We start from the raw sequence: 576,716 nt of genomic DNA, 5'->3' as shown, positions 1-576,716 counted from the left end.
AGATTTCCCAGCTCTTTTCTAGTGCATTGGCCATTTGGTTGGGCATTCTGTGAGCTGCAGATGCAGCACATCTGGAGGAAGCTAACTTAGAAAAAACTGCTTTAGAGATCCTCCATAACTTTTCTTACTTGTAATTCCTATCTCCTTAGATCTGAAAGTGGGATTCTGCTCAGCTTCTCACAGATGTGGTAATTGCAGATGTATGGGATTCTCCTTCTCCTTCTCCTTCCACTCACCCCTCTTTTTGTGGTGACATCCATCCATACAGTGGCTATGATATGTGTCGTCCCTTTTTATTTCTCATCACCAGGCTAAAACTTGCCTTTGTTTCAAGACGTTTTAACATTTTAAATGAGTATTTAAAACTTTCGGTAGATATTTATCCTTCTCCTCCTTCATGTTACAGTCTCCCTTATAATATGTACACTTTACTCTTTCTCCAAGGAATCCGCCTACCCCCATGTTAGTCTCAGCACCCTGCAATGTAGGTTTGGCTGAGAAAGAAAGACTCACCTAAGGGGATTTGAAGTTAGGTCTCTTGAATCTTGGCCCAGGTCTGGCATGCTGACCAGGATTCTACATTGACTGACTTACTCCTGTATGATTGCCAAGAGTTTTAACAGTTTTTTATAATTTTACTTAGATCATATTGCCAGCCAGTGTGGTTTAGTGGTTAAAGTGTTGGACTGGCACTGGGAAAACCACATTCAAATCCATACAAGCTCCCTAGGAGACTTTGGGCCAATCATTCTCTCTCTGCTCAACCTACCTCACCATACTGTTGTTGTGGGGAAAAAATGGAAGCCACTATATATATCACCTTGAGCTCCTGGCCAAAGGCAGGATATAAATCTAACAAATAAATCATGACATGTTCCTCCTAGTTATGTCTCCATTAACTATGGCAGAATTAAGGCAGCACTGCAACTACTCTGATGCTTGATGAAAGAATATGTGGAATATACCAGCCTTCCCTCTCAATTGATGCCATTCTCTTCAATATTAATTCCCATAATTTCTGTCAAGACTAACAGGAATTGAAATCCAACACATCTTGAAAACTACATGTCTATATAGTTTTCTTGGCAATAATACCCAACAACTGTTAAAAGCTTGCAGGAAAATAGTATGCTCAGCACTTCCAACTGATTTAATGTCAGCTGCCCACCAAAGTGAAAGGCCAAGGGCCTTTCCCTCCTGCCAAGCATTATTAAATGCCTCCTGTGACCTTATTTGTTCAGTAAATCCAATAGCAAATTTAACACATTGGCCTAATACACACATCATGCTAAGCCATTATATAGTTTGCTTCCTCTTGGCTTAGCATATTATATGACTCTACTCATTATGATTGTTATATGCAAACTAGGCCACTATGGCTTGTTCAATAAGCCATTTAAAAAAAAAAAAAAAAGACATCCTGACTTAACGTCCTGAGTGAATGCAAGTATCGAATGAGGTTAGAATTGAGTTGCAGTCAGTTCTCTTTTAGCAATTTCTCTAGCATCTTTGATTGTACTTTTGCCTTTGGTAAAGAGACTATGTTTAAAGTGGAAAGATCCTAATTAACAGAGGGGTAGTAACTTTGCAGCTTAGCAGCAGCCCTTCACAACAGTGTTTTCAGACTGGCAGAAATGAGGATGATTACAATTTGGCTTCAGATCTAATGTCCTCATTTAGTTATGTTGCTCATAGATTATGGGACACAGAAAACTACAGTCCTTTTGATTAATTTCAGAACTTTCCTGCCCTTCTCAAACATATATTTTTTTTAAAATAATTGACTGAAGGCCATTTGTCTGATTACTCATCTTTCCTTTAAAGAACAACCATCTCTTTTCAGCTCCCCTTCCTCAAAATGGATGAAAATTGCACTCCAGTGAGATCATTTAGGGTTTGAAGGCATTTGTTTTCATATCAGAGAAACTGTCATGAGTACTGATGGCGAGCAGGAGGGGGCCTCTGTCCAGGGGGGAAAACGCATGTGTAGTACTGAGCAGTTGAGCAGCCATTCAAAGAGACCCACCTTAACTCTTGGGGTTTGTCTGGGTTTTCCCACGCTTCTTCAGTTTGTTAGGATTTTCTGTCTAATGTAGCAGTAATGAACACTAGAGACCTACTCCTCGTCTCAGCGTGGTTCCTGACTGTTAGGACATCATGTCCTAACAGTCAGGAACCACACTAAGCTTTATGTGGAAGCTGCCAAACTAGGGACCGTTCCTATTTAGGAAGTTGTGAATGAGGGGAGCCCAGAGGTGGCCCAACACATTTTGCACCTAAGCCGAGCACCAAAGGAAGGCTTATCCTCACTCCAACACCCATCCTAAGTCCGAACGATGAATAACCAAACCAAGCAATTATTTTTCCATGTGAGGCAGAAAGCCATAAACATCTCCCTTGTCATGAGTACTGATGGCGAGCAGGAGGGGGCCTCTGTCCAGGGGGGAAAACGCATGCGTAGTACTGAGGACTTAAGCAGCCATTCAAAGAGACACAGATCAGACCCGCCGTAGCCTTTGGGGTTTATCTGTCTGGGTTTTTCCCAGGCTTCTTCAGTTTGTTAGGATTTTCTGTCTAATGTAGCAGTAATAAACACTAGAGACCTATTCCTCATCTCAGCGTGATTCCTGGCTGTTAGGACATGAACTGTCTGAACTTTGTGCTTTATCCAGCCCTGCTTGGAGAAAAACTTTCAAATGTGGTTTTGCTGGCATGCAAGCTGGCATGCAACACTTTCAGAATTTGCTAGAAAAATACACTTTGCTCAGAAGTCTGATCCAGTCCCATGGAAAGATGAAGGCTTTTTAGACTTCTCTTTATATCTGCTAATACTTAAATAAACTATCTTCCCTTGTAATCACCCCTCTAGAAGCCTGTCATAAAGATTGTTCTGCAAACTTACAAAGCAACACAAATACATGTTGCCAAGTGCATAGACTCTGTATGGGGGGTGGGATAGAAAATCATTTGTTCTTGAAGAGGGAAGGGGAAGCACTAAGGCAACAGAATGGGAAAGTTAGAAGCAGGGAGAATGAGTGTTCATTGGCTGGTATTTTCTGTGCTCTGCTATTGGCCAGTCCAAGCTGCACAATGATTGGTTGAAGATGTTCTCAGCAAGCTCCAAACTCAGAGCCATAATAACTGTGCCATGCTGTTGATTGGCAGACAGGAGAGAGTGGAGGGATTGTTTGAAAGGTCCCCTGTGCAAGCACCGAGCCATGTCTGACCCTTTGGGGGGGATGCCACTTTTGCGATGTTTCCTTGGCAGACTATAGCGGGGTGCTTTGCCATTGCCTTCCCCAGTCACCGCCTTCCCCAGCAAGCTGGGTACTCATTTTACCGACTTCAGAAGGATGGAGGGCTGAGTCAACCCTAGCTGGCTACCTGAGAGAGAATCCAGCTTCCGCTGGGATTGAACTTGGGTTGTGGGGAGAGTTTTGGTTGCAATACTGCTGCCTACCACTCTGCACCACACAAGGCTCTGGAGGGATTGTAGCTTGGTTTAAAACAACCCGCCAGTTGGAAAGCTAGTGATGTGGCAGAATGCGTTACAGTATTTTCTGTTTGCTCCATTACTCTGAAGCCTCCATGGCTGCTCTCATTTCCCAGTCTGGGAAAAACCCATGGGGAGTTCCCTTGTAACATCTTCTTAAAAAAAAAAAGATTTAATTGAAATATGGGAAGCCAGAGTGGCTCCCAAGTGCTGCAGAGATAGTTGTCCAATGAAGATATAGGACATTCCCATGCATCTCTTGGCTACTTGCAACCAAGTCTGTACAAGAATACACTCTGCCCATGAGAATTTCACCAAAATGTTTAATTCTTTGAAAGAAATGTCAAAAGCAACATCTTTTTTATCAGATGGAATGACAACTGGGCTCAGATAGCTTAAAATGGCACAAAATGTACAAGTCTTGAGTTAGCATAAAATAGAAATAAAATGGTACAAGTAGAGTGTTAAATTTACAATAAATGATACATAAGGAGGGGCAAAGTTAGCCATCACTTTCCAAATACTAGAATCCATAAAGCAGATGTGTATTCCTGAAAACAAAGGAATGCCCCTGAATTATCCTAGCCTACAACTTTTATTTTACCACCAGAGGTGGGATTTCCCCCAGTCTTGCTTCTCCAGGTAACTGGTCCTGACTAATCCCTGACTCCCTTAGATATGCAACCTTTAATCAAAGCTTTAGGAGTACTTCCTCTTACCTCCGGTTGACTCCCTGGAGATTTCTGAGTCATAGTTCTCTCACCTCCAGTCCAAAGACACTCAGCTCAGCTCTTACTACAGGTCCCAGGCAATCCACTCAACCAACCTGGAGTCTCTGCCACCTCTCCTCCTAAGTAGGCATTATTGTCTGTTCCCGGAAGCTTTTCTTGGCTCCAAGTCAACCCCTCCTTTACCTCTACTGGCAGAGAAGTTCAGCTTTGCTCCTACCCTGGTTCCTCCTGCCTGTGTGTTGCTTAACTCTGCTTTTCCTGGAAATCAGTTCACCAAACCATGTGGCTATTTCCAGTCTCCATCTTGTTCAGCTTCTTTCAGGAATCCCTCTCTCTCTCCCCCACATGCTTGGTCTTTTTGCTGGCCAAGTTAGGGCAGAGGAGAACGTGTTGGGAAAGTGTGAGCAAATCTCCTCCTCTCCCCCACATGAGGCTTAGATGTTGCAGGCAATATGTACTCACCTGTGTGGGTACTCGATTCTGGGATATTTGTATTAGTTGTCCAGCTGAATCTGGGGAGTGAAAGCTTTGTCATGTTTTGTCTGAGGAAATGGGGGCTTCCCGATTCACTACACTGATAATTCCTGAAAACGTAGCTAAAATCCAGCCTTAACCTTCTAAAATCCTATTCAAAAGTGCAGATGTGATCACAGCTGCAAATGTCTTTTTACTACTGCAGTGTTCACATCCCACAAACCTTGGCATGAAGATGCCCCACCAGCAGTTTTTAGAGGACAGGTCCTCATGACCTTGCCTTCAACTTATCTCCCCCAACCATGGAGGCAGATTAAAGCTGTATTTGGCTATTCCAGTTTTAAAGAAGTGTTTTTCCTCTTCTTGCACCGTAAGTCTTGCTGTATGAACTATCTATGATGTCTTGATGATGATGATGATAAGGGCCTTGGATCTGTCCAGCTTCAACTGGCCACTTTGGGCTGCTGCAGGCATATTCCTTCCTTCTGATCCAGTGTTTCTCAACCTCAGCAACTTTAAGCTGTGTGGACTTCAACTCCCAGAATTCCCCAGCCAGCAGTTGCTGAGGTTGAGAAACGCTGTGTCTGATCACTGGGCATTTCCTTCAAGGCTCTTTTGGCTTGGCTGCAGGAGAGACCTGATACTTGGCTCTGGCAATGCCTGACCAACACTCTGGAAAGGGCTTGAGCAAGCTTCTTTTATAACCAGGTTTAGCTCTTAGCCTGTTTTGTAAGAATGCTGCGTGTATTTGTAAATACGACTTTAGCAAATTATTAAAAGGGCATGAAACCTGTCTTATGTTTTCTTTTTTTAAAGACTAATGCTCCTGGTGATTTAAACCAGGAAAGAGAGCTATGTTCTGCCAGTGCTTTGTTGTTAGTTCTATTCCAGACAGTGTAGTTACAGCTTTTATGCTACTTCTTCAGAACTTCATTTGGCCATACTTTCTACTGCTTTTGTTACTTTGCATGTGTGAGTGTGTCCATGTCTGCGCGCCATTTTGCCCACCAGTATAATTCTGTCTATTCAATGGCTACTTCCAGAAAGCCAGTTTGGTGTAGTGGTTAAAGCACCAGGCTAGAAACCGGGAGACTGTGAGTTCTAGTCCCACCATGGGCATGAAGCCAGCTGGGTGACCTTGGGCCAGTCACTTTCTCTCAGCCCTAGGAAGGAGACAATGGCAAACTACTTCCAAAAACCTTGCCAAGAAAACTGCAGGGACTTGTCCAGGCAGTCGCCAGGAGTCAACACTGACTTGAATGATGGAGTTTTTAAAGGTTAATAAAAGAACTCCAAGCAGCTAACAGTGATCTTGCAGAGTAGAAGCGTGAACCAAAAAAGGGAACTTGCACATTAAGCTTAATTACGTTCAGAAATAAATTCAGTCTTTATACTGTAGTTAGATGAAGAAAAATAGAGATAGCTTACTTTTATTCAGTAGATCTGGATACAGGAAGATTCATAGTAGAAAGCACTTAATCATCACTGGTTCTTTGTAGACACTTTGTGTGTGGAATAGAAAGTCTGTGTGCAGGTGATATGGTAGGGGGAGGGCTGCATTCCTGCAGCAGCTCCTGCTTGCAGGTCTGCCAGAAGGGTAATGGAGTTTGTTAATCTCCAAGCCCAAGAAGGAGGAGGAATTGGGAATCAGGTGACCCATGTGACATCCCAGAAGCACAATAGAGATGCGTTTGCTAGAGAGGCCCCCTTTCTATGCTTGTGAGACAATGCTGAGTTGACCCCTGATAATTCCAACACTGAAGGCACCAAAAAAGAAGGCTACTTCTAGGTAATGTCATCATGGTCACTTGCTGCTGACATTACCATTATCATCCAGCACTTATGGGCTTATGATATATGGGAGTTGGAGTGAAATTGATAAAGGTTTTCTGCTTGTCTCCCCTTTTTGTCCAAGAGACAGGTCATAGGCACAGCCAAGAGGCACAGAGTGATTCAGATGCTGCAGCCATGCCCACTTGCTGACAATACTTCAATTCCCTTGTAGCACTTTTTGTTCATTCCCAAGAGAGAGGTGGTATTCATAGCAAGGGGAATGGACTGAAGGGAGAGAGCTCTCCTGATGCTCCTTGCAATCTCTTTGGCATGCTGGTAGCTATTTTTGAATGTGGGTCTAGTGATTTTTGGAAATGTGCTAAACCCATGTCTTCAAAATAGATTGGCTGACTGGCCACATGCAGAGCAGTGGGACATGGGATAAAGCAGAACAGATCTCCTGGAAAAACTCCCTTGAACATCATCCTGCATTCTACTGCATTTGGGCTATTTTTTGGACATGGGTTTAGTGATCTTCCAGAAGAGCAGAGTAGACCTATGTTTAAACAAACAGATCCACTGATCTGGACACCTTTTCAGAAATAACCTGCATGATAGTTCAGCAGTGCACGGCCACTCTGCACTAGCAGCTGGTCAGCTGGGCAACCAGAAATGTGGCTAAAATCTCTGCCCCAGACACACATTTGTAGTCACCTTATGACATATTAAAGATAGTGATTGATGGTTGTTTTTGCTGCCAACAAGTGATACTGGACAGGTGGTGGAAAACCATCAGTGGAATGCACCAATTGCTACACTTTAATTATCCCACATTAGAAGTAGAAGGAGAGTCCTAATCACCAAATTAGGAGTTGGCCATTGGGGCTGCCCAGTTTATATCCACATCTTTTCTGCCAATTCAAAGACTGTAAGAAGGCAAGTTAGCACAGCTGTGAGGAAGGGCCCTTTGTTAGCAGTTAATTAGTTAATTCATTCTTCTACAAGGAAATCTTTGAAGCCAGAATAGTGAGAGTTGAGCCATTCACATCAATTAAGCTGAAAGAACAATCATCCTCCATCCATCCAGCTTCTCTGGGCTGGTATTTCCTAGCTGTGCTTGTCTGTCCAAATGCATTGGCCAGATAGCACCAGAAACATCTGGGTGTCTGTGCAGGGTCATCTGGGGTAAAATGGCAGCATGACCAGCTGATCAAAGCTCACCCCCTTTGGGGATCCTGCACCAAGCAAGAGGGTAGATTAGATGATTCCTGAAGTCCCTTGTGGTTCTGTGGTTTTCTAGCAGGGACATTTCTTGCTTCCAGAAGCTGTTTTAAAATGCTGCCACCCCTGGGTATGGCAAAGAGAATCACCCACTGAAAATTCAGAGATTCAATTTCTGGGATCAAGTCCTAATGTTCCCATTTCAGCTCTTCCCTGAAACTATCCAAATCACACACCACTGTGGAATTAATGGGCAGGGCCGCAACTAGGGTCTGTGTCACCCAGGGCAAACATGGATTCCACATCCATTTTGGCGCCCCCCCCAGTGCTCATTTTGGCGCCCCCCCCCCAGCACAGTGCCCAGGGCACATGCCCCGCTTGCCCACCGCTAGTTGCGGCCCTGTTAATGGGATCCTGAAAAAGAAAAAAAGAAATTTCTTTTGAATTTCTCTTACTGGAGCGTTTAAACTGACTTGGCTCTTGGAGGCAGGAAAAAATGCTACTGCAAATGCGACTGCATGTTCTGTTACACTCTGAAGCTTCCCAGGTTGCCCACATTTTCCAATACAAAAAATGACCATGGAAAACTTTCTTCTTAATGATTTCTATTGGGATTTAATGGACACATGGAGAGAAAAGGATGCTGCAGACTCTTGAAGAGATAATTGTAAAATAAAAGTCAGATTGCACAATGAAATATTATTTCCTTCGGAGTAATCTTATTGATTTTGATGGGAAGGACTCTTGACTGAGCATGCTTAGAATATTTGTTTTATTTCAATGTCTAGTTCAGTGTTTCTCAACCTTAGCAACTTTAAGATGTGTGGATTTGAACTCCCAGAATTCCCCAGCCAGCATGGCTGCCTGGGGAATTCTGGGAGTTGAAGTCTGCATATCTTAAAGTTGCCAAGGTTGAGAGACATTGGTCTAGTTTATTGTTCAGGGATCTAATTCTTGCAAGGCCAAATTTTGTGACTGGAGGGAGGAGCTTATTATTCCCATTTCTTATACTAAAAAAAAGGACAGAAGAAAGATAAATATAATGAAAACAGTAGTGGAGAGATGGAAAAAATGATTTATGATGGAGTCCTCAGTAAAAATGGAAAGGGGTCTGTTTCAGGTTTGCCAAAGGGAAATATTTCTTCGAACAATATATAATGCATTCATACAATTCACCACCACAGGGCACCAGCGTTTGGTGTAGTTTAAGGGTTAAGAGCATGAGCTTTGAGTTAGCAATCCCACAGTCTACTTAGCCATGTTCGGCAATTTAAAAAAATGGTCACTCTAGGGTGCCCCAAGTGTCTTTTTCTGTTTTTGTACGATAGGCCAATGAGTGCAAGGTAATTATTAAGGGCTTGAGCATTTAGGAACTAGTACTCAACATTATCTGCTTGTTAGAGAACTCATTCAGAAAAATCAGTAAGGGGGCTTACACGGCAATCATGTTGTGATAAGCACTGTGGAAACAACTGCAGAATGTCCTGACCTTGAAATATAGGTGCAAATTTCAGATGCTTGTTAAATCTAGGATTTGTAACTTAATGTGGAAATCTAGACTGTGTGATGAGCTGCAGTGATTTTTTTTTTTAATGTTTCCTCAGCTCTGTGTGGTATTGTGGCTACCATTTGGTTCCCTGTGAGCGCTCACCGTGAAACCATGATCATGAGCTTTGGATATTCGCTTTACACCGGCTGGATTGGATCGGCTCTTTGCCTCTTTGGCGGATGCATCATCGTTTGTTGTTCGGGTGATGCTCAAACGTTCGGCGAGAACCGCTTCTACTATGCTTCTGGATCGAGTTCTCCTACTCACGCGAAGAGCGCCCACGTATAAGAGCCCCTGAGACTTCCCGGGCCTTGGTGAAACATTTCTGAAAGGGGTGGAAGGGTTTATGTTCAGGTTTTGGTCTTGCATCTACTTCCACCTTCCATCTTCCAAATTGCATCAGTTGTAGAAGATGGAAAGAAACAGCCTGGTGTTTGTAAAGCATAAACATCACACTTGTCTGAATAGAGATAGCAAATAAAGATCATGCTAGGTCAGGACACAGTCCCTGTTGGTCAGACTTTTTCACTCATAATTCTGTTGAAATATTAAGCCTCCCTTCTTCCGTCTGTCTGTCTGTCCCTCCCTTCCTCCCGCCATTCCACTAGGAACAGGATTAACAAATAAGTATCTGAATTGTCTGAAAATGATTTCACAGAATAAGTTACCCCTTCTTTTTCTCTCACTCAAGGCCATCTTTTCTGGCAGTGCTTACCAAGATAGGGGAAAGAAGGCCCTGTACTCCAACTGCAGCAATGTTTTCTTTCTAAAAAGATTAAGAAAGCAATTTGCTTTCTTAGTCTGAAAACAGAACAAGCACTATAAAGAAGTTGACCATTTCAGTAACAGTGTTTTTTGTCTACATGCATCAGCATGAAGGAAATAAAAGAGACACATATCTAATTGCAAGATAAATAACCGAAGAACTGTATATATTTCCTTACATATATGCAATGGGACGGATCCTAAATGTACTTTCTTCACTCTCCTCCCTGCCAACTTGTATTTTTTACTTTGTTTCAATTAACTTGTATTCTGACATAAACGATTGAACAATTATCTAAATTTTTTTACCGTAATCAGGTGCCAATTCAAGTCACGTCCAATGAATACTGATGAGGATGCCTTTTGTTCTGAAGTAAAATACTGTACAATATACTGAAACAAATGTTGAAATTAACTAGTTTATTTTCTTCTCATTTTGCCTGAGTTCTAACCCAGTCATTCTAGCAATTCAGAATGTTGTGTGCAATTTTTGTTGTGGTTGTGGCTTCTAATTGGGGACACAGGGGTCTTATTGGGGACACAGGGGTTGGGGGTCAAAAAAGTAAAGATGGCATCTGCAGCTGCAAAGTCCTGCCCTGTTTACATGGGCATGACATTGATGCACATGGAGTGGGGCTTTGACTGTGCAGAGATCCCTGATTGGGGAAATACATACCTTCCTCTGTAAAAACAAAAATTAATATGAGTGACATCTTTGTCTCTTTTGGGATGTTTAAAATTTGAATAAAATTCCTGTTTACCTAAAGTGTGGGGCTTTCATTTTGAGATGCTTTACAAAACTCTGGGGGCCTTGCTTCTTTGGCTTCTTGGAAAGCTCAGATTTTGGAGAATTGTGTCAAAACAAAATGATTACTGTAGACCAGTGTTCCTTAACCTTGGCAGCTTGAAGATATGTGGACTTCAACTCCCAGAATTCTGGGATGGCTGTGGTTTTTGTTGTGGTTGTGGCTTCTAATTGGGGACACAGGGGACACAGGCGTCTGGCTATGCTGGCTGTGGAATTCTGGGAATTGAAGTCCACACATGTTCAAGTTGCCAAGGTTGAGTAGCACTGCTGTAGACACATCACAAAACAAAATGCAGCTCTTCCTCATATCACAGGGGCAGGGGTGGGGGAATATCCTTCCAGATGCTGAATTTTCACCTAGCATAGAAAACCATTTTGTACTTTCCTGGGCTATCCTGCAGCTGGTTCAGGCATCACCAGCTACACCTATTTCTTAAGTAGTGAGAATTTAGGTCAATAATTGTGTTGAAGAGCTATAACTGTGTTGAAATTGGAATCCTGCAGTGTCCTGAAAGTGTTCCTCCACTGCAAAAGGGGCTTCTGTTTTATTTAATGAGCATCTTAATGTTCAGTGTTTTGTTTGAAAACTGTTGGCTTATGTCCCACAATAAAACTGCTGCAATAAACTAAGAAGGTTCCTTGTCTGGAAATAGAGACAGTGTTGATTATCTTCCCATGATGTGTCTACCCCCGGTTAGCTTAACCATGGTTTACTGACTAAATCCATTTTTTTAGGTTCTCACAACACATGAAACCTAAATTAATTATATAGGATGTGTTCTCAGAATATGGCTAGGTTAAAATATGGTTGGCTAATTAGTGGTTTGTTGTGCCAGCTGAATATAGCAGTTGAAACAGAAGTCTTACTTGGGGACTAGAACTGAGTGGGTACCAACATGGGAAAGGACAAAGTAGAAACATGTAAGGCTAGTCCTATTCCTTTGAGAGCTAGCCATATTTCCTGCCCAGTAGATGATGGTTGTACTCAGGTTCTCATGATCATGAGGGGCCAACTATGTGCATGACTTGTCCAGTGCAGGAAGGGGAGGAAATATAGGACCTTCTCATTATCCTGGAAAAAATGACTCATGTAAAAGAGACCCCCCTTCAGATCCAGCCAATAGATGGAACCAGGAATTGCTTGTAGACCATGGATCATTGTCCTGGGAATGGGCCCTGTCCATGCTACTGGAACTTCACATATTCAATCTGAACCGCAGACAGGAATTACCTAACTATTGATCCTATGCCCTGGTGCATGCAATCCCATTGATTTCAATATGCGTTGAGACCCCCATTTCAGCAGAGGATCTAGATATCTCTGTTAGTTCAAGGCACCACCACTTTGGCATTGAACAATCTAGTAGCAAACTGGCTGGGGAGTCAAGCAGATTTAGAACAAAATGTGTGTTCTGTCACTCACTGTAATTTGTTATCTTAATTTCATATTGTTTTTCATTCTCGCACTCTCTGACACAATGTTCACAATGTGAACTATAATTCCAGAGTGTCTTGGCAGAACATTTCTGCTCATTACATCACAGGCTCTGGATACAGTTGCTTGTTGTATACCCACCAAAGAAACAATAACCACTGCCATTGTAATATGTGGGCGCTATCAAGGAATGTGTAACACACAGCTGTGCAGCTTTGTGAAGACTGGCCCAGGATTGTGGCCTGTGTTGTTTTGGTGTATGCCGCTTTCTGTTCAATGGGTCCCATTGAAAGGGCTGGAAGGGGGTTGAGCAGCTCAGCTGGAGACCAGATAGGGCTGGAGACAAAACGTTGCAAAGCTGCTTAGAAGATTATGGCCATTCTATCTTGGACCACCATAAAGTTGATCATAATATTGTGGATGGCACGTGGTAGGAGGAGCTGCAAAATTGGGATTGATGACAGATATAAAGAAGAGCAAGGAGCACGCATAGAGTGGCCAGTTCTAAAGGCTGTATTCATGCTCAATGCTCTCCAATGGTGATTTCATGTTACGATTACAGTTCTGCTTAGTGTTCTTCAAAACTTAATACGTTTTTCATGTTTACTAGGCCCATTCCTACCTTCTATTCTATGTACATGTATACATAAAGCAAAATGTTTGGTCAGGTACTCAAGCATAAGGGTCGAAAACTTAACTGCAGTAGGCTTCCAGTCTACTAGATCACCTGAACAATGTCTCCCAACCCATAGCCCTATCTTCTGCTTGCTGGAAACATCTCAAGTGGCATTTCTCACATTTCCCCCCAGTTCCTGCTTTCCTTTGAGAAAGGTAGACTTGCCTGAAAGGGCCCCACCAGGGAGGTGAAATAGGAGTCCTTAGGGGCTGATAGTCAGTTGGAGTAGCAGAGAGGTGACAGTGTCACTGGACAAATAATAGGAAGGCAGGTTCAAATCCTCCATCTGTTGACAAGTTCAGTAGCTGATCTCGAATCAATCACTCCTTCTCAGCCTAGCCTACCTCACCAAATCATTGTGAACTGCAAAAGAGCACAGAACACTGTAAGCTACATACAGCTTCTCAGAGGATGGGTGGAGTTAAAATAAAGAAATATAAAGAAATAAATAAAGAACAGAAATGAACAACTACAAGTTAATACTGTACAGAGCAGTGTTTCTCAACCTCAGCACCTTTCAGATGTGTGGACTTCAACTCCCAGAATTCCCCAGCCAGCAATGCTGAAAGGTGCTGAGGTTGAGAAACACTGGTATAGAACTAGGTAAGATTCTGGACTAGGACCTGTGAGATCATCTGTTGCAGAAGGGGATCAAAAATGTAAAAATGTAAAGATGGTGGCCACAGTCATGTCTTTTTTCATTTTTTCATGTATTTATTTTAAACACACTTAAGGAGTGATTGTTTTTCTTTTTTTCATTTATTTTAAAGGCACTTAAGGCTTATCCTTAACTTTTTTCTTCCTCAGCAAATTGGCACATTTCCTAACAAAGTATTTTTTTTTCTTTTCTGCAAATGTCCGGGGGGCGGGGGCATTATTAGAATGAAAGATGATGCAAGAGATAGGTTTTGTGGCATCTTTAATTTTTGCAATTAAAATAATTTTCTATCCTTGTGTGTATGAGGGTATATACATGTACATGCATGTCATATTTCTCTGAAAGGAAGATCAGTTTCTTTAACATATAATTTATCTTTCAAATTGTCTTAAATTTTCTGAGAATATAGTGAAGGAGGAATCCTTATTTTGGGGAAAGGAAGAGATTATTTTAAATTCTTGCCTGTAAGAATCTTCCTTGGTGCCTGTGATGCTTTGCACTACACCTGACTTACACAGACACACAGACACAGGCATATCTTCCTTTTGGGAAATAAGTGTGTGTGTGTGTGTGTGTAAAGTCAGGTGTCGTGCAAAGCATCACAGGCACCAAGGAAGATTCTTACAGGCATGCTGAAGTCAGTGGGCACCAGACCGTGGAGCCCAGATTTAGTAGAACAGTACCTATGGCTGACTTATCTAAGCAGTCACATATACACAGCAAAATGTTACCATCACTTGCTAAAGATCATCTCTGTGTGCAAATACAGCCCTGATGCTTCTGCGTTCTGGCGACTCTTCTCTGGGTCGCACCCCCTTTCTCTTGGGGCTGTGTTTTATGATTGCATATGGACTGGCTGCCTCTGATGGATGCCTTGTGGGTGGGTGGCATGGGAGGGAAGATAATAGCATTCTTCTTTGTTGCAAACATTGGCCAAACAAGGATGGTACTGTGTTCACATACAAGACTATAAATAGTGTCTATCAGTGGGTCACATGGCTTTCCCAAAGGCTATGCAGAGGCTTAGCAGCTTGATAGGAGCACTGAGGGACATTGTGTGGGCAAGAAGCTCCTTGGTTCTTCAAGTGGAGGAGGGACTGAGTTACAAATGCCTTGGGCTCTTCTGTGCCACCTCCTCCTCCCTGCCTTGCCAGCAGCTGATGGTGCTAGGCAGGAAGGACTCTTACGTACTGTCTGTAACCTTGATCTCTCTTCTAATATGGGTCCTTAGGAGAGGGAAATCTTAGCATTGAGCTTGGTGGCTTTGGAGAAGATGTGACACAAAGCTCACATTGTTAGTGTCCATGGGTTTTGCTTCTATGGGGAAAGAGTATGGATGCTTACCCAGAGAGACTGAATTTGACTTGCATGATAGCCCAAGGCAAGCTGTCCAACTGACAAAAACTGGACATAGTTTTCTATGGCATCCAATCTCCCCCTCGCAATACAGTAATGGCATGATTTATGTTTATGGCAAGACGGTCTTGTGGCTGACAAGAGAACTGAGTTTCCCTTAAGACTCCAGAGATCCACCTGGGGGTGGATAGCCCTAAGCTACCCTCCTTCCTTTTGTCACCTTATTGGCAGGTGGGACCTTATTGAAAGGTCCTTGTCCCACTGGTATCCCTTGCATGATAATTGGAGCTACTAAACCCTTTTACTACAAGAAGATACAACCCCAGGAGGTTTCACTTTCAAGAGATAAGTGAATGAAGAATGTGTACTACAATAGAAAGGAAAAGGAAAAAAAATGATTTTCTTTTTTTCTCCTCTTTTTTTCTTTCTTTCTCTAAGTATTAGTATTGTAATGTGTAATTGTGTTTATATGTAAGTTTATGTTTAAACTTTTTATCTAATAAAATTAATAAAATAAAGGAAAAAAAGAAGAATGTGTACTACAGAACCTATGTATTCATTCCCAATCCCAAAATGACAAGGAATAGAATTTCTTCTAGGATTACGTGACACCTCTTCATGGAGATTGATTTAATAATAATTTGGTCTTACTAAATTATTGGCAAGAATAATTCTTTTCTGGGGATTATGGGTCTCAGCATCCTCATCAAATTTGAATTGGGGAAGAAGCCAAAACAGCTGGAAAGACACATATTGAATTCAGACAGTGAGATGATGGAAGAAACGAAGATCAGGAGACAGAGAATGATGGAAATGCCCTAAACGTGTTCTGTTGTTTTTTTTCCAAGTTTTATTGTGAAAACTAATACCATTTTCCTTTCCCAACAATGCAAGTAATTTCCCAAGTCAGCCCATTTCAACTACTATTCTACAAAGGATATATTTCCAGGTTCTTAAGGCATAATCTGTTTGTATTTAATTCACTTTAGCGCTGAAAAACACAAGATCTTCTGATATTGGTTAATTTAACAAATATTTGTATATATCAGAATAGACTATGGGTTTCCTTCCTGTTTTTCCTTTGGTTTAATATTTCAATTTAAAACCTATGGACAGTTCAGCTGAGATGTTGCCTTTTTTTATCCTCCCCCCTTTTTTCTGTAAATAGAAAGGCACACAACGAAGCATTATGCATCTATTAAAATATACACATTTGGTAAATATAGATTTCTTTTCCAAGTATCTTTTGATGTCATTATATTTATATATATATATATATATTATATAATAATCAACAACACAATCATTCTCAAAATAAAGGTCACTTCATTAAGATATCTGCATAAACTGTCATCGTGACACACCACAAAAGCCCATTGCATAGTACACCACCAGGGTTTGGGAATCACGAAAATAAATAGAGAACAAATATTTTTTTTTCCTTTTAAACATCAATTTCATATAAGAAGTGCAAATAAACATTCACAGCAGGAAATGCCACCTGTAAAACAAAACAAAACAACTTCCAAGGAGACAATATTGAGAGTGACTGAAATCAACGCAGCAAAGACCATTTACTAATTGCATGTTGAATACAAATGCCTTTGTTTGACACACAGTGACAGTCTTTTGCAGCAACAAAGCTTGAGTAAAGGGCCTTATAGTTAAATAATTGCAAGATCCCTGTCCCTTTCCCACTGTTTCACTGTGGACACAGGAGTGACGCAAGCAGATCTCAAGGGCCTTTCATTTGCTTTCAAAGAAAAGCTACATGGAATGTGCAGAGCAGTGCATGCATCCATCTATCTTTCCCATAATGAATACATGGAAAAGGGTATACACAGTATCTCCTGATGGGGCAAACCAATACATTAGTTGCACAGACATGTCACTTGACTGGCACTGACTACTTTGCTGTGTATGTGTGAACTGACTCCCAGGAAAAGCAAAGTTTTTGTGATGGTGGAAGCTAACATGGAAGTCTCAACTCTGCCATTTGATCAGAATGGCTCATTGACACATGCATGTGACCACCTGATGCCACAGTCACCTAATGACAAACATATGCAAACCAATTCCATGCTATCAAAATCTGTTGAAATATTTATGGACAATAGATTCTCATGGTTTGTTTCATAAAGAGCAGCGTAGCTGTATCAAAAACTGTATCCTATTTTTACTTGAAGCTTTGGCCTTAGAAAGTGTGCCTATGACTTCAGTGGTTGCAGTCAAGGAAAACATGTAGGAGACAACATCCTAATGAAGCACTTCCAAGGCAAACAGCTTCTACTGGTACATGATAAATCTAGTTTTGGTTAGGAGCAAGCAACTTTACCTTTTAAGCCATGAAACATTCAAATTGATTACTAGATTCCCTGCATTTTTACAATGACATCAGAACAATCTGCAATTTACATTAGGGTTTGAACTGGGATGCAAAACTCTGAACAGCCACTATTTGTAATAAACTGTGATGATGAGGATTGAGCAGATCTATCAATGGTACTCAAGGTCGTTATGGCCAATTTAAGTTCTACTGGTTGCATTGAGTTGGCTCTAAGTACTTCTAAATCTGAATCCAACACCTTACTGATGCAGAAAAACTTGGGAGGGGGCTTCCTAAAGGACAGTCTTTTAAGACAGAGGAATTTGGTTCAGATTAATACTACAGCAAGAAAAGATTGATAATTAAAGAGCCAAAACAAACACGTTATAATCTCCAAGTTTGTAATGAATGGATCTATTTAAAAAATTAAGTAGCAGCCATAGCACCATGATCTGTGGTGAAAAAGGGCTAATTTATCTTCCCATACCACAATAAAATAAAAGTCTTCCCCTGTTCCCCAGATCTTATTAGTACTAGCATATTAAGTTGCTATTGATCCCAATAGAAATATCCAACTTCAGCCTAAATATAGCTATATTAGTTGGGATGGGTAAATGGTGTTTTCACTTGAATTACAACTGCTAGCATTTCTCACCATTAGCCATTTTGACTTGGGTTGGCAACATCTGGAGGGGCTTTGTTAACTACTCCCACTCTAAGGCAAGGATGGGGAACCTTTACTCCTCCAGATGTTAGATCACAAATTCTATTACCTCTGACTTCATCTTGCTTAGGATTCTGAGAAGGTGAGCCATAGTTAAGAAATCATAGAAAGGCCATAGGGTTTTCCCATTCTTGTTCTAAGTCCCATTTTATTAAAGCTAAAGAAGAGGGTCTTCTTTTGGAGAAGGATGGCATAGCTCAGTGATAACTTGTTGCAGCTAAATAGAAGCTTAGAAAAAGAAGAGTGAATAAGCCTTCCTCACTTCTTATGAAAATATTCCTTTGGGTTTTGCTTTAGAGTTGCTGGGAGTTGGACAGCATATTCAAATTATTATTATTATTATTATTATTATGAATAATAATATGGGTTTCAATGAAAGGCTCTGCGGTCTCCTCATTTTGACCTCATGGCCTTCACATGACTCTAGGTGTGAATCCCAAGGGGCCTGCTGAAGAGAGGTCTGTGCAAGTGAGCCTCATATTTGTGGTGGGGATCCGGTGGAGTCTCATTCTCAGTCCTATCAATAAACCTGGGCTACAGAACTTGGTGTAGCTAATATGGGGCTGCAGAAGCAAAGGAATGGAAGAGAGAGACACTGCAAGATAATAGCCCTATCTTCCTACTCATATTTATTCAGAAGTAAAGCCCATCTTTTTTTTCAGTGGCTTATTGTTTAGATAAGTGAAACAGAACAGTAGCGTTTGATGCCTTGTTTGTTTCCTCTGTGTGGTGCAAAGAAAGCAGGACTGAACTTTCAGGGTATCAATATACAAAATAAATACAAGTTATTCTAGAATATTCAGAGTTGGGTTTTGAATGGACTAACCTCACATACATATTTATTTGTGTGACTCAAGGCTCATATGACCTAAATCAAAGACACTGTGATCTTTGTTTAAACTTTGCTTCAAATCCACCTATGGAAGAATAATGGGAATTTAGTAACCAATTATGTTTTAGAGAAGTAGCCTTCACATTCTAGATTTAGCTGCCAATACTTTATTTTTAAGAGAGGTGTCTGCAGATAGTGCTGATCTATATGATCAGCAGAACCACACAGCAGAACAAAAATAAGCTAGTAGGAGATTTCATAGAAACATAAGGAACAATCTCAGCCTCAGGCAGGGCTCTTTAGAAGAAGAAGAGGCACCTGGGAACTTATCATCAGAGCAAATAAATAGAACAAAACAAGAACAGGGGAGGTTTCTAAGGAAGTTTAATGGGGAAGGATTACACTAATCTCCCAGAGAAGAAATATCTAGGTGAGTTTGCCACCATCTGAGGAAGCCAAGCATAACAGAGGGACTGTCTTTTGGTCAAATGGTTCTTTTGGTTCCCCAAAAGAAGAAAACTAAGCTTATCAACAGTAAATATGAGTGTCAAAAACCACAGGGAAGAAAGTGTTTTCTAATTTATCACACAGAATGTAAAACGTTTGACTAGCTGTCCATTGGGTGTAATGTCATGGATTTGTGCTCAATGCAGTGAGCTCTTGATTTTCAAGAACAAGTCCATTCCTTTGAAATGAAGGTGGCTGAGTTGGAGATGCTCAGAGAGGTATATTACTGAGGTCTTATAAGATGTAATAGCATCATCTTACTCTCAAGATGATAGCTTCTTTGCTGTGCAGGGGAAGGAGATCAAGCGGGTTAAATTGCTCCATAATGCCTATAAGTTACTTAAAAGCATAATACTTAAGACTCAACTAGAATGTATTCTACAATATAAGAAAGGGTCAATCCAGTTCCAGAAGATCTCTAACAATGTCCAAGAATCTGTAAAATTAAAGAGGGTAAGGAAAATTAAGATGGTAAGGTGAAAATAAAGGATGCCCAAACAAAGAAAAAATGAAGAATAAAAATGAAAAAGAAATTGGAATATATTGTAATACCTTTATATAACTCTATATTAAATCCACATCTGGAATACTGTGTACAGTTCTTGTTGTCACATTGTAAAAGGATGTAATAGAGCTGGAAAATCAGGCAGAAGAGGGCAACCCAAATGATCAAGTGGCTTGAACACCTGCCTTAAAGGAAAAGAGATTTGGGACTCTAGCATAGAAAACAAGCACTTGAGGGAGTCGTTCCTGAGCCACACAGAAGCAAGCATGCATGGACAAGGGGTTTTTGTCCCACTTTCTCAAAACACGAGAGGTCATCCAATGAAGCTGATTAGAAAGGGATTTTGAATAAACAAAACAAAACACTTGCTTCACACAACATACAATCCATGTGTTGAATTCATTACCACAAGTTATGGTGATGGCTACCAATTTAGATGGCTTTAAAGATAGTTGGATAAATTTATAGAGGACAAGTTTATTATGGGCATTTAGTCTTTACAAGTTAATGCTACCTCTGTATTAGCAACAGAATGCATCCAAATATAAATTGCAGAGAAGAATTTGTGGGAGAAGGGTGTGTCTGAAGACACAATCACTTGCTTGCAAGCATCTCAGAGACATCTGGTTGGCCAGTCTGAGAAACAAAATGCCATACTAAGATGGTCCTGGTCCTGATCCACAGGGCTGTCCTTATGATTTTAACAATAAAGTAAGGGGGGGGGGTTGTGCTTAGGAAATTACCATGGTAGAAGAGCCTTAATAATATGTACATGCAGGGTCTCTTTATTATACAAGGGAATAATTTATTATGAGATTTCCACTACCATAATCTAAACTAGCATAGGGTAAAAAAACCCAGTGCTATATGATTCTGCTGAATTTCAGCTTTTAGTATCATGCCATTGAAATTTTACTGTCACTGTACAGATCAGGTCTGTATTGTTCTGATCTATATAATATATATCAGAGAATATGGATAACCAAATTTCCTTCCATCCTTAGTGACTAAAAAAAAAAGCTGACTAAGCTTTTCAAACCAACTAACCTCAAATCTTACCAAGATGCAAATCTAGGTCTATCACACGATGCCATATTTTAATTCATCACTAAGGTATCTTCAAGGAATGGTTAAAAAAAAGTTAAGATGGCAGCTGTGATGGTACAACTGAAAGCTCTGCCTGTTTTCATGTGCAATGCAGTGCGTGTAAAAATCAGGCAGAGCTTCGATTGCACCAACACAGCTTCCATCTTGACTTTTTTGACCACACTCTGTGGACACCCCTGATTCATCAGGAAACAAATCAAAGTCAATGGGGATTAGCTCAGATGGCACAAACAGAAAACAAGTATGGAATCAAAATCCAAATGGGAAAAGTTAAGTGTGCCAAAGTGCAAATTTTTTTTGGTATGTGAAAAGATGCACTTGCTCTACCCAACCACTGGATCTCTATTTTCCCTCTGTCATATTCCTAGGGAATACTATGGCTCCATCCTAAACATACCTCCTTGTTTTGCCAATCTTATCTTCAACAAAGCAAAACAAAACAAAACAACAAAACACTGATCTATTATTTGCCAGATGACTTGACAGTCACCAGCATGGGCACAAATGAGCATTTTCTACAGCAAGGGTCTGGAGCCCACATCCTGTGGCCAAATTTGTCTCCTAGACCCTTTTTCACTCCCCCGGAACATAATTTTTCATGAAAATTAACAAAAACAAGAAACTGAATAGATGTAATTAAGATGCCATTATTTTTAACGTATCAATTACACTTAAATTCCAGTGCCTCCAACCTTGCTCTCTATTCAGCAATATTTCAGCTCCATTTCCTAGGATACTGTTTCTCAGCCTCAGCCACTTGAAGATGTGTGGACTTCAAATCCCAGAATTCCCCAGCCAGACATGGGGAATTCTGGGAATTGAAGTCCACACATCTTCAAGTGGCCAAGGTTGAAAAACACTGTCCTTGGATGACATCCCAACATCACTGTCATGCCATCTGAAGTCCACAAAGTGGAGGAGGAGGAGAAAAAATGTGGTCCTTGAGTACAAAAAAGGTTGTCTGCTCCTGTTCTTGGGGAAAGCATGAAAATATTAACATTTTCTCTACCGATGGAACCTGATTTAATTGGTTGATAGTTTGTTGGATGCATTTTCTGGTGAAAACTTGAGTCAGTGCAACAGGAGGCATCTCATGCAATGGGTTTTCTAGAAAGGCTTTGCAAGTTACCCTAGCTTATCCAAAGAATCAGCTGCTGTCAACATTAAGTGAAACAACATTAGAGCTGGAAGGGTATGTGGAGAGAAATCAGGGTTTGATTCCTTTAGCGGGACCTTCGGTGGATTAAGGATGAACCCTTGAGAGAACTAACCCGAAGAGCAGAGAGTGAGTGATGAAATTACTGGCAGAAGGATCCCAACCTTGATAAGAGGGGTTTGAAATGAGAACTAAAAGAAATTGCTGCTTGGGTTCACACAACACTCTTAACCAGGTCAGTTAAGGGTCTCACAAATGCATTTGCACAATACGTTGAGCTTGCTAGTAACTCATGCGGCTCACCATGTTGTGGAAATGCTTATTCAATAGAAGAGAACATCTGTGGCTCAGGGTTGAACTGTGGAGTCCTTGGTGCTCTCTGAGCTTGGTTGTTTGCTTGAAGATGTTTCATTGCTTGACTAGTTGCCTATGTTGCCTAGTCAGGCAACAAAACATTTGCGAGCAAACAACCAAGCTCAGAGAGCCCCAAGGACTCCACAATGCTTAGTCAGTTAGGCCATCATGGTTCAAAACATTAATCCCCAAAATGGGTGAATTCAGTAACCAGGTTGAACAGGTTGTGTGAATACAGCCACTGAATTTCAGCCCAAGTGTTAGCTTAGTGACCGAATAAAATAAAATGAAATTGTTATGTTTCTATCACATCTACTCTGGCGAGTAGTCTAACTCATCATTAGAAATCAACGTGTCTGAGTTCTGTTTGTGTTTGGCTTTGTTTTTTGATTTGCTGCTTGTCCGACTGATTTCCTTTCCTTCTGTCATCTGCTGATAAGAGAAACCTTTGTCATCAGCAGGATCCCAGTCTTGGTACTTTTCACTCTCAGCAGAGGCAAAGCCTTCTTCAACTGAGAATGGATCAACATCAACATCGTAACGCTGGTAGGTGCTTTGGTGCAAGGCCTCTTCTCGAGCAGTGACTTCCAGTGTACTGTTCCATATGCCGTAGCCAAAATAAATCAGCAGCCCTAGAGAAAAGAGGAGAGAATATGGCCCATCAATGACTATGTTCACATATCATGTCCGCCATGTTTCATTTTAATCATGGTTTGTTGAAAGAGCTATGAGCAAGACAGAAAGTAATCATAGCGTGTCTGATCAATCTGTGTCTTCTCCTCTTTTAACTGCTTTTGCTAAAGAGGAAGGCTGTCCTACATTATGACTGTACAAAGCTTTGAAAGGCACTTCACTTTGACAATGCTTGAAATGGGATAACCCTTCCAAAGTTGCTTCAGGAAATAACGCAGGATTTTCCTCCCACTTCTAAAGCAAAGTAAGGCAGCCATATTGTTTCACTTCACCTTGCTACTGAGGCCTCTTCCAGCAGTCCCAATGCCCAGAAAAAGCTTTTACACATCTTCAAATATGTGGAGAGGTTGCTCTGGGCAACCTGAATATGAGTTCTGTATCTGAGGCAATGAGAAGTACCTCACTGGGGCAAATTGTGTTGCCTCACAGCCTTGAGGAGCAGGGTCATCTCCATAGTATGAAGTGCCCAGGGGAGGCAACTCACAGAGGCCCACTGTATTCACTGCCATAAAGTTGAATAGTTTACTTTATAACCCTTACAATTCAACTATGGAATATAAACACTGGGGTGCCGCAGGGTTCGGTTCTCCCTCCGTTCCTTTTTAACATTTACATGAAACGGCTGGGTGAGATCATCTGTCACCATGGGATGAGGTATCATCAATATGCTGATGATACTCAACTGTACATCTCCATCCTGGGTGAGGTAAGTGATGCTGTGACTACCCTCTCTTGGTGCCTGGGGGCTGTAGGGGTCTGGATGGGTAACAACAGGCTTCAGCTGAACTCTGGTAAGACTGAGTGGCTGCTGGTTAATGGCTCTTCCGTATCTGGGACTTTGTCCTCTTTGGTTCTGGATGGGGTAGCACTGTACCAGACAGACCCGGTGTGTAATCTGGGGGTCCTCCTGGACTCACGGCTCCTGCTCAAAGAGCAGGTGGTGGCCATGGTCAGGAGGGCCTTTGCGCAACTTCGTGTTGTGTATCAGTTACGCCCCTTCCTGGATCAGGAAGCCCTTCGAACGGTCATTCATGCCCTTGTTATCTCCCATATAGACTATTGCAAGGCACTCTACATGGGGCTACCCTTGAAGGGTATCCGGAAGCTACAGCTGGTCCAGAATGCAGCTGCGTGGGCTATCTTTGGTGCCCCTAGAAAGATGCATGTAACACCTTTGCTGCTCGAGCTGCATTAGGTACCAGTCTGCTTCTGGGTCCAGTTCAAGGTGCTGGCCATCACCTTTAAAGCCCTACATGGCATGGGGCCAGGTTACCTGAGGGGCCGCCTCTTCCCTGATACATCAACCTGTCCCACCTGATCATGCAGAGAGGGCATGTTGTGGACCCCGTCGGTAACAGAATTCTGTCTGGTGGGGTCCAGGAGTTGGGCCTTTTCTGCAGTAGCTCTCACCCTCTGGAACATCTTGCCCCCAGAGGTGAGGCTAGCCCCATCGCTCCTGGCCTTCTGGAGGAATTTGAAGCCCTGGCTCTGCTACCTGGCTTGGGGTGGGGAGGGGAGTCATATGTTTGGGGATGGCTAGTGCCCTAGAGCGCTCGTCGCATACGAGGACTAAGTTAGATCATTTGCCATTTGGATTCTATTTTTATTCATAATTTTTGCTGACTTGTAATTGTATTTTTGGATACTGTATTTCTATATATTGTATTTTTATTGTATATTTGTTGTTTTATTGATTGTTTTGCTGTAAACTGCCCAGAGTCCCTCTCGTGGGACGAAATGGGTGGTGACAAATTTGATAAATAAATAAACAAATAAATAAATAATTGGCTCGATTCTATGATTCCTGCTTCTTCCACAATAAACTCTTTCTCCCTCCTAAATATGTTTTATTTATTACATTGTTCAGCTACAAAACAAGACACCTGGGCAGAAAAGGAACAATGTAAGAGAATGACAGTCTGGAATCTATTTTTCGTTTTCCTTTAGCTTTCCCACTTTTATATTTTTCATAGGAAGACAATCAAAACAAGCTATATGCATCACCTAATTAACTTTAAAAAAAATCAGAGAGGCTACCCATTCATTTCCCTCCCTCTAGGTTATTCAAGGATCAAGCAATAGAAAAAGATAAAGATTAAAAGGGGTCATCAAAAGGAATAATCTGCAAATATAGTAAAAATTTAAGTAATGGATGTGATTTAACATGAGGCCATTTTACATAAGGCTCCAATAGTCCCCATTTAAATGTCGTCTCAGATGGTCTGAGATAATTTTTTCAATCTAGTGAAGGTATGTAAAGGCATTCTGTAATTCATTAATCAATATCATTGTTTAACTATGGCTTAACTAGAGTGGGTTCACACAATGCACTCTAAGTCATAGATCATGTTTTATAAGCTATATCTGGAATCACATTATGCCTTAGGATGTTGAGTCAAGTGATTTTTGAAAAGCCAATTCAGAGATTTCCCTTCTCCATGCTAATGAAAATAATAGATTTCTCTCAGGCTCTTGAGATATGCTGAATGGACAGCAACTCTCAGCTGGCATGGTGTTTCTTCATGGCTTCATAAATCATGAACATTTCCCCCGTTTGTTACTTGTGGTTTTGAGGCAATTTAAGGTGCTTCCAAGTCATACCCCCAACACTGAAGGTACCATCAAATCAAGAAAAACCTCGAAGACGACATGGATTAAAGTTTCAATACAATATTGGGTAGTCTCAAATTTGGAAACTCTGCTTTGATTACTCCCATTTCAAGTTCAGGACATACCCACAAAACACCAGACGGCAAACCGTATCCAAGTGATCTTTGAAAGTTTCAGCATGAGATAGATATTCACGAGCATAGCAAATGCAGGGACGAAAGGCAGACAAGGGGCCATGTAAGGCAGCTTTTTGGGGTTTTCTGGCTGTTGAAGGATAACAAAGACCAACATAATGATCAGCAGGACCATCAGGACCACCAGAAGAATCGCCCACCAACTTTGGTCATAAAGATAGTCCACTCCAAAGATAATGAAAGAGCAGAAGACAAACATAAGGACAAACAGCAAGAGTACACAGGTGGTAACTGTCTGGCCTGTAGCTGCTGTAGGCCTGTCCATTTTCCCTGGCAGTCCAAGGTGGATTCTCATAGTGTAATATCGTGGTCCTATTAATTTCTTCAACTTGATGAGATAGATGTTTTCAGACTCATCTGCTTCTATTCCTGAGGTCATGTCAACTGTGCCATAGTTGGGATGGTTGATGTTGTAGGTGGACTTATCTGATTTTCCAATTAGCATCTCATTGTCACCCAAGGAAGGCAGATTCTTTGCACCACAGGTGTTGGTGGGGGGTCCTGCAAATTCTTCCCCTTCACTAACCGGAGAGCAAACTTCTTTTTCACAGTCAGCTAAAATCCCTTCTTTCTTTTTTGTGTGCTCTTCAGAAAGGAATTTGACAAAGCCATCAATATCACTCTCTGGTTGGTACCGCAGAAGCAGGACACATACAGAGACCAATGTGTAGGCAAGCAGAGTACCAATGGACATCATCTCTATCAGGTCCCTCAGGCTTACTAGTAAGGAGAGGAGTGCTGCCAGAAATCCTGAGACAATGCAAGCTACTACAGGAGTCTCAGTATAAGAACTTACATGGGCCAAGAATCTAGGGAGAAAAGAAGGAAAGTTACATAACATCAACTCCCTACTTGACATCAAGGACAGGCAAAGCATCAGACAGTTGGGTGGGATAGGATGTCATGGTATACTGCCCTTCAGGTGTGTTGGGATAGACTGTAAAATTCCCAGCCAGAACTGATCAAAGCTATATTGACTTAGAATTCTGTAAGTTACAGTCTCCATAGTTCTGGAGGACAATGCGTTGAAGAAAGCGAATGTACCATGTAGGAAAGCCCCAACATTTCCTTAAAACTTTCAGTGAAGAATAGGGCATAAGGTAAATTTGTCCCACCTCCAGTATCCTCAGTTGCAGCTCACTTTACTTACTCCATTCAGTTATGGGGCAAGGAAAGTATCTGTAAGGGAAAATATTGGACAAAAGAACCCAGTTCCTCCAACATACACACAGACTTGCCCTAACATTTAGCAGCATGAGATATGGGGAAATGGAGAGTGATGTCCAGCTGTTCCTTCAAAACCTCCTCATCGTTTCTCTTTCTTAGACTACAGAATTGTGTGTGCCAGACAGCCTGCTTTGCATTGCTAACTTAGCTTTCTGCCCTCTGAAAGACCCTAGTAATATTGAAATGAGTCAAAGCCCAGTTCAGTTGGCTTCTCCACATGAAATGGCTGACCCCACATGCCACACACTACTGGCACAGCAATATTCATAATTTGGCTTTGATGCATGTCCCTTCTCATTGAACCTTTCAACTCTAAAATAAGCTCCTTATGTTGTTTAGAGTTTAGATGTAGGCCAAATATATTGAAATTCAATTCTCTGCTCATTGAACCACAGTGACTCTGGAATATTTACGTGGCAATAGACAATGGACAATTGTCTATGACTTCATATATGATTGATGAAGTTGTGGATAAGAACTGCACTCATATGCACCTCTCCTCTCTTCATGACTTCTACAGTGAGGAGATCCCAGCTTAAACCAGAGTTGCCCATTCCATTTGAGCCAAAGAACTTAAAGAAGATCCTGACTTGTTATCTTGATTATGTAATTAAATTAGAATTTTCTGGTTTGAACTTAATGGGAAATATTAATTAAACACAAACCACAACCCTCTCTCCATAGAAGCTGACAGATGATGGGAAGGACGAGGGAAGAACATGGAGCCATTGCACTCATTCAGCTGTCTGAAAATAGCCTGTCTGTGTGACTGCATAACTGCTTTGAGATGTTGTCTCGGGATTGAAGAAAACAACCACTCAAGGAGAACCTCACAGCAGATTTCTCCTTGTCAGGATTTGTAGTATTTTAGGCATTTATGTTTGCTTGCATTGTGGTTGTCAACATTGTGAGGATGTGTTAATGTCTTACCTGAAGAGAAGCCCATCACCAGCCATAGCATAAATGACTCGAGGCATTGGGAAGAGGGAACCCAGCAAACTCACGGTCAGCCCAGCCACAGATCCAATTGCAACAATGAACTTAGCCGTGTAGAATTCATGAGCTGCAAACATCTCCATCAGGGGTGATTCAGTATCAATGTCATTGTACGGCACCACCAGCGTTAAGATGATGCTCACCTATTGCAGAAATTGGGAATACATTACAGTCAGGGAGAGCGACACAGATGAAAGCAAATTTGAGGCTTCACTAATATCGAACTTCAATACACTATTTCAAAATACTAGCATCAAACATAGTTCTGCTGGTGTTTGACTTTTTTGGTAAAAAACTCTGTGAGGAGAGCAAAAAGTTGACAGTTTCAGAGGGTTTTTCGGTTGGATAGGGTTTTTGTTTGTCTGTTAGTTTATATATTTGCCTTTGGGCTGCTCTTGATTTCTTGTTTGTTTTGCATCGTTCTTACCTTTTTTAAATTGTGAGCCATCCAGAATTGTTATGAATCAGACAGCCCTCTAAATGGAACAAGTAAAAAATAATAGAATAGAATAGAATAAAAATAAACTACGCTACCCTAAACATCACTTTGGTACTACTATGTCCTGCTTTAAAAAAAAAAAAAAGCCCCAAACCTTTAGTTTTGCAGATCTAAAAAGTAGACAGTTCAATACTGTAAAGAGAAAATTAAAACCCGCAGTAAATGTTAGATGACCTTATAATTATTGGTGATCAAGTTCTGGCTTCATTGACTGAAATGGGTCATGTCTTGCCATTGGCTCAGCTTCTGAGAAGTTGTGGAATGTTTATGAATATTCCAAGAGTTCAGATTTAAAAAACAAAACAAAACATCAGTAGGCAAGGTCAAAGGATAGATGGAGTTGTTGGATGGGCAGCATTTTTGCAATAGTTAACTGTAAGTACATGGAAGATGTGCATGGGAGGATTATGCAAATAGGGGCAATTTGTAATGCGAGCAGCATGTGCATTGTGTATCAATAATGTGCCTGTCTCTGGGTATGAAAGAAAGAACGTGAATGTAGAATAGGCAAAAACAAGATCAGAAATAGCACATTTATCTCAGTCTTTGTTAGCAAAGCTGGCTTAAGATCTTCTGCTGCCTGGATAGGAGAAGAAATTATTCCCCTCCTCTATATACCTCTCCCATATTATTCCTCTCCCCTACCATCTTTCTGGTTATTTTATTTTGTCAGGACTAAAATGTTACAAATGCCTCTTTCTTCTCTCTGGCACTACAACTGTTAGAATAATAAGCTAAATATCCCATTCGATTGTCAGTTAAAATTCCTTTGGCTGTCTTTTCATGAAAGTCAAAACTAGCTGTTGACCACTGACTTGGAATGCTGTCTACGGTATTGTCCCCATATTAGTGGAGCAGAATTCCAGCTGATTTTTTTCCTCTGGTGGATTTTTTAAAAGTTTTGTAACTGTTGACATTTGCAAAGTGTGAAGACTTTAAAGGTATTTTCTCCTATTTTAGGTAACTATTATGTATCTCTGTGGTTTTGGGACTTCTGAAAGGAGTTGGTTGGCCAGCAGATGATGCAGAAACAAGGGGGGCCCTTGGTCTGATCCAGTCTGGAGCTGTTCTTGTATTCTCCATGTACATTACAGTTCCTATATCTGGGCTGCTTAAATTTGGATGACCATAAGAAATATTCTTTGCTCTAGATTTTTATAGCCCAGATATGACAGCCCTGATATAAATTACTAGACTACCTTTTTAAAAAAAAATGCAAATCACTCTGCTTTTGTTCTTTGAGATAACTTACTGTGATGCTAGTTGGGAACTGTGGGAGCTGTAATCCAATTTGTCCTGGATACCAGGTTGGGGAATTAACTTCAGGGTACAGGGCTGGCTGACAAATATTTGAAACAGGGTCTTTTGTTTTGAAACAGCCATTACATGCACCTTTTCTATCCTGCAAAGCAGAAACTTTCATTGAGGACTATGTGAAATTTGTTACTTACAGATACATATGCTACCAGACATATGACCAATGAGGCAGTGATGGCATATGGGATAGATGTGTTGGGACTCTTGGCTTCTTCTCCCGTGGTAGCAATGATGTCAAAACCAATGAAGGCATAAAAACAAGTGGCTGCTCCTTGTAGTACCTGCAAGATATTTAGTATCATATAAGGTTGCCCATTAATGCTTTAAGGTAAAGGTAAAGGTTTCCCTTGACATAAAGTCCAGTCGTGTCCGACTCTAGGGGGCGGTGCTCATCTCCGTTTCTAAGCCTTAGAGCCGGCCTTGTTCGTAGACACTTCCGGGTCATGTGGCCAGCATGACGACACGGAACGCCGTTACCTTCCCGCCGAAGCGGTACCTATTGATCTACTCACATTTGCATGTTTTCGAACTGCTAGGTGAGCAGGAGCTGGGACTAGCAACGGGAGCTCACCCCACCACGCGGTTTCGAACCACCGACCTTCCGATCGGCAGCTCAGCGGTTTAACCCGCAGCGCCACCGCGTCCCTCCTATTAATTAATTAATGCTTTACCTGATGGTTAAAGTTCATTGTATCTTTAGTTAGAAGTTTCCTCCCTGCACTGTCTGCAAATCAATGCACCCTCCCCCGTTACATACTTCCATAAATTTCCTGGGTTGAGTAGAATAGCTTTACTTACTACTTTTCTGTTATTCCCCTTCCCATTTTTTTTATGATGAAATAGTTGGGCTGCATGGAACAAGATGAAACCAATGCAAAACAAATAAAACCTTGCAAACTAGGAATCTTTTAATTAACAGCATATTGTACTTCAGTAGCCTCTCTCAGCTTGCCAGCAGAAGTGCAGTTCTACAGCAAAGGAAGTAGAATTTGGCACCAGGTTGCTGATTACTTATGAGTCAGGTGTGCACATTTTTTGTTTCACAAAGCAGCTGTAGCAGAAATTAAGATTCAGTGCCATAGTACACTGGTAGATAACTATAATAATGTCATACATGCATTTTTCCTAACAGGATGACCACAACTTTAGAATGGATATTTTCACTGGGAATGAATATAAGAGAAAGCATTAAAGTGTATTTTTCCTATGGTGTTGTCTTGATCCACAGGCTACCCATTCAATTGCTTTTTGATTAAAAAGAAGTCACAGAATTCCATATAATGTGCAGTTTAAAGCAGTCCTTTGGACTTTTCCTTTGAAAGAATGTTACTTATTCATACATACTGTATATGAGTTTTATCTTGTTACATGATTTAAATAGGGATAGAGCCTATTATACAGAAAAAGCAAAGGGAAAAGAAAGGAAGTGTCTCAAGAAAGACAGCAAGAAGAACAGTAACAGTTTTCCTTGCAATTCTGTTAAAACTGAATGCTCCTTCAAAGCAAAGCAACACATAATACCTTCTATTACCAGCAAAGATTGCTTCCAACTCTGCTTTTTATCAAGCAATAGTGATTTTGAAAATAAAAGGCCATGTCTTGGGGGCATCAAACTCTTTTCTCTTGTGCATTTTCTGAATCAAACCTTCAGGTGAAAGCATTATAAGTCTAACCAGTTAACTTAAACTCTAGGTCAGAGTAGTAGTAGTAGTTTGTTAACTGATTAGTCCTGTGACCTTATCAATAAAATAAAATTGAGGTCAGAGTAGATATTTGCAGTCTCTACTCATCCTTGGTGAAAAATCTATGTCAAGGAATCAGGGAATCCCACTTTCATTTGCACTAGACAAACAGCTGGCACTAGCACATTGCTTTTAATGCATTATTCCCCATTGTGTGCCTGTTTACTCTCTTGTAATCCTTTCCTCTCCAATCTCTCCACTCTGTGTGGGGGGGGATGGGTCAGACACAGGACAATGTGTACTAACTGACTATACTATAACAGCGAACACCTGATTGAGAGAGAGATGCTGTAAAGGTCGCAAATGCACACCTTGGTTGCAAAGTTATTTTTAAAGCACCGTCGTAACTTTGAAAGGTCACTGCATGAGGCAGTCAGTAAGCGGGGTCTACCTGTAAGCATCAGCCAATCAGCATTAGGCAGTGTCCGAAGCAAACATGCTAGACCCCCACTTCTTTTCTCTTACTCACAAGCAGCCAAATCAAACCTCTTAGTATCTGATCTACTTTAAAGGGACACAATTTCTTCATTATCTGGCTGTAAAGGGGCAGCAGAAAAAGCAAAGCGTATTTATCTCCTACATGAGCAGTATCTAAGTCATCTGGAATAGAGACTAAATGTGACCAAACCATATTGGGCAACTGCAGCTGTTGTCCTCTATGCAAGCCAGAAATGGCCGGTTCAGATGAACACCATTTCTAAGCCTAATGTCTCCCTAGGCTAGGTTTTCTTTTACAAAACGTGCCATAGCATTGTAACCCTAACTGCTGAATGGTTTTTTTTTTAAAAAAGCCAACAATCTGTGGGAGCAAAGGACACAATTGAAGTTATTTTCTTTATTCCCCCCATCATGTAGGAGAGTGAATTTTGCAAGGCAAATGTTGGTGTGGGAGATAATTTTACTCTGACGTAGACTGAACCATTGGGCATAGTAAAAAAAAAATCCCTCCCTCTTCTTTATACATTCTTTCATGAATGTCAATCTGGCCTGGTTGGAGAGAATCCTTTGGGAATTAACAGGAAAATATGGGAGGGTGACAAATAGAAGGTGACCCATTTTCTTTGAATAAGCCAGGATGATTACACAATAAGAGAAGGCATGGGTACATTCTATTAGATTGGCCCTCCTAACAAACCTGCTTTTTGCTTGTATCATTGTTCTTTTCAAAGAGCTACTTACCTACCTTTTGGTGCTACGCATTTAATTATGCATTGCTTAATTAGTTTGTTAAGTCATCAACCCTTCAGAGAGCAAAGTAATTGTGTTTATGAATTGTTAATTTCACCCTCCTGAGCAATTCCCTTTGGGCCATGTTTAATTTTGATAACTGAGGAGGGAAGTGTTCTCTTTTTCGTTTACCTGAATGAAATTCAGGCATGTGCTTCAGAGGAGTGTTAATTTGAAAATGACCAGTAAAAGGTCATTTAGTAGGTCTCTGCCTAGAGAGGAAAGAAAAAAATTTAGAGAGAAGTAGAGGAGTTGGGGGGGGGGTGTCAGGGAATTCCAAGGGGTTCAGAAAGAGTTAATCAAATCTAAACCTGCCCATCTAGATAGAGGGGAGAGACTGGCCAAACCTCAAATTCTGAGCAGCCAATCTGAAGCAGAAAAGTCACCCTTTCTCCTAAGTGAGCTCTTAAAAGGGGTATAAGATCCATTTTGTCTTTCATCACAGGGAGATGCACCTCATCACCTGGAGAAAAGTTGGAGAATTGGAAGGAAATAACTGTTAAGGTCTGCGTTCTGTGTGCATGTGCCTGAAACTAACTGCAAGTTAAAGCCCATAGGATCCATAAAACTTTCCATTTTTCCCTTTCTCCCACTGTCTTCAGTCCTCAATTATTTCCTTGGGCCAACCAGATGCTGTTGCCAAGGTCTTGTCCTGAAGTCTGGAGACTGTGGGGGTCTGAATGAAGAGTTACAGGCTGAAGCTCAACCCTGACAAGATGGAGTGGCTGTGGTATTTGGGCCACTCAGGTCTGGAGATGTTCCATCTTTAGTCCTAAAAGGCTGCCCCTTATGGATCGGTATACAAATTGGGAGTCTTCTTGGAGTCCCAGCTCCTGCTTCAGGAACATGGGGCAACTGTGACCAGGAAGGCTTTTGTACAAATTCCAATTTATACCAATGTATACCAATTGCACCCATTTTTGCTTGGCTTGCATTTGGATTATTGCAATGCTTTGTATAAGGGGCAGTTCCTGAAGACCACACAGAAGCTACAGCTGGTCCAGAACACAGTGGCAGGAGCAATTATGAGCATGCCACAATATATCCACATTATGCCTCTGCTTCATGAGTTGTATTGGTTACCAGTAAGCTTCCAAGTGTAATTCAAGGTGCTGTTTATCACTTATAAAGCCCTTCATGGTCTAGGACCTGGTTATCTGAGGGACCCTCTGTAGTTTCTGCCCAGTGGGCTTGTTCCAGGTCCCATACATTAAACAGTGTCACCTGATAGGACTCAGGAAACAGACCTTCTCTTTCATTTCACCTGTCCCTTGGAATACTTCCTCCCCGCACCCCCAAGTTTTGTATGGCTCCCACCCTGCGAGGGCTTATTTAAATGATCCATTAAAATCTGGCTCTTCCCCCAGGCCTTGGGCTAGCATGGGTAATGGACCTTTTGTGGGATGTTTGTTAGAAGTTGTGTTATTTTTCTAGACATTTGCTTTATGTTGCATTGTTTTGAATGGTTTTATATTGTAAGCTGCTCAGAGTTGTGATGGAGTTGGGTGGCTTATACATTTAAAAAATAGACACATTCCTATCATCCCAAAACTCCGGCTGTATTAACTGAGGTTGGTAGGGCTTAGAGTCCAAACAACCTCTGGAAGACAATTCTGCTGTTACTAGCAATGTTGTTACATATATTTATGCTGGGAACTTCACTGACTCCTCCTCATAGAAGAAAGCATTTTAATCTCCCTACTGAAGCTCCCAGCTCTCCAGAGAATATTTTGAAGGCACATGGGATGCTGCAAGTATTAACTGAATCCCGGTGGAGGGCTGAACAGCAGAAGAAAAAAAACGAACAAAAGGTTGGAAAAAACTACTTGCAGTTGAAATAAATAATAATGTTATTATTCCACAGCCCAATCTGTTTTGGACTCAAATGGTCCTTCAGGGCACTGTGCCTAGAATACAAACTCAAGCATAGTGGCTTTTGAGTCCACAAGGTTAACTGTCACTATATTTACATTTTATTGAAATGACGAAGTAAAATAAATATATGGAAGAGACCATTTGTGTACATGGAAGCATGCATAGTCTGGATTTCACTTTGCAAAATACTGGCTCTGTCTCATTATAGACAGGCTAAAGGTGTGCATCTGTAAGATGAGAAGGCAAATTTTGCAGTTCATTCTAGGACAGCAAGGTGCACAAATCCAAGTTCAGCTACAACATTATTGTCATGGTTATGTTTAGAATAAAGGAATGGGATATCTCAAACATACAAGCTAAATGACAAATAAACCACTCATAGTGTTTGCAAAACATTTCCTTCAGCAACCTAATTTGTAGAGGAAATGCTTTTTATTTATTGTTATTGTTGGGCAATTCAGATTCTAATGATATTTGTTATCAGTGTAAATGTGTTCAGCATGAATGGAACATATGTTCATTAATTATCCCATTATGTCAAGTTTCAAAACAATTTTTGTTCTGCTTTGTTCTTTTAAATAAACACATAGCCCAAAAGTTACTATTGTCATGAGGATGTAGAAAATGTTTATGTACAATTTACATATTTTAATGTATTTTGTGCAATTGATACTATAAGGATGCTTCTTATTTTTTGTAAATACAAATTTGTAATCTGTTCTACATTGTCCTCTGTATAATTTGAATTAGTATAGCTTTCATTTAGCAAATAAAGCCCTAACATGCATCATTTGGTACATACAAATAAAAGGCTCCTTTGAGTCAAGTTTGAATCTTGGTCACTTTGCAAACATGTCCACATAGTTTTCTGGACAAAAATAGCAGAAGAGTTTGCTATGCTATCACCTGGGACATTTTTTTCAATTTTCCAGTCTATTCCAATGCCTGGAATTCTCTGTTTGTCTCCCATTGATATATTAACTAGTCTGGATGCAGCTTAGGTTCCAAGCCCAGACAATCCACACAATTTTACATTACCATCTCAAAAGTACATCAGTTTTTATGGAACTTTCTAATGAAGAACGATGGACAGCAATTAGCTCTGTAGCCGAGTCTGCTTACATGGGCTGTGGCATTTCTGTCTAGTCAGAACCATTAATAATCTACTGTCAACTATCTAGAGATCTATCACTAGTTCTCAATTTTCCTTCTATCAACTTGCCATGAAATATTCACTCACCCCCGACCATCCAAATGGCAGGAACTGCCCCTCAGCCCAGTTTTCTCCATTCACATAGACGAATCCAGCAGCCATGATGAAGATCCACACAGCCAAATTGATCACATTTAACACATTGTTAAATCCCACTGAGTTCTTCACTCCCAAAGCAACGATGATAGTTACAATCACTGCAATAACCAATGCTAGCAGATCAGGGTATGACTCTTCCCCTTTACCTGTGAAAAGAAGAATTATGAGGAATTCCAGAAATCTAGACAGAACCAATATGGTGGCAGAGAAAGTCAACTTCTGAGAACCTTTCACTCGAGGCATTTATTACCATGCTATGCTATGCTCATTCACATTTCACAGAACAGTTACATGACAATGCCATCACATAGTTGCCCTCATAGCTTCTGTGTTTTTTCCGTCTTTCTGGGGGAAGTTTAGAAAACTTGTTTTAAAAGAACCACTTGCCCAATCTCCACAGTTGTTTAATATATTTTCCTTCCAGAACAAAGGACAAAATGGTGCCCTTTCCCATGCCATGCACAGGAGTGGGCCAGAGTAGCAGCTGAATCTTTCTCCAACTCTGGTGATAGGACAGTATCCTTTAAAAAAAAAAAAGTCAGAGGACTGTGTTAAGAGGCACAGATAAACCATGTGTGGTATATGCTTTCTGAATCCCAAACCTTGCCTTTTGAAGCATCTGCCTCACTCTGCCCAATAGTAGGGCTGACCCTATGTATTGCATATTAACTTGGAGGCTGCAAATCTTGAAATAGGGTTATGAAATAATTAGTAACATCTTGGCATATTTATTTTCCAGCCAGAATTCAATTGCTTTTCAGAGTCCAACTAGCAAGATCAGGCATAGAAAAGAGTATACATCCAGGACATTCTCACCCAATCCATTCAAAGTCCCAACGCTGTCAATCATCCAGTGACTGATAGTGTGATTGGCCAGGGAATCAAACATGCTGCTGAGCGCACTGGCACCGGCTGCTGTGCCAATCAGGTATTCAAGGATTAGGTTCCATCCAATGAAAAAAGCCACAAACTCTCCCACCGTCACATAGCTGTAGGTGTAGGCAGAACCTGTTGTTTTTGGTACCCGCACCCCAAATTCAGCATAGCAAACTCCTGAATGGAGACAAGAAATATATGCAACCATCAATAATCAGAATGCAGACAGAATAAAACAAACAAAACTCAAATCCTATCAAATATCCTAACATCGAAAATCTAGATTGCAAAGTAATTAGATTTTAAGGAAGTATATGGCATTCTTAAGTCAAGTTTTAAGTGCTTGTAGGGAATAGATGATGGCCACTCATAGTAATGGTCACTCATGCCCTTGTCATCTGAATCTGGGCTACTATAGCTCATTCTGCATGGGGATGGCCCTAAAGCTACAACTGGTGCAAAATGCAGCTGCCTGTGTCACAACAGGTAGGAGCCATTATAGTCTTGTTACACCTCTGTTGCAGGATCTGCATTGGTTGCCGGTTTGATACCAGGTACAACTCAAGACATTAGTTATTCCCTATAAATGTCTTAGGACATGGCTACCTTCCAGGTGGTTTACTCCAAGTAGAATCTGCCAGGACAAATCCCCACATAGATCATTGGTTTCTCTTACTTTCCCAGATCATTGGTTGTTTTTCCATAGAGTGGTGTTTCTCTGCATGCTGGCTGGGGAATTCTGGGAGTTGAAGTCCACACATCTTCAAGCTGCCAAGGCTGAGAAACACTGCCATACAGCCTTTGGGGACTGAAGATATGGAGGCTCCAGCAATTGAAAGTAGGGTGCTCTGTGTAAAAGGTATGACAGACAGTCATTTGGATGATCATTTTAATTCAGTATGTTATTTTTATTGTGTTAAGGGTAAGGGCATTGCATTTCTGATAGTATTTATAATGCTTTAATGTGGCTCTGTAAGCTGATTTGTCTCTTGATTGAAGCAGCACATAAACTCTAGCAATAAAATGAAATATTCCTCAGATTTGTGTTTCTCATCCTCTTTAGTTTCTGTTGTTTTCAAACTGGTTCTTTTCTGGAGCAGGGACCTAATAATAGCAGCAGCCACGGGGATTTTTTGGTTGGATAATTGCATCTGTAGACTTCAGGGATAAGTACTGGTAAGTTACAAACAGAATGGGTCTAGCACACATGTCTTATATTGGTGAGGACAGGAGAAAACTGACCCAATGAAATATTGCAGAAGGGCTGGATTGAGAGCAAGACCCTCAGTCTGCACAAATCTTCTGGAGTAGCATGAAAAGTGAAACATACCGTTTTAACTCGGAAAGAAAAGTGTGTCCTACAGTGATCAGAACATTAGAAAACAGTGCTCCAGCCATGCTCCCATCCATGTGAAGGAATTATCAAGAGATTAGGAAGCACATTGTACCTATTACAAAAGAGGAAACTCAACAGATGTTAAACCCAAATCCCTCCATTAATAAAAAGCTAGGGCTCTCTGTAGCCACCCAATATTTCCTAATACAGTACTTTGAAGGATATAGAGCTCAGGCCCATGACGTTTACGTTGCTTCTGGCAGCATCCCCCAGTCAGAGCAAGTAGGCAGTCTTGGGTCAGTTTCTGGGCCCTGCAAGATGCATTATGAAGACTTTTTATCCCAATTCCAAATGGTCCTGTACAACTGAGGCATTAGGAAAAGATGATGGGGAGCCAAAGGAGGTGCAACGTGCATTTTGGGTAGTGGCTGTGTTTTTCCCCCTTTGGAGTCCTTGGTGCTCTCTGAGCCTTGTTGTTTGCTTGCAGACATTTCATTGCCAGGCTAGGCAACATCCTCAGTGCAAAGAGAGAGGCCCACTCGTTGCCTAGCCTGGCAATGAAACATCTGCAAGAAAACAACAAGGCTCAGAGAGCACCAAGGACTCCACAGTTCAACCCTGAGCTACAAATATTTGCTTCAATTTTTCCCCTTTGCTTGATTTCTAACAGATAAAATATTATATTTACCATCCTACACCTATTTCCTCTGAAGTAGTGATTAATTTTAGTGGAGATGACTGTCAAAAGAAGTGTGCTTAGGTCTGTTGTCTTATCTTCCTCTCCAGTTGCCATTCAGTTGTGCAGGTAGTCCTTGTTAGCAATTGCCTTGGACAGCAACTGTTTGCAGCTATGATTATAATGAAAAAGTAACTTTGCAACCAATGCATGTATTTACAACCTTTGCAGCATTCTCTCTCAGTCACATGTTTGCCATCACAGTAGGTTGGTGCAGTATCACCTTGTCCTGTGCCTGGCTTGTTCTGTTTCCCTTTTTTTGCCCCCTCGCAGGGCGGAGAGATTGCCTAAACAAGCTATCTCTTCCTGAGCTGCTTTTCTCTGCAGTGCAGTGCTTCCCCAAAAGGTGCTAACTGCAAGTTAACAAGCAAAGCTATGACATTAATTAGTTAATTACTGTAGAACCCTCTGGCCCACTTACTGCCTGAAACTGACCAGACCTTAATCAGTTTCACACTGAGGGCTTTCTTTTGCCTCTAAGCAGCTTTCAGCAGCAGACAGCCAGAACTTGTACATTCCTTTCAATGTGTATTCCCCATTGTGTGCCTGCTTAATCTCTTGTAATCCCTTCCTCTCCAATGAATGTAAATACAAACATTAATTCTTGCTAATTATCCTAGCGCCAGGGTGAGCATTCCAAAGGGTGGGGGAATGGGGAAAAAGCCCTATAAGATTTGCCCTTTTGCCTGGCTTCCTTGTGAGTTAAGTTCTGGAAACCTTCCCTGCTGTTTGGGTTCACTCGGTTGTTTGGGGTTGTATCCTTCTGACACTGTAAAGCAAAGGAAAGCTGAAGTAAAATCATAAGCACAGTCAGGGTCATGTGATTTTCACTTAGCGACTGCTTTGCTTAACAACCAAGTCACTCGAATCAATTGCAGTTGCTAAATGAGGCGCACCTGTACTTTGAATGTGAACTCTGCTATTCTGCTACTCTTTCATGTAACCAGAGGGCTCCAGTAATGCAAGTGGGGTGAAGCAGCAGGATGAATTAAATTTGATGGAGTTGGGGAATACTTTCTCCAAAACATACCTTCTGCACATCACTGGCCTATAAGCATGCCCTTGAATACTTCTTTATATTTAAAATGACATAGGGTAACAAATAGCAGTTACTCATGCAAAATACATGCTATAAATGTTTACTGTTCATTATGATAATGCTAAATTATCTGTTTGCTCTTCTGATAATAGTCTCTACTGCCTCATTTCTTCCCAAATTAGTTTTTGGGGGGTTTTCTCCAATAATATGATAGAATTGTAGCAATTTTATTTTACCCGTTTTTGCAATAAGGCCACCGAATGTGCCAAACTGCACAGACACTAATGTCAGTTCCTGATAGTACAAGGTTCTATTGTCAAAGATCAGGTACATTTCAGTCTCATTTTAAATGTACTCTTCGAAATAACAATTTTCAAAGAGATATTTGAGACTTTTTTTTCTGTCAGTGGTGTTCAGGGACAAGGAAGTTTGAACAAGAAAACAAAAAACTCCCTATCTCCACCACCCCTTGCCTGCAGCTGACCCTTCACACACTGGCTTGCATATAAAGTAATTATTCAGAGCTGATTAAAAATGCATGCAATCTGCAAATGCAAGAGAAGAACAATGTCTGAAAGATTTATGAAACAGATGCCACAGTGAAAATAGATATTCTCTTCCAGGCTTTGACTTGTTATAACTCAAAGTGAAGTTGGTGGCTAATTTTAGCCTGTGGGGAAATAAGGTTTAATGAAAGATGTACCTTATCTGGGCTCCTAAACTAAACAGGATTAGATCAGGTTGGTGGAAGACTACAAAAAAAAAAACCACCCCAGAACTGTAGGTTAGAGTTGGGAGGTTGGGGGAAAAAAAACTCATGGCAGTAGGGTTACCAAACTCCTTCTGCAGTATTGCTAAGAAAATTGCATGGATGATACAGTTACTAAAACTGAGTTCTCTTTAATCTGACAAAGGAACTACCGCTCTGGTTACAGTTTTTATTTGAAATGTTTGCATAATATTCTGTCCCTCCAAAGCTCTGTTCCAGAAGGCACAAGGAATGGGTCCCAAGAGAAAATCCACACATGTCCAATCCTTCTCTTTGGAGAGGCACCCTGGAAGGAAGGGGAGAGCTGAAAAGGTCTTTTAGCTCACCCAAAAATTGCACAAAGCACAGGTTGCATGAACAATGACATGTTAGTTAAACCAGTTTATCAGATAAATATAAACAAACAAATAAATAGGTCAAATAAATCTATTCCACTTGAGAGAATCAGACACACAATATATTTTAGTGAATACTCAGCATCTGGAAGATGTTGACAATTTTGGACTGATTTTGTGAATGCCCAATTAAAGGCGTTGGCATCATCATCTTTATCATTATCATCCCAAGTGCTAACAGTGTGCATAGCTTTTAACAACATGGAAGTGGCAAGATCTGAGAGGCTTATGGCCTCAAATTCAGCCCAGCAGAAATAACAGAACAGAAGCATTTTACCCCTAGTAACAGAAAGATGCTGAGAGGCTGCTCCAGAAAGGTAGTTTTGAGCAGAGATTTAAAATTAGTAAGAGACATGATATCATGCAAGTGTAATGAGAAATGGAAAGTTTAAAGCAGATTTCCTCTGGATGCCTTTGGATATTAATTTAAGAATTGAATCATGAGTCCATCAGAAGTAGGCAGAACAAGACAGAGCTGGAGACACTGCTATTACCAGGGTAAGAAGAGAAGAAGGAGAGAACAAGGCAGTCCTTCCTGATGTCCTTTCTCCATATCTGTCATTCACCTACATTTGCCAGAGCCACAAATGCCTGCAGCCAGTAGCCACCAGCCACAAATGCCATTTAACTAATAGCCCACAACTTCTAAATAAAGGTCAGAAAAATTGTATTGAAATGAGAGAGGGAAAGAGAAGAAATACTGTTGTCTTTCACTAAAGAAGCCAAATTAATAGTACAGGTAGTCCTAGCTTAACTACCACAACTGGGACCAGAATTTTGGTTGCTCAGCAAAGCAGTCATTAAGTGAATCTGACCCAATTTTACAACCTTTTCTGCAGTGGCCGTTAAGTGAATCACCACGGGCATTAAGCAAACCACATGGTTGTTAAATGAATCATGCAGTTCCCCATTGATTTTGTTCACCAGAAGCTGGCTGGGAAGGTTGAAAATGGTGATCACCTGACCACAGGATGCTGCAACGGTCATAAATGTGAACTGGTTTCCAAGTGCCCAAATTGTGATCACATGACCATGGGACACTGCAAAAGTTGTAAGTGTGAGGACCGTCCATTAGTTGGTTTTTTCAGCACTGTCATAAGTCCGAACCATCACTAAACAAATGGTTGTTAAGTGAGGACTACCTGTAATGAAGTTTATATAAGGTGCTGTGTATTTAAAAGTATTATCTTCTAACAAAGCAAAAATATGCTATGATCTCTCTTAGCAGAAGCCCAGTTTTGTCTCTTTTTTTCTCTGTGTAAAACAGCAGATTTATGCATCCTTTGAGGCTAGGCATTATCTGCCAGAAATCCAATTATTCTACAACCAAGTCATTCTGTGTATGTGAAAAGAATACAGCTTTCGATTATTGGTCTGTTCAGCATTCATGTAGGCCATGAAGGTTTGTTCCATCTTTTTTTAAATAAACAGCAGGGCTTCCAACAAGAGGCTCTAATGTGATTCTTTAATGTTCTTTTGAATTAGGAGCAGATTTGCTCAATTTGGCATGATTCCTTTTTTTTTTTAACAAAATCAGAACAGACCAGTAGAACAACTGGTTGGAAATGGAAATAGGACCATTTGAATTCTTTTCCTATCTCAAATCATAAGCAGTAAACAAAACATTGTTGGTATGATAATCAGTGTGATAATATCATTCAGCAACAAATAAACACAGCTGGATGTTTAGTTTTCTATAGAGCTGGCTATAACTTTAAAAAAAAATCCAGGTTCTTTGGCTCCTTAAAGCATTTTTCCCCAACTTGGTTCCTTCCAAGTATGTTGAAATATAAAGCCTTTCATTGCCACTCAGAACAAGTTCTATACATCTGGATTCACACCTGGTTGGCCAAAGGTGCCTTACTGGGTATCAGTGACAACATCTTATCATGCAGCTGTGTTCCAGATGTTAGTGTTTATTTATATTTCTTCAACTCTTGGAGCCATTTGTCCCCACTTTGCCAGTTTCCTTTCTCTGCAAGATTCATGTTAGACAAATTACACAGAGAGAAGATGGTGACTCCCATTTTCTTTGTGGTCAGGTTAGTTCCATCCATTTTTGTCAGCTATTAAAGGAACACACGACTTAGCCAACTATTTCATTAGACTATTTTGTAGTTACTCTTGTGCCATGCATGCAAGCACACATGCATGAATAAATCCCTGCAATTTGCAGTATTTTCCAGCAGTTCCTTTCAATCTGATGAAAGAGGATTTCACTGAATTTAATTTAATAGGGCCAGGCTATTTGTGGAACTGTCTTTCTCCCATTATTTCTGATCAGCCCACCAGATCTAGCAGAGACAGTATGTTCTGGGTCCCCTCTATTAAACAACGACATCTTGTTAGACACAGGAGTCATGCCTTCCTCATGGCAGTGCTTGATGTGTTTTCTGATTGGAAGGTGTCACTTACCTGGGGCACCATGGGTTTGTTGGAGATGTTAACAAATCAGCATGCCTAATTAGCATATAGATGAGTTGATCCCATGATGCAATTCTCTATGTGCAAGGAAGCTATTTGTTGCCACTCCCACTTCCTCTCTCTCTCTTCCTCCTTCTTCTACTGACTGAGGAGGCAGCATGCATGCTGCTCTCTCTCCCTCCATTATGGCCACATGCTTAGGCCTTGAAGGATTTTTCCCATTTTCTGAATGCAGCTCTTAGCTTAAGTTTAGGGAACAGAAGAAACAAAGGATCTTCATTTTCCCACCAAAGATGGATGTAACTAAACCAAGAATAAAATCAGTAAGACTCTTTTTATGTTTAAACCTACTTTGTCTAAGTGTGTGATTCTTTATGCTTGGGAGGGCTGAGTGTGTAAGATCAATAACCTGTATTTCTCTGATGTGCTCATTAAAGCTATTCAAGATAATATTTTTCTGTGCGCAGCTTCTCAGCTGTGTTAAGCTCTGCTCCATTCAGTGGTCCTAGCTGTCCACGAATGGCTTCAGGGTTATGGTTTTAATAGTTGGGTTTTAATCTTTGCATGCTGCCCAGAGTCACTGTTGTGAGATAGGAGGCCGTATCAAACAAACAAAGAAACAAACAGATAAATTTGAAGTATTTTTCAAAGAGGAGGAGAATTTTGGTAAAATTATCATGGGTGGATTGATGTGTTCTTGCACCTTTGGAGTTTCAAGATGGCCAAGGGACATATGTGATTGCCCAGTCTTTCATGGGGCATGCATCTCTTTGCAAGTCAGTAGCCTCTCTGGATTTCTACAGTTCTATTTAATCTCAAGGAATATATCAATAAGGAACTCCACTGGGGCTTTATCGTATTGTGGGAAGCCAAGGCAGTTGAGAGTGCGGAGATGGATATGAGAAAATAAAATCAGCAGTTACTTCTTCTGCCATCCTCATGCAAGCTCAGAAGGAGAATTTTGAACAGGAAGTCCCTCAAAAGTAAGGTACAAAAACAAAAGCCTCTTAATGAAGGGAAGAATATGGCTGAGAAATTTCAAGATAGATTTTAGCACAACATGGACTCTCATTGAACTAGGATTGCCAGGTTCTGCCAGAGTCCACTAATATTTTTGTTCAAGGCAGCAACCTTCTTTAAAGCATTAGAGCTGAATGTGGAAGTGAAGAAACACACAATTTGGGCTCCATTTTAGGCAGCCAAATATCTTTGGCCAATACTGGTTGAGAGCTAAAGATCTGTAGTAAACTAGCCTACTTTCCAAATCAACTAAAATAACAAATTGCAGAATTCTGTATTTGCAGATTATATACTGAAGTGTTAACTAACCAAACAGGCTGGATAGGTACAACATGCTAAGCAACTGGAACCATTACCAGTGTCCTAACAGTCAGGAACCACGCTGAGACGAGGAATACGTCTCTAGTGTTTTATTACTGCTACATTAGACAGAAAATCCTAACAAACTGAAGAAGCGTGAGAAAACCCGTACAGATAAACTCCAAAAGTCAAGGTGTGCCTGTTCTGTGTCTCTTTGAATGACTGCTCACTACTACGCATGCGTTTTCCCCCCTGGATAGGGGCTCCCTCCTGCTCACCATCAGTGCTCATGACAACCAGTGTGAACACTAACCAAGTTTAGTATATTGGGGGAAAGCCTTCAGCTGAGATGACTCAGCCTGCTGCATGAATCCAGATTATTTATCTGGACTCTACTACCCCCATCTCCTTCTGCTTCCTCCATGGACATCTGGCCCCTCTGAGACATGGAACCATGGGGTTTTGATTTCATGTCAGATGACAATTAAAGAACAATTGATCAGGCCTAGTCAGGATGCTTTGCTAAGACAAAAATCAAGATGATACCTCTCCAATCCATGTACAACATGTGATTTAGGCTGTGGCATCTTCCTTCAGTAATGGCAATGACAACAGCAAGTTCTCCTTGAAGGACTAGTGATGGCAGGGTGTTGCAAACTAAGCATTAACATTGTTTGATGGAACCAGCAGAGTTTGCCAGATGATAGAAGATGCAATAGCCAAGATCATTCAGAGTGCAGAACTTACTAACTGCTCTAGATCGAATCATATAGACTCAGTGTCCAAATGGATGTTAGTGTATGGAATGTAAGGAAGCATATTCAGGAAATCCATATATATCAGTTGTTTCATTTTCATAATATATTTGTATGTCTGCTTAGCTCAATGTTAATAAATTGTCATTTACACCAAAGCTAATAGGATGCCTTTATTCAAACTGTTATGGAATTCAGTAGAGTTTATTAAGGCTTTCACTTTCTGGAGTCAATTTTCTTTATACATGCACATCTGCTATTACTGTAGGACCCTTAAAAGGAGTTGGTTATATTAGGAGGTACAAAGCAGGCCATGCAACACACAGCTCCATACCTGGCATCTCAGCATTGCTTTCTGCCCACCTGCATCTGCTCCCAGAGATGGCTGCCTCATCTTGCAACTGGATCTTGCAAATGGCAACATGAGAACTCATTCCAAGTGCTAATTATATCCTAGCTGCTTATGAGAACTGCTGCTCAAGAGTTAAGCAGCAGATGAAACAAAAGATTGGTTAATGTACTGTATACTTTGTGATTTTGTAGCTGAACTGCTCATGGGCTTTCCAAAAATGTGTGCTGGGAAAAGTAACAAAAATTGGGGATGATCAAAAATAGTCAAATTGTGAAGGAGACTAATATACAGAGATGTCTCAGTGCTTGTAAAAATATTTTCCTTCAGTGGTACAAAAGCAAATCAGGAGGGCTTAAGGCTGTTCTCCGCAACGTTCTCCAGCACCACAGTTCAAAGGCATAACATTTCCTTCATTCAGCCTTTCTGATGATACAATTTTCACAGCCATTTGTTAAACTGGGAAAGCCATAGCCTTGACAGTATGCACCTTTGCTTATTTATTTATCAGATTTCTAAGGCTGCCCTATTCCAGAATGACACTGGGCAGTGTACAGTGTTAAAAAACAGAATCAAAACAATGTAATAAAAAGAGCAGTAACTGTCTGGAAGGAGCAATGAAACACACAACTTGGACACCAAAAATTCCCGTAAGAGGCCTGTCATGCACTCTAGCCCAAGCTCTGGGGAAAAAAAAACAGGTTTTTAGGGCCCATTTAAATGAAGTAGGGTAGGAGCTGTGCAAATTTCGGGAGGGTGGGTGGATACTGTTCCAGGACCATGCCTCAGTCAGTTCAGCAAGACCTGTCTGTCAGAGTCCAATTTAGAGTGAATCCAAATGATTTTACCTGCCAGACCAAGAGGATATGCTTGCTAACAGCCTGCAGATGCTCCTGTAGCTCATCTCTCCCTAGCAAGGAACACATCTTCCTAAAAAAGGGCACTATCTGCTGACATGATAAGAGCATACATGGTAAGAGTGTAAAATAGTCATGTTTGCTTAGGAATGTTGACAAAAAGGATAGATAGCTATTTAATCATATATTTTGAACTACCTACAGTAGATAGAAGTATAAGTTGAAATGGTGGATCTATTTACTGATTTATTTTTCAGTTTACATGGTCACCCATCTCCAGTTCATGACTCTGGGTGGCTAACAGCAGTTAAAAGCACCATATAACAACCTGTAACAATAAAAATCACACACATGCATAATTGGCAATTGAGGTTCCAAAAACGACAACAGATACATCATGGCGTGCTCTCTGGCACACATCTGGATCCCCAAACGTGGTGACATTAGGAATCTATCCTAACAAAGCAGATTACTCCATCCATGGTGCATAAAGGTCAGCTCCTTCTCTGAGACAGTCACCTAGATGAAGAAATACTCTGCTTCCATCCCTTTTTATAATAATTCTCTCTTGGCTAGAAATTCACATTTCCTATTAGCATTTTCTCTAGACGAGGGAGGGTGGGGGACAAAACCTGACATGGCTTTTCACAGGAGATATTGTAATGTATGATATATGCACATTAGTTTTTTTCATAAGTGCAGGATGAGGTCCCAGGCAAGCTGTAGTCTGCATGTTAATTGTGATGATTCAATAGAGATAATACACAAACCAGTACAGAGAAGACCAAAAACATCAAAATGGATCCTTCTCCAAAATGTTTCTCTTCCACAGCCAATGTACCTCAAAGTGTGAACCTTTTAGCCTTTCCTTTGTTCAGAGAGAGAGAAAGAGAGAAAAGAAGTTACCTCTTCACCTGATGCTATGAATTAAGTACCTTCATCATGAGAAATTTTAATTGTGTTCAAAATGAAATCCAATAACTTCTCTGTTCAAAATGAGATGAAAGAAAAATAGTACCTCTTAGGTCCCCTGGGGAAGCCACCAAAGAGTTGTTTTGATAGCATTCAGAAATATGACTCTTAGAATCTGCTTTCTTCTTCAGAGGTGCTTACAAAACCTACTTAAGAATAATTAGCATTTCTGCTAATACTGTGTGTCACCAGTTTGCAAAACTTCCAAAAAGCGTCTTTGCAATTAGTCAAATGTCTAATTTGTTATTAATGCTCATTTTTTAGTCATTACTCTTCTGAAATGTATCTTCTTTGAAAGAATTGCAAATTCTTTCAGAGAGGATGCATTTGCCCCTTTTGCCTCTTTACAAAACTTTGTTCACTTGGGTGTTATACCTGAGGATTATTTAATAAATGATCCACCCTGGCTTTCTAGTGACCCTAAAAAGAAATACCGCAGGTTCACAACTGGTCTCCTTGATTTATAAATGTAACCTTCATATTTTAGGTGGTAAGGAATCTGATTTTATATATCCTTTTATATATCATTCAGGAAACTCCAGCAATGTTTTAGATTATGTATGTGTTTCTCGAAACTGTATAGTAATGACTGAACATGTAGGCCCCCATTCTTTTCACTTACTCATTATTCCCATTCAGTGCTGAATACGCAACACTTTTAAAAATTTCTTATGGAAAATTTTGATTTCTTCCTCTGAGAAGTTCTCTCCTTTCAATCAGATAAGTTTGGGAACTGGACCAGTGTAAACTGTAATTGCACATACATAAAATCTGCAGTTGTTGGAAGATCAGTGAAGTTTCCTCTCAGCATCTTTTGCTTCCTACAGAACACTCCCATGGTCAATCAGAAAAACAGTGGAGTTTCAACTATACGTTTAAGTACAATCCACCTTCAGTAGAAGTGCCTTTAAATCTTGAACTAAAAACTTGACTGTAAAATTTGAGTTGATATCATGGTAACCCACAGCAATGCCTCTTGAAATCTAACAATACAACAATTCACAGCTATGCTTTTGGTCCAGTGGCTGAAGAAGGGAATGTGATGGTCAATAATGGGTGGAGTTTCCACTGATTCTCCTGAGAGTCAGAAGAAAGACAGTATTGTATGTTGTTTCCTGTTATTGATTAGTTGACAGCTCCATTATTACAGGGTTCTTTAGTTATTGTTGTCATCATCTATCTTATGGCAATTTGATACTGACTCTACTGGGGATATCTTAAAATGACTGTGAATGTTTTAAGTGTATTGAAGATATTTAATTGTACAGTGGATATTTTAAATTGGATATTGTTGCTATTAATTTTTGGAAATCCTTGTAGAATGGGTGGTATACAAATGTGTTGAAATAGATAGATATAGACAGATAGATGTATTTGTAGGGATCAGCCATGATCTTCCACCTTATGTGTACTCAGCACCAGCCTTAAAAGGGTTTGCCCTTTCAGAACTGAACTCTAGTACGTTGAGATTCTTGTTTGAAGGGGCCATTTGCTCAAATGATATACAAGTAAGTGTGTCTTCAGAATGAAGCTGACTGTGCTTTGGTTGAAACAGCTCAGCTGGCAAATTACAAGGCAGGATCATCCTACTCCTTCATACATTCTTTATTGTAGCTGGATTCACATAATTCTTCTCTTCCTTCCTTTCTTTTAGTTTTGACTTAATGAGTTGTGTGAAACAAATCTTTCATTGTGCTATGTAAATCATAATTTATGCTAGATATAATGTGAACTGCATATGAATCCCAGTCTTCATATTGTGGCCTCAAGCAACAACCTGAGATTGTACCTCTGAAATTCAGTGGCAAAATCACCAATTATCAGTGGTGTGATTTTTAGTTTTTTTTTTTCTGGAATAATTAGACAAAATGGATGTGTTAAGCCTCTAAGCCTGCCATTCTCAACCTTTTGACCCTGGAGGAACCCTTGAAATATTTTTCAGGCCTTGGGGAACCACGGCACATTCAGGTTCAAATATGGGACACAAGTTACAAAATTATTATATCTGTTTCATGGGTAGGCCTGTATATATGCGTTAACAGTGTTCTTCAACTAAAACTAAAGAATGAAACTTACCTCTTTAATGTGAAGTTGCCCAAATTTGAAATAATGTTTTAAATAAATCGTGATCTCCCAGGGAACCCCTAGTGACCTCTCGTGGAACCCTGGTTGAGAAACCCTGATCTAAGCCTTTGTGAGACTTAACACATTCACTTTTACCTCTAAAATCCTTAATCTCCAAATCCACAATTTTTCTACTTAGTATGTTAATGTTTCACAAGATCTACCTTTAATAATAACATAAATAAATAATAATACTGTAATAATAATATGATGATGATGGTGATGGTGATGGTGGTGATGATGATGATGATGATGATGATGATGATGATGTCGACAACTCAGGCTGAGAAAGGTTGCTTATCCTCGTTTTATACCATAATCATGATGAGTTATTGTTACAGGAGATTCTACCCATTATTGCCTGACCAACCAACCACAATTAAAACAAATATTAGCTTGATGCGCAGATCCAGATAATGTCTCAAGAAGGGTACTATCTTTTCCAGAGCCTAGAATTCTCTGACTCCCACCACGAACAGCCTGGCTTAATAGCACAGTTGTTTTCCTGATGAAACACCTGGACCACAGGGTCACCTATTAATGAGAAACTGAGTAATCAATATAGCTTCTTACAAGAAGCAGATGTGCAAATGACCCTGATATCTCAAATATGTGCAAAAAACATTACAGCACCAGATAAAAGTTCTACCTTTTGATACATGGTCACATGGATCTCAGCTAATTTCTAATGAGAATTCTAACCTCAAAAAAGAGAGTAGAATTCATTTCCATGCACAAAGGCAGTAAAAATAAGTAAAGGGCCCTGTTTCCTAGTTGTGTTGACATCGACAGATTATAATATTCCTTGGCTGCTATTTGTATTTAATTTCTTTTTGTATTGTGTTTAACTGTTTTAATTGTTTTTATGATTGTTCGCCTCCCAGAGTCACTGGTTTGAGATGGGCAGCTTCAGTATACAAATTGAATAAAGAAATAAAGAAATAAACAAAGAATGGAACCAACTAATAGATTTTACATGTGACAAAGCACTCTTTAGACAGAAGCTTTTATTAAAAAAAACAACATTAGATGAAACCTTTTATTGCATTGGTATTTATAAGAAATATTTTATATATAGATCCAATGCATTAATAGTTGGCATAATACTACATGACAAGCTCTTTTCAGTGGCTTGTGGTTATTGAACTGTAAAGGATGAACAGCAGAAATAAATAGGCACACCTTTTAACATTTAATCATGGTTTGCAAATTAAGTCATTGTCTGCCATTAAATTTGAGACACTTAGGCAGAGGAACCTCATTGTACTGGACTAAAAGGCTATCTGGTTTGCTGTCATTTCAAGGTACAAATTCTACCACAGTCCTCCCCTTGGTGTGTCCCTGATGAACTATTATATCCAAGCTAATAACTGCTGATAGACCAAACAACAATATACTGTACACATCTAGTCAGTTGCTGAGCTTGACACTGATTGGTGGGAAACTCCTTTTGGCAATGGAAAGTTTTTAAAAAAAATATTAACTTTAATCTGGAATGGGCTGTAAAACCTGAATCAACACATGTAAAGGAGAGCATATCATTTTAAAATTTTCCTGCCTGCTTGTTCTGACAGACAGCCTACAGACCCTTCTAGAGCAAGGATTGTTTTTCTTTTCAAGGTATTGGGGGAGAAAATTTTAAGAGCTTTTTTGTAGGTGGCTATAGCAGAAATGCAATGACAGAATCAGAAGGACAGGATAGGAGTGTTAAGACACATACTTTTCTCTTTTTTAAGTTTTTTTGGGATTAGATTCAGGATATATTATATTATTTATTTATTCATTCAGCTGCTGCAATTATGTGATTCTTGATGGTATACACAGGAATAAAATGTCACATTACAATCATAATACAAGCATTTAAAATCAATAGTCAGCCTTAACCTAAACTGGAGCAGCAATGAAGAATTCCTATGGCATTATCTTAACTAGCTAAAAAGGCTTTTGGGAAGAGATCTATCTTAACCTACTTCCAGAAAGCCGACAGTGTATGGGGCAAGTCTGATTTCCAGGAGCAGGCTTTTCCACAGCATGAGGGCCAGGATGAACACCTCCTCTGATCTCATCCCCCACTGATTTCATGATAGGGGGGAATTCCAAGCACTTGCTCCCAGGATGGTCTTATCAGACTTGTTGATTCTGATTAAAGGAGGAGGTTCTATAGGTACTTAGATATTGAGTAAATCAAGTGCATTATCTGAAACATTTGTACAACATTTATCTAACTCCCCTGAAAACACCAATTTGCTGCTGAATTTGGCAGTGAGATGGGAAAGAGCAAACAAGGGACTGGGTACATTTGCCCCATGGGCTTTAGAATTAAGGTCTGGTGCAAGACATTAGAAAAACTCATAATCAAGAGATCCCAGAGGCGTAGAATAGAGAAAGGGAGAAGATTAAGATGATGATGATGATGATAGTAGACCACCTAATCAGAAAGACTCAAGGCAGGGAGTCTTAAATAAAGAGTTATGTATTTAAGATAGGTGCCCATATAAATTTTCTAAATAAATAAATTAGTAAAAAAAAACAACAGAATGGCAATAGTACATATCCTTCAAATCATGTATTGCCTATAAAATACCTGTTTTCAAAATGGTACAGTATATAAACTAATTTTCAAAAATAATAGGCCTAAAAAAGGGATGATACTTGTAACAGAATAGTAGAATGACTGGGTTAGAAAAGTTATAATATAAAGCATAGCATAGCATAGCATAGCATAGCATAGCATAGCACAGCACAGCACAGCACAGCACAGCACAGCACAGCACAGCATAGCATAGCACAGCATAGTATAACCCAGCCCAGCCCAGCATAGCATATTTAGGGAGGACTCACCAGACAAGATGGAGGCTACAGCGGCAATGATGAAGGAAACAATGACTCCAGGGCCTGCCATCTCCTTAGCAACCAGGCCAGAGACCACGTACATTCCAGTCCCCACACAACTTCCAACACCTAAAGAAACCAAATCCATGGTTGTGAGCACCTGGGCCAGTTTTGTTCCATGGGTGGTCGTGCCTGTGCCTTCCAGCATGGATTCTACTGGTTTGGTGCGAAGGATTCTTGAGTGCATGGCATACCATGTGGCACCCCATTGGATCCGCCGGGGGTCCAAGTAGGAGAAAACACCACTCATTGTGAGGAAAAGGTGGGGGGAGAAAACAGCAGCTAGAATCCAGAGGTCAATTAGTTCCAGGAACAAAACCAAACAGCATGAATTTTGAAAGATGAACAATCCACTTGGTCCAGGGCAGTTCAAAGCCACATCTTCATGAATCTGAAGTGGAGCTTTTCTTATTTTTCTGTGGTCACTTCCTCCTTGTGAGCTCCTGTGAGAAGGAAAAAGAAGAAAACAGTGAACAGAAAAGATGCAGAGAGGGCAGGCTCAAAGGAGGGAGAACTTAAGAAATGCTCACATTAGCAATAAGATTGCTAATCATCTTATTGATCACTAAAGATCTAAGTGAGGATAGTCAATATTTCAGTATAAGAAAGTGTAATTTTGCAGGGGAGGAGCCATATCATAGTGTTAGAACTCAGGCTTTGAACATAAAGTTCCAGATTTGATCCCCGGAATTTCCAGTGAGAATTGGAAATAACTCTTGTCCTAAATCCTGGAGAACTGCAGGTCCAGCTGGACCAACATAGTGTCTTAAGATCAGGCATTTCTTACAATCCAACCCACTTATGTTACAGATTTACAGTGTATAATTGCTGGTGGTAATTTCAGAAGTAACTTTTGCCAAAATGTTTCTGTCCTTAGGCAGGACAAAGGATATTCAGAATACCTTTGTAAGATGCAGGTACAAAGTAAGGACTGATTTGTGCATGATGATGATTATGATCAGGGGTGTCTGTGGAGGAGTCAAAAAATCAAAATGGCAACTTCAATCGCACAGTGATGGCTGCCATTTTGAAACTTTAATCTCTCTCCTTGCTCCTACCAGGACATTCCTGATTATTATCTCACTCTTCTTCCTCAAGGAGTCCAGAATGCTTTAGAAGAAACTACTAAAAACAATCTTAATAAAACAATTATAATACAACCAACAATCCCTAACACATGAAACACATAAATAAAAAGAGGTCCATTTTAAAAAAGAAAAGCAGTGTCAGAGGCAAGCAACAGAACTATCTGATCCAGGAATAAACTGTTACCAGTAGAAGAGAATATCTGTAGCTCAGGGTTGAACTGTGGAGTCCTTGGTGCTCTCTGAGCTTGGTTGTTTGCTTGGTTGTGAGCATCCTAGACCAAGCTAAATCCGAAAGCACTAGGGAATTCCTGGAAGCTTGGCACTCAGACAAATCAGCCATCAATAGACACATAGAGATAAATCACATTTACACACCATTCAAAAGAGACAATAAAAAAGCTAAGAAGGAAACAAAAAGACCAGAACACATCCCCTCCAACAGCTAACACCATGATAAGCAGGGATTAACACCAGACAAACAACTGAGCAGAAAACAATACCCTAATCAAGGAACCACTAAGAGGAAACTACACCCTCATCAAAGTTGGCAGGGCAACATATGCCATATAAATGGAACACACCCCACACTTGCTCACACTGAAGAAGTTACCTAGTTGGGTAATGAAACATCTGCAAGCAAACAACCAAGTTCAGACAGCACAATAAATTGTCAGCCTAGAAATGCCAGGGTGAATGGACATCCCTCCAGAGAGAGGTCTATATATCACCTTGGTTTTCTATCACTGTCACTATATACTACAGGTGCAAGAGTATTGTTTGGAAGTAGGCTCCACTGAAATAATGGGACATACTTAAAATAATTGCTCATAGGGTTATCCTGAAGATGCCCCGTGACTGGATGTTTAAAAAAGAATTTCATTTGCTTCTGCACCCAGTAGTTTTGTGCCCTTGTAATGGATACAAAGACTGGAATTACTTGAAAGATAATGCACAATTCCTATGCTTTCTTCCTCAAAAGAAATTCACAGTTTAAAAACTGCATTGAACTTTAGGGAAGGCAAATGTGAAACAGTAACTTTCCAATTGCCTGATGAAGAAACAAACTTTCTCTGCTTTTCTGTTGCTAAAAAAATAACATTTTGTTCTCCCTTGTATCTTTTGATACATTTTTTAAAATAAATTCAATGGTTTAATCAAGTTAGTAAAAACATGGTGCTAATTTGATTGTTTTTGCTTGACTAAAATCTAGTTTCCTTCAAGTATTTACCCTCAGTTATACTGACCTGGAAAGAACATATGACTCACTTTGTTTTCGTGAAAAGGTTTTTCCTAAAAATCCCACCAATAGCATAATGGCATGAGACACAAGCTGCCCAATCCACCAGCGTTGTTTCTGCTTTCTTACCATTAGAACCTCTTAGGTTGTTGCCTCAAAAAGGGAAAAGTGGTTTTCCCTGATGAAAAGGCAGAACATTGTTAGTTATTTCAATTATTGTTGTTTGATACTTGCTAGTCTTATCCTTGCCTGTCGATTTAACACAGCATGCGTAACTGAGTGGATTAACTCTCCCTTTCATAATAGTAATTCTGGTCAATGCACACCAGATGATGGTTGGGAAGCTTTTCTGCATCAGGACCACTGTCTCTTCTCTGTATAGCAGGTTAGGGAAAATTCTGGAATAGTTGGAGTTTAATTAGATGGAGTGCCCCAGCTAACTATATAAGATGGAGCCCTAAGGAGAAACAATTATGACAGAAAACCAAGATATTTTTGAAGTTTTTCTCCTAGGCTAACCAGTCTTACCTTGAATGACTAGCAAACAGTGATGTGTGCAATAAAAGAGAGAAAATTGTACTTTGGTCTGATTTTCTCCAAGACATGAGGTGAAAAGGGGAAAAATGAGAATGCTTAGGAGAATTTCAAGCTGACACTTATTCACATTGTGCTTACTAGAAAACAAGAACACTAGTTGTTGAACTAATGGGAGGAAGGGAATACTTACAGAATGAAATGAATAGGACTAAATTTTGGTGAATTATAAAGAAGGTAATTTAAAGTCCTGCTGGGGTACGTAGAGCCAGTTTGGTGTAGTGGTTAAGGCATCAGACTAGAAACCAGGAGACTGTGAATCCTAGTCCTGCCTGAAGCACAAAGCCAGCTGGGTGACCCTGGGCCAGTCACGTTCTCTCAGCCCTAGGAAGGAGGCAATGGCAAACCACTTCTGAAATCTTGCCAAGAAAACTGCAGGGACTTGTCCAGATGGTCACCAGAAGTCAACACTGATTTGAAGGAATAAATTATAATAATAGGGTAGATAATGGTGGACCAGCCCCTGGACTACATATAGTCCTTGGTTGCAAAAGCATGATCCACAGAATTGCAAGCTTTTCCTCCCTAATTTTCTCCACCAGTCTTTTGAATAATCAGACAATTGTGGCCAAGATTAGGCAATAAACATCAGTGTAAGGCAGCTAATAATTTGGAGTTTGGGTGTTATTTTTCCCCATAAAGTGGTGCGCTTCTAAGAGTACGTAAGCATACATCTTTCATAAATTCAGCAGCAACAGTTAAACATCTGGAACAGTTGCGCCTGAGTGCTTTGTAATTAGACTGCAACTGTCTAGCTCTACTTAGAAATATCCCACTGTGAAGCCATAAAAAAGTCAAGGAAGCATAGTGTTCCTCAAGGCTTAAATGCCACACGTATCATTCATTCTGCTGATTTGTTTCTTGCCTGGTAAATGGAACAAAATGCCACAAACAGTTTGAGGAGCAACTTTATTAATGATTTGGCAGGCAGAATACCCCACAGAGACAGAAAGAGAGATTTGCTGGGCAAAGTTTTGCTTGGTCCTATTTTGCAGATGGAGTTCCCAAAGAAAGGGCCAAATTCACATGTGGCTTTTTCTCTGTTAGCATTAAAAAAAGACAAACTATGGCTGCATTTGTTCCTAGAGTCCAAGATATGTATACCAAAATAAATATACCAGATCTTTAGGGTGCTAAAAGAAGGGCTGTTTCTTGCTCCTGAACTACAATAGCAATTAATGGGAATACACTTAGTACCAATCTTTTTACTTCTATACTTTTTAACTGGTGCATTTTTGTACCCTTTATTGGTACATTTTGCTCCTATATTATTATGAAGCTCTTCAAAGAATCCTTGGCAATCATAGTTGCTAACATTAGTTGCTATAATAACAGAAGAGCTAGAGCAAGCTTTGCATTCAGAAGATACCAGACAGTCAAATTTCAATGTGATTAAGCTGGGTAAGACTTCTGCCTGAAATCCTACAGCTTCTGCCAATTATTCTGCATGCTGCAGGCCATCTCCAATGATACTCTTTCAAGTGCTCTGCAACCCTCTCCTCACTGTACTTTGGAAATCCGGCAAACATGGCTTGCTATTGGAATTCATCAGCAAAGTGCAGCCAATAGTTGAGGGGTGGTAGTCAGAAATCTGGGGCCATTTCTTTTCAGTGCAAAATTCTTGCACATTCCAGGACCGAGGAAGTAGGTGACTGAAGAAAATGCAAGCATTCTCTATACAAACTGCATTTGCTCACTTAGGCCAGATAAGTGAATGCTGTGGTATGGTAACTTATCTTTGTGATTTTTGGATACTACCTCTGCCTTTTTGAGCCTTAGAAAACATACTAAAATTCTCTTTATCTCAGAAATTATTTAAACATAAATACTGACCTTGGTAGATATGTTCCAGGGAAGTCTGACCATGTACTTCAAAACCTGGAGTGCCTGATGAGGTTACTGGTGGGTAATGAAATGCTTACAAGCAAACAACCAAGCTCAGAGAGCACCAAGGACTCCACAGTTCAACCCTGAGCCACAGATACTCTCTTCTGTTGGTACTTCAAAAACTGCACATATCATGTAAAGCTAACAGCTTAGCTAAACAGAAACACATTTGGAAATTTTTGAGCATAGAGCAAAAGCTCACAAGTCCTACACCTCACTCAATACATTCTTGTTTCTACAAATGTCACATTTACCACCATAAGTCCCCAAACTTATAGAAGCCACATTATTTATTTCTTTATTAAATGTACATCGCTGCCCACTTAACAAGTGACTCTGAGCAACTAACAATCAATTAAAATAATCAACAAGAAACAGAGACAATTTAAAAACAACGCATCATGCCAGGGTAAGTAAAAAAAATCTTAGTACTAAGAGGAACTCATCCAACCATCTGGCCCAAGACCCAGGGGAAGAACCAGATCTTTAACCGGCTGAGAAATGCTGGCAAGAATCAGGGCCATCTGAATCACTGGGGGTATGTTGTTCCATAGGGCAGACGCTGTGATAGAGAAGGCATGCTGCCTGGGTTCCTTAGATGGCATTGCTTAATATAGAGGACCTGAAGCATGCCTATCCTGTCAGACCTCATGGGATGAGAAAAGTGATTGGAGATAGGTGGACCTACAAATAACCCATCTTGTACCATGAAGGTCTTTATAGGTAATAAACAGCATCTTGAACTGTATCTAGGAGTCCACTGAAAGCCAGTGCAGCTTATGAAGTTGAAGTGTTGCATGGGTGCACTGAGGTACTCCCATAACTACCCACACTGCTCCATTCTGCACCAGCTCTAGCTTCTGAGTGTTCTTCAAAGGTAGCCCCATGTAGAGCACATTGCAGTAATCTAAACAGGAGGTGATCAAAGCATGAGTAGCAGTGAAAGAGATCTTCTGGACTAGGAATGGTGCATTTGGTACTCATGATGATCTGTGCAAAGGCCCTCCCAGGCACTGCTGCCACTTGCTCCTCAAACAGGACCTGAGAATCTAGGAGGACTGTTAAATTATGCACCATTTCTGTATATGGGAGTGCTATCCCATTCAGAACCCAAGATGGTAAGTCCCCAAACGCACAGCCACTCAGTCTTGCTAAGGCTGAGCTTGAGCTTGTTCCTCCCCACCCAGGCTGCCTAGGAATCCTAGGACTTCCAAGATGGCAACCGGGAGCGGACGCTGATCGCGGCTCCTGGGGGGGGGGGGATTCGGTTCGCTGAGAGCCCCGCGGGCCTTGTTACCAGCCCTTTCCTTTGTGGGTGGCTTGGGGGGTACAGACAGACCCCGTTGAAATTTCAGGTTCTCTAGCCTTGACGCCTGCAGTCGGCATTGGAGGCAGTGGGAGCCCTCCACACCCTGGGTGGAGCAGCAGAGCATGGCGGAGCAGAGCGGAGAAACACGGCAGACCTTTGGGGTGGCTGCAGAATGCAGCGGACCTTTGGGGCAGCTGTTCTCTGGCCTTGACGCCTGCAGCTGGCATTGGAGGCAGTGGGAGCCCCCCCACCAGGTGGAGCAGCAGAGCGTGGTGGAGCAGAGCAGAGGAATGCGGCAGACCTTTGGAGTGGCTGCTGACTCTGTGGAGCCTCTGTGGATGAGGGAGCCTCCCATGGATTCGGGGAGACCTCTGCGGACCCAGGTCGACCCTGGATGCCTGGTTGGACTCGGAGGCCCTGGCGGATGCCTGATAGAACGTGGCGGTGTGTGCAAGATTCTGGAGAGAACGCGGCAGGCCTGGAGCAGTTTCCCTTTGTGGGAAACGGTGGACACGGCTTCCTTGGGACAGCGGTGGACCCAGATAGACCACAGGATATCTTCAGTGGTCCTGGGTGGACCCTGCTGGACCCGAGAGACCATGGCAGATCTGGACAGCCTCCACAAGGTGGCAGAATACTGGAGGCCTTGGAGGTGGAGTCCCATGGTGTGGACCAGAAGACCACGGGCCCCTTGGTGGACCTTGTGAACTCTGGCAGGACTCTGGTGGAACCCTCATAGACATCACTGGACTGGGGATTGTCAGGGTTCTCAGGCTCTCTCATTTTGTTAGAAGTGGCAGAGTGGTTTGGTGGGCCCCTCAGAGTGAGTGTGGGCTTACCTCCGGGGGTGAGAGACACAGAGGGAGCCCAAGATTGAATGGGGTGTGTAAGAGTACCCACCCCTGAGTGAGAGACAGGAGGTGGGTAGGAATGGGTGGGGTGCCCCCCTGTGACCAGTGAGAGTGGTGGTGGGGTGGACACAGCGAGTGAGTGGATGGGGGGGTAGGCTCCAACAGTGCCGAGAGCAGGAGCTGGTGCACTGGAGGGCCTGCCTCCAGCTGAGGTTGACTGAGGGTGGGAGGATGTGTGCATGGGGGAGGGGACCCTTGCATTATCCCAGGGTGGCCGGTGGTTCGGGAGTGGAGGCAACTGGGCCTGGCGATGCTGGGGGTTATAGGGTGGGTTTCACTATTGAGGTGGTGACAGGCCAGGGATGTTACAATGGGAACTGGAGGGCAGGCCATTTCCGGGGAAGATGCTCTCGGTGTCTGTTACCGGTAGTGTGTTCCGGCCCTCCAGGTTCATACCCAGGTCCTGGTCAGTAGATCCCTGAGGGCCCTGGTCTCTGGCTACTGCTTCTGAATGTCAGGTCAGTCAACAACAAAGCTCCCCTTATAAGTGACTTGATCACAGAGGAGGGGGCAGACCTGGCATGTATCACCGAGACCTGGCTGGGTCAGGAAGGGGGGGTTGCCCTTTCAGAAATGTGCCCAGCTGGGTTTCAGGTGTGGCACCAGCCGCGACACCGGGGCAGGGGAGGTGGGGTGGCAGTTGTCATCCGAGAATCTCTAGTAGCCTTCATAGCCTTCAGGGGCGCTGCTCCACAGGTGGCCAGTTGTGAGACCCTGTTTCTCAAGTTGGGCACCCGAGAACAGTTGGGAGTGTTGCTGCTGTACCAGCCTCCCTGCTGCGTGGCAACCTCCCTGCCTGAGCTGCTTGAGGCCATCTCAGGGTTGGCGGTGGAGTTCCCCAGGCTTATGGTCTTGGGGAACTTCAACCTACCTTCCCTGGGGCATGCCTTGGATGTGGCTCAGGAGTTCATGGCTACCATGGCAGCCATGGGCCTGCCTCAGATCATTTGGGACCCAACTCAAGACAGTGGCCTCACTCCGGACTTGGTTTTCTTGTCGGAGCAGTGGCAATGTGATCTGAGGGGAGAGGTAGATCTGTCCCCATTGTCATGGTCAGACTACGCCCTGGTGGCCCTGAGATTCTCTTCTGCTGCCCCCCTCTGCAGGAAGGCAGGACCCATTCAATTGGTTCACCCCCGGTCACTGATGGACCCAATGAGGTTTCAGAAGGAGCTGGGGGTTATACCCGGGGATCTACTGCATGGTCCAGCGGAGGTCCTGGCCGCAACCAGGAATAGAGAAGCGGCCTGGGCCTTGGACAGGATCGCGCCTGTGCAGCCTCTCTTGCCCAAACTTGGCACTCCCCGTGGTTTACAGAGGAACGGCGGGTTTTGAAGAGGGTGAAGAGACACCTAGAGTGCTGCTGGAGGAAGACAAAGACTGAATCTGACCGAACACAAGCTAGAGCCGCTATTAAGGCCTACCTTGTGGCGGTAAGAGCAGCAAAACATCAATATTTCTCCGCTCTTATTGCATCCGCAGAATGCTGCCCAACGGCCCTGTTTAAAATTACATGATCGTTATTAGGGGGGGGGGGGGCTCTGTCTCCCACCTACAGGGCCATGCGGAGGAATTTGCTGAGCATCTGCAGGGTAAAATCGCTCAGATTTGGTCCAAGTTGGACTCTAAGCGTGGGGCAGAGTCTGGGGAGATGCTGAGGGAACGTACTTACCTGGTTATCTGGGAACAGTTTGATCCTGTTGGGCCTGAGGAAGTGGACGGGATCCTCTGGATTGTAAATGCCACCACGTGTCATCTAGACCCATGCCCTTCCTGGCTTGTGAAAGCAGCCCGGGAGGTGGCATGTGGTTGGGTCCAGGTGATGGTTAATGCATCTTTGAGGGAGGGAGTGGTTCCGGTTGCCTTTAAAGAGGCACTGGTACACCCCCTCCTCAAAAAGCCATCCCTGGACCCTACTATACTGGGCAATTTTCATCCAGTCTCCCACCTCCCCTTTTTGGGGAAGGTGGTTGAGAAAGTGGTGGCGTTACAACTTCAGAGGATTCTGGATGAAACGGATTATCTAGACCCCTTTCAGTCAGGTTTCAGGCTGGGATATGGGACAGAGACTGCACTGGTCACACTTATGGATGATCTCTGGTGGGAGCGGGATGGAGGCAGTGCATCCATCCTTGCTCTCCTTGATCTCTCAGTGGCTTTTGATACCATCGACCATGGTATCCTTTTGGGATGGCTCAGGGAGTTGGGGGTGGGTGGCGTAGTTCTGTGCTGGTTTACCTCCTTCCTCCAGGGCCGGTCCCAGTCAGCAGTGGTAGGAGATGAGAGATCCGACCCTCGACCCCTGCTTTGCAGGGTGCCACAGGGTTCAGTTCTCTCCCCTCTCCTATTTAACATCGACATGAAACCACTGGGTGAGATCATCCGTCACCACGGGATGAGGTACCATCAGTATGCTGATGATACTCAGATATATATCTCCATCCTGGGTGAAGTAAGTGATGCGGTCAGTGCCCTTTCTCAGTGCCTGGGGGCTGTGGGGGCCTGGATGGGGAGCAACAGGCTTCAGCTGAACCCTGGTAAGACAGAGTGGCTGTGGATTGATGGCTCCTCGGTATCCGGGAAGTTGTCATCTTTAGTTCTGGATGGGGTTGCACTGCCCCATTCAGAGCCCGTGCGTAACTTGGGGGTCCTCCTGGACTCACGACTCCTGCTCGAAGAGCAGGTGGCAGTCGTGGCTAGGAGGGCCTTTGCACAACTTCAGGTTGTGCGCCAGTTACGCCCTTTCCTGGATCGAGATGCCTTCCGGACAGTCACTCATGCCCTTGTCATCTCCCATATAGACTACTGTAATGCGCTCTACATGGGGCTACCCTTGAAGAGTATCTGGAAGCTTCAGCTGGTCCAGAATGCGGCTGTGCGAACAGTGATGAGTGCTCCAAGATCAGCACACGTAACACCTCTACTGCGTGAGCTGCATTGGGTTCCAGTTTGCTTCCGGGTCCAATTCAAGGTGTTGGTTATCACCTTTAAAGCCCTACATGGCATGGGGCCCGGCTACCTGAGGGACCATCTCATCCCTATAACATCAACCCGCCCCACCCATCCATGCAGAGAGGGCATGTTGCGGACCCCGTCTGTAAGAGAATTTCATCTGGCGGGGTCCAGGAGGCAGGCCTTCTCTGCAGTGGTGCCCGCCCTGTGGAACATTCTACTCCCCGAGGTGAGGCAGGCCCCTTCCGGAGGGGCTTGAAGACCTGGTTTTGCCGCCTCGCCTGGGATGGGAAGGGCAATAGCTCTTCCTGGGGGTGGCTGGTGATGTAGAGTTCTCCCAGCAGAATGGAAATCTCCCACTTGGATTTTATTTTTATATTTTTATTATTTTATTATTGGTGATTTTATGATGTCAGGTTTTTAAGGTGAATTTTATTGTAAACTGCCCAGAGTCTCCCCTAAAAGGGGGAGATGGGTGGTGATAGAAATGTGAATAAATAAACAAACAAACAAACAAATAAATAAATCCTCTTATCCCAGGGCCATCTGAAGTTATGGCTTGATCACCTTTTCAAAAACCATCCCCAGAAAAGAAAGGTGATGACAGGATGAAATTTCTCCAATACCATTGTGTTCAGGTATGGTTTCTTAACAAGGGGCAGACCACTGCCTCCTTAATCACAGCAGCAGGGCTACAGCCTCATTCAATAATGAATTCCCCATAGCTTGGACCCAGGTATGAGCTTTTCACCACTAAGAAACCAGCCACCCCTTGAAAACTGGATTTTCCCTTGAGTCTGCTATACATCAAAGATTTACCAATAACTGCTAACTGTGGGCTCATTATTAGCAAGGCTGTTTGTATCACAACACCATTCTTCATTAGGGAAAATGAACTAAAACTGCAATCATAACACAAGATATATAAAGCTGGATGTTTACAAGCACAAATCATTTTCCACTATGAAAACACCCTGCATTATTCATAAAGATTTGGTCTGTTGCCATGGTTGTGCTTAAAGCTACCCTGGCTTCTAGCTTGATTGATAGGAGGAACTAGATATAAATTAGATAGGGTGTTACATCTGTTTATATTTCCAAAAATGCACTGATCCTGAAAACAACTACTTTTCTGGCTGATTCCCATCCTAACCTTTTCTTCTGCCCTCTGTGGTAGTTTTCTGTGCTACAGCCTTCAGGCAGGATAGTATCTGAAGAAGACCAAGCTAAACTAAGTTAAGCTAAGCTTAGTTAAGCTAAATTAAAGGCATGCATAGGTGAGATTTAAAAGTAGCATTCCTACCTTAATTTCTGCCAGAATTCCTGTTACAAGGTAGAACGAAAACACAGTAATTTAAATTAAGTTGGGAAACTCATCAGCCAGAATGCACATTACAAATTCCTTTCTTCCTCCATGCTTCCCCACTCCTTTTACTGGGGCAGTAATCAAACTTTAATTTAAAGAAAAATATTTCCAACTTATCTCATTGTTCCAAGCCTAAATTATATTAAAAGGTCTATCACATCCAGAGATTATCAGCTTTGGGAGACCTACCTCATCATGAGGTTGATAATAACCTTCTTTTTGACCCTCCATCTTACACCGAAAGAAATGCCTACTTCTGTGTTGTACTTGCTTGCATGGGCCTTTTCTATAGAGTAGCACCTCATGTCTCCAGGTGTGTTTCATGACACAAGTTCAGAAAAATCCTAAATATATCATAGAGGCCCCAGGAATGAAGGCAACATGTGTGAAAGTTGTGGTAAAGGTACACTTGAGATGTTCTGACCTCACAATGGATAGTGGTGTGACAGCTCATTGTGAGAGATCCTGCAGAAAAAGAAGATCTATCACAAATATACAAGATGCTTTTCAACACCACTTGTGAGAATAATGTGCTACACAGACAAATGGGATTTCCTTATCATGCGTAGACAAGGAAAATCTGCAGGTCTATCAACAGAATTCAGGAAGGTGGCAGCTGATGTTGGACAGCATGGAATTGTACTTGTAAAGGCAGAAGATGGAAAAGAAAGGGAACAGAGACAGAAATCTGTATCAGATCTGTGAGGCTGTTTTAGTCCTTTGTGGTACTGATAGCCGACCCTTAGCTAGATAAAACAGATGGTTGGATGCTAAGATACAGCAAAAGGTGATTGCCTTTAAAGCTGCATCATGGTCTTGCAAATAGGAATTATATGGAGAGAAAAGGGATCACAGAGGTGTAGTGCATTCCTGTACACAGAACCAGTTTGCATCTTGCTTCTGCCAGTGGAAAACCGATGGCCTTTCTAGTTACAACTTTAAACATTATTTTTATGAGCAGAGTGCAGGGATCAGTGCAGAGTAACTTATCCAGATTTTGTTCCTCCTTTTTTTCCTGTCAAATAAACTACCATAAATATTCAGTTCTGCTCAAAACCACAGTAGAATAGGATTATTTTGATGGCTTTGTGACATTTAGTATTTAGAGGGAGGAGGCTGCACAAAATGCTGCGGGCAAGGATTTCCAGAATAAATGGGACCACAACAGAACACCTAATCAATGTTCCCTTGATGTGGAATGGGGACTCTTAGCAGGCCTACTCAGTGTTCTTACATGTTTTGCTCATGTCCCCCAAACAAACATAAGCTTAAAGAAAGAATTCTTTTAGAAGATAAGATCCCTGTCTATATGAACTTGGGTTGATCACCTGATGTTGACTTACACTAAGTCAGACAGCCCATTCATTCATCTAAGTGAATGTAATCTCTGGGTTTACAGAGCAGCAGGTACATCACAACACAGAGTTGTGAACAGAGCTAGAAATAGGCAGATACTGGAAAGATGTTTTTGTGTTCTAGGAAAACATTCTATCCAGATTCTCCTGAGAACACTGTGAAAGTTTATCAAAGTTTTGACAAAATGTTCAATACATTTTCATTGTTAGGCTTTGCCATGGACTACTCTTTGGTGGACTTTGCTCTCTTGATGCATAGAATCTCATCTGGGAAACCAGTGACCTAAGACTAACCTGGTTACTCACTTAACCCAGTTTCTGGGTTTGTGAGACAGACCGAACCCCAAGCTAATCAAACATAATGGGCTTGTACAACATACTTAGAATAAACAACTGATCATGAATTCAGCTGCTGGATCTTTGTCTGAACTTGTTAACGTTGCTGTATGCATTAAGCCAGCCTCTGCTAGTTCTATTTGATTAGCTTTTCTAATGTAGGAATGACATCACATGTGCTTTTCAATATGTCTCTTGTAAAATTAGATGAGTCAAGCTTCAGATAACAGCTCCTGGAGGAAACTTGAAGTGTTGTCATGGCAGGAGACTCATCTAGCTATTAACCTCTCTTAGGTGTGTTTGAGATGTGATTCAATTTGGTATTTAATATTTTGATAACCATCAATGATCATTGTAGTAGGAAAAAGAAGGATTGGACTGGGTTGGGAGAAAATCTAAAGCTGATTTCATTGTCATGGAATTAGAAAATAATTATTTCAAAACTGTTAAGAGGATTACTTCCTGTGGATTCAGTTATTTTCCCCTGCTGTTTAAGAGTTAACGTTTTAGTATTTAAGAATTACAATTTTGAGTACTTTTGCAATGGCTGCCATGGACTGCATGTAAAGCTTTCATTTTGGGTACCCCCGCTTTAACTGGTGATAGTAAGAGCTGAATTTGGATTATTCTGTATCGAAAGAAAGAACTGTGCTGGAGGTATTGCCTCTCATTTGGGCATCATTTTGTCTTGTCTGGATAAAATGCCAAGAATCCTTTATTTTTTAGTAAATAAAGTCCTAGCAACTTTCCCTTTCAGTAACCGGTCATGGATTATACAGATAAAAGGTTTGTTTTCCTCTCCTCTCAGGAAAAGCTCTTTTTAAAGTTTCAATGGCCTCACAGCATTTCCTAAACCTTCATTTGGGGCAAGGAATAAAAGAAAATCTCTCAAGAAACACGTCCAGCTCTTGGTCTGGAAATGATTGAGACCATTTTGTGGCAGAAAGTGCTTTGATTTATCTGGTCAAAGTCTGCCATTACTTATACCACAATGAATGATGATTATGCCTCATCATATTGTTTGGTTGACCCAGAATAAGGGATCACCAAAAAAGGCAAATTCCATAAACCAAAACAATGACGTCTGTAACTTTAAAAGGTAATTTTTACATCTATGACTCTAAATGAAGAAAAAAAACCCACAATAAGAAACATACAATTAAGCTTTCTGAGAATCTCAGCTGTTGCTTGTTTCCTTCCTTCCTCTTTTTTTAATCAGAACACAGAGATACAATTCCAACATTGCTCATGTCCATAACTTACTTTATATTTTAATAGTTTCCCACATTCGTAACTTCAGTAGAAGTATGAAAAAAGTGCTGGTAAATAAGCAAACACGCTGATGCTGATCTGCAAAATTTATACATGTTACAGAATTTACATTTCTCTGCCTCATTTAGAATTCAGTTTTTCTTGATTATTTTCATAACCCATAGACACAGATAATAAATTTTAATAAATAAATAAATTGTGGAGGAACCTGGAGAACTAACTATCTATCTATCTATCTATCTATCTATCTATCTATCTATCTATCTATCTATCTATCTATCTATCTGCCATATTATTTCTTCATACTTCTGCAAAGGTGTCCTTCAATACCAAATCAGGGGCTGTCCAATCTTCTCTTGAAAATCTTCAGTGATGGAACACCCATGATTTCAGGAAGCTGATTGTTCCACTGCTTAATAGCTGTCACAGTCAGGAAATTCCCCCTTAGTTCAAGTATGGATCTCTCACTGTAAAGCTTCTATCCACTAGTTCTTCTCTTACATCATGTGCCAGGGGGGATAAATCCAAACCCTCTTCTTTGTGACATCCCTTCAGATCTTGGAAGACTGCTATCATGTCTCCCCTTAGCTATCTCTTCTTTAGGGTAAACATACCAAGTTGTTTTAACTGTTCTTCATTTACTCTTCTCTGCACTCAGAGTATATTAAGAATGCATTAATAATATATGCAAGCAATCATCCATCTTCCTGCTAGGCTGGGAGTGGCTGGAGAAAGGCCTGCCTAGCTCTGTAATTTTATTGATCTAATTAAATTAAAGAAAAATAATTGAGTATGTTATGCACAGCAAGTTTGTTTTGTTTTGTCAGCCTGCTCTGTTGATTCAATTCATAGTATTACATTGCTCAGTAAATTATTGATACAGGACCATAAAGGAAGCAGGGGACATTAGAATACTTTCTGGCAAGATTTCATACTTGCTGTTTTTATTTTCTACAAATGCCAGGGGGTTTTGTAAAAGTACTATAAATTGCACTGTTTCAGTTTCCTGGCAATACCAGAGTTTCATTCAGTTTTATTAAGGGCAGGAGGAGATGATTGTGTGGCAGTGCTCTGATCCTTAGATATTATGGAGTCCAGAAGAAAAGGAAGGTTGGAAGCATTAGGAAGTCTAAGAATCTGAACCAATAACCATGGTGCCTGGAGACCAAAAAGTATCCTCTCTGATTGGCAGGAGACCAACTAAGGAAATTGGGATGGAAGATGAGGCTGAAGCAGAAAGTTTGATCATGCTTAATGTCATTGCATGCTCACATCTAACTCTTTATGAATTTGTAATAATTTATGAAGCTGTAAGGTTTATAACACTGACTCATATTCCCATCCTTCTTAGTGACCATAATGTAAAACAGTACCAACTCCCATTGAAGCAATGACTCAGAGCAGAAGTGAACAACTGGAACATTTATATGAAAACTCCATTACTGTTCTGCATCACTTCAAGCTGATGGCAAGGGACCACTTGTTTAAACAGTCCAATCTCTGAATCTGAAGGAACATACAGTAGGTAGGTCCATAGGTAGGTATGGCCCTCTACATATGCCATCAAACCTATAAGGGGAGCCGAAAGTCTTTTAGCGCTTGCCTACTCCCTCATGTCAGATATTTTCTCTCTCTCTCTCTCTCTCTCTTCATTTGATCCCTTGATTTTCAGAGTTGCAACCGATCCATCAATGTAAGCTGACATTTCAGTTTAGTTACAATCCTATTTACTGGGTTAGGCAAGCTTTTTGGTCAAGACAACACTTAGAAATCCATTCCATTCCATTCATATGATTTATGTAGCCACTATTCTCCCAGCAGTCACTCTGGGTGGTGGACAAAATTGAAACAGCAACAATCCCACAATCCAAACCACAATGTCTGAGGTTAAACCAGTAATCTCAATTTATGAAAAAAAAAAACTTTAAACAACAGAACTCGACTAGCCACCTGACCCAAATTCCTGGGGAAACAGTCTGGTCTTCAATGCCTTAGGAAAGGCTACAGGGTTGGGTTAGGGTTTTGGGAGGGTGCATTCACAAAATGGCTTCCACGGTGGGTGTGGCCAGCCATCAAATACTATTTACTAGAAAGTGCATTCATTCTCCAGTGGGAACTCCCTGGGGCCCAAAGACATTCCCGCAAATAAATGTGATGCTAAAGGCAGGCCAAGAGTGAAAGGGGTGAAGATGGATTGGATTCTAAAGGACTTATATATTTCTGAGAACCTATTAGATGGAATTGAAAATGTTATAAACAAGGCTGATGCAAACCATTTGTCTTTCTGGCTTGATGTTATACTAGATTCATTGTCACTTCAGCATCTTTTAGGAAACTATCCAGTCAAAACAATTTGTCTCTTTATGCCAATATTGCCTACTCTTAACTGGCAACAGCTTTCCAAGGTCTCAGGCCTCAATATATACCTTCTTTACTGCCAAGTGCTTTTAATTAGAGATCCTAGTTGCAGAATGTAGGACTTTTTAGATGCAAAACATATCCTGCTATGAGTTAATGTGTCTTTGTCTTCTACCTTGGATGCCACCAAAGGTTACAGCTCAGGTTTCAGTTTCTTCTGGCTCTCTTTATCCAGTATTTCTCAACCTTGGTAACTTCAAGCTGGGTGGATTTAAGGTTCCAGAATTCCCCAGCCAGCCATGCTGGCTGAGGAATTCTGGGACTTGAAGTCCACCCAGCTTGAAGTTACCAAGGTTAAGAAACACTGCTTTAGTCATATTATTTCCCTTGCTTTGACCCTTGTCTGTCTCTGTTATAGGGTCAAATCTTTGGGCTTTCAAGTGCATTATTTTTGGGGCATTGCTTGAGGGCTACCAGATCCGAGCTGTAAAAATCTGTACTATGACTAGAGTTATGGTTTTCTGTCTCTTGATTTTTGCAGTCCTGATCTGGTAGCCTTATACTGTTGTACATATGAAGAAATTCCAGATTGTAAGAACAAACAAAATATACATGTTACATTCAATATGTACATGTGTAAGGAACAGATAGTATAGGTTTTCATGTGGCCCAGACTTTTGGACCATGGGCTATCATTTCCCATAGTTAGCAATTCTCAGATCAAAAGAGATTCTAAGATTCAACCCAGATTCACCATTTCAAGTAGAACAACCTTGCTCTGCTGGCTAACAAAGACCTTGTAGGCTGCCTGATTCTCTACGTAGGTAACATTTCAAAAACAGTGAGATAATAGGGTAATTTTTCTATATCACTTTAAACCATAGTAAAACACCTGCAAGCATCTGATTGCTCTATCTGAGACTGGGTAGAATTAACAAATCTGCTTGTGGCTTGACTAAAGCTTATTGTCCCATGCAAACAGGACATTGCCTAGGTTTATAAAATCAAGGTACTTTTAAAACTGATTTTGGGTAAGCCAGAGTTGGCTAGGTTCACACAACATGCATCTCTTCCTTACCTGATGATAGAACACAGTTTATGAATCCAACAAATGGCTACATGTGAGTTTAATTGAAGATACAAAAGGCAAGATGTTTTTCCCTTTAAGAAAAAAAGTTTTTAGATGTAATAGTTATACTAATTTTCCAAATATAGTTTTTAAGATGAGTTTGTTGTCCTGCTGATTGATTGTACAGCAGATTCAAAAGTAATATAAATTCTAAATATTACTGGTAGACATTAGATACCATAGTCTGCTTAGAGCAGTGTTTCTCAACCTTGCTGGCTGGGGAATTCTGGGAACTGAAGTCCACACATCTTCAAGTGGCCATGGTTGGGAAACATTGGCTTAGAGCCTTGTTTTAAGATCGATTCCCTTTCTTGTTATGAACCTGCCTGGATGTTAAGTTCTATAGGAGAAATCATTTTAAAATGTCACCATTTGTAGAGACTTATTTGTTGGATACTGCTGAGAGAGTTTTCTTTCATGTTGTTTCCAAACTCTGGATTGTACATGGTTGGGAATTGCATTTGGGTCTCCCTCTCTTTGCTTTTAAGACACATCTCTCAATCACCTTTAAAAATCATTTCAATAATGTTATTGCTTATTGCATTTTAACTCTTAAAAGGATATATTTTTAGAACTTGTTTTTGTGCTCCAATTCCTGTTATTGGCTGCCTTGAGTGCTCTTTTCACACTGAAAGGTAGCATGCAAATCTAATAAAGGGATGGATGGGTGGATAGATAAATAAATAAATAAGAAAGTAAGAAAGAGTCACTGGGAATCAGGTGGCATATACATTTAATGATAAATTAAAATTAAGTTAAAATAAATAAATTCTAAATGTTATTGAGACAGTTCCTTTAAAAAGCATGATCCAATCAAATTGTGCATGGAAAAGGATACTACTGATAGCAGCTTAGGATGTTATTAATAAATATGTATAAATATGTTCCTATACATATCCACTGCAGAATTTTGCTAAGCTTTTTTCTTAATCAATAGTGCAATAATTAATTACAAAAAACAATTGAATACATTTTTCTACTCATTCTGTTAGACTTTGGGTATATGTCTTGGAGCTCAGTAATACAGGATTTTGCCTCTTCACCAAGAACTTCATCATATGTTCTGTCTGAATTTCCCAGCTCTCTCTGGCTATAAAATATAAAGACATTCAATATTTGTGTATGTACCCACATAAAGCTGGATTCCTCTGTGGCTCCCATGAATAACATTTATGGGAAGAAAGAAAAGAGTCTAAAGAAAACAGCAGTCATAAAAACTATACATTATCAGATTTATGGCTGACAACAGCTGACACATAAAATGTTAAGGAATTTTAAAATTATGCTTCACCAGAACTGATACTGTTCAGGTTTCTTAAAGTATAACAAGAACACTCATAGCCTCAGCCTTTGTTGACTGGAAATTCTTGCAATTGTAGCTCACCAGCCTCCCATCTCTGCTGTCTAGAGGTGTTGCACAACAGTTCACATCACTCCTCCCCATTAGGACTCTTGCTTTCTGAGTGGGGATGATGGGATTTGCTGAATTGCAGAAGGATTGTTTTAAAAAGCAAGAGGAAGAGGGATAAATTGAAGGTGCAAAATTAAACAGTGATTGGTTTAAGTTCTTAATATCTTATTGATTCTGCTGCATGGATCACTGTTTTGGAGGAATACATGCTGTGGTGCTAAAAACTGTTCTTGCACCATATTTGCTACAGGAGGAAGAAAAGTAGTAGGTAGAGATATCTTTTCTCTTTCAGTCCCCAGAATCAGTATGAATATATTCAGGTTCAGGGTTGGCAGAGATACACAGATCTATGCCCTTAATCACTATACAGAACATCAAAGGAAGATGAGGGGTGGGGATTTGAGAAAGGAAATAAGCAGCCTTTGTAACTAGCAATTCACACTACAGAGCATGGAATGCTACCACATTTAGTTGCACATTCCACTTGTTATGCTTAACTGACATTATCAAATCTGTCTTCCCTAAAATGTTCTCATCTATTTCAGAAGCCATCTAAGCCGGGACACAAGGCACTGCCCGCTACCCTATTTGCTAACCCAACAGCTAAGCAAGGCACATATACTTATCAAAAGATGTGCCTCTTTTGAGTCTGGACTGCCACTGAAGACCACTGTTTAGCATTTGACTGAGAATGAGTAGCGGGGATAGCAAATCTTTTGCCTAAGCCATTTACAGCTTAGGAGGTGGAATGGATGCATATTGTGCAAGAATTGCCATTGGTATGGAAGATAACCTAGCACAAATGCCCTTGTGTCAAAGCCCCAAATCATATATGCCAGAAAATGGGAATGAATAGTAACAGTCTTTATTTAGTTTCTGAGATTTTAGTTTATCTGTGGAAAAATCCAGTATTAATATAGTAGATGAAAAAGAAATCCCAAATCCATCATATGGACAACTGAAGTTTCACCTGATAAAGGTAATGTCTTCATGGATTTTCATTTTTTTTTCATTACCAACAGAGTTAATACCAGTTTTTATATTAGGAAAAAATGCATGAATGCTCTTGATCTCCTTTGCAAGTCATGAGAATGGCAACTTCAGCACCATGGACAGCACCCTTGAATTTGACATGATTGCAAGAAATGCTTTGTAGAATGAAACACACCAGCTGCACTTTTTAAAAATTTATTTTCTATCCTGCCTTTATTATTTTTATAAATAACTCAAGGCAGCGAACATACCCAATACTCCTTCCTCCTCCTATTTTCTTCATCAAGTTATTAAATTAACCCATTTTCTGGATGCATATAATACATTAAACTTACCAAATAAGCTGGTTTCATGTGATATGGTAAGTAATAAAAACACTAGCCAAGGTTTACACTAAAATAAGTGTAGTGTTTACCAGACCTGTTTGTGAATATAGCCATTCAGTCTTGTTCATGAACAATGTGTATAATGTGATCTGTTTGAATACCGACCCAAGTAGCAGGGTCTGTTTACTTTTGTATAAACCACAAATGTTGAGTCCATACAACATTGCTAAACCCAAAAACTGGGTTAACAAAAAATGGTGGCTGTATTCATGTAACTTGCTATTTTCAAACGAGTAACCATGTTATGGCTTAATGTGATGGCCTAGTTCACACCACATACCACAGAAATGGGTGCTTTCCTATAATATGTTGAATCATAAATTACCCATATCCATTTTAGCCTAGTCTAGCATATTGTGCAAATCGAGCACAGAACTCCTAGGTTGCAAATCTTTGTGTGACTGCTGCCAACACTGCAGGTTTTTAAACACTAGACACTTAGACTTGTCCAAACGTTTTAAACTGGTTTATTGCCACTCCATATAGTTTCATGTTTGTGCTGCCTCTTGGTATTATGTTATATGAGGAATAATTACCTGGAATTACCTGTGATTTTTATTATACTGTGGTCTAGACTGAGATCCATTAGGCAGTCTTAAAATGTTTAACTGAATAAATATATTAAATACATACTTGGTATTAACTTGATGACATATTTGAATGTAACAATATTATAGCATTTCTTATTAGGCTAGTTTTTGTTCCTATGATATGAACATAAGCAGCTGCCATATAGCAAGTTAAATTATTGTTCCCTTTAGTTCTATAGCTTGCAGCAGCTTTGCTGAATTTCAGGCACTCCAGGCACTGGTACTTCAGTTACCAGCATCTCCATAGAGGACTGGGAAATGTTCCCCCTCCCCAGGCATTTCCCAGCCCTCTATGGAGATGCTGGTAACTGAGATTTTCAAGCTTACAAAAGTATGTGATTGAACAGGAAGATGTGGCTCTTCCATTTATGCCAAAGGGGAAAAAAACCCAAACATATTAAAGTTTCTATTGATGCACATTTATAAAAAGTATCCTTAAGTGAAAATGGGGAGGGGGAACAAAAAAGGCCAAGGTAATTCTAATTCATGCAGGTGCAGAAAAATAGTGTTGATGCCACAGTATACAGAGGACTCAGAAATGGCACCAGATGTTATAAATTAATTGATTCTGCATTTAATCATGCTTTCAAAAAGTCCAAGTAAGAAAAAAGTGGTTTAGCCAAACTAGAAGTCACAGACTATTACAACATCACTGGACAATGTACTAAGTCTAAAAGCAAATCTAGAATGAACAGTCTGATGTAGTGGTTAAAGTAATGGGCTCTCATTGAAATCTTTTTCTTTTCTTTTCTTTCTTTTCTTCTTTCCATCCAATCTCAAAGGATCCTTATGGGAATAAAAGAAAAGGAGATCCCCAGGTATACTGCCTTGAACTCCTGAATAGATGGGATACAACTAAGACATCAATACTGTAACTGCAATAGATACAACACAAATGTCTTAACTACTGAATTTCAACAATGGAACCGTTAAACATGAAACATCACTTGGATTCAAGTTAGGGAAGAATAAAAAAATCTTGCTGTCTCACAGCAAAGGCCCATCCTACACTTTGCATTCCATCCCACAATATTTCTAGGAAGGTTTTAGCAGAATATGATTATAGATGTATCACCCTTTCCTGCTGTGGATGGACATAAATCAGCCTGGTGGGCCAGATCAGGCCTATTGGCAAAGGTTTCCCCATTCTGCCCTTTTTGAAGCAGAACACTGGGTATCCAGAAATATACTGGCTTTTGGAACATGGATGTTTAATTTGATTAACATGATTCTGAATAATTCCTATATCTACTTATCCTTCATAAATTGGTTTAAATTTTTTTTCACAGACCATCCAAACTAATGGATATCATGAGCCTTTTGCTCTTTAAGAAAGCTGACATTAATTCTGCATGAAAACGAACTTGTCTAGAAAAGTCAGCCATTAAAATACTGTAATCCCAGGTAGTGTCTCCATTCCTTGTTTCTAAGTGAAGCCATAATGGCTCAAATGAAATAGCAATGCATTTACTTGGGGGCTTTTAACAGACAAGCCTAGAGTGGTAGAAAGAGCATGTGAAAGCTGCAGCAACTGATTGGTAGGAAGCCAATACCAATTTCCTTGGGAATGTAGCTGCATGATGCACTGATGAAGACACAACTATAGTCAATCTCATACAGTAGATTATGCAGTTGCACATACTATACTCTTAAAGCAGGTACATTTTTAATATGTAACATGTAAGACTGTCCAAACCTTCCTTCCTTCAAAAGATGCCCTTGTACATTAGAAGCTGCATTCTAGAAGGGGACAAAACCAATGGATTCAGAATGTTTTGCACACCTCTCCTGGGGTGTGTTATTCCCATTGAATTGCTGTATGCTACATACAGAGGCAATGTGAAAAACAAAGGAACAAAGGAATTTGCCTGAAATAAGTGAAAGGGAAGCAATAAAGGACTGAATAGTTACAGTAACATTTGTATACCTTTCTACGCAGAGAGAAACCCAATGGGAACACGCTTCAGCATGACATCTAGAGTAATTATTCTGGAGTAAACACTTCATTAGAATACAGATGGCTGTTTTCTGAGAATCAGTGCCTGGTTTTAGCAACAACAACAAAAAAGCCTTAACACATGATGGTGGATCCAGCTGTTTTTAACATCAAACCTACTTGATTGTCTGGATCCTAGAAAATGGATTTGTGGATTGCCAGATATCTGCCATTTTTCTTCCTCTCAGCCCTCTCCCCTTTTATTTTTATTTTCAGTTATCCTCTTAATTATAACCATGGTTTACATCCACTATTTTTGTTTCCTCCAGGATCCTTTGCTTTGTATTTTTCATTTGGTTTCATAACCTGATACAGTAAGGTTAAAAACATGCACGTTCACATACAGAGAGCTTAGAATAGAATCATGGAAAGGGAATATTTATTTTTGTGAGATGTGGCTGTATTCATCTACTGTCTCTCACTCTTGGCTTCTATTCATCCTTAGCACATCATTCTTTAAATTCCTTGTGCCTTCTATCCTCTTTGCCAATGAAGGTGGTTGACACTTTAAGAAACAACTCCCCACCCCAGGCTTCTCAAGGATTGGTTAGACCAGTGCTTCTCAACCTTGGCAACTTTAAGATGTGTGGACTTCAACTCCCAGAATTCCCCAGCCAGCCATTCTGGGAGTTGAAGTCCACACATCTTAAAGTGGCCAAGGTTAAGAAGCACCGGGTTAGACAAAGATGCCAGGACAGGTTCAAGATGATGATGATGATGATGATGATGATGATGATTATTCATTTTATTTTCTATCCCACCTTTAAAATTAGATAACATCTTCCTGAGTCTTAGGCAAGAGGTAGAAGTGGCAATGATGGTGGTGGTGGTGGTGGGAAAAATAGTCTATTAGCCATATGCCACAGGGCTGGAGACAAATCTCTTGAGTGAATACTGCTCAGTGTAGATCCTCCATTCCAAGTTGGGAGGCATCTTCTAGAGAGGGATGAACTATAACTCCTTTCAATCAATAGATCTTCCTCATTAATCTTGAATGCCTATTTATCTGTATGCTATCAGCTATTCCTACCAATGCCAGTGTTCAGGATCACATTTACTCTTTTTCCCTCCCTTGATAACATACACAACACACAAACAGAATGAAAGGGACTGGGCTGCAACTTAAAAGCTCCATTAATTTGGATGTTCTTTTCTTTTAGATGATAAACAATTGGTAATACAAGCATTGTGAAAAAAGGTTTTGGTAGCACGTTCTTCCCTTCATTTCCCCAACCACTAATCACTACCTAAAATGTGTACTGTACATTAAACATTGGAGGTTATTGCTGGAATCTGTTTAAGTTATTTCATCAATTGTTTTTGCCCGTTCTCTTAACTCTTTTCCTAAAAACTATATTCCAAATAACTTTGTCTTCCTGTGTAATGTGTCATATATAAGGGAGCCATTCCTGCATGAATTTAATTAGGCTTCCATTATAAATATATACTGTCAGTTTTGCCATTGCTGCATATTCTCCAATTTTGGTCTCCTAATCTTGTATTGTCAGCAAAGTTTCCCTTTTCCAACGTGGTGCCAAATTTATTCTTGTCAACAGATACCTTAGTAAATCAGGATACTTTTCTTTTACGTGTTCTGGAATTATTTCTATTAAAAATATTTGTGGTTTCAGTTCAAATTTTATGTTTAAAATTTTCTGAATGTCTCAGTGAATTTCCTTCCACTACTTTTGAGGCTTTTTTGCATGACAACATGTGGTCGCATGTGCCTTCTTTGTTGCAGCATTTCCAACATTTGCTTTTATATGGTTTGTCTGTCTTGGTAATCATTGACGGAGTCATACACCACCTGAACATTAGTTGGGGGTTCCTGCTTTGCCACTGCAAGAAAACTGTCCTGGTTTCTCGAGGGGGTCTCTATTCCTCCCACTGCGACAGGGGAAATCAATTAAGTGCCCTTTTCCAAAGGGCGATAACACTTTCCAGCTGTGTATGTTGGTAACAAAACCAACGAAAAGCTCGTGACACCCATCCTTTAATTACCATGACCTTTGCTGTTCTCCATATATGAAATGCATTGTGCACACCTTCTCTGCAAACTGGTCTGCTGAATTAAAACATAACGTGAAACAACCAAGAATTCGGAGAACATGACTGAAGACAAAACGGAACACACTCTCTCTGAATATCAGCAGCAAGTAAACGTACAGCAAATACCCCAGCCGGCTCACTACCACGAAGGCTTGGGTGTGGGAGACTTCTGAAGTTGAGAGAGATACGGGGAAGTGACTGGAGCTTTCAGAATGTCTTACATGAACGCGGAGAATTGTACAAAAGAAGGTGGAAATGGGCGGGGGAGCGGGAGGAGAGAGAGAAGGAGAGAGACAACACGAGCTGAGGAAAAATTCAGCGCCTTGGACTGCCTTGACTTGAATATTGCGAAAGAAAAGAGGCCACGTTAAGAGCAGCTCTGCTGCTTCTCCTACTGGCTTTCAAGGCGGGGGACGGGGGGTGGGGGTGGGGGTGGGGGTGGGATCCCGTCACCTCTTCCAACCTTCTTCTAAACAACCCTTCATCCAACCCACATCAGGGGTCGCAGAGGGAGGGCAGGTGCTGGAGGACGGGCGGGGCAGGGCTCTACCCTTCCCAGGGTCGGGACCCCACGCGGGCAGAGATTTCCCATCCCCTCCTCAGCAACTCTTAAAAACTCCCCGAGGACCGGCCCCGCCCTGCTTGGCTCAGCCTGTCCCACACACAGAAACGGGTTGCGTCCCCAAACTGGGAAATGGGGGTGGGTGCGGGGGAAGAGAGAGAGAAACGAGGGATACAGCATCTTCTACCCTCCTCCCCCATGCTCGCGTTCAGCTAGAACCGAGGGCGCTGGAGGCAGCCCCCGCCGGTCACTTACCGCGCGGACGACGGCGATCGGGGCTGGCGAAGGGCCGAAGAAGCCGCGGATGGCGTCAGGTCCTGGTGGCGGACGCGCGGGCTGCGGATCTCGAGGCAAGAGGCTTGGCCGCACCTGCCGCTCCGGGATCTCGGCGGCTTTCCCCTCCGGAGGCAGCCGGGCGGGGGGTGGAGGGGAGGAGAAGCCGGCTGCTGCTCGGGAACCCCAGGGTTCCCCCTTGCTCGGCCGCCACTCGAGCGCCCAGTGGGACGGATGGATGGGAAGAGGAGGAGGAGGAGGAGGAGGACGACGACGACGAAGGCGTCCCTCCGGTCCGCAACTACATGGGGTGGGAGCTGCTGGGGAGGGGTCGGGAGACGCTTGCCTCGCCACCGCCTGCCTGCCCGCCTGCCTGTTGTGCTTGCGCCTGGGAAGGGAGTCCAGGCCGGCGGCGCGCTGCAGTCTCTCAATTATTCAGCGCTCTTCTGCCGTCTCTTCCCTTCTGCTCCCGCCGCCACGTGATCCGTGGGGGTGGGGGGGTTACAGATTGTTAAAAACATTTAAAAACATGAACAATACACAGAATCAACACAAAACAAAGGTACAAAGTTGGCAGAGTAAAAAACCCAAACTCAGAAGGATACCATGGTTGATGGCATTGAAAGCTGCCTAGAGATATATTCTCCAGTTGATAGGATACAGGGGAGAAAGGAAGGAATGACGAAGTAAGAGGAGGAACGGGGAATGAAGCAGAGCGGGGAGCTATCCCTAAACCAGTGTTTCTCGACCTTAGCAACCCTAAGATGAGTGGACTTCAACTCCCAAAATTCCCCAGCATGCTGGCTGGGGAATTCTGGGAGTTGAAGCCCACACATCTGAGGGTCGCTAAGGTCGAGAAACACTGCTTTAGACATGGGTGATCCATCCAGCCCAAGTCTTAAGGAGGCCTGCTACGGCTGGAGCTCATTAGCTGGGTTCACACAACCCGCGAAACCCGGGTTAACAATAGCAGCGGCTGTCTTCACATAACCGCTAACCCAAGCAAATCAATCATGGGATGCCTTCATGGCACATGTTAGACCATAGCTGCGTTTCCATAAATTGAACTGTGGACCAGCCAACCTGTAGTCTAGGGCAGTCTTTCTCAACCTTGGCAACTTTAAGATGTGCTGGCTGGGGAATTCAGGGAGTTGAAATCCACACATCTTAAAGTTGCCATGGTTGAGAAAGACTGGTCTAGGATATCGTGTGTCCCTAGCTTTTGGGTCAGAATGTTCGTTTCTCTTCCTGCCTCCACCCTCAGAGGCTGCCAGTCAACTTGTAATGCTGGGAAAGGATGTTGTTGCAACTAGGGTCTGTGTCACCCGGGGCAAACATGGATTGCGCGCCCATTTTGGCGCCCCACCAGCGTAGCGCCCGGGGCACATGCCCCGGTTGCCCCCCCCCCCCCAGTTGCGGCTCTGGCTGGGGGAATGAATCCTTCATGGCAGACATTCCCCAACACCCCCCCCCCCCAATTTGAGGGTTTATATCCACTATTACTTCCAGTGTGATTCATGACATTATCAATCAGCAATGTTCTTGCTTAGTGTACTTTATATTGAACAGAAAGGTCAAAACTTATGCCGAAGAATACTGTACAGAAAGACAACCCAAAATCTGAAATAGCACTATCCGAAAACTAACAGGGGGACCTTTCTGTGTTACATTAGACTCTTGTGAACTTTTCACTGTCTAAAGCAGTGTTTCTCGACCTTAGCGACCCTCAGATGTGTGGGCTTCAACTCCCAGAATTCCCCAGCCAGCATGCTGGGGAATTTTGGGAGTTGAAGTCCACTCATCTTAGGGTTGCTAAGGTCGAGAAACACTGGTTTAGGGATAGCTCCCCGCTCTGCTTCATTCCCCGTTCCTCCTCTTACTTCGTCATTCCTTCCTTTCTCCCCTGTATCCTATCAACTGGAGAATATATCTCTAGGCAGCTTTCAATGCCATCAACCATGGTATCCTTCTGAGTTTGGGTTTTTTACTCTGCCAACTTTGTACCTTTGTTTTGTGTTGATTCTGTGTATTGTTCATGTTTTTAAATGTTTTTAACAATCTGTAACCCCCCCACCCCCAGGATCATAGGGAGTCAGGTGGCATATAAATTTAATAAATTATTATTATTATTATTATTTCTCTTTCTCAAGATAATATATCATACAGTTCAAAAAGTAGACTATGTCCCCAAAACCTCTGCTGTAGCTAATTTTGAAGATATTTAAGGTTTTGTGGTTGGTGGTTTTACTACAAGAGACCAACATAGCTACCGAATGGATTGTTGATTGTTAGGAAGCTTGCAGAAAACTTTATGCACAAGCTATGCAGCATGCAAGTACTGTGACTTCTGTGAGGTTTTTTTAAAAAACGAAATTAAATAGCTTTTTCCTTTGTGTTTCCTCAGCTCCATTCTGCTTGTGTACGAGCAATTTGAAATGCACAGTCACTGTGTAGAGGAGGTGCCAAAAACAATTATATAATTAGATTTTGCAGTCTGATAAATCAGCATGTTCATTGGAGAAAGCTTCTTACTTTAATCTGTAGCCAGTAGGATAATTTAGTAAGCAGTAATTTGCTTTTGGTTACCTTTTGTATAGTGGTTTGGCATAAAGACTAGGGAGAAACCAGAATTCTAGAAGTTCTTTTTAGAAAGATGCCCAGAAAGGTTTGGACACTATGTCCTATGCAATTTTTTTAAAGCAATCAAACTGTACTCATAAGAACCTTTCATAGGTCACCGTGACTGTTATATTTCATTAGAGGAAGAAGGGGAATTGCGTATGTTTTGTTGGTGATGATACATTATCTGTTAGGATCTGTTAGAGTAGTGTTCCTCTAAGTGTGGTCCAAGGACCCCACCAAGCAAGTGACCCTCAGTAGCAGGGGAAACAAAGCCACCAATCCCTTTTTTTAACTTGTCCCACATCAAAACTGTAAAGACGGCACCATTTGCCAGCCTTATATACATCTCAGGTATTGGGGCAGCATAGTTCATGCTGACATCTTTTTTCTCTGACTCAAGGACTAGACACAAGGACTGGAAGGAATGCCCTTCATTGTGCTCATGAGCCTCAAAGACAGCCTCAAGGTGTGTTAAATCTGTTAGCTTTGGTACCTACTGTATTACTTTGGAAGAAAGTCAAGCAAATTGGCAGCAATTGAGAACAGAGGCAGGATGGGGATCAGCAATGGGAACAGCACATTTTATGCCAGTATTGCTTTCTTCCAGTTAAGGGTGGATATATAGCACTTTAATTCAATAATGTGGAGAAGCCCCCAATATCTGCATAAAGTACCTACTACAGAACACCAAATAATTCTTAAATAACCCCAAATTTTCCAGTAATGAATGAAGATGTACTGCATTTCCTATAGGAATAGTAGGTGAGGTAGTGGTGGTAGACACTAAGCTAAATGAATTTAAGTATGAAAAGGACTACCTATAGTATTCTAAGAAATCCTCTGGCCATCATTTCTCTTTTCTTTGGTGAAACAAAATGATCTACAAACCCAGAAGAGTTTGAAAGACAGACATAAGCTATAAATGATTAATATTGCTGAATATTTTATTCAACCGTTTAGCCCCCAGATGTTGATTTAACTTAAGCTTTTCCATACTGATGAATTTCTGTTTGATCTTCTAGGGTAGGTCCTTATACCTGGACGTAGCAGGCTAAAAAAAAAAAAAAGGTTTATGGGGAATTAGTCAAGGCATTTCTGGCAAGAGTTAAAACAATTTGCAAACTAATAACATAAAAGGCACCCCCCACTCTTCAATGGAGTGATGCCTTGAATTAATGTTTTATAAAGGAAGCTGACACACTGAACCCAATCTGAACCACTGAGAGCGACAACTATAATGGCATTATAAATGGAGGAATAACTGAGTTTCATCCTTTTTCATTCGGATATGGTTTTGATAGATATCTTGCATATTTGTAAAAAAAGAACAAAGTTAATGAAGAAAGTGTTGTGGTGCTCAAAATCAAGGTTTTGTTGCGGCAATATGGTGTGAAATTGTGCTGGTGTATGTGTGGGTAGGCATGCTCAAATTAGACATATAAGGTACCATGTTATTATACCTCCAGACTGAAAATTCAGAGATGGTTGCACAGTCTAAATTTGGTTAGGCTTCAAAAACTAATGAGTAGATAATACAGTATGTACCTCCATTCATATCCTACACAGAGAGGTATTTTTTTTCCTTTTGGCACGATAATAAATCAGTTCATCCAGGAATATGAAGAATTATAATGTCTTGTTCATAAATTTACAATCAGATGACATTTTTGAAACCACATTAGAACACTGAGGATTTTAGAGATCACAGAAGTAAATACAGAGGCTTGTATGCTTCCTTTACCACTATGAAAATCTTTTGACATCTTTGCTTCTCAAATGTTTGATGTAGGCTGAGGCATCAGGAGTGTGAAATAAGATGAAGTGTGACACAGCAAAGGAAAATGGGGGCTTTTGATTCAATTCTGCTTTGGAGGATGATGACACAGAAGTTAGCTATAAATGACATTCCTTTGGCAGAAAAACACACTGATGGGACAACTGGGACCAGGCCAATATAGGGATGGGAGGAAAGTGTTGTTTCTATATGTATGTGTATAATACTGTGTATACCTAAAATGTATCAAAGTGCATTACACTAGAAGTTAATATGTACATTGGGCAAAATTACAAACAGAAATACATATACTTGACTGCAACATTTAGGTCCCTTTGGATAAATTGCACATTTCAGTGAATACCTTCAATGAAGCTGACACACAAAAAATAAATACAACATATTTTGGGAAATCTGAATGCATACTTACTATTTATGTGCAGTTTAGAGATTCAAAATAAGAAAAAAAAATTGAACACAGAAGGTGCAGATGTATGGACACCCTTTCAACTAGTAGTTTGTAACACCTCCTTTGACAGAAATAACAGCTTTCAAATGCTTTCTGTAGCCAGCTAAGAATATTTTTATTTTGCTTTGGGATTATTTTCCTGCTCTCCCCTGCAGAATTCTTATAGCTCAGAAATATTCTTAGGTCTCCTTTGCATGTGCCACATGATTGAGATCTCCCCACAACTTTTCAGTAATATTGGGGTCTGGGGACTATGAAGACCATCCCAAAGTCTTATTCTATCTTTGGGGAGGATAATTACTTGTTGTGTTGCTGAAATATTCAACCTCTGTTCAGCTTTACTTTCTTTACCGACTGTAGACATTCACCTGAACACCAAGAAAAATCTCTGCTAGAACAGGCTGAGAGCTGGTGAGATCTGCAGAGCAGAATTAACAGATCACTGCAAATGATCTGCTGAAAAGTTTAGCTGACACTGGAGAAATTGTCCACAAGTCCACACTACAGTGTTGCTTCTACAACAGTGAACTCCATGGGAGAGTGTCAGAAGAAAACCTTTTCTCCAACCTCATCAAAAGAGTCATCACCTAAAGTATTCAAAAGAAAGGTTTGCTACATTTTAGAACATAGTTCTTTGAAGTTCTTTGACATCAGTTTCTAGCAACAATGGTTTCAGAGGTCATATGCATTTCCAAGGCCTAAGTTTGCCCATCTTGCATTGCCTGGTATTATGATGCTTTCAGGTTGCACCCACAGCTTCCTCTACGGGGTAGAGAAAGAAGAAACAAATAATGGCTAATCCTCCATTTTCCAAAACTATATAACTTTAGCTATATATCAGGCTTCACTTAAAACCAGCTCCAGGAGCTGACAAAAAAGTTAATTACTCTTGTTGAAATGACCATAGGGAATAATTTAGCAACAGAACAATTTCTGTTGTCTTCAAGCAGTTGCACTAGAGGTATGAAACTAAACCCTTGATAGAAGCGAAGGCAGAGACCTTAAAAGAAGCTGCATACGGTCTGGTAGATTGTGAGTTCAGGCTGACACATGAAGAACCAGAGAAGCATTTTTCTTCCAGATTCAGAATAAATTCTAATGGTTATGTTTCACATTCAACTGTGCTAGAGAATGATGTTAATGTGTTGGCCCAACTCACAATATTGTGGCGGCTCATCAGAGTGGAAAACAAATGACCTGTCAAGAAGCAACATCCAACTTGACAAATTGTATCTTTCAGAGGGAAACTTTTTAATCAACTGACATTATGGGCTGCTGCTGAGGGCCATACAGTGTTCTGCATCAGTCTTGGATGAGTGCTTGGATATCAATGGATTACTGTCACAACTGGAAGAAGGCACCAAAGAGTTTTTGCAAGAATGAATGAATACACACACACACAATCACACACACACAGACACACCCCATTTTTCAGATCGTGTCATCTTCAACTTCCCAGTATTCTTAATAACACTAAACTGAAACAGATGCTGGAAGTTGTGTGTCTAGTAGGGTGGCCCTTTTTTCATGGCCCCAAAAGAAGTCAAAAGATAACAGAGATTTGTAGAGGATTTATTATACAATTTTAAAAATGTAATACTTCTCACTTGTGACCAGGTGACCTATGTGCCTGCCCGTTTCTGGTATCCAAATTTCCATTGTCGATGGGCAGTTTGAAGTCCCTATTCTCTTTCCTTTGGTTTCTTACCTTTAAATTTGGACCAGACATCGCAATGGATAGAAGGTACATTCAAATACAGTGGATTTTTGACAAGTGGCCTTCTGTAAAGTAAGACATTATTGCTACCTCAGGATCATTTCCTCAAATTCAATTGTTTCTGCAAGACCTGAACCTGTTTATCTTTTCTATTCTTTGCTCTTTGCCTGGCTTTCCTCTGCTTATGTCTATTGCATCCTATGATTAAAAATTGTATTAAAAAGCATCCCCATGCTAATCTTTTCTGTAGGTTGGGTGATAAGTATCACTCAGAATAGATCAGCTATTCTTGTACCTCTGAGATGAAACAGGGGGCTGTTTTCAAATGCCCATTGCTCCCTATAGATGGAAGACTCAAAATGTTTTGAGTTTTGTTCTGCTGGAACATTCTGATGGAAAATTCAGGTGGGGCTGTTTTGCTCTTAGCTCAAAAGAACTGTATTTTCCATTTTGTGTATACATGAGATCTGAGACATTCAGGTTAGAAATGTACTTAGCTCACTTTTAAATGAATATACTCATGAAAATAATGAATCATATTATTTAAGTACACATCAGACTATAAATCTTTTATGTACTCAAGGAGATGTACATATACTCCTTCATCTAATAGACCTGTTCTGAGTCTTCCAAAATCCAAGTTTGACTGCACACAAACTGCATTAAGCAAGGGGGAAACAAAAATTCATACATTTGGAGAAATACGTGCCTAAATGTAGACATTTTTAGTATAAACAGTTTTTAAAAAAATGCAAGTCTGACAAATTGTTCTTGACATATTCACAAAAATACTAAACTGAAAGGGATCTTGACCACTGCACCCAACTTAACACATACGTAATAAACACCAAGCAGCAATACAGTCACTTTATTTAGCTAAAAGATGTGTGGAGTCCTTGGTGCTCTCTGAGCCTGGTTGTTTTCTTGCAGACATTTTATTGCCAGACTAGGCAACATCTTCAGTGCAAAGAGGGAGTAGGGTTTGTTAGAGCACTGAAGATGTTGCCTAGTCTGGCAATGAAATGCCTGCAAGAAAACAACAAGGCTCAGAGAGCACCAGGGACTCCACAGTTCACTGTGAGCTACAAATATTCTCTTTGATTGGTAAAAGATGTGTGTTTATCTCTTCGTGTTGTTAAAACACGGGGGTCAATATTTTCCTTGTGGGTGCAGTTCTGCTTGGAGAAATAGGCAATGAACACTTCTTCTCCATTGTTCCTCTGAATACACTGCAATTTATCTCCACTCTATAGTTTATGTTCTTCAAGAAAAAGTAAAAAAATCAATGACAGACTTCTTGTGCAATGTTTTTCATTTGATTGTACAGAGTGTGGAACCTGTAACTCTCCAGATGTTGATGAACTGCAAATATGATGGCAGAGGCTTCTGGGAATTATAGTTCAGCTACATCAGGAAGGCCACATCTTCTCCTCCTCTGCAAATGAAAATACTGATTCCCTTGTTTCTGAAGAACAACAGTTCCCAAGTTCAAATTGTTTATTTTTCCTCCCACTTCAAGAGCAATCTTTCCATGTCTTCATGTCCTCTGAAGCATCACACACCAGTCTGTTTCAGGTCCAATCCCTTGCTGGCCACAGCAGCCAGATTACCAAAAAAACAAAACAAAACAAAAAACACCTCAGCAGGATCCTGGACAAGAGAATAGTTGTATTCTGGACAATCTTCTGAGTAGTCCCAGCAAATGAGTTTTCTTCCTGATGACAATGTTTTGAAACATACAACAGCAGTGAATGAGAACAGAAGCATCCAGGCCTGCCATCTCCACAAATGAGGAGGAGATACTTTTTTTCAAACCCGAGAAGTGAAAAATGTCTTAATATATTCAGTATGCAAATAGGAAATGAAAATGTGATTAAGCCAGCTGAGTTAATCCTTGGTGAATTGTTTCCCTGCTCAGGAAACACACTCCATTCTTTCATACAATATGTGACAACAGGGCAAGGTGGGGAGGAGGGGGGTTGGGGATAAACACAACCCAGTCAAATAACAGTAGATCTTGATCTTTTTGCTTCAGAGATTCCTTTTTATCGGGGACTGTCAGAATCAATTAACTGCCTTTTTCTTCAGGGGAAATGCTTTTAGTTTCAAGACTTCTATAGAAGACTGTTACAATCTTCTACAAACATATCATACAAGAAAAAAACACAATGGGACTAGGAGAATGAAGGCAATGGCATTCTGATCAGGGCACAAATAGATTCATATACCACACTAAACCTTAAAAACAGACTAAAAAAAACACAATTGCTATATAGCATGCATCAAAAGTGGCCAGGTTCCCACTACCCACTGAGCCATTAAAATCACCAACCTTATTTGAGCCTTGTCAGGCATGTTATGAATGCAGCTATGTCCTTCATGGATGGTGCTAACTGGCTGGCCTTCTGTGGCACTACCATTCCTCAGGGCCCATAGCAAAACTGAACATTTTAAGCATTGCTTTAGGAATTAAAGGCAATTGAGTGACTGGATAAATGCAGTACAGCAATTCACATTGTGCTTTTGCTGTTTTTGTTGGGAGAAAGGCCAGAACAATAGCTGAGCTGGTGTTTGATTTATTAATATAAAAATCTGTGATCTCAAACTTTTCCCACTTGCATGTAATCATTGAAGAAACCTGCTCGGGCAAGATTTATTTTCTGCAATGATGTTTCTGATGTTACCTTCATTTTATCCCCAGCCTATGAGTAAGACAACCTTAAGGCCTCCTTAGCTGTTCTGGTATTATTCCAATACCATTCACAGCAGCCTCCAGATGTGTGATATCTGTGTTTCTTTGCAGAGAATCAGGTGTCATCAGTTGATAGGGAAGAGAGACAACAGAGGCAAGCTAGGGACCAAACATTGGGACAGAAAAAGTCAGGAAGGTATAGTTTTCTGCTATTTTAAGGATGGGTAGATAGGCCATCATATCAGCAGTGGGAAATGATCCCTAAAATGGGGAGAATAAGGCAATGGTAGAACACATTTTCGTAAAGGAGAAATCCCAGTTTACTTTCAACAGAAGGCTGGGGAAGATTCCTAGGCCAGACTCTGGTGTGCAGCTGCCAGTCCACGGACCACTGCACCCCATCTTAAGGGACATGTTAAGACTATAGCTTCCAGGTTTCCTGGCTCAGCAGGTTGGAGAGCATGAAGTTGGATAAAGTGCTTGAGGTAATACTGAGCTAGATGACCCAAAGACTCGACTTAGTATGTAAAGCCAAAAGATGGTCAGCTTAAGGTTCCCAGTTTCTTGACCTTCATTTTTCATGCAATTATCTTTGTCTCAATCCATTCACTCTTCCTTCACATTGTTATTTTATTTGTTCTGAGATTCAGTCCTCGTTCATTCTCTCTATATGACCAGACCAACTCAGTGTACTTCTTTGAAACTGGTCCCACATTTTTCTATTTAATCTACATTCATTAAGCACCACTCCTCCTTGTCTCTATAACTTCTTGTGTTAACACACACACTTAGCCCATTTCTACCTCATTCATCTTACTTTATGGTTCTCTAGACACAGCAAAGCCTCATTTTTATGAAACCAAGTGGTAGAAACATCCTTTTATCCACAGCCTTTTTGTTTCTTTTGACAAACACTAATTCCTCATGACAGACCAAAACTAGCCAATATCTTTCTACTATTATTTGCGCACTTTAAAATTTCTTTATCCCTTTCCCATTGTTAGTAAATATTCTACCAAGATACACCAATTCATTTATTTGCTCTGGGTTTTCACCATTTATGTATAACTTGAAGCTGTTCCATTTTCTTCTCAAATACAACCGTCTTGGTCTTTGTTATGCTTAATTTTCCATACTCCTTCTTACATTATATAATCTATATGACATTCACTGCAAATCATTTGGATTCTTAGCCAACAGCACAGCATTGTCCGCATCCCAACGCCTCCATATATTCACATCCTATGTCCCCTCTAAGGTGTGCATGTGTATGCACGCAGACTACTCGTGAAACCTGTGCACACAATAAAAAAGTAGAGTACACATAAAATTAAGATTAAATAATAACAAATTTAGCCACGTAAAACTTTGGGCTCATGATGAGTCCTCCACAAACTTGTTGCTGTGGCTTAACGGCAACTGGAGGGCTTACCTGGTGCTGCCACAGCATGGACTGAATGGGAGAACCACCTGAGGGGAGTCCCCACTCAGTCCAGGCTGCAGCAGCACCAAGCAACCTTCGCAGCTCTAGTTAAACAATGGCCCCAGCTTGTCCCTTTTGCCTGGCCCTTTTTGCGTGGCAGCCAGCCTGCTCTGGACCCTCAAGCCTCCAACACACAAAGGAGCACCTCCCTCCAAAACAGATTTAATTCATTTCCCTTTCCCCCTCAAATAAGGTTTAATTTCCCTCCTCCCTCCAAAAAAGGTTGAATTAATATCTGCTGAGTTTCAGTCTGCACAAGGTCCATGATCATTGTTAACTTTATAAAAAATTCCATTTGTAAATTAATAACAAAGTTTAAATAAGTTCAGTATACAACCAGGGAAGAAAGAAAGAATGGGGGGGGATGAAAGAGTGGGGACTATCTAAATGCTTTTTAGATAATGCTTTGCTTGCTTGCTTGCTTGCTTTCCAAAAAGGAAGGAAGGAAGGAGGGAAGGATTTTAAATGCTTTCAAAATATTGATTGCAATTATCAGTCATCAATTACAGGTGAGTTGATATTACACCCTGTAAGCATGGATGTGTACAGCCTGTTTGGTGTATTATATGTATTTGCAATTTACTCATACTTGTATTGTGGCACACAAATTTGTATTTGGTTTGGAAAAAGCTTCACAAAACAAAAATTTTTTGGCACATGGCATGTCAGAAATTAGAAGGGACATTGTTCACATTCCCAGCTAAAACCCCTCTAGCATCACTACAATGGGGGGGGGGCAGTATCATACATCCTTGCCTTACTACCTGCTCAGTGTTGAACTGTTTGTTAAGCATTCCATTTATGCTCACAAATGCTTTATTTCCATCCGGCACCACTGGTACCACATTCAGCAGCCAATCTTCAACACATTTGTGCAGAACTTTCTGTAATGTAACTGCAGGGACACTGCAACAGTCATAAGTGTGAGGACTGGTCATAAAGCATTTTATCATATCCTTTTTCTAAATCAATAAGTGTACAGTTCTTTTTTCTCACATTCATACTTAACAGAATTCAAAACTTTGGGTGATATGATGCTCACTCAAGTGTAAAATCACCTAGAATTCCCTTGGGTCTCTCGGAATAGTTCCAGTCTTCCTGACATAGCTATCATTTGTAATCAGTTACTACTGTATTTGCCCTGATACAAAGCAGCAAACCAAATTCTGTCGCTTTGTGGTTCAGAGCTGATTGTCGTTAATCAGCCAGCAAGTCAAATTAGTCAAAATTACTCTTGGTACATTGATCATTTGAATCAGTTCAGTTTTGGGTAAAGCCCTGGCAGATGTGCAATAGCTAGATAAATTTCCAGATAAATATTCAGACAACATGTGAGTGCCTTACCCTGGTTCAATAATTTTAAAATGTCTTCAGTATTTTGGCTTGGTACCTTTCAATGTGTTGCACATTTACAATGAATCTTTAAGACACCAGGCTGGGGAAGACTGTTGTAGGTTATGTAGAGTCTTGCAATCCAACCCTATACAAGTTGAATAAAAAATAAACCTCACTGAATTCAATGCAGGTAGTCCTCGCTTAACAACCACAATTGGGACCAGCAACTCCATCACTAAGCAACGCAGCCATTAAGTGAGACATCACGTGACTGCAACAGGTTTATGACCTCACTTCTGCCATGGTCATTAAGCAAATCACTCACAGGTATTAAATGAGACATCATCTGGCTGCAACTTGTGATTTTACTGCCGGCTTCTCCATTGACTCTGTTTGTCAGAAGCTGGCTGTGAAGCACACACAAATGATGATCATGTGACCATGGGATGCTGCAATGGTCATAAACGCCTGCCAGTTGTGATGTGCCTGAATCTCGATCACGTGACTGCAGGGACACTGCAACAGTCATAAGTGTGAGGACTGGTCATAAAGTTAGTTTATCAGCACTGTCATAACTTTGAATGATCACTAAACAGGGTAGTCATTAAGCAAGGACTACCTGTGATCTTACCTGCAAATACATGACCACAGCCAGTGTTTTAGAATTATTGCTTTAGGTTACGAACCATAATGGTACCATCATCAAAATGCAATCTTTTCAGCAGAAATGATTTGTGGACATTAAGGGAAGCCTGGAGAAGACAGCATGACATTTTTAATCTTCTTATTTGTGGAATTTTCAACACTGTCTAGATAACAATCAGTATTTATCCTGTATTTGCATTTGTCTACTATGAATAAGCCTTTCTGATGAAAGAACACTTGTAAAACTTGAACCTTCAGAAAAACATCTCCTTCAACTATATTTATATTAATGACCCCAAAGGCAGGCAGAATGAGCAGATTAGAAGGCTCTTGTTAATCAGAAACAAAGCTTGTCAAGAGACACAAGGGAATGTCACTTTCTGTGATAAGGGCTGCCGAGGATTAATGCCTCTACTGTTGCTACTCCTTCTGATAGCAAAAGGTATGTGATGGTGGAGGAGGAATGTGAAGAAGCAAATAGCTTCACACATTACCACTGAGTGATAGCCAAGCCTATGATCAGATGTTTAGTTGGTGGCTGAGGATGGAAACTGCAAGATGGCCATTTAAGACTTTCAGCATTCTCCATGGACAAATCACAGTGAGGTCTAAGGGACATTGTGGAAGAATTGGGATAGCATCACTGAAGCTGTTTCACATGTTCCAGAGCTATACAGCTGGATATTCTGCTGAATGTGCAGGAACAGGTTAGCCCGTTTCCAGTTCTGTGAAGCACCCACATAAAGTCATGCCAAATGGCTGTGGTGGCTAGTTATAATGGGCAATGTGGTCAACCCATCTGAAGGAGGCCAGGCCACAGAAGGGTGTTTTGGAGATGAATGGGTTTATAGACAGTATGCTTTTATAGAGAATAGCTCATTATGTTTTAATTCTGCAATGTAACTGCTTCAGTAGAATCTGGCCAACCAATGCGACTCCAATGCGATGTAAACAAATTTGATTTTTTTTCCCAGCAAATTTTTTTTAAAGCTTTTATTTGTTTCTCCTTTCACCAGAGGACTTGCAAGATGAGGAAGGGGGGGAGAAGAGATAGATTTCCTCCCAGCCTCCAAACAAGTGTGAGAAATACAATTGCCTCAGAGTAAAGCAACAACTTTTCTGACAGAACAGGGATTGGGTTTAGAGTTTCCCCAATCCAAGATTACCATGAAGAACTGATCACCTTTTCCAGGGGATATATTCTGGGCCATTCAAAACAATGATTCTGCATTAGCTCCTGCTAAATCTTTGATGAACATATAATTTTTGTTTTAAGCCTGTGTCCTATTTATTTACTATGTCTTCCCTTTCTTGTTTAAACTGAATTTAGCATGCCCTGGCTTTCTGTTCTTATAAACTTACTAACCTCTAGGGCCAAGAAGTTAGTAGGCTTATAAATGGCCGGGGAATTTTGGGAGTTGAAGTCCACGCATCTTAAAGCTGTTGAGAAACACTGGGTTCAGGCTGTCATCATCTCTCCTTTCTTTTCATTTCCTTTCCATTTCTGTCCTCTTGCTCCCTCTCCAGTAATGGAGAAACAAACCCCAAGCTGTAACTTAGGCCTTCTTATCAATATGTTATTTCCTAAATATTTTATTTCAGACAAGCACCAGCCTCCAGAATACTTTCTGTAAAAATAACACTCCTAACCTTCATCTTTCTCTCTTCTGCATTCTTTCCACTGCACAAAGCTACTTGTTAATCAACGCTGAAATGTGTTGGGTTGTTACTGCCAATACTGAATGATTAAGCATGCTTGTGATATTGTATTGTTGCTCAATTACCTCGGCCTACCTGTTGATGTTGTAATTCTTGCAGAGTTAATTGTAGAAGTCTCAGTAAAGCAAATAGCAGAAAAATCCATGCCTGATTCTAGTAGTTTTTGTTTTAATCAGTTGAAAATATATGACAAATCTCTCTGTGTGTCACACACACACAGTCCTTTTGACTTACACTTTCCAATCTGGAGCTTTCCCATGCTTGATCTAAAAAGGCTACGCCACAACTGCTATAATTCTGCTTCCCCACAACCTACCACTCCTCTAGAAAATTAAAGTTCTGCTAAAAAGTTGAGGTATCTCTAGCAAATTTACTGCTGCTTTATAAAACTATGTTCCGGCATTCATTTGGGGAAAATACAACTCAATCTGAGACCAAATATGAAGCAGCTAGTACATCTGGATGACCCTTGGCTTTGGAAGCTTCTAAAAGTTGGGCCTGATTAATGGCTAGATGTAAGACCATGAGGACCACAACGTTTTCAAAACTATCCTGGAAAGTTGAGAAAACATATTGGAAGAAGGCAATGGCAAACTACTACCGTACTGTTGCAAAGAAAACCTCATGGCCACGCAATACATTTATCATACTGGAGGAGCCTGTGGCTGGGTGATTCTGCTCAATCTGCTTGCTATTGCTCACTTCAAGGCATGGGCCCCTTGGATTTCTTTATCTTAAAACTGGGAAAGAACTAGACAGTCCTTCAGGTGGAAGGCCTCTGCTGGCAGAAGGAGGCCCCTTTACTCTGTGAAGTAGAACACACGAACACCTTGCTGGGTTAATATCAGGCTAGCCCATTTGAAGAATTATGGGGAAGTCCAAGGAGGTTAAGAAAGAAGGAGAGAGAATTTAGTTGATGGTGAAAGAAGGAGTCTGACCAGATGTTAAGTTCAACATTCACTGAGCTTATTCTCTATATGAAAATAAGCTTTCAAATTACAAGACCTCCCCAGTTTTGGAGAAGGGCACACCACTTTTATCTGTGCCTCTTACTGCAACCCAGCTCCATTCACTTCCACCAAGACTGAATGAGACTGAGCTCAGACCACTCACTTGCCATCTTTTGCAACTGGTGCCTGTGCGTTCCCCAAAAGGGAATGCAATTTTCTGCCTAGATGCAAATAGGCTTATGCAATTTTAATTACAGTAATAATTATCCTCACTCAATTTCAGGGCAAACTGGCTTCACTTTCTTTATGTCCCTGCATCTCTGCAGAGACCTGCTCAAGTCTTACAATTAGTCTATGCAGGACAGCTTTTTGGTTCCAGAAAGATTCCTCATTCCCATCACCCCATTCTTCTGTTTTTCTCTGTTTTGCTAAATATAGTTTCATAACTTGGGCTACCACTTTTCCCTGGAGCTTTCATATACAGCTGGCGTAACAGAACAGTAAAGGAGAATGGAGGCCAGTGACTCAGAGTGTATGGTAGAGGGAGCGTAGATCCAAGGCCAGAGGGAGTTCAGTGAACCAGGCAAAATGAATCAAAGGGGACTGTACTCTGATCCTCAACTGGAGGCTTGGAGTGGTATATTATATTACCATTGAAAACAGGCCATCTGCTCAAGCAGCTGCTTGTCAGATTATCGGTGTAGTACCTGACTACAAATGACAGCTATCAGACTAGTGAATAAAGTATACCATATAAAGCAGGCTGGTATTTAAGAAGCCTTTGGCCCAGAGCTGATTTGAGGGCAACTATCTTGGGCGTTTAATTTAATTTTGGAGTGTGCTATCATGTTTTTTTACATCTTATTTTGTTTTTAGATGCCACCCAGAATCCTTTGGGATTAGGGTGGTTTATAGGCATGGTATAAGCCTCATGTGGCACAGAATGGTAGGTGGCAGTATTGCAACCAAAACTCTCCCCACGACCCGAGTTTGATCCCAGCGGAAGCTGGATTCTCTCTCGAGTAGCCGGCTCAGGTCGACTCAGCCTTCCATCTTTCTGAGGTCGGTAAAATTAGCACCCAGCTTGCTGGGGAAGGTGATGACTGGGGAAGGCAATGGCAAACCACCCTGCTGTATAGTCTGCCAAGAAATGGTCATGAAAGTGGCATCCCTCCAAAGGGTCAGACATGACTCGGTGCTTGCACAGAGGACCTTTCACCTTTCATAGCCCAAATAAGCTGGGCACAAACGTTCATAAGGAGTTGGATGGTTGGGAGATGTTGTCATCCTGGATGTGGAACTAAGTTGGTCCATACCAGGGAGACGGGGTAGAAGGACAGGAAGCACTGAAAAAGGGATTTTGACGGAGCTGCAACTGTATCTTTTGCAATTCCCCCCTCCCAGTTTTACACCTTGAAGAGCATGTGGTTTATGTCATAAAGACATAATGCCCATATGCATCTTCTCCTCTCAGAGGACTGGATGGGCCAGCCTGACTGCCTCCATTTATTTGTGCTGGGCTGATCTGCATGTCCTGCCTCAGCTTTGTTCTTCTAACTCCAGCTGGCAAACGATGCTTTCATTCAGGGAGGCCTTGGGCTTTTGTGCTGAAAAGCAATAGTCATGCTGGCCTGTGGGGGGGGGGGATCTGACTTCAATGGACATTGTGCGGTAAAAATCAGTTTTATCTGGTGAATGCTGTTTAATTTTTTATTGTTGTATTGTTAATTGATTTTCTCGTAGGCTTCATCTAGAGTGTATTTTCTCTTGCTTTTTATTGTGAATAGCCACCTTAGGCATAATTGGTGAGAAGGAAATGTAATCAGTAAATAAATTAAAAGCATAAGAAGGCAACCGATCTCTCTCTCACACACATGCATGCACCATCCTTCACATGTGTGGAAATTCATTAGCATACATACAACTTTTAACTTAGCAGCATTTTATCAGGAATGACTTGGGACTGAGTCTCACGTCCCACTTAACTGCAACCCAAAGATGCCTCGTTTTTAAGGGGCAGTTCTTCATGGTGTTGCCTCCATCTCATCTCCTACTCACTGTGGAGGCAGCCTAGATTTGGCCCCAATCCTTGCCAAATCTGCTACTGTACTCTTCCCTGAAGTTAATGGAAACTCTTCAGCTAATGCCAGACTCTAGAGAAGTAGATTTCACTGGAACCATGTCAGGGAGAAGGATTTAGGAGGACTAGAACTCACAGTCTCTTGGTCTAGCCTGATGCCTTAACCACCACAACAAATTGGCTCCAACCGGATTCTTAACCAGTTAAGAATTAACTTAGTATGCATTCCTTTGAATTTTCATCAGAATTCTTTCTGAAGTCAAATAATGCAAATGATAACCAGCTATTTAAAAACAGAGTTTTGGATGTTTTTGCTCAAAGGAAAAGCTTCACAGAGTAACGTTGCCCCTTGGTGTGCACTTAATAAAACCAAAATCAAATGTGAATAGTACTTAAGGCATGTAATAGAGCCAAGCATCCCTTAAAGAAACTACATTTTCAACAAATGTTTTCAACTACCAAGGAATGCCGATTCCTTAAAACACCATATAATATATGTCTCTGCCCATGTTCCAATAAAACTATAGAAGATCGTTCATACTTTTTATTGTACAGCCTTATTTCCACTTCTACCCATGAGAAATTTTTGGAGCCCTTCTTGAAGGGGAAATTATGCTGGCTTGATTCTCACAAAATTGAATATTCAAAGAATTTTGAGCAAGGAGATGTTATTATGGAGGCTGGAAGTTTCATCTGAGCAGCTGCTAAACAGAGAGATGATTTCATTCAAAGTTGGTGAAATCAACTTTTATTTATTTCTAATTGCTGTACCAATAATGCTATATAGGTTTTACTTGATTTTTATGTATGTTAAGTAATTTAATTATGGTTGGCTGTCAGTTTGCTTTTAGATAGCATCACCGATATTTAAGTAAACTCCGGGATACAGTGGAGGACAGGAAGGCCTGGCGTGCTATGGTCCATGGGGTCACGAAGAGTCAGACACTACTTGATGACTGAACAACAACAGTTTGCTTAATGTCTGCATTGTTGTTTATCGCCTATTTCAAAACAATAAAAAGATGGAATTGAATTTTGTACATTTAGAAGGCATCCTTAAAAACATAGCAATCTGGCATGTTGCAAAGCACCGCCTTTAACACCATCTTTTTTGCCAAGAATATTTGTGTGTGCTATATGACACTAACCTCCCCCTCCCCAACTGCTGCAGGGCAGTATTTTGCTTGGAACTGTGTCCACTTGTGCCCCCCCAAAAGAATAAAGGTAAACATCCTACAAGTAGGATCAAGAGTGTCCAGAGCTGTGTTTCTCAATGTTGGCAACTTGAAGACGTGTGGACTTCAACTCCTAGTATTCCCCAGCCAGCCATGCTGGCTGGGGAATACTAGGAGTTGAAGTCCACACGTCTTCAAGTTGCCAACGTTGAGAAACATTGGTCCAGAGAGTGGGGTCTAAAAATTCAAGATTGCAACAGTGCAACTAAAGCTTTGTCCATTTTCAAGTCAAGATGGCTGCCATGATGGTACAATCAAAGCCCTGCCCATTTTTTAGGGTGACACACATAAAAAACAGGTGCAGCTTCAATCACACCATCATGGCTGCCATCTTGAAGTTTTGGACCACACTGTGCAGACACCCCTGAGGAGGATTCTAGTCGATTGGTGCTTTCTAACTGGTTATATCCCTCACAGCTGCTATTTTGTGAATGGATGACCCCTCCACCAAATAGCAGCTTTGCAGCAATGCTCACATTTTGCTCTCAAAATTCCAAAAGTGCCCACTAAGTCAAAAAGATTAAGACCCCTGCCAGAGAGAGCTTTGGGCCATTTTCTTTGCTTTGATTAGACAACCCAAGGCTCCTGTCTTCTGCAACAGCTTCCAACTTTGGCTTGCTTTGCTAAAAGTTCAATATCACTCTGCGGAAGATAAAAACATTCACTCCAATCTCCTCTTATTGTTGTGTCAGTAAAATTAGACTCCCTGACACTACAGGCTGTCTGCACAGACGGTATTTTTGCAATTGGTCTGCCTTCAGATGAGAATTTATTGGGTTTTTTTTAAGCGTTCTTTTGAGTACAGATGGTCTTCTTCTCTTTTTTATTCCTGGAGTTTGTGTTTTATTGCCCAGACTGTTTACTCTCTCTTCACACATGCACATGCGCAAACACACATCATGAAAAAGAAACTAGTAGTATAAGCCACTAAGAAACATAATGTGTTGTGATCTTCAACATTTCAAAGGAAAAAGGCAGATAAGGACCAGAATAACAATCCATTAAAAATCAGAAAATGTACAGGAATGAGAGATCCACAGGATGAACACTACTTCTTCTCTCTGAATGGCCATCAACAGAGCCTTTCCCAACCTGTGACCCTCTGAATGTGTTGAGAAGGACCGTGCTGGCTGGGAATTCTGGGAGATGTTGTAGCCCAAATACACCCCCAAAACACCAGGTTGGAGAAAGTGATGCTAAATGGTCCTGTGACCATTAATCTGATACACCATGCTTAAACAGCTACTATCTTTTTTTGAAAAGATAGCACAGCAGCCTTAGAGGTGTTGTGGAACAGGTGCTATATTCACACCCCAAAGCACCTTTTGGAGATCTAACCTGAAGCATGGACCCATGCTGCAACTATCTGTAGTAACAGATCAATCATGTTTTTTTGATCAATCTCTACCAGATAAATCATTGTTTTAGTAACGTCTCGGCCTTTCCCACATCAGTGGTGTCTGCAGGAGGATGTCAAAAAAATTTACAATGCCATCTGTGACCATGGAGTCGGGGCTCCCCTCCTTTTCATGTGTGATGCTGGTAGAAATGGGGTGGGGCTTTATGTGGTTGCAGATGCTATCTTGATGTTTTTGACAACCCCTGTGGATGCCTCTGCATGATTTTTAAAAATCTTTGCCTATAATTTTCTGATAGTTTGATTTGCTCATTTTATCATTCCTCGGGGTTTGCTTATTTCTTTATTATATTTATCTCCTATATTTCTTCTAAGAAGCAAAAGGGAGAATCTGTGGAGTAACTCATTATTTTGTAGCTATAACCACAACCTTGTGAAGTAGTTTGGGCAAAGAGTTAGAACAGCCTTTCTCAACCTTTTGACCCTGGAGGAACCCTTGAAATATTTTTCAGGCCTTGGGGAACCCCTCCACATTCATGCTCAAATATAGGCCACAAGTTACAAAATTATTATATTCATTTCATGGATGAAAAGGTGAAAGGTGGAAGGTCCCCTGTGCAAGCACCAAGTCATGTCTGACCCTTTGGGGAGACACCACTTTTGCTGTTTTCTTGGCAGACTATAGCAGGGTGGTTTGCCATCGCCTTTGACAGTCATCACCTTCCCCAGCAAGCTGGGTACTCATTTTACCAACCTCAGAGGGATGGAAGGCTGCATTGACCTGAGCCAGCTACCTGAGAATCCAGCTTCCACTGGGATCAAACTCAGGTCATGGGGAGACTTTCGGTTGCAATACTGCCTCCTACCACTCTGCACCACACAGGGCTCTTCTCATTTCATGGGTACACCTATATATATGCATTGACAGTGTTCTTAAACTAAAAATAAAGAATGAAACTTACCTCTTTAATGTGAAGTTGCCCAGATTTGAAATAATTTTTTAAATAAATCGCGATTTCCCAGGGAACCCCTAGTGACCTCTCACGGAACCCTAGGGTTCCACGGAACCCTGGTTGAGAAACCTTAAGTTAGAAGTTGGCCCAAAATCACTTAGTGGGTTCTAAGGTCAAAGAATGACTCAAACCTGGGTCTTCTCTGTCCCAGTCTAACACTCTAACCATTGTTCAGTCTAACACTCTAACCGTTGTTCAGCACATTCTCTAAGGACTTTAGCAATTAAGTATCTGATAGTACAAATTCTGTACAGATAGTCCTCACTAACCAACTGCAGTTGGGACCAGCAACTCTGTCACTCAGCAATGGAGTTGTAAAGTGAAATGTCATGTGACCACACTGAATTATGATGTCAGTTCCAGCTGTGGTGATTAAGTGAATCAAAGTGACCATGACCTGAGACTTCCCCATTGACTTCGCTTGTTGGAAGCCAGCTGTGAAGGTCGCAGATGGCAATCATGTGACAGCAGGATGTTGCAACTATCATAAATGCATGCTGGTTGCCAAGAGCCCGAACGCAATCACATGACCACAGGGATGCTATGATGGCTGCAACTTCAAGGGACAGACGTAAGTTTCCTTGTTCAGCACTGTTGTAACTTCGAACAGTTGCTGAATGAGTGGTTGGTAAGCAAGGACTACCTGTACATGTCTACTCAGAAGTGTAGGCCTGGTATGTAGGAAAAGAAATGCAGCCTAAGTGAATACAGGTAGGTTTCTATTAGTCCTGATAATGAATCCCACAAAATGGTTGCTTTATTTGAATTTGTACTATTAAATGTGATATTTCTATGGAAAATGGGAAAATTGGTTCCAACTCAACAGAAATAATGAAAATTTTTAAACATAATTTTTTATATGTTTATTAATGAAATGTAACAGTAAAAGGATAAAAGAATATACTTACAACTTAAATTTATTTTTAACAAAGTCACAGAATAGTTATAGAAGGCAAAATTAAAAACAAAAAAATTCTTAATATCATGCCTATCTATCTTCTAGATAGATGGATCTCATAAATACCTAAAATAAATAAATCAAGTGAACAAAGGACAAGCTGGAGGATAAACCCATATCCAAAGCTGCTATCTCCTGTCTTCTGTTGTAGTTCTTCAAAATGAACCTTTTCTTTTTTGAGCTTTCCTTGAAAGGAACCTTCCTTTTCTCCATTTTGCACACATGATAATTAGTGTCTAAAACCCCAACAGCAATTCACATTAACTGAATTTTGGCTCACATTAAACGCAACGTGGTATCAACTTATAATTTGAACTACTATCTCATTATTCGAACTTGCCTTCATTGCGACCTGACTGTATAGCTTGATTTTCATACCCAGGAAGCCTTTACAATTGTGCAGCCGCTCAAACCTTGCAAATGTTGGCTTTCTACTTCATTAACAACAACAGCTTGCAGGATAGTTTGGTTTCCCTCCTACAAAAGAGCAATCTCTTTTCAGTTAAAGAAAGAAAAGCTATTGCAGAGTAAGTTAAATGAATATATTGTAGGAGGAGAGCCATGTTAGTGTGTGGTAGCAAAAAATAAAAATAAAAATGAGAAGTCTGGGAGCATCTTTTCTGACTAACAAATTTTATTAAAAGACACAAGCATTTTATTGAAGGCATTAGCTTTTTAATTTTATTAAAAGGCGTAAGCAAAATTGGAAAAGGTCCTCCCAGACGCCTTCTGATTAAATGGATAAAGCAGACAGACTAGAATGCCAAATATTCAGCAATGGATGCAGCATGTATCCATTGTAAGTCCAACAGCATCTGGAGCAGGTTTTTCTCCTTCTGGGATGAACAATGAAGCCCGAGGCTTTTGACCCAAAATGAAAGCTCCTTACAATATTCAGACTCCTAGACTAAGTGATGGAACTGTAAAGGAGAGTGCCTTTGAACATGGGCAGAGTGTGTTTCTGCCTTAGGCATATCTAGAGTCAAGGGTTACAATATGTTCTAGCCAGTTTTTAGGCCTGGCTTTCATTAGTGCAAGACATGATGGATGGCAGCTCCCACAGATGGCATTATTTTAGAAAGAATAGGTAGAATTATATAGAATTCAGGTAATTCTATAGCAATCCTCCCCTGCAAAGGATGTGCGCCTGTCTTTCCATTAGATGCCATGGACAAATCAAAATGTATAGCCATTTTCATCTTGCTTATTCTTTTCATCATTCTGTCACTGATGGTTATTTTCATCTTTTTATTATTGTGCACTTCAGAAGTGAACCACTGAGACCTTTCTTAACATAGAAGATGGTAGGAATGCTTGTTTGGATAGCACAGGACTGATAATAAAATCTAAGAACTGCCAGCAACTTGTTTTCTTTCTGGATGCCTTTATATGATGCCTGAGTGTGAAGACTCAAATAAAAAATGAGTGTTGCTATAGAGTTATATAATGCTGCTTTTCTGTTCTTCCCTAATTGTGTCTGCTGTTTTTGACATTATCTGATTTCTTGGATCAAGAATCCATTTTATTCCAGAAAGAACATCCAAGCCAGAGGCTTTGGATGACTGCTAAGAACACAAATGGTGTCCCTGGGGACAATAGAAAGGTTGGACTCTCCTGGCTTACATCGTTATTCTTTGGATCAATTTCCACTTGTGATTCCCCCATTGATTCTATTAAAGGGAAGCATCTCCAGGGAAGATGCAAATGCAAATACCAACCCAATTCCCCAGGCCCTATCTTGCTACCTACAGTGTGTTTATATGAGCAGATTCAGAGCGATGTCAGAGAAAATAGCTTAATACTGGATTATTTCCAACTTGGAAATAGGTCAGGGAGCTACTTTAAAATTCATAACCCAAATGCTGAGAAATTAGAAGATAGGCTGTGCCCTTTATATTTCTTTAACTTGTATTTGACCAATCCGGAAGTGAAGTCTTCTTTGCTTCTCATCTGGAACACAAAGTCTTATCCAGTTGTGCTCTATTTTGATTCCTCTCTCTGTCCTAATATATCAGCGCTTCCTATAGTTCACCATTATGACCAGGACTTGAACTATTTTCCAGTTCAGTAATTCCATCTCTTGTTTTCCTTTGCTCCTCTTTTCAGTCCTTATTTGGAAAGCACAAACTGTGTTATGATTGTTGGAAGTTTTGGCAAATCCAGCATGCCTCATTAACATGTAAATTAAGTAGCCCCGCAACGCAACTCTGAGGAAGCTGTTTGTTGCCACTCCCACTTCCTCTTTCTCTCTTTTCACCCTTCTCCACCCTGGGAGAGGCAGTATGGATGCTGCTCTCTTCGTCAGGGCCATGTGCTTGGGCCTTGATGAGGGATTCTGCCCCTTTCTTTAACACACCTCTTGGCAGCTGTAGGGCTGAGAGTTTAGGGCAAACTATGTAATTAGAAAGAAAAGAAGAACAAAGGAACTTCATCTTTTCTACCAAGATGGATGTTACAGAACAACAAAGAATAAAGTCAGTAAGCTTCTTTTTACTTCTTAACCTAATATGTCTAAGTGTGTGATTCTTTATGCTTGGGAGGGCTGAATGTGTAAGATCAATAACCTGTGTTTCTCTGGCATGCTCACTGAAGCTGTCTAAGATAATTTTCTTTTTCTGTGCCAGCTTCTAAGCTGTGTTATAAGCTCTGCTCCATTTCAGTTAGTTCTAGCAGGCCGCTGAATTGGCTTCAATGATGACCAATATCTTATACCTGTTCCTATGCTTGGGGATGGGATGCTAACCATAGTACTTTCCTTTCTTCATGTCCCTTCTATTTATTTGTGTTTATACAATCTGAAACTTCTGATTTGAGGAGTTCTTTGAGTGAAACTTATTTCTCAGTTCCTGGAAGAATTTTACATTATTTTGCTGTGCATGCGACAAGTAGGTAAAACAAAACAATCACTGTGCTTGTGTCATTCTGCAATAGAATGTACAAATCTATCATTTTTATTACTCTCAGGTTCTCATTTCTGCAAAGCTGTCACTTTTGGTTTCTCTTCCTTGCTTTTCCATTCGGCTTGTCTTATTCCCATATTAGTCTGAGACTGTTTTTGTAAAGTTTGCAACAACAACACACACACACAGTTTTGTATTTCCCAAATGAAATCCAAGGTTGCTGACAAGTCCCCCAATATAAAGCATTTTCAATAGAGGAGAATGCCTATAGCCTAGGGTTGAACTGTGGAGTCCTTGGCACTCTCTGAGCTTGGTTTTTGCTTGCAGACGTTTGTTTACCTGACTAGGTAACATCATCAGTGAGAGTGAGTGTGGGGTTTGCTAGCACTGATGACATTACCTAGTCAGGTAAGCAAACGTCTGCAAGCAAAAACCAAGCTCAAAGAACACCAAGGACTCCACATAAAACATTTTATACATTATTTTCATGAATATTTGTGTGTGTGTGTGTGTTCATAAATACCGAGTTGTATAGTTTTTTCCCCTCTAATACTTTTTTATAAATACTTGAAGTGCACGGCTAATTCAGAAAGGTTAGAATTTTGAAGAACCGAGTTTGTGTGTTGGTTCAAAAATGCAAAACTAAAAAAGTTTGTCTTCAAATGCAGACTAAAGGAATACCCCATATCTAAAACATTGATATGTGAATATATGCCGGAGAACAATAAATATGTGATAACACAATGTTTTCTTTTGGTAAAAGGCCCCTTTTTCATGGCTGTGGTAGGTATAGCTCAAACTGAAATGTGTTTGGGCATCACAAAGAAATAAACAAAAATATGCAACATTACACCATGCGCTGAATTGGACTTCAATGCCCTTGGTGAGAAGGCAGTAATTTACAGAGTCTTGAACTGCAGTGATCATTCTTACCCACATGTTACTTTTCCCAAACCCTTATTACTTCTGTGCTGAATATTTTGCATGAACATCACTGAAGTTATTAGCAACTGTTGTCTACTAAAACTTTAACTGGAATACAAAAAGCAGTATCACCTTTCTTTTTCAATGTTTTTGCTGGCATGCATGGAATATCAGTTTATTTTTTTTCCCCTCCCCACAGTTAATAGTAGCAGAAAGTTTGGCTGCTTTCAGCAAAGGAGATGCTAACACATTTCTACTGTGGGCAAAACTGAAGTGGATTCAAGGTTCTTGACTCAATTGCTTGCTTTGTTGGGTCACATGTTCATCATCTTATGTAAAAGATGACAAATTTCTGTGTTCATTTTCCCTTAATACCTCTTTGCTGGTGCTTCTTGATGTTGCAGGGGAAGCTTACATGTTGACATTTAGAGAAAGTAGAATTAGAGAGGATCCGTTCTGAATTGCCTACGACAGTGACATTTGAGGCTGTGAATGATGGATTCATATATTGCATTTAAATAGTGCAGTTGATTTTCAAAACATTCCAACAGTTTGGTCAGAAATCTTTAAAATAATATTTAAAGTATTTGGACTGAATCTCCTAGTTGCTGGGATACAGGCAGCAGTTGCTGGCTTGCAAGGAAGCCTCAAGATTAGAGATCATAGCTGGCATAGAATAGCCTGAGCAAACTTGGGATACACTGGGCTTTCATTCTGTTTGAGGCATAGTTTCCAAAATGTGCCAAAACCTGGCTGGTTTTGTGGCCTTACCTTTAACAGGGAATGCAACATGTGGCAGGGGCAAGACTAAGGTTGGCAATCTAGTCTACTATTTCCATATCTTTCTGGAAAGTATTATGTTAAATCCTTGATTAAATAAAGCCAGGATGAGCAGCTTTGATGAGCCCATCTAGTGACAACCATAGCATACTGAAGATTGTAACAGAATGTAAGACGAATAAATGGTAAAGAGCCTGAATTAATGAACCAAATTAAAGAAAACAGATATGTTCTGTGCCTGTGAAACTAAGAGAAAGGGAAAGGATTCAGAAATCATAGATTTAATTATGAAGGAAGGGGCTAACACATATATTAGAAAGTGTGAATTGATATCATCTAGGTTGTTATGAGTCTGTATGAAAATAAAAACACATAGGTTGATATTAAATGCCTGATCTGCTCCAGATAATGAGGGATGAATTTTGGGGAAAATTATGCAACATTTGGAATGATTGTAATCCTGGGAGTGGGAATAGGGGTGGGAATATTCTGCTAGGGGGCTTCTATTATTACTGCAGATGCTGACTGCAGTCAGGAAATCAGAAGACGCTTAATCCTTGGGAGAAGAGCAATGACAAATCTCGATAAAATAGTTAAGAGCAGAGACATCACACTGACAATAAAGGTCCGCATTGTTAAAGCAATGGTGTTCCCCGTAGTAACATATGGCTGCGAGAGCTGGACCATAAGGAAGGCTGAGAGAAGGAAGATCAATGCTTTTGAACTGTGGTGTTGGAGGAAAATTCTGAGAGTGCCTTGGACTGCCAGAAGATCCAACCAGTCCATCCTCCAGGAAATAAAGCCAGACTGCTCACTTGAGGGAATGATATTAAAGGCAAAACTGAAATACTTTGGCCACATAATGAGAAGACAGGACACCCTGGAGAAGATGCTGATGCTAGGAAGAGTGGAGGGCAAAAGGAAGAGGGGCCGACCAAGGGCAAGGTGGATGGATGATATTCTAGAGGTGACGGACTCGTCCCTGGGGGAGCTGGGGGTGTTGACGACCGACAGGAAGCTCTGGCGTGGGCTGGTCCATGAAGTCACGAAGAGTCGGAAGCGACTGAATGAATAAACAACAACAACAAGGAAATAGCATAATGGGTATGAAAGTATGCATGTATCTTTCAGACAGATCTGTTGGGTTGCCCATGAAAGAAAATGGATTCAGTTTGGATATCTATTCACATGGTCAATGACTGCATGGATCGGGCTTCAAGATCCTAGCAACAAACCATCCATGAATTATAAATATTTTTGTTTTAGTTGGTTTTTTAATATTTTAATGTATTTATTGAATGTTTTTAGCTCTTTGTATGCTGCCCAGAGTCACTTGTTTGTGTGATGGGTGGCTATATAAATTTGAAAAATAATAAATAAATAAATACATATGGGTTATTCAGTGAGTGCGTAAATGTTTTCTCTCTGTGTTCATATAAATGCTAGTGTTGGTTTTGTGTGGATCATGGAAGCCTCTGAAAAATAAGGCCTCCCATCAGGTGGGCATATGACCACCGGAAGGACAACTAAGTGGGGTAGTGGCTGCTATTGCTGATTTGCTCCACGTCTCCTCCTCCTTCACCCCATTGTCACTGAACTGAGATTGACTGAGGTCTCATCCACATGCAGGGGTTCCTCAGAGCTTAGAGTGGTTGGGCTTTTGTGTGTATCCACAGGGACACAGAGAACATCAGAAGATGGTTTGTTTGCTATTCCAGAGGAAATGCACTGAAGATAGATTTGCTGCATTCCTTCTCTTACTATGGAGCAAATGGTTCTCCACTGACAAGAACTCCCATCACTTGGGATTTTTCCTCTCTTCCTATAGGGAAAGTGCAGCAAGGCCTTGTTGCTTTCCCCCTGCTGCTTTCCAGATCTGTCATTTGCAGCCAGAATTTGGGGAGTGGCTCATCCAAGACATCTGGAACCTGGTGCCAGGTTGGGAAAGACTAGGAAGGCCTGATGAATTACTCACTGTTGCCAGAATAGATGGCAAAGCAAAGTTTGCCAAGGTTTATCATCAGGTTTCATTTAATTACTTTGAAAGTCCATAGCAGAAAGCAGAAGAGACTGTAAAGAATATAATGTAATTAAAATATTAAAAGAAAAGCATGGGGTTTTTGGGGGGGGGCAGGGGGGGCAGGGAGAATGTCAGAATTAATCCTTTGCAGGGCAGGGCAATTTTGACCATTGAAGTCCACCCTAGATTTCCCTTCCTCTAATTTTTGACTTCAAATCTTTCAACATTTTCTATGCTACTAGGAGTAGAAGTTTGTAATTAAGAACCCTAGAATTGGAAAGAATCTCAGAGGCAATCTAGACCAAGCTCCAGTGGTGCGAGAAAGGAAGAATTATTTGTTTGTAAATAGGCTGCCCCATAACATAATAGCCATATAGATAAATTATACTTCAACCCAGCCTTTCAAATGTGTTGGAATATAACTCAAATATTCCAAAGTGGATACAGAAGTATATTGGAAATGCAGCTTGGGAATCATGGGGTTTAGAGTCTAAAATATAAAGAGGATACAACATTGACAAAGGATAAATGACTGCCAATCTATTTTTCTCACCAGGAACTGCATCTTGGGTATGTTACACCATTGCTATTTGGCATCCAGATGGAGAGAAGAACATTGTTCATTGATTCAGAGTAGATACTTTGTATGTATCACATTTGTGCATTTAATCTAGCATTTGAAATGCTGATTTGAGTCATCTTTAATTGGATTGGGATATATCATTTTTTTTTAAAAACTGCAAAGTAACATTTGGTAAAGGAAAAAGTGACTTGGTAATATAAGGATGTGTGATTCCCCATAGAAATGATTCCTTGGAAACAATGCTTGCTATGAGCTTTTCAGAAAGACAAACAAGGGGTCTAGGGATTGATTGGTGGAATTCTGCTAATTGATCAAAATGAGCATTGTATTGGCTTCATCAGGATGAAGCATGTATTGGCTTCATCAAATCTCTCTCAAATTACATGTGTGTTTATGAACAAACATTTTAATTGGGAAGCCAATTAGCCAATGACCTTTAGCAAACACCACAAGAACTGCCACTTCTAATTTTGCTCCAGCAGTTTTACAAATAACAGTTATGTGTAAACCAGCAGATATAACAGCCTAGTGTCCTCCATATTCACATACATAGCACACAGATTTCATTAATTTTCATGTTGATAAAATGCAAATTGGTTTCAGCATTCTCTAGTTCATTACACATTTTTATTATGGTACTTAATAATAGTTTGCATTAAGCTAGTGATCTGAATCTTCAAATTGCCTCACAAAATATTATTTTATTATCATCCTTACAATAACCATGTAATAGTATCATAATGCGGTTTGTGTCTATGTGTGCTAAGGGTGAAAGACTTTGTCTTACTCTCAGCTCCATTCTGAATCTACTAAAATTTAAAATAGCGCAGAGAAATATGAGTATAATAAGCAACACAGCAGAGAAGCTCTAACATTCTCTTTAATGTAAGCTCTGGTGGAGAATGCAAGCAGAACAAAGATAAAACTGGAAAATGAGAAACGAGAAACATCAAAACATTTGGCCAAACTCTAAGGTTTGCAGAAGCAAACACCTCTTTTTAAAAGGCTTCTGCTAACCTCACCAATTAAAAAAAAAAGTTAAGGATTCAGCCTTCTTATGACTCATGGAAAGCTGATCATGAGATGTAAGAAGAAAACTAAAATATCTTTTCTCTGGTAATGAGGAGGGATCTGTTGAAGTCTAATTTTTTTCTAGTTCCATGGTCTATACAATGGCTGAAAAGGTGAACAGAATAACCTCTGATACAACTGCCCCCCCCTTTTTTTTTTGCTATCATAAAATAGTTGCTGTAATGGGGGGATCAGTTTAAAAAATGCTCATTATACAACAAGCAAAGCAGGTGAGTCTGAAAGCCGAGGCACGACGATCCAAGATGGCACCGCAGATGGCAGCCTTGGTGAAACGATCTCTGGGGGGTTTGGTCTTTTTTTCTATATCTTGCAGCTCGCTGCAGATAACATACAGCTGTAGTGTTATTTCCTTCAATTTTTTCTTTCTTTCTTGTATGGTTTTAGTAAATAACATGGTTGCTTTATTATTGTTTAGTTTTGATGTTGTGTAGATATGTTGAGAGCTCTTCCACCAAAGTCAAATTCCTTGTATGTTTGATCATAAGTAAAGGTAAAGGTTTCCCTTGACATTAAGTCCAGTCGTGTCCAACTCTAGGGGGCGGTGCTCATCTCCGTTTCAAAGCAGAAGAGCCGGCATTTGTCCATAGACACTTCCGTGGTCATGTGGCCGGCATGACTAAACAGAACGCCATTACCTGCCCGCCAAAGCGGTACCTATTAATCTACTCACATTTGCATGTTTTCGAACTGCTAGGTTGGCATACTTGGCCAATAAAGTATTGTGTTGTGTTGTGTATTGTTGTGTTGTATTGGTGGGGGTGGGGAATTAGAGAAGTCAAGATTGTATCCACAACCAGGTGAAGGAAGCTCCACCCCTTTTTTATTGCTCAACGTATGTAAAAATAGGTATGACTTTGATTCTGCTGTTGCGGCCATCATCTTGAGTTTTTGTACCCACCCCCCGTCCCCCACAGACTCCTCTGACTGAAAGACAAGTAACTTTTCCAAGAGCCTTATACAGGCAGAGGAAAGGCGTCTTTCCTCTGTCACAAAAGGTGAAGTTAAAAGGCCAAAATTGAAACAGAAACAAAACCCCCAATAATCCATGAATTTCTATTGCAAATCCAGAACCATAAAACTATTAACTATTGATTCATAGTTTGGCATTCCAATTTCACAGAAGGCCAGCCAGTTAATTTCCCTAAATCACACAAACACATTTCACTCAAATTAATTCAATCTTCCAAATTAAAAAGAAAATCACCAAGTCAATTTTTCATAAATTTATTATCCTGATGAATTCCTGTTCATTTATCTCTCAGTTAACTCCCATTTCTACTCTGCCAGTCATTTTGACTCCTACCATTTCTTTCTTGCTGCCCCTGAATCTCCAACTGAGCACAGATCTAACCTTTTTTCCCCATGGATCTTTACCATTCCCACACACACCTGCTTCAGACCATTTCTGGAGACTGGTGTGCATGTTAAATAGCAAACCATGACCAGTCTCCCTTTTTCACAAATCCTTCTGGGCACAATAGGAAACAAAGATGGCAGATGGTTGGAAGCCAGGAGTTTGATATGTAGCTGATCCAGTACCCATTGCTGGTAATCTTCCCCCTCCAATTAAAAATAAAGGTAACAGAGGAAGGGGACCTTCCCAGTGGCAAGAGAGTGATCTGTCCCTGCCCTGACCCCTGTAGATGATATAATAGGAAAAGTGATGGAAGGCAGTGGAGAAAATTCATTGCGCCATTCTATTGTGGATCCCAGCTGTAAAGCTTGTGATATTTCATATTTCAGATGAATAACCTTTTCCACTTTTTCTGCAGTGGAAAAATTCCTGCTTTCTTATGTATTCGTTTCCTACTCCAAGACTTTTTCTAATATATGCCCTATTATCCCCTACAAAAAGCTTGTGGCATAATTAAATTGAGGTGGAGAAAAAAATGTGGGCATGGAAGCACTCAAAGTGAGGCTTGCAATTCTCAGCTGAATATGAATTGAATATTCCTGGCTCAAACAAAAGAGAATAGAGGTAGTACTCATTTAGCGACACCTCATTTAGCAACTGTCCACAGTTACAACAGTGAAGAAAAAGTAACTTTACGACCAATCCTTGCATTTATGACCTTCACAGGTCTATAAAGCAAAGGAAAGCTGAAGTAAGATCATGAACACAGTTGCAGTTTCACTTAGCAACCACTTCACTTAACAACCAAGTTGCCAGTCCCAATTGTGGTTGCTAAATGAGGATAACCTGTACCAGACACATATCACTAGAGCAGCCATAGTAATTCAATTTCTCTTAGACTTGTCGTTTCCAATTTGAGTTCAAGTTGTTGACTAAAGTTATGGAAACTTGATCTAATTAGCAAAAAGATAACCTAAATTAACTGACTTTATATTTAACCAGGGATCATTCTGCACTGTACCTTTAGGATACCATGTTTGATACACAGAAGGCAGCATGGAAAATAGATTTAGATTGCATATCCTCTGAAATGGCCATTTTGCTATATGGCCCCTTTGGGTCCCATACAATAACTGGGTGTTTTAGTTTTAGCTGTAAACAATCCATATTATCAATCCAACTACGCAGACAATGTTCACAGGCTGTGAGTTATTTTATGAAATATCTGCTATCCTGTAATTTCCTGTTCTCCGTTTCCAGATCTGGTAGCTACCATGAAAAAAAAAAGAGCTAAAATTAATTAGCCAGAATCTCCCAGCAGAATTTTTAATGGCATTTAATATGAAAATAGACAAGCAGGAAGTGCCATGCTGAATGCAGTATCTTTCACTGTTATATTTGATTCAGGCAAAATGAAAGAGGCAGAACTGAGCATTAAGCCACATTAACATTTAGCAGAGCAATTCTAACCCCTTTGGATGTCTATTCTAGATTGTTTTTATTGGAGATTCAGGCATGTCTAGCTAACCGGTTGGGTCACCAAAATGGTGAATTTATGCAAAATTTACTATTTGGCCTCTTTGTGCTAGCATTGCCCAGCACATAGTCAGATATTTGTGTCTCTTCCTATATCTTTCAGTGCTATAGGTTTTCTTAAGGCCTGCCCCGGTCCTGGCATTAGGATATTCCCTCCCTTCCTAGAGGGTGATCCTTCAGTAACATTATTTTATTTATTTCTGAAGCTTCCAGTCTGCTGGGTTGCTGATTACAACTTCTCTGCCCCTGCCATCTACACACACTTATGCCTCCAACAGCACTCTCCCTTCCTCAACTCACCTCTTCATCCTCTTTGTTTTAGGAAAGTCTTCTGAGATGCTTGAGATGCTTAATTTTTATATGCTCTATGACTTCTGGTTTTCTCCTTTTTTCCTCTTCCTTTTTCTCTCCAACCATCTCCAACTCACAATAGTGATACTCTCATGAGCAGCAGCTTTCTCCAACCAACAATTCTCTTCTGGTAGGTCTCACGTGTTACTGTTTAATACTTCTCCTTCTAGAAAGGTGCTTGTCTTTGATATCAGCTGCTGGTGGGAGATGCTAGCATGTAGCTAATGACCTTGATTAGAGGCAGGCAGAGACTGCTCTCCCACAAGCATATTCAGGCAAAACCTTGAACAAAAAGATAGACCTTTAGATAACATCAAAAGCTAACAAAACTCAGCAAGCTATTTGGGGCAGGCAGGGAATACTATAATTGGGTTCCCTGTATCATTAGCACCTGGGTTGTCACAAAATGAGTATCTGAAAGGGTAGCACCTTCAAGAGAGTATCCACACTTGGTATCCCTTGCAAGACAGGAATGGAAGGGAAAAGGTGATCCATCAGATGTCCAAGTGAGCTTGATTCCACCGGAGGATGTATTGAAGCAGGAAATATGTTTTTAGCACTCTTTATGATCACATGCTTTGTGATCACAGTTCTACACTGCAGAGGGAATTTACATGCTCACAGCAGGGATCCCCTCTTCCAGTCCTGCCCCTTTAATGCATGGAGGGTGGCAGGACCAGGCTGACAGCAATAGAAAAGAGGGGACTGGAAATAAACACAATTCCATTAACTTCCTCCCATGATCAGTATATTAGATCAGAATAAAATCTTGTTGAAAGAGTGCAAAAGTGCCTTTAAATGTACTGAAGACAGCTTAGGGACAGTTATTCTTGGTGGTGGTACATCTACCATGATCTTCAGGACAAACCAAGTCCTTCCTCCACTTTGCATGTTTATTGGGTCTGTATATAGTATCATTTGCTGGCTCCATATATGGGAAAACTCAGGCTTATAGGGTCACAGAGAACCTACAAAGGCAAAGTTAAGAAGAAAGCAGAAAGAAGGAAGAGATAGGAATAACCTAGACTGTAAAATTCTTTCGTCATACTTGATACAATAGCCCAACCTGTGCTTTGAATTCACAGTCTGAGAAACTCTGCTTTTAACAGCAGATTTCCAGACTTTGTCATATAAAGTTGAAAAATGGAAGAATTGGCAGGTAATGCATGGAGGCTAAGCAGATGATCCAGTGCTATGGGGAATGCAGACTCTGTATTCCACATAGATCATTTTTCCAGCCCTCCTTAGCAGCGAACTTCATAATTCGTTCTTGTTGCAGAATATGGCTTTTCTTGATGGTCTTAAAAAAATACACAAGGACATTATAAGTTTAAATTAGCAGGATTCCAGACGTATGTTAGGCTGTCTCCTCCAACATTCAGTCACAGGACTACTACTGCAAAAAATAACACTTTTTTTTGTATTGCAGGAAACGTAGCATTCCAAGGAAGCTTATAAAAAAAATAAATTATGGCAACCAAATTTCTTCAGAATGAATTTCTTCTGTGAACATCTCACAGAGCTGGATCCTCCTCTGCAATGAAGAATCACAGAGGACTGTTGGGTGTGACTTGAGATGTAGTTGAATCAGCCATCTGAAGATTCCCTAGCCAGCACAAGTCATGGGAAGGGTATGTGGGGATTGCTGTTCAAAACACCTGGAGGACACCAGGTTGTCTATCCAAGCCTTGTGTGAACTAAGTCCAGAACAAGTCTTGGCATCCTCTAAAACCTGCAGAAACACCAAGGCAACAAGGAAAGAATATCCACAACACGGAGATGAAAACATAGCCTTATATCACATTTATGATGGGAAAGATTAAAATGGTTTATTTTAATGCTGTATAGAAAACTCCCCTGTTGGTCCTTTTCACAGTCTGTTAAACAATCTCTTACCTGCCCTGGTTTTATGCTGCTGACAAATAATTATTCATTATGTTAAAATCAAACACTGGAAGTTTTTATTTCTTTTTTGTTCCATTCCAAAGATCCTTGTTTCCCAGATGGATTCAAGTGCCATATATCCTCCCTCATGGAACTGTAAAAAGTACCAATCTTTTATATATTTTAAATTTTTAATTAACTCAATGCTGTCATTTTAACCTGGTGAATCCCACTAGGTGATAAAAGAGAGTGTAGCTATGGAAACTAAATCCAACAGAGAAGATATCAGTTGCAGGAAAATAGAAGGTAGAATCTGGTCTGAACATAGAGCATGGTATATCATTGACATTTCTGGCCTTGTCAAGTATTCTTTTATCACTTTGTTGGTTTGTGTTGAGGTTTTCCTACTAACGATTAAGACTGCTATTGTACCTAATCATTTTGGCCCGGTGAAGAGGTTGTATTTGATTGTCTCCTCACACGTGCTTCATGCAAATCGCCTGGGGGGAGGATCCTGCCCGGACTTGTTTCTTACTTCCTCTTTTTTCTCTCTGCCGATATGTAGCAAGCCAGGTAGCTCTCAATGAGAGCTAAGTCCTTTAAATATGTTTTGTTTTTGTTTTGCTTTCTGTAAATAAATTATTTTTATAGAAATGCCTGGTGTGTGTGACTTTTCTGATCTCTCCTGGGCTAAAGGCTTTCCCAGCGTTCTGCCAACAGTTTGTTTCATAACTAATATTTTGTACAGAGATATTTGGAGCTCCTTTGGAAACAAATTTGTCAACCCCTTTTTTGGTACAGACTTCAGTAACAAAAGCTTTATTATATGCTAGAGTAATATCTTTTAAAGCAATGCCTAACTGGTTTAGAGCAATGGGACTTCCTCACTTTATTCAGGAAAAGGAGAAGAGGAAATGGATGAAAAAGTTCAGTAAAAACAATGTATATACTTCAGAATAAAGAGAAGGTATAACACTTTTTCCCCAGAAAAAGATATTTTGCAAATATATTTCTACGTAAACTTAAAGGGATTATATAAATTGAAATATTCAAATGTGAGTGAACTGTGCTATGGAAGGTTTGTATGAGCTGTATTTAAAAAAAAATACATGCATGTTCAGATGTTTTATTTTTAAACCACTTCAATTTGTCTGCAGATCTTGGCAATATCTTATTTAACACAGGAGAGCTATCGTATCAGAATTTTCCAGCTAGTGCATACCAAATCACTTTGGTGTTGCCTCTCTGTTGGCTGCAGTGTGTGTGTGTGTGTTTATTTTTATTTTGTACCTTCAAGTCAGTGTTGACTTCTGTCAACTGCCTGGACTAGTCCCTGCAGTTTTCTTGGCAAGGTTTTTCAGAAGTGGCTGGCCATTGCTCCCTTCCTAGGGCTGAGAAAGAGTGATAGGCCCAAGGTCTCCAGGTTTCTAGCCTGGTGCCTTAACCACTGTACCCAACTGGCTCTCACATGTCTATATGTGTGTGCGCATGCATGCACCATATAAATATATATAGTTGAATAAAATGCATGGCTGTCCAGGAAGAATGTTGGAAAGAATTATACCATGGGCTTCTTGTCAGCCTTCTCCAAGGTGGTGACCTACAGACATGTTGGATTTCAGCTCTCATCATTCCCTAGTCAGTATGGTACTATGGGAGATGTGAGCTATAGATTTCGAGGACTCCAATTGTGGGGTGGGTAATATATTGACTTGCAATATTCCCACCTTATTCACAGATACGTATTGGCCCTGTGAGGTATTACCATGGAGAAAAGGTGCCCATGCAATTTTGTATGTGTATGGAGGTGCTATCTGAAGTTGTTTCTAAGCAAGAGGATTTAGGCAAATAAATCTGCACTTTGCTCCTCATTTGTAAGGCACCATCTGCTTCTCTTCTCCCAAAGCTCTTGTTCTCTTGTGGGCAAGTCGCTCTTTCTGAATATTCAGGGCACAATATTTTGTCCTTCCAAAACCTCCCACTGATATGATGCTTACTTCCCACAGTGCTTGTTATGTGTTTGTTGCTTGTTTATGATAGCTGCGCATGTCTCTCTGTTCCCTGACATATCTCCTCTCAAATATACATATAATTAAAGTACAGGGAATTAGACAGACGTACAAAAAGACAGTATTACAGAACAGATTGAATTATACCAGTCAGTTGCAAAAGTGAGATTTCAGCCTCTTTTGCTGGTGACATTCTAGCTCCAAACTGTTTCTCTTTCTCGCCACTCAAGTTGATGGCAGGGGGGTAGCGGGGAGCTAGCAGGTACCATCCATCATAGCCAGGAGTTTCTTCTGGCTATTGGTTGCTCTGCTGAGAAAGGATTTTTGCTCTTACCTAAGCAAAAGACTAGATGAAATACCTTCTCTTTTAATGGTAGTCCCATTACGGCATTCACATAAAACCCACCACCTGTTCTTCTTCTCCCTACCCTCTGCCCCCAAGTGCGGAACAGAAAGTTAGGGGAATCAGAGTAGATGTGATGCTCCAGCTATCATCTCCTCTTGTGTCTTATTGTGACTTCGAATCTGCAGCCTCCAGCAAAATGCATCCAATCTGAGCTACAGGAATCTTTGGCCATAGTTCTCCTCAAACCTACTTTTTTATTTTTTTTTGGCTGAAGTCCTCTGGTTGGCCCTTCACAGGCATAAAGCAGTTTTGGGTGAGCTGGGAAAAAGTGCTAAGGAAAAAGATTCTGCTTCCACTGACCAGGCTGGGTTGAATCTAGAACTTTGTCCCCAGCTACTATTTAAAAGGAAAAGGAGCAGTTGAAGCCTATGCCGAATTTAGTTTTGAGATAAAAGAGCTAAAAGCAGGGTTACGAGTTATTCTTATATTAAAAGGCTGAATTAATTAATTGATTAAACTATACTTTTTTTAACTATTAAAAAAAGGCTGAATATCTGATGGATCTGCTGTCCTGTTAAGACAGGACTTATCAATATAAGAAACTATTCCCCAATTCTGTTTCATAATGCTGTCTTCTCCATCTTCACCACCACCACCACTACCACCACCATCATTCAGGGCTAATTCCTATACTACTAATGTTCCCTGAGAACACACAATATTTATTTTGGAGACAGTAGCATTTCCAGTTATAGCAGCAACATTCAGCTTCTGCCTTAATTTTTTTTTTTTAGTTGGAAATGATGCTGTCAGATTCCTGATTTTTTTGCCAACTTTCCCAATAAATAGTAAAGCATAACTAAAATGTCCCTTCTTTCTGTCTCTTAATAAAATTCATTATTTAATGGAAATATGCACCACTTAACATTACAAGAAATAAAATTTGTGAATGAAGGATGAACTTATTCATTGCAAGGAGTTCTACTGGTGCACTGCAAAGGCAGACAACCCTTTGGGGCCAGTTTGCATTTTGGGAGCTTTGAAATGAAGGAAGGTGAAAAAGTAGGACAAGAACAATAATAACAAAAAACCCAATGTTAATGTTGTTGTCGGTTAAAGAACATCTCAAAGGAGGCATTGCCAAGGCCCTTACTTAAGAAACCAATGTTTGGATCCAGCTGTAGGCTGGAATCTGATATTCAGTATTTAGTCCAGCTGGTAGAGAAGATGGTGACGCTATAGCAGTTACTTTTAGATCCTTTCCAATCTGGCATTAGACCAGAATTTGCTATTATTTTGCGGGGATTGCCCAGTTGGGACCAGTATGTAAGTGAAATTTTTAAATAAGAGTATTTAAAAATGACTCACCCCAGAGCAAATATGGACTTCAACAACAGCAATCATACAGGCTTCAGAGAAAGAGATCAGATTTTAGAGAGGAACAACGCAATGAAAGCATGTCAATGGGAAATGGCAATGGAAGGAAAAATAACAATCATTGGGTAAATAGCATTCAATGGGGAAAGTTAAGTAGTACTGAAGGAAGAGCAATGGAGTCTGAAATGTTCTACATTTGACTCATCTGACCATAGAACATTCCTTCAGAAATCTGGAAGATCATCCAAATGCTTTTTGGCCAACCTGAGACAAGCATTGCTGTTCTTCATAATGAGCAATAGCTTCTGCTTTGCTATTCTCCTATGAATCCCACTTTTACCTAGTGTTTGTCTGATGGTGGTATCATAAACAATGGTTTTAGCTAAAGTGGAAGAGATTTACAGATCCCTGGATGTTTTTCTAGTGTTTTGTATGATTTCCTGCTTCTTTTTCATGCTGGGCTCTTGGAGTGATTTTGAGGAGATAGACATCAATAACTTTTAAAATGAAAATTCTTCTGAATGGAGCAGGATATAACTTCAGAATTTGTATGTCAAGAACTTCACTGTGAGGAGAGGACCCAAAGTTTGTGAGATTTATTTGGAAAGGGCTGTCCCAAATCTCTGGTTGTTTAATGTACTCACATAATTGACCCTAATTATCTCTCTGACTGAATTGATGGAACTATGGAGTGATTTCTTTTTCACCCTGCCAAATCAGATGTTGGATGACTTCATTTACTGTATGAAATAAAGAAGCACCAAGTTTTGACTTTATTTTCTCACTCAGACTATATTAATAGGCCCCGTGACATTTTGTTGAATCCAGAGAAGGTCCACAATTCTGGATCACTTGACATGCCACACTTCCACTAGGCTGTTAGTTGTAGATGACTGCTGAGTCAGTCCAGCCTCATTTAATTCATATAAAAGAAAACTAGATGGCTTTTTGGTAGCTATGCTGAGGCTGTAAGAGTAGGGCATATCATGAGAGTATATCATTGCAGCAAATATTGGAATAGGATGCTTTTGATTTTCTGATCTCCCAGGGAACTCTCTTAAGGGAACCTGTTGGTCATTGATGTGTGAGTTAAGGAATCCCATGTTCCATCACTGGTAATGGGACAAAGCAGAAGCTGAATAAGTATAAGGAATCTGAAGAATTAAAAGCTATAAGATGTTATAGTCTCCATGCATGCTTCATAACCCATAGCTACAGTAAGAATACAGAAGACCGATAGATTTCAATTACATTTTTTACAAATATATATGCAAGATTACAGTTGTGAATTTTAAATAACCTTTTGGGAAGAGTGGCTTCTCTCTCTCTCTCTCTCTCTCTCTCTCAGATAGGATGTAATATCTTTGAGCTCCTTACTAGCCCATTAAATAATTTTCCTCTAGGTGCACCATGTAATTTTCAGCCAAAAGTTCTCTATTTTCTCTCTGACATTTTGACCCTGGCATTTCATTAAGGAGAGTGTTCTATTGATGTGACTTAATTAAAAGTGTCTTCTAGTGTGACTTGATTTCAGCTCCACTGATTACCTTTCCTGGGAAGGTGTTTTCTATGCAATTAGTTGTTTGCAGGGAGAGCTGTGGAAATGGGAAAAGGAGGTCAAAAGACCAGCGTGTACCTCAGGCTTGAAAGTCAGCTTTAGCCTAAACCATTCTGCAGCTGCATTATTTACTCGGTTCTGGTGTTAAAATGTGGTTTTTCATTCTGTAATGAAGCAGCTGGGAATACAGAGAGATGCAGTAACTGGAACTGAACCAACAGCTGGGAAAAATATGGATGGTACTGCTGTTCACTTTCTTTGAATCTTTCTTGGACAATCTCTTCAAACCTTCTTGGACAATCAAGAGATACGTCATGGAAAGGGATGGCACACAATCCTATTTAAATCCCATTTTGGGTTTTTAATTCTGTTTGTTGCTGGTCCATTACATATTTACAAAAATAGTTTGGAAATGATGACTGGAGGAAGGAAGGACAATGTGGGAAGATAGAAATGATGTATACAGGATTATTAGATTAGAATATGCAGAAAGTCAAGAGCTGCATTTTTTCACAGATAATTTATAGGAATCGTGTGTCAATGGAAGGTGGGATTGAAATACATAGTGGCTCCATCCAGAACCAGAAATGTACTATCTGTCCTGCTCCTCAAGAGTCTGTCTTCCTGAGCTGGCCTGGGTGATCTTTGGCATGGTGGTAGACTATCCTAGGCTGACCAGCCGACTGATTTATTTATTTAACTAGCTTGTATTTTCTTTCCCCATTGTTAAAAATAGAGAGTCAGCGGGTTGCAATCATCAGTCTATGATTCTATGAAAATGGCAGCTCATTCACAGATTTGTTGTATTTTTAAAAAGGCACCTGGTAACAGCCAGTAACTTAACTTTAAACGGATTACAGAAATGGAAGCTGGGTCTCTCAGTGGCTATTTGACGTGATGGTTGTAGACTGTTTTTCAGGATGTAAGTCAGAAGGCCTTTCAGTATTGTTTGGGAAGTAATACCAGAAGAGGGTTTATGCTTCTATATCTTATTTCTGGTTTTCCTAGATGTACCTGCTTATCCTTAGAGGAATGTAGGAACTTAGCAGGGATAGAGAACCTGAATCTTTAGCTTAGGAATAGACAAGCCTGAATCTAACATCCAGCATGCTTTACGGCACCTACAGCCTTCCCAGAGAGGGGACAACTAAATTTCTCAGTCTATTTCCTGGGGTCTGGGAATAGTTAAGAGACAAAATGGGTGTCCTAAGCCTCGCATCATCCTTAAAACTCCACCATTTCTCAGATACTTTTTGGATCACCCCAAATGTCCCCAAAGTGGGATGAAAGATTTGGCTCTATTTCTGTGATATTATGACATGACTAGCCACACCTCCACAGACATGGGGGTCATTTTTTAAAAAAGGTCAATTTCTTGTGATAGAAACCAGGACAAGAAATAATAGATACAAATCACTGCTCCCCAGATTGAGCTTTAAAAAATGGGAAATTTCCTGACAGTAAAGTCTTGTTGACATTGAGCTTGCCTTCTTGTGGAGGTTGTGGATTTCCATTTCTGGAGATTTTTAAGGAAAGTCTGGACACTTTTCTCTTGAGGATGGTTTCACTAGTTTTCCTGCATGTTGCAGAAGGTTGGACCAGATGATCCTTGTGGTCTCTTCCAACTCCATGAAAAAATGGGTGCTACACATAACAGATTATACCAACCTTTCCTGATATAGTATCCTTTACTTATAATCCTCAGCCATATGAGTTGAAGTCCAATACATCTGGTGGGTTTTTGTTAGCAGATGCTAAACTAACTTGCATTCATCTTTACTGATGTATTTCTACTGCTGTTCACTGTGCTGCTCACTCTGACTTTTGATTGTTTTTACTGGTTGGATTTGATTGAACACATCTTTTCTTTTGGCTTGTTTTTCTGCGGTCCTCTTATTTTGTTGCATTTACCACATTTTAATCATTTGGTTGAGTGTTCATTTTGCATGTTTTTATCTGCTTTGAACATTTCTGGAGGAAAAAGAACTACAGATTTTTCTATCCTAGTCCAAACAAACCTACAAACAGGGCATGCCTATCCTCACTGATTTTACTCTGCTGATCATAAAACTGGGCCAGAAGTTAGAAAATCCAAGCATAATGATATACATCTGTCAGGAGTGATGTAAACAAGAGTGGATGATGATGTAAGAGAAAGAATTAATGCTCTGGAGAGAAGAGGAGCCAATGTCTCTGGATAGGAACTTTTGATAGCACCCAGTGTTTATATGCAACAGCTTAATAATTTGCCAGTAACCCAGCAGACCTCTGTGCTCAGTCATCAGTTTTGCTTGGGGTCACTGGCTAAGTGATAGGATGTGCCTCAGCAAACCAGACATTTCCAGAAGTTATCATGAGTTGCTTTGACACATCATCTTAGGAACTTCATAGTTCCTTGTCACTCAAATGTCTGCATGAATTAAGATGAAATAAATGCTTCCATCACTCCTGGCCCAGTTCAAAGCACACTCAGTTCTCAATGTCAGCATAGAATATCCAACAGTTTGAAGGCCTTAGATGATTTTTCACATCTTACCCAAGGCAATGACTACGCCATATGGCTTTCCCCAGGACGGAGAACTGTTGGAAAATTACAGTATGCATTTTCCAGTTTAGTTTGCACCCAGCGCACTCCCAATCAATCCTTAGATCCAGATCAAAGCACACACGGCTCCATTTCAGCTACTGTGTCTGTGCAAACATCAAAAACTGTTAACTGGCAAAACAGGATAAAAGGCAAAAGCAACTACAGGCAAGAATTTACATGATACCTTTCTATCAAAAGGACACAGAACTTCCAAGCTATTGGAAACAATACTATGCATAATTAGCATGGACAGTCCCAAAGGGAGTGCAGTTTGGTTACTCCAGCTTCAGTCCCTTCAAATACATAGCAGTAAACTCAACAGCGACTAGCAACAACAACGAGCAGAATAGAGATGGAAACTGGACCTCCAATGATCCTTCCTCTATCCTGCACTCTCAGTGAAACAATTTGATGGGTTGGGATGATGAATCAACTAGGCAGTACATATTTAAGTGTGGCGAGCCTTTTGTTGAAAATGTTATTGTCCAACTCCTTTGCCTTGTGCATAGAATTCTGGGGTGGGGTGGGGTTTTATTGTAGTTTCATCATCCCTCCACCTCTTTCCCCACATATTTTGAAGAGACAACTATGAAACAGCATAGGATTAGGACTGGAAGCACCCTTAGTTTCCTTTGGAAAAGAGAGCTGTAGAAGAGGCTTCTTCCTTTGAAGTGACTGAATTGAAATGTTTTACAAATATACAAGATGAGTATTAGTGTAGAAAGTGCAGAACTTTTCAAAGGGGCAAATTCTGTCGATCTCTACAGAAACTGCCTCTGCATTTTCAGCTGCTTTCAGCTTCAGTTTTTGCTCTCTTTCTCCGTTCTGTGCCAAAGTTCAGGGTTTTTTTAATTTCTCATTCTTTAGTCACCTGCTTCATTCATTCATTCATTTTCATAAAAAACAAGGAGAGATGTGGTTAGGAATGAATGGGCAAGGAACAAATCTGGATTGAATACAAAAGTGAGTAAACGGTATGAAAGAAGTTTATTAGCAAGGTTTGGTCGCAAAGAGAAAACAAAGGAGGATCAAATTACAAAACCAAAAGAGGAAGGAAATGGAAGACCGGATTTCTCTTCTAAATGGTGGTTAGATAGAGCTGATGAAATCCTCAAAAACAAAGAGGTTAGAAGTTTAAAGAACAAAAAGCAGTGTTTGAAAATAGAACATAGTAAAGACAATAATAATTTGAATGGCTGGAAAGATATGGAGGAATAAGTAATTGTTGTTGTTTTGCTTTCTTTTTCTCTCTTCCCTCTTTCCATTCACTATTTTCTAAATTAAATAAAGACATTTTTAAAAAAGATTCAGAGAAATACAGGCAAATTGTATTGGTGTAAATTAGATTGAGATTGGCTTTCCTTTCCTCTACTCCTACCTCCATTTTCTTTCACTGATTATTTCCTGCTCTTTTTCCTGTACTCAGCATAATGTTGCTTTCCCCAGGAAGGAACAGCTTGATTGGTATGCATGTACGTATGCTCTAGTGCTAGCTGGGGAATTCTGGGAGTTGAAGTCCACCTAACTTTACACTGCTACGGTTGAGAAGCACTGCTCTAATTGAATAGTTTTTTATCCTTTCTGTCTTCCAGAAGCAGAGAAGATGGCTTCTCTGAAGCAACCCTGTGAGGTGGGCTAGACCATGAGAAAGTGGTCACCTAATGAGTTTTTACGGCTGATGTTGGAATTGAATCCAAACAACTCTACCCTACAGGCATAGATGTCATTTGTAGCTGTGGCGAATTGGTTTCCTTTCCAGCCTGAGGGGGAATCACAGACTTGCCCATGTATCAAGTAACAGTGTTACTTTTGGGGGCCTTTACCCGAAATTTGCTTGATGAAAATGATAACCTGGTTGGTATTCATACAGATTAAAAAGCAACCCCCCCCACCCCAAAACCCTGTTGTTCAGTTCCATAAAGCAGAAACCATAAATCCTCAGAATGTCTGAACAGTTGCAAGGATCTGTCAGCTCACAGTGAAGGCAAAGCTATTATTTTGTCTTTATTCTAACAGATAGAAATCAAGAAACCAATAAGCATTTGCTTGGATAGATTGCTCCATCAATGAGCAGGGTCCATCTCCCATTAAGTATCAGATTTAGCAGTGTTTCCACAGGGGGAAAGTGATTTCTTATAACTAAAAGCTGCTTCAATAAAGCTGCCAACCACAGCAGAAAAAGAAAAGGAGAAAGAGGCTGTCAATATTTCCTCAGCCTTATAGCAGTCAAGGATTGCAGCCCCTACCTCTGTTCCAGAGTTGACAGTGGCTTTTTCAAAGACTTTTTCTTTTTCAGTTATTTACAGTATCATTTGGCATGCCAGGCAACTCAAATCTTACGCCTTGTCCCATGATGGTGTCTCAGCTAGGTAGCTGACATAACCCACCAAGGGCATCCATTGGGCTGATCAAAATTATCAAGGTGGTGAGACTGAAACCATGCACAATTTAAGACCCATTATATCATTATTATTATTATTATTATTATTATTTTACATATATCACATCCATGACAGAGATAAAAGCTGGTGGGGCTTCAATCATGTGCTCATGACCACCATCCTGAATTTTTGACCCACTCTGTGGATACCCCTGTAGCAGACCATATCTGATGTCAAAAAACTAAGTGGGATCAGACCAGGTATGTACTTGAAAGCATGGCTACCAGAAATCTCTATGCTGAGAAGTTGACAAAAACATCCTGGAATAAGCAATGACAAACGATTTCCATACTGTTGCCAGGAAAGTGACATGGATGTATCCATAACCTCACCTTGAAGGAAATTTTACTTGCCCATGGTGCTGACCTTATCTTGAGCACATGTCACGACTTATGAAGTCTTGCTCTGCTGGTTTCAGGCCACCACACGCCTGCTTTTATCCTTCATAAGCCATGAAAAAATTTAAAGCACTCCCATCTTTTCAGATGGATCTATTCCTGTGATCAGACCAGCCTTGACCATCTGTCATGAGTAAGGATGGCGAGCAGGGGGCTCCCATCCAGACTGTTAAGCGCATGCGTAGCACTGAGGAATTGGTCAGCCATTCAAAGAGACACAGATCGGGACTGCCTTAACCTTTGGGGTTTATATGTCTGGGTTTTTTCCCACGCTTCTTCAGTTTGTTAGGATTCCTGTTATGTACTAGCAATAAACATTAGAGACCAGTTCCTTGTCTCAGAGTGTTTCCTGGCTGTTAGGACACCGTCACTGCTATACTCCTATACCTAGATGGCATTGACATGATGAAGCTACCTGCACATTAGAAGGGTAGATGGAATATATGTGCCACAGGCTACTAATCACCCAGTTGGTGCCCTCAAAATAGGCACCTGCCAACTACTATGCAAACAACATATTTTATTAGCCGGCCCTTAAGTACAACACACTTAACCCAATTAGTAAAAGCCTTAGTAGTTGCATGTGCATTACAAGCTAAGCTTGGTTAGTGTTAACCTTCTTTAGGTTCAAACCTTTTTAGCTTTTTTTAGGTTTTAATGTTGTATAAGCCCAGGCTATTTGGTTTGTCCATGGTTCAATGAACTGGAAAAATTGAGAAAATGGTTCTCCTCAGAAATAAGGTGAAGTGTATTAAGGGAAAATAGTCATAAGTCAGCAAGGAGACCAAGACGATTTATTGCCATGCTAACAGGGCATTATACTGGTACAGCAAGGAATGCAGGCACCCAGGGTAGTGGGGAGAGAGACAAGTAATTCAATGTGCATCATGATGTCGTTGGGTATATGACAGACATTATGTAATTTGCATCCATCACCTTGCAACTAAAATAAATAACCCCACTCACATCATTTGCACAATGACATCATAACAGACATGTTGTCCTTATGGCTTTCAACAAAGAGTGAGTTCTGCTAAGGCCTGCTACTGAAGAAAGGCTTCGAGACTCTGTTGTGTTGTGTTGTGTTGTGTTAAAAATAGTAGGGAAAAAAGACAGAAATATCTGTATTGCACCAAATTTGGCCCTTGAACTACAATAACTGGAAGAAGCTGTATCTATCATCTCAGAGTGAGATGGAGAGTGTTGCTTAGCTAATTAGACCCATAGTATTAGATTCTGACTCAGAAAACAGCCTGTTTGTCTCAGGAATATTGCCAGGAAATGTTGTTTCCTCCCCCCACCACTGCCCCCCGGTTCAGGAATCCATAACAGCAATAAGGAGACTGAGTCAGAGCATGATGTGAATGCTAACTCAGAACTGTGGAATTTGTACAAATGTGTCTTGTATCCAGCTATCTGCAGTAACATTGCCTCTAATGGGAACATCAGCAAGTCCAAAAGCATTCCTTTTCTGATAAAGGGGATTCAACTTCTCACACGTTAAGTGCCCTGACTCACTAATCCTTTTGTACCTAAAGAAAACAAAATTAATTGCACACTCAGTATCTGCAGCCTTACTTGTCTTTGTAAAGACTGGCAGCCCAATATGTTCACCCAACAAATTAATTCCCCCTGAAACCTAAACAAGGTTAACAGTAACCAAAAATAGTATGCAATGCATATGCATATGTGAAAAAAAAAGTAGGGTATGGAAGAAGAGAAGAAGGAGCCAACAGCTCCAAGGGGAAGAAACTAAGGGGCCAGCTAGGAAACGCTCAGATTCTGAGACTTGCTGATGACCTTAGACCAAACTGGGCTAAGTAGACTTAGTGTACGCTACTTCATCTTTTTTGACATGGTAAGGACATTGCTTGCTAGTGGTCATGAAAGGTGGGGAAGCAGACTTTTTAAGAGTTTTGAATGAGACCATAATGGGTCCAAATTCTCAGAGATGGATTCCTACACATCTAAAGGCATCATGCTGAGGAAAGGCTGATCTGAACAATTACCATAAACCAACATCTTCAAGCATACCCATTTGCTGATGCTAGACCACATTTCAGCTCCAAAGAAGTCTGATCCCTTCTGATGAAAAGCAGCTCCATAGCTGTTCCATCTATAACAGGCAATGAGGAAGTAGTTGGAGGAGAGCAATATAGAAAGGCTATGGTATAGGTAAAAGGATAACAGCTACAGGGACAAGGCAGAACAGTGGTTTTTAAATGTTTTTCCAGTGAGCCCTGGAGTGCCTTAGACATTTATCATGAATACTTCAATAAGAAAACTAGTGATGGGGGCCCAGGTGTTCTGACTGGTTGTTTTTACATCATTACAAATGTTTCCCATGATATGGTACCATTCTAAAGAACACCATTAGAATGCTACTCTTGGAAGATACCTTGGAAGTCATCTAGTCAATGCAGCAAGAATCATAGAATCATAGAATCATAGAATCATAGAATCATAGAATCATAGAATCATAGAATCATAGAATCATAGAATCATAGAATCATAGAATCATAGAATCATAGAATCATAGAATCATAGGGTTGGAAGGGACCTTGGAGGTCTTCTAGTCCCACCCCCTGCCCAAGGCAGGAATCCTCATTCCATATTGGACAAATGGTTGTCCAATCTTTTCTTGAAATCCTCCCTAAGAGATCCCATGAAGTAGGAGGATTTTCCATTTAGGTGGATGGGGGGGGGGCTTAGTGGTCTTATCCCCAAACCCTTTCCCTGACAGTGGAAGCACCACCATTCATCCTCCAGTCAGACAACCAGCCTGTACTGGGCAGCTGGTTGAGGTCACAAACTGTTCTGAGTGGCTTAGGTATAATGTAGCATCTACTCTGGGTCACAGCTTGGAAGGGCAGCAGGAGAGGATTTCTCCTCAAATTTCCACCTTTTCTAGACTTTTCCCCTAAATGAATGTTTCAGTCTTTCTAATAGTAGGGATTATGGAAATGAGGGATTATGGAAATTACAATTTCTCTGGCAGATGGTTGTCTGCTTTCTGCTTAATAAATACTCCAGCGGAGGAGATACCACTGTCACGTCTTAATGGCAGTCTATGCCATTTCTGAAGAAGCTCTTGCCATTAGACAATTTTTCCTAATGTTTAGCTTAAAACTACTTTCTTTTTGCTCTCAATTCCTAAGGGTCAACACTGAGGCTCAAAAATTGGTGTGATGTAGCAACTAAGGAGAAAAAAATGGAAAGGACTATTTTCACACTAGCAATTTATAGCAACACCAATCTGTGGCTATATAAATCCTCACCCTAGGGATGATTGGGTGGTTCTATACATGGCTGATGAGGAAATCTTCCAGGTGTTCCATGAAGGAAATCTTATATCAGAAAGAGAGGGGAAAAGAGGTGAATACCCACATTTGGGCCTACTCCTTATCAGCAACTCCCAAAATACTATTCTTGAGGAAATGTGATTCTTAACCTAAACAAACAGTTTGTTTATTCATTTACATATATTTTAAAATGCCTGACTCCTAACAACCCTGTGCACTTTACATATAAAAAGCCAGAACAATAAAATGAAAGAACTAAGAGATGTACTGTACATCCAGGAAGAAGGAGGATGAGGATGAGAAGAAGAAGAACCATGCAAAACAAAAGATATCTTCCTAAGGCCTAGGAAAATAACTAAGTTTTCAATGCCTTCTAGAACACTGTCAGCATGGAAGCTATATGGATCTCTGGGCGGTGCCATTCCAGTGGACAGGTGCCATGACAAAGAAGGCATCCCATTTTTTTCCAATTACAACATTTGTATGGATCCTTACTGAAAAAGTCCCTAGTAAAACGAAGACTTCTTCATTGCCAAACATTCTTAAAAGAACCCATTGGATTTTACTGAATTTGACTGAAGTTTAATAAAAACAAAATAAAAACAAAAGCAAAATTCCAAAAGACCTCCCCTCCATGCTTCTGAAATCACCACAACAGAAATTTCTGGAAGTTTTCAACTGACCAACTCAGTGAGATGTTGAGTTATGACCATCTCCCTTAAACCTCCACTCTTTCTAGTACTCCAGCATCAACTGTCAGAAGAACAGCATATGGGAAAGATCTGAAAACTTGCGGGAGGGGGTAATTATCAAGTTGAGCTTGATAGTAAGTATAAATAAGGGAAAACTGAAGTGTAATAAGGCAAAAGTGACCATGAATACAGAACTGCTGGAAAAAGTTGTTTATTAGATGATCAAACAATGCAATGGAAGCATCTAGAGAATGCAGCCACAATTTACCCATAGTCTAATCCCTTCTACATCTAGCAAAGTAAGTCTATGGACTTAGCTGGCTAAATCCTTAGGCAAGAACAACTCCTCTCTCCTTGAAGTTAAACAGAAGCAGAGTTTGCTGGAGGTTTTTAAGTATTTAAGCCACTTTCACTGATGACCTGGGATGAGATAAAGGCAACATCAAGGGGATGCAGCAGATAAAAGATGAGTCCAGATGTGTTTGTTGCTTGGTGCAAGAGGTGAAAGCTCCTAAATTCAGTTTGGTCATGTGCTTTTGTGATGCTAAGATGAGCCTTGCATCATTTTTTTCTGAGCATTTCTAGCAATTCAGCCCTTCAGGTGAAAATTATAATACTACCAAGGGTTGGGTTCTTATCACTCTGAATGTGTTGCTATTATTGAGGAAACTTAAAGTAAGGATGCAAAAAAAGGTGGTCTATAAGCATCATGTGACTAATATAAATATGGCATGGTGATTAACACAATGAACACAAACTAGGGAGACTTGGTTCAACTTGCCACTCAACTGTGATGTGCAGTGGATGACCTTGGGCCAATTACTTGTTCTCAACCTAATCTACTACATATAATATAGAAGATAAAACAGGCTGGGAAGGGAAAAAATTATATACCTCCTTGAGTTCCTGGAGGAAAGATGAGATATAAATGTAATTAACAGCAGCACCTGAGTGACCTTTTCTGGGCTGTGAACTAAATGGATGGGAGGCCTCCAAGGGAATAACTGTAAGCTAAACTGGAAGTTGAAAAAATATCCTGGAAGAAGGCAGTAACAAACCCATTCTGTATTGCTGCCAAGAACACTAATGGATATGTCCATGAAGTCACTGAAAGTTGAATTCTTCTTGAAAGAGACATATTATTAATTAATTACTAATGAAATTTAAAAAGATACATTCTGTTAAAGACAATGGAGATACAAACAACAAATTTCCCACTGACTTTGAATAACATCTTTCGAATATGGTTTTAAAAAATTAATCTCAATGCAGAGAGGAGTTTTTTCTTTCACATACAGTACACCAATCTCATGTTTTAAATGTTGCATGGCAGTTTTGATCTCCTTAACTTTGAAATGAATTTTAGCAACTCAGCAAAGATTTTCCTATAAATAAATTCCAATGAGAAATAATTATTATTTTAACTTGGTTAGATCAACATCAGGCATGCTGTTTGTTTGAATGATAGATTCGAACAGAATAATTTATGGCAGTGGGGTGGGGAAGCACAAAGAACTATTCTCTTTCAGATATGGGGATGTATATTTAACCTTTCAGTCTTGAGTTACTGCAGCCATTTGTTCAACACAATTACTGAGATTTACCTGTTTGTTATTTTTGGCTATGTCAGGAGAGTTAAAGTATGTATATTGTGCGCTTTTATGAAAATCACTTTTAATTGTTCTATAACTAGTTACTTCCACCTGGTATTATTCTCCCTCTTGATCTTCAGAATCATCATTCTATGAAGAAAGCAGAAAATAACTGTGACATACGAAGACCTATGGAAGGTTGGTTTTTTATGTGGTGACTACAGCAAGGTTATTATATGCACAAAGATGGAAAAGTATAGAAATACCCACCATGGAGGAATGGATTGTAAAGATGATGGAATTTGCAGAAAAGGCAAAACTGATCAGGAATAAGACAACAAGTACTTTCATTAAAGACTGGAAACCTCTTATGGACTTTTTGCTGAAAATGGAAAAAAGTGAATTGGTGACTTATGGATGTGCTTATTAAAAAGGGTAGAATATGGGAAGAAGGGAAATACAATGTAATTTTAAAAAGGGAGGTGTGAAGATTTGTTTGCTTTGCAACTGCTGTAAAGAAGATTGGGAGTTGCTAGAGGCCTCTTAAATCTTTTCCCATAGTTCTTGCTCAGGGGGATCCTCCCCACCTGCCCACCCACAATCTTTCTTTTCCTAATAGCAGGAGGCTCTGAACAGAGGCTCCTGCTTCACTGTGGCATTTGTATCAGGCTCACTGACAGCCCTGATGAGAGTTCCCAGGAACTTAACTTGGCACAGCTGGATGAGGCTCTTAGGCTCCACTCAGACTTGGTTGAAGAATCTCAGACACACAGAATGGCACACCAGGTAAGTACCTTTATTGTACCCGAGGATGTAATCACTTCTAATAGCTGATTGCCCTTTGTCAACACAGAACTGCAATCCTTTCTTATACCTGCTGTAGTTTAATTCCAGAGCTACATTCTTCTGCCCTTCCCATGGTTTAACAGACCTTTTGACTTGCATTTTAGCCTTGAAGATGGGCAACTGTAGATTATGGATATAACAATCATAATAATGATTTATATGCTGCCCAATTCCAATGACTCTGGGCAAGTTATAGTTGTTAAAACATTTAAAACCGAAGAACAGTGGGAACACACACACACAGCACAAGACAGAACTCTAACTCAAGACTGTAACTCTTGCTTTGAGAAGCTCTGGACTGCAACATAACTCTCACGGCCTTTTGGAGTGATTATGTGACTTTGCTGTGTTAAATGGTCACATAACTATTCCAAAAGATACAGAAAAGGGGGAGCAATTTCTGCTGAGAACACTGTATTAATTGTGAGTATGTAGAGCATGTTTCCTATGAAAAGAAAGAGAAGACCAAGAACCTCCACCTTCTTACACAATTTCATTAGCATGCTAGATGGGAAGTCCCAGCATATCTGGCAAGTCCCTGATTGAATAAGGCTAAAATATATGCAGAAAATTCTCATAGATCATTTACAACAAGCAGTTTGCTCTTTCTGTAATGTTTCCAGTGTGTCATCAAGCAGTTATGGACCTTGTGACTCAAATGATCCCACGTACTGCCCTGACTCTGCTCTTGACTTCAACCACATGAATTTGTAGTAATGTTTTATTTGGAGTGTCACCTTGACATGTTGTCCTTGGTCTTTCTTTATCTAACAAGTGTTACATTAACAGTAACAATCAGGAACAAAACCTTCTGAAATCCCTGTAGCTTCTCCAGCCTACGCAGTGTGACTCCTGGGAAAGCTGTGTGCCCCCTGACTTAGAACATCCCGTTATGAGAAATTTGAGATCTAATTGCTTCAAGCACATCACCTCCTACAAGTGAATGTCTTGTTTTCCTTTAAAAAAACTGGCTATCAATGGGTTCTTTGATGATAAGAAAGAGTAACAACATCACTGTTATCTTTAGGTTTGCAATTGCCTCCCATTGAGAGGATGGCTTGCTTGAAAAATATTTGAGGATTTTGCCTTCTGTTCATCCGTCAGATCAGGATTTGTACAGATGATTTGGGAATGGGTTTCAGACTGAATAAGAAGAATAACATAAAATAACTACTACTCATGCTGGACTGGCAACTTGGAAGCACTGTCCCTGTAGAAGTCTGGGAGATGCTATGGCTGTAAAAAGTAAAATGGGACGAGGGATGCCACAAAGCCAAAACTGTAAGGCTAAACACATGCTAGAAAATGGACGAAATGAGAAGAGTAGGGTCATTGAAAAGGTAAAATTTCCCTTGAGCTGAACTCAGTTCTTGATAACTGAATTGATGTGTCCATTGTGTTTTCTTAGCAGCAATATGGAAGTGGCTTACCATTGGCTTTTGCTGGAATGTCTTTCAGCTTCCCAGTCCTAGCCTACATCTCTTGAATGTCCTGATTCATGAAGGGCTTCATGAAAAAGAGGTGTTTTAATTGGAAAATTGGAATACATTCAGTTACTACTTTAGGTATATAAGGCTGATGGGATTTTCTAAAAACCTTCCAAAGCATTTTGCTCACAGTCAAGGATGTGCGTATGATTACTTTTTCCTACAACCTTCTGTTTTCAATGTTAGTTTCAACTAGAAATATTTCTAAGACATTTTTTCTCTATGTTTAAACATTGCTTTCTAGAAGCATTCACTTAATTTAAAAAAAGGTCCTCTTTCCCTAAGTATAGAGGAAGGAAGGAAGGAAGGAAGGAAGTCCCTGTATTTTCTCCACACCCAGCATGTGGCAGCATCTAGCTGACTTTGGCTGATTGTTTAAAAAAAACTAAGCAGGGTCAGACCTAGGGTACTTGAATAAGAGACCATGAAGAGATCCCAGGCCTGTAGGCTACACTGGGAAATTGAAATAAAATATCCTGGAAGAATGCAATGGCAAACAACTTCATGTTGTTTTCCAGAAAACTGTATAATGTGTCCAAGAAGTCACCAGGAATCAGTCTCAATAGGTGCTGAAGCTTGCTGTAAAAAAATGAAGGAACCAGATAAGAATCAGTTGGATTAGTTCTTCAGATAAATATGTGCATGCACATATATATTTATTTTTGATTCATATCCCTACAGAGCTCATTAGAAATAAGGATGGAAGAATTAGCATGCTGTGGAAAAATGCTGATAATGCAAAGCAGGTTGAAAAATTATTTAAATTTGAAACTGGATGCTGATGAAATAATGATGGATTGCACAACAAGTTCAAATCTGCATGACGGGGTGAGCTCCCGTTGCTAGTCCCAGCTCCTGCCAACCTAGCAGTTCGAAAACATGCAAATGTGAGTAGATTAATAGGTACGGCTTCGGCGGGCAGGTAACGGCATTCCATTTAGTCATGCCGGCCACACAACCACAGAGGAAGTGTCTACGGACAAACGCCAGCTCTTCGGCTTTGAAACGGAGATGAGCACTGCCCCCTAGAGTCGGACACGACTGGATCTAATGTCAAGGAAAACCTTTACCTTTACTTACACAACAAGGCAGCAACACCATAACACTTTAAAACCTCAAAATTGAGGAATGAGTTATATTTGGCCTTTCAGTACAGTGTAACTTTGGAAAATGTGGGGGGGGGATTTGGATCTATCTTTTTCACTGGTCAGTTTCCAGTTCAGGTTTGGTTTCTAAATGCAGCAGAATCAGGAGTTAAGACAGACTGTGGACCATCTCCAACTTCGTGCCTCTTCATGTAGACACTTGCTGCAGTGAAAACACAAGCAAGGTGTAGCATAGCAGGAACAGATCCTATCCTAGCTGCTTCCTAAGGTATTCCTTCAAAGACTGGTCATTTAAGCCATGTTCTGCATACAAAACACTCCCCAACACTTTCAGGAGGGCCAGAAAAATGCTTGTTTGAGAAAATTTGAAGGGTAGCATATGTATATTTAAAAAATGACTTAATGTCATCAGATGATGCTGCATTTTAAAGGTAGGGCTGGCCCAAGGAAAAGGAAAAGGAAAAGCAGCTTCTGATAAGCATCTCAGTGTTATTTTCTTAACTCAATATAACCTTTGCAATGCTATTATTTTGAATCCAAAAATATAAAGGGATTCATTCTCCCCGCCCCTACTTGCAGGGCAAAAGTGGCTGGAAGAAGATAATATTTGGTGGGATATATCTTGGATTTCTGCTAGGTTCTGGGAGTCTTTTTAAAAGTCCCTGCTGCTATCAAATGCATCATTCACATCCAGTCCTGAAATCTATAAGCCTAACCTATGTCAGAGATTTATGATGGAGATCATTCTCTGTGCAATGAGTCAGGATAATTCAAGACAGGACCCTTAGTCTGCCATCATCTGCCTGATTTACAGAATTCTGCAGATGGACACAGTTGCCCCCCATTGTCTTTCCCCCCATTGTTACTGCATTCCCTTATCAGAAAAAGTCTGCTAAGGAAGAAAAACTCAAAGTACTATGTAATGGCTTTTGACTGAGCATGCCAGGAGCCCTCTATCTGGAAGCACCGCAAGAAGAGGAGAACGTTATACATAACAAATCAGTAAGAAAGGAGCAAAATGATCCATAGTGCTTGTCCTCTCATAATAAGATCTGCTGAATCCTTTTGTGAAAGTAGCTGGCCACTAGCACACGCTGCTCTCCATTCTGGCCACAAGAGGGGTATGCAGGATATTAAACTTGAAACAGAGCTATTTTGAGCTTGAAACATTTCTGGAATGATCAGAAGAACTCAGAGTGTTCTGCACACCTCTGTGCCCCAGACAAAGACTCAGTCTCCATATCTGATATATCTCCCTGCAGGCAGATGCATCTCTGTTTATGCTCTTAAAAGCTGTAAATGCAAAGTAAACCCTGCAAAATGACTGGATTCATGCTTGAAGTCTTTAAGAATGGGAAAAGCAAAGCTCTTAGCAAAATGTATTTATGGTATCCCTACTTTATCTCAAAGCTTAAGTAGAAGTCCTTTTAACTATCTTTAAAAAGTTGGGGTCAATCACAGCCCATACGCCTGCAGTAGGTGAATATCAGGATTCAAGCTGGAACAGAACACTGAAAAATGCGAGCTGTCCATGTGAAATGAAAATGTACAAACAAAGCCATTATGGAGAAAGCAGAGACATATGGGATCTTCATCAGATATTGATCAACCAGCTCTCCAAGAGTGATGCTTTGGGCCTGATTGCTTCAATCATTGTGTGAGTTGCATACTTGTACATTAGACTGGGATTACCATGTTCATCAGATGTACCTTTCCTGGATAAGATCATTGGCTTGTCATGGCGAAATATTATTTATTCAACCAGGTTTAGCAAGATCCCAGACAGGATTTCCACTCCCCTTCCTAAAAGAATCATTGGTGAAGGACCACAGCACATGTTTTGCTTGAAGGATCAATCCTGGGCATGTCCTGGTCTAAGACCTAGAGGGTTGCTGTCAGTCAGAGAAGACAAAATTGGGCTAGATGGACAATTTGACTCCCTGGTATAATGCAGCTTCTTTGGTGTAGACCTTATGTATGAATAGCAATGTCTTCTACCAGTGTTCTGCCGTATGAGCAAAAAAATGGACCCACTAGCAAAATAGCCTCTCATAATGCCCTTCAGATGTGATGGGCTTTAAGTTCTTGGATTCCAAACTAGTTGTACATGCCATCCTATTTACTGTGCTTGGATTGAAAGAAAAATACTCTACCTGATCTGTTTAGAGCAAGGGTGGGCAACCTTCAGCCCTAGGGCCATATGTGGCTTTCAGGTACAAAAGCCTTATGCAAAAGCATAAGATAGTAGCATTCAAATCTCTTGTAAGACTTGCAACCTGATGCTTAGGAGAAAAAAAAATAAGGAGAAAAAAGTCAGAAATGGATGAGATAAGAGGTGGTTCTATCTACTTTTGTCTCTGCCTGCTGCTCTTTGCTTTATTCTGAGATAAAGATATGATTGCTAAATTGACAGTTAAATTAAGGTTGCCAGCTCCGCCCCCAATCCCAATGCTTCAGTGGTTGAATGGAAGGCAGAAATTCTCTATGCCTTGAAAGTTGCATCCATTTAATTTCTATATGCCATGCAACTGGGAAAGGCCATCCCAGCACAACTGGAGGGGGCCTATCTGGACTAGATAGATTTTTTTTTTAATCCATTCAATTGTGTCCAATTCTCAGAGACTGCCTGGACAAGTCCCTGCAGTTTTCTTGACAGGCTTTTCAGGAGTAGTTTGCCATTGCCTCCTTCCTAGGGCTGAGAGAAAGTGACTGGCCCAAGGTCACCCAGCTGGCTTTGTGCCTAAGGCGGGACTAAAACTCACAGTCTTCTGGTTTCTAGCCTGTTGCCTTAACCACTGCACCAAACAGGCTCTCAAGTAGATGTTAGCATCACCTTTATCTGTTTCTGTTTATTTTTACTAAGAATTGAACCATGACAGAAAAGAAGAGTGTGATTGAAAAAACATGAAAACCATTAAAAGTGGCTCATGTGTTGTAGGCTGAAATTAAAGGTGAATCTGATTTCTCAGAAGGTTGGAAACTTTGAAACTTGAATTCCTTTTCCCCCCTTAAAATCCTCTAGAAGCAAACTAGGCGGTTTTGGCCCAATGATTGTCACCTTTCTTTGAAATAATGCTGTAGAGGTTGAGCAATAATCCTCATGTTAGGTGTCATAGGCTGATTTGATGCCTTTTTTGGCACCAAAATGTGGCAGTGAATGTGAACAGGGACCACATTTCAGAAGTTCATGGAATCTAATGATTTTTTCAAATTCCTGATTCCTGGATTAAGAAAATCTAGCTTTAAAAACAGCAGCATGGTGAGGGCAAGCTGAAATACTCAAAGCATCCCCTGATGGAAGTGATTTAACAAGGCTGAGCTGCTATGGCTGAAAAACGGTTTCCAAGTTGATTAAAAACTTAGGGGAATTTTGTAAGCAGAAAATCACAAGAGTATTCTGTCTGGGTGGATTTGCTACATCCAGCATTCTGTCTCAGTGTAATCAAATACATTTCAGTCCAATTAATTCTAAAGCTTTGGTCTGTCTTGGAAACTTCTGTTGAATCATCTTAATTAGCAGCTTGAGGCCAAAGAATTGGCAGTTTTTTTTCAGATCCATGTGAGCCCGTTTCTGCAGCAGCTCCTGTTTGGATGTGTCCAATGCCTTTTGGTGCATATTCCTGTCAATTGCAATTGTCTTTTTGGTCCATCTTTTACAAGACCTTTATAAGTTCTGTGATCTCAACAGGTCCACCGGTGGCTAACCCAATCCTTTTGGTAGTAGATCAAGGCAACACAGCCAATTAGTGACCAATAAAGTCCTTTAATGTGTTGTAATTTAAATGTTCAGTTTGTCACTTAGATTCCCCCAAGGCCACAATGTTTTCAATTAGTGTCAGTGAAACTCACTATGAAATCACTACACACTGAAGGTAAAAGGAATATATATATATATATATATATATATATATATAAATAAAAGGAAGGTTGATCAACAGCAATTATCCATGACAGTTGAATACCATTTCCACTTATTACCTCACTGAATGTGAGATCCTGAGGCAAAATACATTTAAAACAGCAGAGTATTCCATTAGAATTATGCAAGCCATGGTATCCTCTATGGTGCTCTATGGAAGCAAAAGTTGGGCTTTGAAGAACCAGGATAGGAAGAGTATTGACGTTTTTGCACTTTGGTGATGGAGAAGACTGCTGAGAATACCTTGGACAGCCAAGAAAACAAACCAATCAATGGATCATCGAATAAATCAACCCAAAGTTCTCACTTGAGTCACACAATGCCCAGACTTAACTTATCCTACTTTGGACACATTATGCAAAGACCCAGCTCTCTGGAAAAGGCTCTAATGCTGAGAACTGTGGGAGGAAAGAGAAGAAGATGAGGACCAGCAGCAGAGTGGATAGACTCAGTTACAGTAGCAGTAAGTGCACCATTGGAAGACCTGAAAGACCAGGTTAGAGATAGATCATCATGCAGAACTTATTTCATTAAAAAAAAAGGCAATACAATATGTCCCCAGGGTTCCTGATTTGACAAATGTTCTTGAGAAAAATCCCCTAATAATTTCTTCTCTTGGGATACAATTCAATCATTAGAGATTATCAGAGAGTTCAATGAAATCAGACCCTCATACCTTCCTGAACTACTACCTGATTAACAAAAATGCCAGAATTATGCTCTCCATCCAGGATAAATCAGTGGGGTAGGAAGGAACATCTACATCAAATTCAGTGGAAATAGTAAAAAGAAATAGAGATGAACTTTTAGCCCAGTGCTAATTTAAATTGACCAGTTAGACAATTTACAGCTTCAGATATCCAACCCTCCCAAATATGCTTCTTCCTATGAAGCAATTAGAGTTAATCCTATAGTCTAGTTTTTGAACTACTGAGCACCTACATCTTCTTGGCCTCAAGGGAAAGCAAGCAGCTCTGGAAGAAATTGGAGACAGGGTTGCTAAGCAACAACCATCCACACACTTCCACAGGCATGTTTTATTTGATAGTGCCTTTCTTCCTTAGTGATCAGACAGCCAAGCTTCATCCTAAACAAGCAACATCCGAACTCAGATAAAATATAAATTGTAACAATCAGCTGTTGAAAAACGTTATAGGTATGTTGGGAGGAATATATGAATAGTTCTTAATGCACCTGGAAAGGATGCATACTCAAGATCATGTAACAAAAATTAAGAATTGCTTAACGCTATCCTGACTTGGTCCCATTTAGATGGGAATGTTCATCTTTGTTTAACTCTGAAATCAAGTGTTTCCAGTCATGATACTGTAGGTCTTGTATATAAAATTATAATAATTTTCAGTCTATAATCAATAAGAGAAATGGGAGACATTCTCCAGATAGTATACTTATTCTTCAAGTTCCACAAGCTGTGATACCATCAGAGTAGGACATGAAGCATAAGTCCCAAGGAACTGCATAGGCTAAATTACCAACAGATTCCACAGTGCAGAAGTTTGGCTGAGCATATTTGGAAGTGAGTGGAGTAATATATTCTACCAACTAAGTAGGCACCAAGGCCATTAAGGCCAGTCTAAAATTATCAAAGTGTGCAGCACCCACATCAGATCATCTCATAATATTTGCATGTATCTGTTTCATAGCAGTGATTCTCTTACTGGCAGAAGATGTCAGATGCTCATACAGTAGAACAGGAGTTTCATAGTATCCTCATTTCCTTTTATCCCAGCAATTGGTATTTCAGGATTAGTTGCCCTTCATACAGGAATTATCCTAATAGAAATGATGGATAACATCATCCTCTATGAACTTGTCTAACACCTTCTGGAGCTGAGGTCAACAGCCAGGGAATAATAAATAAATAAATAAACAAACACACATACACACACAGCTAATTTGCAGCTAATTTGTTAAAATGGTGCTACCGTTACAGAACTGTAGCATTCACATCTGGAAACCACCTGGACAATTAACTTTCCATCACAATATTATGCTCTTTTCTGGCTTATTTTAATTATTGTTAAATCAGATTGCTGGATTTTATTTTATTTTATTTTTTCAAAACAGGAGATGAAAACCATCCTGTTGTATGCTGGAACCAGATTTAATGATCCCTTTTAGTCACATTCCAATTACAAGCTTGAGTGTGCAAGCATTACTCAAGGGAAAGCAGAAACTACAGTTCAACCCAAGTCAGTCCAGAAGTAAGCTTCATTAACTTCAGTGAGATTCATTTGCAGGTAGGTAGCCAGTTGTGAACTTTTTAGGCAGGAAAGTAACATAAAATGGGTGGGTAGGAGAAGCAGATTCAGCTCTTATACAATTATTTCAAAATGGATGGAATTAGGCAAAACCTACTCTACAGATGCTGAGCAGGAGGTGGCCCCTATCCAGGGGGGAAAACGCATGCGTAGTTTAGAGACTTTGAGCTGTCATTCAAAGAAACCCAGAACAGACCCGCCTTGAGTTTTGGGGTTTATCTGTCTGGGTTTTCCCACGTTTCTTCAGTTTTGTAGGATTGACATCCTGACCAAGCAAAGACCACGCCGAGACGAGGAGAAAGTCTCTAGTGTTTTATTTACTGCTATTGTGAACAGAAAATTCTACCAAACTGAAGAAACGTGGGAAAACCCAGACAGATAAACCCCAAAACTCAAGGCGGGTCTGTTCTGGGTTTCTTTGAATGACAGCTCAAAGTCTCTAAACTACGCATGCGTTTTCCCCCCTGGATAGGGGCCTCCTCCTGCTCACCATCCGTACTCATGACAGGCCCGTATGCCATGTAGGGCTTTATAGGTCATAACCAGCACTTTGAATCGCACCCAGAAGAATACTGGTAACCAGCGCAGCTTGTGAACCAGAGGTTTCACATGAGCATACCAAGGCATGCCCATCACTGTTTCTGCTGCTGCCTTCTGGACCAGTTGATGGTAGATAGCTTTATCTTCCCAGTCTAGGGCTGAGAGAGAGTGACTGACCCCAATTCACCCAGCTGGCTTGCCTGCTGAAGGGAGGACTAGAACCTGGGTCTCTCTGTTCCTAGTACAGCACCCTAACCTATGTTCCACACTGGTGTGTGTGTGTGTGTGTGTGTGAATCTGATTGTCACATATATATAACTATATCTACACATATACATGAAAATCACATAGATGTGCTGAGCAATCTGCTGCCTGGGGGGGAATATGGAAACAGGATGGGTGGACTCATTTTGCAATCCAGTATCCTAAATCAATTATACCTTCCAGTGTTTTAAACAAAAACCTGAAGCCTGTTGCCAGGTCAAAATTATTACAATGCCTCATGTGTACCAATTTTTCCTTTTTTATTTGATGGTGATGAGTGTATTTCACTGGGCAACGTAACTTTGACCGTAATGTTCCTTCTTTCTGTTAAGGGAATAGAATACACGTTAATGGAAAAATCTGGAGTTGTTTTTTTTTTTGAGGCTCTATTACTATACTGTGCTGGCTATTGTCTTTATTGCATATGATGTTGATTTTAATAATGCTATGACATTTTAAATTTATGTTAGATATTTTAATGTATAGAATCAAATAATTGTTATCTTGAAATTGTTATTTAATTTTATAACGTTTATAAATCTCTTCCCTATCTACTTTTTGCTTTTTCTACATTTCTTCCTGTCTTTTTCCTTGATTAGGTTTTTAAAAATTTAATTTAAAAAACACCAAAAAGGAGGTCCTGGGAGTTGAGTTAAATAAGGGTTATTCCCTGATATGTGAGTTGATCTTTGTTAATCACCTGGTTTCCCCAATCTGGCGGCTTCTAATCCCACTGGACTACAAACCCCAGCTTCCTCAGCCTGCCTTTCTACTGGAAAATATGGGAGATGTAGTTCAACACTTTTGGCATTCTTCAGGTTGGCGAAACTTCCTCTCTGACTGCAGGCAACATCTCTTGAAATATTCTGCATGCAGAAGGCTGTCATATCATGGTGAAGCTTACAGTGCTCTTCCTTGACATGCTAACTTTCCATGGTTTTGGACAGTGTTGGAGTTTCTTTTAAAATGTCTGACCACATTGAAACTTAGAACATTTTGTCCTCACATTATCCTGTTCAGAAGAGTCCAGAGCTAGTGCACAAGATTTGTCAGACTTGAAAATTGTATTAATTAGTCCTTAACATTTGCACATACTGTTGATATTACGCCCACTCATGTCACAATGTTGTTTCAAGTAGTGGGGAGCAACCCACATTCAAAAGAACTTGCTCTCTTACTCTCAAGTAGCTAGGAGCACCATACTAACAAAGAACATAGTAACAAAGAACTTTAGAGATCTCCAAATTACTCACTCTAGGAAATCATTACATGCCGATAGCAATATCACAATAAACCGTCACTTAGAGTTTACTTTAGCCAGTATACTTTTCTACAGGTCACAGCAGGCTTACAAAGCTGGGCACTTTCCAGATGTACAAACTTCAGCTCCCAGAATTTGCCAGCCAGCAGGTCCAGTGCTGAGAATTCTGGATGTTGAAGTCCAGATATCCAGAGGGCTCCCTGGTGGGCAACAGCTGGATTACAGGAAATACCAAAGGACAACACACCTTTGTTTGCCTCCGGATTGTTTGTTTTTCAACTGCCCCCAATTTCCACCCTGTATCATTTTTTCCCCAGTTCTCAGAACAAAATTGCCAAGCTTATTTTTTGAGATAGAGTTGCTGGTTTTTTTTGGGGGGGGGTTGTTTTTGGGACAGGCTGTTCTTTCCAGAGCCAAGCTCTCATTAGGAACTTTGATGTGGTCCGTGTCTGTTTATGTTTAATTTTGGCACTCCCAAGGCCTTTACCATTGTGTTTTTCCTATGAGATATCATTGCTCAGCTTGTAATGTGATCAGTAGTGCCCAGAAAGTCCAGTTCAGTCTCAGTTTCGGCAATTTCCAGAGGTGCTGGATAAGGACTTTGGCCCACCATGGACTATGCCTCACAGCCAGGCTAAAGTGGAAAAATCTGCTCAAGAACCTTTATTGGAAATCAGCAATATTATAATAAACTATTAAAATAAATAAATTGGGCTGGAAGACCAAAAAAAAAAAAATGATGGCATACTCAGACTTCTCTATATAATTATTTTTACCTGTTCTCCTCTTTTCTGGTTTCTGTGAATTATTACAGTTGGAAGTGGTCAATTATGTATGGGTAGAAGAGAGAATACATTGCAGATCTTTTTCACATGTTATTATGCTCCAATTAATACGTTAGACTTTCGATTAGTTTAAAGCGCTAACACATATCTCTTCATTACAGTTTGTAAAACATGTCAGAAAGCATCAGTCTAAACTTTGCATCAGATGTTAGCTCACAGAAGAAACAGTTTTATTTTGCCACCAATATTACAAGTATTCATTAGTAAACTAGTCCTCAGTGGAATGGCAAACCATTCCTTATTACTGCTAAAGTAAAAATAGAAATAATATGTTTGTTTCTTTATTCTTGCAGGAAAATATAGAGGCGACCGGCAAAATAAGGAAAAAGGTGGATGTCAAGGTTCTTATGAGAGGGTGCTTGACTGCAAAGAACATTTCTGTATAACCACTGGTTCCCCCTCCCACATCCCCCAGACATGATGCACAGCGGTCAGTATTTCATGGCTGAGCCAAAAAATGAACTTCCTTCAGTTGGCCAATAGGTAATGCAAAAATTAGTATTCAGAAAACACCATGACTCTACTTTCTCTTCGGCGTAATAGTTCCCCAAGGTGATTTCAGCAAAATCTAGCCAACTGCCATGATGTGAACTTGAAATTGCTTTTTTACTCATTGCAGAACAAACTGAGTGACAGTGTCATGATGACAAAGCATTGTGTCCTGAAACACCAGCATGTGGGTCTTTCCACCAATGGATATCATTTGTATCAAAACCTTTGCTGCTACAGAACTCCATCTTGCTATGAAATCAATGCATTCCACTGCCCAGGACTAATGATGGTGCATGATCATGTGGTTAAGAACTCACCCAGGAGAAGCACAAATATAGTACAAATGCCAAGTGTGGAGGGCCCCCAAAATTAAATACCACATACCACAATAACAACACCAGGTTGAACATGCTATAGGCAGTCTGGGTAGGAATCAAGTTAAAGAGCATGGCTACACTTGTTTTAATGAAAGACAAAAGCAAAGAATCAAGCTTAGCTCACTACTTCTTTGCTTCATCCAACATCAGTCCTGGCTGGGCATGATGAGAGTGTGGCTCAGCATAATAGGGAGGGAAAACTGGGTCACAGCATCAGCTTCCCTGATGTTGGCAGACACTCTTAAGAAGTCCCTGGATTGATCTGGTCTTGTTTAAATGCTAGTTGACAAAGCAATGAACTCTTCTTGCAGTTCTGCTCATCAGGTTTTTGACCCTTGAGAGCTTAAACTGGAGATGGTGTTCCTGATTCTGGACTCAGAAATGGCCACCCAAAACTCTGGCATGGCCTTCAAGGAGGAGGGAAAAGGACTCTGCTTGTTGTAAGTTTCAATCATAACCTACTAAAAGCATCTGAAGCCCCAAAGACTCCAATGTGGCTCTCAAAACCCTTCCAAAATTATCATCAAATTGCAATTCATAATGTTTTCAAGAGAGGAAACATATTAAATACATGGAGGAAATCATGTTGATTGCTTTTAACTAATTAAATGTAAATGAGATCACATTTTATTTTTTGTCCTGGCCCCACCCACTTCTTTGTCCTGGCTCAACCTAATTTTTTGGACTGAAGTGGATGGAGTATCATGCCACTCAAACCTGAGTGTGGTTCTTGTCCCTCCTAAAGTTCTGGGTCCCAGTTTCATCTACTTTCAGGCCCGAAGAATTTCACAACAACAAAGCTGTTGTAATTGTGTATCCAAGTACAACAATCCAACCTTCTCACGGCCAAGTTTATAAATTTTTGCTTAGACTCTGTTTTATAACCCCTGTCTTATTCCAAAACTCAGCACTTCCAAGCGCTGTAGTTTTCTGGCATGTGGTTAATTGCTGGCTACATAATTGTAGATATTATAATGTCAATGACAGGCACTTGTAGAAATAAAATAAACATCCCACTCCCTCATCCTTATCATGCTGGCAAGGCAGAACTTTAACTAATGAAAACTGTACTAATCAAGCTTGACTCATGTGATAGGACATGTTAATATTCCAAAACCAACTTCAAGGTCTGTTGGTGTTGCCTGGATGGACAAAAAAAAAGTTGCATTCATGACTTCTCCAAAGAAGAAAGTGTTTCTTGACCTTCTCTTATGAAAGCAAGCATAGACTTTCATCTGGTTTCAGCTCTGCTGTTTATGCACTTCGTTTTATTTATTATTGGATTCCTGGCTTCTTCTGGTTTTGTATATATTTTTATATTTATTTATGAGAAATTGCTGATCCAGATATTATCTTTGGCACCAAATTCCTTCCAAGTTCAGGCAGCTCTTCCTAATGGCTGAAAACAAAAATCAGTGTAATTTTTGGAGACAGCCCCTGCCTGGGGTTACAGTCATACCAACCTGATGCCCTCCAGATATATTGAACTTCAGCTCCCATAATTCCCAGCTAGCATGCTTTTGGCCTTGTTAGGTAGGATTTATAGGAAATGAAACTCAATGCTTTTGGGAGGTAGTGAAGTAAATCAAAGCACCATCACCTTAAAAAGAAGATCAAATTAGTTTTAACAAAGTATATACTGCTTCCCTCAACAGACACAGAGAAGAAGCCTAGTGGAAGGGTTGCCAAAAATGAGATCTAAATTATTTCTTTTACCATTCCTGTTTTCCAGTTTAAAATCCTTAACACAGTCAGTCCTGCTAGTAGAATCATTGACCTTTAGGTCTCAAAACTAAGCAAGCTCACTTATCCCTGGTTCAGATATGCACTTAGCTGTCTGGGGCAAGTGATGCTGCTTGTGTCATAACATCATTTGCATAATGACATCATGACATGTATGACATGGTGGCTTCTTATGCAGGTCTGTTGGAAATAAACGATAGACACGGATTCATGTGAGTAATATGCCAAGGAGGGAGACTGAGATGGAATGCTGGAATATCTGTAATCTCTAAGTAACTCTTTTGACTTTTTGTCCTTTGTTACTCTTATTTAATACTCTGTCCTTTCTGGTCTGATATACATGCTGGTAGAAGTCAGAGAGCCTGCTCTCTCATACCTGGGTTTAAGGCTTTTGTGGTGTGATTCAAAAATGTTTCAATTTGCTAAGTGGACTCTCAGTTTAAAGTTCAATATAAATCTCATTGCTACTGTCCGAAAAGATTAAATAACGAAATAGTAATGAATGACCCTTTCCAGGAAGATAACCTGTTCTTACTACATTCCACTGAATTCAGTCTCCTTCTCCTGCTCCAGACCTAACTCCCAGATCAGGTGGAGGAAGCCCACAGCTCCTCCCCATTTGACGGAATGCAAAGAATGCGTAAGGGTGAGTCTGCACCAGTTTAATGTTGTGAAACTTTTTTCAGAGCGCCTAGATTCGTATAACATTTGGTTAACATGCCGTGATGAACTAGACAGTGTTCCATGGCCCGATCTCTCTCTCTTTTGTTCTCTCTCTCTTGAACCAAGAATGAAGACCCATTTGGAGTAGGGCTGGGCTAGGCAACTAGAGATCAGGGAGACGAAGTTCCTTCCCAGTCTAGCCCCTGATCATGAGAACATGAGAAAAGCACTCTAAATAGCAGGACTTTTAGCACTCTATCACTCTATTCCCAAAGAACTCAATTAGGTACCAATTAAAAACACCCATGGGGGACATTAGCCCTCCCAACAACTGGCATCGAAAGGCATATTGTCCATGACACAAGAATTTACATATAGAGTAGCCACCAAGGCTCACTGATGGCTTGAATGTCAACATCCCTTTTAAAAGACACCCTCCCCCCGTTGGTAGCCATCACTGCATCTTAATAATTTTCCCACATTCATTATCACTATATGAAACAATACTTCTATTTGTTTGGAACTAGTCATCATTTCCTTAATGTTTCTGGGTTCCAATATTAAGGGAAGAATAGGGACAGATGCTTCCATATATTATTTTTTTCATGCCAGGCATCATTTTATATGCTCCTAATCATGTCTTTCCTTACTTTTTTTTCCTAAATAAAACCTTGTCTCAGAGGAATAGATCTAGTTACCTGAACATTTGGGTTGGCCTCAACTGCTTGTTCTTAGGGACAAGCCCAGATGCAGAAAGGAGGCTATGAACAGCTGAAAGAGGAGAGCCCTTCCATCCTGCAGGCTGCAACCCTGGAAAGAGGCTAAATCCTCCAAACCTGAGATCCAGAGTCCCGCATTTTGAACAGTAGCCTTTGCAAGCAGCAACGATACACAGATAGAGGATAGGCTTGCTTCTATTGTACCGTGTCAAACTTGCAGATAAAAATTTGCATTGCATTCCTTACAGAAAGGATTTTGTGCTCCATTACTATTGCGAAACAGTGAGGACTTAGCTTTTATAAATGAAAACTTTCATATTCACAGACATACAAAAAGATTGCACACAAAGCTATAAAACACCATGTGATAACAATGCAGCATTTAGGAATGGGTTGTGTTCAATAAACCATGATGTTTCTTTTACTTGTAAGGTGTGTGTGATGTGAGGGAGAGGATGCAAGCAAAAAGTATTCTTCAGCGTCTTAGAGACACTGCTCCATCTACTGGGGAGAAAAGCCATTATCCTTTGTCCTATTCCAGTCTTCTCCAGTTTTATACCCTCTAAATCAGTGTTTCCCAACCTTGTCAACTTTAAGATGTGTGGACTTCAACTCCCAGAATTCTGGGAGTTGAAGTCCACACATCTTAAAGCTGACAAGGCTGGGAAACACTGCTCTAAATGCATGGGATCTCTGACTCCCCAAACTGTCCAGACAACACTAAGGAATTTTGTGACTGTGTACATACAACACATTTAATCAGGGCAATTGTAGTCCTAAAAGATGCACTCATACAACATGCTAAGCTTGGTTAGTCCCATATTCAGTTAGCTTTTCTGATCATATTGGTGTGAATCCATCCTTTTTAGTTAGTTTAGTGTTCAGTGTACTGTGCAAACCCAGAAAATGAGTTAATTAAGAAACCAAATCAAGCATGTTGTGGCAACTTAGCCCATGTCTGGTGATCTGCAACACATCTGGAGGCTACTCTTTGTAACAATCATGCCACAAAAAGAGCTAAAGCTTCTCATGTTTGACGCATCAACTACTTTCTTGAGGGGCAGGTCAAAGTCATTTATTTTCATAAGCAATGAGAAGCGTAAGCCAGAAGCTCACTGGTCAATGCATTGATGCTTTAATGCAACTTGGAAGGTCCATCTTGCTGGCTCAAAGATTGCAAGAGCCACTCAAGCATGATGTTCACTTGTTCATGGCTGCATGCCACAAAGGTGAAATCAACCCAAGATACTGTAGTCTCTGAATCAGCCCTTGGCTTTAATGTTACATTTGGGTCATCACAGATCTTGGAATTGTTTTATGGAGACCTCCATTAGACATCCATCTGACTCTTTTGAGAATAAATTTTGTTGCACAACGGAAGGTATTTCAGATCCAAAACCCACAGGGGTAGTACCTCCAATTAGGCCATTTATAAGTTTTTTGAGTTTTCCAGACCTCCTTCTCAGATGAGTTTTTTTTTAAGTGGGTAATAAGAAAAAAGGAGGGTTATTTAGCTGCTCTTGACCCATGCCTCTATGAAATTAAATCTTAGACTGAATGTGAGAGGCCCTCCAGGAATGTAAGGTGCTATCTGGTATAGAACATAAGCAGTACTCTGCTGGATTAGACCCCTGGCCCATCTAGTCCAGAAGTCTGTTCTCACAGTGACCAACCAACCACACCAGGAAGCCCATTGGTCTCCCAACAGATGGCCTTCAGAGGCCATCACACTGTCATCAAGGCTAATAGACTTTGATCCCCATGACTTCTGTGAATTAGTCCAATTCTTTTTTCAAGTCAGCCAAGTTGGTAGCCAACACCACATTTCATTCAAATCATGATTTCAGTTTGGATCATCAAGTTGACCTGATTTAAATGGTCAGTTTGGAAAATTAGGTAAATTCAGTTTGATGCTTAGAGTTGAATCAGATCAATTTGCTCTAAAAACTTGACTGTGTTCAGAATTTAATTAAATCACTTTCTGATAAAATTGCCAACTGGAAACTTGGTACAACCCTAACATAGAGTAATGTCAGATTATAAGAGCTTGTTGTAAAGAAGAGGGAGGAGATAACATTGGAGTAACCCATATTTGGAAATAGTTTTTACAGCCATTAAAGTTTCATCCATATCCCTTAGGTAAGCTAGAGAAATCCCTTGGTTGGTGAAGAACATGAGCAAAATTACCAAAGCAGTTTGTGAAAATGTTGGCTTTTAAATAAGCACCAATCACAACCAAACTGGGTATATCTAGCAGAATATCTTAAAAGTACAAAGGGCAAAATAATTATGTGTCAAGCATGGAACTTACTGGGATGTTTCTTTTCACCCAGAGGGCACCCATTTGGTTATTCCAAGGGTGGCTCCTAATTTTCCAGAAGTCAGTTTTCCAGAGCAGATGCTTAGTAGCAGGAGCATCCATGGTGGGACTCAAAAAAGTTAGGACTGCAGCCACAACTGTGCGATCAAGGCCCTGCCCCTTTTTCACATGCAGTCCACATAAAAAAGAGGCAGGGCTTCTATCACACCTTTCCCTCTTTTCTAACTCTGCCTTGCTCAGTAGTGATGGTCCTTTTTGCACATGTTAGTGACATGGTTGACCTTTATAATGCTTCCTATTAGATCTTGCTGCATATAGAAAACTGGGGAGGTTGTGCATTTTCAGAAACTCAAAACAATGACCAAACCAAGGCAAACAAGCAATATTCCAATGAGCAATCCATTAACGGATTGCTTATTTATTATTTATTAATACAATTTATATAGCTGCTCATCTCAATTCATGACTCTCAGCAGTTGACAAGCAATTAAAAACAATATAAAAAATAGCAAAATGATACAACTTTTTAAAAACAATATAAAACCCTATAAAAACTATATAGTAAAATTCATAGCTCACATCCATCCATAACAGTCAATGCAGCCGCTGCTGAATTAATTGAGGGAGATTTTGCTTGGTCATACAACCAGTACTGCTAACTCCATCAAAAATCCAATTAAAGAGTTTGATTACTGGTATTTATTTACTGATTTTCTTCCAAATCCACATGGCAGTGCTGATCATTTAATCTGACTCTGTGTACAGCTGACATGCAGTCTGGGGCCAAGGAAATGTCAGTTTTTGAAAAATTCCACTCTGTTATCATCCTAAGCTCAGGATGGACTCAGGAAACAATAATCGCTTCCTTTAAAATATCACTTTAGGAACATTAAAGGGGGAGGGTGCAGCATTGGCAGCTTTGCAAATAAACCCTATCAGTAGAAGCAGCGGTAAAAGCTTTAAACCACAGGTCCATGTGGTCTAGACAAATGTTGCTGGATGAGACTGTTCTGTCCAAGTTGATACAAAATATACTTGATCAGGGGGTTTTGCTGGCTGGCTTGGTTTCAAACACATGTGTTAGCTGAACATTGAAAAGGAGGTAGGCATGGGGAGAGTGGAATTTTAGAAATAACACCCAACATTTCTTAATGTGGAGCTCCCAACAAAGATAACAAAGCACTGGGTTCTAGGGCTGGTAATCACCACCTGGAAACTTGGGTCCCTTCCTAATCCCTATTGGCCTCCTGATGGCCCACAAACCCACTCTTTTTTTCTGGGCTGGCACTCTGACCGAATCCAGCTATTGATTTGGTTGCCCCAATCGAGCATGTCTGGAGCACTGTGTGAAACCAAGAAAATGAATTCTATGCAGATTGGGACAGCGATACTTGGAGCAATGCCTCTGCTGCCAGGCCACTGGTAGGAAAAGGCTCTCATCAGATGGAATTTCTCAGGGTCTCCAAACCTACAGTAAGCCCAGATTTAGTTCTATTGTTTAAATGCTTTTCCAGCAAATAAAGCTGGAAACACTGTTTTTTGTTTTTGGAGAGCAAAAAATTCCTAAAGAGAGATTGCTGCTTGCAAATGTTAAATGCTCACCCATCTTGGACTCTAGTAATACATTTCTCTAATTTTTTAGAAAACCATGAAACTTGTTCTACCAAAGGTAGGCATGCAACAAAACATATGGGTGAAAACTAGGAAAGGGAAGGACTAATATGGCTTGTGTAGACTTGTAGAATTGGAAGGGCACATTATAGGCAGAGTCCAATTCCCTGCTTGGTACAGGAATCCAACATAAAGCATCCTTGACAGATGTCTGACTAGTCTCTGCTTTTTAAATGAGCTAATTTACCATATTTATCTAAAAGGAAGACAAACCTTTTTAATCTCCAAGGAAGAATATACAGAAAGCTTTATTTGCATTCATTTCTCTTATTCCCAACAACCTGAGAGGACCTTCTTCTTTTAAAGATGAATTATTGAAGAACAATAGTCTTCTTTTCAGAAAAATATAGTAATTTGCATTTCTTAGACCAACACACAGATTGGTGCACAATTGCCCCTTTTTCCTAAATTTGCAACGGACAGTGGTTGAATAAAATACTGATCATTGCACATCTTCAGAAATTAAGAAATTATACAGTATTGTTGTGCTATACAACATGCATATTCAAGAATGTTAAGAGAAGTTGAGTTGACAATGAATGTCTTAGGAAAAGTTAAATACAAAATTGATACATTAGGGAAAGTTCCTTGGAAAAGTTAAGGGAAGTTGATTAGAATCTATTTGTCTATATCTATCTATATCTGTCTATATCTGTCTGTCTATCATCTCTATCTATCTATCTATCTATCTATCTATCTATCAATCATTTATCTATCTATCTAATCTATCATCTCTATCTCTATCATCTCTATCTACAGTATCTATCTGGAAAGTGTAAAATGCGTGCATTAAGGAAAAGAAATGAATATAGTCTTTTTAAAGTCAAACTTCACTCCTATAACTTCACACTTACCTCCATCTAGAAGTAATTCCCCCCGCCCCACGCCAGTTTCAGAGCCTACAGCTCTATAAATACTTGTAAGTCTCCCCTCCAATCACTACTGCAATCAGGCCTGAGCATGTCTCATTTCCAAACTCAAACAATGTTAACCAGATGCTGCCCCCTGCTGGCATATTGATACCAACAGGCACACTCCAAGGAGGACGTACAGAAGAGATGTGCAATTATAAAAACATAATAGAACACAGAAATTGGATAGAATTGACTGACAACTGATAGATGCAAAGCTGACATGGACCGGAAATAGTCTGATTCATCCATCTGTAGTGTAACGGTATTGCACTGCTGGGGCTTTTGAGAGACGTCAGGACACTTATTCACTACTGTTATCCCCATTCTGTGTGGAAGTTGCCTTTGGCACTATCTAAACCCAGTGGCTCTTTAAAAAAGAAAAGAAAATGCATTGCTAGCATTAAAAGCGGCAGCTCATTTGCCTAAGCTTTTACTTCCCAGCTATCATAGTACAATGCTATTCGCCTCTGAAACTTGCTTCCTGCACAGATTGTGTCAGATTGTTGTTACGTGCAACAGAGGCAACTAATGGTGAAAGTGTTTCCATCCTACTAAACCAATCTGCTAGATCAGTGCTTCTCCACTCTGGCAATTTTAAGTCATATGGACTTCAACTCCCAGAATTCCCCAGCCAGCCTTGCTTGAAGACCACCCATCTTAAACTTGCCAAGGTTGAGAAACACTGTGCTAGATGGAAAATACAAAGAGTTGGTGGATGATGGAAGACTCCCCAAACAAGGAATTCACTGTTGAGGTTTAAAATAAATCATTTTGTAAAGACTGCCTGGAAACTTATGAATGGTTTGGCTGCTTAAGGGATCCAGCAATGCTGGCTGGAGAATTCTGGGAGTTGAAGTCCACTTGTCTTAAAGTGGCCAAGTTTGAGAAACACTGCTCTATTTCATATTCATATACAGGTAGTCATTACGTACCAACCTTAATTGGGACCAGCAACTCTGTTGCTAAGCAGTGTGGTCATTAAGTGAAATGTCACATGACTGTGCCAACTTACAATATCAATTCCAGCTGCGGTCATTAAGTGAATCACCATGGGGTATTAAGTACATCTTGTGACCGTGACTTGCAACTTCCTGCTGGCTTCTTGGATATATGTACAACTCCCCCCCCCCTTTTCAAGTATGAGTTTCATTTTTAACTCTAATAGTTTGGCAATTAGTATTCAAGTTAACCACTGGGCTGCAAAATGCTTATTGGCTCCACAAGGTCCTGGGGTTTATCATAGGAAGATTGGGGCAAATAAGAGCCAGGGCTTCAGTGTGAAAAGCTCTTGACCTCTCCCCTCCCCAGAATGCTAGGCTCAGTGCTGCTCTAGTAAAAGGGGAGATTAGGGTGGAAATAGGGCAATTGTGCAGTGTTGAAAGGCAAACCAAGGGATTTTAAGTAAAGACTTAGGATACATTGGGGCTATCCAACTAAGTTGAAAGACTATTGTGAGCACTTGGGAATTCTGGAGGATGTTCTACCAGGAAAGAAAGTGGGGGAGGCTGTGTACATATATCTGAGAAACAGAGAAATGACAACACCCAGTTGTGGGCTTGTAATGCCACATGTGAAAGAGGAGATCCATATACTTGGGGGTGATATTGTATTCAATTCAGGGTGAAATTATCTTTTTTCTCACTGGTTTTAGGAAACAGGCAACTCACTTCTTTGATAGCACCCATCAGGTTCTCCAAATTCCAGACATACCTACCAGGTCAAAAAGGCTGAAGACCTCCATCAATATGTGCCTGTGAGTTCCCTGAAACAGGGGTGGTATAATGTATAGTAACTATTATCTACCAAAATGAGAGGAAAAGGTAAGTTTCTAGTACATTATGAAAAATACCAGCATGTGTGACCTGTGCTATACCTAAGGCTATCAAATACTTCTCCTTCCCTCATGGCTAAATTTCATTATACACTTAGAAACAATTAACTGTTTGCAAACTAATGCTTGCACAGTACTACTTTAGCCAAATCACGTTTTTTTCTAGGTTCACAGAATCTGCTTGAATAAAACATGGTTGCCAGTTTGTGGTTGTGCACCATGCAAGCAGAATTAGCATGGGCTTTTATTTCAGAGACTGCCTTTCTTATCTTGCAGACCTCTTCAGGGTATGGAGGTGAAGAATCCCAAGAGGGTGTTGTAAAGTTGGACACCTTGCTCTGCTGCAGAATTTTGTTTCCTTGTTATGTAATGTTTGGTAGAAAAAAAACTAAAACAAGAAAAATGCAAGCACACACTCTTTAATGGAATTGGGGTGTAGGGGGCTCCAATTTGTAGATAGAAATGTGGGACCAAAAATTACTTTTCTTAAGGGCCCTTTTGGACCAATCTAAGGAGTGACTGGATGACACCTGGATCTAAACCACAAAATAAAAAGGGCTCAGAAAAATAATTATCACAGGATTGAAATTCTCTTGCTCAAATCTTGAGACTCTCTGGGATGGGCAGGCGACTCTTGTCATTTTATGCAGGAGAAGGGACTACACTTAAATTTGAAATTTTATTTCTGATTAAGATTACTAATCAGATGCAGTTTAAACAAAACTGGCTACTATCAAACAGCCATTCTTCATATGGCATATCAGACTGTATTACAACTTCCTTAATCCCAAACCAGCATGGAGGTTGCATCGATCCTATTTGTGTACACATTCTTCGTCATTAAAATGACATTGAGACAGTATCTCCTTAAAAATGAAGAACCTGGCAGTTTTACCTGGGGTTTTATTGGAGAATAGTCCATCTTATCTATTATAGAATGTCTATTTTATCTGTTTATCACATTTCTTAACTGCCCATCTCAACGAACTCTTTATATTAAACTTACAAATTATTCTAAAAGTATATTCTTAAAATAAAAAGATTTTGCAGTGAATCTCAATGAAACACACATCTCAGCCTCACACACATATAAAAAATAATTTCCATCAGGATAGCCATTTAATGAAACTTCCAAAATATAAGATATCTCAGAGGTGACAGGAGATTTAAAATAGCATACAAGATCGGGTTGGCAATAAGTTAATGCATGCTTATAAATAGATGATCATGTGTACACTCTGCTCATTCAGGAACACGGTGCTCCATTTAAAAACTCTTTATTCCTCAGCTTCAGATGCTTCATCATCATGACTGATCTGGAAATAATGCAGCTCATAGGTCTCCTTGTCAGATGCAACCACTCGCAACCAGTCACGGAGATTGTGCTTCTTGAGGTACTTCTTCGTGAGATATTTAAGGTACCTTTAACCACACAAAGAAAGTGATTTAGGCTCAAGATTTCATTTGAGGATCTACTTATTATAAAGGAAAAAAATGAGAAAACCATAGTGCTAAGAAAGTAACCTCAGTAGTTATTTCTTGAGTCCACTCCCCAAGCCAAACAGGATAGCTAAGAAACTGAATTCAACTGTAAACTCCTCATTTAAGATTTCATGAATACGCCCCTATCATCTCTGGCCCTTATCTACTTCATGGTAACAGAGCCAATCTAGCCCTGCAAGATTGTTGTAGATGGATAACGATATGAAGAACTTCCAAACTTTAAGGTTGCAATCCTAAGGTCTCATATGAAATTCTTTCTTCCACCCCGCCCCCCATCCCAAAAGGCTCAATTGTAAGGATCTTAAGTGGAAGCATGGTACCAGGTAAATGGTAACCCTAATTTTTATAAGCACTTTCCATTAAACTCACAATCCAATACAATGTATTTTACAATTTTTAGACTGTTATCAAATATCAAGATGCAAGAAGCTAAACTAGAAGTTACAAAATTAAAGAAAACCAACCTTTTTGAGAACTGCCTTTCTGAAGTTACTGTGATCTTATTTTTAAAGCGTTCAATGTGAACTACATTTCCCAGGTTTCCTGTTTTTCCATTGACTTTAATTCTCTCATTCAGGAACTGTTCCTAATTAAACAAAAAACAAAACATGGAACACTAGGGAATGGTGCCCTAGGTGCGGGACTAGGGAAGGAACCCTAGCCAGGCAACATTTGTTATTACAGTCACTGAACATAATTGTATCATACAAGCACCCCCCCATAAAGAGTCCTAATATATTAAAAATAGTCCCCCCCCCAGAAATTTAGGGAGCACAATACATGCAATATCTGTATGCAAGCTTTCTGATGTCAAAATATCCAGCTGTGCAATATATCTGGCAACAAGTAGCTAAGGCATTAAAACAGATCAAGAATGTATTTAATTCTGTAACATAATGCAGGCAGAATTAAAATTAGATTAGCTTTTCAGGGAAGGATTTATCAGAGCAAATATTTTATTCTTCTCCATATTTCAGTTTGGCTGAAATTAACTAAATATGCCTAACTTCTTTCCCTTAAAAGAAGCTGCAAGAATCAGAATGTTCTAGCTTCATTAACAATTAAGCTTCACCACTGTTCTGCTATGCAGCCCTCTAGACATGTAAGAATTGGTAAGTTACTTACAAAGTTTCCTGAGTCAAATATGCCATCTTCAACAGGATGGGTAAGATCAAGGTTGTATCTGCAAGTTGTTTTTTTCAGTTTGTCTTTTTGCTAAAAGAAACACACACACCCCTTAAGTTAACATCTGCTTTTTTTTTTTATTTTCACAATTTCAAAGTCTAGATATTCTGTAGGAGAGCCTTTCCTAACCTGGTATCCTGCAAATGTGTTCGACTGCAATACGCTGAAAACCAACACACAGTGGATTAAACACAGCCCTATGCTTTGTCACGGGCTTTAATCTTTGTCCATATCATTTTGCCAACTAACACATCTACATTAAAGGGACATGGTGTAAAATTTATGCTTGACTGATATAAAAAGCACTGACAAAGTGAACAGGGTTTGAATAGCTTTTTTAAAAGGTTGAGAAAGGTTCACAAAAAAACAACTGGTTCCAAATCAACAACTGGAAATCACAAAAGCTGTCTATTACTTCTAATAACAAATGCAATGGGTCTTTCAGTAACCCTTGCCTGTGTACCTTTTTTGCAAAATTCCCAAAGGCATTTGGTCAGCCAGTCCTTGGGTACAAAACTTTGGCTGGACTGACAAATCCAAGCTTGATCCAGCCCAGCTCATTATTTGTTTTAAGGTAACTGGCAGAATCATGACCTAGGTGGTAATTGGATCACAGCACTGGCCAGCCCGGAAAATTTAAATAACCTAAGACCCAATTCCCATACAAATGTCTTCATTGGTTTCATCTGAAAATGAGGAATGGGCCAATATTCTTTGCAAGAGGGAGGAAAAAAAGATCTGGCTTTTTTTTAGTTATTTAACTTTATTTTCAGCATGGTGAAGAGAACATGAAAGCAGAATATGAATAAAGTGATCCAGGACCCTGGAACTGGGTAGTAAATAACAAGTGTTTTGGATAAATATTGTTTGTTGTGACCAATTAAATTTAAGACAGATAAGGCAAAAATCATCAACCACATTACAATACTGACAACTTTTGGGGGGCCAACTGTTGCATCAGAACATTACTGTAATATTGAAGTCTCTTTGTGGTGAATCTTTTAATTACTTTCCACTGTTATTTGGCACCATATGGAAGTCCTGGCCTGTTTTCCAAGATCATTGCTGCAATCGTCTTTATGCTGTAATCTAAAGCAGTATTTCTCAACCTCAGCCACTTTGAGATGGGTGGACTTCAACTTTCAGAATTCCCCAGCCAGAAGGCTGAGGTTGAGAAACACTGCCATAGGGCTACTGAGGTATACATTAAAAAATAAAAAAGCAGCTCGAGTCTTCATCATCAATATGTAGGCGCTTCCTTGTTTTATCATTGGTTAGGCTAGCCTCCCTCCAAGAAGTCCTGGGAGAGGTCTTTCTCAAGGCAACCCTCGCAGGAAGAGACTTAACCGCCCACTCTTGGCAGCGCAGCCTCCACATCGGAGCGGCTTCTCCCCGACTCCCAACGAAAGTCACGCAGTATTACGGCCACAGACACCCCACAAGGTTTCGAGATCGGCCCCTTTCCTTAAAACAACCCGCAGCGCCTCGCCCCGTCAGCGACCGCGCGCAAAACCCACTCACCGGCGCCATGTCGACGCGGCTCGCGGAAAGAGCAGGCGGGCCGCGCGGCCGGTTTTTATATCGATCCGCCTGTGACGCAATGTACGTAGGGCGTGCCGCACGCGCCGAAGAGATTGGACCACGTAGCATCGCGTGCTCTCTCTGCTTTCTGTTGGGGCGTTTCTGATGCGTTGAGAGGCTGGGCATGCCGGGTAAGATCGGAATTCTGTCCAGATGTGTTCGGCCTGCAACTTCCGGAGTTGTAAGCCGAAGGCTGGTAATCATGGGGGTTATGCTTCCCAAACATCTGACTGCAGTTTTTTATCAACTCCATTCATCTGCTCTGCCCACAATGGTTTGAATTTCCTAGGACGGCTAGTTCCCAATTGAGCACGAATGAAAAATAAGGTTTGTGTCAAACAGAAGTGCAAAGAAGACTGAAATGCAATACTGTTGTGTAATAACCATGCCAACGATTTTTTTTTAATTCGTAAGGATTTTAAATGAATGTCTTTGGGGACAGGTGAGCTGCTAAAGTCTGCATGCCAGCTTAGAATGTAGAGCCAGGAACAAACAAACAAACTGGGGAGTATTATTAATCTTTTTCCTCCATTCATGATACTGAAATTTGCAGTTCAACAGCTCCAAAGCTTCAAGGATTGGGGGAGCTAAGCACCCTGACATTCAATAGACATTACAATGTTGATTAGGAGCATTGTTGCATAGTTTTAGCACTGTGGAGCACTCACCCAGTTAAAACAGGTTTGCTAAGAAGCTACCTTCCTGCTTTGAAAGGTCTCACAAGAAACTGTTAACTCTTCAGGTAAGCTGCTTTATACAAAGCAATATGAAATATTTTAGATTAGGCCAAATCTACCGTGGTGGGACAAAATCCTGTAGAACTATCTATATAATCCTGTGGTAATGTGATCTACACTATGATTAGAGGTTCATCTAAGTTCTCTTAATAGAAGAGATTCTAGTTTTAAAAAAAACATACCCAGGATATTGTCATGTATTTATTGAAGGCACTAAGCCAAAATTCACTCCCTCTATTAGAAAAATTATGTGAAGCCATAGGATGAACCTCTTAAAGAGGTAGTCAGTTGATCTAATCAATGAGATGACAATCAGACTTAAGTTTGAGGGGCCTTCCCCATAAAAACACACACATTGGTTAAAATCATCTGAAACTGCTCATTATATACATTTGTAGGAGTCAGCCACCGATTCAAAAGATGTATCTGTAGAACTCAGAATAGGCATTGCTGATGCTCATAAGGTTGGAAAGGGCAGCAAAAACATTGCCAAAGACTTTGGCCTTCATCAGTCCATGGTCAGGCAGATAGAGGTACAAATGGAGAAGCTGCAATGTCAAGTTATTCATCCAAGGAGTGGGCATCCAACAAAAATCACCCCAAGAACAAGCTGTAGAATACTCCAGAAGACACCAGGAACCCCATTTAACAGTAAAGAACAAAGGTGTCTGAGGGGGCCATATGACAAAAGCAGAAAGCAGCCCTGCCCCTTTGTTATTTTGACAAAAGCCTTCAGTTCTTCAGTCAGTCCTGGCAAATGATGTTGGGCTGTCAGATTGTTTTCAAATTCACAGTAAAGAAACCACTGCAAGAGAATGCATGGTAGGATATCAAGGAGGGTACCACTGCTCTCCAGAAAACACTACCATCTCTCTCAAGTTTGCCAAAGACCACCTTGATAATCCAACAGACTACTGGGAACTTCCAGTTGAGAGCCTTGGCAAGCTAGACATCCCCTTCCGCGCCGGGACAGCGTTACAACGGAGATCAGTGTGGAATGCAAGGTCCTGGCCACCAAAATTCTCTCTGGATCAAGGAGAGATCTCTGAGATAGCCCACGTGACTACACATAGCCACTGCTCATGAGTAAATTGCAGGAATCATTTCACGGTTTGCTTATGGCTTGAGCAGATGGGAGTTGAGGAAGGAACCATCTTTGCTCACAGTTGTTAAATCATTAAGCTCAACTGAGCCTCACTTCTTAATCACTTTGGATTACATTTTTTTCTGTTGCTTTAGAACAGTGCTTCTCAACTTTGGCAACTTTAAGATGTATGGACTTCAACTCCCTAGCAAGACTGGCTAGGGAATTCTGGGAGTTGAAGTCCACACATCTTAAAGTTGCCAAGGTTGAGAAATACTGCTTTAGAAGGATTAAGACCCTTCAGAACAGCAAATTATACTGTATTCACTAGGTGAGTCACCACCTCCTTAGAGAAAGAATTTTTAAATACGATTTTGAAAACTTTTGAAAAACATTTTTAGATTAAACAGCAAACGGGTGCTTAGAATATGGATTTTAGAAGTTTAACAGCAGATTAAGGGCTCAGATGGATTCAGAATTATAATTTTAAATTTTTGGAAGAATTCATCCTGTGGGAAATTGTTTTTGCCTTTTCATTAGCCCCAACAAAATAACAGGACTTTTAAAAGTTGGACATCGGGGCAGCTAGAGGATAACCAAAGAATGGAAGGAAATATTCTAACAGTGAGCTTTTTAATGAAAAATTACGAAGAATTTATGACAAGTGGTCTTTGAAGTTATCAGAAATGATGGATAGATGGAGTGTTAAGGATGCCATGGAAGATGATGATGATACTCTGGATAAGTTTGAAATTAATTTGAATGTTGATATGTGGCAAATAATGAGAAGGATGCAGGGGATATACTGGACTTTCAAAGGAAACAGGAAGATGCTTCAATGTTTAAAGAAGATGTACAACTATCAAACCAGAAAAGACATATGGATAAATTTTTGTACTGGCTGTACAAAAGAGATCTGTTAAAAAGTTTTGAAGGAATTTTTGAGGAGTGACAAAAAGGATGAATTCCTCTTACTGGATGTGCAAAAGAGACTTGCTAAAGTTCTGAAAGATTTTTGGGGAAAGGATAAAAAAATGGTAAGAAATCAAGCTGTGGGACTTTATTTGGAAGGATCAAGAATTAAGTTCTTTAAAAGTATACAGAAGGAATACAAGGTTGGCTTATTTAATCAAGGTTAAGATAGTTTTATCTGACAACCCTTAGTGAAATTTTGCTGATAAGGAATGAATGACAAGGATTTTGGATTTTGTTTTTAGTTAAGTGATGGGGTATGGGGTGAAGAGAGTATTATGTTGTAACTTAAGAGATGGCGATAAATTGTGTGTACTTGTTGGGATGAAGGGAGAAGTTACTTTTTTCTTTTCCGTACTATTTTTATATTTTTGTAGTTTGTATAGTTATTTTTAACTGTAATCTCTGATAAAATTATTTGAAAAAAAAGACAGTCCAACAGACTACTGCAACAGTATTATGTGGACAAGTAAGATGAAAGTGGAACTTCTTGGTACTAATGTTGTTTGGAGAAAATACTGCATTCCAACAATATAGTGTAACTTTATTCCAAATATGAAATGTGGCAGGAACTGCTTTGCAGCCTCAGGATCAAGACAGCTTACAACCGTTGAGGGAACAAGGGATTTGGATATCAGCAAATTCTACAGAATGTCAAGACATCTGTGCGTGTGTCATGCAGCACAACAGTAATCCTAAACATATAGAATAACCTGAAGTGAACAGTTCATACAAAATAGGCCCAAAGTTTCAATGAGATGAAGCAGTTCTATGAAGAGGAAAGGGCCAAAATGCCTTCAAGCTGATGCTCAAGATGGTAGTAAATAAAGCAATGTTTGGTTGAAGACATTGCTATTAAATGACATGCCAGAAATTACTAAATCTAAAGCTTCCATACTTTATCCAACAATAGTGAATGCTGACTCTATATATTCACTAAAACATGCTACTATACACTGTTTAGGGTGTGGCTTAGAGCTCAGACCACATTGTAGGTCACATTGCTGCAGGATTCGAGTGCCAGAGCGTTGACAAATATTGTGCTATCACTATATAGGCTTTAGTCCTAAATGGGAACCAGGATCCAATTTATCATCAGGAACCTTGACTAGAAGTGTTCAGATCTGCCAGTTAAGTCCCACAGCCATGTAGAGGGCTGCTCTATTTTTCTGTGTGTACTGCATAATATATGGTACTTTCCCCTTGCTTTATTTGGCCTTGAGGTTTGATAAGGAAAAGAAAAAACCCTTCCTGTATTCTGTCTCTATAATTGTTATGAAAAAATAGAGATGGACCATAGCATCAGCTTCTGTGGGTCTGAACCTATTGGTTAGTTGTTAAGGTGCTACCAGAATCAACTAATTAGATCCTAAGTTAATTTGATACCATCATGTAAGTGACGTACAAAGGGCCTGCTCAGTTTTTACCCTCATCTTTCCTGTGTCGCCTTCAACTAGCAGTCGAGAAACATATTTTCAAGCAGAGACCAACAGGAGAAGATAAAACACTATCCCCTTAAGGATATGGATGCATAGTCTCATTCTACAGCCACAAAACCTCTCAGCAGTGCCTTTTCCTTGAAGACTAGGAATGGAGGAAATAGGAGTTAAAGAACTATAGCACAGATGCACTTATTGAAAAAGATCAGTTTCCTCTCCAGTTTGCTGGTGCAATCACATCTATGGTGAACAGTAAATTTAGAAGGGACAATAAATAAAAGTAGTCTTTAAGTTTAAACTTTATTTTTGTTACTGCGACTCAGTAATTCAAACATTTCAATAAAACAGTCATTAAAAGCCAAGAACTCTTAAACATATGAATACTTCACTATTACAGAAATGCAGAAAAAATACAAACCGTTCAAGTTTTGCTTTTAAAGTCAAGGGCACTCTTATATAATGAACTTTGCATACATTACTTGCCAGTAGGTATAATTGCATACTTATGGGAGCTTCCTATTGTGGCAAATACAAAACCTTTTATCCCCTACATTTAGCTTACAACAATATGCCCATTTTTTTTAAATGTAACAGTCACTGAATGTGAAAGCCCAGAATTCTACAAGGTCTTCATACAGTACCACAACCTACATAAACACCACAAAGATCAATGTCTCTAATTATACTGTGAAAAAAATGATTAAAACGTAACACACAGGAATCTTGCTCTTTCCACAGAAAAAAACAATTATTTAACACAGCTTATTCCATTAAAGTTCCCAGACGTAGCCAGCATTCCAACATTTAAAGCTTACTGTTGTCAAACATGTTACCTAATCAACAGAGTAGATTGATCACAATGTTCAACTCCTTTAGACTAATTCAATATACTAAATTTTACTTGTGTCCTAGGCATGCTATAAATTTATGGAATACAAAACCCTGTTACAACTTTCAAGCAGCTTTGTTAAAATAATCAACTTAGGCTCTTTCATGTCTTCACAAGAGCAGCCCTGAGAAGAATACACTCAAGTCATGGCTCAACTAGCAGTGGTTTTGTTGCACACAGATGCAAGACAACAAAGACATTGAGAGGTAAATTGGGGTTTTAACAGAAGAATCCCCTAACATCTGAGGAAAAAAAATCCACAGTCCAGTGAACAAAAGATGCTAATGGACCCCAAGCAAATAGCTTATATCATAAGAAGCTGACAACAGGACTGTTTCAGACTTCATTTTGGCCCTCAGCTTGTAAGATTTTTGACCCTGCTCTTGAAAATTAAATGTAATTGGTTTCAGCTAAGAAGTAAAAACAATCTAAAAGTGGATTCAGAGGAACATGACAGCCCTGAAATAGCTCAAAGAACCTGAAATATATAGCATTAAGTTTTAATAGCAAAGTTTATTGTAAACTGGTGGGTTTGTAGACAATTAAACTCTACAAGAGAAATGGTTTTGCTATTAGCTTATTGGAAATACTGTAGTTTTACTAGCGCCCTACATATGATCTACCTAATAAGACACCGTATTTCTTCCCAATCTAGCTTAATTTGTGGTTTCAGACTGCTAGGAATTAATTTGAAGTCTAAGTACCACCTTCAGGACTGGGGTACTTCTGGTAATGGATTTCTAAAAGATGACACTACTAGGAAGATACTAGCAGGACTCCTTAAGCATTATGACCTCAGTATTCTCAGCTGCTCAGGCACAATGGATAATTGTAGGACAAATGATCATCACAAATGATACTAGTGAATGGGACTCCACATTTCAAACTGTGACTTCCATTCCTATTATGGATATTGACAATACAGTATTAAGGAACACTCACATGATTAGACTTTTAACAATAAGCTAGAATCCTTCAGCTTCCTAGTAGCCCTAGATCTTGAGACATGTAGTTATTTACCACTATAACAAGACTGTGCTTTGTTCAAGAGTGTTTATTGCCAAATCAAGTTGTATTGTGCCCCTGTTCTGCATAGATACTTGCTTAGTTAAATCTAGAGCTTATAAAGATCCAGATGCAGTTTATTTTCACCTCTAGTATAACTTTACCGCTTATGGGCAATTACATTACTAACTTAACCTCAAAATCCTATTTACCATTCCCCCCCAACTGCCAATAATGAACTAAGCATGTTTTAAGAATCTAGTCACTAGTTCAAGTTAGTCATTTGCTACCAAAATTTAAGGCAAATTTAAGTAATTAGGTTTCCCCAAAATGCTAATCAAGCTGAAACATGATCTTGCAAGCAAAGACCATATGGATAATAGGTTGATTAGTAATTAGGCATTTGCCTATCCAGTGTAACCAATCCTTCTCAAGTAGACTTTGAGTCAGATTAGCTCTAGTATAGTCCAGAGGTCCCTGTGTTTGACAGAGTGCGCTTTCATCATTCTTTATAAACTCTACAAGACAATCCATGGCTCAAATTCTGTTGAGTGACACAGGGTTGAAATTTAGTTTTCAAGCCACTGGTATGTGCAGGTTTGCTGCAATCCCTAAAAATTTTTTTACTTCTGCCACAAAACTAAAGAGAGTTAAAAGCCAAATCAAATACTGTAACTCTTGAAGCATTTCCTTTTTTTAAACTGGAAGAGTGGCTGAACATTTTAATTAAATTAAAGGCCTCTAGTGAATCTCCTCTCCCACCCTGCTCCAACTTTTGTGCACTATTAACCAGAGTATGAAAGCATCCAGCATTCTGGATGTTTACATCACAGCAAATTGTGAGCAATTAAGAGTGAGCCGACAAGACTAGTTTGTTGTACACAGCCATCAGCACTGGCGTTTTTATCACATGAGTTCCCTTGTCTCTAGCTCAATGATGCTTCACAGTTCAGTGCAAGCCACATTTTACCATGTTTAAGATAAAGAAAAGTTACTTTCATTTCTTTAAAATGTACGTAAACCCAAACTGAGTATTACCTTGGTATTGGCACTGCTATACAGTCTCATTTGAGCAAAGCATACTACTTTTTAATACCTCATGATCTAAAATGACAATTTTGACTGCCTTGCCATTCCTGTAAGCACTTGAACTTCAGCAATCTTAGTATTGCCAAATTGCTTGCAACATCAGTCAGCACTATTTTCAAACAAAGACACGAGGTTGCTAGTGAAGGTTATAGCTTTGGTGATAATCAGAACTAAAATACAAGATTTGCAGCTGCTGGTACTTTAGCAACTGTTTAATTCAGGTGGTCCTATTTGCAAGGTTTTATGGCTACAGCACATTCTTCACTCATTGCACACATGACTGACACCTACAGAAGGGGAAAAAAAATTGTTAGGTTGTACAATTCCATTATGTTAGATTACCTTTTCAATATATCTATGCTAGTTTGCTATGTTATCAGTTCTGAAACTATTTCATTCCACTTTCCAACTGATACTTTCATCCTAATATGAACATTTTTTTTCTTATCTATGTTTTCTAGATTTGCTGGACTACCACTCCCTGAATTCTCAGCCAGCATGGAACTGGACAGGAATTCTGGGAATTGTAGTCCAACATATCTAAAAGATGTCAGTTTTGGAAAAACAGCTCTAATACAATAGTATTTTGATTTAATATACGAGTACCTAATAGTAATTTGGATACCTAATTTTGCCAGAACCTTGAACATTTTTTTTCCTTTTAAAACACAGCTGGAGGAATTGGAGAACATAAGCTCAAACAAAGGAAGAGGAATTGCTAGGATTGTGTGTAATCAGTCCGACAATAAATGATTGGGTGAATCAGAGGTTTTCCAACAAGAAATGTAAGAAAGGCCAAGAGTGCATAACACACTAAGCAGAAATGTGGCTTACTCATTTATGGACTATTGTATGATATGAATCCAATCAGTGGAGCTTATAAACCAGGGTTTTTTACTGTATGGATTAGGTGAACCCAGCAAATTTTGCTCTATTCAGTAAACCATGGATTATGTTTTCTTAATCATGGATAATGAAATAATGCGCACAGACAACATTAAGGTATCTGAGACATTCCTAGCTATAGCTAAGATTCATGTCCATTGTAAAGCATAGAACACTTAACAATGGCTACTTGCAACAGGCACTTAGAATATGAAAAGCAAAGACATAGAAACAGACCTAACTCATAAGTAACTACATTTGGATTCTAGATAGAAAGCACTTCCTTTGCTTTACAGAAAAAAGTTGTTCATGGAGGGAAAAAAGGACATCAGAAGTGCTCCTACAGTAGTTGGATGTCACCATGGAGAGAGTAAAATGGGCATCCTTACCTGGAAATCTTCCCCTGCATTGTATTTTCCCTCTATTTCTTTGCCTAATTCACCTTCTGGGACTTTCAGATCTTCTCGAACTTCTCCACTTTCTGTCAGCAAAGAAAGGTAGCCATCCTGTATACAGATTAGCTGCAAAATATTGTACAAAACATTTTTTCAATTAAATTCTTAATTAAAATGGTGAATTTTTATAGAACCACTGCTTTGAAAATAAAACTTGTCTGTTGTTCTTTTGAGAATGCCTGTCCTGAAGTTATCAGAATGACCCGTGAAGTTAAAACATCCTACCATTATTTTTAGATGTTGCCATTTCTCAAACCAACTTTTACACCCATTTTTTTTTAAAGAACTAACTAAAGTATGATCTCAACTTTCTCACCATCACTTAACTGTGGGTTTCAGTGGGCAGGATGATACTATAAAACTTATCAGAAGAGAGAAAAAAATTATTTATTGTTCATTTTTAAAACTATTAATATGTTAATCCAAACCAAGATTTCTCTAAAAGCATTAGTTTTAGTTTTTTTAGGGACCTTGGTACCGTTTGACAATATTCTAAGATGTGCAAAACATATCATTCCACAAACGGAGAACTCTGGAATATTCAATTTCTCCTCCAAATGATACCAGTCTGGCTGGAACAATAGCCTTTGTACATATTTACAATATATACAAAGGACAATGAAGTAGTATCATGTCATAGGTAATGCAATATCGTTTTATTATTTAATGGTAATCGGAGATTGGAAACAAATAAAATGCTTATAACCAGCTGAGACCCAGCAAGAGGAAAGCCATTTGATTACTACTACTTCCTAAACTCACATTTGTATGCTCTCTTTCTAGTAACACAGCAATAAAACAATCCAGAATATTATATGGTGACAATTGTAGTGAGAGCTCTTGAGATTCTGTACTGATAGATAATTGATACTACCCAATTTTATACAGAGAATGACACCAATAAGGTTTAGCTGTTGCAAATCTAGGTATGCATGAATCAGTATACGAAAGGGATAGTTGGGCAACCTAAGCTTGCTTGCTTGCTTATTTATTTATTGAACTTCTCAACCACCCAACTCGTATACAATGACTCTGGGCAGTTTACAACAATAAAAATAACGTATCATTAAAATACAATGTATATATAAATATATATAAAAATACAAATACAAATATAAAATATAAAGGCAAATCAAGATATTACTGTTGGCACCATCACAGTGCCCCCCACCTCCACGCATAGCTATTGCCCCCCACCCCAAGCCAGGTGGCATAACCAGGTTTTATGGAGGTCCATAGGGCTTCTCATTTCGATTTATACCATGTTCCCCAAGGTGAGGCTTCCGTATGTTGCAAACGTCTGGACAGCATCCGTCCGGGAAAGCCTAGATTCAAAGACATACTTACCTGATAATCATTCCTCTTGATATTTGGAACATCCATATTGTGAGTTGAAGGGCATATATCTTCATATTTTTTGCCAGTGAACACATCAATACCAACTAAATGAACCTATTCAGAAAACATTCATAATCATGTAATTAGGATACCAAGAACATAATACTTCATGTCTCTCATATTAATTCAGAACTTCCCACACACTCACTCTCAGAAAAACAGTTGAGGGGAAACAAACCAGCAATTAAGTGTGTTCCACTACAAATTCTACAGTGTTCTGAATTAAAAAGTAACACCTCAGAGACCTATTTCAAATCATTTGTAATGTTATCATTGAGTAAAAATGTCATAAACTGGACATTTTGTATTATGCATGTCTTACTGTTTTCTCAATGGCTCAAAACTATTAGCATGTGTTTGCATAATACATAATAGTTGTATCAAAGTATTGTATTTAATATAATGCCTAAGGTTCATCAGGTATTTAAATGCAAATTGTGGGGCCTTAGGCAACACAACAGGTGGATAAGTAGGGTAGTTTGTGAGGAAGCAAGTTCCCAAGATTAACTTAAATGTCAGTTGCCCAGATCTTAGCTACAAAGTATTCTGCTGAGGTGCAATCTACCAGAATACTATCCCGAGTAGGTTTATATATAAGGCAACTTTCTAAATTTTAGCATGTAGTACGTTCTACAAATTCCAAAAGTAAAGTTCAGTCAAACTACCTCTATTTTCTTTATGAAACTGACTTGTAAAATTAGATTCATTAATTCAATCCAGGCATGTTTAGAATTGTTAAGACTACAGTTTGTAGAAAAATACATGCTACAAACTGGCATTTCGATTTTATTATTTATTTTCTATCCTGCCTTTATTATTTTTATAAATAATTCAAGGCGGGGAACATTTATTTATTTATTTTTCAAATTTCTGTTACTGTCCATCTCCCCCAAGAGAGGGACTCTGGGCGGTTTACAATAAAATCAGAGTTAAAATCATAAAAGTATAAATTACAATATATGAACCAATAAATAAGAATAATATAGATTGTTGCCAATGTCTCCCAACATACCAGATACTCCTTCCTCCTCCTATTTCCCCCACAACAACAACCCTGTGAGGTGGGTTGGGCTGAGAGTGTGTGGCTGGCCCAAGGTCACCCAGCCGGCTTTCATGCCTAAGGCAGGACTAGAACTCTCATACCACGCCTGATTGGTTCTTGGGCTGAGAGAGAATGACTGGCCCAAGGTCACCCAGCTGGCTTTCATGCCTAAGGCGGGACTAGAACTCAGTCTCCTGGTTTCTAGCCCATTGCCTTAACCACCAGACCAAACTGGCTCCTCCTTTTCACCTCTTGTGCAATCAGATTCCCACTGCATGTAATTTTAATTATGACAAAACACAGAAAAGTCCATGTTGGCTAGCAATTCTGCAGGTTCTAGTCCCAACACATTTAGAGAGTAACAGGCCATGGAAAGCTGGTTGAAACAGTGATATGCAGAATTAGAATACAATGCCTGAACAAGTTGAATGTACCATTTTGGAATTCATTCAGTTTAAATAATAATGTTCTATTTGGGGAAACATTTATTTGTGAGTTGTATGTTCAATACTGGAGCACCCACCTCCCATAATCTCACTTAGGTCAGAGTCAATGTGTAAGGACAGCCAACTATGAATGCAGTTGAAGCCAAGATGAAATTGTGGCAAATTATTAATATTCATAGGGCAGCATTTCTGCACCAAAACCGGAAAATTACGCTTTGAGATTACCTTGGCATGACCATGCTTGCCAGTTTTGGAAGTTGACATTTCCACAATCTTGCAGGGACGTCCCTTCAGCACCACAAAGCCATTCTTACGGAGTGCAGAACACTGCATTGGGTAAGTGGCAGAAGCACCAGCATCTCCAGTGGTGAAGTCAACTTCATCCGCCATGGTATAAAAAGAATTCTAGAAAATACTATAATTTCCAAGAGATATTTCTCAGCCTTTTCATAGATATCGCCAATATTGTTGTTACTTACAAATACTTGACTCTAATATAGTATCTACAGAGTGTTCTGTACTGAAGTATAAATAAGGCTTAACTGTCTCCCTTTATCTTCAGCAAAGGATCGTTACCTTGTCATGGTGCTGGAGCTTGAGCACCTCAATGATGCCATGAGCTAAACCGTGAAGGGCCACCCAAGACGGGAAGGTCATGACAGAGAGGTCAGACTAAATGCGATCCCTGGGGAAGGTAATGGCAACCCACCCCAGTATTCTTGCCATGAAAACTAAATGGATCAGTACAACCAGAGATACGTTGGTGTACCAAGATGAGACCCCCAGGTCGGAAGATGGTCAAGATGCTACTGGGGAGGAACAGAGGATGAGTTCAACTAGCCCCAGACGTGATGACGCAGCTAGCTCAAAGCCGAAAGGACGGCTAGCAGCCAACGGTGCTGGTGGTGAACGGCGAATCCGATGTTCTAAGGATCAACACACCTGGAATGTAAGATCTATGAGCCAGGGCAAATTGGATGTGGTTATTGGTGAGATGTCAAGATTAAAGATAGACATTTTGGGCGTCAGTGAACTGAAATGGACTGGAATGGGCCACTTCACATCAAATGACCACCAGATCTACTACTGTGGACAAGAGGACCACAGAAGAAATGGAGTAGCCTTCATAATTAACAGTAAAGTGGCTAAAGCAGTGCTTGGATACAATCCAAAAAACGATAGAATGATCTCAATTCGAATTCAGGGCAAGCCATCTAACATCACAGTGATCCAAATATACGCCCCAACCACAGATGCTGAAGTAGAGCAGTTCTATGAGGATCTGCAGCACCTACTGGACAACACGCCTAAAAGAGATGTTATTTTCATCACAGGAGACTGGAATGCTAAGGTGGGCAGTCAAATGACACCTGGAATTACAGGTAAGCATGGACTGGGAGAACAAAACTAAGCAGGACATAGGCTGATAGAATTTTGCCAAGACAACCCACTCTGCATAACAAACACTCTCTTCCAACAACCTAAGAGACGGCTTTATACATGGACTTCACCAGATGGACAACACCGAAATCAGATTGACTACATCCTTTGCAGCCAAAGGTGGTGGACATCTATCGTCGGTAAAAACAAGACCTGGAGCTGACTGTAGTTCAGATCACGAACTTCTTCTTGCACAATTTAGGATCAGACTAAAGAGATTAGGGAAGACCCACAGATCAGCTAGATATGAGCTCACCAATATTCCTAAGGAATATGCAGTGGAGGTGAAGAATCGATTTAAGGGACTGGACTTAGTAGATAGGGTCCCGGAAGAACTCTGGACAGAAGTTCACAGCATTGTTCAGGAGGCGGCAACAAAATACATCCCAAAGAAAGAGAAAACCAAGAAGGCAAAATGGCTGTCTGCTGAGACACTAGAAGTAGCCCAAGAAAGAAGGAAAGCAAAAGGCAACAGTGATAGGGGGAGATATGCCCAATTAAATGCAAAATTCCAGAGGTTAGCCAGAAGAGATAAGGAATTATTTCTAAACAAGCAATGTGTGGAAGTGGAAGAAGACAATAGAATAGGAAGGACAAGAGACCTCTTCCAGAAAATTAGAAACATTGGAGGTAAATTCCAGGCCAAAATGGGTATGATCAAAAACAAAGATGGCAAGGACCTAACAGAAGAAGAAGAGATCAAGAAAAGGTGGCAAGAATATACCGAAGACCTGTATAGGAAGGATAACAATATCGGGGATAGCTTTGACGGTGTGGTCAGGGAGCTAGAGCCAGACATCCTGAAGAGTGAGGTTGAATGGGCCTTAAGAAGCATTGCTAATAGCAAGGCAGTAGGAGACGACGGCATCCCAGCTGAACTGTTCAAAATCCTGCAAGATGATGCTGTCAAGGTAATGCATGCTATATGCCAGCAAATTTGGAAAACACAAGAATGGCCATCAGATTGGAAAAAATCAACTTATATCCCCATACCAAAAAAGGGAAACACTAAAGAATGTTCAAACTATCGAACAGTGGCACTCATTTCACATGCCAGTAAGGTAATGCTCAAGATCCTGCAAGGTAGACTTCAGCAATTCATGGAGCGAGAATTGCCAGATGTACAAGCTGGGTTTAGAAAAGGCAGAGGAACTAGGGACCAAATTGCCAATATCCGCTGGATAATGGAAAAAGCCAGGGAGTTTCAGAAAAACATCTATTTCTGTTTGATTGACTATTCTAAAGCCTTTGACTGTGTGGACCATAACAAATTGTGGCAAGTTCTTAGCGGTATGGGGATACCAAGTCATCTTGTCTGCCTCCTGAAGAATCTATATAACAACCAAGTAGCAACAGTAAGAACAGACCACGGAAGAACAGACTGGTTTAAGATTGGGGAAGGAGTATGTCAGGGCTGTATACTCTCACCCTACCTATTCAACTTGTACGCAGAACACATCATGCGACATGCTGGGCTTGAGGAATCCAAGGCTGGAATTAAAATTGCTGGAAGAAACATTAACAATCTCAGATATGCAGATGATACCACTTTGATGGCTGAAAGCGAAGGGGAACTGAGGAGCCTTATGATGAAGGTGAAAGAAGAAAGGGGAAAAGCTGGCTTGCAGCTAAACCTCAAAAAAACCAAGGTTATGGCAACCAGCTTGATAACTGGCAAATAGAGGGAGAAAATGTAGAAGCAGTGAAAGACTTTGTATTTCTAGGTGCGAAGATTACTGCAGATGCTGACTGCGCTCAGGAAATCAGAAGACGCTTAATCCTTGGGAGAAGAGCAATGACAAATCTCGCTAAATAGTCAAGAGCAGAGACATCACACTGACAACAAAGGCCCGCATAGTTAAAGCAATGGTGTTCCCCGTAGTAACATATGGCTGCGAGAGCTGGACCATAAGGAAGGCTGAGAGAAGGAAGATCGATGCTTTTGAACTGTGGTGTTGGAGGAAAATTCTGAGAGTGCCTTGGACTGCAAGAAGATCAAACCAGTCCATCCTCCAGGAAATAAAGCCAGACTGCTCACTTGAGGGAATGATATTAAAGGCAAAACTGAAATACTTTGGCCACATAACGAGAAGACAGGACACCCTGGAGAAGATGCTGATGCTAGGGAGAGTGGAGGGCAAAAGGAAGAGGGGCAGACCAAGGGCAAGGTGGATGGATGATATTCTAGAGGTGACGGGCTCGTCCCTGGGGGAGCTGGGGGTGTTGACGACCGACAGGAAGCTCTGGTGTGGGCTGGTCCATGAAGTCACGAAGAGTCGGAGGCGACTAAACGAATAAACAAAAGTCTCCCTTTATAGATCTTAGCCAGTCACAACTGCTGTTTCACAAACTTTTTTGCTCAGTCCAGCATAGCATAGCATGGCTCCAAAGTTCTTACTATCACTGCAACACAGAAGTCATAGACTGCAAAGGATAGTACGAGGTATGTAATCCCATTTTCTAGACACGTTCAATTCCTCACCATTTAGGTAAAAGAGGGCTTAAAGTAGGATTTTATATTATACCTTTTAAATAAATAGACAATATATGGATTGAAGGGAAAAAAGGAAAGCTACAGAAAAAAGTGGTAAATAATATTTCAAATCAGTTTGGAATTGCAATGGAATGTTAAGGAAGAACTGTTGTTACTGTTACATAAGGGCTAGGATAATATAAAGCTTCTCAGCCCTCAGGAGAAGTTTGAGTGATAGGACTGGTAACTATTATTCTATATACAAATAACTGAGTGACTGGCAACAATACAATTTTAAGTAGTTTTTAAGTTGCTTTTTCAGAAGACATCCTCCAGGAGCAATATGTAAAACTAAGAAACAAGTAAAGCTATTTTATTTAATTATATCAGTCATTCACAGGCCAGATTTGAAATGCTTGAGAAAAGTGGGAGGAAACAAGCAGTTGGAAAACTAATGCACAGGGCTCATTTCAATTAATAATGATGGCTAAGCCAGACTATATTACACTCACTGGAATGGTTGTATTGAAGTCTGGCCATAACAGTAATGCTGTTTTGGTAGCTAAAAAAGATCTATTTGTCATTACACTGATCACAAAGGAACCTGATTCATCATCATATAGAAGCTACAAGGGTGTGTGCGCCATGAATGTGCAAGTAAGGAAAGCAGCAGCTACAGCCAGATGCAAGAGACTGCATTTTGGCAGCAATCAGTCCTTGCCTGATCCCCCTCTGTGTATGGCAAATGCCTCCCTCCTTGGTCGCCTTAATATCCAGAAGTACCTGCTCAGTCCCCAATAGGAAGATGAAAAGACTTTTGTTAGAAAGGTATATTAAAAATGCATGGAGAACTAATAGATAAGCAAGCCTCCATGTTAGGAGGTATTATACCACCAAACCTGAGATTCTGGGAAGACCAACCAGGTGTGGTGACTGCCCTCAGGACAGCTTATGAATTTCCAAGAGGGATTTGGGCACACCCCACGCTGCACAAATTCCTGAATCCCTGCAGCTCTTCAGCAAGAAGAACGAACTTCTAAACCTTGCTGGGGAATTCTGGGAGAAAGTCCCCACGACTTAAAGTTGCCAAGGTTGAGAAACACTGCTCTAAGATCAGAAGGAGGCGCCCTGCTCCGCATTTATGGATGAATACTTTTATAGGTTGCTGCGATGAATCTGGCACGGCGACTGATGGTTCAGCAGTATCAGACTTCCCCTTCCATCGATCCCAGCCCGCAGGGCCACCAGAGCCAACTTGGGCGGAGTGGGCGGTTTTTGAAAGACTCGGAGGGCTAGTCGAGGTTGCACCCGGCCCAGGAAGGGAGAAGCCCCGGGCCCTGTTGAGATCCAGGAGGGTTTCCCCAGCAGGCGGGGGCATCCTCTCCACCGACAGGAGCTGAGACTAGCCTATTTGGAGTGCGGCCGCCCGGCCAGCGAGGGAAGAGCGTCGAAGGGGGGACGCGAGAGGCAGCCTCTCCGTCCCTTTCTCGGGCGAGAGAAAAGGAAAGAGAGGCCTCGGGAGAAGGGGAATCTCCGGGCACCCGGGGCCGCCGCTTCGCAGGCCTGGCGCTGCTCCGGTGGGGAAACGCCCTCCTCACCCGCAAGAAAGCCGAAGGGCCTCCAGGCTTCCAGTTCTGCCCCCTCGGTCCCCTCATGGCTGGGCTCCGATCCGCAGGGAAGCGGAAGGGGGCGGCAGCGGGCGGCTGGCGCCTGAGAAGCGCCTCCGAGCCGCCGGCGCCCACCTCCCTTCAAAGGACGGGCGGAAGACGGAGCTGCCGCACGCGCCCGCCGGCCCGCCCGCACTTACCTCATGCGGCGCAGGAAAAGACTGACGGAGCGTCGCAGCAACGCACATGCGCACAGCAGACGGAAAGGGAAGCGGGAAGGCGCGTGGGTAACTGGGGGGACAAGCTGCGGGGAGGGGGCGGGGCGCTTCGGGCTAACCGGCGCCTGGAGCCGGAGGGACGCAGGGCGCGCGCGGCACGTTTCCTCCGCCACCAGGAAGCTTTCAGCCCCGCCCAAGCACCCTCTCCGCCATTGGCTGCGTTTAATAATGGCCCCGCCTCTTCGGGGCGCTTCCAGTTTCTATCGCTTCTCTTCTTCGTAGTTGCCTGCAGAGTTTGTTTATTATTCCTACGTCTGTCGTCGTCATCAGTCCGCGCCCCTGTGCCCGAAGCTAGCGTGTCGTACTTGTCGAAGCACGTGCTCCTTGTCTCCGTGTGTGGAAAGCGGCGCAGTTGAAACGGCTTTTGTCGTTGGGTGGGAAGAGTAGTTCATGGCGAAGCGTGCGCATCGGGTCCGGATTGGTCAGATAATCAGCGCACGGAGCTCTTCTTTTTGTTGCGGGGGCTAATTCGAAAAAGAAATGAAAGTACGAAAGGTCTGCCAGTTCGGTTGTTTGCACGCAGTCCAGTTTTTCCCGAATTTCAGAAATCGTCATTGGAATTCTTCCTGGTGGCTTTGTGCTGTGCTGCTGCCATCGGCTTTCCCAGTGAGGGTGGGATGGAGAATCTGCCAGAAGTGCATGGAGCAGCGGTTGGACTAAATGACCTCTCAAGGTCCTTTCACCCCCAGATTCTGTGATAAGTCTTTAGCAGTTCATTTTCCTGTGATAAACAGTTGATAATTCCCGAAAACAAGCAATACAATAATTAGTATTACTAGGGCGTGCAGTGAAATGTATTCCCCAGGCTCACGATAGAGTGGTTCATCAGGGCTCCAATTAGGAAATAACGAGAGTGTTGAAGTGCTATTCAGCCTCTCCCCCAAAGACCTTGAACGGGTTGGGTCGTGCTAGTGGACTTTGATGGAGGGATTTGGGTCCTAAATCCAAGCCTTTTATTGCTGTATGAAGGGGAGAGGGAAGTGCTCACATATGGGAAATTTCAATACAGGTAGTCTTGGGGTTACAATGGCAACTGAGACTGGGATTCCTGTCGCTAAGCAATGCAATCATGACACATGATGTAATGTGACTGCATTGTTTAGTGACAAAAATCCTGGCAGTCCCATTTGCCATCGTAACCCCAAGATGTGTGGGTTATTAAGCAGGAAGCAGTGGAAATCCCAGGTAAGGAGCGCAGTGGTGCCATGGAGGGGTTGGGGGAGGCCCTGGGAGGTCTGATGCAGGCCGTGCACATGTGCAGGGAGGCCAGGAGAAGCAGGGCACCACACCATGTGAGCGCAGGGAGGCCAGGGAGGACTTACAGGAATGACTTGAGACCTTCCCTGCCGGCTTCCCCATTGACTTTGCTTGTGAGAAGCCAGCAGGGAAGGTCACAAATCATGGTCACATGACCACAGGGCACTACAGCCATCATGAGTGTGAGCTGGTTACCAAGCACCCCAATTGCGATTGCGTGACCACGAGGGTGATGTGATGGCCGGAACTTCGAGGACTGGTCATAAGTACCACCCATTCAGCACTGTTGCAACTTCAAATTGTTGCTGAATGAGTGGTCAGTAACCAAGGACTACCTGTACATCCAGTTATGGGCAATTGGTTTCACTGTCAAACTGCTTTTATTGTTAGGAAGGTTTTTTTTAATCATTCAGTTGGAATCTGATTTCCTGTAACCTGAGTCTACCATTTCGCGTGCTGCACTCTGGAAAGATGAAGACTGTTTCTTGATGAAGAGCGCAATCATATCCTCCTCAGTCTTCTCAAGGCAAAATTTGTTACTCAGTTTTAACGTGATATGTTTCTAGGACCTTGATCATCCTCACTGAACTTGTTTGAATCCTTCTTAAAGTATGGTCTCCAGAATTGGATACAGTATTGCAGATGGTGTATTGGATATGGAGATAAATGCATATTAGACAGCAGATGAAATAAATTGGTGGCAGTTGGAATGGGATGTTAAATGTGCTACTTAGCACGCAATAAAATACAGTTAAGCCAATATGTATTCTAAGACAGCTGAATACAGACATTTGACTTGTGGTTTCTTATGGGGTGGGGAGGAACTGCAGCAGACTGAATCTGGGAGCAGTCAGTCCCTCACTGCAGGATGGAGTGATGCCAGGTTCCTTGAAAGAAGTTGTGATGAGCCCCCTTTAAATCCATCCATATTTCATAACTGTTGTCCAGTCTCTAAACTTCCTTTTCTGTGGAATGTTGTTGAGACTATGTTTCATGTTTAGCTACAGAGGGCTGTATGGGAAGCAGATTATCTCAACCTTTTCTGGTCAGGATCCAGGCCTGGACATGGAATGGAGGCAGTTTGGATCACTCTTACAGAGGATTTCTGTCATGATGGGAGATGTGTGCTCCTCCTGGTTCTTTTGGACCTCATAGTATCCTCCTGGATTGTCTAGGGGTTGGATTTGGAAGTACCCTTTTACAGTGGTGCTGCTGCTTCCTCAGATGGCAGTTCCAGTCAATGTTTGTGAGGCTGGCCAGCCTCTCCTATGTGGAGTACACATGGCCAGGTCCTCTCCCCTACTTCAACAAACACATAAAGCCACTGGTGGAGGGCATCCATCATTTGGGGGTGTGGTATCATCAATATGCTGATGATTTTTTTCATTTATTTAATCCGTTCAATTGCGTGTCTGATTCTTGGAGACTACCTGGACAAGTCTCTGCAGTTTTCTTGGCAAGTTATTTTTAGAAGTGGCTTGCCATTGCCTGCTGATGATACATAGATGTAAATCAATACCCCAGATTGCACAGGAGTGGCTGTCAGCTTCTTGAGCTGACTTCCTGAGTTCCTGTTGGCTTCTGAGAGCAATCCAAAGTACTGTTTTTCAGCCCTTAGTTTATCGACATTTTGAAAACTGCTCAAAACAGTTATTTGGAAGAACATTTGAGTTGTGTTTGCTGCCATGTATTGATTTTTTAGTCATTTTTATAGCTTTTAAATGTGTTTGTGTATGATGTGTATTTTTCAACTTTTAATATTATACCATGGGCTTTTAATATGGTCTTGTAAGCTGCCACGGGTTGTTTGATTGTTGCAGGAAACAAATCTAAAAAATAACATGCTAAGCCATAATGTTGGGGGCAGGGGAGACTGGATTTAGTTGTATGAACTCAGCTGATGAGATGAGTGATTTTCTATTTCCTATCTTTGTATATCAACTTACCAACCTTTGGCCAGACTGAAGAAGCTGCTTGGACAAGCAGTGAAACGTTTCAACCAAAAAGAAAGAAATCCAGTTGCCATGACTCAACCTACAGACAATTCCTCCTGGATGACTGAGAATCTTCATTGACGTTTTGTATATTGAACCTGAAAGTTCACCAGTCCTAGTCAGGACATTTTAAAAAAAAAGAATTCTCCAAGTATGTAAATCAGCCCCTTATTTGCATAGGTCCTATTTTACTTCCTCTTGTCATGAGTATTTTCTCACTACATGTAACCAAAAGCTTGGTTCAACATACATCTGCTCCTCCATACGTGTTTCACTTTTAGAAAAGGTGCTGAGAGACTTCAGTTTTTTATGATTATCAATAGATAGTTATATACCATGAGCAACTTTAAAGCTACAATGTCACAACTGCTAATGTACATCCTAATAAAGATGATAACTGTTTTCCTCAAGATACGGATGGTTCCAACCCTGTTGGTCTTCTTAGATGCAGAGAAGGCCTTTGACAATTTGAACTGGGCTTTCTTGTTCAAGGTTTTAGAAGATAAGAATTTTAGAGAGAACTTTATAAAATTGGTAAGATTGATCTACACTTCACTGAAAGCACAAATAATTGTTAATGGAGATCTAACAAAACCTGGTGGATGTTTATTTTAAATGGTTGTTTTATTGTGCTTTTATTTTGTTCACTGCCCAGAGTTCCGTCTGGTAGATGGGTGGTTATACAAGCTTGTTATATATGACAACAACAATTTATTAAATTTATATGCTGCCCAACTCCCAACAACTCAGAGTAAGTAAATAAAATAAGCTTGTGTCCCCCAAATGTGTTGGATTGCAATTTCCATTATCCCCAGTCATTATGGTCAGCAGTCTGTGTTTATCCTTATATCTGGACTGCCAAGTTTTTTTTACTCCACCATTGCTGTAACCCTATGAGTGATAATTATTAGAATCATTTCAGGGATAATGATCTGGGACTGACAAAGCAGTCCTTTTTTACTTGGAACTGTCACTGAAAGAGAGTTACAGTTGTAATCAAAATTATTCAACCCCCATTGCAAATCAGGTTGATTGCCAAAATGTACAGACTTTCAGCTGTTTGCAATGAAAAAAATCAAACAAAAGCAATTGAAATAGCTCAACACAACAAATGCTTCAAGCGGTGTTCCCAAATTCAACTGAAAATGCAACTTATAATGACTTCTCCAGTCTCAAAATTATTCAACCCCTTCATTGCAAGCATCTTCAGTACTTAATAGAGCACCCTTTTGCTATTATAATCTGCTGCAAACGAGATGCATAACCAGACACAAGCTTCTGGCAGCATTCCTGAGGAAGCCAATTCCTCATGAGCAATGGCCTCCAGTTCAGTAATATTCTTGGGTTTGCGTGCTGCAACTGCCTTCTTCAGAGATTTTCTATGGGGTTCAAGGCAGGTGACTGTGATGGCCGCTATAGAATCTTCCAGGACTTCTGCATCCAAGCCTTAGTGGAATTTGAGGTATGCTTGGGATCATTGTCCTGTTGGAAGGTCCAATGATGCCCAAGCTTCAGCTTCCTTACAGACGGCATGAAGTTTTCTCCTAGGATTTCCTGATACTTCAATGAATCCATCTTGCCATCCACACGCTGCAGGTTTCCAGTGTCAGAGGATGCAAAGCAGCCCCAGAGCATCACCAAGCCACCACCATGCTTAACTGTAGGCAGAGTGTTCTTTTCAGCGTATGCTTCATTCTTCTTCCTCCAGACATACCACTGATCCATCAGGCCGAAAAGTTCCAGTTTTGTTTCATCGCTCCACAGAACAGAATCCCCAAACTTCTGTGGCTTATTTATATGGTTTTGAGCATACTGGAGCCAACTTCTCTTGTGCTTTTGGGTCAGTAGTGGTGTATGTCTTGGGAGTTCTGGCATGGAAACCTTCTGTGTTTAGTATGCGCCTTACTGTGCTCACTGAAACCTCAGTGCATGTTGCTGCAGGTCTTTTGCAGTCACTCAATGGTTTCTCTCAACCTGCCTTCTCAGAAATCTGGTTGCAGCCATTGACAGCTTCCTTTTTCTGCCCCATCCAGGCAGTGTAACCACTGTTTTGCCTACTGTATGTGTGCTGTTGTGACGGATTCTATTTAGGGGGTTGAATAATTTTGAGACTGGAGAAGTCATTCTAAGTTGCATTTTCAGTTGAATTTGGGGACACCCCTTGAAGCATTCGTTGTGTTGAGCTATTTCAACTGCTTTTGTTCGATTTGTTCATTGCAAACAGTTGAAAGTCTGTACATTTTGACAATCAACCTGATTTGCAATGGGGGTTGAATAATTTCGATTACAACTGTACTCTTCAATATGTATCTTTAAGACTGCAGCCTGATATGTGTCCAACATAATTTTTGAATTTGCTTAATCAGTGTCTATTAGAACATCATTTCTTCGGAGCAATCTATTTTAAAATTATGGTAGCTTAGCATAGAATTTCCTCTGAGGGCATTTGTCATTATATTTCAGAGTCTTTTTTGAAGTAGCTTCTCTTCAAAAGAGAAATTGGTGTCTAATAATTAAAATAAAAAGCTGTTTCTCGGTTTTGTTTCTCCTCAGAACCAACCAGAAACTAAACTGACTAAACCTCCAGCTTAGAGTCACCAGAGGGATGATCATGTGGGATATGTATTGCATAGTTTCATTCAGCAGATGGGGCTGAAATAACACGGAAAGGCCATTTAGAGAGAGAACTACAAATGTTATTGCTGAATGTGAGCAAACAGTTTGGGGAGATGCTTAATTAGATAAGCCATTGAAGTTACAGGAAGAGGTCAAAGAGACAGTGTCATGGAGGAAAAAATATCTCTCATTTGGATCTTACTGCTGTTTGAGGAGAGTTGGTGGAGTGAAATACAGAAGTTAGCTATGTGTCAAGAGGGTGAATGTTAGGAAAAGCTTCTAACAGTCAAGAGCTCTTTGACTAGTTTCCTAGAATCCCAGTGGGCTCTGCTTTGCTGAATGTGTTCAAGCAGAAGCTAAATAGCCATGTATCATAGATGCTTTAATTTTTATTCCTGCATTAAACAAGGGTTTGGACTAGATGTCTTTCAACTCTACGCATTCAGTTTTGACTAAGCAGCCTTCAGTATCTCCAATCCTGCGGACAAACTTTTTCATCAAGTTCTAATCCCATGAGTCTAGAAATGCTGAAGTGAACTTATGCTTTGGATGCCTGTTGGTCCAATAAAAATATTATACTATTATTATTTGAGGGTGTTCCCCCCCCCGCCCCCCCACCACCAGGGCACCAGTATGACTGCCTGCAAGTTTTCATTCTTTTATCCCCATGATGGTATATGGATAAAACACTATGGGACCGGAACAATCTGCCCCCACAGAGATGCCTTCTAATTCATTATTGAAACCCCTCTATCAACAGCCACAGTGCTTGCAGGCATGCAACAAAATCCATTTAAGCTATCTGCTGCCTTAATCACCGCTGGGCAACAAGGCTCAAGTGCAGGGTATAGAAATGGCTCTGAACAATAGGGTGGTAATCGTGAATGTTGTGACAAAATCCATCTAAATAGTATCTGTGGGGAAACCTATTCACAGCCCTTCGCAGCTGTGGGTGGTTTTGCCAGGCTAAATTCCCATTGTAAGTCAGGAGGTTCTTTGTTCCCCGCTGTAGTTGCTCTATTAAGCCTGATAAAGAAATCAATTTTACTTCAGCATTTAAATGGCCCATTGCTGCTGTCTAAACCAGGTTTTCTGTAATGAACATCTATCTATCGTCTCAGGCATAATGTGATTTAGATTCTCATTTACGCTTAAACTGCAGAACTCATGTCAGACACTCTACAGTTTAGACCAACCCTGGCCTGGTGAGAGACACTAAATAATTTATAGCAGTGTTTTTCCAAACTTGGCAACTTTAAGATGTGTGGACTTCAACTCCCAGAATTCCCCAGGCAGCATGCTGGCTGGGGAATTCTGGGAATTGAAGTTCACACATCTTTAAAGTTGCCAAGTTTGAAAAACACTGCTTTATAGCATTCTCTTCAGGGATGTCCTTGCTGGGGTAGAAGGGCAAGGGGAATCAACGTGGAACCAACATGGCTGGGGATTCAAGAAGTCCCCCATGTGGCTGCCACTGGAGATGGCCTTCATTTGGTAGCTGAGCATCTGATAAAACAAGCAGGCTGAAGGAGACAAGTAAGGAAAGAAGTAACTGCAGAGATGCTACAGTAAAAGAGCTTTTATTAATCAGATTTGATCTCAGGAAAAAGCTATGACTTTGTGCACGCATACAATATTATTTACAGGTTTCCCATTTAGCCTTCCCCAAGCTGGAGCTGGTCAGGAATAGTGAACTACTACGTCTCCAGATAACCTAGCTGGGGGTGATGAGAGATGCAGACCATCTAGGAAGCACTGATTGGAGGAAGTTGGTTTTGCTAATCAGTGTCCCAATCTTTTTCACCCTGGTTCAGTTATGGGGAGGAGGGAGGAAACCAGCATCTTTCCATTTTCAGAAAATTAGATTATCCCAATTACAGTTACACCAGTTGGGATAATTTAATGTCCTGGCAATGGAAAAATGCTGATTTCCTTTCTCCTCTCCATAACTGAGCCAGGATCTGCAGCTACCAAAAGGGAGCAGGTCTCAGGGTGCTATTGCTTTTATTTAAAATCTGGTGAGTTTATCATTATCCCTACTTACAGGAAATACTGACAGTCATTTGCAACGTGCTACTTTTTAATGAACAGCGTGGATATTTTTTGTGGGGAGATCAATATTATAGACTGTTCTTTATACACATTGTGCGTTTCTGTTCAGCTGCACATTACACAGAGGTTCTAAGGGAAAAAATCTGTTCTAAAATCCATTTCCTATTAGTGTAGAAAGAAATGTCCCATCGTTCACTCCAAGCAAGAATTATTCAAGTCTTCAAACAGAATTGCAAATCAAGGATGGATCTACTTTTAGTTTACTTTGGTTTATTTGTATGGTTATTGAAAGAATTAAATTTTATCTATAATTTGTTGCTCTGTCGCACAGCTCAATACTATTGAAGAGTTGTTGCACATGGAGTCTGTTTCTGATCTTATTTGATATGTATCATGTAGAGCTAGAGCAGATGCTAATCTGATTCAGATACATTTTTGTAGCAGGGTTTATCTTTGTACCTGGCTTGCATTCTTTTTTTAAAAAATAGCCATGCCTCCTTGATCGTACATCTCCCAGCCACTTCCTTTGCTTCTAAATATATTTACACCTATTTTGGCTTTTTAAAATACCGCCCGAATCAATTGATGCTGCATGGTTAACAGTGAAAATGTAAAATAAGCAATATATAAATGGAAACTCCACCACTTGTATAACATAAGGAAACAGTAGTTATTCAGCTACCACCAACTCAAACTAAATGCCAACTTAAGAAGGAGAATGTTTAGAGTTTTTTGGAATGCTAAGATTGAAAGAGCCAGATTTATCTCTGCTGCAGGGTGTTCCATTGTGTTGTAGCAACCATGGAAAAGATACACATTTTGGTGCATGTTCCTTGCACTTCTTGCAATGGTTAAGACCTTGAGCTACTCCTTGATGTTCCTGCAGGGTGAAACTGAATTATTATGGGTCAGGCAGTTCCTGATATAACTCAGTGCTGTACCATTTAGGGCTTTAAAAGTAATAATCAGCACTTTAAACAGAGCCCAGAAGCTTACTAGCAGCCAGTGAAGGCAATGGCAGGTACTGTACGATACTCTGGCTTTCTGGCTGCTGCATTCTAAGTCTTCTTTACAGATGACTATCCTTAGAATGTCTTGTAATAGTCAAGATGAATGATGATGATGACCTGAGTTGTTGCCAAGGCATCCAGGTCCAACATAAGCTGGACAAAGGCTCCCTTGGCCATGGCTTCCCCCTGCTATTCAAGCAGGACCTGTGAGTCCAGGAGAACCGCAATTCAAGAACGTCTGTTTCGTAGAGAAAGCACAATTCTATCTGAAGGTAACACTGATACCAAAGTTTCTGGAATGCCTAGATGTTTACAGATTATTAATACCTCCATCTCCTTAAGGTTTAATCTGAGCTTGTTTCTCCCTATCCAGTTAACCTGTCTGTTGTGGAGAAAAAGGCCAATAAGATGCCAGAGGAACATAGACTGGCATATTTCCCAAAACAAGATTAGTATAATTGCCTGTTCACTGAACCATTTCTAGAGTAGTCATGCGTCCTACTTTACAATAACGTTTCTGAAAAGTTGTCCAGTTATGGAAATCTGCTCTGGTGCTCCTTCCTCCAGTGGAGCAAATGCATGTTCTGGGAGGTCCCTCTTAGATTCTTGGTTATCAGTGGAAGCTCATGTGTTTTTTGTAACAAGGAGTGCCTTTTCTCAGCTCTGCCTCAACTGCTATATCCATTCTTGGGCAGGAATAGACTAGCAATGGTGATCTATTCACCAGTAATATTATCCACTGTAAGGTTCTCTGTATAGGATTGCTTTGGAGTTGGGTCTGGAACCTGCACCTTGAAGGATGCCATATTTATATTGCTGAAAGGGGCAATCTATGATGAACACATTATTCATATTTTGAAGGACCTGCCTTCAATGTGAGCTTTCATAAAGGTGCCCCTGGCTTTAAGAGTTAGTTCCTTAAAGCAGCCACCCGTTTTTCTGGCATGTGCAAAAGTCTAAAAGAAAAATCAAACTGTTTTAATGAATAGCAGAGAAGTGGCACACACACAAGATCAGAAGCACTACTTCCAAATAATTTTTGAAGTGTGCACACATTACTTATTCCTCAGTAAATGTTTTCTAATCCAGAAAGCTTTCAATATTACAACTTTCCTTTGTAGGGAATTTCTCAAATCCTCTGATCATTTTGATTGCCCTTTTTTGTTTTTTTGCACCTGTTCTAGCTGAACAATATTTCACATCTTTAGATTTTGATGTGGTTGGAGATCTAAAGGAAGGGAGATCTATTCAGGTGAGTTTTTAGAAAGAACTGAATCAGAAGAGAGGTTTCTTTCTGTAGCAAAAAGAGTTCAGAACACCCAACCCTTTCAACCTATAGTAATTTATAAAGGAAATGAGCATACTCAGCCTCAAATCATCACAGCCTGTCTGGATCATTTATTCATCTCTTTTTCCCCAGCTATTCAGTTCTGCCACAAGAGTGGTTTCAGGCTGAAAGCAAAAATGAAAAACAGAGTGAAGTGAGGCAGAAAAACTCATAATAGCACAGAAAATGATAATGGGATCACATGGCCCACATTTGTTGCATTAGGACACCAGGCTTATTTTCAAGAGTAGGAAGTACACATTGTCAAGCATTCATCTGACACAAGAGCAACCTCCTAAGAGCAGTAATGTTGGCACTTTAGGAAAACACCATCAACGCCATGCTGACAAGAGGCTTTTCCTAAAGTCTATTAATTATAATGCATTATTGGCTGACCACAATCCGGGAACATTGTCTGAACATCCAGAGGTAAAGTACAGCACCATTTAGCTAATACCCATGGTTTGATCATTGGAACTGCCTCAGTGATTAGCAAGTTGGTAAAATATAACACTGAAAAGCAAGGACTGGACTGCCTGTCTGCCAGGAATACAGGTAGGGTTCCACTGAGGAGACAGCAACAATGTGCCAAGGTTTCAATTGTTGTACCGTGCCATAAACATGACCTTGACCACATGTGCAAACATACCATAGACTTTTACTTCGTAAAGCATCGGCCTTTGTAAAAAGTGTGCACAGTAATGTCAGAAATCTTTGTAGGATCTTTCAGAATCCAAACATAGTGAATATGTGTGTGTTTATATATTCCTTTGAACTTGTTCTCCCCCCACCACTTCAAGTCAACCTAGTTTTATTTATTATGCTTTTATGCAGCCTGAGTGGTTTTCCCATCATATCCTCACCGCAGTGCTGCATGTCAACAAGGCTGACAATTAACAACTGGCCCACGTTCTCCCCAGGAAAAGTCATGAAGGTTGAAGGTTTGTCATAGTTAAACCACATCCCTAACCACGAGGCCATTCTGGTTTTCCTTACAATGCTCTGGGGCAAAATATTTGCCTGAATTATTTAAAAGTATTTATTTTAGGGCTGTGGTGCTTAGATGGCTAACCAGTTCATCAATTAAAAGCCTGTGGATAGACTGAAAAGCTGTCAGTGGTTGCCTTTTTTAAAATTTCCAAAATGCTTTTGTGGATTGGCCAAGAGATTATCATCTAATCCTTTTAGGTTCCAAGGTTTTGACCTCTTAAATTAACAAGTAGGCATCTTTAATTTTTGCCAGTATAGTTTTCAGGTTGATTGCCCTGGGACAATGACTCTTAAGACCTGACAAAAGAACAATTAATAGTAGTGATTGTATTTCAGTGGCCCCACAAAGGCCATAGAAGAGCAGAGGTTAGTCCTGTGTCTTCACTGTAAAGAGAAGAGGGCAAATGCAGTCTGTGTATGTAAAGGTATGTATAACCATATACTGTATAACCATGCAGTTTTCATGGTAACGTGACAGGAGCTAGCTACTACTGCCTTCTTCTGGATCAGTTTTTGACTTCTCAGTCTAGCCTGTAGCCTAGGATTTCCAGGTACTATCAGGCTTGATCCTACTTACTTTCTAAGGCCAGACAAGATAGATGCAATTTAGAAGGCAATCTTGTGGTACCAGGAAGCTGGTGGAAAACAGCAACTTCTTGGAAGTGATGTTATGAACTTTCATCATCATCTTTTTAGGCTTCATGTGTAAGTGTATCATGGAAATACCATAATCCAGGATCTTCCTTCCAAAAAACCAGACTCTGACGCTCCTGAAATTTCTCACTACTTGAAAATGAGATTTCCATACATAGTGGTACAAATCACATAATTTGTCATAGTGGCTGGCAAATTGATGAGATGTAATCCTGTGCTTCTAGAAGATCCCACATTGCCTAAAACAAGATTAACCTCAATTTCTATTGAACATTAAGAAAGATCTTAATAGAAGGAACAGTTCAACAATGGAACTAGTTCTGTACCACTACTATGGGGTCCTCTTTGTTGAATGTGTTCAAGCATAGAAACACATAGAAGGCCTAAATAGTATCTTCCAACTCTATGTATTCACCCAAGATGCTTAAACTGGTCACTAAATTAAAGGATTTTGAGAATTTGCACAGTACCCTGAATGAGAAGCTAAACAGTGGACTGGGTTCCAACATCTCAGCCACAATCAACTTACCTATGATTAACATTAACCAAGCTTAGTATGTTGCATGACTGCATCTGCTATAGCTTTCTCTGATCTGGTTAAATATATTGTGTGAACACAGCTTCTGAGTTTATATATTTATGAATTTTCACAGGCAGAGGTGGAAAATCAACTCTTGTAAGCCCCAACAAGCATAACTAAACCATCCAATTTTTATTTGGAGTGATGAAGTTTTAACAGGGTTTGATGAAGTTACAGGACTCTTGTTTATATCTTCCTCAACCATGAAAATCACTCTGGTGACCAGGCTCAGTCAAAATCCTTCAGCCTAATCTACTTCAAAGGATTGCTGGGAGGATTAAAGTGGTTAATGGGAAAAGAGGACTATGTCCTCTACCTGGGGTGATATTAATGTAATAATAAAAACAGTAAAATTGCATGAAATCACAGGGGAAACATTGTTTATTCCCTATTGTTATCAAAACTGTAGATAATGCATAATTGCATAGACAGCACTTCTGCTGGATATTGCCTCTGTGGCATAATGACTGGGTAGGCAGAGGATTTTTACTCTTTGGTTATGCTGAATTTTAAACACCTATTTATTTATAAAAATAATAAACTGTCAGGATAAGACACTGCACAGCAATATTTGCTAGGTTGGTGTTATCTGCTGGTAAGCATTGTATTTTCCACAGGGAGATGGCATAAAACATACGTGTAAATGAACCTTTTTAAAAAAGTGTTACTTAATATTGGCTTAAAGATAACATTCAGGAATGTTTGTTTAATCTGTTCAGTTTCAAAATTAGTGCATGCACAGAGTAAAAGTCCAGAGACAGTAACAGGACCTACCCTTGTTCTCTTTCCTCCCCAAACATTTTGCTTGCCTAAGCCAAAAATAAAACTGAAACCTTTTATTCTTTCCAATAGAGAAGCTAACTCAAGGTTTTCTGAACTCTTGGTTGTAGGATTGGGATCCAAGGCAATGGCATCACAAGAAAACTTAAGCTTGTGAAACATCCATAATGGTTGTCCATCACCTTGTTTCTACCCCTGATGTAGCTGTCTAACTGTGGGGCCAACCTTGACCCTTGTGCAGGGAACTTAACTTTGCTTTGCTCCTTGATATGGTTCACTTTAACAGAAGAGTGGAGGAAAAGGGTGAGGAGATACATGGTAGAAGTATGTTCGCATCATTAACATAATAAATTTGGAACATTGCTGAGCATCAAGGAAATCTGTGGAGAGTGCCAATGTGGTGAGATCATTAGAGAAGCTTCTATACTCTCCCTCTGTGGAGGGTATCCTCCAATGCACTTTGATACTGATATCAATTATATTGGTGGGACATGTTTTTAAATTCTATTTAACCAAAGCCAGACTTCATTTGCCACACCTATTCAGCCCATTTAATGTTGATGTCATTTCACAATGCTCAAAAACATGGCTGTTCTTATCTCTGTGTAGCCATTCCTTTATTTTCAACACACCATCTATATTCTACATTCCTGGACAATGCTTATTGAAAGGGACAATGGATCCTGAGTATTCCCCTGAGGAATGCTAAGGAGGAAGAAGGACTTGTGCCAGGATAAGCTGACACAACATTCTTACTAAGGAAAAAATGTGACATGAAATGAAATGTGAGAAACATGTTGGTGCATGGCAGACCCATCATGCCCTGGCTTTTTCACAGAATTTTGCAAAAGATCCAGGCAATGGCTACTTCCAACTGTAAAAGAACAGCAGCAGCTGCTGCAAGATGGTATTTTCCAGCCACTCCCATCATTTTTCATTTTAGAAAAAAAATATTGTTAAGGAGGAAAGCATGGAACTGCTGCACAATGCTTTTTAATAAGTAGCCTTCCAGGTACCTCTGGAAGGCAGTTACGGGCATGCCACAGTATGCCCACATAATACCTCTGCTTCATGAGCTGCATTGGTTACTAATAGGCTTTTGAATACAATTCAGGATGCTAACTATCTGAGGGACTGTCTGTATTTGGTTATTGCTACGGTTATTGCTAAGTTGTTGTTTTAATTGTATGGCATAGCGGTTCAGTGTTCATGCTGCTTTTTCTTGCTGGGAAATCCTTGTGAGGTCCAGCAGCCAGATGTGTTGACTATTTAGCCGTGACAAGTCACGTTGCCCAGGGTGCACCACGAGGAGGCTAGTCTACATTGCACCAAGTTGGGCTGAGAGAAAGTGGTCACCCAGCCAGCTTTCATGCCTAAGGCAGGACTAGAACCCACAGTCTCCTGGTTTCTAGCCTAGCACCTCAACTAGTAGACCAAACTGGCTCTCTATCAGAGGAAGTGAAGACTGGTGAGAGACCTGCCAATCTCCAATGTAGGTTTTGTTTGGTTTTTTTTAAAAGGAGGAATACAGCCGCTTTGACTACATCCTCTGATTTCACAAGCTTCACTTTTTGACCAAATCCTTTTCTTGTTCTGTATTCTCCTCCTAAACTACTATCACCCTTGCAGCAATTGGACATCAGATGCGGCAGAAGTGCAATATGACCTGGTGGCATTTCACTTTTCAAAGTCCAGAGCAACCTAAGAATAAGACGATGGAAATGACAGAAATTTCTGCTTAAATGGGGCAAACCAATATAAATGCAGTGGGTTTGTCTGATTGGCAAAACACCTTCTTATTGTTGGAATTTTTATTTATGTGTGTGTGTGTGTGTGTGTGTGTGTGTGTGTGTGTGTATACACACACACACACACACACTGTATATATATACACACACACAAAATTTTGGAGAATGAACAGCCTCTGTTTTGTGCCTTCTCTTTTGCTCAAGGACCACTCTTGTATCCCAGGGAATACAACAGATTACCTGGTCTATAGGTCCCCATTAATTGATAGCTCCTCCTGAAGTTTCTTCCTTTGCCACTTTTGCATAAAGCTTGTAAGACACCATAACTCAGTATGTTCCTGAGGGAGTCAGGAAACCAGAGAGCGCCCTGCAAAATCATCCACTAGAAGCCAGAGAACAGATTTGACTGACCAGTATAATTTTCCACACGTTACATTTTTTAAACCTGCTTTTTCCAGAGCTTCTAACATGCTGTTTCCAAGTCTTCCTCCTGCAGCAATGCCTCTAAGCCTCTTGGTTGGCTCCCAGATACTCCATTTCAGTAGGTCTCCCAGTATCTTTCTTGCTCCGGTGGCGGAACCCTTCTGCAATTTCCTCAAAGGACTTGCCTTTGGTTTCTGGCACTTTAAAGTAAACGAATAAAACAAAAAAGGCGAGGAGGCCAGAAAAGATCAGAAAGACGTAGGGGCCACATAGTTCCTGTGATGGATGAGAAACAGAGTCAGAAGACATCACCATTATTGATTGCAGGAAGGCTTGTGATTTCAAAATATACCCATCCTTCAATATTACTCAGTTTTCAGAAAGAATCACAACAGTGGAAGTGAAAAAAATGCCCATCCTCACCCTCTTTCTTCCACAGTTATTTATACAGTGCAGAATTTGCTACTAAGCAAAAAAAAAAAAAAGAATCGTCATTTTAAAAATCACAATGTTCATTAAAAACGTATAAAAACAAGGGACTAGTCATGGATGTGAAAGAGGGTGATTCTCTGAAGAGAATAGGGAACCCAAAAGGATTTGTAGTAACCAAGAATCACCTGTGGCATGCCAATACTGCTCCTCTTTCACTTTCTACTGGATTAACAGAAATAGAAAAAGTATATAAAATTTATGTTTGTATGTAAATATGCTTGTTTTGCATAGGTTCAGATTGCATAATATGTATGTTATTGCATAGTTGCATTCTTACATTGTTAACAATTCTGCAAGCACTACCACATATATTTCAGCTTTGTTTGGGCATTGTCCATCTTGCTGGCAGAGTGCTAGAAAGCATTTGGCCCAGGAGAGATCAGAAATGTCACACACCAGGCATTTCTATAAGAATAAATTTATTTACAGAAAGCACAAAAACATATTTACAGGCTTCTGCATTCTCACAGGCTCTCAGAGAGCTGCTTACTCTCTACATGCCTAAAGAGAAGGAACCTGAAACCAAGCAAACTGCCCTTGCTTCAGGCTTGACATTAAGTCCAGTCGTGTCCAACTCTAGGGGGCGGTGCTCATCTCCGTTTCAAAGCCGAAGAGCCGGCGTTTGTCTGTAGACAGTTCCATGGTCATGTGGCCGGCATGACTACACGGAACGCCATTACCTGCCCGCCGAAGCGGTACCTATTAATCTACTCACATTTGCATGTTTTCGAACTGCTAGGTTGGCAGGAGCTGGGACTAGCAACGGGAGCTCACCCCATCACACGGATTCGAACCGCCGACCTTCCGATCGGCAAGTTCAGCAGCTCAGCGGTTTAACCCGCAGCGCCACCGCATCCCTCGCTTCAGGCTATTAACAACTATTAACACCTGAAAAGAAGACAATTAAATTCAACCTCTTCACCTGGCCAAAATCATTTGTTACCACAGTAACCTTAATCTGTAGCAGAAAACAATATACCAATACATCTGTGGTATAATCTGTGATAGGAATCTGGCAGCAGTTCTCCCAGACAAGAGTTGTTTCCATCCTACACTACATGGAATCCTTTCATCTGGATATATCAGGGTTGAACATGATGTCCTGCATGTTATTAACTGAGCTATGACCCTTACCTCCTTCCTGTCCAACTTATACCTTCTATGATACTAAGGAGCCACAGCTTACTTGTAGGCCACATATATGCCTTGAAAGTAGAAAGTTGCAGTGGTGGGTGATGTGAAAGACCTGTACCCAAGGCTCAGGTAAGCTGCTATATCTTCAACATAGACAATACTGGTCTGGATCAAGCTATTCAGTCTTATTATCTTTCACATGTTTTGAATGCTAGGACTATTGAGCACTTCAAATTTGAAGCAAAAAGCTGCTTCAGAGCAGGTAGTGTCTTTAATGTAGCATCTGACCGAAAATCCTTAAAGCATCCATACCATTTCCCAGTCATGTGTGGGTGTTGGTTTGAGGAGTTGTAGTGTCTATGTTTATGCCACTGTGCAATGTCACAGTCTTATAGTATACTGCTCCTAACCCAAAATCCAATATTGTTAGCATCTGTTTACCATGAACAGATGAAACTGAAGTCATCTCTTAACATTAGTCATGATGCTTTCTTTTACTAGCTTATTATAATTTAGTTGGCAGAACTGTGATAGTAAAGGTAAAGGTTTCCCTTGACGTAAAGTCCAGTCGAGTCCGACTCTAGGGGGCGGTGCTCATCTCCGTTTCAAAGCCTTAGAGCCGGCGTTGTCCATAGGACACTTCCGGGTCATGTGGCCAGCATGACTCACGGAACGCCGTTACCTTCCCGCCGAAGCGGTACCAATTAATCTACTCACATTTGCATGTTTTCGAACTGCTTGGTGTGCAGGAGCTGGGACGAGCAACGGGAGCTCACCCCGCCGTGCGGTTTCGAACCGCCGACCTTCCGATCGACAGCTCAGCGGTTTAACCCGCAGCGCCACCGCGTCCCGTGATACTCTACCAATAATTATGGAATCCACACATACCTTGACATGACTGTAAAGTCTAAAATCATAATCTTCTCACCATTTTATCTACAAGCTAGACCTGCCCAGGGTCCCCATGTGGGGGAGATGGGTGGTGATAAAAATATGATAAATAAAAATAAATAGACAAATCCTAAACAACCTCATTCAACTGTACAGTTTCAACAATAAAAAAAAAGCATTATAGAATAAATGTCATCGTTTCCTTACAGCCATGTATGGGAAGAACATTCCAATGCAGAAATTGGTGAACCAGTTGGAAAAACTAGCTATTGAAACAGCTGCTGGGCGAGGACCTTGGCTGAATAACTCTGCAACAATGAACCAGGGAATCGGTCCTGGCCCAATTTCAAAAAAAGACACAAAGAGGAAGACAGAAGCCAAGCTGACGTAGCTCATCCACTTATGCTGGGGCTGAAAACAAAAGCAAATGGAACCATATTAACAACAACCTCAATGCATCAGCTTTCAATCACTGTGAACAGAAAAACTCAGATGCCCATCACCTATGTGTCTGTGTGGCTATGTGCAAGCCTTATTCACACGGTCAAATATCATGGTTTCATCAATTAATTAATGTGATTTTGGCTTGTGTGTATTGGATTTTATGTGTGTAGACCATATTTTTATTCCCTGTAGATGAGTCCCCCATTGGGGGAGGTGGGCGGTGATATAAATTCAAATAATAATTAATTAATTAATTAATTAATTAATGCAAAGCTGACTTTATGCCAAAGGTTGCATGGCATGACTTAGCTATCCTATTTACTTTATTCAATGAAAGACAGCAGGTTATATTAACGCTACTTCAGGGGGTAAAGACCCTTAAGCCCTCCAGATGTTGCTGAGAACTACAGCAGTCTGAGCAGCCATGGCCAATGATGAAAGATGCTGGGATCTATGGTTCAATGACTTTTGGAGAAGGCCTCAGGGGATGGTAGCATTTAGCTGACCTTACCTGGGCTTGGAAGATAAGAAGGGTCAGCATGGTTGGTATTTGGATTGGAAGCCACTTGGGAATCCCAGGGCTATAGGTTAGACTGAGAAAGCAAATTATATTCTGGAACAAGGCAGTAGCAAACCAGTTCCATCCATTTGCCAAGAAAGTTTAATGCTTGTGTTCAAGCTCTGTCAGAGAGAGATACACAGTCCACCTTCCCTTAAGTAGTCAGAGGAGAGAGATACAGAAGTTACATTATGCCATGCCCCCATGTACAGGGTTTTACATAACTCCCACTCACCCCTCTCTCTTTTTTTTAATGCAGTGTATATCCTGTGTAATGTAAATGTAACTAGTTGTGTTCATGTACTCTCCAGGATTTGAGCTTGACTCAAGGGTGTCTTTAGGAGGGCCACAGCTTCCTGCTTTTCTTCATATAATCAGTTTACACTGTACATGACATCCATCCCCATCCTCATAGTTGATTGTCATGGTTTGTGTGCAAACCCTGACATTGTTAATTAACTATGTCTCTTCTCTGGATTAGCCCTGTGGCGGCTTCTATTTCTTATCCCATAAGCTCTCCCAGATGATCTATAAATAGGTTAAGATTAGATGAGGCCAAACATGGATAGGAAGGAAGAACACTGTTGTTCAAATTAGAGAATATCTTCTCTGTTGACCTGGCCAGATACTTTATAACTTGCTCCTTTCGTCAGACCTTTATGATGGTGCTCAAATTATATTCATGAGCCTGCCGCTGCTCATGAACCTGGTTCAGAATCCATTGTGTGCATGGCTCCTTAAGTCTCCTTTGGGCTCTAATACCGAGTTCTTTTCACTGGATACCATGTCAGAGCAAGAAGTCTCAATCTTTTATATCTTAAGTTCCACTGATCATTCTCTCAAAGAGCCCGGGTTCCACCAGATAGAAACCAAAAGCCCACTTTTTCCCAAGAAGTAAATATATTATACCGATAGGCACTCTGTTACTGTATCAGTTATGATAAAATTTAAGAGCATAAACGTTTCAGTAATCCTGTTTGTTATCATTATCATTGCCACTGTCATGGTCATTGTCTTTATTATTTAATGAGAACTCACCAGGGCTGCAGCAGAGTTTGCCATTGTAAGAGCAATTTTTCCTTAACCCCAAATCAAAAAAACATACAAATATTAAAAGAGGGAGGAGTATGTGTTAACTAGCACAAAATGTTACTTTTGGCTCCTAATTTTTCAGGGGCAGCTCCAGTTTTAGGAAACACGTTGTGATCCTCGGTTCCCTTTGCATCCGCAGTTGCAACTGGATACTGACATTTTGGCTCCCACTTCTCTGCTCTCCTCTTCCACGTTTCCTCTTGATCTGCAGAAGGGAGTCATGTCCCACTCAAATTACTCCGGTGCATCACCAGTGGTACATATACCAATGGTCGAGAAACACTGAGACAGATGACCCTCTTCCAAGAGAGGAGAAACAGGGCCGTAGCCCACCTACTGACAGAATGCAACATTACCCTTAGAATCACGTATGTCTTTTACTCAGCGGCATGAGATAAACCTTACCAATCCCACGGAAAAAGATTAAATATATAACACTTAAACCTGCAATTTATTGGAAACATCATCCCCATTCACCAAAATGTCTCTTTAATGGTGCAGAATAGAAGAGGGAAAAATCTGATGTCTCCATCTCTACTGTTAGGTACATAAAAGGGTTACTGCTGGAACACCAAAATCCCTCTTTGGGACTGTCCATGCTAATGACCCACAGTGTTGTTTCCAGTGGCTCTGGAAAGTTCTGTCCCTTTTGATATATAGATAGATATAGGTAATGGAAATTACCTGTTCTTACCTGTTATTCCCTGCCTTTGCCTGTCTGTTATCCCATTTTACTAGTTAATTGTTTTCTTGTTTGCTGATGTTTAATAAATATCAAGCTTTTCTTGCTAGCTGAACTAAGCGGCATAGGTGCTTGCTCTGATGTGGATGTAGGAATTGACTGGGAGTGTGCTGGGTGCAAACTAAGCTGCAAATTACCTACAACATGATTTACACTTCACAAAAGAGTAGCTCACTACTAAGTACCAACAGCATTCTGCTAGAGAGATTAGATATTCAAACATAGCTGATGTTGACAAAACTAATAGCTGGACACTTGGGACAGGTATCTTACCTGAAGCACGAGACCAACAGTCATTGTTGCGGTACACAGCATCATGCCTAACAGACCAGCTATAAAGAGGGACCGTCTCCCTGCTTTCTCCACCAGGAAAACCTGAAGGTGCAGGGGGTGGGGAGGGAAGAAGAGGTAAGTTTTGTTGATTGCGCAATCTACTTGAACTTGGCAATGCAGCTAAGCTATATTGTGACTGTCAAAGCTTCTTGCAAATAGAATCTAGTAGGTCCATCACAAAAACTGGCTTTGCACACAGACAGATAAGCAGAGGCAAAATCCTCTCCCTTATCAAATCATAGAGCTTTGGGGTTTGTTAGAAATTGTGTAAATAGACTACAGTTTAGACTGTAGGCCAAGAGTCACAATCTACATCCCCACGAGTGAGATAGTTGTTTTTTGTTTTGTCACATACATAGATGTAGAAGGTGGAAACAGACATGGAAAAACAAGGAAAGTCTTTCAAAAGATCTCTGAACTCAAAGAGATTTCAACCTCGAATTGGTATGTTAAAGGATGCCAATGGACAGATAATGACCAATTCAAAGGAGATCAAGGAAGATGGAAGGAATATACTGAAAGACTGCACAATAGAGATGTCAACATCCAAGATATCTTAGAAGATATTCCTTACTTACAAGAACCTCTACTACTAGAAAATGAAGTTATATCAGCACCCTGATCATTACCAAGTCAGAAGACTAAAGGAACCGATGGAATACCCACTGAAATATGGCAAAAAAAAAAACCCAGAAGAAGCGTCAGTCATGGTTCTAACCAAGCTATGTCAGCAAATCTGGAGAACCACATAGTGGCCAACTGACTGGAAGTAGTCAATTTACGTTCCAATACCAAAAAAGGAGACTTAACAGAGCATACAAACTATTGTACAATATTCTTATTTTCACATGCTAGCAAAATAATGCCTAGGATCATCCAATGCATATTAGAGCCCTACATGGAAAAAGAGATGCCAGATGTTCAAACTGGCTTTAGGAAAGGCCAAGGAATATGAAAGATTGTTGCTGATGTGCGCTGGCTAATGGAGAAAGCCAAAGAATACCAAAATGAAGTCACCATGTGCTTCCTTGATTATAGAAAGGCCTTTGATTGTATCAGTCATGTCAAGCTGTGGCATGTGCTCAGAAAAATGGGAATCCCAGAAATATTGTTCTCATTGTTCTCATGAGAAACTTATATACAGGTCAGGAAGCCACAGTACTGACACAACATGGTGAAACAGACTGGTTCCAGGTTGGCAAAGGAGGGTGACAAGACTGTATACTGTCCCCTTATTTATTCAACCTATATGTGTAATATATATTAATGGAAGCTAGATTGGAAGAAGATGAGTGTGGTTTTAAAATTGGGGGAAGAAACAGCAATTACCTGTGCTATGCTGATGACACCACCCTGATAGCCAAAGATGCAAAGGATCTGTAAGCCCTAGTACTAAAAGTCAAAGAGCACAGTGAAAGAATGGGACTAAAATTAAATACAAAGAAAATCAAAGTAATGACAACAGGTAGAACAACCATCCTTAGAACTGACAATGAAGATATTGAAGTGGTGGGAAGCTTCTGCCTTTTAGGATCAACCATCAACAGTAAAGGAACAAGCAGTCAAGAAATACATCATAGAGCAGCACTTGGTAGAGCAGCCATGAAGGTGTTGGAAAAGATATTCAAATGCTGTGATGTGTCTATACCTACAAAGATCAGAATCATGCAACCCATGGTATTCCCTGTGATGCTCTATGCAAGTAAAAGTTGGACTTTAAAGAAGCAGGATAGGAAGAGTATTGACACTTTTGAACTTTGGTGTTAGAGAAGACTCCTGAGTATACCATGGACAGCCAAGAAAACAAACTGATGGATCATTGAACAAATCAACCCAGAGTTCTCACCTGAGACAAAAATGATCAGGCTCAAATTATTGTACCAGACACATTATGCGAAGACCTAGCTCTCTGGAAAAGACTCTAATATTTGGAAAGGTGGAAGGGAAGAGAAGAAGAGGATGACCAGAAGCAAGGTAGATGGGCTCATTACAGCAGCAATAAGTGTACCATTGGAAGGCCTGAAAGACCAGGTTAGGGATAGATGATTATGGAGAAAATATGTGTGGTTGCTAGGAGTTAAGAATGACTTGATGGCACATAATCAATCAATCTTTTTTAAAAAGAAAGAAAAAAATAAAGGAAGAAGTCTGCAAAGTGAGGTTGCAAAAAGGATGGGTCTCCCATCATTCCCCACAGCCTGTGATGAACGTTGGAAATCTCCAAGAAGTTGTAAAAGTACAGAAGACTGAAATAAAATACCTTTTTCTTCAGGACAGTAGAAATAAATAAAATGTGTGGCCAGAAATTTGCACTAGGTATCTGATTTCTCTTTTCTGTGTTGTTCTAAGTCTCCTTTTCTTATCCTCTCCATGCAAGTTATGGAATTAGGTGTTTAACTTCAGCCTTCATTCATGTTTCAAGCTATGTTCATGAAGATATTTTTCTCTTCAGAATCCACTTGTGATCCCTAATAATTTGAACCCTCTTCAGTCTCTTTTCAGCTATTGGGGGCAAGGGGCTCTTCATTTGTAGCAGACCTTGCGCCCTGTTCAGACTATTGCATTTCCTTTTGAATTTTTCTTTCTTAATTAATTTGCGTGTCTGTAATTATGTTCTTCCACAGTGAATATCTATAGTGTAATACATAAAGTTTAAAAGGGTAGGGTTTCTTTTACACATTTTTTTAAAGAAAAAAATATTTTTTTTATTTATTTCCCAAAGTGGGGAAGGGTTTCAATGAAGGGCTGAATCCTGTAGTCAATGCTACATAGTCAGGAGGTGGCACTATAGAAATTGTTTCAGCATTTGCATTTTGACTGCTTAATCAGTAGAGAGACAGCATAGGGGGGCAGGTCTTTCTTTAACATTGAGGTTAGGGATGGATGCCTTTTTTGCAAACTGCTAAAAGTTATTTTGGTTTATTTTAAAACAGTTACAGGTGCAGTGTCCCTTGGAGGACATATAATAACACCTGTCACAGTGCTGTCTCAAGGTGGTCAAGGGGACAAAGCTGTGAAGACCCAGAAAGCTTCTGGAGTGGAGATTTGAGACCTCTAGTCTTCCACTCTCGAGGGGGTCTCAACATCACTGCAGGAAATTCATGGAAAAGTGGCTGATCGACATTTTTCTACTTCATGAAAGCCTACCCAGGAGAGCTGCAGAGGACTGTAGCAGGGATGAATGAGATCATGTACATAAAGTGTTTTGAGGTCTTGCACTATGCCAGGGTAGGGTTTTGTTTGGGGCTTTAAAATCAGACTCTAAAAGAGGAAAACATACTATAGGTAGAAAAAAGGAGGAAGAAAGAGAATCTCAAAGGTACATACAGGGCATTCGCCATGATGATGTCAAAATACAGTAGACTCTCAGTTAACTGGCACCCATGGGGATTGGTAGATGCTGGACAAATGTTTCTCATTGCTTGAGAGTTACTATTAAACCCCAATACCCACTAGATGGCAGCAGAGAAGATACAGATTTTTTGCTGGTTGCTTGAGAGTGCTGGTTTTTTCCCTGGTTGCTTGGGAGTGCCGGTTGCATGAGTTCTGGTTACCTGAGAGTCTACTGTGATTACATGTACTTCATGACATCATTGCACAACGCCACTGATACAAGTTATACAATTCACATCATTTGAGTGATGACAGATGTCAACCCTTCTAATTTGCCAACCCTTCCCCTCCTGTGAATGCCATGGGCCCATAGAAATAAATAATAAATGCCCCAAACACTTTAGAAAAACAAGTAGTATTCCTTCGGGACACTTAGTGTTTCCTTTAGCCCATCTTCCATGGACAGGGCCTTTGCTGTTACAGTGTGGCCCCCATCTCTGGAATTCTCTAGCCCAGAGAATACCGTATTCTATTCATTTAAGCCATTAAACGTTAATGAGGGATTTATGCTGGCATTTTATTTTATATTTTTACAGCTCTGACAAACCTCTTTTGCTTTGCACTTTATGGTTTGCAAGCTTTTTGTGAGCTGAACTAAAACTCTGATGAAGAAGAGCTTAGAACTGTTTTAAAATAAAGCAAAATCATTTTTAGCAATTTTGGAAAAGGTTTTCCTTCACTATCCTAACGATAACAGATGATCTCTGAATGGGACCTTGCCTTTTAAGATCACAGTACAGCCCAGTATGCCAGAGATAGCAATCAGCCATCAAGTTTTGTAATAATTGACAGCCCTGTCCTTTGTGAATTTGTCCAGTCCCCTTTTAAAACCACCTGGTGGTTATAAATTCCATACTTTAATCTTAACCTCTGGTGGATTTTCTCTTGCAGAGAGATAAAAAACAAAACTCTGCTGATGCAAATCAAGTATGAGAACAATACCTTCAGTCACCCGTGTCCCTTCATATTCTAAGAAAATAAAACACAAAAGCCTTGTCCTTACAGTGTCTCACCCCATGGGGAGCATGTAATCCTATATTGTCACCTCTTCACTCATGTCCTGCCTGTTGAGTTGTTGGCCTCAGCACACCTTTATCCTGAGCAGCAGCTCTTTTCTGCTACTTCAGCAATCAAAGTTCAAATAAATGGTTATGTCTACCTGTTGGTGTGGACCACCAGTCATTGATTTTTTGATAAACCACAGATAATATTTAAAGGCTTGTAGAGAAGAATAAACACTGGCTGGAACCAGGGCAACTTATTTACTACTGATGTCAAATGAAAGACAAAATTTTAAAACTGCTATCCAGAACCAAGATTAATAGAACACTAGGCTTCTAACCAAAGAGAAGAAAAAAAAAAAAAGTTTATTATTCAGACCGCGAAAAAAGGTTGAAGGCCTTCCAGATAATTTTTTAAAAAACTGAATCTTTCTTCTTAGTTTCCATGGAATCCTAACCAGGTTTCCTGAAAGGCAAGTCCCATTCCTTTCAATGATGCTAAGTTCCTTAGGAAGCAGTCTTCTCTTGGTAGTCTCGCATCCTAACATTTCCAAGAAAGGTTGATGAAGCACAGTCTAAAACCCGCAAGAGCAGCTGCAGAATTGTGATCAGGATTGGACAAATGAGTATCCTCCAGATGTTTTTGACTAAAACTTCTCTTGTTACTGCCTCTGCAGCCTGGTGTTCATAAGAAGTGACCTGGAAAGCACAGGCTAACCTAGATGGCACCAAGTCTGACTCCATATCTGCCAACCTATTATGCTTCTAGCTTCAATTGCACAGAATAGCATCTTTGTATAATGAACAAGCATCTCCTGCCCAACATTATTCCCATGGATGAAGATCTCATCATTTCTAGATTGTTGACAGTTTTCTGGTGTTGAGCCAAGTCTATAACTCTCCTACAGTCTGGACTTATAAAAGGAGAAGGAAAAAGTTGTAGCAGATTTTATCTTGGGTAAAATCAAGTCACAACTTGTTAGCCACTCTTGCATAGACAGAGGTAGCATGCTTTAGACATAGGCATCATGGGTGGTAGTGGAAGGGAGCTAGTTTATTTCAGTCCAGACTTGTGAGCTTCCCACCTGCATCAGTTGGCCCCTGTGTGATGCAGAATGCTGGACTAAAAGGATCTAGGACAGTGTTTCTCAATTTTGGCAACTTTAAGATGCTGGCTGGGGAATTCTGGGAGTTGAAGTCCACACATCTTAAAGTTGCCAAGGTTGAGAAACACCGGACTAGGGCCTTATCCAGTGGGGCTCTTCTTATGACAAAAGGCTTTGTTGAGCTTTTATAGCTCTACCTAGTGGCAGAATATGGCATTATTCATTCTACAAAAATAAGAAAGAGAATATTCAGTAACTATGGCTGGGCAAAATACCACTTCTCCCATCAGTTTGGCGGACCCACATCAAGCATATTACACATAAACTGTATTTACTTACAGCAACAACAGTGAACACAGTGTTCACAAAGCCCACTCCTATGGTTGCATAAATAGGCTTGCGCACATGAGCTTTGGTAAAAATATCAGTAGAGTAGTAGAAGATCTAATAGAAGAGAGACAAGCAATCTGTTAGAAGCAGCAGTGTCCTTCCACCATGCTATGTATATAAGCTGGGATCCGACTTCCTTGAAATTTCAGGACACTGATGGCACAAATCAACCAGCAGCTGTATTTATAATAATGGGTATATTTCCCAGAATATATTGGCAGTCCCACTGACTTCTTGCAGCTGGCTTCAGCCAATTTGCCAATGCTTAAGGTTTAATTATCAACTGTGAAATCGGTTATTGGATTGAGCGCTGATGATGCTACCTAGTTGGGTAATGAAACGCCTGCAAGCAAACAACCAAGCTCAAAGAGCACCAAGGACTCCACAGTTCAGCCCTGAGCTACAGAGATTCTCTTCTGTTATTGGATTGTCCAGAACTCCCACTTAGCTGAATGACACACCCAGGTAGGCGTGCAGACAATTAACATCTTCAGTATTAGGACCCACCAGCAGATAAACTCACAGCATTAATCCCAGAAAGCTGCTGAGCAATATGAACTCCTATGGCCACCAGGAATGGCTGGCGGTAGGTTGCGGTGGTGACCAGCTGCCAAATGGAGACAGATTTTTCTTTCAATGCTTCTTCTTTTTCTTTCTCCATCTCCTCAATTTCTTTGGTGGAATCATAGTTTTCTCCTCTCAGCCTTTTTAAACCTAGGAAGGAAATGTTAAGTCTTTTTTCATGGAAAAGAGCTCCAAGAAAATACAAGCAGTCCTCATTTAGTGACCTCAATTGGGACCGGCAACTTGGTCTTTAAGCAAAGCAGTCGCTAAGTGAAAAACCACGTGACCACAACTGTGCTTATGATTTCACTTCAGCTTTCCTTTGCTTTACAGACAGACAGGACCCCAAACAGCCGTGTGAGCCCAAACTTGAGTGTGAGGAAACATGACTCTGAGGAAGCCGAGTAAAGGTGCAAACCTTTTAGCCCTCACCCTGCAGCTGGGATAATTAGCAAGAGGAGAACTGATGTTTCTATTTACATTTGTTGGAGAAGAGTGGATTACAAGAGAGCAGCCAGTGGCTTAGGAGGCAAATGAAAGCCTTTAGTGCGAAACTGATTAGGGTCTTGTCAGGGTCAGGCAGCAGCCTGAGCTGGCCAGAGGAGACTGATCGACTAATTAAGGTCAGAGAGCTGAGCTTGTTAACTTGTGGTTGGCACGTTTTAGGGACGTGCTGCGCTGCAGACAAAAGCAGCTCAGGGAGAGAGCGCTTGTTTAGGCAATCTCTCCACTCTGCGAGGGGGGAAAAATGGGGGGAAAAGGGTCAGGCGCAGGGCAATGTGATATCCTACTAACAAATTGTAATGGTGAATACATGACAGAGAGAAAGAGGCCATGAAGGTCGTAAATGTGGGCATTGGTCACAAAGCTCCTTTTTCATCACCATTGTAACTTCAAACAGTTGCTGTCTGAGTCAGTCGCTAAGCAAGGCCTACCTGCAGATCATTTCTCTTTAATGGGGCATGAAAGGATGATTTTTCAACAGAGTGCCATGGCTTCTCCCTATGGAGATTCTCTGAGAGAATGTGTGATGTTATACAACCCCATATGTAACCGTAGATTAAAAAAAAAACAGGGAGGACTATGTAGCTTCTACCTTCTTCCTGGAAAGGGAAGATCTTCAGTTACCCTCAATTAATCTACAGTATATACTGAACATAAGGATATCAGTCTGAGGCAAGACCAGCCGAGAACGAATGCTGTAGGATGCTCACATTTAATATTTTCTGTACGTTCTTAGTAATAATGGATGGGGGGAAGGAACTCAACACTTGAAGATAAGCTTTGCATACGAGCGTGTTAATGGCCCCATTTCTTGGCTATGTTAACATCCATGCATTGCTTACTTGGTGGCCGTGCATATTTATTTTGTATTTTTAATTTTTTTAAATTATTTTAACTGTTCTATAATTTTTTATGATTGTAAGCTGCCCAGAGTCACTTGTTGAGATGGGCGGCTGTACAAATAAACAAATAAACAAACAAACAAACAAACACAGAAGGCCCTAGCTTTAGTTCCTGGCACCTCAAAATAAAGAATCAAACTAAACTATTAGGAAAAAGTGCCTTGTCCTTAAGAAGAATGGAATGGCCACCAGAAGCAGTCGGTTTTGGTTATAACAGCAGTGACTCCAAAACAATTATTTGGGAGGAAAGAAAGGTGGCAAAGGACATTAAAAGTGGACCAGAGGTTTCCCCATACGTTAAATACCCCAGAGATTAGGACATGGCTTTTTTTGTGTGTAGTGTATTTGCCTTATTGACAAGCAAAGTGAGATTAGGAAATGTTTTGGGGGAGCAGCTTTTTCCCTTTGAAGTCATCCCTGAAAGGGAAGAACAACTTTTTTTCCTTTTCCTTACTTCCCTGCTTGCTAGGGAGACGTTTTCTGCCTCAGATGCCAAAATAATTTGAGTGGTCTAAATTATTATGTTCCCGCTTGATTTGGTAGGAGAAGTAGAATGTGATACTCTGTTGCAGGTAGGGACCAGTTTAGAGAACCAGTGAAGACTGGCTAATGATCTCTCTTAACTTTCTATGTCCCTAACTGCAAAAAGTTCCTGAAATTTCACATGTTGATTTTTTCCTTTGGTTTCTATTCACTCTCATTTGCAATGCTCTGGCTTTGATCCAGCCTGGAGCATTTTCAGAGCACTGCCTCCTTCCTCAACAGTCTTGAATCTAGCCCCTGAGTTAGCCAAATATACCACTCCCTCATCAAAGCTAAGTTCTACTTCTCATAGGAAGCTAAGAAGCTATTCGCCTTCCAGCATGATTTTCAGGCAGTTGGAAGAATCTAATGGCTATTTAGCATAAGCCTCCTTACTTTTTTGGGCTCCTTCAACGTCTCCACATTTTATGTACATGTATCTAGGACTCTCTGGACAAATTAGGAGCAGAAAAATCTGTAAAACCGCTGCACAACCTGACAGGCACAGAAGCAATGGCCAGATGCTCTCCTTGCCCAGCAAGACATCCAATCCAAGAACCTGAAGAAAATATAGAACAGTATAAATAAATGTAAATAAAAACCTTGTCAAGTCATTATTCTTGGCATTAATCAGGAAGAGTATGTGCAGTAGCGACATAAATAAATCTCCTTCTGAGGACACCTCTTATGACTCATCTCGGTTTGGGTGGAATCCAGATGCAACTGTTCTCTATCTTCTTCTGATGGTGGTGGTGGTGGCAGCAGCGCAAGGGCCAGTGTGGTATAATGGTGGAGATGTTTGACTGAGGTTGGGGTTCAGATCTACCATAGTCATAGAAGATGACTGGGTGACTTTGCGCTGGCCACTCTCTCTCAGTCCAGCCTATCTCGCATACCTCATATTGTTGCTGTGGGAAAAACTGAACAAAAAAGTATGTCTCCTTAAGCTCCAGGATATAAATTGATGGTGATGATGATGATGATGATCTCAATTATTGGAAGGTGTCTGTGTAATGTCGCTTTTGATTTAAAGACAAACTTATATATTGCCCAGAGTCATTGGGATTTGGGCGGCATACAAGTCTGTTAAACAAACAAACTTTTCATTCCAGGATATGCTATTATAATTATCTATTCTTTTGCTTGCTTGTTTATGATATTTATAAGCTGCCTCAATCCCACTGGACTCCAGGTAGCTTAACCACATACATTTGAGCTTTGCTGCTTCAACCTCTAGACTAAGAATAGACAACCTTCTTTCTATCAAGGAAAGAAGTCTCCCAGAAGCATGTATCAGGCCCTGCATTCAGAAGTAAGTCTCAAGCATGTCATGGGTAGGACCACAGCCAAAAGGGGTTGGTGCGATCATTTTGACACAGTTTTGTTTCCTCCCTAACACCCACTTTGCTTCTCTTTGTCCTCTTTCATTTTTAGACATCCTCCTCTTCTTTCTCTGCATCAAAAAGCAAAGGAACAGACTTTTGTAATTTGGCCAAAGGTTGCAAGTTATCCATCTTTGTACTAGTTGTCCTCATAGGCTACATTACACCAATCCTAATTTAGTATGATCTATTGGTTAATGCTTAAGGAATGGAACTAAAGACTCACTCCCTTGAGCTGAACTCAAGTCCTGGTGACTTCATGGACATGGACATGGACATGCCATTTTTTTGGCAACAGTTTTTAAGTTGTATGTTCCTGCCTTCTCCTGGGACTTTTCAATTTCCCAGGCTATACTGCTACCCTGGGGTTTTCTAGTAGACTCCCATTTAAATCCTAATGAGATCCAACTCTGCTTAGCTTTTAAGTTCAGCCAAGTCCACCTAGATTCTGTCTCCTGCTTCAGACAGCATATATGTACATACATACCTACGTACATATACTGTGTGTGTGTGTATATATATGTGTGTGTGTGTGTGTGTATATGAAAAGTTGGTAAATAGGTAGACAGACAGACACACAGATAGGGTGATGCATAGACAGATACTCTCAATCATTGTGCAAATGCACTGACATGTCTTACACAGACTAACCTTGGACAATACTGCTGCAAATTAAGGGGCAGTTTGGAGACTGTTCAGAAAGCCCCTCTGCTCTACTAGGATGCATTTAGGTGGAGAAATGTTATCTATGAATTTGTTGATCACATGCAACTAGTATCAATTCTTCTGATGACTTGCTGATTGTTGTGTATATTTAAATAGCTATTATAATTGTAACAACAACAGAAACTATTTTCCTAGGCCTTGCCCATAGGCTGTTTGCCTTCAGATTTTTTTTTAAACTTCTTTTTACTTGGAATCCCAATGTATAAATATGCTAAATAAATAAATAAATAAATAAATAAATGCATGCAATAACGAGATCAATGAGCTAGGACTTCAGTGAGGTGGGCAGTGTATAAATTAAATAAATATTTTAAAAACCTGTCATTCTCAACGACAGCTACATAGCTATGACAGCACAACTTAGTTTCATGACCGTTGAGTCCTCCCCGCAGCCCTACATACCTGACTGATGAGAATCCCTATAACGACAGCCAGCTGATTCAGGGAGCCCAGAGCTCCACGGAGAGCAACAGGGGCTATTTCTCCAATATACAATGGAGCAAGTCCAGATGAGAGTCCTGGGCAAACAAAAACATACAAGCAAACCAGAGGGGCTTTCTGGGTGCAGCATCTTAACAATTATTTTCTCTGCTATTTTAGGAACACCTTTAAAATATGAAGGAAGATCATATCCCCCAAAATAAGTAATACAAACTTAAAAACGGAGGACTCCTAGCCCTTCCAAGAATCTTGATGTTTCAGTAAAAAGACAAATACTCCTTTAAGTCACGTGCAGCTCTTGGTGACTTCATGGGTACCTCCATGTAGTTTCTTGCTGGTGGAATATTAAATTCAGCTTCTTCTATCCAGAACAGGGGCACTGATGTGGGAAAGAAAGAGTTTTCAGATGCTGGCCAAATTTGGATCTCTCTCAAATGTTTTCATTTATTTACTCTTTCTTGGTTGCATATGCCAGTATTGCCTCCTGTGATTGCCACATTGGTTCTGGCTTTCTAAAGTCCTTGGAATTTCCAGCGCTTAACCGCAATGTGCATTTGAGCTGCTCTACTCAGCTTGAACCATGCTAGAAGGCAACACATTCAACTCTTCTAGTGCTTTGGTATGATTGTTAGGTTTTATCTGCCCAGTTACCCATAACTGTATTGAATGCAAGCATTAGTTGTAAGGTCCCCTCAGCAGATGGTTGCTGGGTTTACGCCAGATGCTACAGTCAGTTCCTATTGTAGTCTTCTCAACCACGGACAGCTCTGGCAGTTGCTTGGGGTTGCTGGATGTAGATTCCAGGTCTCTCAAAGATTGCTCCTCTACTTCTCTCTCATCTCTTTACATTCAGGTTTTTCTTTCTTGTTTTGTTCATGCCATGTCACATGCTGATTTCAGAAGCCAGATGATGAAGAACGGGTTTCCCCAAGAGAAGATCTCAGCCCTAGAGAACCACTGCTCCGTCAATGCTGACCACGCTGCCTGTTCCTTTTTCACTGGCAAATGATCACTAAAGTTCCTGGGAAAATCTGAGGAGAAATGATCTGCTGAGAATCAGCTTTAACTTACCACCATGCAAGCCTGTCAAGAATCTTCCGATAATTATCAGGATGTGGGAAGGACCAAGTTTTGCCACTGCAAAAAATATATTCCCAGACACTGCAAGGACATTCACTAGTAGCATGGCTCTCACTCTAGAATAAAAGGAAGAGGCATATTCAGCAATCATCTAAAATGACCCTTGATCTACTGGAGGGTGTCAGAAATGATGAAAGCACCTCCATAATAGATAAAAAGCTGAACATGGGTGGATGGGCAGCCCATTTTTGCCTTTCCATCTCAAAACTCAGACAGGGCTTTTCCCACAATCACAGCTAGCACTAACCTGGGTCTCCTTTGAAGAGGCTAGCTAACCTTGGTTAAAATTGTACTTCCTCTGCGTTAACTAAGTCTAAGGCTGCTGCTGCTGCTGCTGTAATCCATAGGCAGGATTTACACCTTGCGCTGAGCCATGATTTGTTTAATCATGGGTTGGGAACTGAATCCTAATTGGCTAGGTTCATTTATTGCGCAAAGCCAAACTATATAGCTTAGAAACCATACAACCCCTAAACAGACTTACAAAACACACAAACAAACAGGAGGTTTTTTCCGTACTCTTCTGTACAGAAGTGCTTGTCAGTGGTGGATTCACATGACACAGCTGCAAGAAAATAAAACTTGGATGGACAGTTTGCTATTAAGCCTCTCAGAAGAAGAGTCATCAGGTGCCTTTGTAGCTCGGCTGCACTGTACTTCGTAGCAGCCATCTTGTGAAAATATACCCGTATCCTCTTCAGTCCCTTAATCATGGTTGAGTCCTATTACATTTGCACAGCCCAGATAAAGTGTAGGCTGTATCATTGCTCTGATTATTCTAATAAAGATGAAGTGTAGGCACCTTTCAGCTTCCCATCATTTCAACTTCACTCCTCTGGCTGATAAGTTCCCAGAGGTATCAGTACAGGTTTATTCTCTGTCATCCTCTTTTCTCATTATGGTTGCTATTCTTTTCCTCTTATCCAGTGTGACACTTATATTGTTTTATTGTTTTATTTCCAGTCAATGTACACTGTCTGCTTCTGCAACTCTAGGAAGCTTACAATATACAGAAAAAAAATCTATTTTAAAACTCCAACATGAAATCTGTTGCTGTCCTAATTTAAACTCTTTCTGTCCTAATGCCCTGCAGAAAGTCTTTATCACTTTCCTGAAAGACACAAGAATGACTGCAGGAGGTATGCTGTTTCAGAGAGAGGGCTGCCACTAAGAACCTTATTCTCTGGGTCCCAGTCCCCATATCTTGCAGTGTGGGCAGCCAAGCATCCTCTCCGGGTAATCATTTAAAGTAGATGCCCTTCACCTGGATAAGTTGGTCCTTAAAGTAACAACAAGAGTGAGGTTGGCCCCACTCTTCTGACCTTCAGGAAGAACATCAAGACCTGGCACTCCAACATCAGGTGAAAAGTAAGTGCCAGTGGGAGAAAGACAGGGTAGAGTTAAGCCCTGATGGGCGACCGTTCCATTGATTGTTCCTAGTGTCTAAAACATTAGCTTTGTTCATGTGGCCTGTTTGTTGATCATGAGAAATAATTACCGTAGCTTTAGAATGGATGGGAAAAGGAGTATTATCAGAATCAAATCCTCCCTGATTATATTTTTTAACTGTGACCTCATAACCTAAATCTGTTGGCTGATGCCCATCAGATGTGTACGAATGCATACCATATGCTTGCATACCTTGTTAGAAGTGTAGCATTCAATCAGCACTATGGACTATAGCACGAAAAATTGCCTATTCTCTCTTTACAACTACTTTCCCAAATCCAGGAGATCAGCAGTATGATAGACTAAGAATTTTGGAGCCCATCAAGTCCAATACTGTTATGGAACCAGATGGAACTGAAAAGTGAAGAAGACCCTTGTTGAATCAAAGCAAAATTCCATCTAGTTCATCATTAAAATTCCAAGTAGACATTTTGAGAAACTGACAAACAGAACATGACTTCCCTGTTCTTTGTTCTCAGGATCTGATGTTCTGGAAGATTGATATATATTATCTCATTAAGCTACTTCATCTTTAGCATCAACCAAGCTAGCAGATATTAACCTAGTTTATGGAAATGATATAGAGATGGAGACATCCTTTGCATTAAAAGGCTAACCATCCAGTCCTTTGCATCTCCAGGAATGTCTGGGGAAGATCATCAGCCTGAAATCCCAGAGCAAGCCTATACTGCTTGATCTTATTGGACAGAAGTCACTGGGAATTGATGGCCTCATAACTATCCAGGCCCTGAGCGATATAGAGTTTTAAAGGTGACAACCAGTACCTTGAATTGCACCAGAAGCTGACTGGTAACCAGTGCAGCTCTTGAAGTAGAGATGTTAGGTTACGTTGCAGTGCCTGTCCTATGAAACAGCATACCTCCAGAGATTTGGATGTTCCTGACCTTGTTGGCCTTTTGTAAGGAATTGAAGATTTGGTTCTTCCCTCAGACAATGAGCCAGGATGCTGGGTGAGCCCATATTTGGAGATGTGATTGTGTGAATGTCACACAGAGCATGATGTGTTGTTTTTAATCATTTATTGTTTTTAATGGATCGTTAGATACCCAGAATCAAATGGATTGATAGATATAGAGATAGACAGAAGACAGACAGACAGACTTAATAATTTTTTCCCATCAGTAAAAGAGCAGCTCTATTCTTGACCACATGAAGCTTCTGGGTGGTCTTCAAGGGCAGCTCCATATAGACTGAGTTGCAACAGTCCAAACAGGAAGCCACGAAGACATGAACAGGAGGCGCTTGGTCTAGGAATGGTTGTAACTGGTGCACCACATGAGTTGTGCAAAACTTCTTTTGGCCAAAGCTGCCATCTGTTCTTTGAGCAGGAGCTGTGTTTCCAAAAGTACTCCCAAGTTCTGAATCAGTTCTGGATGGGGAAGTGCAAACTGTTTCAGAACCAATGATGGCAAGTCCCACGACTCAAAGGGTCTCTGTACCCATAGCCCTTCTGTCTTTCTGTGATTGAATCTGAGCCTGTTCTTCCCCATCCAGACCCTAATAAATCCCAGACATCAGAACAGTCTTTTCCATGGCTGCCCCTACCTTATGGAACACCTTCCGCCTGGTGATCCAGCAGGCCCCCACCATCTTAGCATTCCGGAAGACCAAAACATCCTGTATCTTTAACCAGGCACTGGGGTAGAGTGATAGAACCTTGTGGATGGTTGTTGGGGCATCCCAGGAGGATGACTGAGGCACCAGGCTTTTTAGTTTTGTTTTATGGTTTAAAGGGTTTATAGTTTTATTGTTGTTGTGAGCCCCCAGAGTTGTGCTCTAAAATAGGCAGTCATACAAATATAATGAACAAACAAACAAACAGGACCTCTACCATATTTTATATTTGTCCTGTCGCCTTCTTTCTCAGTTTCCTGGTGGTTCAGGAAATTAATTTGTGTTCTGTAAAGACCTCCTGCCATTCATTTTCCTGGAGAGGCCTATAAGCTCTAGTAGAGAAAGGTGATATCCTCTATAAACATCTAATATCTTATCCTTTGGGCATATAAGAAAATTAGAATTAGCGAAGTTTCCATGCTCACTGTAGGAACCCAGTGAGAATGAAAAACCAGTGATAGTCTTGTTCCATAGTGGAAATGGATGAGAAAGTCAAGTGACAGCCTTATGGAAATCCTGTACTGTGGTCCCAACCTGGATTGTGCCTGAAGCACTAAAGATGTTCCAAAGTCATTCCTTTTGTTTCTGACTTGATCAAAGTTTGAATGAGATTTTGTTTTTGAAGTCTACATGCTTAATGTCATCATTTTTAAAGGTTCATAATAACTTTTAACTAGCCAACTGTTCCTCCTAATGGTGCAACAGCAACTGCAAATTGCTCAAGAGTAAGGATGCACAAAATCTTGATTTGTTGTACTGCTTACCTTGGAGCAGCAGACCTGCCACAACATCACATGGACATTCAGTACACAAAACATATTTAAATAGGTCAGGCAAAGACCTAGCAGAAGCATTCAAACAACATGCAAAAATTTATTAGTATTTTCCTTGCTTAGATTTTTGTGGTCTAGCTCGTTGTGCAGTTCCAGCCCATTTGGTTAGTTCAAGATTCAATATATTGTGTAAGTCCAGAAAATGAGTTGATTTAGTAATCAAGATAAGCATGTTATGTGAACACGTTAGGCCCAGCCTCTGGCAACTGCATGGACAAATGCTTACCATCTTGAACTGTTTCCAACAAAAATCTGTAGCTCTCCTAAAGATGTTCCAATTATCTCCTTAACCATGTCTCCCCTTCCTTCTACTTCCTTTAATTTTGCCAAGCTATAGTCTCATAATAATTTCTGCAGTGTGTAAATGGTGGTCAGAACCCAATAAGAATTATTTTCATCAACTCCTAAGTCACGTAGGATGTCAATTTTTTTTCTCCAGCTACACATGAAACCCAACAAGGAAAAACAATTCTCACCTTGGCATCTTTTCTCCAATCCAGCCAACAGTGAAGGAGGAAATCATTCCTCCAACAGCAAACATAGACACAGACAAGGACCAGAGCATCATGATTGTTGGATCTTTCAATACTTCATCAAGCACAAGAGCACCAGTCTCATCTTTAGTACTTGGAATGTCCAGGACCATTGCGTAGTGGATCATGATGACCTGTGTTGACAAAAGTGTATTAGCCATGTCATTAGTCACGAAACACTAAGTTTATTCAGACAGTATATGTTTCACAACCTGAATTTGCCAACCACCAAATGTATACTTGATAAGGAACTGCAGTCATGTCTGGATCTCTAATAACTAACCATACATGTACAATATATGTTTCCAAATCTGTATTTAACCCCCTTCAAATGTAATTAAAATTGGTATCTAGAACATAGCAATGAGGATCACAACTAGTATAAGAAACATATCAGAATGTTACCTATCTCAAGTAGCCTTTTTTCCAGGTTTCTCAACCTGGTTAGCTATAGTGCTAACCTATTTAGGAAAAAGGGCTTTGTGGTTACCTGCAGAACATGTTTTGTGCTGATTGGGAGTTCTCATTCCTCTCTCTGCTGAAATTTGCCCACTAATTGCTACATTTTAGGTGTACATGAAAAATAACTTAGAAGAGACCTACATGCTGGAAGAGATTGGCAGCACTTGATTGCATTTTGTCCTTTTATCTTTCCCAAGCAAGTCAGTGTCAGATTGTGGTTTATGGCCCTAGCTTGTTCAAATTAACCTGGGTTAAAACTAATTGTAACAGTTAGGGCAGATGAAATGATACTGAACTGAAGCTGGAAGCTGGTGAATTCAATCACTCTCACACAGAAAAGGAAGAAAGGGTAGACATAAATGGATGCATAGATGCAGTCCTAAACTTTGATTTGTGTTACATTAGATCCAAGTCAATAGTAGGGTTCATACATTTTATACTGCTTTGCCTAATGTTGTATCTCGGAGAGATGCTTTTTGGAAAAAATCCAGGCAGGCATCTCTTGTCCTGAAGATATCAAAATAGTTAAGGTGTCCAAGGTCAAAGAACTAAGTCCCAAATATAGGGTATGATATGAATGCAATATAAATAATCAGATTTACTTGCCTGTTGTGGAGCATTGATGACTCCAATACAGTAGCCATACTGGAAAAAACCCAGCACTGCAGTAAAGACGGCAAAAAACAAAGTACCAGTGACGTCCTAGGAAAAGAGCAACAAACAAGAGTACAAGATCACACTGTTTTTCCATCACAGCAGATTGAAGAAGAAATCAGGCGTGCATTATGTATTTCTACCCTTTGCTTTGAATCCTTTGAAAAGCTATCAAAGCTGGTTTGAATGATGCCTCTAAAGGCTGGCAGGATTCAAAACATCAAAACAAACAAACAAAAAAGAGGCACAGCAACATCTTCAGTCAGGGGTATTGCCATGATTGTATTAAATATGCAAAATATGTGGAGGTTATCAAATCCAAATCCCTGCTTGCTACAATTTGTGCATCACATTGGGTGTGGCTTTCTTGACAGGGCAGGCAGGAATATTATTTTAACTTGCAGGGATTTGTTCTAAATTTCAGTATGAGAGTCCAGCAAAGGATAATCCACAAGGCTTTCAAATTGCAGGTTCATTAAAACCAGATATTGCTGCTGGATGCATGTTGAAATAATTGTGTGGCTGCATATATATCCATCTGGGAACCCTACTCTCTTTTACATACTAGTGTGGCTCTTTTTGACCATTTGGTGAACATTTTGGAAAGAAAACCAGGGTAGCATTTGGCTTGCGTGAGCTTGTTTAATTGTTCCTTGCAGATTTCAGAAAAATCCCACATTCGTACATCAGTGAAGCTCTTTACGAGCAATCAGATCATTGTGTGGAACAATTACAACCAAGGACATTATGTGCCTTCTACAGCCCCACTTCTTCAGCAAAGGATCGTTACCTTGTCGTGGTGCTGGAGCTTGAGCACCTCAATGATGCCATGAGCTAAACCGTGAAGGGCCACCCAAGACGGGAAGGTCATGACAGAGAGGTCAGACTAAATGCGATCCCTGGGGAAGGTAATGGCAACCCACCTCAGTATTCTTGCCGTGAAAACTAAATGGATCAGTAACCAGAGATATGTCGGTATACCATCGGAAGATGAGACACCCAGGTCGGAAGATGGTAAAAATGCTACTGGGGAGGAACAGAGGATGAGCTCAACTAGCCCCAGACGTGATGATGCAGCTAGCTCAAAGCCGAAAGGATGGCTAGCGGCCGACGGTGCTGGTGGTGAATGGCGAATCCGATGTTCTAAGGATCAACACACCATTGGAACCTGGAATGTAAGATCTATGAGCCAGGGCAAATTGGATGTGGTTATTGGTGAGATGTCAAGATTAAAGATAGACATTCTGGGTGTCAGTGAACTGAAATGGACTGGAATGGGCCACTTCACATCAAATGACCACCAGATCTACTACTGCGGACAAGAGGACCACAGAAGAAATGGAGTAGCCTTCATAATTAATAGTAAAGTGGCTAAAGCAGTGCTTGGATACAACCCAAAAAACGACAGAATGATCTCAATTTGAATTCAGGGCAAGCCATCTAACATCACAGTGATCCAAATATACGCCCCAACCACAAATGCTGAAGAAGCTGAAGTAGAGCAGTTCTATGAGGATCTGCAGCACCTACTGGACAACACGCCTAAAAGAGATGTTATTTTCATCACGGGAGACTGGAATGCTAAGGTGGGCAGTCAAATGACACCTGGAATTACAGGTAAGTATGGCCTGGGAGAACAAAACGAAGCAGGACACAGGCTGATAGAATTTTGCCAAGACAATTCACTCTGCATAACAAACACTCTCTTCCAACAACCTAAGAGACGGATTTATACATGGACTTCACCAGATGGACAACACCGAAATCAGATTGACTACATCCTTTGCAGCCGAAGGTGGCGGACATCTGTACAGTCGGTAAAAACAAGGCCTGGAGCTGACTGTAGTTCAGATCACGAACTTCTTCTTGCACAATTTAGGATCAGACTAAAGAGATTAGGGAAGACCCACAGATCAGCTAGATATGAGCTCACTAATATTCCTAAGGAATATGCAGTAGAGGTGAAGAATCGATTTAAGGGACTGGACTTAGTAGATAGGGTCCCGGAAGAACTATGGACAGAAGTTGGCAGCATTGTTCAGGAGGCGGCAACAAAATACATCCCAAAGAAAGAGAAAACCAAGAAGGCAAAATGGCTGTCTGCTGAGACACTAGAAGTAGCCCAAGAAAGAAGGAAAGCAAAAGGCAACAGTGATAGGGGGAGATATGCCCAATTAAATGCAAAATTCCAGAGGTTAGCCAGAAGAGATAAGGAATTATTTTTAAACAAGCAATGCGCGGAAGTGGAAGAAGACAATAGAATAGGAAGGACAAGAGACCTCTTCCAGAAAATTAGAAACATTGGAGGTAAATTCCAGGCCAAAATGGGTATGATCAAAAACAAAGATGGCAAGGACCTTACAGAAGAAGAAGAGATCAAGAAAAGGTGGCAAGAATATACAGAGGACCTGTATAGGAAGGATAACAATATCGGGGATAGCTTTGACGGTGTGGTCAGTGAGCTAGAGCCAGACATCCTGAAGAGTGAGGTTGAGTGGGCCTTAAGAAGCATTGCTAATAACAAGGCAGCAGGAGACGACGGCATCCCAGCTGAACTGTTCAAAATCTTGCAAGATGATGCTGTCAAGGTAATGCATGCTATATGCCAGCAAATTTGGAAAACACAAGAATGGCCATCAGACTGGAAAAAATCAACTTATATCCCCATACCAAAAAAGGGGGAACACTAAAGAATGTTCAAACTATCGAACAGTGGCACTCATTTCACATGCCAGTAAGGTAATGCTCAAGATCCTGCAAGGTAGACTTCAGCAGTTCATGGAGCGAGAATTGCCAGATGTACAAGCTGGGTTTAGAAAAGGCAGAGGAACTAGAGACCAAATTGCCAATATCCGCTGGATAATGGAAAAAGCCAGGGAGTTTCAGAAAAACATCTATTTCTGTTTGATTGACTATTCTAAAGCCTTTGACTGTGTGGACCAAAACAAATTGTGGCAAGTTCTTAGTGGTATGGGGATACCAAGTCATCTTGTCTGCCTCCTGAAGAATCTGTATAACGACCAAGTAGCAACAGTAAGAACAGACCACGGAACAACAGACTGGTTTAAGATTGGGAAAGGAGTACGGCAGGGCTGTATACTCTCACCCTACCTATTCAACTTGTATGCAGAACACATCATGCGACAAGCTGGCCTTGAGGAATCCAAGGCTGGGGTTAAAATCGCTGGAAGAAACATTAACAATCTCAGATATGCAGATGATACCACTTTGATGGCTGAAAATGAAGAGGAACTGAGGGGCCGTATGATGAAGGTGAAAGAAGAAAGTGCAAAAGCTGGTTTGCAGCTAAACCTCAAAAAAACCAAGATTATGGCAACCAGCTTGATTGATAACTGGCAAATAGAGGGAGAAAATGTAGAAGCAGTGAAAGACTTTGTATTCCTAGGTGCAAAGATTACTGCAGATGCTGACTGCAGTCAGGAAATCAGAAGACGCTTAATCCTTGGAAGAAGAGCAATGACAAATCTCGATAAAATAGTGAAGAGCAGAGACATCACACTGACAACAAAGGCCCGCATAGTTAAAGCAATGGTGTTCCCTGTAATAACATATGGCTGCGAGAGCTGGACCATAAGGAAGGCTGAGCGAAGGAAGATCGATGCTTTTGAACTGTGGTGTTGGAGGAAAATTCTGAGAGTGCCTTGGACTGCAAGAAGATCAAACCAGTCCATCCTCCAGGAAATCAAGCCAGACTGCTCACTTGAGGGAATGATATTAAAGGCAAAACTGAAATACTTTGGCCACATAATGAGAAGACAGGACACCCTGGAGAAGATGCTGATGCTAGGGAGAGTGGAAGGCAAAAGGAAGAGGGGCCGACCAAGGGCAAGATGGATGGATGATATTCTAGAGGTGACGGGCTCGTCCCTGGGGGAGCTGGGGGTGTTGACAACCGACAGGAAGCTCTGGCGTGGGGTGGTCCATGAAGTCACGAGGAGTCGGAAGCAACTAAACGAATAAACAACAACACAGCCCCACTTATTGTATATGTGTGATAAATACGCACAAGGCCTGATTAACCCATCAAACTAGACATTGGTTCACTAAGGACCAATACAGTCCCTCTTTAATTGCCTAAGAGGTAAGTAATAGAGAAGTTGTCAAGACCTGCCAAACTACCACAAACAGTGGCTGGCTGGGGAATTCTGGGAGTTGAAGTCCATACATCTTAAAGTTGACCAGGTTGAGAAACACTGGGTTATAGACACCTTGTAGAATCAAGTGAACTTGTTTATAAAGCATTTTTAGTTATTTTGTTGTTGTTTATTCGTTTAGTCGCTTCCGACTCTTCGTGACTTCATGGACCAGCCCACGCCAGAGCTTCCTGTCGGTCGTCAACAACCCCAGCTCCCCCAGGGACGAGTCCGTCACCTCTAGAATATCATCCATCCACCTTGCCCTTGGTCGGCCCCTCTTCCTTTTGCCTTCCACTCTCCCTAGCATCAGCATCTTCTCCAGGGTGTCCTGTCTTCTCATTATGTGGCCAAAGTATTTCAGTTTTGCCTTTAATATCATTCCCTCAAGTGAGCAGTCTGGCTTGATTTCCTGGAGGATGGACTGGTTTGATCTTCTTGCAGTCCAAGGCACTCTCAGAATTTTCCTCCAACACCACAGTTCAAAAGCATCGATCTTCCTTCTCTCAGCCTTCCTTATGGTCCAGCTCTCGCAGCCATATGTTACTATGGGGAACACCATTGCTTTAACTATGCGGACCTTTGTTGTCAGTGTGATGTCGCTGCTCTTAATTATTTAGTTATTTAGCAGAAGTCAATTCATTTCTTTGCCCAAATGTTGAACAAATGATTCTGCTGTCCTGTATCCTCCCCATGCTCCACCTAGCCATGTTATTTCAGAGTCATAACAAACTCAAGAAGAAAAAGTGTTTCTAAACCAGACATCACCCATTAAAAAAACAGAGCTTTGATCACACTGTTGCAACCACCCTTGACATATTGACTATACCCTGCTGAAACTCCTGAAACCAGAAAAGGGCTTACTGGTTGCAGTAAGGCAAATAGATCCTGTAAAGATCTTCCAGAGTATAGGACTTCTTAAAGAAAGAAAAAAGATAATAAGAAAGGGATACCCAAAGCCAAGAGGATACATGACAAGGGGTAGACAGATCGGTTTTGTTAGGACAAAATAGTATCAGGCAGCTTTCTATGTGTCTATGGTATCGGATAGGACTGAGTAACTTGCAACCGATGGGTCAGGTATAGCAGTGTTGTATTTTTATTACATATATTTGTAAACTCATAGGGTCCAACAGATTGTGGTGACATATGCATTCAATAAATTAATAACATCTTACCTGTTTTTATTTGAGCCCTGGAGACCCCAGGTCACCTTACTGAAACCCAGGGGGCTGCTGCCAGATAGTAGAACTACAATTTTCTGCAGATTTCTCTCTCTCTCTCTCTCTCTCTCTGTGCACATGTGCAAGAAAGCGAGAGAGAGAGAAATGGGTGTGTGAAGTCTCAAATGGGCTAAAGGTATCATTTTGTTTTACCCCCTCCAAAATAGGATAAAGGGCCAAAACCTCTGGTCTCACCCACTCATTTAACATCACTGTATCACTGTTCCCCAACATTTCACTTTAAACATTCACTTTAAAAAAAGAGCTTTCCAACCCCACCCCACCCCCAAGGATTGTTCAGCTTTGATATGGAGACACCAGAAGTTTGACCTTTATGTCATATCTAACAGTTTATCTGTTGATCACCTGGAATATTGCTGTGTGAGGCTCTTCCTTATCTTTAAACTAGATTAGAAATAGATTGTTGCCTAAATAGAGGGAACTTTCTAGCAAAGAAATAGCCTCTGTGAAGTATGGCACAGGAATACCCAGTGAACATGCCAAATTGGTTCTGAATCAGGCAGGAATGGTAAGTAAAGGTCAAGATATTTTCCAGCTGAAGACTGTTAAACTCCTGCTCCAAAGCCTTTCCTTTGCTCTCTTACTAGTCCATAGCTGACCTCCAGATGTCTCCCTGAGGGCAGATCCTTCCCCACCCTAAGCAATTTCCTCTGGCCCTCTAGAGGTCTGGTGTGATCCTAACCAGAAGGTGCCAATAAAACCCTTTGTCTCAGATTTATTGAAAAGGCCCCTAAAATTGTGTCCAAATGTTGCAAGAGAGGGAGAGAATGGGAACTTAACTGAGCATTTATAAAAACACATTTTGAACTCACACACATAGAGGCGTACTTATATTAGAGGAGTGTGAGGTGGCCATGATTCACCTTAGTGAGGCACTTTCTATTGTGGAGGGTACATGATTTGCCTTGTCGAGGTGCTTTTTATTGACCTGAAGTCTCATGTGGCAATTCCAGTAGCTGGCAAAGACACTTACGTTGCATTTATAGAAAGCTTTCCTGGTACTGAACCAGCCAGTTGAGGCCTCAAAGTGAACCTAAGCACCTATTTCACTCTCTGACTTGGTCACATCCTTTTTTGGTCTTTTCTGACATCAGATCAGTACATATGTCGAGTAAAGTACAGCAGTTAAAGGAATAAACATGATGTTGAATTAAATTCCTATATTATGGATTTTGACATTTTGAGAAGACCTCTTGTCACTGTTGAGCCTTGGGTTTGGCAAAGAGAATCATTCTACATAGGAGGCAAAACATTTACATGCTTGAAGTGGAAGTGTGGATTCAAGAGTTGTGTTCTCTGTTGATTTTTGAAATGTTTTATACTGTAAAAATGAGAAGCTGGCATAATATGTTACTACACTATATAGTCTAGATTTAATAATATGCTAAAGGATTGAGCTGGATTTATATTAAAATTATATGGATCCCTGTTTTCTTTTCTTTGGTTCATTTGAACCACAACTGCATATTAATTGTTGTATTATTTTTTTAATGTTCATTATATTCTGGTTCTTATATTTCTCTCTCTCTTTCTCTCTCTCTCTATATTCTTCACTTTGAGAATTGTGTGTGTTTGTGTGTGACAAGCATGAACCAAGCTGAGATGAGGAATAGGTCTCTAGTGTTTTATTACTGCTACAGTAGACAGAAAATCCTAACAAACTGAAGAAGCGTGGGAAAAACCCAGACAAATAAGCCCCAGAAGTCAAGGCGGGTCTGTTCTGGGTTTCTTTGAATGACAGCTCAAACTCTCTCTACTACGCATGCGTTTTCCCCCCTGGATAGGGGCCCCCTCCTGCTCAGCATCAGTGCTCATGACAGTATGGTGCTTCATGAAATAGCTTTGAAGGAACAGTTCACACAAACCTTTGTGGAACTGAAGCACAGCTTGAACACATACATGCTTCAGCTGATCACAGCACCCAAACAACCTGGGTTGATCTCACAGAAGCTAAGCAGGGTTGGATCTGGTTAGTACTTGGAAGAATGACCATTAGGAAATAACAAAGTATGCTATATGATAATAAAATGGTATAGTAGCCAATTGTTATTTATAATCAGTTATAAGTATCCAGGACACAAATATCTCAATAATACGAATTATATAACCTACAGATCATAACTATGATCATATGTAGAATTCCCCAACACGTTGTTGCCCACAAGCTGGATTTTGACTCCCATCATTCCCAGTTGCAGGGATGGTTGGGAATGATAAGATTCCACACATCTGTGGAGCACCGGGTTGGGTAATGTCCTGCATCATGGGTTCATTCATTGGTCATGGCTCAGTGAACTTCCCCATTATTTTAGAAATCCCTGTTTATTCTTTATTTGAATAACTCTCTCTTTCAACTATACAGTCAATGTACTGAGAAATTTTAACAGTGTGCCCAACAACTGAAATAATAACTCATGGTTGTTAAAAGGGGCATAAGACCCCATAAGGTCCAGGCACTAGATTCACTGTGTTGCATCATCTGCTACAACTCAGCTATTTCTTCTGCATTCATAGTGCAAAGTGGCAGCTGATCCAGACCATATGCAGCCATGCAAGCTGTCAAGGTTGCCTACTCTTTAATTAAAGCAAATTAAAATCTGATCACCAGTCCACCAATCTAATAAACTAATTGATCAATTAAGTTGTTATATGCATTTAGCCTTTTTTTTGTTTTGTGTTGCAGAACTCACAAAAACCAGAAAATTGTTTTAACTCCATAATTGCTACAAGTAAACAAAACCATGGCAGACAGTAGCAAACATGATCCCAGTGATGACTTGTTCTACATTATTTTACTCAAACGCACACTAGTGCAATATACCACCGCTAGACAGGGAAAACAAATTAAGATTTTTATTGCATTTTTATCCCATCCTTCCTTGCAAAAGGATGTGACCCTTCCGCATTATTGTCCTTTTTCATATATTTATTTATTTATATTGGAATTTTTAAATAGAAGTATAAGGAATCAAAGAAAAGATAAGAAAAATATATATGGAATTATGATTTCCACCCTTCTTTCTATTGAGTAGTTACCATCTTGATCTTTCCCCTCCCTCTTTTTTCTTTTTTTACTTTGTAATTCCCTTCGCCTTCCTTTTTAATCCTTTTTAGTCCCCAAATCTGTAAATCATCAATTCAGACTTTTCTTCTTTCAACAAAAAGTCCATATAAGGTTTCCAGCCTTTCAAAAAGGTTGCCTTATTGTCCTGATAAGAAGGAGGAGGTTCTGTTATGTGCCAGATGTCAAGGCTTCTGGGTTTACGCAGCCACAGTTTCCTATTGTTTTCATTTATTTATTGATCATTTATTTATTAACAATATATTTATACCATCCTATTAAAAAGGTGGTGAACAGAATATTTCAAACAGCAATTTCTCCAGGAAAAATTAACACTAAACTAGTAACAAAAACCAATGTAAAATCAGATGGCCCTCCACTACCCTCACTAAACATTAAAATAATAGAAAGCCCACCAAATAGAAAAGGGTTCAGAAGCTTTCTGAAGGCCAGAGTGTAACTTGGGGGCAGTGTATTCCAAAGAGCAGAGTCCACTACAAGGCCACATCTTACTCAAGTCACATGGGGTGGGACCTTAAGAAAGCCCTCTCTGATCTAGCAGGACAGGCAGAATCATTATAAATAAAGCAATTTTTGTGATCCCTTAAGAGCTAACAGGCTGGGTGTAGCATAAGCGTTTGTGAGTGAGAGTCCTCTTCATCAGAAATGGCATCAATCTGTTAGCTGACAAAGTGCCAGAAGGCCCTTTCATTGTTAGCTACTTTGCAGAATAAATCATAGTAATAAAAAGTACAATCCTATGCTGTCTCGAATAATGACTTAAAGGGGGTTGGAAACGGTGGAAGTGATGCTTTAATTGATAGAGAGGAAGGTCTACTGGTGGGAGTTGCATATGCTATTCAAAGTCCCTTAGCCAAGCAGAAAACTTGAGCATTGGGTTTCTTCTAGAATCAACTGATAGATATTTCAGGACAGCTTAGGAGCCACAAGGTGCAAAGTTCTTTCATTCTTCTGACCCATCCCGAAAAAGCGACTGCCACTAGTACTCTGGTTTTGGTAGGGAAAAGGCATCTCCTTGCTAGATCCATCATCCCCATTCCCCAAATTGCTTCTTTCATGGTGCAGAGTAGAGAGCATTTTCTGTCTCTATTCTGCTACTGCTATGTACATAAAAGGGTTAAAGCTAGAATAAACAAAAGCCACCCACAGTACTGTTTTTAGTGGCTCTAGGAAGTTCTGTGCTTTTGATGTATAGATACAGAAAATGGAAATGGTTATTTTACTGTAAATCCTCTGCCCTTTTATCTTTTGCCAGTTTCTCATGTCTCTCTTTCTCCCTGTGTTTACCTGCCGTTAGTCCTATTTTTGCCAGTTAGCTGTTTTTGGTGTTTTTTTGATGTTTAATAAATAATTTTTTGTTGGCTGAACTGAGTATCTTGTGTGCTTGCTCCAATCTGGATAGAAGGATTGCCTAAGGGTCTGCTGTGGGCAAACTAAACTGAAAATTTCCTTCCTTCCTTCCTTCCTTCCTTCCTTCCTTCCTTCCTTCCTTCCTTCCTTCCTTCCTTCCTCCCTCCCTCCCTCCCTCCTTCCTTCCTTCCTTCCTTCCTTCCTTCCGTGGAATTTGATTTTTTTAAACTAACATTTAAAGTATGAAACAAATGACTACACAAAAGAAAAAGGAAGAAAATGAGAAAAGGCAGGGTGGATGGAAAATAAAATATCAGTAAATAAACAGAATTTACAATTTTCATAACATTTAAAATTCATTATTTCATTGGTTAAATAATCAGCTGAATATATAAAACTAATTGTATCATCTTGAGAAATAATTGTAAATCACTGCAAAAAGTGTTAATATTGATATTGATATAACCTCATTATCTAAAATAAATGGACCTGCTCTTATGTAAGTAAGTAAATAAATAAAAATACTAAAAACTATCAGTAAAAACAGTTTTAAGTTCTAGATTCCCTCCCCTTTTAATTAGTCATAATAATTTTATAACACGCTTACCTGCATGGACTGTCCACAGAACTTTGGTCACAGGTGTTTGGAAAAGGCCATAAATATATTACGTGCATCATAACATCATCACACAAATAACATGAATTATGTAACTGGTATTATTTGCACAATGATATCATGACACATGTGATGTTAGTTGCATCTTCCTAAGGATACCCTTGACTGTAGTTATGGTGACTTCTGTGGAATGCTCTGGAAATAATTTTTAGGTTGGTGTGAAAGAGATATTTCCTTGTTACTGGCATTATTTTTTTAATACAGGACTAAGTTCATGTAAGACCATTTTTTCTAGCAGTTGGTGAAGGAGCTAGCACTTGCAGTCAAACTCCTCTACATCCAAAAATGTAAACACCACATCTCACAATTATTACTGTATTGACTTTTCTAACTCTTTACTAAACAGCTGAAATGATGTGATGGTGGGAATGGACTGGTACAGTTACCTCACCAGCCTCCTTGTTTTGCCCCACTGCAATAGTGAATCACTGGTTTGTTGTGAGTTTTACAGGTTGAGATATGATTTGGAGAAGACTTGGTTGCTTACATCTCTTCCTATATGTTTTGACAAAACATAGGAAGGAAAGGAAACTACATGATCTCCATGAAGATCTCATACTATAACTGGCCTCCATGGGCACACAGATGTTTCAGCATGAGAAGATGTACAACATTTTCCTTCTATCCGTCCTTACTATTCATTACTGGGAAATTGGGACTAGACAGCTGTCTCAGATATATGTAGCATGTAAATGTTAACATAGTACACTTTCTCATACAAATACACTCTTCCAAAGGAGTATCAGTTTTATACCTCTGTAACTGCCATTTTTCTGCCGTTGGTATCTCTCCCACAGAATTCTGGGTCCTGGAGTTTGTCAGATGCTAAGAATTCTCTTAACCTCCTCCATCATAAAACACCCATTGTGAGGAAGGATGGAAATGATAATATACATTCCAGCAGTCACTACATAAACATAATAATCCTGGCTGATTCTACTGTCTGGGCTTTTCGGAATAGCCTTGTGGGAACTTAAAAGATGTTCAGTGCAGACTTTCACAGACTCAAGACAGTAACACTAATAATATAATAAATGTTTTGTTTTGTAAAAGCCTATGAGACACTGGCTAATATTTTGCTGAAATCTGCCTTGCAACTTCTCAAAAATTGTCTTGCCCTACGAAAGAGGAATTTGTTTCTCAACTGTATTCTCAGGGTATTTGAGAGAAATATGCAAAAAAAAAAGGCACTTCCCATTCTAAATGTTGATTGGATTAAATTTGCAAGCCAATAAAATCCTGAAGTGTAATGTTGAATTGAATGGATTCAATTCAGACCAGAATCAATTAGGGGAAAAAAATGCATGGGTGCAGAAGTCATGTGAGTTGATCAAATCTATTCATAACGGGATCACTTCAGCCGTTTGAATCAATATGCCAATGCCATGTAAAAACCTGATTCAGGATATTCTACTGAGTTGCTTTCATACTGAATCTCCAAATTGAATATTTGAACACCCCTATTTCTTGAAAATTTCTGTAAGTTTTTGAGCTTATTTTAGTTGGAGGTGCTATTATGTTGGGTTTTTTTGTTTTTCCTGTATAGGAATTGATCACTCTGATGCCTCCTTGGCTGCCCATAGTTTCCAATGAAAAAAGCTAATGGGAAGTGCCCCCCCAGGCTTGTACATACTTCCCATTGGCTTTCAAGGAAGTGAAAAAAAACCAGGGGTACTGAGGATCACAAGAGAGATGACTAGTGACAAAATCAATTCTCTTTCATTGAACTGAAGGAGCATGATAGGAAAATACTGTAACTCCAAGTAGATATTGCCACCAGTTGCTAACTACTCCTCAAGGAACTGGCTGGAGTAAAGTATTGCACCTATTATTTACACAACTCCTTGAATATGTTAAACAGGAGAATGATTTTTTTTTAAATAATAACTTGCCACTCTCTCCAAATTTCAGCTCCCTTTTGGGTCTCTCCAAGTCAGGGATGCAGAAATATTTATTGTCTGACTCGGCTTTTAGATGGTGCCCTGGGAAACATACTCCAGAAGGAATCCAACCCAAAGGAGCAGGTGGGACCAGAACAAAGCTAAATTGGATTTAATTCAAATGTAAATCCCCTTAAAAAGATAGCCATTAAATAAGTGTTATAAAGACTTATCATAGGTTTAATTATTTCCTCCTCCTATCATATTAAAAAAAAAATCAGTTTGATGTTGACATTTGGAGGGGCCCCAAAAGCTGAAGTACTGATGGAGTTCAAAGCAAAAACATAGGCAGAACTCCATCAGTACTTCAGCTTTAACTCTGACATGAAACTGATTACTATGCTCATGCTAAGACTGCAACCCTATGCATGCTTATTAGGGAGTTAACCACACTGGATATAGTGGGACTTGATGGGGAATAAATATACATAGGATGCGAAGTGTCACAGAGTGGTGATATAAAAATGTTACACAATAAATATAAATAAATAAACAAGGCATAACATTTACTTTATAACAGAGCCCACCCAGTAGTCTGGGGCTCAGAGAATCAACAGAGAATCAAGAACAACTGGAAATGGCTCTTTTATACCTTTATTTACATGGACATGTCCCAGAGTAAGTCACACCAAAAGCTGCTGTCAGAACTAAAATTCCAGGTGACATTTAGAGGGCCGGGGCAGGGAAGGAGAGCAGTGTTGCAAGAAGAGTAGGAAGGACATCCCACCAAATCAGAAACACTTGAGATGTAGATCCCCATGATGTCCTAGTCTGTACTGTTCCCAAAAAATGGACACTCAACAGCTACTTTAAAATGCAAACCTAATAGCCAGGTTCTGTTTGTTTACACAGTATATTCATCTATTGTTTCAAATTATAGCCTTCCTTTCTGTTCCACTTGTGGCTAACCTGGAGAGAAATGGGTAAGATGTATTTCCTGCATGATACTCGGTATGGGCTTGAAACTAAGAATGTGGATTAGACTCACACACCCATCTTCCCAACAGTTAAGTCCAACTGTATTCAATAGTACTGATTTCTGAGTAAATACACTTACAACTTCACTGCAATCCTACAAAGTTATACAACTGGCTTTCCCAGCTTGCTAACATCCAGTTATGTTGGAACAGAATTCTTACAATGCCCAGTCAACATGGTTTAACTTCCATTATACTCATCCACTGAGCACATTGGTGGAAATTTTAGTCCAACTGTGTCCATTTATTGATATGATAGTTCTATATCAACTGTTTTTTTTTCTTTTCTCCTTTTGCTTGTTCATTTGCTTTTCTCTCTTTTTTTCTTCTTTTAAAAATGATTAATAAATAAAAAAGAAATTATGGTCCCACAAGCTGAAGTTGATAAATACACTTCCCTTGAAGTAAGCCCCACTGAAATCAATGCTTTTTTCCCCTAACTAGACATACATAGGATTGCACTGTTAGCAAATTTGGATGATTTAAAGCAAAGAATAATTTTCCCAAATGTTGCAGAAAGCTTTTACTGTCACATTTCAGTTTTATTAAGTCAAAGAAGAAAATACAGTGTGCCGGACTGGGTTGTATGAAAACATCCACAAGAACACTCACCAGAGTCAACACTATTGTGAAAACAGTATGTTTGATAATGACATTCATAAATTCTCTAAAGGCAGCATTCTCAGTGTGAAAATTATTGACAACATGTTTTATTCAGAACGGATTCAAAAGAAGTCAATGTATTCTATCGATGCAAGAAAAGAGCTGATTTTTCGAGTTTGGTAGCTTCTAGATTGTAATTACAAACATATTCTTCCCCTTTTTATTTTTTCCATCTCAGTTAATATGACTTATCTCAGTAATTAATGAGACTGCAACATTGCCCCCATTTACCTTGAAGTAAGCCTCACTGTATACATTGGCCTTTCCTTCTGAACAACCACGTATAGGCCATGCTTAGGGATACACTGCAGGATTCTGCACCTAATTCAGATGCTGAGCATAAATCTTGATTTGGAAGTCTAGTAAGATATCTTGTGATTAGTATTACCTTCAGTAACCGCTGCTTAGGTTTCATCGCCACCCTCGTGGTTCTTTTCAGTGGATCCATGAATGCTGGTAGCCACTTGCTCAAAAGAATTGAGCAAAAGATGAGTTTCCAACCTTTATTAGATTTGTTGCTTAAAGAGCTGGACAGGCATAGTGGATCATATGAAATCCCGAGAGGGAGGAGGAGGAGGAGAGACAGTTGGTGGGAGACAACATGAGAGAATTAGAGGAAGCTTATTTGTAGCCGCTGGTAGGGATATAATTAATCAACTCAAATGTTAATGAAAAACCAAGCATTCTGCAGCGTGTACCTTCTCTCCACACCAATTGTTTAAACAGAAAAAGTGCAAAGGCCAAGGAGTTTGCACAGTGATAAGCCCACCAAAATGAGCTGAAATGTTCACTAGGAGTTTATTGCATTCTAGACATGAAAATAGAGGAAGTCTTCCCCTAACTTGTTGTGCCGATATGCTGGACTCCAACTCTAAAATATTCAGACGATTTCGTAAGAGGTGCCTTTTCCAAACTGGTACCTAGAAAAGCATTGGGACTGCAATTCTCAGATTCCCATCCTAGCTGGCCATCGTTCTAGGGGCTGCAATCCCAGCTAGTTAGTGCCAGATTGTTGGAAGTTTCCCTAGAACAATAGTTCTGATTTTTTTGCTCCTCTATTTGAAAGTTGCTGGGTGTTATCTTTCTTCTATACATCTTCTATACATAACTTTTATATCAATAACATTTTCCCTTAAGCCTAGTATCACCGTCAAAGCTAATTTTGTATAATGAAAATAATGGTCCCAGCAGTAGGGCATTATTAACCAGTTTGCTAAAGGAACATCAAACAAAATAACCTCAGTTTCCACTATCAGAAAAAAATAAAATTCAGGCCATGTACAAATATTCTTCATTGTCCTAGAATCTTTCTGTGGAAAAAAAAAAGCAGTTGTATATATAGATATAATGTGGACATTTCTGCTGCAGGGGGCTAAAAAAATTCCACAATTCACATCTGTTACCAGTATTGTGAGTAACTGGGTTAGTGGGGCTAGGAGAACAAGTGGTCTGGTTAAGACCACACACTGAGTTCATGGTTAAATTGAGCTTTGACACTTGCCAAAAAAATTCCATGGATGTGTCTATGAAGCCTCTAGGAACTGAGCTCACTTTGAAAAAACTTTTATTATTTCATCAGATCACAGCTGTCAGAAATAAGGAGCAGCAGGAGTTCCTATCATCTCTCACATTTGGCTATGCTGGATATAATTGGGCATCTAACAACATCTGGAAAGCCAATCCAGCCCATCCCTGTGCTAATGCTTTAACAGAATACTTAAATTCCATTAAAACCAATAGAAACATGTATTCTAAGTACTTGGAGAATTGTTAACCCAGTTGAAGTTAGTGGATTCAGGTACAGTAAATGGAACGGCAGAGTTCATCTCCACCCTTCCTGAACTTGGTTCCTCCACAGAAATATTATACCTTCCCATCTAACACTCATTTGGTGGCAAGCTCCACTGAATTCCTTGGAGCTTGATTCTAAATAGACATGTATAGAAGAATTATGTTTAAAAAGCTTACACATTTCTGGATTAATAATTCCGGCATTTATATAGCCTTTGGGCAAAAAGAGACAGGAAGTGCTATATACACAGATTTCACAGATGTGTATTTCTACTTAACTAGAGCCATTCTAACCCCAGTTAATAAATTAACAACACACATTTAATACTTTCATTTGTGTCTTTGTGAACAAAGTTCACAATGTTGTCCCCATAATATTTCTAAAGAATCATTGGGGGACATTCTCTTCACTAGTAGCTTGATCCTGGTTCTCTTTTGGGGACACCATTAATCTGCTACACACCATGAGTTTCAGTTGATGGTTGTTGGTGCTCACTGGAATGGAAGACAATCCCCTGCTTCCTGGAATTGAAGTGCCTGTTCATCAAGATCAAAGCACAGCAAGGACCACAAGTAACTCAGCTCCAATTTGTGCACTATTCTTTCCTTCAAGGAAGTCCAAGAAAAGTCAAAAGTGATGGTGGAGAGTCTGCCCTATAAGCTGTTTTTTAAAAAAAAATCAACTCTCATAGGTCAACCATGCAGTCTTTTAGATGCTTTCCATATGGAAATAATATGCGCAAACAAGTTTCTTTGCTCTGATTGCAAATAAATCTTCAACTTCAGGAGAAAAGATTAGGCCAACTGGTTTCTCAACTGACAGGGGAAGTAAACATGCGGCTATTATTCATCAGTTCAAGAAGCTTTAGATAAATGTATGAAGACATTGTTTTGTGATGTATCACAGTTCTGCCTCCATAATGTCAAGGATATTCTCTGGATTACGATGGTGTAATATGTGCAATGGCCAAAAGGTAAGATCTCTAATTCTGATTGAAACAGGAGGGCCCCTAAAGCAGGCATTGTTGTAATTGTTTACTGCTGTGCTCTTCTTTAAAGTAACACATAACTTGAGTGTTTTCCACATCAGCTTTCCTGCCATGGTATTTATCCTTGCTCTGAGCTTATTAAAATCTACTTTCCTGTTGAAGATGTTCAGTTACACTCGGTTTTGGCTTTCTTTAGCATCAAGAATTTCAGCATTACATCACCATGTTGCCTCAGTGTTGCTTCTACTTCCACTTTCTTGACTAATCTATCATACTGAGTAGTTTTAAGACAGAAAAGAGCTAAAACAAGCTTCTGATTACAAATTAAAGCATTCTCCGGCCTGGCGCCATCCATATATGTTAAGACAAAACTCAGCTTCCCATGCTCAGAGATGATTGATGTGGTAGCCCAACACATCTGAAAGCAATAGGTTGTGGAAGGCTGACTTATTATCTCTAGTTCACTAAGGTTCGGATTTTTGAGGGGTATGATGGCATACCAAATATGTGGGTAGTTACATTGGTACAGTTCTACAGTTCTAAGTATCATCAAACCAGTTAGATGTCTACCATTTGATTAATGGAATCCACTACTGAAGTTTGTTCCATAGTAACTTGACAGAAGATCTAAAGGGGTGATTGTTGATTTATTGATCACTTTTGAACAATGACCTGTTTATAATAATAGAATACAAGCTCCATACTCAAAGTTCTACTTCATATTTCAGGCTCTTTCAGTTAATGCAATATACCATAAAGTGTTTGGTTTGGTATCTTAGAGAAAAGCCAAACCTCTAGCCACACAGCTATGAGTACCATACCCTTATTAACTGCTAACGAGAAAGAAATGATTATACCTCTCTGTTTTTGAAGCTACAAATTCTAGCTGTTAAGGTAAACTGGAACACTTGAGTCTATTAAAAAAGTATGAAGATTTTGTTTTGGTGAAGTATCCAGAGTCTTATCTCAAGTAGAGGATAATCAGTCTTGGCCTGGCAACAGCATATGTGAGAGAAAAAAAAATCTAGGTGGCTTAGTAATCACATGAGCCTATAGATCAGCCTTTCTCAACCTTTTGACCCTGGAGGAACCCCTGAAATATTTTTCAAGCCTCAGGGAACCCCTGCCCATTCAGACTCAAATACAGGGCAGAACTTACAAAATTATTATATTTGTTTCTTGTGTAGGCCTGTATATATGCATTGACAGTGTTCTTAAACTGAAAACAAAGAATGAAACTTGCCTCTTTAAATGTGAATTTGCCCAGACTTGAAATAATTTTTAAAATAAATTGTGATCTCCCAAGGAAGCCCTAGTGACCTCTCATGGAACCCTAGGGTTCCATGGAAACCTGGTTGAGAAAACCTGCTATAGACTGACACCACTGCTAAAAAGTCAGTTGCAGCCACATTAGAGGCAGTCGGAAGAAAATGGTTCATTCTATTCTGTACTTAATAGGCTGGATCTAGAGTACTCTATTCAGTTCTAAATACATGATATTAAGAATGTGTACAGACTAAAGTACATCAAAGAATCACCCAAATATTGAGAGTTTGGAAAACAGGTCCAGCTGAAAATATTGAGTATGTTTTCTCTAAAAAGAGAAGATTAGGGGAAAACATGATAGTGGTTTTCAAATATTTGAAGTGTTGTCGTTCAGAAAAGGAAGTGGACTTGATATTGAAGATTGGAATTCATCACATCTAGAGTCCACCAGCTTGGGGAACATCAGTCTATTCAGACTTGCGGAAGTCATATCAAGTTTCAGATGTTTTTCCAGTTCCGTCTCAAAATGTCCAGGACTGAACTGGTCTGGGTTTTCTGGTATGCAAAGCATCTCTTTTCCTACTGATCACCTTTCCTCCAGCTGTCGTCCCTTTACTACCTTTCTTAAATCTCAGCAAAAGATTCCTACTTGCTCCAACAGTGAGATGACCTATGACCTGTCCTTTCTACTCCAACATGTATTTCACTAGTTAGTGAAACCCTAATGACCGTTCGCTATCATAGCAGTTGCTGTCATGAGAATGCTACTGTATCTGGATTATGCAGTCAGGGTTTATTGTACAGAATCAAATTAATAGCTCTGATGGTCTTGAGGTGGACTTGGTTATGAGCCCAAATATTAACTTGGCATGAAAAATTCTGATTCAGTCTGTGGTTGCAGTTGGAACTTGATCACCTTAAATGAGCTGGCTCAGCTAGTGATTATTAATACGCCCTGCTTTCTGAAAATGACGTGCTACAAGCTGTTTGCTCCGCTTGGTCAGGCAGGCAGTATGATTCTTTTAAAGCTGAAGAACCAAGTGAAATCTTAGGAAACGGTGGCATTTAGCTTCAAGGCTCTTTCTCCAATAGTGCATCTTTTGCTTCTTTTACAAATTCCTCTGCTGCATTTCAGAACAAAACTGTCTCATGGCACAATAACACATTCAGTCAGAAGTCCAAAACCTTGCATAACCCAGTACGAGTCACACAAAACTAATTTAATACAAGTTAGTAGAATTTAGTTGCAGGTTAAACAACTAATACAAATGGACCCTGAAGACCATTTAAGGGCCAACACAAGCCACCTAAAAGGCAGTAAATATGAAACTAATTGTAGAAATCTCCACCAATACGAGGCCATAAAAATGATAAAATATTCTGTTTCCAACACCTGCCAGTTTGAATGACTGATCTTTAAGCTGGGCCCCTGACCCTGATTTTATGACCACAGGCAGGTTGGGATGGTACCGCCAGTCTTTCAAATAGTCCCAAACTATCTGGGGTTTTAAAGGTCAAATCCAGTACAGTACTTCAAAATGATTCTGGAAATGTGCCAGCAGCCAGTTCAACACAACACTGAAGGAACTACTGCAGGATCACTATCTTCAGGGTTAGCTGAACATCTGGCTTAATTCATGGAGTTCTTCCTAGCCATTTGCTTTCAGGTTTGCACTACTGAAGATATTTTTCAGATATTTGGTCTGTTCTCAATTCTTTCTGAGAATTGTCACTATCTTTTCTTTTTTGAGGGAATCATTAGAGGTTTTCCATTAGAAACAAAAACAAATGGCTACTGTGTGCACGTGTGCAGCCCATGAATTCCAAGCTTCTCTCATGTTCTTTCTTGGCATTTCCACAAGAGGTCTCTGTGCCCATTCAAAAGCAGGGCTTCTGTTTTTCCATGTTACTGGCTAAGTTTGAGAGCTCCGGTGATTTATTTTTGGCTCATATGCAGTGCATTTGAAAACACATTAAAATTAATCTTCAAAATGTGGCTCTGCAGAGGGTGAGGGGAAACAATTCTCCATTTGCAAGAACTCCTGGACTTCAGCCACCTTTGGCGGTCTTGCAAGGGGAAAGGTGGCTTGACAGCTTTTCAGCTTCTTCTCATAGGAACTGCTCCAATTTGTTTGCATACAGTCAGAAAATGCACACAACAGGTAGTAAGTAAATAGATGTGGAAAGGCACAACATTCATTTATACATTTTATCTATTTATCTATTTATTTAATTTTTATCCCGCCTTTATTATTTTTATGAGTAACTGAAGGCAGCAAACATACTTAATACTCCTTCCTCCTCCTATTTTTCCCACAACCACCACCACCCTGTGAGGTGAGTTGGGCTGAGAGAGAGTGACTGGCCCAAGGTCACCCAGCCGGCTTTCATGCCTCAGGCGGGACTAGAACTCAGTCTCCTGGTTTCTAGCATAGAGTAGACATGAGAGGATTTTTGTTAATCTAGGATCACATCAACTCTGGATAGGGCAGTGATTTAATGACATTCTTTGTGACAAAATTCTCAGAATTTTGAAGGGTGCATTTAATGGAGTGCTTCTCCAATACACTCATGGCCTTGATTGATGGATTTAGGTAAACTATTCTCATCATAAAGGAAGTGGTTGGAGTTATATTGCTAAGAGATACCTTAATCCTCTAAACTGTCTGATTCTGATCCATTTATTCTATATGATTGCTTTCAAAACTTCCCATTCCCAGCTTGATGACCCATTTATCTCCTGATCTAGCAACTTAGTTGGTTTATGCTGATTTGCCTCCAAAATTTAACCCTGAGGATTTCCACAGTCACCGCATGTGCTGTCATCTAGCCATTAATGCAGACAGGCTAATATGATGCTATAAAATGTGCAGAAGTCCCTTCTGATAAATCAGAGATGTCATCCATCATATGACAAGCCATCAAATGTGTTGGGGTTCAATTCCTATAATTCCTAGGCAGCATGGCCATTGGATTACGGGAGTTAATGCAACATATCTCCAGGGCATCAGGTTGAGGTTGGCTGATGTAGTGCAAGAGGAGAGCAACCCCCACTTACAACCACCTCAAACTTTTTCACAACATTGCTTGAGAAGCCAGTACTAACACTGTGAAAGTTCTTCAAGTACAAGGAGGCTACACTTATTCAAAAAGTATTGCCTCATATCTTAATTCAGCTATACATACAGTACACCAAGGCAAACTAGAAATTTGGGTCAGGTATTGCAAAAGATACGGGGAAAGGTAGAAGGGAAGAGAGGAAGAGGACAACCAGCAGCAAGGCAGATGGACTCAGTTACAGTGGCTATGAGTGTACTGTTGGGAGACTTGAAAGAGCAGGTTAGGGATAGATTGGCTTGGAGAAAATCTATCTATGTGGTCTCTAGGAGTCAAAAACAACTTGATGGCACATAATCAATTCCAAGAGATATACTGTATGTATAAATTGTTTCAGATGTCATTGAAGATACTAGGGCATTGTTCTTGATTTGCATGTATCCTAGCAAATATGTTTGATCTCAAATCCACATTCCTCAGTCAGTTTGTATTACTAATTCCCACCACTCCAAAATGAAGCCATTAGTGGCCTGCTAGAACCACCTAATGGAGCAGAGCTTAACACAGCTGAGAAGCTGCACACAGAAAAAGAATATTATCTTAAATAGCTTCAATGAGCATGTCAGAGAAACACAGGTTATTGATCTTACACACTTAGCCCTCCCAGGCATAAAGAATCACACTCTTAGACATAGTAAATTTAAAAGTAAGTAAAAGAATATTTTACTCATTTTTATTCTTGGTTGTTACATCCATCTTTGGTGGAAAATGAAGTTCCTTGTATCTACTGTTCTTTCTAAACTTAATTCACCCTAAACTAGAGTGCTCCATGCCTACATGGACTGTGTTACATCCTGCCACTTGGACTTTATTTTTACTCCTATCTTCATAGTTTTTATTAATGGTGTTTATATTTTTATGTATTGTATTGTATTTTATATTTATTTTTAATTGATTGCTCTTGTTGTAAACCACCCAGAGTCCCTCTGGTGAAAGGAGATGGGCGGTAACAAATTTGATAAACAAACAAACAAACAAACAAACTCTCAGCCATATAGCTGCCAAGAGCTGCATGGAAGAAAATGGGAATTCCAGGCCCACAGCATGGTGCCCAGAGATATAGAGCAGCACACAGCTGTGTGCTTAGCTCCCGATGAAGAAGAAAGAAGAAAGAAGAAAACGAGGAAGTGGGAGTGGCAACAAACAGCTTCCTCAGAAGCACGGAGAGTTTGCATCCTAGAGCAACCATCCTAGAGCAACCATCCACAGAGACTGCATTGGTCGCACTTATGGATGATCTCTGGCGGGAGCAGGATGAAGGCAGTGCATCCATCCTTGCTCTCCTTGATCTCTCAGTGGCTTTTGATACCATCGACCATGGTATCCTTTTGGGATGGCTCAGGGAGTTGGGGGTGGGTGGCATAGTTCTGTGCTGGTTTACCTCCTTCCTCCAGGGCCGGTCCCAGTCAGCAGTGGTAGGAGATGAGAGATCCGACCCTCGACCCCTGCTTTGCAGGGTGCCGCAGGGTTCAGTTCTCTCCCCTCTCCTATTTAACATCAACACGAAACCACTGGGTGAGGTCATCCATCACCACGGGATGAGGTACCATCAGTATGCTGATGATACCCAGATATATATCTCCATCCCGGGTGAAGTAAGTGATGCGGTCAATGCCCTTTCTCAGTGCCTGGGGGCTGTGGGGGCCTGGATGGGGAGCAACAGGCTTCAGCTGAACCCTGGTAAGACAGAGTGGCTGTGGATTGATGGCTCCTCGGTATCCAGGAAGTTGTCATCTTTAGTTCTGGATGGGGTTGCACTGCCCCATTCAGAACCCGTGCGTAACTTGGGGGTCCTCCTGGACTCACGACTCCTGCTTGAAGAGCAGGTGGCAGTCATGGCTAGGAGGGCCTTTGCACAACTTCAAATTGTGCGCCAGTTATGCCCTTTCCTGGATCGAGATGCCCTCCGGATAGTCACTCATGCCCTTGTCATCTCCCATATAGACTACTGCAGTGCGCTCTACATGGGGCTACCCTTGAAGAGTATCTGGAAGCTTCAGCTGGTCCAGAATGCGGCTGTGCGAACAGTGATGAGTGCTCCAAGATCAGCACACGTAACACCTCTACTGCGTGAGCTGCATTGGGTTCCAGTTTGCTTCCGGGTCCAATTCAAGGTGTTGGTTATCACCTTTAAAGCCCTACATGGCATGGGGCCAGGTTACCTGAGGGACCATCTCATCCCCATTACATCAACCCGCCCCCACCCACCCATCCATGCAGAGAGGGCATGTTGCGGACCCTGTCTGTAAGAGAATTTCATCTGGCGGGGTCCAGGAGGCAGGCCTTCTCTGCAGTGGTGCCCGCCCTGTGGAACATTCTACCCCCCGAGGTGAGGCAGGCCCCTTCCGGAGGGGCTTGAAGACCTGGTTTTGCCGCCTCGCCTGGGATGGGAAGGGCAATAGCTCTTCCTGGGGGTGGCTGGTGATGTAGAGTTCTCCTGACGGAATGGAAATCTCCCACTTGGATTTTATATTTATATTTTTGTTATTTTAGTATTGGTGATTTTATGATGTCAGGTTTTAAGGTGAATTTTATTGTAAACTGCCCAGAGTCCCCCTTTTAGGGGGAGATGGGCAGTGATAGAAATGTGAATAATAAATAAATAAATAAATAAATAAATAAATATGCTAATGAAGCATGCTGGATTTGCCAGGATCTCCAACACAAAATAAGACACTATTCTGAGTGAGACAAAGTGAGTGCGCACCTTTAGAAATGGGATTGGGCATGTAGTTTTCTTCCTCTCTTGCATCAATCAATCAATCGGTCAATTTCCATTGGATTTTTTCCACTCCATGCACAAGTTAATTCATTCTTCCCTAACATTTTTTCCTCAAGGAATTGGTGTGTCATTGCAAGAAAATCAATTTGCGGAAAGGTTTTGAACTCTGGATCCTTTTAAATGACACAAAAGAATCCTAGGACAGGTCTCCAGATAAGGCTTTGGAAATATTATCTGCCTTGTGCAAGTCATGGCTGGAAGGATTTTATCATGATGTCAACTTCTGTGATTTGATTACAGCTGGCCCATTTCCACTGTGAAATGGATATGAATCAAACCAACATGCATTCAGTTACTTCTACACTATTTTAGTTCCTCATTGTTTTAAAGAAGAGCCACATTGCTATCTGATACTGTAATGCTCTATTTCAGAGGTCTCCGGCAAAGTGGCCATGGGCTCCAATGATCTCCAACCCAACTTGGCATCCCACAGGTGTCTTGTCTTTTCTGAGTGTCATTTAGTTTCTTAAACTGTCTTCCTTGCTTTTTATTCTTTCCAACCCAGTGAAATTATGGAAGGAGATAGAAATTCTGTCTGTCCATTTATCTGTCTGCCCATCATTAGGATAACTCTTGAAAACAGAACAGGACCAAATTTGGGGTGGGAGGGTGGAATAAGCCACCAAATGAAAGACGGAGTCTGAAAATAGGTGGATTGAGCCCAAGGGCTGTGGGGAAAAAAATCCAGAAAAATAATCCCCAATATATTCCTGTAGGAGAAGCAGTTGGAGAGCAGATCAGAATGTTTCTGCATGCCCCATTCTAAACACAGAGCATCTTTCCTAGGTTCACGGAGTAGAGTGTATGCAGTTTGTCCTGCACTTCCCTGTGCTAAGATAAATATACATACCCACAACACAAGCAGAGAGCAGACCCACATGTGCCTGCCCTGATTAGATCCTCACACATGCAAACACAGCAAGGTAACATATGCACACACACTGTAAATCCTTGGAAAGGAGGTGTATGTGCACAAACACAATACACCCCTACAACCATAGAGACATGTTATTTTGTTATGCAGATGAAAACACAAACGCCTCCTATGGCTACTGCTAGTAAAGGGTAGGGAAGAATTCCAGAAAGCACCCTGGGCATGCTTTTTCTACCTAGTTTTTCTCTGGGGTCCCAGAGGCACACTTAGCAAGTAAAAATGGCAGGTGACTGTATCCCAGTGCATTTCATATATGTGCACACTTCCAAATGAAACACTGGAATGTACTGCAGGTGAGATGAGAACCAAATGCATACCGAACTTTACTTCTTCTAAATGGGATGCTGTAGTTCTCTGATGCCATGGAAAACTGCATTACAGTTTTAAGAGGGTACTTCACAGATGAATCACATTTATCTTGTTTCTTCTGGCATCTTTAGATTATTTTTAATGATCTAGGAATGCTTGTGGCACATTTTACTGGTCTAGACAATGGTTAATTGATTATAGTGGCCAGGCAGGGTCTTCCTGACAGCCGTGAGTACGTGTTTGGGATATTATGGGACTGTTACTGCTATTTTTATAGAGCATTGCTTGCCCATTCTGAAGGCAGATCTTCCTATCTCCCTGTCTCCAAGAGGTTCAGGCAAGGGAAACCCGGTAACGTTTATTGCATTTTTGGTCCATGTAGGCTTTCTGCAGCCCATTTTATTCTCACTGCAATCCTGAGAGGTGGGGTAGCAAAGAGAAGAGATCCAGAATTACTCAAGAAAGGTTTATGAATGGAACTTCAAACCAGATCTCTCCAGATCTCATCCAGCTACACTGACTTGGGAGACTTAAAAAATTCCAAGCCTCGTGGTGAGATTTAAAAACATTTTCATGCTTCGATGACTTCAGTATTGATTCTGGTCTGAGCAAACTTCATTCAGAAAGTTGTTGAGGGAGCCAGTGAGAGCTGAAATGAATTTCCCCAGTATAGATGCTATTTAGGAATTGGGTGGGGAACCAAGAGTTTTCTTATTACTGGACTGGATAATACAGCAGTACACTGCTCTCCGTTCTTTTAAAAAGAAAACTTAAAGTAGCTGTGCTTTCATGTAGTATTTATAGAATCCCCACTTGTTGTTAAGCAAACTGCTGTGGTCAGTTTTTGCTTGCTGCAGCAGATGACAAAACCCTACTTCATGTCATCTGATAAGTGTTCCAAAGTAGACAGATATTCAAGCAAGAATGTACAATTTTGATCAGACGCTGCATGGCAAGTGCTGCACTCCAAACTAGTGGTCAAGGCAAGCTTCAAGGGTGGGATGAATGCAAGGTTTGAGGGATCTTTTCTGCCTCTTATACACCCACCCCAAAATTCTCTAAATGCAGAAAAGGAGTCAAAATATTGGCCACCTCCACTCTGTGAGGGCTGTTGGAGCTACCAATACATGCACCTTCTGAGCTACACTTTTGGAACCCTTGTTTTCAAAAGGAAAAACCTGGAATAAAATGCCAGGATAGGGCTCCTTCCTTTAATGACACTGGCATTCTGTAACATAGCACCCATGGCAATTTAACAACGAATCTATCAAACTAAAATATTTACAATTTAGCCTCTATCTATGGGATACAATTAGTAAAATAATATGGCCATCCAGGAAACCTAGCATGCAATTCCATAAAAAGATCAGGCTTTATCCACCAGTATCCAAAGTTTTGGTGAAGAACTAGGTTTTCACTTGGCACTGAATGATCTTCAGAGAGATGGCAATTCCAAACTTGAAGGGACACAACTGAGAAGGTTCTCCCATCTAATGTGATACTCCCAATAGAGAGAATGCAGAAAAATCACAGAACTTCACACTTGGACAGATGTTTACAAGGGGAGGTGCTCCTTCAAATCAGGACTTGAAAAGGGATAAGAAAACGGCTTGAACTCAACCAGCCAATGATTTTCAACTTAGTTTCAATTAGTTTTGGGCACTAACAGCAGCACTGCAGTGTCCTCTTCAAGGGCATTTCAGTCCAGGTATTCAATTGTAGCTAAAGAGGAACACCAATAACTTTTGTTAGCCCAAATTGTTTGGTGGAAGGCATAATAAAACGCATACAAACTCTACAAATTTTTATTTCCTGCCACACTGGACTGCCTTCAACTGAAGTCCTGTGCATTGCATTGCGATAGCTTGGGGAGAGCAATCTTGGCCACAGTGGGCCCTGAGCCCTCATGCTGAGTTCCTTAGAGTCTCCCCAGGATCACCCCAATAAAACAGAAACCAATAGCCAAAAATCAAAGCTGCAGTTTCCCCCATTTCCATCAGGGAGTTAAAATCTTCAGACATGTATGATATACGGTGCATTTGAATGTAGTAAAATCAGCAATACAATCTTCCCAGATTTTGGGGCGAGGGGAGGAATATCCCTGTCCACTTGCATGAAATCATCCCCACTCCCACGGCCTTCACCTGATGAAAATAATGCTAAATAGCAGTCCCTAGCCACAAAATAAATCCCCATTCATGCCATTAATGTTTGTAAGATTAGCAGAATATGCCTCCCATATTCTTTTTTATTCATTTGAACAAGTTTTTCAAAGAAAAGGTTCCTGGAGAATTTGCTACTCCCCTACCCCAAGGTATTTAGAGAGAATGGCATCAGGTGTAGAAATTACAAGATGATGATCTTTCCTTCCCCAAAACAGGATTTCCCGAACTGAAGTGCTTATGCAACTTGTATTATAGAAACTGGACGTCCTAAGTTTCATCTGCCCCAGAGAGGTTTGTTTTTGCAAAGTCTATTTGTTTGTTATCTGCTCTTTATTTACAATTGCTCACGCTCTTTGCAAGGATCCTTAAGAACACAAACAACACTCAGTCAAAAGCCTCTTCATTTATTGTCAGCCCCCCCAAAAGAGCAAATAATTGCATTTATACATTACAGGAGGGACTTGCAAAGCAGCGTTGCAGTGCACTTAAATTACTGCTGTTCCAAAGTCCAACCAACCATGGTCTCCCTCAAGCTTTTCTTGAGGTTTTTACTTTTCTTTTCCAACTAACGCTCAATATTCTGTGGCTACTGAACACAATTTCATTAGCGTGTCTCCCTTGTGTGTTCACTTATTCTGTGTATGTGTGCTTCTATAATTTGCTTCAGGGTCCTGGTACATTCTTTTGTTTCATTCCCATCTCTACTGAAACTTCCACCAGAATTCAGTGCTCAAAGTGAAACTCGGGTATAATGGCAAGTAATCCAAGGATAAAAGTTCAGTACTTCAATATATCAAGGATGTGTTTGCTTTAGTACTAAAATTGATGAGGATACTTATAATTTCATGGGGATAAAATGTTTTCTATACTTTTGACATTCGGGGATCAGTTGCCCTGCCTGCTATTTTAACTCAACATTATAAAGGATATTCTAGGAAATGCACCTAGTTTACTTCCCCCGTTCTCATAGCTTTTGGGCTTGTCATCTCCCCATCCCAGGAGAACTATGTGTAAGATCAACTTTGACTGACTACAGGTTTAAAATTTCCCCCTCCAAGCTTGCAAGATTGGTATGCAGATCACCCAGTAGATTCAGAATTCCAGGCCCACCTGGACTTTAGACCACATTGCAATGTGTTCCTGGGCAGCACGTTATGGGGAAGGGCCAGTAGCAACTAACAGATTCTTTGGGAAGGTTTTGACTGTCTTTTCATTCCCAGAATAAGCTTCTCAGGTGATCTTCAAACAGTTGCCTTCCACTCAGCTCTCATAATCTCCAGAAAGCAAAAATTCTATTGGCAGAATATTGAAGTCCAATACATCTGGAGGAGTAAGATTGAATAAAACTGTCCTATGGAACTGAAGATTCCTAGGGCTGATGAGAGTTCTAGTATAACTGGAGCATACTAAGTTGCAGGAGGTTGAATTAGGAGCTGAAAACATATTTTAGCTCCTGTTTTACTCTGAACACCGATTTTTAATTATTGCCAATCCCAAACTTCTCATTCTCTTAAAACTGATCATGTGCATCAACTCAGTGTCAATTCTTAGCAACTAGATAGATATTCTCCAGGAGGATCTGTTCCCAAGATGGTTTTTCAGGTCTTCTAACAGTGTGCCCATCACTGTTGTAACTGAGTGCATCCACCTTACTGCTCGTTGTCCTCGTTTCCTTTCACCTTTTCCAGCATTAGAACATTCTCCAGAGAGCTGGGTTTTTGCATAATGTATCCAAAGTATGATAATTTGAGCCTCATTTGTGCTTTGATTGAGAATTTAAACCCAATACTTGACGTCTGTTTTCTGAATGAAAAATAATACAAACAACCCACTCATGTTTTCAACATAATTTAATAAGAAGCTTCTGGTTTAAAAGGTAACCACAGCAAAGACATAAAAGAGCTGGTGGCAGTTGCCATGAAACTTGCTTTTACTCAAACCAGTCCCCAGCAGTTACACTCGTAGGCTTAACTGAGTTGGAAATGTTATTGCTCAATTTGATGTATGGAATATACAGTTGTTGTTTTCCTCATGGGACCCTCTAATTTTAGCAGCAAGGAAGAAACACAAGGAGCATTGGGGGGAATGGGGGTGTGAATAGGAGACTCCAGCTGAGGTACTTGTAGTTTAAGACCCAGGCAAGTAATTTTGGCCGAAGTTTGGCATAGTATGGAAACCCTTGGAAGAGTAATGGTATAATAGAATAGGAAAAAAGAGAGATGGATAATAGAACTGGAAAAAAGAGAGATGGGTATGCCTTAAGATGTTTCATCAAAGAGAATTCCATCAATATTATGTGGATGGATGGACAAGTGTTGCAGAAATGTACCTTAGCCTTCAAGCTGTCTACCTTGGATTGCTGAAAGCTGGCAATGAACACCAGGGAGCTCAGATCTTTCTGAAACATTCTATTTCAGCTACTAAGAATGACAGAAGGTAATCATGGATTAAGTCTTCCTCAATCAGGTACCCTTCAAATGGATTGGTCACCAAATTCTCATACATTGACTTGAAGCCAGCAATTTTGGGAGTGACAATTGGAGGACACCAGGTTGGTGGAGGGGTGATTCATTGTCCTAGCCTAGTCAGATACAAAATGTTGCTAAAGCTTTCAATAACTTCATTTGCTTATGTGAAAACGTTCCCCTTTTGACAAAATGTCCTATTGTAAAGGCTAAATGTTGGTGGCTCAAAATTCTAAGAATTGTTCATTATTACTGAAGGCACTTCTACATGCCTGTTGTTTCTACTCTCTAACTCCCCCCCTCCCCAAGAATTTTGAAGCTGACTCATAGTCGTGTTCATTTCACTAACCTTGAAACACAGAGAACGGTATTCCTGCCAAACATCTGGGGGATGGGAAAAAAAGAAATTGGGACATGAAATAAACCAAGAGTTCTCATCAATGCTGGAGCACCAGTCAAAATAATAGTTTTGCTGCAGTTTGGAGATAATTGCAGCTGAACCAGCTAAACATCAACTTGGTTCTTAGACACCTGAGGTCATGAGACTGGACAGGTCTGGAGCTGGTTCTGAATTATCACAAACACCTTGTGTGGAATGCCATAAATTAGTTTGCATGATACAGAGCAAGCTTATGGAAACCTCTATCCTAGGTTTTTAATAGAGTTCCATTGGGTCCAACACACAAAGCACTGAAGTTATGAAAGTGCTGGTAGCTGGTACAAAGTGAACCCTCCCCTTTTTAAACACCATTTTTTGAGATCAGTATAAAAAACTAAGTCAATGGACAATGGAAGGTGGGCAATTTTTACCTTAATAGAAGTGCCTTGCTTTTATCTTCCATTGGAAGAAAATGTCCAGATTCAGGCATACTGAATGTCACTCATTAACAGCCATATTGCTTGTTCTTGTTTTCTAATATTAGAGACAAGTTCTTACAGGCATCTAATTTTATTATTTTTTGTATTCCCCTTCAAGTGGAGGTCTGCATATAGAACCATTTTTTCTGAACTATAATATACTGAGCTATCATTCCATTAAATTATTTTTGGGAGGCAAAAGCAAGTAGGCCAGCTACTGGTGAGTAGTTAAGGGCTGGACAACAGGGATAAATATTTATTGTTAAAATTACTTGCATATTTCATCAGCTGACCTTGGCTGATCTCAAAAGGCTCAGTACAGACCTGGTCAGTACTTAGATGGAAGCCGGGAAAGCCCAAAACTATAGAAGACATTAGCAAATAATGTGGCCTAGAAAACTAGATGTGTCCATGAAGTAACTAGAAGCTGAGCTGAGTTTGAGATGTTTTTATAGATTTTTTTTTTCTTTTGTGCCTTTGAGTCAGTGTTGACTCCTGGTGACTGCTTGGACAAGTCTCTGAAATTTTCTTGGCAAGATTTCAGAAGTGGTTTGTCATTGCCTCCTTCCTAGGGCTGAGAGAGTACGACTGGCCCAAGATTACCCAGCTGGCTTTGTGCCTAAGGCGGGACTAGAACTCATGGTCTCCTGGTTTCTAGCCTGATGCCTTAACCACTATACCAAACTGGTTCTCTTTTATTTATTTTATTTATTATTTAAATTTATATCACCACCCATCTCCCCCCCCCCCCAAATTTATAGATTAGGTTATGACATTTCCTAGTCGTAATAATTTGACTGTAAATTAATCATTTGTTCTGTAGAGGCTGAGTTAATGTTAGGCTTGCAAAATCCTAACTCATTAATATAATGAAAGAATCCTAATTAACCCTTTCATGAGCATAGCCAAAAATGGACTGAGTGCAACTTTGATGCTCAGAATACATGCAGAGTGGGTTCGAATGTCCATCTCAGGAGAGGATGTCAATATTGGTGTTTGACCTTATGGTTCTGCATATTATCACTTTTTTAAAGGTGGGGGAGGCGGAGGAAAGAGGATCTTCTGCCATAGATAAAAAAAGATGATCACCAACTCCTCCCACCATGTTCTAGTACAGAAAAGCCACCAAACAGTATGAATTTTAAAGATGCCCAGCAACACTCTCTTCAGAAAGCTTGGAAGCTCCAGCTATTTTGAATTCTAATGGTAGAACATGCTTAACCTGAAAGGTTCATCTGGTTGTACATCTCAACGGCATTGCTATCATCATCATCACTCTAGGCGAAGTAATGAGTTAGCCTTGAAATGGACAAAAACATGAGCTTATTTCTGATTGAACAGATCAGTAAGAAAGATGACAACTATTTCTCCCAACCAACTGCATATACCTGTCTGGAAAGCCTGTTTCAGAGAGCTTTTCATATAGTTGGTGACTTCTGATGTCTTTCAAGAGTTACATAGGCTCACTGAGCTTGCAACTCATCTGGAGTCACGCTTTCATGTATGCACAATGGTAACAATACATTCTGAGCTCCTGGCTTGAAGTAACTTTGGGCAGTTTCTATGACAGATGACTTTGCACGGTTCTAACTCACTTGTCTGTTTATGGCCAACCTGCTCTCATAGACCAATGCACTGTGACTACTGTTGCATCAACTGGCATATACAATGGAAATTCTGAAGTTATGGAATGGTTGAAAGGAAAAAAATGGAAATAGACAGTTTGATGTTAATTTTTTGCTTCTCAAAAACCTGGTCTCTGCAGAATACAGTACTTAGCTATACCTTGGACTGGCCAGTTAAACTCTCTGAGTATCCATGGGAGCTAATGAGGAAAAACTAACTGAAATAAAAATAAAATGAGGTAGGTTAAAAATAGCAAAACAGATCCAATTATGTTATATCCAGAGACCAGTGGGAGAATCCATGCTTGGAGAGAGTAGAAATAACTATTCTAAGAATACAAATAATTTGAACAAAGCATATAAAGACAGAGATAAATTCAAACTAAAACCATACATACTTCTGCACATTTGTTGGTCATTATATATGTGGGTACCAAACATGGGGGAGGGCAGAAATATGAAATCTAAGTATCGGATTATTGACCAATGAAACCCTCCTTTAATCTGCTCTTCTTCTCCTGCAATTCTTTGTACCAAGAGATGACTATTTTATTAAGGTTTTTCATATTGAGAATAGGACACCATTAGGTAAGGAATACTGATCTGCATTTGGGGCTTCCATCTTGGAAATATCTGAATGATATTGCCTCTTTGTGATTTTAATGGAAGAAATAAAACACACCAGTATCTACAAGGATCATGCCCCCTATTCCCCAAAGTAAAGTACAACTGTACAGGATAGGTATGATTCAGATTCAAACATATCCGAGTTAGATGCCTTACGTATCAAGCTGCTAGGTGTATTCTTTAGCCAATCTTTGGAATCCTGCCATATTTCAATTAGCTTTCCAGTCTGCAATTTAGAGATATCTTTGTGTTACAGCTTGGAGAAAGGCAACAAGTGGGAATGACTAACAAGAATGGCACTGCTGTTCCTTTTAATGAGCACCATTATATAAAAATCAAGAAAGAAGAGCCTTGACTAGCCAAGTGCCTTCCAGATGTATTCGGCTTGTGATCATGCTGGCTGAGAATTCTGGGAGGTGGAATCTCAACCTATCTGGAGCCGCCAGGCTGGGGAAGAAGTATGAACTGAAAGATTGAACAAAAAAAGTAACTATCATAATCGTATTATCTTGTCCAAAGCTAGGAGTCTAATCATTTAGATTCCCCAAAGGAATGGGACAAAATCTCATTTATGCTCTTATTTGAAATATCTTGACCCAAAAAATAAAACAAAAACAACAAAATAATCCCCACACAAATATCCATAAAAGCAAAAAGATTTTACAAAACTTAGCCACTCTATGGTTAGGGCCTCTCACACAAAGATTAAAAATGGTACATTTATTGTGCTCTCTTGCATCAGTTTTAAGCGATAACTTTGTAACAGCAGTTCTCAGCCTAGCCCCCACAGATGTGTTTGATTACAACTCCCACCATTCCCAACCAACATACCCATTTGGCTTGCTAGCCATGATCATGGGAGCTCCAGTCCACCACACCTAAAAGACACCAGGTCAGGGGAATCTGCCTTACATCATACTATACATTCGATGCTGGTAGGCAGACATCATTAAAACAGATACTCTGTTTTCATTTTTAGACCTGTCTCTACAAACTGAGGGTCAAAGAACAAAGTAAAATCATTATTTTTAAAAACCCTAGGGCTGATTCTATCACAGCTTAATTTGAACACCTCAAAGAGATTTATTCAGCTAAATCTCTTAAGCATTGGTCCTTTTCTGCTCAAATAGTGTTGCCTTCTTGTGATCTTGAATAAACCTGCATTCTGAAATCACAATGGGAAAAGTGTGTCATGTTCTCAGAATATGTCTGCATGAGCAGGACTATCATCAGAGAAGAAAGCAACATGATCCACAATGTCTTCTTCACCTGCCTTGATGGTGTAACTCTGCATGTTCCGATGTCCTTCAAAATTTAACAAATCTTGGCATCAAAATAAGCACCAAGTGCCCTTTCGTTACCAGTTCATCATGGAATTTCTGTTCAGGGTCATGAAAAATACTTGGCTACTTCCCCCTGATCTTACTGATGCAAAAAATACCTGTTTGGAAAGAAAGCATTCTGATTAAATTTAAATGGGAAAACCATCTTGTCCTCCCTCCCTCCCACACATATACTTAATCAGAAGGACACAGAGACTTAATTGAAAGTGTCTGTTTAGTTCCTCCACCTGTTCATTAGTTTCTTTAACAACTATGTCTGTTGTTTTCGCCTTAAAAGACTCAGAATAAGTTTTTAAAACGAGTCTCCATGCGCTTGGACCACAACTCCTAGAATTCCAAAACAGTATGTGATAGGAGCAGAGGATGAGTTCAACTAGCCCCAGATGTGATGACGCAGCTAGCTCAAAGCCGAAAGGACGGCTAGCGGCCGACGGTGCTGGTGGTGAACGGTGAATCCGATGTTCTAAGGATCAACACACCATTGGAACCTGGAATGTAAGATCTATGAGCCAGGGCAAATTGGATGTGGTTATTGGTGAGATGTCAAGATTAAAGATAGACATTTTGGGCGTCAGTGAACTGAAATGGGCCACTTCACATCAAATGACCACCAGATCTACTACTGTGGACAAGAGGACCACAGAAGAAATGGAGTAGCCTTCATAATTAATAGTAAAGTGGCTAAAGCAGTGCTTGGATACAATCCAAAAAACGACAGAATGATCTCAATTCGAATTCAGGGCAAGACATCTAACATCACAGTGATCCAAATATACGCCCCAACCACAAATGCTGAAGAAGCTGAAGTAGAGTGGTTCTATGAGGATCTGCAGCACCTACTGGACAACACGCCTAAAAGAGATGTTATTTTCATCACGGGAGACTGGAATGCTAAGGTGAGCAGTAAATGACACCTGGAATTACAGGTAAGCATGGCGTGGGAGAACAAAACGAAGCAGGACATAGGCTGATAGAATTTTGCCAAGAAAACCCACTCTGCATAACAAACACTCTCTTTCAACAACCTAAGAGACGGATTTATACATGGACTTCACCAGATGGACAACACTGAAATCAGATTGACTACATCCTTTGCAGCCAAAGGTGGCGGACATCTGTACAGTCGGTAAAAACAAGGCCTGGAGCTGACTGTAGTTCAGATCACGAACTTCTTCTTGCACAATTTAGGATCAGACTAAAGAGATTAGGGAAGACCCACAGATCAGCTAGATATGAGCTCACTAAGATTCCTAAGGAATATGCAGTGGAGGTGAAGAATCGATTTAAGGGACTGGACTTAGTAGATAGGGTCCTGGAAGAACTATGGACAGAAGTTGGCAGCATTGTTCAGGAGGCGGCAACAAACTACATCCCAAAGAAAGAGAAAACCAAGAAGGCAAAATGGCTGTCTGCTGAGACACTAGAAGTAGCCCAAGAAAGAAGGAAAGCAAAAGGCAACAGTGATAGGGGGAGATATGCCCAATTAAATGCAAAATTCCAGAGGTTAGCCAGAAGAGATAAGGAATTATTTTTAAACAAGCAATGCGCTGAAGTGGAAGAAGACAATAGAATAGGAAGGACAAGAGACCTCTTCCAGAAAATTAGAAACATTGGAGGTAAATTCCAGGCCAAAATGGGTATGATCAAAAACAAAGATGGCAAGGACCTAACAGAAGAAGAAGAGATCAAGAAAAGGTGGCAAGAATATACAGAAGACCTGTATAGGAAGGATAACAATATCGGGGATAGCTTTGACGGTGTGGTCAGGGAGCTAGAGCCAGACATCCTGAAGAGTGAGGTTGAGTGGGCCTTAAGAAGCATTGCTAATAACAAGGCAGCAGGAGACGACGGCATCCCAGCTGAACTGTTCAAAATCTTGCAAGATGATGCTGTCAAGGTAATGCATGCTATATGCCAGCAAATTTGGAAAACACAAGAATGGCCATCAGATTGGAAAAAATCAACTTATATCCCCATACCAAAAAGGGGGAACACTAAAGAATGTTCAAACTATTGAACAGTGGCACTCATTTCACATGCCAGTAAGGTAATGCTCAAGATCCTGCAAGGTAGACTTCAGCAGTTCATGGAGCAAGAATTGCCAGATGTACAAGCTGGGTTTAGAAAAGGCAGAGGAACTAGAGACCAAATTGCCAATATCCGCTGGATAATGGAAAAAGCCAGGGAGTTTCAGAAAAACATCTATTTCTGTTTGATTGACTATTCTAAAGCCTTTGACTGTGTGGACCATAACAAATTGTGGCAAGTTCTTAGTGGTATGGGGATACCAAGTCATCTTGTCTGCCTCCTGAAGAATCTGTATAACGACCAAGTAGCAACAGTAAGAACAGACCACGGAACAACGGACTGGTTTAAGATTGGGAAAGGAGTATGGCAATGCTGTATACTCTCACCCTACCTATTCAACTTGTATGCAGAACACATCATGCAACAAGCTGGGCTTGAGGAATCCAAGGCTGGAGTTAAAATCGCTGGAAGAAACATTGACAATCTCAGATATGCAGATGATACCACTTTGATGGCTGAAAGCAAAGAGGAACTGAGGAGCCTTATGATGAAGGTGAAAGAAGAAAGGGCAAAAGCTGGCTTGCAGCTAAACCTGAAAAAAACCAAGATTATGGCAACCAACTTGATTGATAACTGGCAAATAGAGGGAGAAAATGTAGAAGCAGTGAAAGACTTCGTATTCCTAGGTGCAAAGATTACTGCAGATGCTGACTGCAGTCAGGAAATCAGAAGACGCTTAATCCTTGGGAGAAGAGCAATGACAAATCTCGATAAAATAGTGAAGAGCAGAGACATCACACTGACAACAAAGGCCCGCATAGTTAAAGCAATGGTGTTCCTCATAGTAACATATGGCTGCGAGAGCTGGACCATAAGGAAGGCTGAGAGAAGGAAGATCGATGCTTTTGAACTGTGGTGTTGGAGGAAAATTCTGAGAGTGCCTTGGACTGCAAGAAGATCCAACCAGTCCATCCTCCAGGAAATAAAGCCAGACTGCTCACTTGAGGGAATGATATTAAAGGCAAAACTGAAATACTTTGGCCACATAATGAGAAGACAGGACACCCTGGAGAAGATGCTGATGCTAGGGAGAGTGGAAGGCAAAAGAAAGAGGGTCCGACCAAGGGCAAGGTGGATGGATGATATTCTAGAGGTGACGGACTTGTCCCTGGGGGAGCTGGGGGTGTTGATGACCGACAGGAAGCTCTGGCATGGGCTGGTCCATGAAGTCATGAAGAGTCGGAAGTGACTAAACGAATAAACAACAAAATGTGATAGGAGACATCAAGCTGTGGAGGAGTTTTAAATATTAGTTATTATATTAGGGAAATACAATTAGTGCTTGTCCCATTCAAATTGCTGGTCAATTCTACAATGGTATAGCCCTTCCTGTCCCTAACCCAGCCCTGAATTAGTTACATGATTATAGGCACATGACTCAAGAATACTATTTGCTTCCTCCTAATGAGAACCTTATTGCATAATGTTATTATGTAAATTGGGTTTTGGGGTAGAAAAAGAGAATTGCAAGGATTTTCACCATCTTTAGAAGGCCTGGTTTCTTGGGTGTCTACTTTTGAAAAAGAAGCTTTTTTTCTCTTATTAATACTTTTGAAGAGAGAATCTGATAAAATAATGAAAGCCCTTTGGATTTTTTCAATGACTGAGATTAAACAAGCATTAGGACACTTTGGGTGTGACAGCTATCAGTAGGATTTAAATATATACAATATGTGTAGTGGAATAAACTCTCAATGTTTCACTTTTCATATTTGGAAGTTATTTGTACAGTCCCCTTTGCAGTGCCCTTTTTCTCTTATGGAATGAAGACACGTTTTCAGAATGTTTCGGGATACATGGAGAAATATTCCTTTGGGGAAGTGGTAATCAAATGTTTCATATATTTCTTTTTATTAAAAAAAAGAAAAAGCTTTGCTGCTACTTTTAAGCAAAATAAGCTTTTCAGATGTGTGTCATTAGAAACTGTGCAACACTGAAACACAGAATGCAGAATTTTAGACTTTGAATTGACCCATGAGAGGTGGAGGGGGGGTGGATGATGGACGGCCCCATGTTTTTGCAGTATACCTTCCAAATAACAAAGCAGATAGACTGGCCTTTTTCAAATAAATGTTTGAGGGACGTAAGATCTTCAACACATAGAATTCCCCAACAAGCATGGCTCTTTGCTGAGAATTCTGCAGTTGAAATCTACACATCTGGAGATTGTGAAGTTCAGAACAAGAAAGTGTGAAGTTTTGGGGAGAAGAATATGGACCCTCTGGCTCCTCCAGATGTTTCAACAGTATAGAATAGATGTTGCTGAACAAAACTTCTCATAATCGGTCACCACTGGCCTTGTTAGGTAGGAATAATGAGTTAGAACACTTGAGAGCTGGAGGCTCTCCACCTGTTTTAAGGAATCAAGAACATTTACTCCATGCAGTTAGAGTCCTGAAAATAGACCTACCTTATCATTTCTTTCACATAGAAACTTTAACCGTTGTGCACGCTTGTGCATAAATACTCCATCCAAATGTCCTGTCTCCACTGATCGTATTTCAATAGCTTTCTCACCCCAGCCCATAATTTGATTGGAGTGAATATAGGCTTGTCATAAAAACAAACAAACAATCCATAAACATTTGGTAATACATTGATCAAAAACATTTGGAAAAAAGCAAGTTTTACCATATATTATTCCTAACAGGTATTACTATTTACAGTGGAAATGTCATAGGGTGGAAGCTCAAGACACCAATCAGCATCCCAGTTCCATAATTGAAATACACGAAAATAACCAATTCTTGCTTACCTCATTGTAAATATCTATATATCTATATCTCTCTCTATGTATGTATATCTAAGGAGAAGAGGAAGAACTGACATACCCACTGAAGTGGGCATTTCTCCCCATTGGAGTACCACATCTTTTGTTATGCGTCCATAGGTATTAACGTATACCCCTTCATCCTCATAGCACACAAGCATTTCCATTCCATCCGTCTTGGGTAAGATGACAATGGCATGAGGTGTAATATTGCCCTGAATCTGTGTACAGAACAGAATACCCCCCCAAACCAGCATTAAGTCAAGTTTTCAGGGTAAGAAGGGCCAACTTGCTTTGGTATATGTCACTTCCCTTTAGAAAATAAGTAGACTAACACAGAGCAATCATCAGCCCAGTGAAATGTTACTTATATTATATGTACTTCCAGGATTACTGACTATACACTAGCTATGTCTTCTGACAGGCTAGTTGCTTACCAGAGCTATACTATGGTCTACCCATAAAGCAGAAAGTTTATCAAAACTTTTATGACAAACTATGAAGAGCTCTGGGAATAAATGGGAAGCTTCTTACAGCTCAGGTTCAAATTAAGCTCTGTTTAGTATCTGAGGCATACACTTGGATATATTCAAATTTAAATCCATTGAAACAAGCAGGGATATTCTGGCTTAAGTGGTTCTGCTTAATTGCATTTTATATTTGATATGTTATTCTACTAGTTTGCAAAAGCATGTTCATAGCAACTTGTGGACAAAATATACTTTAAACATTCTTTAAATAATAAAACAAAATTAAATATCCAACCCAATTAAAAATTGAAAGAGCACTGAACAGCAGCATTAAACATTAGCAATCATGTCGCTATAAATGGAAATAGCACAAAGAGTCTTCTGCAGCAGGACATTCCCAAGCTACAGCTATCATAAAGACACTCCAGAGATGTCTACAGCTAAATCATTTCTTTTGATGACAGAATTTGAAACAAAGACTCTCCAGAGGGTATAGATCAAATGGTTAATAATTATAGCTAAATGATGTCAGATTGTTTCCTGCCCATCACTTTCACAAAAGTGACCACAGAGCTGCCTCAGACTTACATGAGATGGTATGTAGATATCATAAGAATTGCCTGAATCTACATCAATAACATGAAAACCAGTATGTGACCCAAAGATGACTTTCAACCTCTGACCTTCTTCTACCGTGAGGTCAACAAGCAATGGTTTGTGCTGAAGATCTGCAAAAGACTTTTAAAATCCCCTCAGTGAATTTTTGAGAGAAGCAAAATAAGTAAATAAATATCCAAATAATTAGTATTCAGTGGTAACATAGTGACAATCTGACATTTTCCTTTTAAAAATGTGCTCTTCTATTTCTGCTAGTTTACAGTCTCTGCAGATATAGACATGATTAAGCCTTTTTTCACAATGATATATTACAAGAAGGTCTAAAGTTCCACAGGAAAATCTGGCTCTTTACTTTTGAGGATTTTTTGAGAGTGAGGCCATTCCACACATTGGATGAGCTAGAGTGTAAAACCCATAAAGAAAACTCTACTTTCCAAGGGCCACCAAGGTGATTTATCTAGTATGTTCTGATATATAGGCTGGAGAGGGCAGAAAAAACTTAAATTCTGCCCCCTACCCCTGGCTGCAACACTTCTATAGTTTTGGTTAAAAACTAAAGAGAGAGGGGATTTCAAGATCAAAGGGATACCTAGTGTAGGCCTAAATAGGAATCCCCTTTGGGCTCTGATTTAATCCAAGTAGCAGAAGGTCTTGAGGGTTGTAATGTTACTTCTTCTTTGAGATGAGCACTTCAAATCCCTCACATTCAGATCTTAGATTAACTAGGCTGCACACTTTCATTATTTATTTGCTTTTAAATTCCTTAATGAAGAATAACAAAATTGTTACAAAATGTCAGAAATGGGACACACCCTAGATAAAAATGGCTCAGTTTTACCAAACTGTTATAAATACTCATTTATCTCTTTCAGATGTACACAGATTGTGGCAGAGTAGTTTGGCTCACTGTCCTACCTCTTGTCCTAAGATGGAAGTAACTATCACTTAAGTTTTAAATCTATTGTCTGAGTATGTGGACTGTGATCTTTGTAAAATCCAGGACATTATTGCATTGCTTAGTCTTACAGACATTCAGATGTATATGCCGCCCCATGCAAACATGGCATCCAGTCAGGGCATGGCTAGCAATTTAACAATGGCACAGCCAGACTTGGTTGCTAAGACAGTGTCTGACATGGGTATGAGAAGCATCTCTAACAATTCTGTAGGGACTTTCTTAGCAAGGGCATGGGTTCAAGTTATTATTTGCTATAGGTAGCTAAATAACAGATGTGAATGACAGATATTCTTATCCATGAAAAAAAAACATTAATAAATGTATGAGTAGTGCTATTTTTTTTTTGTAACAACACAAAACATACCTTAAAAGCCATAAACTTGTGATAAGGTTTAGGAGCCCAAGCATATATCTCTACAGCATTCTTTAAGGCAATCACCAAGAACTTGATTCTCTCATATTTCACTAAAATTGAAATAAAACTAAAATTTTTAAACATCCTATTTACATAGACTGAATTACAAAACTGAATCATTTTCTTTCTCAAAAAAGAGTACTGAAAACCAGTTTTGGAGTAAGTTCTTCATAAGCCTGGATGCTATCCTCTATGCATAAGGGCAGCCATCTAAATTTACTTGTGTACTTGTGACTTATATGACTGCCATACCTCAAGCAAGCAAATTTAAGATGGCAACATGTTTCCAACCTTGACAGTAGTTAGAGGAGACCAATTAATATAAATGCAGGTGTTTGAAGAAAGGCATGTGTATAGCTGGAAGAAAACTGGATTTAAGTTGAGAGAAGTAATTTACCATATGACCCTATCTTTAATATTCTTGCAGTAAGTAATATATGATTTAAGGCTAGACCATGGTGATCAGAAAATATTGTTTCTGATAATGAAAGTAATTTGCTTTAAATAGTAACTTCAGTGAATTAGATTTAGCCAAACTTAGAGTAAGTCTATTGAAATCAACCAGTCAAAAAAAAATGATTGTGTGGATCCAGTGCAATGCTTTTGACAAATTTGTTGATTAATGCTTTAGGGAAACTGGGGAAGTAAGACCATGCCTGCCTATTCCATTCATGGCCCCAGTTTACATATATGAATTGCACATGACACTGGAACACAAACCTATCCATAACAAGTCCAATGTGTGCATGTCCAATCCCCATAATAGCAGCTCCTGTGAATCAGGTAGGGGATAATTTATCCTATGTCATCATAATCAACGTTACCACCAACCTTGTTCCAGATAACTATTTCTGCAATTGCTGGTTTAGCAGTATCAAGGCTTGTATGGAATATTTAGTGATCGTTGTCTGTGCTCTCAAGGGCACATCTTACTGCTGGGACAAGTAGGGTTCAGCTTGAGAATGTATACAGGCCCCACATGGCTTTTATATGGCAGGCATGCTGGTTTTGTGAGTTTGCTTGTTCTGCACCCAAGAGAGCTTCCATCTGAACTTGTGTAATGGATTTACACTTACCAACTTTATAATGGATGCAGCCTTCCAAATCACCTACAGTGATCCAGCCTTGTTTCTTTTCTACTTCTGGATCATTGTGCAATATTCTGTTTCTTAACCATGAAAGGTAGTAAACTCGTAGCTTGTTCTTCTTTCCTGTTGAGACATGTAGCTCATTTTTCTATCAAATACATATAGACTCCATCAACTATGTATAATATTTTTAATCCATTTGTCTTTTCCTGTATCTTTGTTCTGTTCAAGCAAGTTAATTTGGGGGACATTAATTGCATTTTTATCTACATAAATGCAGTATGAGTGGTGCGTATTATTTCATATGATATTTATTTTCTACTATCTATCTATCTCACCCAAATGGACAAATCCTTTTGGAATATTTTACAAGTATGCTCCTGCTAGTCTTTGTGAATACTAAAACGTTTTATCACCATGTATTAAAAACTGTCACTGTTGGCTTCTCTAGTGCAGACACAGCCAAAATGATGCCCTCCAGATGTTATGGACATCAACACTGTTCTGATCCAAGGACTTCTGGGGGAGGTATGGCAAAATGAAGATATTTGATTGAATTAAAGATTAAGGCTGTTAGAAGTAAAAGGAAGAAATATAAAGTTGGCTTATTTGATCAAGGTTAAAATAAGACTTTTTTTTTGCAAAATTCTGGCAACCTTTATGGACTTTTCACTGACACCAGGATTGAAAAGTTGATGTTTTATGGATTTGCTTATAGATAAGGGATGGGATATGGGATGAATAAATATTCATTTGTAACCCTATAGGGAGTGAAGGGTTAATACATTTGTTTATACTTGTGATGAAGGTTGGAAATCACTTCTTTATATATTTCTTTTCTTTTTCTTTACTATATTTTTCTTTTCTTTTTCTTCTTTCTTTTCTTTTTCTTCTTTCTGGCACTTTTTATTCTTTTTTCTCTTTGCTTCTCTTTCTCTAAGTTTAGTTTGCATTAATTTTTACTGTTGTCATCAAAATTCTTAATAAAAATTATATTAAAAACAATCACTCTTCTGATCCAGCTAGCATGGCCAATGGCCATGGATCCTGATAGCACCAGTTTGCCTACTGCTGTTCCAGTGGGCAGTAATTACAAAAGATTATATATTGCTTTGTGAATATGAATGTATAATCAGTTTTCTGACTACTTAAAGTTAGCAAGAGAGGAAGAAAGGGAGAATTTTCAGTGAAGTAAAAAAAGCCCAAATGGGTTAGTAGTCTAAGATCTCCTTTACTAGTATGCTCTGAGATTCCTGCTAGACGAGTCAGAAGGGTGAAAATCTGGCAAAAGAACTGAAGAAACAAGATCTGTTGAGAGCAGAATCTTTCAGGACCCTGGAGAGAGCTCAATCTGATCTGGCAAGCATTGAGTTTCAAGGCCAAACTATGCACTAGGGTTGAGTGAAGCTTTGAGTCAAGGGTTCCATTAGAAGATGATTTGACCAAACAGAATCTTCAGATTAAATCAGCAAATTAATTTAATCAGGTCCCTGTGAATTGATCCAAGGATTTCACAGACCCTTGTGTCAGCATATATTACTTTTGAACATAAATAAGGTGGTGCATGCATTCATGTGAACCAGCTTCAGTGGTTTAACATGTCATGTGTGGTGGATTTCGGCAGTGCCGCTGGTTCTCAGGAAGGAGGGAGCACATTCCAAGAAGGGGGAAAAAGTAAGAGGAAACATAGTCCAGGGGGCAGTTGTGGGAAAACCAAGAGGTTCAGAATAGCCCCGCTCTAGAGCTTTCCCAGGTTATTTCCCCTTAGGTTAGGCAGAGTAGCTTTAGTCTGGGAAGATTCTGTCTGTATGGCATTAGGAAATAAAGAACTGAAGTTTGGCTGGATGGGTTTTTTGTCGTTCTTGGGCTGGGCCTGACACATGTGAGTATACCTTGCCTGTCCACTGCTTAATGAAAAACAGACTCCACCAAGAACTATTTGTTTACATTTCTGAAGCCTCTGGGACACTGTACATCCACCGCTTCCCTTTGACAATGGCTTGGTTTCCCAATTCATCTTCTGTGCATGGAACAGATTAAAAGATGCATGGGTGATGGTGTTGAAACTCCCATTCTTGTTTGAATGAAAGGGCAATTAGAGTCCAAACTTATGCTACTCAGCACTAACACAGAACAATCCAGTCCCAATTTTCTTTACTAGCTTCTTTTAATCAAAACCTGCAAAATCTACCTTGGCTTTCACTACAGATGCAACTACAAGCTTAGAAGACACCAGGAGCATGATGTAGACTTGCAATTATACCTGAGATAGTTACAAGGACATTGAGGCCTTCTAATACATCCATTTGTTGGAACCGTCTCCTATTGATGAGATTGTACACTTTTCCTTGTCCACTCCGATCCAACAGCATAAGCCCATTCTCGGTTCCTACCAGTAAATTTACACCTGCACAAGGGGAAGGAGGAGATGTGAGGAAACAAAAATTGGGGTCACTGTGCATCAAAAATGACAAAAGAAGGGAAAGTACAGTTGCTACACTATAGTTGACTAGCCAATCAATTTATTTTTTGATAAGGATGAAAATAATATTTAGGAAGCATTTTTTATTGTTTTTAGAAAACACATGACCATACATTTAACAGTTTATTGTCCCATGAGGCAAAATGGGGGAGGAGTGCCTCTTAAAGACAGTTTTTGAAATCTGGAGTTTTTATATGAACTTGTATTAAAAAATAGTATAATCAGAAATATCTGTTCACATATTAAACAGGGGCATCTTAGTCATCTTGAACTGAGGGCCTCATTGTTGGCCATATACCTTATTTGCTTAGGGAGATAAATGAGGAAACCTGCGGTCCTCCAACTCTCATTGATTTCAGTCAACATGGCCTATGATCAAGAATGAAGGAAACAGTCATATAAGACTATCTGGAGGACAACAGATGCACCTTCCCTGCCCTGACTTAGGAATCCTTTCTAAGATTCATTCATTCATTGTGTGCCTTCGACTCATTCTCAACTCCTGACAAATCCCTGTGGTTTTCTTGACAGCATTTTCTGAAGTGGTTTGCCATGGCTTTCTTGTTCCTAGGGCTGAGAGAGAGTGACTGGCCCAAAGCCATCCCACTGGCTTTCATGCCTAGGGCCAGAGCAGAACTCATAGTCTTCCAGTTTCTAGTCCAGGGCCTTTAACCATTATACCAAACTGGCTCTCAAGATTCCTATTACTGGACTGTAATTGATACTCTAGTATTGTAGAGATCTATATCAAGAGAAGTAAAAAAAATTCTAATTTCTCCTCAGAAAAGCAACCTCAGTTGGGTGATCTTGGGCTACTAACTCTCCTTACTTCATAATAAATAAATAAGGGAGGGAGGGAGGGGCTGGATGATGAAAGAAGCAGGTATGGGTCTTCAGCTCCTAATTCTCTCTCCTTAGATAATTAACTTAACCAACCAACCAAATAAATGTGTACAGAGCTTGGCTATCCTTGGATACAGAATTATTATGCATTTTTAATCAAGGATTTTTCTATGCTTGAAATCTAATACTTTCACCCTCTAGCTGCACTTCTGGAATGGACCTGAGCCTTGCTTGAAAAGCACACAAGAATTTGAGATCTAATGATGTTATGGAAGGAAGTGATTTCTGGTTTTCCCCATAAAAATCATGGAGGATGAAATGTATGGGAAACTACAAGTTATGCAGTTGAAAAGGAAGCAAAACTATGCACTGTGTGGCAGAAGTATATGAGTGTTTGTGTGGAGGGGCATGTGTAGGATGCAGTTCTTAGGTACTAACATCTCCTGTTATATACAAACTGTATCAGAAGAAAATACATACATACAGAGATCTTCCATTTGAGGAGAAGAGGGGCTGACTAGACTAGGTTGCTGTAGCATATGCATGTTTGTTACCCTAGATAGGGAACTTCAGTGACTGGGAGCCAGGCTAGCTTAAATAGCAGGCTAAACAAGAAACCGTGGTTTAGAAGCCACCTTCATGTAACCTGCTAATCAGAGACAACTCAGCCACTAAGAGTTCAGGGAGAGACTGTCTGAACTCCTTTTACATCTAACTGCATTTTCTCACACTAATTGTTCTTCTACTTCAAGCTGTCATCCTCTACTCTTCCTATTATTTTCTTCTTAACCTGGTGACTACTATTTTCACATAAAAATCTCTGTGGGGGCAGATATTTATAAAATCATTGTTGTATAAAGAGGCTAGAATGTTGAACAGACTGCTGTATTAAACCACGCTCCTCTTCTACCAAAGCCAAGGAATTGTAATTATTGCAGCTCTTGCCAATTTTAGGAAATTCTCCCTTAATATAAATTATATTAAATTATATGGCCTCCAAGTATTCCAAATGCAGTATCAGTAAAACCATAAAACAGTCTCAAATAGACGAACTGTTTAGACTTGATGGATTCAGAAGGTCATGGTCTACTTAACATCTTAGTATCTTGCATGCCCATTCCGAGGTATCCAGCCAGAGCTGCAATAGAAACACTAGGCTAAAATCTATTATCTTTGGAATGTAAGTATTTTTCCTCTTCCTCTCTTTTATCATGCAGATTTCATTTCTACTATTTACAGGGGAAATGAAATGTATACCCCATAAAGCAGCACACAGGATTTCCGAATTGAAGCGTTTCTTGTACTTTCGGATCTCTGGGGTATCACTATGAGGACGAATGTTGGTGGGGTTCACATTTACTACAGAAATTTTTCTTGCTTCATTAAGTTTGGCCTGTTCTTGTCTCAGCAGCTCACTGGTAAATAATGCTGAAAAGGGAAAACAAACAATAGCAGCTTTGTCAAATATGTAACAGAGGGATTTCATCAGATTTTAATTATATGATTCTGTAATAGTATAGGTCTAGGATTCCCAGCATAGCAACCAATATGGTAACTGGACATATCGTGACCCTGACTATCTACATTTTAGTAAATTCTCTTTAATTAAAAAATGGAAAGCTGGTATGCTACAAGCCAAAGACCCAACCCTAACCCAAATGTGCCCCCATAAACTTTCTTGAATATTAAGAATAAGAGGCAGATGCAGCTCAATCCTTTGTTTTGACATTGACCCACACTAAAATAGGTGAAAGACAAAGGGCATCCTAGTTATGTTTGCTAAGGCAGCCATTTTATGAAGCTCTCAAGACTTTCTTTGTTTCCCTCCCTCCCTCCCTGACGATTTATATGATGCTTCAATCACAAAGTGACTCTAGGCAGCCTACACAAGAAGATTAAAACATCAAGTAAGAATAATAACTAAAAATAACAAAACAGAATCAGCAGAAGAATACATGGCACACATCAAGGAAGATAACCCTAACACACACACATTTCCCACAAATTACCATCAGGGATTAGTTCATTCTACCCTACCCCAAGGCCTATTGAAAGAACCAGTTTTTTATGGTTTTATAGAAGCCTAACAGGGTTGGACCTATATGGACCTCAAGGGGTACACTGTTCCACAGAGCAGGTGCAGCTACCAAGATGTGTCTCCTGGGTCCTATAAGATGACAGAGCTTTACAGTTGAGATTCAGAGTGTACCAACTCACAGATAGAAACAGGCAGAATGACAATCCTGTAGGTAACCAGTTCCTGAGCCATGAAGGGCTTTATAGTTGACAACCACCACCTTAAATTGCCCCCAGGAGCTCACTGATAGCAAGGCTGAGATGCTACTAATAAGGTAGTATTTCCTTCAAAGGGAAAAAGACAAGTATTCATTCAGCTCCATTTGGGTACCACTCAGATATGACCAAGAAGAGAAGAATTAGACTATTCTTAGTCTTCCTTTCTTACAACCTTCACAAAACCAGGTCAGTTAAAGATATAGTTTAACAAAATGCTAAGCCAAGTTTGTTTTACCTTTACTTTTTGTTTGCTGGGTTAGGGAGAGCTGATTCCCTCCTTCCCTTTCTTCCTTTTTGTGTCTGTGTGTAGTTTAGTGTATTGTCCCATCCAGCCTATCTGGTTTATTTACAGTTTATTCTAGTCCCAAACCCACAAAACAGATTAATTACAAACTAGACTAAGCTTCTTGTTTGAACACAAAAACTTCATATAAATATATAACTGAATGGGAAATTAAAATGGGGTTGTGCTGTTGCTTTTCAACTAAACTTTTGGAGTTAATTGTATTCACATTCCCCGCAAAGAGTACTTCAGATCACAGGAGCCACAATGTAATTCTGTGTTTGCCAGCATCTTGATCAAGTATACCTATCTGTCAGTTATGGGGAGCTGCTACGAACACACAACTTTCAGAATGTGTGGTACCTCCCTCCCCGCAACATAGCAATGATATTTTGCCATGATTCCACAAAAGCAGGAAGCTGCTATAGATGGAGATGATCAATGAGCTGGGATCTGAAACTGGCAAGTGTAAGATTTACAAATGGTTTCTTCTGGAGCTAGCACATTTCCAGAGTTTATGGAAATAAGAGCCAAATCGTTCAGCCAACAGATTTATTGTTGATACTGATTCTTTACCTGTAGCAGAGGATTCTTCATCATCGTCTTCATCTTCATCTGTTGGGGAGGTCTGATACACTCTGGTGTCTACAAATGGGGTGAAAGAGGCTTTTGTACTGCTTCCCATACCGTACTATAAAGTGAAGAACACGAAAATGATTTGTAAGGTTTTCATCATCACCCCAGATCATACATGGTATCCCTGTATTACAATGACTTCTATGCATAGGTAAGCAGATCTAGGTTTGCTTGTTGGTATTTTCATTTAAGGAATACTTTAATGGTATAGATCAATTCACTCCTGCAGCACCTGCAAAGATTGCATGTGTAAATGACCCTCTGTGGCTCATATAGCAGAGAGAGCTAGCATTTTTTCCACACCAATGCTTCATTATCAAATAAGCATCACTGTGAGTCTCTTTTGAGATGCAGCTAATTAACCATCCTTTCCAGCAAACCATCTGAAATATTCAACTGAATTTCATCAAGTGATGGAAAAGCCAAGGCTACTACACTTATGTGTGTGGTAACTCCAAACTCTTGGATATGGAACCTGGAAGAGCTTCATTCAAAACCTAGGGCAGGCAGTTTTGCAAAACCAGTTTAGATGAGGAACTGGTCTAGCACAGTGCGCATGTGTGTCTTGGGGTGTGTCTGCACCTTCAGTCAGTGTTGACTCCTGGTGACTGCCTGAAAAAATCCCTGCAGTTTTCTTGGCAAGGTTTTTTCGGAAGTGGTTTGCCATTGCCTCCTTCCTAGGGCTGAGAAAGAGTGACTGGCCCAAGGTCACCCAGTTGGCTTCATGCCAACTGGACTAGAACTCATGGTCTCCCGGTTTCTAGCCTAGTGCCTTCATCACTACGCCAAGCTAGCACAGTTTACATCTCAAACATTTCCAACTAGCTTTGATTATTCAACTGATCCCTACGTTTTTTATGCAAAAGCAATATCAAAACCGGAGGGCTGAAAAGTTCTGAAATACACCTTCAAATTGCACCTATAAGGTGATACAATGCAATGTTTAGTTACACAGATAGACAGCTGCAAATTTTCCAGAAAAACAGTGGGACAGTATTCTGCACACTTTCTATATCAATGCCCATAAAGACGTTATACTTTTCCCTAATCAATACATCACCTGATTCCCTCCCTTCTCCAAATCCCTGGAAATAAGTTCGCCATCCTAAGTGATTCCCAAGAACATAGGTATTGTGCTATGTTTAATTTCTTTGCTTTTTTCATATTAAGTTGCCTAAAACAAATGTGTGAATCTGAGGCCATTTAAAGCAAAGAGGTAGATGTGTGTGTGTGTGTTTGTGTGTGTGTGTATAATTTGGGGGGGGAGGGGGGGTCCATGAATAGGAAATCAGGGAAAATGAATTCATAGTATTTAGATCAGGGTTTCTCAGCCAGGGTTCTGCGAGAGGTCACTAGGGGTTCCCTGGGAGATCACAATTTATTTTAAAAATTATTTCAAATTCCGGCAACTTCACATTAAAGTGGTAAGTTTCATTCTTTATTTTTAGTTTAAGAACATTGTTAGTGCAGATATACAGGCCTACCCATGAAACGAATATAATAAAATCTTGTAACTGCTGGCCTATATTTGAGCCTGAACGTGCAGGGGTTCCCCGAGGCCTGAAAAGCGTTTCAAGGGTTCCTCCAGGGTCAAATATTTGGGAAAGGCTGATTTTCTTCAGAATCTCCAAAAGCAAGATAAGGTTTCCTTGTGAAGGAAAACTAACATCAAGTCCTGGAGCTGGGAAGTCCAAGGAAGCAAGAACTGCACAGTAAAGTACCTTTAATGATAGTCATGGGGAAGCTGCAAGAGGAATTTCTAACCCACATCAATAGAGTACGCTCAGTAAGGTGGAGTCTCTTTGAATGATCTGAAATTCCTTCTTCCCAAGTTTCTTGGCATCTGGGCTAAACTACCATTTATGAGATAAGCTATGAACGGACTCCCTTTCTGTTTCTTGGTTGTTTGCTTATTCCCCTTTCTATTCCTTTTCTGGCCTTCCTACAATTTCACCGCTACGTTCCTTTTGATAGCTGCAGGGCCAGTGGAGGGGCTTGTTTTAATGCTGTGCCGTTTATCCAGGGCCTGTTATATTTATGACCTCTATTAGGAGTCATAATAATAGGAAGCAGCAAGGGGAGGGAGGGGAATACTTTCCACCAGGGCTATTTTATTCCTTTTCCTGGAATTTATTTCAAAAACCACTGCAGCCCAGAACCAAGCCTGCAATCTAGGATGAAAGCCATAGTCTGACAGCTGTCACACTGGATAATTACGTAACTTGCCATCTCCAAGGTATAACCCAAATCATGGAAGAGCCTGTTTTACTATAAAATACACACAGGCTGAATTTGGAGGGTGCCATCTAGGTTTTCAGAAAAAGGCTTCATTAGCTCTTGGCAGAGTGAGAAAAGGATTAAATAAAAAGGTTTCAGAATGAGTATTTGACCAAATATTTCACTCCCACCCCTAGATATTACTAAGAGTTAACTGTAGTAGTTTCAAAATTTGGTCCCATCACAACTGAATCACTGTTCTACAATTGTATAAACTACACAAAAGTATGCAATTTCTCTATATTTAGTTATTTATTCTGCATTTGCTGGACATGGGAAACTCATGCCCTGGTCATATCCCAGTTCAATTATTGCAATACACTTTACATGGGCTGCCCTTGAAGACCATCTGGAAATTACAGCTTGTCCAGAAGACTGCGGCACATGTAATTTTGAGCACCCCATGGTTGGCCCATGCTATACCACTGCTGTGTGAGCTTCACCAGCTTCCTGTTGCTTTATGGGTGCGATTCAAGGTGCTGGTTATCACCTTTAGATGGCACAGGACTTTAGATGGCACAGGACTAGGTTGTTTGTGGGACCACCTCTCCCTGAGGGTATATTCCCATTCCACTAGGTCTGACAGAGTGGGCACACTCCAGGTCCATTCCCTTAGATGTTGCCGCCTGGTGGGAACTAGGCAGTGTGCCTTCTTCGTAGCTGCCCCTACACTTTGGAACACCCTTCCCCATGAGAGCCGGCAGGCCCCTCCCCTCCTGGCCTTCCAAAAAGCTTTAAGACCTGGCTTTTCCCACAAACCTTGGGGTGGTGTGAGGCAGGAGCCCAGGGAAGCTCTACAGTTTGTTTGAATATGAGGGAATATGTTCTGCTTGAAGGTGCTGGGAGATTGGCTCCCAGGTGCTGGGAGATTTGTTGGCTTTTATGGCTTTTATTGTTTTATTACTGTTTGTGAGCCGCCCAGGGTTATACTACATAAAATGGGCAGCTATACATATCAGATCAATCAATCAATCAGGGTTCTGTGAAAAGAGTGATACTGGCCACTGAAGTTCTATCCCTGTCTCTGAGAACTTTGCTTCACAACTACAATGGCTACACATTTTGCAAGAATTGCAATTCTGTGCTGTGTAACTATGTGGTACTGCAGCTCAGTATCTCCTACGTACACTAATGCTCATTGAGGATCTTGCAGATTTGGAATTTCTCCAAAATGCTGCTTAATGCCATAACAGCACAATCAGCAATGAAAATGTTTGAGCAAAAGGAGTAACAATTGTCTTTTCCATAATGCACTTCCTGTTTCATTTCTGAGTTTTACAGCTACCAACATGGGGAAGGTTTATATCTGGGAGCATCCTAGCTTCTTTCTCATCCATTTCTAACAAGAGAGGGAGTACTGCAGAGATTCTGCTTGCCATCTTAATAGAGAATGCAGTCAAGAAAAGAAAAAGGAAAGCTCCCCCACACCAAGAATGCCTCTATAACACAGAATGTTAATAGTTGTACAAAGCAAAAGGAAGGGAAAGAGAGGAGGTGTCTAAAACCCAAAAGGCCTCTGCTACCTACTTCAGCCACAGGCTCCATCTCTTGCCCGTGGGTGGAGACTCGCCCCAAGCCCTCAGTCGGTGTGCCCGCAGGTGAGTGGCTTTGTTGCACTAGATCAGGAAGGTTGACATGGCCAGCAAAGCCATTGCTGGCTGGGTGGCCAGAGCGCTTGTGGTCACCAGACGTCTGCAGAGACACAAGTTATATGGAAAAGAAGAGGAGGAGGAATTGCAGAAGGAAACGAAAACAAAACCCAAGGTTGAGATATTAACCCACACTCTAAGCAAGCACAGAAACAAAACCCAGGGTTGCCCCGCTTCTTGACATGCAACATGCAGCAAGAGACAATGGCGGACAGTGGTGACATTAAGAGGGCATGCAACACAAAATGAATTCACCAGCCAGTGAGGTTGATGGCAGTATGCTTCTATGTCGTAAGTGATTATGAACCTTTTTAAAGGCTGTGAGTCTAGAAATGCTGCTGTGCTATTTATGCCAATGGGTATGCTATCGAGTATGTGGCAGGATGCAAAAGGGAAATTGTAAGGACAATGGAGTCAACTTGGTTTTCGTGTTGAAAGCAGATGTTTGGAAATCTTCAACACGTAAATGCCTATGGTTGCTTGGTAGCTGACAACCAGAGTAGAGAGGTATTGACTGTAGGATTTAGAGAGTTCACAGCAATGATTGGCACAAACAGAACAGCTTGATTAAGTGCCCTATCAGGATCCCAGGATTCTAGCACCTCTAGGGCTGTGCCATGATAGCATAGTTATTACAAGTGTAGCCTGGCATGATCCTTGCCCTCACTGCAAATTCACTGGGTGTCTGTACTGAGTCAGAGATAATTTTAGGAATAAACTGGCATAAATGGAGAAAATTATATGGATCTGAATATAATTTCAGCACAATATGCTTGCCATACAGTATCTTAAATTGACAGCATTCTCAAGTAGAATGTGTTCATTTTATAAAAAGGCATAATAAAATGTGCTTGACATATTTTGTCTCATTCTTTATCTTTCTGTTGACAATGCTTAACAACATAGACCAACTATCCCATGGGAAATACAGTCATGTCCCAATACCTGCTGGGTTCCCAGACCTGGAATATCAAATCTTCCTTTACAGAAACTTTCTCCAACTAGTTGTCCTCCATAGGAATTAGTTTTCGACTCCATAATTCTTCAGCCTACGTGGCCTATGATGACCAGATTATTAGAATTTAAGCCAACACCAGAAGGGGAGCCAGCTGGAAAAGCTACTTTAAAGGGGCCTTAGAACTAAATGAATCTCTTTCATTCTCACTAAATAACCACTAAATTTCCCCCCTTCTAGATGTCAACATGGGGATCATCAATCACTAATTCAATCTCCTCCAGGGACTGGTGAGGGGAAGGTGGTTTTTTTTTGGTCTCAAAATCTCTCTAGTTCCTCCCTAAAAATGGTCCAAAAATGTTTTCCTTGCATACTCTGAGGATGATATAATCCAGCCCTTGGAGGCAAGACAAACAAACAAAAAGTGCAGCGCTCCTGGTTTTGTATGTGGCGTAAATCCAGTCACAAAAAGCCATAAAGCCAGGAAAAGGACTAAGCTGGCGTCTGCTGTCTGACAACCTGTCTTTGGTTTCCTCCAGTTGTTCAGAAGCAGGTGGGGAGCTCTAGGTTAGTGCAGCACTCGTTCAGATCTGTGCGGGGGTGCTGCTCAGAATTTTATGTCCCTTTCGCTGTAAAATTTTAGTGAAGCCCAGATCCCTCAAGAAAATGACTGGCATTTCACCCACTACCTTAAAACATGGCACGGTAATTACAGAATGAAAAAACTATGCAAAGTAGCATTTTATTTTAAGCACAGTCAAAGGATTACATGGTCTTGGCTTGTCTCCATTCTGTGCCCCTGTAGAAGCCAGGGGATGAATTGTTGCCTCCCTTTATCCACTCACTCGGGGCCACCCTTAAAAAAGTAGGTGGGGCCTGGACAAAAAAGGTAAATTTACTTTCACTGAATTTCAATCTCATCAGATCTGTTTGTAATCAAATGCACACCTGATGTCTTTGAACAGGGATCGCTTCCCTTTGATTTAATAACTTCTGTCCTCTTCATCACGGTTGGCAGCACATTTTGGAGAGCCTTGCTGAGGATGGTGTGTGCGTGTGTAACCGAAGGGTTCAGAAGTTGTGTGCAGCTCTGGGGCATTGCCCTGTGTATCTCTGCACTAATACTTGCTTTGAAATGTTAAAAAGAAACAAACAAACCCACAGTCATTGGCTTTTGGCATGGCCACCAAGAGCAGAAGGTGTTGGTGGCTCAAGCCCTCTGGGATATATAATCTGGAACTCACCAAAGCCACTGGCCATTTTTCCATGCTGATTCTTTTTCACAGTGGCTACTCTTAAATTCAGATTATGTAAGACAGCCACGAGCAGCTTTGCATTTCCCCTGCACAGATTAGTAAGGTTTTTTTTTCTTTTTTTTGTCCCAGCAGGCACACAAAGGTTGCATTAATTTCAGTGAAGTTTATGTGCCTCCACTGACAGCAACACCCCCATCCCCGCATCCGAAATTCCATCTGCGGTTGGAGAACTGCAAACTAATCCAGCAAAAGAAAAAAAAAAAGTCTTTCTTCCTTCTAGTCTCTGCTGGCAATGAAAAAGAAAAAGAAAAAGAAAAAGAAAAAGAAAAAGAAAAAGAAAGCCAGTCGATGCTATTTTAGCTGAATTACAAGTCTGGCAGAAATTGTCAGCAGTGTGTTACAGCTGCAGTAACCTGCTGTTTGTGCCTAATGTGTCACTTATTAAGGGAAGGCTCTAGAGCAGGGTAATGTACCTGAAAGAAATTACCCCAGGCTGCATAAACGGCATCTGCCACAATCCTTGAAACTCTCAATTGAATCAGAGGGCAAAGAACAATTTATTTAGGGGAGGGAAAAAAAAATAGAGAAATAGAAATCTGAGGCACTCATCACAGCATGGTTCTCAAATCCCATCAAGTTTAAGGTCACTTTCAGACGCTTTTGCAAACAAGGACTACATAGCGAAAGCGCAAATGCAATTTTGCACATCATTTCTGCCAAATGCAAAAAAAAAAAAAAAAGCTAGCTCACTACTTTATCCTTCCTGTTACACTACTTTGGTACAGCTCACATTCTGTGTCAACAGGTTGGGAGAACTTCTCCATTAGCATCTGGATTATGTGAGTATCTTTGCATGGGAATCACATTTTATGCAGGGAAAAGGATCTATAAGGTAGGGCAGAAAACTCTCAGAGGCAGTGTCCTACTCCCCTATACAGCCAGTCTTTTATCATCAGATCTGCAAACTTGAGATGATGCCAACATAATCCAGAGGAAAACACCAGAACTTACATCCTCTAAAATAGTCAAGCACTATTACTAAGCTGCACTGGGGAAGGACTATTTGAGACTTAGAAGATGATTATTGGCATAGTCAAAGAATCTGACTAGCTAGGCTAAAAACCCACCTAAGACACCTAAACTACGGTTTAGGCATCAGTTTTGCCACTTGTATTTTTTCCCTTCCCATTATAGATGCTCTGATCCATGTGCACTTGCTGTAGTTCCAGATCACAGTGCCCAAACAGATGTTTATAGCAGAATTTCCTATACATTAAACATAACCTGTGAGCTGCTGGAGGACGGGCCTACTATTACCACTCTGAGGGATTGCAGATGTAGAGAAAATGCAGCGACTGGCTTGACAATTGTATAGACAACTACTTTGCACAGACAAATATTCTGAGATCTTTCTAGCTCCTGCCATCACAACGAAAGGGCAACAGAATATGGCCAGAACATCAAATGCTGTCGCTGTACAAGAAATGAAGTTAGCTGTGAAACCCCCACTCCCACCCCACACCTCGCTTCTAAAAAGAAACTCTAGCTGGCTTCAACAATAACCAAAACTACTGTTTCCTCACAGAGGGACGTTGGCCATTTAATATCACAGGTGACAGTGATACTGGACAGTGCTGGCGAGCTCCACCTAAGATGTCAGGCATGCTTGTGACTTCTACACCCCTCTCCCCCTCATTATTTGGGTGGTGTCCATTTTTCTTAGGATAGGGGCTGAAAAGTTCTGACCAGGAGTTATCTCCTTCAACTTGTACAGCAATATGGCTTAAGGGAAAAAAAAAGATAGATAATGAGATTTCTTTTTCCCAACATTGTTTTCATGATGTATAGATAATGTTTGAAGAAAGAGAAGGTGGTAGGGAGGGAATGGCATTAATTCATGAATGACAGGAAGGACAGAACGGGATAAGAGAGAGTGGATCTGAATCGATATGTGTCCTTGTGAGACAAAACAAGCCAGTATATGGGCTGGCTCATGCCCCTGAGTAAATTACCCTGCCTTCCCTTGCCTCCTACAATCTGACCCTTTGTCTTGACAACATCATCAAGCAACCCCACCCTTTTCATAGCACAGCTACAAAGGGAGGAAAGCAATAGTATTTCTCTAGGAGGTAACATTTCAGCAGGAAGCAGCCTAAGCAAATGATGTTTGGTTCGGTTTCTTATAATCCTGATCCACCAGGCATTAGGAAAAGTTCATCTGACAATGGCAGGATGTTAATTATGGCACTCCACAACGTGTTATAGCTTTCCCTCAACAACTTTTATGGAAGTCGACCTTTGTTACATTAGTGCAATTGTCTTTCCGTATTCTTTTACAAAAACAACACAAGTGTATTCTTCACCACTGACTTTACAGAGGGTCTTCCTTTTCTTCCCTAAATGTAGATCAAGACATAGCAATTGGTGTGATCAGAATTACAATTAATCTAAAGCAACTGAGAATCTCCACCATATAGTATGTGAACCGAGTTTCTGTCTCACTTTTACAGTATCAGTTTTATATAAGTTACATGTTTTAAAGCCAGGTTGAAAGAAGATGAGGATCTGAAAACAACCTTGCTATGTCCTACAGTGTTCAGTGTTGTTTATAGTTAAGACACATCTTTTGTTTAGATGTTATAATTATATTAATCAGCTGCAAACCAGCACAGTTTAATCAATCACTCTGTGCTCAGAATACACAGTGTAATTATTATTCATGGCCTACGAAGACATTGTCTCTCAAAGACACCGCAGAGAAAATAGTTGCCGCCCACTTACCTCCCTTATCATTAAAGTCCCTTCTCTTGAAATACTGCTAAATTTATCAGGGTGGGGGGGCTCCAGACCACCATGGCTTGATACCATTCCTAGATTGTAGGACTCGTTGTTTGCTGGCATTCCTGTTGGTCTGAAAAATAGGGAGTTTTCAAAACTAAAACAAGTGAGAAAGAGGCAGTTGGTTTCTTGTGCTAAGTAGTTGATGAGAAATTTTAATATTCAAAAAGATTTGTAATTGCCCAGGATGTATGAAAATCAGGACAAGAAGCTAAAGGATCCTTTTTCATATTGCCAAAATCTTGGTCTCTCTCATTCTTGACATCTACTGGCTGAAGAAGCAATTACAAAGGGAGCAGGTTGCTGATCCCAAATGGCAAACTTGTCCTTCTTTTTTTAAAAAGGGGCACACAAGGCTTGACATTATATTGTCAATTTGTCCTGTGCTTCTTCCTATCAGCATCTAATAATGTACAATTCTGACAACTCCATGCAATGTATTTTCTGAACTAACATCAAGGAGAAAGAAAGGAAAACTAGGTGATGACTCTTTAAATGGGAAACCTGTATCCTATATCATCCATGTTTTACCCTAAACATCAGAGCACATGATTCCACCAAGATGATGCTGAAAACTCCTTCAGGCAATACCTGGCTGGCCAGTAAAGCATCTATGGAGCAGCAGGGGGTCAATCTGGTCGGTCACTGCATTACAATCAAAGCCCCGCCCCTTTGTACATGCAAGGCTGTCATGTTCATGTACAAAGGAGTGGGGTTTTGATTACAATGCCACAGCCACCTGTTTTGACCCGCACTGTTGGCTGGTAACATTGTCAAGTATTCACCATACCATTATTCCCATATTATGACATTCCTCTTGCACCCAGCAGAAGCTAGATGAATGGGATTACAGATAGGGAAATAAATGTTATATGACTAAATCACAGGCAGGCAGTTCTTGCTACAAATAGGTTGTTTTCAAAGTCACCCCCTCAGCAAGCATTATTGTCAAGTGCATAAGCCCCAACCAGGCACTTTTGTTTTTGACAGCTCTCCAATGTGAAATTGCAATACAGAATATTTTTCACCACATTAAGCAAATACAAATAAACTAACTGCCTAAAATTTAGCCATATGTTTTGGGTTGACTAATGAAAATAAGCAGCAGCTGCACATTTCTGCCTGAAGGCAGATATTGACCTAGATACCATTTATAGAAAAATAAATTAAAAGATGCTCTGATCATGAACCAGATACACTGTTGAATTTGGTCAGCCTTTAGAATATTGAGGAACTGCTGAAGTGTGCGTTGATGCAAATGGTAATGCCATGTTCACATATTAAAGGTGGTGGCTGCAAAACAAAGTAACAATCTCTATATCTGAAACACAGAAGACCTCAGAGAGCTGTTTAGCATTAGGGTTTTTTTATGCTATGATATTTAAGATCCATTCCCAAATGCTTCAGTATGCGAATGAAAAAGAATATATACTCCATAGACCGGCAGTACTGGCTGTTGGTCCACAAAGAATACACTTTATGGAGCCCAAGTCTGCTACTTCATAGGTAGTGTACTGGGAACTCCACTTCAGGCTGGAGGGGTAGGACTTGGGCAAAACTTCCTGGGCAAGAACTCTTGTTCAGCTAGCTTGTTCAATGAACCTCACTTCCTCCCTCTTATTAGGGATGAGCAATTTTGGTGGCTGAAGATTGCCTTTATTGCATTTTGGAAGCAGGAGAGCTGCAATGTGTGGGTTTGGGGCAATGATGTAAAGTAGGCAGAGTTGTGAGACATTTATGGGCCTACCTATTGTTTTTTAAAGGGGAGGAATTTGGGGGTATTCATTCATTCATTCAGCTAAGCCTCTTCACAGGTCACAGAAGTGTTTTCTTGCATCTCTTACTTTAAAATGGCAGAAAACCAGCCCCGCTATTTTTAGCAATTGTGTTCAGAAGTGGGTCCAGAAGCCACAAAAAAAATGGCTTGGGGTCATGTGTGGCCCTAGGACGCCATGTTGCTCACCTGTGTCCTATTGCTATCATCTGCTTCCTTACCAAAGAAGTTAGTGAAAGACCAGGTATGTACTTGCTGCTTCCCTTCACCACTGTTGTGCACTGTTTGTTCACCACTCTTTGGGCAGAAAGAGAGAGCACAGGATTAAGTTTGTGGCCTAATCTGGTAGGAAATCTTTTGTATAAATTATGGGGATGCCTTTTTCAGCAACAGTCTACAGAATGTTATTCCAACCAGCAGTTCCAAATACAGTGTAATCATGGATTTATCTTCACCCCAAAATGCCTTACATAAGTCTTGGTATGTCGCTGACAGGCACAGTGCCGTCTTGTGTTTCGCTTTCTCCATCCTCTTCCTCCTCTTCACTGCTTTCAGACTCCTCACTGGAGGAGGAATAATCCGTAACTTTCTTTAAAGGCCGGTTGGTTTCTTCAATCCGTAGCTCCCGCAATTCTTTTGCTAAAGCAGTCAGATCCTGTATGGGAAGGGAAAATGTGAAGTTTTACCTGAACTACATAAGAGGTGGGATAGGGGTTAGGAAATGCAACAGCCATCTGACACAAGGCTACATTACAGAGCATATAGATTTTGTTGAACAAAACTCTGGCTTTATACTCACTCAGTAACCAACCTCCTAAGTTTTCTGAGACACATAGGTTACCTGTAAATGTGAGTTTGTAGTCTTCTATGGAAAACTACAAGGCTAGCAAGGGGATGGGATGATATCTTGAGCATCATGTCATACAAATGACACAAATTCTGTAAACTTATTCTGTAATTTGTGTCATCTGCATGATGATGTCATGAAACACACAAGGTCATTTTGATATCATCATGCCTAAATCTATTGATATATATAGCAGTTACATTTGCTGAAGTACATCACAGTACACTGGAAACAATGTCATCTCAGGAGGGTTTTGTCTGTAGCATGCCTTCATCCTAAACACACATTTTGGAAAATCCAAAATCTGCACATCTTCAACCTAAGCACATTTAAGAGGAATTGCATGATATCAACTACCACTAAGTATCAAGGACTTTAGATTATGATAACTGAACTAAGTTTGGATATTATGCTTCCCATGCTGGCACAGGGATGTGTACTTTATACACATCTCTCTAGAAATTTAGTGCAATATATCAAGCGGATTTCTTATCTATGATCGTCACTATTAGTGTGCATGGAAAGCCCACATGACAGTCTGAATCATGCATAATGATGTACAAAAGATACATGTGGTGGTGCATGCATGTATGTACAAAATTTGCCATGAGTCATAATGCTAAAACCTAGATTACTAGACAGAGACAATGAATTTTCCAGTTAACACAACATTTAAGGTTCCCCATTTATATCTTATAAATATATAAATATATTTTATTTATATAGGATGTCAGCTTGATGACTAAGTGTAGACCAGTCCGCACTATCATGTTCCCCATAACTACAAATGGCTGTGAAAGTTGGATGATGAAAAAGTTGGATGGAAGGAAAATTGATTTGTTGGAGGAGGCTCTTGCGCATCCCTTGGACTGCAAAAATAACAAATAAAGAAGTGTTGAAGCACATAAAACCAGTCATGTCACTAGAAGGAAAAATAACAAAACTTAGACTTAGTTACTTCGGTCATGTCATGAGATCAACATTGTTGGAGAAAGACGTTATGCTTGGAATGGTCAGTGGCAAAAGGCGAGGAGGACGCCAAAGAATGCGCTGGTTGGATGTAATCAAAGCAGACACAGCCCAAAATATAAAGCAACTGAAAGCAGCTGTACAAGATCGGAAATCATGGAGAGAGCTGGCTTATGGAATCGCCAGGGTCAGATATGACTGAATGGATAATTTGATCCGATTTATATCTTAATAGTGTTATTTTGAGATGAAAAGTGTGGTAAGAACTGTGCAAAAGAAGATATTTATTGTAATCTTATATGCTTTTATAGCCATGCAGAGGAAAGCAATAGGGCAAAAATAAAAAGCACAACAGGTTTAATTAAATGAATTAGAAGAGATTGTATTAGGCATGCACAAGATGATCAGAGCAATTGCAGTCAAGTATTTTACAACTTCTCCCTATATTAACAGTAAGGAAGCTATTAGCGTATTTGGTCAGAAATAAAAGATTAAGGAAAAAGAAACTCATTGAAAAAATGTCAAGTTTCTACACTGTTGGTTTGTTTGTTCCTCTGGCTATATTCTCTCTTTCCTGCATCATACAAATAAAATGTTTCTTAAAATGTCTTGGAATGATCTCCTAAAAACAAAAACAAAAGGTCCTTTACAACCTAATAGGAGAAAATGAGAAAAAAAAAACCACGAATGGTCCAGTCCCAGTGGAGCCCTCTGTGATATTTCTGCAGTCAACTTGCTTCATTATATCAAGTCTATAGTGAATGAGTAATGAAGACAAAGAGTGGAGTGCCATACCCCTCTACCCATTAAGGCTGAAAGTATTTCATGTCAAACTGTGAACCTTTCTAGCTATTTTGTTAAACTTTATGGACAAAATCTATCTCAAGCATATTGAACTCTGTGGGCAGGTTGATAGGTAAATAGACCAATCAAATAGTGGGAGAATTTTCAATCAATCAAATACCTGACATTTAATTCCCCAAACTATAATGTCTTCTGAAATACTGATTTTGAAATTTTAAGACATTTCAAAATCAGAAGTCTCAAAATCTAAACAATATCTAACTGAAGTTTCACTTCATGAAGCTACCAATTCAAACTCTGCAATGCTTTCAAATTCAACACTAAACAACTCCACTAAACATACCAAGATCATTTCAAAATGATTCCATACTGATTAACTCAAACAGCTTATAAAAACAAAGATTATCCTAAAGTTACAACTTACTAGCTTGTTTTGCTATGTGAGATTATTTGTTTTACTTTAAAAGCACAGCTATTTTATTCATTAGTGCAAGGATGTGATTACTGACATTTACTGATTTATTATCTCAGTGCAGAAATGTAATGAATCCTACCCACAAGGAATTCCCGGCATTTTTAGTTAGTCTGATGGTTTACTAGCTGAGACATAGGTATAAAAGGTAGTTGTAAGAGCAAGTCAAGAGTGTTACAGAAGTTTCTATAAGAGCTGACATTAGTGACACTGTTGAGCTGGCAATTACTCTATTTTTAAAAATGGAAGGTTTTTTATTATTATTTTTAAAAACCGAGTCCTTCCATGACTTGGAACTTATATCCAAGTATCACATTTGCAGAGGTGCACTTTGACTATATTTGTTGCTTAACTAACCAGCAATGTGACCTGACCAAGGCCAAAATTATGTACGGTAACCGGTGCTCACAATCCATTCATCCAGTTTTTGGTAACTTCAAGCAACAAGAAACCCAATGCTATATATTAGAGAGAATCATTTTTGAAAGTCATATATCTTTTCTTAGTGATGACAAACAAGTAAGATAATATTTGCTATTTCATCATAATTAGTAGGAGGCTGTGAATACCTGCTCCCACAAAATTTTCAGATCTAAAAATTGGAGGAACAAATCTTATGAATGCTGCCTTGAACTACGTAGGAAAGGCATGATCTATCAAACCATGAACAAAAAGAGCAAACATCACCACCATCAAGCTAATACTAATAGTTGTTTAGGGACTGTGATCATAGATGAGTGTTTGACACTCTTGTTTCTACTCTCCAAATGAACACGCTCTTCCTACTCCCACACCCCATTGTGTTCCTTTTTAACAACTAAAGAAAATAATAACTATTGTTTCCACTACCAACAAATGTCATGCTTAATTTCTGGCCAAATCTAAGCAATTTTTTTTTTCATTACATTTATTTTCATAACCAATTCCTTGGTTTTAATTGCTGAGGTTCCCGCACCCACTTCTAGTTCCCAAATGAAAACAAGCCCAGTTAAGATTTGGGCAGCATGAATATTTTAATAATATACCTTTCAAAGTTCAGTAACAAATGACTCATTCATTCTCACTGGATTGTTTCTGATTACCTCCAGCAATACATTGTACTTCTTTTAAATCAGTTCTCTTTCCATCATCCAACCAGAGAATTAGATTGTAAAAAAAATTGGCTTATACATTCTCAACTGCAATTTTAGCAGTTATGTTTTGGATATCAAAGATAGAGGTTCGTCATTACTGCTCACAAATTATTTGAGCAAGAGAAAGGGAGCCCAACTGGGCCTGAATGTGTGATTTCTTAGATTTCTAGCCTTCCAATCACACATGAAAAGAACAATTTAATCCCCAGTGTATAGCAGATACATTGATGTTCAATGTAGTGTGCTTCAGAGCTGCTTTACATGCTTGGAAGAGTTGTGGAATGGCCTTTCTACCATTTCGGAATGTAAGCAGAAGGCTTTCATATGTGAATACACTTCTTAAACTGCATGAACAAAAACTACAATATAGTTACCAATCATTTCTGTCATGAGCACTGATGGTGAGCAGGAGGGGGCCCCTATCCAGGGGGGAAAATGCATGCGTAGTAGTGAGGAGTTGAGCAGCCATTCAAAAAGACACAGAACAGACCTGCCTTGACTTTTGGGGTTTATCTGTGTGGGTTTTTCCCACGCTTCTTCAGTTTGTTAGGATTTTCTGTCTAATGTAGCAGTAATAAACACTAGAGACCTATTCCTCATCTCAGCGTGGTTTCTGACTGTTCGGACAATTTCTGATGTAATAGTAATTTAGCGAAGGCCCTGACATATTTTTCCCAAGTCAGCTTAGACTTTGGCATTCATGAGATGTACTTCCTGGCCTTTGATTAGTTGTCTTTTCATCTCCCAATTTAGATATCCCAATGTGAAGGAACATACCATTTGGAATGTGTGGAATTGTGAGGATTAGATCCATCAAGGTCAAAAGCAAATACCCTAGACTCCGTTCCCCTATCATGCATCGGGAAGGCCAAACTGATACATCAAAATAGAGCAGGGCAGGCCTGCAACTAGGGTCTGTGTCACCCGGGGCAAACATTTTGGCACCCCCCCAGTGCTCATTTTGGTGCCTCCCCAGCACGGCGCCTGGGGCTCATGCCCCACTCACCCCCGCCCCCAGTTGCGGCCCTGGAGCAGGGTGCTTCTTGACTTCTGCATAACCTGATCTATTGCTCCCTGGCTCCCCTACAAGAACAAAGAACAGAAATTCCTCTCTTTTAAAACAATTCGCTCCCCAGAGTGGCTTAGTAGCATGCTTGGGCAGTGGAGGGCAAGCAACTCATAGCAGACAGCTTGATGAAGACGCAGCTTAAGCATAAAGTAAACAAATAACTCCTCCATTAATCTGATCTCTGAAACACATGACTGAACTTATTTAGACTGGGTGGAGTGCCTACTCTTCACACCAAAGTTCCCTAATCCTTTTGAGGCGACGGGTACACTGCAAGTTTTGAGAACGTGTAAATAATAATTTCACAAAATACAGAATTTAGAACAGGTAGAATACAAGTCTAAAAAAGAAACAAGAGAAATTAAAACAGTGCAAGAAGACTCTTTAAATGGGATGACCATGGGAGGTGTGGCCAATTAAAAAAAATCTTATATGCGAAACTGAAGTTGCTCCTTGCCTCCTCCTAGGGTATCACCTCAGCTTACCTTTAACTTCATTTCTACTGGCAAACAAAGCGCTATGCTGTGGTCAGCCCTCTCTCATTTTCATTTTCTAAGATGCTTATGGGGCATTCTATGGGGCCCAGAGCCATTTCTGGAAATAAATATGTTGCTAAGATGCCTTGCTTTTCAGCATATTAGCTTCTCATTTACTTTTTAGAGTTAATATATTTTTCAAACAAAATGAAATCAAGGTTAAGTCTTGAAGTCAAGTGGGAGCAAAGGGAAGTGTCACTGGGTATGCTGGTACCCATAAGAATCATGCCCGGACTCAGGATTTACATAGAAAGACATTTTAAGAGAAAGAGAGACACCTGCCCTCTGCCATTCTACTGGCCTGAACATCATGGCTTAACTCAGGAATCAATATACCCTTAACATTCAGGAGAGAGAGGCTGAGAACTGGAACAACGGATGTGATAATGCAGTCAAGATAAGGTACATGACTAGCACAGACGTTTGTGTCCTGAATTTTTAGGGAAGTCGAATTTGGGAGACTTTCTTTTGCTTTTGCATGATGTTAAACCTGCTTTGCCCACAAAAATTGAGGTTTTCTGACTCGAACTGGTGGGAAATAGCATTTACTGATTTTTAAAAAAAAGTTGGAGGGTGCTATGGGGTGTGCGTGTGTGCACAAACACACACACAAACACAAATGAGCAGCTACATGCCACTTCTGTCTGGGCTGGGGAATCCTGCTTGCAGAGACAATGAAGCAAATAGTGGATGGGATTGTTCCTTCTCACCTATGCTTTTTCATATAAATGAACAAATATGTTTTATTTAGTGTAACTAGTAAAAGCACAGATCCAAACAGGGAAGACACTTGTATGCTGCTCTGATTCATCTCATTAGCTCTGAAGAGCCCAGGATGCAGCAAGAATGTCCCTAGTGACACTTCCCTTTGTTCCCATGTGGCTTTGAAGCCTTTACCACATGACCTTAAAATGGTGAGTTTGAAATCTAAAAATCTAGATCTATATGTAAGTTTTATCTGTAACACATATTCCCAAACAGATCTGGAGAAAGGACAATTAGGGTTTCATATTTCAGCAAATATCTGAGACAGGTAAACAGTCAACATTTTAGTCAGAACTTCTGTTTGGGGAAAAAAATCCAGAAATATAGGGTTTATTTTGGTTCTTAGTATAACTTTAATTTGGCTCAATGCAAAGTTGCTCCCTAAGTGGACTAAAGACATCAAGATAGAAATTGCTTTTGCTAAGACATGTTAAATAAGAGTTTAACATCTCACTTATACCTGCTTTTCTTTATTGAGAGAGGCTCCCTCCAGCTATATTAAGATCTTCCCTCTGGAATCAAAATAGCAAGAGCCCATTTTGTTGGATGTCAGCAACCAAGAAAATAGGGTTTGACTTTAAGCACATACTAGTCACTTCTGTAAGAGCAAGACCAATCAAGAACAGACACTGCTGACCTCCTCTATTGCTTTATTATAGCTCTGGGAGTAATGGTGAATTAATGAGCATCAGAAGAGATCAGGACAGGAAAATGTCAGAAAAACCAGCAGGCAGGTTAGAAATAAAATAAAAATTGTTAATGAGTGTAAAGAGAAAAAAAATAACAAAATGTTAAACTACACCCTATTCCAATGTAGAAATACAAAATGTCAAAATGCAAAATCAAACTGGTATGAATGCCACAGTGAGCTTGTTACATGCCTTTGTGGAATCTTTAGCAAAAATAATGGTAGTTTTAAGTTTGCCACAGGCTAGGAACTATATTCAGTTATGTTCCTTCACATCTGTTTCTTTGGGTCAGGAATCAAGGCACTGATTCAGGTCTCTATGCTTCATCTTGTGTTGAACCAAGTTAGAATTTCTTGAAAGATTCACAGAAACAAAAACAAGCGCAGATAATGGCAACAAGGCTGGAAAGTGATTGGAAACTAGACGGACAATTGAAAGAAGATACCATAGCACTTTCCAAGTACCTGAAGGGTACTTTGAGTGTGCCTGATACTTTCTTTTCCCCCCAAAAAAACAACTTCTCCAAAAGTTGTGGAGAGATTATTCATCATATAAAAAATATAATAAAAAATAAAAAGCAGCAGCATCTGCTGCTTGGCAGTAGTCTATCACAACAGATACTTAGGACTCACAGCAGGTCGACTTGGCCGTGTCATGTCCTTGCTGTCTTCCTGTTTTATCTTGGCAGGTTCATGTGGGAGTATGGGTGATCCTTCAAGCTTGGCATTTCCTGGGCAAAGAAGAAATCCAGTGCAAAAGGGATTAAAGGTTTGCATAAGCCCTTAGAGATCACATTGAAGCAGGGAGCATGGGGCAGGCAGAGAAGGTCTGCTTCAGAAAAGCCCATTCTCTTTTCATCTGCTTTGGTGTTGACTGTAAGCTTTACTGAGCCTAGATCTCAATGGGCACAGGCTGCTCTGGAAGAAATTCTTATTTCTTTCCATTCTCACATCATTGGCATTTTGGTATTTTTGATGAGCCACATTTGCTTAAGACAACTTTCTCCGACCTGGTGTCCTTTCCAGGAGGTTTGGCTTAGCTGAACCTGTATCTGAGCTGTACCACTTCAGATGACAGGGAGAGGTCACAAGATTGAATTTCCCTTCATGCACAGATTTTAAAACCCTTGTGCATAGGGAACAAACATTTGGAGGACTTTTCCCTTTCTGAGATTTCTTGCCTTAATACCAACTATGGGGTTTAACTAATCACCTTGTCAGGCTCAGACCAGCCTTTTCCAATCTGGGCATCCACCAGATGTATGAACTTCAACTCCCAGAATTCTCAGCTATGACCATAGTCCTAGTACACTCATTTGGAAGGCAACCAGTTAAGAGGGGGGTTATGGGTTGATTTGGTCAAGTAATCTATCTGCCAAGGGCTCCTTCAGTTCTCTATGGCAGAAAGAGGAAATAGGGAATTGGAATACCCTTGTCCCCAACCTTAGTGGCATCAATTTTCTTCAACATGCAAACCAAATGGCATCCTATAGTCAGGAACTGGCTTTTTGGCCCCAAGCTAAATATCATGAGATTTTATAGACCTTATCACATCTCACAAGTTTATCAAAATCTTGTGATCTTGTGGGATTTTAACTAAATTTCAATTTTATTTTGAGAGGCCAGGATGGCTTAGGGCTGGCAAGTAGCCTGGCACCTGTGGGTATCCTCTGCTGATCATATTTGCTAAACTCTAAGGTGGTTCACTTGATCTTGGCTTAGCATGTGTGAACCCATCCATTAATGGCTTAATACTATTAGCAAACCAGGATAATACTGCTTGTCTAACTAATAATGGCTGAAATATCCTGGCGTAGTGTTACATATGAAGGCAGACATTTGAAACACCAACAATATTAAGGAAACAGGGAGAAATGCAAATTGTTTCTGGCATTACAGGTGGCCAGGTGATAATCCAGCGAGTAGAGCATTTCAAGCAGCAAATGATGAAACTAGAAGAGGACAAAGAGTAGGCAGGAGGGTGGGCTGAAATCTCACCTCTGGCTCGGTTCCGTTCACTGGAGCCAGCTTGGGATCCAGGCTGTGAGCCAGCCTGTGAACTGGGCTGTGAGCTGGGGGTGCTGGAGCTGGAAGAACTGCCACTGCTTGTCCTCTGTATCAGATTTTCTATTATGGGCTCTGTTCTCCGCAGGTCTGGGTTACTAGAAAGAGGGAAGAAGAGAGGATGTTGTACTTCCTGAGCCTTTTAGAAAGATTCTTGTCAATCAGCAGGCAGGAGAGAACCCTTTGATGCTTCTCTTCGCAAATGCTACAAAGTGTTCATAGAAGACCTCTGGTGTTGGAGGTGGCATGTACCCCTAGAGCTAAGGAAATAATTAGCCTGGTTTCTATGCCATGAACATCTAAACCACAGCTCTCTCTCTCTTCAGAGGGGAGCAAACTGAGGCTGCAGACCTTGAATATCCTTTTTGTTGCCTCTAGAGCCCCTACAATGCCTAAAGATTGCAGCAGGAAACCCACAAAACTGGAGGGTAAGCCCTTAACTAGGGTTAAAAGAACCAATGGATAAAGCCTCACTGCAAAGTGCAGGGGAAAAAATGATGCCATCCATGTTTGGGAATGGTTCTGTCTAGATTACAACACCATCATGCCTAAGGTGACCCTTCCCTTCAGCCCAAACAATTAAGTCTACCCCTACTCCACTTAGAGGAGCAGATTTCCTCTTCTCCAAGGAGAAAACTGTCCTTTCTGTTCTTTCCTGTTGATCCAAAATTCTTCACTAAGTAGAATAAGAGAAACCACCATTATCTAATGGTAAAGTTGAGACACTGCAGGAAAGCTTCCAAACTTCTTCTTGTAAGTGTAAGATAGGAAAAGTGAATGGGTAGTGTGGAAGTCTGAAGCCCTGTGCAGCATCTTCACAGAGTGAGAAGCTATCATTTCCCATTATGTCAGAGAACCAGGCTTACAAATCATTACTGGCTTAGATACTATCAATTCTTCAATCAAACCTCTGGAAAAGTTGATAAAAGATCCTGGATGATACTAGAGGAACTGTGTGCATTTGTAATCACAACTTCATAATAAAAAAGGAATAAACTAACTACATAGATATGATCTTCAAGAAATCAACAACCATTAAATAAAAATTGTGTCTTATCTATGATCATCCATTTATTTAAATTCCTTGCAATATACCATTTTGATTTTCTTAATTCCTGCTAAAATGATACCTTAAAAACCTGACTTCTGCAAGGTGCATTAGGAGGAGATGCAACAGCAGGAGCCAAATAAAGTCATTAAGAATACTGGAATGGTAGCCAAAAAAACAAGGAAACCAGTAAGTGGCAGATTAAAAAAAAATCATTCTGAAACCAGCTGCAAATATTTCACTTGCTGTGCTCCCATTCTATGATGTTTGTGGCTCTATATTTCAGCTACCTCAAACTATAGGCAAGCCAATACTGGCTATCCTATTTGTCTTGTTCTAGCTCCCTCCAAAAGGCAACTGCTGAGTTGATCTTGAGATAAGTGCAAGGCCTCTAGGCAGTTTCAGATGTGACTGTTCAAGTCAGCAACTAGAACACTCAGCCCAGGTTTTATTTCACACTGCCCTGGTCCAGGCTGACTATGAGGAATTAGGAGAACTGAAGTACTACGTGCCTAGAGGCACCCTCTTAGTAGAAGGATGGCACCTTTACCCTGTCGTATCTTTTCTTTGATGTCACTTTCCTCTTTCCTGTATAGTTGTTAGGGAAAATTGCCTATCTATAGTAACAAAATTCTAGCATTGGAAAGGAACTTGAAAACCATGCGTCCAGCCACCTCCAAGCAGCAATTCCACTGCAAATTAATGAAGAGACACTACGAAGAACAAGTACTGGTATAAAAATAAAGCCAAAAAGCAAATGGAGAATAGAAAGTCAGGCTTGAACAAGAGGAACCTGGATTTAAACCCTACTCCTTGGAGGTGAGACAAATATATGTGCTTATTAAGAGGGCACATCCCACCTTTCCTTCTAGAGGCCACAAGCATTGAACCTCAGCTTGCCTGGTTCATATCCAATATTCTCCCACTCCCCCCAAATTGTTCTTATATTTAAAGTGAGATTAGCAAACCAAATCCTGCTCTTTCTCCCAGCGTTCAGATCCTGCAAGGAGGAAAGATGAGAAAAGGCAGCTGTTCCCAAAATAATGCAGGATAGCTGTTATATATGCCACCTTAGGTGGAATACCATTTTGGTAAATAATAATACATAGATACCTATTTTTAACTGGGTTGTTCCAAGAACAACTTACTAGTTTTATTCTATGTTCCACAACCTTATGCCCGGAATTCCATCAGGCTGGGAAAGGCCGGTACAGAAGGAAAGATGAAACATTTTCTTGCCTCAAGAGACAATGCAACTATTTTCAGACTGGTTTCTGCTAGATCTGGAATTCTGGATGCAGCATGAGGTTTGCTAGGTAAAATCCAGGATTTTCTGCCTTTCTGTACACATCTTTCAATCTTCTACTAAGACAGTGTTTGTCGTATATCACAGTGCTCAAAAAGAGGCTTGGGCTTATGGCTGCTTTGTATTTTACGCTGCAACAGGACCTGCAGTGTGATTCAAAGCACAAACTAATTGAAAAAAGAGCAAGAACTCCTAGATCCAAGACTTATATCCTTTTAGGCAAGGACTGCTGCGATTTTATGCCTAAAAGGATGTATGAAATACTGTGGAGACGAATGCCTGCCAAAACCTTAAATAAATCTTAGCCATTTCCTATTTTACATCAGTCCCCTACCTCTCAGTGCATTAGTTCAGATAAATCAGATACATCCTGATTTATCAGGAGCTGACTTAAGTTAGATCTCTTGCCCAGCATAATCTACTGTGATGGCCAGTGGCTCCCCAGGGTTTCAGGCCAATGTCTGAAAAGGTGCTGGGAAAGGTACAAACAATGCCAGAGGAGGTGCAAAAAGGGGAAACCAAAAGACTGCAGCGATTGGGGCTTTTGAACTCAAGGTGAACAAAGGGGAGGAGAGGGTGTTAGAGGCTGGTATGGAGAGAAATAGGTTTTTCCCCATCTCACAATGTAGTCATCCACTGAAATTACACATAGGGAGATTCGGGATTGAAAAAAAAAAGAATTCCTTACATGACAAATTGTGAAATTTGCTTCCATCAGATATTGTGATGGGCCACCAACTTAGTCAGCTTTTAGTGGGAACCAGACAAAATCACAGAGAGAACTATCAATGGCTACTAGTCTTGATGACTTACTGTTACTTCCCTGATCACAGGTAGCAAACAGGTAACTAGTATCTTCAGTATCAGCTGCTAGGAAGCAACAGTGGAAAAGGGCTATCACAGACTTGTGAACATTTATGAGTTTACCAATCGAAGTGAATATTTGTAGCTGAGGGTTGAACTGTGGAGTCCTTGGTGCTCTCTCAGCCGTGTTGTTTTCTTTCAGACCTTTCATTGCCAGACTAGGCAACATCTGCAGTGTGAACAGGGAGGGGGCCTTGCTCTCTGTTTATATATAGGGGCTTGCCCTGCTTGTGTTGGTGGGGGTGTTGTTCTCTCCTTGGAAGTTCTTTGATTGGGCTGTCGTTTGCTGCTTGGTTGATTAACTGAGTTAATAGTTCCTTGATTAAGGTATATTGTGCTGTTTGATGGTTCATCTGGTGTTAACCCTAGTGTTGATTTTTGCATATCTGGGTGTTGATTGCTGGCGAGGAGGAACTATAGTTTCAACTGGGAAACTGAGCTTCCTAAACCAAGCCAAATCCAAAAACGCCAGAGAATTCCTGGAAGCCTGGCACTCAGACAAAGCAGCCATCAATAGACACAGAGGTAAACAACATTTACATACCATTCAAAAGAGACAACAGAAAAGCCAAAAGACTAGTACACCTCCTCACCAACAGAACAACACCCCCACCAACACAAGCAGGGCAAACCACTGTATATAAACTGAGAGCAAGGCCCACTCCCTCTTCGCACTGAAGATGTTGCCTAGTCTGGCAATGAAACATCTGCAAGAAAACAAGGCTGAGAGAGCACCAAGGACTCACATTTATGAGCTTCCTGAATGCATCTGCTTACCTGTTTATGACACAAAGCACTGAGCTTGATGGGATCAAGCAAGATCTGATCAAGGCTCTTTTTATGCATGTGTTCTCATGTTCATGCTCCTTTGAGGGTTTTTTTTTAAACTAAAGATGTCAGGGACAGAACTTCCATGCAAAACATGTCATCTCCTACTTGGCCACAGTCTCTCCCATTGTACACACCTATTCAAATCTTTCACTTCCATCTGCAGACAGAGGGCAGAAGGTTCCCTAACTTACCATGTTCCTCTTGTCTACATCTCAAGGGGATTGGGGAAAGAAAATAAATTCTTTTTTCATAGCATATCCAATTGACTCCCTCTTCTAAATCTAGCAGTTTAGACATATGAATAGTAAGTTTTATCTTGGTTGATGTTACCTTGCTCTTATGGGCTGTGATCCAAGTCGAGGTCCCAGAGCAGTCCCATTCCCAGGAGAGTTCTTCCGAGCTAATGCAGGTGAGATGGAAGTAGTTCGCTGAGGCACCTATAAGAAAAACCAAATTGTGCTGGTTACTGAAGCTGTGCTGCCAGAAGTAGGCTCCCAGATTATGCCAAGATACTAGGAGTAATGACCACCAGGTTTGGGCAAATTTGCCACTAAAACCTGCTTTAATTTCTTCTTGAAAAGTAGAAATATTTTTTTTCAGTGAAGCAACTGCAAATTGCACTTGATATCTTCGAAGAAAAGAACCTGCTTGTTAGGCGAGAAAAGATTTCACTTGAAATGTATTCATTTTAATTCCATAGGACACTTTGTTACAAAGCAAGGCTTGATGAGCATTATTTTAAGTAGCCACACCAACGTGCGATTTGCAGGAAGTCATGTAGGACTGTTGGGAACTACAAATCCCAGGATTTTGGGGAGGATGTCCTAATGTGTCCTATGGAAACAGAGAGAAAATGGATTTTTTATGAGATGCAAGGCACTTTCTCTGAGGGCTTGAGGTGGCTTACATAGGGGTCACCACAGCAATAACTCTGTGAAGAGGGCTGGGCTGAGAGACCGCAAGTGGCTCAATGTCACCCAGTGAGTTTCCATGGTTTAGTGGGGTCTAGAACCTGGGTCTTCTGGCTCCAAGTCCAAGACTTATTACACTACAATGACACTAGCGGTTTTTTTTTTAATCCATTCAATCGTGTCCAGTTCTCGGGGACTGCCTGGACAAGTCCCTGCAGTTTTCTTGGCAAGGTTTTTGGAAGTGGTTTGCCATTGCCTGCTTCCTACTAAAGATGATAGTATTTTGTTATTATAATGCTGCCATGGAACTGCAGAATAGAAGAAAAGAGCACTGTTAATTTTGCTGTCAGCCTGGGGAATAAGAGCCACTGAAAGATTCTAACAGTGGCTAATTGAGGACTAAGCCATACAAAAATTCAGTGGAGCATTAGCATGACAGGTAATACAAATATGGTAATAATAAGTAATGCAGACATGAGAATATCAAGAATTTACTGCACTATGTATGCAGCTGCTGTGCAGTACAGAAGCTGTGGATCAAATTCCACTCTGAACTGTTGATGAGACAACAAAAGTCATATGAAATTGCATTATTTTAAGCCAGATAATTGGTTCATCTAGCTCAGTACTGTCTACCACCAGTGTCAGGTAGTAGGTCTTCCACATATTGTTTGACCTCAGATCTCAACAGTACAGCCAGCATGGTCATGGATGATGGGAGCTGTAGTTCACCATCACTTGGATGAAAGTTTGCTGCCATTGAGTGGCCCCACTCCTCAGTTTCAGTCACAATTTTCTTCCCATACCTACTAGAGATGCCAAGGACTGAACCTGGGATCTTCTATATAAAAAGTATGTCTTCTATCACTGAAATATAGCCCTTTTCCAAAGCAAGCCATAAAGTAGCTTGTTTAGCAATGGCCTTGTTCAAAGAGAAAAAAAATATTGTGAGTATACATATACTTGATGATTATTTGCACAAATGTTTATGGGAGGTAGATTTTATACTGATAATACATGCACTCAGTATTTTAATTATACACAGATGTTTATGTGATGGTTTGTGGTCTCAAACAACAAATTATTTCTGAACTGGTCTGAATAAGGAATGAAGATAACACCGCTCCACATTTATGGCTACTTTAAATGTGATAAACCAGAACACAGTTCTGTGTAGTGAATGTTGTATAATAGACACGTACCTAACTGCAACCTTGTGCAATTTGATGCTGAATTCATATGTATTGAAATATTATCATCATCACATGGAAAAATCTGTTATTATTAGTGGTGGTGGTAATAGCTGAATGGTAATATTTTTATAATCCTTCTCATTACAGAAAATCTTGAAGCAATTTACCATGACCATATAATCATTGTTGAAAAAAAAACGAAAACAAAATAAAAATGGAGAGAAACGCAGGAAAAAATATCCCTTAAATAGAGATGTTAGGCAGAGCTAGTGAATAAGGAGAGCCAATGTGAAAAGGTGGTTTTTTTTAAAGAGAAGTGAGAAAGGTGTCATTGTTGGGGCCTAGCGCAACACAGAAGGGAGGGTGTAGCACCGCACAGGTGCCACAAAACAAAAGTCCCGTCTGTGCCACCATCAGGTCGATTTATAGTGCATTTTCTAGTACTTCCAACCTGTTCAATACGACCACCTTACACTTGAAATGGAACATTTCATGAACAATGTCATACACAGAAGATTTCAAAATGAACGCTTTTGCACACTCTTAAATAGGAGAACGCTTTTTAAATAACCTGGTCCTGACTGCATGTTATTTTCTTCAAAAAAGAAAAGAGTGCTTTGTAACTATTTGCTCTCCTATCTCAAGTGAATACTCTATTTTCTATGTTAATCTCGGGGGGGGGGGTTAAAATTTTGTTGATTTCACAGCCCAAGCAATGTAATTGATAAACCATAGGCCTTAATCTGGTTCTACAATGCAGCTAACCATGAACCCCCATCTCTAAGGAGGTCCAAGGTCTCTCTGTTGTCTTCTTATTGAATCAGCCAATTACCTAATCATGAAGACAATCCTGACTTTAAGATGATTTCCTCCTCTTAAGATTAGACACAAAAACTGCTTGTTTTTTTCATCATTACTCTTGGTGAATCTAAGGTGACCTTCCTGTTTTGAAAATAAATTATCTGGGGGAAAATCCCTAATCTTCCTTGTTAAATACAGTATAAATTATTCACAATATCAGAGCAAATTTTTTTATCAGAAAAAAAAATGTAGGGGACATCTCCACATTTAATCTATTAGCTATTTGTCTTTCTCTCTTCTCCTAATTGTGCATAATCTGAAATTCAGCACGAGCAAAACCATTTTTCATAAGAGCCATAAACAAAACAAAGCAGCAACAACAGCATCTGCATTAGTAGTTTGGAAAAGAGCCTTAGATTACAGTCTAATAGTCACTTACCTAGGAGAAAGTCCCACTGATCTCAGTGGGACTTAATTTTGAGTAGATGCATATGGAACCGCATTAATTAAAGAGCTACTGCTGCCATCAAATCATTAAAGCATAAAGCTACTGCAGCCTTTATACAATAGTCTATCCAGTATTGATTATATCTGAAGGCATGACATCAGCCTAGAAAGCTTACAGGTTTGATCCAGTATGGCAAGTTTTATGCTTACTGCAGATTTTTTTTTTTAATGCAAAGCTAGGAGTGGGAAGTAAGGGAAGCCAAAAGACAGACATGCTGCATCCTCTGCAACATTATTTTAACAGCCTTTCATATTGTATGCCAGCTAGCATAGTTTATTGATCTCATGCATATTTTTTTACTGCCTGATGCTGTAACCTGGAACTCCATAGCCAAAATGATGCTGGGGTCTGCTGCAAGGATTTGTGCTCAGACCAAGACCTTATTCCTGCCTCAGAATCCATGTAGCAATTATGGGTTTCAGTATCTGCTTCTTGCCTTGGCTGGTATATTCCATACCAGAGTCCAAGCCCCCAGTGTAACCCATCTCTAGGGATCATTTGATTAAGGACATTATAATTTAAAAACTGGGTTAATACAAATCTTTCAAAGGTAGCCAATATGTGCCAATGGATTTCTTTAACTATGCAGTGGACTGATGCCAAGAAGCTATGGAAAATCAAGGAATACAGTATTCGGTCTTATCCCAGGTCATTGGGTTTGTATCACAGCCTGAGGTCACAAGGTTGCACATAACCCTAAAACATCTAGAGTGTGATACTCTGTAACTTGACAAAAGGAGATAATTATTAAAGGTAATATTAAGTAAGTATATTGTATATTGACTCTAATTATGATTACACTGAAACTGAAAACCAGTTAAGTTTTCATCTGGCCCCACCCACCACTTTTTGGAAAGTGGCCCTGATATTGTCACTTAAAAATGGAGGGTGCTTCTCAGCCCCAGAAAAGGGATGCACCCTTGATGTAGTTCCATGTCATTTGCTCTTTGGTAGCAATTCTGGGGCAAACCCCTTCCATCTCATTTGCCTCCTCATTTCTTAAACAGGATTTACTGTGCTTTTGTCTTCATCAGTATATTTTTTTTACTGTAAATTAATAAGAGTCTTTGGATTTTTGTCAGCATATAAATGCAATAAATAGAAAGATAGACAGACAGACAGACAGAGTGCTGCTGGAGACTAGGTCTACCAGATCTGGATTGAAAAAAAGCAAAAGCAAAATCAGACAACCACTTCAGAGTAGCAAAGATATAGTTCCTGTATCTCCTTCTGCCATCTAGCAGGCATCTGAGTTTTGGCAGCTCCAACTGGCTAGTTTTACTGGAGACAACCTGGTACCTTCTGTGGTCTATCACAGAGCTATCTATCACACTGCCTTCAATGGAATTTGAAGCATGTCCTCAAGTATTAATGTATCTGGCCATTCAAATGCAGGAGACACCAGTGCCATACTAGTTAAGAGTCCCTAGTACTGTATGAAAGATTTGCAGTGCCACTGCAGATGTCTAAGCTACTTCCTGTTCTGGATTTTGCAAGTAAGCATGTTCCTTTTTGAAATTTATTTTTACCTTTGGTGGAATGTCTTCTTCCTGTCGTAACCAAGAACTTCGATCAAACTTTTCAACACGAGGGGGGAGAGGAGGCTTTTCGGAAGTGGGGTCCGAGTTCTGCCTTGGCATCTCAGTGCGGTGAGAGGTCACCGTCAGAGCTTCCTGAAACCCAGCCATCCCCTTTGTGGGCTGTTCATGCAGTGATTGAGAGGCAGGCAAGGAAGGTCCTTGGGATTTCACACTGACCAGATGTGGAATCTATGTACCAAGTTAAAACAAAACCATCAGTATAAACTGGAAAAAAGTTATTAAAAATAAATAGTAATGAAGCATGTTTTTAAAAAAAAATATTTGTTTCCCCAATTTTTTATTTTAGTTTTGATTTTTTTTCAATGAATTTGATTAAAAAAATGTAAGATTCAGATCTTACAATCATAAGTGGATGAAGGTCAGGAAATGCCAAAGATGAGATTCCTTATTTGCCTGAATTCTATTCCTCTAAGAATGTCCATTAGAGCAGTAGTTTTTAGTTGTATGATAATGTGTTATTTATGAAATGATAAGAAAGTTACATATGAAATGTTTGTTTTGTTTGGCAGGTCTAGTAGATCCAAAAACAAAGGAAACTTGATTTTCCATGGATTGTTATTTCCACCAATTGGCTTGGTATGGCATATCCTTGGGGCCCAGCTTCTTTATTTTAAAGAACGTTTCAAAAGAGGAGTGGCTGTTTTCAGGAGTTTCAGGTTCTGATGAGTTGTCAAAAAGTGTAACACTTTCTGCATATTCAGTATTGTAAAATTATAATGATTAGGAATCATATACAGAGACTCATCTGCAAGGCTGGTGGCTCCTCATTTTAGTTGCACTGAGTTGCCAAAAGAGAAACAGGAAAAGAAACTTTGTAATCGGTTTATCAGCTACAAGAGAAAATTAAATAAAAACTTGGTCTTTGACTGAAATAAGATTTGTTTGTTTGGAAATAAAGACTGTGAGTCTAAGTATCATTTGGATAGACACAGGCCATGTTCACACCCTGTACTAAGCCTTAGTTTGTCTGACCCATGGTATGCTCACCATACCAATACTGGTTGGGTTTATACAATACATTAAGCCATAAATCCTTACCAACCATAGTTAATAGTTCACACAAGAAGGAAAGCCAAAACCAAACAAAGCACATCATACTTTAGTCTGCTATGTGCAACTGCTTATTTTATACCGCTCCTAAGATACTTAAATTTGGTGTATTATTTTACTGGCAAGAGGGCTTGGACACCATGTACTTCCCTCCTTTAGTTTTAACACAAACACTCAAGTTTCATGTTGTAAATGACATATGCCAGATAAAAAGGAAGCAAAAAGCAGCAATTACACAAACAAACAAACAAACAAACAAAAACCTTGGCTATTACTCTGTTTACTTTAATTGGAGGAAAGGGTCACAAGTGAGCCAGAAGAATTGCCATCCTGGACCAAAGCAGCATTTTATATGTATCCTCTAACTTCTCTTTCATGGAAGCCACTGCTTGATGGTCCTATAAGCAAGTTGACTAATGTAGAAGCACAAGATTTGTTGTACAACTGAAGGAGTAAAAAGGATGATCTGGAATAGAACTGGTGATGAGGCTATGAATGGAACCATGGAAATGCAAAGACAAGGTCTGGTATTACTCATTTCACTCATATTACCAAGAATTGAAGGAGGCAGCAAATCCAAGTTTGCTCCAGAGCAGATTCTCTGGGTATCCATCAAGTATGCTGGTATCTTATATACTTTCACTATGTCACATTCACAGTTTATTTAAATATGCATTATGCATATGCATTATGCATTATGCAAATATGGTATGTTCACATATATAATTTGGAGAATGTGACAAACACATGCATGGCTTGGGCATCCCAGAATAGCTCAGCAGGGACTTTTCATTAGGCTGTTTTAAATAATAATGAAATCTATGTTATTTGAATGAGATATTCTGAATTCTTCATGCATGCCACCACCACTCCCAAAAGATAAAAAGACACAATTCCACATCACTATAATATCCCTTTTTATCAGAGTTTCTGGAGCATGTTTCATTGTGACCTGTCCTTTGAGCTCCCTCCCAAAGAGCAAGGTTAAGAGCAGGTTGATACATGTTTCATTCCCCCCACCCTATGGTTAGCTCAATGTGCGTTGACTGTCTCAATCGCAAGTGTAGAAACATTGGTCCATGGTTAAGATCTAACCCACAAAGCCTCCCTATCTTGCCTACAAGTTCCCCTTCCAGCCCATGATGATCTTCCTACTGTTGTTGGTTCTGGTCACTCACCCATCCAAAAGTTCCCATTTCCACTGCTTTTTCCATGGAAGACCAAGGGACACAAGCCCAGGTGGAATCTGCTGCCTCAAAAGCAGCTTCATGGATTCCATTTTCCCCCAGAAGAGTAAAGGACGCATGCTACTTTGCAGGGACTTGTGCCTATTTGTCTACCTCCTCAAATAGCATTTTCAAGAACATCTCTTAGGTCTGAATGACTTCAAACAGTGGAGAGATTGCTACTGTTCTATAAACTTTAATAACATGATAATGATTAAAAATCCCTCATTTAATTTTCATTATCCCTCCTTATACAGAGGACAGTATGGTGGTCACGATGGTTAGGTGGTTGTTGTTGTGAGTTGCCATCGAGTTGTTTACGACTCATGGTGACCCTATGTATAACAGAACAAAATGCTGTTTGGTCGTGCGCCATATGCCTGATGGTTAGCTCACATTTCTTTATTCCCACCTCAGGTACTCAGATAAGGGGAGGAGGAGGAAACCGTTAATGAGCAGTGAGACTGAATTAGTCTGTAACAAACTCGATGCAGAATTTGACTAGGTGTTGCCTCTGAAATGTTAACGCTTGTTAAACAAGGAAATTGCTTAGAGATGACATTACCTTTGATGAGAATAATCTGTCACATTCTTGTCTGAGCTGCGCCTGAGCAGCAAAGAACAGGAGGCTCTACTAAGACACAATACCTGTGGATCCACCGATCGCAGCATGGGCGGTGTTCGAGCTGGCTGCACCCCGCTAATACTAAAGGACTCTGATCGAGGCGGCAGGTTTGGATCAGAAATTCTGTTGGCCACCTTGTGAGGCATGGCTGGAGAACTTTGCCGGTTCAGCCTGGAACGTTCTTCAACCTGAAGAAAAGGAGAAAAGGAGTCACGAACTTGAGTTGTCCAAAGGCACTGTCTGTAAAACCTCTAGAACCTGTACAGCCATTTTCTCAGACTGTATTTCCAATCAGCCAATCAAAACACAGAAATAACTCCAGCTAACAATGAATTGTGGCTGCTCCAAAGGACTTTCATATTAATTGATAGCATAATAAAAATAATTACTGTTATTGTTCAGTTTATGAACTTTGTTCAAGTCCAGTTCCCTCTCCTGTCATATAAATAAATAATCAACCAACTGAATGCCTAAATTTAAACAGTTTCCTAGTCATCAGCAAGGAGACTAAAGTATAGACAAAACAGATTGTAACTGAGTAAACAGCAGCCAACTGAAGGTGACGAAAAGGCCAAATGAAATGCCCGAAAGCATACAGAAACAGGTTGTAGGACAGATCACCAACACCTTTTCTACCCTATTTTTTTCCTTACCCTGGCAGAAATAAATCCAAATCTATATGCATCCTCATATGAAAGTCCTTTTTTGAAAGGTAATATAACCAAGTATGTCTTTTTACCACATTTGGAGCCAAATGTACTTTGGGGGTATATTCAGCAGGCTATGATATATTTTAGATGTCAACTTTTAAAAATGGCTATACAGGTTTTGTACATTTTCCTACTTGCCTTGATAAAGCAGCCCTCCAGACCCTGCCCAAGCAGACAGACGGCATTTATAGCTCTCCAGAATATTACAAATCAGAAGCAAGAAAATTATTTTTATGCCAGATTACACCAGCCGTGATCAAGAATTCCTATCATTCACAAATTTTATTTTTTGGAAATCTACTCTGCATCTAGCAGCAGAAAGAAGAAGAGCAAATCCCATGGAAAGAGGAGCAGGTAAGGAGAGATGCAAGACAGAGCGGACTTGTCTGTCTCCTCTCCTCGCTGGCTTTTGTGATCCCAAGGACTTTACAGAGGGGACTGCATATGTAGCATTATGAAACCAACAAGCAAATTACTAGACACAGATCCAACCCAGCTTTTGGTTTAAAAAAAAGCAAGTACAGCAGTAAGAACGCAAGGCCAGAAGGTACTATCCAGCCCAAGAAAGCTTAGAAAGCAATTCCCAAACTTTGTATCAAGGCACACTAAAACATGGCCAGTGTGCCAAGATAACAGAACATTAAAGACTGCTGCAAGCTCAAAGCACTTGTTCTCAAAAGAGGCTACCTGCTGAATCTCTGTATGATTTGTTGTTCTAGCCATGCCTCCTGCCAATCAGACTGTGCTGATCATCCAATTGTTCTGGTATAATACATGGACCACAGGAAATTGCTGAATACTGAGTTACAGCACTGGTCCATCTACTTCAGAATTATCTAAACTGACGGGCAGCAGTTCTTCAGGTTTTGGTAGGAGTCTTTCCCAACCCTACCTGTAGAACCTTGGAACTTTGTATGCTCCTGAGCTATGAAAAGAGCTTAGAGGGGGCATGTCCTGAACAGAGATTTGCACAGAAATGCAAAAGGGAGCCTTTACACATTTTAAAAGTAAGTCTTCAGTCGTAAAGCTTTGTAAAACACTAGTTTAGAGGCTGCAGAATCCTTGGATTACCACTTGTGTTCCAAAAGGTGTTTCACCTCTTCTGAAGCCATGAGCAACAAAGCAAATATTAAAATGCTTTAAGTAAGAAAGTGCAATGATACACTTTTCTTCAAAAATATAGAGCCAGAATCCAATGGGATGTCTTGATTAAAAGAATTATGCCAACAATATCAGAAAATAAACTATTTCAGACAAAATGTAATCCCAGATTTGAATCAAATACAAATAATCATCCACAAATCTTTAATTTCCAGGATGCCTCAATTTTTAAAATTTGTTGTTAACACACCCTCACCATCACCAATGGATGCTTACCAACCTTCAGTGGTGCTCTTAATTTGACAATGCTACAAAAATGGTTTACAGAATTGTAAAACAACGACCAGATAATCTGTTTTAGATAGGACAATGGTATTTGGTTATCCTTAGGATGCCAAACACAAGACAGAGTGATGGTGAGCTGTTTTACTTCTTGCAAATACTTAGTTGACTCTGTTATGCTGAGGGGAGTGGTGGAAGAACCCTCCTTTGGGGAAGGAAAAAAAAATACATGGGCAAAGTGAGAATGGATCTTCTTTCCAGACTCATTTCTCCTTTCTGTGAAATGGCACCAAACTTCAAAGAATAGCTAAAAAATGGGTGGGAAGAGGAGAGGAGTGAGAATGGACAAAGCAAGAAGAAACTGCTCATAGTGTCCTGTATCAAAACGAATCCTGGCTCCCCCCCCCTCTCTCTCGAACACACACACACGCGCACACACACACACACCCCTTCATCCCTTTGCAAAAGGTTGAATAACAACCTTGAATGTTCCATCCTTCCCCTTCACCCCACCGAACCTCTTTAATCCTGAACACACAGTCCTAATGAGTGGAATTAAATACTAGTTACAAATAAAATATTGTATCTGTACATAGTTGACATGGCTTTATACTACAATATATGAGCCAGCAAGTAGCTCCAAATTTTGTTTGATGCTATGACAATTATATTTGCTTGTTTGTTTTTAACTTCATTTCTTGTTTGCCATCCTCCAAATGACCATGAAGCAGTTGAGTGAGCTGCCAAAATATTCAAGCCCATGGAGTGTGTCCTCCAGTCCCCAAGGAAATAAAGGAGTGCATTCTGGGATGCTATCCAATAGTTACATACCGGGCTGAACCACCCTGGCAGCAAATTAAAACTGAACAAAAATTACCCATGAACTAGGATGCCGTCACCAAGCCTTCAAGCACTTTGCTATTAAACAGGCTTGATGTGGAAGAGCGCTCTGCATAATTAAATCAGTTTTCAAGTGGGTAAAATTTATGATAAAAGAAGCTAGACCTGTCCTGAAGGTGTTTTCCTCCTACATGACTTAATAAAGGCAACTAGGGTTAGAGAGAATCCCTTACATGACTTTATTCAAGCAGAATGTTGTTGTATCTCTTGTTTTTTTGAGAAATCCACTCTAAATAGATTTTCTTGTATCATTTTAGGCCAAATCTATGATCTCCTTATGACTCCCAAATACTTTCACAAGGAAAATTAGGGAACAGGACAATAAATGGCAACACTATTCTTGAGAATAAAGGCAAATCTCCATGAACTCTGTGAATACTGGGTTGCTACCTACTTAGTGGCAAATTTACTTTTGCATGCCTCTGAGGAATTTTAGAGAAAATACTATTATTTATGTCTAGGCCAAAGATGATTAAACCATTACCTTTCTCACTCTTCTGGCCAAGCCAACCATCAGTCAAATACTTGTTCAGACTGTACAGAAAATCTGAGGAGAGGCAAGCTATTTTTAAGTATGAGACCCACTTATACAGTATTACCTATTAGCACTCCACTTTTAACAGCATTTCAGTTACACAAGGCAATAGACACCTGGCGCTCCAGTTCTGAAGGTCTGATTCACAACAAACTCACTGGTCTGAGTGCAGATTTGATTTCAGCCTCCCAGAGCCTTATATTGATCTAAGTAAATCTGAAACAAATGGGTTTAAGCCCCTTGCTTGTCAAAGCTTTCACTGTTGTTTACAAACTTTAGTAAGTAGTTGAACAAACCACGCTTTGGAGTAAAACCAGTTTAACCTTTATTTATCAGTCTCAGCAGCAGAAGGGATACAAACAGAGGCTCCCCAATTCCCCACTGCCACCAACTGTTACAAAGGGAAAGCCTTTTACAATCTGCATTCAAAGTAAACTTATGCCATCTCTTTTATTAACATTTCCAACCAATATTTTAAAAGATGCACTTGATTTTTCTTCTAGTCAGATTCAAGCATACATGGAATATTAAGCAGCCCATCCCCTTCGGACAGTCATAGCCACAAAAAGATTCCTTCATTCAAGGAATGAAAAGAACTTTGGGGGAAATGCATCTTCTTTTTGGAGACACCAGAGAAAAGAAAGATGCCAGAAGCAGCCAGATATGAAGCATGTCAGATTACAGACAACAAAAGGTTCACATTTTCACATCCTCCCACGACAGCAGCTAATTCAAGCCCTAACTGGTGCTTGATAAGCATAAGAATATTTTTGGGTCTGTGTGCATTCCTTTGCTTATGGAAGTGATGCACATAAAAGAACACAACATCTTGAAAACTGCCCTTTAATTTAGACTGATTTATGTTTACCTCCCTTGATTAGATTTTGGAGATAAAGTTAAGTATATGAACTTACTCTCAGTTATTACTTTTTCCAGCAGAATCAAAAAAGGCACAACCATCTGAGAGCAGCCATCCTTCCAAAGCACCCGATTTCCTTGGTGGCCTGTGGCCCTTTTCTGCTCTTCTGCAACAGAACCCTTCCCTTGCAGAAGGATTTTAAGACAACAAGAGACAGACAGTGCCTTTGAAAACTGGCAAGGCTCACTGGGCTTCTCTTGCTTCACCAAAGCAAAGCAAAGCAAAAAGCAAAGAAATTTTTTTTCCATTTGTTTTGGAATTCAGAGCATATGAACTTGAACAGCGAAAAGTATTAGTTGCATTACCATATTTTGTGAAAGGCATCTTCAAAATTCTTAGTCATCTACTATCCTAATCTTCCAACAGAAAAGGAGATGAAAGACAGACATACAGACAGCAGGTTGGAAAACAAGCCCTTTGAGCTGCACGTTCAAATGCTCTATTAAACTTTCAGCAGTTTTGAATACTGAAGATGCCCAGTTGAGTTTAGGGCAAACATCAGGCTGATAACTCAGAACTATTTTTTATTACTGGAATGAAAGCTGAATTTTTTTTTTTATAATAATATTTGGCTCCTTCAGTCTAGAAGTTAAAGATCTAGTCCTAAAGATTCATAACAAATTCTGAACATCCATCAGAGCTGACATCATGAGCCTTAAAAAGCAACTGGACTTTTACAATTAAGCACTTTACATAAAATATCTTCAATGTGGGCTGTAATACTTGTACTCAAAGCAAAAGAGCAAAAAGGAAAAAAAATATGAGTTTGCTTATGGAAAGTTTGACTGAAAATACCACCTCATGTGAGTGTTAAGTTATATAACAAGTATTTATATTTTTCAGAAAGATTAGAAATGTGCATCTGTATTCAACAAAGAAAGATGGTTTTGCAGTAATAGGGATCTACAAGTGTGTGCGCTTGTTTTTAAGTAAATTAATACAATTATTTTGAAAAGAAACATTGATAATATTAAGAAAATGCCAAGTATTGCATTTGTATTGGTCTCTGACTATAAAGCATTCATTCATTCATTCATTCATTATTGTATTGTGCTGATGTAATATGAAAGTTAGCACTCCCTCTAATACAGATGGAAGCTGTTTATACATTCAATCATTCATTCTATATCCTGCCTTTTTACTCAGAGAACACTCAAGATAGCTCAGCTGGAGAGAGACCCAAGTGCAGTGGTAGATTATAACATGGAAGATCTCAAAGGAATCTGGTGATCTCTAGCTAAAATAGTTATGTAGCAGCTGATGGAAGTCTATGGGCAGTTGTAAGATAATGCAGTAATGCAAGATAAAATTGTCTATGAAGCACTTGGTTGACCTTGGCTGATTCAGAAAGCTAAAGATGCTCTGACGTCTTCTGAATTTGGATGGGGACCATTTGTGAAATCCAGGAAGTTAAACTGGGAAATAAAACAGAAAATCTTGGAATGGCAAACAATTTTGCAATGGCATGCTGCAGTGGCAAACCATTTTCTTAACACACCAAGAAAACTGTATGGATGTATTCATGTAAGTCACCAGAGGCTGAGCTTGCTTGACTACAAGATAAGACTTTGGTCTGAGATGCTGGAGAGTTGCAAGTACCATTGAAACAAAAAATAACAACTTATCTCATTGAGCAACAAAATGATTTTAAAATATGAAATCTTAAAATGAGGGAAAAGAAAGTTATTCCTTCTTTTTAATTCCTCCCCTAATTTGCACCGTATGTATATTCTTTCTTGGGGACACCTAAATACAACCCTGATAATCAAAATTTTCTTAACGTATTCTATGTTCCTTCAGAAAGAGAGAAAATATCTGCTCGATTTTTAAATTTAAATTTAATGGAAAACAGCAGACTGAGAATGAACAATTTCAAGGTCCCTTTCAAAATAAGGAAGAGAAAGTAGCTAAGATACTTAACTGTTGAGTATTAAGGAAAGATTGGCAAGAGCAAGAACATTTGATCATGTTTCATTAGAAACAGGACCAAATAAGAATGAATGGAACAATGGAATGCTGTTATCAAATTAAATGAGCTGATTAATTATTTGAGTTTTAGCCAGATGTACAGTATATGTACAAATGAGATAAATATGTAACATGTGAAATATAATTCATTTTTAGATAATGCACTTATGCACTGCAACAGATACCATGTTAGAGGAGACAAGAGCTGGAATATTTCTTATAACATAGCTCCTGTTCATAATGTTCTAAGAGCTTATGTCACAAATATCCAAAAGGCTTGCTTAAATGATAGCGGCTCAAAGCAGAATAATAACCAAATCTCTTGCCTGATACTATTTGTTTCAGACATGCTAGAAGCCCTTGATAAACCCTAGTTACAGAAAGGGGAGAACACTGTAGCTTATTGGCAATACTAGGAGAATTTACCCACTGGAAGTGGTTTTACATAATCCTGTCCAGCATATTGCAGGTTAGGTGTGCTAGATGATAGAGCCATATAATTGTTCACATGCAAACCCAATAACTGTTTCTTATTAGGTATTTGTGGAGGAGGTTTGGAAGAAAAACAGGAAGACTTAGAAAATGAGCCCAGATTCACCTGCATAGCAGTACCAGAGGAATTACCATGGGGAGCTTCAGAAGGCCAAGCCAGTTCAGAGTTAGAAGAAAATGAAAGGGCATTCAAAGATACTGAGCGAGAGGAGGAAGATAAGGGTGCCATTATGGATACATTCAACTGAGAAATTTGTGGAGAAAGATCCAGAGAAGGAACAAAAAGTTGCTCCATACTTTGTCCTATTATTTTCCTCTGCATCTGTGCATGATGGTTCCCAACAGAAAGATGATGTTCAAAGACACTCTCCAAAGATGCATGGTGCTTCTTCTGATCATTTTGTATCTGCTGATACCTCAAGACGCAGGCTGGGCTAGAAGCACTTAAATCTAGATGATCATGCATTTTTGAGACATTGTTTAAGGATGGAACACTCCTTGAAGGAGAAATAACACCTGGGTATAAATGTGAAGGATGGTATTTCCTTCCCTTGTCTCCATTGTGCTCTTGGAAGTTCATTTTGATCTTATATGGAGGTAATGGTGGCTTATCGCTTTCTGGAAGATGAGGAGAAGACACTGACTTGACCTTCAATGGTGTCTGCCTATCAGGGCTGCACCCTTGTGATCGAGATCCACTGAAGCACTTCATGTTGCCATTCTTTTTCCTTTGGTCTGGAAAACCAAGCCTAGTTTCTGAGTTTATCAAAATGGGTCTTTTCTTTGGATCTTCTTGAGGACTTGGCATGGAAATTGTAATGACAGGCAACACTACTACTTCTCTAGTAGAAGCCAACATATCCTTTCCTTTATGATCTAATGCTTGCTGATCTTGCACGTTTTGCTTACCATGCAGTTTGGATATGTTAAGATAAGGCTTAGAGTTGGAGTGCAGAACAGTGCCTTTGTGAGTAAGAAAGGGCACCTGGTGTTTGGGAATGGAACTATGGTTCTGTTTAGCTGGAATAACGGGTGTGTTATTAAAAGGTCGTTGCCGTACCTGGAGAAGTAGGATTACAGAAATTAAACTATTAAAACACACATTTTAATGAATCTTACAAACAACATGCAATTGCTCAATGTCCAGTACCAAAAGAATCAGAACTCAAGTTTGCTTGGAAAACTAATTGCTGATTCAGAAATGTAAGAAAACTAGATGTCCTAACTCAAAAACTGTCAAACAACAATGTGCACATACTCCTTAACACAGAAAATATACTAACAGCCTTAATGGACCAGGCCGACTCCCCATTTCTACAAGTTTGTGAACTTCTTGGAAGTCACACAGAGAACATTAAATAAATGTCTTTCCTTATGGTGACTAGTATACATCGGGTCCCTCTGAATGTGGAGATTCCACTGACTTTTAGTAAAGATATGCTTCATGAATTGGCTTGCTTATAAAACCACCTGAATTAACACTCTCTTAGCAGGTGGAAGCATGTATCTGGCTTTGTTGCTACTTGGAAGGTAAGCAGATTTAAGCAGGTGATTACTTAGATGGGATAGCGCTATGGAATACCCTAAGTTTAGAAAAAAGCTACATGGAAGAAGACAGTGGCAAGCCAATTCCACTCTGTGGCCCAGAAAGCTATTCAGATGTATCCAAGAAATAGCCAGAACTGTACTCAATTTAGAGATTTTATTTTAACCCAACAATCCACACCTTATAGTAAGTAAGTTTGCACAGTCAATGGTTAGAAACCTGAATACTGTAATCTAATATTTGGAGGGTCAGGGAAAGGCTGCTCCAAGCCATTCATATTGTTTAAATGTAGACTAGAAGATATCTATTTGAAGTTATCTTAGCACCTTTTAAAATGAATGCAGTGAACAGCTTCCTTGAAATCACTGATAACAGATAATATAGCCAGAATCCCCTGATGCCTGTATTTTCTTAAACCCTTATTGCTGTATGTGCATCCTATTTAGAAATAATTTAACAGAAATTGTTGCAAAAGTAACCACTATTATAAAGTAATGTTTCATTATTTACTCTGACCTTTAGAATAAATTACAATTATGCTTTTCAGCACCATATATATCTTAGCAGTTTACATTGAAGTAAATATAGAATAGCCCTTTCAAAAGCCTGATTAAAAGCACTGCCATCAAATATGTTACACAGTAGATTTCAAAAGATTCCGATCACTCCAAGGTGCTGTCCTTATAATGGTATTGACCTTGAAACTGTGGATCATATTTTATTGCACTGTGAATTTTACAAGAGTTTTTGGCAGGATATTATCTGGCCTATTTTAAAATCAAGACCAGGAAGAGGTATTTATGAATGAGTTAAAAATTTTCTCTCAGATAAAAATCCTAAAATTACAATAGCGATAGCCAAATTTTTAACTATGGATATAGAAACAAGGTCTTTATTAATAAATTAACATGTTTGAGTTTAAAATGTTTTGTGTAATATCTATCAATTTATTTTATTTGGTAAAATGTTTATCTTATGCCAAACATTTTAAATTATATCTGTATTGCAATCTATGTTTTATGGTTTTAATTTGTTTATTGTGTTGTAAATTGCCCAGAGTCCCCTTTTGGGGGAGATGGGCGGCGAGAGAAATTTGAAATACAAACAAACAAACAAACAAACATGGAGGCTTTCCTTCATTTTATAGCTCTTCAGTAGGCTGGGCTGAGAGAAGGTGGCTCACCTAAAGTCACCCAGGAATCTCCATATTCAAGTGCGGACTTGCAGCTGAGTCTTCCCATCCAGGTCTTACATCTTAACCACTACACTATAATGAAATGCCCTGTAATAGTCACTCAGTAAAACAAGAATGTTACTAAGAGACCAGCAGCTTTTCAAAGCAGTAGCAATTACTGTGCCCCAATGACATCTAACATCTGCTTTTGAATGGGAAATCTCTTCTTTCAGAGGAAGTGTATTATGTGAACGTAACAGCTGCTTATTCAGTAGCTGGTGCTGCTATAATAATTGCAGTAGAGATGGGAGCAGGTTCTTCTGACCTCACTTCCAGTAGGAATCAGGCTTAAAAAAAAAACTAGGGCTGAATTTTAAAAATCTGTTCTGGTTTTGGGCATCCCCACATCCTTGCCTTTTACTAACAAGGTTAACAAAGATGCAACTACCAAGAAAATTACATGCATCAAAGAGGCGATTCAGTCCAGAAATGCAATGGGCAATTTAATGACCAAATAGGTAATGAATTTTAAAAAAAATGTTGGTAAACAGCCAACGTTTACTGTATGAGATGATACACTGGGCAGCTTCTTAATATGGAACAGCCAGTGGCTTTCAAATTGTTCTGAGAGATCCTTAACCTTTCTGAAAATTTGCTTGCTTATAATTTATCTTCTGCAAGAATGTGTACTTTCATGGAAGGATAAGATGTTCTGAGTATACACTCACAGCACTCTCCTATGGGACAATTATGAGATTGACTAACTCCTAACCAATGCTTTCACATCAATGTAATCATATATTACTTCTGCAATGCACTGAGGTTTGCACTATTGCATACACTGCAACTCTTTAGCACATGATTTGATGTGGAAAGTATTCCCTGAATGTTTAAGTTTGAAAATCATTTGAGGGGAGAACAGTAAGTACATTTTCATGTGGTTTTCAAAACTAAATGTTTACAGTACAATATATGGGGAAACAGCTAGGATGAAAACAGTGTAAATTTCTGGTCAGTGGTACTACTCAATTATATTCTAATTTCACTTGCATGCATATGCACACATACCCCCCAATTACCCATTAGATATGCTGGGGAAAGTATTTATCTGCTCTTGTGTTAGACACTGTGGAAAATGGATACAGCTGTGCATTACCTCTGATACCTAACTTAAAAATGTGTAAGCTGTGCAAGACTTTTTAAAAAATATTAATACCTCTACATATAGGTAATATAAGTCTATGTATGATTAAGTAGGCTATTAGAAATGCTCTGCACTAGTAACTTTTCCTGACCTATCACAAGGCTGCACTAGCAACAATAGCCAATATTAGGCACAAAGATTTATCAGCTGGTACCACACATGAAGACTTGCTTTTTAAAAAGGAGCATTTATCCATACCAGCATTTTCCAGCCTGGGCCCTATAATACTTTATTATTTTTTTTAATGTTTCATAGTCTTTCTACAAAAACAGACTATTTCTATTAGGTATCAAATACTGTTCAATTTTATTTTTCAAGTTGTAATCAGTACTTATGATACAGTAGGACAGATCTCTCTCCTTGCAAGTAAAAAACACAGTGAAAATACTCAGGTTTTTAAGATCCTGGCCATCAGCATTGTAATTCCACCTTGTTGGTGAATCATTTTCTTTCCAGGATTAGTCACACAGGTAACTTGATCCAATTATATTATACTATCCAGATCTGGGTATGTGATAGAACCATGGAATTTCAGAATTGTAAGGGAACCTTGGGATCCATCTGGCCCTTGCCCTGGGTTGGATACAAGGACCTGATGACATCAGAGGACAGACGAGGTTATTGGGTATAAAGGATTAGTGCCCAATAATCAAAAAGAGTTCTGAGAGTGGGTGGGAGGCTGAAAGCGCACTCAAACTCAATTTTGCCTAAACTCTGATTTTTTATTTACCTACCCCAGGATAGAATGTGACCATCCTTACCTCCTTCGCCCAAGCTGGCTTGTCAGTGGCATTCATCCCCTCCTTGTAATGATAGAGAGGCTTCTTCTCAGCTGGTCTCTGCTCTTGTCTCTGCTGCTGCTGTAAAGAAACTAGGTAGTCTCGTTCCTGTTGCAGTTGTCGCTGTAGCCTCTCTGCTTGCCGTTGCTCCTCCAACTGTTTGCGCTTGTATTCCTACCAAAACATGTCCACCACACAAATATTAGCAGGCCAGAGAAGGGTATGAAGTTGCAGGACATACAGTCGGAACACTGCTGGGAGGAAGCAGCCACGTCTCAAATATAGATGGAAACTCAATCAACATTAAAGATGTCATGACTGTGATGGCTGATTGTGGATTTGTATGGGCTCCAATATTCTTCGTGTTCGGGTAGTACGAACCCTTACCAAAGAGTGAATTAAACGCTCAACTCCATTTATTCTGCATACACACAGTGTTTACCCATTGCCCATTCCTAACTAACTTTGTTATCAAATCTACACATCCATCACAAACAATGTATTTATCTGACCTATTTCAGTGGGAAGGAATTCAATCTCCATTCAATCTCATTTTAGGCTTTAACATACAAAATGCTTTTAAAAGGAAACACCCCCCCCCCACCCCAACAAACTTCCAAAGTATGGTGTTCTGTGACGGTGTCAGTTCAAACAGGATGAAATAAATTAGGACTGTGTCTAAAGGGCCCTTAAATGAGGCTTATTTAAAATATGGATAGTACTGCTAGGCGATCTGAGAATTATAATCACCATGTCTCCAAGGTAGTGGAGCAAAGAAACCACTGGTGCAAAGAAATCTTTAAATTTGAAAGGCATTCATTTTTAAATCTAATTAATTGAATTTTTATTTTAACTGACTCCTAATGCAGGATTATCAAAATGGCTGATAGTAACTGCAATCTTTAGGCAGAAATAGGTTTGTCTGCTTGATTCTACTGCTAGCAAGGGAATAAAATATGAATAGTATCACTAATTAATACAATGCTGGTTAAAAAAAATCCCAAAATTACATATCCCAAATACTGAGAAGATGTAACTTTGACCTAGGAGAAGGGACAGAGAAAGTACAAGGAAAAGTGTGTGTACCTGATATTTAGCAGTAAAAAAGTGTCAAAACTTTAAGTAGCATAAAAAGGCAGTGAAACACCCCCCCCCCTACACACTCTTCTATCAGGAATGTAAAAAAAGCAGCCTATAATGAAGCATGCCATCAGACCCCATAAAACCAAGTAAAGATATTAGAGGGGGTGTATACCCTTTATGGCTATTGTATTCTAGGACAGAAAGCTGCTGGGAGCTTTTACTTAATTCTCAGTAATGAATTGAGACATCTGAGAAGATACATCTTCCTGTCATGAAATGGAGAGCACTCTAGAAGCGGGCCAAACAAAGAAAGCGTGTGCAGCCAAGGGTGTGCAAGCAATGAACTCCCCCCACCTGCAACCCCAATTATTAATAAAAGGGCAATAGAAACATTCAGAACTCTTGCTAGGATTGCATTCAGAAAGAAACTAATGCAGCATGCTACCTTGTACTTGGGAAATATAGCCGGGCCTCAGTAGACCAGTTTCTCCCCAGTATGGTTTTCCATATTAGCTTAGCCTTTTAGGATTGCCACTTCAGATGTTTTAGCCCCAAAATTCCTTTGTTTGCTAGCACTTTTCACATTTTTGTTGTTTTCTGATCTTTGTTTCTTTCTCTGGTCTCACCCTTTCTTTGCTGGTCCCTATTTATACCTCAAGATTACTTGCAGACCACGAATAGAGAGCAATACTGCTTTCCTATTGGCATGGGAAGGGTCTCCAAAACCAGGATTTCAGAGAATTTTTCTCTTTCTAGCCAATTAATTGGATTTAGAAACTGACTACTTAATAACTAAATTAAATTGGCATATATGCTCCAGGATGGCTTCAGCTGTCTTTAGTTGTAGGCTGTGCCTGAAACTTTCTTTCGCCATAGGTTGAAAGCACATGTAGAAGGGCAGGAGAAACAATAGAATTTTATTTATTTATTTATCTATCTATCAATCAAATTTGTCACCACCCATCTCCTCCCCCCAGAGGGAAAAATTTAAAAAATTGGACTAAAACTCTGCTTGGAATGTCCATGTTTTGATCCTGGTAGAAATCTAATCCATCAGCAGTTGAATTTGGAAAAAGACAACTATACTGGAAGATGTCCTCAAGGTGTTTCAATGAAACTTTAGTTAAGGCTTAGAACAGAGGTTGGCAACGCAGCACACAAAGCACTAGGATGCCCATTGGATCCCCAAGAAATAATCTGCCCAAATCTCACAAAAAAAACCCCCACAAAAATCCTGTACTAAACTTGCAAGATTTGGGGACTCTTCTAGTAGCCCGTGCACAAACCTGAGGTTTCCTTTTATGGGTGCTTGGACCATCATACCAGACAGCTCAAGAACCAAAAGCTGGCCAGCTGCTATCTTAGAAGCTCCTGCTCACTATCTCCTATTCAAAATGTGTTTTTAACAATTTGCAACTGAATCTGTGTCCTGATTCAAACCAGACAAAACTGCGTAAGAGGCTAGATCCAGTCTTAGTGGCTTCCCCTCCAGTCCCAGTGGTTTGCTGATACCAGAAAGGTTTATAAATGCCAAATTAACCAACATTTGAATACTTTCAAGTATGAAAAGAAAAAATGGAAAAATGGTGGCAACCCTATAAGCCTAAAAGTGTGGGTACCCACAGGCTGATAGCATGCAGTTTTGGTACAGACAGAAAGGATGGGATAAAGGACGTGAGATAGATACTGCCTCCCCATTACCAGAAGTAGAGCTTGTTCCTGCAGTAATTGCTGCTGCAGGATCTCTAACTGCCTCTGTTCTTCCTCTAACTGTCGCCTGATGTATTCCTGGAGATGGTGGGCAGCAGGAAGCAGAAAAAGGAGAGAAAAGGAAGAACCATAATTCCAAAGGCAAAAAAGTGGCTACATGAATAGGGGAAAAAAAATCACATAAACATTAAAGACTGCTGGTTGATAGAGGATGGTGGAACAAAAAGAGGAAAGTAGGAATACAGTGCAATGCATTTGGCTGAATACTATACAGGCTGAATAAACTTGCTGAGAAAGTAACAGAGCCTTGTTTTATTTAATGTTGAATTTTGTGTATGTTATGCACAAAAATGAAAAAAGTGAGCTTCTGTTACTCAAATTATGCAAAAGGAGATATGGCATGGATACCTTGTACAACCAACTGATCTTTGTTCAAAGAAATGTTTAACTACTGTTGAACCAATATGATAACAAATATTCTACTCAGACATGCCATTTCTTAAAAGAGCTTCTGCTGTCAGCACTAAGAAATGCAATTCTGTACCTAGAAATGCTGATGTGTTTCAATCGTGCAAATGTGCAGTGAAGAAAGGATGAATTATTGTGATGGTGGTATGGGGAAAAAGAACAGGATAATGATGGCTGCAAGATTTTCTCAGTCCCACATTCTTCATCTTTGAAAGTGGGTGATTATGTTCTGCCCCATCTCTACAGCCAATATTTCACAATGAAAACTGAGATTGTCTGAATGCTGTATTTCAGCAAAATAGCATTAAAAGCAATAGCTATAGCCAGATCTCACAATGACCCATGGTTTATTGTGATAGAAACATGCCACTGAGAGTTGAAAACTCCATTTTTTGTTCCCTTCTTCAAGTCTGGGCATAGCTAACTGTATTTCACCCAAAACTAGCAAATTCCCATTAAATTTAATTTTGGCATTAAAAAAAAAAGCTACTTCAAACCTTGAGCAATGATGTTGACTTGCTTCAAGAGACTACAGTCAGGATTACCACAGAGTCTGGGTATAACAATAAATCATGGTTCACTGAACACAACGCACTTAAGACTGGCTGTAGCTCAGGCCATCATGAGTTACATTCTGGTTACATTCAGTTCCAATCCTAAACACATTCCCTAAGTATATGGTCCACTGGAATCTAAAAATATATATTACTGATCACTTTTGTACAAGCAAAGGTGAGAAACTTTATATTAATTATTCAGCTGCTAGAATCATACAAATCAAATTAACACAAAGCAAGTGATTGACACCTTAGCACTGAAAGTAACAGACTATACAAATATAATAAATGAAACATGGTTTCTTAAATTTGTCAAAAGTGAAAATGCTAAACCAAATCTGTATTGATTTTGAAATGCAGCTGGAACAGAACATGGAGATGTTGAACTGCCTGCACTGAACCTCCTAACCATCTTGTTAGAAACCTTATACAGATAGACCTTGTTTAGTGACTGCCTCGGGCAGCCACCATTTGCAGTTACTATGATGATGAAAAAGTATCTTTGCTACCAATGCGCACATTTATGACCTTCGCAGCATCTCTCTCTCAGTCACATGTTCACCATTACAGTCAGTTAGCATGCATTATCCTGTGCCTGACCTGTTCTGTTTCCTTTTTTGTCCCCTCGCAGGGCGGAGAGATTGCCTAAACAAGCTATCTCTTCCAGAGCTGCTTTTCTCTGCAGCACAGTGCTTCCCTAGACAGTGCTAAGAGCAAGTTCACAAGCTCAGCTCTGTGACCTTAATTAGTTGATTAGAACCATCTGGCTGGCTTCAGCAGCTTCCTGAAATTGACAAGACTCTAATCAGTTTTGCAGTAAAAAACTCTAATCAGTTTTTTGTTTGCCTCCTAAGCAACTGGTGGCTCACAGCCACAAGCACGTAGGCAAATAGCTGGTGCTATTGTATTCTTTTTGTCGTGTATTCCCCATTGTGTGCCTGTTTACCCTCTTGCAATTCCTTCCTCTCTAATGAATGTAAATACAAACATTCCCAATATAATGGTCTCAACTGTGGTCATTAAAGGAGGACTACTTGTAAGGGCTTACTAAACTGAGATGACAGCTGCAGCCAGATCTTAGAACAACCAAATATTTAGTTGAGGTGGGGAGAAGTAACCATAAACCAAGGATAAAAAGTGCACTTATAAAAGTGATTGCCCTCCCAAAATAACAATCTGAATTTCCACTTCACTGGCATCCAGTGTAGCTAACGCAATGTCCACCTAGCCCAGTATCATCTACTCTAAACAGCAAAAACCCTCAAGGATTTCAGGCAGAGACCTTTTTTGTATCTCCCCCTGATTCTTTTACCTGGAGATTGAATCAGGAACATTTCTGCACACAAAACTGTAGCACTGCAGGAAGAATTGAAAAAACAGCAGGAACTAAGATCCAGGAACCAGATCTTGAGAACTAGATTCTGCCACATCCAATTAGACCCTCTCAGAAGTGAGCAGGGGACTGCAGCTCCAAATGCCAGGTCTATTTGCATGAGGAAGACAATCTACAAAGGAAGCATTAGAGCGAAGTACATCCTGGCCTGCCACATGCCTAACCTTTGAGGAAAGCTCAGTTGATGATCCCAAATCACAGTCAGGTTTACATGTCAAAACTCCACTACAGTACTGTATTCAGTGTGTGGTGTGTGTGTGCACACAACTGTGCACTTTTGAGTCAATCTTGATTCTTAGTGACTGGCAGGATAAGCCTGTGCAGCTTTCTTGGCAATATTTTTTGAGAGTGGTTTGCCACTGTCTTCTTCCTAGGGCTGAGAGAGTCTCCCAGTTTTTAATCTGATACCTTTAATCAGTACATCAGGACACATAGACCCAAAAGCCACTATGTGGAGGGCAACAGAATGTATCTTCATATCAGTTATAGGAATTAAACTTGGGTCTCTCAGTCCAACCTCGTAACTGCCATGCAATATGAAAAAGTTGGGTCACACTGAACTTCCGTTTTGAGTGGCAAGTCTGGGTTTGGGAATTAGAAAGCAGCATGCCCTATAAAAATACAAATCATTTGGAGGTGAAGCTAGGTCACCTGCTCGTGTTCAGCCCGCCTCCTTTCCTCTTCTCGCCGCAGTTGTTCTTCATAATGCCGCCGTTGCTCCCTCTCTTGTTGTTTTCTTAGCTCCTTCTCTCTCCTTTGCTGCTGTAAAAGAATGTGGGAATAAATGACCAAAACTAGCTAGGAAAATTATGTAATTTTTGATAGTTTCGGAAGACCAACAACTCTGTAGAGCAGAAAGAAGGCAGAGAAATAGTTTTGGCTACAGCTTATAAAGACAAAAGTGCTAACTGGCTACTACATGCACAAAAAGTTAAGCTATACTGTGTAAAGCATGAAAAACATATCTTTAGCAGACTTGCTACCTAAACTCCTGCATATGCGCTGAGGCCACAAATTTCTGGAATTCCAGCCAAGATACAATCTGGGAATTGTAGTCCCAAATATACAATGTCTGGGTGGGGCGGGTTGATGTAATAGGGGTGAGACGGTCCCTCAGGTAGCCGGGCCCCATGCCATGTAGGGCTTTAAAGGTGATAACCAACACCTTGAATTGGACCCGGAAGCAAACTGGAACCCAATGCAGCTCACGCAGTAGAGGTGTTACGTGTGCTGATCTTGGAGCACTCATCACTGTTCGCACAGCCGCATTCTGGACCAGCTGAAGCTTCCAGATACTCTTCAAGGGTAGCCCCATGCAGAGCGCATTACAGTAGTCTATATGGGAGGTGAACAGGGCTTGAGTGACTGTTTGAAGGGCCTCTCAGTCCAAGAAAGGACGTAACTGGAGCACAACCCAAAGTTGCGCAAAGGCCCTCCTGGCCACGACTGCCACCTGCTCTTCGAGCAGGAGTCGTGAGTCCAAGTAGACCCCCAGGTTACGCACCGGGTCTGTCTGGGGCAGTGCAACCCCATCCAGCACTAAAGATGACAAGTTCCTGGCACACGAGGTGCCGTTAATCCAGAGCCACTCCGTTTTACTAGGGTTCAGTCAAAGCCTGTTGTTCCCCAACCAGGCCCCCACAGCCCCCAGGCACTCGGAAAGGGTGGTCACAGCATCACTTACTTCACCTGGGACTTGATGGAAACCTGTATTATTGAATCCCACGCTAAGAGCAATCTTTTTGAGATTAGTCTATTTCAGAAGTAGACAACCTGAGTCCCAGACTGTGTTGAAAGCCTGGGGTTTCAATCTAAAACAGTGGTCATGGTGCCCAGAACCTGTTCTTTAATGCCTCTGTTATATCTAACAGCCACTAACTGATGGTTCTCCAAGTCCCCAAAGTTAGATAATATGGTAGGACCCTTAGAGCAGAGATCAAACAAGATCATAACTCTTGTGTACATAACAAAGCACATGCTTTAAACAAACAAACAATGAAGATCCTTTCTGCCATACTGTCTATAATAATTAAATTTGGTCATATAATTTGAGGGGAAAATCCCTTCAAAGAGACAGAGAATACATCACAATCCTACACAAGCATATTATGTGAGAAGCATCTGAAACATCTGGGTGATAGAAAGCTGGGGGAAGCACTGAAATAAGATAATCAGGACCTGCCTTGACCCACATATCCTAAGATTCCATAGGGTAAGAAATATGCTCTTCTTTGTACCAGTGTATGGACAGTAGTAAAGTTACTTTCCTCTACAGCCCACTATTTAGTAACTAACAAATGGTTTAAAAACAAAAACAAAAATATGAATATTAAAATAGTGCAGTCAAACTTGTTTAGCAACAATATCCATAAGCACCAGGGTTTGCTTTGTTCTCTGAACTATGCCCTCTCCAGAGAGTTTAGGAAAAAATGGTTGCAGCTTTGCAAGGTTTTGGCCATTTTAGGGGTGTTTGCATCAGCTCATGGAATGAGATGACTGAAATTTCAAGCAGATTTCAAGCAGGGGTTCTGTTACAGTGTGGTGGGGGGGGGGAAGAGAAGGACAGGGGAGGAGCTTCAGTGTGATTCTCACTGTCTTGTACTTCTTACAATATTGCATTTATGATTCCCAAAATGCAGGTGGAAGGGTGAGGCTCACATTAAATACAGAATTCATGGCAGAGCTCTCCCAAGATACTAATTCCTTCCAAACAAGGAGGTGGAAGAGGAGGAGGAGAAGGAGGAGCCTTAAAGCCCTATTGTGCCTGCAAGAGCTAATATGCAATCAATCTGTAATTTCACCATTTCATCTTTATTACTCTGTACTGGATGGACTGGAACAAGCTAAGTCATTGCTTTCAAAAGGATGGTATTAGCAAGCTCTGACAGACAAGCAAAATTCAGGCACAAATCTTTTCCAGGATGGCCAAAACACCTTGGAATAATCTGGAATGATTTGGGGTTTTATAACCAGGGAGAAGACCCTCCTTAAATTGTTGCCACTGTGCCCAGAATGGGAGACAGACCTTTCACCAAGCCATGTTAATTTTCTCAAGGAAAAAAAAAAGGCTGTTGGTCTAGTCATTTGAAAGTCAAGCTGCTTGTTGTATATTAGCAACCCCTTTGTGGGGAAAATCAATATAGCCTCATAATTACATGCCACTCGGGTCTGTGGTGTGAGGCATACTCAGTATTGATTGTAGCTATGAATCAGATGTGTCTACAATTGGGCCTGTGTGCCTTGAAAGAAAAATGAAGATGTGTAAAACCCTTCGGTAGTTGTGCCATTAAGCAGGCTGGCCAGCATTAGACGTGTACAACCAGACAACCGACTGAATTTAGTTGTCTGCTATTCTCACTAAAATGTACTTCTCCAATTACATTTAACATGTACATTTCTGAACATGTTAATACTCTTGTCCTTATAGAATGCCACATGTATCCCGCTATAAAGCACCCCAGTGACTGAGCTCTCAAATGGTCCTTTTTCGTTTTCATTTATAAAAAGCTGCAAAGAGGAGTACAGGTCCTCCTCACTTAATGACCATTTGTTTAGTGATGGTTCAGCTTACGACAATGCTGAAAAAAATCAATTTACAACCAGTGCTCACACTTACAACTGTCACAGCATCCCTTCAGACACATGATCATGATTTGGGTACTTGGCAACCAGTTTGCATTTATGACCATCGCAGCTTCCCGTGGTCATGTGACCACCATTTTTGACCTTCCCATCTGGCTTCTGGCAAGCAAAATCAATGAGAAAACACATGATTTGCTTAACGACCACATGGTTCGCTTAACCACAGTGATTCACTTAATGACTGCTGCAAAAAAGGTTGTAAAATTGGGTCAGATTCGCTTAAAGATCGCTTTGCTTAGCAACCAAAATTCCAGTCTCAATTGTGGTCATTAAGCGAGGACTACCTGTAAGCTGTTATTTCTTCCTTTCCCTATCTGTTGCACTATTTTACCAATCTCACTTTCAGATGTTAGGACCCATTTTGATTTAGTTTTTAAATGGTGAAAAATAGCAGTGCTTCTACTGAAAGTCAGAGGATGTTCTGCTATTGATGATAGTCAAGGCAGAGTGGCAATATGAGATTTATCAGAATATGAGATTTATGCCCCCTTCACTTGATTTTCTGCATCCCCACCCAAATCTGTGGGCAAGCAGCAATGTTATTGTTTCAAAGTAAGGACAACATCAAACAAAACAGATATATTAAAGCACAACCCTAGGCTGAGTGTCCTCCAAATATCTATTTAAGAATTTACGAACTGCTTTGGTCAAAGAGGTGTACAAATGCAACAACAGCAGCCAATACAATAACAACCAAAATATACAATAAAACAAATAAAGTATATAATTACAGTCAAAAATTACAATTGTTCATAGAAATAATAGGCAGATTCCAACTCTTAGAATTCTCCATTGTGCTCATTAGAAGACTCTGGGAGTTGAAGCACATATCTGAAGAACACCAAGATTGGGCATAACTGCCCTAAATATTCACATTTTTAAACAAAGCAAAAAAGAGGATCAATCCCGCATCTTCTGAAGATATTGCTAGATTCCCTGTGGCCCCTGCAGAGTGCAAAAAATGGGAAAGAGAAGCAGGGTCACTGCCTGGAAAAACGTTGTCTGCCCCAGATACAAGGAAATGATCGTATCAACATTAAAACCAGGCTAAACCCCATTTTTGTGTTCTTTAGGAAGCACCCAGTGTAAAAAGTAGCTTTTTGCAGACAATGCCCATGAGAAGCCTGATGCTTCTCTTGCCTCCCCTTATCATTATGAAGTAAGACAAACTCTCTTCTGAACTTAGCAGGAGATTTCACAGACATGTTTGTGTAGTTTTCTTGGTATATTATTGGACACTGCATTCTTCTAGGAAGATTTTTCAACTTCCCGGTTTCAACAGCAGCCCTGGTATTTCCATGTGGTTTCTCAGCAGTCTAAGGAGGTCCCAAACTCCTTAGCTTTCTAACATCAGCCAAGGTTGGTTTAGTGTTGCCACCTATTGCAGCAATACCACCTCTCCACCATTGTGTCATGCTTAAAACAGAGAGGATGTGTTCCAGCCTTCCAAAGGTAACGTTACTGTATCATGTCCAACCAGCATGTTAAAAACATTTTAAAAATCACAATTGGCTGGGTTTGTATACTGTAATATACTAAGCTTGATTAATTTGAAGCTTTTTTTGGTGTGTAACTAAGGATATTATGTGTGCCCAGCATATTTGGTCAGTTTTATGTGAATCAGGAAAATAAGATGAGTTCAGCAACTAGATTAAGTGTGTTGCAAATGCTGACTAAATGTAGCCACGCAACTCAGGGCAATAGACTCTGTGACTCCAGTTAATACCAGCGTCATAGGTATCAATATGAAAAAACACACATACCAAATCTCTATCTGAAACAATGATCCCCAAACTTTTCCTACAGCTACATAATCACTGAAAGTTTTTTGAGGGCTTCCATATAACTCACAGGTCAAGAACACAGTGCTTACGGACCCAAACAGGTCCTACCCATTCTTGTGGGACTCCCAATTTAAATAAAATTAAATTGCTTTTTCAAACAGAACTAAAATTGCTAATATGTTCGCAAGAACACCAACACTCAGCAGATTTTGCTGTTCCCACCAGAAATCTCATGAGATTTTAGGTGAAGATGCTAAATTCTCCCAATATTTTGCATGAGAATACCCAAATCTTGCTACATTTGCTGATCTCCCAAGATTTTTCACAATTAATAATGTTTTGTTGCCCATAGTAGCAGATTAGCAGTGATCCACAGCTTAGTAACTGATCTAAAAGAAACTAATATATTGTTTATCAGAAGATAGCAGTAGTGTGGAAACTGAGGCATAGACAAATCTTAAGGATTTTTGTAGGGTACTTTTATGGATGAATTTCAAGCCTCATTTGAAGCATTACTGACTAATGGTATAAATGCACAGAATACTCAGCTCCTAAGATGTATTCCGTTAATATGAATTATTAATCCTATACTGGAAGAATCCTACATTTGCTTTCCTCCATCCTTCCCACCATCCATGCTGCTCAGGTAGAAATTCTTCCTCAATGTATTTTCCCTTGCTATAACCATTTAAGCAGGGAAGGAGATACAAATGTCAACCTTTAAGAAACACACTTTTGGAAGGAAAGGGGACTCATGTCCTAATCAACCAACCAGCCTTTGTCAGTTCAAACACTTCGTCTTATTCTAATGCAACTAAGAAACAAATTGTAGGATTCAGCTACAATAAAGTAAATAGGCTTTTACGTTAAGCTCAGCTCCTGACTTGTACAGATACATCCATGAAGTTTCTTGTCAATAATAAGGAAGTGGTTTGCCATCGTCTTCTACCTGGGTGTTCTTTCTCTCTAGTGTAGCCTTCACCTCTAGCCCAAAGCCTTCTCATACAACTTGTTTACCTATCTGGGAACTGTCTATGTGACATCTAAGTAATATTGATTGACAGTTACACCTACTGGGAAATATCCTGTTAGAAAAACATTGTTGCACTGAGCAGCCAGATACACAGATGCTACATGATGTGTAATGCAGTCCCTGTGTAATGCTGTCTTTGAAACATGCACGGAAGCTTTTTCCACTTTTAAGCCATAGTGGTATATTGACCCAGAATTCCTGGCCAAGTCACAAAGAAATCTAGCAGATGCATTCATAGAACATACTAAATCTGATTAGTGTTAACCCTGGCGAGATGTCTTGAAGTGGATGTTGTGTGCTCCCTGGCCCTATTTAGCAAGTTGATAATTCAATTATGTGGATCCAGTAAAATGGATTAATTCAAGAATCAGACTGTGTTGTATTAACATGGGCAACAACTGACATTTTACTAGTTTATTTATACAAAAGAAAAGAAAGTAGAAGATGCAGCTTGTCTACTATCCCTTTGGGTCACAGGATGATCTAAAATGTTGGGAATCCTGGGAGCTGTAATTCAAACCTCAGCAGAGGGAGCTAAAGTGGAGTAAAGGTTTCTGAAATGCCTCATTGGCCTCAGCTGTTCAGCAAAGTGCAGCAGCTAACATCATGCTGAACAGCACATCTGCAGCATAAAATATAAATAAATTCTTTGGCCTTTTCAAAATGCGGAACCCAATTTTGATATGCTCATCTTGTGTGAAAGATCAGAAACAAACACTTTCTTTTTGACTAGTACAACTGTCATGCATCAGGTCACATTAAGCTGACTGTCAACCAAAATAATACCAAATTTCTTCCATGGCTTATGAATCAACAAGTTTTTGTGCTTATTTTTTTTAATGGGCTGTGTCACTTTTGGAAATGACAAAGAAAGGACTCCAACGATTAGGACAGAGATATAAAAACTGAATGACAATTAACATTCAGTCGTAAGAAACAGTATACATGAACCACTGTTCTCGCATTATGTGCATGATGATTGTATGTAACCTGTCCAAAAGCAACAGCAAAGTGACCGGTTTGTCTGTCTCATACAGCTGGCCCTCTCTAGGCATGCTTACTTGTGGCTATAGTTCATGGCTGTTTCTGTGGAAGACAAAAGGCATCAGGTAAAGTGAGCACTTCCTCATCACAGGAAGCCAAAATTCTTCCTGGGAACTTAACCATTTCTCACTTGACTCTTCCTGCCAGCAGGTATGAATACAACAAACACACAAGCTCCTTCTGGGATGTGCTTATCATGACATTTGAACCAAGCAAACCAGTACTCAGAAATCAGCCACAAACTATGGTTTCAGACTCTGGGTTCTTTCAGAGAGAACAAATCTGGCTTGCTGTTGCATGCAATTACACCTTTTTGTGCTTACAATTACCTAGGAATTTGAAAGGCTCCCCTTCCTAGGATGTGTTTAATGGAGGCAGGACAGCCATCTGTTTGGGAGGCTGTAATCTGGATTCTGGCAGGGAGTTGGATTTGGTGGCCTAAATGGTCTCTTTCAATTTATGATTTTACTTCTCATTCACCACTACCTACCAATGATAGTTGTTTCCAAGAGCTCCAAAAAGAGACCAGTCAATATTGGCAGGATAACTAGCCATTCTACCCTAGACCCATGGGGCTGTAGTCACAAGTCAGGGCATGGATATAATAGAAGAAAAACATGAAATAACAGCCTTTTTTTAATGTCTCGGTTTCCTCTTTAGTCTCCCTTTGTTTCTCAGTGAAAATGATTTCTCAGGGTTAGGATCACAGAGCAAACATCCATTATTCATTATGAGTTTTATTTACCCAACTTCAGAAGTGCTGCTTCAGACCAAGCTTTTTCAATACTCCCCTCCATCTTTTTACTTTCTTGTTTCAAGGCACAAAGGGAACCTCTTTCTGCCACATACACAATGGCACGCCTTAAATATTGATGAGGGAAGCAATGTGAAGCCATAAGCTGCCCAAACAGTCAAAAAGAAAACTAGACTCCCTTGGGGACTGTCACATGAATGATGTTGTCCAAGGCTATGCAAAGAGAAGATGAAATGATGATTGGGAGAAATTCAATTGAAAATGCTCTCAACTTATTATGCCCTCAAAGAAGCCACTACAGAATGACTGTAGTTAAATAATAAAATTGTTCACAAAATGATGTTGAGGAACATGCTTGGGAAACGGTCTTTTCTGCTATAGCATTTTCTCTCTGGAATTCCCTGCTTAGGTGACTTATTATTTTCAAGAAATGCATATGCCTGCCTATTCTGGAAAGGATTTGAGGGGAATGTAGCAAACTATTTGGAGCACCATTTGTTTTTCAAGACAGGACACCAACCAACCAACCAACCAACCACCTTCTAACACTTTATCAACGTTTTCTTTAAAAAAAAAAAAAAATAGAGGACTTCCTAAGAACTTAAGTACTGGTGGAAGACTTATCTCTGCTGAATATATTTTGCTGAAAACTTGGTCACAAGTTCCAGCTTGATTTGAAATGAAATGTTAATTTCTTTTTTGAGGTTATTAAATTTCACTACTCAAGACCTTTAACTGTATTTGAAGAATGGTGTTATTTTAAATCAAATGAACTCTTCAATCCCTTAAAAAACTCTTGTATCAGATACAACAGTTTTTCTTTAAAACATATAAAAAGTATGGAAGACGATTTGGGATCTGAGTGCATGAAATCAAAATTTATCTAGGAAAGTCATCAAAAATTGACTATAAAAATACTTCACAGGGTGTTAATCCCTGTAAATTGCATTATATCAACTGATATTTCCAGACACTGATGAATTAGTACATACTGACATCTCTGATGGAAAGCCAATTCCATTATTCATTTTTATATTGATGTTTTTGAGGAAATTGGAAAAATTACTCAACAATCTTTATTATTTGATTTACTGTACTTTTATTGTTCATATTGCCTGAGCCTAATGAATTGTTGGAACACCAGAAATTAGTTTAACTTTTCTTCTGCTGCCAGATCTTCATAAAACCACCAGTTTTCTAAAAAAGGATATTTAGTGATGCTAAAAATGCCAGCTGAAAGGGCACTGGAAGCTAGGCCAGGAACTTGGAGTTGGGTGGGTTTTTGCTTATCTACAGCAAATGCATGCAAACTGGCTGATAAATCTGGGGAAACAAACATGGGGCTACCAAAAGTGAGAACTCCCTTACTGCTTGCATATTGGTCCAACATGGCTGGATCAAACTCTGATTGAGACAGGACACCAAAGAGACTTTTGGGCATGAGGACTTTAACACATATCAGACTTCATCCAGACTAATACTGAAACCAGAAGTGTCTTGAGGAGAGATTTGAGTTGCTGTTTTCCTCCGTTTCTGGATCACCACAGGTCATAACCCATGGAACCTCCTTTGGATTGCTGCATCCCATAATGTACACTTTATTTTCCTCTGAAACATCTTTATTACCTATTTCTCTTTTCTCATGTTTTACCCAACCTAGAAGCCTTCCTGATATATGGACTTCGGTTCCCAGAATTCCCCTGCCAGCATCACCATTCCTTGATTCAGAATTCTGGAAGCTGAATTCTAGACACAGAGAGGGCATCCAGACTGGGAAGCTGTTCCATAGGCCCTTCAACAACCCCAGGTCTCCATCTGAGTTCCTTCATTCTCACTCTGCTCCCCATCAATACATCTCACTTAGTTTAGTGATAATAGCATGTAAAGTCTTTACTGTCCTAGGAGCTTTCACATACAGAATGCCAGGCAGACTGCAAAAGAGTTGACATACTCTGTTCAGGAGGTCTGTGAATATGGTGACACATGAATTCTGTCATTCCCGTCCACACTTCTGATGGTTTCCAGATTGTCCTTAGGGAAGGGACACAAACATTTGAGATTCTTTTTTTTCCCCATTCAATCATCTCCAATTCTTGGAGACTGCCTGGACAAGTCCCTGCAGTTTCCTTGGCAAGGTTTTTCAGAAGTGGTTTGCCATTGCCTCCTTCCTAGGGCTGTAAGAGAGTGACTGGCCCAAGGTCACCCAGCTGGCTTTGTGCCTAAGACAGGACTAAAACTCATGGTTTCCCGGTTTCTAGCCTGATGCCTTAACTGCTACACCTTGAGATTCTTTTAGGAAGGTCCAAATAGGAAAGTGCTTGAAATTGGCTCACAGGCTTTTTGTTCTGCAAGTATTTCTCATATAATTGCTAATAGTAAGAGGGACTGTGTGTGTGCATGAGCACACCTGAAAATAATTCTCATACACTATTTCACAAAGCCAACATCATACTGGACACACAATATAGAAACTGGTCTAACTTTAGGCTGAACACTGGAAGCATTCTAGTTTTGACTTCACACTCTATTTTCAAGTAAAACATTCATTATAAATAGGCATTTAGTGATATTTTGTGGTAAATATTTTGCAGGAAAATTATTATTTCTTTAATGAGCTTGGCTGATAGCCAACTTTTCCAAACATTTTGTGATTAGCTACTTTGTGCTCTTTAAACATTTTAAGAGATGTAGCTTTCCCAACTGTTAGCTTCCTTGGGTGTTCAGAGATGGCAAGATAGGATTTTCAAATAAATAACATTTCAGACAGTATTACCATGGAAAAACAAATCCTCCATACCATCCCTAAATGTTCTCTTCTTACTAGGAGATCTAGTGCTTGTCAAACCCCCAAATATTTTCTACAAATATTTCAAGGTCACTTGAGAATGCTCTGCTTAGATTCCCTTGTGTGCCACTTAACAGAGACTTCTCAGCGTTTGCCCCATCACAATGGAACCTGCTTTTCTGTCCAACTTGCTCTCTAATTCACTTTCCTAAAGATGTCTGCTTTTAATCATTCCACTGCATTTTAAAGATTGTTTTGTTTCATTTATTGAATGGATTCTGACTTTCTGTTCCAATTTACTTATTAGCTGATTTGACACTTTTGAATATAAATAAGTAAAAGCAAACCAGTTGGGTTCTCCAGACTAAAATGCTGTCTGCAAGGGCTTCTGTTTGGAAGAGAAGACAGGAGACCCTCAAAATGCATGGTAGTTGCCATATCATACCCTTAGCTTTGGTCAACATCATGGCAATACAGAGTCACATCTGCAGCAGCCTTTGCATATTTGTCAGACCAACAAAACTGTCATCAGATATATCTTTGCTTTCTCTTCTCAGCTCCCAAGGAGACTGCAAGTGGCAATCTTGGGGGGAAATACCCACTGCTTGGGAGGCTTTTACATTTGAAATGACTGGCCTCAAGCTCCATTGTTCCCTTCCAAGAAACCCTAAGAGCAAAAACGGGCAACTATTATGGGCAAGATGACTAGTCCCATGCAATAACAAGGTCCATTTGTTCAAAGAACTTGTCCAGTGACCTCAAGACACAGGCCACTAATTGTCCTTTGTGATCGGGATGTGTGACTTCCATCTGAGTGGCCATAACAGCATTACCAAAGTAACCCACAAATGGGCCATGCTTTCTCATGCTTCTTCTATACTCAGATAACAAAGGGCTTGTTTGATTTAGAGTCTGAGCTACAAGCAAGAGAGGAACATTATTCTCTTTGAAAAGCTAAGTAGTTGGACATAAGTGTGTGATAGAAAATTGAAAACTGGACTGGGATAATAAATGGAATGAACAATGAGGAGGCCCTTGTTAAATAATCATAGTCATCATCACCATCTCCATCCCAGTAAGGTAATTTACACAGACAAGCACAACATCATGGTTTATCATCTTCATCATCATCACCACCATCACTACTACTACTACTATCATTGTATTTCATCATCATCATTTTGATTGTATTCAAGATACTAGCAAAACACATGCCCCATGTAGCTGGTTGGGGACAGAAATAATCATTTTAACTTCCCCACAGTGCAGTGCTAACAACATACAGGGTGGGAAATATAAATGGCAGATGTGGCAGGGAGTCTAGTTTTAGGGGCCTCAAGTTGTTGTTGTGGGGAAAACAGGAGGAGGAAGGAGTATCAGCTATGTTTGCTGCCTTGAGTTATTTGTAAAAATAATAAAGGTGGGATAGAAAATAAAAGAAAGAAAGAAAGAAAGAAAGAAAGAAAGAGACAGAAAGAAAGAAAGAAAGAAAGAAAGAAAGAAAGGAAAGAAAGAAAGAAGGAAAGAAATTCAGCCCAGTTTTTAAGCACTGTAAACCCTGATCATACAAAATAATGAACAGTTTTTCCATAAACATATAGAGAGCCAGTTGATAAACAGAAACCTGCAACCATTTTAAATTCTTGATAAAGGTTGCAAGCACTGTGCACTGTGGGGGATCTAAAATGGCTGCCATGCCTGTGAGTTCAACTTCTTTTCTTTTATAAAAAAAACTAAAGCTGGAAAACAATTTTTATTTAGATCAGAGTAACGGCAAGTAGCATTCATTTGCTTGATTTCCCTGAAATTAGTTGATTATAACATATTCAATATTAAGGACTCTCTTTGACAGCAAATTTCATCCCTGTTGCCATTTGCTGAGAACACAGACCAGTTCAAATTATGCTCCTCTCTGATCATCCCTTGCTAATCCAGTCTTGTCAAATTATCCCTAATTAAATGAAAGCAACATTTCAGGAGACAGACTATCCAAAGACACAAGCATACCAGAATACAGCTGACTGGGTTCATACCTAATTAAACCACGGTTTAGAATACCATCTAACAAGCCACAGTGTCCTGGTTCACAGATAGGATTAAGACATAAACCTTGGTTTGCAAATCAAAGGGACTGGGATTATACTTTCCGCTAACCCAAACCCGAACACTGCACATCACATATCCACATGATGGCACAGTGTGGCATTTGAACTCAGCCACAGTGGTTTTTACAGAATAAAGATTGTTAAAGCAAAATGGGTACAAACTGGGGGGCCCTTGTGAAAACCACACATATTCACCAGCCCGAAGCATAAAAGCCATTACCTCTTCCAGCCTCCGCCTCTGCTCTTTCTGTTCCTCAATCCTCTTTTGACGTTCTGCCAGAAGCTGCCTCTTGTGCTCTTCATTTTCACGCTGCTGCTGCTCCAGCTGCTGCCGACGGAGGGCCTCCGAGCGTTCCTTGTTTGCAAGCTGAAGCCGCAAAAAATCCCGCCTTAAGGTTGATTCTCCAGGCAGATTTAGGATGGAGCTTTACCGGGGAGACAAACTTGTATCAGTCCAGCAACACGTATACACTCAATACATGAAGGTTCTCGAATCCCTCCCACTTTTCTGGTAGTCAACACTACTCATGCCGAAAGATCTATTTGAGGCTTCCCCAACTTAGATATCTTCCAGATTTGTGCACTTCAACTCCCAAAATTCGAAGTTGGGCTTTCTTGAAAATTTTGGGATTATTTATTTATTTGGTTCAAAACAGCAAACACTGAAATATATACAGCAGTCAAACATTCATATACATGGTATATCAAAAGTCAGGCCCCATAGGCCAATCACATGTTTTCTTAATTATCTTAATTCATATTTTTCTCAGGGAAAATGTTGCTGTACCTAGGAATGTTCAAAGTTCTTGAGTCAAACAAGTAAGGAAGTGTTTAGAAGAAAATGGCAACCAATTTGAACATTAAATGTAATTTTATGATAAATTGTCTATGGACCTGCCTTTTGGTACACTCTGTATGTAAATTATAGGAAGGAAGGAAGGAAGGAAGGAAGGAAGGAAGGAAGGAAGGAAGGAAGGAAGGAAGGAAGGAAGGAAGGAAGGAAGGAAGGAAGGAAGGAAGGAAGGAAGGAAGGAAGGAAGGAAGGAAGGAAGGAAGGAAGGAAGGAAGCCACCAGTTGATTCCTGTAAGTTAAGGCTAAAGATAAAAATTTGCCACACCCTTGATACATCTAAAAATTGGTCACTCAAAGGAAACTGTGATTTCCTTATCATGAGGGAGATTAAAAATTCTAATAACCGGAGTTAAGAATTCCAACTCCCACTGCATATAGATACTTTAACAGAAGATGGAATACAAATTCAATCTCTGTATTTGAACATATATAAATACAATTTTCATATGGGAGGTTGAAATATCTTCCAGTTGTGGCTGATGGGTAGCACACTGATTTGGCCAGAGGAAAAAAACCTCCTATACATGGAACATGCATGATCTTTAAAAAATAGCCAGGAAGAGTACAGGAGGATAGGGCAATTCTACTGTAATAAAGATGGGAAATTTTGGCGCTAACCAACTGAACATCTAAGTGTCAAACACCTCTGCTTGAATTCTGCTAAGGTTTTATTGAGGCCTAAGGTAAGTATAACTGGTATTGACAGACCACAATACATCAGATCTTGGTTAATTTGCCTTCATAGGGTGGAGAAGGGATGCATGCTATTGTTTTAGAAATTTAGATTGTATAGAGTCAAAATTGAGATCTTATAGACATACACTTGGATTCTATCCAGCAACATATCCAGAACTTTGGCCTCAAATAGCCTAATGGTATTTAGTCATTGCTAAATTAATCTTTGGCACCTTACAGATAGCTCCCTTTCTTGGTTGCCTCATCAGGTAGAAGATTAAAATTATTGCGGAAAAGCCAAGAATTTTAGGTGCTGAAATACACCCAAAAAATTGGGTTTGGTGGTTCCATGGATGGATTTATCCACAGGTATATACAACAGGTTTTTCCCTCAGCTTTTAAAAAGTACCTGTATATCCTGTATATACTTGCCTGTAGCTCAACTGTGAATAAGCAGACTCTCAAATTTTTAACCAAAATACTATGAAAAACGCACCACCCGCAGATAAGCCAATTGTGAATATTAAAATATATGAAAATTTCAAGGGTCAGCTTATTCTCAGGTGGCAAATTTTTCATGGTATTCTGGTAAAAAATTGGAGGGTCAGCTTATCTGCAGATGGGCTCATATGCAAGTATATACATTATCTAATTATTTGAAATATTTCATCTGCTCAATAGTTCTTCCATTTATCATTCATCTATATGAGGGACTAAAGCATTTTCTTGAAAATTCCCAGACTTCTCTTTTTGAATGATCTATTTTGAAGCATTCTCGATTGCACTAGGCTGATAATACTCCAAGACACATATGGAGCCCAATATTTGATATAAAGAGAATGGCTGCATCATCTGCATATAAAATAATAGATATGGGGTGACTGGCAGAGAATTGAGGTCCATAAGCATGAAGAGTGTCCAGATTGGGAAAGACCTATCTGTACAGTCTACATGGCAAATTCATCTTATGAAATTAGATTGGAAAAAGCCCCCTCCTCATTATGGGACATTAAATGCAATCCTTATAGTTCCTGTTTAATATTATATCCCTAAACACATATCACCTAAACTATCTTTCAGACATTCCATCCATCTTTCTATTCTATAAAAAAGAACAAAATGGAGAATAAACAGAGAACAAAAGTGAGCATCAGATAGTCGTGAAAGAAGTGGAATGAATGTAAGTCTGTTGAGTCAGGAATAATTGGGATCAGAGGTTGAGGGTAGGGAGTTTCCCTTTTGCCATAAGGAATTCAAAAACTCCTCTTTTAACACAGATCCATCAAATGTGGGAAATTAATTTGTGAAACCTTTGAAAACTGACATCTCAAACTTGTTACTGATATCATTACAGTTAAATCATATATCTTAGCCACAGAGACTAGCATTTCCCCATTCATTTTCATACAATATACGAATTTAAGAACACGAAGTATCTGCCGGTAATTACAGCTCAGCTGAGGTTTTATTTCATTGTGTCAGCCTTTGTTACCATTTCATGCCCAGTGCAGAAATACAATGGAGTCAAGTGATAAAAGCTTTTTCTGGACTCAGAATTCTACTGGACAAAAAGCTTTCTTTCAGTATGTATAGATTTCATGTATGGGGGAGCATACAGTTTACGCTAGCCTTCTCTCTTATGGGCAATATTTCTATATGCAGATAGCTTTTTCCTGAAGCAAGCTCTCACATGCAACCTTAGAGGAGGAATTAGTGAAAACTTTCATCTCTTGGTTTTCCTGCAAATCATAGCTGGGCTGGTCAAGTATTCTCTGGGATTTTCTGTAATAGGGATAACGGAGCTGAAGTTCTGGTATAAGGCTACATATTAAAATCTCTTGACCTCAATCCAAGAATCTTTTGAGCGTTAGACTTCTTCCACAGTCAAAACAGAAGGCTTTTTATTCACTCAAACTCTGAACATTTCTTCCTTACTCTGCCTCCCTCCACCGCCATAGGAATATTACATCACCTACAGGAGGAAAGGTTCCCCCCCTTTTTTTCATTTCTGTCTTATAGCAAGGTTTGTATAAGGCTAAGGGATGTGAATCAGAGGAAGAGGTACGGCAAAGTAACAATCCAATTTTAGAGAGAAATACTGAACCACCTTCCAAATTTGAAGAGCGAATTTTTCTAATGAAAAATCTGATGAATTTTTCTGCTACACACTTACGTTCTGTCTGCAGCTAAGCATAACCCTATTGAACACACAAGAGATGGGAACATAGCCAGACACAAAAAAATGTGCATTACCTGGGTTCTCCAGAGTCATTTTCTTCCTCTTCCTCCTCACTTCCACTGTACTCATATTCTGTCTCATCTAGGAATATAAGCAAAAGTCAATATACTCTATGAAAACCATTAATTTTTCTGATAAATAAAGGCCACTGAGGTTCTGGTGGAGAAAGAAAACTTTCTTTTCATTATAAATTATTTCAGGACTGATCTGTCCTCACCTTGAAATTCACCAAACCAGCTGAAAGAACGAATGAAATAGGGAAAAGGCAAGTGAGAGGGAGAGGGAGTGCACACTAGGGTGATTCTTCAAACAGGATACTGTGCTGCATTAAGCCTACCTACCCCAATGAAGGTGCCTTCCTGTTGTGTGGACTTCAGTTCCCAGAATTTCCAAGCCAACATGGTACTACTGAGAACCCAGAAAATAGGATAATCTGGCTGTGTGGTTAGAAAATATCTTTCCCTGAAAACGTGTTACTGATAGATGAAGTAGGTGAAACAAACAGCTTATTGGGTTGACAGAAGAATAGGCTGTTTTCTATCTTTATACTGTTATGCTAAAACTTCTGGCCACTCTGAATAATATTCAGGATTAATATATTTTCATTCTATATTTCCTCCTTTCAGATGTAGAAACCTCTGTTGGCTAACTATAACAGTTTGTATTTATCCAATTATTTGTCATCCCTGGGATATAATCTTCCATTTTCCTCACAAAAGATGTTTAACACCATTCTCACATCTGCTTAATATACAGTAATTCAAATGAGGTATGATTTGTGTCAGATACTAAAGGAGGAAGGAAAAGGAGGAAACCTCCCCCCCCACTACATACTGCTTTTACAAGAATGGGGATTACAGTGTGTTAATTCCAAGTATTTTACAGTTAGTAAAGTTAGTAAACTAGAAATGCATTCATTGAGAAGACTTTCTCTGTTAACAGTCTGTCATATTATGGATCTGTTTAAATGACAGCAATCCTACTCTTTTGAAAACTTTAAAGTATTACATTAATTAAATACAGTTTGGTCTAATGGTTAAGGCAATGGACTAGAAACCAGGAGATTGAGAGTTCTAGTCCTGCCTTAGGCATGAAAGCCGGCTGGGTGCCCTTGGGCCAGTTACTCTTTCTCAGCCCAACTCACCTCACAGGGTTGTTGTTGTGGGGAGAACAGGAGGAGGAAGGAGTAATAGGTATGTTCCGTGCCTTGAGTTATTTTAAAAAAGGTGGGATAGAAAATAAATTAAATAAATAAATAAAAATGATATGTGATGAGTCTGTGGTCAAACATAGCTTCTTGCTGGCTTTTCATACATCCATGCACACAGACAAAAAAGTAGTTTTTACTTGCTTTGCTGATGGGAGCTGAGAATAGCCCTTAGTTTAGATTTATAAGATTCAATTTTCACAGGAAAAGAAGGCAGAAGGATGGGCCTGTACTGGTATCGGATGCCATACTAGCATCAGAGGTAGAGTTTTAAAACATCTTCAGAGAGAACTGTGGGAAGGAGAAGCTAGCAAATGGAGGTGGTAGTTGGCACCTACAATGACTTAAAGGAAAGTAGGCAATTCTAGTGACTGTTGAAGATGGGCTGATTATTTTAATCCAGAAAAAGGTGGATAGTGATTCTAAAATGGATTAGGCAGCAGTTTCATGTCTGAAAGCTTGTTAATTTGTGAGTGAACCAAAAATCATGAAGTGTTTGAGGGCAAGAAATAAAATACTTTATTGGCCAAGTATGACTAGACATACAAGGAATTTGACTTTGGTGCAAGAGCTCTCAATATATTTACATAACATCAAAAATAAACAATAGTAAAGTAATAATGTTATTTACTAAAACTATATAATCAAGAAGGAAAAAAAACTGAAGGAAACAATACTACAGCTATTAACTAACATACACTCATATTTAAAGGGAGAATTGGAGTGCAGAAAAAAATAATCTCACTTGTACTTTTGAAACACTGTCTTATCTGAAGGAGAGTTAAACTTTTTGCAATGGTATACAGAGCAATTAGGTGACTGTAAATTGTATTTGCAAAGCTTGAGGCTAAAGAAATGAAGCTGCTTTTACTGTGTTTCGTCAATAGTTTGAATAAACTAGGAAAAAACTCTGGAATGTTTTTTGCATTGTCTCAATCAAATTCTATGAACCATTAGATACACCCCACGGCAGAATAATAAAAAGGTGGTTTATCATTTCTCTAAAATATTCCATATAACCGAACAAAACAGGAGATGAAATGAAAAGTTATCCATCTGCACTAAAAATGAATAGTTCAATCAATGTTAAGCACACGTCTTACTGTTTTTTGCACTTAAATGCAAGCAAACCAAAATATATCTGATCTCTAACCATTGACACCATTTTATTTATTGATTTGTGATCATCCCACCTTTTCTCCACAAGTTCATATGTCATATATAGCACCCCCTTCTCCTATTTTCACCCCACTCTAAAATTGGTTAAGAGTCAGATGTTCTAGCTACTAAAAAAAAAATGAGGGATACATGGGGTTACTGAGCCCCCAGAATACTGGCAGAGGTTTTATTTTTTTATTGCTTTGCTCCTCCCACAGAGAAATGTTTACCACAATGTGTGCACTTTTATGTTCCATATCCACGGACCAAGGTAATTTTTCACCGCTGGTACTTGGAGCAATTTTTTAACCTACCTTTCTCTCCTCGTTTTTTCTTAGTCCTGTCAATGTGGTCTTTGAGCTGGATGCGAACCTGCCTTTCATTTGGCTGGTCTCGTATAAACGGGTGCTTCATCAGCTGTTCAGTGGTTGGCCTCTGACCGTGATTTTTTACCAGGCAGCTTTCAATGAAGGACTGGAATTTTTTTGACCTATCAAATCAGAGAATCAGGGATAGATACGCAGAAAAGGGTTAGGTTAATATTTATGAGGCAAGGTTTTGCTGGCCCTAGAGAAAGTTAAAAGGAGTTGCTATGAGAAGACCACCTAGTCTAGGCACTGAAGATGTTGCCTAGTCTGGCAATGAAACATCTGCAAGAAAACAACAAGGCTCAGAGAGCACCAAGGACTCCACAAAGACCACCTATTCTTTGAGTATGTTAGGTCAGCAAGTTGAGGAATTTTCCTCCAACCTTTTATCAAATTAGCTGGGAACTAAGTGGGTCTCAGACAATTTTGGAAATCCTGCTGAAGAATCTTGGCTAAACAATTTTATTTTCTAAGGCTCTTTGTGCTTTTGCTGTAAGGAAGACCCATCAAGTTCAGTAGGCTTCTGTAATACATACAGGATCATTGTCATGACCTCGTTGCAAGGCACAAAAGAGCCTCACAACGTAGATTGTGATCATTAAGGAATAGAGGAAGAAGATAATTAAACCAGGGATTAAAACAAGCACCCAAAGCACCCACACCCATGGACCCATAGACGGCTGAAAAGGAGGACATCGGACGAGCAGAGATAAGCCGCACCTGGTGCCCTGGAGGACACTCCCGATTTGAGGGGACAAAGGAAGACACCGGGAAAACACCCAGGCAGCCATCAAGGATCCCATCAAGAGGGATTGGGACAATGAAGGGTGGAGGAGCCCGGGGCCCTACGAGAGGGTATAAAAGGGGCACCTCCACACCACAACCCCCGTTCCTGTTTTTCGTTCTGTCAGCCATCATTCCCATAAACCAGAAATCCTTAATACCCATTAAGTGAGTCTGTGTCTTATTGCGAAGCGAGACTGACCCTGACAATCATGCTGTAACTCCAGTATAAAGAAAAGGAAGGAACTAGGAAGGCTAAGTGAGCAAGGAATTCATAACTGGCTTGGATTTTGATTTGTGGTGAGCATAATTGGTCTCTGAAGGTCGTATCTAGGTTGTACATAATAAGTCAAATTTACCTCTTTCTTATGTTCCTTTTCCTCCTCTTTCTATCACCCAACCTAACAATCTTCCCTCTTTCTGCCCTCATGTGCCTTAGGACCCTTCAGTGTAACATTATACCCATTTCTATACCCATTTCTCCATTCCCATAATTTCTTGTTCCAGAGTCAGAAACACAAAATGCCTCCAGTAGCCAGCTGTAGAAAAGATAAGCGGTGGAAAGGAAATTATTCACTAGCCTGAAGTACCCTTTTGAGACTATTTTGCAAAACAAAATGTTTGCAACATACCACATGCCCTCAAAATGCCTTGATTACAGGGGCTGCGATGGAGCAGTTCAATCCTTCAGATCCAGATACCACCTTGAAGCAGAGCACTCCAGCCATCAGAGTCAAGGTGACTGTAAAGTGATGTCACTTTCTGCAAGTGCCCCCTGCTCCCCAACATTTTTTTTCTCATGGAAACAAGACACCTTCCTTTGTTGTATGTGAAATGGGACAGATGTGATAGACCTTTCATGTTCTCATTGACCTAAACATACCACTCTAAAAAGGAGCAGATAACTGGTTCAGCAATGAGGATCATAATAGAAACACAGGACCTTAGGCCCTATGTTGAGATCCCTTCCAACTCTATAATATTATGAATAAAAAGAGATAAATGATAAACTTATTCACTATAATTGCATATAACCTCTTTGAAAGTGACATATCAAGTATTCTATTTAAGAATATTCATCCCACCTCTCAGGAACTGGTACTCTTCTCTGCATTTGGAAACGATATACAACCATCATGATAAATTGCTTCCCATATATAAATTGCCAGTTGTTGCTGTGAACAGCATTGTTTTCTTCTGGAATTTGTGGCTCTCCTTTCCTTTTTTTCTTCAAAATATGTGAATTATACCCAACCAATGTTATTCTTTTTAAAAACTGGGACCTAATTCTATTTTATTCTGTTATGAAACAGAAATGAGTGAACACAGATTCACCAAACTTGGCAAATAAGACAGTTAGTACAAATTAGCACTGAAAGCCAGCAGGTAGAGACACAATTTTTTTCATAGCACAAGACAGTAAGTTTTATCTTCCAGTAGTTGCTTTTCTCAGTATACTAATTTGGATAAAGAAATAAATATATGCAGTAGCAGATGAAATAAACAATGTGAACAGATCTACTCTCTTACATAAAAGACCTATTTACTCACACTCAGGAAGGAAAATGAGTGCAGACAGATGTGAATCAATGGGCTGGTTCCCACACAAAGGTTGGACAACTATTTTTATGTGTAAATGGACCATCAGAGATACAGAGAGCCAGTTTGGTCTAGTGGTTAAGGCAATGGGCTAGAAACCAGGAGATTGAGAGTTCTAGTCCTGCCTTAGGCATGAAAGCCGGCTGGGTGACCCTGGGCCAGTCCCTCTCTCTCTCAGCCCAACTCACCTCACAGGGTTGTTGTTGTGGGGAAAACAGGAGGACGAAGGATGCTAAAAAGTAACTATTCAATATCCTTTTCCTGGGAAGATGCACATACATCATGCTCATTCAAAAGGAGGTTTCTTTTCCTGCTAGAAACTAGGAGTCTGTGAGTTCTAGTCCCACCTGAGGCACGAAAACCGGCTGGGTGATCTTGGGCCAGTCACCCTCTCTCAGCCCAACTCGGTGCAATGTAGACTAGCCTCCTCGTGGTGCACCCCGGGCAATGTGACTAGTCACAGCTAAATAGTCTACACATCTGGCTGCTGGACCTCACAAGGATTTCCCAGCAAGAAAAAGCAGCATGAACACCAAACTGCTATGCCATACGATTAAAAAAAAAAAAATCAGAGATATAATACCAGTGACAGAAACAATTAACAAATTCAGCTGCTACTGATACAGGAAACTTAAACATGTCCATGTATTTACAATGGAACCCAAAGGGACAATGTTTTAGAAAGCTGCACTGACTGCCCTGTTTAGATGCATGCATGAACATGTGTAAATGGGAAAACAGGTCAACAATATCTTCAGTAAAGTGTTATTACTGCTTCAGAGGAACCTTTGAATGAACTGGAAAGGTAGGTGAGTGTAATACTTTGCCACTGTATTTTCTAATGATGAATTCCACTTCAAACTACAAAGAATATATTAGATTCAGGTCTGGCTTCACTCCAAGGCCCTTGCAAAAATTCAGTCATAAAAATCTATAAATTGTGGCTTTGTTCACTTTCCAACTTTTCATCTACAATAAAATATTGGATAACCTTGACAGTGCCAAGTAATCTATAACACCACATCCAAACAGAAAATAAATATGCAGATGATCCCTAAAGAACATTTGTCTGTTTTCTATTGCACATCACAATTTAAGATTAATTTAAACAGTAGTAGAAGCTACCTCGCTAACCACACTGAATTTCTAGAAATGGTTCAAATTTGAAACATTCTGCATACCACTAATTGCTGGTGTTCTGAAATAATCCATAATATGAGTTTTACTTGAACTATCCAGTTCTTTTGTTAGCCAATAGCTGGATCTCATTAGTCTAAAACACCAACACAGATGATTAGTTCATGTAACTCAGCATTATTATCTATGCTGGTTGGCTGTGACTTCTTTTCCCCCCCCAATATTTTTTGTAGCCCTCCCTGAATATGTCAGGGCTAAATGTGGGGCTTTCTGCATGGAAACCAACTGCTCTACCACTTGCACCTATGGTATCTTTATATCTGCTTGATGTTCCTTTTTCTAACAGGGTGGAGTACAGGATCAGGGCCAAAAATCATATCCTTTCCCCACTCTGTTTGTAAGGGCTGTGTGGAGGAGACTCAAGATTCACCCCACAATTACACTGTCGGTATCAAGCACAAAACTAGATTTGCAGGCACTTGAACTGGACTGCTTGCAAATGTGCTTCTGTCTCAGCTGGACTCTGGAGAAGAAAGATGCTGGTAGATTCAGCCTGCAAAGTTGGGGCATGCTTACTCAGTGCTATGAAAATTGTGAGCCAGACCTTTTAGTTTAGGCAGGCTACTCAGGTTCACAGAGCTCAAAAAATCACACAAATTGAGCCTACTCTTGTTTTGTTTTTTTAATTCTAAATACATGTTTTTACATGGAGGTTTGGTTTTACAAATTTCCAACCAACAGCAATGGACATAGATCATGAAATTTAGATCCTCAGTAGGGACATTTAATTATTCATGCTATGTTTGCCCTGCTCAATATATTTGTGAGGGGAGACATTTCCTCAGAGAGCTTATAACTAAATGATTGCTTCTATAAAAAAATTATCTCCCTTCCTTAAAGAAGACAACTAAACACCACAATGTAATTTGTTAGTGCTCTTTTATTCTTTTTAACAACTAGTTTTGTGGTAAGACACCTAGAGGCAGTTTGCTTTTTGTTTTGGTAAAAGCTGCATAAAGGAGGCAGACTTTCAATTCTTATGGGTCCTTTTGTGACATTTATCCCATAGTAAATCAGGAGTTGGCAACTTTTGAAGGCCATGGATTACAGGTGGAACCACATCCCACACATGAAAGGGCATGAGTTGGTGGGGAGTTTTCAGGGAGATATGCCTGTTTTAGGATTTACACTATAGTTTCATGGGCATCCCACCTCAAAATGCAGGAAATTGTACTATATATTTTCAGTAATCAAAATAAGACAGGTCTCAAGGGACACTGGAAGTTGCATGAGACCCTGGGGGCACTTATTGATTTATTTATATTTCAAATTTAGTCACCGCCCATCTCACTCAGAGTAACTCACAGCAGTTTACAATAAAACAAGAATAAATACTAAATAAAATACAATAAAACAATGTTCTTAAATAAATATTGCCGACCATGCTGTATGCAAAGATGATGCAGATTGATCAATTCATTCATTGTGAGCTATCAAGTTGGTTTCAACTCTTAGTGACCACATAAATGTATTTTCTCCAGGACAGCTGGAGAAAGCTGTCCTGGACAGCTGTCTGCAGCTGGTCCTTCAAATCTTTCAATGATTTTTTTTTTTAATCCATTCAGTTGTGTCCGATACTTGGAGACTGCCTGGACAAGTCCCTGTATTTTTCTTGGCAAGGTTTTTCAGACGTGGTTTGCCATTGCCTCCTTCCTAGGGCTGAGAGAGAGTGACTGGCCCAAGGTCACCAAGCTGGCTTTGTGCCTAAGGTGGGACAACAACTCACAGTCTCTGGGTTTCTAGCCTGATGCCTTAACCACTACACCAAACGGGCTCTCTCTTCCAACGATACAAGATTAAAAATATTAGGTGGAACCAAGTATCTGGTGCATGCCAAGGGAGGCACCTGAAGGCATTTTTTGCTCATAGATCTTACCTTGTCTGTTACTGATATACAACAAAAACCTCACACCTCGATTTCAGAATATTTGGAAAGGCTGTTTGAAAAACAGAGGCTCAAAGGGCAGAGACAAAAAGAGAGAGTGCGAAATGGATCCTCCTATGCCTGTGCCATACAGCTAAACTGACAGCTTCCACCTGTTCAAACCACAGGTAAATATATTTTCAGAACATCAAAATAATTGAGTTCAACCTTGACAGTCCAAAACAGCTCAAGAGGCATCAGATAGCTTACGTCATCTGTTTGGATAAAACAAACATTTTGTGCAAACTCTGCAGACCCAGTTGCCATAGAGTTGAATTCTCTTTTAAATTATTCTTATATAATCCATATGATAAACAGCTCCAACTTTTGTAATGATTGCCTATATGTAATAGATATATTTCTGAATGCAAAAATGAAATAATTAACTCCCGACACCAATCTGCCTAACAGTAGCAGCTGTCAGTCAAATTATAATCACAGGCTCAAATAAAAATCTGAATGCACTATGCACATGCACACAGATACACACAGAAAGGGAGTCTGGTCCTCTAAGCCATTAATTTAGCAAAGAATGCTGCTTATCTGCAAGACTTACGAGTATCACTCTAGAGCAGATACTTCTTCTAAGCATAATTACAAGGTTGTGTAGGTAAATAACCACAATTAATAGAAAGTGCTAGCCAGATCTTGGAGTAAGAATGCTTTAATAAGATGTTTACTTCTAGCAAAAGGCCTTCTCCTGGTAAGTACATTTATGTTTGAGAAGGGGTATTGTAAAAATTTATGCATTGCAAGGACCTCTGTGAGGGTCTGGAGCTATGAATTTGCACCACGTCCCATGCTGCTTTCACAGGTGGTCAAATTCACCCCCTGTTCAGTGCAGGAGGACGTTTAATGTTCCGAACCCACCACAGGGTCCCTTCTCAATGAAGGCTGGGCATTGCTGCAACATTATTCCCAACTGACTACTTGCAAAACACAGTTCAGACAGAGCCAGCATCAACTATCAAACTGGCCAAGATAGCAGAAAGAGAAAGAGAAAGAGAGAGAGAGAGAGAGAGAGAGAGAGAATGCATAGAAATTGCATTTCAATTCATGTTGATGTGGTATTTCTGCACCAATCTGATGCCTTCCTGATGGATTGGAATTTACAGCCCCCAGAAACGCAACTGACCAGTTTGACTGGGAATTTTGGTAATTGTAGTTGTAGCCATTCAATGTTCGACAAATCATTTTTGCAATTTTACCTTACAGATACAGCACGTTTCCACTTTATAGCACACACATATCTTTTACAATTATAAACACAGGGGAAACACATTTCCCACATACACTGAATGAAATAAATGCACTGCATCTAATCCTTTATTACCAGATTCAAGAAGCCACGTGCTAGAGTTTTCAGGAGTTCAGGCTAGCAGCAAAATGTCAGGGGAACTTTGATAGACAATGAATGATGGACCTGACTTGATCTGCCTGATCTTACATTATTAACAGAAGGCCTCTGCAATGGCCAAAGAATTTCCCATTAAAAGATGCATCAGGGGGGTGGAGGGTGATGAAACCATTTCATGGCAATTCAGCATAAGCTCTGTCCATTTTGTATATGCATTCTAATATTCCATGCGCATTAAAAAGAGGTAGAGCTTGATTGCTGTGGCACCAGATGCTTTTGTCATTTTTATGGAAGTGCTGGATCCCGTGGACATCACTGCCGACTAGGCTGATACTACCACCTCACTCAGTTTTTCTTTTACTCATATCCTGATGATCGATAGTAAGACAGAACCTCAGACTTGGTTTACCAAATGCACATACACACATTTATACCCCACAAGCCTTCAAAGCCTGGTACAGAAAAACAGCCATTATACTTCACAACTGCTTGGCATAACTAACTACAAATGGACTTGCAGCAAAACAATGACAAAAGGGGCCCTGCAAACTATTCCAAAACAAGAGCATCTTGATGTTAGGCTGACTGCGTGAAAAACAGGAACAAAAATAATTCATCTTAAAACAAATTAAAACTATCTGAAAGTGTCAGGAAGAAGTTGAGACAAGAATCAACACAAAACTATTTTCTTCGTAGGTCCTTTTTTTCTTTTTTAAGTTTGCAAACCAAAGTTTCAAATTCTTCCCTACTTATCAGTGGATTTCCCTGACTTAGCTTCTATATCTTCAGCTGCCATGAGGTTTTCAGCCAGCATACTAACTTTTTTCCTTCCAAACTTCAGGATTTTCCATCCCAAGGGTTTAGGAGCAGGCTGAAGCCAGACATTCCCACATTCTCTAAAGCAGTCTAAACCTACTTAAGACCACTTCTCCTTGGACTTTACAGCCACAGGCACTAAAGTGCTCTGAACAAAATGCATTTTTAAATGTCGCTTTCCTCTCTATCACTAAGGCTTGAAAATTAAAAGTGGAAGGCTAACAAGTGGGGTGTCTGCAAAGTGGTAAAAAAAAGGTCAAGAAGGCAGCCATGAAAGTGCAACAGAAGCTTTGCTTGTTGTCAATGTGCATCAGAGGTGCAATGCACATAAAAATGGGTGGAGATTTGATCACGTCATCTGGTTTTTGACTTATTATTTAATTTATTATTTAATTCAGTACAGGCACCATCCAACTCCAAACTGACTTTTTTTAAAACCATACCCTGTGGACACCCATGTTAACAAGGTGCATAAATCTAAGCAGGATCTATATCCAGTGACGCAGAAAATGGAGATTCACGTCATGATCAAAATTAGAGTCATGCAAAACTTTGAAGATTTTGTCATAAGTCGATGAAGATTCTCAGTCATCCAGGTGGAATTATCTGTAGGTTGAGTCATGGCAACTGGATTTCTTTCTTTTTGGTAGAAATGTTTTGCTGCTTGTCAAAGCAGCTTCTTCAGTCTGAGCAAAGGTTGGTAAGGGGATCCCATATCTGTCTTCCAGGGTGGCTGCATTGTCCCTACACCTGAATGGCTTGTTAATTGGGCAACTCAACCTACAGATATTTCATCATAAGGTAATTTAATCAAACTACTCTCTTTGAACTGAATTGCCAAAGTAATGTGACGTGTCACACAGAATGAGGTGCTTTCAAATCAATTTGAAGATTCAGTGGACTCCATGTATTCATAGGCATTTTTGTCCAATCAAATCTTTGAAATGAAACTAATCAATTTGATTTAAATTGCAAACTCAGATTGAATCACAAGTTCAAATAGAATCCTGGCAGACTTGTAACCCCTAATTAATCTATGCATGTAAATGTGTGACTCATTCTAAGAGTCTATTCTTCCTTAGAGTCAAAGTGGCTCATGAAGAAGCTCAGGATTCTCCCAAGCCAGGCTTCAGTATGTAATGAAAAGATGTTGTTGGTTTTATTGACTAACTGGCAGCCACTGAGCAGAGGGCTGATGTGCTTTGGGACCACATTTTCCAAGTTTGGATCCTCTCTTTGCCTTGTTTATCAGTGCTCAGCAATCTATGATAAATGTTTGCAATGCCAATATGAAAAATCTTCTACTCCCACAAGATTTTCAAATTCTTGTAGATGGGCTCACATTGTCCCCAATTGAACAGGAAGCATTTCATCCTTGTAGTTGATAAAGAGGAAGTAAGGTATAATGGCTTCTTACAGCATGCACACAGGGAGAGCAGAAGAAAGATATACTCACCACTTCTTTGATTTCAACCTGGGGGCTGGGTTTCGGGGAATGAGGAACAAGGCTCTCATGGGATGCATGTCACAAAGGGCTAAAAATCACAAAAAGAAAGCATTAAACGAATTGTCAAGTATAATGGAAGAAGAAGAACATTCTAGTAAAGATATTCACTGCTAGGCTAAGATTCTCATATGATGCAGGAAGATAAATTTAGTGACTAGGTTCACAGATCCCACTTAGTTGTAAGATAAGGGAGGTTATCCCTGAGGCTCTGATGCATAGTTTGACTGAGGCCTTAATCACCACTTATTTGTTGTTTGGAATGAAAGATGGCCTTCAATCAGTTTGCCTGTGTGGACTCCCTCTGCTTGTGGATTCCAGTAGCCCTCCTGTTTTTCAGAGGATCTCTGAATGATAAAGCAGCAGAAGGATATTTAGAAGGCCACTGGAAGAAGAAGAAGAAGAAGAGTGACTCTGAGCACAGGTATGGGTCCTTCTAAAAGACTAACTGGTGACAATAAGACTGGCAAAATATAATTATTTCACCACTCTTACTGTGTTCGCTGAATGCCAGCTAAAGCCTTGTTCAGGACAACCTGGTCCTGCCTGGATACAGAGAAGCTGCAGAAGCACTGGCAGGGCCTCTCTACTCTCAGCACCTGGTGGATAAAGTCATTCAGATTTGCTTTGAGTTGGACTCTGCCTATGCAATTCCAATGGAGCTGACTGAGGCACAATCTTAATTGGTTACCTTGGATGAGCCTGTTAGTCCTGAGGAAGTGGACACAGTCCTTTGGGCTGTCAGTGCAAGCACATGTACTCTAGATCCATTTTCTTCCTAGTTGTTTAAGACCTCCAGGGAGGGGTTGTATGGTTGGATTCCCATTGTAGCAAATACATCTTTGAGAGAGTGGTTGGTTCCACCAGCTCCTAAGGAGGTGGTGGTCCTCCTCCTCTTCAAGAAGTCATTGCAGGATCCAACAGAGCTGCACAATTTTCATCCTGTCTCCAACTTTCCCTTTTTAGAGAAGGTTGTTGACAAAGTGATCAGCCATAGCGCCAAAGGTCTGGAAGAAATGGATTACATGGACCCTTTCCAATCTGGGTGCAAGCCAAAACAGCATTGGTTGCACTTGTCAATGACCTATAGCAGTCTCAGGTTTAGAAGAGTGCATCCATCTCTCCCCTCTCCTGAATTTCAGTTGGCCCTGAATCTGTTAGCCTTTAGGAAGATTTTAAAAACTTGGTTTTTCTCCTGGGCTTTGGGCAGGATAGAAGAGCCAATCTCTGAGAAGAGTGTGTTGAAGGGGCCCCATTATATGTGGTAGGAATTGTCAATTTTTGGCTTTGTTTTTGTTGACATTGTTGGTTTTAATTGTAATTTCAGTTTTCAGTCATGATCATGCAAGTTGGGCAGCCATATAAATCTTGCAAATAAATAAATAAATAAAATGGTTTGCTTGTTTACTGCTTAGCATATTGTATAAATCTTGCATTTGAGGTTAATGATCTCTGCCTATTGTGGTTTATTTAACAAATAATGCTTTAACTATAGCTTAGTGTGATATGGGAACCCAATCACTGATTTGCATCTTAATACTACCTAAGGTAGATAATTCTTCCCATAGGCAGTTGCCATCACTGTCAGCTGTTGCAGGTTCTTCTATGTAGCTAAAGAGTAGCCATGCTAAGAATCATGAACTTGAAAAGGGCTATTTAGGTCACTGAACAAAATTCCCTGCTCAGTACAAGAATTTAAGCATCCTCAACAGATGGCTGCCAAGTTTATGATTCCACTAATTCCCTAGGTAACCACTTTCAAACTGCTCTTACTCTTAGAAGCTTTTTATTAACATTCAGCTGGAATCTGCCTTCCTGTAACTTAGGTCCATTAGTCTGTGTGCTACCCTCCAAGACAACAGAAAATGATGACCTTCTTCAACGTGACTCTCCATTAGGTACTTGAAGAAGACTGTCCTCTCTTTCATCCCCCCACCCGTTTTCTGTTCTCAAGACTAAACAGGAGTTGAATTTTAATTTTCGATACGGAAATGTTTTAACTGATGCAACATTTGTATTATTATGTTTTCTACTTTTTAATGTTGTTTTATGCACTTTGACATGACTTTGATATAGGAAGTAGTAGTTAAAATTGATTTAAGTGTCACGTCTCCAGCCATCCAACAATTTCATGTCAGAGGTAAAATTCTTGTTGTTGTTGTTTATTCATTTAGTCGCTTCCGACTCTTTGTGACTTCATGGACCAGCCCACGCCAGAGCTTCCTGTCGGTCATCAACACCTCCAGCTCCCCCAGGGACGAATCCATCACCTCTAGAATATCATCCATCCATCTTGCCCTTGGTCGGCCCCTCTTCCTTTTGCCCTCCACTCTCCCTAGCATCAGCATCTTCTCCAGGCTGTCCTGTCTTCTCATTATGTGGCCAAAGCATTTCAGTTTTGCCTTTAATATCATTCCCTCAAGTGAGCAGTCTGGCTTTATTTCCTGGAGGATGGACTGGTTTGATCTTCTTGCAGTCCAAGGCACTCTCAGAATTTTCCTCCAACACCACAGTTCAAAAGCATCAATCTTCCTTCGCTCAGCCTTCCTTATGGTCCAGCTCTTGCAGCCATATGTTACTATGGGGAACACCATTGCTTTAACTATGCCGACCTTTGTTGTCAGTGTGATGTCTCTGCTCTTCACTATTTAGCGAGATTTGTCATTGCTCTTCTTCCAAGGATTAAGCATCTTCTGATTTCCTGACTGCAGTCAGCATCTGCAGTAATCTTTGCACCTAGAAATACAAAGTCTTTCACTGCTTCTACATTTTCTCCCTTTATTTGCCAGTTATCAATCAAGCTGGTTGCCATAATCTTGGTTTTTTTCAGGTTTAGCTGCAAGCCAGCTTTTGCACTTTCTTCTTTCACCTTCATCATAAGGCTCCTCAGTTCCTCTTCGCTTTCAGCCATCAAGGTGGTATCATCTGCATATCTGAGATTGTTCATCTTTCTTCCAGCGATTTTAACTCCAGCCTTGGATTCCTCAAGTCCAGCATGTTGCATGATGTGTTCTACATACAAGTTGAATAGGTAGGGTGAGAGTATACAGCCCTGCTGTACTCCTTTCCCAATCTTAAACCAGTCCGTTGTTCCGTGGTCTGTTCTTACTGTTGCTACTTGGTCGTTATACAGATTCTTCAGGAGGCAGACAAGATGACTTGGTATCCCCATACCGCTAAGAACTTGCCACAATTTGTTATGGTCCACACAGTCAAAGGCTTTAGAATAGTCGATAAAACAAAAATAGATGTTTTTCTGAAACTCCCTGGCTTTTTCCATTACCCAGTGGATATTGGCAATTTGGTCCCTAGTTCCTCTGCCTTTTCTAAATCCAGCTTGTACATCTGGCAATTCTCGCTCCATGAATTGCTGAAGTCTACCTTGCAGGATATTGAGCATTACCTTACTGGCATGTGAAATGAGTGCCACTGTTCGATAGTTTGAACATTCTTTAGTGTTTCCCTTTTTTGGTATGGGTTAGGGTTAGGGTTTTTGGTAAAATTCTAACTAAGTATTTATTTATCAGTAACTCTTTTAGCTGCTTTGCTATATCAATTATAAGAATGTATCTATGTTTACACAGACTAAAAGAGATAGAACTAGTAATTAAAAGTGAGTTTAATATGACAGACAGGAGAAGGGGGAGAAATTTAGCTTGTTTCAAAGTATCTCACTGTGTGGTCTACTTGGTCAATAAATCTAGCCAAACACTCAACATGATGACAGTCATGTCTATATGTGTACTTTGAGCCTATTACAACAGACAGAATTGAATTCATCACCTTATTCAACAAATCTTTACTTAGGGAATATTTGCATATAGCTTATCACACAGAATTGGAATTTCTACCACTGCATAATGAATCTTAGCAAGCAGCAATCCAAACTATGATAAAACATGAAATTGGGATATACTCACGAGGAGCTCCTTCTGCCATTTCGATGGCTGTTATCCCTAAAGACCACAAATCACTCTGAAAGAAACAACCAAAAGTAACAAAACTTTTAGGGATGTACAACTTATGTGAGAGCTACCACTATATTGGATGGGCTTCTTAGCACCCCATTTCTGTAAGATTCTTCCATATTGTCTGAATAAGTTTCCGATCTTCTGATTCCCCAAGTTCAGCAGACTTAGGCCTTTCATAAATACATATTTTTGTTCTTCCCACTGTCAGAGAGGAGCACCCCACAACTTAAGAGAAACCCAAACTAAAGTACTGTGCTATTTTAGTACACCGAAGCTACATAATCTAATGCAATTCTCTATCTATCTATCTATCTATCTATCTATCTATCTATCTATCTATCTATCTAATTTGTCAAATGCCTATCTCCTCTCACTAGAGGGACTCTGGGCGGTTCCTTATATCAGTAAGAACTAAATATTTGAAAAGTTAATATTTTTGCAAGAGCAAAATACTACTCCCCTTTTCTTATTCTTCCAAATATTCTCCAACTCCTTAATCCTACCTTCCCTAATTTGGGCATCTTCCAGACTTGTGGCTTCATATACACATACACACCCATCACTCTCTTATGCAAAGTGTAGCAAAAGAATAAGCAGTAGTAGTAAAAGAAATTGAGTCAGAAGTTAAAAGGAAAGAAAATTTAGCTAAATCTAGTTTACACAAACTGTAATGATTGCCTATTCCAATAAAAGGAGTCTCATCAGTAGTTACTAGAGAAAACTAATTTATTGAATGAATAGTATGCAAAGTACGAAGAAAGCTGAGAATGAGCAAAAGCGCGCCAATTACAAACTTAAAAAGCCTTGCTCCCGTTGCGAACCCTCCCCTCAGGCTAGCATAGCAACCACCCACCCCAGACGCTAGCAACCGTTAGAATCGGCCTGAGAAAGTAACCTTGAACAGCAGAGATAACCCAAACATACATTCCAGAAGATCACAAGTCAGCACAAAGGAAATTTACCAGCGTGGCCAGGCAGGCACGCAACTGCAGATATGACATGTGAAACGTTACGAGGAACCATAAACATCGGAACGGGAACATGACACAAACACTATTTACAGTACTGTATCTCTCCACAACTTTCTGTCCTTACAAACCATCCTTACTTCTTCCATCAAACTACAACTTTCTCAGTTTTCTCCATCCTCTCAACCCATTCACTCTTCCTTCATGTATTTGTTTTGTGATCTGATCCTTACGCATTACCTCAAGATGTTTATTTTAAAATGGCCGCTTACTTTTGTATTCAATCCACATATATTTGTCTACCATTCATTCTTGTCCCTGTCTTCTTGTCTTACGACATACACTTCTCAATTAATCCATTCTCACTGCATACAGTTGCCTTTTATGGTTTTCCAGGCATACCAAGTTCTCATAGCATTATGTGAAAGCTTTATATGTGGATGTCAGCTCCCACAATTCTGGAAATGGTTATTATTTGGAATTGAAGTCTGCATTTGTAGAGGTCTTAGTCATTGTCATGTAACCTTTGGTAGAAGAAAAAGAACTATCTCAAAGGGCAGTTGCAAGAATAATAAGATATTATGAGATATGGAGAGAAACTTTTGATTTGCTAATCATTGCAAAAGCCTTTGTTCTGAAAAGGAGGTTTTTGAGAAACTACTCACATAAATAACAAGTATTTCATCAAGTTCAACCTTCCTCAAAGCAGAGCAGACAAACTCCTGCAGAGATACTTGTGGGAAATGTTAAATTTGCCATGTGATAGAGGCAGTGAAAATCGATGTCAAGGAACGTATAAATAATTATTTGAAAAATTAATTAGAAAACTGATATCCCAGTATCGGCATTATAGTTTCTACCTAATAAACCATGTTTATACTGTATTAAGAATACCCTTTGAATCTTGAGTGTTAGTACACACTATAGATGTAGCTGGTGAGATGTAAGTAACAGTATGATGGCTTGCAAGGTAATCTTTAGTTTAGAGATCCTAGTTTACATAAAATAGCTTGCGCATATTGGGGTAAAACTGGGCTTTGGTTATGCTTGTAGCATTACTGGCCAAAATGCACCAAAACTGACCAGCTTTGTACCCTTACCATTAGCAGGGAATGCTGAATGTTGCAAAGGTATGACTAAGATTGGCAACCTAGTCTACACCTCCTTTAACTTACTAAAATGCAAAAGTAAAAGTCTTGATTGACCAAAGTCACCATGGGAGGTGGAAGGCAATATCTATTAGCTCAGCTGGTGATGACTATGGCATATGGAGGATTGAGACTTCGAATGTAAGAGGAGTGAATGGTAAAGAACATGAATTAACACATGAAATGGAAACAAGAGAAATAAATATATTACAGGTCTGTGAGATTAAGAGAAAAGGGAACGATGAAATTAAGGTGATCTGATCTTGTATGGTAGAGTTAAGGAATACATATTGGGAAGTGAAGGTGTAGGTTTAATTATGAATAATTCAGCACAAATGTTTGCAAGTGGTAAAAAGGGCCAAACTAGGACCCCCAAAGCTGTTGAATGGAATTAAAAATGGAAGTATTTTATATACTCACATATAAGCAGACCTTCGAATTTTGAACCCAAATACCATGAAAAATGAACCACCCATGGATAAGCTGACCCACATTTTTCATGGAATTTTGGTTAAAAATTCGAGGGTCGGTTTATCCGTGAGTATATACGGGAAATACAGGTACTTAAAAAAAAGTATTACCATATATACTTGCAGATAAGCCGAACTCAATTTTTGGGGTGCATTTTGCCCCCTAAAATTCTTGGCTTATCCAAGAGTGTATACAGTAATGAAAGATTTGGGATGAAACTGAAGTTAGGTAACACCAGGAAGAATACTTAGAAAGCTGTATGGTACCACAGGAACATGTCAGAGACTGGGACTGAAATGAATGCTATAAATGACAGTATCCAAGAAAAAAAATGGATAAAAATGTCATAAATGCTGTGAGAACGTTAAAAAATAGTAAGGCTTCAGATGCTGATGGTATAACTGGAGAAAAATTAGAATAGGAATATGGTTTAAGAGTTGTTTAACATGGGACAGTATCTATGTTTATTGCTGTGCAGAAACCCATTATGGACTTTTTGTGTAAAACAGAAAGAAATGAGCTTATGATTTATGGTTTTGATTATTAGATAGGATAGATTATAGAAAGAAGAGAGTCATGATGTAACTTTAGAGAAAGAGGTAAATTTATAATTGTATTTATAACTGCTGTAAAGAAGATCGGAAGCCACTTCTTTGTATTTGCCCATCCCACTAGATCAGATGAGGTGGGCACGCTCCAGGTCACCTCCCTGAAATCTTGCCATCTAGTGGGACCTCAGAAATGTGCCTTTTCCGTGGCTGCCTCTACCTTGTGGAACACCCTCCCACTGGAGATTCAACAGATCCCCTCCCCCCCAACCTGTTGGAAGGCCATTAAGACCTGGCTTTTTTTGGAGGCGCTGGGTTAGGATAGTATGGAAAGAGGGCAGCTGAGCCTTCTGTGTGGCATCCCAGGGGGACAATTAAGGCACAGGGGTTTTGTCCTGACTTAGAGCAAAAAACCACACTGAGACAGGGACTTGGTCTCTAGTATCTATTATCTGCTCTAGTAGGTAGAGAATCCTGCCAAACCAAAGGAGCGTGGGAAACCCACACAGATAAACCCCCAAACTCAAGGCGGGTCTGCTCTGAGTTTCTTTGAATGACAGCTCAAAGTTTCTAAACTACACATGTGTTTTCCCTCCTGGATAGGGGCCTCCTCCTGCTCAGCATCCATACTCATGACAGACAGGTTTTGTTCTGTTGTTTTACGGTTTTATTATTGTTTCATTTATCGGTTTCATTGTTGTGAGCTGCCCAGAGTTGCTAAAATGGGTGGCTAAATAAATAAATCAACAAACAAACAAAATCTATATAACCATACTCATACATTTCTCTGTAAATACACTAAACCACCAAGGGAACATCTTACGTAAGATCTTAGTCTTACTGCATACTCTTCCATCGTTTACCGTTCTTACTACATTCAGCAACCAACCTTCAACTCCATATCTTTCCCTTCCCTCACCACCTATAAATAAATACTTTGAGGGGTTTCTTCAACTGTTGTTTTCTATTACATACCAACTGTCAAAAAGTTGTTCATACTTCAAAACAGGAAATAAAAAGTGGTTTCAGAAATCACAGCTTTCCGGTGACCCAGTGATATAATACAAAAATGTCTTATTAGGCTGAGACTGTCAGTCAAAACCAAGTTATTATTGTATTAACTGATCGTCACTATGACATATTAACAGCATTCAGTGCTAAATACCAAAATGTATCTATTTCTAACATCTCTTTTTAAAATCTTCCTTCCTGTTCTAACTCAACTCGCTTAACACTGCTGACATTTCAAACTCCTCTTAACAGACTCTGCCTTGGAATGCAGTTCAAACACCTGCAATTTCTTCTCTTAAAAAAGAAAAGATTTCTACTGACTATGGCCTTCAATTGACTGTTTTGGTTTGTTCCAGCCTGATTTTTAACATTACAATTAATAGGTTTTATAATTCTGTATTCTTACTTTGGATTACCTGACACAACTCTATAAAAATAGACTTTCCTTTCCACTCTTGTCTAATGCTGCTTCTTTTCTTTCCAAATTTCTCCTTTTTATTGATTTAGCTTCTTCCCACCAGTTCCTGCCTGCTGGTTCCTTTACTTCAGTCCCAACAAATGCCCTTTGAAAACCCTGCTAGAAGGACATTTTCACTGTGGTAATATTGTAAAATGCCTGTTGGACAAGCTGTCTGACAGCTTGCCCAACATAAAGGTCTGTTTATGTATTTATGACAGAAATATGCATATAGAATTAAGGTGTGTGTATATGTGTGTTTGTGCGTGTATGCGTCTCAGCTATACTTGATGCCTAAAAATGACTTAACTAATGAACATCCTTCTTGGCGGCCTCAGCAATTGTTTATCCCCTTTTTCTAAAGACCCCAGGAATTGTCATTCTCTGGCATTACAGATTTGTAAAAGACAGTTCTGGCCACTGTTTCCAAATTATAGTCCCCAGGCTTCTATTGTAAAGCAGGAAGATGGCGATCTGTCCATCAAACTATTATAGAATTAATGGACATTTATAATATAGATATGCTGTTAAACTTCCCAATTTGAATCAATACCTCTGTCCCAAATTACAGGAGAAACAGAAAGCACCGATTTGTTTTGTTGTTTTATGACTGTTAGCATTATATATTAAAATTTGGCGGGGGGAGTGGCAGGCCTGTCAAGTTTTCCTTTTTTCTGCCAAGACATAACCATCTGCTGCTTTCTTTTTATTCAGAGTAAAATGGCAGCTAGGAATGGAGCGAAGAGACATAAAATTACTATAATACAGGATTTATGTATCGCCTTTGTGATGTGGAGTGGCTTATTTATGATGTATAAACTATATAATTCTGTAGAGATTATTAAATAAGCTCCGTTTTACTGCTAAGATATCTGAAGGTTTTAAATTTTTTTTCCAGTGGCTATAGACTCTGTAATTTCCTCTTTGTACCAAATCATCTAGACTTCTGCATTTATTATCTTGAACCAATTGGTCAAATGCAATAGGATCCAATATGCATGCTTTAAATATACATATAATTTGCTTTGTTTAACAGATTTGCAAACAAATTCTAACACAATTAAGTAAATAAAAGTTGCATCCACTTCTATACGTTTGCAGATGTATATATCAAAAATCTAAAAGTTAAGCTCACTTTTTATCTTGTTTCCTTTCTCCTCTTTGCTTCTTCTTTTTATTCCCATCTTCATAGCTAAACTTGGAATAAAGGCCTCTTAGGGCTTTATTATATGAAGACCACCATATGCAAGTAGGCATCCAGTACAATCAAACTAAGGTAAGAACTACAAGCACTCCATGGCCTGTTTCTGCTATGAAATAACCTACCACATTTTGCACTAATTGTAGCTTCCCATAGTATTCAAGGGGATCCCAATATAAAATCATTAAAATAGTCTAAATGAGAGGAACATGGAGGATTTGGACTGAATTTTTCTCATTAGAATAAAACAATAAATGACAAGTTGGCCCAGCTATCCAGGAATATGGCCACAAAGCATTCCTAGTCTGGGGCTATACAGGGATGAGATAAAAAAGAGGAACAAAGACTCCTGGTTATTTCAGATGATATCAGATTCCAAAGTTTTGGAAAAATAGTTGTACATCGATATTAAAGTGGAAAGGTCAACATGGTAGACTTTGTTAGGTATGCTACAGCACAAAACAATGCAACAGAGCCACTGGCATTAAAAACTAATCTCTACCCGAGAGGGCAAAGCCACTGTGGCACTGTCAGGTGACTTCACTAACACAAAAGGACTGTGATTCTCTATTATATCAAATAACTTTGAAAGGTAAACAAAAATTATAGCATCACACTTCCTCCTCCAGCTCAAGATGCAGATAATCCATTATGGCAACTGATGCTGTTTCCAACCCAAACCTTGCTATGTTTCTTGAGTGATATGGGTTGCAAAAAAAATCTGTTTCCTCCCAGATTCATGCTGTGCAGTGACCACTGCCTCACCAACTCACCACAAAGTGCAGCTTTGAAACAGACCTATAATTGTTCAATTCTGTTGGAGCCAATGAGGAGTTTTTCTTTCTTAAGCAAGGGTTAGGTCACTGCCTCTTTCAAGTCAGTAGCTATCAACAAATCCTCCTTTGGTGGCACATACAGTATGTGTTCCTGCTGCTTGCTAATTGAACTACCATAGCTGGTTTAGAAACGCTTTTATAAGCTGCAAAATGGTAAAGGCTGAATACCACCACTGCTACAACCTAGATTCTAAAATAGCCCAAAGCTCTGGTTGATTGGGTTGAGTCTGAATTCTCTGCTATCTGCACTCAAGAAACCTTTGTCTCCTGAAGTTATTGATCAATTTAAGAAGATAATCTTTTTCACAACTTGGTTAGAGCTCACTTGGAAGCAGCCAAATTGAGAAGCTGGAACAGATATTCAGGTCAATTTTTCAACCAGCTTACTAACCCAAAAGCTAGTATCTACAACCAGTTTTACTAATTTCCAGGCCTGGAATTATTAGGACTTCGGTGGTGGTATCCAATGTTCTTCAGACATACCATTTCCAACTCTGGTTAAATTAGGCAAAATTGCAAGGTGGGTTTCCAAAGTAAATCCTCCGTGGATGTTAGCACTGCAAAGTAGTCCAGACAAGAAGGACAACCAGGAGTACTAGCTCTATCTTTATTGTAAGGTTACATTAACAGAAACTTGCAAGACTGAAAGTATTTCTCCCTTCTTTTCCCTTTACTCTCTGGAAAACTAAGGTGGGTCTCTTCAGAAATGTTTCCCATGCCCTCCCTCCTTCTGTGGCCTGAGATACCTTTTACTCGCCTGCAGCTCTCCCTGTACAGTCTGCAGTCTTCCTCCTGCTTCCAAGGTCATTCCCACATACCATTACACAGGGCTTACTCTCTTGCTCCACTCACCTCTCTGTTTCATTGTAAACTAAACAAATTATATCTCACTAAATCCTTTCTTTCCCACTGCCCCTCGAACATTGTTAACCTCCTGATATCCATTGAGCCCCTTTCATTGGGCTATGGAACCATGCTGCTGGACTGACTTCCACCAGGCCCCACCAGTAAGACTATCAGAATTGATAACAAGAGCTGCGATTCAAAACTATCTAGAGCACCACAAATTCTAAGTACATCCAAGGTAAATACCCAATTACTTGATCTAGCTTTATTATTTTTTTCTACTTAATTTTTTTTCATAGAATCACAGAAAAGATCATCTGCTCCAACACCCTGTCCAGCCTCCTGCATACTGAGAGAGAACTACCTTTCTTATCAACTTGCTCCAACATGGTCATTAACTACAATAAGTAGGGATAGTGGGGATAGGAGGGACAGGCATATGGAGAACACCAGAAAGTTGGGTTGGTCACTTACAGACTGTAAGTCTAAAGTCATAGCCAAGGCTTTAGGGTCATATTCTTATTTTACAAATAATATTTTATAAAAAAGGAGAAATGTATGTAGTCCCACAGCATTGACAGAACCATTTGTCCTGAAAGCTAAAATTTTAACGGCAGTGACAAATCACAAATCATTATCTTTCCAGTGACTGCCTTATGGAATGTTTAAACAATGTTCAGTACAGAAAATCAGCAAGGAAGCTTTATAATGATGGCAAAACAGAAGGTCTGCAGAAGGTCTTTTGACAAGTTTCTCTCACTCAGACAATGGATCTGCTGTCTGCTTTTAAGAGAGCAAGGGAATACAAAGGGGATTTCAACTTTCAACCAACCGGGTTAAGAAGGTTGGTGGGTTTCGACCTTCTTCAAGAAGATAAACTTCATTCATGAACACACAGCTTCCAGCACACCACATATCCTCATATATTTCTGTAAAAATGTTACAGCTACCAGTGAAATTACAACATATTTTTAGTACACAAGACAGTCCTCTGTTTCTTCTACCCAGTAATGTTCCAGTTAAGTTAGGCTGAGGATGGCCCAAGAGCTCACAGTGGGATTGACTGCTGAGAGGCAGATTTAAATCTGGGTATCCTCCATCTTGATCTGAGGCACCGCCACAGAAACAGTGTGGCTCCAGTTTTATCTTAACTGGAACTTGGTATTAACTCAAGATAAATATGTCTAGAAAAGGTTTTAATATCAGAGAAAGAGCATAAAGTAACCTCTAACAGTAAGGCCTCCCCTCTTTAGAGCTGTCTTTGCCTCCCATGCTGTCAATAAACTGATCAGTGCTTCAATGTAATTGTGTCATGATCTCCAGTTCAAAGACACTCCTGAGAAAATTCTCCTGCAGGATCAGGGCAGGAAAATCATGGAAAGGTTTTGATTTTTAGAACAATTGAGGGCCAAGCAACTGCTTCAACAGGCTCAACTTGTATGCTCTTCTTTTGAAGAAAAACTAACCCCTTCATCTGTAAGTTGCTTCTTTGTAGATTTTCTCCCTTCTCCAAAGTGTTGTTCACTGAAAACAGCAGCTTCCACAACAGAGGATGACACACATCAGTGACATCATGACACAAATCTTGCCCTTACATACTTGTCCTTATATGTATAGCTCTTGCATCAAGACATCTTCACACAGCTTTCATCATTTATCCCCTTGACCCCTTGCCTGAAACAATTCTTTCAGGTACCCATCAGAGAATAACATTCAGTGAATACATATGCGCATGCAAACACATGTACATAAACAGCTCAGGGCTCTGATTCAGGGTCCAATCTCGATTGTAGCCCTGAAGATCTTTTTCACCAAAAAGAAAAGCTAACAGGTTTATGGGTTTGAAGATTAGAAAGGGTAGCTTATGGAAAGAAGAAAATTATGTTGTAACATTAGAGAGAGAGGGCAAAGTGAAAATGTATTTATAACTGCTGTCAAGATGATCAGAAGCCACTTCTTTATAATATTTCTTTGTCTTTTCTATTTCTATTTTCTATTTTCTTTTTTCACTATTCACTATTCTTCTTCATTAACTTTATTTCTCTTCTGGTTTTTACTTCGTTAAACATTTCTTTAATAAGAAAGAGAAGAGAAGAGAAGAGAAGAGAAGAGAAGAGAAGAGAAGAGAAGAGAAGAGAAGAGAAGAGAAAAAAGAAAAAAAAGAAAAGGTTAACAGGTTAAGCACACTAAAGATGGGATTAACGCCAAATATAATTTTCTTTCTAATTGCATACTGAACATTATTAATTAAGCCATACACATTTTGTTCCCTCTGAAACATCTTTTCAGGAGTGGCTGACACCCAAACCTGGATTTTTCAGTCTGTGCAACAATGAGCTTTTCAAAGCTATGAATGCAATGGAAACATAAACAGCACATCCTTCATGTACAAACAACTAAGTTCTGCTTGGACTGGGTGTAAATTCTTCGGTTAAACCTAGGACTTTACTTGAGTCAGCAACAAGATTCCTTCCCTATATGTCTCCAGATATTTTTCTTGTCACCTTGTAAGTTCCACTCTTAGATCATCAACTTTCCTAATAGTCTAGCTGTCTTTACTCTAATTTTCTCTCTCGTAAATGGACATACCTCATAGCTTGCCTATAATCTGTTTTGTCTTTGGGATCACTCCAGTACATAAACCAGGTCTGATCCTAGACTGGGTAGAACCTGTATCTTCCTGTGGCTAAAACTGGCTTTAAAACATTATTGGCTACTAAATGTGATCTGTGCCAATAGCTATAGATACCTTGAAATCGTAAGTAGCATCAGGGTTTTCATCACAGGCAATGACCTCAGGAGCCATCCAGTATGGTGTTCCAATAAATGTATTTCTTCGACCAACTGTTCTGTCTAGTTGAGCGCTGACTCCAAAATCCACTAGGAATTGAAAAAAGCAACAATAGGAGAGTTTGGATTAGTTAAAGGGTTAAAAAAAGTTGGACTCATTAAAAGGACATAAAATAAACTAAATTTCATACAGGAGGACCTGCATGAGCAAGGCAAAATTTCATTCAAGTTTAGAATGTTTCATTCATTTCAGAACACTGAGAAACTTCAGCTCCCCATCCCACCCTGTAAACTTTTTCCTGTAACATATGGATCTGAGGGTCAAATCAAATAGGCCCTTTTGCTAGAGTTAAGTATCAGCCACATAATCGTTATGGAACTCAAGAAGTGCCCATCCCAACAAGTTTAAACAAAAAAAGATGTTGGAAATCTGATGAAAACTTATGAGGCTTTGGCATTCTCCTAAGAGATCTTATGAGATATTGTTACAGAAAACACCTTCATTATTGTAAAAACACAGGACTCTGGTATCACCTTTTCCAACAATCTCAAAACAAGGACAAGGTAATATCAGAGCATTTCAACCTCCCAGGACACTCTATAGCAGACTTCAAAGTGACTGTTTAGAAAAGCAGGACTTTAATAGCATCATTGAACAAGAAATTGTTGAACTCACATATCAAAAGGTTTCAGGGAATTTCAGAAGTTCTTAACAAACATAAAAGTTTTTTTTAACACATTACAATTGTTAATTGACAAGGTACTTGTAATCTGGCTCATATGTAACCTTCATCTGCATAACCAATATATCTTCCCCTCTCTTTTCCTCCTACCTTTCTCCACCTCACCCCAATTTAAATCCTACATCAGACTAGTCACTCTGTGGATTTAATTAAGTGAATTGCAGCTCATGAACATTTATGCCTGTTAATAAAATTTGTTAGTTGTTAAAGGTCTACCAGATTCCTGATTGTTTTTCCACCGTAAATTAATACAGTTCTCCTTCTACAATGTCGACAAAAGGAAGCATCTTGATAATTGCAGGTTATCATTGAAATTGAAATTGTGAAATTGTGTCTTTTACCTGTATGCATTCAATACCTATCCAAAATTCACATATTTTAAATAGGCTGGGGAGTACTGTTGAAATGATCAAGAAAAGATAAAGTGACAGTGAGAGCAAAAGGGACAGCTGGAAGGGATTATAGCATGCTGACATCCCTAGCCAGAATCTCTTCATTAAAAAAAAAAAGCATAAACGATGAAGAATTTTAAGGGTTTTATTCTAAGAACATAAGCAATTTCAAAGAATGAAAGTCAGATTTTCTAGTATTCTTCACAACCTTTTGATTGCAATTGTTGCACATTCCAGGGTTGATCATGGCTATGAATCCTCTGATTTTTTTTCCCCTCCAAATTTCTTGAGTAAAGTAGAACTGGTATAAAGTCAATGTTCAAGTCTGCTGTCTAGAAACTTAAAGAAATTCTCAGCTTTGGTATTCCTTAGAAGGCAGGACCAATAAAGATTTTTCAGTTAAGCCTCATCCCATGCTTCCTAGTATTTTCCCTAAATGAAAAGCCACCATCCCCACAACTTACCTAATTTAACTTCTGCATTTTCAGTTAGCAAAACATTCTGTCCCTTAATATCTCGATGGATTACTTTGTGTTGATGGAGATGACTCAAGCCCTAGAGAATTCAGTGACAGACACAACAAACATAAAATATAAATATATGGTGAATAAAGATAATATATTTATTTTGATTTCCCAGACAGCAAAATAAAATTAAATAAAACCCAAGACTGGCTAGTAATAATTTTTAAGATTATTGCATTGAATTGTGTATACTGTCTTTTATTATATTGGCTGCTGTTTAATATTTTACTATTGTTAAATGCAATAAGAAGAATGGAATAGAAATATATATATAATATATACACCCAGAGCGGGTGGTGGTGGTAAATAAAAGTTGTAAGTCAAAGTTTAATATTCTTTTCCTTGGAGTAATTTTTTCAACCATCCACTATTCATTCTATCCAACATATAATGGGTAAGTGAGCATATGAACAGTGATTTATTAGGTAGCAAATGCCACCTGATTCGGGCAAACTTTTGGAAGCTGCTACCTGTCAAAGCAGAGAATACTACATCACATCATGTGACCTTAAATAGTTGATTAGAACCCTCCCTCTAGCTGGCAGCTGCTGCTGAAACTGGCCAGACCTTAATCAGTTCACACTGAAGGCTTTTGTCCTCATAAATATGCACATTGGTCGGAAAATGAATTTTTTAATTTCTGTTTTTTACATCATATTTGCGAACGGCTGCTATTCAAGGCAGTTGCTAAATGAGGCCTACCAATATATGACTCAACCATGTTTTAAGGAATGTTGGACCAAAGCATTTGCTGTCTAATTTTTCACTGATGCAAAGTGGATGAATGGACAGGTAAAAGATGTGTGAAACCATACAGGTGCGGGGGGGGGGGCTTAAAGTTAAGCAAAACATTAAACTGTTTAAAACTGGGTAGATAGTTTAGCAGTAAAACTCAGGCAATAGCATCTTTCTCACAGAAAAATTGGTAACCAGCCATCTTTTCCCTTAACTCATCATAACATAGCATCAAGTTAAATAAAAACTGAAATGTGTCTTAACTTGCCATTTTCCCTAAACATTATGCGGAATGAATAGTAACAAAGTGGTTGGGAATATATGGGATGTCTGTACATTTTTTCACTAATACAGTATATGACTCAACTAGTACATGACTATATTTGAGAAAAGTGTTCTTTCTCAATAAAGCAACATCCATCAGTTTGCTGAAATATTTAAAACAGGGGTAAGATTGTAAGAGATTGAGTCTAATTTGATTTTGAGGTAGAGGGGTGAATTTTGTCCTGGGATCAAAGGGAGAAAAGATACGATTGTTATGAGACTTCAGACAGTAGTATTAACTGTTAATTTAATTCAAGTAATTACGATTCATCTAAGCTACCTTGCTCTTTTACTATCGGTATACACATTCAAATGAATATTATCTTGCATTACTAAAACATAGTCTGCAAATAATCCTTGAGTGATTTGTATAATTCAGGTCACTGTCACTGTACTAATCCTCTTTTATATAAACTTCTTTGAAGTAGAATGTCATTCTAATAAAAGAGCCTTGAAAGAAACACTCTGTATATGCTTTATTAGCTTTCTACCTGCAAATGCTTCTATTCTGTTCTTTAGAAGTAACAGGATATTAGCAGAGAGAGGAAAAAGGATTAATCTCCCCAAAATTATTATATGTATCTCATATCAGATACATTATTGGAGGGGAAAATTGGAAGTCCCCAGAGTGAGACCAAATTTAAGATAGTTATCAAGCTCTCGGAATTTTCACTGAAGAATACCCATTCATTTAAATGGCTTGTAAATGGAACTTTGGAAATTCCAGAATATATTGCTGTGTAATCATTTAAAACAGTGATGCACCATTTCTAGACTTTGCATGGCATGCCAAGGGCTGTCCTACAAAAGTGGGTAGCATCAGAGCCCAATTCGGGAGGGAGTTCCAGATGGTCCAATAGGTGAAATGGATACCATATGCCTCCACAAAACTGAAGGCATCCTTTTTGCCCCTTAAAATCCTTCAACCCCAACCCCTCCTCCAAATTTTAGTTCCACTCAATTGGGGTGGCACTCTGGGGACATAAAAAAGGATACTATGGGCCACATGTGGTGCTTGGATCACTTTTTGCACCCCTGCTTGAAAATACTACAAGTCCTTTCTGCATATCCTGTAACAAGTGGCCTTACTGTAGCATTTCACAGACTTAACACAACCTTGAACCCATCAGCCTTCAAACCAGGGTATATCACTGCAGCCAAAGGGCCTGTGTCACCCTTTAAATGCTTGATTTTACTTATTAAAGTCTTACTATTCTTTTTCCCTAAACTGTATTTTTAAATGTCAGAGAATTATTATTAAACACATGGGAGTAATCTTATAACCATATATAATTTCATTTAAATGAAATGAAATGAAAAAAAAAATCAAATACCTCCAGCTGATATTGTTTCGGCCTTTCGCTTTTTTTTTTTTTTTTTTTAAATCTTGGCCATACTGTATTTGCCTTCAAGAGCACATTTTCACAGAAGGACTGTGCAAGCTTCAATTCTGAAAAGCTTTTGTGCCTTTGTTTTAGGGGTCTTTCTTCCCCCAGCATAAGACACTCTTGTATTGGTTTTTTTTCAAGATATTAACCTTTTTAATTGGAGGTGCATGTTTACTGATTATAAAGATATATGGAATTTATGTACATATTATGTACATAAACATAATATGTACATGAAGCACACATATTTCTCTCTCTCTCTCAATCCATTGCCAGCTGTGTATTTCAGATGTAATACTTAGATTCCTTTTATATATCACCAGGACGTACATGAAGCTGTGATAACATTAACTTAGGCAAAACATAAAGAAAAATGTGGAAGGAGGTAAATACTCTTCCACAGAACTGTAATCCTGGCCATAGCTAACTCCAGAAATGAACAGCATTATTAAGAAAACAAAGGAGAACCTCTTACAGTATTCCTGTTTAGGAGACTGTGCCCTTAATGTTTACACCAAGCCAATAATCCATATCATGTGTAAATTCACTTCTGGCAAACTGTCAATTCAGAATATGGATCAGCTTTGTGCAAGATCAGGAATCATCCCACCCCAGATGACTGCAGGCCCACCACTAACTAAGCTGGCAGCCTTTGCTGATCTTTTGACATTTGAAATTTGTGATAATGAGGGAACAATTCAACAGCTTGAACCTGATTCACTGTTCATGGTCTATTTTAAGAAACTGACTTTCCAGTTTATAAATGTAAGTCCCAGCCTGTGCAACCATGCCTTCTTGAGACAGAAATAAAAGTCAATACCACTGTTGATGAGTCACACTATCACTTGCTTTTCATATCAAATTGCTAAGGTGTCACAGCTGGAGTGTTTACTCTAAATGAACAAGTGCTTTGTCACCTCCAAATAGCAATTGTCACTTTGGGAATGTTTTAGATTGTATTTTCATTTTCCGGTTGAATTCTGTACCTTCCTCTCTCTCTCTCTCTCTCTCTCTCTCTTTTTTACTTAACCCTGTAGGGTCCTGAGAATATATTAGAAGAGCATGCTTCTGAGCACTGAAATGACCACATTTCACCCACTGTCTTCCACCAACTGTACCATTTAATATTTTGCTACCAAGAGACTGCAATGTTCCACTGATCATGTATTTGTCACTCTAACCACATACACATTATGCTTGAAGAACTGGGGATCATATGATCTTTGCAATCACAAGAAAAAATAATGACAAAGTAAAAATACTCTATAGATTAGGAGGATGAAAACACATGTTCTGTGTGAGGCAAACATCAGCATTTAGGGCACAGTATCCACACAACTGGGTAAAAAAAATAAATGATAGACAAAATTTCTACTCTCCTGTTTTATTTGTTTTATTTTACTTCTGTAGAAGTATACTGTGGCCTGATCTAGGTAGGGACCATTTCATGTAGGTTGGGAAAAGCCTAATTATTCCCATAACCACTCCTCTTTTTTTATTAAAAAAATCACAATTCATTCCTGTGTGGCTTTTAAAAAAAACTCATTGGCACCAAGTATATCTCTGTGGGTTTCTTTTTCTTCAAAAGAAGGCTGAAGGGAAAAATTAGACTTTTCCTCATCCCACGCATGATGCTTCTGATCTACATCAAGTCATAGTTTGCTTACAATTAAATAAACCAAAAATGGGAGTATGGCAAAACAAAGTTAACTAAAGACAGAGTTAACTAAAGACAGAGTTGATATCCCAACTAGTAAAGGGACAGAATAGGAGTTCAATATCCTTTGCTTTCTAGGTTGTTTCACCACTTTTATTGCCACCCAATTGCCTAGAGTATGACTTGCTTTTTAAAAAAGTGTTATACTCTCATAATAGCATATATTTATTGATTAAAAGAGAAACAGGCAAAGGGTAGATATGAATCAAAGATCAGAAAGGATTTCTACCTATCAATTATTTAACAGTGACTTTCACCCTTCCCCCTTCTCAAATTACCATGTTGAAATAAGAAAACCTGTAAAGAGTCAATGTGGTTTAAAGGTTAAGATGTTACAACTATTTCTGCATTTTGCATTTTCACTTCTAAATATCTAAGTGTTATTTGCAGGAGGCTCTAATTAGCAGATCTCAGAATCCTGTATCAGTTAAGCAGATCCCAATAGTATGAAGTCTATCCACTTCTGAAATAAATTGTGCTTGGTTTGATCTGCTTTTGGTTTCATGGATTTTGAGAGGATTCCAGTAGAAGATTTAGCTAGAGTATGAAGATTTTATGGCTTTCCATAAATGAAATAATAAAATAGTGACAGAGAGATTATAATACACAGCAAGTCTTCAGTTTCTTGTGGCACTTGCACATTATAGCTGACTTTGCCATGTAATAAAAAGTGAAATGATTTCCATATAGAACATTTGTAACATCCAGAAATTATCCTGATTCTCAGTCTTACTGTAGTTAGAATTATAAATGGTAGTGAATTATTGACAAAAGACATCATTTCCCATTCCTCTTATTCAATAGTTCGCAGCAAGAGCCAGTCACGGGATCATCTTTAAAGGAAAAGCAGGAGGCGGCAATCCTCCATTTGAGTCCCTGTGTAGGAAAAGAACTTTCCCTATCCCTCATCCAGTCATTTTCCCATTTCTGTAAAGGGATCTGGAATACTAATTTTGATACATCTTCTCCTATTAATATTAAAGAAGGATTTTTCCTTCTAAAAGAAACAGCAGATTTTAAAGACAAATAAGGAAGAGAGCCAAATAACCTTCATTCATTCATTATACATTGGATTTAAGTGACTATGAATCATTTATGCCATCCTCTAATGACTAGCCACCAAGCGTTTGGAGCCATCTTCTATCTTGCGACTCTTTTCTAAGCAACTAAGTTCAAGACACAGCCTCGTGTGGCCCAGAGTGGTAGGCAGCAGTATTGCAACGGAAACTCTCCCCATGACCCGAGTTCGATCCCAACGGAAACTGGATTCTCTGGTAGCCAGCTCAGGTCAACTCAGCCTTCCATCCTTCCAAGGTTGATGAAATGAGTGCCCAGCTTGCTGGAGAAGGTGACAACTGGGGAAGGCAATGGCAAAGCACCCCGCTATAGTCTGCCAAGAAAATGTCGCGAAAGCGGCATCCCCCCAAAGGGTCAGACATGACTCGGTGCTAGCACAGGGGACCTTTCACTTTTTTTTTTCAAGTTCAAGACAGAGATTAAGTACAGGCATAACATTAGCTCTTAGCAGATTAATTTATAAACTCAGGCTGAAGCCTTAGAAATGGACATACCCCTTTTCTCACCTCCATCTTTCTATCAGTTGAGATTCTACTGCAAAGTTTTCATTACTTCATTACTTCATCACATTAGAGGGATGTGCTGAAGCTTTAAAGTAATGGGTTACTCAGTTGACTGAACCAGTTTTACACAATAACAGAATATAAAGACTATCTTGAGACGTTGAGTGAATAGTGTAAAGATATCCTCTCAATTCTACCTGGACATAAAAATAATCAACTTCTAACAGTAATAAATGATAGACAATAGGAACAGGAGATGGAGCCTCATGGAAAGGGAGGACATGCCATTACTCAACCTCTGCCTCTCACTCCTTTCTCACTAACCCTGTGTCTTATGCCTGTTTCCAACAAATTTACACCTCTTACAATTGTTGGCCAGAACCACGGTTCGATACATGAATGAATGCTATTCAGTATTAACCAGGTGTGTGATTTTAGTAAAGATCTGAAATTGTCAGTCTGGGAGTAATAATGAACCATGGTTTAAGTTCAGCAAGAGAGAGGAACTGAATTGACCTGAAAAGAAACAAAGAGAGGGAACATATATATCAACCTTGGCTTCTGATGTGTAAACTCTTTGGAGGGAACTAGCATTATTTCTGTACTAGGTTGATGCAGTGACATTACAGAGAGATGGTTAGCCCACTTTGGACACATACCCGTAAAATCTCCCTGCAGATATAGGCAATCCACTCCTCCTTCAAAGTGTTCCCTTTTGTGTTCTTGATCAGATCAGTGACGGATCCAGCACCACAGAACTCCATCACCAGCTGGCAAAAGAAACAAAAGTGCAATTATTATAATTAAAAAGAAAGTATCCTCCGGAATGCACTAACCTGGTGGAATGCATTTAGTTGGCAATGGCTAATGCTGCTAAAACAGGGGGGGGGGTTAAATAATGGCAAGTCCTCCACTTGCAATTTCCCTTTAGCCTAGGCAGTTTGGAAAGCCAGAAGATATCAAACAAATGCTTTCTTGAGAAAAGGGCAAATATTACCACTTAAATATTCCCTCCAACAATTTTGTAGCACATAAGTCACTTTGCAGTGCCTGTTTCATCCATTTATTACAATAACCATCAAGAGGCAGAGAAGAAATAGTCACAGTTAACAGATCAGGAAATGAAGCTGAAAAATATCAGTGTTTGAGGACTCCCAAGAAGCTAATGGCTCAAGATGGGTTGGAATGCTAATCTTTGAAGTCTCAGAACATCTGTGAAAGCTTCAGAAACCAATTGGAATCAAAGCTACTCCCACACTTCTGCATCTATTTGTGAAAATGAAGGGTAGTTGATTTTCCTTTTAAAATAAAAAAGGGAGACTGGAGCATCATAAACAAATAAGGAAATTGCATGAAAGCCTCTGACTAAAGCCATGATTCAGATTTCATAGTGTGGGGAAGTTAAACTTCATGCAAAGTAATTATTTTTCCATTATATCCCTGATGCTGGTTACATTTGGATGACAAATCCTGACCTGATAAATCAGTGTGTGTGTGTGTGGATTTTTATTTTACTTCTTAATTTTATATAGTATTGTATTATATTTCATGTTCTATTATGATTATTGTTTTAATGTTTTAATTGATAAACTTAATGTAAACCGCTCAGAGTCCTTCCTTGTGGGGAGATGGGCGGTAGTACAAATTTGAAAAATAAAATAAAATAAATATATGCCTCACAAACCTAAACACAGGCACTTTGGTCGTTCTTTTTCATGAGGAGTAACCAAGCTGAGAAGCCACAGTTAAGTATGTCTTCTTCCATTGCCCAAACTATGAATTAGAGTTAATTTCCAAACAAGGAAATTAACCACAGGTTTTTGTTCAGGCAGAGCACAAAATTTTAATTAAACGGTGGCTTCCTAGTTTGTTTCACTTCTCAAACCCAGAAATGATAGGAGAGTAAGTATATTTAAAATAAATTTGTCCTCCACATTAAATCATTTGAAAAGGTATCCTCTTCTTTAGTATCTTGACAGTTTAAAAATTTCTTGCTTCATAAGACTTTTTATGCTATTCTTCCTATTTATATATTGTTATAATATTCTATTCTATATATTTATATAATATCCCATATTCATGTTTGCATTCTTACTTTACACTTAATGTACTATCACATCTTGAGAAATACTTGTTGAAAAATGGTATCTTTTTTTTAAAAAATCATGTAAATACACAGAAAATGTATGTCCCATCAATCCTTGCATCAATTCTTGCCAATAACAATAACAGCCTGTCATGGATGATGATTCTTCTTCTTCTCCTTCTCCTTCTTCTTCTTTTGAACCATCACTAACCAGATTAACCCAGAATCAATACAAACAAAGCACTGGAAACTTGGGACAGTTGGTGGAGGTTTTTGTATCTCCCTTCAATGGCTGGGTGGTGGCTGGGTGGGACTTTGGTTTTAAAAAAAGGAAAGCTTACAAATTAAAAAAAAATGAAGTTGAAGATTACTGTAGAAATGAATCTTAATAATTAAACTGTTTCTATTTTAACCATCTATTTTCTATAAGCTGTTTATCTACATCAGTGTTTCTCAACCTTGGCAACTTTAAGACGTGTGGACTTCATCTCCCAGAATTCCCTAGCCAGCAAGCTTGGCTGGGAACTTCTGGGAGTTGAAGTCCACATGTCTTTGAGTTGCCAAGGTTGAGAAACAATGATCTACATTGTATTATTTGAAGTCCAAATTCACTATATTCTCATATTTTTCTATTCTATATCTCTATTTGTGTATTGCTGATCTCTATATTCCTGTTGTATTATTCCCTGTATTGTCATTCTATCTAGAGCTATACTCCTTTTTCTATAGAGTTCAATTTGACTTTCATCTTTTTTACTTTCTGTTTTCTATTTCTGTTCTGTCAAAGTCTTGGCTTTTTCTTAGCCTTTCGAGCTTGCTTGTTCCTGGCTGGGTTCCTTGACCCTTCTCCTCTTCCCAATCTTGGCTCCACCTGAGGGAAATGGCTTGGAGAACTTTTCCCTCAAGCCAGTCTGAGGGAAGGAAGAAAATGCCTCTCCCTCCCCAGTTTTTTCAGCTGCTGCCTCTTTTCTGATTGCCTCTTTCTCTTCGTTTAGTTTGCCTCTTTATTTGGCTCCTGGGCTGTGGCTCTGTTTATTCAGCTTCTTCCTCATGTGGAAGTGGCATTTATTGAATTATTTTCATATAATAAATGTTTGGGGGTCAATGAACAATCTAAAACTTCATGAAGGGGTCAATGAGGTGAAGAGTTTGGGGACCCCTGCTTTAAGCAGAAGCTGGACAGCCATTTATTGGAGGTGTTCTAATTTGGATTAGAGCAGAGGTTTGGACTTTGTGGCCTAAATTGTCTCTTTCAACTCCAGGACGGAATGCAAGTGTTATAATACAGAAGTCTGGAATGTGAGCAGAATCATTCTATACTGCAATATTTTATCATAGGGTCTATCCATATGTGTCAGGTCATTGGGGATAGAAACCACACTGAGATGGTATTTCAGCTCTAGTTCTTTATTACTCCTATCTTACAGACAGAATCTTGCCAAACTGAGGCTACTGAGCTAAGCTAAAGGAAATAACCCAAAAGGGCTCTATGGAGGGGCTGCCTTGAACTTCTTAACCTTCCCAGCCACCGAGTCTGAGCTGTGAAGTCTTTTATCAGTCTGGAATGCTCTCTCCCCCTGGGAACCAGCACCCTCACTGGAATCCACCACAATACGTTATACAATAACATAATGCCTAATCATTGGGAATTAGTAACATGTATGACAGGACTCAGAAATTATAACTTAGCATGTTCAAGTCCATTCAGTTACGAGGAATTGCACTCCAATGCTAAATGCAGAGCTATTTACTATACAATACACCTGAAAATGGCCTCATGTTGACTTCCACGCATCAAACTAGGTTGGGCAATCTGTTGGCTTCCAGATTTTTTGGATTCAGTTCCCATTCCAACTCGGACAGTCAGTGGTAAAGTATCTGGGGAGTCATTGTCTAAACAAATGGAGGGCAATAGATTACATCAAAAAAATGGTCCTAGGGACCTGCTGTTTTATTGAACAAACTCATCCCCAAATAGCCTAACAACTCATAATCTGTGTGAATCACAATAAGCAAGGACTTGGGTTTGGAGCATGTCAATAAAAAAATAATGAAAACATAGAGCAAGCATCTGTCTTCCTTATTGAAGTCCCAAAGCCAGCGAGCAGGCATTTTCAGATACACAGTTCAAAATTAAAATGTGGTGAAAAATGGAACATGTACTCCATGGCACACTGCAGTTATGAAATATAAAAGAGATGTGCTAAACATTAAGTATCCAGTTTGTCCATTAATCTGGAGGAACATCTCCATTGCACTGCCAAAACATTCAACCAAAGCCATCTGCCCTTATTTCTGTCTCCTTGAGATTAATTGCTTTTAACAAGAAAAGTGCATCAGCCAACCCTTGATGGAGCTACATTTCCCAGAATTGGAAATGTAGGGCTGAGACTTCTGAGAGCTTGTAATCCTAATATTCATGTAATATAACACTCATACACACCTGTTGCTAAATTAGGTGCAGTGAATGCTTTAAAAAAGGTAATTTAACTGCATTAAAACACACCCAACAAAACTGGCTTCTGACTAAAAAAGCCACTGTGATGCAGTAGTTGAGGTGTTGGATTAGGGTTGGGAAGTCTCAAGTTTAAACCTAGCCTAGACCACAGCAGCTCATTGTCACTCTCCCAGCATGCTCTACTTTACTGGAAAGTTGCTATGGGGGAAAAAATTGGATGAGGAAGTACTTTACAAACCATATTGAGTTTCTGGAGGAAAGGCACAGCATAAATCTAATAGACAGACAGACAGATAGATCCCGAGTATATTTATGGGGGCAACCATTTCTCCCATTAGATGCTATAACCTTGGAAGAATTTTATCCACAATTAAATGCCCTAACTCTGGAAAATGTTTATCCTATTATGTTCATAACTGAGATTGATATGTATTAAGTCATATGCAATAGAAAGAGATAACTGGCCCTTCTAATAATATAGAAATCCAGTTCCCTGTAAGAATAGCTAACATGGCTGATGATGAGGGACAGGAGGAATCACAGTCCAAAATCTGTCCCCACATCATTATCAACAACATTGTTACAAGCCCCATCCACATCACCCACAATATTAGGGGTGCCTTTACTTGCTTATCCTTCAATGTGATTTATGTCCTTGTCTGCCAACAATACCCAGTTGGATTCTATGTAGGAAAATTAGATAGACTCTGTGCAAGAGAATAAATGGACAGAAAAATCAGACATCAGAGCTCAAAACAGTGACAGGACAGTGGCACAACATTTCAACCTCCCAGGATACTCCATCACTGATCTCAAGGTAGCTGTGGTGGAACTCAGAAGCTTGCAAAACCCTTCTATAACACATACTGGCATATCTACATAAATATGGTCTCATCAGCTGTCTTTTCCAGCAGCCCCCCAAATTCTGATTATCCTGACCTTGCTTTGCCACCAATTCTTCCTCTCTCATGCTAAACTCCCACTCAGGTCAGCACATGTGCTCATGTACACTTGGAGTAGGCAAATTCACTTTCTTCCAGGCTGAACTCTGCTCACCTGTACAGCAGAAAGCATTTAGCTAGATTTGGATCTCTGCAAATAAGGCCTGCGTCATTTACCACCTCCTAATTAGCTTTGGCAGCCATTATACAGAGAAGCAGAAGAGTTGTATTAGTGGTTAGTTTGAGTTCACATCATCATCCAAAGAGCAGGCTAAGCAACAGGCCCTCTATTCACCAGACACTCTTGCAAACCACTTAGAAATGACCCGATTACCACCACAGAACTAGTTTAAATCTAAACCTTCTCCTCTCCCCGCTAAGCATATGCCTTACTCGTACATTCTGCATACGCTCTTTCTTTTCCTTTCATTCCCCCTCCCACTGGATCATTATAAATCCACCAGCCCTTCCAAATCTAAATTGTAGTGTTGCCATGGAAGCAATCCATCCTTAGACAGGAAAACATGCACCTCTTTCTTCCCCCCAGGGAATGGCTCTGTCTCCAGCACTCTGCCCCCAGCTTTCACCAGTCTGGAGCTCTCTCTGTCTGAAGATGGCATGAGTCCAGATGGCACAAACAGTAGAGGGGCAAAGAAAAGACCAATGCCATTGTATGGGCAGGGAAATGCCTTTCTGTTTATTATTTCAATGCACCCTAGAAGGCAAGGGCAGGTGACAAACATTCTGCACAGTGGGACCTATACCCCTAGGGATGTTTGCTTTTCTGTTAAGATACTGACACTTCCAAAATGGGATTTGGAAGACAAAGGCACATAGAATGGATTTGTTTCTCTTTTCCATCATGCCTTGTTCACTAACAGTTCGTGAATAATGTTTCTAGTCAAAACAAAACTCCAAAAGCCCTGATGTAAACCATTGCTCTGGTCCTGTGAAATTTGCAAAACAGATCCAGGTACAGCAAGTAATCAAATGGGCTGAAGATGAACAAAAGTCAAGGTGAGGTATTGGATTAACTCCTGTTGATCTAGGACAGCATTCTGGATAAATGGACAATGTAGATCCCATCCCAGCCTAAGGATTGAGAAGAGAATACTTTGCTATATAGGAAAAATGGTTCTCATTCAATATGATACCAAAAAAAAAAAATAAACAGGGGGGCCTAGATAGGCACAGTCAGGAAACAGGAATCACTAGGAGCTTTGGAATACACTTTAATGGAATTAGGGTATTGCAACTGAATCTTGAAATCTGTCAGAGCCCCTCTCTACTTCAACTGATACCTAACACAATCAAGGCCGAGTTGAGCTGATCTTCTTTCTCATGCTTTCTACTTTCCCATGACTCAGATATCTTTTCTGTAAAAGCTCAACATTCCCCTCCCTCTTGTTTGACTGAAACCTACATGCCATTACAGGGAGTTAGGATCTGCCATGCTAAGTGGCACACTCCTTGCACAAGATAGGTTTGAACGCAGCAAGGAAAAGGTGAAGGTGAAGCAAAGCAAGGGAGGGCAGAAATGAAGGAAAGTGTCATGTCATGTTTGAGGTCTTGCATGACCATTTGTTCAAAGGTGTATTAGTATATTTGGATGATGTATTAATCTGTACTGAAACAATGGAAGAGCATGTAAAGCTGGTCAAACAGGTGCTCAGCAAACTGAGAAAAGCTGAATTGTATGCGAAATTGCCTAAATGTGCTTTTCATAAATCTCAAATTGACTATTTGGGTTATAGAATTTCAGACAAAGGTATTGAAATGGATCCAGCTAAGATTGAGGCCATTTTGGCATGGGAGGCACCACATACACAGAGACAACTCCAAAGTTTTCTGGGTTTTGCGAATTTTTATAGGTCCTTCATACCGGGGTTCGCAGACACCGCCCTCCCCCTGAGTTGCTTAAAACCAAGGGGCAGGGGGACACCCAGAGATCAAAGAATCCAGGGGCATTATTGAAATGGACGCCTGCATGCCAGCTGGCTTTTGACAAGCTTAAGAAACTGTTCACAGCAGAACCCATTTTGCAGCATCCAGATCCGAACAAACCATTTGTGGTGCAAGTGGATGCCTCTGATTTTTCCATTGGAGCTCTCCTGCTGCAGGCAGATGAATCCGGGTGCCTAAAGCCTTGTGCTTATCTCTCTCGTAAATTCACTGAGACTGAAAGGCGCTGGCACGTTTGGGAAAAAGAGGCTTTTGCTGTTAAAGCTGCTTTAGACACGTGGCGCCATCTGTTGGAGGGAGCTACCCATCCGTTCGAGGTTTGGACTGATCACAAAAACCTCGAAGCACTCAGTGCACCTCGTAAGCTCAACCCAAAGCAAATCAGATGGGCGCAATTCTTCAGCCGTTTCAATTTCAAGTTGAAATTTATTCCAGGGAAGAAAAACTTTCTGGCTGATGCGCTGTCCCGCAGACCCCAGGATTCCAGCACTGTGCCAGATGTAATAGGGACTCTCTGGACAGAACCACAATTGAGTCTGGCAGCGGTCACTCGCAGCCAGACTCGTGCACAGCGCCCAGACGCTTCAGGTTCACCCTGTCTGGGACGGTTGCCAGTTCCCTCAGATTTGCAACAACAGTTTCTTTCCCAGCTGAAATCTGACACTTGGTTACAAGCAAATTTACACAATGTTACTTTTGACAAGGATTTTGCTTGGAAGAATGATCGCCTCTATGTGCCTGAACTTTTGCGCAAAGACATTTTGCTCTGTTGCCATGATGACAAACTAGTGGGGCATTTTGGGTTTGTTAAAACACTTCATTTGGTTAGGCGCCAATTTTGGTGGCCCACAATAAGGCGGGATGTTAAGGACTACGTTGCCTCCTGCCCTGTTTGCGCTGCTTCCAAACGGAAGGTAGGTAAGCCTCAAGGTTTGCTCCAACCAGTGGCCAGTCCCTCTCACCCCTGGGAGGAAATCTCTATGGATTTTATCGTGGATCTGCCTCCAAGTCAGAGAAAAACTGTGATTTGGGTTGTCAAAGACTTTTTCTCAAAACAGGCCCATTTCATTCCATGTGCTTCCATTCCCTCAGCACAGCAGCTTGCCCGGCTTTTCTTTGTACACGTGTACAGGCTCCACGGATGCCCCTCCCGTTTGGTGACCGACAGAGGCACACAATTTACTTCACACTTTTGGCGGGCTTTTATGAAATTGGTGGGCACTAAACAAGCCCTATCCACTGCGTCGCATCCTGAGACTGACGGAGCCACGGAGGCTCTTAATTCTACGTTGGAGCAATATTTACGTGCTTTTGTTAATTATCAGCAGGATAATTGGGTCGATCTTCTCCCCTTTGCTGAAGTCGCCTATAACAATGCAGTGCATCAGAGTACTGGTCAGGTGCCATTTCGCACTGTCTTTGGCCGGGACTTCGTACCCATTCCTGAGCTGCCTCAACCAACTTCTCCTCCTTCGTCCCCTGCAGACTGGGCAGCACATCTGGGAGACTCCTGGCCAAAAATAAAGCAAGCTCTTGCTGACGCCCAAGCCACTTATAAACGTTATGCTGACACCAGACGGGCACCTCAACCACCCTTCCAAGTTGGAGATAGTCTATCTCTCCACAAAATTTATTAAGTCACCCCAACCTTCTAAGAAACTCGCACCAAAGTTTGTGGGCCCTTTTTCTATTGTTGCCCAGATCAATCCTGTTACTTTTAAGTTGGATTTGCCTCACAATCTGAAACGTTTGCACCCTGTTTTTCATTGCAGCTTGCTCAAACCCTGCCACCAGTCGGATCGCTGGCATCCACACCCCTCCCCGCCTGCTCCTATCATGATTGATGGACAGCAACATTTCGAAGTGCAAGAAATTTTGGATTCTCGACGCCTTCGTTCTACTTTACAATATCTGGTTCGGTGGAAGCATTTCCCGCATCCTGAGTGGGTTGCTGCCCACCATGTTCGCTCACCTGTTTTAGTTACCCGTTTTCATACTGCCTATCCTGATAAGCCTGCTCCTTAGTTTTGCATTTTTAGGGGGGGCAATATGTCATGTTCATCGTTTCAATGTTCTGTATACATCGTAACATTTCGCATGTCACTTTTCTAACCCGTGTTTGTGGGTTGGAAATTTCCAGCCGTGCCAGGCTGTAATCTTCTTACTGCAACTGTGGAATGTATGTTTGGGTTAGTGACTCTGTTCAAGGTTACTTTCTCAGGCCGATGTGGGTAATGGTTGCTAACACCTGGGAGGGGGTGGTTGCTAGGAGGGAGGAAGGGCAGGGCTGGTTTTGAAGCGAGGGTTTTTAGTTTGTATTTGGCGCGCTTTTGCTCATTCTCAGCTTTCTTCGTATTTGCATACTATTCTTTCAATAAATCAGTTTTCATTAAGAACCTGCTTGTGAGGCTGAGTATGTCAGAATAGGCAATCATTACAGAAAGCAAATTAGAGGGAAAGGAAAAAATGTACAATTCTGAGGTTTGGGGACAATCCTCATACTGCCCTGACTACAATGCAAGCCAGATTTGAAAGCCTCAAACCCCATACTGTGGTCCATCCTGGTTTCCATGTCCCATTCTTATATTCAAAGTACCATGCCCAATCTGGCATCCTCCAGAAGTATCTATAACTCCCAGAATTCCCCAGTCAAAGCCCACATTTCCCAAAGTGGCCTTCCCTAATTGGCCAAGGCTGATTGAGAGTTTTGTCTGATTTCCCAGATGTAGAGATCTGAAAACCAAATTCAATACCTAGAACAATATTACTCTGTAAGTTATAATTCTGAACCATTTCTTCACAAGTATTTTTTAAAAGGGAGCAGTACTTTCAAACTGTAATAACAAGGAGTCTTCACATACTGATGTTAAAGCTAGCATTTGGATTTTATACCTCATGCCCTGCCAATACCCAAGTTTCCCACACGTCAGAACCATTTTAAGACATGGTTGCCAAATAGAGCTAACTTTGTTGGGAAGGTTTTAAAGGCATCAAAATATATTTGCTGCGCATAGAATATATCTACTGGGCTACTGCCGATGTCTCGAGTCTGGCAGCTCCTACAAACAGAGAAAGCTGTCCAGCATTGCAATATTCATTAAGAAAATGCCTAACCCCCTTTTTCCATCACGTCATATTCAAGGTGGCTTAGAAGCTAAAAACAATTATTAAGCCACCATATAAAAGTAATATGAAAGATAACTGAAGCAGATAAAAACAACTTAGAATAACAAAGATCAGCTCCCTTAAAGTAAGCATATATCCACTAATTCTTCAGCCGAACAGTGAAATCAGCCAACAGGACAAAGAGAGAGAAAGGACAAAATACCACCCCCCTTTGCCTTTGAAATGGCCTTGGCACGGTGACCAAAAAGACTTTTTTCCCATGATCCAAATAACTGCACTTCTCCTATCAGGACAAGTAATTTGAAGAGATGATTTCTGAAAACAAGGCAAGACATTGGAATTCTACAGTTCTTGAAGGTGATTGCTAGACCCCTGCACCCAATTCCCGTTGTATTAAGAACGGTGACCCTGCACTTGGTTTTCCAGGAGAACAATCAGGCTAGAATTTGTTGCCCACAGCATTCATTTTTGAGGACAGTGACAACGTATAATAGACCCCGTTGGCATTTTTCTTGTTACAGAGCAGTATGTGCAGGGAAAATAGAAAGGGGCACTTCAAGCATGATAACCACACAATATGTCAGAAACCTGCCTTATTTCAGAGAGATCATAATCTGTATTGAAAAAGTTGTGGCTTTCCCTCCATCCCTCTGTTATCACCTCAGCAGAGGACTGATAAAGAGAATTACTTTGGCCCTATCATCAAGGAGTCTTATTCCAACAACGACAGCGAAAAATAAAGATACATTTATCTCCAGAGCAGGAAGAATAGAACTGTCACCAGTTCTAATTCAATCAGGCATCTAAAATGTAGTGATTTCCTCGCATAGGACAAAATTTACCATTCACCTCTCAGCTGCAGCCCAGCAACACTTTCTGAATAGGTGATTCGAATCATGCACTAACCCCAGAAATTAGCAAAAAGCAGATCCTCCGAACCATGCTAATGATTAACAATGCACAGATGCTGAATGGCAGACTTGCAGGAAAAGATGCATTCTAAGCATTTAAATAAAAGCAACAAAACATAACCAGCTTGGCTCCTCCTCCCCATGACCAAACCAGAAGCTGTGGAGTCCTTGGTACTCTGAGCTTGGTTGTTTGCTTGCAGATGTTTTGTTACCTGACTAGGTAACGTCATCAATGCTAGTGAGTGTGGGCTTTGCTCCCTGTTTATATACAGCAGCTTGCCCTGCCAGTGTTGGTGAGGTGTGGTTTTCTCCTTGATGGTTAATTAATTAATTTAATTATTTATCAAATTTGTCACTGCCCATCTCCTCCAAGCGGAAGAACTCTGGGTGGTTTACAATATAAAACAATAAATATATAATAAAACTCCAATATAAAACACACTATAAAACAATTTCACAGAACTACCAAATAAAATCCAGATGGCTGTGATCTCATTCAGTCACTGTACAGGAGGGGCACTTCAAGGCACTAGCCAGCCCCAAGTATGACTACGCTCCTCCCTACCCCAAGCCCGGTGGCAGAGCCAGGTCTTCAACTTCCTCTGGAAGGCTAAGAGTGATGGGGCTAATCTCACCTCCAGGGGCAAGATGTTCCAGAGGGCGGGTGCTACTGCAGAGAAGGCCCGCCTCCTGGACCACGCCAGTTGGAATTCTCTTATCGACGGGGCCCATAGCAAGCCCCCTCTGCATGATCAGGTGGGACAGGCTGATGAAAACGGGGAAGAGGCGGTCCCTCAGGTAACCCAGTCCCATGCCGTGTAGGGCTTTATAGGTGATAACCAACACCTTGAATTGGACCTGGAAGCAGACTAGTATCCAATGCAGCTTGCGTTGCAAAGGTGTTATGTGCGCCCTTCTAGGGGCGCCAAAAATAGCCCGCACAGCCACATTCTGGACCAGCTGAAGCTTCTGGATACTCTTCAAGGGTAGCCCCATGTAGAGCACATTGCAGTAGTCTATATGGGAGATAACAAGGGCATGAGTGACTGTTCCTTTATTGGCATATTGTTTTCTGCTTGATTGGTGTCAATCCCTGCTTATCTGGGTGTTGGCTGCTGGAGGGTGATAAAGCAGGTGATAATCATTTAAACATAAATACTGAAAATGGTTAACATCATTATTAAAGCTAACTCAAGCTGAAAAGACCTAGTTGAAAAGGAAGGAAAATTAAACCATACCATCCATTTTGCCTGATCCCAAGTAGGAGGCTAACCAAAAGATCTGGGTGGAGGAATAAACACAGCAGTGTTTCTTAACTTTGGCCACTTTAACATGCTGCCTGAGGAATTCTGGGAAATGAAGTCCACACATCTTAAAGTAGCTGGGGTTGAGAAACACTGAAACACTGTCTGAAACATTTCCTGCAGCAGCACCTTCGCTGCTTTGCTGTGCTTTGCATCCCACTCTGCAGGCACCAGTGTCTATTTACTAGCAATAAGAGGAGAGAAAAATAAAAATTAGGCTCTCCCTCCCCCTCATCCCAGAAAAACCAAAGGCCTAGAAGCTTAAGCTCTACTTCACAGATTATGCAAACACAGCTACAGAATCTGAATGCATATTGTATCTATTTCAAACTGAACTATATCACCAGAAGAACCTCCCATAAATTGATGTGCAGGTGATTTGAGGAACAGAGCATTTAAAACACACCGGAGCACAAATGGAATACAAATCAGCCATTGATTGTCCAAAGCTTCTCCTTTGAACAGCCCTGGGATTGCAGTACAGGTAGTCCTTTCTTGCCGACTACTCATTCAACAACCATTCAAAGTTACCACGGTGCTGAAAAATAACTTTGCAGCCAATTTATGATCATTTATGACTTTCGCAGTGTCCCTCAGTGACGTGATTGCCATTAAGTGGCAGTATGTGTTGTTCCATACCTGATCTGTGTTTTTATTCCCTCCCCCCTTGCAAAGCAGAGAGATTAGAGAGGAAGGGATCGTAAGAGAATAAGCTGTTTGCTCTTCCACACATCAAAAGCAATGCAATTGTGCTGGCAGTGGGAAAGGATCAGGCAAAGGAGAGACTGCCTACAGATACTGCTTGCTTCCTGCCCCCCCAAGTGGAGAAATTGGAGATGAAGAGATTTCAAGAGAGTACTGTGAGCTGTTTGTGTAGCGCACCTGCAACTCCAGCCCCAGGCCTGATCCCCTGGAGAGTGGAGAGATTGGAGAGGAAGGGATTGCAAGAAAGCAAGCTGTTTGCTCTTCTACAATCGCATTGCTTTCGATATGTAGAAGAGCAAACAGCTTACTCTCTTGCAATCCCTTCCTCTCCAATCTCTCCATTCTGAGGAGAGGGGAACAGTCAGGCAAAGGAAAGACTGCTTGCAGAAACTGTTTTCAACCCCCCCCCCCCGCCGCTTTGCAGTGTGGAAAGACTGAAGAGGAAGGGATTTCAAGAGAGTACGCTGTATGTATAGTGCGCCCACAGGTAGCTGCTGGCCCCAATTAGGGTTAAGTGAGGACTACCTGTACTACTTGCAGGTAAAATCTCCCTTCAGTCTAATCAAATTCAACTGCTGGTGACTACACGGTACAGAAGTGGTTTGCCATTATCTTCTTAAAGGACATTTTTGCAACTTCCCAATCTTGCCTACAGTTCTGATATGCTTGGTGGTTCCTCATCCAAGTATTAACTTAGTCTCAACCCTACTTAGCTTCCAAAATTAATCATGACTAGGCAGGTATTGCCACTTGCTGACACACTGGTTACATTTAAGATTTATCCAATCACAGTGAATGAAGATTGTTAAAATAAAAACAAAAGCATTGTATTACCCAGAGCTGATCATCCATTCCTGGTGGGTTCTTTTTAATGAAAGCACCATAATAAGTAGCAATATTTCGGTGATGAGAATATTTCTTTAGCATGTTAATTTCTTGTTTAATCTCCTCTTCTTCATCCTGGAAAAAAAAAATCAGTATCATCAACTCAACAAGAGGCTTATCCCCAGGGATTATTTCTCTTCATCAATTGATGAAGACAAACAAAAACAATTGATTTGCTTTTATTTTCACCACCTTGCTTCTTCTTTTATCTCTGTATTATAGAATAAATTTAGCTCCACTTGTAGATATTGTCCATTTTATTTACATTAGGCTGCTCAGTATTTTGGCTCCATACAAGAATGAAGTTAATTGCATTAAAGTGCTAGTCCCGGCTCCTGCCAACCTAGCAGCTCAAAAACATGCAAATGTGAGTAGATTAATAGGTACCGCTTCGGCGGGCAGGTAACGGCGTTCCATTTAGTCATGCTGGCCACATGACCACGGAAGTGTCTACGGACAATCGCCGGCTCTTTGGCTTTGAAACGGAGATGAGCACCACCCCCTAGAGTCGGACATGACTGGACTTCATGTCAAGGGAAACCTTTACCTCTACCTAACAATCAGAGACTTTACAACCACAAGCACCCCTGAAAGACTTGGATGCAGCCTCTAAAGATCTCCAAAAATGATTATTAAACTGTAATATTAATTTGACAAATGGAGGAAGAAACATATTAAACATATGACTAGAGAATAATCTTATTAACTATATTTAACTTTAAACAATTTAAAAGGAAGTGAAATTAAAATTCATTTAGCTTTTGTCCTCAGCTCATCACCTCTTTTTGATTGTGGCCACCATTTGCACACCAGAAAAAGGTGGTTTAAAGGAGCCTTTGATGAATGAAAAAGGCAACCTCTCTCTCCAAAGCAAGAATCTGTGAAATGAGCAAACTGCCTTACAGAAACCTAACTCAAACTAGCTTTTACAATTCAAATTTGCAAGTCAATTGTAGTTTGCACTAAAGGCGTGTGGTTCAGCTTTCCACTCCAACTAATACAGTATTCTACTCAATTCCAACTGAAGCTTAAATGGGGCCTGGAATTTATGAGCCACAAAATAGGAAATGCTCTACCACACATGTGCAAAACCAAAATATGGAGGTTGGTGGACTGAAGATGAACTAATGATAGAGGGAACTGAAAGAAAGCAATACTACTAGAGGGGCTTAGAGTTGGTTGGTGGAATGTGAGTAAAGAAAATAAGCAGCAAACACACACATTTCTCTCTCTTTCATATCCCCAGGAAGGCCAGACAACTTCTATGCATATCATCTTCTAGAAAATTTGAAACCCTTCTTTACTTGCACAGTAGCCAAATGATGTGTCTCCACAATGAGAGAGAGAGAGAGAGAGAGAGAGAGAGAGAGAGAGAGAGAGAGAGAGAGAGAGAAGACAAACTCTTTCTGAAGACAATCTCACACTGTATTTCTAGGCAAGACAAGTAATAGTAAGTCTTAAAAATAGCATGTGGTTTTTAGTGAATTAAAACTCTTATTAAGCAATTCCTAGAGTGCTTACATTCCCCCAAAACATCATTTTATACTTTTCCTCCTGTGTTTCCTTAGCAAGCAAATTGTTTATTTTCCCCATTAAAGGAATAGCAAGCTGAATACCCTGTTCCTTTTGTCTCTTGGTGTCCCAATATTTTTTAGTTTTTAAATAAGGATCTAAGTAAATGGTCCTTTCTGTAGTATGTAGTTTGCAAACAGGATATGTGCAACGTCTTCAACAGCTGGTGCACTACAGATACCTAGGAGAAACTGTCTTACAATCCCAATCCTGCATATCACTGGCAAGACTGCAATTTTTATATCAAAGGCCATTTCAAAGAGGCCATACTATCTAGAGGAGACTGGGATCAATGTAGGGGTGACAATTTATTATGAATAAGTCCTACTGTTTTCTCTGTATTAGTTTTATAGTTTTTTTGATATGGTTAGACAACTAAACAATAAAGTTTTTTTCTCTTGCTGTTGCTTTTGTCATATAAGTTTCTTAATGATGTATATATCTATTTTTGGTAAAACATTTCCTAAATACATCACTATCTATGCATACCATTCAGTGGCTTTTTTTTTCCCTGAGGGAAAAAATTCAGGATTCAGCATTTGAAAGGTTTTTTACACAGAATGTTAGAATAATATGTTCTAGAAATCAGTACGCTGAGACCACGAGGACTAGTAGTAAGAAAAGAATGAAGGTATATAAGAATCTAGCTTCTTTTCTTAACCTAGTTTTCAGGACCTCATACTGTATTTGAGTGGATTCTGCTGAGGCATTTCCCACAAATGGATCAAGGGAAAATGGAGGAACAGACAAGAAATAAACCTACAGGGTTAAGGAAGTTGCTTATCTCTCCTATGATGTCTTGACATCAACTTTTAAGTTAGAGGAAAACCTAACTTTAGCACAGTGTTTTTCAAACTTGGCAACTTTAAAATGTGTGGACTTCAACTCCCAGAATTCCCCACTCAAATTGTCACAAGAGTCATACAAGGATTAGCTATTAGCTTGAGGGCTGGAGCACTGGAACCTTTCCATATATTGATACAAAAGTCTCTAGTACAGTGTGTCTCAACCTGAGCAATTTTAAGATGTATGGACTTTAACTCCCAGAATTCGTCAACCAGCATGCTCTAGCAGAATCTCTGCTTCACCTGCTCTGCATTAACCTAGGTCTACAAAAGACAGGTAATGTCTTTCAAAAAAAATAATCATGCAGCGGAAATGATATTCAATACTTAAGGCTTCAGTTATTTTTAGAAGGTTATTACTGAAAAAACAACCTGCCACTTACCAAACAAAAGAGCCTCACTTGGAGCTATCTAAGGTCCTATTTCTTCCATCAAAATATTTCTGCTTGGATGGACTTTACCAATGGTCCTCTTCCCCTGAAGCCCCCACGCCTTCACTTTCCCTGTCTTGTCTGATTTATTTACCCTGCATATTAGTACATGCTTAGAGCTGGACTCTATCAACTTCCATTCGAAGCCTCAAAGAAGGGGGACACCAAACCAATATATGAATTAGAAATACTAGAGAAAGTGAGTAAGGACTCCCTCCTGGGGTGAGAGACGAGGTGGGGAGTCAGGAAGTGTCTGACGGTGTGGGAGAGCACTCACCTCCTGAGTGAGAGGCAGGAGGTGAGGGGGAGCAAATGAGATGCCCCTGACCGACTGGTGAGAGAGGCCGAACAGGAGCATTGTGACTGAAGAATGAATGGGTGGGTGATGGCTGGGCCCAGATGGCGCCGAGCGCGCGAGCTGGTGCGCCAGAGGGCTTGCCATTGCCCTGTGGGTAACTGTGTATGTGTGAGGGTGTGTGAGTGGATGGAGGGACCTCTACTCCAAGCGGGAGATTCCAGAAGTGCTGGAATGGGGCTAGGTGGATTTGGAGTCTCTGGGGGCTGCAGGGAGGACCATACTATTGAGATGGTGATGGGTAGGGGACGTTATGGCGGGAGCCGGATGGCAGGCCATCTTCGGGGAAGTCGCCCCTGGTGTTTGTTACTGGTGGCGTGTACCAGCCCTCTGTGTTCAGACCAAGGCCCTGGTCACCAGACTCACAGGGGCCTTGGTCTTCAGCTGTTGCTACTTAACACCTGGTTTGTTAACAACAAAGTCCCCCTCGTATGTGACTTGATCACTGAGGAGGGGGCAGACCTGGCATGTATTACTCAAACCTGGCTGGGCCCCGAAGGTGGGGTGCCCCTTTTGGAAATGTGCCCGGCCGGCTTTACGGTATGGCACCAGCCGAGACTCCGGGGCAGGCGGGGGAGGGGTGGCAGTTGTCATCCGGGAGTCTCTGGTGGCCTTCAGGGGCCCTGCCCCACAAGTGGCTGGTTGTGAGAGCCTGTTTTTCAAGTTGGGTGCACGAGAGCAGTTGGGAGTGTTGCTGCTGTACCAGCCTCCCTGCTGCGTGGCAACCTCCCTGCCTGAGCTGCTGCAGGCTGTCTCAGGGTTGGCAGTGGAGTTCCCCAGGCTTATGGTTCTGGGGGACTTCAACCTGCCTTCCCTGGGGCGGGCCTCTGAGGCAGCTTGGGAATTCATGGCTACCATGGCAGCCATGGGCCTGACTCAGATTATTCGTGACCCAACTCGAGACAGTGGCCTCACCCCGGATTTAGTTTTCTTGTCGGAGCAGTGGCAATGTGACCTGAGGGGAGAGTTACAGCTATCCCCATTGTCATGGTCAGATCACGCCCTGGTGGCCTTGAGATTCTCTTATGACACCCCCCTCTGCAGGGAGGCAGGACCCATTCAATTGTTCCACCCCCGGCGACTGATGGACCCAGTAGGGTTTCAGAGGGAGCTGGGGGTTATACCCGATGATCTGCTGCACAGTCCAGCAGAGGCCCTGGCCGCCGCCTGGAATAGGGAGGTGGCTGGGGCCTTGGACAGGATCGCACCTGTGCGACCTCTCTTGCCTCATCACACTCGATGCTCCCCGTGGTTTACGGAGGAGCTGAGGGTTTTGAAGAGGACTAAGAGACATCTAGAGCACCGCTGGAGGAAGACAAAGACCGAATCCAACCGAACACTGGTTAGAGCTGCTATTAAGGCCTACCTGGTGGCGATAAAAGCGGCGAAGCGTCAATACTTCTCCGCTCTTATTGCATCTGCAGAACGCCGCCCAACGGCCCTATTTAAAATCACTCAATCCCTTTTGGGGAAGGTGGGTGCAGTGACACACCTACAGGGCCGTGCAGAGGAATTCTCGGACCATCTGCAAGACAAAATCGCTTGGATCTGCTCTACGCTAGACTCCAAGCGTGAGGCAGGGTCTGTGGAGATACCAAGGGGTCATACTTACTGTTATCTGGGAACAGTTTGATCCTGTTGGGCCTGAGGAAGTGGACAGGATCCTCCAGACAGTAAATGCCACCACTTGCCAATTAAATCCATGTCCCTCCTGGCTGGTGAAAGCAGCTCTGGACATGACATTTGGTTGGGTCCAGGCGATGGTTAATACATCCTTGAGGGAGGGGGTGTTTCCAGCTGCCTTTAAGGAGGCACTGGTACAACCCCTCCTCAAGAAACCATCGTTGTACCCTACTGTACTGGATAATTTTCGTCCAGTCTCCCACCTCCCCTTTTTGGGGAAAGTGGTTGAGAAAGTGGTGGCATTACAACTCCAGAGGATTCTGGAGGAAACGGATTATCTAGACCCCTTTCAGTCAGGTTTCAGGCCAGGATATGGGACAGAAATGGCATTGGTTACACTTATGGATGATCTCTGGCGGGAGCGGGATGGGGGTAGTGCATCCATCCTGGCTCTTCTTGATCTCTCAGCGGCTTTTGATACCATCGACCATGGTATCCTTTTGGGTCGGCTCAGGGAGTTGGGGGTGGGCAGCATAGTTTTGCGCTGGTTCACCTCTTTCCTCCAGGGCCGGTCCCAGTCAGTGGTGATGGGGGGGAGAGATCCGACCCTCGACCTCTCCTTTGTGGGGTGCCGCAGGGCTCGGTCCTCTCTCCTCTCCTATTTAACGTCTACATGAAACCGCTGGGCGAGATCATCCGTCACCACAGGATGAGGTATCATCAGTATGCCGATGATACTCAATTGTATATCTCCATCCCAGGTGAGGAAAGTGATGCTGTGACTGCCCTCTCTTGGTGCCTTGGGGCTGTGGGGGTCTGGATGGGGAACAACAGGTTTCAACTGAACCCTGGTAAGATGGAGTGGCTGTGGATTGATGGTTCCTCCGTATCCGGGACTTTGTCATCTTTAGTTCTGGATGGGGTTGCACTGCCCCAGACAGACCCGGTGCGTAACCTGGGGGTCCTCATGGACTCACGGCTCCTGCTGGAAGAGCAGGTGGCAGCCGTGGCCAGAAGGGCCTTTGCACAGCTTCGTGTTGTGCACCAGTTGCGCCCTTTCCTGGATCGGGAAGTCCTTCGGATGGTCACTCATGCCCTTGTTATCTCCCATATAGACTACTGCAATGAGCTCTACATGGGGCTACCCTTGAAGAGTATCCGTAAGCTTCAGCTGGTCCAGAATGCGGCTGCGCGGGCTATTTTTGGCGCCCCTAGAAGGGCGCACATAACACCTTTGCTACGTGAGCTGCATTGGGTTCCAGTTTGCTTCCGGGTCCAATTCAAGGTGTTGGTTATCACCTTTAAAGCCCTACATGGCATGGGACCAAGTTACCTGAGGGACCGCCTCTTCCCCATATCATCAGCCCGTCCCACACGCTCATGCAGAGAGGGCATGCTGCGGACCCCGTCAATAAGAGAATTCCATCTGGTGGGGTCCAGGAGGCGGGCCTTCTCGGCAGTAGCGCCTGCCCTTTGGAACATCTTGCCCCTGGAGGTAAGATTAGCCCCATCGCTTTTAACCTTCCGGAGGAAGTTGAAGACCTGGCTCTGCCACCGGGCTTGGGGCAGGGAGGAGAATCGACATACTTGGGGTTGGCTGGTGCCTTGAAGTGCCCCTCCTACATGATGGTTGAAGAGATCATAGCCATCTGGTTTTTATGAGCTGGGGTAGTTAAGAAATTGTTTTGGTTTTAAATGGGATTTTATTGGAATTTTATTGTGTTTTTATTTGAGTTTTTATTGTATATTTATTCTGTGTTGTAAACCGCCCAGAGTCCCTCTGGTCGGAGGAGATGGGCAGTGACAAATTTGATAAATAAATAAATTTGATAAATAAATAAATAAAGTAAAGGCTACACAATACTCTTGACAGCAGTAGAAAAGCACTTTGCTACTTCTTTTTTCTGTTTATAATATTTCCTTTTCTTTTGCATCCAGCACCAGAAAGAGTTGCCAAACCAGTGTAGGGAGACCCAATCCTCACTGTTTTCCAGAGAGTGGGAGCAAATAAATGATTAAATGGCAATCAAAGCACATAAACAATCTATACATTGAGCAGCAGCAGCAGCAGCAGCAAAAAAAAAAAAAAAAAAGTCAGATATTAGCTCTCCTTTGTTAATGAGTTTTTTGCTGAGGACCATAAATGCCTGCCCTTTATTTGAAAAGAACTGACACTTTAAAAATTCTGTGATTACTGGCAATTCTCCATGTGTATTGTTGCTACTCAAGCCAATGGAAACCAAATCAACATTTAAATAATTTCTGGATGCTTCCAAATTCTTTAGTGGATTTCCTTGCACCTTAATCATACAGATACATAAATTAAGAAAGCGGGAGAAGAATACATTACCCCAGTGACATCCATGACTTTAATAGCTGCAAGCTGCCCTGTTTTGACATGACGACCCTAGAACAAATCAAACAAATAAATCGGTTAGGTTTCACAGTTACACATTAGGGCCAATAATTTATCAACAAAGCTTCGAAGTCATCAATTCTCATAAATTGGACAGGCCTTATCTCCAAATATAATTTATTCCTCCTTGATTGCCTCATTCCCTTAAGGTAAGTAATGCAAAGTTAGTAGTCAACAGCATCACTTCATTAGCTTGATTATCTATCAAGACACATATTTAACAGATTTCAGAGACTGGCAAACATTTTGGCTCAGGGACACATTTCAAATGTTGAGAATGCGTAACAATCTTGATTGGAAAGTGACTGCCATAGCAGACTCACTTAGCAAAGGACCTGGTGTCAGGGCAGCCTTGCTCCAAAAAAGACACGGACTCACTTAGAGGGTCTAAGGATTTCCGGCTTTATTGGAACAGAATGCATGCAATGAAAAAGACGGGAATCCTTATGTGTTGGCAGGGTGTCCTGTTTATACTCCGGTGGCGGACCTTGTCCTTCTCCACCCCCCATTGACCCTTGAGCCAGGACCGGATGGGTCCTTGGGACTGTGATGCATCTGCTGATGGGCGATTCCGGCGATCTCCAGCGTTCTCCTTTGTTTACTCGCCTTTGTCCGGTGCAGGTGCGTCCCCCGGGGTAATGGGAAGGCGTTCCCCCGATCTTTCAATGGGTGCCAAGTCCGGTCTGAGGGGCGTTTCTATTATGTTGGTGATTCCTTTATGGATATGGGTGCTTGAGGGATATGTGAGTGATTAAGGGATTATGATTATCCCTTCCTCTTTCCTAATGTGCATGTTCCCTGTTGTGATGCACTTATGCCTTGCAACGGGGAACATGACACCTGGTCAGTCACACAATTCGACCAATCTTATATTCTTAAGTATCTCCTTTGCAGGGAGTGGTGTGGAAACAGACACAAAGGAGCATTCATCATATCTAATTATTCAAATAGGGTCACTGAATCAAAGTAGACAACACATGAAATATGCAACTACATCCCACTCCAGTCAGCCAATCTGTGCAGATAGCCAAATGTAGCTATTCTCTCTGATGAAAGTAGTTTTAGCATCTACACTTCCCTGCTAAGTGATCAGGAAGTAATGAGGGTGGTTTTGTCAGTAATCTACTGGGCTATTGGCAGTGCATCAAAGCACTCATATGACAATATAACATCCATAACAGATTCCACAGTAGCAGTAGCAGCAATTTCTGGGCTTTGCCTCCCAGGAGATCATAAGATACAGTCTCAGCCCATGTTCAGAAGTGAACACTGACGGTCACCAGAGAAGTTCCATGAGTGTACATACATACATAGGCAGGTGGTAGGAATGAGCATAGGCAGCAGAAGTTTGGTAAGATGTCTCGCATGTTTTAGCTATTGCCTTTTATAATTTATAAAGGGAAGTAAATTAATCTCCCACATGGTCCTGTACCAAATGTTTCTCTTTCAGAAAACACACACACAGTCACACACAGACACACACAGAGAGAGTATATATAACTTTTGATTTTTACCAACATTGTGTACAGCTATCACTGCAGCTTCCTGCCACCAAATATTGCTCAAATTTTAAAATGTTTTGGAGTTTTCAGGAATACTACTGATGCTAAACCTGGAGCCACCACTATTCTGTCATTCCAAACTTCAAAAAAAAAAAAGGAATAACCAGTAATTCTAAACCGTTAAGAGTATGAGCTTGTGAAGGAAGGTAGACTTGGCCTTGGGAAAGGTGAAGGAAAGAGCGAAATGTAATGGAAGGACTTTTAGAAAAGATTAGTCAATCCCGAGAAAGAGGAAAGCATGAGAAAGAAACTCAAAATAACCCTGCTTTGATCTTCTTGGGTATAAGATAGGACAGACAGAAATTTTGACAGGCTGTCAAGATTCTATTACTCTACCCTACAACAATAAAAAGCATTGCCTGTTTCTTGAACTGGCCTACATCAAAGGGCAAACAGAGGTACACTGGCCGAAATTCCCAATTCTGAACAACTGTTCAAAGTAGAGGAGCCCTATTCTCCACCCATCTGATTACATTTTATATATTATGTATCTGGTCCTTAATTTTGGGATATACTACAATCATCCTTGAGGCTTCAGAGAGGGCAGAGGAAAAATCTAATCTAACCATTACTAACTTGATTTGAAGTAGAAGTGCCACCAGTCTCCAGATAGCAGTGACTGTGGTACTGTATGTCAGACACAAGCAAGGAGAAAGTGCTGCTGCTGACAATTAGACTACAGGTAAAACTGTTCTAATATACAGAGGTCTGGATATGTAATGTGGTGCCACATACATATTTGTTAGTGACTTCTGACATGCTAGAATTGGTATTTCCAAATTCTCCACCCAATTTCTGAAAAGAGAAACCAGGCAGGCAATTTGTTCACATTTCTTCAAAGGATGGAGAAATTCCTCATAATTTCTCAACAGGAGAACTCTCTTTCATTGGTGACAGTAGAATGGGAGTAGAAATCTCTGCTAATGATTTAACCTAAGTGTAAGAAGCCAGAGAGGTTGCTGAGGAGAGCAATTTTTTTAATTGGTTCAGTTGTGTCCAATTCTCAGAGACTGCCTGGACAAGTCCATGCAGTTTTCTTGGCAAGGTTTTTCAAAGGGGGTTGCCCTCCTAGGGCTGAGAGAAAGTGACTGGCCCAAGCTCACCCAGCTGGCTGCATGCCTAAGATAGGACTAGAACTCCCAGTCACTCAGTTTTTAGCCTGATGCCTTAACCACTACACCAAACTGGCTCAGGGAGAGCATAGTGCAGTGAAAAACAGAAACAAGATCATAGAACATAAGGGTTGAAAGAGACCTTCAAGAACATCTAGCCTACCCCTACCTAGGGCAGGAATCTATACACACAACACTTTCTCTCTCTCTCGCTCTCCTTGGATACTTTATCATTAACTAAGTTCAACCCACCCACCAACTTCTCTAAAATATTCTTCCCCTTTCGAATAATTTCTAAAGCAAATTCTCTGAAAGGTAGAAAAAGTGGCAGGAGAAATTCTCTGCCAAGCACTAGGATCACTAGATTTTTGCCACACTACTCCACACGAGGGCTTTCCATTGGAGGGAAGAAGTGGCAGATGCGGGTGAGGAATGAAATGGACCTTTAGCAGGGAGCACAGGGTCACTTATTCATGTAGTGTGTTCGACATCCTTGGATTTTTTTGCCTTGGGCTCCATCTTTGTGCTAATTAAGGCAGATTTTCAACTCAACTGCAGTCTTTACCACTAACTGCTGAGTCCATCAAACATGCATCTGCATATCTACTGCTTTTTCAATAGATTTATTATATTATTGTGTATAATATCCACAGTGGAACATCCCTTGGAATGTTTTTCATCTCCAGCCACAGTATCTAAGCTTAGCTGGATAGAAACTCAGTGTCTTAACTTGCAAATTTATCCAAGTGGAAATTTCAAAGCTGTCGTTGTTTTTGACTGGATATTCATTTAGGCATAAAATGATTTCTTTAATTGTCCTTAAAGCACAACCCCAAAACTGGTAAACTCAAGAATGTCAAGGTATTACATAAGTGTGAATCCAATGTCCATGAATAAAAACAACAGAAAAAGTATCTTGGGCCTCAGATTCATAACAACTCCCCCATCATCCCCAGCTAACATGGGGATGATGACAAATGTAGTTTAATGATACCTGGAGATCCAAGATCAAAATTTGCTGATTTGGGAGTAAGCCACCTTAAGTTGAAGGAAATCCATGCACTACTAATACTGCCAAGACTAATTGATACAAGTTTCCAACATTTTAGGCAGGGTTATTTTCCAGTCTTATTCAGAGAGTATTGAAATCTAAACCTGAAACATTGCATAAAATACCAGGTACTGTTACTGAACTATTGTCACTCCTTGCAAGAAGATTAGCTGGGTAGAAATAAATTTACCTGTAAGTAATAAGAGGAAGGACTTTATTGGATGAGATAAAGAAGGAACATCTGTCAAGCAACCTATTTCCACCAAAGGCCAGAGATGCTTCTGGAAATCCTATAAGCAAAGCTTAAAGGCAATAATCCTGCTCTAACTAACTTCTGTTTACCAGACGCATATTTCACAAACCTAGTACCTATTAATAAAATGGCACATAAGCTATTAAACTTACAAGTACTATTATATACTACAATACCAAATGCTCATACATACAGAAATGCAGAATCACATGCTACTTGAGCTACAATTAAAATTCCATCCCAAATTCTGCACCAATTTCAGTAGGACTATGTCAGGCCCAGCCCAAGAATGATGAAGAATCAATCCAGCCAATCTTCAGTTCTTAATTTGCTCACACCGTACAGACAGCATCTTGCCAGGCTAAAGCTGCTCTATCTAAGCAAGGGGAAATAACCTGGAAATGCTCTAGGGCAGGGTATGGTATGGACACGTCATACGCGGCAAAGAAGACTCAGTGGTGAGAATAGCCATGCGCCTGGACCCTGGCAGCCAGCAGCCCCACGGTAGACCCAAGAAACGGTGGATGGTCCACATTAAGGAGGACATGGAATGCGTGAACATCACCCCCGAAGATGCCTTGGACCGAGCCAAATGGAGACAGATATGCCAACAAGCGGACCCTGCCATAGCGCAGGAAAAACTCTAAGAAGAAGAGCTCTAGGGCAGGGCTATTTTGAACCTCTTTGTTTCCCCACCATTGCTTCCCAGACTGTGCCTCCTCTTATCTCTTCCACCTCCTTGGCATGTGCTCCCTCCTTCCTGAGAACCAGTGGCACTGCCAAAATCCACCACAGACTCCTCCCTTATCTGGAATTTGAGTTTTCTTTTCTTTGGTTGGTTTTCAGCAGGACTACTCCCTTAATGGGAATCACTGATCAGCAGACAACACAGTTGTCATGAAATTATTATTAATTCAAGTAATGCCAAATTTTGTGCAGTTTTTCAATTCACGTAAGGCACATATGGTGCTGAGTTTGGGCAAAAGAATCAATCCCTCTGACACCACTAATACAATAAAACTGAGTTCTTGTAAGAAGAAGGATATTGGGGGGGGGGGGAGAGGAAATGCTCATCTTGTTTGTTGAGACAAGGCAAATTTGAAGATTATCTATTTGCCTGAAGAGAAATCACCAGTTCTGTGTATATACTCTCACAAGGACCTTTAGCCTTCATGAGCTGGACTTAACTATATACTATCTTCCAGCAGCTGACAGTTCATCATCATAAAATTATCTTTAAAAGGCTGTAGGATTGAGTACCAAAATGTAACATGGTTTTATGTGTTACATTCTGTTTAGTTCAGGTTGATTGTTTGGGAGCCGGTTTTTAGGTAATTAAACCAGTTATGCTTAAGTATTACCTGATTATATTCAGTCTAATATCATCAAGTCTAATATCATCAAGTCTAATATATCATGAATATATTCTTGAATACACTAATTCAAGTATGTGTTCAGTATGCTTGAATATACTACCTTAGCATAGGGATCCAAATTAAAGCAGCCTCAGAGATGACTATCCAGTCGCTGAAAGCATCTGGCAAAGCAAAGCTCACCACCTCACTTGATAATTAGTTCCCGTTAACTTCTCTAACCATTAGAAGGCTCCCATTAATATTCAAAACATTCATTTGGGGGTGTGGTGGGGTGGCAGTATGGATAAGAGCTAAGTTTCCAGTTCCTTGACTCTCCTAATTGCCTTTCTTTGTAACAGTTCCAGTTTCTCTTAAAATAAGGTGGCCAGAGCTAAACATAGAGCAGTACTCAAGATGGGGTCTGACTAATGCAGATTATTTATTTATTTATTTGATTGATTGATTGATTGATTTAGTCACCGCCCATCTCACTCAATGAGCTACTCCTAGCAGTTTACAATAAAACAAGAATAAATCGTCATTAAAGTACAATAAAAAAATAATCTCAAATAAAAAAAATATACTCCAAGACATACTGTAGAGGTTTAAAAAATTCTTAATTTACAGAAGCATCTTCAGGGTGCTAACCACCCCCGGGGTTGGCTACCTCTCATCAAGCCTCACACGAGATGGCAGAACCAGGTCTTGCCCCCTTTCTGGAAGGCTGGAATATAGTACAGGGTTTCTCAAGCAGGGTTCTGTGGCACCCTAGGGTTCTGCAAGAGGTCACTAGGGTTTCCTGGGAGATCACAATTTATTTAAAAAATTATTTCAAATCTGGGCAACTTCACATTAACGAGGTAAGTTTCATTCTTTATTTTTAGTTTAAGAAGACTGTTAATGCATATAGACAGGCCTACACATGAAACGAATATTTTCTAACTTATGGCCTATATTTGAGCCTGAATGTGTAGGGGTTCCCCAAGGCCTGAAAAATATGTCAACGGTTCCTCCAGGGTCAAAGGCTAAGAAAGGCTGATATAGTGGATCTATTCATTTATATGGAAACTATGTGCTTCTGATGCAGCCTAAAACATCCTTTGCTTTCTTGGCAACCATGTCACATTTTTGACACATAGCTTGTGATCAATTCTAATTCCAATGTCATTTTCACATATTATATTGCCAAAGTATCCTGCATTCTATAACTGTGCATTTGATTTATTTTACTAAAATGAAGAACTTTACACTTATTTCTATTACATTTCATTCATTAATTTTCAACCCACTTCTCTCATCTATCAGAATAATTTTGAATCTTGTTGCTCATTGCCCATTTTGATGACCTGCAAAAGTGATAAACATTTCCCTCAGCTCTTCATCCAAGTCATTATGAAAATGCTGATCTGTACCCATCCCAGGACTAAAACTGTTAGTACCTGCTTTGATGAGGAACTCTTAATGAGCACTTTTTGAGTATGGCTTTCAAGTAGAATCAATTCAAAGTTACTCATCATGGGTTATCTTGTCAAATGCTTTGCTGAAGTCAAGATATACTATATCCACAGCAGTTCCAACACTCTGTTAAAGACATTTTCCAAGCAAAAGAATAAATGTTTAGTCTGGCAAGGCTTGTTTTTGCCAAATCCATGCTGATTTCTAGACATTGCCCATTTCTCACATTGTTTTCTAGAATTTGCTCAGGCATCTGTGTTACAAGAGTAGCATGTAACTCCATGGATTTTCCTTCCCCCCCCCCCCCCACTTCTGAAGATAAAAGCAGTATTTATTCTCCTCAAATTTTATTTATTTACTTATTTAAATTTATTGGACACCCAACTCCAATGGACTCTATCTAGTACTTCACTCATACTCTAGGATTTCTCAAAGGTTATGGATTGCTTACACCTGAACTATGGTTCATTCCATAGCTAGTTAAAAGAGCAGGATCTGAAACCACACCTTGATCCTAGTTTGATTGTTGAAATTAATTATGGTAACAATAAACCATGGTTTTAAGTCATAAATAAAAAAGAAATTGTGGCATCAAAACAGAAAATGAAAGCATTCCACTTCCTTTCATTACTCAGGAGATGGGGAGGGGATACACAGAAGCCCAAGATTCTCAGTCCTGGGGAAGTAAAACCTTCAGGCTACAGACCTAATCCCGCTAATTTACCTATGTGGTCGCTAAGAGTTGACAACATAATCGATCAGTCAGTAACAGATACATATACAGTTTACATACACAGGCACATTAGTATATTACTTAACTAGTCTGGAAACCCATCTTTCTCTAAAAGCTTATTTTCCCAATTCTGCAGGAAATAAAAAGCTGCCTTCCCTTTCAGTGCTCTAAGAGTGAAAGAAGCAACTGTGGTGATTAAGATCTTTTTCTCCAGCTTGCTTCTTCCTAGCTCTGCAGCATCAACCTTATGCTTTGTTGGTTTGCTTTTCTCTATCATTTTCTTCTTTTCAAATGCCCCATTTTTCCCATCCTTCTTTCATCCTTTTATATATAATACCGGAACAGGTAAGTCAAAGGATGTGAAGATGACAATTACACATTTTTCTTGGTCCTTCTAGCCCTTATTCACCATTCAGGCAGCTTCTGGCAATTAAAATCAGTGCAACATTAAACAAAAACAAGGGAAAAAAGAGAAAAACATCTCATCATGTCTATTCCACCTGGTCAGAAATAACAAACTGGCACCTTTTTTATTATTAGCAAATGCACAGCATCCAAGTGACAGTAATTCAATTTATTGGTGTGGCACAAATAAATTCTCACTTTCTGTCCTTTTAACCTAAGGAACAAAACTAAATTGTAAAATATGCATCCCAGTAGAATCGTATTACAAATGCATCCTCTGGTCCCTCATCCTTATGGTTGCCAGATCTGGTGTGTGAAAATCCAGACAACCCCAAGGTAGCAGCAAAAAGATACAGAAAACTCTCCTTGCTTCTGTGTAATGATTGTCTGGATTTCTGGAACCTAGCTTTGTTAGCTCTACTCATTCTGGCCCATCACTAGCTTAAATTGCAAACATGGGTGCTGAGTAAGCCTGCTAATAGTGTGTAAAGTTTCCAGCTCTAAAGGCAATGCTTGCCTATTTAGATCCTAAGAATCTACATTTCTATTATACAAAGAACATCCTTTAGCCCTCTTCGTGGTTGTGATTCAATTCGTAAGTATAATAAGAGAAGAAAAAATAGTGAGCATTCTCCAAAAGGCTTTGAAAGAAAGGGTTGAGAAAACAGATGACCAAAGTACTTTGCTTTTACATTTCTGTCATTTCTAAACAAGTATCACATTTAAAAAATTCTGTTCAAAACATCAACCGCTCAGAAATAAGCATCACTAGCATTTTGTAATATACATAAATAAAGTGTGACTACAGAGAACACCAGGAGCTACTTTCTTAATATAACAAAAAAATAGGTACTGCACTGAATAAATAGTTCTTAACTGAAGAATTTATTTGTTCTGCTACTTTTTCAACTGATACAAATTCAGTTGAGTTAAATACCACTGATCTGAATAAAGATATATTTCAGTTTTCCAATAGTAAATCTGGTGGCTCATAACAATAATGATTAATTTCTTGTCTTATGACTGTTGGGAAGACTTGGAAAATTCAGACGAAAGGTTTAAACTAATTACCCAGGGTTGCTAAGTAATTTTCCCAATCTCCTCAAAAAACTTTGATTAAAACAGTCAATAAATAAATGCTCATCATCCCCAGAAATAGAAATATGTGCCAGTTGGAATATAACCTCACAAGCGCATCTCAGGAAAAGTTTAGGTTAATTTAATATAATTTGGGGGATGTATACTGTGATCTGTAAATTACTTTTATGGTCAGTTTTTGATGCCTCACTGAAGTATGTTCGAACTGAACTGTACGACATAAATAGTTCCACATTAATTCATCATGTTCAAGTCTCTGAAGCCAGTCTGGTTAATTTTGCCAAAGTTAACATTCTAGTAAGCCTATTTTGGATTGCACTCTTACCTTGATTTCCAGTTTTTAAGGTTTAGTCATAATTTAAGGGAAACTGCCTTTTCTTCAAATATCATAAAGAATCTAGCAAGGGGGTGGGTGGGAGGGATGAGAAAAACCACCTGTTCTGTCTTCTGGGACACCGAATTGTGGATACATATCTTCCTGTCTTGCTTGCCTTACATATGTATTCTGTTGCAATCCCATTCCTGAACTCACTACTTGTACTCAATAAAAACACATCCTTGGTTTTTTTGGGCTTGTACACCTCCACTCATGCCACCAATGCTGAGCTCCATCCTTACAAGGAGACAACCAGCACTTCCTATAGCTGATCAATAGAAGTGTCCAAAACATGGAAGCTGGACCTCACCCATCTTCATTCTTCTCTCATCATAATTGCTTTTGCGGTGAGGAAAATAACAAGAGGGAGAAATCAAACTGCCACTGTGCACGGAAGGTAGTAAAGCTGCCACTCTGGGTTAAATGGGAAAAATGTAGAATGAGGCCAAGGCACCACAGTGACATGATTACAGGACATGAGGGTGTAGAGGAAAGAAGGAATGGCCTTGAGGGACAGGAGAAAGAGCCACTACCAAGACAATGTTCAGATAAAAGAGGACTGCGGAGTCCAGGGCAGGAATGTCACCTGAATAAAGGTCCTTTACAAGCCCCTCCATAGTTCTCACGAAGATAAAGAAGGGAGGGGGGAAGCACATTCAGACTTGCAAGATTCTGTTACTATAGCTTTACAATAAAAGTAGTACTGGCCTACATAACATTGGATTCCTAGTCTGATCTACCTTGAAGGGGTGACATGGAAATCCCGGGAGGACGACGAGGTGGGACTTTCCACCAATGGGAAACTGCCTCCCCATGGTTCCAAAGGAAACCCAGAAGACCCCTGGTGTTGGAAACAGGCCAAGAACCATGGTGAGTCAGTGTCTTCCAACTCTAGTTCTTTATTGTTCTCACCATATAGACAGAATCTTGTTAGACTAAAGCTACTCTAACTAACCCAAGCACAAACACCCTGAGAGACTCTAGGGCAGGGCCACCTTGAGTCTCTGCTTTCCCACCAACAGCCCCCAGACTACTCAGAGTTCTCTTATCTCCCTCCAATGCGCTCCCTCCTTCCTGAGAGCTAGCAGCAGTGCCGAAATCCACCACACCTGGTGGTGTAAGAACACAGAGAGTGATATCTATCTCCAATCTGCAGAGGTCTTTTACACTATGTCACAGTTGTGGATCTGTCAAGCCCCACCCATTTGGGCAAGATAAAGGAATCAAGAAATACAAGGACTTCAGACAAGTATCTTTCATGCCAGTCTGTAAAAACAGACTGTTGAAAACTGTAAGAAAAAATTTCCCGCCATTGCAGTGTTTTTCAAACATGCTGGCTGGGGAATTCTGGGAGTTGAAGTCCATACATCTTAAAGTTGCCAGGTTTGAAAAACACTGGTTTACAGTGAGTTCATTAAGGTAGAGTCCCTTTTAATGATTTGAAATGCTTCTTCCCAGGTTTCTGGCCACCTGAGCTGAGTTGCCATTTATAAGATAAGCTAGCAATGAACTTGCCATTTTCCCAGCCTTGCCACAATCTCTCACAGGATCATAGGGCTCTAGTTAAGACACACAAACACACTCCTACTAGCCCGACCCTAAAGATGTACAGTATGTATCATGTTCAGTAGCTGTCTAAGAACATTGGCTCAGAAATATGGAAACTGTAGTCCAATATACTCAGGGGACTCCAGATGGGAAAAGCCTGTTATAGAGCATTAAATTAAATGTACTCTCATCACCACTGGCGAACCAAATTTCTCACTTCACTATGCAATTACAGAACTGCCAGCAAATGTAACTTCCCTGTCATATTGCATTAAATTGGAGCCATATTTTACACAGAGTCAAAACAAAACCCATTTTTGGCTTTTAAAACAAAAATATCATTGCATTCAAGCACCCTTCAGCCTCTGGAGGTCCATAACTCACAAATCTCTGTGCTTCAGCGAATGAGCTAGCCAGGCAGAATTAAAGCATGGATGTCTTTTAGAAGATATCTACCCTGAAACTTTGTTCTAAACAACTTTCCTGTTTCTGGTGATAGAAAGATGACTCCCATTTTAATCTCCTCTTCTGCAGATTTCAGATGCTGGATGGACTTCAGTTGATACCATGACTCACACTCGCCTTCCTCCTCTTAGTGTTTTCCAAAGACACTGGACATTAATTACTACAGTTCCCCAGCAGCATAGCTGGAGCATTCTAAAGGCAAAACAAGTTAAACAATATCTACCCTGGATATTTTACGGCCGAGGAAAAAAAATTAGCCATATGGCCCAAATCCTTCCATCATGATCAAGCTTGTCTTTTCTTTCTTTTTGGGGGGTGGGGGGTGGGGTGGGGTGGGGTGGGGGGATTAAAGTAAAACATACACATACACTACACCTTTTTGCTTCTTGTCTCTAGCGATTATTATAATATGTAGACATTTAAATACGCTCAAACATTTTGGTATCATTGACCCTTCCTAGCTCTGCAATGCTTTTTCCTTTTCCAACATGGAAGAGAGGCAGAGAATAGATTCAATCACACACATACACAATCCTCTCAATGCAACACAAGCTAGTTATGGATAATGTGGTCTTTTCTGCCTGGAAGAGGAAACAAATGCCAGGAGAACACTGTAAGACATTGTATAAATGCTCCAAGTTTTGTCCTGCAGAGGTCTGAAATCTATTTCCCGTGTTGTTCTTTTTCCCCTCAAAAAATAGCAGACTGATTGGTTTTGACAAGCAGAGGGATAGCATTCTGACAGTGTCCCTCAGGACTGCTTAACAGCAGTGCCAAATTAGACAACTGTAGACTTTATTCATATTTCCAAAGTTTGTTTATTTTTTTAATCCTTTTATATATCAACTCGAGCCACCCATTCTAAATATGCATTAAAGTTGGATCGCTAATGTCACATAGTGATGGTGGTAGTGAGTTGTATGTATTTAAATTTGGTTTGAAGTTGTACAGCCCAAAGATTAAGCAAATGTGCCTCCTTCTGAAGAGGCCAACTTTCAATTCAGCCACCTCAGGCAACCACTGGCTAACCTCCATCCTTTCCTTGTGATAGATTTTTGGGAGAAGGTAATAGGGCTTCAGTGACATACTGTATAGGGTCCTAGAGAAAATGGACTTTCTAGATCCTAGGTTTCAGGCCTAGGCATGGGATGGAAAAGGCACTGGTTTTTCCAGTGGATATCGGGACCTGGAATTATACTCCTCTTGGTCCTATGAGACCTCTTCACTGGTGTTCAGTGCAACTGACCATTGTATTCTTCTGGACCACCAATGAAACCTGGGGACTGGAAGTTCTGTTGGGCTGTTTGTCAGTTCTGTTTATAGCTAGGGGCCAGCTTTGGGTGGTATGCCAACTAGAGGCCTATCTGGATCAGAGACCCTGGCGACAATGAATCATGCCCTCACCTTGTATCTAGATTACTGCAAAGCACTCAACGTGGGGCTGCCTTTGAAGATGATCTAGAAGCTTCAGTTGCACTAAAGCCATGTGATGCTAGTGCTCTGGTCACTGCATTGGTTGCCAATTTGCTTACAGGACCAGTTCAAAAAGTTGGTTACAGTATTATCTTTAAAGTCCTACATGGTACCCAAATACTTATGGGATCATCTCTCCTGACAAAACCTGGCCTATCTCCTTGCAATGCACTTTTGCAAGGAGGATTTGCTGAGTTGAAGGGGGTCCCGTGTGGGTTCAGTGGTGGCACACAGACATTTTAGAATACATCTGAACCTTCTTACCTTCAGGAAGATATTTAAGATCTGGCTATGCTGTAAGGTGCCTGGATGCTAATGGTGTGTGGGGTCCAGTAGTTACTTAAGTAATTAGTGGGTGTTGTTCCTTTTATGTTTTGTGAATTATGTCCTGTTGGTATTTGTAAACCACTCTGAGTCTATGGAAGTAAATTGGATATACAGCTGTGTAAAAATATATAAATACATAAATATCAACAGCCACAGAAACCTATGAAGCTGTTTCAGTGAGACTGCTGGTCAACACACTTGCCTCAGGGAGACAGGCAGCTTGGTCTAGTGGTTGAGGTGCTGGGCTAGAAACCAGGAGACTGTGAGTTCTAGTCCCACCTTAGGCATGAAAGCCAGCTGGGTGACCTTGGGCCAGTCACTCTCTCTCAGCCCAACTTACCTCACAGGGTTGTTGTTGTGGGGAAACTAGGAAGAGGAAGGAGTATTAGGTATGTTTGCCGCCTTGAGTTATTTATAAAAATAATAAAGGCAGGATAGAAAATAAAATAAATAAAAAATAAAAATAAAAATAAATACATATGCACGCACACATCCCAAATGTGACTATTCAGCTTCTTGAATTTAGATCTCTTGAGGGAGAATCCCAGACTTCAAGGCATAAAACACTACAGATCTCAAGATGCAATAAGCTGAATCTCCATTTTGAAGGGCAGCATAGAAATATCAATTTCTTTTACTTTTATCCTGCCTTTATTATTTTTATAAATAACTCAGTAATTCAAAATAAAACTCCACAGTCAGTGGACTATCCTTCCCAATAAATATTGGAGTTACAAAACAAACAGAGTTGCTGTTCTTGTTGCAGATGAAGAGAATATGAATATACATATTTGATCCTCTCATCCACAGCAGTCTCCAAGGTTTTCATGTGCCCCAGGCAAGCTTGCAAATGTCTTGTACTCAGCTCCTCATCTCTTACCATAAACTGTCAAAAAGCATTTTGCAATAGCTCAGGATTCATTCATTTAGGACAGTAAAGCTGGGCTACCCTAATGATCTATGACAACAATCCTGACTTGAATAAACTGAGCTAATTGAGACAAGCAAGCCACAATCTTTTTAGAATGCCTCCTGCTTTTATTCCAGCACTGGCATGCTTGCTATGTCTATAGGTTTTGTTCCACAATAAGCAGCGTTGAGTCACATCAAAAATTCATCTTTCTTGTTTTTTTGACCAATCAGTTGTGTGACACATGCATAATGGAAATCAAATTGGAAATTCTGTATTCTTGAGCAGCTGTCAAGCTCTACAGATTGCAGATGATCTTCCCAAAATCACCTGTGCCTTCTCATATTAATACATTGTAATACAGTTGCATTTCTGGGCATCTTCTCCTAAGAATCTGCGGTGAGTCTTGGCTGCAGTGCAATCAAAAGGCTTATGCAGTCAAACATCTTGCCCTCCTGTAGTTAACAGAGGACTCAACTCAACTCTCAGCTATATATTTTCTAGAGGGTAGGATCCTAGCAGCTGGCTGCACAACACCTGGAGAAAAAAATGCACTCTTGAGATTCCACAGTTAAGTTCTGAATTAACCTTAAAGTGTTTACGTGACACAATGTGATTGGTAAGATCTGAATTGGGAAAGAGACCATGAGAGAGGGTGAACTGTGGAGTTGCCAGCCCCCATCAAATGAGCTGAGGTAAAAAAAAAAATGGCATGACTTGGTAGTGCATTACTCAGAGTACAGATGAGTTAGCTTTCTCTCATGCATTGGATGCATTTTCTGTTGGACTTAGAGGAAGACTACTCCCACATCAGCAATTATTATATTCTGCTGCTAACTAACCAGTATTCATTTGTCCAATGTGTAAAATATGTTCTCCAAGAAACTAATATTAAAATATTCCAGACTTGCATACCCAATTGGATAGGTTTCTCTCCCTTTCATGCTGGCCACACACTCAGGTCCTAACCCCAAATGACAACCCTAATGTTGCTACTGAATATAAATCCACTTTTTAAAACACATCACTAAGAAAGACCAGAGAAATACAGAAATCCATATAAGTGGATCAATTTCAATCTCCACATATTATCCAATTTGCATTCATTTGTTAGGCACCCACTGCTGTTATCTGCAGCCTTCAAAATCCATATTTGCACAGTTTACCGTAAACACCTTTTTGAAAAAAGGCCAAATAAACGGCTTCCAACTATTAAAAAAAGAAAAGGAAAGAACTGATGCCATGGAAGATATATAATCCTTCCCTCTGGCATTTTGCTTTTTTTAATGGAATCAATGCAGCAGCCACACTCCAGCATCTAGTTGCTAAATATGCCTTGAGAGCCCGTTTCTCTAGCGGGTTGTGTAAATGAGGTCTTACCTGAATATAAATTGCTGAGAATCGGACACAATTGAACAGCATCATCATCATCATACATATCTATAAATGCAAATACCCTTGATGCGCTATAGACTAGACACATAACTTAATACATAAATATCAAAGACACCTGCAGATGAGGCTTTCGTTGTGCAATGGACTCATTTCAAGTCCAGGTTCAATTGATTTCTATCTGTAGCTTGCCTGTAATTTTTTTTTTTTTCCCCCAGACCGCCCCACCCCCACCCCTACCAATTCTATTAAGCAAGGAAAGACAGAATAGCTGCACAATGTGTTTTAATTAATTGTGCTGAGAGCCGTCTGTCTGAAAGCACCCAAGTCCACCCACCACACTCTGGACTTCTGGAATTGCCTTAAGCCTTCAATCCCTCCATGAATTTGAATATTTTATTCAGTCCTGATGGCATCTCATACCATTTTATTTTGAAGTGAAAATTATCCTGCATAGGAACAGAAAAATCTATCATCAGGCTACAGGCACAAATAACTTGATTAGATCCCTTGAGCTCAAAATGTCAAAAGCTTGATGTACTGAAAAAAGGCTGGGATAAGGCAAATATCAGAACTGTTGTATTTATCTGAAAAGAAGATTATGTTTTCCTCAATAATTTAGCTTCAGAATGGATTGTCCAATGTAAGTGGTCATGTTCAATTCACTGAAAATACTGGAATGGAAGAAGATGCATTTTGGGGCTGGGGAAAGTGGGTGTGTATGTTTGTGGCTGTCTCCTTAAATATATAATAAGTTCCATCAGTTAATTTCTTCCTTCCAATCTCAATTTCATGTTACATGTGTGCCAGCACAAAGTATAGGCAATGCAAGCCAAAGTTCCCTGCCACCACTGCTTGGAAATCCATCAAGAACAAAAATCAAAACGATAGAGCAAATTGGCAATTTGGATGCATATTTTTCATGCATATGCTCAGCCCATACAGCAGCACCTAGCTGACTAGGAATATGCAAGGCATTCTGTGCATGAACAGTCTTGCACATGGAACATTTTGCACATCCTTAGTTGGCCAGATGCTTTACTCTGGTAATGTGGTTGTTCTGAGCAGAAGTTGTTCCAGGGTGCAGGTGGGGGGTAAAAGTGAGAAGCTGGAGACCAGGTTTTTAATTTTATTTTTATGGATGGAACTGTTTTTGATAAGACTGTTCTTCCTCATCCAGATCTCCACAGCCTCCAGACAATGGGAAAGCACCAAGGCTGTATCACTTAGCCAGCCAACAACCAAAGTCAAGGGGTTTCTTTAGCCCTTGGCAATGATGTGAACTGCTCTGGATCAACCCATGATTCAGAAGAAACTAAACCAAGAACATTTTATTGTTCTGGGCTTCAGTTGAAACAGTTTGGAGGGATCCCAGGACAACTGTATAGGATGAATTGGGCAATGAAGGGAAGGGAAGGGAAGGGAAGGGAAGGGAAGGGAAGGGAAGGGAAGGGACTATGAAGAGTGGTGAGTGGGTAGGTCAGGGGACTGGCTCTCAGGCTATGTGGAGGAGGGGAGAGAAGGGCTGATGAACACCATCCTTGCCCTATTCATCCTATACAACTGCCCCAGGATCCCTCCAAACTGTGTTTCAACTGAAGCCCAGAACAATAAAACGTTCTAGGTTTTGTTTCTTCTGAATCATGGGTTGGTCCAAATCAGTTCAGCAGAACCTCCAAAATGCAATGGTTCAGTTCAGGTTTAAAAGAGGACGTATTTTTTCTATTTTGGGCACATTCATATAGCCAATCTTGGCTGACCTTGAAGAAGCTAAGCAGGACCAGATCTCATTAGTACTAGGATAAGAGACCCCCTGGGATTACCAGGGCTTTAGACTAGCCTGGGAAGTTGCAAAACATCCCCAGAGAAGCAACAAAAAAACATTTCTGTATTGGTGATTAAGAAAACTATTTGGACATGTCCTTGAAGTCATCAAGGGTTCAGTTTGACTCTAAGGAGTGTTTATCTCTATCTTAACAAGCAAGTGTTCTCATGCTTGGAGGGCCAGTTTAAGGAATTTGGGAACCCAATGCAACACCTGGTTAGAAGTCTCCCCCTGCAGCCCTAGATTAACACTGCAGGTAGATCCCTGCAAAATGAGGTGGTGGTGGTGGTGATGGAGGAGGAGGAGGAGGAGGGCTTTAGAGAAAGCAATTATTTGAACCGACAAAATAATCAAGGAACAGAACAGCACCATCCTTCTGCTTAGAAGAATGACCCTACCAATTCAATCTACCTGTTAGCTAAAATGAGGCTGTGTTAGACTGCAGATGTACCTGCCCAGACAAAAACTTCTTGGCCCAAGGTAAACATATGGTGCTCTGTCAGGGGCAAAATGGTAAGGCAAGCAGTCACAGCCTCTTCAATCTAATGTTCACCCATAGCCTGCTTCCATCTGTCACTCCGCTTAGAGTGGGCCAGCTTTTCAGGGACCTAATGCAACTGCATATGCTGCACCCCAGCCTGAAACCATCCCTGCCTGCTTTCTTACACTTCTGCATCTTTTGTGAAATGACCATGCACAAAAAAACTACTGGGGCTCTCCAGATATGGATGAACTACAAGTCTCAGTAGCCCCAAGTGGCATGTTCAGCAGTGGGGGATGATAGAAGTTGGCTCAGTGACATCTCTTAACCTGTGACCACAAATTCCTCTTTCTTGCCTTCACTTTCTGTTTTGCAGTAGAAACACAATTTGCAACTGGAGCACAAAGGATGCAAAACAATGTTTAATGCTAGGAAGAGGATGAGAGAGAAAAGATGGTAGCACCCTAATCGTGCATCTCAGTATTAATTTGTTTGAACAGTAAGTAGAGTCAGGGTGGAATATTAGAGCAGTGGTTATCTAAAAGGTGTTGATCTTTTAAAAGTAGAAGCCTGTCTTAGGGACAGGAAAGCTCAGCAATTCAAAGAAATCCATTTCTCTCCAGAGTTTCTTATTGTTCAGAGCAATGATCTACAACTAAACAGCCATAGGGTTATTGATAGCAGCTTGATACATCAGATATCCAAGGTTTTCCAAGATGGAGTTTTATAGGCTGGAAGAATGAGAAATTTAATTGAATGAATGTCAGAGAAGTGTCAGCTGCTGGCATTTCAGAAGGAAAAAGGAAAACAGAAAATAAAGTCAAGTTGTGTTGTTACCTCTTAATATGCAAAGGACAGCTTTGGTAAGATTACACAGACCTGGGCCACAATCCTCAACCTAATTACTCAGATGCAAATCCCACTGAGGTCCAAGGAACCCTTGCTTTATTCAAATACACCAAGATTGCTCCCTTGCAGCTTCCATCTCACCCAGCTCCTGAAGTGCAAATTAATCATCCCTTTGCAATGAGTTCTTCTAACACCAAATAGTTTCCTTGTTTTGTTTTTAATTATAAACCAAAATTCTTCATGTTGATGACAATCAAGTAAGAAAAAAAGAGAAATACACAGAACTCAGTAACATTTCAGTAGCACAATTACTTTATGTAACAGCTATGTGACAGAGAACAATAATTAAGAATGTAGGTTACTTGCACTGTCAGGTTTAATTTTTGGCCAGTAGCCTAATTGTTATTTTATTTACTTTTGGTTAAAAAAAGGTAAAGGCTGAGAGTATATTCCTACCCTTGAATTTATCTTGCAAACTGTAATTATCATTGACATCTTTCTTGGGTATAAACAGAACACTTATTTTGGAAAAGAATTTGTCCCTTTTCTTTTCTTTTCTTTCTCTTTTTTAAAATGAAAGTATAATTATATGTCCTTTGCTAAAACCGAGTGTGAGACAAAAGTATTTCTACTAACAAGCAGGCTTTAGAAAGTAATTATAATACAATGGTTAACAAACACATTATATGGCAGAATAGAAGCACTATTTATAGAAATGTGGCTGGTAAATCATGGTTTATAGCTGAACATATTGTATAACTCCAAAGGAGTGTGGCTTACTCAACAAACTGGTAAAGGAAGCCCTGACATAAGGAACTGTTGAGATGTAAAGTCATTTTTTTTCTTGAATAGGTAAATCCCTTCCTATGTATTTGTTTCTTGAATATGTAAATCTACTCGAGGGTCTTGTTAAATCCCACCCCTTCATTGGCAGCTTACATTCAGCAACTCAGTATACATGTTAAATATTATTCTAGCATTATTTTTCAGAGCTCAAATCCTGATGATTTCTTGACCACACCCATGTCATTCTCTTGGCAACAACATGTCATTGCTTTCTCTTGGATGTTTTTGAGCCTCAAGTTTGTCCACAGCTCTAGCTTTTACTAGTGGTCTCTCCTCCAAGCATAATTTGGTCCTATCCTGCTTCCCATTTTCAAGGTTCAGCCAAGGTTGGCTAGTAGGCTGCCACCTGCTGCCACCTGCTCTGTGCATGTACCAGAATAGTCAAAACACCCATCCCTGCTCTCCCTCCAGTGGCAAAAGAACTTCACAACACAAATAGAGTTTTAAAGCCTTCCTGAAAACAGACACCAACGCAGTTTTTCACACAAGGCAGCTCATCATCAACCAGTGCAAAGTAGTCTATTATTGAGTTGTTAGATTGCTTGAAGACATCTGAAGCATTCAGCCTCCTGATATTCTACGCATATACAGCAGGGTTATGCAAAGAGGGGAGAAAGAACATAAAATCTATTATGCCTGTCACACAGTAAGATTAACTCCTCAGGGAAATACCTGAAGCCTTCTTTGAAGAGCAATATACAACCCCTTTTCAATGAAACAGATGCACTGAACGCATTAGATTAAGTATAAAACCCTAGAGGTATACTGCAAAAGAAAAAAAAGAAAAAAAGAAAGAGGTAATAGAAAATTAAGAAAAGAATAAGAAGCTTGCCTGGAATAAAAAGGAAAAGGATCTTGAGTAGACCACTATTCCTGGTGATGACATGGACCCAGTGATGCATTTTTCTTGGAAGCAACATGGAAATGGATGTGACTGACTTTTCCAGGGCAGTTTGGCCTACAACCTTAGCTCTTCCTGGTGCTCTCCCTTCCATATTAATCAGATCCAACCCTGCTTAGTTGAATCAAGATCAGCTAACATTGATTAAATGCTGCTTCCTGGTCTAACTTGTCTAGGGTATCTGCTGGCTGTTGTAAATTGTATGAGGGATTATGTGCCATCAGGCTGGTGTCAACTCTTAGCAACCACATAGACAGACTTTATCCCGGCCACAATCTCCTCAACCTGGTTCTTCAGATCTTCCAAAGGTTCATCCATTGGCTGTACCTGAGTCCATCCACCTTGCTGCTGGTCATCCTCTTTTTCTCTTACTTTCCACCTTTCCCAGCATTATAGACTTCTCCAGAAAGCTAAGTCTTCTCATATGTCCTAAACAAATAATATTTTACTATATTCTTTATAATTTGGGGTTCTAAACCTTTAGCAACATATTAAAAATTCATCTCCTATCCCAACATGCGCATACAACATACACAAATGTATGCATATACACTCCATGTTATTCCTACACTAGGTTTTAAGAAATAGAAATAATTATCCTGGCCATGAGAATCTCTGGCACTTATGAAGGGCAACTTTCTTCATGAAAAACCTGCAACTCTACTTTTAAATAAAATTTCTGTCCCTCTTACAGCCAGCCAACTTTCAGGAAGCAGCAGCTAGTGGCTAGACACCATGCCTTCCACACAGTGGCGCCCAATCTGCTAAACCCTATTCTGATAACGTTTGATAGAAAGGAAAAGAATAAAAACCGAGGTGGGTTTTTACTGACAAGAATTCTTTGTTATCATAATTTAGTGAAAGACTGCTTACCTTCTGATACCTTCTGTCCAATCTCTGTTTAAATTTGGTTGCATAGGTTCAAACTGCTGGTGATTTTTAAAAGTTTTTCTGTTTACAACCAGGTCTCTAATTTCATTGATTTTGGATTTTGCTGACATTTACACACTTGTAACTTGCTTGGAGCTCCTTGTTGGAAAAGAGGACTAGAAGTATTTTCAATAAATAAATAATGAAAATACAGTTGATTGAACACAGTACTGGACTCTGCTGATAGAAAATATCAGCAGCAATGACAATCTAATGTATTGCATAATATTCTTCCATAAAATTAGTAATCCTTCTGGTGCCATGTTGGCTGGAAAATTTAGGAATCATAGTAATATGATATCTAGCTATTAATTATCTAGCTATTATCAGCAATCATAACCTTACCTCTGTACATGAAATGGCCATTACAAATCTACTTCCTAAAAAAATTGGAGAAACTGAATGTGTTTAATTGAACATAACACATTCAATACTTCTAAAGGGTATTTCAGCAGGTGGCAGTATCTCATCAACCTTGTTAGACTTAGAACCTAACAAGGGTCATATTTGATATCTGGATGGGAGACCACCATAGAATCCCAGAAATGTATTTAGACAAGTTGAAAAACATTCCAGAAGAAGGCAACGGTGAACCAGTTCAGTATTGTTCTCAAGAACAACATGATTGTGCCTGTGTGTCATCAGAAGTCATGCTTGACTTGAAGGTGCCTTTACCTTATTATTATTTAATGCATCTGGATAAAATCATTCTCAGAGTTTAGCAGGCTACTGTACATAATACCCAGTGACAATTTCACTTTATATTTCAGGGGAATTGAAGGAACCAAGTGGGAGAAAACCTTCAGCTTTCCAAAAACATTACTGTATGTGCACACAAGGAGCACACTTTGGATGAACCCATGTAAGATGAGGTAAACTTCTTAAGAGGCTATTTTTCCCTGTTTGTTCCTTCTTTAAACTCACAAAATGGCCCTATTCAATACTGAATACTGAATTGTTATTATTCACAGATAAAAACATACGGTCACCACATCATAGTTCTCTCAACTTGCCCATCTAATCATGGAACATTTAGCATACTAGTAGAAGCAACAAATAATATTCAGTACTTCTAAAGGGTATTTATTTCAGCAGGTGGCAGTATCTCATCAACCTCACTTAATGACCACTAATTCAACAACAGTTCAGATTTGTGATGGCACTGAACAAGTGGTGCTTAACAACCGATCCTCAGTGTTCCAGCTGTCGCAGCGCACTTGGGGTCATATGGTTGGGTCCAGACACTCAGCACCCAGCTCATGATTATGACATTGCAGCATCCCATGGTCACATGGTCACATTTGCAACCTCCTTTTCCCAGCTTCCAACAAGCAAAGTCAATGGGGAAGCCAACAGGAGATCGCAAATGGCGACCACATGATGTCCTTACCTAATGACCCATGACAATTCACTTAACGATGGCAACTGGGACTCCCCGAATTGCTGCAGCGCATTCAAGTGACATCACGCTTTATGACTGTGTCACTTAGTGATGGCAATTCCGATCCCAATTGTGGTTGTTAACCAAGGACTACCTGTACCTCGTTCTCTAAATTCAGTGTGTCTGTATGTTTCTCTTGCTACACCCAAATCTTACTTCTCTATGACAAAATGAGCAGAGCAGACTCTTATACAGCACTACTTCTTCTTGAAATGTCCTCATGCTGCTGGGCTCTGTTGCCTGTTTGAAAAAAATCACTATTACTTCCCAAAGCAATTTCCAGCTCACCACGAACTCCCCCCTTGAGACTTTTTTCCCAGCAGAATTCTCCAGGGGATGGGTTTCTTTTCTCCATCCCCTGAGCTCTAACTCTTTTCCATCACAAACCAGCTCAACTAATTGCCACTTTCCAACTGTTTTCCCCAATTGCCAGTTTGTCTTTTCTTCTTAAAAAATCTTCTGAGCCTTCTAACAACTGATTTAAATGGGCTCACTCCTTGTCTAATCCAAGGTATATTTTATCATTTTCTAGTCACTGTCAAAGCACCACATCAGCATGAAGTTACTCTCATAGTAACCATAACCAAAACAGCTGCAGTATTTCATGACTAATACAGAATAGCAAAACTAGGCCTCTCATCTATTCAGTAATAGAATAATATTATCCTATCACCACACTCTCTAAATACATTACAATCAACAAACCAATATACTACATGGTTTTACATGCTTAAGCAAGTTTTGCCATTTGAGAAGAAAGAAAGAAAGAAAGAAAGAAAGAAAGAAAGAAAGAAAGAAGGAAAGAAGGAAAGAAGGAAAGAAGGAAAGAAAAAGAACGAAGGAAAGAAAGAAAGAACGAAGGAAAGAAAGAACGAACGAAGGAAAGAAAGGAAGTTTAGATCATGGCAGTGTAATGGTAAGGAACAAAATTGTTCTATACTTGTCTTACTTTTTTCAAAGTATTAAAATAGCTGATAAACTAAGCAAGAATAGCATATCTTCTTTGTGGCATCCGGCATTGGTGTGACACTGCAAAACAGAAATACCACTGACAGTAAGGTCACACACAAAGTTTGCCCACTAATGAAACTGCCCCAAAACTCTGATCAAAGAAGCCATGCAGGTTCCTGGAAACATATTGCAAATAGAAGTGCAGTACAGGTAAAAAGACTTACCTGAAGAAAATGTTCCCAAATTATTTATTATTTCATTTATAAATGACTCTGGGCAGCTTATAATTAAAAAAAAAAGCTAACCTCATGCGTATAAAGAATACAACTGACCAGAAGAGCAAAATAGCAAAGCAAAACCAATACAGGTCAGACTAAAATGAAGCAAAGCAAAACAAAACAAAACAAAATGGATTCCATAATCACCCGGTCCCCATGGCCTGGGAGAACATCTTCAAGAATTTCCTGAATGACATAAGGGAGGGGGCCACATGAGTCTCTGGGGGAAGATTATTCCAGAAGGCAGGAATTGCAACAGAGTAGGGATACTTTCCACATCCCACAATTAACGTTCCCCTTGAGAGTGCATATCAACTCAAGCCCCAGGACAACCATGAGACCCAACAGGCCTAAGCACTGCCATGTATTGACTCCATGGCTCCCTTTCTCCCAAATCCTCCAGAGCAATGTGGTTAGTACAAAGAACATTCCTTGGAATGGCTAAAAATATGAACCCCATTGTTCTAGAGCAAATATTAAGTGCAGTCTCCAGCATGAGTTAAATACCACTGCCCTCCGTAGAGAATGGGGAAATGAAGAATGCTTTGGGGAGGGGGTGTACAATTCTGACAAAGGAATTGCCAAGAAGGAAGAAAGAATACAAGGATAATGTAAATTCTTCTGTTCTGATATCCTGTAATGCTATGTGGGAAAGACTTTGGGAGACGGGGCAAAATGATGCTGCCTAGGAAAGGGTCTGATAAGAGGCAGCATAGCCCACAGCTGGATAGTAGACAGAGCAAGAGGCTTAGAAGGGACCTTCCCTAGTTTCTCAGGCTGTAAAGGAGACTGCAGGAGATTTGTACTTTCAGATTTGTACTTTCAGATTTGCAAGATTCTGTTAATGCAGCTTTACAGCAAAGTAGAATTAACTCATCTGGTTGAGATTCCTATCTGGTTTACCACTCCACCCCCCAAGGCCGACATCAACCTTGCAAGTCTAGTCTACCATTTGGATGTAGTCTACCATCTGGATCATTCCCTGTGCATCTTAAGACTTGGATGTGCCAAGAAAAATGGTGTCTCTCGATATTAGTACATATTTTTCAGCAGAGACTTTTTTTAAAGAGTATGTTGGATACTCAATTCTTCTCATCTTCTGGCAAAGGAAATCGGTGTTAGTCTGTTTCGGTTGTGTGTATGTCAGTATACTGTATGTATTGCTATCTCTCTTTCACTTTTGATCTCAAATCTCATAAATTTTATAGAGAGAGAATTTATAAAACTCAATACTTAAAGTAGATTTAGCTAAAGTAATACTCAAATAGTAAGTATTAATACAGACAAAAAAAATCTGTGAATTGTAGAATAGGAAAAAAAAGTCTTTTACGTCTGAAGAATAATGTCTGAACCTATTCCTTATCACACCTTTTCCTTATAATAGGTATGCTCAGGGCAGTTCAAAATGAACCCTTTCTACAAAAGATACAGAGAGAGGCTCCAAAAACAAGTTTAATTCCAAACCAAAGAATTGTCATGCTTTTTCTTTCTTTCAAACTGAAGCTATGTGCCAACCCACTCCCCCTGCTACACACACTTGGGGGGAAGGGGGATTAACCTCAAAAGAGGTATAAAATAATTCCTTCAAATTCCTCCAACCTACTTATTTTTGCTAGAAATTTCTCTATTCAAACCAAGGTCATGTAACTGGATATTTAAACTCAGAGCTACAATATTTCAGGTTTTTAAAATTTTTGTTCTGCCTTAGAAAAGATCTGCCAAAGAGATGGATTATGCATTATTAGAATCACAAGAATATACTGTTTTAGTATTGCCTTTTATCAGATGTTTCTCAGGATGTCAAAGTTTTTTTGTAATATAAAGGAAAACCTGTAGGAATACCAGATACCAGGACTGACTTGTAATCTTGTAATAACATTTCAGCCATTTAAAAATATGTTCTGGTCCTTGCTGCCAGAAAAGTTTGCCAATTCCTGAGAGATGGGCTTTGTCCTCAGAAAAAGTAGCTTTAATTTCCTGCTTAAGTTGGGATTTTGTCTAAGTAATAACCAAGCTTTCATTTGGGGTCAGACTCTTTTCACTTCTGTTTACTGGCCTGCCAGCCACAGTTCTTGGCTTTTACTTGGGAGTTACCTGAATGCAGCTCAGCCCTGGAGATAGGATAATAGCCCATGGTCAGGATTACCAGTGGTGCTGAAAAGTATCCAAAACATCCATCCTATTTGGCCTGGATAGGTAACCACTGTTTGGCCTGGAGTCCTAATTTATGTTTGTGCCCTTCTTTGGAGCTGCAGGAAATATGATCAGTGGTATTATGATGTCACTGGAGTAAAACTCTGGGTCTCCGGTTTTTTCAATTTAGGGGGGAGATGAGGAAGGGTTCAGGGCTTTTAAGGAGCACAAAGCCACTATGATGCTTAAGGCACAATTTCATCCCTTAAAATTCACCAAAACCATCAAAATGAAAGAAATTGGGGAGGGGGGCCCATGGATAGCTTCCCTCCTTCTACAAATATGGCAAGAAAGCCAAGTAGTTCTATTAATTGGCCCTTGGCAAAACACTGCTAGACTACTGTTTTTCTCACCTACAAGAGCCAATTACTGTTTTTCCTATTAACTGGATTATTCCAGGGGTCCCCAAACTCTTCAGCTCATCGACCCCTTCATGAAGTTTCAGATTGTTCATCGACTCCCAAACATTTATTATATGAAAATAATTTAATAAATACTTTTTAAATAGTACTACGAACAACTACTACTACTACTACTACAACCCCTTGGATAGTCCCATTGATCCTTGGGGGTCAATATTGACCACTTTGGAGAACCTTGGATTACTCCTACCCAAATATATTTCAATCCTCTATTTGGTAAACTTAATCATGAAACAATGTTTGTGTGTGTGTGTGTGTGTCCATGCACATGTATGTTTTATTCTGCTTCTGTCTCCCCTTGCTTTAGTAAACAAATCCAACACTATGGGCAAAGCAACAGTTCACAGAAGCTCCTTTAAAATCAGAAGGAAATTTGGACAAAAACTGAGTAAATGCATACCTCCCTGTTACTTATCACAACCTGTTTCTGACGAGAAAGTCATCCCAAAGGAATACACAAATCTTCCAGTTTGAAACTTTTGGCAATTAATTTTCAGAAAATAAACCTGTTGGTCACCTTTTCAGGTAGTGTGTTAGTGAATGTGTGTTGTAACATATGTTTTTAAAAAAACAGTAATGAATTAAAACAATCCTGTATATTCCTTGCTTTGCCATTAGAGCACAGCTCATACTGAGGTATACAGGTAGTCCTTGTTTAGTGACCACAATTGTGACCAGCAACTTGGTCATTAAGCAAAGCGGTCACTAAGTGAAACCACAACTGGGCTTATGATCTTACTTCAACTTTTCTTTAGGTAAAGGTAAAGGTTTCCCTTGACGTAAAGTCCAGTCGAGTCCGACTCTAGGGGGCGGTGCTCATCTCCGTTTCTAAGCCTTGGAGCCGGCGTTGTCCATAGGACACTTCCGGGTCATGTGGCCAGCATGACGACACGGAACGCCGTTACCTTCCCGCCGAAGCGGTACCTATTGATCTACTCACATTTGCATGTTTTCGAACTGCTAGGTGAGCAGGAGCTGGGACTAGCAACGGGAGCTCACCCCGCCGCGCGGTTTCGAACCGCCGACCTTCCGATTGACAGCTCAGCGGTTTAACCCGCAGCGCCACCGCGTCCCTTCTTTGCTTTGCAGACCTGCAAAGGTCGTAAATGCAAGGATTGGTCACAAAATTACATGTCCATCACCATCGTAACTGTGGTCACTAGATGAGTCGCTAAGCGAGGACTACCTGTGCTGTATTTCTGGAATATATTTCTAAATTCTTGCATAAGCAAAGTACAATAATTTGGCCATGACTGCACTATTATTACTAGATTGCTAGACATTGGAAAGAACGTTGCAATACTCAGCCTCAGAATTCACTGAATTGCCTTGGACCGTCTGTCACTCTCTCCTTTCTCCTATGAAGTCAGCCTGTGAAGGCATGCTTTGTGGCTCCAACTGGGGTTAACGGCATTGTGATGGCAGGGAGGGCAAACCCAATTATGGAATTACCGTGGGGGAATGTTAGACCCCAAAAGTTTGCATTTTCAACCAATCGAATCCTACGGGCTCACTAAGCATATGAGATAATTTGATTTGGGATTTTATTGCTTGAGATTGTAGATGATGCATCTGTGGTTCCAGGGTTATACCAGTAGATTTGTAGTTATTATGGGTAATTATTATACGTACTTGTTTTGTACTGCTGTATATTACCCTAGGCTGTTTTTAAAGGAAAGGATATCAATCAACCACTTGATTATATGCTCTGTAAACCCCTGCAATATCATACTGTTTTCTTTCATTTCAATCCTTCCTGAGTTCCCTCCAACAATACTGTATTCTTTAAGGATTACTGAATAATACATTTCAAGCAACCCAGAAATGTTTAAAAATATTCTGAAAAATTACTAAATCAGCCCAGGTGGTTGGTAGATCATCCTGTTCTTCTCTAATCAACCATTCTGTCTTTCTATTTTAAAATATTGGCAACCAAATACAGACAACCTAATCCAAACGTTGCCAGACATATAAACAAACCAACTGAAGCAGTCTGGTGAATACTTCAATTTATGTTCAGACAACAAATCACTACGTGCTGGGAGATATTTTCAAATGGGACTGATATATATAATAATATTGTGTGTGTGTGTTTGTGTGTGTGTGTGTGTGTGTGTGTGTGTGTGTATATATCTCCAATATTAACACGTCATTGCAACATAGTATAATAGCCAGCGGTCAATGCAACTGTGCCAAAATTGCAGATGTAGCTATTTAACTAATTGTTTGAGGGGTGGGATTTGTTTGGTTTTACATGGTCATCAATCACTTCACTGCTTTTCTTAAAAGGTGACTCAATTCACAGTCATTGTCTTTTTACCAAAACTCCCATTAACGTTAAGAACCCTCTGACAGGTGACAGAAACCACTGATAAGCAGAACCAAATCATTGCAAATCTAGCATGGAACTGCAGAGAGGCATATTTATAAGCTGGTTGCCCTCCACTGAAAATCTGATTGACAGTGACATTTAGAAGCTAATGGAGGCACTTGTACAACCAGAAAAAGAGGCTAGAGGTGTGGAAAATGGCAGATGGATGAGACCTCCAAGAGAAAATTACACATTCTGAATTCTTCCCTTTTCTAAAATACATGTTCCAATCACTACAGTTAACACAGAGATGCAGAAAATTCAGCTGTGGTAAGGCTCGCTTTGTATGCAAGATGTGCTTCTGGGTGTATGGCTGTGATTCCGTTATGTTTAAGGCACCCAAAACATAACCAAGAAGAAATTGCAGTTATGCTGAGACCCAGAGGACAGAGGGCTAGAGGTCCCAAATCTTTGTCCCCAGAAGCCCTCCATGTCTTCACATCCTGGTTCTGACTCCTGCTTTGGGATAGCGCCCTGGTAGTTTCAGCTGCCACTCACTATCCTTTTGGGGGTGGCCCACCTGGCATTCTCCCACTAACCCTATTGTGCAGGAGAGACACATTATCATACGCCAAGCCACCGAGAGAAAGAGGAGACATCAGCAGATCAGGGCATGAGAGATGCTGTGGTGCTTTCCACTTCCCCAGCTCCAGTAGAGGCACTGGTGAGAACTTCCTGAACCACAGATGCTCCCTCCCCAGCAGACAAGAATGCCAGTCTATGCAGCAGACCACCCCACTCTTGGCTAAGAGACATGGCACCTATAATGGGCTGTGACAATAAACTTGAAGAGCAGGAAGAAGAATTGCATTTAAGACAATGGTCAGATTAGAGAAATCTGAGTCCAAAGCAGGAATGTAGTTTCAGCAAGCATCTCAGACTTGACCCTCCTTAGTTCTCTTGAATTTAAGGCATGGACAGGAGAGGCACATTCAAACTTGCAAGGTTCTATTACTGTAACCTTATAATAAAAGTAGTATTAGCATTTATAACTTTGACTTCCTGGTCTGGACTATCTCCAAGGACTGACAGCACCAAACCAAACCAGGCAAGCTGTGAGTAAATGCTAAGTATTTTCAGAATTTACCAGAATTTACAACAGATGGAGAAAGGCTCCACAACTCTATCTGCTTATAGAGTTGTTCCACAACTCTATCAGGGAAGTATTTAAACCCAGCCACCACCATTTCTCAGTTGCTAAAAATAATTTTGGCCTCTGATTCCTGTTCTGTGCTTCTGACTCCATTTGACTTGCTCCAGACCCTGACTTCCTTGACATTGGAAGAGTGCTCCCTGCACACCTTGACCTTGGACTGCCTGACCATGCTTCTCATCTTCTCTTTCAGCTTCAGAAGAACTCAAGTGTGCAAATGCACACCCCTACTCTCCTGTTCAGTACTCTCCATGCCAGCTACTCCGCATCTAATGCATCCCCACTTTCTTGTCCTTTGCTGTTTGTGTTGGCAAGTCCAGATTCAAGCACCCATCCAATGCTGTCTGATTCCTGCCCTTGTGTTGACTCAACAAGAGTCAACATGTGCCATGCTTGGACCTTCATGCAGGTGCTTCAGCACCTCCAAGGTTCCTGCAGCCAGACAATGAAACAGGACTGTCACACTCTGGGCTGCCTTTTTTTGTGTGTGATTAAAGAAATCACATGCCAAACTAGAAATAATTTCTAGAGTGCCCTTTCCCAGCTACAGTATGTAGCCTAGAGGTGTGGCTATTACAGGATTCAGCCTGCCCATGCTTTGGGAGAGAAAGCAATCTCACAGAAGATAAACAAAATTCAATTTTTTTTTTTTTTAAAAAGATGCAAATTGTAAAAAATGCAGGCATTCAGTGTAAAGGGAGATAATTACAGAGCTGTCCAGATCATGATAATATAGCAGCTTGCAAATTAGTTAAGAAACAAAATCAAAAGAAAATGCAATATTCCAGTCAGCTATAAATGAACAGAACTTTCCCCAAAAGTTGCAAAGTGACTGGAGGGAGTTCAAATCATTATAGAGCATAAGAAGATTCTAAAGATAAAAAAAAGACTTCATGAATATAGCTTGAAATATGAATGAAGGTGGAAAGTAAATACCCAACTACATAAAAGGAAAAATAAAGAAAATTAGTCATAGCATAACACAGAAAACAAGACCCAGTCCAAATTCATGGCCACTTGTTTTACCTACTTTTACAGACATGGAAGCAACTGGTCCCCTGCCTTAATTTCCTAGACTTCTCCAGCTTCTTAGACATTTCATCCATTAATCAGAGGCAGTTGAGGATGATGGAAGCTTTGTCCTTTTACCAGCCTCTTGTGACTTTCTGTATTACATTTAGGGAGGAAAAATATAGGAAGCACTGCATTGGAGAAGGACCTGGGTATGGTCATTAACAACAAGCTGAACAAAAGCCACCAGTGTGAGACAGCTGCCAGAACGGCTAAAACATTTCTGGTGCACTGAATAAGGCACATGAAGTCACTATTTCCTCCACTCTGCACTGGTGAATTCATATCTGGAGTACTGTGTACAATTCTGGGTACCGCTTTTCCAGATGGTTATTGACAGGTGAGAACAGGTCCAGAGGAGGCAACAATGATGATACAGAGAGTTGAGGGCATGCTTTATGAGGACAGACTGAAGCGACTTGGGATGTTCAGTCTGGAGAAAAGACCAAGGGGAGACATGATATCAATGTTCATGTACATAAAATGGTGCCACTAATGATCGGGAACAATATTCCACTGCGACACAAACTAGGAGCAGAAATAATGGGTGTAAGTTGCAGATATTTATATCTCATTTAAATATAAGGAAAAACCTCCTTACTGTAAGATCTGTATATGTAATGGTATGTGGGAATGACCTTGGGAGACTGGGCCCAGAGAAGCTGCCTAGGGAATTGTCAGATAAGAGAGGGCATAGCCCACAGCTGGACGGTGGGCAAGCAAGAGGCTCAGAAGAGACCCTCCCTAATTTCTCAGGGTATAAAGGAGACAAGGAGAGAATTGTACTTTCAGACTTGCAGGATTCTGTTAATGTAGCCTTACAATAAAGTAGAATTATCTATGAGTCTGGATCTGCAGTCTGGCATCAAGCAACATTCACAGCAAATGTCTTTCCTGTTAATAGGAACAGATAACTCTTCTAATAATAAATGTTGGATAATGATTGACAGATGCTTAGCAGAAGTTGTAACTGTTTTGATTAACTGTGGTATCAAGGTAGGCAACAGTTCTACTCAGAGCTGTAACTGACAGTTTTCAACACTACACTGTGATATTTTATTTATTTGTTCATTAGAACTATCCCAGCTGTTCTCCATAGACTCTTGGCAGTGAATAATAGCCAAGCAATAATAGTACAGTAAAACAATACAACAAAAGAGCCATCCTTTAAATTTAAAATTGGTAAAATCAAATCAAACAACAGTAATAGCAACAATAATACTGTACATCAAAGGCATCATTTTGTCCTCCATAGGAGCTCCAAAACAATTCAGTATTTACAAGCATATGGCCAGCCAGTAACATGGGGATCAATCTCCTCTCCAGTAGGAGGTGCCTACAGCTGGTTATGCTAAAGGAAAACACCAGGTTCAGCCTCAAACCACAGTGTTTTCCTTTAGCATAGCCAGCTGTATAAGCTCAAGCAAGGAGCCCAACAACTTCACCCATTATACTAGCTACATGCTGTGAATCAAATCCAAGAGAAAATGTGATTTCACTTCATTGTGTACTAGTACTGAGAGCCGATTAGAGTACAGACTTCCAGCATCTCAACTGAACAAGCTGGCCAATGGATAATCTAGTGATCAAGCTTTTAATAACAACTGACTTGGTCCTGATCAGATATGCAGATAGGATGGGGAAAAGAGTTTGCCCCAAATTCATTTTTATTTAAGGTCCCAGACCACTGCAAATAAATTAGCTGGCAAATATTTGTATCAGTTCACTTAGATACTCACAAACTCATATATTTAATGTTCCGATACCACTGCTTTCATTCAAAATGTACAGCCAAAGTAGCTTACTCTTAAGATCTACCTAAAGAATAAAATACTGTTAACCAGGAGGAAACAGAATTATTGATGATAGTATTAGACCTATTATAGGTCACATTTCAGGTTCTCTTACTGGGAAGATCAACAAGATATACAGTGGATTAGGAAGCTTGCTCATACTAAAAATGCAGTAGCTCCTAAGTGAATTCATCCATTCAAGTTAATAAGCTGATGTGATTCAAGGGTATTTTTCAGGCACATGAGGAAGCCTGAAACATGTCAGCCTATTTTAATGAACAGCAGAGAGGTGATGAGGTCTGAAGCATGTCTTCCAATCATTTGTGAAGCACACATAGCCCTTATAGTGACCACAATCAAGTTGGGCTCCTATAGATCCCCACCCTGATTCTACTTGTACATCTTTTTCTGTCCAGAGGCAAGAAGTTTCATTCACTATGAGAAGCATAACTTCCAGTCAGAAAATTCCAGTGTTGACTGGGAAGGAACTTGTTCTGAAAGGAACTTTTCTTTTATAATGTTCCAAGGACTGGAAGAGACATTGGTTGCGATGAATTATGGGAGCCTCCCATATGAACACTGCATCTCACCAACTGTGCAACCCTAGTCGCTCTCCCTATTTTTTTTTTTTAAAAGGGTGGGGAAATCTCTTCCCTTCCCTTGCCCAACATTTATCATGAAAACAGGTGAAAATAGCATTCCTTCAGGTTTTTAAAGCATTTTGGAATATCCATCATTTCAGGAAATGAAATTAAGAACAACAGCTATCAAGGGACGGAGAGCTGGTATACCTACAACTGTGGGTCCAGAACTAAGTTTGCCACTGCTCTTTGGCAGGAAAAAGTGCTCCAAGAATCATTTTCCTCTTCCTTCACTTCCCAAAGGTGGGGCTTCTTTGTCCTTGGAAGGGGATGTAGGGCTACTCCCCAGAAATCATATCCAGAACACTCCCCAAGTTCTCCATCTTTGCAGGAATTAGTTTCAATTTATTGGACTTTATGTACCCCATCCACTGCACCCAAACTTGGTTCAGAACACGCACCATCCCTCTTATCCTGAAGTTATGGAGAAACACAGGTGAGTGTTATCGGTATAAATGACATCTAGCCCCAAATCATAGAATAAATACAAATACAGAGAGTATGTAAATACAAAATATACCAGTATGGCAAATGTGACAGGACACCTGTGGAACTGCCAATCTTTGTTTTCAGATAACACCAAATCCTTCTAACCATGTCAAGTGTCATGCAATGGGGGGCTCTCAGGAAGGTTTAAAAATTGTACCAATGCTAGACAGAATTGACAACTTCCTGTGAGACAGAACTCTTAAGAGAAGAGGTACAAAAGTTTTCAGCAGAAGCTTAAAGAGCCCTTAATCTCAGTGGTCCTGAACATTATCAGAACTTACATGACCTGGCATGACTCAGAGGTTGTGATTGGTGCCAACTCTCACCTAAGTATAATTTAAAGATGGAGATACACCTAGCCATTTCTTAAAATGTAGAAAGCCAAGGGAATACTTCTTTCTATAATATCTTCCAGGGCAAACATAAGCTGCATGAATTGCATTACATTTACTTAGAAGTAACAAGTTAAAGAATTTTTTGTGTAATACAGAAAACTATCACCACCTTCTTGGTTTCACAAAATGGACTGAGAAATATGACCCCATTAGCTTTACGACAGGAGAAGGCAATCTCTTTTAAAAAGACAACTTTTAGCCTCCGGGGCTGCAGATGGTATGGGGGGTGGGGGAATGTAATCACCAGAGATTGGAGACCAAAATGAGGTAGGAGGCTTGTTAATTATTCATCTAAAATATTTGCATACTGCTTCCCATTATTAAAAATCTCAAAGTGGTTTACAGTCAAGCATTAACATACAAATACAAACAATAAATGAAAGCAGTATAAAATAACATATTCAGGTAAAAGCAAGGGAAATACAGATTTAAAAAACCAGAATTATTCATACAGATTTCATAATACAAATTCTGGGTGAAGAGTTTGCAAAAAGTGCCCAGAAATTTGCACCTCAGACATTTCAAGAGGGAGACCATTCCAGAGTGAAGGTGATACCACTGAGAAGGCTCACTTGTAAGTAACTGCAAGATGGTAGTCTGTGGCTCTCAGCATTCAGAAGAGAACCTCCTTACACAATCTCCACAATCTGCCCTGTGTGTAAAGGCAAAACAGATCTGACTAGTAACCTAATCCCACATTGTTAGGGCTTTACCCATTAAGAGCAAAAACATGAAAGTGATTCCGGAACCAACTAACAGCCAGAAGCTGTTGATTCTGGACTTGTGTACCACTGTACATCAAAATGTAATGCAACAAGTACAACTTGATGCCCAATGGCCAGAATGCTGGTCATGACTCCCTGATGGTCTTCTTATAGAGCTAACTGGGTTATTTAATATTTATTTATTTATTTTTATCACAGTCATAATTTCATCTCACTTTCTACAGCTCTAATTCTGGGGCACGGCCTTCATCAATATAGTACAATATTTATTTTATTTATTTAAAATATCTATAACACATCATTTCAGATTCCAGACTCCTTCCCAACATATATGAACTGAATAAGTATGAGACACCATAATGGTAAGGATAGCAAAAGAATAAATACCAAGTCAACAGACAAAAAGACTGCTAATTACAGCAATATTCAGTCCAGTACTAGCAGGTAATTAAAACCGTAAGAACTAAACAACTATACCATGCCATACCATATAACACACACACACAAACAGTGTGTGTGTGTGTGTGTGTGTGTATCTTCCTCATAACTATACCATTCAATAATCTTAGAGCCTTCTGAAACACTGGTAACAATGGGTCAGATGGACTTTTACACAACCCACACAGATGAGGGAACTTCTCTAAAGAAGTCTTTCAGAATTGATCCCAAAGGAATGAACAAGTTGCCAGGAGTGAAAGTAATTCTTCCCAACTTTACAGAGTACCCACTTAACTTGATTTATGTTAAAGATCCCTTTACTTGAAATGAAATGCATGAGAAATTGACATGCTGCAAAGCCAAGTATCAGTATCCAGCAATATCCTTATTTTGAAGACTGCTGCAAGGGCTCCACACAGCCTATATAGTCATCTTATCAGCCCCACTAAGACAACCAGACCAGGAAATCAACTCTACAGAAGACTAAAACTACTTTTATTGAGAGTAGTTATAACCACAGAATCCTGAAAGTCTGAGTGTGCTGTTCCTCCTCCTCCTTCTTATACTTCAGGGAATTAAGGAGATGTCTGCCTGAGACACTTCCACATGTTAGCTCATTCTGGAGTTAAAAATTCTTTAGCCCCTTTTGCCTAGGCAATGGTTCCTGCATATCTCAGTCAAGGTCATATTCAAGACTCTCTACACTTCCACAGAAAATCAAAATAGGGGATGACTGCAGTCCAGTGCTTTGTTTGGAATATGCCAATCTCACCAAATGGAATTGCAAAGTTAAACTGGGGTAATAGTGCATCTTGAGAGGTTGAGGATAAGCAGGAAGCTGCACCACATGCTTTGCCTTCTGCTAAATGGATGGTTTGTGATTGGCCACTTCCACTGTGGTACTTATTTTGTGATCAGACAGTGCCCATCTGAAGGTGACATTTTTTGAGAGTACCTATAATATGCTTCGAAACTTCCAAATATGCCCACTGACTCAAAATGTTTTCTTTACCCTTCAGATGTTAAAACTGTGGGCTGGGAGAGAACCTTCTGATAGGGCTCAGGGTCAAAGTGCTACTTTGTTTAGTTGTAGACTATGTCTACTGTGGTCCCACCTACAATGCTACCTTCCCAACCACCTTGAATTGTTTCAGGAGAGAGAGAGAAAGTCCCCTATTCTCACATACCATTAACTTATACAGTATATCCTTATTTGACTATTAACAGGAAATAGAACCCGGTTGGGAAACAAAAGAAAGAACGGAGCAAGAGAAGTCCATGCAGCAATTCTATAAACAGAGTTCAGGATGGTTAATGCCACCGCTGAATTAAAAGGATAGGACACTTGGATAATCCTCTTACATTATTTCTGTGTGGTGCTTATGAAAAGTAGTAATTAAATCTCTGTTCAGGTTTACAAGGGCAGGAAAAGTTGTGCACCTGCAGGATGCTTCCTCTAACAAGAGAACTTGAGCTCATTTCCAGGTCAAGCATTCAAATACAAAGTTTAATAGAAAAGAAATACCTTGGCACTGAGTCATACACTTAACAGGGTGCCCAGCAGCATCATCATAAAAAAATCCAGTAACAGGGGTGAGCATTCCTGTTTTCTTAGGCACAAAGCAGCGCAGTGAGCAGAGTACTGAAGATGAGGGGGTGGGACTGTATCAGAGTTATGCATGGGGTGGGATTTACTTTTTGTTAATTCAGGAAGGAGTGGTGGTGGATTTTATTTTTTCCAACTGTGTAAAGCTTATTCTAGGTTTTACACAGCAGTTTGTTGCATTCTTCACCCAAAGTACTGCAGAATTGGGCTGCCAGGTGGCAAAAAAATAGAGGGACCAGGCAAAACCATTCACTTTGTCCCATAAAAATCCATTATACTACTTATAGCTCTGGATGTGCTAGTCTTTTTTAGAACTAAAGAATTTCTTAAGAAAAAAGAGGTCAATGCAAGCTGACAAAAGTTCTTTTTAAAACCAATTATATGCCATCAAGCAGATACTTGACTTTAGAGACCCCTTAGACAGACCTTCTCCAGGATGATCTGACTTCAACCTGGCCCTTTAGGTTTTCCAACACTGCACCCATCATTGCTGTAATTAAGACCATTCATCTTGCTGCTGGTTGTCCCCTCCCTCCCTTCCTTCCTTTCCACTTTTCCCAATATTATGGACTTCTTAAGGGAGCTGGGTCTTTGCATCATGTGCCAAAATACAACCATTTGAGCCTGGTCATTTGTGCTTCAAGTGAGAACTCTGCATTGATTTGAACTATAATCCGTTTGTTTATTTTCTCAGCTATCCCTGGAATTCTCAGGAGTCTTCTCCAACGTTACTCCATTTGAAATCAGGTTTCAGCTGACAAAAAGAACCTCCACCAATCAGCATCCTGGGCTAGACAGACAAAAGTATCTGGCTATATTCCCATCAGGCAGGCAGAGTCACCACAGAGGAATCCAAGGCAACTGTGATAGGAGGGATCAGCTGTTGAGATCTCTGTGGTTCAATCTGAGGATACAACTTATGTTTAAAAGGAGGCACATGGCCAGAGAAATCAAGAAGGGGACAACTGAGCAACTGGGAGGTAGGTGGAATCAACTGGAGTGGCCTCCAACCCTGGAGTACTTTAGAAACTTAAAGAGAGCTCCTCAATTAAAGGGTTGGAGACTGCTCCATACCACCCACTTGATCGAGCTACCTGGCTGTGACATAACATAGCTACTGTTTGCTACTATTTTCCACGAGTTGCCACTTTGCCCCATAGTCACTGCTTGTAGCTATCAACTCATTCTTCAAATTAAAGAAACCATAACGGTAGAACTGTACAGGTAGTCCTTGCTTAACATTCACTCATTCAGCAACCATTCAAAGTTACCACAGCACTGAATGAGAGGGAATTTTGACAGGTCCTTGTAGTTGTGGCCATCACAGCATCCCCACAGTCACATGATCATGATTCAAGCACTTGGCAACCAGCTCACAATTACAACGTTGCAGCATCCCACAGTCACGGTGATCGCCATTTGTGACCTTCACTGCTGGCTTCCAACAAGCGAAGTCAATGGAGAAGCTGGCAGGAAATCACAAATGGCGATCACATGACTGTGGGATGCTGTTACTGTGTGGGATTCAGCTAACGATAGCAACTGGGACTGCTGGAACTGCTATCGTTAAGTCAGCACAGTCACATGACATTGCACTTTACAACCACATCTATCTATCTATCTATCTATCTATCTATCTATCTATCTATCTATCTATCTAATTTATCCCCGCCCATCTCCTCCCATCGGGGGACTCTGGGCAGTTTACAACAATCGATTAAAACCATAACCATAAATACAGAGAGTTAAATACAGTAATAAATAATATAAATAGAGGTAAAAATAAAGAATCCAAGCGGTGAAGAATCTAAAACCGTCCAAGTGTGGGAGGAGTGGTCTATAACACCATCCCCATGTAGATCTATTCCCCTCTCCACCCCAAGCGAGGCAGCAGAACCAGGTCTTCAGACTCCGAAAGGCCAGGAGCGATGGGGCCAATCTCACCTCAGGGGGCAGCATGTTCCACAGGGTGGGCGCCACTGCAGAGAAGGCCCGCTTCCTGGACCCCGCCCAACGAAGTTGTCTTAGAGACGGGGTCCGCAGCATGCCCTCTCTGCACGATCGGGTGGGAAGGGTTGATGTAATGGGGAAGAGGCGGTCCCTCAGGTAACCTGGCCCCATGCCATGTAGAGCTTTAAAGGTAATAACTAACACCTTGAATTGGACCCAGAAGCAAACTGGTACCCAATGCAGCTCGCGCAGCAGTGGTATTACATGTGCCCTTCTGGGGGCACAAAAACAGCTCGCGCAGCTGCGTTCTGGACCAGCTGGAGCTTCCGGATACTTTTCAAGGGTAGCCCCACGTAAACTGCATTTAAATAGTCTATATGAGAGATAACAAGAGTATGAGTGACTGTTCGAAGGGCCTCCCGGTCCAGGAAGGGGCGTAACTGGTGCACAGCATGTAGCTGCACAAAGGCTCTCCTGGCCACGGCTGCCACCTGCTCCTCGAGCAGGAGCCGTGAGTCCAGGAGGACCCCCAAGTTATGCACCGGCTCTGTCTGGGGCAGTGCAACCCCATCCAGAACACTGCTTAGCAACTGAGTTCCTGGTCTCAATTACTACCAGTAAGCGAGGACTACCTGTATTCCCTTAAAGACAGTTTCTCACTGCTTTTTCATTGCAAGGCGATACCCCATGGTAATTGTTTGGTGAGATGAGTACAGCCTCGAAACTAAACTGCCCAGATATTTGAATATGCACCTCAATCTCTTCAGTGTTCTATCCCCACTACAAGAAAGGGGGGCTTGAACTGCATCGAGTGAACCCCTCAGAGGTTGCAAAAGGTTCATTATTTCTCTCCCTGGCCCTCCCAGTAATCTTTTCCTAATAAAAATTTTCTCTGCTCCCAAAGCTGCTCTTTGCTCCCCTAGCAAAATCCCAGTATACTTTGCTTCTAGAGATGATAATATCAGTGGGCTGGTTTTCTTCAGGAACAAGTATTAGGGAACCAATTAAACCTTCACTCTTTGGGTCCCATTTGGTTTATCAGGCTGTCACTCTAGCCAGTTGTTCCTGGAAGGAAATGGAAACAGATTGTGATGAATTCATAGAGCTCTGTTGCAAAATGTTTGTTGTTTATTCATTTAGTCGCTTCCGATTCTTCGTGACTTCATGGACCAGCCCATGCCAGAGCTTCCTGTCAGTTGTCAACACCCCCAGATCCCCCAGGGACGAGTCCATCACCTCTAGAATATCATCCATCCATCTTGCCCTTGGTCGGCCCCTCTTCCTTTTGCCTTCCACTCTCCCTAGCATCAGCACCTTCTCCAGGGTGTCCTGTCTTCTCATTATGTGGCCAAAGTATTTCAGTTTTGCCTTTAATATCTTTCCCTCAAGTGAGCAGTCTGGCTTTATTTCCTGGAGGATGGACTGGTTTGATCTTCTTGCAGTCCAAGGTACTCTCAGAATTTTCCTCCAACACCACAGTTCAAAAGAATCTATCTTCCATCTCTCAGCCTTCCTTATGGTCCAGCTGTCGCAGCCATATGTTACTACGGGGAACACCATTGCTGTAACTAAGCCGACCTTTGTTGTCAGTGTGATGTCTCTGCTCTTCACTATTTAGCGAGATTTGTCATTGCTCTTCTCCCAAGGATTAAGCGTCTTCTGATTTCCTGACTGCAGTCAGCATCTGCAGTAATCTTCGCACCTAGAAATACAAAGTCTTTCACTGCTTCTACATTTTCTCCCTCTATTTGCCAGTTATCAATCAAGCTGGTTGCCATAATCTTGGTTTTTTTGAGGTTTAGCTGCAAGCCAGCTTTTCCCCTTTCTTCTTTCACCTTCATCATAAGGCTCCTCAGTTCCTCCTCGCTTTCAGCCATCAAAATGGTATCATCTGCATATCTGAGATTGTTAATGTTTCCTCCAGGAATTTTAACTCCAGCCTTGGATTCCTCAAGCCCAGCATGTTGCATGATGTGTTCTGCGTACAAGTTGAATAGGTAGGGTGAGAGTATACAGCCCTGCCGTACCCCTTTCCCAATCTTAAACCAGTCCGTTGTTCCGTGGTCTGTTCTTACTGTTGCTACTTGGTCGTTATACAGATTCTTCAGGAGGCAGACAAGATGACTTGGTATCCCCATACCGCTAAGAACTTGCCACAATTTGTTATGGTCCACACAGTCAAAGCCTTTAGAATAGTCAATCAAACAGAAATAGATGTTTTTCTGAAACTCCCTGGCTTTTTCCATTATACAGCAGATATTGGCAATTTGGTCCCTAGTTCCTCTGCCTTTTCTAAACCCAGCTTGTACATCTGGCAATTCTCGCTCCATGAATTGCTGAAGTCTACCTTGCAGGATCTTGAGCATTGCCTTACTGGCATGTGAAATGAGTGCCACTGTTCAATAGTTTGAACATTCTTTAGTGTTTCCCTTTTTTGGTATGGGGATATAAGTTGATTTTTTCCAGTCTGATGGCCATTCCTGTGTTTTCCAAATTTGCTGGCATATAGCATGCATTACCTTGACAGAATCATCTTGCAAGATTTTGAACAGTTCAGCTGGGATGCCGTCGTCTCCTGCTGCCTTGTTATTAGCAATGCTTCTTAAGGCCCATTCAACCTCACTCTTCAGGATGTCTGGCTCTAGCTCGCTGACCACACCGTCAAAGCTATCCCCGATATTGTTATCCTTCCTATACAGGTCTTCCGTATATTCTTGCCACCTTTTCTTGATCTCCTCTTCTTCTGTTAGGTCCTTGCCATCTTTGTTTTTGATCATACCCATTTTTGCCTGGAATTTACCTCCAATGTTTCTAATTTTCTGGAAGAGGTCTCTTGTCCTTCCTATTCTATTCTCTTCTTCCACTTCCGCACATTGCTTGTTTACAAATAATTCCTTCTCTCTTCTGGCTAACCTCTGGAATTTTGCATTTAATTGGGCATATCTCCCCCTATCACTGTTGCCTTTTGCTTTCCTTCTTTCTTGGGCTACTTCTAGTGTCTCAGCAGACAGCCATTTTGCCTTCTTGGTTTTCTCTTTCTTTGGGATGTATTTTGTTGCCGCCTCCTGAACAATGTTGCGAACTTCTGTCCATAGTTCTTCCAGGACCCTATCTACTAAGTCCAGTGCCTTAGATCGATTCTTCACCTCTACTGCATATTCCTTAGGAATATTAGTGAGCTCATATCTAGCTGATCTGTGGGTCTTCCCTAATCTCTTGAGTCTGATCCTAAATTGTGCAAGAAGTTCATGATCTGAACTACAGTCAGCTCCAGGTCTTGTTTTTACCGACTGTATAGATGTCCGCCACCTTTGGCTGCAAAGGATGTAGTCAATCTGATTTCGGTGTTGTCCATCTGGGGAAGTCCATGTATAAAGCCGTCTCTTAGGTTGTTGGAAGAGAGTGTTTGTTATGCAGAGTGAGTTGTCTTGGCAACATTCTATCAGCCTATGTCCTGCTTCGTTTTGTTCTCCCAGGCCATGCTTACCTGTAATTCCAGGTGTCATTTGACTGCCCACCTTAGCATTCCAGTCTCCCGTGATGAAAATAACATCTCTTTTAGGCGTGTTGTCCAGTGGGTGCTGCAGATCCTCATAGAACTGCTCTACTTCAGCTTCTTCAGCATCTGTGGTTGGGGCGTATATTTGGATCACTGTGATGTTAGATGGCTTGCCCTGAATTTGAACTGAGATCATTCTGTCGTTTTTTGGATTGTATCCAAGCACTGCTTTAGCCACTTTACTGTTAATTATGAAGGCTACTCCATTTCTTCTGTGGTCCTCTTGTCCACAGTAGTAGATCTGGTGGTCATTTGATGTGAAGTGGCCCATTCCAGTCCATTTCAGTTCACTGACGCCCAAAATGTCTATCTTTAATCTTGACATCTCACCAATAACCACATCCAATTTGCCCTGGCTCATAGATCTTACATTCCAGGTTCCAATGGTGTGTTGATCCTTAGAACATCAGATTCGCCGTTCACCACCAGCACCGTCGGCCACTAGCCGTCCTTTCGGCTTTGAGCTAGCTGCGTCATCAAATTGTACTTGGGCTCTAAGCTCAGTGAGATGTATACAGTGACCCCCATGCTTTGCAACAAGTCCCAAAATTTCTGCAGTACACTGGCAGATCCAGAAAATAAAAAATACATTGAGCTCAACTCAAGGTGATTTCCCAGCCAGTCACCTACAGTAGTTTTCTTGGCAATAATACAAAAGTGGTTTGCACTTCTTTCTTCTGGGATGTTTTCTTCATTTTCCAGTCTAGCTGACAACCCTGCTTCACTTTTTGAGACCAGTTACAGTTGACCAGGTTCTACCACCACCTAGCTGGGTTACCCAGAAGACAAGAAGTCTGAAAAAAAAAAGAAACTTCCAGCAGAAAGGGGCAGAGCAGCTGAATAGTTTTCCCTTAACCACAACAAAACAGGCAACCATAAGTGCCCTCATTTGCAAAGCAAGTTGTGTAGTGTATAACTCTATCAATGAGAATTGCACCCAGGCATTTCTACTGAAGACCTCAAGTTTGCCTGCATTACAGTGCCCTGACCATTCATGCCAGTGATCCAGTAAGAAACTGGATCCTAACCTTTGGGGCTCTGATTTGGAATCTTGCCACACCAGATAAACAAATTATCTTTCAGAGTCCCGGTTGCTACACACTTAGATTCCACAATCTATAGTGCTGACCCTAATGCACTTCTTACGTTGACTTCTTTGCCTGTCTGAGAATGGCTGAACAAAAGCGAATGCCAATCACTTTAAAGATGGTTGCATGCAACTGTTCTAAAACATGGCACACACCTGAGAATCTGGGAATGGAAGAGATGTCAGTCACCTGCAGCCATTCCAGCAAAGTAAAATTATCCTTGGATGATCTGTTATGAAATTCAGCATACGTGATTTGAGGAGCCAAGGCAAATGTTGAATCCTTAGGTAGTCTGGCCAATCTCACTGCATTTTAAAAAAAAAAGCCAAGCTTTTAAAAATAGGCCAGCCCCCAAAGGAATCACTACAGAGATTATGCCAATTTTTCTGAGTGTACTCAGTACAAAACAACTCCCAGCCAAATCCAGCCTGTTCCTGCTGTAATCTTCCTTCTATACTTGTTTCCACTTTCCAGTTCCCTTGGGAAGTAGCATACAAACCAGATTAATGTGGTTTGCAACAGATTATTATATTCTGTAATTAGGTATAACACAAGTAGCAATATTGAAATATTCTCATTAGAGAGGCCTAACCTTTTGTGGGGCATAAAAAGCCAAATTCTTAGCATAAACCAAAACTAAACTGTTGGAGAAAAAAAAGTCTCATCAGTAATGAGAGAATCTGCTCTTAATTTAGTTAAGAGACTGATCTTCAAGGTGGGCCAACTAATGTCCCAAGCAGAGCTCCTCTGTTTTTAAAACAGAAGAAGATCAGAAGGTTTAGTTTCTGTCTTTATGAAGCTCCAAAGAAGCCATACCTATCACCAGCCCACTGTAGCAATTAAAGATGGTGGTACATCTGGAAGGACTAAAGGTACCACACATCCGTCCCTGCTGAATGTGCCCAAGTTAAAGAAGCAAATGCCAGATGTTACCTATGGGCAGCATTTGATTTGGGGGATAGGGGTTTCTTTTATTAAATATTAAGGAAGATACTAAAACCAACATAAAAAGAAAGCATGAAGAAGGAATACAGTAAAAATAAAATACAAATAAATAATGAGGGATTTAGAAAGGTCGTAGAAATTATAATTTTCCACTAGAACATTAATTAGTTGTAAATAATGGAATGTATTGCAGGGATAGCACCTTGAGATGGAAGAAGAAACCACAGTTGGAGACTTTTCAGCACCACTCACCTCATCTGGCTACCATGATGTAATAGATGCTTGCTGGAATATACTATTATCTTCCTCAAGCAGTCACTTTGCCAGGCAGTCACTGCTTGCAACTATCAACTCATTCTTCAATTAAAGAAGCTAATAATATCATTAAGCACCTTAAATAGTTTCCCACTGCTTTTTCATTGCAAGGTGATATCCATGGGGGTAGGCATTCTTGGTGATGGATCTCCATCTCTGGAACAGCTTATCCCCTGTGGTCTTGCAGAAATGGATTAAAACCTGGCTTTTCCAGAAGGCCTTGAGAAATCTAATAGCTTGAATAGGATCAGCACCAGAAATATGAAAATGCTATTTTGTTCCCCACCCTAAAATAGACATCCAAAGCAAAAGGCTGATTTTTAGAATCAAAGGCAGAGCAAGAAGAAGCAAATACAGCTGCTGATACACAGCTCCAATAATCAGGGAGAGAGGGAAAGATGCTAATCAGTGACCCAGTTCCACTTCATAGCCCGGCACTATGGCTTGGCTTGATCTATGCATCCTTTCTCTTTTTTCTGAGGCAGGGGAGCCATTAATGAAAGAGGCAACTACCATGAGAGATTATGCAGTGCAAGGACCACTGAAAAAGGTCTTTTTGTGTAATTGGCTATAAGGGATGAAATTCAGAAACTTCATATGTATGAATGAATGAATGAGACATATTTCTTTTGTTCTTCTACTACTGTAGATGGAACTGAACTATTTTCTTGAATGAAGAGAACACCTGTGATAATCATGACAAATATAAAACTGCTATGTTCCATATCCCAATCTGTCATTATTAAGGGTGCTTTTTCAAGTCCCAAGTGGGACTACTCCACCATTCTGTTCTGATTACAGATGCTATTGTAGCAATAAGCTAAATAAATAATGTATTATTATTTATACATTGGTCCACACGTACCATGGGGAATGAGTGCTACAGAGCAATGAGTATACTAAATAAAATAAAACCACCACATAATGTGAGGCAGCATAAATTGTCCTCTGGTATTACAAATGGAGAAACAGGTGGACAAAATCATGGCAGAAGCAAGATTTGAATCCAGGATATTCAATCTGTTTGTGGCATCTGGCTCTCAATATCTGGATGGGATCATAGTTTTGCATTCAGAAGATCTTGGGATTCGAGAGTAAGGGACAGGGAAGCGTCACCACCAACCAAGAGTAAACAGCCCTGGCTAGAAGGTTACAGGGTCTCACCCAGGAGAAAACAACTATCTAAGATTGCTTTGATGGCTCCTCTCTGGGCTAAAAAGCCCAGTAGAAATGTCCATATAACGAAAATGTAATTTAGCAAGACAAAGCATGTTCCTTGCCCTGGCCACTTCTAGTGAAGACTGTTTTTGACAAAGAGGTTGTGCCCAAAAATTTGGGATTCCCTTTTACTGCTATAGAAGCTGTTATACTCTTCACAATTTATACACAAAGAATTCATAAGACCCTTCACATCTTCCCCTCTTTGTCACATAGACATGCAAATCTGATTTCACACAATGTGTCTGACTTGTTGCTGAATAAATCCATTTTCTGGATATGTACAGTACATTGACTACAGCCTAACCAGAAACGCTGCTTTCACGTAATAAACTAAGCCATCCAGAAAACTAGCAAACTCAGATTAGCATTACTCAAGCACAGAAGATTGTGCACGTGCTGTGCCAGGTTTTAAACTGACCTGGTACAGAGTATTGTGAGAACACAGCCACAGTGTAGTACAAGAGCCACTTTTCTCTGATTCAGTCCTACACTGCTGAGGAATGAATATATGTGCTTGTGTCTATGTATGTGTGTGTGTCTGAAAGACACAGAATGAGATTGACTCACAATCTCTGTCCCTGTAGCATGTCATTAGCAGAGGAAATATTCCCCTGACTGGCTGAAATAGTCACACACAGCTTTTAATAGCACAGGATCGCAGCACAGAGAAATCATTCCCTTAAAAATAAAAGGAAGGGGTGTGCGTATATTTTCAAAGCTCTTACTATCATAGTGCTGGGGGTGAGAAGTCCGGAGTCAATATCCTATTTGCCAAAACACTTACTAGAAAGCTTTGGGCAAGTCTGATCTTCTTACCTTCATCCATTCTGCTGAGATACACAAAATTAGAATCATGCCATTGACGTGGGGTAGTGTGTAGGCAAACTTGTGTGTAGGGGGATAATCAGAAAGCACTTAGAAAAAAGCACATGGTACAATGCACATCAGCATGGGTCTCTAACATCCATCCACTTAGTTAAACCATCCTCATATTTGTTCTCAAGGCAAATTGACTGCAGTTTATTTAGCCTTTTCAGGGAAGCATCAGTTTGATTTTCCTTAAAAAATACTATTCAAGCTTACTATCAACTACCTGCTACAACAGGATAATGAATCATCATATTTTATTAAAATATGGGTAGCATGGATCTCTATGTGTATAGTCTAGTTACAGGAGTGAAGTATGTGTGAGTTTGTGCATGGGTACCTGTGGGTATGCCTAATCACTGTTGGACAGTCAAAAAAAGAAAGAAAGAAAGAAAGAAAGAAAGAAAGAAAGAAAGAAAGAAAGAAAGAAAGAAAGAAAGAAAGAAAGATCATCTAATCAACCCCCAAATGATAATCTCAAATGTGTTTCAGTTGCTGGGCATGCATTCCCTTTTTCAGAGGTCTGCCTAGCAAAGCTCTCTCAGATAACGTCTTTGATTTATTGTGTTCCATTCTGAATGCAGGCAATTTCATTCTGAGAATTATTTATCATTCTGAACATTCCTTTCTCTCTAGGATGACACAGGATTACATTTAATAGTCATTGAGTGAAGAGCCTTAAAAATACCTCCTCTTTTGTGTGTGCCATTCAACAGACACAGAGATTTATGCCTGAATACTGCTTGATTTATGATTGTAACCAAAATGGGAGCGTTTACAGCTCTGATGCCCAGGGAGACATTTAGACTTAATGTAAATCTGCTTAATATTGCAAGGAAGTCCTGATCCTCAATAATCTCAAGAGTGGATTTTACGTGGTGCTGTGCCTGACCTTTTAAAATGCCTTTGTGCTCCAGGTTCAAAACATTTTAACTTAGATAGCCAGTATCTGAGCCTGTGATGAAGTGATTGGATTAATTCCACCTCCCAAGCCTAGCCTTGTTTCTAATAGGAATTATCTCACTGAAAGCTCAGCTTAGTTTAAAAGGTTCCTTTTAACCATCACTCTCATCTTATTTGACCAAATTCTAAAAGTCTGAAGAAGGGGAAAGCAATTACACAATATCACACAGGATGCTGCCATCTTGGATTGGCCATGCATACCTAAATAAGGCCTGTGTGTGTGCATGCATGCATGTCTCAGAATATAAGCCTCATCATGCTTCAACTCAACTTGCATCATGCCATTTCTGTGCTCCTACTGAAGGTATTTCAACTAAGTGGTTTCAGTTGGTTTCAAATGAATGCCACATGATTGTACTGCTGTTATTTGCCTTGGGGAATTTTATGTTTTGCTGAGCCTGGCGTTCCCTGTTGTCCAAACAGAACTGGTTAGGCCTCACTTGGTGGCAGAAAAGATATAAAACAATCTGGAATAATAAAAGGATCAGCTGGTAACTCTATGCTAAAGAGTTGAATCTCGTTATGAGGATTGGAGGTAGCTGAGAGAGCCAGTTTGGTGTAGCGGTTAAGGCACCAGGCTAGAAACCGGGAGGCTGTGACTTCTAGTCCCACCTTAGGCACAAAGCCAGCTGGGTGACCTTGGGCCAGTCACTCTCTCTCAGCCCTAGGACGCAGAAGACAAGGGCAAACTACTTCCGAAAAAACCTTGCCAAGAAAACTACAGGGACTTGTCCAGGCAGTCGCCAGGAGTCACCACTGACTCGAAGGGACATGCACACAAGTGTACTTATTAACACGTTATTATACATTGTTTTTCTGTTTATTTTTATTTTCATCCATACTTGTGGTCATTTGAATATTAGAGAAAACTAATTTTTAAAGATATGAGTGTTTTTTTTAAAATACATCTTAGTTTGTTGACCATGTGCCAAACCAGATATAATCGAGTTGGTAGAGCTACAGAGAACACATTTCTTCTATCAGTAGAGTGGAGTATGGATGGTTCGTTCCCTACATGCATTTCTCCATGCATGCATAAGAGACACCATAAAAGAACAGTATAAATGAGCAACACACTTGCTTCCTCACAGTATGCCAAGAAGTTCAAGAATATTCTAAATACTTAACAAATATAAATATACTATAAACAATAAAGGTTCCCCAGTGAGTTCTATAGCTGAGCCAGGACCTGTATCCTCTGTCCAGATTCAGCAGACTGTCCATTACCCATCCTGGCACACTTCCTTCTCATTTGCTCTCTGAGCTATTTCAGTCACTTTTGGTTACTGTACAGTTTGCTAATTAGACTGGAATTAAAGGGTGTAAGTAGAGGCCTATTTTTAGACAGTAATGAATGTTACTTCAGCTACTTTAAAATGTAGTAAATCAGTCTTCCCTAAGCAGGGCTTCTCCCAGATGTTAGGACCAACTCCAAGAATTCTCAGCAATGGCCATGTTGGCTGGGAAATTCTGAAGTTGAAGCCCACACCTCTGAAAGGTGCCCACATCTCAAAAATCTCCTGATTATTCTGCAAGTGGCACCTTTCATTGAAAAAGTTAGGATAATTCACAAGTACTAGGAGCAGCATTCCTTGGTGAGTGGCTAGAGCAGTGTTTATCAATCTTGGCAACTTTAAGATGTGTAGACTTCAATTCTCAGAATTCCCCACCAGCATGGCTGGGTGGGGAATTCTGGGAGCTGAAGTCCACTCATCTTAAAGTTGCCAAGGTTGAGAAACACTGGGCTACAGTAAGCTTTCAGTGATGCCATTTGCAAACCCCTGGCTTTGCCTTTTGGGATACTGAAAATCTATAAGCAATTACATACAGTGAGGTCATGTATAATTTAGAACACATGATCTGAAGATAAGAGAGAAATGACTTGCATCATATTGACTCTGAGTCCTCCTTAAGTAACCTTGAGGACGGGTAATGCTATTTGTTACTTGCCCAGCTAAGTGGCAATACCTAATTAACTCTGGCTTATCTGGAAAAGCAAGGCAATGTTGGGCCTCCCTAGATCTTGGATGGAAGATCTCTTAGAAATCCTATGGCTGTAGGCTAGACTGGGAAGTTTTAAAAACATTCTGGAAGACAGCATTCGGGGAAGTTCACACAACTGTGTACTTTGATAAAGGAAACCTAGAGAGCTGTCTTACAACCATGCCATGTTTCTTGTCCATCTAACCCAGAATTAGCCATTTTGACCAGAAAAGACTTTTCCATTCTTCAGGAATAGAACTTTCCTATCACTTGCTACCTGATCTTTTCTTTTAAAAAGCTGGAAATACCTTTGGACTGAATTTTGGAATCCTTGGCTCTGCGACTGAGCCATTTGGCTGAATGGAAATGAAGATCGACAGGGAATAGGACAGAGCTCTTCAAATAACTGAAAGGATGTGACACCAAAGCAGTCAAACTGAAAATGTTTTCAGTTCTCAATAGGTGCAGAGTATACAACGTGAAGTAATATATTTAAATTACAGGAAGGAAGATTCTGATGGAGGGTGAGAAAAGAAACTTCCTAACATAACAGCAGTTTGACAATAGAATAATTACCCAGAGAGATGGTGGGCTCCTTTCACTGATGGTTTTCAAGGAGAAGCTAGACAGGCAGGCTTTAATTTGGATTCCTACAATAGCCCCTTTCCAGCACTTACGACACTGTGCTACAGATCACAGTATGGTATTTGATTCAGTTTATATTTAATTCTATGGTATCATAAGAAGTATGGAACATTGATCACATTAATTATCTGATTCCATATTATATGTGCTTAGCATAAGTGCAGTATTTTTAAATATACACTATGCTTTTACAGGAATACAGAGTGGTGCTACTACTGAATTTACAAATCACTGCTGCACGTATTTTTCAAAACAAATGCATCCATCTAATCAGTTTTCTAAAACATTATTTTGCCTTTTCATTCATTTCACGGAAGTTTCCCCAAGAATTCCAGTAAATTCGGGATTAATTTCCCTTTTAACTTAATGTCCCCTTTGTTGAGAGAGAACTTAGATATAATTCTCAGGCACTCTGAGAAAGATAAGCATACATTTAATAAGCGTGAACTGCCATTGTTTCCTTCACTCTTTTCCCCCCATTTTCCAGATTACCTTTTAAAACAAAGTATGTGATTTAAATGAATTGTACTTCTGACAGCCACATAAAAGACTTTTTTTTTCAAAAATACTGCTGGGCTGTAAGAGTGCTTATGACAGTAATAGTTTCTCTAAGTGTCTCTGTATGTGTGTGTGTGTGTGTGGTTCATTAGTTATATTCTAATATATCTCTTGTCACACAGTGGTACTGAAGTGTGACTCATACTATTTAATGCAAAGGAGGAAGGAAAATTGGAGAGGGGAAAAAGATGATTCCAAAGCTGCAATGAAAATGTACAATTCAAATTTGAGTTATCACCAGGGCTCACATTTTCTTACCATTAAAAACAAACACACACACACTCACACCCCACCGGAGAGTTACAAACAAAATCAACAGGCAACATAAATTCAGTATAATCGCAATGGGCTCATCTGAAAGCCTCCTAGGGCGACCGCTTCAGTGGGCCAACTTTTTAAAAGAAATATATATGGGCATCATGAGTTGCTTCCAATTTGCTGAGGTGGTCTCCTTGGACTACCCTAGATTTCTTGACCAGGCGGATTGAGGTTGCTGAGGTTGCCCAGTCAGGATTTCATGTCTACCATGAAGACCATCTACATGTCCTAACTGATACTTGGTGCTGGGGATGCAGCAGGACACAGACTGGATTTGGTACTGTATTCACCAGTGGCTGGTGACCTGAAAGTGAATGAGGTTTCTGTAATTCCTTTATCATGGACACACCACTCTCTGGTCGGTTTTAGACTGGCAGCTATTTTAACCTCTGCAGACTTGGAGGACTAGTTAAAATGACATACCTAGGTGCCATATATATGGGCAGAATCCACTGCAGAGCTGTCCAAATACCAGTGGTTCAACTACATAATCGATAGAAAGAGGGCTCCAAGAATCCTGTGTCAAGTATCTACCATGAATGAGAAAGGAGACCCAGAATGTTCAGGGCTAGGAAGAATGGAATGGTGAAACTAATAGTTGGTTACTAAATTTATTCAATTGCATGGAGTTTTGAATTAATAGAGTATTTTATATTTTGCAAGTATATTAACATTTGTGCCTTGTAGCTACTAATCCAGCAATCTGTTTTATTCATGCATTCACTGCAAAATTGCCATTGCCTTTCACAGACCATTCCCCTTTCAACAGGAACAGTTAAAGGATTTACCACTGTCAATGCAATGTTTTGCTAATAGGAGTTAGCTATTCTCTGCAGGATTTCCAACATTCTTTTGCAGAGGGTTACAAGCCAGAAACACTTAATCTGTAGGAATCAGTTCTGCTTTAGATTTATCAGATATTCTGTTTACACCATGCTATTCTCGTTTTGATTTAGAGCTTGCCTTGTCCCCACTAGTGGAGGATTACTAACAGGAATTGTATATTTTTTAAAAAATTAAAAGATGGGGAAAACCTTGTCCTTCATATGACTTGACAACTAATTCTACTCAATGAATCATGTCTCTGAATTGTCTTCCTACAGCCAAGAAATTTGGGCCAGGATGCAAAAACAACACACTTACAGCTTTAAAATACCACGGCCAAAAACGCCATTTCCCACCCTTTGCCTCCACTCTTTTTGAGATAAATTCACAACCTCATGTGCCACTGCTCAAAATCTTTTTCTTTTGTTCTCCAAAATTTTCCCAAGAAATATCTATTAATATGTCAAAGCTCTCTAGAGAAATTGCTATTATTTTTGCTGCACATTGTCAGTCAGCAACATTATCTTTTTGTTAATGACCAACCACAGCCATTAAGTATTCAACAGTCTAGAAATCTGTGTATCTTTAATATGGTAAGAAATGATAAGAAAGATTGGCCATTTTACAATCCTGGATGACTTAATGTATAAAGGCATTTCCTAAACCCTGGGCTCTTGCAGCAGACAAGAGACCAAGGGCTGTTGAATGCTTCCCAGAATTCAACCATATAATGGTAGAGGGGAGACAAATTTGACTCATCCACCAGACAAAGAATTAGTTGCAAGGACCTTGCTTTCTCTTCCAGGTCAGAAAGAACACCAAATTCACTCTCATTTTTTCAGAGACTATGAGTTGTAGAAAAACATATACTGTCCCTCTACTATTTGCTAATGGACTGTCATTTAGAGGTTTGCATTGGTTGTGTATGAGCACACTTATTAGTTTATTGCAAGGGATGGCAACATAATATCCTCCAGATATATTGACAAGAACTCCTGGGTTCTTTACTGTGGGTCATATTGGCTGGAACACGTAAGAGCAGAAATCCTGTGGCTATCCTACAAAAATTGTGGTGGATTTCGAAGTTGCTGCTGGTTCTAAGGAAGGAGGGAGCACATTCCAAGGAGATAAGAGGACTCCCAGTTTGGAGAGTCTTGGCAGGGAGTCAAAGAGAGTCAGAGTAGCTCCACCCTAGAGTCTCCTAGGTTATTTCCCCTTAGGTTAGTTAGGATAGCTTTAGTCTGGCAAGATTCTGTCTGTACAGTGAGAGCAATAAAGAACTGGAGTTTTGAATGAACTGACTTGTCGTTGTTCTTGGGCTGGGCCTGACAAAAATCCAAATCACTACTAGATGGCAGCAAGGAGATCCTTAGGAGAAAACTCTAACATCTTAGTGACACCTAGTGGTCATCTTGATTTTTGCAATCCAGATCTTGTAGCCCTAAAAAAATCCACCACCTTTGGGGAACACCAAGATGCTTATCCTTGTAAACCAAGCTGGAGTTGAGGAACACTTGATCAAAAGGGGAGATTTATTTATTTATTATTTTATTTTATTTTTCAAATTTTGCCACCGCCCATCTTTCCCCCACAGGAGGGACTCTGGGCGGTTTACAATAAAAACAATCAATTAAAAAAATAACCATAAAATATAAATACAAATACAAATACATAAAATATAAATACAATTATCAAATATACATATAAAAAATAAGAATAAAATTCAAGCGGCACACTGCAGAGTCTAGGTGCAAATTAAGAATTCTACAGAAGAAAGATGAGCAGAAAAGGATCCACCACCAACCATTTAATCACCCCTAATTTGGATGCAGTTGAATTGTTACATCTATTTGAGCATAACACCTTGTCCAGGTCATCAGAATGCTGCAATCAGGTCTAGTTAGTGCATCAGGAGTTAGACTGGAAACTTGCCCTTTGATAAAAGCTACAGCTTCTGTCCTCTTCAGGCAGGTGTAGAGGCTTGAAACCTGACAGAGAATGAAGTGGTGCAGACTGACTCATTTCTCCCTCCATCTAATCTTTATGCATTCAGCTGGAAGGTTGTCTTGAACATGTTCTGGGACCATTATGCTCCAGCCAATAGGATTTCCATTCCCAACCATCCAGTAAAAATGTTGAACTCATATTCTTCTACTACAGACTACTTTTCTCTTTGTTGTTGTTTATTCGTTTAGTCGCTTCCGACTCCTCGTGACTTCATGGACCAGCCCACGCCAGAGCTTCCTGTCGGTACTTTTCTCTTATCTTGTACATAAATGGACTACACAACAAAATCCAGCCACTTTTCTCTTCAGTGGCATGAAGGAATTGTTTCAGCCAAAATAGAGAAAATGGTTCACAAAGAAGGGCTTTATTCAGAACAGGGTGGCATAGATCCAGATGGTTCTTAGAAATATTGCTGATTAGTCATTTTGGGGCAACTCAGCATGAGTTAATCTATGATAAATATAGCTAAACCCATCGCTACACCTGATCTTAGCCAAAAGGCTGAAAAGCAACTGGTCCTTATCACTAGTCCTTCTTTTACAGAAAAGTCTGAACATACTCAATATTCTTCTGTAATGCAAAGAACGTAACAAGATTAATAGTATCAGGTAAACTTTCTTTCAGGGAAGTGAGTGCACCATTCCTAACTTTATTAAAAAGCCCTGAGAAATTGTAATATATCCTTCACCAGCCTAGATGTGCTGAGACTACAGTATCTGGTAAGCTGCTGAGAGCTGTTTGATTTTATTATTTTATATTAAAATAAATATGCAGAATTCCAAACACTGTAGTCACCATACATTTGAAGGGCACTATGTTGGGCAACGCCATTCAAACGAATCCCCAAGGGTTTCTCTCAACGTTCAAACATAAAACTGAAAACACTTACAAATGGGCCTGTCATGAAGTATCAGCAAGTGATTTTAGGATTGCTTTGGGAAGAATATTCTGTTCCCCAGTTTACGTACACCAGAAAGTAAACTTCATCTTCTTAGAATAAACTTGAGCTATGTGGTTGCCTTTTGAGCAGAGCTATTTTTTTTAATGACAGATCGTTAAAAATTGACAAAGTAAAAGACGGCGAATAGAAAAATGATATGCATTACTACTCTGATTTTCCAAATATGAAACTTGAAATGTAGCAAATAAAGGGGAGAAATCTAATTTCCCCAATCTGTCTTTTATTTAAACTAGTCATTAAAATGACAAAACACTCTTTGCTGGCTAAAAGCCAGTCTAGCTGAAAAACTAGTATAAAGTCAATAAAACATGAAGCAGGGCCTAATTTGTTCTTACAATATGACCTACTTTCCACTGAGCTTATTCACATGAGCAGCTAGTGCTCCAAGGACCCTGTTCCAGGATAACTGTTTGCTAAAAGCACTATTTTCATTTACAACTTTCTACTTTAAATTATATCAGTACAACTTTTCTAGTTCTTGGCAGTCTCCCAAATGGCCCCTAGATACAAATCATACATGGAGGTTCAAATGTATGAAACATTATGAAATAAATTATGAACTAACAATATTCAGTAATAAGGCTACTTAACTTTTACCCATCTGAAGAAACATTTGCTCATTTCAGCAGTGTCTTCCAGATGTTGCTGAACTACAATTTCCAGAAATCCTAGCCAACATGGGTAACAATACAGGTAGTCCTCATTTAGCAACCACAATTAGGACTGGCAACTCAGTCATTAAGTGCCTGAATCCAGTCTCTTTAAAAGTGCTTTTTAGTAAGCAAAGAAACTTTTAAAAGCACCGTGCTTGTCTTGGCAGTCATGAAATTATTCTGAATCTTCTACAAAAAGAAAAGAAAAAGAAAAATTGCAAGTGCAATCTCTGCCCATTTGCCAGAGTAAGCACCACGCAACATTGAGAACATACACTGCAGTTGACAACAGCTTAGAAACAGCAATTTTCTGTGCAGTGGGGGAAGATACAGTTTTTAAATTACCCATTAGATACTGTTCTTAGTCACGCCGCATGGGTCCAAGATCAGTGAGTCTGTTTGAACCTTAGGCTATAGTAACTGGAAGAAGTGATTTACCCATTTTTATTTCAACAGCCTATCTTTCCCACACACTTATTCCAGTTACTGACATGCAACCCAGAGCCAGCTGTTTCCTCGTTCAACCATGCTCAACAATCAAGTACTTTTGAACACATTCTTCTGCCAAGATGGAAGGTGTCAGCATGGAAATGGCAACAAAATCTTCAAGCTATAGCAAGATCCTGCTGTTCCCAAACAAAGGTTAAGCAACCTGCTTGGGCAAGAGGCCTGAACGTATCATGAGGCAGAAGTAGACATTCCTTCTCTACGTTGCAAAATTATAGTTTACTGTATCCTCTTTGCTGCTATCTAGCAGTCATCTTGAGTCAATGTTTCTCAACCTTGGCTGGCTGGGAAATTCTGGGAGTTGAAGTCCATGCGTCTTAAAGTTGCTCAGGTTGAGAAACACTGGCCTAGAGAACAAGATGTAGGAGACCATATTTTTCCTTTGAGCCAAAGTCATTTCTTTTGATGTACAAAAACTAGCCTAAATTAGGATAGTTCACAAGTACTAGGAGCAGCATTCCTTGGTGAGTGGCTAGAGCAGTGCTTTTCAACCTTGGTTAATGCTTGGGTAATCTTGGCATTACCCATGGCTGGCTGGGGAATTCTGGGAGTTAAAGCCCACACAGCTTAAAGTTGCCAAGATTGAGAAACACTGATCTGGATTCTTACAACCCAGATATGGTATTCTAAAATAGTGATGTCAGAACAGAGTATTTGTAGATCACAACATTTTGAGCTCAAAATATTTTGAAAATCTGCTAAATTAGTGCAAAGACACCACATCCCACCTAGGAGATTTTCACAGTCCCCTGTAAGAAACTTTGAAAATAAAATCTCTATGAAATTTAATTAAAGTATTCCTATTTCTACATGGCACTAGTTATAGACAGGAATTTCTGTCTATGACCACTGGTTATGTTAACTGAAGATGATAGGAGTTATAGTCCATAATATCCAAAATGCCCTGGAATAAATAGGAATGGCCTAGATAGACTCATTCAAGGCACTGATTTGACATTCCCTAAATTTCAGCACTTTGAAAACCATCCAATCCACCCCAGCCCAGACTTCTGAGATGAAGCAGGATAAAGTGGAATTGAACAGGCATTCTTTTTGAAGACCAACTCTATTTATTCATATGTATTTCTAATTTTTTCTTTGAATAAATGAAAATAGGCATCAATTCATGATCAAAGATTTTAATGCTAGCCTAGAGCATTACATCAAGTAAGTCCCCCACTTCCAGGAGCAGTAGAATCTTCTGTGTACAACTCCTCTACTTATCATTCTTTTTTAAAAAAAAAATCAGTATCTATGAACTATACCAGTGCTAAATTTATCTCTGCTGTGTTTACTACTGGTTTAAGAAAAGAACTGGAAACCTGTATAATAATTAATGTAAGTATTGCAAGAAATCATTTAGTTCATTCCCTCCCCCCACCTAAAATTCTCCTTTAATTATTACATAAAAAATCCCCTTCCTCTGTCTGCATCTTCCAATTAAATGTTCTTGCAAAGGGCAACTGTTCTTTTTCAAAATTGACAAGTGTCTGAGCCAAGACTGCACAGCATAAAGAGAAGGAACCAGTATAAGAGAAGCATGGAAGACCTATTCCTTTGCTCCAGAGAAGAATGGATTTAACAGCCTTTCAAGTGAGTTCTGCAACAAAATGTTGTGATTTACTCTCATCTTCTAACAGGACTTCTTCAGCTAGCATTCTCTCTCTCCAAACTACTCCACTTCATTCTTGGATTTCCATTTTTATTTTCCAGTTGATGACAAATATTTTATTGCTATTGCATATGTTCAGTATTCACTGAGCTGTGATGTAGGGATTTAGCCTCTTTGTAATGGCATCTTCAGATCTTGAGAGGGAGAGTTACATTCTGGCTACCTGCACATTCTTCAGCTACCAAGCAAATGAGTAGCTGTTCACACACAATCCATTAATAAAAAAATGAGATCTTCACCTTAGCAATCAGAGAGATAAATTGGGTTCTACAGTGAAAGCATCCAATTACTGAGATTTCTGTACAGGTAGTCCTCGGCTTACGTCCATTTGTTCAGTGACCGTCCAAAATTATGGTGGCACTGAAAAAAATGGATGTATGACTGATCCTCAAAGTTCCGGCCGTTGCAGTACCCCTGCAGTCACGTGATCACTATTTGTGACCTCCCCTGCCGGCTTCCCACCAGCAAAGTCAATGGGGAAGCTGGCAGGAAAGCTGCAAGTCGCTCTGCTAAGTCCCCATGTCCTTCCTGCGCTCATGTGCTGCCACTCTCTCCACCCCCTGGCCTTCCTGCACTCACACGGTGCTGCAACACCCCCCACCTCCACGGCCTCCCCCAACTTGCATGCAGCCTGCACCAGGCCTGCTCCAACTCGCCCCCCCCCCCCCCGCGGCACTCACATACTTCTTACCTGGGACTCCCACCACTTTCCACTTAATGACCCACATATCTTGGGGTTATGAAGGCAACTGGGACTGCTGGGATTGTTGTTGCTAAGCAGTCATGTAACATTGCACTTTATGGCCACATCGTTTAGCGATGGCAATCCCAGTCCCAACTGCTATCATAACCCGAGGACTACCTGTAACATTATTCCATTTCTGTTCAATAAATCTTGTTAAAAGTAACTCTGGGAAATGTTAGGTTTTGGTTGTAGTCAGCTGCCAAGACCTTCACACTCTGGTATTTTTAAAAAATTAAATATAAAATATATCTAAAAGTTTTTTCTCATGTATATGGTCCAACAATGGAGAATAAAAACATATCCAGGTCTTAATTTTCCTCTATAAAACATTTCACCCTACATCACTTATGCAACTTATGCATATTTGCACAGGGTAATTACAATGGAAAAGTCGGATAAAGTTTGAAAAAAAAATCCTAGGCAAAATACTTTATGCAAATTATATTAATTTGCAAGTGGGATTTTTGGAAGATTTCCCAGACCAAAATTTTCAGGGAAGGTCACACCTCTGATGTGGATACCACTTCCTTCTTTTTAGTAATCAAATCTTAGTTCCACTTCTATCACCATGTAAAAGTATGTGGGAATGACCTTAGGAGACTGGGCCAAGAGACACTGCCAAGGGAATGGTCAGATAAGAGACAGCATAATCCACAGCTGGATAGTGGACGGGGCAAGAGGCTCAGAAAAGACCCTCCCTAATTTCTCAGGGTGTAAAGGAGACAGCAGGAGAGTTGTACTTTCAGACTTGCAAGATTCTGTTAATGTTACATGTTACTTAATTTTACAATAAAGTAGAATTAGCTCATCTGGTCGTGTTTCCCGTCTGGTCTACCTGGGAAGGCTGACATACCACTTGCCACTGAAGTTTGCTATTAGGAGAGGTAATGGCTGTTGAGTCCTGCACAATCTAGAGGCACGGTTATATTTTTTAAAGTCCTTGCCTCATTGTACATGCGTATGAACTGCTTTGAAACATCCCACACAATTATACATTTAAAATCTGTATTTGCAGCCTGTATAAACAGAACATCTCAGCCTGATTGATAACATTCCATACAAGGCTGCATGTGACAATTTCACTTGAATAAGTAGACAGGTTGTGCTCCAGGGTCCTGACATTTCTTTCTGACATTAGAAAGAGGTCAGCCACAACATGGCATGCATCCACGTCTAGCTTCACATTCCTCCTAATGAAAAAAGCAGAGGCAGAGGGGTTACCTACTAGCAAAAAGCAAAAAAGCCATGATTAATCTTTTTCAAAGACATTTTTAGCCAAAATTACCAGATAAAGATTTATTCAACAGAACAACAAACACAAACTACAGTGAAAAAGCACAGGATCAAAATTAGTAAAAATAATCCAAGAAAGCAATTTCTCAATCTTCACTCATTACAGAACATAATGTTTCATGTCTTTCTTTATTGAGATACGGTATTTACAAGTAAGGACTGCAACAAAATTTGGCAATGTGGACAGGCTCCTATTCAGTTTTCAGATCAGGTGTACTCTCCCCCAGGGGACTTCATTCAAACAGTCAGGCAGACAGTCATTCATTCAGAGGAGATTCCATTCATCCAATGTTCAACATAATCAGAAACCCATCAATTATAATCAATACAAATTCAAGAATAAAGAATTTCCAAAAATGATAATGCACCCCCAATTCACAGCCAAACCAAACACCTGCAAGAGTGAGAGCAATTAACAGATCAAAACTGCTGGCCACAAAATACGATGTTGCACCTTTAAAGCCCATTGAGTGAATTCAATTTGGGGAAAAAACACATGCTTTGAATTGTGCCTCAGAGTGAACTGTTACCCAGGACAGATTGAAAAATATTCAAGTTATATACTCCAAAACCTAAACCTATGAAATACCTTGGCTCCTGCATTTTGACATTTGTGTTTTTTTAGTTAGCCTTGCCCAAAGTAATTGCAATACTCCAAGTTGGATGTAAGTTATGTTGATAATAACCAGATGTGCCGTTTACAAATATAGATACAAGGGAAACACACTGTCAGGGTAGCCTTACTCCCAATAAGACACGGACTCACTTAGAGGATCTAAGGATTTCCGGTTTATTGAAAGCAGAATGCATACGGAGAAAAAAGACGGGAATGCGGGCGTGGTAGCGGGGTACCCCGTTTATACCCTGGTGGCGGACCTTGTCCTCCTCCACCCCCCATTGTCCCACCAGCCAGGTCCAGATGGGCAATCTGAATTAGTATGGGTCTGACGATGGGTGATTCGGGTAATCTCCAATGGTTTCCTTTGTCCTTTTGCCTTCGTCCGGTGCAGGTGCGTCCCCCGGGTAATGTGTGGGAGTTCCCCCGATCTGTTAATGGTTTCTAGGTCCGGGCCGAGGTGTGCTTCTATTGTCCTGGTGATTGTTTTAGGAGTTTGTGTGCTTAAGGGATGATGTGTGTGTTTAAAGGATAATGGTTATCCCTTCCTCTTTCCTGATGGGCATGTTCCCCGTTGTGATGCACTTATGCCTTGCAACGGGGAACATGACACACACATGGAAGCTGGTGAAGATGTTGTTGGCCACAACTTTTATCCAATTATCACATTATATTTATCTGAACTCTCAAACTATAAGCCTGATCCTTCATAGGAAATGCAACATCAACTAAAAACCAATCAAATTCTGCTTGACATTATCTGAGATATGAATTTGGGAAACATAATACTTGAGATCTGTTGTAACTTGTTGGCTTGACACAATTTTACATAGTTGGTTGTATGCAAATTGTATTCAATGCATAAGACCACAAGCATGTTAAAATTACTTTCAAACATTGAAAAAACTTCCAGTCGAGGTAACCACTGTTGATATGTCAGACTTCAACTTCTCTAATTCCAGGGCTAACAAATTTGGCTCCTTGGGGAGGCTGATCTAGGCGATGGTGGCCCTTGCAATGGAAACAAAGTGAATTTTGAAGAAAGGACCAAATGAGCTGAGTTTTATGACTAGAGAAAATCTGCAAAAAAAAAAAAAAATCCTATTGCATAGCCCACTTTACACTGTATTAAATTTAAAATACACACCATGGTAGGAGTGCACATACCACAAAGCCTTCGTTCAATAAATCTGGAAATCCATGTCAACTATGCTGAGCAATCAATAACACAAAGTATGAACAGAAGAGAGAGAGCTACTTTAATTCCAGAGGCTTCTTCCTCAGCTAAATTAAGGGAGCCACCCACCTATATTCTAATTTTACAAGTTACATAGAAAGGAAGAGTTGCTTGCAAACATGAATGTACCCACTTAACCATTGACTGTTTCAAACAGATGTGAATGCTCCCATTAACTAGCAGTGTGGAAGGAGACATGTAACAAGAACTTTTTAAAAAAATTAAGAACATCTTTTCAAGGTTTAGTTGTATATAATTTAAGGGATACGAGCTACAGGAAGAAAGCAGAAAATACATGGTTACTGTATATGGAAAGATTATGTCAAGATGAACAAAAAGTTCAACATTTGCTTCAATATGTGTCTTTTAAAGTCTCAAAGGTCATTGTCTTTTGTATCCGTAAGAGCAATGAGTTATCACTGATTCATTGTATTCATATTTAGGCACACATTCCCAGAATGTCTTGCAACTGCACAATGAAAACATTGATTTTCTGCAGATATTCCCAGCAGACCTACCCCAAAATTTATCACTGACTGCTCCTGAGGCAAATTCATCGTTTAATTTTTGGCATATAAAACCCTAAAGAAGGTTGCCAGAACAGGAGGCTTGGCAATTTAGCTTCCCTATTACTAAATTGGGCAAGCTCACAAAGACCATCACAGAAAGTTCTGCTACAAGTTGGGCAACTTGATGACTGATTTTAGGAATGCTCCTCCTCAAACACCTGTGAGGTTCCTAAAAATCATGTCTTTTAAGCATCTATTAAAGATTGATCTTTTTCACCCAAGCTTTCTCTATGTGAATGCTATCGATTAATTTTTCCCTCCTTTTCACTTACTTTCTTAATGGATATGCTTCCTATTAATACTTTTTAACACTGTAGTTTTATTCTTGAATTTTAATAACTTTCATTTTGTTATTCATGCAATGCTTCAAGATGAATTACATGGTAAGTAATACAAAAACACATTTCAATAAATATTCGGGACAGGTCCCAGAAGCCATATTATTTCTCTAAAATAGAGAAGAATAGAGATCATCTCTACTCTATTTTAAATGAGAGAGAGATCATCAAACTCTAGAGGCATCATTTGGAGTTCTCATTATAGATAAAAGAAATTAGGATTTATGTCCTCTAGAATATGATCATGATACATGATTAAGGTACAGTATATGATCTCTGTTTCCCAATTGGGTTGTTTCATCAAGATATGAGCAAATTCCAAATGCTCTTGTTAATTCCAATGAAGACTTCAGCTTAACTATAAAAATAAACTAAAATATTAACCTACACCATCACTATTACCCTCCCCCAATCAACTTAAGAGGGAATACCAACACCATTACAAATCTCTCATTCAACTATGCATGATTCTGAATTCTAGGTCCTCAAACTCCCAGAACTTTGGAGTCTAAAACACACTCTTAGTCTCTCCAACAATATATAATTTGGCATTATCCTCTTTGCCATATCTAAACTCTGACATGTTCCTCTTCAGAAAAAACATCCAGGCCTTATAAAAGCCAAAGATTCTGCAGTCTGGCTAAGGACATCATGGCACTTAGGTTGCATCCACAGTTGACTGAGGGACACCACATCCAACTGAACTTATCACACAGATTCCAATTTTAAAAAGTTAATGGAATATGCAGTATACCGCCAGCACACTTCAATAAGAAGGAAACTGTAGGCAGTTGTTTGGAGCACACTATGATTCAAACAACTTTAAGTAGAAAAGACACTGCATTGATGAGATTCCACTTTTAGTAGGGTCTAAGAAACAGATAAAGGCAATAAAGATGATGAAAGGATTGAAAATTGAGCCTAACAAGATGAAACTCATGGCACCTCGACAAAAGCAACCAAAGGAGATACATGACACAGTTTTAAGTGCTTAAATAAGTGACACATGCTTATTTGGCTCCCCAAAGGCAGTCTTGCCCAACCAAGTGCCATACTGATACACTGAATGGCAAATCTCATTATTCTCAACCAGTTTGGGGAAGGTACAATTGAGCAATCTTGCAAGGCTACTGAGGCATCGGGAATTGATGTTTAAGTTCATTCACACACACACATCCCCTAAAGAAAACACTAAACTGAAGTCAGGAAAAAGAAATTCCCAACCATGTAATTTTCAAAACTACTTTGCCAATAATTGATGTTCTGGAAAGCAATACTCCAGTCTCATTTGAGCTGATGCGCCTTAACTCAGCCTTTCTCAACTTTCTGACCCTGGAGGAACCTTTGAAATATTTTTCAGACCTCAGGGAACCCCTGCACATTCAGGCTCAAATACAGGGCAGAAGCTACCAAATTATTATATTTGTTTCATGGGTAGGCCTGTATATATGTATTAACAGTGTTCTTAAACTAAAAATAAAGAATGAAACTTACCTCTTTAACCTGAAGTTGCCTGAATTTGAAAGAGTTTTTTAAATAAACTGTAATCTCCCAGGAAACCCCTAGTGACCTTTCACGGAACCGCAGCGTGCCACGGAATCCTGGTTGAGAAATCCTGCCTTAAGTAATGTCCCAAATTCTTAACAGAATGGAACAGTTACTCTTAGTACAATATACAACACAAAGGGGAATGATCAAACATATAGAAAAACAAATACATTTAGATATGATGGGTCTAGAGCAGCTTTCCTAACTGGGGACCTCCAATCTGTGGACTTCAACTTCCAGAATTCTCAGCAGTGGCCATGCTGACTGGGAAACCAGGGAATTGGTCAACATATCTGAAGGACTTCCAGGACAAAAGAATGGATCTTGATTTATATTTCTTCAGCTACATATTCATTCTGGGTTGTATCCAATGGCTCTTTGGTGCTGACAGAAAGCAACTCACGTGCCAAGCTGTGCTTTAATTTGATGCTAACAGAAAGAAATCTCCAAGGAAACAGTTTGTTTCTGGGAAGCTTGCATATGTAAGACATAACCTGGAAGCTGACTCTATGTAGTTTAAAAGGAGTATACAAATCAATGCACAACCTTGAATATATATATAAATTGTTTCTCACTTAAGCAATGAATTGTTTTGAATAAAGATAGGCAATTTTTATTTGTAAGAGCACATGGATGTACATGCATGGGCATATTATGCCCAGGTTCGCATGACACACTCAACTAGACTAAGATGCAGCTGGGATTCAGCATGTCATGAGAACCCAGCCATAGCTGTCTGGTACAAACCATAATGACATCACACACTTCATGACATTATTATGTAAATTATATACTTCACATCATTTGTGCAATGACATCATAACGGATGTGAAATAACACACACAAACACACACACAGGCAAACACTCATGTACCCAGCCATGAATAACCAAATTATCATGTAAACCTCCAATATGGTTTATTTGATCATAACCACTGGGTTTTCTTACCTCAGATTTCAGAAGCTTCTATACAACTGAAAATATTGTTTCCTTCTACCAAGAGGAAGCTATGAGCAACAAACCTTCAGAGTTTCTATCATTATTTTGTCCACAGATATCAGACAAATCATACTGCCCCTTCAAAGTAGTATACAAAGTTTCACAGAATATTAGATTCATTATCATAAAATCCAATTAAAGCTGCCTTACATTACCTTAAAACTGAACAATAGCTGTTGAAAAACCAACAGCTACTAATAAAAGCAACAGCAGGCTGAAATTTTAAAAAGTTTCTGTCTTAATCTTTTATCAAATCACTATAGGCTTTGGTCAGCTCTCCTCTCCTGAAATGAAAAAAAGAAATGCCAGGCTACCAAATAGTTACTTGTGATGAGTACTCCATCTCTAAATAAATCCCAGCAGAAGCTAGCTATTGTATGTTGAGGCCACCTAGATTTATACACTGAGCCAGGTTTGAAACAGTATCCAAAAAAGTTTCCTTGAATCATTTAGAGCAGCCTCCTTCTGGATGTGGTGCCCCAGTGTCACTGGTCTGGTTCCCTCAACATACTGACCAGAGATTGGGCTTGTTTGTTTTGCTTTGCACATTGTGCAAAACCCACCTACGGTATTATGGCTTAGCATTATGCGCAAATCATTCAACAAGCCATTGTTAAGATATGCTGGCTTAGAGAAATGTGGTTTTTAGGCCTTTAAAACAGATAGTCAACATCTTGCTTGAGCAAGGAAGTGGCTGCTCAGTTCTTAAGCTGTTCTTGACTGACATTTCAAACTTGCTTGGTTTGAAAGAAAGAATGGTGTATCTCTAATGCAATATAATTTCACCTTCACAAATCTTTTTTAAGGCATCGCAGTTTTGCCTTCAAGTGGATCTTTCTTTCACTCTACAGCTTTTTGCCTCCCTTTTCTTTTCTCTGCATAACTACAAAGTGCCTTTAAATCTTAGTTTCACACGCAATTTTCTTGAAGGCAATATAATAGACAGTATTATTCTCTTAATTCTCATTGTCAAAAGATGCAATTTGACCTTATCATTGTTTCCAGAGCCTCTGCTTTGATACTGTATATGTGTGTGTGAACACACACACAAGCACACCAAAAGGAATAAGAGATCACTTTACTATATCAACATCCCCTCATATCCTACTGCACAAATGTTTTAGGCAAAGATGTATTATAGCAACAAAGACATAGACAACTGCATAGATCACATCCCAACAGAGTTATTGATAACCTCATTCATGTGAAGTTTGATATAATCAGGCTGCCCCGCAGTATTTTGACCATCTTGAAACCCTGAAATTGAAAGATATCCTCTCAATCTTCTTTGAAAAATATAACAAAAGCCATTACCTGTGGCAAAAGCTACTTAGAACATTTCTCTTAAAATTATCACATGTCACATTAGCCATTGCAAACACTTCTTCTCATTGTTATGTAGAATCCCTCTCTCTACCTTGCTTTAAAATCCTTCCTCCAAATTTTATTTGGAGTTTATTTGGACCCAGTTTGGTGTAGTGGTTTATGGCACCAGGCTAGAAACTGGGAGACCATGAGTTCTAGTCCAACCTTAAGCATGAAGCCAGCTGGGTGATCTTGGGCCAGTCACTCTCTCTCTCAGCTCTAGGAAGAAGGTAATGGCAAACCACTTCTGAAAACTTGCCAAGAAAACTGTAGGGCCTAGTCCAGGGGGTCTCCAGAAGTCAACATTGACTCAAAGGCACACACATACACAAAGCAGGGAGGATGGAATTGTACACATTTATAAGACATTCAGTAAATGCACCTAGCCACCCACAAACACATGCAAGTAAACACACATAATTGAAAAGCTGATTAATTATATTGAAGCTGTAGCTCTGTGAATCTAATGCAATAGCACTAAGATCCTAAGTTACCCAATGCATCAATTGATAGAGGTCAACAGACAGATAGGAGAAAGTAATTCATCATTTAGCATACGCAAAATTAAAATAAAATCATCTCCAGTGATGGCCACTTGAATAGGTATGATCATATCAATTCATTGTTGGACAGTTCCATAGTTATGTAGAACCTCCTTACTCAGAAGTAGAGTACCACTGAATTCCATTTGCTGGAAGTTCATGGAAAGGGTAGGTTAACATCAAGGGGAGGCATCTGCTTGGCCATGACGAAGAGCAGATAAACCAGTCATGAATGTCCTGGCCTATCAGTTGTTGCTGACCTACAATTTTCAGCCACCCCAGCATGGTTAAAAAGAAAGCGATGCTAGTAGTTACAGTTCACAAACATCTGTGGACCAAAGATTTCCCATTGCTAGGACAGAACTTGGGCAATAGGGTTGTTCTCTGGTGCTTAATTTTGTTTCTTTATAGTATGGATGTATAACCTTTTCCAAGCCAAAGGGCATATTCCTCACAAATAGTCGAAGGGGACAGGATGAGAAATAAAATTGATTTTCTTTTATTTGTATTCATACATAATTAAAATTAAGCATGTCATGCATTTCATATTTTCCTTTCAGTCACATGTAAAATTACATTTTGGCAACAAATGTCTCCAGGGCCTCATAAAAATTTAGGGTGCTGGGTAAGGCCTCAAGTTGTACAAAACTGATGCAAAAATTGTACAGCTGGCTGAAATATGTGAAACAATAGTCAATTGCCAACTTCCCAAGAGTAGCAGGTGACTGGCACAGAACAGAGATGGCTTTTCAATGACAGTGTTTTCACACTACATTAAGCCACTGTTTGCATGACAATAACTTGTTGAATAAGTTAACAGCATAACTTATAAACCATGATTTATAAAATACAATGGCTGAGTTTACATGTTAATTCAAAACTGAGTTTATGGCTTAACATAGCATATTTTCTTGGAATGGCCCTATAGCATTTATAACAAAGCATGCAATGTATAATTGGCAGAAAGTCTTCAGGGATTGAGACCTACATGGAGATTGAACCAGAGATCTCCTACATGCAAAATACACACTCTACCACTAATACGCATTCCTTCCCCAAACTGATTAATCACATTCTGCAATCAGCTATTGCTTCTAAGTCTACACAAGACTCACTCTACAAGTTGTGCTGGTTTAAACAGCAATCTAATGCATCAAAGAGCAGAAAATTGACTTTCTGAAAGTGTTGCAATTAGATTATTCCTAAATGTATTCAAGCTGCAATAGCTTCCAACACATGTTGATCGGAGTTAATTAAAGATCCACAGGAGATCTTATCAGTAACCGACAAGGCCATTTGCTCCATATCCATTATAGGAGCACGTGCAGATATTAAACTGAACACTCATTTGCTATGCAATTAATGAGATCTGCATGAAAAAAATAAAACATATATCCCTTCTTCTCATCCTTCCTTATTTTTCATTTTACTCTTACTTTTCCTCTATCTGTTTTATAGTTTCACAGATGGATCCACCAGCAGCAGTTTGCAGCTCTGGCTTCATTTTTAATTAATTAATCCTGGAAGATCCAACAGTATTTTCAATTATCCAGAGCCAGGTTTAGCAGTGCTCAAAGCAAGTGTGGCTCATTCAGTGCTTTACCTATCACTTCATTCCATTCACAAATATGGAACAGCCAGATAATTGTCAACTTATGTTAATGGCCTACATTAATTTGAGTACCTAGGATGGATTAACGAGAAGTCTGCCTATTCTAGAATATCTTCCGAAACATAGCCACCCAAATACTTCTAGGAAGATCAAGAATGACATGAAGATGATAGCTTTCTCCTTTCCCATTGCCAGTCAGAGATATAGTGACTCCATGTGCATATCATGGAAACAAGCTCTTGGTAGCCTAATATGACTTTGTATAATCTTCTTTTAATCTCCTATGTCCTTCAAACACAGCTGGTGCACACAAACCTAATGCCCACTCAATATCCTTCAGGAGTTTGTTTTTCCACACAGTTTGCAGATACAGCAGAGAACATTTTAGTCAGCACCAGCAAGAGAGAGACTGGAAAATGAGATGGGATGAAAGTGAATTCCCAAAGATCAGAGTAAACAACCAGCACCGTCAGTCAACTGTGGCTGGATCAACTGCTCATGGCCCTCTAACATGATTTAAGAATGGCTTGATTTGGGTGTCATTATTTTGAATTTCCCACAATGCCTGGAGTAGCAGTAGACTGAAGGTATTGTGGGACGATGTGCTAGACACCGATGAAAACAGTTGTCTTTGCCCCTATTAAATGGCCCCTACACACTATAAAGGTATTTTGCTTATCACTGGAAATAATTCTCCAGTGATAAGCAAAATTTCTTAACTTCTCCACCTGAAAATACCCCTGTTATAAAGTAGTGCTATTGAATCATGAGTTGTACCCAAGTTTACTACCATCCAGACTAAGCCTAGCTCTACAGTGACAGAAACCAAAGAGGAAAGGTGGAAATGAGTGACGTAAATTATTCCTGTTAGTTGAGCCCCTGCTGCGTAGCTCAGAATGTGAGAAATACCACTTACTGATACTCATGATGTCTGAAACCTCACCATTTTGACAAGGAAGGAGGAAAGCTGTTCCACAGACAAAAGAAATAGCACTGGATCAGGGAGGGAGGGAGGAAAGAAGGAAGGGATTTCAAAAAGCTGGGGGCAGGAGATAAAAAAGCAAAAAAGAAAACACAAACCTTTCTACAAAACTCCAGCACTGATAAATTAAAGAGCAAAGAACTGCACTTTTCAGTGCCAAAACACCAGGAAAGAAAAGGAAATGCAAATTTGCTCTGGGTAGGGTGGGATAAAAGTTGGCCTCTACTGTTAGTTCATGTGGACAGCTGTGGCTACACAGATGCCAAACCACTGGAAACCGTAACCAGGATCTGATTTGGCAAAAAGCTCCATCCAAATAGAAGGAAAAGAAAAAAAAAAATCTCAGTGCTTACTCAGGAATCAAAGGTGTTACATAAGGATGAAAGACAAAAAAAAAATAAATGAAGATTTTACCCCCTTCACTTTTGTAAGATAAAAAAGAAGCATGATTTTAGGGGGAGATGGGCGGTGATAGAAATGTGAATAATAAATAAATAAATAATTTTTTCAAACCTATAGAATTATCGAAATGTTTTATGAATAACTATGAGGAGAGAGTCTCTGTCCTAGAAGTTCATGCTCAATATTGGGATAGGCAATTTGAAAACGTCCCATGTTTTGCACTATACCTCTCATCCCATGGATGGAATTGCTGGCTGAATTTTACTACAGTTCTAGCCCAAAATATATGAAGGTCATGATTTAAAAATAGAAGTAAGGGAGGAAAGAGGTAAAGATGACAGGGATGCCTATGTAGTTGAAATGCAGTTAGACATTGTGGCTGGGCTTGCACAACATACTAGACTAGCCAAAAATGAGGATGGATATTTTGTAGTTCATCACATTAACCCATGAAATGAATTATTTGGGCACAGCATGTTATGTGAACAAAGCAACTATGTTTTGTTAACCTAGGTTTAGGGTTCAGATATTGTATAAATTGTGTCAACAAAACTTTGCCAGATTTGGGGATAAGATGTCAAACCAAAAGCTTCATGGAAAGATGGGTTTTGAAACATAAGTTTTAAGAAGAGGCGCTACATGGGATACCGTTAGATGCATAAGGATGGAGAAGTACAGGACTAACTACTAATGCTGGACTTAGGAAAGGGTGGTAAGACTAGAGCAGTGTTTAGGAAAGGGTGGTAAGACTAGAGCAGTGTTTAGGAAAGGGTGGTAACACTAGAGCAGTATTTAGGAAAGGGTGGTAAGACTAGAGTAGTGTTTAGGAAAGGGTGGTAAGACTAGAGCAGTGTTTCACAACCTTGACAATGTTAAGATATGTGGACTTCAACTCAAGAGAATTTTCCAGCTGGCTGGAGAATTCTGGGAATTGAAGTCCACATATCTTAACATTGTCAAGATTGAGAAACACTGCACTAGAGGAACAAGTAGAATCTACAAAAGCTTGCTCAAATGGTCTCTTCAGAAAAGTCTAAAGCAGAGCCTGATGAACAGCAAAGAAACATACTTATCTGGGACTCTCAGCGGTTAAAGCAAATATGCTTTTGAATTTACTTTACAGTTTAATTCACAGGCATTTTGAGACTAAACATTTATGCTGTGATATCTTTGGAGCTTTTGGAGAGGGAGGCTATAAACAGAAGAATTAAAGAATTTATCTACCTCCAGGTTGCAGCTGAAATGGCAGAATGCCAGCCTGTGGCCTCATATTTTCTAGTGTTCTGCATGGTGAAGACTTACCATCACCAGTTCTAAAGGTCCTATTTGCTATGGCTTGTCTTAACAGATTTCAAGATTAGAAATTTATTCAGGCTTCACACTACGTTGCACTGAAACAGAAACATTCACCCTGTAGAAGAAAACCACATCCTTATCACAGTTAAGAAAAATCAGTAACATTTCTGACAGTATGATTAAATTGTTGCAAATTGCTCTTCAGCTACCTATTAACTACACATACCAAAAAAAAAAGATTGTTACCATACACAACAGAACACAGGTAATCAGCATTAATAATCATTACAGCCTAATCAGAAATCGTACACTATCGCACACTGTCAAGTATTTTGATGAAAGTCTATGTTTTGTTGGAAGCTTATCATGGATTCACAATCAGGCTAGTAACAGAATATAACAGGAACTTGGGCATCTCAAAACTTCGCTGAATTACATTTTCATTACTAGTTAAAATTAGCCAGCTTGGCTTATGTTGCTGGGAGGTGTTGCTCAGAAACATTTGGAATCCACGACTCTCCCACAACTGAAATATAACAAGTGAAAATATCATTCACAGTGTCCATTTTTTAAGAACTTAAGAAGAACCTGCTGAATCATACCAATGGCCTTCTCTTCTAATATACAGCTGCCAAGTAGGTGGATTCAGGAAGCACACAACTATGGGCAAAAGGTGCCTACCCACTTCCACTGTTATACTCTAGAGATGCGACTTAGGAGGTACTACAGCCATTAAGACAAATGGCTACTAATGGCTTGACCCTCCATTAATCTGTCCACCCCCATTTTAAAACAGATTAAATTAGGGGAGGGTATTCTAGTGCTTAACCGTAAGAACAGAACGAGAATTCTGAGAGTTGAGATTAACCCAGCTGAAGTTACCAAACTGGGGAAGACTAGATAACCTACTACAAGGAAACAGGTTCAGGCTAGATGTCAGAAGAAACTTCCTGACTCTATGAGCAGTCAGCCAGTGGAAGAGGCTGCCATATGTAGTGGTGTGTTCTCCTTTGCTGGAGATCATCAAACATGAGGCTGGATGGTCATTGGTCAGAGATGCATAATAGATTCTGCACTGAGAAGGGGATTGGACTAGGGGACCCCTAGGGTCCTTTCTAATTCTATGATTCTGTACAGGACAACCATGAAAAGAACAGGTCTGAAACCAGCACGTTTATGCATCATAGAACATGACCTAGAATCCAGAGCAAAGCACATTTTGAGAATAAGAATACAGGGCTGCCCAAATAAAAATAAATTTTAAAAGTGAGCATGTCAAACCTTTTCTAAAATCATGGCAATTCCTTAAGAATAGTTTCCTTTAAAAAGAATTGGTGTTGCTAACTGGTTCACATGCATAAACACAAAGCCAATAACGGCCTGCTCCTAATATGCAGAGGAACTTGGTACAATTCGCTCTATCAATCTCTCCCTCAATTCGTGTCCACTTCTTAATGAAGAGCTTACCCAATATTAGGAATAGAAGGTTAGGATCTACCACGTTATGCTTTCCCTGGCATGACAGCGGGCTTTCCCTGTGGATTTAGGAATTCAATACAATTCTTGGTTACTTGTCACCAGATGGGTGGACAGGAATAGTTGTGCCACTACCAGATAATCAGGAGCAAAAGCTATTCAGGAATGGCTAGTTTGGAGATTCAGTGCATTTTAACAGTACACCAAAGAATAGTTAAATCCCTAGTGTGCTACTCACATGGTGAAGAGTAAGTTGGGACTTCAAGGATCTACCAATTGGAATCTAGTATTCACTTCTATGCAACACTTACAATTCCATTTAATTTCTATGGACAGAAAAAAGATGGTGGTACGTTTCCTCAGAATTCTGTTCTACTCCTGTTCCTGCCTCTAAGCCTGCATGTTACTTCAGACCTCTAATTTATCCTGCCTAGCATATAGTAATGTACTGTATAGTAATGGCTGTAACCAGTCCACATTACAGCTGCTACTTAAATGCTAAAATCCTTGGCCTTCAGCCAAGCTGGAGTGCAACCTGATCTTAAGAGATTCCAGAGTGCTCTGCTTGTACCAGACATCCTGGGATCCTGCATTACTGAGAAGTAATTACCAGCATCTGCAAGGATACTTATTTACATTTATGTATGTTGAAAGCCTTCAGCTTATACTTGCTACAAAACAATGCACTTATTTTGGACTGTAAGACAATACTTGAATGACATGAGTTAATGATTCCAGATTAATATTCTTACTAAGTCAGAACAAATTCAATTCTGTAATTTTACCCTTGTGGAAAGTGATTTTCAGGTTTGTGATAGAGGTGGCAGACAATCAGCTGCACCATAACTGGTAATCCTGATATATAGAGAGTTGTTCTTTCAGGAGTTAAGTTCATGCCTTCCAAAACCTGTTCTTTAACTCTTGAAAAAACCCTCCAGTGGTAGCCTTTAAGTCCATAGGATAATATCCTGCAAATCACATCAACACAATCATTCATATGGCAATTGGACAACTATATAAAATGAATAAAAATGAGTGAAGGAATGAATATGAACTTCAGTCTGCATTTCATTAATGATCACTGGAGAAATTGAAGATGCTTGCATGTTCATTATCAAACATTCAAAAGTTTAATTCTGCCATCTAGTAGGTTCAAATATACATTTTGTTCAGTTCTATATGTATATCAACATTTCTCAAGTGCTACAAGATTACAGAACAGTAATCTTTAAAATATGAGAAACTTGAAATAAAACAAGTTTCAGTAATACTGTTTATTGTTCCTTAGAATCGACAGATTGATTATAGATCTTAATGGGATGTTCACATATTTCATCAATGTCTGTGAGGTTTGCTAAAGAAAGTCTTAGAGCTAACATAGCACCCACCCTACTTCAAATTTTGTCTTTATTGTAATAAATGCTGAAAATCCAAATCAATAAGTGTTTGTTTAGTTAACGATGTTGAATGAATCCAAAACTTTCATTTGGATCTTGAGATGGTGTTCAAGCTCAGGGTACCCTGACAGTCCTTGGGAATCTATTAGGAAACTGGATATTGTTGTATATCCAGGTATTTCTCTACTGTACCTTAGAAACTGTAGACATACCAGGCAGCTTAATTGGAGCATAGGATACTGATTATTCCAATATCATCATGGGATTGCCAAAATCAATTCACTCAGGGAATGACTAGATGTATATACCTATCAGATGAATCTGATTGCGTTTTTTAAATAGTTATTTGCATATATTCTCATCTGTAAACAATTTACAATAAATATATCATAGATGTTGCCACCAAAATGGGACCCATGTAATGATTATTGCATTAAAAATCTTTGAAATGTTACAAATGTCACAATAATTATCCCCTAAGCAGCACACTAATAAACATCCAACAGAGTTCTCCTTGTGATAAGAGGAAAAAAGTCAATTTAGAGTCTGAGGATAACAGCCTATATATACACAGTCTTTCGAGTGTTTTCTACTTTCCTGAAATCTTTGCTTCAGTAGTTCAGCTTTCAGAAAGTTCAGAATTAGTGGTAGCAACAAAGTGATGCAGGCTGGAGTACCTCTATTCACTGTTGCAGTCAGCTATGACTTCCTTTACAAATCTCCATCTCATCTACTTTTTTGTTCAGCTTGATAATGGTAATTTTGGATGCAGCTGGCTTTAGGAAACCAGTAAGACCATCATATATAATCCTAAGGGTCATATACTTTCAGACAGCTCAGATTGGCCACAGACTTTTACAGTATTAGTAGTGTATGTTTGTTAATGTCACTTAGTAAATCAAAACTGACTGGATTTTTAGCCTGTTCCCTTTGTCTGCTTTGCTTGCCCCCAATTACTGTAATTTCCTATGCTACACAATACACAGTAGACTGACTCAAGAAGATTAAGAAGAGATGAGTTATGTCAAGGATCAGAAATCTTTTCAGATCCCATGGACTACTATATAACCTCACCAATGGTCAAAGCACCTCTCTAGAAACAAAAACAAACAAACCTGCCAAGAACATAGAGATTTCAAAAAATCTCAGAAGTTTTACATTTTGTTTCATCTGGGGAGATCAGGGTACATGTTTGGAAGGGTGTGCAGAAAGAAGGACATACGGCAGAAGATACATGCCCTTCCTTCCCACAGTTACAGTTACAAGCCCCACCTAGCACACACAACCAAGCGTATAGCAGCATCAGGACAGAAGAAAGGAGGAGGAAGAAAAAGGTAGGCCAAAAGAGTTGAGAAACTGCAGCAACAGCAGTGAAAACAGGAAAGTATCAGCAGCAAAGACCCTTGACAACTGCAAAATACTCCAGAAGATGTCACTCAAACTCTCATGAGACAGCACAGTGAGCTAACAAGTTTAAACAGCCTGGAGGGCTGGTAATCATGAATGGCCGAGGGTGTAGGCTTTTTGAGATGGCCCAGACAGAGCACTGATGCTTTAGAACAGTCCACATCTGGCATCTGAAGAGAGGCTCAGACCACTGGTGTTCAGATAAGAGGAATGAAGGAAATCAGCTATCACTGTCTCTTAAAAGCCCAGAGGAACAGCTGCAGTAGAGAGTAGGCTGTTCAAATCTCCAGCAAACCAATCAATAGCAGACCTCAGCACTATACTATGCAAGTGACTTTGGGTCAGCACTGGCTAAGAAGGGCCAGAATTCTATTGTCTTGTTGGGTTCATCCTTGGTGGCCATTGTTGTTTTCTTATTCCACTAACATGGTGGGGGGGGCATGTTTTAATGTGTTATTAGCTGCCCAGAGTCACATTTGTGAGACGGATGGCCATATACTATAAACTGATTTAATTAAATAACAACAACAACATTAGAAACCATAAGTACAGGATAGACGGTATAGCTCTCTATAGTCCACAGGTGTAGGAGAGTAGGAAGTATACGACTATAGAATAACATATAGTATAAGCACTTAAAACCACAGGAGTTAAGATATAGTTGTAAAGGTTAAGTTTAGGAAAGAATTAGAAAACTAATATATGTTTAAAACCGTCTAGTACTAGTGACGCTGGAGTCTCACATTTGAATGCAAACTTTTTTTCTTTTTGGTAACTCTTTTGTGACTGGTTACAAGAATTGTATTACCTCCTGCCTGGACCTGTCACCATCCCTGAACCAAACCTATGACAGGAGAACAGATGCCCTACTGCTCCTAGACAATTACTGTATATTACAAACCCTCAAGCTACTGCATCACAGACATTTCCTGTGAAATAAGATGCATTTAGGACTTATTTAGATTAAGTATTTTCTTCCTTCCTACGTTTCTCAGGGATCAGGGAACTGGTACCCTCTATAACTTTCTCCCAGTCCCCATAATAACCATTTTTCCCTTATTTATGCCTATCTGCACAGATGGTTTTAATTCCTATGAGTTATACACACCATACATTTCAGAAGAATTTCTTCTACCATATTTGGCCTTTTGGTGAAGAATTATAGATTCAAGCAGGTGGGACATGGTGCCCTGGCAACTTGACCGGCACACAAAGGGTCCCATCTCAGGGGTCATGAGTCCAATCTCAACATCCTGCTCTTTATCGCCTACTACAACACATCTCCCCGACACACTGCTAAATTGCAGAGGAAATCATGCTTTAAAAGAAACCATGAATTGCGTCTGCTATTTTATTTATGAAAACTGCAGCAGAACACAGTGGCCTGTCACCTACAGTATCAGAGAGAGATTGACGTGTCTGCAAACATATGGTCTTCCACATTCACTCTTTATGCTGTAGCCTTTTGCAGATTTTCGAAATGCATGAGACACTATGAGTGAGAAGCATGCTAGCTTTTCTTTTCATTTTCCTATCACCTTTCCCTCCCTCCTCTCACCTTCTGCCACTGCAAATGCAATAGTCTATTCTTGTTCCTACCATGGCCTCCTCACCCCACCACCTCCCCTCAATGCCACCAAAGTCCATGGCTTTTCCCTGCTTCCCCTGATTAATCCAGTTCTGCCTGAAGCAACTGCATGTTGCTCCATATCTAAAACAAAACAACTTATTTCATTCCACATATGGACCCAAACATCCAAAATTCATAAGTTTTGGCTCAGGCATGAACCAACTGAACCTAGCTCTTCTGTGCACAGAATGTTTTGCACATCCCTAATTTTTCATTATTAGCAAAAATACAAGAAATGCAGGTTAAAATTCTCCATAGATAGTCCCTTACCCCAACTGTACTTTTTCATATGCTTGATTTTATGTTGACAGGATAAAAGGAAGTAAGACTGTACTTTCATTTATGGTATATCTTGTAACATAACACAGGAATTTGGGGACAGAAATCTAGACTTGTAACAAAACAACCTATTAAGCAAACTACACAACTGGGACACTTAAATGTATTTGGGATGGAGAACAAACATTTAAGGGGCCAGACGTTTAGGAGGCCAAACGTCTTTTGTAATTAACAGCAGTTCAACAAATATATTAAATGAGTTTCACTGAAGCTCTGGTTTGACAAAGTGTGGATCCCAGTCATTATGGAAGGAATAACTTATATATTAAAATCATTACAGAAATACAATGGAGTTGACTTATGCAGATTGGTATGAATTTATCACCTTATCAAAGAATCCGAACTTGTGGTATCTGCCATTTAAATGATTTCAGAAACTTTGGGAAAAACTAAAGAGAGAATTAAATGCATTGAGAGGAAAGCATCCTTTATAGGAATATACTGTATTATCTTGGTATATATGTATGTATGGGATTACGTATATAGCAGGTTTGAGAATGAGACTAGATTTGCACATTACACTAAACCAGTTTGCTTAACCATGATTTACTGAATCATCCACATTGACTGAGTTCATATATTACACTAAGCTAAAACCAAACAAACCCATTCTGTCATGGTTTGATACGTAAAACCAACCACAGTGTGCAGCAAACAATCTCTTTCCATAGAGGGATTCTGCCCAAGTCAGAACTCTTGAAGGACAGGGCTGGATTTTCCAAAATTCTTCATTTCTTAAAGTGGCTTAGAAATAGTTTGAAAGAACAGAGAGTATTAAGAGATCCTTAAAATTCTGAACTCTAAAGTACACAGGGATTTCATAAACGATATTTTTTTAAAAAAGATCGTTGCCTTTTGTTGGCTTCATTTACTGTAGTTTCATTTTCAAATGTAACCTGCCAAGAGGCCTCAGAGCTGAGCAAAAACATTGAGTATATTCAAACTCTTTCAACACCCAATGGGAAGAACAAAGAACTCACTGCTTGAGTTCATTTGCTATCATTCCAAAGACCTTCTGTGGGGGCCAAAGCATTATTTTTCTTATATTCTTGTAACTATGACAAAGTTTTGTGAGTCTGTTGATAACAAAAGTATTTTTCTCCCCATCAGGTCAATCTAAAATGTTTTCTGAGTAGGTTTAAAATATATTTTTATGGAAAAAGACATGCACAGAAAAGAACATGCTCATGTTTCTCTTGCTAAAGCCAATCTACATTGCCTGCAGCTCATTTCAGTACAAAAGAGCCAAAAAAAAAATCTATTTTTTCAGGCTGAGCCTGATAATCAAGATTTTATACCTCCCCAGAGAAATTAGAGAACACAAAACATTAATACTGTTCTTTATTTACACTTCCATGTGGAGGTTAAGGGATTTTAAAACAGCATTCTCTCATACTCCAAAATCTGGAGTAGATGAATAATTCCTGGCATCAAAAGGGCACTAGATCAACCATATACTCATTGGAATTTCTGAGCTGGAAAGAAACAAATCCCATTAGAATTCTCTGTTAGAAGATCCATCACAAAAACACAGCTTTTGCTGGCAGCTTTTTTTCCCATCATTTTTGAAGGCCTTTCCTAATTGTACATGATTTATAGCAGACTGCAAAATGTTGTTGGGTTAATGTCATTTTTACTACTGCTTGTTATTTTGAGCAACGGGGTTGACAATTTTTGCTAATTAATTTAGTCTTACTCGCTTTTCTAGTTAAATAAAATAACGAATGCCACAAAAAATCTATCATGTTTTGAGCAAAAAAAATCTTTAAAATGTATGTTATGATGTGAGAAAATAGATTTTAAATTGTTTATTAATGTGAAGAGAAGAAAAAGTCATGGGTGAACAGAGAGTGACTGAAAACAGAACTATTTGTCCATTTCTAATGGGGAAAGGAAAGGCCCAGGGACTAATGTCTTCATTTAAACTTCCCCCAGGGGAAAGCTGAAATTAAGCAATAATGCCTTAATTTCCCTTTGTCTTGACCTGCCAATGACTGACTAGGGATGTACAAATGATACTATCCTAGAAACTGAATCTCCAAGAGACCATCAGAAAGAACGTCTTGTTGTGAAGAACATCAGAATGATGTTCTTGTTGGGAGGAAAATGGGAGGAGGGAGCACTGTGTATGCTGCTTTGAGTTGTACAAAATAAAGATGGGATCTACATCAAATGAATGAATGTTTATTCCAGACTATGCCAATGGATCCACTAAATTTCACTAATTAAACAAGCTGTTCACTTCTAAATGAAAATGAGATAACAGCTCTCTCTTCATATGTCACTTCAGAACAATTGGGGGAAAAAGTCACTAGAATTTATGTATACGCTCTCTTTCTAGTCTTTCTATTCATATCTATGAAACAATTTTATGTATTCCACATAAATAAGTTATTGTTTTTACATGTGCAACTGCTATTTGGGGCTCAAAACATGAATGTTTTGAACTCAAAACACTTCCAGAATTGACAGAATAATCAGTTTCAAATTCACTGCAATTGTTTGGACTTAAAATAGAATGCTTTAACCTTGAAATGTTTTGGTTTTAACAATGATTTTCATGCCTCAACATTAGTTGGCCTTCTGTGGTCTTGAAAAGTTTTACAGTGGGTAGACAACATACCACACAGCAAAATGTATATTCTGAGCCTTGATTTCCCCCTTTTTACATTTTTTTCTTGAAAATTAGTGCTTTCTGTATACATTTCATACATTGCAGGACATCTCAAACACATAATATTGTTTTACTAAAATGTTGGCAGTTTCATTTTTTGTTTGTTTACTGTTTCCTTAAAACAGGCAAAAAAAAAAACCAAGAGACACTGTATTAATTATAATTCAGCAAATCTCAGACCCATTTGCAACAACAAAAAAGTAACTAAATTTGATCAAATATATAATTGTCTAAATAAACTAAAATTTCCAATTTTGTATAAATATTCTTTTATGAGCAAAGCAGGCTAAATATATTTTTAAGGAACAAAGTGACTTCATTATCTTTGTAAGGAGATAAAAAATAAATATTCATGTATTTCCATATTTCCAAACTGTCTATTGTTTTTTTTGGGGGGGGGGACACTTTCTTTCCATGCTACAGATTTCTCAGAAATTTCATACATCTAGTTTCAGAAAATCGATTGATATTAATATTGTCAGCCATAAATTAAATTAATACCTAGATCAGATACAAGACAGAATCTTTTCCTTACTATGGTTCACATGAAGATGGTCACAAACTGGAGGCCCATATTCCAAAAGGAATATAGCAAAGCCATAAATTGCAGGGGAGGGAGCAAAAAGTGAACAAGTGTAAAATGTCTCATTGACAGATGTATACAAATTAGTTGACAGGTAGGTACAGGTAGACCTCGTTTAGTGACCACCCTGTTTAGTGACTATTTAAAGTTATGATGGCACTGAAAAAGTAATCGTATGACCTGTCCTCACATTTATGGCCATCACAGCGTCCCACAGTCATGTGATCACCTTTTGCATGCTTCACAGCCAGCTTCCAACAAGCAGAGTCAATGGAGAAGCTGGCAGTAAAATCACAAGTCAGTCATATGATGTCTTGCTTAACAACCATGGGTGATTCGCTTAACGACTGCAGTGGAAGTGATATGATCATGTGATGTATTGCTTAATGACTGCATCACTTAGCAACAGAGTTGCCAGTCCAAATTGTGGTCATTACACAAGGACTACCTGTAGCTAAATAACCAGAAGAAATCACAAAGCATGACAAAGACTTTTAAATACTCCAACTGTCACTCTTAGTGACTGATCTTTAAGACCTGCTACATTTGCCCTCCAACCTGTTTCCAAATCTCCCTTTCTCTCATTCTCCTGGTTTTGCACAAACAGGAAAGAAAAAACTGAAGAATGCAGTGTAGAAACCTGGGAAGCTTACCATGTAGTGCAGCAACTAAAAAAGACTTCCCAAACTTTGTTCTCCAGATGTTTGGACTTCAACTTCCAAAATTCATGGAATCATTGAATTGGAAGGAGTCATTTAGGTCATAGTACCCATCAGACTACTTGGTGCAGGAATCCAGATTAAAGCACCCTCAACCCACGTCTGTTCAGTCTTTACATGAACACATCCAGCTCTTAGGTAATCAGTTCTACTGCTCAATTTCCCTCCCATTATTTCCCTCCATTATTCTGTGTCCCTGTATTCTGTATCAACTCTGGAGTGATAGACAACACGGCCCAGCATGGCATCCTTTCAGTTATTTGAAAAGTATTATCACATCCCCTTTAATCTTCTCAAGGATAAACAGGTCCTTTAATCTCTTAAGCATGGCTAACTGGAGAATTCTGGGAGTTGAAGTACACACATCTGGAGGATATCTAGGGTGTTGAATGGTGAGCTAGAACATCACAAGATGATGGATAACACTTGAGAAATGATCATATGAGGGCAGTGTGGTAATCTTTTCAATACTCAAGGCAGATCAAAAGGGAGGAACTGTAATGGGGAGTATTAGACAGCTGAAATGGATTGAAGTGTTCCAGGAAAGGACCTGACTTCCCAGATGTCATCCTGAACATTTGCAACATGCTGTTGCAGGTCCTATTTGAAAGAGTAGGTGTACTTGTTTGCTAATACCAGAGAGATAAGAAATCATGTAACTACATGTTGGAGAAGTATGTAAAATAATTCCTGTTCACACTAACAAGAAGGTTTGATAGTTTTATCTTTGCTGAGGCCTATTACTTCTTGCAGAAGTCCCACAAAAACAATCAGATTAGCAGGCACCATGAAAACAGTCCCACACAGCTTCAATCTCTGCCAAAAGAATTTGTGTAACTGTTGAGTACAGTTGTTGTAGGCACTTTGCAGCTGGATCTTCCCAGGAAAAATAAGTGCTCATTTCATATCATAACAACAAACAACAGCCACCATCACCACTCCTTATATACAGCAACACCAAGGAGCATATACACAACATTAATTCCATGGGTTCTAGAATAGCTTGCTTTAGCAAAGAATGGTGCATGCATTTCTGTTAATATTTCCATCCCTATGAAAATCTGTATACTGTTTGCAGTTTTCCCAATATAGCCTATTTCTTTATTTTGGCAAGCAATTTTTCCTATCTTTTGGGTTTTGTTTCTATAATTTGGAGAATTAGGCCACAGTACTCAGAAAAGCTGAATCCATTTATTTGCCAGAAGGTCTGGGTTGGAAAACTAACAAATACTTAAAAAAAAAACCTAATGTAAGGCTGTTGACCCATTTCCTATCATATGCTTTCTAAACCAGCATTCTTCTCCAGAATCACTAATCTTTACCTTTTAATTTTCACTCTCTCACATTGCTCCATGTCTGCTCCAAAACCTATCTCAGTGAGTTCAATGGGATTTACTTCCCAATTTTTTGGAAACCTGAAGCTTGTTTATTAGGTTTGTTGTTGTTTATTCGTTTAGTCGCTTCCGACTCTTCGTGACTTCATGGACCAGCCCATGCCAGAGCTTCCTGTCAGTCGTCAACACCCCCAGCTCCCCCAGGGACGAATCCATCACCTCTAGAGTATCAGTTTATTAGGTACTAAGCTAGAAAATCTAGCTCAGCTTCCTCCAACCTATGTCTCTCCTGACCTGCTGCAGCTACAACTTTTACACATATAACCAGCATGTGAATAAAAGTGAAAGTCAACAAGCTTGATCAGACAATAGACAGTCTAGCATCCAAAACAGAAGTCATTACAGGCAATAAAAAAAATTAGAGGCAGATGCTTTAAACATACACAGAGAGATTAAAAAAAAATATGGTGTTTATTGTAGTCCATTGCTTTTTCCCAGTAGGAAAAAAAAGTTAATTTTTTTTAAAAGACAATAAATTGAGATTTTTGGCTCCATGTCCATTGGAACATTTTTTTTTTTAAACCCTGGCAATGGTGAAACTGGTGATTGAAAATATTCATTGCTACAATTCGTGCCAGGAATTAGGAAACCACAAGCATGAAAAAAATAACTCCAGGCCTGGTCTTAACATTCCTTCAGCTGCAATGTTAGGTTTGAGGATTGCCTGTAGTTGTTTTGAGAGCAACACTTTGCAGTAACCCCCAGGCAACCAAACTCTTATGCAACATGGCCTTAATCAAAACTATCTGAAATGCACTGTCTCATCAGCTTCTTTCTCAGACACAACTGCAGGGGCGTCTTCTACTTACCCCAGCTCTAAGCCCTTTGAGATTGTTTCTTTTAGAAAGTTTCAGTGAACTTCTAATTGAAATCAGGGCAAGATACTACTTTAGGCCCTTCTGATCCTTCTAAGGATTGCAGAGCAGGACCATAGATAGCTGCCTTCTCTTTTCCACAGCCTAGTTGCTTGCAACTGCCTTCTCCCCAAGGTTTACATCATCCATTTTTCTTAACGCGCAGGGCAGCTGAGCCTCTGCACAATTCACTTTCAGTACCCTTTTCAATTTCCAAAGAAAATTCAGTAATGACATTTTGCACCAGCCAACATAACTCTTTCCATTCGGCCATTATTATACCTGACAACAGGCTTATGTAGGAAAGCTGAATGAAACAATAAGCGGGTGTACCACTTTAAAACAAAGCTAGGATGATCGGAGGTTAGCTTCACAAGTTCCCTGAAGCTGGCTGTCCAAACATTAAATGCAGGGGATTGCAAGACCCTTTTTACAACTTTCAGTGCCTGCCTGCGTGGCAATATTAACTCATGCTCAGCCTGGCATTCCCATATTACAGAATGTTCTCCATCTATCCTTCACGAGCCAGATGTAACCCTCAAAAGATCTGCTTGGGACACTGGAGACATCTGGAGTTCTTCCCAAATAGTCATTTTTAATTGGACAAAAGGAGAAAAATCACTAAAGCCATGACTAGAAAGTAATCCCATTAACTATATTTAATTTTAATTGCCTTTAACGGAAAATGAAATGCAATCAAATTTGCTTCCAATGAAATCAGCCAAAATAAAGTTGATGCCCAACCAAGAGGCTTGAGGGTTGCAGATGTTGTTGGAAGATTCGTAGCATCTTCATGGAGCAAATTAAGACATTTAAATATTTGGGAGTCACTTTCAATTTTCTGCTGTTTGGCAAGAACAAACAAGAGCAGCTGCTCACTAAACCCGTAAGATTGCTAATGCTATTTTACATTTTGCTAGCAGCAGAGACAGGACTACGCTCTTGTTGCCGTAAGTATTTTAAACATTAAGGTGATCAGCTCCCTGTTAAATGGCTCACTGATTGGTAACTATGAAGATCCAAGATCCTGGAAGTGGTACATTCCAAATTTCATAAGACACATGTGTCAGGTACCTCTGAACATCTCTTTCTTGTGCCTGGAAGCTAGATGGCCTTCTCCAGAGGCAACATGGCTTGTTGCATAAAATTCTAGCTGATGTAGTTTTTCATAGACGGAACCCTTGCTTCCTGAATTCTTTTGTATGAGTTTTTTCAGGCATCGAACTGGATCTAAGTACTGAGGACTGTCAGCCCAATATCGTATATAACTTGGCTATGGGATTGCTGAAATGGAGCTGAAGCAATGGATATTTGACAATGATCACCAGAAAGATCTGAGTATCACCCCCATCTATTTCCATACAAGTAGTCCTCGACTTACGATCATTTAACGACCATTCAAAATTACGACAGCACTGAAAAAAGTGACTTGCAACTGGTCCTTGCACTCATAGCCGTTGCAGGGTCTCTGCAGTCACGTGATCATGATTCAGGCACTTGGCAACTTTCAGGCATTTACAATGTTGCAGCATCCTCTAAGCCCTTTGAGACTGTTTCTTTTAGAAAGTTTCAGAGAACTTCTATTTGAAATCAAGGCAAGATACTACTTTAGGCCCTGCTGATCATTCTAAGGATTGCAGAGCAGGACCACAGCCGCAAATATGATCGCCATTTGCGACCTTCCCAGCCAGCTTCCCACAAGCAAAGTCAGCAGGGAAGCCAGCAGGGAAGGTCACAAGTCGCAGTCATGTGATGTCTCACTTAATGACCACATCAGTTTGCTTAACGATCGTGGCAAAAAGGTCATAAAATTGGGTGTGGTCACATGGTACCTCACTTAACGACCGCACCGCTTAACAATAAACTTTTCCGGTCCCTACTGTGGTTGTAGGACAAGGACTACCTGTAGTGGTCCCTCCACGCCAATTAATTAAATAGTATCTTGTGTCTGCCTCACCAGAAAGGCTTTTGATTAGATTTAATGCTTTGCCGCCCATGTTAACAGAAGGAGATATCCCAATACCCCAGCACCCCAACAGAAGAGTGTTTATTTGTTTATTTTTATTTTGTCCCCGCCCATCTCCTCCCATCGGAGGACTCTGGGCGGTTTACAATAATTGATTAAAACAACGACCATACAATAAAAATAGAATATACAAATATAAAATTGCTCTAATAAAAAATAAATAATATAAAATTACTCTAATAAAAATTAATTGATTGATTGATTTTTTTAAAAAGAGTTTATTTGCTTTACCGGATGGGGAAAGTAAAAACAGTTAAGGATGTATTATTACATTGTCCATTCTATACAGACTGGCAAATCGGTTTAATAATGTCCTTGCTATCCAATCCCTTGATAAGCCAGATGAGGATAACACTTCCTTTAACTATCTAATATCCAGACGGTTCCTAGTTCTGTTCTACAGCTATTACTCTTAGGGAGTTATTCTTCTCGAGTTTTTTCCCCTTCTTCTCTCTCCATATATTGCTTTTAAGTTAACAATAATTTAATTTGGTTTAAGAATTAGTTCGAGAATTTTATTATCGCCTCACTACATTTTGATTGCTTCCTGGATAATACATAAAGTATAACTGACAGCTGGTGCCCAGCTGTAAATAAATAATGCGCGTCTACTTGCAAAAGAATTCTTCTTCTGATTCCATACTACTTTTTGGCATGTGGTACCCAGCATCCCAGTAAAAAATCGAGCGTCGCCCTTAGCCCAGAAAAAATTGTGCACCTCTGTGTCAGGCCCTGCCTGCTAACCAGTAAAGACACAGACGCTAGCGTAGGCTTAGGTTCTGGCTTTATTGAGAAAACATGCATGCCTTTAAAAAGCTGAGAGTGAGGGGAGCATGCCGGAACGGGATTTAAACAGCCCGCGCCGGTCAGCGCTCCACCCCACCTTATTCCAGGTGCGTCCCATGAGTTCCACCGGTTCCGTCCCTGTCAGGTGAGAGGTCGGTAAGCCCCCCTGTGCCCCGGGCGTCGCCTCGATCGCCTTCCTGAACGGTAATGATTCATTGCCGGGCGATCAGGCTCTTAATCCCTTTGACAGCTCGGGCGCGCCTCTCCTGTTGTTTTGTCAATTACCTTTTGGCAACTTTATATCTTTGTCTTCCGCGCCGCCGGCTTTGGTTTTTACTTAGTTTCCAGCACCTGTTGCTTTCTTTTTGTTTCATGGTTGCCTTTTGCCTTAATCCGCCAGGGACCCATTTCCCTGTATTGTCATGAGAGCCGTTGCGATGTCACAAGCATCGCAACGGTGATCATGACACTCTGTTGTATGGGAAATAATCATGCTGAACTGCTCTGGAACATCCTAGTATAATTTCTACCTTCAATGGGGACTATCAAACTAAACTGGAATAGAAGTGGCAAGATTCTCACCTGAGTTCAAAACTCTCATAGTCCAAATTAACCCAAACCATTCAAATCATATGTCCTTCTTCATGCAAAGCTCTCGTTTTTAACTATAAAGTTCAAATGTTCTGATGGGTCCTTGGGATATTGATATCTCAGTTTTGCCTCTATTTATTCATTCAATTCAGGTGATAAGAGCCCATTATTATACAACTAGAAGTTCACCAGTGTTTTTGCTCAGAAGAGTCTTTTAAACAGTGGCATGGCCCTTAATTGGACTGAAGAGTTCATGGGAGTTACATCAGCACAGTTGCAAAGAGGGCAGAATGAAATGCAGTGCAAAGCAGTTTCAAGGGGACTGACCTTTCATGAAGGAGTAAGACCAAGCCACCCATATACCTCACTTTAGGGCCAGCAATTGTCAAAAGACATACAAGAATATCCAGGATGCCAACTAGACTGCGAAAGCTGGTAGAGTCATACCCATATATAGAAGCAAAAAAAAAAAAAAGCCACCAAAGAATTTAGAACAGAAAGGAAAAAAAAAAAACTAGAAATAGTTAAAAAAAGAAAAGTACTAGTATTGTCCCTTATCATTTCATCAGGAACCCAGCCAGCTTCAGAGCAGAGAAGGGTAAGGCACCTTTGACACAAATTGTTCCTAAAGCACAAGTGTTATCATGACATCTTGATGTGAAGGAGTACGTGGGTTGACTTCTTTGTTTTCCGTCTCTCTCCCCCCCCCCCTTAATCTTTCCTGAGCTCAGCTGTATCTTCTGCATAAACTAAGTAGCACAAGATGTACCAGTTGCTCTGGTAACAAGACTCTCCCCATCCTGAAACATCAATTTGAAGAGTTCTCCCAGGGAAGATTTAGCTGCCTAAGAGCTCAACATTTCTGGGACATACGCACATTATTATTATTCTTTCTTTCTTCCTAACAAGCAGCTCAGCCTTTTAAATATGCATCACAGCAAGAGGGCAAAATATCCCAGAAAATGTGCTTTTAAATACAGGTTTATTTGCAGCAGGGAAGAGGGGAACATTTCACACAATAAGCGTGTTCCCACAACACCTTAATCTATAACACTAATTACAGTACAATACAGTATGTATCTTTTCCGAAAAAAGCGGACCCTGCATATGCGGAAAAAACGCTAGGAAGGAAAAAAAAAAAACAGTATTTATCTTTGTGTGCCAGGAGTGGATGCCATGGGAAGCAGCGATAAGTCACCAGTTGTCTTCCATATTGCTGGATTTCGGTTACCTTTGCAATGCTTAGCTCCCTTTGGCCAAACAACATTTCTTGCTTGGTTTGTTTTAATTTTAATTAATTATTTAATTAATTGGTTGGGGGCGGGAAACACAAGAGATCTGATGCAGGCCATACAAGGGCTGGGGAATGACTGAGTTCATACGATCATCACCACTACCCCTCAATTTTAATTTGATTCACATACACACACCATGCCCTTTGGTGTGTCAAAATAGGTTAGCCATAGTAGAAGCAGGTGCAACCAGTTTGTTTTGCAAAGTCTCCCATACGAAGAATTTGCCAAAAAATTAAACGTAAAACAAATCATGGATACGGTTTCAGGATTTGACCTATGATCTGGGTTCAGATGTCAAGTTAATTGTGTTGTTTGTGAATTAGGTCATTAAATGTAATCTAACTTGCACAGTTAAGGCGTGAGTGTTTGTAAATATATATTTTAGTTGCATTTGTTTTATTTCAGGACTGGCTGCAGTCCAAAGGGTACACCTACAGGGAGAAAACCGAAACAATTCAAACCTTGAGGAAAACAGATATATACATTTAATGACCTCTCACATGATGGATAATAATTCCTTTAGGTCATGGTTGCTCTTGGAAAAGTAGCAGTGATACGGAAAGTATCATAAACCTTCCATCTTCATGGCCTATCTATCTATCTATCTATCTATCTATCTATCTATCTATCTATCTATTGATTTGATTTCTATAGCCACCCATCTCAACAAGTGACTCTGGGCGGCTTACAATAAAACCATAAAACAATTAAAACAATTATAATTAAACCAGTTAAAATATAAAATAAATACAAAATAAATATATATGGCTGCCAAGTGAGCAATGCATAGATATTAATACAGCCAAGAGACGGGACCATCCACATGCTTGGGGCCCCAGGCCCGGGCACAAAGCCAGGTCTTTATGGCCTTACGAAAGGCCAACAGGGTCAGGGACATCCTAATTTCTGGAGGGAGGATGTTCCAGAGGGCAGGCGCTACGGAGGAGAAGGCACACCTTCTAGTTCCCACCAGCTGACACTTCCTGGCTGACGGGACCCACAGTATACCCAACCTACTAGATCAAATTGGATGGCAGAAACAACTGGGAGAAGGCGGTCCCTTAGGTAACCCAGCCCCAAGCCATGAAGGGCTTTAAAGGTGACAACCAGCACCTTGAATTGCACCCAGAAGCACACTGGCAACCAATGCAGCTCACGTAGCAGTGGTGTTACATGTGCCGAGGAGCCAACACTATCTACTATCCATGCAGCTGCATTCTGCACCAGTTGAAGCTTCCGAATGCTCTTGAAGGGCAGCCCCATGTAGAGCGCATTACAGTAGTCCAGACCGGAGGTCACGAGGGCATGAGTGATTGTGAGCAAAGCCTCTCGGTCTAGGAATTGGCGCAGCTGGCGCACAACCCAAAGGTGTGCAAAGGCCCTCCTAGCCACGGCTGCCACCTGCTCTTTGAGCCGTGAGTCTATGAAGACCCCCAGATTGCGCACCAATCTCTCAGTAAACTGTATGACAACCCAATTAGATCATCCTCACTGGTATGAAAAAAACTACCAAAACAATGGTTTTCGTAAGTAGCCAATGTTACAGCAGAGCCATGATTGACACATTGTATACTATAGTCTATATAGACAATAGAGGGCTTGGATAACACATTAAAGAGAAAGGCCAGTCCAAAGATAGCCCATCTTCATCATCTACTATTAAGATGATCAATCACATTTCATTGGCCTGCTGGAAGGGTTTTGTTTAATGTTGTTTCCAAAAATATATCTGGCTTGATTTGTCAACCACTGAACTCAGAACAGTGCCAGTCTTAACTGGAGCAATGTTCAAAAGGCTTTTGGGCCTAAATTCCCATTCAAGTGGTATGGAAAGAAAAGCCAATTTATCCATTACTTCTCATCCTATTTGTTTTTTAAAAAACCTAACTAAGAAACTTATATTGCCACCCACCATCTTTGTCTTCTTATAGTGAGGTGATCAGACGATGATGCAATTATCACTATCACTGTCCTATGACGTGCCACTACTGTGGTGACTGTGCTATTTTAAGAAGAGGATGAAAAGCCTCTGAGAAGGTAGGTTGTTTTCATCTTCTCTTCCCACTTTCCCACCCCAATTTTAGCAGAATTCTTTGATCTGGTGAAAAAGGTAGGGAAAAAAGTCTGTTTTGGATAAGGATTTTCCAAACACTGGAGCCCTTATTCAGCCTCCTCATTTCCTCTCTATCTACTAATGAAAAAAATCAGAGAGCTAATGGACATGACCTACAAATCAAGAACACAATGCATACCACATACACACACACACAAACGTACATGACAGATCAAAACAGTACATTTGGGGAACACTAAGAGTTCATACAGAAACCAAGGTGAAGCCTTTTCAGCAACAGTTCCCCAGGAAACACTTATCTTGTGCTTGCTGTAACTATTTTTCCCACTCAACTGAAGAGGCTATGATTAATTAAACTATTCACTAAATTTCTTTCAGACAGAGAGATAATGAAGGCAGTGGATGGTTCAAACAATTAGCATCATCTTTGTCTTGGTATTAACTCATCACCCTGCCCAAGGGTCCCACTAATACATTCTTGACAACTTGCAACAGGCTATTCCCACCTGAGAACCACCTTCTGAAATACACAAGGACTTCTTAATAAGCAAAACCTTCTGCACTCTGGATAAAAATAGGGCCATCTAAAGAATGGATTCACAAGTGCTGGTGTACTGCTTGATCTGTTTGCACTAAATACGGGTAGTCATCTCTATAAATGGATTCTACTGAAAAACATGGTATCTGAGAAGTGATGGAGTACTGAAGCAATCTGATTAGAATTGAATTAGTACTGAAATATCAGTATTAATACTGATTAGTATTGATTAGTACTGAAGCAATCTGATTGGTATTAGTATTGATGATTCATTCACACAAGCAATTTTCACCTGAATTTGTCAGTGGCATGCAAGGCTCTGCCCTTCTCAATCTGCCCCTAATTTTCCCCCAAACAATAGGGAAGTGGGGAATATTCAAAGTAAGTGTAGGCATTTGTGAAGTTGGTATGAAGATTCTATACAGAGGCATTTGCAAAAATAATATTGGGAACGTTCAATCAAATGCATCAAGGAATGATAAAGAGCTAGAAAGATAGGGAGATGAATATATAAATTTGTAAGAAGTATCAAGGGAGAGGAGAGAAATCAATTCAATCCTATGCACCTCCAAAACTAAGAAATCACACTTACACACATACACACACAAGAATAAGAGATACAGCTATGACTTTGTGAGATTGGATGAGGTGGAGTTCCAAAAGCTGCAACTAAGTTACTCAATTACAGCACTAAATGAATTCAAGCAGGGGCATACATTTATGAAATGTAAAACTTCATGAAAGAAACTTCACCAATGCTTTAAAAGTCCGTATCACAATGAGGTATCAAGAGACAGCAGTTTCTTAACCTTGGTATTTTTCTGCCACTCCTACAATCTGCTGGTTGATGTTGAACAAAAGATATTAACACTTTCTCTAGCAGGGACATAAAGCAGAGGGTGTGGGTGTAAATTCAGGTTTTAAAAAACAGCAGCAGATAAATTAAGAACAGTCTCTTCTCTCTGCTGAAATGTTTTGAATGGCAGCCTCAAAACTGTTAACCCACTTTTCAAATTTGGTAGCAAGCTGGTTTCTAGACCTCATCATGCTAGGAATACCTTTCTTAAAAAAACCAAAATACTTTTGTTAATAGCATGAGTGGAGAACTATATTGGAGACGAACTTCCTTTTTCATGCTTTTTTCTTTTTACCTGCTAAAGATCATTGTGTGGTATGTCTGTGATATCTCTGGAGGAAGCAGCGCTGGATTTCCCCACCCACACTCTTCTTTTTGAAGGGGGGGGGGGATGAGTTGGAAAAGTTCATTAAAAAGGTGCATTAAGCCTATTAGGGCCTATTGTTTTGTTTTACATTGAAAACAGTGCCCTTCTAATCTGGTGACTCACCATCACATTTCAACAGTGCCATCCTGAAGAATCCAAGGAGCTACAGAAAGTGGGTTAGGGGTCCATATATAAGCTATGGATTACTCACTCCTGTTCTATGGGTTTGTTCCAAAAAGCACCCCTATCCAATCAAGCAGAAAACAGTACTCTAATCAAGGACCCATCAAGGAGAAAATGAACCCCCACCAACACTGGCAGGGCAAGCTACTGTATATAAACAGGGAGCGAACCCCACACTCACTCGCACTGATGATGTTACCTAGTCAGGTAATGAAACATCTGCAAGAAAACAACCAAGCTCAGATGGCATCAAGGACCCCACAGTTCAACCATGAACTACGTATATTCTCTTCTATTAGCACCCCTAACCAAATGCATTTTCCTCCTCTGTATGGTTTTCTCAATACCCAGCATCCAGTTCTTCAATACTTACTTGATATTGTTTGCATTTTCTCATATTGTCTTTGACATTTAATGGAAGTAGGAAGGTGAGAATATTGTTGGCCGCTACAGAGGTGACTGTACAACGAAAGGCAACGCACGAACACACACACACACACACAACCCTTTGGGCTATCTTTTCACTCCTTCCATGAAAATTTCACCAATGTCCTTTCCACACTGAACATTTTGAAAGCAAATTCTCTCTCATCAAACTGAATGAGGAAGTGGGGGAAAACGCAGAACTTCTCTGCACGACACCAGCCTGCCTGTTCCCCTGTCCAGAAAAGCCTACTGAACACACAATAGGTGTACAAAATAATGGCTTTGATTAAAATAGAGGGGATAAAATAGAGGGGAATAGTTCTACAGTTCTACAGAGGAATTACTGAATCTGTTATCTGTTCTTCTATAACTGTCTGGTTTGGTTCCGCAACCAAGCAGGACAAATATAGACTTCGACGGATAGTTAAGTCTGCAGAAAGAATTATTGCAATCCGCCTGCCTTCTGTAGAAGACCTGTATATTGCAAGGGTCAAAAGGAGGGCGGAGAAGATATCTGCAGACCCTTCGCATCCTGGACATAAACTGTTTCAACTTCTACCATCAGGACGGCGCTACAGAATACCTTATGCCAAAACATCTAGACATCAAAACAGTTTTTTCCCTCGTGCCGTTGCTCTGTTGAATTCCTAATTAATGTAGCATGATATAATGATTGACAATGTATGGTAAGACATGACTGCTAAGATGTGACTGGTAATGCTCTGTTAAGTGTGAACATATGTTAGACAACAGATGCAGTATACTGTCCCTTAATTCTCCCTTTGAATATGAAGGTGTGTTAGTTAATAGCCATAGTATTATTTCCTTCAATTTTTTTTTCTTCTTGATTGTATAGTTTTAGTAAATAACATTATTACTTTACTATTGTTTATTTTTGATGTTATGTAAATACATTGAGAGCTTTTCCACTGAAGTCAAATTCCTTGTATGCCTAATCATACTTGGCCAATAAAGTATTCTATAAAGATTACATGCATGTGGGTGGTAGACAAAGAGTGAGAGATTTCAAAACCAACCACAGTATCCTGTGCAAAACAGCAATAAAAATAGAAACTCTGAGTAACTGCTCAGGCCTTCCTTAGGAGACCGCCCTGCTATCTGATAAGCCTTGAGATGAGAAGGCATTTTTACAGAGGAAGAAGAAACAAAGAACACAGATGCACACCCTGAGCTAACCATCTTTAAGGCTAAATAATTCCTCCCACTTGCCACAGAAGAGAAGCAGAAATTACTAGCTATAGCATATCTAGCTACAATTAATACATTTTCTATCCTAAAAGCATTCCTTATCAGCACAAAAACGGGCAGATATGGTTCACTCACTCCAGAATTGTTCAAAGAAGGCATAGTGGTTTGTGGGCCCACACACATCCATACACATACAAGCATCAATTACAGGTGAAAAGCCTTTCGCAGCAAGGAATGAAATAATCCAGCCCTGTGTTTTACCATCAGTATCCCCCCACCATGGTCTTAAATTTAAGCTAGAAAATTAACATGACAAGAACTTAAGAGATTCACCACAGCCTGTTTGTTATTGTCCAATTATCAAACCCACTAGATTCACTTGAAAGAGAGAAGCCATGAACAATGTGCTCTCATTCAAGTAAAAACTATTCAAATTAAACTGTACTGTAAGGAGCTATGAGTACACCTGTGTCAAACACTGCAGGAAAGGAGAATTTTCTACTACTTACAAATTACACCAGAATGGGTAGAATCACAGAACGCATTAAGCTGAACTCTAACAAAACAACTGACAACTTACCATAGCTGGAACAACTATGTCAAGGATTGGTCATCTAAAAACTAGTATTTCAGGTTCTTTCTTTAATCACAAATACTAGTTTTCAGACAACCAATCCTTGGCATAGTTCAGTGTTTCTCAACCTCAGCAACTTTAACTTTAAGCAACTTCCCCAGCTGGCTGGGGAATTCTGGGAGTTGAAGTCCACACATCTTAAGGTTGTTGAGGTTGAGAAACACTGACATGTTGTTCTACTATTTAGCCAAGTCTTGTTATTTTAACAATAGGAGAATCCACAATCTTTAAATAGCAAAAAGAAAGTGTTCGGACATAGAATAACCACATGACTCTACCAGACTCCTTCCCACTTCCTTTATCAGGTATTGAAATTTGGCAAAAATGTTACATATCCACTGCTGAACATGACTCACTCCAACCAGGAACAAGAGTCAGGCTTCCCCACGGCAGATATGACTTGGCTGTACTCCATACAACAGAGCATGGACTAAATCTCTGTTGTAGCTCATGAACAGTAGCCATTACAAACAGCTGATAGTCTCTAATGCTGATCCTTAGAACTTATATCCTCCCTAGATTCATATCCAACACCCTCTCTTCTCACATCTTCCTTGCATTAATGGTAAACCAGCTTTTTGTTTTCCATACTCTCTTCTGGGTAGCATTGCCTCTTTATATGCTCAACATTCCTACCCCTATCTATTAACAAAACTCCAATGGCAAGGACATGTACTAGACTGGTAGACTAAAATCCAGGTTCAAATCTATTATATCCCAGATCTCCTTGGGAAAAGAGCAGGCTAAAATAGAAACTAGAGCCAGTCTGGTCTAGTGGTTAAGGCACCAGGCTAGAAACCAGGAGACTGAGAGTTCTAGTCCCACCTTAGGCATGAAAAACAGCTGGGTGGCCCTGGGCCAGTCCCGCTCTCTCTCAGCCCAGCTCACCTCACAGGGTTGTTGTTGTGGGGAAAATAGGAGGAGGAAGGAGCATTAAGTATGTTTGCTGCCTTGAGTTACTTATAAAAATAATAAAGACATGATTAAAAAAATCTTTAAAAAAACCCAATTATACAAGCAGAGAGATTACACACAGATTACCCATAGCCAGCAGCTCTTCCTCTGCTTTTGGTAGGCAGAGCCATACACTTAAGGAACTGTTAAGGGACAGTTTTGAAAGGAAAAGGGGTCCACTAACTTCTGAGGCTTTTGACTTTCCGTTTCCTCTGCCTTCACTAGCAACTACCTCTACCAGAAATCTGAAAAGAATCTCCTCCCTCCCACCCCAAGGAAAAAACTGGCAGGCAGGCGTATGTGTGTATGTATGTATATGTATGTATGTGTGTGTATATATACACACACACATACATATACATACATACATACACATACACACATACACACACACATTTTTAGAATTTTAGAAATCCGGGGACATTGGTGAAAAGCTAAATGGCTATATGTCTAGGAAAATGAATGAATCTACATACTCTCCCACAGATTGTGTTTTAATTGCTTTAAACAGTTTTCTTCTTTAATGTCTTAATAATTTCTCTGGGGTTTTTGGTTGTTTTTGTACTGTTTTGGGGATTTACAATCTTGTAAACCTTGTACGTCATGGTAGTGAGATGAGCGACCATAGACATTTAATAAATAAATAAAACCTTTGGAAGTAGTTGAATTCATGACGTCTCATGACAGCATTAGAAAATGAAAAGAACTCTGAGAAATTCCACAAAGTTGAACTCAATATCCAAACAGGCTGCTAGGCCTTAATATTATTGTCGTATTTTTTGCCTGAATTATCAGCCAGTCTGGGTTATTGAAGCCAAAACACAGATTACCTGTGCAAATACTGGATGCTGTTCTTTTCTCACAAAATTTCTCTCTCCCACAGCTTCAACATTTTTGTTAATTATAAATGCACTGCTTCTAATATTTAAAATATTTTTGAAAATTGTACTTAAACAAATTACAAGTTGAGCCTTCAGCAGGACGTAAAACAGGAAAACATAAGATATAGAAGGAGCACTATATAAGCATTAGAAGTAAACATTTTTTATTGGGCTTTTTGATTGAAACATTAAGCTTTCAAAAGGATATTGTAGCCACATTTTCCATCAGTAGCTATTCAAAATAACCACGTACTTAAAACTCAGTCAGCTCCATAGTTATGTCATCAGCAGAAAGAAACTGTTTAGACATCACTCTGCATTCAGCCTCAGCAAGTCAAGGCAAATAGTTTTGAAATTCAACAATATAAGGGGGAGGGAGAGCTGCTCAGAATACGTATTTCCTGTGCCAAGGACTTTTAATAAAACGTTTTTGGCAGATTATAATTTTAGCACAGGTTTGATGTTATTTTGGAAATTCACACTTTCAAAAACATCTAGAAGTTTTTGTTCCAATCTTGGTTCAGTGGTAAACTTTGATCATGTCTATTGAAGAGATGAGCATACAGCAATACAAGAATAGAGAAAGCAGATGTCAGAATAAATATTTCCTGACAGAGCAGCAGAAAATTCTACTTTTTTCTTTCATTTGGGGAGCAGGAAAGAAGGATGAAAGTGATTTTTGTTGCATGTTCAGTACAGGAGTAGAAAAGAATCAGCTATGAAAGATCATCCTAGAAAGGAAATCCAAACATGGCAGCAGTTCAGCCGTACCATGTCCTGGTTCACATGCTCATCCTTCAGCTGTGAGTGAGTTACCGTTTTCAAAATCACATGCAAGAATAATTTAACAAATTCATCCTTCACAATCTTTATTCAGGTCTCCCAAGGATCCGTGAAAATAAAAAAAATAGTGCAGCATGTTCAGAAAGTGTACTTCAGATGTTTACAGGGCACCCAGAATTTCTGCTTGCAAATCCTTGTTCTCCAATCCTTCTTCCCCAAGCTGGTTCCCTCCAGATGTAGTACAGGTAGCCTTCATTTAACAACTACTTGTTCAGCGACCATTCACAGTTACAACGGTGCCGAACTAGGAGACTTACGACCGGTCCTCATATGTGCTGCCGCTGTTGCGATCCAGCAAATTAAACTACCAAGAATCAGCCATAATGTTTTGCATCAGCCTGGAAACATTTGTTTCCCTTCTTCCTGAAGTCTGCTTATTCACTAAATTATGCAAAGAAGAACAGGATTGCAGATTGGCATACCATGTTCTCTTTTATCAACTTATACTTTTGAAGAAAGTTGTAAGAAAGCTTGAAGAAAAAGAAAAGACCTTCAAGTTAATAATTCAGAACCCCACAGTTACAAAAGATAGATAAGCAAAAGAATGTTTTGCATGTAAACTCATGTATATAGAAGTTACGTAAATCTTACCTTATACACTTGCCCGTAAGTCCCATTGCCAACCAGTTCAACCAGTTCAAAGATGCCTGCAGGATCCTGAGAAACAGAAGACAAGAAAAAATAAAAGCAAGTCAAAAAGAGATATTTAAACAGATCCAAACAATGTTTCACAAAAGCACTATTTCACACAGTTGGGGTTTTCCCAGATCTACATTGGCTACCTCCTAAAATGGACATTGCTTTACAAGAGAAGGCCTGTTTCATTTTCAATGGTTATAGGATCCTTTAAGTAGATGGTGTCCTTTTCCAATAGCTTTAGGTAAAGTACGTGTGAAATTTTGGTTGGCAATGTAACAGATTTATTTCAGTAGAGTATCCTGATTAGCTACTGACTCTCCTAAAATTTAAGCTAAATATTCAGGTTGGCTGGGTGATTTTAGGAGGGCAATTCTGTGAGAAAAAGTATGATTGCCTTGGTAATGTGTAGAAGACCAGGCCAGCCACTAGTACAGCAACAGTACCCAAACCAATATCTTAAACACAGGCTTTCACACCAGTTTAAAGGGTGAAGAAGTTTTCTCAAGATGAGGATGGCTGAAACACTGCGGCAAAAAGATCTTATGAATCCCATTTGAAGATAGGCCAGGGCAATCAAGACAATGAAAACGGACAATGAAGCGAAATGTTTCTAGAACCTAAAAGGCGTGTTTTTCCATCATAGCAGCAAGTTCCCATTTTCAGAGAGGGGGGGAGGAAGAGAGAGAGAAAATAAGAACAAGGTAAAGAATAAAAACAACAAGGCAACTATTGATTGTCAAGCTGCAGTTTATTCAGCTGCATAAAGCAAAATTTAGAAAAGCTGCTTTTTAAAGACCACTGCAGCCAGCAAATGTGTTCACGTATGTCCATCGTTAAAACCAGAGAACTGTTTGTCGTAGGAAACTAAGTTTTTGATAGTTTTATTTTTTAATTAATTAGGTAAAAAACCCCAAAATCAAAAATAAATGGGAAAGAAATACATATACAGTACATACATGAAATAAGCTTTACAATAAAATGAAGGTTGAAGTGAAAATGTTATTATAAAAATAATAATGGCAAAAGAAAAAGAAAAACTAAAAGCATACAAAAAAGCATTCTAGTACCCCCCCCCTTTTCCCAAGCAACCACGTTTTTGAAAATGAGGCTGAAAAAAGGATTGGCTTAAATGCCACCAGGATTCAGGATTTCTAATGGCTTTATTTGTAAAATATGGAACTGCAACAGGAGGCTGTTACTAAGAGTCATTCTACATGGACTCTAATTTACAGCTCTAAATGCAAAACTGAACCAGTTCCGTTGATCCAGAGTGCTAATAAGGAGAACTAGCATTGGGAAATGAGAGAAAAACAGAAGAGATTTTCATACAGCAAAACCACAGGGCAGGCATTTGCAAAACAGTCCATTCCAGAGACAGGGAAATCCAGAAGATTCCATTGTCCTCCAAACCACACCAACTTGGCCATTCCAGGAGCGATCCATCCATTACTCAGAAGTAATGCTTTGTACATGCCTAGTATGGAGTCAAGCAATGGATTGTACCATCTTCTTCACCTGCTACAGTCATTTAAGCAAAAATCCATGCCATGATCTAGGCCTTCCCCAAACTGGCACCTTCCAGATAGATATCCCCAAATCACTGCCAGTAAGGCAGCCTGGATCTAACTGGGTGAGTGCTTTATTCACTGCCACATCCAACAAAAAGCTTCTGACATATCCCAGGCAGCTTCACACTTGGTAAAGAAATCAAACTAACCTTGTCAAAATCCAGCCTAGGCTTGGTTCACATATTGTGATATCCAGAGTTTATGGAATAAGCCACAGCAAGCTGTATGTGAGGGAGGGGGTGGATTGCTGTTTGCAAAGACTCTATTTAGTTTGAGTTTAGGCATGCTTTTCTCATTCTCAGCTTTTTACCTGTTTGCACTCTTTTCTAAATAAACCCAGAACCTGAATTGCCATTTTGAGTCTGAGAGTTTTATTTAGAGTAAGGCAATCATCACATAAAGCTGAGAATCATTTTTTCAAACCAACCTCGCTACTCTTTACCGGAACATTTTCTTGTGAAAGAGGAATTAGCGATGGCTGAAGGGGGAAAGGATCCCACGGAGTTCGAGGAGCAGGCGGAACAACTCCCTGAGTCGACGTTCCCGAGCAGGGACCCAAGCCCTGTCCCAGCCCAAGCAACACCTCAGTCGGGGGACTCCTACTCTACCGCGGGGTCGAAGAAACCCCCACCAGACGACGTGGCGGGACAGGAACAATTTTTATGGGATGCCCTGGTGGACCCCCGACCCGGCATGTCCTGCTCCACATGGAAGCTCCGCTGGCCCAACACTCCGAGGGAGATGCACCCAGATATATCAGGGAGCCCACCGCCGGAAGGTCCAGCGCTGGAGGACTCCGCTACACCTGACAGGATTAGGGTCCTGGAATCCAAGATCGAATCCATGGAACACGTCTTGTGTTCTATGTTGGCTGCCTTTGGGGACCTAGTAAGAATCGTCCGAGGTCCCGGGGCAATGAGGCCACCTAGCCTCCCACCTTCCCACCTCCCATAGGGGTGGCCCCGAGACAGCAATCAGGTGGGGTCCTGCAGCTTGGGGGAACCCCCCGGGACTTCCCGGTGAAGTTTGATGGTGACCCCGCTAACCTGTCCTTCTTTCTCACCAATGCTGCCAGTTTCATGAGACGGCATGGCCACCTCTTTCCTTCGGAAGAAGAGAAGATAGCTGCAGTGGCCACGAAGTTGAAAGGCAGGGCTTCTGACTGGTATGTCCAACTGTCGGAGATTGGGGCGCCAGCCCTGGCCACATTCGATGCCTTTTTGGCTGCGCTGAAGCGCTACTTTGAAGATCCCTTGGCTAAAGAAAGGGCTAAGGACACTCTTAAAGAACTGGTTCAGGGGCAGAAGCCTGTGGCTGACTATGCACTTGAATTCAAGGTTTTGGCAGGTAAAGTTCCTGAATGGTCCAAGGCCACCTTAACTGATCGCTTTAAGGATGGACTCAATCGCGAAGTCTTGTGCTGGGCACTTGGGCGGGATGATCCCAACTCATTACATGATTGGATTTGCCTCGCTGGTAAAGCAGAACATGCCCAGCGCACTTTTATGATGGCCACCAAAGAAGACAAGCCTGTCACCACTACCCGAGCTCCAGTTCTTCCGTCGACCTCTAGATGGGATGCAGAGAAGCAACGCCGCTTTGTCCACGGGCAATGCATCACCTGTGGAAAACTGGGTCACCGCGCTGTCGACTGCCCCAAAGCTAAGGCACTGGATCGTTCCGCAAAAATGCCTCAAAAAACAACGAAGAAACCAATCAACCCTCCTCGTCGGTTGACGGGGGTGCTGGCTACTGCGGACGACGATGATATCTACACCCCGGGAGAAGAATTAGAGGCTTTGGAACAGCTGGCGGGAAACGATTTCCACCTGTCTTAACCGGCGCCACGGGGCAGGTGGTTCGATCCGGGCACAACTCTAACATGGTGAGTGCTGATTGCCCTATCCTCGCTGTCAAAATTGAATTGGGATTTCAATCCAAATCCCTCAAGGTCTGGGCTTTATTGGACTCAGGCTGTTTTCGATGTTTAATCCATCCTGACTTAGTCAAAGCATTGGATTTACCCTGCTTCCCTCTCCCAAAGCTGCTGCTTTTTCAACAGCTTGATGGCTCCACAGCGGGGGGGGGGGGGTGGCAGCTACCCAGTTTACTGGGGAAGTCGCTTTGCGTATGGGGTCCCATTTTGAACTCATTCAGTTCATCGTGACCCCGGTGGGGAATCCTTTGGTTGTGTTAGGGATTCCCTGGTTCACCTCGCATAATCCCTACATCAATTGGCGGTCCCGCTCTATTACCTTTGAGGATGGCTTCTATCAAGCTCCCCTTCTGGGGCGTGCCATGCCTCCGACGGCAGGGCAAGCAGAGGTTGCAGATTCTCTGCCTTCCCCATCCCCCTTGGAAGGTCTTCCAGCCACGTACTCGGACTTTGCTGATGTTTTTGGGGAGGAGGAGGCTGACCAGTTACCCCCCCCCCATCTTTTTACTGAGGAGCCCATCCTCTCCCACCCTGACCCTGACCTTCCTTTCATCGTTCAGGTTGATGCCTCTGATTTTTCAATTGGAGCTATTTTGTTGCAGAAAGATTCTGCTGGGCTTTTGAAGCCCTGTGCGTATCTGTCTCGCAAATTTTCCGAGACAGAGAGACGCTGGCATGTTTGGGAAAAGGAGGCTTTTGCTGTTAAAGCTGCCTTGGAGGCTTGGAGGCATCTGTTGGAAGGTGCTTCTTCCCCTTTTGAGGTTTGGATGGATCACCGCAACCTCGAGGCGCTCCGTACACCCAGGCGCCTCAGCCCGAAGCAGATTCGATGGGCTCAATTTTTCAGCCGTTTTAATTTCCAACTTAAATTTATACCTGGCAGGAAGAATTTTCTGGCTGATGCCCTTTCCAGGTTGCCACAGGATGAGAGCCCAGCCTCTGATGTAATTGGCACTGTCCTATTGGGGCCGCAACTGGGTTTGGTGGCTGTCACGCGTAGCAGCGCTCGGGGCCAGCCCCTGCCTCCTTCCTCACCGGTTCGCAAGCTGCCTCCATTGTCCGCTGCATTGCGCTCTACTTTTGTATCTGCACTGCGTTCTGATCCCTGGCTGCTTGCTAATCCTGACAAGGTGTCCATTGAGCACGACCTCGCTTGGGTTAAGGGGCGGTTATATGTACCTGACTCTCAACGTCCTGCTATACTGGCTCGTTCTCATGACAGTAAGCAGGCTGGTCACTTTGGTTTTCTGAAGTCCCTACATTTAATCCGACGACAATTCTGGTGGCCCACCCTACGTAAGGATGTCAAAACCTATGTGGCTCCTTGTCCTGTCTGTGCGATGTCCAAATGTTCTGTTGGTAAACCACAGGGGCTCCTAGAGCCGGTGGCTGACCCTGCACACCCTTGGGATGTGATTTCCATGGATTTCATTGTAGACCTACCCCCCAGTCAGAAGAAAACTGTCATTTGGGTGGTCAAAGACTATTTTTCTAAGCAAGCTCATTTTGTGCCCTGCGCTTCTATTCCCTCGGCACAACAGCTGGCTAAACTTTTTTTGGTACACCTGTACCATCCTCACGGCTGCCCCTCTCGTTTGGTGACTGATAGGGGCACACAATTTACCTCGAAATTTTGGCGGGCTTTTTTGAAATTGATTGGCACTGAGCAGGCTTTGTCGACCTCTTGGCATCCCCAGACGGACAGATCCACTGAGGTCCTTAATGCCACTTTGGAGCAATTCCTTCGCTCTTACATAAACTATCATCAGGATGATTGGGTTGACTTGCTCCCTTTTGCTGAAGTGGCTTACAATAATGCTGTTCACCAGAGCACGGGGCAAACCCCTTTTCGCATTGTTTCTGGTAGGGATTTTGTTCCCATTCCAGAGTTTCCCCAGCCTCCTGCTCCAGCTGTTGCTGCCTGCAATTGGGGCTCTAGGCTGGCTGATTCATGGCCCATTATTCGAAACACTCTTCGAGAGGCTCAAGAGGCTTATAAATGGCATGCTGATAGGCACCACTGCCGCCAGCCGGCTTTTCGAGTGGGGGATTTGGTCTATCTCTCTACAAAGTTTATAAAGTCCCCTCAGCCCTCTAGGAAGCTGGCTCCTAAGTTTATTGGGCCATTTCCGATTACTGAGGTGCTCAATCCTGTCACTGTTCATTTGGATTTGCCTCATAATTTGAAGCATTTGCATCCTGTTTTTCAGTGCAGTTTACTCAAGCCTGCTCAGGATTCGGCTCGCTGGCATCCCCACTCACCGCCCCCTCCACCTATCATGATTGATGGCCAGCAACACTTCGAGGTTAAAGAAGTACTCGACTCTCGCCGACTGCGGGGGTCTCTGCAGTACCTCGTCCGCTGGAAACACTTTCCCCATCCTGAATGGGTTGCTGCACGCGATGTTCTTGCCCCTGATTTAACACGCGCTTTTCATGTTGCCTACCCTTCCAAGCCCTCTGATAAGTGATTTCTTTTAAGGGGGGCGGTATGTCATGTTCACCGTTCCGGTGTGTGTCTACATCATAACAGTTTGCTTGCCAAGGTGCTGATACGTGTCCGGGCTAGGAGGGTGCTGCTGAGAGCCTTGTACAGGAGACGTGCTGGACTGTGCCAGGAGGAATGTGTTTAGGCTATCTCTGAAATGTCAAGGTCTTTTTGCCCGTTGATCAGCAGAGCTTGTTAGGAGCACCTGGGAATGTGGGGCGAACTGTATGTGAGGGAGGGGGTGGATTGCTGTTTGCAAAGACGCTATTTAGTTTGAGTTTAGGCGCGCTTTTCTCATTCTCAGCTTTTTACCTGTTTGCACTCTTTTCTAAATAAACCCAGAACCTGAACTGCCATTTTGAGTCTGAGAGTTTTATTTAGAGTAAGGCAATCATCACAATTGCATACTATCTCTCCTCAGTATCTTCTACTCCTGTTTCCTCAGCCACAGTGTCTCAGAGTAGCAGAACAGCCCCTGTCAGTTCAGTGAATGGCATTTCTCTGTGCTGTTGGCACCAGCAGTTGCCATTTCAGCAAAGCCATGGTAACTAGAAAAGAATGCTAGTTATTAACAAATCTGAAAAAGAAAAATGGGGATGTGAGCTCAGTTTTCATTCAAGCCTAGCTCTTGAATCTGTTTTTACCAATCAGCTTTTGATGGAAGAACAAAGGTTCTTCAGAAACCTGGAAATTCTCCCCTACCCAGTATAAAAGCAATACTGGTAGCTTGTGCTTCAGATAAGTTTAAAAGGAAGGAATAGAATGAAAGATAATGCTCTTCTCACACCCCTTAACTCAACTCATTCACAAGAAGCACCCAGTTATTTTTATGCTCCATGTACACTCCATACCTGTGCACACTTTGATAAAATGCAGATTAGAATCCTTTCTTCTACCATAAGCACTAAAAGGAGATGGACGGAGAGAATCTTCTTAATGTATATTCTGATGGAGTATAAAAGAGGAGGTAAAGGATATTGGAAGAAGCATTCTTCATTAAAGTGAACTGGTTACAATACACTACCCCCCCTCAAAGTAAAAGTGAGAACTCTTGATGGTTTACCAATGAATATAGCAACCCTTCTAATTTGGAGAGGTCCATTACTTCTTCCAAAGACGCAGCCAATTAAATGGAGGATGATGGAGGTATCTGAATGATAAGATGCCAACTGGGTCTGATCATGGTTGTTTTGAGTGACTGAAAAGATGTCAGATACAAATTGCTTAATGCTACAAACTGAAATTATTAAGAAGGGAGGAAGAACAAAATTAGACCCAGAAGAAAGCAAGAGGGAACTGAAACTTAAGAAATGCTTTCTGACATTTTGGAATCAAAATATGAGAAATCATTTAATGGAACCTCTAAATTATTCAGGATAAGCTTAAATGGGGTCCTGATGGAAGATAAACACTGTATAATCTCAGGCCAAATATAATCACTTTTATAGATAACGAACCTTGGGACTTTTGCTGCTAATACACATGCATTATGTTTCCATTTAACAAACATTTTCTTTCACCACCGCCCATCCCTATAAATCTCATTTGTCAGACACGCACTGGAGGGTCTGCTATTACTTTTTCTTCCTAAAACCTTTATTTATTTCTTCCTTTCCCAGAAGGTTTCAAGAGATGAAGTATGAAACAGCAATGGCAAAGGACAGCACAAGCAAAATCACACAACAGGCAGTATTTGAAATGAAAAAGGTGAGGAGCCAGCCACTGCATCATCAATTTGTTTGCAATGACTCTTCCTTGGGCAGTTCTGCAGGTTTTTCAAAACTTCTACCTGTCATCTCCTGAACCTCCATTCTCACCTACAGCAAACTAAGTATCTGCAGTATCTATGGAGACAAGAAGGTTTTTATATCCAGGTGTGTGTATGCATGCATAAGAAGTGTGTGTGGGTGTGTGTGTATTGGGGAGCAGAATTGGGGAGATGTATATCCAGATGCACAGAGAGCATCTTTTGATCTCTAGCATCTTCCTCTTCTGCCAACAGGATCCCCAGTTTTTATCTGTTGATCAGCAAGATGCCTACCTTCATATATTGATAGTATACCATCATTGCCCCCTCTTCCTGTTGCCTATCCTTTTTGCTTATCCATTTGACTTTCCTATAGTATGATCAGAACACCACTACTGTACCATTTCCAGTACAGTACTCCAAATCTAGCCATAGAGGATGAGTAGTAGCTCAACTATTATAACTAATAATGTCTGTTCTCTCAACAGGATCCCAATTTAGCATTCCATGTACATCTAGGACCACATATAGTTATTTGCGATAACCCCTTGTTTCTTAACAAGAGGTTATCACATTTTCTTTTTAAAGTAGCACCACAAAAACATGCAAAACCCTTCTAAAAGTAATTTTCTAACAAAGGATCAGTATATCACATGATATCTCAAAACCTCATCACTACTCAGTTTGATTATCACAATGTGTTTTAATTGAGACCTCTCAGGACCACTTGGAGATCGTAAAGGTCTGAAATGCAATGGCCTGTGTATTAACTGGCACTAGTCACCAGGAGCGTATTCCATTTCTGCTCTGAGTCATGCATTAGTTGTCAAGAGATTTCTAGGTACACGTCTAAGAGCTAGCTTTAACTTATAAAGCTTTCAATAGCCCGTGCCTAGCTAGTTGCAGGACCACCTTCTTCAATTGGAAGCAACCCATCTGATACATTCATGCCAGAAGAAAGCGTTGGTAATCCCTCACTTTTGTGGCATGGGGATAACTGAGATCAAGAGGCACTGTTTCTCCATAAAAGTTCCAATACTATGGATAAGCCTCCACTCAGAAATCAGACCTGGCCCGCTGCTGATTGCTTTCAGAAGTTGGTAAACATGGAGTTCTTCCAGAAAGCCTTTTGGTATCGACTGGATCAGTTTTTCTCAACCTTGGCAAATTTTAGATGTGTGGACTTCAACTCCCAGAATTCCCCAGCCAGCAAAAAATCATATGAAATGAGACACATCTGGCATTAAAAAAGAGCAGAGTCAATGCCAGCAATCTGCTGGAGGGCAGCTGCACCTATACAAATTGTTCCCATTATATTTTCAATAGAGGAGACCTTCCTGCAACTGAAAATTCATACATATTTCCTTTTCATTTCAGATCACCATTCTGTACTAATACAAGGCTGATCTGTCCTGGGTCAGCAGGTTGAAAAGCCATTTTTAATACAAGGCTTCACTGCTGTTGTTACCAGCAACCATTTCATTTGCTTTGCCACTAATCTGGAAAAAAATTAATTCAAATGACCTTCAAGGCCTGTATCACCAAGTATGTAGCCACAATTTAAACAGACATCCAGGTATGCTAAATTACTAAGTCTAACTCCTTAAAAGCTTTTTCACATCTTTATAAAGTCTGTAGATGACTCCCTAGTATCAATGAGGTTTTACTCACTAAAAAAAAAACCCTTGCAATAAACCCCTTGACGATAGCAAATTGCTAGGCTGGCCTAGAAAACTACTTATGGCATAGACATTGTTTATGGTAAACTATGAACTGATGATGTTACATACTCGGGTAACGAAACATCTGTAAGCAAACAACCAAGCTCGGAGAGCACTAAGAACTCCACAGACTCTAAACTCATTTGGGGAAGGGGGAGAAAACCCTGGTTTATTCTGCTATCCAGGCCACACGTGCTGCCCAGACTCTATTCAGGGCATGGGATGCACAAGATTTGTGTCCAATGCGTACAAAGGTCCAGACCCACTCAAAAATTAAGAGAGGCCCAGTTCATGCCCAGCTTTTGCAGGTCCAGGCCATAATTACATTGAAAAAGGGCAAAACCAAGAACAGGAATCTAAATTAAAGCATCCCCAACAGGCAGCTGTCTACTCTTTGCCTGACACATCCAATTAACACATCCACTGGGAGCCTACCACCTTTCTGATTGGTACCATTGTCAAACTTAGTGTCTTCCTAACATTTAAGCACAATCTGCCTTCCAGTAACTTCAATCCATTATTCTGTGTCCTTCTGGGATGACAGAGAACAGGTCTTGACCTTCTATGTGTTATCCCTCTAGGCATGTCATACTTGTCCATATTTTTGTCTGTGAACAATTGCTAGGTGTACAAAGCCTCTAAGCACTACTCATGGCTCAGAGTAGAGCACTAATGATCTTTATATTTCCAGAGCTGGGGAAAGCAACCATTTCCTTTGCCCTTAAACGTTAAATGTAAGCTGACATCAACAACATTTATAGATAGATACTATCTACATTCACCATCTTGAGAATGACTTGAGCTAGAGTCATGGCTGAATCACCTGGCCTCATTGTGACTTTTTGTGACTTTTTATCTGACAAGTTCTGGAGTATTTTTGCACAGATGGTGTAAGTAAAAAAAAAAGTTTTTTCCCCTCATGAATCAATATAGTTATGATCTTTTCTTTGGATGCTGTAATAATTCAGGATTGATCAGAAAAAGCAATTTTACTGAACGGGTTTTAGGAGACATCCTGCCATTACCATGGCCTTGCCCTCTGTATCAGACATCTCAAAAGTGGAACTAAAGAATAGGCACCTGTGACCATGAAGCAAGATCCCATTAGGAGACTCAAAAAAGCCAATTTGTTCACCAAGTGGTTCATTAAATAATAATTCAAAGAGGCTGTCTTATATAGAGAAGAGACTGAATACTGAGCTAAATACAGTGCCAAAAACTGCAGGTGTTATCCAAATGAGAAATTGTTATCATTGAATTAAAGAGGAGCAGCCAGAAATCTTCCCCTACATGTACTCCAATAAATTAGTATGTTCAACATTGCATAAATGAACATAAATAAATGGAACACATTTATAATACCAAACATTTCTGCTTCCCAAACATACCCACCCACATAGCATGCTAAATCTACCCACTTTTCCCCACATAGGTAAACATCCTTATCATCTGCTTTGTCTCCAAGGAACTTTATCTCATTCTATGCATTCTTCCAAAGGGCTCTTTACACCTATGGTTTTCAAATGGTGCACCAGTTAGGTTATTCACCACTTCTTACCAATCAACCTCTGTAAAACAGTCTTTTCCCAATCTGTTTGAGTTGACAAAAATGTCCTCGATAGCCCTCAGCCAGCCAACATGGTATTCCTGAGCCCTCTGGAAAAAGCAATGGTTACAGATTTACAGAGCTTCCTAAGTAATTGTGAAAAAAGATTCCTTTCAAGAAAGCTAAATTGAAAGTTACTGCCTGGTCCTAGGGTTCTGCAAATCCTGAGAGAAGTGCTTCAGACAAAGCACCTCTATCTAATCATTAAAGCAGTTCAACAAACTCAGATTGATATTGTGTTGAAAGCGCTGCCACCTTATACATCTACACACTAGAGCTTTTTTCCTACAAGTTGAAAAGGGAAATGGGGTTTTTTTTGGTTGTTGTTTATATTCATTTCCTTGTAATATTTCCTTATTATTCTTAATTTGTTCTGTATTTTATTCTTATTGTTAATCATTTTGAACATCGGCATTTTCTTTAGTGGAGAGTTGTCTCAATCCAACTCAATAGCAACAACACATTGTAGGAGTGCTCTGTACATGCTGTGTGTATGTATATGATGTAATATGCAAAGTCAGGCAAGCCAACAAAGCAATTAGTGGGACAAAGAAGGACCAGTTCATGAAAGCATATAAGCCATTGGTCTACCACTATGATATACTCTTAGAGGCAATGGCCAGATTTCTTTCCAGATATCAAGATCAGAAGATGGAATGTAATAAATTATCAAGGCTTTATCTTAATGCTCTGCATTTACAGCATAGACATCTCCATCAACAAAAGCACCATCTCAAATGAGTATCAGCATTGTTTGGATTGAACTCTGGATTCTGGGTGATCTTACGCCACAGGCAAAAACTATATATTAATCCTAAAGGTGAATAACCTTTAGCCTCAGGTTCCCCCATTCGGGCCCCAAACTTCTCTGTCACAGCCCTTAGTGTCATGAGTAAGGATGGCGAGCAGGGGGCTCCCATCCAGACTGTCAAGCGCATGCGTAGCACTGATGAATTGTTCAGCCATTCAAAGAGATACAGATCGGGACCGCCTTAACCCTTGGGGGTTATATGTCTGGGTTTTCCCCAAGCTTCTTCAGTTTGTTAGGATTCCTGTTAAGTACTAGCAATAAATATTAGAGACCAGTTCCTTGTCTCAGTGTGTTTCCTGGTTGTTAGGACACTTAGAGTCCCACATTTTCAAACTTGGCAACTGTGGATTTCAACTCCCAGAATTCTGGGAGTTGAAGTCCACACATTTTAAAGTTGCCAAGTCTGAGAAACACTGCCCTAAACCACAGGTGAAAACATCTTGAAAAGTCTGATCTTGCCATTTTGCATGGCTACTCTGTCTAACACAGCCCACAGGTTCCTCCAAAAATATTAATTGCAGGTCCCAGCTATCCAGAGGTTTTCTACTTTAATCAAGCCCAAGAAGAGTCTTGCAAAGAAAATAGAATAGAATAAACCAACAAAGCATAAACAACAAAAGTCAGAGCAGTATGAGAGTAGGCCATTAGTATGGTAGATTTTTTGCCACTATAGATTAACATGGCTCTCCTCCAACAAGACTACTGTGCTAGTTCACAAAGTCCACATATCTTTGAACCACTTTACTCTGTTCCTACCTCCACCCATTGGGACACCAACTGAATCACTGTTCTCCCCAGATTCAACCCTACAGTACATGGAATCCTGGGAAAAGCAATATTTCTAAAATACTGTTGCAGGAATGACACTGGGCTTTCACTAACAAACAAGGAAAAGTGCTTTCTACTCTTAAATTAAAAACTGCATGATCAGGAAAGTACAATATGCTTCAACTTAATATAGCATTTTCCTCCCCCTTTATACAACTCAGTGTATGATGCACAGTCCCAGGAAGCAATTTCTCAGTACTGTATTCAGAGAATTCAAGCAGGATGCAACCAGAAGAAGAATAAATGTCTTTATGCATGCTGTTCATTGCAAACAGTTTTAACACCTCAGTTGCTCTTACAACCCATCAGACATTTATTTGCCTCCTCCACTTAGTTTTGTAGGTCTCTACTTTTGCTCCAGCAGGCAAAACCAAGAAGCAGAATGAGAGTATGGAAACTGTCCAGATCCCAAAATTTGTCCATGGGATTCTCATAAGGGTGCATTGTCAGAGGCCAAGAAAATCAGAGGCTTTTAAAAGACACTGACAAGAAGCTCTAGGTTAATCTAGAGTTAGCTGTCTATAATGTACTACTAGAGAACATCCCTTTGTTTAAAGAAGAAGAGGCATTTTCTTACCACACACAGCTGCAAACAGCTAAAAGCAATGCAGCTAAGTACTGCTAAAGCTAGAATTGAGGACAGAATGCTTTTTTTTTAAAGGCATCTTGACAGTTTTTCAGGAGTTCTTGCCTTCTGTGTGAAACTGACAGATACCAGGAAACCCTCCTGGACTATCTCCAAGCATTTTTGGATTCATGCCATGTTTTGGTTATACATTGAACCCAGTGTCTCTCAACCTTGGCAACTTTAAGATGTGTGGACTTCAACTCTCAGAATTCCCCAGTTAGCATGCTGGCTGGCGAATACTGGGAGTTAAAGTCCACACATCTTAAATATGTAACCTTTCACAGATGTCTTAGGTCTTTTTACCATTTTTATGTCTCCTAGGCAGACTATTTTTCCTCCTCATTCTTCCTCCATTCCTGTTTTCCACAAGAATCTCCACATGCACTTAAGTAAATTCTTCTTTGTCTTCTCTGAGTTGAAAAGATATTACACAAATGATTAAATAAAGAATTTAATCCATGCTTTTGCCAAAAAAGGGAGGTTTTCTTTCTTTCTCAGATCCAAAAGGAAAACAAGGAATACCATCTTATTAGCTTTCATTAATTATCTGGCAAAATATATTTTCTAAAAAATTACAAATGCTCCATTTGACAGATGCTGGAAAAGTTCATTTACACATTTATTTTCATTTCAATCCAACATTGCAGAATGATTTTTATAACAATTAATATTCCCATGATAAAAATCTACTTCATCTATCACCGGCTCTCAGAGTCACATATTGCACTCAGGTTATTTACACGTTGCCCAAAAAGCAGCAGAAGTTAAAAGCAATAACAAAATTGTCTTTGCTTGCCTAAGTACTAAGCTCTCTCCAAAATTAATAGGGACAGACCAGTCTCTATGCAAATTTCAGTGTGTGTTTGTGTGTGTCTTTGTGCAAAGGTATATATATGTAAATAAGCCAATATTCATGTAGTTTCTTGGCAATAATCCAGAAGTCCATCTTCTAGAATCCAGGATGCTTTTGCTTTTCCAGTTTAGCCAACAGACCAGGAATTCCAAACTGGTCTTCCATCAAAGTACTGACTGATGCTACTTAGCTTCAGCTATCAGGAAACTTGGCTAGATGCTGCCACTTACCACGCACACATGTGTGCGCACTAACATAGGCACATGTAACGTGTCCCTACTGAGGTACATTTGTTGATACCAGCTGATAAGTTTACTGATGGTGGTGAACTTAATTGAGGGGGAAAAGCCACCACTTGATAAACTACATGTGTGAACCAGTTTCACGATGGAGTAAAGCATAGTGCTGGGCAGCAAAAAGGCCCAACTTCTAACATTCTTGGAATTAAATAAGGAAGAATGACATAGCTTATGATCTTAAAGCATGTAAAGCTTTAAGAGGTTTGGCTCTGGGCATTTGCTGTAGTGGTTAAATATATAAACAGCGTTCATCTTCAGAAGTTCAGTGAGCAAATGTCTGGCATGCCAATAAACATGAGGGTAAAACACCATGACAGCTCCAGTGCCACAAATCCAGGGGGCACCAAGGAACATTGCATTAACCATCCAGATATCAAAACAACATTTTCTTGAGAGCAGGTCAATAATTACATTCTGGGAGACAGCCAGGAATGTCCCATTGATTCTGTCTCACACCCTTTACAGTTTCATAATGGACTTCTTCCTCAAGTTCCAACTGATCAAATACCCCATAATTAAAAGCAGCAATTAAGGAAGATCATCATCCACATAGGTCTAATACAGTTTTTGGATTTCATCTACCATCAGCATGAATATTCAGTTTGCAGGCGTCTCTTTCAGTGGCCCAGATCTGCAAGCATTGTTAAGCTCCAATTTTCACTTTGGGTGGTACAAAAATCACTCAGAAACTCACCCTCTCAGATGGACTGGGTTTAAAAGAAACAGGTTTTAGTTTGGAAAGTTTTTATTAGCATCATTCTAAAAAGGCTCTCTGTTAGATGATAAAGATATGTAAATATATACGATCCTAGTGTCATGTTCACGGTTTCAATGTGCACTGTACATCGTAACGTTTCACATGCCATGGTGCTGACGCGCGTTTCTGTTGGGAGGGAGCTGCTGGGAGACCTTGTACCAAGCTCTGTATCTATGTTCATTTCAATGGAATGTGTTTGGGTTATGTGCTCGGCTCAAGGACTTTTCCCGCGGACCATCAGAAGCCGTTAGGAGCACCTGGGATTGTGAGCCTGGGAAGATTCTACGGCGGGAGGGATCTCGTTTGTACCGAGGGTTTTTTAGTTTGCATTTGGCGCACTTTTTCCATTCTCAGCTTTCTTTGTAAACCTGCATACTATTCTTTAATAAATCAGATATCTTTGTGATCCTGCTTATGAGTCTGATGGTGTTTAGAATAGGCAATCACCTAGGAGCTTATAAACCCTTAAAAAAATCCCAAATAAAGTAGCATCAGTACATCATTTAGGCAAAGTATCAGTGCAAATTGTTTGCCTGATTGATAATTGAATTTATACTGTTTATTGGGTTAAACAATGTTTTAAAATGCTCCAACTTAGAACTTGATTTTTTTGTGAAAGTACCAACCCAAGTAGAAAGGTTGAAAAAGTTCAGTTCCCATAGAGTCTGGGTTTACAGCCCAGCACCAATTTGGAAAAGCTACATTAATCGAGCTGCTTTATGTATACCTGTTAACTGAATAAACCTTCTGTCGCATTCCCTACATAGATCCGCAGTTTGTGCAGTTAGCACAGATTGCTACATTACATGCTCTTCCATATTAACACACCCAGACTTCTTACCCTGTGGAAACCCCAAAACTCTAACAGATCTAATCCTGCTTACCTTTTCTAAAATCAGCCAAGATCAGCTAAGAGCTGCCACCCTCCAAAGTTTCTCCTCAAAATCTAGCCTCTCATTTTCCAGACTTCAATTGTATCTCAAGCTCAAGAATGTTGAGTGTGGCGCTTAGAACTTTCTCCCGAACAGACAACTTAACAACTACCTTGCCACTCATTTCATAGCACAAAATGTGCTGAAATAAATCCATTCAAATCCAGTAAATCGAATTCAGGCCAACCCTGTCCACGATCCATTTTCCTATGGTTGAATAAAAACTTCCCTTATAAACCTATGATAAACCTATAACAGGAAGCAAAGCACTGGCATGGTACACATATGTTTGTTCATCCTAGCTTATTGGATAAACCACAACTGACTGTGTTTCAGCAATATGCAAAGCTATAATCAAGATTTGCAAACCACAATATCTGGGATGAATCAACCTAGACATCTACTGTATTTCCTTATTTGCAGGAATCTTACAAGGAAGCCTGTTAATGCCAGATGCTAAAATAAAACATGTTAAATACGCACACAAGCACCACTGTTAAAACTCAATGCTCCTTGGTTCTTTTGTAAATCCCCAGGGCTACATACAGCTGCTAATGCCATATGACCAGATCAGCTACCATATCTGCAAAATGAACAGTAGATTACTGTGGTATGTTAAGTGAAGACGTCAGGCTAGAGAAACTAAAAATGTTCCCACTGCAAGAAGCTCATTCATTTCAAGCTGTTCAGTTATGATTTGTAAACATTTCATAGCAGTAAACCCAAGAAAATACCAATCATCAAATCATAAGAAATCTTGTCACATCCGATCTGGAGAATAAGATGGACTTGCAAAACTACATTTTAACTGCAGGTAGACAAAGATTTGTTCAGAGGCTAGAAACAAGCTAACTTAAATGCCCCTTATCAATGAGATGTATTCAGACTAAGCTGAGGAGAAAGGATGTAAATAGAGTTCGCATACCAAAGGTCCAGATATGTTATGGTATTATGAAACTGACTGGAGCTGAGGCAATGGCACCTCACATGCCAGGAATTTGTCATCTTTAGTGCTGGATGGGGTTGCACTGCACCAGACAGACCCGGTGTGTAATTTGGGGGTCCTCTTGGACTCACGGCTCCTGCTTGAAGAGCAGGTGGCAGTCGTGGCCAGGAGGGCCTTTGCTCAACTCCGTGTTGTGCGCCAGTTACGCCCCTTCCTGGACGGAGAGGACCTTCGAACGGTCACTCATGCCCTGTTCATCTCCCAGATAGACTACTGTAATGCGCTCTACATGGGGCTACCCTTGAAGAGTATCCGGAAGCTTCAGCTGATTCAGAATGCAGCCACGCGGACAATCTTGGGTGCTCCAAGATTTGCACACGTAACACCTTTGTTGCGTGAGCTGCACTGGGTGCCAGTTTGCTTCCGGGTCCAATTCAAGGTGTTGGTTATCACCTTTAAAGCCCTACATGGCATGGGACCAGGATATCTGAGGGACCGTCTCATCCCTATTACATCGACCCGCCCCATCCGGTCATGCAGGGAGGGCATGTTATGGGCCCCATCTATAAAAGAATTCCATCTAGCGGGGTCTCGGAAGTGTGCCTTCTCTGCTGTAGCTCCCGCCCTTTGGAACATCCTTCCCCCAGAGGTGAGACAAGCCCCCTCGCTCCTGGACTTCCGAAAACGACTAAAGACCTGGTTTTGTCAGCAGGCTTGGAATGGGGGAGTATAAATAAATAAAACCCCACCACCACACCCATAGTACATCTTAGGAGAGCGCGCTCAATGTACCTTTTCAAACGGGCTGGTCAGAGTTTCCTAATTTAAGAATGTGATTGCTGCATTGTATATTCTTGGAAACCACCCAGGATAAATTCCTAATCATTTGTTAGGGTCAGGAATATCCTCTGCTTGTGAACCGAAAGAGTTGCTGCCAGTAAGAAAACCTGGGTAAGAAGTTCCCTATATTATAATCTAGACCTTCGGTGCCCCTGACCTGCAGCCCTCCTCAACTGCCTCCTTTTCTTGACACCTGAAAGCAGTCTTTCCTCTCTCAAACACAAGTTCTCAGCATTCAACCCAAGTTTTCATATTCTAGGATGATTCTTGTGTGAAAATACATGACTGGCCTAATTGGGAAGTTCTACCCATAATTTACTGAACTAATCCAATGATTAGTTGAGCAGAGCCAGTTTGGTGTAGTGGTTAAGACACCAGGCTAGAAACCAGGAGACTGAGAGTTCTACTCCTGCCTTAGGTACAAAGCCAGCTGGGTGACCTTGGGCCAGTCACTCTCTCTCAGCCCTAGGAAGCAGGCAATGGCAAACCACTTCTGAAAAACCTTGCCTAGAAAATTGCAGGGACTTGTCCAGGCAGTGTCTGAGAACTGGACATGATTGAACAGTTTTGAACAATTGAAAAAAAAAAAGAATCCAATGATTAAGATCTATTTAGCCAACAGACCAATCAATAAGGACACCCATAAGGATCTAACTTTATCAAAAAAAATTGTCTTTGCTACAAATAGTACAATAAGAACATATGAACTATGCTAAATCAGACCAAATTCAGCACTGCCAAACACATACCATGTGAATCCAAACTAGCCCTGCTCTCTATATTTTGATGTTCATTATCCTAAACTAGATGCTTACATTGTTGTCCTTCTTTTATCCCACATAACGCTTGACTGCCACATACAATACATGAGTTACTACTTTTGCACAGCAAAGTATACTATACATGTACCTGCATTCCCTGGGAATGATGCGCATTATTTGACAGGTACACTTATTTCTCATATATAAATGTTTATCTTATGTCCCACAACAGTCACCCAGATGTTTCTGAGATGTCTAGGGCATGAAGATAATAGCATCTTCCCACTCCTGTTCACCAGCAATTAATATTAATAGGCATTAGGCTCTGGATACTAGAGGATTATAGATAACCATAATGCCTCGAAGTCCATGATAAATTTACCCTCCATGAATGTATTTAATCTGTCTTTCCATCCATGTCTCTCTACATCTTGTAGCAAGGAATCCTAGAGACTCACTGTGGAGTGTGTAAAAAAGCACACTTTTCTTTATTTAATCCCAAATTTCCCATCCCTCTATTTTACCAGTTTCTGCTGTAAGCATGCTAAACTTTTGAAACAGGTAGTCCTCGGGCTACAATGGCAGTTGGGACTGGAATTTCCATCACTAAGCAATGCAGTCATAAAGCACAACATCACATTACAGAGAAATGAGAAGAAGGGCTCAAGATTATTTTTCTGTTGAGTTCAAAAGGAAGCCACATTCTCACATATTGTCTGCTGATGGAAATTGTGGATGACCTGCACCTCTCAGAAAGCATCTGTTCTGCAACTTACCACCAATCTTTTCTAACTGTTGGTTTATGCACAGCTTTGTGAGACCAGGTAACATTAAGAACATCACATTATCTACCAGTGGGAAATATTCCAGCAAAGGTCAGTACAGAGAATAAACTGTTTTGAGGTTTTTGTACTTTCACATCTCAATAATTACACAAATTACAGTGTCGTGCCAAACTGCACTGCAGTTTTGCATGAAAAGTAAACAAACAAACCAACAACTCTCCCAGTTAGCTGAAAAATCTGCAAAGCAAAAATTTAAAATCTTAAATCTGCAGCCTTGGTAGTCTTTTCTTCCCAGAGCTCACAGTAAGGGCACTTCTTGGGGTTGTGTGAACCATTCTGAGAGACGCTTAGGAATGTGAGCAAAATGCCCCTCCAAACTAGCTGCAGGAAATATCAAGGTGTTACACCCTCCTGATGCTTCAGCATGGCCACTCTGAAGGCCTCTCCTTATTATCTGAGCGTACGTGTACATGCACAGGTCACAGTTCTGCTGGAACTGTCACCCTAGCAAAGCTCTTGACATTTGATGCAAGCATAAACACATGTTCAGATAATGCAAGGAGGTCTTCAAAATGGCTGTGGTGACCCACCAACACAATGTACCATTCCCCAAAATGGTACAATCTCCTTTCTTTTCACATTTCACCACTATCCTAATAAAGTCATAGTATTTATTGATACGGTTTTATCAGTTTTACCTTGGGATGCCTGCTTTTTTATTTTTAAAAAAACTTAACATAGAAAGTTCCTGTCTTTCAGTACTTGATACACAGTATAATTTATAGAATGGTATGATGAGATTTTTAAAAAATATATTAAAAACTGCCAAGGAACTTACTGAAGGTTGCAGAGTACTGAAAGCCAAATGCTACAAAAGAAAGTGACAAAATAAATCCAGTTACCTAGATTGAAAAGAGGGATGATGGTGGTGATTTAGAAGAAATTTTACCATGCAACAACACTGCCTCGTAAGGAGTTTGGAACATTCACCACTGCTCTAAAGCATCTTCCAACAAGTTTCACTGGATGTCATGTTCACCGTTTCAATGTGCTTGGTACATCATAACGTTTCGCATGTCATTTGCCTGATACGTGTTTGATCTCGGGAGAGAAGAGGATTCCTCGTCAGGGAATCCTCGTCAGGGAATCCTGTTATCTGTTGGCCGCTGGGTTGGAATGTGTTTGGGTTATCTCATGTGTTCAAGGTTGCTTTCCCAGGATGTGTGGAAAACGGTTACCAGCACCTGGGAGGGGGGTGGTTGCTATGGCCGGTAGGGGGGAGGGATTACGTTTGGAGCCGAGGGTTTTTAGTTTGTATTTGGCGCGCTTTTAGTCATTCTCAGCTTTCTCTGTATCTGCCATAATTTCCCTAATAAATCAGATTTCATTTAAGTAACCTCTTGTGAGTCTGAGTGTTTGGGATAGGCAACCATTACATAAAGCTGAGAATCCAAAACTTCAAATCCCGCTGGCCCCTATCCAGGAAAAGACAGGTTCTTCCGATCCTGTGAGGGAGAGTGCTGGCGATGACCGATCCAAATGTGCTACTCGTGGAGAGTGATGGGTCGAGTGAGGGAGAACCCGACTCTACCATGATGCACCCCAACAGAGCCCCCCTGGGAGAACTCTCAGCGATCTGGGAGGAGGCGAGTTCAGGGTCTGAAGGCGAAGCTACGGGCAGGAAGACCGCGCCAGAGACCACGGTCATGACCTCGGGCGAACTGGTCACCTGGGACGACAGTCGTGGGGACTTCTCAGAGGCGAGGGGCTCGTCCTGGAGGCAGAGATAACCGCTGTCCCCAACGGTGGTACAGGTGCCGCCGAGGGGGGACTCCCCCACTCCAGACTGAATTCGGGTGCTAGAGTCGAAGATGGACTCCCTGGAGCTCGTTTTGCAGAAAATGAGCATGGACCTGAGTTCGCTGAAAGAGGTGCGGGAGGGGTCAAGCCAGCGGCATTCGACTCCTTCCTCCCAGGCACAGTCCCCGGAATGGAGAAGAGGAGCTTGCCCGAGAGAGGGGGAACGGGCTCCCAGGGTGGAACTAGCGTCGCCGCCCGTCCCTGAGCGGAGGCGGCCGGGAGCTGTCAAAGCAGCTGAACCACCAGTGGGGGGGCGCGGCCCGCCGGGCGGAGGACTGAGGGACTTCTCTGTCAAGTTCGATGGAGACCCGACAAAACTCTTGTTCTTCCTGATGAATGCCAAGGCGTACATGGAAGAGTGGGGGTCGCTTTTTCGCTCGGAAAAAGCGAAAATCATCACCATTGCCACCAGGCTTAAGGGGAGGGCAGTGGACTGGTATGTACAGATGTGCCAGTCCGAAGCCCCTGAACTGGAGAAATTTGACGAATTCCTCTGGGTCCTACAGCACCATTTCGAAGATCCACTAGCGAAGGAGCAGGCAAAGCGTGCCTTGAAAGAACTCAAGCAGGGATCGAGAACCGTGGCTGACTACTCGCTGGAGTTTAAAGCACTAGCGGGGAAGGTGGACGATTGGTCGCAGGCAACTGTAATAGAGTTGTTCAAGGATGGTTTAAACACCAAAGTGCTGCGCTGGTTGCTGGGGCGAGATGACCCTGACAGCTTGTACGGGTGGATCCAGCTCACTGGAAAGGCTGAGCATGCCCACGAGGTGTTTGCGCAGAGACGGGCGACGAAGTCGGGGCGAGATGGAAAACCCACCCGCCCTTCGGGCTCCTCTGGACGATCCGGACAACGTTCGTGGGAAGAGGAGGAGTGCCGTTACGCAAAGAGGCAGTGCCTGCACTGCGGCAAGGAGGGGCACCGCGCAGCGGCGTGCCCGAGGGCGAAGGGCGAGGACCGGCAGGGAAAATCGACTGCAAAGTCCCCCTCTCTGCCGAGGAAAATGAAAGCAGCAGTGGCTGACAGCGAGCTGGAAAGCGTGCCGTTCTACGGGGATGAGGGTGAACCGGAATTGCTACAGCCGGCGGGAAACCCCAGCCACCTGCTCTAAAGGGCGCCGCAGGGCAGGTGGTAGAGGAGGGGCGCGAGCCTGTGTCGGTGAGTGGCAACTATCGCATTCTCACAGTGAAAGTAAAGTTGGGATCCCGCTCGAAGACGATAGAAGTGTGGGCAATGATCGATTCTGGGTGCTCACGGTGCTTAATGCATCCCGACGTGGTAGCTGCCTTGGAGTTGCCCACCTTTCCGTTGCAACGACCCATAGCTTTCACTCAATTGGACGGATCCATGGCAGGGGGCAATCCAGTCACGCATTTCACCGGTTTGGTAGCCTTGCAAATGGGTAGACACTGGGAAGGGTTGTCCTTTGTAGTGGCTCCGGTGGGGGGTCCTTTGGTGGTTTTGGGTGTCCCATGGTTGGTCCAACAAAATCCTCAGATAAATTGGGTCTATCAAACTGTAACCTTTAGGGACGGATTTTATCAAGCACCAGAGGGAAACGAAGCCCCAGAGGAGGTGGTGGGGGTAGCGGCAGCTGCGACTCCGCAGTACCCAACCCCTCCTGAGGGTCTACCGGAGGAATACCAGGCATTTGCTGATGTGTTTGGGGAGAAAGAAGCGGATCAACTTCCCCCCCATCGGAAAACTGACTGTGCCATTGAGCTGGTGCCTAACACCCAATTGCCTAAGCCAAAGATTTACTCAATGACTCAGAAGGAGCTAACTTTGTTACGGGAGTTTGTGGACAAAAACTTGGCAAGAGAGTTCATTGAACCAGCTAGCTTGCCAGTGGGGGCACTGGTTCTCTTCCGCCCGAAGAAAGATGGGACATTAAGACTCTGTACCGATTTCCGTGGGCTCAATGCAGTCTCAATATCAAATAAATATCCCTTGCCTTTGATAAAAGATATGTTATCACATCTGGCTAAGGGGAAAATCTTCTCGAAACTGGATTTGAGGGAAGCCTATTACCGTGTGAGGATCCAGGAGGGGGATGAATGGAAAACGGCATTCAATTGCCCGTTGGGAGCTTTTCAATATAAGGTTTTACCGTTTGGTTTGGCTGGGGCTCCTGGGGTGTTTATGCAATTGATCAATGAAGTATTACATGAACATCTGTTTAAAGGGGTATTGGTCTACTTGGATGATGTATTGATTTATACTGAAACTCTGGAAGAACATGTACAGTTGGTTAAGCAGGTGCTTCGCAAGCTAAGGAAAGCTGAGTTGTATGCCAAACTGTCCAAATGTGCATTCCATCAAACACAAATTGATTATCTGGGGTACAGGATTTCCGATAAAGGCATAGAGATGGATCCTGCTAAAATCCAGGCCATCTTAGAATGGGAGAGACCCCGCACCCGCAGGCAACTTCAAAGTTTCCTGGGGTTCAGCAATTACTACAGGTTGTTCATAAAGGAGGTTTTACTCCGTTCACACGATGATAAGGTTGCTGGGCATTTTGGCTTTGTAAAAACTTTGCACCTGGTTCGCAGACAGTTTTGGTGGCCCACATTGCACAAAGATGTGAAGAATTATGTGGCGTCTCGTTCTGTTTGTGCTATGTCTAAACGTAAGGTGGGAAAGCCTCAAGGTTTGTTACAACCAGTGGCCAGTCCTGCTTGCCCCTGGGAGGAGGTTTCCATGGATTTCATAGTGGAGTTGCCTCCCAGCCAACAAAAAACTGTTATTTGGGTAGTAAAAGACTATTTCTCCAAGCAAGCTCATTTTATCCCATGCGTCTCCATTCCTTCAGCACAATTGGCCCGCCTATTCCTTGTACACGTGTACAGGTTACACGGATGCCCCTCCCGCTTAATTTCTGACAGGGGCACACAATTCACCTCTCAATTTTGGCGGGCATTTTTAAAACTTTTGGGCACTAAACAGGCATTGTCCACAGCGTGGCATCCTGAGACTGACGGGGCCACAGAGGCGCTAAATTCAACACTGGAACAATATTTGCGTGCTTTCGTGAATTATCAACAAGACGACTGGGTTGACCTCCTTCCCTTTGCTGAGGTTGCCTACAACAACGCTGTTCATCAAAGCACCGGTCAAACCCCTTTTCGCACCGTTCACGGCAGGGATTTTGTCCCAATCCCTGACTTGCCGCAGCCATCTATCCCGCCTGCTTCACCGTCCGAATGGGCAACACAGCTGGCGGACTCTTGGCCGGTCATCCAGAAGGCACTAGCGGACGCACAGTCGGCTTACAAACAGCACGCTGATAAAAAGTGTGCCCCTCACCCTTCGTTTCAAGTGGGTGACATGGTGTACCTGTCTACCAAATTCATCAAGTCCTCTCAACCATCGAAAAAATTGGCTCCTAAATTTGTGGGTCCATTTCCCATTGTGGCACAAATTAACCCAGTGACTTTTAAACTTGATTTGCCGCATAATTTGAAACGTTTACACCGTCTTTCATTGCAGTTTGCTCAAACCCCTTACTCGCTCTGACCGCTGGCATGATCAACCTCCGCCGCCTCCTCCCATCATGATTGACGGGCAACAACACTTTGAAGTAAAAGAAATTCTTGACTCTCGCCAGCTTCGCAACACCCTGTAGTACCTAGTTCGTTGGAAACATTTCTCTCACCCGGAATGGGTGGCTGCTCACGATGTGGCTTCCCCTGTTCTTGTTCGTCGTTTCCATAATGCTTACCCCTCCAAACCGGGTCCGTAAATTGATTTTGGGGGGGGGGCAGTATGTCATGTTCACCGTTTCAATGTGCTTGGTACATCGTAACGTTTCGCATGTCATTTGCCGGATACGTGTTTGATCTCGGGAGAGAGGAGGATTCCTCGTCAGGGAGTTATCTGTTGGCCGCTGGGTTGGAATGTGTTTGGGTTATCTCATGTGTTCAAGGTTGCTTTCCCAGGATGTGTGGAAAACGGTTACCAGCACCTGGGAGGGGGGTGGTTGCTATGGCTGGTAGGGGGGAGGGATTACGTTTGGAGCCAAGGGTTTTTAGTTTGTATTTGGTGCGCTTTTAGTCATTCTCAGCTTTCTCTGTATCTGCCATAATTTTCCTAATAAATCAGATTTCATTTAAGTAACCTCTTGTGAGTCTGAGTGTTTGGGATAGGCAACCATTACACTGGATGACCCCTCGTCCAAGTGTCTTGACCAGCCTTTCAAAACTTTTTGACCCTGGAGGAACCCTTGAAATATTTTTCAGGCCTTGGGGAACCCCTGCACATTCAGGTTCAAATACAGGCCAGAAGTTACAAAATTATTCATTTCATGTGTAGGCCTGTATATACGCAGTAACAGTGTTCTTAAACTAAAAATAAAGCATGAAACTTACCTCTTTAATGTGAAGTGGCCCGAATTTGAAATAATTTTTTAAGTAAATTGTGATCTCCCAGGGAACCCCTAGTGACCTCTCGTGGAACCCGAGGGTTCCACAGAGAACCTGGTTGAGAAACTCTGGTCTTGACATACAGAAAAACTTTCTGTCTACCTTCTCTATGTCATGCATGATTTTATATACATCAATCATATTCCCTGACCCTCATTGCCATTTTCCCAAACTAAAGAATCTCCAGCTTTCTAGCCTCTTCTCTCAAAGCATGTGTTTGAATTCTCTGTACATTTTGCTTCCCTTCTTTGGCTCTTGTTCAACTTCACTATATCCTTTTTGAAATGTGGTAAGCAGATGCAGGCGTTTCACAGAAAACAATTTGTACTTGTGGGAAAAAGGAGATTGTATCATTAACAACCAGATGCAGCATTGAATGCTACTTTTTTTTTTAACTATAGAAAAAGCTGCATTATGGAGGTGGCATATATCAAACAATGCTCTTCTCCAAGACTGCTGCAGTTACTTTATGTTGCAGTGGTTTAGCTTGAAAAGAGCTAAATGTTCAGCTATTTAAGAATCAATACGATGATTAAGCAAAATAACATACTTGAAAACACACAGACCTGTCCTATGTAATGTTACTGATAGTTTATAATATACCTCAGGAAGCAGAATGTATAGGTCTTGATTATTTGCAAGTATGTATTTGCAGGGACATATAGCCTGCCCTTTGAGATTTAACTTCTAGAGATCCGGGAGAGAAAATTCAGCTATGGAAAAAGGTAGTGCAAGTGACACAGCCAAATTGTAAATTTTGAGAAGCACACTATAGATGTCAACCTGGAGATTTTCTATTAATCTGGGGATTTCTAAAAGCAGAAATCTGAAAATAAGGGCAATTAAGGATATTCAAGCATATACAAGATGACAGTACAGTGAAGATTAGATTAGAATTAGATTAGATGATTAGATTAAATTATGAGACTCCTTGCTTCTTCCATTACAACAGCAGGAAAGAAGAATTAAACAGTGCTTTGGTTAGAAGATTCCAGTTGTGTCCTGAGGATCAAGCTGGCCTACAGGTCATAAATTCATCACCCCTATGTCAGAACATCCTTATCAGTATAGGCTGCAGAAATGAGATCAAAATGTCTGGACATTCCAGAGTTCACCTCCAGTAACAACATTATACTTGAATCCCTTCCTGTACATTCCAGCAACCTAATCATGGCATTTGTTTTTTCTAAAGATCTCAGTATTATATATTAAGACTTTACAGGTTTAGTAACATTTTTTCTGGACCAACCACTGTAAAAGAACAATTCTACATTATATTAATCAGGTAAAGTAGGCCACAGGGATTAATTAACACGTAAGAAAACAAACCCAATCTACATGACTGGGAGAGTGAGACCCATCACTTCATCACACTTGCCATCTTTTACCTTTAATTTTATCTTTATCATTTATTATTTTTTATTATAATTTCTTTGATTGTTGTGAGCTACCCATAGTCACTGAGGGTTGGGCGGCATACAAGTTTAATATATTATTATTGTTGTTGTTTGTCTAGAAGTGAAGTACAAATACTATTTGTGCTCACCGATGGATGGAAAAAGGGAGAGATTGAAAGATTCACTCTTTCAGCTCACCAGGAACTGGACAGAAGACAACCTTCCATGAACTCAGAGGCATGTTAATAAATAGGAGGCCATTCTTCTAACAACATTCTTGTACACAAGCCATATATCCTTCAGTTAGCAGGATAAATGGAAAGAGGGCCAAGTGAATGCGAGTGTTTTCCCTGTGGGAGATGCCTCTTCAATATTTTGTTCCTAGACTTGAATCTCATTTAGAATCATTTGCCCTTTCTCTCTCTTTTCTCCATCCTTTCTTATTAAGAAGAGCCTACAATACTTCCCACACTGCCTCCACATCCATTCTCACCAACTGCCCAGTCTACTGATAGGACACCTGGCTGTGGATTCATGAAGACCAAGGCCCTTCCTTCTTTGCCTGGCCCTTTCACTGGCTTGAGAGAGTGTGTAGGAGCTGCTGTACCTTTAGGGCAATGTTTATTAATACAAAATAACTTTCCTGTTACTATCTAGGTTTTGTTTTAGGTCTTGGCTAACTGATTATTCTGAAATACTGCTGTATTTTATGAAATGCTGCTATATTTTCTATGGCAGAGGAATACACAAATGAATGGGTAACAGAAGTGCAACTTGTACATATACAGGCACATAGCAACTGCCTTTAGGTTATCAATTCTTGTGAAGACTCACTCATGGCAGTAATCAAAGCCTAATTATTAAAATTCCTAATTTGACACCTACCATATGTGCTGGCTGTAAAAGACCCTGGAATTCTTCAAATTGTGGTCCCAAAACATCTGGAGAGTACCAGATGGGGCCAAGAGATTTGAAGGTAGTAGGGCAAACAGGATAATTATCAAACATTTCTTTGCTGCATGGAAATGCAGCTCACATAATGCATATTTTCATTATCTGGATTTATTTATTTGGAAGGTTTATATAGTTGCCCAACTCACATAATCATGACTCTGGGTGACATATATTAAATAGGATTTATACTTTCTAAGCCAGGAGTGGGCAACCTCTGACCTGAGAATCTGTGTGTGTGTGTCCTCTGCAGCTCATTTTGACCTCTATTTCAAGGCAGAAAAATGTCAAAACCTGTAATTTATATTCTATCCACAGTTTGCTGAACAAGCGAGAATTGGTTATATTCACATACTGTGCTATACTATATATCTGGATTTACAAACCCCAGCAATGGAGTTCATACAACACACTAAGCTAAAATAAGAAACCACATTATGGCTTAGCGCTAAGGGTGAATCCAATCATTGCATACACAGTCTTGAAGAGTGGGAACACTCTTCAAAGGCAGGCATTAAATGTAGCTAATTTCAATTCAGGAATGATGAAGAAAGTTGCATTTTAAAACAGGTTCATTGATTATCTGTACCAGAGAACTCTCTGAAAGCAAGTTTAAATTCAACACTGATACTGCTCTGGAAAAAAAAATCAGTCAATAGCCTTGCCAACCCAATGTGCACCAGCTGAAGTTTCTGAGCACATTTTCAAAGCAGTCCCACATGAAGTGCAACACAATGTACAGATTCTTCTGGATGTGGACAATATTTACTCTTGCACGTTTGGCATGCAAGCCTGTTCAGGTATAAAATGAGGGATGCATTCTACTTTAATTCAAAAACGCCTTTTTTAAAAACCAACCAATAAATTGATTGCCATTCTTGTAATCTGATGTACTAAATCCTTGGAAGCTAGGTTGTTTGCTGTTACCTTTTTTAAAAAGAAAACAACTAGGTGAACTTTAAACAAGTGATTGATTTATTAATTCCAGATATTTTGTGTTCCCAACTGGGACCAACTCTGCAGAAAAGAAAATGAGTTCAGAAAATTGCTGTGTCCACTAGGAATACCAGGACAGGGTTGTGAATTTATATTTGTAGCAGAAATGTTTGGAGGAAACACACACAGAGTATCAACTACAGGTGCAGAATTAGAAAGCGTTTCACATTTCACAGTTGGCTGACATAACACTTGACCTTTTGAAGAGGCACAAAGGTGAGCTAGTTGGTATAAATCACCGTTCTTTAAAATGAGACAGGCTGTACCTGTATTTAGGATGTTTTATTACTGCTGCACAAAATGACTTAAAATTAATAACCACCAATTTCCAGGAAATGACACATCTGCATGTCAGTATAATATAAGGCCTGGAGTTCCATTCACACACGAGTCTTCAAGGCAGTTTCATTTGTTTGTAGAGAAGTGGAAATAAAGTAACTTCTACTTAAGAAATAGAGAGAGAGCCAGTTTGGCGTAGTGGTTAAGGCATCAGGCTACCCCAGGAGACGGTGAGTTCTAGTCCTGCCTTAGGCATGAAGCCAGCTGGGTGACTTTGGGCCAGTCCCTCTCTCTCAGCCCTAGGAAGAAGGCAATGGCAAATCATTTCCAAAATCTTGCTAAATAAACTGCAGGGACTTGCCCAGGCAGCCACCAGGAGTCAAAAACTGACTCAAAGGCACACAACCCCCACTGAATTCTTAATTCTGGTTTCACACACAACAGTCTTCAGAAAACCTTTGTTTCCGGAAAGGGAATGCTACTTTCAGATCTGCAAACATACAAACAAAACTTTTGATAAGATCAAAGTAACTATGATCTTTTTTATTAATTTAGACTATCTCTGGGCTTGCTTATAGGGCTATGGCTCATTTAGAGTCAAAATAATTATCCAGCTCAACATTAAGAAAGATTTCCTAAGGGTAAGAACAATTAACCTATGAAACCAGTTTTCCAGAGGGGTGGGCTCTCCTTCACTGAATGTGTCATTGCATGTTCTCCTTTCCAAGCTTGTAATCAGCAAAAAAAAGTAAGTGAGGCAGAGCTGAATCTTCCACTGGCTTCAAATGAGTGTGGGGTGACTCCCATTGCAGCACCTCTTTGTACCACCTCAAACTGCAGGGAGGGACAGTTGATGTTTGATGCCCGCTACTTCAGACCACTGTGACACTTGAGAAAAGGTTTCCTAAGTCGTCCTACAGGCTTCCAACAGGACTTTTTTAGCAGAAGGAACCATGGAAAAATACAATCCTTCAAGGACCATCCTCAGTAGGAAGAAAGGGGGCAAGGGGGATCCTAGGCAGATAACCAATGGAAAATGGTACCCATAAGATATTATTTGGAGAGCAGGCATAGCATAGCAGCTAAGGGAGACGCTATGCATTGTCTTAGTATCTGCTTACCACCTCATATTTAGTTGAAGAACGTAAGTTATGTGATATTATTTTTCTGTTGCCCATTTCCTAAAGTGTCATATAATAGCCTAGAATTATGCAATAACTTCAAGAACTCAAGATGCTCAGTCCAATCTAATCTTAGCCTCAAATCTAGTAGAGCTCCTTCCCCAACCTGGGGCTACAACTCCTAGAACTCTCAAGTTCTCATACGCAATAGACATGTCAGCTGGAAATTCCACAAGCTGCAATTCCAAAACATGTGGATGACATCAAACTTGGAAAGATTGAATTATGAAGCTACAGATCTCTCAACTAGTCATGTTCAATAATCTCTTGAGGACAAGGAAGACGGTATTCCCTAAACTCTATATTGTAAGCCCATATATAGGAATAGTGTGACATTTGTGGAGTTGTAAGAATTATTGCTATAATGTGCTGTGCTTTACAAAAACCTCAGTACTCCATCCCAAGGGACTACTGTCATCCAATAAATTAAAATTAGTTTCTTGCAGGTGAATTCTTTTACCTGAATAACCAAGGTATTTTTAAGAAATACATTAATCTGGGTACAGAAGATGGCTAGAATGGGTGATCTCTGAATCTCTTCTAGGCCACCAGCTAATCTAAATATATAAATATTTCATTCCCAGACAGATAAAAGGGAAGTAGCTTGCATGCTTCTTTATTTAAATCCATCTAGACGTCAGCCAGCCATAGAGAGGGCTGTATCAGAACTCTTCATTTACTGCATGCTGCAAGCCTATTTTATATTACAGTTCTGGGTCAATCTTTATAACGCACAGAAGACAGCACTACCAATTTGGCCATGTCTCCTCTGATAAAAACCAACACAGGCGATTTCCCCACCATAGACTGAACACAAGAGAAGTAAACAATTACAGTATCAGATAATAGTGCTCATAAATAGATAGCATCTCTGCAGAACAATTTTCACTGACAGCAGACACAATCCATGACAGTAGATGCTGTACAAGAAAGAAGTAACAGCTCTATTCATCAGAGAATCCTATGGGGCTGGACATACGATGACTTATAGGTTCAATAGCATAAATCTGAGGTTGGTGGCATTAAGACAGCTCTGCCCAACCTTCCAATCTTTAATTCTCATAATCCTCAGTTGGCCTGAAGTCCAATACATTCAGAGGATACTAGGTTGGGTAAGTAGAGTTACACCATCTATGGTTTCATGCACTTGATGTACCAAGAATATGTCCCTCAGCAAGGTGGTCCCTCTGTTCTGTCACTAGAGAGCCAGTTTGGTCTAGTGGCTAAGGTTCTAGGCTAGAAACCAGGAGTCTGTGAGTCCTAGTCCCGCCTTAGGCAAGAAAGCTGTCCGGGTGACCTTGGGCCAATCACTCTCTCTCAGCCCAACTTGGTGCAATATAGACTAGCCTCCTCCTGGTGCATCCCGGGCAACATGACTTGTCATGGCTAAAATGTCTACACATCTGGCTGCTGGACCTCACAAGGATTTCCCAGCAAGAAAAAGCATCATGAACACTGAACTGCTATGCCATATGATTAAAAAAGTGACAGAACAAGAAACAAGAAGGGTGCCAGTTAACTCAGATTCCCTACAAGCTATAATTCCCCTTATCCAAGTTTATACCATTATGAGGTCCATAAAGTAATCTGAGATAACTTTGCACACTTCTCTCCCAGCATCTTTACTCACAATGGAATAATGCAGATTAGACCCTCTGGGCAAGATAGGGTTATACATAAATGTATCCCAATCTAGATCTGGTGCCTGTGATCTATGGCTTTGGGTTCCTGGGTACAATGCTGGAATTGTGAAGCTTGTCCAAGTGCAGGAAATCTAAGGCAAAAGGCCAAACTCTAAGTATTTATCCCAGGCCTGGACAAACAACATTCTATCCAACCTGCTATAGCTTTATGCCCTTCTGTGCCAGAGAGGGTTCTGTGGTCTACATTTACACAGTCTTTGCTCCCACCAACAGTCCCCAATTTCAGATCACAAGGCTTGTATCTACACACATGCCTATGAACTGGCAGAGTCCAAAGTCTCCACCCTAATTCCCAAAGAAGCAAGGCTATTCAAGCAAAGTTACCATTTGCTACTGTGAATACAGAGAATAAATACTATAATCCATTCAAGAGATGACCATGGAATGGCTTATTTACCCTTCTGTCTGCAAGGCATCTGGTGTTTTGAAAGATTAGACAACTTATGCAAGTCCCTGCTGAATATGTACAATCAAAAACTTAGAGCAGATATCAACTACCTAGAGTCCTGCAAATACAGCTTTCACCATCCTGCAAAGGATAAGCCCTGTAATCCAACATTTCTTGAGGACACCAGAAAGGTGGTAACTGAACTAGCAAAGCAAAAATAAGGAAGAGGAAGCAGACAAGTGGAAGGATTTCTGGGTTATGTCGAAGCAGTTGCATGGTCATACTGGAAGAACCAGGAAGCATGAGTACTGTGTAATAAACTATTTACTGAAGCTATATAAGAGCTTGGCCGATTGGATTCTCTTTGCTTAGCTTACCAGAATCCCAGGCTACCCTGACCTTTTCTAATTTGGACTTTCCATCCCGTACTACATTTGTTCTTCCATCTTTCTCCATGCTCTGATAAGGATAAAGAACATGATTTATTTAACAGAATTTGCCCATCAGCGCTTAGCAGACTGTTTGGTGCAGACTTCAACAGCCAATGGACATACTGTGCAGTGCAATATTCCATGGCGCCTAGAATGCTTTATCTAAGTGGGCACCCACTTATCTGGGACTATTTCATCCAAGAACAGGGCTACCGTATCTGGATTGCAAAAATCCACATAACCACAAAATTGCAATAAAGCGTTAGAGACCACACAAGCTTAAGAAAAAGACATCACTGTTTTAAGGAAACCTCATGAAACTTAACATGACTCTCAAAATCTTGAACTCTTTTTCTGACAGAGTTTTGATATAATTCTTTAAGTGTAAAAAGTCTTTTACACCTGCAGACAACTCTCTTGATGGCAATTGGATTTCCCAGCCTTGGTAGATTTTAATACCATCTTGTTTTAAGAAGCATATATTCTGCCTTAGTTTTCTCTTCTGTGATCTGTATCAAGCAACATCTGCAAGAAGGACTGCCAGAGGGGAGGTGTGGCATCACAATCTGAGCCCTGCCTCTTTTGTTTCTGTGTCATTGCCTTCTTGCAAATGTTGACACCCCTGCATGCATCCTTTGCTCAAGATGTGGGTAGGAAGTAGGGGCAGGATGGAGGAATGTCATGAGTGCATTTTGCTTGTGCATGCATTTCCCCAAAGCATCACTAATTGCCTTTGGAAATTAAGGTAATTTTGTAGACCTTTGTGTTGACAAGCACATGACTAGATCTTTGTGGTGAAGACCTTATTTCTGCCCTAACTTCTTGAGTTACTTAATTTTCTTTTAACCTCTCTATTTTGCCTTCTGGTAAAAGGGTATTTCATGACTCATTCAGTATGGCACCCATTGCCAGCAAATGTTGGGAATCCGGGAATATTGTGAAATATGTAAATTGCAGCAAAGCTACTTATTCAGGACATTCCCAGCTCATTACTTTCCTAGTTAATTACATTAATTGTTTTGATCTTCTTGACCACACTTGGATTGTGTTTTGAGGATTCAGGCTGGGTGGCAGCACTGAATTATGGAAGAACTAGGATGCGACTCCTAGAGAAAGAGCTAGAAGTTGTGCCAGATTTTGAGAAACTATCTTTTACTGCATTTGAGAGATATTTTTTTCTGATTATCATATGATAATATCCTAAAAGTGCTGAGATAAATAAAAAGCACTACTAGCTTAAAAGGCCCCAGAGAAATTTCTGTAAGAAATTGCACAATGCAGCCCATTTAGGAAAGCATGAATGGTTGCATCTGTCTGGAACTCCTGAGCCTAGTTTTTGGAATTCTGGTGCCTGCATTCATTTGGAATTCCTATGCTTAATCATTTAAGAGAGACAGAAAATTTTTTTAGTCTGCTTAAAGGAGACTTTAGAAAGGACACTTTAATGTTCTCCAACCATACTATTTCCTACTTGCATCATCAGGAAACATACACAAAATGTATGCTTGCAAAGACCAGGAAGCATAACACAAATGGGACTTTTCTCGTGACCACAAATTGCATAATAAGTTGTCATCAAACAGTTCTCACACGCAAGTGCCATTTACTAACACTTATACTACTTATTCTTCCATCTTTTTCAGCCAATAACATACTTAGCATATTATGAAACTGGAGCAACGATCAAGTCCTTTCCCAGACATATGAAGGCAATATTCAGATGCTGTATCATTAGTATGAACAGCTGATCTTATGAACTTGCATGTATCTGCTTCCCTATAGCAAGAACCAGAGGAGGTGAAGAATACAGAGGAGGTGGTCTGTATATAAATAATCATTCAACAGATAGTAATATTTTCACACTTGGAGGCTTGATTCTTTCTAACTTGGCCTAACAACAAATACTTTCAGATTAAGCCAAGACAAAACAACTAGTCAACACAAGTCCTTGATTTACATCTAGATTTCAATACCTGTTGGTTTATCTACTTACTTTCTGGTCTTTCAGTCTAAAACCTTTCCTTCCTACCTTTATTTGCATCTTGCCCCAACCAGATACCTTGGCTAAACTTAGCATGCAACTGTCAGAGCTCAGAACAGCCTCACACAAAGTAAGTGTCCTCCAGATGTGTGTTGAGATTCTCAGCCAGCATATCACACATCTGGAAGGCATAGTTTTGGATTGGCTGATCTAGAAGGTCTTTCCTGTGCTCAGGAAATAAAACTGGATCCATATGCAACTTCCAGAAGTTAGGCAAAATGGAATTGTTCTGGAGGGTTTGGGGGGTGAATTGAAATGCCACCAATAGATATAGATCTTAGATTCACGGGTATTTAGTAAAGGTAATTGTGTTTTAATTTAAAAACCCCAGAGAATCAGCCTTCCTACTGAATCAACTCAAGCTGCATGACAGGCTTTATTATAAGCAACTCTGGATATCAATTAATAATAAAATCAGCATAAAAATAATTAAGGCCTTAAGTTTTACCCCTGACTGAACACACGCCTAGAAGAGCATGCACTGAGAAATAGCTCTTGCCTGCAGCCTAATGTGTGTAATTGTAGCTTTGTGGTAGGGCCCTTGCTTTGCAAGCAAAACTTCCCGAATTTAATGGGTGGCATCTCCATTTAAATGATCAGGTAGCAGAGGATGGGAAAGACTGCAGTCCAATTCCATGGAGCATTTAAGAACCTTTCCAAAGCTTGTTATTAGGTTTAGCAGGCAGCAGTTCAAGGATAGAGATATGTAACAAGTTTACAGCAAGAACTATCTCAGCCTTGGCAAACTTTAAAATGTGTGGACTTCAATTCCCAGTAAAGGCTGGGGAATTCTGGGAATTGAAGTCCACGTGTCTTAAAGTTGCCACGGTTGAGAAATGCTGAACTCGAGAAACCATTCTGAAAGAATTCCCGTGACTACCAAGTATAAAATGCTATCCTTATTTATAATTGAATTAAGATTAATTTAATTAATCTCTGTACCTCTTTCTCCCACCTACGCAGTGCAACAAGCTAGAGCCTTCTCTTCTGGGAAGGAGAAATAGTTTCCACTGGTTCCTTGTTATGGTAATGAACTTGTCTGGTTTCAGGTTGCTGGTTTCAGACTGTCAACTAGTTTGCCAGAACTAGTTCTCACACCTGCTAGAAAATCTGGCATTGGCAGTCCCAATACATCTAAAGGACATTAGGCTGCAGGAGGCTCTTATAGAATACCAGGCTAAAATAGGGGTGTACAAACTGCAACTCTGGGCACAGATCCCAGAGCGTACCCAAACATTGCCATCAGATGTTTGACCTAACAGAAGAGGAAAAAAATAAACCCAGAAGGGATATGTTTAAGTACTTTATTAAATACATTACAATATTAAATTAAATTAAATTTTGTTCTTGTCTCACCCAAAGGCCAAATTTAGTACTTGGCACAAAAAAAGATAATTTCTGAATGAGATGACCTTTCTACACACAGGATGGAATAGTCCATGTGTGAACATTTCAAGTAAATTTTGCTATATAACAATGTCTATTCCCCTTTTTCCAATATGCCCTCATAACTCAGACCTCCCTTTCCAGGTAAGTCACACTAATGCAGTTCATACCACCTGCAATGCAACTTCTGTTTCATGCAGCCAATATGTTTTTCCTAACAAAATAGACCACTCCGTAAAATTTAATGAAATGCTGGGAAACCCATGGTTTAGAAATTGTCAAATCAGAGAGAAAAAAAACAGATCACAGGACTGAGCAAATGAAATAGCTGGGAACAAAGGAAAGCACAGAGAGTAACCAGGGCATGAGGAAAATGAGAGGGGAAATGAAATAGACAAGGATTAAGTTGAGAGACAGGTCATGTTGAATAAGGAGGAGGGGAAAAGAAAGAAGAATCCCCTAGAACTTCATTTACTGGGCTGCACTGCAGAAGCAAATATGAGCGAGACATCAGACGTTAACAAAACCTTCTCCCTCGCCCAATTTTAATGTGGAACGTGTTTCTGGTGACCTTCCCCAAGATAAAACTCTTGACATAACAAACTGAACTGTGCCCCTTTGATTTCTTCCTAATAACAACCGACAGACAAGTAATCATCTCAAAAACTTCATGGCTGATAACATGCATGTAACGTACAACAAATTCTCTATCCAGAGCAAGTAGACAAGACAAACTAGACAGAACAAGCAAAGTGAAGGTGAGGTGGTCAATGCCAGGGCAATATAACAAAATGCTGCATTAGCACATCCCAGATTTCAACCTCAACAAACTAATCACTCTCAGCCTAGCAAAACTGTTGTCAGATGCCTGAGGAGGGAAAGACAGGATGCAAATATAATATATAAATGACCCATTGAGGAACTGCTTTGGTTTTTAAAAAGGGGGTTGACAAAGTATATGTACGTAATTAGATTATTGGCTTGGCAAATGGAAAGCAACAGGGCAGAATGCATTAATAAGGAGCTCAAATCAAGGGCTCAAGAAGCTGGGCAACCTCTATCGGTAAGGATGCATTTAAGCCGATAAAAAGGTCCTAATTCTCCAGACCATCAACAGCTTTGTAAGTAAGTAAGTACAGGATGGCAACAGAATTCTCTTATGTACGGTTTGTTTTTAATACGTTGTTAATGTCCCTACCTTTTTCTTCCATAACTAGGAATTCCCAATAGAGTTAAAAATCAAGAAGTCAAGATGCGGTTTCATACATTGAACTAACCCATAGTTTGTTTTAACCCTGATTTGATGAACAAACCATGGTGGCTATAGTCATGCATTATGATGAACAATAAACCATAGATTACAATCTACAATAGCTGAGTGCACTCAACATGCTAAGCATAAAGCAACCATTATGGCTTAAACCAATGTGAAAATCCAGTCAATGACTAAACCACAGAATAAGTTAATGATAAAGCTTTGGAGCTGAAGGCAAAAAGGTGGTTTAAAACCTACGAAGCGTTTATGTCTGCAACTCCTGAAAGCATCTGTGTTTTCCCTGGATTTGTAAAGGTTCCCTCTGCAGCTGCAATGCAATCCCTGAAAAAGATGCATCAGGTTTAAGGAGCACCTATTTGTGTTCAAAGCACAACCCAGCCCTACTTAATAAAATGCAGTTGCACCCCCAAGACAAAAAACTAGAAAGAACTAAAATACTCTAGGCACCTATTTGGTGGAACAGTAATTTCTTTAGCTTCCACTTGAAAGCAGGAAGGAAAGAGGCCAACTGACTTCACAGGGCAAATTTGGGTCACATGTCAACCAACCACAGGCAAATGAGTATCTGCATTCCCACCGCATTTCAGAAGATAAGGAAGCTCTGCTCAATATAAGAATCAAATAAAAAATAAGTACAATGGAAGCTTAAAGGAAAGACTGAAATGTCATGGGTAAAAAAACCCTACACTCTGGGTTCAGTGAAAAAGCAAACATGTTTTAAACATATTTTCCATAACATTCCAAAGAACAGAAGTAAATTGTTTTATTAGGCTGTTTTAGCATCTCCTGCAGAAAGTAGTTACTAAACTAAACTTTACAGGGTCAATGCAAAGAGCTGGAAAATCATATTTGGAACAGGAACTGAGATAAAGGGCAAAAAATGGAAGTCCAGCTTTCATATTACCTTACAACATTTTTGCTCTACCTATGGAAAATAAAGCTTTATCAAACAGGGTAGGTAAAAACTCTATTTTTATTTCCTTCTTTGTATGTCTGTTGCAAGAAATAATATCTGGGAATATTCTTAGGCAAAGAATGAGCACCGAGGAGGAGCCACTGGACCAGTAAGCCTTATCCCATTTTTTACATTTATATTCCACTTTTTCCCCAAAAGCTAAACACAGCCCTGGAGGTCACATTTTGCCACCCTTTAATCCTCATGGAAACTACTCAAGGTCAGTTGGATGCAGAGAGGGACAACGGCTGTAGATCAGGTGATGAGCAATATGACTGAAAGGGGATTCAAATCAGCATCTCTCCAGTCTTCTCCAACACAAAACACTGCTCTCCATGTGAATTGGCTCTCCATGAGAATGATGACAACTCCATCAATAGTAAAATGGCAGCAGCTCAGGAATGCAATTCTGCTTCCAGAATAGATAAGCTTCTTCAGGGTACCAACAAAAATAAGACAGATTATAATTTTAGCATCCAGCAAAATGGAGGATCACCATAAACTTTCATAGGTGCCTGACTAGGTCAAAATGTGAGTTGTAACTGCTCCAAATAGTCTATGTTAGAACTTTAAAGAAAATGTCAAGTGTGGACACCTTAATATTACACCACCCATGCAGAGTCAAGAAAGTGAAGTTTCTTGTTTTCCTTGTGCCTCTGAAGGATCTAGACTGGAATTCCAACTATGGATGACTCTCTTTGGGTCTGCCCACAAACGAATAAGGCAGAAAGGAGACATTCTCTCTCTTTAGTGAAACAGGAGCCTCCTATCTCAACTTAAGTTTCTACTTGTAATGACATCATGGCACAGATTCCTCCACACAGCAAGAAGACCAGTGCAGTTTTGAGTAGCCCAAGGATGGAAATTAAGGGTAGTAGTAAACTGTGAGAAACATCCTCAGGCTGCCTTGCAAAACAACAAAATCTCATTTCTGCTTGCAATAAAATTTTGTGTCAATATAAATAATGATCAGACCACAGCACTGCTGGCAGGTAATGGGGATTGGAACCCATCACGTCTGCTTGCTACTCAAGGTCGTTGCGAGCATAAACTTTGGAACACGGAGATGAGTCCAAACCAAAAATAAATATTGCAGGAACAATTTGTACAGCATGTTCTCTCTGAAGATGACAATTCGTTATAATGCATGTTGCATTATTTTACACACCTCCATAAATTTATAACCACTGCTTGGGGCCATAATATCTGAAATAATGGGGGGAAAGGGGTGCTTTTCTCAGAGGTACTTGGCCATGCCCGAAATTACTCTCAGTTCTTCTATTGAGACCCAACATATGGCTACTTGTAAGCCAATCTTTTTTGTGGTAGTCCTCAATTGCAAAATAGTACTTCCCTAGAGAACAGTTCTCTAGACGCTGGCTTTTCAACAAAGGGTGAAAATGTGGTTGGTTGTCTTATATCTACCAGGCTTTGTAAATTGGGAAGAATTTGTTATTTTTGTTTGTTGCTTGCTTTTTTAAAAAATACCAAATCAAAGCTGTTTTTAAAATTGTTGATTCCTATATTCACCTCTGCTGTTGCTGCAGTCTCATTCTGCATTTGATCGTTTTTTATTGATTTCAACATTTCATGTTTGAGTGATTAAGCAATTTTGTATATCACTGTAATCTATAAGAATTCCTAGCTCTTAATGACCATAAGAATAAAACTACATAACATAGCAAAAGATCCAGAGTATATATACAAAATAAACAAATAAAAAGAAAAGAACCAAAAGAACCAGAACATTGGCATGTTTTATTTTGCTTGTCATTTCAAGAGATTTCAACATTAGACCAACTAATAAAAGCAATAATTAAAGCAGGAGGCTTTATTAATTCTTCCTAATAATATGCAAACTTTATAATCTTTTGCATATGCTGCTGTGTGTTTTAACAATTAGCCTCTCCGATCACCAGAGTACTTTGTTCCTTTATAAACAAAGAATAGATTATTCTCCCTGGATATCTGACCCTATTCTGCTTACTACCATCAGTCATTAACAAAATTCCTCAAGAAGAGAATGAGACAGTCGAGGATCACAGAGCTCAGATGCAGTATCACAAACAAAACTAACAGGAAACACACAGTGTTAATGTCTTAAATCCATAATGAAGACAAATAATGCAAAACCTGTGATAAACAAACTTTAAAACAGGTGCTCATCCTGACAGCTTCATCTGTACCAGTAACTATGGGGATCTTCCAGTACTCTGGGAGACGAGAAGATGCAATCCCATGTTCCCACAAGTCAGGCAGTCCTTTAGCCATTTATTGTGAGCTGATGTCTTCAGATGCAAGAGCAATGAGAGGTGTAAGTGGAAGAGCCAATGAATAATTTGACCCTCCAAGAAGCAAATTACAGTAGAATCCTGTCACATGATGGAGCAATGCTTTGTTCAGAGGAGGGATGTTGGACAAAGCCTTAGAGTTAGCAGTTTACTCCAAAATACCAGTCTATTTTCTCCTCCAAGTGGAATAAAGAAAATCAATAATGTAAAAGGCAAAGTTGTGACATTTCTGGAACAGAGGCTCAGAATGTCACAAGTTACAGTTCCCACCCTACTTAAACTGAAATAATTTTGGTAAACAGTTGGGAATCTGATATCTTTGCCAATCTATTGAAAATCACCCAGGGACCAGTAGCTCCTATTCTATCTTCCATTGACCCTTGGATCTAGGTGATTAACCTTTTTTTTCCCCACTGTATGAGGTGGGGGGGGGGGAGAGACATCCTTCTGTGATGGTTTTCCAAGGATCATTATGCACTTCATTAACCTTTCAAAAGGCAAAAGGCAAAAGGGGAAGGTGATTGATATTATAATGCTTGTTGATTAACGACATCCACTGCTGCAGCTGCTGCTGTCTGGGTTAGGGTAATGTCATATACAAACATGGATATATAACGAACTGCTGATATACAAGGCAACATGTTACATTAAAATTGTGGCATGAAGCATAAGCTAACCTAAGCAGGAAAAACAGGATTCAGCAGCAAGGTGAGAAACACAGATGTCTTATTTGTAGGAAAAGAATACATAAAAACTATATATTTTCCTAAACAATAGCCATGTTTGGGATAAATATAGTCGGGTAGTATCTTTATTGGAATCAAAGTGACTCAAAAGAACGTGCAAGCTTTTGCATTTTCAGAGCTTTGCTTATTGTACTGTCTTACCTGATGAAGAATCCAGAAAAACTCAAAACTCTGCATATTGTTTTGGGCAACTGTTTTGAACCTAGTAAGCATCTTAGCCACCATTGGTTCTGGATAAAAGAATAACCATCAAGCAGATGGTGAACAAGGACAATGTTGGATATTTTTAAGTTTTAAAAAGCAGACTAAGGCCAAAAATATGGAAACTACTACCCTCAAAACATTTTGAACTTCAATTTCCATCAGTTTCAGCCATTACCATCAATGGCCAGGGACTCTGAACACTGCAGTCTGAATTTCTGAAGGGTGTAACATAAGGTACCTCTATTCCACATTAAGAAGTGGAACAGATTTTTAAAAAGAACAGGTCACTGATATACCAACAGGCAGATTTATGATCTGGACAACTCTACTTCAGTGTGAGAGTGAAGAAAAGCTATTAAATATTTTATAGTTTGGGGCTAGGGAACTAGTTTCCACCTTCACAGCTTTATTTTTGCCCTTGCCAACTATTCGGCAGCACTGCTGGAGTCCATAAAAGCTGACAAAATATTGGTTTTAGCTTTATTGATCTGAATTCTGACCATTAATACAAGAATAAAGTGCATGAGGTCCAATGTACTAGCAAGGGAAATTTGCTTTTGTCCTATTTATCTTTTTGTCCATTAGCAAAGCAAAGAGTTCTGCCAAACAAAGAAAAGGGGTGATCATCAAACAACCAATGTAACTTTAGCAAACTCATTCGCTCCTGTTATCCCATTTGGCCACAACAGGTATCTTTGAACATACCAATGCAAAATTATGGAGAGATAAGAAGGGCAATGTAGAGAAACTACTGGAAGCAGCTTTCTATTTGCTCAAACTAATGACGATCCATTCATATATAGTTTACTTTAAGCAGAATTTCTTTTAAATTGTGGTTTTCTTTCAAATAAAGCTGCCCATGTTTTTCAACATACATAGCCATCACACTATTCCCTTTTGTGATAAGCACTATTATACAAAGCACCGAAAAGGAATAAGAAATAATATGCCAAATTAATTAAAGGCATGAGATAAGGGGGAAAAAAGGAAATATAAATCTAATTTACACCAAGACCATTCACTATATTATAACCAACACTTATAATTCAAACCATAATAATAAACAACCAGATCAGTAACAGCCATCCAATGCATCAACCCAATCAACTAGAATGTAAATATAATCACACCCTTGAGACAACTCGATTAAGTGTGCAATGTAGAATCTAGAAGAAATTTCAGATGGAAGCAATTATATATAACCAGGAGATAAGCTTAAGAATGCTTACCCCAAAAGAGAACTGTGTGAAGGATATGTATGTACTGTACACCGAAAAACATGTCTGAAGGACTCAGCACTGGATTACTACTAATGGTACTTCTGATCAGGGAGAGAAGAGCTCAGTACACATATCTTGAACTAACTTCTGTCATGTTCATCGTTCCAATGGTTTGCATACATCGTAACGTTTCGCATGTCATGTTTCTGATCCGTGTCCATCACCTGCGAGGTGGGGAATTCCAGCCCTGCCAGGCTGTTATCTTCGTGTTACCCTGAAGGAATGTGTGTTTGGGTTATGACATGTATTCAAGGTTACTTTCCCAGGCAGATGTGTGACGCTTGCCAATGCTGGGAGGGGGTGGTTGCGATGTTGGGGTGGGGGGCGGGATCGGCTTGGAGGCGAGGGTTTTTAGTTTGTATTTGGCGCGCTTTTGCTTATTCTCAGCTTTCTTTGTATTTGCATACTATCCTTTCAATAAATCAGTTTTATTCACTAACCTCTGGTGAGACTGACTTCGTTGGGATAAGGCAATCATTACAACTTCCCTCAAACTTGTTATATAAAAACTCCCCTCTCACCCTTATGGGTGATGTGTGTCTTCCTCAACTTCAGGTCCTCTACCAGAGGCCTGGGAGTTTGAGGGTTCTGTGTGGTATCTTAGCTGTTCCTAGCACTGCACTCTTCTGGACAGAGAGCTCTGAGGTTGTTCCTGGGATCTGTTGGAGCCACTCTCCCAGCTGGGAGTCATAGCCCCAAGTGCTCCTACCACCAGTGGGATCACTTTGGCCTTCACTTTCCACTTCCTAGTTCCTCCTTCAGGCACTGGTACTTCTCCAGCTTCTCATATTCCTTCTTCCTGATGTTGCTGTCACTTGGCATCGCTACATCTATCACTACCGCTGTCTTCTGGTCCTTGTCTACTACCACAATGTCTGGTTGATTGGCCCATACCTGCCTGTCTGTCTGGATCTAGAAGTCCCACAGGATCCTAGTCCTGTTATTTCCATGACCATCTTCTCTCTAGAAGGTCATGGAGAATGAATATATACATAATACATATACTACACATACATATGCATATATCTGAAAAGCTGCTTAGAAAAATATTTTGCATAAACAGAACATCAATACTGAATAACTAAACTTATATGAAAATAACGTGAGAAGAAAGCAATTTGTCCACGTCTATATCACAGGTGATGGTTGACCTTTTCAAACTGGTGAGCACACTAGGAAATGTGGGAGAGCATGTCATAGGTATTCTTATAAAATTGCTGGCATGGGGAGCAGACTTGACCTTTAACAAGATGGCTACTGTTATCAGGTCAGCTCCAATTAAAATCACAGCTGTATAAGATGATTATATGAAAGACATGATTGGCCAATTCTTCTCTGCCTGGGCAGATTCCTGCAATTGCCCCTTAAACCCTCAGCAGCCTACCATCAGTCACTTGCCATAGCTAAAACCATAAAGACACATTTAAACTGAATCAGTGTCATATTACTTTGAAAAACAGTAACAGAAACCACTATTTGTTAATTAACTATCATAAGAATATGCCATGAGATTTTGTGGTAGACTGGAAGAATTCACCAAGTCTTATCAGATTTATGTCTTGCAAAATTTAATTTGGTAACAAAATGGGGAGTACCACGCATGGTCTCACTACACAGCCCCGATCTGGTGTATGGACAGTTTCTCTCACTATGATCTATCTTAGCCAAGTGCTGGTGGCCACGAAGCAAGAGCCATCACTCACTGTTTTTACTCTCTTTCAAGATAAAGCAGTCCACAAACAAAACGAAAGGGTCTCAAAAGGTAGGTCTCAAAAGGTGCAGAACCTGTGATCTTAAACAGTACACTGGCCTATTATCTAGTGGTAAGAGATCAAGTGACTATACATCCCTTCCAACCTACCATCTATGAAATGGCCAAGTTGGGTGAAAGATAATGAAACCACCATGGAAATCTAAGATCAACTAGGGCTTTTTACCTTCAACGATTACATTAAAAATCAACAGGGCAAGATTTTTTTAGCATAGAGAAATACAGGTAACAGTGACAAAGCATCAAGTTGATTTTCTTTTTCTACATGAGACAATTGAATCACAGATCACAATTAAAATCCTAGCACTGCGATCGATCACTTTTTCTTTATACAGTGCTCCATGGACAGAACCATCCACTCTATTTCCATTCCTCACGTTGATAGTGCCATCTACATACTTGTCTATATTGCTTTTCATTGCCCAAAAAAAACTAAAATGGATTTGCATAGCACTTCTTGCCAAAACAGTATCTCATACATGCAAGAGAGGAGTCAAACAGGAGGCTCGGAGGAAGCCCAGGGTTTGCAGAACTTTCTGGAAGGGGAACCCCAAAACACAGCTGAATGGGTACTGAGCATGCTCAATCATCAAAGAATACTGGGAAATGACAAATAGGAAAAGGAAACAGAATATGAGAAGTATAGCAATGGAGCAAGGTATTAGAATTCTAAACAGCATCATTTTACATTGCCTTGTTTTATGGCACCTCCACTCTTACAAAATATTGCACAGGTTTTGGCCCTGGTTTAGCCTAAATCAGTGTTTCTCAACCTTGGCAACTTGAAGGTGCGTGGACTTCAACTCGCAGAATTCCCCAACCAGCCATGCTGGCCGGGGAATTCTGCGAGTTGAAGTCCACGCACCTTCAAGTTGCCAAGGTTGAGAAACACTGGTCTAAATGGAAATTTACCTGGCAATCTTTGTGTATAGCGATATATAAAGATAGGGAATGGAATGGATCATTTCTATTCATCCTTAAGTTCAGTGGTCAAGTTCAGCAAAAGGTAGTAACTCCACCCAGTCGTCCTGATGGTAGTTAATGTATGCTCTAAGAAATTGTTCAAGGGTGGAGTTCAAAATCTCAGTAGAACCATCAGTCTCAGGATGGGCAGACATGGATAGCGCTTGTTTGGTGCCAATCAATTTTAAAAATGATTTCCAAAACTGGGAAGTAAATTGTGTCCAGCGGTCACTGACCAAACGGGAGGGGCTACTGTGGAAGCGGTAGATGTGGATGAGAAATAGGCGCGCCAGTTGCGGGGCTGACGGGATGGATGCACATGGAATGAAATGTGCTTGTTTGGAAAAAAAATCTTTTACAACCCAAATGACAGTTTTCTTCTGACTGGAAGATCCACAATAAAATCCATAGAAATCTCGTCCCAGGGAAGCCCCTGTGGTTTCCCCCCCCTTACGTTTTAACATTGCACAAACAGGACAGGAAGCCACATAGTCTTTTACATCGCGTCTCAAGGTAGGCCACCAGAATTGACGATGAACCAAATGTAATGTTTTGACAAAACCAAAGTGCCCAGCAAGTTTATCATCATGGGAACGCTGTAAAATCTCAGCTCTTAAAGTTTTGGGTACATAAAGGCGGTGTTCCACCCATGCCAGACTGTTTTCAAAAGAAACTGTCTTTATTAGCTAGCAACCAAGTGTCAGATTTCAGCACCTGGAGAAAGTCCTTCTGTAACTGACAAGGAACTTGCACTTTCCGCTTCCCAGACTGGGCTGGGGGCAGGGTTGCCTGCACACGGGTCTGGCTCCGAGTGACAGCAACCAAGTTGCTGGTTCAGTGAGAACAGTCCCAACCACATCTGCCACCTGGTCAAGGTCCTGAGGTAAATGTGACAAAGCATCGGCCAGAAAGTTTTTCTTTCCCGGAATAAATTTTAACTGGAAGTTGAAGTGACTGAAAAATTGAGCCCAGTGAATTTGTTTAGGACTGAGACGCCAGGGGGTGTGGAGGGCTTCCAAATTCCTGTGATCGGTCCAAACCTCAAAAGGGCATTTAGCGCCTTCCAGGAGGTGACGCCAGGCTTCCAAAGCGGCTTTTACAGCAAACACCTCCTTTTCCCAAACATGCCACCAGCGTTCGGTTTCAGAAAATTTTCTGGACAGATAAGCGCAGGGTCTTAAGTGATTTTCAGAATCTCTCTGTAACAATATAGCCCCAAGTGAGGAGTCAGAAGCATCAACTTGGACCACAAAGGGGCGTTCAGGATCAGGGTGCTGTAGAATAGGCTCAGCAGTGAAAAGGGTTAATTTCTCAAATGCTGCCTGGCATTCAGGCGTCCAATTCAACACTGCCCCAGGGTTTTTTACTTTGCGTGTCTCCCCCAAGCCCTTGGTACGGAGTAAACCAGTGAGGGGCAAAGCAATCTCAGTGAACCCCTGCATAAATTGGCGATAGTAATTACTGAACCCAAGGAAACTTTGCAATTGCCTCCGGGTGCGGGGATGGTCCCAACTTAAAATCGCCTGAATTTTTTCAGCGTCCATTTCAATGCCCTTGTCAGACATCCTATAGTCCAGATAGTCAAGTTGGGTCTTGTGGAATTCACATTTGGAAAGTTTGGCATAGAGTTTGGCATTTCTAAGCTTGCATAACACCTGTTTGAGGAGGCGTTCCTCCTCAGTTTCAGTGTAAATGAGGACATCATCTAAATAAACCAGGACCTCTTTAAACAAATGATCATGTAATACTTCATTAATCAATTGCATGAAGACTCTGGGCGCCCCTGCCAACCCAAAAGGGAGGACTTTGTACTGAAATGAACCCAGTGGGCAGTTAAAAGCAGTTTTCCACTCATCTCCAGCTCGTATGCGGATACAGAAATAGGCTTCATGAAGATCGAGCTTGGAGAAAATCTTGCCCTTAGACAAGTGAGCTAACATGTCCTTCATGAGCGGAAGAGGGTACTTGTTGAGAATTGAGAGGGAATTTAACCCTCGATAGTCCGTACAAAGTTGAAGTGTGCCATCTTTCTTTTCCCGGAATAGCACAGGGGCCCCAACTGGGGAATTTGCAGGTTCAATAAACCCCCTTGACAGATTTTTGTCAATAAAGTCCCATGATGCCTCAAGCTCCTTCTGAGTCATTGGATAAATGTTTGGCTTGGGCAATTGAGCACTGGGAACCAACTCTATCACACAGTCAGTTTTCCAGTGGGGGGGTAGCTGATCTGCTTCCATTTCCCCAAAAACATCTCCAAGTCTTGGTATCGATCGGGCAAGCCTTCTAAATGTGCCAAGTTAGGGCGTGGCGTGGCGGCCGCAGCCCTTCCAACCCCTGCACATGAAGCTCTCTCCTCTGTAGGGGCTTGGTAAAACCCATCTTTAAAAGTCACAGTTCTGTGTTCCCAGTTTATATATGGGCTTCGATAGGTCAACCAGGGGATCCCCAGAATTACCAAGGGATTGCCAACAGGTGCTACTATGAATTTTAAAGTCTCACAGTGGCTGCCCATTTGCATTGTGACAGTTCTAGTGAAATGGGTTGCTGCCGCCCCCCCCCCCCCGTCGTTGAACCATCCAACTGTGTGAAAATCAAAGGCTGCTGGAGGGGGAAGCTAGGCAGGTCCAAAGCAGCAACCAAATCAGGGTGAATTAAACACCTGGAACACCCAGAGTCAACTAAAGCCCAGACCTCTGTAGTTTTTGTGCGGGAGCCCAATTTCACTTTTACTGCTAAAGTGGGACAGTCAGCACTCACCATAGCATCCTCGCGCCTATCCTCCTCCACCTGCCCGCAGGCGCTCTTCATGGCAGGTGGCTGGCGTTTCCTGCCGGCTCCTTAGAGTCATCTTCAGCCTCTCCTGAGAAGTAGAATACTTCCTCAGCGTCAGCTGCGCCCTTGGCTGCTGTCATCCACCGCGAGGGGGGGGCGATTTGGCCGGCAGCTTGCCCGCTCGATCTCCAGCCTTGGCTTTTGGATAATCAGCTGCTCGATGCCCTTCCTTTCCACATTGGAGACACTGACCCCTCGCGTAGCGCCGATCTCTCTCCTCTTCCCAGGCTCTATAGCCTGGCCAGGCAGCAGTCACAGCACTTCAGGGTCCCCTCATGGTGGCTGGTGGTTTTTCAGGTCTTCTGGTTTGCATGAAGGTATGCTGAGCATGCTCAGCCTTGCCGGCTAGACAGATCCATTTGTACAATGACTCTGGGTCGTCCCTACACAACGCCCACCGTAGGACGTCCCAGTTGAGTCCCTCTTTAAACTGTTCTATTAAGGTTGACTGAGACCAGTCGGGGATTTTCCCAGCTAGAGCCTTAAACTCCGGGGCATAATCAGCTACAGACAGTTGGCCCTGGGTAAGATCCTTCAGTGCCTTCTTAGCTCTTGCCTTGGCCAGAGGATCCTCAAAATACAGCTTTAACGCCCGCATGAAGTCCTCGAAATAATCAAGTGCAGGGGAGTCAGCCTCACTTAATTGAACATACCAGTCAGCCGCTCGACCTTTCAACTTGGTGGCAATGGCAGTTATCTTAGCCTCTTCGGGAGGGAAGTATGCTCCAAACTGCCCCATGTAACTTTTAGCGTTAGAAAGATAACTTGGTTGGATCCCCATCAAACTTGACATAAAAGTCTCTCACCCCCACTCCTGTTGCAGTGGAATCTGCGGCTGCTTGAGCGGTTGGGCCCCAGGTTACAGTAGCTCTCCCTCTTCGGGGTGGGGACACTGGTGGTTGAGCCCTGCAGGGTGGAGATTCATCCCGGAGCCGTCTCCGGCCCCGCTCCGCCGGCGGTCCGGATGGGAGGATGGGGGATGGTTGCGTGAAGCTGGGATCTTCTCCATGCCTCCCCTGCCCCCCCAATGACAGAAACAGGTTTCTTAGCACGTACTCCATCGATTCTATTTTGGCCTCCATCACTCTTAGCCTTTCGGGGCTTTGAGATTCCTCCCTCCCTCGCGTGTTAGGCTGTCTCTGTTGATACCGTAGTAGATTCTACATCTGGGGTCAGCGGGAACCGATACTTCCAGGATGCCTGAGATGTCACTGGCTGGGGTTCTCCCACATCATCCCAGGTGATCAACTCTGCGGGCGATTCGCTGGGTGCCGGTTGCTCTGGTTCTCCATCGTCAGATTCCTCTACCTCAGGACTGGAACTCGATTCCTCCCGGAAATCTGAAGGTTCTGGGGTGAGGCTCAGTTCTCCGCTCTTGACCGTCGACTCGGGCATCAAGCTAGCCATCTCAAGTTCTCCGGTTGTGAGCTTGGACTTGGCCATCGTTAACTATTTTCCCTTGCAAGAAACTAATCTTGGTAGGAGCTAACGGTACAACTTTGGTGATTCTCAGCTTTATGTAATGATTGCCTATTCTAAAACACTATCAGACTCATGAGCAGGAATTCAAAGATATCTGATTTATTAAAGAATAGTGTGCAGGATCACAGAGAAAGCTGAGAATGATGAAAGCACGCCAAATTCAAACTAAAAACCCTCGGTGCAAATGAGATCCCTCCCCCCGTAGAATCTTCCCAAGCTCACCATCCCAGGTGCTCCTAACGGCTTCTGATGGTCTGCGGGAAAGTCCTTGAACAGAGCACATAACCCAAACACATTCCATTGAAATGAACACAGATACAGAGCTTGGTACAAGGTTTCACAGCAGCTCCCTCCCAAACAGAAAGGCGCGTCAGCGCCATGGCATGTGAAACGTTATGATGTACACTGAACACTGAAACAGTGAACATGACACCTCGGCATTAACTCCTGCTAGAAGCCACATTCAAGTAAATCTCATCTTCTTTCTGCACTTGCTGGCTTGACCTGCTACTGGGTAAGGCAGAGTTATATTATGCCACCATTTCTTGAGATGTTAGTCATGACAGTCACTCATCATCAGAATTAAAAAACATAAAGCTACTCTCCCTTCTCCCCATGCATTACCACACCACCACAATGTTTAACTTAAATTTGGGCTCTCCTCAGTTCCACGACGGTTCACAGCATCTTGTATTGCAAACTTGATACACGGCACACAGACACAAGCTGGGGCAGTGCTCAGCATTTGGCCCACAGTGGCAAGAGCAATGTTTTCCCATGTTCTGTGAAAAATTCTGAAGATGCCATTTTTTAAAACTAATTTCTCCACCTATTTCATTGCAGGTAGAAGAACAGACAGAATCATTTGCTGTTCCAAAGTACAAATTCTTCCAGCTACCAAAGCAATGGCCTTATTTATTAGTTGCATAGCTTCTTGTGTTGTTGCTTTGTGGCACAGACCTCAATGATGAATAATAAGGAAATATATTAACAATCAAAGAAGGATGTGATGGGAAATGGTTTTTAACTGGCAGTTGCTTCCAGAACACAGGTAATTAAGAGAAGTATTATTTGTTCTCCCTGTTCAATGCCTTTTCCCCAAACCCAACTGCTTTCTTGTCTCCTGACAGAAAGTAATAATTAAATCAGATTATTCTAGTGCAAAATAACGAACAACCTCTTGTGGAGAGTTCCAAGACCTCTAACTCTGTATGATTCCTACATTCTGTTCTACACATATTCAGTTTCCTGACGGGAAAAGTCTTCATCAAGGGCACATTTTCATCTGGGTCTCAGACAGTTCTAAAAAGAAGAGGAGCTGCCAGAGGTTTCTCTACAGTGCAGGCCCCATGCTACAGACCCAACTTACTTTTCTGTCTGAGTTTCCACATAACTGATTGCCTTGCCCATAATAAAAGTAGCTGCAGCAGAGACTTCAAAGAAAACTTCAGTAATATGCACTGATCTGCTGGTAGTCCAACAGTTACAAATCTCATCAGTCATATTAAACTGACAAGGGGAAGGGAATCAAATTTATACTAAATGCATCAAGGAAAGAAACAGAACACTGCTGCCATTTTCGCCAAAAACCTCTCAGTTATCATAGCACATCATACCAAATCTCAGACTAACCTTTGCTCAGGCTATCATGACATCATTTACCCCAGCCTTCCCCATCTGCTGCTCTGCAAATTTATTGGTAGGACCAGGACCACTACCAGAAAGGTAAAGACATACAAATGCTTTCTCCTGGAACAAGACCTTTCCCAAGAACTGATTGAGTTCACATAACATTCTAATGCAGGAACTCAAAAAGTGCAGCCCACCATCCTTTTTTGTTGTCCCCAGATCTCCCATGAATGAGTGATAGTAATAATTGGAGCTCTTTTTTTTGCTCAGCATGCCATGTGAAGCCTGATGCAGTTTTTAAATGAGCAAAATCTGCACCAAACCATAAGCCATAGTTTATCAAACAAAATGGATGGGTTCACAGAACACACTAAGTCAAACTACATGGGAACCTAGCCACAGAAATAGAAGGATGTTACACATATGTGGACATATAGTCCATACCAAAATTCACTGCACCTGTAGAAAGGAACATGGGTACTCATACTTCCCCACTGTTAATTCAGAGGGCTGATTTCAGTGGGAACATGATTGATGCACAGTCCCATCTACTTTAGACCAATAGTTTTCACCTTGGGTACTACAGCAGGTGATCTGCATAGTGAACACTAATACAGAAACAAACATTTAAAAGGATGATGCTAAACCTTGGAAGATTTTGTTGTTCTTGCTCAAAATCTTATCAGATTTTGGCATTCTCACCTTAAACCTTACAAGATTTTAGCTGAGAACACCAACATTTCACAAGGGATTTGGCAATCTCACAATAATTCAGCTATTTCAATGAATAATAATTGAATGGGGGGGGTCTCCATGGGCACCATCTGTAACAGTCACACGTGTCATATTAGCTGTAGGCACATTGCTGCCAACCTGTGATTTACATGGTAGTCCAAAAAAGCTTTGATGATGGTATTGAAAAGAACTGCTTTGTTTCATCTATTCTTGTTGGAAGATTCAAGAAGGGGCAACGATAAACCATTTCTCAGTCTTTCTGGAAAAGATTGAAGCACCAAAGTAGCATGGATCAAATTCTACAGTGGTAGGGGAGCTTCCAACAATGGTTCAAACACTACTGACCATCACAGTAAAAAAAGTTTACCAGACTAGTTCTTCTGTTGCTCCTCTTCTCTTTTTAAAGAAACGCACATCCCATCAAAGTCTGTAACTATCTGTATTCACATTTACTCCATAGAACTTGGTACCCAAACTCTCAAGACAATTAAATAGCTTATGAATAGCATCTCAATTTTTTAATCAAAAATTCAGATTCACACATAGAAAGCTCAATCTTAGCAAAACTCATCAACATTTTTTGCACTGGCAACGGCAACTCACACCCTTTCACTACATGACTAGACTTCTGCATTATTTGCATTGGGACAATCCCATCAGCAACAACCCCTTGGAAACTGTTGGTGGTGCAAAATTCAGCAGCCCTCTTATTGGTGGGCAAGAGCCACTATAGACATACAACACAGTTGTTAAGGGCCTGCATTGTGTGAAATTCAAAGTGAATGTTTTAATCTATAAAGCTCTACATGGCCTGGTTCTCAGATACCTTCAGAATTTTCTTCCCCAACCATATTTGACCCCTCCCAGGCAGAACTGCTAGAGGTTCTCAGTTTCACAAGGTGAGGAGGTTTCTCAGTGATGGCTCCTATTCTGCGGAAAAGCCTCCCTCTACAAGTTAGGTTGGCAATCTGGATATTGATCAGAGCTTTTCCAGACAGCACTGTGAGATAATTGGGATGGTACTGTCTTGCGCTGTCTTGTTAATGGCTCCAGGTGACTGTATTGGACTTTAATATATTATACCCTTTGTTTTTATTTTTGTTAACCAGGATTACAGTGGTATACAAAACAAATTCCCAAGAAAGCACCTAGAAGGTAAAGTGCAACTAAGGAGAGTTTAGGGCATCCTTAATTGCCATTCAAGACTAACTCCAAATTACCCTGCATTGGTAGAGTGCAGAGGAAGGGGACAGGTTAGTACTGGATATACAGCAACATCTGGGAAGAGCTACAGGGTCTATATAAAACTTTACCTAGGAAAGCAAGGGATGCTAGTATTATACTTCAGTGTTTAAGCCACTCTGAAGTACAAAAGAGTAGAACAAAATCCCCTTTGCTTGCTATTAGCAGCAAAGACCTTTCCAGATACATGGGGAATGAGTGTGTGTATACACACACACACACCCATATATTTACTATTTATAATCTCTTGCATCTGAGGACATATGTTTGTTGACCATGAAAGCTGGCATTGTAATAACTTGGTGAGATGTACTTTCCACTGGCTTCTTCAGAGTGTTTTTTGATTTCCCATGCCATCCTATGAGCCCAATGGTTTCCCACCCAAGTATTAACCAGGTCTGATTTTTAACAAAATCTAGCAGCAAACTAAATTAAATTGAAATTTAGCTGGCAATCTGACAAACAAGTTCACAGGCCTTGACCAAAGTTTCAAGGGATTATGGTCATATTTGCCTCTAAGCACACGCTACAGGTAGCTCAATGAAAGTTAAGCAGGGATACTATTTAGAGTATGCTTACCATTGATTTATCTTTGTTGTTGTTTATTCGTTCAGTCGCTTCTGACTCTTCATGACTTCATGGGCCAGCCCATGCCAGAGCTCCCTATCGGTCATCAACACCCCCAGCTCCCCCAGGGACAAGTCCGTCACCTCTAGAATATCATCCATCCATCTTGCCCTTGGTCGGCCCCTCTTCCTTTTGCTTAAGATTTATCTTAGCATAGTGCAAAAGTAAAAGATGTCTATGCCAGAGGATATGCTAAAATAAAAACACAATTTGCACAGAATCCCTTTGTGTATCCTACATCTTTCCCATCTCTTACCATTCAAATGGAACTGATAGAGCACTGATGGAATACACTGGCAACAGTGCAATAGATGCATTCTGTTTAGCACACAAGCATCTTATCTTAATTGAAAAAGATTAGCTGTAATATAAACAAATGGTCTTTGAAAAAAATGTTTTTATAGATGCAGGGCTATGGGAATACATAGTTACACTGTTGGATGTCATCCAAACTCATATCAACATTCAGCTCTGAGCAAGTTGCCTGGAATTAGTGCAACAGCAAAATAAAATAAAATTCACAAAGCACTGAAGATTGTGGCTGGATAATATATGAAATTAAAGAGCCCTATCTTTGATTCAGGATGAAGAAATGCCAAAATAAAATAAACAAACAAACAAACTTCCTGGATCTTCAACTTGAAGTATGGTTTGTTTTTTAAATTCAATTAATGCACTAAACACAAAGCTAACAATATCCTTGTAAAACTAATAAGACACCATCAACAAAAAAGTCAACAGATGTGGACAAGTACATCTTCTTTCTTGTAAACTTCTCTTTATAAAGAAGAGTACACAATCTGAGTTCCTAAAATGGCATGCAACCCATTACAATCATGGGTACACTCTATTCTAGACTCACCACCAAATTTTCATTTTTAATGCAACACAGTGAGAAGGGTTATTTAAATCATTATATCCATATGGAATTTGTCCTGGCCATGTCAACATTTAGAAGGTGGCTCATGACACACCACTAAAAATCTATGTGGAACTCTTTGTTCAAAGTTAAGTTGGTAACTCTAGGATGACCAAAAATGGATCCTACTGCAGGTCTAGGTGGCAGCAGGAAATTCCTATAGCTAATGCATGGCTGGTTGGTTTGGTAAGGTCCTCAGTACCTCAAAAAGCTCCACATGGCAACATATCATAGACATGTTACATAAAGTGTAACAGAGATATATTGAAGGGACAAGACAAATCTGTCCAAGAAACTCGAGTCACCAAGGTCAGGTCTCTTCCTATCTTTTAATATGTTTTAGCCAGCCAACAGCCTCTACTCCACACCACTCCCCCAAAACACGTAATCTGTACTTTTTGTGTGACTTTAACCAACCAATCTCAATTTCTTTAATTATGTAAATTATTTTACCCTTGTTCTTTAAAGCTAGAAGTTCACTGATCACCTTTTGAAGCAGGACATATACCAGAATCTTATACCAGAATCAAAGTTGAATTAAAATGACTACCCCAAGCTATCAGTAGATCACTAATTCTATTACCAGATTACTGAAGGGGAAAAAGTAAATAATTAACATTATTTAAGTATCAGCATGGCTTGACTTAAATATACAGTATATATTGCTTTTTCAATTGTTCAGCTTCCCCCAACTTTCTGAATACTTCATTACTTCATTATAAGTATTAACTTGTTTTTTCAAAATAATGCCATATGTTTGCTAGCTAGTTAATGTACCCTTGCTTTCAAGGCTAGGAATCTGAATTTCAAAACTGGAATCTTACATGTATATATGCCCAAGATAACCTTAACAGGATCAATGTGCATCTCTCCTTCAGATGATTGTGTGATTGTTTAACCAGCCTCCAAGAACACAAAACTGATAAAACATCTTTTGCTCAAAATCCTTCTCAGCATTTCACATTCAGGTTTAACATCCAACCGTAATTTTATCAGTATGGCTTGGATTACCCTTGTATTTTTCCTCAAGTATGTCAATTTCACTTCTTTATTTCCTACCACTGATGAGCTGCTATGTGGTCCTGCCCTGACTTTCAAATAATCAAAAGACTGACTTATGAAATCGCTCCTGGCTGCACGCTTGTGTGCTCAGGCAGCAAAATCACTATTGATTTCTGATGGCAAGTCTTCGCATAATTATAGGTTTGCCTCACCATGCCCCTGTAGTACCTCTAACAATTATTGGAAGCATTAATGGTATATATATATATATCTATAGTGCAACCAAGTTCACTTAGCTACTTAGAGGCCCATATTCTCTTGGCTATCTATTCAGATAGTATCTGCAGCATACAGTACTGTAAGAAAGTCTTGGGTGGTTTTGTGCATTAAACATAATGCTTTCACTTGGAGGAAGACACTGTAGCTCCAAGTTCAATTCTTGCAATGCGCTATGTTTTGGAATACAGGTTTTGGATCAATGTCACAGCACATGATTTACAAAGGCCACTTTCCAAAGACCTCTGGCTCAGTCATTTGAATGCCAGGTATGCTGGTTCTTTTGTGTGTATGTGTATGTATATGTTCTAGCATGGTTACTTTCCTGAATTTTTTCAGCTACTCAGGTAACATTTTCCAAATTATGTTGGACACTACCTTGAGTCCAAAGAGAGGCCAGTTGGAAACAATTCAAATGCATGCCTCAAGTTCAATCCCTGGCATTTCCATTTAAAATACATGGGAGAACTGGGAAAGATCTCAAGACCTAGCTAGACCCAGATGCCAGGAGACTGCTTCACAGCAGATGAACCATCTAGCCAAGTACTGTTTACTCAGTTCTCTGAGATTTCAAGTTGATACCTTTCATATCTCTTGCTCCATGATTCTTCTCAGCAGGGATTTAGCATGAGTTTTTCTGCAAGCAAAACATGCTACTGAGGGACAGAAATACTCAGGCCAGAAACCAGCTTCATAGCTACATTAATACTGAAGAAACTGACGGATGTGTTTTAAGAAGAGGAGAAAAGAAATGTCTCTCTCTCTCTCTCTGCTCTGTTTACACAAAGGTAAATCTGATGTACAGTATCAACCCTTATAGCATTACAGCACCAGGATCAGATTGTTTGGTGTGCCTCAGCTGATTCATATGCAGTTGACCTTGAAGGATTATATTGTGTCAAACAGACATACAGATCTCTAAACACTGATGTGCAAATGGTCTTTAATAAAAACGATGCATGTATTTCAACGTCAATAACTCTGGGTGCATCCAATTGATAAGAAAAAGGCACAATCCTGATTCCATAAGACTAGAACATGATATAGTGACTAGGGCCAGATTCTCAATTAAGCCACGCAGTGTCTTAGTATACCAAAGGAACCCAGCCTTTGCAATTTCTAAACCATAGTTTGGAACTTTGTTCCAACTGGCCTGTTGCCAATTGTAGTTTATTCAAGAATCATGTCCAGGCAAATCAAGACTTAGTATATGTGAAATTCATGGTAAATTTAAGCTTGACATATTGACTTAATTAAGAAAACAGCAACTTCTTAGATCCATCAGCTCTGCCTAAAATCGCAGATGCATCCACTTACCCATGCTTAACTGAACTGTGCTGAACTCAATTAACACAGTGCCTGGGTTCACAATAAGCTAACTTTACAAGCTGGGTTTGCATAACAGCTAGGTGAGAATGAGTTGGGTAGTTCGTGATTTAGAATTTAGTGGGACCCCAGCCAATCCCTTATCATACTACTTTATTAGCTATAGTATGGCTTATTTGTCTGGGCATAGCATGTTATGTAAACCTATCACCTGTACATTAATAACCGGGGTTTAGTATGTGTGAATCCAGAAAATATCTTACGCAAACATTTAGTTATTGCCAGTCAATATAACCCAGAGAATAGCAGACTGAGATCTAAAGGTAGATTTCTAGGTGATCAACAAGGATTTTCAACTTCCATAATACCAGAACAGAAGCAACATCCTGCATCATGCTACTGAATTATATGAATTTGGGTGATCTGATGTGGCTATTTACTAGCTGGTTAACTGAATTGCCAATGTGTTCACGCAACAGATGAAACCATAAACTAATCACACTAGCTTGATTTGCTAAAATCAGCCAAGCGCATTTTTGGCTAACGTGTGGTTGGCTGATGGTTTAGTATGCCATGAGAACTCAGACAATTGTATCTCTTACGTAAATCTTAGTTAAGGATGTCATTTAAACACAGCCATGATTTACCCACTCATATTTTAGTTTTAATCTAGCCACTGTGAGTTGTGCTCAGCACTGATACCAAAACCAAGTTCAGGGTTCAGCACCCTTTGGTAATGTGTGTCTTCCACACCAGGGTTCTTAGGGATCAAAGTAGTTTCCAAAAACCAAAGCAGGACCACTCCTGATGTAGGTGAGCAGTGGTTTAGATTTGTGTAAGGCAATGAAATGAATGCTGTGGTAGGAGATCAAACCCGAGTGTAACAATAGAGGACTTAAGGCCCAATCCCAATTATGGGGAGGACCTATTCCTGCACTGAGTCTTCCAAATGCTTCTGCAGAAGCAAGGAATCTATACAAAATGAGGACCCTGTGGGAAGATGTACCACTAAATCAATTCACTCCACCCCTCAATAAAATATGTGTAGCATGTCATGTGGCTGGAATAGCTGGGAAGTCTCCCCACCCCCCTTCTTGCAAGAGAAGTGCAAGGGAGCACTCCAAGGTTCATGCAATTTCATTTCACTGTATAGTCAAAATGGACACTACAGCAGTCTTTAAGGCTGACCCTGAAGCAGATGCAAACTCCACCAGTTTGCAACCAAGTCCACAATCATTGCATGGTAAGATTATGTGTGGCTGTGCAATGTTCTGTCTTAGCGTTTAGCAGTGGCCACATGTAAAAACCACCCACCTCATCCTGCAGAGCCCTGATCCTTCCATCTACTACACAGCTACAGAGGGTGCATTTCTTTTGTTATAAAGAGGCTAAAGAGGTAAGGGTTCAAAAAGTGGGGGCAGGCTGAGAGAAGGCAGCTGAGTGTCACGGAAACATTTTGAGGATGAGAAAATGTTGCAACCTATCAAATGCACACTGACAAACACAATCTGCCTAGAAACATTCCCATGCTTTCCTCACTAACTACAGGAGCAACACTGCTGATTCTACAGGGGAAGGCAGCCAAAAAGGGAAGGAAGGAAAGAAACACTGATTTGCAAGTGTTAAATTAACAGCCTTCCAAATGTGCAAAAGGTGATCTCCAAAATAGCTCTCCCCGAATCAACCTTCCACCCCATTTTTTCCTTCCACTTCCAGCGGAGAGATGCACCATTAGAGACAGCAAGAAACAGATGTTACTTCCCCCTCCCAGCCACCCCCGACCCTCTTCGCCCGTTTTCATTCCCAGAAAACATCAACGAGCGCCTACATTCCTCTGCGTTCCGGAAGGGGGAAAATAATTTGTATTAATATTACGGATTCCCCACCCCCACCCCTTATTTGTAATCAGCTACCCGTTTGCAAACTTAGACGATGCTCAATAATAAAATGGGGGGGAGGGGCAGAGACGGGAAGAAGGGAAAACGGGCTGCTCGGGTGGCTTCCAACCCCCCTGCTCCGATTCCTCCTCACCCTCAAGGCGGACAGATCTATCTCGTCCAGGCTCCGAGCCGGAGAATCGCTCGCCATGTTTACCGGGGGCTACCTCCGCCCGTGGAGATGGAAGGCGCGCAAGCCCAAGGTTACCGCCGCCGTTGCCCGCCGGGCAGCCTCGCCAAGTCGTCCGTCTCTCGCCTGGGAGGAGGGGGTCCTTAGGGCACTTCTCTCCTCATGAGCGGGCGCCGTTGGACGGGAGACCCCCTCTCCCTTCCTCCTTCCACCGGACTCCAAGAAAGGGCGAGGGGGAAGCCGGCGAGCGAAGGGGAGACCTCTCCGGCGAGCGCCCAGAAAATGAATGCCCGAGGCGCGATGCCCGCTTGCGCGCCCCCCAGCCCGACTCCTCCTCGGCTGGCGGTGTCAGAAGGAGGCGAGAGTGGCGGCGGCCGATCCCTCAGCGGCGCGGGTGCCCCGGCGGAGGCATGCCCGGCTCTCCCCTTCCCTCCACGGACGACGGCTAGTTGGACTCGCCACCGGCGGCTTCGGAGAAGGCGCGGCGCGTCACCTCATCCACTTGCTCCGGAGAGAAGAGCCCCGCCGTCACGGCTGCTTCCTGGGAGGAGAAAGCGCCGCTCAAGGGGCGGCGCCTGGGCTGCGCGTTGGAGAGCCGGGCGGCGGCGGCGGGATCGTGGTCCGCGTGCGTGCCGCTAATCCGGTTCTCGGCGGGGATGGCGTGTGCGGCGCTTTTCCTTTAAATGCCAGGGAAAGCGGCCGGGGGGAAAACGAGCGAGAAGGAAGGGAATAAATGGCACGCAGCGCCGGCGGGTCCTTCTGCCCTTGCTGCTGGGTATCGCTACCCGGTTCTGGCTGGTCGAGGCAGCTGAAAAAATCCTGCCAAAATGCAGCCGAATCTTCTCCCGCTCCTCGACCCGGATCGCGGCGAAAACAGGGTCCACGTTACAATGCCTGCATTAAAAAAAACATCTGGACTCGGAATTCAAAACGCGACTGTGGCCGTGGGGTATCGGGGATGGATCCGCCGAGCGGCGAGAAAACGGCACTTTGCGCAGATACTGTATGAACTTCTGCGTCGTAAATCTGCATTGGATGGCAGGCCTGGCGAGTTCCGCCAGGGGTGCTTCAGAGTGAACTCGGGTTCGGCCCGAGTCGAATTCAGATAGCCTTAAATTTTTTACCTTCGTCCTGGGCAGTTGCTCAGGCTTGTGAGCTTGAACTGGAGACGGGGCGAAGGCAGGTCTATGAATTCCCAAATAAGAGCAGGACGTTTGAATCAGGCTTACGAGTCCCAACCCTCGGTCCCTTTCGGATGTGCCCAATAGCACTCTGACTTTTTCCGTTTGAATAAGAAATTGACCACGCCTTAATTTCAACTATTTTTTAAAAGCTCTCCTTCTGTCGCTTTTTTCGCTCTGCCAAACCGTATGAATTCAAATCTTAGAAACAAGCCAGCTGCAGGGGTTTAGCAGTCGTTTCAAACGCACCGTTAAAATTTTTGCAGGGGGTGGAAGATGGATTTCTTTTACCTTAAATAAGCTATTAAACTCAAAGAAAGTCAGCCAGGAAACTAATAAAGGCTCCAGAATTCACTCTCGATTTGCTGCAGTGTATTCCTTCATGTAAAAAGGAAAACGCCAGAAACGATTCTGGAAAACCCATGCAATTAACTGAGTTTCTTATGGTGGTCTGCTGGAGAAGAGTTATGTTTATTGTAGGAGTCAGATTTTTCCATAAACCCCTGGCTTTCTTGGTTATGCATTCCTAAAGTATCTGCTTTGTAGGTGTAAGGATACATAGGTGCACATAAGCTATAGGCTTCATTTATAGCAGTGTTTCTCAACCTCAGCAACTTTCAGCCGTGTGGATCTCAACAAGTTGAAGTGGCTGAGAAACACTGATTTATAGTATAGCAAGCAAAGTCACTTGGGAGAAAATGTCACCAAGAATTATTCCCATAATGCATTGGATTACAGCCTTAAACAGCAAGACTGAACTTGAATTAATGGAAGGTGCCCCCCACTCCCCGTTTCCTTGTGTTCATGCAACACATCCCTAGTTAACTTAATTCTGGTTTACTCAACCCAATTTTCTGGCTTTGTGTGACACACTAAATTACATGGGCTGGATTCACATTATGCATGAGGCTAAAATGCAAATACTTTGTAATGCTTTGGTTAGTGTGTCATGTGAACTCAGCTGTTCAGTACAGCAAAACTTATTTCTGAATGAAGTGCATTAATTTACTTTTCCAATGCGGCTGAATTGACCAAGCTCGTTGGGACTCCTACATTTGTACTTCAACATCAGAAGAAACAAAGCCATAGGTGTCTGTTGGAAGCCATTGTGACATCATGTATATTATGATGACATTGTGCAAATGACAGAAATGCATTGTTTGCACAATAATGTCAAGATGTATGTGATATCATGCTTTGCACCAGATTCTTAGTAACTGGCTAGATTCCCAGATCATGCTAAGACATAAATAAGCAAATCACATCTTGGCTTAGCATGTTCTGTGATCCCCACTGTTGTGAGTTTATAAACCAAAGTTTCTAGTACAGGATGTGATCCCAGCTAATTGTTATAAAACATCAAACAAACCATGACTTAACATAATATGTGTACCAAGTCATAATATAAACTTTCTGAATCCTGGCTTTAGCTGAGGAAGGGACCATGTTCTCCAGAACTCCCAGTATCCCACATTTTGGCCAGGCCAGCTGGGACTTCTGGGAAGTGTAGTTCAACTACATTTATAAGGCCTTAGGTTTCCTCTCTTGCTTTATCTAGTTAACTTCAGCATAGGGGCCCATCATCAACACTTGTGGTGTTTTACAACACCTACAACAATAGGTCCCAATTCTGAGAAGCTTGCCCTTTCAGGTCAGAGCCAACAGGGGGGAAAAAAATCCACTTTTCGTCCCATTCTTTCATTAGAGATACATTAGAGCAGTGTCTCTCAGCCCTGACAACTCTAAAACATGTGGACTTCAACTCCCAGAATTCCCCAGCCAGAAGTTAATTCTGGGTGGAGATGCAAAAATTTGGATTGAGAGATACTGCTCCTTTGCCTATTTACATGGAAGTAAACAGGTTGAATGTGCTGGGACCTGATTTGGAGCAACCACAAGTCAGGGATTACACCATTGGGAGAGTAGAGTTGTATTGTCTTGGAAGTTATAGGTCCCTGAAAACTAGTTGCTGGGCTACATGAATATCAGTTTTTGCATCATTGGGGAACCTCACAGCAGCACCTAACCAATTGTGGCTGGTCTCAGAAAGTGAAGCAGGGCAAGATCTGGTGAATAGTTGTATAGGAGACTACCAGGAAATCCCTGGGTTGTAGGGTAGAGTGGGAAACAAAACAAAATCCCAAAAGAAAGCAGTGGCAGTCCCTTTCTGTGTTATTGCCAAGAAAAAAGCAGACCAATCTCCATACAGTCCCCAAAAGCTGAGTTTGGTTCAAAGGAAACTTGAGCTCTGGAGTCCATGGCCTTTTGGTCTGGTCCAGCTGTTTGCACCGCAAGCCACAGCTTCAGAGGTTTCTCTTTCCACCAAAATTGAGACACTAAAATTCTTTCCCGAGTAGTTTGTGTTGAGCATCCCTTAAGTTTCACTGTGGCCCTGATTTCCAGTAGGGGAAAAGTGGACCAAAGAACAGACGCCCCTTCCTTCCGTTCCACTTTCTTCCTCTCCCTCTCTTGGCCGTTGAACTGTCTGCATTTGTTTTTTTATGAGGCAGCCTCCTGCAAGCACGGGGACTGAATCAATGCCTTATTATGGTCATTAGTGCTGAGCGCTGAGACACTTAGAGGAGCAACCAGCAGTAGCGGCTTCAGCCAGAGGAGAAAGCAAAAGCAGTCCTCCAGGGGAGACCCAGGGCCGAGAAGAACTTCTCTTGCAACACACTCACGGCAGCAACTGCAGAAAAGATGCATTTTGCAAAAACAGCAAGGTGGCAGGATAAGTGTCTGCAGATACAGTAAGTGGCTGATAATTATTTCCCTGCAAACCAGAACAGTGTGGTTGATGTTATTTTTATAAACCAGTCCTGTTTCTCAGTCTTTATTTAGCTCAGTGTTTCTCTACCTTGGAAACTTTGAGATGGCTGGAGAATTCTGGGAGTTGAAGTCCACACATTTTAAAGTTCCCAAGGTTGAAAAAAACAGTGATTTAACTAGTGGGTAAGACCAGAATTGAGGTGGAAAATGTGGGCAGCTTGATTTCTGAGCCATCACACTCGCCTTAACAGGGTTTGTCTGGATTTGGCTTAACACGTAGCACAAACTCGACCACTCTTGTTTTATACCATGCCTTATGCATGGATGTATGAATCCGTCCCACTGTGATGTATTCAATAAACCATGGTTCATTGTGATGTATTCAAACCATGGTTAAACCATGGGTTAATGTGATACAGAGTTTCTGTCAAACTCTTAATACCCTCAGCTGGCTTCTCTATACAATAGTACTTTCTACATTTATGCTTTATTAAAAGTACAAGACCTAGAGTCAGTTGGAGTCAGGTGGCATAAAAAATGAATAGACAAACAAGGTTTCAAACAAAGATTTTTCCTGCAGCAAATTTTGAAAGTTTCTCAACTACTAATGGTCCCCTTAGATCCAGAGTGTACAAAATACATTCTAATGAAGTCACCATTTGTTGGATATGTTTGGATTCTTGGTTGTTTTCCACAGGACAAAACATCCTGGTGTTACACAGTTCATATAGCATTTTATAATTTTTGTTTTAACTGATACTTTCAGTCAGTGTTGACTCCTGGTGACTGCCTGGACAAATCCATGCCATTTTCTCAGCCAGATTTTCAGAAGTGGTTTGCTCTTGCCTTCTTCCAAGGGAGAAGAGAGGAAGCGACTGGCCCAAAGTCACCCAGTTGGCTTTGTGCCTAAGATAGGACTAGAACTCACCGTCTCTCAGCTTCTGTCCTTCAACCACTATACCAAACTGGCTCTCTTAATATGGTAATTAGTCAGAATATATCTTAACATGATTGCTCTCTATCTCCCCTTAAGTAATTATGGTACTTACTCTAGGCCATGGTTTCTTAACCAGGGTTCCATGAATGGTCACTAGGGGTTCTCTGGGAGATCACAATTTATTTAAAACATTATTTCAAATTTGGACAACTTCACATTAAAGAGGTAAGTTTCATTCTTTATTTTTAGTGTAAGAACACTGTTAATGCATATATACAGGCCTACACATGAAACGAAGATGATAATTTTGTAACTTGTGGCCTATATTTGAGCCTGAATGTGCAGAGGTTCCCCCCGAGGGCTGAAAAATATTTCAAGGGTTCCTCCAGGGTCAAAAGGTTGAGAAAGGCTGTTCTAGGCAATGTTACTATTAGGAAATTGCAATGATGGAGTTTCCTGTGTGTTTAAGGAATGGGTCCTGTGAACAAGCAGACAAAGTCCTGCTCATTTGGGTGTTCCTTTGGACAGGGAGAAAGAGGAAGCTGAATTCAGAGTCATATTTCCATCCTGTAGAATGCTTGAGGACAGACTAATCACCGCCTCCAGCTTTTGTGATTCTTCATCCACTGTGGAAGAATCTATTGTGTCCTATTTTGAGTAAAGTCGATCCAATCAGCTGAGGTGTAATATTTATTTAAAACATTTCAATAGCTGCCCATCTTAAAACCAAACTCTGGGCAGCTTACAAGAACAAAACAATGTATACACACAATAAAAGCAGAGAACAATAAAACCCAAACCAGAAAAACCTGGTACCACAACCACACTTTCCCAATGCAAGCCCACAACATTCTCCTCCCACTCCAACCTCCTGTCCTAATGCTTGGGGGGAAAGCTAGCTCTTAAGTGCTGATTTAGACAATGAGATGGAAGCTTACAAAGACAGGCATGATGGTGACCGTATGAGTGGTCTTCCTGGTCTGTTGCATTAATCCTCTTTAGCTCCTGGTCAGCTTCTTGACTTAAACCTAATCCCATAACTTCTTCTCCAAGAGGAAAGTTTATCTCACTCATTTCTTGTAATACCAGCTTGAAAGGAAGCACCTGCAACTCGGTGGAAATTTGGTCCATGCCAATATTGGATGTATGCGCCTAAGGTTTCATTCCACCTCATTTCTCAGAAAAGTGTATCTTAAAAATGCTGTTCTGAAAACCCAGAGTTTTTATCTTAGGGCTTTTTTTTTCATATTTTTTGAGAGTTGTCATAGTTCTGTGCACATTTGATGTGACTATCTCAATAAACTTTTTCTCTGCACCCACTTCTTTCCTATGCAACTTTCATATTATTTATTGAAACATAATTCTAATATAAGGTATTAATGGTACTCTCCCAAAGATACTCTTAATTCCCCTTGAGATTGCTCAAGTATGTACAAACATTTCCTGACTGAGAAGAACCCCTAGTAGTGGCTTCACTCACCACTGGGCAATGAGCAATACTATAAGGCAGTGTTTCTTAACCTTGTCAGGGCACTGTGAAGTTTAAAAAATGTTATTGATTTAAGTTATTATCTTATTTAAGTTATCTTATTTTAAATGAGAAAAGGTGATATTGGTATACAAATAGATGCTCTGAAGAAAAACTAGGTGCTCACAATAACTTTATTCAGATATTCTTGATCTGGGTGCAATGAAGTCTTGTTTTGTTGTGTTGTGTTGTGTTCAGCAAAATTCTACTTCAAAATCATACAAAATGTACTGTTCTGTGCTAATTGCTTTCAAATCTTCTCAAATACTAACAGCAGCTGAGGATTTGGGGTGTGTGAACTCTCTCAACAATATATTTTTTTAGGGTCGGGAGATTGCTGAATGTCCCTCAGGGGTGTCCATAGCATGTGGTCAAACAAGTCAAGATGGGGACCATGACAAGGCAGTCAAAGCTGTGCCTTTTGTTGCCTGCGTGATGCACATAAAAAACAGGTAAAGCTTCCACCACAACTTCCATCATGACTATTTTGACATATCTGCCGGCCCTTGAAAAGAAGATGGGACATTCACTTCTTGCACATCGCCCCAGATACCTTGTAACAGGGACAGTGTGTGAAACAAACACAATGCAGTAACTCCATATGTTCAACCCATGAAGGCTTCGACAACATTCTAATATCCTTTGGCGGGTGGGAATCATTGCATCAAATGCAAAAGCCCTTTTTTAACATAGCAAGCTGCCTTCCACTAAATGAGACTGAGTGTCCATTCAATAGTATTCTTTCTTCTGACTGGCAGTGGGCTGTGCCTGTGCAGTGGACCTATAAAACAGGTGAAGCTTCAATCATACTCTTGCAGCCTCCATCTTCATCTTGACTTTTTTTGACCACACCCAGCAGACACAGCTGGTGGCCCTTGAAACAGAAGGCTGAAAGGAAGACCGAAGTGTGGCTACTGTGGGCCATCATGGACTGTATCTGCAGAGTTCAGCTGCTTTGGTTCCTATGTAAGGGCTGACATTTGTGCTGCCTCTGATAGCCTCTTATTAGAAAGGCTTAATGCATAATTTATTCCCATGCTTCTCTTTTAGAACCAGCTCTTCTAGCAAGGCAGGAATCAGCTTAGTCAATTAACTTCCCCGCTGTAACGCTTCTTCTCTAGAGAGCCCATCAAAGTCCAAATCTGCTGATTGGAAAGAATAGATGGGGACCCACCACTGGACCTCTGATGCATCTCTTTTCTTCTCTTTTGCCATGCACAAGATTTTGGCACTGACTGCAAATAAATGCTGTGCTGTTTCATCCCTTAACAATTTATATCCTTCAGATTTTACCTGGGTATATTCAATCACATAAGCCTGAGGAGATGGGTAATATTTCACACACACACACACACACACTTGGATATCATTCAGGGCTGGTGAGATTTTCAATTAACTAATTCTTCCATATTTGATAGACATCTGGTTCAAAGCACTGTCATTGCTACAGAACACTTAAAGATTGGCACATTCTTGTTATTTATTCACTACCGGGGGTAGATGCAGGAGGGGTGTCAAAAAAGTCAGGATGACAGTTGTGCCAAGTGGCCAAACTCTCATCCATGTTTTACATGTGTGGCATGCTCAACACATGCACAAAAGGGCCAAGCGTTTAATCACTTGGTCGCAGTTGCATCGTGACTTTTTTGACTCCTGTAGATGCCCCTACAACAGCGTGCTGCACGGTGTCATCCAATTTCAAAAGGTCCTCTTCCTCCATGAGAGAGGCATCTGTTTTTCTACCTTATTCTCAAAATGCTTGAGAATGTATCTCTTCTAGTGGATATGTTTGCACTTCCAAGATTAAAGGAGGGAGTAAAAGGTGCTTTGTTGTTTATTCGTTTAGTCGCTTCCGACTCTTCGTGACTTCATCGACCAGCCCATACCAGAACTTCCTGTCGGTAGTCAACACCCCCAGCTCCCCCAGGGACGAGTCCGTCACCTCCAGAATATCATCCATCCACCTTGCCCTTGGTCGGCCCCTCTTCCTTTTGCCCTCCACTCTCCCTAGCATCAGCATCTTTTCCAGGGTGTCCTTCTTCTCATTTTGTGGCCAAAGTATTTCAGTTTTGCCTTTAATATTCCCTCCAGTGAGCAGTCTGGCTTTATTTCCTGGAGTATGGGCTGGTTTGATCTTCTGGCAGTCCAAGGCACTCTCAGAATTTTCCTCCAACACCACAGTTCCAAAGCATCGATCTTCCTTCTCTCAGCCTTCCTTACGGTCCAGCTCTTGAAGGGTTACTACAGGGAATACCATTGCTTTAACTATGCGGACCTTTGTTGTCAGTGTGATGTCTCTGCTCTTAACTATTTTATTGAGATTTGTCATTGCTCTTCTCCCAAGGATTAAGCGTCTTCTGATTTCCTGACTGCAGTCAGCATCTGCAGTAATCTTCACACCTAGAAATACAAAGTCTTTCACTGCTTCTACATTTTCTCCCTCTATTTGCCAGTTATCAATCAAGCTGGTTGCCATAATCTTGTTTTTTTTCAGGTTTAGCTGCAAGCCAGCGTTTGCACTTTCTTCTTTCACCTTCATCATAACGCTCCTCAGTTCCTCTTCACTTTCAGCCATCAAAGTGGTATCATCTGCATATCTGAGATAGTTAATGTTTCTTCCAGCGATTTTAACTCCAGCCTTGGATTCCTCAAGCCCAGCATGTCACATGATGTGTTCTGCGTACAAGTTGAATAGGTAGGGTGAGAGGATACAGCCCTGCCGTACTCCTTTCCCAATCTTAAACCAGTCCATTGTTCCGTGGTCTGTTCTTACTGTTGCTACTTGGTCGTTATACAGATTCTTCAGGAGGCAGACAAGATGATTGGTATCCCCATACCGCTAAGAACTTGCCACAATTTGTTATGGTCCACACAGTCAAAGGCTTTAGAATAGTCAATAAAACAGAAATAGATGTTTTTCTGAAACTCCCTGGCTTTTTCCATTATCCAGTGGATATTGGCAATTTGGTCCCTAGTTCCCCTGCCTTTTCTAAACCCAGCTTGTACATCTGGCAATTCTCACTCCATAAATTGCTGAAGTCTACTTTGCAGGATCTTGAGCATTACCTTACTGGCATGTGAAATGAGTGCCACTGTTCGATAGTTTGAACATTCTTTAGTGTTCCCCTTTTTTGGTATGGGGATATAAGTTGATTTTTTCCAGTCTGATGGCCATTCCTGTGTTTTCCAAATTTGCTGGCATATAGCATGCATTACCTTGACAGCATCATCTTGCAAGATTTTGAACAGTTCAGCTGGGATGCCGTCGTCTCCTGCTGCCTTGTTATTAGCAATGCTTCTTAAGGCCCATTTAACCTCACTCTTCAGGATGTCTGGCTCTAGCTCCCTGACCACACCGTCAAAGCTATCTCCGATATTGTTATCCTTCCTATACAGGTCTTCTGTATATTCTTGCCACCTTTTCTTGATCTCCTCTTCTTCTGTTAGGTCCTTGCCATCTTTGTTTTTGATCATACCCATTTTTGCCTGGAATTTACCTCCAATGTTTCTAATTTTCTGGAAGACGTCTCTTGTCCTTCCTATTCTATTGTCTTCTTCCACTTCCGCATATTGCTTGTTTACAAATAATTCCTTATCTCTTCTGGCTAACCTCTGGAATTTTGCATTTAATTGGGTATATCTCCCGTTATCACTGTTGCCTTTTGCTCTCCTTTCTTGGGCTACTTCTAGTGTCTCAGCAGACAGCCATTTTGCCTTCTTGGTTTTCTCTTTCTTTGAGATGTATTTTGTTGCCGCCTCCTGAACAATGCTGCCAACTTCTGTCCATAGTTCTTCCGGGACCCTATCTACTAAGTCCAGTCCCTTAAATCGATTCTTCACCTCCACTGCATATTCCTTAGGAATATTAGTGAGCTCATATCTAGCTGATCTGTGGGTCTTCCCTAATCTCTTTAGTCTGATCCTAAATTGTGCAAGAAGAAGTTTGTGATCTGAACTAAGTCAGCTCCTGGTGTTGTTTTTACCGACTGTATAGATGTCCGCCACCTTTGGCTGCAAAGGATGTAGTCAATCTGATTTCAGTGTTGTCCATCTGGTGAAGTCCATGTATAAAGCCGTCTCTTAGGTTGTTGGAAGAGAGTGTTTGTTATGCAGAGTGGGTTGTCTATCAGCCTATGTCCTGCTTCGTTTTGTTCTCCCAGGCCATGTTTACCTGTAATTCCAGGTGTCATTTGACTGCCCACCTTAGCATTCCAGTCTCCCATGATGAAAATAACATCTCTTTTAGGCGTGTTGTCCAGTAGGTGCTGCAGATCCTCATAGAACTGCTCTACTTCAGCTTCTTCAGCATTTGTGGTTGGGGCGTATATTTGGATCACTGTGATGTTAGATGGCTTGCCCTGAATTCTAATTGAGATCATTCTGTCGTTTTTTGGATTGTATCCAAGCACTGCTTTAGCCACTTGACTATTAATTATGAAGGCTACTCCATTTCCTCTGTGGTCCTCTTGTCCACAGTAGTAGATCTGGTGGTCATTTGATGTGAAGTGGCCCATTCCAGTCCATTTCAGTTCACTGATGCCCAAAATGTCTATCTTTAATCTTGACATCTCACCAATAACCACATCCAATTTGCCCTGGCTCATAGATCTTACATTCCAGGTTCCAATGGTGTGTTAATCCTTAGAACATCGGATTCGCCGTTCACCACTAGCACCGCCGGCCGCTAGCCATCCTTTCGGCTTTGAGGTAGCTGCGTCATCACGTCTGGGGCTAGTTGAACTCATCCTCTGTTCCTCCCCAGTAGCATCTTGACCATCTTCCGACCTGGGGGTCTCATCTTCCAATGGTATACCGACATATCTCTGGTTGTACTGATCCATTTAGTTTTCACAGCAAGAATACTGGGGTGGGTTGCCATTACCTTCCTCAGGGATCGCATTTAGTCTGACCCTCTGTCATGACCTTCCCGTCTTGGGTGGCCTTTCACGGTTTAGCTCATGGCATCATTGAGGTGCTCAAGCTCCAGCACCATGACAAGGTAACGATCCTTTGCTGAAGAGGTGCTGCTGCTGGTGTTTTGTGTCACAGGTCTTTCCACTACTCTGAACTTTTTTCTCTTCTGAAAAAAGGCAACAGGAGAAGCTTTCTTGGCATTTATCTAAAGGGCAGGGAGTCAGTGAGGCTGTAGACCATTGGAGACATGATTGTAGAGTAAAGGACGGGACATTCTTGCACACCACCCCAGTTGCCTTGTAACTGGGGCAGTGTGCCAAACAAACACAAAACCTCCATAGCATATTCACCCCATGAAGGTTTCACCCATATTTTAATATCCTTGCAGGGAGGGGGATCCATTTCCTCAAATGCAATATACCTTGGAAATTAAGCTTTTTCCCTTTGCCAGTCACCAGATGCAACAATGTTTAAGGCATTTGCTGAAAATTAGGATGTTAAAACCTCAGACTTCCAGTAGGGCTACAGTTATCGGTTGCAAAAATCCCTGCAGCCATTAGGTGGCAGCAAAGACATACCAAAAATTTTTTAATTCTGTGGCCACCTAGTGGACTGGATTTTTGCAGCCTAGATCTACCCTCTTCCAGGAAAGTAAGATGGTGTTACTGCTACAACTGTAGTTAAAATGGGACCACTGAAGAAGAAATAGGAGGGATCACCATGCTCAGAGGAACACCACAAGTTATACATGGGATGAAAGTTTGTTAAGGGAACATCAAATCAGCACAATGAAAACTCAACTATCAATGAATATAATAGTTTCTTCACAAATTTAGACTGCAGCAGGAGCTCAAGGTGGCATACAGAATAATCACTTCTCCACTGTTTCCCTACAATAACCCTGTGAGGTAAATTGAGCTGAAAAATAAAAAAAATAACAGGTGGACCAACATCACCCAGTAAGATTCCATAGATGAGGGTGAGCTTGATCCAGGTCACCCTGTCCTGATCCAGCACCTTAAGTGCAAGAGTGCAAAGGCTCTGAGATGAGTGAGACACAGATACAAATATCTGGAGAATGAAATGATAATGAAAAAGGGAGGGTGAGTGGATTAAGTATTTTGCAAGAGGGCATTTCTGTATGTCTGGGCCTTTAAAGGCAAGCCCTCTGCAGAGCAACTTTGTGGCATAGGCCTACTTTCTAGTGTTAAACTAGTTTCTAATTGCTTTTGAAGAAGTTTCATCTGCCAGAAATGCTTTTTAAAAAATATTGTTAGCCTCTTGATTGCTTTCATGATGCGAGGAAAGCCATCTAAATGATTTAATCAAAAGATGTGGGTATCAATATTCTAATGAATAAGATTCATTTATTTACAGAAGGATTGGAAATGGCAATAAAATCAGTGCGGTCAACCCAGAGTGCAAATCATGCCTGGCTGGGGGACAGGACACCAAATCCACTTTATCTATTGCTTTGTTGAGCCTGTTTTCAGGGCCTCCAACAGCAAAGCTGATGGATTTAGATTACAAAATGTTGAGAGATATCCACTTTAAACAAGGAGTTCTAGCCTCATTGCATTAATGGAAATTTTTACCTCACAAATGTACTTGTATCCCACCACCCGCCACTGCCAGAAAGTGGTGAAACAGCCGCTATAATTTATCTGGATTTCAGGAAAGCATTTGGTACTGTGCCATGCACCGGTCTGATTTACAAGGCCAGAAACAATGATGAAAAGTAGGCTGTTTTGACATTGACAGAAAACCATCTCAAGGAATGGAAAGGGGGCAGCAATCAAACTGAAATGATGGGATTCAGAGTACCACATGGTAGTCGCTGAGACGCCAGCTGCTATTTTTCTTAGATTTTCCTGCCTTTTCTCCTACTGTGACCCTTTAGATGTGCTTATTTTGTTGCTTCTTCATATTGGACAACATCAGTCATGGCAGAACTTTGATTGATTGATTATAGACCCTCAAGTCGTTTTCGATTCCTGGTGGCCACATAGACAGATTTTCTCCATGACAATCTATCCCTAACCTATTCTTTCAAGTCTCCCAATGGTGCGCTCACCACCGCTGTAACTGTAACATCCACCTTGCTGCTGGTTGTCCTCTTCTTCTCTTTCCTTCCACCTTTCCCAGCATTAGAACATTTTCCAGAGATCTGGGTCTTTGCATAAAGTGTCCAAAGTAGGATAATTTGAGCCTGGTCATTTGTGCCTTAAGTGAGAACTCTGGGTTGATTTGTTCAATGATCCATCGGTTTGTTTTCTTAGCTGTCCATGGTATACTCAGGGGTCTTCTCTAACACCAAAGTTCAAAGGTGTCAATACTCTTCCTATCCTGCTTCTTTAAAGTCCAACTCTTACTTGCATAGAGCATCACAGGGAATACCATGGGTTGTATGATTCCGATCTGATTTCATCAATTAGGGCTGCTTAGCTTCATCTGTACCTGTGTGGGGAGTGAATAAGTCTCAAATATTTAAGGCCCCCTCAGAGGGGAGATTCTCAGCTGGCATATCTTCTGCGACAGCCTATTTTGAAGTTGCATAGTGTGCATTTATACCTGAACTCCAGACTGCACTTGACAGCTGTGACCCACTCTCACTTGGGACTTGGCTAAGTCTGTTTGTTGGAATCTTGACAATGAGACTGATTACTTGTAACCCAGATGGTAAAGCCTGATTTATAAGCTTTATCTCAAAAATCCCAACAGTTTGGATACTTTGGGCTTCAGAGAACTCTTTTAGTTCTTTGAGTGACTGAACCTATAGATGGTGCTTTAAATAAATAAACATTCACACAATGGGGAAGCATGGAGGAGGCAGAATCGTGCCTTGGGGTGCCAGTGGTACCCAAGAGACAACTAGGATAATTGATCAGTCTCATGCTAGGACAATGTTAACACAATGCATCTGTGAATAGACAATTCTTTCTGTGCAGCAAAAGCAGCAGTTCTACCCATCCTCCCAACAATTCTCTAGCATTGGCAAGCCAGCACCAATAGCTTATGCCTGGGAAAATATGCTGCCCTTCCAGGAGTTCTTAGATGAAACGGCTAATATTGATCCTTCCCAGTTTAGGTTCAGACACAGCTCTGGCATGGAAATGGTGTAGTGGATAACCTTTACCAGAGTATAGGAGTACAACCTCTTGATAAGGCTGACCACAGAATCTTGCTGGAACCCTTGGGGGAGGTGGGGCTTGGAGGCAATGCAATCCATGGGGTCTCTTGGGTACAACCAGAAACTGTTATTTGGAGACTTGTTCAACCCCTTGGGAATTGTCCAGGGCACTTCTGCAAGCCTTGTCTCTCATGTTATTTAACATCTTAAGCTCCTGGAAAATCACAGATTTGGAGCTGATAATACTCTACTAGAGTTCTTTCCTTGGTGCAGGGTTAAAGGTCACACTGTTTATATATATCCACAGGCTGCAAAGGATTATATATGGAAGGCTGGAGCTGCACTCAACAAGTGATATCTGCTATTGGGGACTGGAGTTCAGGGCTTACGCAATACTGTTCTGAAAGGGATTGCAATGCCTCTTAAGGAACAAGGTTTTCATTCTGGAGCAAGTGCTGAAACTGGTCAGGCATGTAACATCCATAGTGAGGACAGACTTAGCTTTGACCAATAATTCTATTAAAAAGGAAGCTAGCTTCAGTGATTCACGTGTTGGCAACCTTAAGTTAGAACTAGTGCTGTGCATTGTCTGTGGGGCAATTATTAAAACCTGTCTTGAAACTGTAGCCAGCTCAGGATGTGGTAGTGCATATTGTTCTGCCCCAAATGCTTCTTTGCCAACCTATCACTCAGATCCTTTAAGTTATCTTGCCTAGCAGAGATTTCTACATCTACAGTCATAACTGTGACCACTCATTCTACAACCACTTAGATCTTGAATCTTCTGGTGACTAACCAAGTTTTGGAGCAACCTGATCTTAGGAGATCACAAATTGTCCTTCATATGGCTGCCCTAAGTTCTCTATTATCAAAATGTGGTCATAGGATCAACAGCTCCCTGTGTCAGCTAAGTCACAATTCATTTTATCTTTTCACTTCATTTCATTTCGTTTCATTTTCTTGCAATCCTTTCATTATCTTACCTCGGTTACAAGTGAAAAGACTTTCCTCTACCATCCCAATATATCTGTAAATTGAAAGCTTTCAGGGTGAACTTGCCATAAACAATCAATTTATTTTAGATTGTAAGAAAAAACTGGGATGAAACAAGTTAATGCTGTCTGAATAGTGAGCTTCCAGATTCCAGATCTAGATTCTCGTGAGGTCAGAATACAGAATGCAGCTGGTTAACATTGCTTCCTTGAGGTCTACATTCTCTGAGGTTGAAACACCTTTGTCACTTGCCAAATGCCTTGTGAGCCCAATTCATGGTGCTTACAAGTTAATCAGTGGTGTATGTCTTCGAAGTCCTATCATGGATGTTTTTGATAGCAATTATCTCACGTTGAAAGGGAGCTCAAAACATTTTGATTTCCCCAAGCCTTTTAATGCTGCTGCATTAGGTTGTATTTTATATCATGCCTCGGGACATATCTTGGGTGGGTTGAATGGTTGCCCCACCTATTTCAGCCTTTAAGGAAATAGCTGGTACATTTAGTGGATTGTTTCAACATGACACCGCACTTCAACTTCCACACTGAATATTCTCCAATGTCAGAACTCTCTAGATGTGCCAAGAAAACTGCCACAGATCTATGCCAGGTATAGAGGTGATGTAGATTAACTCACTCAGTGAGAGAGAATTTATTAAAGAATTTACTTCAGGCACACACACAACAATGCACCTCCTTCATTTCCACCCTGTGGGCCTGAATCCACCCTGAGAGTGGGCTTCAAATTTCCATGGCTTTTGGCCTAACTGGGAGATTTTTAATGATGTTTCTTGCATCTCCTGCTTTCCCATCACCTAGCCTGTAAGCACTGTAAACCTTGCATGCTCTCCAGAAACATTTTGCTGTGCACTAATAAAGTTATCCACTGGGTGGATTTTGGATAATTTTTTTCATATGGGTTAACATGGCTATCATCTATCTATCTATGAAGCTCTTAGAGCCTGTTCATTGATTATGTGCCATCAAGTCAGTGTCAAACATAATTTTGGCTTACTAGATTTCTGAAGTTATCAGTGCCCCTCAGTAATTCAAAACTGCATGCCTGTAATCTAGCCCCACATTCCATATAGGATCGTAATTGATGTAGACATGCTTTGAACACCAGCCACATTTATTCCCAAGGCTCTTAATGTTGGTCTCTAATTTAACCTGATCACAAAGTCCTGAAGCACAAAATGTACACACTATTGTGTGACCTTGAGTTGGCCTAAGAAAAATATTTCAAATGAATTCCAGTAATTCAATTGTCATTTTGGTACTTCATTCCATTACAGTATACATTTTCACATTAAAACATTACAGTGAATTGTGCTTAAAAATACAGGGACCCGCCCATTTTTTCATATGTTAAAGTCTGTGGATCAATTTCCCCAGCATTATATCACCTTCTGAATTATTTTGTTGTCATAATGATACATCACCTATTGTACCCTGACATGTGCAATCACTACTTGTTATAAAAAAATGTTGTACATGATGAAAACCCATATCATAAATTAGATTTAATTTTAAAATTGCACATCTCAAGAGGAATGAACTGGGAGAATTTTATTCCTATTTATAAGAATAACGTTCCTTGTGAAACTATATGAACTTTAAAAAATCTCCACTGAGTATTTTTTCCTGTTTCAACAACATACCAAAAAAATCCATCCATTCTACAGCTTGATAGTAAGATGTAATGTTGGAAACCCCATGCTACTCTTTTGTGGTTTCCAAGCCTAAATAACTCTGCCCTATTTTTGCCATCCCAAGTGGGCCAGAAATATCAAGAATTTTATTGGCTCCTGGAGATTGCTCTAAAGTTCATAAATGATAAGCTGCATTTGTGTATTGGACAACAGCTTGTTCAGACACTTCCTAGTGTTAAGTTGTATTATCTGCTTGATTTAGTCTTGTAACAAAGGAGTCATCATTTAAGAAGTTTAGAGAGAAAAAGTGGGTGTAGTTCTCTTGTGAAGCTGGTTATTAAAACTATGTAATAATTAAGAGCTCTTCTTGTCCTGGATAAGGTAAGCTTATGGAATCATAGGGTTGGAAGGGACTTGGGTCTCCCTCTGTAGAGCTTCTGCTCACTGGTTCTTGTCCTAGTTCTTGGGTGCTATGCAGAATAAATCCACATCCTCCCTGTGACCGTCCTTTAAGTATTGGAAAGTTGCTATCATGTTTCCTCTTAGCCTTCTCTTCTTTAGGCTAAACATATCCAGTTCCTCTAACCATTTTTTTAGCCTCCAAGCCTCTCATCATCTTTGCTACGCTTCTCTGCACTCTTTCCAACTCTTCAGTGTTCTTGTATGGTGATGACTGCTAGTTGACTGCTAAATTTGCATGGCCAAATCATAAATGGATTCCTGTATCTTCAGCACTGTTTTATCTGACTGATATTTCTGAATGAGGAGTTCAAATTGCAAGTCCTAACTTGCCAAATGTTTCCATTATGGGACACTTTTCAGTTATGTTGGGAAATCATCTTCCAAAATTCGGCGTGCTAGTTAGAATTTGTAAGGATTGCAATCTGAACAGATATTTAGCGCACATGACCAAGGGAAAGTTGACCTAGCTCAGCTGATACAGATATGGAAAAGCAGACTGTGAGCTATGTTCTGCTCTGCAGCTCAAAACAAATTCCTGAATTCAGAATTCTTTATTGCTAAGTGTGGTCTTCCACACTAGACTCCCTTTGGTAGATTGTGGAGTAATCATGATGTAACAACAACAACATCAACAATTCTAGTGCTGTGAGCTTACCCGTGTTCTAAGGCAAAGTTTTTCAATCTGGTCAGCTTCCAACTATGTGGACTTCAATTCCCAGACTTCTCAGCAATGAATTTTTCAAATGAAGTCCCCACATCTGGAATTTGCCTAATTTGAGAAATACTATTCTAAAAATACAACCAGAGATCCCGGAATCATGTGCAGCATTCTAAAGCCTTCATTGTGATTCCCTGAAGACATCCCCCAACCAAAATATTTGTTGTCAAGTTGTAATTTTTAAGGTAATGGGAAAAATATTGAACGTCATGGAGAATAACCATATTTATTCTGATTAATCTAATTTAATGATTAAATTACAATTAAATTGAATATATATATAGCCTGCCCCTCTTTACACTTCTTGGAATGCAGTCTCTAGCATGCTACTTAATGACCAACTGATCCCCTTGATTCAAAAACAGTTGTACCTTCTGCTCTAAGTGTTGCTGAGGTCTGTTGGAGCCACTCAGTAGAAGCAGTACATCAGGAACAGATTAGATTTTGTTTGCCAGGGAACATGCTTAACATTTTCATGGGCCCAAGGGTGCAAGTGGGTGGGGAAAAGATGCCAAGAGGGCAATTGTATGTATTTTTTACGTCACAGTGGTAGAAGACAATACCACTCATTTCAGGCAGTGATGGTTGGAGGGAGCTCTGTAGGATGGAAGTAAGACATTTCAGAGCTACTTCAGGTCACTGTACTACTTTGAGAAAAGGCACCCCCTGGATTCAAGCATAAACTGAAGTAATAATTTTTTAATTACAACATTAAAATAAGAGTGCCATCTACAATTGTCTGAAAAAGCAGTGAAATAAATTAATTTTATTCTGCATCAACCAAATCTGGTTTCCTTGCTGTCTCAACATTTATTCTCTTATATATGTGATATGATGCTCCCATCACATTCATTAGGACATATTTAAATAAAATTGAAGTCATAATATTATAGACTACAAGGAAGTGATGGGAGGCAGGAAATAATTCATTCCAGTAACTCATAATTTGAGAGGGAAACCAGTCTTGTGGGAAGAACAATTAAAGGCTGTGTTTAAGATCAAACAGCAAGTTATATAGTGCATTTCATCATAAATAATTATGTTTCCATCTACAAGGAAGTACAATGAAAAGTAGTGTAGCTAAAGTTTGATCTTTATGTTCCTGAAAGATAATTGCAACTATCATCAGAGTTAATAATGGCTTTCTATGCTGTATTCAAACTGCTGCTGGATTTGTATCCTCTGATACAAATAAAATATCTAGTACCTCATTAGTTTTTAATTAGGGTTTTAACTACAGTACCTCTCTTGGATTGAATGGTGGAAAAGGAAAGGAGACCAGATGTCAGCCACATGACGATAGTTGGAGATGTCAGTCCAGAATTATCAACTCCATGTACCCTTCATCCAAAGACCACAAAGGGATCTTGGAAGTACAAAGAGCAAGCAAGGGATTCCCTCTTGGTTTCTCCATTCATCTCTGCTCTGTTGTCCCCCGGTTGGAAGACTTGATGCTCTTCAGCCTTCTTCTTACAGAAAGAATATTTCCTCTTCCTTCGTCTCTTTCCCCCATATACAAGGTTTTCTTTTAGTGTGTGTGTAACTTCCTTAATAAACTATACTTATCCCTTTAGATCTTAAATATCAATGTCTAATTACAGGCATCCATGGGGAGGTGAGGAGGGGGAGACAAAACATTCATCATGATATAAGATGCAAATGATGCAACTTAGGTAATGGCACCAGACATCAAGGGACGTACATATTTGCAGCATGTACATACGCATAAGATTCTAGCATCATGAGGTACTGTTAATTGGTATCAGGAGTTGAGCTCAACTTAATGGTGACTTAACCTTACGTACATAGATAATAAACACATTTTCCATGTGTCTTTTAAAAATATTTAATTAATATTTATTAAAAAAACAAAAAATATAAGCAAAAGATCAAAATACACTTTAAAAAATTAAACAGAACCACCCTTAAACTTTTAAGAAAGATAGAAGCCAGAAAAAAAAGAGATAGAGAAAAACCCCCAAACAAATAAAAAATAACAATCTACCTTATATATTAGACTTGTCAATAGTCACTGGTTTATTAATAAATACCACATAATACGATAGGATAATCAGATTAAAAAATCATTGTAAAATATCATAAAATATCTGCCAAAGTAGTACATATTGCTTCATTCTTTGATTGGTGGAGAATATTGCTTTTTCCAGGATAGATAAGTTACATATTTCCAAAATCTGGTATAATTTCAATTTTCCAAATTCTCAGTATGATTCTTTTAGCCACCCCCCGCATGCACAATACAACCATAATTCCTGATAAACTGTCAAATTCCACAGTTTTGTTATATAATTCAACATCACATTAACATCTTCAATGTTTAAAGATTTCCCCATAAATCTACTTATATTCATTAAAATACCATTCCAAAAAAGTACCAGATGGTCACAGGACCATATCATATAGGTCAATGAACCCTCAGATGTTTTAAACCTCCAACAGAGAAAATCTGATATCCATCCTTTGAAATACATTCTGGGGAATTCTGGGCACTGAAGTCCACACATCTTAAAGGCACTAAGATTGAGAAACACTGCTCTACAGTCTGCTCATTCTCTTGCTCCATAATTGTACTCTTCAGGTTCCAGACTTTCAGAGAACTGGCATCAGTTCCTCTTTCCCTTTACCTCTGTGAAACTTGGCCCTTAAATGGGGTTAAAGGCTTTCTGATTGGACTACAGGGTTAATTATTATTTTGACTTACTTTCATTAAACTGGTAGCAAGGTTGTATTGTTTTACATTAATTATGGAAGTATATGGATTCTGCATATAATGGGCATTTCTTTCAAAATGTATGGTTGTTGTATTTGATTTGTTTTAGTTATAAATATTAGTTTTATCTAGATTAATTTTACTGCATGGAATGTTGTAATTATTGTGTCAGCCCTTTGAGGTAGTCCAGATAAGGAGCACCAGCCATGAATACTAACCATGAATTCTAACACTTTATTGTAAGGTTACATTAACAGAAACTTGCAAGTCTGAAATTACATCTCTCCTTCCTCACCTTTACAGTCTAAGAAACTAGGGAGGATCTGTTCTGAGATGTTTGCCATGCCCCCATTCCTTCTGTGGGCTCAGCTGCCTCTTATCTGCCTGTTGCCTAATATGTAGCTTCTCTTCCTCCTGTCAACTCCCAAGGACATTCTCACAGACCATTACATACTATGTTTATCTTTTGATCTGTACACCCTGGTAAAAGCATATAATACATTATTATTATTATTATTATTATTATTTTCAATTCAATTTCAATTTATTATGATTATTACTGGATTTGGTATTTTTGACTATTGGATCTTTGGTACTTTTGATTAATCTATGTTAGTTAAAGAACGTAGTGATATATTCACTATTCTAAGTAATGCCAATTTTGTAAGTAATGAGTTGTGATTCTATCCATTCCTATTGTGTCTAAACGTTTTTCTAGATCTGTTGGTATGGAACCAAATGTACTGACCACTATTGGCACCACTATGGCTTTCTTAACGATGTTGGAGAACCTGGATATTTGTCAACAGCTGACCAACCAGGACTAGAGGCTGTAGGACTATTGGAAGAGCCATCAAAACACTGAAGATATCCTGTTTCAGGAACCTCAGCTATCATGATATGTTATCATAAAGCCAACTCATCAAAACATGGATAGGTAAACAAGAATCTACCCAATTTGGAAAGAAATATACCCTGACTTGGATATTACTGAACAAAGATTAGTGGATCAATGCTGGCTTATAATCAGAAATAAAATTTTCACTGACATTGAATTAGGAGAACTTTCACAAAATCATCATCATCATCATCATCCTCATCTTCAAACCTGGAGCTTTTAAATTAAAAACGAGATTTTCACATGATGAAAAGCATAACTTCATAGTATCATGGGACCATGTTTTGTTTATAGCTGCCATCTAGAGGACAGGGAAAATATCTCTCTTGCCTTCCAAATCATATCCATTTTCAGGGATTCTAGAATATGATGTCTAGAAATCATCCTCATCATCATCATCATCATGTGTCTCTATTTTTGGGATTAAAGAACCAGTCACAGATGCAATAGAAACAGTGTATTTGTGTGTGTGTGTGTGTGTGTGTATAAATAATTAAAATAATTTATCACATCACAATTTGTGATGCATTAGGGATTTTTTAAAAAATCAGGAATCTGGTAGCACCTTTTCTGCCTAACAAATTTTATTAAAAGGTCCAGGCATTCATGAGGTACAGCTCATTTCACTGGATGCATCCAGACACTTCCAGTGCTACCAGATTCTGGATTGTTGGCCACCATAGACTAACATGGTCCTTCTCCTACAATGTCTATGATTAGGGAATCTTCAGTCTCTGAACCTCTATGCTACCTTTAAATAAACATTAATATTACTTTACAAGAACCACCATTTTGATGGAAAGAACAATATATTTTCAACATAAAAATAATCACATGAATATATTATCTATTATCTATCTCATTACTAAAACTATTGTTACAGTAAAGGTGTGCTGTAAAAAATGTATTAGCCCCAGCACATCTTGGTGTGCCAGTTTCAGACCAGTAATTGGTGCTGGGAAATGTTTGCCAGCATCCTTAGGTGGTCAGGTGTTGCTCCCTTGGCTGTGCTACTCTAGATTTCAGCTCTGATCTCCACCTTAGTGCATCATATATTGCATGTCTACTGTTCTTTCCTGCCCTTTCCAGCACTCCTCAATGGTTGTTACTTTTTCTTTCTTTCAAACTCCCTGAACTGCTGGGACCAGTTTAGTTAAGCAGAAGTGATCAGGACCTCGGACAGAACACAGTGAACAAGCTGGCTGGAATGTTTTTATCCATGGAAGAAAGATGTTCCATCAATACCTAGTTAGCTGTGGCTGATTTCCATGAGCTAAGTGGGGGTCAGATCTGGTTAGTACTTGGATGGGAGACAACAGGAAAGCTGAGAAGGTAGATTTGATTGGGAAGTTGGAAAAAAGTATCTCAGAGGGGCAAACACTTCCAAATTGTTGTTTAAAAAACTACATGAACATTGTATTATAGTCAACAAGAGGTAAGCACAACTGTTTACATTTTGAAGGGTTATAAGTATGGCTAATCACCTCCATGAGGATCTTCAGTGATCTTGCATGGCTGCTGTTGGCTCCAGGAGGCTGGAGTGGTGAAGGATGCTTTGGACGATCCATCTGAATCTTGGAAAGAATTCAGAGTGGGGAACAGAGATTCTTCAAGAGGACTATTCTTCCTAGCTGCTTCCTTGACTGTGTTTCAGAGAGGGTCATATCATGGTCAAAGACAAATGAGGACCATTTTCATTGATTGGCAAAACAGTATAATATTCCCGTGTCATTAAAGGAAAGCATTGGGTGGAGTGAGAAATTAGATTATGATGAAGCAATTAGAGAAATAAGGGTGTGTGGGTAGGGCGGGAAGTGCCAACTCAGTCTCCAGTTGCTATTATTATGTACCATAAAAACTCCTTGGAAGTAGGAAAAGTAATCAATTTCCACATATAGAAAAATGCTTCCTTTCTTAAACAGTTATGAGAATAAATGTATACTTAAAATGAACTAAAAAAGCCATTAGAGACCCTCCTTTTTTCCTTCTCTTGCAGGAGAAAAATAAGATTACAAAGAAACATAGAAAACACGATGTAACATTGGTACTAAATTGCACTAGTTGCTAATAATTTTCCATATCTGCAGAGGTTTTTCCACAAAATTGTACAACATTTTATGGAAGATAAAGAGAAAGGGGAAGAAACATATCTGAAATCAAGTTTATCTCTATAGTTCAGGACCAGCAATATTTATAAATATAAGGAAAAAGAAGTATTTTTACAAACTACTGTACCAATAGTAAAATGCACCTGGAAAAATTAAGGAAAAAGCCTTTAGTACCCCAAGGAGAGATTGGATATATGAGGCAAGAATGAAAATTTCGTAAATATCTGATGGAATTGCATAATCATGAAAGTATGTTGTAAGAAGTTATTGAACATTCTAATATTGGAAGAAATTGTTTCTTGTTTGCACAGCATGCTATTCTTCAGAAGTGCATTTAAAAAAAAAATCCAAGGAATCATCTGGAAATCTATTAACCACTCTCAGAATGATTATAGTAAGGAATTAGAATAGCAGTTAAGAACCCAACAGCTAAAGAATGGTTTTTAAAAGCTGGGCATGCAAGGTTATTGAACAAAACAACAGTTTCTTGGTATATGCAGAGAACGGCTAAACAAATGTCACTGACCTATTTAAAGAAAATGGGCAAGTATTCATTATTACTGAAATTGGAATAATTACACAGCAGGTGCACCCAGTCAGTTTTTGTTACTACTTTAATAGTACTTATAAAAAGAAATGATGGAAAAACTCTTTTCTGTCTTTAAGTTGTGACCTTTTATGAATGCTTTTTGGTCTCTAAAAGCAAAGCTAAAAAAAGGAACCAAACAATAAAAGAGATAAATTTAATTTTACATGTTCTACTTAGATCTATACAGTTTGATGGCATTGGCTATAGTATTTTTTAGCAGAATGATGTTTCCTGTTATTTCTGAACAAGAAACAACCTGTTCATTTAACCCTGCAGGAAGGATGTGTGAAGGATTCAGAAGTATGATGCTCCTCCGATCACATATCAACAGATGCTTTTGATTCTTTGCATAAGAATATTGATAATGTTCTCTACTATCATTCCAGGTGACCAAATCTTAGGATCTTGAAATTGATGTTCTGGGATCTATTTCTCAAAAGGAGGAGTTTCAGTGCAGCTGATTATCCGTCCTTTCCTCAAGGTTAATTTTTAAGGGAGGAAAGGAGGAGGAGGAGAAAAAGGAGGGTAGAATTTATGTAATCCCAGTTAAAAAGAAGTTAACAGTTCTTTCAAAAACTATGGACAGTTAAAAGTGAGCATGTTCTTTCAGAATGGCAAAGAATATATAGCTGAGAATTAACAATATATATATTAAACTTCCAAGTTTAATATATATGCATTTTTTTAAAAAGTCAGTTTTAAACTGAGGAAAATTAAATACAGTGTCCAATTAAGAAATCATTTTTCAATACAACAAAATGTCCCAAAATGCAAGTATCTCCCATTTCTTTTCATTTCAAATCTTGTAACTGGGTAGATATTTCATCCTCTGGTAGAATGTCATCTTTTTCTCTTTCTCTGTGACCTGCTGAAATAGTTATTATAAAAGCTTATCAGACTGCCTCTAATCAGACAATCCTCTGTTGTCCTCCTGAGATAAACCTTTCACTTCAAAGCCCTCTCTATTCACACAGCATACTCCTTTTTACATTGGGATAAACCTAGCTATGAAATCAGGATATAATATTAGAAGACTTAGTTACCATCCAGCCACAGCATCAAAAACATTCTAATAGAATTCTGCATAGTTGGTTTTGGAACAACCTGGTTTTGAAGGATGGTAGGGAATTTTTAAAATTAAAAATAAATAAAAGGAACACCTTAACTATTTGATATAAAGGGTTATCAAAGACCTTCAATCTAGCCTTTTCTGTTTTCTTCTGAGAAAAGCTTTTTTCCTCAGGGCCATCTGGATTCAGAGAAAGGTATCTATTCTTTTTGATATGGTTGGTGCACTCCATGACCTGCTTCATGTTCCCTAGTGGACATGCCCTAATCTTCCTGATTTTCTAACTCTGCAAAAAGCAGGGATTACGCTTACAGAAATCCTTTCAACTTTTTTATTGTGAACATTCAAAAAGGGCCTTAAAACATTCATTCAGAACATGTGAAAACCTCACTCACTTTGTTAGAAGAGAAGCAGCAGCCAGGGTTTCAAGTGTGCAGATCTGTCTTAAGAAAGGAACTCAGATTGGAAGGAAAACAGTCACACCACAAATGATAATCTGAATGACTGGATGAAAACTAACTGATCTGACTTAGAGGACATGCTGGTATAACTTTGTATGATAGCCATACCTGGACCATGGGTTAAACTCTGGTTAATGCAATTGTAGATTGTTATTTACATGAATCAAGGCTTTGTATGTAATCTGGACCTGGATGTTAGTGTGTGTGTGTACATGTGTGTGCATCTGTGATTAATTTTTCCTTTTGGTCTCTGGACATAGAGACAGAAAGCAGGTAAGTAAAATACGTGAAGTGCCTTTTCTTTAGAAGAATTGAGCTTGACTCCTGATGATTTTGTGGAACCTTCCATGTAGCCAACTCTTTTGGAAACAATACCAAAGTGGATCCAATAGAAGAGAATATCTGTAGCTCAGGGTTGAACTGTAGAGTCCTTGGTTGTTTGCTTGATCATTGATCAATTTGATCAATGATCAAATTGATCATTATCCAACTAGGTAACATTGCCAGTGACATTTCATTACCCGCCGTTTCAAGACGTTGATGTTTACAAGATGTTTACAAGAATGGAATGTCTGCAAGCAAACAACCAAGCTCAGAGAGACCAAGGACTCCACAATACCAAAGTGGTCTGTCATTGCCTTTTCCTGAGATTTTTTAAAAATACCTATTCTAGCCTAGTCATGGGATTTTTGGACCACAAAGGTAGCTGGGATACTGGCCAGTACTGAAGGCAACTAGAAATTGATCACTGTTTGGTGCAGGCATGGCTCATGCCAACACACTCATAGGCTGAGTTCACATAACACATTAAATTCTAAGCCTGTGTTTGTGTTATATAAAGTTTTTTTCCTAACAAAATACATTACTGTCAGGCTTCATACCAGAATTTAAGTCTCCAGACATCTAACCTATTATTCAGAAGAGACTAAGACAGAGTTTGGCTAGATTAGTCTTTTTATTGCAGACAAGAATGACACCATATCAATACAGATTTGCCCACTGCAGTACCAGGAAGTCAATGCCTTTCTTTAGGTCTATCCTCCCACCAGAGTTTAAATCTAGCCATTTTTCTCCTACTTTTGCCAGTTAATGGCTACTTGGCTGTTCTCTTGGTGACCCTGAGGGGCACCTAATCCACATGATCTAAGAACAGCTGGTTCCTGCTTGAGCATTGCAATTACAGCTTAACATGGTGGCCTAGTTCGCATAGTATGCCGCAACCATGGTTGAGATACCTCATTCTGTGAACCACAAACCACCCAACACCATTTTAAGTTTGATTAGTGAATCAAGATACAATGTAATGCATGTTACATAGAACTTTTGGTGAGATAAAAAAACATAATCAGCTAAAAACATTAAATACAGAACAACAACATATTGTTACCACTTTGGGTCTGAATCTCAACCTGGTTTTGCTGACAACAGAACAATTACCTGTTTTTATTTGTCCACCACTGGAATCCACATAACCTTTTCAACATCTCTCCTCAGCCCTAGGAAAAAGCATCATCTTGTAAACTACCTTACAGATTTTTTCCTTATATATTATCTGGGAACAGTTTGATCCTGTTGGGCCTGAGGAAGTGGACAGGATCCTCCGGACTGTAAACACCACCACTTCCCAATTAGATCCATGCCCCTCCTGGCTGGTGAAGGCAGCTCGGGAGGGGACATATGGTTGGGTCCCGGTGATGGTAAATGCATCTTTGAGAGAGGGGGTATTTCCGGCAGCCTTCAAAGAGGCACTGGTGCACCCCCTCCTCAAGAAACCATTGCTGGACCCCAGCATACTGGACAATTTTTGCCCAGTCTCCCACCTCCCCTTTTTGGGGAAAGTGGTTGAGAAAGTGGTGGTGTTGCAGCTCCAGAGGATCCTGGATGAAATGGATTATCTAGACTCCTTTCAGTCAGGTTTCAGACCCGGTTATGGGACAGAAACGGCATTGGTCACACTTATGGATGATCTCTGGCAGGAGTGGAATGGAGGGAGTGCATCCATCCTGGCTCTTCTTGACCTCTTAGTGGCTTTCAATACCATCGACCATGGTATCCTTTTGGGTCGGCTCAGGGAGTTGGGGGTGGGTGGCGTAGTCTTGCGCTGGTTCGCCTCCTTCCTCCAGGGCTGGTCCCAGTCTGTGTTGATAGGGGAGGAGAGACCGGCCCCACGGCTCCTCCATTGTGGGGTGCCACAGGGATCGGTACTCTCCCCTCTCCTTTTTAACATCTACATGAAACCGCTGGGCGAGAACATTCATCACCATGGGATGAGGTATCATCAGTATGCTGATGATACTCGATTGTATATCTTCATCCCGGGTGAAGTAAGTGACGCTGTGACCACCCTTTCCGAGTGTCTGGGGGCTGTGGGGGCCTGGATGGGGAACAACAGGCTTCAACTGAACCCTAGTAAGATGGGGTGGCTCTGGATTAATGGCACCTCGTGTGCCAGGAACTTGTCATCTTTAGTGCTGGATGGGGTTGCACTGCCCCAGACAGATCCAGTGCGTAACTTGGGAGTCCTCTTGGACTCACGACTTCTGCTCAAAGAGCAAGTGGCAGTCGTGACCAGGAGGGCCTTTGCGCAACTTCGGGTTGTGCGCCAGTTACACCCTTTCCCGGACCAAGAGGCCCTCTGAACAGTCACTCATGCCCTGGTCATCTCCCATATAAATTACTGTAATGCAGTCTACATGGGGCTACCCTTGAAGAATATCCGGAAGCTACAGCTGGTCCAGAATGCAGCCGCGCGGACAATCTTGGGTGCTCCAAGATTTGCACAAGTAACACCTTTGTTGCGTGAGCTGTACTGGGTCCCAGTTTGCTTCCGGGTCCAATTCAAGGTGTTGGTTATCACCTTTAAAGCCCTACATGGCATGGGACCAGGATATCTGAGGGACCGTCTCATCCCTATTAAATTGACCTGCCCCATCCGGTCATGCAGGGAGGGCATGTTACGAGCCCACTCTATAAAAGAATTCCATCTAGCGGGGTCTAAAAGAATTCCATCTAGCGGGGTCTCAGAAGAGTGCCTTCTCTGCTGTAGCTCCCGCCCTTTGGAACATCCTTCCCCCAGAGGTGAGACAAGCCCCCTCGCTCCTGGACTTCCGCAAAAGATTAAAGACCTGGTTTCGTAGGCAGGCTCGGAATGGGAGGGCGAATAATTACACCTGGGGATGGCTAGTGCCACAAAGTGATTCGGAGGGACTGAAGGACTGATTAAGGTCTTTTCGCCATGTCAATTTTATTATATTTATATTTTTATTGTATTTTGTAACGTAATGGTTTTATATTTTAATCCTGTTTTATTGTAAGCCACCCAGAGTCCCCCCGTAGGGGAGAGATGGGCCCTGAATAAATTGATAAAATAAAATAAATAAAATATATCTGTGAATGAGAAGGTCCTTGGCTAGTTCACTTCTTTCCAATTAAGGTGCACCATCCACTGATCACAAAACATTTCCTGATTAAATGCACAAAGTTTCAACTGAAGCCAGATTTCCCAGCAAGCATATACAATACAGAAAGTAAGGTTTGCTGTTAAATAGCATGCTAACCAATCTTGTGTTTCCTCTTGGGGCAGGCTAATCTCTATGTAACAGAAATCTGGGGAAGCATGATAACTTTATCATTCTGAAATTTTAGTCCTCTTTTTATTTCAAATGGTGTTTCTTATTATTCAAACGAGGTTTACCACATCTCCACTTTTCATTATAGATTATCACACCTTGCTGAATATTGCTTGATTGGTCTATGTGCATGTATGAGCAATGCGTATGTCTTCATATGTTTACATATATTTGAATCCAGATGGTCACATAAACAATAAACCATTTAAATCAGTGGGATTTAACCCATTTCTCACCACTTCATCACCAGTTTTTAATGCATATTGATTACTGCATATTAAGTCCAGTTCCAAATTAGTATCTGTGAATGTGAATACATGTGAATTTATATCAATACACATACACAGACAGTTGCATAAACAGACATAAAACCACAGGTTTATGCATGTTCTCTTAAGCTATGCTTCTCAAAATAAATTATCCTTTTCACCTTTCTCTTGAACAGCGATACCATCCTAACAGGTTCAACCCAGCCCATTCTTTGGAGCCTCCTGTTGGCTATGGTTAGTAACTATGGCAACAGAATGCTGGAATAAATCAATCTTTGGTCTGATCCAGCACAGATCATCCATTGTAAAAATTAAGATTGGGGGAAAAAAAAACCCTCTTTAGGATGTTTAAATATTTCCTTTTGAATGGTTGCATCATGTTTTATGAAATGTACCCTAGAATTTTTGAAGAAAATCCCCCAAATGTCAATTGTGGATGTGTTGAACTGTTATACCCATGTGATCTTTGGGGCTTTAACAAAAACCTCTTAAAGAAATCAAGAGCCAACTGCATTTTCAAATAACCAAGATCTTAATCCTGTTCTTCTTTTATGGTGGTTGACTACTCAGTCATTATGTGGTTAAACCAGGAAACAGCTGTTGAAACCATGTGGTATTTGGCTGGGCAAAGGGTTGGCTTCTTTGTGGCCTCCAGACTGCAAGCATAGAAGTTGGAAATCTGTCTTCAGCCAGCTTCTTAACATGGGCTCTGGTCAGATCCAATTGTACAGGTTTTTTTAGCAGCCATAATCATGCAAATCTGCACGAAGCAAACACATAGTTAATCGGAAAACAGAAGTCACTGCAGCAGTCAAGGATTAAAGACTGTTGATTGACAGCCACTTCCACTCACTCTCTTTGTTTTTTCAACCATGTTTTTTTTATTCCTTTTCTTAATTTGTGATGCAATCTGTCAGCTCTTCAGCAAGGGGGAGGGATGGACAATCCTCAAACACTGGCCTAAAAAAATGATCATGAACTTTGCTAAAACAAAATTGAGATGTGACAGCAGCTTTAGGCTTGATATCTCTCAGAAGTTAACCATACATTTGTACCCCTTTTACAGTTACAAACAAACAGGCAAAATTGATTGCAATGTCATTTTTTTTCATATAAAGTCATGCTCTGATCTTGAACATGGATTACATGGAAATAGCCATGTTGCTTTCTTGGCAATAACACTGAAATGGTTTGTCATTGTCGCTTCCCAGGATTTTTTTTTTAATTTCCCAAAGTGGTCTATAGTCTTTGGTTTTTCCATCCAAGTACCCTTCATGTCCAATTCTGCTTAGCTCTTTTTTTTTTTTTTTGAGATCATCCAAGGACAGCTAGGTGCTACTATCTGCTGTGAACTGCAATGATTATGACATTTGTTTAATACTCAGACCACTCTGGTCACAGGCAAATTTAACTGATTGATTGATTGATCATCAGTCATGCTGCTTTTTAGTTTTTAACCAACCCTGCTTTGCATGGTCCCTATCCACATGTAAGTATGTGCATCACATCATTGTCATCTCTTAACAACCAGATTATCATAGATACTCTCCATGATAATCTGTCACTAACTTGGTCTTTCAGGTCTTCCAATGGTGCCTCCATTGCCACTGAATCTTTAACATATTGAACATATAATAAACCATGAATAATAGTATTCGTCCATGAGCACGTCAATACTGGTGGTACACTATAGGTTTCCATAGTAAAACTTCACTTCTAGTTTAGAGTGAAAGTTTGCTAATGTGACAGCAACTATCAGCTTGACCAAATGTAGAACTTCATCATGGTCCTCTAGATGTTGCTAAACAGCATCTTCCAGTATACTTGTCACTGGCTGAGTTTTTATCCAGCATGACTTGGAGAGCCACAGGTTCATCTTTGACCTACCAAAATCTTTACTTGAGCAACAAAAAAGTCTTGTGGCACCTGAATAATAATATGAATTGGAAACCCTCTGACAGTTCACGGCATAATGAATATGTTGGCCAGTCATTAAGATGTTGCAAGGATCATGGCTGTTACTGCTGCAATGAATTACTAACATGGCTAACACTTTCCCTTTTGAGTTTATCTTTATTCAGTTGGCTTCAGACAAAGTAACAGGTTATAGCTAGGAAATACTTATAGCCATTCAAATGGTTTTTTTGGAGGGGCAGCTAGGGATGAGCTTCCAAATATCTGGCCTGGGAAAAAGGGAAGAACCTAACCATATAAGAAATCGTAAAATACATAAACTGGATCAGATCCCATCTCTGGCTTCCATTCAAGTTCATCCATAACTCCTGACTCCCAAACCATTCTCCTAAACAGAAAAAGAAATGGCTGCATATGCTTTATTTCCTTCATACATCTGTATCTTTTTGTTACCAGCAGCAATGAATGACAAAAAGCATGCCACCACATGAGTTGGTGACTCTTAATGTAATAAAGCTTGATTGGAATGAATGGGAGCTTTCTTCCTAATTAAAATGCCAAGCATGGTAACTTTATATAGAATGGACAGGGGTTTAGAGCTACAAGAATGTTTGTTTGTGTCAAAAGGTGAAATTCCCTATTAACCTTCATATAGGGATCTTCTTAGAAGAAACCATTAATGCAATTGCTAACATCTTCATGCTGCTTTTTAGTTTTTAACCAACCCTGCTTTGCATGGTCCCTATCCACTGTTTCTCTGGACACTCCTGTAGCATTGCCAACTACATTTTGTGGTCTCTGAGGGTCTCAGGTGCCTGCAAAGTTATAACAGCATTTCTTGTTTGCCATCCCTGTTACTAAATCTAGCATCTGCAGGCACCCACTTTCTGCAAGGCTCATATTTAAATACATTAAGGAATTGTTCCTTTAATAAAAGGTGTATTCGACTTCTGGTGGGGACATGGCAGACTGAACAGCTGTCCCCTCAGGCTCAGTGGGTGGAGCTGACAATGTGGCAGTTTTTTCAGGCTCAGGCAGGTTTTCCTGAAGCCCAGGGGTGTTCTCCGGAGAAAAGGAAAACACCTGGAATACCCCATTTGTCTTTCGGACAGCTGCTTGCAGCCAGAGGATCGCAAACAGCTGCTCATATTCGACTGGTAAGAGCTAGCTGGGAGACGGGGATGTCACCATTTTCCAAGCCACGCTGTAGCCTTTAAGGGACACTAAGACTGGCCACCCCATTTCTAAATCACCCAATTTATATTTCTTTTAAGTACGTATACCCTAA

The 576,716-nt window shown here is 40.4% G+C and overlaps 6 protein-coding genes across 7 annotated transcripts in view; 1 reads left to right on the top strand and 5 right to left on the bottom strand.

The window, feature by feature from the left end:
* Positions 1-10,421, top strand: part of CLDN11 (claudin 11) — a 17,356-nt gene extending 6,935 nt beyond the window's left edge. Inside the window, exon 3 of the mRNA XM_063306451.1 lies at positions 9,297-10,421. Within this exon, the coding sequence (XP_063162521.1) occupies positions 9,297-9,529 (233 nt within the window). The 3' untranslated portion in view covers positions 9,530-10,421. The remainder of the gene's footprint in view (positions 1-9,296) is intronic.
* A 10,278-nt stretch (positions 10,422-20,699) lies between these two features.
* Positions 20,700-53,418, bottom strand: SLC7A14 (solute carrier family 7 member 14). The gene is made up of 7 exons (XM_063306450.1): positions 52,936-53,418; positions 36,959-37,195; positions 36,071-36,288; positions 30,121-30,267; positions 28,105-28,313; positions 25,879-26,756; positions 20,700-23,082 (listed from the first exon to the last, which is right to left on the bottom strand). The coding sequence occupies exons 1-7, from the start codon at positions 53,234-53,236 to the stop codon at positions 22,763-22,765; spliced, it is 2,310 nt and encodes a 769-aa protein (XP_063162520.1). The 5' UTR covers positions 53,237-53,418; the 3' UTR covers positions 20,700-22,762.
* A 101,769-nt stretch (positions 53,419-155,187) lies between these two features.
* RPL22L1 (ribosomal protein L22 like 1) lies at positions 155,188-158,396 on the bottom strand. The gene is made up of 4 exons (XM_063306449.1): positions 158,305-158,396; positions 156,724-156,813; positions 156,063-156,184; positions 155,188-155,517 (listed from the first exon to the last, which is right to left on the bottom strand). The coding sequence occupies exons 1-4, from the start codon at positions 158,311-158,313 to the stop codon at positions 155,373-155,375; spliced, it is 366 nt and encodes a 121-aa protein (XP_063162519.1). The 5' UTR covers positions 158,314-158,396; the 3' UTR covers positions 155,188-155,372.
* Positions 158,397-162,877: 4,481 nt separating this feature from the next.
* Positions 162,878-175,707, bottom strand: EIF5A2 (eukaryotic translation initiation factor 5A2). Its single transcript, XM_063306447.1, has 5 exons — positions 175,526-175,707; positions 170,031-170,220; positions 168,267-168,371; positions 166,854-166,985; positions 162,878-165,866 (listed from the first exon to the last, which is right to left on the bottom strand). The coding sequence occupies exons 2-5, from the start codon at positions 170,193-170,195 to the stop codon at positions 165,807-165,809; spliced, it is 462 nt and encodes a 153-aa protein (XP_063162517.1). The 5' UTR covers positions 170,196-170,220; positions 175,526-175,707; the 3' UTR covers positions 162,878-165,806.
* Positions 175,708-188,200: 12,493 nt separating this feature from the next.
* SLC2A2 (solute carrier family 2 member 2) lies at positions 188,201-229,044 on the bottom strand. The gene is made up of 11 exons (XM_063306446.1): positions 228,833-229,044; positions 214,311-214,406; positions 213,186-213,376; positions 208,724-208,848; positions 207,614-207,729; positions 205,500-205,662; positions 203,135-203,325; positions 202,561-202,665; positions 196,662-196,763; positions 193,759-193,962; positions 188,201-191,310 (listed from the first exon to the last, which is right to left on the bottom strand). Exons 1-11 carry the CDS (start codon positions 228,890-228,892, stop codon positions 191,116-191,118), a joined length of 1,548 nt encoding a protein of 515 aa, XP_063162516.1. The 5' UTR covers positions 228,893-229,044; the 3' UTR covers positions 188,201-191,115.
* Positions 229,045-248,077: 19,033 nt separating this feature from the next.
* Positions 248,078-543,978, bottom strand: TNIK (TRAF2 and NCK interacting kinase). 2 transcript variants are annotated; one of them, XM_063306445.1, is made up of 32 exons: positions 543,442-543,978; positions 483,263-483,328; positions 384,574-384,630; positions 377,347-377,472; positions 363,679-363,789; positions 357,216-357,306; positions 355,576-355,706; positions 345,290-345,344; positions 341,322-341,400; positions 332,136-332,311; positions 329,471-329,537; positions 325,910-326,114; positions 313,194-313,304; positions 310,116-310,202; positions 307,314-307,505; positions 295,745-295,909; positions 292,749-292,988; positions 288,137-288,243; positions 283,692-283,855; positions 282,327-282,424; positions 274,881-275,065; positions 272,580-272,709; positions 267,466-267,630; positions 263,602-263,716; positions 261,705-261,875; positions 259,386-259,529; positions 257,111-257,245; positions 255,984-256,084; positions 254,632-254,781; positions 253,635-253,794; positions 253,214-253,353; positions 248,078-248,813 (listed from the first exon to the last, which is right to left on the bottom strand). In XM_063306445.1, exons 1-32 carry the CDS (start codon positions 543,496-543,498, stop codon positions 248,730-248,732), a joined length of 4,065 nt encoding a protein of 1,354 aa, XP_063162515.1. In that variant the 5' UTR covers positions 543,499-543,978; the 3' UTR covers positions 248,078-248,729. The 2 variants fall into 2 exon arrangements, with proteins under 2 accessions (XP_063162515.1, XP_063162514.1); XM_063306444.1 differs by lacking the exon at positions 310,116-310,202 and having other exon boundaries at positions 313,194-313,301.
* Positions 543,979-576,716: the final 32,738 nt, after the last annotated feature.

Source organism: Candoia aspera, chromosome 6, assembly GCF_035149785.1.
Source record: "Candoia aspera isolate rCanAsp1 chromosome 6, rCanAsp1.hap2, whole genome shotgun sequence".
Taxonomy (NCBI): Eukaryota; Metazoa; Chordata; class Lepidosauria; order Squamata; family Boidae; genus Candoia; species Candoia aspera.
This window is presented reverse-complemented; position numbering and strand designations above follow the sequence as displayed.

Excerpts from the sequence above, each read along its gene's own strand:
- SLC2A2 (XM_063306446.1), bottom strand. The coding sequence starts at position 228,892 with ATGGATCCACTGAAAAGAACCACGAGGGTGGCGATGAAACCTAAGCAG. Across the intron at positions 214,407-228,832 it reads CTAAGCAGCGGTTACTGAAG|GACGTCACTGGTACTTTGTT; the intron begins GTAATACTAATC and ends CTCTTTTCCTAG. Across the intron at positions 203,326-205,499 it reads CGTTGAAGGAGCCCAAAAAA|GTTTAAAAAGGCTGAGAGGA; the intron begins GTAAGGAGGCTT and ends TTTCCTTCCTAG.
- RPL22L1 (XM_063306449.1), bottom strand. Across the intron at positions 156,185-156,723 it reads TATTTGACTCAGGAAACTTT|GAACAGTTCCTGAATGAGAG; the intron begins GTAAGTAACTTA and ends TTGTTTAATTAG. Across the intron at positions 155,518-156,062 it reads GAAAGGCAGTTCTCAAAAAG|GTACCTTAAATATCTCACGA; the intron begins GTTGGTTTTCTT and ends GTGTGGTTAAAG.
- TNIK (XM_063306445.1), bottom strand. The coding sequence starts at position 543,498 with ATGGCGAGCGATTCTCCGGCTCGGAGCCTGGACGAGATAGATCTGTCC. Across the intron at positions 341,401-345,289 it reads AATGGCAGAAGGAGCTCCTC|CCCTTTGTGACATGCATCCC; the intron begins GTGAGTATATCC and ends TGTGATTTTTAG. Across the intron at positions 332,312-341,321 it reads AGGTTGAAATCAAAGAAGTG|GTCAAAAAAATTCCAGTCCT; the intron begins GTGAGTATATCT and ends CTGATTTGATAG.
- EIF5A2 (XM_063306447.1), bottom strand. The coding sequence starts at position 170,195 with ATGGCGGATGAAGTTGACTTCACCACTGGAGATGCTGGTGCTTCTGCC. Across the intron at positions 166,986-168,266 it reads TCAAGAGGAATGATTATCAG|CTAATCTGTATACAGGATGG; the intron begins GTAAGTATGTCT and ends AATATTTTGCAG. Across the intron at positions 165,867-166,853 it reads ATGCAGGGGAAGATTTCCAG|GTGTCAGTCATGTGTGCAAT; the intron begins GTAAGGATGCCC and ends CCCCTTCTGTAG.
- SLC7A14 (XM_063306450.1), bottom strand. The coding sequence starts at position 53,236 with ATGAGTGGTGTTTTCTCCTACTTGGACCCCCGGCGGATCCAATGGGGT. Across the intron at positions 36,289-36,958 it reads TGGGACTTTGAATGGATTGG|GTAAAGGGGAAGAGTCATAC; the intron begins GTGAGAATGTCC and ends TTCTTTTCACAG. Across the intron at positions 26,757-28,104 it reads GGTGATGGGCTTCTCTTCAG|ATTCTTGGCCCATGTAAGTT; the intron begins GTAAGACATTAA and ends TTTTCTCCCTAG.